At 42.0% G+C, this 502,096-nt stretch overlaps 2 protein-coding genes across 24 annotated transcripts; one reads left to right on the forward strand and one right to left on the reverse strand.

Moving 5' to 3' along the window:
• Positions 1–18,349: 18,349 nt before the first annotated feature.
• Positions 18,350–287,431, forward strand: KIAA1217 (KIAA1217 ortholog). Of its 20 annotated transcripts, XM_061585853.1 has the most exons (21): positions 18,350–18,501; positions 32,703–32,983; positions 141,530–141,610; positions 155,710–155,905; positions 172,599–172,797; positions 176,562–176,649; positions 224,665–225,479; positions 239,112–239,216; positions 240,096–240,145; positions 247,231–247,394; positions 257,433–257,596; positions 266,456–266,586; positions 268,062–268,209; positions 270,452–270,944; positions 274,361–274,541; positions 275,050–275,201; positions 276,112–276,258; positions 278,600–278,719; positions 282,927–284,450; positions 284,948–285,073; positions 285,776–287,431. In XM_061585853.1, the coding sequence occupies exons 1-21, from the start codon at positions 18,432–18,434 to the stop codon at positions 286,292–286,294; spliced, it is 5,754 nt and encodes a 1,917-aa protein (XP_061441837.1). In that variant the 5' UTR covers positions 18,350–18,431; the 3' UTR covers positions 286,295–287,431. The 20 variants fall into 20 exon arrangements, with proteins under 20 accessions (XP_061441837.1, XP_061441838.1, XP_061441840.1 ...); XM_061585854.1 differs by lacking the exon at positions 18,350–18,501 and having other exon boundaries at positions 286,085–287,431; XM_061585856.1 differs by lacking the exon at positions 18,350–18,501 and having other exon boundaries at positions 285,425–285,866.
• An 11,729-nt stretch (positions 287,432–299,160) lies between these two features.
• Positions 299,161–466,132, reverse strand: ARHGAP21 (Rho GTPase activating protein 21). Of its 4 annotated transcripts, none has more exons than XM_061585848.1 (25): positions 465,825–466,132; positions 392,310–392,492; positions 391,100–391,124; positions 364,441–364,533; positions 363,559–363,637; positions 361,883–361,937; positions 352,010–352,039; positions 348,590–350,549; positions 326,685–326,840; positions 326,480–326,579; positions 326,355–326,391; positions 325,511–325,636; positions 324,157–324,441; positions 321,162–321,226; positions 320,928–321,076; positions 315,459–315,598; positions 315,207–315,362; positions 315,043–315,121; positions 310,742–310,815; positions 310,566–310,655; positions 308,828–308,953; positions 308,609–308,650; positions 308,099–308,204; positions 306,233–306,264; positions 299,161–301,791 (listed from the first exon to the last, which is right to left on the reverse strand). In XM_061585848.1, the coding sequence occupies exons 1-25, from the start codon at positions 465,846–465,848 to the stop codon at positions 300,064–300,066; spliced, it is 5,940 nt and encodes a 1,979-aa protein (XP_061441832.1). In that variant the 5' UTR covers positions 465,849–466,132; the 3' UTR covers positions 299,161–300,063. The 4 variants fall into 4 exon arrangements, with proteins under 4 accessions (XP_061441832.1, XP_061441830.1, XP_061441829.1 ...); XM_061585846.1 differs by lacking the exon at positions 465,825–466,132 and adding an exon at positions 465,151–465,803; XM_061585845.1 differs by lacking the exon at positions 465,825–466,132 and adding an exon at positions 405,429–405,701.
• Positions 466,133–502,096: the final 35,964 nt, after the last annotated feature.

Below are 502,096 nucleotides of genomic sequence, written 5' to 3' on the forward strand. Positions count from 1 at the left end.
ATGCATTGTTGTTAGTTATTTCCACTGTGGTCTCCACTAGGCTGCTTCACCCAAGATATTGGGTGGGCTGGGAGGAAGGGGAGGAAATAAATAAATAAATAAATAAATAAATAAATAAAGTTGTATTCAGAGGCCCAGGACTCTTAAAAGGAAGAACATGGACTCAGACAATGCTGATTAGATAACCGGTTTATTTCAAAGACCCTTCCATACTTATAGCTACATGCAGACTGGTGTTCTTCTTTCTGGGATTCCCTTTCCCCCTGTCTGCCTACTTTAAGTCCTGGGATTGTATAGTCTGTGCTGAGGCACAGTAATAGCGGCAGAAAAGGATTCAGTAGGCCCCATTATACGAATCCAAGACTTACAGCTGCATTCTAGAAAGTCTACCATGAAGTGGGAAGAATCTTGGAAGCTCTTTGGCGTAGGCAGCAAAGAAGCTCCTTTCTCTCAGCCCTCCATATTTTGGGTAGCAGGTGAGCCATCAAATTAAACTAAACAGTCTCTGAGAGAGAGTTCCAATGGCACCAAGCCTAAATGTTTATTTAGGGAGTGGGGATGGAACGATCTGTCGATTTTGATTCTTTCCTTCTCTCATTTTTCTAATATTAAATTCAGTTCTCCATATTTCTGCAACAATTTGCGAACTTTTAAAAAAACCTAATGGAAATTCATCAGTATTTTAGTGTGAATATCGCTTAATAAACACATTTTGGAATGCAGTTTTAACTAATGTACACATTTTTGCAAGCCATTTCCCCTAAAATAATGCATTATTGTATGCCAGTTTCACTAATATATTCATGTTTATGCACACTTTCCCCTAACAAAAGCATTTTTGTAAACATTGGTTGGAGAACTGCATTGCAACATTTGGATAAGAGTGAACTTCAAAGCATGGCTGTGTTTCAGTTCTCATATTGTTTCAGAGAGTGTGAATTTGATAGATTCACCTTTAAATGTGAACTGAATCAAATCTCCCCCCACCCATCCCTACTAGGGAATAGGCCCCACTGAACACAGTGGGATTTATTTCTGAGTAGTAAACATGTATAGGACACTTAGGATGCAATCCAACTCACATTTCCACTGGGTGAGGGGGGTTGGATGTGGCAGATCTCCAGTTGAGCTGGCTGCATCCCTGCTCAGCTAGGCTATGCCGCTGTAAGACCCTCAGCCCGGCTCAGCTGACCCAGCTTGGGTCAGCCGGGGCTCATGGTGTAAGTAAAGCTGTCATAAGCCTCAAAAGAAGGGGCATTCTGGGTGTGTTGGGGGCGTATCAGGGGAGGGACTGAGGTGAGGGGACTTAGGCCACATCCCACTCATGTATGGAGTGCTCCTGCGGGTCCCAATTCAAGCAAAAGTTATGCTAGGAAAAACGTTGGTCTAAGAAAATAAATACAATAGAAGTCAGTGGAGAGGGCTTACTCCCCACATGGGATGGGTGAGAATTTCAATACAGTTCGCATTTTAAGCAGAATTGATCAAATTCACAGTTTCTGAATAAGTTTGAGAACCAAAATACAGCCATCCTTAGAAATTCAAATTTATTAGAATTTTGTGATGCAGTTCGCCAACTAAACAATATTTACACAAATGCATATATGAGGGGAATATGTGCATAAAAATTAACATATGAGTGAAAATAACATGCAAAAGTGCATTAGATAACGACAAATGGTTTGCAAAAAATGTGTACCTTTGTTAAAACTGCTTACAAAAATGTGTTTATTAGGACAAATTCACACTAAAATGTTGGAGAATTTTCATGAGGATTTTTTAAAATGCAAATTGCTTCAGAAATGGGGATAACTGACTTGAAGACGAGGTGCACCTGGCGCCAACACTGTTGCTTTTTAAGGCTCCAGGTCAAGACTTTCCTCTTCTCCCAGGCATTTTAGCATGTGTTTTATATTGTTTTAAAATTTTAAATTATGTTTTAAATTGTTTTTAAAAGATGTTTTAAATTGTATTTGTTTTAATGTTTTTAGTTACTGTAAACCGCCCAGAGAGCTTCAGCTATGGGGCAATATATAAGTACAATCAATCAATCAATCAATCAGGTTGGAAAACTGAGAAACTGAGAGAACCAAAATTGACAGATCTTTCCATCCCTACTCCCCACTATGGGTATTTGCAAGAGCAGGCTTTTACTTTCTGGTCCCCGCATGCAGCTCCCAGCTGAGCTGATGTTCAGCCAACCCAGAGGCTCCTGAATCGCAATTGGATATGGTAGAATTGTACACAGGCTTCTCTTGCGGCAGCACTACTTAGCCAGCTTCTTGAGTTGGATTGCTCTCTTAGTTTCAGCAGTGCTATTACCCCTAGGAGCTCCCTAACCACTGTTAAAAGTGAAATTTATTTGATCATTGGTTTGCAATCCTTGTTGCCACTTTTGTTTTTCAAAATAACAACCATTTTAACTGAATGGGCCTATGATGAATGCATTGTACGGCTTAGGTCCAGGCTATTTATCAGACCGTATCTCCCTGTACGAGCCTGCCCGGGCCCTGAGATCCTCAGGAGAGGCCCTTCTCTCAATACCCACATCTTCTCAAGTACGACTAGTGGGGACGCGTGAGAGGGCCTTCTCGGTGGCTGCCCCTAGGCTTTGGAATTCCCTTCCTAGGGAGGTAAGAATGACCCCCTCTTTGCAGTCCTTCCGCCGACAAGCAAAGACCTTCCTATTCCAACAAGCCTTTGGAATTGAAGGCTAAGGACAGGGCGTGAAGGATGCTGCATTGCTAATGTCTATTATATCATTTTTAAACTAGTCTGAACTTTTTTAGCTATATTGTGTATGGTTTTAATATTGGAAATAGTTTAATCTTATTTTAATGTAGACTTTGTATGTTTTTAATTATATGTATTTTTTATCTGGAAGCCGCCATGAGTTCCAGTTTTGGAAAAATGGCGGGGTATAAATAAAGATAATAATAATAATTGTAGGGATGGATAATCCTTTTTTAGTCCAATGGCTCCATTGCCTTGCTGCAACCCTGCCCCCCAGAGGCTGAATGCCAGCAGTGGGTATGGCCAAAAAGTGGGCATAGCCATCTGCACTTGCACACATGGACACCACATGCAGCACATATTGCAGCATACGCACATACTCTTCCCACAAAAGTTTCTCAAGTTTGCAAATCTCCCCCTAGGCCACAAAAATGTTGGTGACCCAGTGCTTCAAAATCTGTAATGGTGTAGGAAAGAATAGCTCCTGAATACAGTTTTGTTGTTGTTGTTATGTGCCTTCAAGTCAATTACAACTTATAGCGACCCTATGAATCAGTGACCTCCAAGAGCATCTGTCATGAGCCACCCTGTTCAGATCTTGTAAGTTCAGGTCTGTGGCTTCCTTTATGGAATCAATCCATCTCTTGTTTGGCCTTCCTGTTTTTCTACTCCTTGCTGTTTTCCCCAGCATTATTGTCTTTTCTAGTGAATCATGTCTTCTCATGAGGTGTCCAAAGTATGATAACCTCAATTTCATCATTTTAGCTTCTAGTGACAGTTCTGGTTAAATTTGTTTTAACACCCAATTATTTGTCTTTTTCACAGTCCATGGTGTGCGCAATGCTCTCCTCCAACACCACATTTCAAATGAGTTGATTTTTCTCTTATCCACTTTTTTCACTGTCCAACTTTCACATCCATACATAGAGATTGGGAATACCATGGTCTGAATGATCCTGCTTTAGTGTTCAGTGATACATCTTTGCATTTGAGGACCTTTTCTAGTTCTCTTATAGCTGCCCTTGATTTTAAAGTGATTTTCCATCCCTATACCTGAGATTTCTTAGCTGATAGTTAAAGCAGTCTGTAAATGCTGGAGGTTTCAGTCTAAGCATCCTCCTCCATATTTGGTTCCCACCTGGGAAGAGCTATTTTATTGGCTTTAACCAGAGCTTGGAAAAGTTACTTTTTTGAACTATAACTCCCATCAGCCCCAGCCAGCATGGCCACTGGATTGGGCTGATGGGAGTTGTAGTTCAAAAAAGTAACTTTTCCAAGCTCTGGCTTTAACTCTCTATTTACTTCAATTGCCAAGAATAAAAGGAAGTGCTGTGCACCAAAGGTCACTCCCCCGCCCCACGCAATGATTAAACTGATGCCTGGCAAAAGCAAAACATAGTTTTGGCCTGTGTAATTGTGAAACATTGTCAGCCCATGTTTGATACTGAATGCAAAGAGAAATCTAGCACAGCAAGGAGATGAATGGAATAGGATAATGTGCTAGTTTGTTTTATGCTTGGAGCTTTCCCCCCCTCAAATGGGGAAGCATTAAAAATAGTAAATTCCCCCCATCCTCATCTGCTGTCTGAAGTGGTACAAACCAGTCTAACTTCTCATTCTGCTGCTGCCTGTGTAGACCAGGCCATTGTCACATCTTGTGGCAATGAGTTCCACAGTCAAACAAGCTATTCTTCTGTGTTATTTAAACTTGCATTGTTATTTCAGCTATTTGGCATACATTAAGGCTGATGTACAATCTAGTTAACTTGACACAGTTTAAAGAAAATTTAAGTTGGTTTGGCATAATTCCAAATGTGTCATCTTAACTACAATGTGAAAAGGGCTTGATTAAGAAGAGTAGTTCTCATAATAACACAGTTTTGTTGCAAACTGCAGGGACTCCATCTGCACTATACATTTAAAGCAGTAATACCACTTTAAACAGCCATGCCTTCCCTCAAAGAATCATGTGAACTGTAGTTGTTAAGGGTGCTGAGAGTTGACAGAAGACCCCTGTTCCCTTCACAGAGCTACAATTTTCAGAGTTCCCTGGGAAGAAGGTCTAACAGTTAAACCACTCTGAGAATTGTAGCTCTGTGAGAGGAATAAGGATTTCCTAATAATTCTCAGCACCCGTAACAAACTACAGTTCCCAGGATTCTTTGGGCAAGCCGTGACTGCTTAAAGTGCTGCAATACTGCTTTAAATGTATAGTGCAGATGGGGCCAGTGTAAATTATGTTATTCTTATATGTACTAATTATGGTTGACTTAATAATGGCACATTTATCAATAGCATGACCAACACAAAGCAACTCTAGTAGTATTTTTCAAAATGCACATAAATTGCAGATAGCCATGCTAGTGGGTTGGGGAAAAAATGGAAAACTGTTAGACCAACCAAACCATCACTGCTTTCCAACATTTTAGTTGGTGCTAATAAAAGTATGATTCCAATGTTACCTGTGTTAACATGGGTGATACTATCGGGTATCAACCACCATTAATCAAAAGTTCCTCGTTCGCTAAATCAGCACAGTTATTTGCTATCCTTACAGTTTGTATAAAAATTTTAGTCCTTCTTGATGATTAATGTTAGTCCTACTTGATGATTAAAGGCAATTTTAAAAACAACAATGAGCAAATGACCTAATTATAGCCACCCTTTTGTTTTTAATGGTAATAGTGACAGATCTGATGACAATAATCCAAAGAATTGCTTTTTGTAGGTCCCAGAAACAAAGTGTTCTGCTCTGGAATCCCAGGTTTATTTCACATTGTGACTGATGATCACCACAATGCTTGTCCACTTGTTTTAAGCTATCAGATGAGAGAATACCAAGATACATCAAAACAGGCTGAGAGTCGGCTGCAAGACCACAATGTCTTTTTTACTTTTATCAGCTGCTATTCCTGATAAAGTGGCACATAGTTTCTGCTTTCTTTTTCTCAAATAATTCAACACAGTTCTTTTGAATGGAACTGAAGGAAGGAAGTAATACTGTATGATGTGTGTGGAAAATTTATTACTCAAAAGTTCAGATTTTATACACTAGGGACATCTTTGTGCTTTGATGTCTAGGGGGGTGGAAAGTTCACATCCATATTTCCCTCTAAACTTTTGGAAAACCAGTGCTGAATTTCAGACATAACTAAGGCTATTTATGATTTTCAATGGAAAAAGTTTGAGAGATATATACTACTCATTGGTGCAATTCAGATATTGCACCAAGCCTTGATTTTGCACAAGCCATAGTTTAGAGCTGCTACTCTGTTTTACTGTTTCAGTGGTGCAGTAGCATCCAGGGGTGGAGCCACTACTTTTACTATGATTTGTCAGTGGAGGCATAATTCCTAACCATTGTTAGCACAAACCATGGTTTGCAAAATCATTGGATACCATGTTTTCTGATTCTGGTTTGGCAGCTGATTGCCATCAAGGAGTTGTCAGTTCAAATATCATACCAATATTCTTATCCAGGGTCATGTCTACATTAAGCTATTATTTTAATTTAAGAAGCAATGCCTGTTAAGGTCATCGTCCAGGGGTTGAATCAAAAAGAGATATTAATTATTAGGAAAGCTCATACCGGAGTCGGCAATCTTTTAGATAAGGGATGGAGAACTTGTGGCCCTCTCTGTTGCAGGTGTGCAACTCCTATAATCGCTGATCATTGGCCATGCTGACTGGGGCTGATGGGAGTTGGAGTCCAGCAACATCTGGAGGGCCACCAGTCCCCCATCCCTGTTAAAAGTTTTACCAGCCCATCCTTAATAAACAGGTGGTGGTAAAATTTCATATTAAAGAAAGCAATAAAAAAGCACATACCATCTTGATTGGGAGTGCTGCAAGGCCCTCTCCCTGCTTTGCTGACCTGTTCTCCAACTGGCCTGTAAGGGTGGGACCTTAACTGATCCCAGCTACAAAAGCTGCTAGTACTTGAAGGTGCCAAAGACCATCTTGACTATGGGGTGTTTAAGGGCTTTTGTTGGGGCCAAAATTTAATTCTAGAGGTCAGTTATTTTTGTTGTTATTGGGATTATGCTTTTGTATGTTATTGTTAGACCTTATGAATGATAAAGGAATTGTTTCATTTTATTGTATATTTCTTAATGAGATGTTTTTGTTAACATATCATTTGACAGTTTAAATGTTTTGTAACTTCATGAATTATGTAACTTTTTTCATCCTGTAAACCGCCTTGAGCACAGACTACTATGGAAAGGTGGCATCCAAATCAACCAGGATGATGATGATAAAACAAATATTATGCCATGCCAATGCCATGTAAGCACTTTGATCTTGGAAATTCCGAATGCACATAACATAAAACCATAAGAAGAGCCCTGCTGGATCATATTCTAGCCCAGCTTCCTGTTTTCCCACAGTGGCCAAGCAGATGCCTATGGGAAGCCCACTAACAGGACTCAAAGAGCAGTAGCCCTCTACAATGGTTGCTCTCCAGCAACTTGTATTCACAGGCCTGCTGCCTCTGACACTGGAGGTAGTATGTAGCCATGATGACTAGTAACTATTGATAGCATGATTTGTCATCAACTTGCCTAATTCCTATTTAAAGTTATGCATGTGGTGTTGGCCATCACCACATCTCGTGGCATCTAATTCCATAGTTCAGCTGTGCACGGTGTGTGAAGAAATAAATTCTTTTGTTGCTGCTGAATTTCCCAACATTCAGCTTCATTGGATGACCCCAGGTTCTAGTACTGTGAGATGGGGAGAAAACCTTCTCTCTATCTACTTTTTCTAGATCATGCATAATTTTTATAAACCTCTGTCATGTCCCCTCTCTTACTAGTCTATTTTCTAAACTAAAAATCCCCGCCTGCAACTCCTGCCGGTGACTTTGTCATATCTAACATGCACACACATAACAGGTTGTATATATGAGACCTTGAAGTCTTGACTGAATGAGCGATGAGTGAGCGATTAAATTAAGCAATCAAATATGACTGTGCAGTCCATGGGATCCATTGTTTTGCTGGCTCAGGGCTGTCATGAGTTCATAGCAGTGGGTGAGGAATGAGAAGCACCCCATCAGCAGACTTCCCTGTGATACCTAGGCATAGTTTTGTTTCACCAAAGCTCTGTGGGTAGCATTCTGTTAGTGGAAATGCAACTACTTCTGATTTGAGATGTCATACTGTGAAAATATTGTCAGGCTTTTGCTAAATGAGGAGCTGGTTTTTTATAGATCTAACATGCACTTGATAAATACAAATCCAGTGGTTAGTCTGTCTCATTTGTCCTGCACAACAGGAGAAAGAGGGGTTTTAAATAGCTCCGAAACAGTGAGTCAAACCTGACTGTGCTTAAAATTATTTATTTCAGAGGTATCCCAAATTATCACATCTAACACATTTCAGTGGCATACTCTTAATTAGAGGCATAGGCATCTCCTGAGCCAGGAATCAAGAGTTTATTTTCCTGTGATGAAGAGTATGCTGTATTTGATACAGATATAAGCAATGCACTTGATAGCAATTTGAAATTCTTCTTCCATTTTTTTCAATATTTCTCCTGTGTTCAGCCTCACCTGATTGTTGATTTGAAGCTTGCTGCTGCTTTTCTTCTCTCTCTCTGTCTTTTTGTATGTGTTTTAAATTAGACCAAATCAGTAAAACATGGGAGCTTCCTCAGCTGGAGCTGATGCCAAATCCTGCTTCAAAATATCTGTTTTGCTGAAGCACCTTACACACTTTTCTGCATGCACAGACTGTGCCCCTGAAATAAACAAAGCTATCCTGGAGCAGCTTCCTCATCTGTGTCATCCTGCCTGATGCTGAGGGGGATTTCATCAGAAATTGGGGCTAGATGTGTAGCCATACCTGTTATATGGGTTCTTAGTTGCCATGCTAGTATGCAAATATCCAGCAGTGGGCTTGACTGGTGGTGTGATGAGTCATTATATGTTTACATGGTAAGGATTTAGGGCTTACTGTGTACTTGCAAAAACAGATATTTGTAAGAAAAAGTATTAATTGGAAGAAAACAGGTACATGGACACAATGCACTTCCTGGAAGAGAGATAATGTAGGGACACTGGAAGTGCCTCCCACACATTATTGTTTTTTAAAATCTAGTACAGCGGTTCCCAAACTTTTCCCCCCATGCATCATTTGAAAATTGCTGAGGGTCTTGAAGGGGACCACTTAATGATTTTTCTCCATGTTGTAGCAATCGTAATTTGCAGTGCTAGATGCTGTATACATTTTAATTGTATTTGTATTGCTTCATTTATTTTTTATATTGCATTTTATTGTATTACCATGTACACTCCATAGAACACAGTAAAATATAAGAAGCAAAAGAAGCAATAAAAATACAATTAAAAATCAGGATGAGCGTTTAATTTGGACATGCCGTGGACCACTTGAATGAAGCTCATGGACCACTGGTGGTCCACGGACCACAGTTTGGGAACCCCTGATCTAGGAAAGAAGTGCTTCTCATTATCTGTTACTCATTATTATATCTCATGTTCTGTTATTTTAATATAATGGGACCAGGACCCACTTTTTCAGTGCCTGCTAGACCTAAAGGTCAGCTCTGTGATTAGTTCCTTTTCACTTACTTTCTCCCTCCCAAAGATTTTTTTAAAAAACAAACACACACAAAATTGTGCTCTCTGCCTCCCATCATCATCATCATCATCATCATCATCATCATCATCATCATCATCATCATCATCATCATCATCATCATCATCATCATCATCATCATCATTATCTTTATTTATACCCCGCCATTTTTCCAAAACTGGAACTCATGGTAGCTTCCAGATAAAAAATACATATAATTAAAAACATACAAAGTCTACATTAAAATAAGAATAAACTATTTCCAATATTAAAACCATACACAATATAGCTAAAAAAGTTCAAACTAGTTTAAAAACGATATAGTAGACATTAGCAATGCAGCACCCTTCACGCCCTATCCTTAGCCTTCAATTCCAAAGGCTTGTTGGAATAGGAAGGTCTTTGCTTGTCGGCGGAAGGACTGCAAAGAGGGGGTCATTCTTACCTCCCTAGGAAGGGAATTCCAAAGCCTAGGGGCAGCCACCGAGAAGGCCCTCTCACGCGTCCCCACTAGTCATACTTGAGAAGATGTGGGTATTGAGAGAAGGGCCTCTCCTGAGGATCTCAGGGCCCGGGCAGGCTCATACAGGGAGATACGGTCTGATAAATAGCCTGGACCTAAGCCGTATAGGGCTTTATAGGTCAACACCAGCACTTTGAATTGTGTCCGGAAACAAACTGGCAACCAGTGGAGCTTTTTTAACAGGGGGGTATTTTGGTCCCTGTAACCAGCCCCAGTTAACATTCTGGCTGCAGCACGTTGTACCAACTGAAGTTTCCGAACAGTCTTCAGAGGCAGCCCCACGTAGAGCGCGTTACAGTAATCTAAATGGGATGTAACTAAGGCATGTGTCACCGTGCCAGATCAGACGGCTCAAGGAACGGGCGCAGTTGGTGCACTAATCTTAATTGTGCAAAAGCACTCCTGACCACTGCAGAAACCTGGGACTCCAAATTTAACGCTGAGTCCAGGAGCACACCCAAACTGCGAACCTGTGTCTTCAGGGGGAGTGTAACCCCATCCAGCACAGGCTGTATCCCTATTCCCTGATTTGCCGTATGACTGACCAGGAGCACCTCTGTCTTGTCTGGATTAAGCTTCAATTTGTTCACCCTCATCCAATCCACCACTGACGCCAGACACTGGTTTAAAACCGAGACAGCTTCCTTGGAATTAGGTGGAAAGGAGACATAGAGTTGGGTGTCATCAGCATACTGATGGCACCGAACCCCAAACCCCCGGACAACCTCTCCCAGCGGTTTCATGTAGATGTTAAATAGCACAGGGGATAAAACTGAGCCCTGAGGGACCCCACAGGTCAATGGCCAAGGGGTCGAACAGGAATCCCCCAGCACCACTTTCTGGGTTCGTCCCTCCAGGAAGGAATGGAGCCACTGCAAAACAGTGCCCCTAAGTCCCATCCCAGCAAGGCGGCCCAGAAGAATACCATGGTCAATGGTATCAAAAGCCGCTGAGAGGTCCAGCAGAACCAACAGGGATACACTCCCCCTGTCCAGTTCTCTGCGTAGGTCGTCCACCAAGGCGACCAAAGCCGTCTCCGTCCCATAACCAGGCCTGAAACCAGATTGAAATGTATCCAGATAATCTGTTTCATCCAAGAATCCCTGGAGCTGGGAAGCCACCACATGCTCATGCAACAAAGGAGGAAGATGCCTCTTGGGAAATAATCTCTGAAAAGCAGATGAGAAGCCAAAGGAGGAGGAGGGTAGAGGGGAAGGGAAGGACAGAGTCATTTTGTATCTCTTATGACTCAGTCAGATGACTCTTGCCTGTATGAAGGAGGATGAGAGAAGTCTGCCTCTCCAACAAAAGAGAGCAAATTATTTTCCTTGAAAGACCACAGCTTTCAGACAATGGAAGTACCACTCAAAAGTGAAAATTGCCAAAAGTACAGGGTGCTGCAGGGCCTGCTTGTCGAGATGCCAGCTTCCCTCTCTCTTGGTCTGGCACTTGCATAGAAAATCAGAAGGGTAGGAAAAGCACTTTCAGAATGCATTGTGTTCGTCCATGCACCATCGCAATAGGACTCCTACTGACTAGACTTCAGAGACAGTACTACTTCATCAGATCCAGGAAAAATGGCATTTTCTTCTTCCGAAGGCCTTTTTTCTTTGCTGCCAAGGCCACTACAATATATTTTGCTGCCTGAGGCAAAGGATGCCCACCCTTACGCTGACTGTACTGGCAATGGGGCAGTGTCCTCTACCACACCTGAGGGCAGGAGGTTGGCTTATGGTAGGGAGACCCTCCTTTCTTGCCCTACTTGCTGCCTTGTCCAATTTACATTTGATTTAGCAGTGTGTGTGCTTTGCCAAAAAATGGCCAAGTCTTGGACTTACTATTTAGAATCCTTTACATGAAGGTAAAAGAAATCAGAGGGCTTCATGGTACTTGAAAAGCTAACATTCATTATGGCATTCATTATGGCACCTTTCGTGAATAACATGTCATGCATCTGATGAAGTGGACTGTAACTGTGACAACGTACACCAGGGGTGGGCATCTGTGGCCCTCCAGATGTTGTTGGACTCCAATTCCCAACAGCCCCAACCATCATGGCCAATGGTCAGGGATAATGGGAGGTGCAATCAAATAACATCTGGACGGCTGTAGGTTCTCCAGTGCTGACATTTGTTGGTTTTTAAGGTACCATAAGAATCTCTGTTTTGCTGCAAAGATGGCTGCCCCTCTGGAAATTAAATGAAGGTGTTATGTAATAAAGCTGACCAGCCCCGTTGTGCTCTTGTACCTTCCCTTTCACATCATAGAGCTCTTCTTCACACAGTGCATACTTTAGCTATAGTAAATGTGCACCTAAAATGTGAAGTATGAATTTGACAAAGGCCATTGTAAGCCATACTGTGGCTTACCAGGAGGACCACACAAATGTGCTGGCTCCTGGATAGGAGCGTAGTTCTTTCAGCTCAGTGTGGCATAGCAGCTAAGCCACAGATTATTGTGTTGTCCAAACCTGGGCTTGTGGCTAAGCTCTCTCCTCCTTACCATGATCTGTAGCCGAGAACAAAATATCCCTGGGTTTTCCCCGGCAGCCAGCACATGTGCACATTCACACTAAGCCATAGTTTGGCTTAGCATTATGTGTAACCATGGCGAAAAACCATGTTGGAGAGCCAGGATTGGTTATAGCACCCTGCTGAGTGTTGGCTTAGTAGCAAACCAACAAAAATGGTTTGCTGCTATGTGATGTGTGCAGTGACTCTCAATCACTTTTTCACCTTTTGGGGAAAAGGCCTATTCCAAAGCTTTGCCATTAGGCAACCCAAGTAAACTACCAGAAATGCCAACACTTGTTGTTGTTACTTTAGTTCATCCTTACCTTTGCTGCTTTGAAAAGGTTCCAGCTGTATTGTATCATTATTCAAGTTGGAAAAGGTTCTGTCCTTGCTCCTGTTACATGCATGTTGTTTCTCTGCTTTTCTAGAGCTGCAGCAGTTTACCCCAACACCCATTTCCACTAATGGTGCTGCTGCAATGCAAAGCCATTGGGCTTTGAATAAGAATTTCCCCTCATGGCCAGGTGTATTCTGAGCAGAGCTTCCTAACCCTGAAATTCTTCCCCTTCCTTGGAATGAAAATTGAGATTATTCGAAGTTTATGTGCCAACGTTGTGCCTGTGTGGTCTGAATTAATCAGCCTAGGTGCTCCAAGCCAGCAGTCGCTGTTAATGTGTATTCAGAAGTTAATTACTTTAACCCCTTACTCTGGAAGAAACTGTGGTTAATTGATGAAATTGGCTTAAACAGTTTTTGTAAACACAGAGCAGCAGCCAATCAGGGGGTAGGGCACTGGCACAAGCAACATAGACTGATGTAAAGGGAGCATTTGATGGTTGCCTAAGGCAACATGCCACCTTCCACAACATCCCAGAAGGGATGTGTGTGCATGCACAAAAAAGTACAGAGTACAAACAGATGAAGAACTCTTAGAAAGAGACGGTCTTTTTTAAAGAAGAGGCTCTGGTGGTGGCTCACAATTGCCCGTTGCTGTCACCTCAGAACAGATGGAAGTCAAAGTCGCTTTTCAACCTGGGAAAGTGGGGCATGGCAGCAGTATATGGTGCCAGAGTTTATTCAGTTAAAGTTTCTCAGCTGCAATCCGCAAGTCAATAATGGCAATATTCCGACTGACTTTAATGATTCCGGATTGCCCCCAACTCTACCCTAGGTTGCAGTCCTATGCACGCTCACTTGGGAGCTGGCGCCGTTGGACAAGTTGGGCAGGGGACTTTAGCTTCTAAGTGGATATGCATAGAATTGCTAGAACTAGTTCTCTGCTAGAACTCATTCTTTCTTCAGCTAATTACCCAGTAAAGCTTGCCAAGGCTGTAGCTATAGTGTATTCATTTAATAATAATAATAATAATAATATTTTATTTATTGGTCGCCTATCTGTCCAGGTTAGTGGACACTCTAGGCGACTTACAATAACAAAAAGCTATACATAATATACATATACAAAAACAAACCACAGACCTAAACAATTTAAAACCAATTTCCAGTTAAAACATCATAAAATTAATCCTCCTTATTCCCACAAAAAAAAAAAGCAGCACACAAAAAACAAACAAAAAACAAACACACACCCAGGCCACCCCAGCCAGCCAGCTTATGTATCCCTCCAAAGAGGGACAGGTGGTAGCAATCAGTCCCAGCTGGCTGGGTACCTGGGGCCTGGTCCTGCAGGATGCAGGTCTGCCAGGCAGAAGTCCCACAGGGAAGGGTGGTGGAGGTGGTGATCCCACAGCAGCAGCAGCAGACTCTCCTTCCCTGGGCGGCGATGTTCTCTTCCTGCAGGCCCTGGGTCTCCCAGGCCACCCCAGCCAGCCGGCTTATGTATCCCTCCAAAGAGGGACAGGTGGTAGCAATCAGTCCCAGCTGGCTGGGTACCTGGGGCCTGGTCCTGCAGGATGCAGGTCTGCCAGGCAGAAGTCCCACAGGGAAGGGTGGTGGAGGTGGTGATCCCACAGCAGCAGCAGCAGACTCTCCTTCCCTGGGCGGCGATGTTCTCTTCCTGCAGGCCCTGGGTCTCCCAGGCCACCCCAGCCAGCCGGCTTATGTATCCCTCCAAAGAGGAACAGGTGGTAGCAATCAGTCCCAGCTGGCTGGGTACCTGGGGCCTGGTCCTGCAGGATGCAGGTCTGCCAGGCAGAAGTCCCACAGGGAAGGGTGGTGGAGGTGGTGATCCCACAGCAGCAGCAGCAGACTCTCCTTCCCTGGGCGGCGATGTTCTCTTCCTGCAGGCCCTGGGTCTCCCAGGCCACCCCAGCCAGCCGGCTTATGTATCCCTCCAAAGAGGGACAGGTGGTAGCAATCAGTCCCAGCTGGCTGGGTACCTGGGGCCTGGTCCTGCAGGATGCAGGTCTGCCAGGCAGAAGTCCCACAGGGAAGGGTGGTGGAGGTGGTGATCCCACAGCAGCAGCAGCAGACTCTCCTTCCCTGGGCGGCGATGTTCTCTTCCTGCAGGCCCTGGGTCTCCCAGGCCACCCCAGCCAGCCGGCTTATGTATCCCTCCAAAGAGGGACAGGTGGTAGCAATCAGTCCCAGCTGGCTGGGTACCTGGGGCCTGGTCCTGCAGGATGCAGGTCTGCCAGGCAGAAGTCCCACAGGGAAGGGTGGTGGAGGTGGTGATCCCACAGCAGCAGCAGCAGACTCTCCTTCCCTGGGCGGCGATGTTCTCTTCCTGCAGGCCCTGGGTCTCCCAGGCCACCCCAGCCAGCCGGCTTATGTATCCCTCCAAAGAGGGACAGGTGGTAGCAATCAGTCCCAGCTGGCTGGGTACCTGGGGCCTGGTCCTGCAGGATGCAGGTCTGCCAGGCAGAAGTCCCACAGGGAAGGGTGGTGGAGGTGGTGATCCCACAGCAGCAGCAGCAGACTCTCCTTCCCTGGGCGGCGCTGTTCTCTTCCTGCAGGCCCTGGGTCTATTTTTGTCTATTTTAGTTTCCAATTCTATCTCAGCCTAGCTAATTTTCTCCTAGCTTATTGCTTGGCATGCTTTAGTGTCTTCTTTTATACATTTTGTACAAAGGCTGCAATTATAAATCTTAATTTAATTCTAGTTAGGATCTGCCAGATGCTTTCCTTCGCACAAGGCTCACACTCCTTAAGAACTCCAGAAACGAGGAGAAGTTTCAAAGGTACTCTTCCTTTCGGCATTGGTTTTGAAGTGGTGGGTGGAAGCCCCTTCAGGTGGTCTCTCTGGGACACAGCTGCAAAAGATGCCTGAGCCCTGTGTTACTTGGCAATGGGCAACCCTTGTTTTCTATGGCCTAACATTCTGGACAGGTCAGAATAATCCATAGACAAATGGATCTTGTCATACGTAATGTATTTGACTTTGAAAATGCACATCATAAAATAGCCTTCCCCAATCCATGCCTTGGACTACTGTTCCCATCACCCCCAGCCAGCACAGCCAGTGGTTAATGCTGCTTGGTTGGGGAAGGCTGTGTTAAAATACAATGAAACCACGGTTCTGAAGAATATTAACGTGCTCAGAAACACATGTTAACATGCTTGGAAATGGTGTTTCAATAAGGGGGAAGCCAACAGCGCTATATAAAATGGTTCTCATTGGCAACAAACAAACCAGTCAACCCAGGACTCTTTCCTGGACAACCTTATAATATGTTTTGCTCAGCAGATGCTGATACATCTTTGAGTAGATTGGTGAAGGGTTTAATCAGCTCAGGTTTTGCCCATTTCTATGACATCTGGGGCAAAATTTCCATTTCACAAATCTACATATTTCATCCAGCAATTTTACATATTCATCTGTACTTTTTTTTCATTAGCCCCTGTTTCTGTATCTTACAGTAGCCTGATCTGATTAGCAGGCAGTTTTAAGTTATCAGTGAGCATGTTCATCAGTAGATTTTCTGTATAGCAAGGTGCCGTTAAATGCACAGGCAGGTTTTTTTTTCTCATGTTCAGGTAGCAAGCAACCCTAGAAGTAAGACTGTTTCCACATAACAAAAAAAACAAGGTTTTTAGCTTAATAAATCATACTTGCCTCATTTGCATCACACGGTAAACCAAACCATGGCTTACTAGGAGCCCCTAAGAGGAGCTCATACCCATTCTGCTCCTCCCTGGTCCTTTTAGCACAGAACAGTGCACTACAACAGCTAATAGTAGGCATAACCATAGGATAAACCTTGGCTACAGATTGTGGCTAAGGAGGAGAGACCTTAATCACAATCCTGGGTTCCAACAACATGCGAAGCTAAGCCTTGGCTTTGCTGCTGTGCCACTCTATGCTAAAAGGACTGACATAGAACAAAGTGAGAGCTGGTCTCTGGGATTCAGAACATTTGTGCAGTCCTAGTAAGACAACATTTGGCTTATAGTGACTTGCATGCTGGTGCACACAGCCTGATCATTCCTGCTTTGTGCTTCTCCTGGCAAGAGAAGATAAATAAACCCAGAAGGGGGTTAGCTTAACAATATTTCCAAATCTGGGGTCATGGGGGTGTTTTGGCCTCTCAAAGCACAATTCCTAGCCAGCCTTAAACCATGGTTTGTTAGTTTATCGGTCATAATTTGTTAGGGTGAAAGAATCCATGTTCCTGAGCTTAGTTCTAATACTAAGCAGACCCCGTCCTGGTTTGTTTGCCTACTTCTGCCAGGGGAAGAGCGAAGCAGGAGGAATTGGGCTGCTGTAGTATGCAGGTACGGCTTATTAAGTCAAGAACCTTGACATACCAAGAGTAAGCCTAAGAGTTAACAGGCTAGACTACAGTTATGTGCTGTATGTGGGGCTGCCTTTGAGGATGGTTCAGAAACACCAACTATTGCACAGTGTGGCCACCTAGCTACTAACCTGGGGCCAGCCAGTTGGAACATATTGCACCAATATTGAACTAGTTACTCTGTTTGCCAGGACGAAGTACTGGTTATGACCCTTAAAGCCATAAACAGTTTGGGACCTGATTACCTTGAGGCGGAGCTGGGGAATCTTTGGTCCTCCAGATGTTCTTGGACTCCACTTCTCATCAGCCCCAGCCAGCACGGCCAATGGATAGGGATGATGGGAGTTGTAGTCCAGCAACATCTGGAGGGCCAAAGGTTCCCCAGCCCTGCCTTAAGGACTGCCTGCAGCCATTTCAATCAGCCCACAGCTTAAGAACTAATTTGGAGACTGTTGAAATGCTCACCTGTAAAACCTTTCAGTCATTATGCGCACAGAGTAGGGCCTTTTCAGTGATGGCCCCTCAGTTATAGAATTCAGTTCCAAGCTCCTTCCTTGACTAACTTTAAATGGGCCTTAAAGGTTCATTTGATCATCATGGCCTTTTGTGGGCTATTCTAGGTTATCTGATACTTTCCTTAGAGCTAGATGGGTTATTTGCTGGTATGCTAGTTTATATGTTCTTGGAACGGGACTGAATACTTTAATTCCTTTTATTGGCTTTACTGTTGGATTTTATGGATTTATACTGGTACATGGTTGTAAACTGCTTTGAGATGCAATTTTGCCTTGGAAAAACAAGCATAGAAGCCAAGCAAACAAGCAAACTAACAAAATGTGGCTCAGAAACCTGAGATACTTATTTGTATTAAGATACTGTTTGGAGAAAGCTTTGACTCACAACCAAGGATTTTGCAAGCTAGAATTCCTGTACTCCTCAGGCTTGTAATCATTATCAGTAATGCTGCTTGGTGGACGAGCAGCTATATATTATCGTACAACGATGGAAAAGAACTAGATTAGAATCTGACTCCCAGGCAAATCCATCACCTGTTGGGGGCCTCGCTGAGAGAGAAAGAGGCTTTGGGGGACTATTTCAGCAACAGCCGCAGAAGCAAACAGCCGCTTTTGAAAGTACTGCCCACTAGTCTGCTGAAAACTTTTTGACTGTTTCATACAGGCTTTCTTTGCCCTCCTGGAATGTAGTTCACTTTTGAAAGGAACTTAGTACTGTCAAGAGGAGGATAGATTTTCTTTTTATGTGGGGGTGGGGGTGGGGCTGGGCTGGGGGGAGAGGCCATTTCTCCTGGAGCTGCATGTTTTTGGCTTTTGAACCGAAAGCTTGTGCAGTTTGAAAGTAGGCAAGGACAATGGAGGAAGCTGAAAGCCAGAAACCTGAGCCGCTCCTGGCTTGTCCAAGAGACAACAGACAGATGAAGGGTGAGTAACAGAATCATGCGTAGATGGAGTTGCATTCAGCACGTCCCTCATTGCTGCTTTTTATATCTCTGTGACAGATTATATGGAGCGGATACTTTATGCTGTGCCTGACTATTTTTGCCTGTTTCTTACATCTGACCTTCTCTTGGGAAAGACGTTTGTGGAAAAAGCAAAGAGCACAAGGGCTGGGGGTTATGATTGTGTGTGGGGTTGGTTTTTTTTGTGCAAGCATTTCGTAAAACCCAAAGCAACCAACGATAAGTGAGGGTGTTATTCCCTATGGGGAAGGGAGGTCATCCTTTTAATATTATGTACTCTTATAATGCGGAAGGCAGGTTCCTCCTCATTTAGTTCAAGTGAGTGATTCAAATTGGAGCTCATGTTTTAAAGCCCAGAAAACGGTTCAGAGTTGGGTTTCTTCCATGAGAAAGTCATGTGCGTGTCTTGGAATGCAGCCAGAAATTACAGACACGGCTTTCATGTCAGGGCAGATTTGGTGTACTGTGCACCGGTTTCACTCTGCTTTATCTAAGATACAGTACAAACTGCTTGATGCTTCATAAGATAAAAAACTGGATTACACAGCAGCACGTGCCTAATCTAAATCTGTTATAGGTGTTTGTAGAATTCATCTAGTGCTACTTTTGGGAACTAGGATTTATAGAACTCCTTTTTAGAATGTGTTAGGATTTATTAATAAAAATTATATTAATGTATTAACAATATATTCCATATATATGTAGAAGGCTCAGATCAATTCCCAGTATATGGGGGGTGTTTCAAAGCTGGGTTGACTTTTTTCTTAGTTTGATTCTTTTTATTTATTTAGGAAAATTTATAAACAGCTTAATAAAAAAACCTCTAAGTCATGTAAATAAAACAATATACAACAATTATCCATAATACACAGGTAAAATCAGCAAATATTAAAAACAAGTATGTGTGGCGAAAATGATGTGTCCTGATAGGCTTGCTGAAATAAAAAAGATGTTTTTTAGGAGGCATCTAAGACAGTATATATTGAGAGTGCCTGCCTGTCGGCCAGAGGAAAGGAGTTCCAAAACCTAAGTGCTGCCACACTGAAAGATCCACTCTGAACAGAAGTAGTGCATGGATGTGGCTTATGGGCAGATGTCCACATGTGCTCCTACTGGTGCCATTCCACAGGTGTGCAACTCTTTGCATACAGTCATTGGTGCATTTGTTAGACGTGGGGTCAGGCAGTAAAGGAAATGTTCGTCACAGTTTTTAACAGTTGTCCTGAAAGGTTGTGCCAAGTCACTGCTGTGAAGGAACATCACGTGAGTAAACAAGGACATAGGAAGCTGCCTCATACTGAGTCAGACCTGTTGGTCCATCTAGCTCAGTATTGTCTACACTGACCAGCAGCGGCATTCCAGGATTCCAGACAGGAGATTTCCAGCCCTACCTGGAGATGCTGGGGATTTAACCTGCAGCCTTCTGCACGCAACGCAGATATTCTGTGACTGAGCTATAGCCCTTCCCTAAAAGCTGCATCGTGTTTCTGGTGCTGCCTCTGCAGGGTCCAGGCTTCCCACCTCAGATGTCCTTGCTAATGCGTGGTGGGGGGTGGGGGTGGCGGCAGCAGTGTTGGGGTTGCTGGGCAGCACAGCACTTGTATTCATGCTGTGCCCCTTCATGAAAGTAGCACATTAAGGAACTGCTTGTTATTATCAGGCATAAGTCCTGATGGCTTGAGGGAGGAAGCAGATGGGAAGCGGATAGTTAATAATGTATATTTATTAAAGTTTTTGTATTCCACTTTCTGTCAAAGGTAACCTCAAAGCAATTTATATATGACAGTCAAACAGTATCGGCACAAATCAGTTAGTACAGCAAATGTGGGCTATGGTCCTTAAGGAGCAGCAAGTCAGAGCAAACTGTAGGACATTGGTTCCCAGACATTTTTCCCCACGGACCACTTAAAAATTGCTGTGGGTCTTTGCGGACCACTTAATGATTTTGCTGCCTGCTGTAGCCATTGTAATGCACTGTGGCAGATGCTGAATGATTTTTAATTGTATTTGTATTGCTTTTATTTCTTCTATTGTATTACAATGTGCATTCCATAGAATTTGTAATACAGTAAAATGCAATATAAGAAATAAAAGAAGCAATAAAATGCAATTAGAATGAATATGAATATTTCATGTGGACATGCCAGAGACCACCTGAGTGAAGCTCCCAGACCACTGGTGGTCTACTGATCACAGTTTGGAAACCCCTGCTGTAGTACACTGGTCTTCTACTAGTGGATCAGGATTCGCTACCGTGTCACAGCCTTATCTAAGGTGAGTCACGACAGCAGTTCTAGCACCATGCAAACCTATGGTTAAAAATTAAGAAACGGGTCCCCAAATCCATACTTGGGTTAAACGCGAGTTCTGGGTTGGAAAAGGTTGAAGACTGCTATAGAAACCATTCCTTTAGTATGGCAACACCTGCACTTTGAAACTCCCTGCCTATTGACAGGCACCATCACTGTACTCTTGTAGACAACTGCTGAAAACATTTTTGTTTAGCAGGTCCATCCAGACTCATGATTTGGTCACATCTGTTCTTAAACTTGATTTAGATATTTTATTGTCTTAAAATATATATATTAATTTTCACTTGTATTTTGTTTTATCACAGAAGAGTTTACCACCCTGGGGTCATTGGGATGAAGGGCAGGAAGCATATACCACAAATACATAAATAAATAAAAGTGGCTCAGAGCAGTGAGCAAGACTAACTCAGGGGTCTTTACAATGTAAGCCACATAGTACTACCTCGCCTCATTCACCATCTCAGGACACCTCTGGATGTGCGAAGCGATATATAAATATCGGTAACACGGGTGTCTGCTTTTATCTATCTTTCAGTTTCTTTGTTTTTAACTTTTTAAAGTTGTTTTTACTGTATCTTGTACATTGCCGTGAGATGAATGTGTGGAAGGCCATCAATAAATAATAATTAATATAATTAACTAACTCACTGCATTAGCTAACCATCTCTGGCCCCTTGGTGTAAAGAGGTTTCCTTGTTGTGGTGGCTGGTGTCCTTGCAGTTCCCTGCTTTGGGCAGAGCTGATGAAGCCTCACCTGGGATCTCTCAGATTGCCAATTCAAGAGGCCCACCGTGGAGGATGAATTGTGCCATTTATATACCTAGCTCTTCTCCCTGCAACTCCAAAAAAAAATCCTATCCCATGTTTTCAGTAGAGTTGTTCGGTCATAAGAACATAAGAGTCTGCTGGATCAGGCCAGTGACCCATCTAGTGCGGTATCCTGTTCACACAGTGGCCAGCCAGATGCTCAAGGGAAGCTTGTAAGCAGGACCTGAGTGTAAGGGCAAACTCCCCTCCTGTGGTTTCCAGCAAATGGTCAGATTATTTTGATTTCTCAAATCAGCGTAACACATTTGATGTGAGTCTATACATCAGTGGTGGGAAATTCCTGGCCCATAGCCCTAATTAGGCCCCATTTGGCCCTCTAAGATATTTCAAGCAAACCACACACACCTGCTGTGCACCTGACATCATATATGCATCAGGTATGGGGTAAGTAAAGGCTAGGCTCCCTGACAAAAGCAGGCCTTTTAGGCACTGTCAATTAGCTGATTGTTAGCACATGCAAAAAGGCACAGCAGTTTGGAAATGCTGCTGAACAGCTGAGTGTCAGTGCTCGCAAAGCCCTGACAATCCCACAGGTTTGCTTTCATTGTGATGCAAGGTGATTGATGTGCCCATCTGTCAAACTGGGCTCATAGCTGGATCCATTTCCCCACCTCTGCCCTATGCAAACTTATGTATAAAACTCAACAGTTTCCAGGACTCAAATCTTAAGAGTATTTAGGCCCACAAGATAAGAAATTCTTGCAATCTCACGGCCCTTCCTAGCTTCAGCTTGCTTGCTGTTTTTACATTTTCTGAGGGAACAACTGTGTTTTTTTTGTGTGTGATCGGCAAAGTTTCCAACTGCTTAAAACAAAATAAAGAGATCACACTATCAGCTTCACAAAGACAGCTTCACAGCTTCTACTTCATTTCCTGGATGGGTAGTAAACAAACATATGCTTAAATCCAAACATTCCTGAGTCTGGGAACGAACTAAACTTGGTGCAGTGGAATGTCAAATGGGCTGTAGCATAATGACAGGCAGCATCTCTAGCCTTGGGAACTATATATGAAATTGTTACTTGAAAGTAAGCATTGATATAACTGCTCATCTGTGGTGAGTAAGAACCAATTCCAGGCAACCAGGCAGGTATATTTTTGTAAACTGGAAGAGAATTTAACCTCTCCTTCTCCCTCCCTGGCCATCAGTATGTCATAAATGATTAATATAAAGGGGGTTCCCACACATCCACATGTTGAAATAATGCATGGGATGGGGGTGTCACAGGCCATGCCCCATACACCTTCCTGCTGACAGGTGAAGGGGATTTGCATGCATGCATTAGGAGCATGCAGAGCCCCTTCATGTGCTGGCTTAACGTGTGGATGGTAGCGCAATAGTGGGTCTGCAGTGTGTGATGTTGGGAATGCAGCTAACCTCCACAGTCCCATGAGCCACTCCTTCACACAGTTTTTCTGTGTGTGTGCGTGGTGGTTGTGGAGGTGGCATCTGAACTACCTGAGTCAAATGCATTGCCAGATGGCTTGTCATTATTATTTTTTGTCTTCTAGTGTGTTTTGTGGTTTTGCAAGGCTACGCTATCAAATATTCAGCTTTTGAGAGGCTTTTGACCATAGCAAAATGTGCAGATATAGGAAATGATGGCGAGTTGCGCTTCTGGTATTTGTACATATCATTAATAGCGATAGGCAAACTTTCCATAGCCGAATTAAAAATTTGCTCAGTATTTGAAAGCTTTGACATTTAGAAAAAGCTTGAACTTTTCCCAAGCCTTTTCTCCTGGCTCATAATGATGGTGCTGTGTCACACCATTTTGAAGTGCCCTGTGGGCACCTAACCTAATACTTGAATGGCTGCACTGTCAGCTACCCAACAGGGATGTAGTTTGGCTGCACATGTCTTACGTTTACCATGTGGCACCAGCTTGAAAATTCAACTTCCAACACTTCCCCTCCCAGCAAACATACCCAGGAACAAGCAAGGTTTTTAGGGAGATAATGACCAAGTTACCAGGTATGTTGTGTGCAAGAAGCAATAAAGAGAATAGATCTAAAATACAGGCAACTTGATCGGGTGGACTGGCTTTATTTTAATGGTATGGTGTCCCACCCAATCCCTGTAAATCACATATGATTTAAACTGACCCCTTGCTGATTTCCCAATCAGCTCCATGACAAATGAGGCCCGTACAAATTGCATTGACAATGCTACGCAAGGCACAATGCTGCTGTGGGTATCCCTTGTGCTGTGCTATATACTGCTATATACTGTACCTTCAGGCAAATTTTAGATGGGTCTAGAAGTGCCAATATAGGAAGAAGGGGGATGTTTATGCAAGCACACCGTAGGTGATTGTTGTTGCTGCTGCTGTCATTATTTAAGTTTATATCCTGTTCTCAAAGGACCCAAAGGTTGAACGATGCAATTTTAGGAAAGGTATAGTATAGGAAAGGTAAAGTTCCTAACTTAATTAAGGATGTGATTCCACTATCTAATTCATTTATTTATAAAGTTCCTATCCTGTTCCTCCTCACAAGTGATCCATGTGCAGTATAATGTATGACATAACAATTAAAACATATCATTGCATCAGTCTGTCATATATCCGCCATTAACATCACTGTGCAGACATCTACACAACAGATTCAGATGGCCTATTCAAAGGTCTGGGGGAAGAGAACTGTCGAGCTGCTGCTAAAAGTTCAAGTTCAAGGCTCTAGTTTTGGTGTTCAAAGGTCTATTCAGTTTGGGACCAGGATACCTAAAAGATTGTCTTACACCTTATATACCTAGTTGATCACTGCGCTCTGCAGGTGAGGGCCTCCTGCAGATACCAACTTATCAGGAGGTCCGTTCCGCACAACATAGGAAGCAGACCTTTAGTGTGGTAGCACTGACACTTTGGAATTCCCTCCCCTTAAATATTAGACAGGGATCCTCTCTGTAATCTTTTTGGTGCCTACTGAAGGTCTTTCTCTTTCAACAAGCCTTTTAAGTAGAGACCTTATCCCAGCCTGCTTCTGTGTTGAAATTGCTTTTTAAGATGCTTTTAAAGCTGTTTTGTTTTAATATGTTTTAAAGATGTTTTATTTTAATGTGTTTTAAATTCTTTTGTTTTTAAGATTTTAGAGTGCTTTTAGTGTTTTTGTTTGCCGCACTGGGCTCTTTCTGGGAGGAACAGCGGGATATAAATTTAATAAATATATAAAGTTGGCACATACCTGCAGACTTTCAGGGTGAAAGGGCATTCTACAACTTGGGTGCCATTGCTGAGAAGTCCCTCTAGCACGATCACGAATCTCCTCACCTCTGCCAGAAGGGCTTTACCAGCCATCATCTTACCCTGAGCAGGGCAATACGGCACTCCTTCAGGTAACCAGGTTCTAAGCTATTCAGGGTTTTATATGTCAAAACTAAAGCTTTGATTTGGGCCTAGTGACAAATAGGCATCTAGCGCAGTGTTACATGGACCTGCACAGACATGCCCATTAATACTGTGGCTGCTGCATTTTGCACCCACGGTAGTCTCCAGACTGTCTTCAAGGGCAGTCCCATAAAGAGCAAATTGTAGTAGTCCAAACAGGAATTTACTAGAGCAGGGATCACCATGGCCAAGCTGGCACACCAGCTGGAGCCGCAAAATGTATTCAACAACAGTGAGGCCACCTGGGCCTCCAGTGACAGTAGAATGAATGAGTACCGCCAAGCTGATCCATCGGGGGAGTCCAAACCTATATAGTACAAGCCACCTTCCTGTCTACTCAATCCAATAACTATTGATCCATAGTGCCTCCATCTCATCAGGATTCAGCTTCAGTTTATTGGCTCTCATCCAACCCATTACTGCAGGGATGGGGAACTGGGTCAGATCCCTGATTCCCCCACACTCTGCAGATCAGCTTTGACAGGTGAACAGGATCATGATGGCATTGTGACGGCGTCATGGTGAACTCAGGGAAGTGACTCCTGTCAAAGTTCAAAGTAGCTATAACTGCTGAACAGCTGCTCAGCAGTTACAGCAACCTCTTCTGAAGATGTGAGTTCAGGGCCAGTCAAGTATTGCCACTTGGACCGCGCACTCAGAAGGGCTTGCTGTTCCTGCTGTGCAACTGATTAGCAGTTACAGGGAGCCCCTGTGGAGTCCGTTTGGAGGAAGTGGTTTGGATTCAAACCGCTTCCTCTAAATGGAGAAAGTGAGCCCCCTAGGCTGCACTAGGGTGCTCCTGATGGGCAACACCTTAGTGCAGCCAATTGCAGCAGCAGGGCTCCCTGTCAGTGCCAATCAGCTGAAGGTCACTGACAGGGAGCTCTGCGTGCAAGTGAACCATTGAGAACTCACTTTAAGTGCCCAATTATTCTTTTGTGGCCCCGTTGGTACCTACTCTGCACCAAATGTCCCATCAGGTGTGGAGCAGACTGGCATGGTTTGTGGAGAACAGCCTCCTGGGCTAAAATGGGACCTATGTCTGTGCTAATTGTTGTAAACTGCCCAGGGAGCTTTGGCTATGGGGCGGTATACAAATGCAATAAATAAATAAATAGGCCTGCGGACCAGAGGCGACCCCCTATTGCTCCAGACACTGATTCAGGACTGGCACAGCTTCATCTGATTCAGTTGAAAAGGAGATTTTTAAGTGGGCAAAGGAAAATCCAAGAGGATATTTCAGAAATATTAGCTGTGTGGAGAAAAGGTCATGGCTGAAGCAGCCTCTGTAGGCTTTGATTAGGTGTTTCCAGTAGTGTAGTGGCAAATTCAGAAGTGCAGGGTCCCTTCACGTTAGTCATAGACTTACTTATGGACTGCCTTCAAGTCAATCCTGACTTATGGCGACCCTGTGAATAGGGTTTTCATGGTAAGCAGAATTCAGAGGTGGTTTTACCATTGCCTTCCTCTGAGGCTGAGAGGTAGTGACTGGCCCAAGGTCACCCAGTAAGCTTCATGGCTGTGTGGGGATTCGAACTCTGGTCTCCCAGGTCGTAGTCCAGCACTCTAACCACTACACCACACTGGCTCTATAGTCATAGACATTCCCCCTTATTTTGTTGCTGGGTGGAGAATGAGATCCTTTTTAATGCTTTCTCCCACAGTAATAGGTATCCCTAGGAGCCAATAAACATAAAAGTGGAGAATGTGAGCTACTGAGAAGCATCTTCTCAATGGCTGACTCACCTCTTTTCACTCTGATTGGCTCCAGTCAGCAAGAAAGAACAAGGATGCATGTTAGAAGACTCTTCTCAGTGGCTAACACACTCTCCTTTCATGCTGATTGTCTCATAGGATGCTGAAGACATTGGGACCCTGCTTGGACCCTGATCCCAAAAATGTAAAGGGCCTAAGACCCCCTGAGACCCTGGACGACTACACCCTTGGGTGTTTCTGAGTAGCTGTGCAGACAAAACAGCAGAAATAGCTGTTAATGTGAACTGTGACGCCCTTCCCTGGCTCTCCCTGTCAGGTTCCTACCTGCGCGTGGCTACTGCCTGTCACTAGGCACCACCAGGGACTCCACCAGTCCGGACCGCACTCTCTTATGGTTTACCTATCTGCTCTAGCACAGATCTCAACAGATCCCCCTGCTAGGCAACCACTAGTCACATCCTAATACTAGTATTCCCAGAGACTCTGAATACTGGTATTGTTATTCTCTTCACCGCTGCCACCTTTTGTTACAGTTTGCCTTCAGCCTTGGTCATTACCTTACCCTCCCTTCTGGTCTGTGAAACCCCAGCCAAGGATCAGGCCTTTGGTAAACCAAATTAAGTATTTATTAAAGATAACAAAGCTAACAAGATTAACAAGATTTCTTCTTAAGGCACATAAGCATATGGTTTTACTCAATACTAATCCGAACTCCACCCCCCTCCTTCTCCACTCTCTCCTGGCAAACCACTCTCTCAAACCCACCAAACAACCCTCTCTTCTCCCCCCAGATTCCACTCTCACTCTTCCTTTTATACGTTCAGCCATTTTAAACACTCAGCCAATCATCTAGCATTCTACTGCCCATTCACTCCCCCTCCTCTTTCACTCCACTTACCATGTATCTTCTAAACAACAACACTTACCATATATACATTAATATAGGAACATCACATGAACATTATGTGAATAGCTGTTAACGTGACACTTTAGATTGGGGTGGGGAACTGGATCCAGCCAGTGGGCCGGATCCTTCCTTCCCCCACCTCATTGTGATGTCCAGTGACCACTTAAAAGGGGCTTACCTCTGGAGTCCTTTCATTACAAACTGCTTGCAAACAGACTTCAAAGCAATGACAGCCATACCTTTACCTGTCTCACACCAGACATCACATATGATATCAGGAGTGGGACAGGTGGGCATAGTTAGGGAAAACTGACTCCTGGGCCCAATTAGGCCAGCAGCCTGGAGGTTGTCAACCCCTGCTTTACTTAATTGGGGGGCCAAGGTAGTGCTCACCAGGAATTTGTAGGCTTTATGTGCCGTTTGCTTTGTGATAATTAAAACGAGAAGAGATAAACTTAACCTAATACTTGTATGGGTGCAGTGTCAGCTGCCCAACAGGCCTTTTGGATTGTAACCTCAACAAATGAAGAGGAAAAAATGCCTGCATTTAGGATGCCCCACGTTAAAGCATCAAACCTAAGCTTTTCTTTGGTGATTTTGATTCATTGTCCAGAGCATGGCTGTCTCTAGGACTGTTGCATCCTGAGATCGTTCTCTAGCTCTCTTATCTTAGTAGTGCTCTGTGGTAGAATCCCCTCGCCTTGAATTTTCAGACAGGATTGTCCTCAAATTATTGAGATTGGATGTTTTTGTAATTATGTTACACATGGAAAATATTTCACTCTCCAACAGCCCTCACCATGTGTGGCAACAGCTATACTCTAAACCCCCTAAGTATATAACAATTTAATATAAAGTACTCAGGAATGTTGACTAGCTTTTAAAGTCTTTAGCAGATTCAAATCTCTCTTCTTCGAGTCTGTTGAAAAAGAAAACACCTAGAGTTGAATTCAGTAGTAGCCTTCCATTCAGGGGAGAGCTTTTGATCTAGTGGATTCCTTTGCTAATAGAAAAGGGAGGGAACCCTCTTTAGCCTCCTCTACCCCTGAAAATCTGCTCCAGAGGGTTAAAGGACCTTCCACAATAGTATGGAAGGTTGGCGGGCGCCTGCAGAGGGAAGGGGGAACTGGCAGCTGAGTTATTTTCATGTATTGATTTCTTTATTACATTTCTAGAGTGTCCACCCTTCCAAAGAGACCCAGCAAAACAATATGATTAAAAATAAAATAACAACATTAAGCACATCTAAAAACATTTAAAACAGTCACATACTCTCACAGCTGTTGCCAGGACCAGTATCTTTCAGGCACCAGATGCCTGGCTGAAAAGGAATGTTTTTAAATTCCTCCTGAATGTTAAGACTGGGAGATTGGCACACTTCACCAGGGAGGGCATTCCACAAATGGTGAACTGCCACCGAGGAGGCCCTGTTAGGGGGTCACTGCCAATTGGGTAGTAGCAGCAGCAACAGGACCTCTCCTGCTAACTGTAGGGCCCAAGATGGTTGATATTGGGGAAGGTGTTCTTTTAGATATCCTTGGCTGAAATAATGTATCAAAACATGTTTTAAAAGTGTGTTTTGAGACAGAATGTTTTAAAATAATATTGAAATAATTTTTTATGCAATCTTTAAAAAATAAATTGGCAGATTAAGGTAAAACCAGACCTACCTGACTTATAGATGAACACATCTGAAAGTGACATAGATCAGGAGTAGACTCACAGAGCAATCCAACCTAGGGGAAGCCGGCAGAAGTGGAGACAGCACAAGGGAAGCCGGCGCAGAGGTCCACTGCATCCAGTTGCTGTTCAGGAGCCTCTGGGTTGGCCAAATGCCAGCTCAGCCGGGAGCTGCATGCAGGGACCAGAAAGTGAAATCCTGCTCTCCCAAATACTCCTACTAGGGAGTAAGCCCTCTCCATTGACTTCTGTGGCATTTTTTCCCTTAGACTACCTTTTTCCTGGCATAACTTTTGCCTGAATTGGGACCTGCAAGAGCGCTCCGAACACGAATTGGATGTGGCCTAAGTCATCTCACCGTGGCCTCTCCCCTGACACGCCCCTGACATTCCCCTGGAACGCCCCTTTTTTGGAACTTACGCCAGCTTCACTTACGTTGGTCTTAGCTGAGCTGGTGGAGCCCTGGCTGAGCCGACCTGACTTAGGTCGGTGTAGCCCAGCTGAGCTGAGACTCAGCTGGCTCAGCTGAAGATCTGCCACATCCAGCTCCCCTCAGCCCAGCAGAAATGCAAGTTGGATTGCACCCTTATTTGTTGATTGATAAAAGCTAGTAGATATCAGTAAGTCTCTCTTTTGAATTTGTCTAAATCTTTTCATGGGTGAGAGAGGGATGAATCTGGGTTCCCTACATGCAGACCCGCTACTCAAGCCATTACTGTCACATTGGCTCTCATGAAGATGGCATTGCACCATCTTCTTTGGGACTTCTTGTCAAGCGAAGAGATATAATAGGGCATCTCTATATTGCATTTATTTGAGGAGCTGGTTTCACCCAGCACACTTACAGGGCCCAGAGCTGCATACCTATCCACACTGGACATACAGCCGATAGGTTTGTCTGGGAGAGTAGCACAGGGTGTGTAATCTGGATAGCAGCCCTCCCACGATCCATGCAGGAGTCTCCTGGGATGTAAACGAGTGCTTTCCCAGTTGAATTCTACACGTGCTCAGCTGTTAGTGTAGGAAACTGCCCTGTAGATGTGACCATTGATGTAAATATTGACTAGAAAAGTCAAGGAGTGTGCTAATTGCCAAATATGGCAAAAGCAAAGAAAAAACATTTCTCAAGGGACATTCTGGCAGTGCTATTAATAAAGTAAGAGTTATTTCAATAACAGTAGGATGTACAGATAGTACATTGAAAACAGTATTGGTGTAGTGGCTAAGTAGAGACTGAGCTATAAGTCTCTTCAAATCTCACCTGTGCCATGAACTCATTAGCCACTCTCTTAAACTCAGCCTCAATTCCTGCATCTGTAATATAGGGCAGGTATGGGAAACCTTTGGCCCTCCAGATGTTGCTGAACTCAAATTCCCATCAGCCCCAGCCAGCATGGCCAGTGGTGTGGGGTGATGGGAGCTGTAGTTCAGCAGCATCTGGAGGGCCAAAGGCTCCCCACACTTGATATAGGGGGCTATAATAATACTTACCTTACAGGGTTGTTGTAAAGATTACAAGGCATATGTGAAGCACCTCGAACATTTGAAACTGCTCTACAAATGCTAAGTATTATTATTATTATTGTATAGCTTTTAAGACGAAGATGGCAGTTTGATGCACAATTAGATTTAACTTGTATCCAGATAAGCATGGATAGAATCAGGTTGCCTGGCTGGCTCCAGTCCTAAGCATACCTGAGAAAATAAGAAGAGCTCTGCTGCATCAGGCCAAAGGTCCACCTAGCGTCCATTCTCATAGTGGCCAACCAGCAGGGTCCAAATCCCTGCTCAGTCATGAAGCTCACTGAGGGATCATTGGCCAGCTGTCTGGGTGACCATTGGCCAGTCACTTTCTCTCAGCCTGATCTACCTCACAGGATTGTTGTGAGGGTGAAACGGGAAGAGGGAGAAGCATGTACATCACCTTCATCTTGCAGGAAGGGTGGGATATTCTTGTGAACCGCCCAGAGAGCTTCGGCTATGGGGCGGTCTATAAGTTTAATGAAATAAATAAATAAATAAATATAAATAAATAGATGCCCAAGGGAAGTCTGCAAACAGCAAGCATTTTCAATGACTTATGCGGCAGTAAATCTTGTTGAAACAAGTGAGACTTATTTCTGGGGATGGGAAGGCCATGGTTAGGATGGTACAGTAAAACTACAGTTGCATGGTCAGCTAAGCTGCTTAAATCTAATAGTTAAACTAGGTTTGGATTGAACATCGAAGCGTCCAGTGCTATGTGTGTTTGTTCCCCTTTGAACTCAGTGGGTTTACTTTTGAGTGAATTTGCAGAAGATCAGACTGTGCAAAGCTGCATATTAATAGTAGGTAAGATTACAAATAGACTTGGAAAACATTTTGAGTGGTTATGTTTCTCATTTTGTTCTTGACTGACCTATTTCCCCCCCTTCCCCCCAAAAAACAGGTATTAGATAACAGACCGTCAACCTGCACTTTTCTTTTGGGTCCTGAGAGGGTTTGTATTATTCAGTTACCTGCAGATAAGTTAGCTCTAAGATCCATGCTATGCCTGTGTTCATGCTACAAAGCTATCCATAATGGGCAGGCCTCAAAGTAGATTTTGAAGTTGTAAAAGTTATCTGACACTCCCCTCCTGTTACCCCCCCCTTAATTGCATAGACATGCTTTTATTTCATTTCTCAAAAGAATGGTTTATTGAAAAAGTGACACTGTATTTTCCAGTCTGCTGTCTCGGAGAAGCATAAAATCCAAGCAAGTTCCATGAAATTTAAAACCAGGGCTATGGTCTGAAAACTTTGAGGGGTGGGGGAGAGAGAGAGAGACAGAGAGCAAAGGAAATAAAAATGCTTTTCTTATTTCACAGAAGTTTCAGAACATGGTAAAAGATTAAGGATTTCAACTTCACTTTGTGAAAACAGTTTTACCAGTCAGGATCACCAAAGGAAGCCTAGTTACAGACCAATTAAAAAGTGCTGGAGCATTCTGATGATTTTTCAAAAAATATGTCTTGTAGGTTTTAAAGCTTAAGGAAGAAAGGGGTCTACCACTCATTTCCCATCCCTGCTTCAGTATAGAGGATTGAGTAGCAAAGGCATGCTTTCCTTTTCGTGCAGCACTGCGTATTGTTTTATATACCTTATACAAACTACCCTTTAAGGGATTATTTTATAGCATACATCTCCCTTCTTTAAATGGAGCAGAATCTCATCCTTCTGTGCTATTTTTAAACATACACACACGCACATACGTGCACGCACACACACTCTGAACAGTACACTTTTTGTTCTTCTGTGGGCATGACTGTTGAGATTCTGTTTTGATAATACCTTGCCTTTTTTTTGATTTGCAGACCAGGGGAGAAGCAATCTGCATGCAGCCTCATTAGACGATGCTGAGAGTCTGTGGCCTAAAGAACTCATTGCTTCTGGACACGGCCAGACTTCTGCAAAGGCAGGCCGCAACATTCCTCGGAGACACACTGTAGGTGGCCCTAGGAGTTCCAAAGAAATCCTGGGAATGCAGGCATCCGATATGGACAAGAAGAGAGAAGCTTTCCTGGAACATCTAAAACAGAAATATCCCCACCACGCCACTGCGATAATGGGCCACCAGGAAAGACTGAGAGATCAGGTATGGAAAACAAAACAAGAGAAATGTTAAATGTGTGGATATTTTTTAAAAAAATCTGTCTAAATTATAACCATGGTTCTGGTGCTAAAATCCATGTGCGTATCTGTTCACACACTGACTTCCCATGCAAGTGGCTTTGCTATTGAATGGGATGTATTCCTTAATTGCTGATGCTGAAGCCAATGGGGAACCCCTATCCTTGCAGGGAGTAAATATGGAGCTTGCGTACGTGTGGGAAACCCCTAAATCAGGCTAATAAAGTACTTGTATTGTTCAGTCTCAGAGCTGAGCTAAATGACCAGCCAAAATCATGTGATGCACTTCTGCTATACTGTACCATTTCAGAGTGTAAGTGGGAGAGAGTATGTTTGCAGGAAGTTTCTGTGTAATGGGGCATGCATGTAGACAGGAAGAAGGATTCTAACCTAGCTTCCTCCCTGACATGATAGTTGTTTCTTTTAATGTTGAGGGTTTTAAATAAATAAGTGAATGAGCACTCAGATATTCAGTCCTATGTCCCCCCTCCCACTACAGTCTAAAATGGTATAGTCCAGTTTGGCCCACAAGGCCATTTTCCATGTCCTCCCACGTCAGTAACCATGGAGGATGATCCTGATAAGGATTTGGCCTGTGCAGCCAAACACGTTCCCCCATTTCTGGTGTACAGTAATACCAGAGCAATCTTCTCTTTCAGATTTGAGAGTTGCTCTGTGAAATCTTTTCTTGGTTTGCTTCAAATGCTGTTTTTGAAGCCTAACAATGGTTTGGTATGATGTTGAAAGATCAGGGCTTCTGATTGTCTAGCAAACCAGAAGCATAACAATGGTTTGAAGTGAATTTCCAGACCATGGAGGTGTGTGAAATTTGAATTGTCAAGCCATAGTTATGGCCATGACTCCACCTCTAGGGGCCACTGTGCCTCAAGGTAGGTGTGATGTGCAGAAAGGTAATTCTAAATCATGAGTAGCCAACATGGTGCCCTCCAGATGATGGACTACAACTCCCATCATCCCTAACCATTTGCCATGCTGGCTGGAGTGTTTGGAGTTGCAGTCTGGAATATCAGAAGGGCATCTCATTGGCTACTCTGGCTCTGCAGCACAGTGCGCATAATGATTTGTAAGCTCAACACCAGGCTTGTGTTCCAAACCATGGTTTGCCGTGAGCTCTAAATCTGAGCCTTTGTCAAACTACCTTGACAGATGTGCTGTAACAGGCTCCGAGATGCGTTTTTGGTTCGACTAAATGCAATTGCTTTTCAGCAGTTTTGTGACAAGGCATGAAAACATAACTTTTTTTTTGTCAGAGCTGAGCCACAGGCAGCTGTTGAGAGAAAATCAGAAGCTAGCAGCTCCAGCTGGGACCTGGAGCTTGGGGCTGGAACTAACGATGGGCTGAATATGTTTTCCAGGGCCATTTATGCTCTGCTAAAATATGTGTGTGTGTGGGGGGGTAGTCAGAGACTTTTTAGAGGGGACAAAATTGAAAAACTTTTGCAGGAGTGTCATTTTAGTCCATAACTTGAGGTAACTATAAGGTAAATGAAGAAAAGAAAAGAACAGAAGACTTACAGCCACTGAAAGCTGCAGCTTGGCTATCGACAGCAGCTTTGCTGTGCTCCCGTAACACCTCAGACCTCAGCCAGGGGCCAAATGTGGCCCTCCATGCATCTCTGCCTGGCCCTCAGAACTCTTCCCAGGTTGCCCCCCTCACTGAGTGTGCTTCTCATCCCAAGTGTATTTGTCTGGCTCAAATGTGTCCCCAGGACTCTAATAAGGCCTCTTGCTTGTCTGGACGGAGGACGGAGAGGGATGTGTGAGTCTGTGTACTAGCCTACTGTACAAAGCTACTGTACTGTACTGTACAAAGGTACAATTTGCATGTGTTGCCCTGCCCACTTTTGCCTCTGGCCCTGATCACCACTGATGTGTGGCCCTCGGCAGGTTGCCCCAAAGGGGATACAGCCCTCAGGCCTAAAAAAAGGTTGCCCAGAATGTCCTGTATGAGTGATGCTACATTGTGATGTAGTATGGTTCCCGAGAGCGAAAAAAAGAAATAAAACCCTGATCCAATCACAGCTATTTGCTATCTCCCCCTCCCCAAGAATGCCATATGACACAATGCTGCACCATGATGTAGTGTATTATTATTGGATTTTTTTTATCCTCCTCTCAGTTGAAAAGGGCTCCTAGAGTTGCTTACAAATATCATGGCGAAGACCGTCCCTGCCTTTAGGCTTACAGCCTAAGAGACATGACACAAAAGGAAAAGGGGATGGGAGGGAGGAGGAAAAAAAGGCTCAGCTGCTAAGTCTTAGTTACAGAGATCTTGTAATGAACAACACGGATGGAAAAAGTTGGGGACGGGCCAAAAGTTGCTGATCTTTCAGCAGAGCTGAGAGGCCCTGCACTCCCATTTTTTCTTCCTCTCTCACTGCCTGAAGGAATGGCTGCTGTAGATGACAGTTGAGGGAGAAGCCTGATAGAGCTGTCTTTCAGCAGAGCTGATGGAGAGGCCCTATATCCCCATCTCTTCCTTTCCACAATGACGTAGCATCTATTACAAGAAGGCTGCCTCGAGTGAAGAAAAGCCTTCAACCTCTCAGCCACCTCATATTAAGGTAGATAAGAAGGACCCCCTCCCCCACAAAGGTCTTAGAATACTCCCCTCAAAGGTCAAATCAATCTTTGGGGGGGGGCATGAAATGCTGAAAAATCTTGGCCCAGTGCTAATCAGAAGTGGACCTAGGAACATAGGAAGCAGCCTTCTACAGAAGTATTGCTCCTGTTACTTCACTGTTGTCTACACTGACTGGCAGCAGGGTTTCAGAGAGGGGGCTCTCTCCCTCCTACCTGGAGGTGCCAGGGATTGAACCTGGGGTCTTTTGCATGCAAAACAAATATTCTTCCACTGAGCTACTGGCCCTTTCCCTAACAGACAAGAAGCGGATAGCCAGAGCCAATTATTGCCTCGGTAAATTCTCAACCTGTCTTTATCGTCTTTATAGCCCTACCTGTCACGCAGAGCCAATGGTCAGCTTGGGTAAGGTGCTCTTGTATCTACCATTGTTGCTTGCCTAGAGAAATGCTCCACCCTGTGGCCTTGGTGACTCAGCGCACAGGGCAGCTGGGCACAGAGCTGTGGGTTCCCCGTTAGAGCCCTGGTGGTTCCCTGTGTTGGGATTGAAATTATGTCTTATAGGTTCCTGTCATGGTAAAAAACAGACATTCATGTCTCCATAACCTCCAGAGTGAGTAGGCTACCGTCATGTACTTTAAATGGCATCAAAATCCCTCGATGATAGTCAGGAAGCATGTTAGCTTATGCCCGGAACATGTTATCTTATGACCTCATGGGGCTTTGTCCTAGGGAACAAACATATCACACTAGTCTTCCTAGATCCATTTTGCTTTGTTGTAGTATTTTGGGGACAATTCACACTTCTTCAGTGACAAGGGCCTAGCAAGGCTTCCACTCATTGCTAGAAGAAAATATTATTTTATTGTTCTCTTTTTTGATTCCTTAACAATCCAGAACCAAAATAGCTTTTAAAGCATATGCATGTAAACACATACATGTGTGCCATTTGATCTTAGACCCTCCAATTAAAATGTTCCATTACAGATTAAAATTGCCCCCCCTATTGATGAACTACAGCTTTATATGACTAGTATACCAATTAAAGCTTTTTATTTGAGCCAGCTTTTGGTGGATGGGCCTAAGAAGCTATAGCCACTGGATTGTGGAAGTGTCAGGTTCATACCCTAATTTAGTACTGAGATCCTTGACTAACCTACATTCTCTCATTACAAATGTTTCAAAATGATTTTAATGACCGAGGGCTACTTCCATTTTCCCTACCCCACCCTTTCAGAAGCATGCAAAGTCAAATGAAACTTCCCTGGTTGACTCTAACAATGGTTAGGAGTGTGGAATGCGTTGCTTGTCAGTGATGCTACTGATGGATAGGAAGTGGAAAAGAAATGATGAAAATAGCCACTATCTAATCAAAGAGCCATTTTCTGTCTAACATGACTTAAATTAAAAGCACTGAAAATGCAAAACCAGATGCACTGTCGCTGGTGAAAATGATCACAAGGAAGAGCTTGTTCTTTTAAAAAAAGTAATATATTTTTGTAGCACTTCTCAGCTAAATATGTATGAAGTGGTTTACACAAGGAAACAAACAAACAAAACCATCCTTTGAAACAAAGCTAAAACTTAAATGGCAGGACAGAAACTACCTATCAGAGGCATATTGAGAAAGAAAAGTTGCCTTCAAGCCATCTAGGGATGGACAAATACATCAATTTCAGTTTCTTGCGGTTTCTCATTTTTTCCAATCTTAAATTCAGTTCTCCACGTTTGTTTGTTATTAAATGTGTATCTTGCCCTTCCTTCTAGAAGGAGCCCAGAACGGCTCATTTCCTCATCAGTTTGCAGATTTTTTTAAAAAAAAGCCCTCATGAAAATTTATCAACATTTTAGTGTGAATTTCATGCACTTTGTTAAAACTCTTATATGCAGTTTTGCCTAATATACACATTTTTGCAAAGCAACTTTCTTTAATGTAATGCATTTTTGTGTGTTATTTTCACTAATATTTGCATTTTTATGCACACGTTTACCCTGATCTGTACGGTTTTGTACGCATTACCTGGCTGGAGAACTGTACTGCAAAATTCGGAGAAGTGCAAATTTTGAAGGACTGCTGCGTTTTGGTTTGCATATAGTTTTGGAAAATGTGGCTTAGGTAAATTCACCCTTAAATGGGAACTGATTTGAATTTCTCCCCCATCCCTAAAGCCAGACCCTACACATGGTGGGGAGCAAAAGCATGCTGCTAGGAACACTCAGCATCCTTGTTCCACCTAAACAAATTGCAGGGTCAGTTTCCAAGCCAAAGTCCAGGAACTGGCCATACAGCCTGGACTTATACACGCTGGGTTTTACTCCATATTTAAATGTTACACCCCTGTGGGAATGTCTAAGGATGCCAGAGCTGGTGCAGATGCACTGGGTGGGGTGGGCAGGTGTGCTTCACTCCCTGCCACACATGTGGTTCGGTATCAGTATTCTTCAACCTTGGGTCCCCAGATGCTGTTGGACTGCAACTCCCATCATCCCCAGCCAGCTTAGCTAATCATCAGGAATGATGGGAGTTGTAGTCCAGCTACATCTGGAGGGCCACAGGTTGAAGAACACTGGTCCAGATCAATGACAGATATAATTGGATCTAGCCCTTAGCCTCCCTCCCAAAGGGATTTTAGAGCTGAGTTCATTTCATTTCACTTTCCTTTAGTTCTTTCGTTCATTTCATTTCACCCCCAACACACTTTGTGCTCTTACGTGTTCTTTTGAATGGCTAAATAGGGCTTCATTGAGCTACGTTCCCCAGGCATAAGTACCCTGATATGGTAAAGTTATATGTATACCCATGTGTTAAGTACTCATGTATGTGTTTTGCTGCAGGAAACTCTGGCACAACACTGGTGTTCATAAGAGGTGGAGCTGTTCTCAGAGCTCTGAGTTCCTGCCAAGTGCTATAAATCCCTAAGTACTACTCCTCCCCTCCCCTTCCCCCTCCAACTTTGACATCTTGAGGTTCTTCCCCAGCTGCTTCATTGATTGTGCTTGTTATCTGTGTAATGAACTATAGTATCTGTATGGGGAATGCAGGGTGGTAGTTACAGATAATGCACAAATTGCTTTTTTAAAAAAAGGCGACGTGAGATTAGACCTTTCCTGAGTCATGTAAATATTTAGTTCCAGTGGTGAAGATACTTGCAAGCCAAGTTTGAACAGACTACTGCAGGGACACCCTATACATTTTGCAATTTGATCTCCCTCTGAAGCCAATAAATTACAGAAGGAATGCAGTAACTGCATTTGCTGTTTGTTTAAAAATGTGTAATGCTTGCTAATTTATTAAGGCTGCAATCCTAAACTTGCTTTTAGGGAGTGAGGCTTGTGCAGGAATAAGCTCCATCTAATTCAGTAGGACTTACTTCTGAGTAGACATGATTGTTATGATTGTGCTGTTAGCCTTACTGAATTTAGTGGAGCTTACTTCTGAGTCAAAGATTCATGTGTCAAAATTGTATCTCCTTTTGTATGTTTTGTTAATAATCAGGTCTAAATTGTGTCTATAATGAGTGCACAAACTTTAAAGCAACCTAATTCCTCAGAGGGTGAGACTATGTTGCTTTTGTCTTGAATCATTTCTCCCCAGGTTCATTATCAAAGCGGAGATGCGTTTAAAGATAGCACACACAAAAAAGTTGTTCATCTTTAAAGTATTTCATGGAAACCTGTCATACAATTAATGAAGTCTGATTCTTCCTCGGTTGTAACAACCTATGACAGACAGTTAATTGGCATTGGGCATCAGTGTGTGTGGTCTGTCTTTCCTCAAAGGTTAAAGTGACCACAGGATTGCAGGAAGGTTGGCTGCCCCATAAGTGTCTCTCTGGGTGGAGGCTGAAAACCAACAGGGCTTAACAAGTGAACTGGCTCCAGGTTTGAGGAAGCCCTGATGGTCGGCCCTGAATGGCTTACAAGGCAGTGATGGTGGTGGTGACTATCAGCAGGCAAAATTTGGTTCAGTTCACATTTGAATGTGAAACTCCATAATTCAGACTTCCTGAAACAAACTGAAACAGTTACCCTTCAAAATTCTAACTTTTCCAAATTTTGCAAAGCAGCTCTCTGACCAAATAATGTGTACGCAAATGTCTTTATTACTATAGGCATTGTATTATAGTACTTTTAGTGCCAGGGGGAAGGAACCTGTGCATGTGGGATTTTCAGCCTCAGGCGCCAACATAGCCTGCCCAACCTTGGCTACTGTGTATCTTGACTTAGGGAACAGGGGACACCATTTGCTTCTCAGGCAGCAAAATGTCTTGGGCTGGCTCTGGTGTTGGGTTTGCTTCTCTCTCCTGCACATACCCCTTCATGATACCACCACCACATACTTTATATGTGAATGAAGGAAACCCATGAGCAGCTGTCCTGTAACACCTAGTTTAGCTCTAAGCCTCAGGCAAAACAGTCCCAGCAGCCAATAAATCTGCTGTGAATTGATAAGCAACTGATCAGACTGAGGAATGGGGGTGGGGGAGCCAATGTGGCATAGTGGTCAGGGTGTTGGACTAGGAAGTGGAAGACCAGGGTTCAAATCCCCATTCAGCTATGAAGCTTATCTTCAGCCAGTCACACTCTCTCAGCCTCTTTTGGAAAGAAGGGCAAAATAAAAATAGATAGATAATCTACTTTGCAGGGTTGCTGTGAGGATAAAATGGGAAGCAGGAGAACCATGTGTTCCACGTTGAGCTCCTTGGAGGAGAGGCGGGATATAAGTGTAACAAACAAACAAACAAACAAACAAACAAAAATGGTCCTAAAAATGTCCAGCCTGTGGACTTGATTTCAGGAACAATACTCCAAATTGTCAGATAATGAAAACTGCTTGTCAAATAATGAAAACTGGAAGAATGTGGGCTTGCAAACAACCAGATCTCTAGTGTATAGCCACAGCTGAACATCAGCTTCACCATAACGTGATGTTTCCAATGACTCATTGGGATGCTTTATCCATCCCATCTTTGTACTTTGCTGCCTTTGTATGGGGTGCCCTCGAGCAGCTCATCTGGGAACCCACCCTTTCTTCTTCTGTTGGAACACAATTAAATCTGTTGTGGTACTTCTGGGAAGTGGCCAGGTAGAAGGACGGAAAGGATCTGCTGATGTTTTTCAACTTATGATTGTTTTGCCTTCTAATGGATTTTGGAGAGGATCCAAAGGAAACATAAGGACAAAAATGACCTTCTCTGTTGGGTCATCAGGCTGCATCAGAAACTATTCCTAAAGATCCTCCATTTTTTGTGAGTCATCAGGTGGAGTAGGTGGACACCCTGCAGAAGTCAGGAAAGCTCCGTGTATCACCGTTTAGATCCCATGAAGCAGAAAAGTGTTTCAAATAGTTATGTTGGTGTCCAGTGGAGAACCTTTATCTCAATATCAACCCCTGGGCACTAATATAATACAAACAATACACACTGGCAGGTGTGGCTCTGATTGCAAAACAATCCTCCGCATGCTAAGGCAGGACTTGTCAGATCTTTCTACAAGGAATAGCAGGAAGACTGTCACAACTCCAGAAGGCATCACTGGACTGGAAGGTGCTGTGTGTCTCCCGCTTCCCTCCCTCTTCTCCTTCCTGCCACCCTGAGAAATGGGAAATGAAACTTTCTGCATGCTTTGATCAGGGAAAGCCCTGAATGATCACGAAAGTGAACCGCAAATGGGATCAGCTGTTTACTGAAAAGAAGGAAGAGAGACATCAAGGACAACGAGTGGGATTCCAGAAGGTCTTGGCTCTTTGGGGGGGGGACAGCTTCTGAGCGCGGTGGCAAGTTCTCTGCACTGCATCAGGTAGGTCCACAGAGGGGTACTGTTCTGTCCCACTGTTGGCTGCCCTTGGAAAGAAATGGCGGTTAGCAAGCAGACAGCACTGAAGGAAAAGCCGACAAGGCAAGGAAGAGCGTCTGCGGTGAAGTTCAAATAATGCTTGCAGTGGAAAGCTGTTAAAAAATAGCTGAATTCCTACCAAATCAAACAGGGGGGAAAGCCTCCAGGAGAAACCAGTTTTACAGGTTGTGCCGCCCAAAGGGGATTATGAGTTCCTCTTAAAAAAAAAAAGAACAATTGCAAAAGGAAACAGTGAACCTGCTGAAGCTGTACTATTGACATTTCATAAAGCCTGACTCTTCACCACAACAGTTTTTGGGGTGCGTGCACCCCTGTAGGTTGTTCCTTTTCACATTGCTAGGCAGGGAAAGACAGAAAACAAAATATTGCTCCACAGTTAGAAAAGATTCATCATATAATCCCTCAGTTAGTTTGCCTTTAAAAGCAAATAAGCATGTATTCTGTTATTTTAATTAACTTCTAGTAGATCAGCAGCATGCCAAGGAGTAGACGGTTAAACATTTACATGAAACAAAACAGTTCAATTGCCTTTTGCGGCCTCAGTCTGACAGGTTAACTCTGCTGTGTAGGCAGGTGGGGTTTAAGTAACTATGGAGATTTATGATGTCATGGTTGGGAAAGCATGTTAAGGCAGCTGATGGTACATGTAGCCGTTCAAATCCCACAGGCTACAAGTGGCTTTTATGCAAATGAGAAAGTTTCACTTGGGGAAGGGAAAAGGGGGTTAAACAAACTGAAGTGGAGGTGCATTGGAGGCGTTTTACCTGCTGGATTGTAAGAGAGTTTGTTATGAACTAAAGATCTGGGTGTCTACGGGAACTGTTCTCGAGCCTTACCTCCGGAACCCTACATTAAGGTAAAGAGAAATTTCCTTTTTCACTTTGCCATGACTGTAATAGGGTTATTTGAAATCTGCTTTGTTGTACTATTTTCTTGAGAGTAGACCTGAATCAACAAACTGGGATTTCTGGGATGGTATACATGCAGTTTTCTCTCTCTCTCCCCCCTCCTCCTTTCCCCTTCCTTCCCCACCCCAGCTCTTGATTTGAATGATCAGCACATTTTGAACAGTATTAAATAAGGAGGAAGTTGTGTGACTCACACTTAATACTAATGCAGTGTTAGAGGAGAACCAGAAATTGAAAATGGATTTGTTCTGTTAGAAGAACCTTTCTTACTAAGAGTTCTGTTTTCATTGTCAGAATTAAACTTAATAGCACAAGCTTGGACCTTTCAAGATGCAAACTGCAGATGACTTTATTATGCTTTATTGTAATGTTATTTTTGTGGAAGGGCAACTTTGCCATGGATGCCACCTTCTTAAAGCAAATTTCAATGTAAGACTGAAAGGTTTTGCAGGGGAAGAAGACAATGAACTCTTTCCCATCAACCAGTAAGCTATGTTTATAGCCAGAAGATTCCCTAATTTTCATTGCTGCAATAAAATGAGCAGACTCTGCCTTGCCATTTGACCATCACGAAGATGATTTAGGTAGCCAAATATGAAGTTTGGGAACTGGTGTCCTGCCAAAGAGTTGTTTGAAGCATGAAAGGTCTCCGATTCAGTTTAAAGACACATGTGAAATGTAAATGCAGGATGGACCCTGAGAGAATGCCTGGAAATTGTTTGAAACACTTGGTTTATTGCCAGCAACAAACACAGAAAATCCTGTAATGTACAAAGAACTCTTCATCACTTGCCATTCCTTTTTAATACAAGCAGAAGTAAATTTAGTGGTGCAGAATACTAACAAAATAATTAGAAAGAAATGAAAAGGTATTTTAAGCTTTTCTTCCTTTTTTTTGGTCTAGTGTATTGCAAATCTATTTTACTTGGCAGTCATGAATAAATTGCTACTATTAGTTATTAATGGGAATTTATAGACTTAATTCCAAGCCTGGTTTTTTGGGGAGGGCTTCTGTTGCTTTATGTGTTTAATATTAAAATGTGTCATATTGAACAATATGTCAGATAAACTAGAGTATTTGCATTAATTATGCTGATTGTGGTTGATGAAGTGGAAGAGTGGAAAGAGGGATATGGAGAAAACAGAGTCAATGTTAATACTGTGTGAATAAATTTGTGGTTGGTAACCATATGTAGGAAAATGGCATTTGAATGCAGCAAGAATATCTTATGTATTCTGAATCAATGCATATTTAACTAGTGAATGCCTATCATAATGGCTGCAGGTAGTGATGGAAAAGCTTATATATATGGGACACGGTGCATTTCTGTGCACAGAGAAATGCGTTGCATGTTCCAGTAGAATGGCTGGAGAAGCAGCCCGGGCCACTCAGTGGTATATTTGTCCCCCAACGAAGGATGTCCCAAGTGCAGTGCTTTACTTTCCCCACCAAAGATCATAGCAATCAGGGTTTACATGGGAGAAATGGCCAGAGCAATTGAAAGTGCCTGATGCCATGGCTCTGTGGAGCGGCGAAGCCACCACTGCATCCACAGCCTGGCTACTCACGGTAGCAGCAACAGTGGAAGGGGGGAAGGCAGATCAGGCCAGCTTCAGGCTGGCACAGTGATTGGACGCAGATCAGGCCCAATTCTAGCCAGCGCAAGCTGTGACAGCAACAGATCCCAGGCAGGCTCAGCCCTGCCCCGTGTTTGGAAAGCCCCATTTCAGGGCCTTCTGACAGGCTCTGCCAGTGGGGATACTGCCCACCCGCACATTTGTTATTTATTTATTTATTGTACTTATATACCGCCCCATAGCCAAAGCTCTCTGGGCAGTTTACAGTAACTAAAAACATTAAAACAAATATACAAATTTAAAAACACATATTTTAAAAACAATTTAAAACACAATTTAAACAATCTAAAAACACATGCTAAAATGCCTGGGAGAAAAGGAAAGTGTTGACCTGGCACCGAAAAGATAACAGAGATGGCGCCAGGCGCACCTCGTTGGCAACAAAATCATTCCATAATTTGGGAGCCACCACTGAGAAGGCCCTCTCCCTTGTTGCCACCCTCCAAGCTTCCCTTGGAGTAGGCACCCGGAGGAGGGCCTTAGATGTTCAGCGTAGTATACGGGTTGGTATCGGGAGAGGTGTTCCATCAGGTATTGTGGTCCCAAGCCATGTAAGGCTTTATAAGTCAAAACCAGCAGACTGGCGGAAAGGGGAAGGTTGCGCTGGCGGAGTAACACGAGCATCTCTTTGTCATCAGCCAGCTGAACCCGGCATAAGTGATTTTTGGATTGCAACCTAAAGCAGGACATTCAGCGGTGCTGCAGAGAATGGAATGTCCAGTATCGGAGGCAGGGCCAGATGTTGCCAGGGCCAGCCCAACATTTTGCTGCTTGAGGCAAAGGACAACATGACATTTCTCTCCCTCTCCCCCCAGTTCCACAAACGGACTGGCCTTGCACTTGAATCTTACCAGAACACTGGCAACAGGATAGCATCCTCCAGTGCACCTGAACACAGCAAGCTAGTTTAGGGGGATGTACAGTAGGCCTGTGGTACACATAGCTCTGATTTCTAACAGATGGAAATGGTCAGGGGGCTCAGGAGGAACAGCTCGGGGGAGGGGGTAGCTGCAACTGCTGCCTCTCAGCACCTGCAACTTGAGGCTATTACCTCACTCTGCCTAATGATAGGGCCGGCTCCCTCAGTAGTTTTGCAGATTGGAGCCCATTTACTTTGCACCATGAAACTCAATGGGATGGGGCTACCAAGAACTGAGTCTCCATTTGTTTTCCTAGCCCTGCTCTACGTTTCATGTCTTGTTCTTGCTGGACTGTCCTAAATATGTGGATCCTAGAAACTGGTTTAAAAAACTCCACTAGAATTAGTTACTAATGCTTGTACTTTACATGGCTTAGAATATTCTTGATTTAGAAAGCATAAATTGATTTATATTGGGATTAGGGATGGGTGGGAAATTTGATATGAGAACCGAAACATAGCCGTCCTTTGAAATCCATACTTTTCCTAATTTTCCTGTACAGTTCTCCTACCAAACTATGTTCATAAAAATGTGTATATTAGGAGGAAATATGGATAGAAATGAATATATTAGTGACGATGACATCCAGAAATGAATATGATGAGAAATTGCTTGCAAAAATATGTAAGTTAGTGAAAACTGCCCAGAAAAATGTGTTTATTAGGAGAAATTCACACTGAAATGTTGAAGAATTTTCATGAGAATTTTAAAAAAAATCACAAATTGCTGCAGAAATGTAAAGAACTGAATTTAAGATTGGGAAAATGAGAAACTGAGAGAACTGAAATGGACAGATCTTTCCATCCCTAATTGGGATTCCCAAAGGCATTTGGTGGACCACTGTGAGAACATGATGCCAGACTAGATCTGGTCTGATCCAGCAGGGCTCTTTTATGTTCTTAAGCCTTGGGACATGTAGTGTCTAGGTGCTAATGTTCATAGGCGCACCTGAAAACTACATTTTCCTGAGTGATTGATGCCTTGTTTGCTGCCATTGCAGTATTCAAGCTGTTAGAAAGGGAACCACAATCCACTCCAAGTGGCCTCCAGGAAGATGTCTCCATCTCTGCCACTGTCAAGTAAGTAGAAAGTAGATGGCCTTACAAAGAGGACAGTCATAGGATATTGGGGGAAAGGATTCAGTCCCTGTTGCTCACCTGATGACATCAGCAAGAGGATGATAGGATCCATATTTCAGAACTGGGCATAGGGGAGGATGGGGGATGAGCTATTTTCTATTTTTAAAAAAACTCAGTTTGCCAAACTCAATTCCAGATGAAGCTGAAGGCAATTCACCCATCACTGCTTTGTTTTTTTCCTTTGTGATACAGTTCAACGTGTTCTTTCTCTTTGTGTAGTTGTTTTGAGCTCTTTGGATTATGTGCAATCAATCCGAAGAGCCTCTGGAGACATATACAGTCGCTTCTATATATCAGCCAGTTTTTCTCTCTCCTGATCGCAGCCCCTTACCCTGCACCAGAGTCTGTTTCCAATGTTCCCGGGAGTTTGCCATGGTGTGGGGGCTGCTTTCCAACGGGAGACGACAGAAGCATATTGTTTCAGAAGAATCTCTTGGCATTCTCTCGTATCTGTGTAGGACTTATCCTGGCCATGCTGCCATCCTTTGCTTTTTAGCTGGCCTGACTGGGCTTTGTTTAGTTGCTCCTCATATCAGCAGCTTCTCCTCTGTATTAGTTTTCTTGCAATGCTCTTTGAGACATGTCCTGGGCTGAAAAACCACGGAGTCACTGCCAAGAGCTTATCTGGGCATGTTTAATATCAAGGAGAAATGGATTCAGGTGTGAAGAAAAGCGCAGAGGAAACTGGATATAGCTATTTTGGTCTGCTTTTGCACTAGCTGGCCAATCTTCAGCAGGCAGGGTGTGTTTTCATTGGGGGGAGCATGATGCCTTAAAAACACCACTGTTATCATGTGGCATCGTCCACCTCATGCCCCACACATTCTAAGCTGTTTCTTGGTCTCGCCAAGTCTAGCACTGACTTCGTTCTCAAGCGGTGGTTTGCCCTCTTCTGCATGATGAGGAACCAGGACTCCTTTTTTGTGTGACTCTTGGTGATCAGTTTGGTGGGACTGTCAAAGCAAAGCTGACACTTGCTGTGGGGCGCTTTCAGAAAGCCATGCTGATGTGATGATCACTCTTATTCATTTTTGTGCTGAAAGCATAAATATATGGAGCCTCTGTTCATCTAGATCAGACTTTCCCAACCTTGGGTCTTCAGATGTTGCTGGACTACAGCTTCCATCTTCCCTAACCATTAGCCATGCTACCTGGGGAAGATGGGAGTTGGAGTCCAAGATATCTGGGGGCTCAAGATTGGAAAAGGCTGCTCTAGATGTTATTGGACTACAACTCCTATAATTCCTGGCCTTCAGTCATGCTGGCTGGGGCTGACAAGAATTGTAGTGCAACAATGTTTGGAGGGCCACAGGTTCCCCAGCCACAGCTTAATGCTATGGCTTTGGGGAAGAGCCATAACTCAATGGTAGAGCACATTTTTTTACATGTAGAAGATCCCAGATTCAATTTATTGAGGCTATGGTTTTGGAGAGAGACCATAGCCCTGTGGTAGAGAACATGCTTCACATGTATAAGGTCCCAAGTTCATTTTTTTAAGGCTGTGATTTGGGGGAGGGGCCATACCTCAGGGGTATGCAGAGCACATGTGTTGCATATAAAAGGCCCCTCCTTCAAGATCTTCCAGAGACCCTGGAGAGCCACTGCCAATACAAGACAAGACAGACTTAGATCATATTCATGCCATACATTTATTCTGCCATTATTCCACTTTAATCAATCATGGCTTCCCCCAAAGAATCCTGGGAAGTGTAATTTGTGAAGGGTTCTGAGAGTGGTTAGGAGACCCCTATTCCCCTCATAGAGGTACAATTCACAGAATTCTCTGGGAAGAGGGGCTAACTGTTAAACCACTCTGGCAGTTGTAACTCTGTGAGGGGAATAGGGGTCTCCTAACAACTCTCAACACCCTTCCCAGGATTCTTTGGGATGACTGTTTAAAATGGAATATTAGTAGAATAAAAGTATGGTGTGAATTTGGCCCAGTAGTCTAACCTGGAATAAAACAGCTTCCTATGTTTTTAGACCACTCAGAGGGTTCCTCAAAGCTTATCAGGGTTTTTCTCAACAAGTTGGTCAGTAATGTGTGCATGAGGTTTTCTGAAGTGAGCTTGCCCACCATAACTACTCCCTTACACGCATGTGCACCACAGGAGCATCTTCTAGGCCTCACTGGTATCCTGTGTGAACTGAGAGTAGAATGAGCCATGGAACCCCTGTGAGGCACATGGCCTCCATGCAGACAAGCTAATCTGGAAAAGGTTTCTTGGGGTGGGGCGAGGGGAGGGTTGGGAAGTTTAAAAAATGCCAAGTTCCAAAATTATCTGGGCGAGGGTAGCAGAAAATGACCTTGGAACATGCCCATCTGAAAAACAGAGATTTAAGCAAACTTTGATCTCAAATACATTGTGGGCAAGCCTGTAATCTTTGTTAATAGGAACCTTTAAAAGGGAGGAGCCCATAAATAAGATTTTGTTTCTTGAAGCATACTGCCCCTCCTAAGTAATCGGTTCTGCACCTGCAAGATACTGTGGCAGCAGAAAGCTCACACACAGCATATTTGTTTATCTGTATTGGTGCAAACAGGATGGGGAATTTCACTAATGGACAATGTCTTTGCTTTGAGCATTATCAATGTAAACAGAGTTGTGTGTAATTGTCAGACCCAAGAGGTCTGAGTATAATGAGTATATTAAGGCTTTTTTTAATTCATGCACCCTTCTGCACAAAAGCAGACTGAGCTGGACACACCCGGTCAGTTAGTTCCATCTCCTTTTAATCCTTGAGGTTTAAACCTCCTTTGCAGAGATCTGTTTAGGAGATCAAAAGTAAATAATGCAGGCAACTCTCCTGCTGAAAGCATGTTCTGTTCCTTTTGTCTTTGGTGAATGCACTTGCTGAAACAGCACAACAGATGGGGAGGGGAGAACCCCCCACCCTGTCATTGCCTGCGAGTGCAGCCGTGTTTTGTAGTGTATATCCTCCCACCTCTTATACTCAGTCTGCACTTCCTCATTAAATTGCACCAATTTAGTAAAATTCATGACTGGGTGTTTTGTTTTGTTTTTGGCATCTTGGTACACCAAGCAAAAAGGGGCTGACTGCTTTGATGTGGTTCTTTTTATTTACACCCCAGGGGAGATGCTATTTACAGTTTGTGTGTGGCCTTTCTTTGGTTCATTCCTCTTCATTCACAATCTAATTTTCCAGTCATTTGTAAAAATAAAACACCCAACACTTTTCAGCCCTGCTTCCTCGTACCTAGGGGATGGAAACCCACCAACACATATCCTGCAGTGCCTATCCTGCACAGGAGCTCAGGTCCCTTGTCTCTCCTCTCTCTCTCTCTCCCCTACATGCATATATTCTCTACATATACACCATACATTGAAAGCACCCCCCAAGAATCCTGGGAACTGTAGTTTGCCCTCACAGAGCTACAATTTCCGGCACCCTCAAACCACAGTTCCCAGGATTCTTGGGGGGTGGTTTCAATGTATAGTGTTTATGTAGCCATACTTTGATGGTGCAACAGCAGACTCAAAGAGCTAAAATTACCTTCCTTTGCACAGATCGTACTCCCTAATATTTGTCCCAGTGCCACACTTTGGGAAACCTCAGATAGAGGCACCATTTCTGTGCAGGAGGCAAGTAGGTTTTGTGGGCAGAAATTTCTGGGTGTGGGTCACAAGATTTAGTAAAGCCTAAAGGCTCACTTCAGGTCATATTAAAAGTTAAATTGTGAAAAAAATATTTATTATGAATATTTCATGTTACTTTTGTATCTGTTAGCTATAGTAATGTTATCAAAGCAAGACATACTCCTGTTTTTGAGGCAATCATTTTGCTTAAGAAGGGGACTGGTACTTGTGGCATCATGCATACCTAGTATACATTTAATTGTTTGTAACACAGACCACTCATCAGGTGTGTTAGTAAGCTGACGTGTGAATAGGTTTCATTAGCCTGAATGCAGTCGCATTTCATGAGCTGGCAAATAAGCTGTTAACTTAGGCTGCGTACACACAACACTTTATTCTAGAATCAATTGAGATTTTTCTACATAGTCCACACACAGTATAGATCTACTGCATATTTTTTGCCCTTGAAAAGAGCTTCTTGAGAAACTGTGATTTTATTCCAAAAATAAAAGCTCATTGCAGATTGATTCTGCATGACCCCACAGTGTGTCCATTTGAAAACAGATATAGGTGGTCCTGGAAATGGGAGAGGGGTGTATCCATACCAGCCCAATAACATTGTGGGTGGGCAGATACCTCGACTGCAATCACCACTTCCTCCTTTATTCTCCTGGGGCATGTGCAGAGAGGAAAAGGCGTGGATAACCTAATCAAAGGAAGAATTTTCAAACACTTATCAAGTAACCACAACCACTCTTGTGGACAACAGGCTGTAGAATCAATCTAGACTGAAAGCAGCATATCGCGCATGAACAATTCTGGATTGGGAAAAACTACATTTATCTGCTACAAATGGGGTAGTGTGTACACAGCCTCAGTTTCCCATTACAACTGAACTGAGAAACTATGTTGAATGCATTCAGAACATTTCATGGTTTAAAGTTAGTTTTACATCATGGCTTGATCTGAAGCCATTGACCATAGTTTCCCAGTTTGGACGAAATGAAATGAACTGGAGATTTCCAGGTTTGTTTGCTCACTTGGGCAAAGGGAAGAGCAAAGTGGCTATGTGTGGTGGAATGAGGCTTGATTGTATTTTGGCTTACTATACGATTGTCAAAACACAGTCAGTGTGTCGAACCAGTGAGTTGGCCAGAAAGATTGTTTTACCCCACCCTTTCTCCAAGGAGATCAGGGTGGCACCTATGGTTCCCCCTTTCAACAACCCTGTGAGGTAGGTCAAGCAGCAAAATAGCAATTGGGCCAAGATCACCCACTGAGCTCTGTGGTTGAGTGGGGATTTTATTTCATGTGGCTCACTCTGTGGGCCCACTCGTCCTCTCCAGATTCCCTTTGGAAATGGCTTCCTTTTCCATATTGGGAGATAAAGAAGATGTGGCTGCCACATGGTGAGTTGAGAGCGAGAAAAGCTTTGCAATGAGCAGGGCCAGCCCTACCATTAGGCAAAGTGAGGTGACCACCTTCTGCCTCAAATGTAGTGGAAGACACTATCACATCTCCACTGTTGGTAAGATTCAGCTGTCAGTCCAGTTGGCTTCTGTGGATGGAACAGGCAGGAGTCACCATCTTTTTTTGTTTGCCTCAAATGTCTTTGATGGGCCCTGGCAAAGATCTGCAGGCTGAGATGGGGAGCCTGGAGGGAGAGAAGCGGAAACAGACATGGACAGAGTGGTGGAATGGGGGGAGGTTCCCTTTGAGAATGATCAGTCCCAATTTGTGTTAATGGAAGTTGGAAAAAATGGGGGAGATCGATTATGGAGGGAGGGGTGAAAGCACAGAAAGTGTGATGCAGGGATGCAGAGAGAAAGAGAAATGGGGTGGCACAGACAGAGAGGGGGAGGTATGCAGTTTGGCAAATTCTGCCTACCACTAGGGATGGGATCCCCCCATCTATTCACTCTGCCCCGTTCACCCCTGGCATCACAGGGAAGGAGGAGGCAGGAGAGAAGGGGCTCTCCCCAGGTGGAAAGATAGAGCAGCTGTTGTGGCGAAAGCCTCCCCAGCAGGGCCAGACCATGGAGGAGGAGGAGGAGGAAGAACAGGAAGAGGAGGTTCCACTCCACAGGGGAAGCGATAGGTTGCAGGCTAGGATGGGCAAATATCCACTTAATTCCAACACCAGCACCCCCGTGGTCAGAATTAAGCGGATTTTTCACCCATCCTAGCTTGTAGCCTGTTGCTTGCCCCATGGTGTGGCACCTCCTCTTCCTGTTCCTCCTGTGTGGTCTGCCCCTGCTCCAGGAGGCTTTTGCTGTGGTAGCAGCTGTATCCTTCCACCCGGGGAGGACCCCTTCCCTCTAGCCTCCTCTTTCTCCGTGATGCCAGGGGTGAGCAGGGCGGATCGGATTGGCGGGGAGTGAATCCCATCCCTGCCTTGGACCCTGGCTCCATCCACTTTGTGTTCTGGCTCTGCCCACTGCTGGCATGTGGGCTTTGTTGGAGCACCCCAGGGGCATGTTATCTTCAACAACAACAACAACAGCAACAAAGATTCCCCGTCTCTGCTCTCCACCATGCTGTCTCAGTTCTTCAGAGGACACAGATATAAAGAGCCCTGGAGCTAGCGTTAGTGCAGTGGTTCCAACCTTTATGAGTACGGGACCCTCTTTATAAGCTGAAATTTTTTTTGTGACCCCCTCCCCCCAGGGAGGCAGGCTGGCTGCCAGGAAGGAAGGGGGAAAGCAGACTTTCTTTGCAGGCTTGCTTCTTTTTGCTTCACAAAAAGCTCTCTCCTCTCATTCTAAGTAAGGGTGCTGCCAGTAGCGGCAGTACAAAGAGACAGGAATCAGTGATAGTAATCCCGCCTTCTTCCTGGTAGCTCCACTCTCAGCCTCCTTTGGCATCCGCCATGTATTTTATAGGCAGATGCCTACCCTTAGTGCGCCTGAAAGACGCTCTGGTGCTTCAGCAAAAGGCCTCCCCTCTCATTTGGAGCAAAGGGGAGGTGTGCAGCACCAGTGGGAAGCATACAGTGTCGAGGGAGTGAAGAATTTTTTTTAAAAAATTAATAAATAATTCATTTCTTTACGGTTCATGGCCCCCTCTGGATTACTTTGCGGCCCCCCTGGGGGTCCCGGCCCCCAGGTTGGGAACCACTGCGTTAGTGTTTCCATTCACAGTTCCGTAGTGATACCATTTATGCTTTGGTCTCTCTGTCCACTTGTTTGCCCCTTCCAAAAGGATGTGCTTAGATATGGCTCTCACTGTCAGATCAGCAACCAGAATGCCCTTCGATCTCACAGCCCTGCGCTAGACCTAGCAACTTGTATGCCTGCATTATATTCTCACAGAGGTTTGCAAACATTATCGTTTGACTAGGTTTATTTTAGAGCAGTGCTATTTTTAGTTGCTGGCTAATGTCATCTACCCATCTGTTGTAATTAGTAATAAATTACTCACAGAAGGAACAAATATTTGACTCTGATTAGAATAAGTTAGAATAAGCATTGCTTTTTTAAAAAAGATTGTATAAATAGCTATGTTAATGTCATTAACTGGCTTATTTAAGTAGGACTGCGTCGGTAATGCAGAAAGAAAGGGAAAGATGTTCCTTAGCTTCAGTGTGCAAAAAACCACTCGTTTCCACATAAAAAAAACCTTAAGCAATAGAGTGGAGTGCAAGTGCAGTTGTTTGATAATTATAACTGTACAGCTTTAAAATACATGTTAGAAACAGCTATGCATATTTGATCAAATGCCCCCCATTACTGCTCTTTTGAAATAATAGTTTTAAATAACACACAGCTATTTAATGTGAATCTGTGTGCTGTATGCTTTTACTGTGCATTTTTTTTCTGAGGGGGTTTGTGTCGCATTAAATATTTTGCAGAAGAGGTTCCCTGGTTTTATTTTTTTTTCAAACATTGGTTGTTCTTTTTAAAAAGGAAAATAAAGAAAAGAAAAAAGCAACAAGTTAACAGCTGTTGATGAGTGATGAGATGCCTGTTTGTTAGGCACAGGAAGCATCTGCAGCCCATTAATATAGAAATGCCTATCAACAAAGCAACATTTAGTGGTCTGACTGTGGTTATTTTATTGGACTTTGAGCTGTGCATGCAATTCACCATTATTGAATGCAAAGCAAAAACCTTTCAGATTCCTTTATTGCAGCCAGTCTGTTCCCTTATGAATAAAGATTGGGCTCATGCTAGGAGGAAGGGTGGGATACAAATTAAATAATAAATAAATAAAAATTAAAAAATTAATAAGATTTATTTACTGCGTCAGTTGTGGGTGGTGGTTTCATGTCACTGGGGCAGTGGAATCCACTCCGGGTTTTAGTCTGAACTTTCAAGGAGCTGTCCTAGGTGTTGAAGCTCCTTGAAAATTCAGACTAAAACCCATAGTGGATTTCACTGTCCCGCTGACATGGAGCCATCAGCCTCCACTGTAATGCTTAATCAACAAAAACAATCTAACATTAAAAATAAGTGGATGTAAAATTTATCAAAATATAAGTAAAGCCAGCAGCTTTAAAATGTATATGCGTAGTAAAATTGCATATTAAAATTGCATGTTAACTTCCATGTCTTGGTAGGCTTGTCTAAACAAAAAAAAAATTGCATACAAATGCAGTGAAGGTGTCTGCCTAATATCTTACTGGGCAGGGAGTTCCAGAGAGCAGGTGCTGCCGCACTGAAGGATCATTTCCTTGCAGATGAGGAATGAACATTATGTGGCTCTTGTACAGATAGGTCTTCTGCTCTTAGGAATCACAGGTCTGAGTGCTGGAGAGGTTTAACCTCTCAATGGGACAAACACCTGGAGAAGAGAGCATCACGTAATCATTGCATTCCGTGGGAATGGAGAGTAAAAATAAATATTTTATTTCTTTTTTAAAAAAAAAAACTGCAAGCTTTGGGGGGTCTATATAAACACAGATGCAATTTTTAATTTTTAATGGCAAATTGAGGAGGAGCACAAAACAACATTTGGGGGTATGTGGATATGACCCACAGCCTTGTTAGCCGCTCCTGGAGCAGGGAATCAATGTTCAACCTGCAGGACGTGTTTGAGCCTTGCATCACCTGACACCGGCCTGCTCCACGAGCTAGAGGGAGCCCCAGCTGACGAAGCGTCAAGGCCCCAGCTGACAAAGCATCAAGGCCCCAGCTGACAAAGCATCAAGGCGAGTTAAGCAGCAGAGCAAAAAGAGGGTAAGTAGCTCCCATTTATTCCATTATTTAATTGAAGTAAAACAGCTCAGAGCAATAAGTAATAAGGGCAGCCCAAGGTCACCCTGAGCTAGGAGCCAAATCCTGAAAGAACCTATATCTTAGGAGACAGATCCTAGGAGAAGGAAGCCCATAGAAAGCTAGTTTTCAACACCACCCTAGCAGGAAAGCTTCAGGGGACACTGTAAACAAGGCTAAATTCCAGTCGGAGAGAAGGGGGAAAAGGAAACTCCACTGACACATACAGGGAGAGAGTCAGCTCAGTCCTTGCTAAAAAGGGCAGCTTCAGCCTTCCTGAAACACAACCACAAGCTCTGTTTCCCTAGGTTAAAGAAAGGTCAGGCTGTTCTAGGTGGGAAAACAACAAACACAAAAGACTTGCCTGGAAGGCACAGCCCCTTGATTAGATTAAAAGCAGCCAAAAGCTTAAACAGCCCCGCCCCTCGCTCAGGAAGGAAGGAAGCCTGAGAGAATACTAAAGAGTTAAGCCCCAGCTGATAGCCATCAGCCTCAAGTAACACATCATTGGCTGGCAGCAGTAGCTGGGAGGAACCAGCCACACATATAAAGTCAGAGCACCCTAGCGAGGGAGCCTGCTCCACGAGCTAGAGGGAGCCCCAGCTGACAAAGCATCAAGGCGAGTTAAACAGCAGAGCGAGTTCGGCAGCAGGGCGAGGAGGCCAGGGCCCCCCACTCTGCCCGTCTGTTCCCTGACCTCAAATAAACCACAGTCTCCAACCCATTGACGTAATAAACCTTAAACAAAACTATGCAGGTAAGAAGCCAGCAGGGGTGTGGGGGCTTTCCAGTGTTTTGCACCGCCTGCAGCATGTACGACTATCTGCCTGTTGGACAGAAGTTGTGGGTATGCTCTTAGTGCAATGAGCTCCTGGCTCTCCGGGAACGACTTCATTTCCTTGAGGCCAAGGTGGTGGACCTGGAAAAGCTGAGAGAGGCAGAGATGTGTGTGGAGGAGGCCTTCAGGGACGTTATAGCTGTGTCCCACTCCAACGGTGATAGCTCTCCTGCTATCATGGAGAACGATGGTCTCGGGGAAGGAGAGCATCCAGCTGAGGAAGAGGGAAATGATCCCTTAGAAGGGACCCATTCCTTGGGGGATGAGCAGCTATCCTCTCGTGCTGAGGATATATCTCCAGGGGGTGGAGGGATCCTTGTAGTGGGTGATTCGATCATTAGGAACATAGACAGTGGGGTGTGTGATGGGCATGTAGACCGCAAGGTGTTTTGCCTGCCTGGTGCGAAGGTTGCGGATATCGCCCATCGTTTAGATAGTTTGGTAGACAGTGCTGGGAAGGAGTCAGTGGTCATGGTGCACGTTGGCACCAACGACATGGGGAAATGCAGCCGTGAGGTCCTGGAAGCAAAATTTAGGTTGCTAGGTAGGATGCTGAAAGCCAGGACCTCCAAGGTGGCTTTCTCTGAAATGCTACCAGTTCCACACGCAGGACCAGCCAGACAGGCCCAGCTTCGCAGTCTCAATGCGTGGATGAGACGATGGTGTCGGGTGGAAGGGTTCGGATTTGTTAGGCACTGGGGAACATTCTGGGACAAGCCGGGCCTGTACAAAAGGGACGGGCTCCACTTGAACCAGAATGGAACCAGACTGCTGGCACTTAAAATTAAAAAGGTAGCAGAGCAGCTTTTAAACTGACTGAGGGGGGAAACCCGACAGGAGCTGAGAAAGGTCCGGTTCGGAATAAACCTCCCCCCTGGGATAAAAACCAAAGAAATGATGAAATTTTAAAAGGGGTAGGCCTAGAAGTAGGCATTGTGAGAGCAGGGGCACAGGATATAAATTCAGAAAAGCAAAATTACCACAGGCCTAACCACAAGTGCCAAAGACACTTGAAGAGAGACACTGCTTACAAGTGCCTGTACGCTAATGCTAGGAGCCTCCGAACCAAGATGGGAGAACTGGAGTGCTTGGTCTTAGAGAAGAGCATTGATATAGTGAGCATAACCGAGACCTGGTGGAATGGAGAAAACCAGTGGGATACGGTTATCCCTGGATATAAACTATATCGGAAGGACAGGGAAGGACGTATTGGTGGCGGAGTCGCTCTATACGTGAAAGAAGGCATTGAATCCAGCAAGCTCGAAACCCCAAAAGAGGCAGACTCCTCCACAGAATCATTGTGGGTGGTGATACCGTGCCCCAGGAGGGACTTAATATTGGGAACGATCTATCGTCCCCCTGATCAGAATGCTCAGGGAGACCTTGAGATGAGATATGAAATTGAGGAAGCATCCAAACTAGGAAATGTGGTAGTAATGGGTGACTTCAACTACCCGGACATAGACTGGCTGCATATGTGTTCCAGTCATGACAAAGAAGCAAAGTTTCTAGATATTCTAAATGACTATTCCCTAGACCAGTTGGTCATGGAACCGACCAGAGGGATGGCAACCCTGGACTTAATCCTCAGTGGGGACCGGGACCTGGTGCGAGATGTAAGTGTTGTTGAACCGATTGGGAGCAGTGACCACAGTGCTATTAAATTAAACATACATGTAACTGGCCAATTGCCAAGAAAATCCAACACGGTCACATTTGACTTCAAAAGAGGAAACTTCACAAAAATGAGGGGATTGGTAAAAAGAAAGCTGAAAAACAAAGTCCAGAGGGTCACATCACCCGAAAATGCTTGGAAGTTGTTTAAAAACACTATATTAGAAGCTCAACTGGAGTGCATACCGCAGATCAGAAAAGGTACCGCCAGGGCCAAGAAGATGCCAGCATGGTTAACGACCAAAGTCAAGGAAGCTCTTAGAGGCAAAAAGTCTTCCTTCAGAAAATGGAAGTCTTGTCCGAATGAAGAAAATAAAAAAGAACACAAACTCTGGCAAAAGAAATGCAAGAAGACAATAAGGGATGCTAAAAAAGAATTTGAGGAGCACATTGCTAAGAACATAAAAACCAACAACAAAAAATTCTATAAATACATTCAAAGCAGGAGACCATCTAGGGAGACAATTGGACCCTTGGATGATAAGGGAGTCAAAGGTGTACTAAAGAACGATAAGGAGATTGCAGAGAAGCTAAATGAATTCTTTGCATCTGTCTTCACAGTGGAAGATATAGGGCAGATCCCTGAACCTGAACTAACATTTGCAGGAAGGGATTCTGAGGAACTGAGACAAATAGTGGTAACGAGAGAGGAAGTTCTAAGCTTAATGGACAATATAAAAACTGACAAATCACCGGGCCCGGATGGCATCCACCCGAGAGTTCTCAAAGAACTCAAAGGTGAAATTGCTGATCTGCTAACTAAAATATGTAACTTGTCCCTTGGGTCCTCCTCCGTGCCTGAGGACTGGAAAGTGGCAAATGTAACGCCAATCTTCAAAAAGGGATCCAGAGGGGATCCCGGAAATTACAGGCCAGTTAGCTTAACTTCTGTCCCTGGAAGACTGGTAGAAAGTATTATTAAAGCTAGATTAACTAAGCACATAGAAGAACAAGCCTTGCTGAAGCAGAGCCAGCATGGCTTCTGCAAGGGAAAGTCCTGTCTCAGTAACCTATTAGAATTCTTTGAGAGTGTCAACAAGCATATAGATAGAGGTGATCCAGTGGACATAGTGTACTTAGACTTTCAAAAAGCGTTTGACAAGGTACCTCACCAAAGACTTCTGAGGAAGCTTAGCAGTCATGGAATAAGAGGAGAGGTCCTCTTGTGGATAAGGAATTGGTTAAGAAGCAGAAAGCAGAGAGTAGGAATAAACGGACAGTTCTCCCAATGGAGGGCTGTAGAAAGTGGAGTCCCTCAAGGATCGGTATTGGGACCTGTACTTTCAACTTGTTCATTAATGACCTAGAATTAGGAGTGAGCAGTGAAGTGGCCAAGTTTGCTGACGACACTAAATTGTTCAGGGTTGTTAAAACAAAAAGGGATTGCGAAGAGCTCCAAAAAGACCTCTCCAAACTGAGTGAATGGGCAGAAAAATGGCAAATGCAATTCAATATAAACAAGTGTAAAATTATGCATATTGGAGCAAAAAATCTGAATTTCACATATACGCTCATGGGGTCTGAACTGGCGGTGACCGACCAGGAGAGAGACCTCGGGGTTGTAGTGGACAGTACGATGAAAATGTCGACCCAGTGTGCGGCAGCTGTGAAAAAGGCAAATTCCATGCTAGCGATAATTAGGAAAGGTATTGAAAATAAAACAGCCGATATCATAATGCCGTTGTATAAATCTATGGTGCGGCCGCATTTGGAATACTGTGTACAGTTCTGGTCGCCTCATCTGAAAAAGGATATTCTAGAGTTGGAAAAGGTTCAGAAGAGGGCAACCAGAATGATCAAGGGGATGGAGCGACTCCCTTACGAGGAAAGGTTGCAGCATTTGGGGCTTTTTAGTTTAGAGAAAAGGCGGGTCAGAGGAGACATGATAGAAGTGTATAAAATTATGCATGGCATTGAGAAAGTGGATAGAGAAAAGTTCTTCTCCCTCTCTCATAATACTAGAACTCGTGGACATTCAAAGAAGCTGAATGTTGGAAGATTCAGGACAGACAAAAGGAAGTACTTCTTTACTCAGCGCATAGTTAAACTATGGAATTTGCTCCCACAAGATGCAGTAATGGCCACCAGCTTGGATGGCTTTAAAAGAAGATTAGACAAATTCATGGAGGATAGGGCTATCAATGGCTACTAGCCATGATGGCTGTGCTGTGCCACCCTAGTCAGAGGCAGCATGCTTCTGAAAACCAGTTGCCGGAAGCCTCAGGAGGGGAGAGTGTTCTTGCACTCGGGTCCTGCTTGCGGGCTTCCCCCAGGCACCTGGTTGGCCACTGTAAGAACAGGATGCTGGACTAGATGGGCCACTGGCCTGATCCAGCAGGCTCTTCTTATGTTCTTATGTTCTTATGTTCTTATTTTGCATTAAGGACCTGGTATATTGCCTAATACTGTATTTGCAGTGGGATCTGTTCACAATCCTGCTGAGCTGTGTAGCACTGTGGGATGCTGCAGCAGTGCCCCCAGTGAAACTATACATACCTGCAGTTGGCCAAGCTATCATGCATCAATCAGTGTGTGTGTGTGAGCCCCAAAAGCCTTTTGGGGAGCAGCTTTGTAGTGCCTTATTCTCAGGCAGAAACCACTGGCAATTGCTTTGTTACGTGCAGCAGTGCTAGCAATGTTGCATGCTACCTGGTGTGCCTGAGGTTATGTATCTAACTATCCATGCTTGAATAGCGAGAAAGGGTTGTGTCAATGCAGTGGTCCTGACATGAATTGCCAAGCTCCACAATATTTTGTCTAGTAGTTAAGGTGAAAGATGCAATCAGATTTAAAAGAAGCTGTAACATTTTTAAGACCATCTTAAAATGAAAGTGGTGGTCACAATGATTTCTTTAGTCTGGCTAGACAGTATAAACCCAGGATTGCCTCTTAGGAGTCTGGTGGATTCCAGAACCTCCCTTGAAAGCGAATTGCTATATCTCATGATTCTGAAGAGGAGGCTGACAGGATCACCAAAATGTGTACATCTGACACAGTAGACTAGTTCATTGTAGCAGATGTCACAATAAATCTGTTAGTATTTATGGTGCCACAATGTGCTTTGTTATTTGTGCTGCAGCTGACTAACAGGGCTATCCCTCTGGGAGGTGTTTGAAAGGCTCAGCTATCAGAAAGTAAATTGATATCATGGGATCTTCATTTTTGCAGATGTTGAGATGGGACTTCGAGGCTAACTTGTTCATGTAAATTTTGCTAACAATGTGCAAATAGAACATGCAAATAAGCTGCTGATCTTTAACTCTTTTTATGATTGTACCATGCTGTACAAATTGCCTGCCTCTGCAGCAGAGCATAAGAGGGAAAGCTCTCATCGAGTTCAGTATAGTAGCAGCCTAATTGTTAAAACCCCTTCGGTAATATTGAACAACAGGGCATTTAGAAAATACCTCATGCGCATTTCCAAGGTACTTTATTGCAATTTGTTCCATATTTTAACCATGGGTGCAACTAGGCATTTTTAGAACCCAGACTTAATGATCTTAGGGGGAGTGGGTGGGGGGAATTTTAGATCACCATTTGTATTACTTCAGTTGTGAAGGACACAACTGACATTTCTCCTACCACCTTTCTGTGTTTTACAACCGCTTCTGCACTCCTGATAGATTAGAGCAAAAAATAAACAGTATGGCAACCCTTATATAGGGGGGAGCAGGAACACTCTGGGCATGTGCAGTTTCACATCTTAAACTCACTAAAATCATAGCATACCATCATGATTACAGGAATAAAATCTGCTCGGCTGCCCTGATGCCAAACAGGTTGACATGGGAATAAGCACAATCGTCTTGTAGAAAAGGGTAACACATTTTTGAAATAAAAATTATAAAATGAACATCTGCGACCATGTAGATGCCATACTGGTCACTCCCTAACTATACAATTTTTTTTTAATGAAAAGAAAGGATGCTGCAAAGACCAGCGTTAGTACTGGTGGGACCCAGCCAGCACAGGTGCTGCTGTGGTGCATGTTTGCCATAGCCACATCAACTGTTTCTGTCTGGGTGGTCATTGGGGAGGGGGTGGACTTCAGTCCAGAAGTTTAGTACAGTATTAGGGGCATTGAGTTACTGTGACAAATGCATTTTCTCTGCTTTGGCATTTTATATGCACACATTTGCCTTTGCTGCTAGTGGTGAGTGAAAAATCTTCCAAAGCTGTTGCTATTATCAATATTTTGAAAGCAGGAGTTCCAGGCTCAAGGACCCCATACTCCTATATAGATCTCCCAAAACTCCGATATTGACCCTGCACTCAGTGTCATTGTGAAATGTTCAGTGAGTGAGCATGATGGACAGGCCTTTTCAGCGGTGGTTGCACTGATATGGAACAAACCTCCAGATGAGTTGTGTGGGGCCTCCTCTCTAAACTCCTTTTGACAAAAATGGAGAACCTGTTTCTTTCAGCAGGCTGTTAATGGCCTGGTTTGCATGCCACTCTAAACCAAACAATGGCTTAATGCAAATGCTAGAGCATATGGGCTCCCAGGGAAGAGATCACTTCTCCCTAGTTGTTTTGCTGTTGCGCTGCACTGAGCTCACCCATAGTTCAACTCAGTGAGTTGTGGGACCCTGGCTGCGTGGTTTAGCTCTCTCCAGACTTACCACAAGTTGTAAACCATGTTGGTTGCAGCTTGTGGTTAGCCTGGAGAGAGCTAAACCACGAGCCTGAGTTTGGATGACATGTTAAGACAAACAATGGCCTAACTCAATGCTGTGCACCAACAAAACAGCTTGGGTGGAAGCAAAGCAGCTGCTGTCTCCTCCCTGGGAGCCCACACATTTGGCTTAGCATGACATGCGAACCAGGCTGATGTTTGATGAATTACATTACTGCCTCAAGTTTGTTTGTTCATTTGGCTGCTTTTATATATTGTATTTGAATTGATTGTTTAAATGTGATTTATTGTTTTCAGTTGGACTTTAGCAATGCAGATTTGCTTATTTCTGTTGTAAGCTGCTCTGAGTTTGACTTCTGGAGATTGGGATAGCACTAATAAATTGCTTCCTTATTCCAGCAAGGGATGGATGGTGACAGAGTTGATCTTTCTTATTTGCATGCTTTAATTTCAGTGAGGATTTTTAAGAAGCTGAGGCTTTTGACTGAGAAGGTGTTTTAATTGAAATAAACATCATTATTGTGCTCCTAGGGGACTGTTCGCAAACTGTTGGCACTGATATAGTCCCACTGAAGTCAATTAAAGAGTTATGAGTTGAAGGGCAGTTACCAGCTTGTTATGTTATCAGCCATTGCTCTGTAATTTTTATTTATTATTATTTATTTAAGCACCTCCTGGAGACAGTACAGCTGATCCCTGCTTTAGGCACTTTTGTGATCTCAGTTGCATGGATAGATTTGTGGGGTAGTTTGTCCTACCTCTGGGTAGAGGATGGAGGATAAATCTATCAATGGCTACTAGCCATAATGGCTATGTACTACCTCCCCTGTTGGAGGTAGTATGCCTCTGAATGCCAGTTGCTGGGAATCACAATTGGGGAGAGTGCCATCATGCTGTGGTCCTGCTTTCAGGCTTCCTGTGGGCATCTGGTTGGTAAACTATACTACTACTGCTACCTGTGAGAAAAAGATGCTGGACTAGATGGGCCTTTGGTTCATACATTTTTATGGAGTAGACAATGAGTACTTCCAAACCATAGGATCACAAAATTGGAAGGAGCCTTGGAGGCCATGTAGACCAACCCCAGACCTGATGCTGGAAATCCAGAACTAGAGCATACCAGTACATGGCTGTTGCCCATTTGACGACTTTATGCACGGTTTGCATGCACGATGTATCTTTGTCATTCAGTATGATAAATTTGCATGCACGGATCTGATCACACTCATTCATATGCATAACATTTGTTGAAGGGCCAGCGATGTTTGTAAATTTTCCTTCCCCCCCCCCCAAGTGAATACATTGCAGATCATGCAAGTCCATGTTGCCAGCTTTACAAGTGAAAATTATCTTTACAAGTGAAAATTTGTACTGTTTCTTTAATCTGCTGAGTGAATATTATATATGGTAGTCCATGGCAGTTGCTCCTGCTCCAAGTTCAGGGTCCCAGGTAGTTGCCTGGGCTACCTCTTGTCCCTAAATCCAGCCCTGGAGACACCCCTCCTGCCAAGGGAGGATCATGTGAAAGGTAGGCTATAAAACAGCAGTTTCGAGTTTTGAAGAAAGAGAGGGGTTGGGAGATGAATTGTCTTAAGGCACTTTAGGAATGAGGGGTACCTCTCTTTAGGAATCTGATGCAAAGGAAGCAGTTCCACTGCCTTGCAGATGTGTCCCTTTCCTGCTACTTACGCTTTACTTGCATATTTGTAAGCAAAGCAATCCTTTAAAAAATGGGTGGAATCCAATTGCTGCTCTTTGCATTGTTGCTACAGCTGACATGTCCACTAACGGAAGAGTTGGGAAGGAAATTTTTTGCCTGTCATCACTGCTCTCTGCTGCCTTATACTGAGTCAGCCAGCACCTCTTCGTGGTTTCCGTACAGGGAGCCTTTCCCAGACCTACCTTGAGATTTAACCTGGAACCTTCTGCATGCAAAGCACATGCTCCACCACTGAGCTGCAGCCCTTTCTCTCATATGAAGAAAACCAAATCCAAGTGGTGCTGTCCTTGGAATTTCTCACTGCTCTGGGAAGCGCACAACAGTTGTAACATCACTATTTGTGCTGAATGTTCATTTCATTGGAGAAGACCTTGAGTAGTGAACTCCACCGTACCCCAGATGTCAACCTTAACAGTTATTTTGATTTCACTCTTATAGTCGGGCTATGGGCCATGTGCTATCAGAAAAGAGAAAGGGGGGGTAGACATTAACATATGCTCCTTAAGGAAGGCCGCCCTATTTGTCCCTATAAGTCAACACAAACCCTTTATTCTTTTCTTCTCAATTTTGAGAGGTGCCCACTTCCACAAGTATGATTTGTTTGTTTGCTTGTTTTGGAAAAGGACTTTTCCTTGTAGATAGAGGCAGTTTGTCTTTAATAGAGTCTAATACCAACACCTGTATTCATTTCATTTCAGCCCCACCCAAAGGTTGCTCTGCAAGCCAAGCCATGAAAAACCGGTATTTTCTATTTGTGAATCATATCTACACCCTAACGTGCAAGAACATTTGCTCACAGCTGTGTCTCAATGTGCACATTCTGTATACATGGTGCAGGGGATATCTTTGGACATCTGTGATGTAGCTTTGAGGTGGTTTCCTCAAAGGTTTGAGAAATTGCGGAAACCAAGACTATGGAATTGGATGTGAGTTGCTCTGCTAGTTCTCTGCCAAAGGGTCCAAGGAGAAAAAGGAGCTTTTCATCTCTTTGCTGTTCCTGTGGTGTGTACCAAATTAACCAGGTACAGCAGAAGTTTTTGTTTCAGATCTGCAGCTTTGTTGTGTAGCTTCCAGATGTCTTATACTGATTACGCAGGAGAAGTTAATTTCTTCAGACATGTGTGACTGGAAATGGGAATGTTGTTATTGTTTGAGATAGCATTTTAGATATCTGGATGTTTTATCAAAGATTTGGCATCTAAAAGAGTACCTAGCCTTGCGTAAGGCAAATGAGACTTATCAGTTAATTCACTCTGTCGACACTGAACATTACCCTCATTAGAAGTGTATTTAATGTACTGTAGATGTTCTGTGAATTGTAATGTTACTGGTAGACTGTAGGCTTCTTTTGAACATGGTGCATTGTGGAATGCGCTGCAAAACTGTAGAGCATGTCCTTTTAAGTTATGGAGATAATTGAGATAGTTTATGCTGTTTCCACTGTGACTGGTTTGACAGTCCTTTGTTGCTCCGCAAGCATGTTTTGCTTTGCTCTGCCCCCCCTTTTTTAAAAAGAGGGTGGACTCAAAAGACCATGGTGAGATGACTTGGTGTGAGTGCAAGCTTTGTCTTCCAACTGGTTTTCAGTGGCACATCTTAGGTATAAAGTATATAAAACAATAAGAAAGAAGAGAATTTGAGCATTGTCAGAGTGCTTTTTCCATCACCAAAGAGTCCACAAATATGGCTAGAGGAACAGTGGCTCAGATAAGATGGATGGTATCCAGCAAAGTACTTTCATTTTAAAATTCAGCAAGTTCAGTCTTGATTCTGCTTAAGCCTGCTACAATGGAGTGGATAGGGTTCCCATAAACAACAGTGAATAATGTATTTAGTTTGTTTACTGGAGCACAAAGATTTACAAGACTCATTTCTTATAATTTTTAAGTTTAATATATGTTTTTAAATTGTATATTGGATGTTATATGTTGTGAACCGCCCAGAGAGCTTCAGCTATGGGGCGGTATAGAAATATAATAAATAAATAAATAAATAAATAAATAAATTTCATGCATTCATTGAGGTGGATTATTATTATGCCTATTGTATAGGTCAATCGTTCCCAGCCTTTATGAGTACGGGATCCCCCGTCCCCCGTAACCTCAATTTTTTTTGTTATCCTCACATATTAATTATTGCTCCTGCTGCTGCTCTGGCCATCATCATGATTTGCACGCAGAGGGAGAAACAGAGGCAGAAGAGAGAGAGAAATCTGCTTGGCAGGAAATAAAAGGCCAATAAATATATAACAAATTTAAATACATGGATCATGCAAGCCTATAGGCAAAATCAAAATCAGAGGAAGCTTGGGTGCCAGAGGTGGGGGCAGGTGAGTGTGAGTGGGCAGAGAGAGAAGAAAGAGAGAAAAGTAATGCAAAGGGAGAGGGCAGGGATAGAGGGAGGAAACGCATGTCAAGTTTGGGGTGAGGAAGAGCTCCAGTGGGTCAAAAGAAGGTAGCAAGTAAGAAGTTCAGTGGAAACGTGAAGAGGAGTGGCCACGTGGGAGGGAGGGCGCTTGGGACATGAGGACAGGGAGGGGGAGGAAGGGAGGGTTGGAGCAGAGTGGGCTGCATGTCCATTCCAGGTGCTTCCTTTCTTGGAGTGACCTGTGGTGGCAGTGAGACCTCAGAACAAACACACACGGTCCCTCTCCTCTCCTTTTCCTCTCTCCCCCCTCCTGTCCCCTTCCACCAAAGGGAGAGCGTCCCAGGGAGGGAGAAGAGGGAAGTACACGGTGAGCGTGAGGCTGGAATCTTCCTCAACTACTGCCTCCTTTCTCTCCCTCCCTTTCTGAGACAAAGGGGTGAGGAGTGACCTCCTTTTCTGTCTCTCACCCTCCCATCACCACCACCTTCCCCTTAGCCTGGTAACGGCCTGTGTGGGACTAAGGAAAATGTGCAGGGAGAGGAGTGTGTGCCATTGCCGCTGCATGCCTCTTTCTGTGTTATTCACATTGCAGGAGTCTGGTGGGTTGTTGGAAGGGGTTGCAAGAAGGCCAAAGAACCCCCCCTCCTCTACACACGCACATGCACACACCTACCTCTCCCACTCAGTCCACGTAGGCCACCACTCTCCTCGTTCTGCTACTGCTGTTGCTGTCACTGGTCCGAGCAGCATGCAAAGGCGGGGCCTACCCTTCCCTATAAGGGGTTAAGGAGCTGGGAGTCCAGGAAGAGCAATTAGCAGCTGGTTTCCTTGGGGGGTGGGGTGAGGAGCCAGGAATGAAAGTCACTTGCACTTACTCAGTTTGTTTCAGCTGTCCTGAAAACGGTTTTTAAAAAAATAATAAATAATTCCTCTCTTGGCTTTTTGTGGCCCCCGCAGGATGCCTTCCCAGTCCCTGTGGGGGTCACGGACCCCAGGTTGGAAACCACTCAGATTCAGTAATACCTCAGTTAATGAAGTACATGCATTCCTGGACGTTACGTCTTTAACAGAAACCTAGGTACCAGAGGTAGGAATGACATGGAAAGAATAGGGATAAGTTCCTACACTACAAAATGACCCCAGGTTGGGAACCACTGGTATAGGTGGTGGCTGGTGGCCTGAATTGTATTGCATCTCAACATGGGGATTACAATCATAGCTGACATTTGTAATAGTTGCTAATACGCCATACTACCCTGAACACGCCGGATCTCATCTGATCTCGGAGTCAGGCCTGGTTAGTACTTGGATGGGAGACCGCCTGGGAATGCCGGATGCCATAGGCTCAGAGGAAGGCAATGGTCAACCACCTCTGAATACCTCTTACCATGAAAACCCTACGAATATATCCAGAAAAGATTCATAGGGTCACCATAAGTCGTAATTGACTGGAAGGCATATAACAACGATACAACAACATGAGTTCTATGAATTCGTTGGCTAACTAATCCAGTCTAGAACAAAATGTATTGCTTCTTTTTCATAGCAGCTCTTTGCACAATATGAAAGCTTTATGTCACCTAGCAGAGGGTAATCTAAATAATTCTGCACGAGCCCTCTTGTGTTCCATTTTAAGACTGAAACATACTTCAGATTTTGAGGCTTTAACGTAATGTCCACATTTTTCTCCCTGCCTCTTTGTTTTGTTTTAACATCCAGCCTGAAGAAGAATTGTGAAACACTCAAAAACTTGCTTATGGCTTTGTGACATTTTTGTTGATCCTAATAAAGGTATTACCCTATTCTGGTAATTTTAGATTCATCCAGTCCAGTAGATTGGCTTTATTGGTAATACGATCTGAATGCTTTAGCCTTGTAGCTAACCACTGAAGATGAAAAGTCTTGAGCTATGCAGAAGAATTACTACTAATGAAGGAAACAAAAGTGGGATTCCTTATATAATTTATTATAATGATAAAAAATTGCAGGGACAGTGCCTCCTTTGAAATCCCTTTTAATTAACATAATGAGGCATGGTCTTTGAAAGGAAAGGGGAATGTCTGCTTTGATTCATGCAAAAGGAAAATGTACTGAAGACATTGGTTACTAGATTCATTAGGTGGCCAAGTTACTTTCCCTGGTTCTCTATAGGTCATAAGAATGTGAATACTTCATAAAAATATGGGTGCTAAGCAAAATGCCATTACATTTTATTTTTTGTATTAGAAGATGCAAGTTTTAGCCTTTGTCATCTTGTGGTTCTTGGGTTTGTCAAAGGTGATGCTACTTACCTGCAGGTAATGCATACCTCTCACCTGCATTGAAGATGATCTTTCTCTTTTAGCGGAAAGCATCAAACTCTGTTCCAATAACAGGAGGATTAAATGCAAACCCCCTTTCCTCCCTTTGCTTCCATCTGCCAGGCTTTCCTATGAACAATAGAAAAGTTTAAAGGATTCCCCCCCACCCCTAGAATATTGCATTTTGTTGTCAGGCAAGAGACGGTTAATGAGTTCTATCTAAGGAGACTTCATCATTGCCACTTTAAAATTCAAATTGTATCTGCCAAACCACAGACCTTCCTCCCTTTCTTTTATCACCCTTAGTGTTTTTTTAAAAATCACATTATGGAGCATGCCATTCCTTTTTTTGCCTTGCAATCTGCCCTACAAATATGTATCAGATCTGCAGCATTTCATATGAAGTTAGTGGGGAGAGGAGGAGAATTTTAAATCTCAAGGCTGTTCATGGTAAATCTTGCACCAGTTAAATTGAGAGATGATAAACAAGGGCATTTTGAACTATTGAGGGTCGCTCTCTCTCTCTCTCTCTCTCTCACACACACACACACACACACACACACACACACGTGTTTTGGGGAGAAGAAGGCAGAGGAAAACATTCTAATTCTGTCTAGGAACTGAGAAGTGACCTTATGCTGGGATGGGCTGTCCTTTCATAATCACTCATCAATTAGGAGCAGTAATAGCAGCAAGAGGAACAATAGCCACCAGACTCACCCTTTCTAAAAACAAATGGGTGTCAGTACAAATTAGATGTGTAATGTGTGTGCATGTGACATTTTTGCATCCTCATTTGATCACTGTCTTGCAACCTAGTTATCTTTTAAACAGAAGTTTAGAAATAATTTTGGCAAAAACAATGGTAAGGTATACTGTTTCTCCATCTCCTGATCTGATCCAAACAAATGGGAAGGAAAGAAGAACTTTTTAAATCGACTAAAGTCTGTTTTTATGATGTTTTAAAGTGTTTTTAGTGCTTTTGTTTGCCGCTCTGGGCTCCTGCTGGAGGAAGGGTGGGATATAAATAAAATAATAAATAAATAAATAAAAATAAAACTAATCACACCTTTGCATTTTGAGAATGGAATAAGAAGCTTCAGGAAGATACCCAGTTAATGAAAATGTTATCCAGATTGGGGGGATGGGGTGGAAACGTATGTTCACGTTTATGCTTGCCCTATCCAATATATTAGTAACTCTACATCAGTCTTCCACAATGTGGTGCCTTCTAGATGTTTTGGACTAATACTCCCATTGGCCTAGCCAGAATGGCCAATGGTCAGGGATGGTGGGAGGTGTAGTCCAAAACATCTGGGGGGCACAGTGTTGTGGAAGGCTACTCTACAGCCTTTATTAGGTTTTATTTAGAGTGGAGTTCATATGTCTTAGTTTTAAACATCAGTAAGAGGATGACCCCATTAGGAAGCAGTTTCATGTTATGTGAGTTAAGAAAGGTGTGAATAGAGCTGCATCATGCTTATGACTGACTGCTCTTCAATCAGTAGGACTGCAATTCATCAAGGTGCGCAAAGGTAATGGGATGGTATCTGAGTTTGCTCCTGGCATGAACTCTGGTTGTAATACTTGTGATTAGAAGAAGCCATGCCGCTCATACTGAGTCATCTGGATCAGTCTGTGTAAGATGCCATGATGATGATGGAATGCTGGGAGAATTTTGAGATTTAAGGAGATAGAGGGTTGGATCCAAAAGTTACTTTCCTCCAAGCCAAAGAGTCTTTCTGTCAGAGGAAGACTCCTTTAGTAGGAAAGGAATCATAAGAACATATGGAGAGCCTTGCTGGATCCTGGATCCTGTTCCCACAGTGGTCAACCAGATGCCTATGGGAAGCCAACAAATAGGATGTGAGCACCACAGAACTCCCAACTTGTGATTTCCAGCAACTGGTATTTAGAGACATATTGCCTCCGACAGTGGAGGTAGAACATAGTCACTGTGGCTGGTAACCATGGATAGCTTTATCCTCCATGAATTTGTCTAATCCTCTTTTAAAGCCATCTAAGTTGGTGGCTTGGATCCAACCCAGGATTTCTACTTCACTGGGATTTTAACTTTGTATAGCATACAGCAACGTTTAAGCATATTTAGTAGACATGTGGAATATTTAGAAAAACAAAATGGGTCAACAGGAATATACATAGGATGACACTCACATAAGCATAAGTTTGTTGCTATGTGCCTTCAAGTCGATTATGACTTATGGCAACCCTGTGAATCAGTGACCTCCAAGAGCATCTGTCATGAACCACGCTGTTCAGCTCTTGTAAGTTCAGGTCTGTGGCTTCCTTTATGGAATCAATCCATCTCTTGTTTGGCCTTCCTCTTTTTCTACTCCCTTCTGTTTTTCCCAGCATAAGATGGGGATGCAAATAAGTATGCTTGCTCGCCAGCTTTGGCTGTTTGTGTAATGGCTATTTGCTACATTTGTTCCCATCAGTTTTCCCTTATAGTGCTGGAAGGAAATATAATGCATTTGAAATGTTATGTTGGTTTTTTTGGTGTGTGTGTGTGTGTCTGAGTCTGTGTTGTTGTTTTTAAAGTAGTCGATCTGGATAGTATCTGCATCTGGAGAAATGTTTATTTCAACTACTATATGAGGTTCCAAAGAGGAAGATGCATGACAGTCTGTTAGCCTGACATTAAACAAACCTATGCTTATGTGCATTTATTGGAATGGAAGTAACATGCTTGGCTTCCTTTATATTTAGTCTGATAAATTATTGTGGCTTTTGTCCCCCATTTCTTTGTATTTGCCTTTAGTTTGTAGTTAAAGCAGAGGTATTTGGTGGGTGAGGTGGAGGTGAAGGAATACATTTTTTAAAAAAATACACAAATATAATAACCAGATAATGCTGTTCTTAAATGCTGGTCATTAGTTTCCTTGATCTGATTAATCTAGCACTAAACCCAAGGATCATTTATTTATGACCTTTATCCACTGAGCTCATTGCAGCATTTTATATTCTCACAATAACCCTGTAAGGTAGGTTGTGTTTTACCATTATCACGTTTAGATTTTAATGTTATTGTATTGGTGTGTCATTTTGTGTTATTTTGTTCATTTTGTACGTTGCCCAGAGTGGCTGGATGGCCAGCCAGATGGGCGACTAAGAAATCCAATAAATTGAATTAAATTAGTTTGAGAGAGAATGATTTGTCCAAGGCTGCCCAGTAAACTTCATGGTTTGAGCAGGCATTTGAAACTGAGAGGGAGGGCCTTTTTAGTGGTGGCACCAGCATTTATAGAAGGACACCCCTATGGAAATCTGTTGGGCCTGTGGTCGGATAGGCACTGAAAACCAACTTACAGTATTTAAATAGGCCTTGCTTTCTTATGATATTTTATTTCACTACTGCTATACTTCATAGTTTTTTCTAATGATAGAATTTTTAAGTTGTGTGTTCATCTGTTTTAAATGTTTAATAGTATATATATATATACTTTATAAATATTATAAGCCAGTTTGGAGATAATATCTTATACAAAAGTGGGATAGAAAATGACGAACTAAGATGAATAAAGCAGATGCTGGTCTCTCGGAATAAGCATCTCTTGAACTGTAGGTTGATTAGTGTATCTTTTCATCCTGCTTGCATTTTTGACACTCTTTTATTTCATGCTGTTAAATAAATGAAGTAAATATTATTAAAAATAACACCATGGAATGCAAAGCCCAGTGTGTTCTGTTTGGTACAGCATTAATTTGATTAAAATAGCCAAAACATTTTCTCCTCACCTCCGTCCTGCTGCTAGGAACACAAGAATGTAAAGAGAGCCTTGGTCCAAAGGCCTATCTAGACAGTGTTCTTACAGTGGCCAGTCAGATACCTACGGGAGTGCAATAGCATTTCCTGTTCATGATCACTAGCAGCTGGTATGCAGAGGCAGTATATACCCACCTTGACTAGCAGCTATGCATGGAAGGATGTGTCAATTTCGATTCTCTCCATTTCTCATTTTTCCAGTCTTGAAGACAGTTCTCTACATTTCTGCAGCGATTTGTGATTTTTTTTAATCAGGATGAACATTCTTCAGCATTTTTATGCAAATTCCTTCTAGCAAACACATTTTTGTATACAATTTTGACTAATGTACATATTTTTGAAAGGAATTTCTCCTAATATAATGCTTTTTGTATATTTTCACTAATATATTTTATTTTTATTTCCTCCTAACGTATGCACTTTTACGAACATTGTTTGGCTGGAGAACTGTGTGGCAAAATTGGAAAAGTATGAATTTTGAAGGGTTCTTCATTTCTCTTATTGTTTCGGAAAGTGTGAATTTCAGCTTTAAATCCAAACTAAATCCCTTTAAATCCCTGCTAGCATCCATTGATTGCTTTATCTTCTATGAATTTGTCTAAGTGGTAGAAGATAATGGTTCATTTCTTCTCTCATTGCACCAAACCTTGTGTTAAATGATGGACACACCAATACAGTCCTTCCTTCAAACGCATCTGTTTTCTGCTTCCCTAGATGATGCTTATGTTGTATATTCTACTTGGTAACTTCTGGACCCAGAAATCCAGTGTCTTTGGGTTGCAGTCTGAATCCTGAGCAGAGACACTTGGTATTATATTTTTACAAAGAGGGATACTAAAATAAAAGGTAGACAAATACATATTTGAAGTAGATGTCTACCCAGATGTCATAAGGTTAAAAGGTAAACAATGAGTGTAAAACTAGGAAAGCTAGTTTTTTAAAATAAACATAAACATAAATTGTAATACTAGGAATATACTAAAAATTATTTCACTACTGAAAATTACAGGTTTCTTCTGCTGAAACTGCCTATCATTTTTGAAGTCTCTGCCCTTAATACATTATTTATTATTTTATCTGAAAATAGCCTGAAATTACAGGTTCAGGTCTTGCAAAGACAGCTTGATAGTACATTGGCCCCCAGATGAGTCTACCCACAGTTTCCAACTTCATGTCGGTGACTTTGCAATTACATTGTGCTCATAATGGCACCCATAGCGCCCAATCTTCCCTTGCAGCTCCCTGTTACAGGTAAGCCATTATCTAACTCGATTGTCCTAGTCAAGCAGGGCTAATTGCCTGGACCATTTGCCTCTCTGCAGCTCTTCGGTCTTTATTACTCTGTGCCCTCCTGCCCTATTCCAGGGATGATTAACCTGGTGTTTAGTTCCCCAAGAACTGCCTTCCTATCTTCATTCAGAACCATTAATCAGTAGCTGATTCTGTCTGCAGCAATTGAATCATGCCCATCAGTTGCTTAATTCACTGAAAATGAGCCAAAATTCCAATGACACAGAGACCAAAGAATTCATTTTACTGTTATGGTCAATAAGAGACGACTCTCTCTCTCTCTCTCTCTCTCTCTCTCTCTCTCTCTCTCTCTCTCTCTCTCTCTCTTCTCTCTCTCTCTCTCTCATATCAGAAACCTATATGGAAGAATCTAAAGTTAGAAGGAAAGGTTACATTAACAATTAAGCCATTTTGTAGAGGGAATGCTTGAAGATAGAAGATGTTTTAGTTTGATGGTCTGCTGATAATAGATACAGGGTTGGGAATGGCTAAAGGAAAGGGATAAGAAATGGCAAGGGTAAGCTGTTCATACAGCCCAAGGATCAGAGCTTGGAAAAGTTACTTTTTTGAACTACAACTCCCATCAGCCCCTGTGCTGGCTAGGGCTGATGGGAGTTGTAGTTCAAAAAAGTAACTTTTCCAAGCTCTGCCAAGGATGAATGACTTAAACCTGTAGTCATGAAAAAGCAGCAAGTAACCAGAAAGATCCAGGTGTAAGCTCGTGCTGTGTTTTCTCTAGCTTATAGAAGAGAATAGGATCTCATTGAAGTGACCCTCATTTTGCAAACAAGAAGTGTGTTTGAAAATTGCACTACTGCCTTTTAAGATCAAGGGGATAGTGACAGTACACACGACTGTATTGGAGAAGTGCACTGTTTATGAGAATCCACTCATCAGTGCAGTGCCAGGCATCGCTAGCCATTGAAGGCAGAGAGCTTTGTCTGTTTCATAGATGCTCTGGCAGTTGCAATTGCTCATTGAGTTGCGGCCAATATGTTTTGGGCTAATGTTGCTACGTTGCTATCCTTTGAATGTGAGCAGGTGTATAGCTATTATTGAAATCAGTGGGATGCAAGGTATGGGTTCTACCACTAAGCTATGGTCACTAGGGATGTTCTAGAATTGCGCCCAACTGGGATTTGCTACCAGATTTACCATTAATTTGCTTATTCACTATAATTGCGGACAGGATTTTTTGTATATTTTGTACATTTTATGTAGTGGCTTTCCATGGCTATTTTTGGGAAAGGATTCTTTTTTAAAAAATCTGTGTCTAAAATATTGATATTAATATTGATATGTTTATCAGTATTTCCTTTAATGTATTGATATTCCTTTGTCAACATTTTCTTTCAAAATATCAACATTTCCTTTTAAAATATCAATATTTTTCTGAGGGTGGGGGAAAATGGATGGTAAAAGCAGTCGCTTGCAGACAAAGAATGAATTTGAATCTATACCAGCCTGTTAAGTCAACAGAATGCGGTTGAATTGGCACCAGCCAACAGATCCTATCCCTAATGGCCACTCTCCCTTTGAAGGCACCATACTTTTTCCCCCTTCTCTGGTTAAACTTTTACTCACTAATGAAGCTGATAATTTGTAATGTTTAGGAAAGCAGAGACCTCTAGCTATACTTCCTCCCTTATATACAATGGTGAGTTCCATGGAGCAAAACTCTGCACTGTATAATAATAATTTATAATCCAATGTAGTACTCTGCACAGTTAATAAAATGTGTTATATCCACACCATGAATGTGTATAATTTAAATTAATACATACATTAGCCTGAATAGTGCGAATCGTTTTTGACTCTTAGGGTGACGTCTTGTGATGTTTACTAGGCAGACTGTATATATGGGGTGGGATTGCCAGTTCCTTCCTCAGCCTTTCTTTATCCCCCAGCATATGCCGGGTACTCATTTTACCGACCACGTATGGATGGAAGGCTGAGTGGACCTCGACTCCTTTTACCGGAGATTCGACTTCCTCCTTCTGTTGGAATCGAACTTCGGCTGTGAGCAGAGCTTCGGCTGCGTTACCGCCGCTTACCACTCTGCGCCACGGAGAGTCTTTTTCAGGCATTATACTTGGGAGTAAAGTAAACATTGGGGGGTGGCAGAGGGGACAAGCATGGTAGCTCTGCCCTCTCCATTACAGTTCCCTTTGCTCTTCCCAAGTTGGAGGGTGAACTTCTGGTTGGGAGTCTTCTGTGTTTCTGGAACCTCCCCTCACGTTTTAGAATCCTGGAAAATCTAGGTTCTGAAATGCATGAGGAGGCTCCACAAGTACAGGAGGCTCTCTACCTGAGATTTTGCTATCTATATTGGAGGGCCATGGGAATGGCGATTGGAGAGGGGAATGTGTGCACTCATCCCCCCCTCCCCTGGGTTTCTTTTATGTATAGGTATCACACCTGAAGAGGGCTCTTATCACCATTTAAAAATATAACTAAAATTATTCCAATGCATAGGGATTTTCATTTTATTTTACCTGCTACGTGTTGCGGTTTTTATTGTGCAAGGAGGAAGAGGAAAGTGATAGCACCCGTCACCCTTGTCTGTCAACCTGTAATATGATTCAAGGTCATGTTAGGCTGGTAGCATGACTGGCAGATTCCTAAACCATTCTGTTTCTGATGACCTGCTGGATAAATTATAATGAGTAAAACAAAAAATAAAGAGTCTTCACAAATCTGATTGTAAATAGAAATAATAAAACATTGCATCATGGCTTGTCTATTTTACAGCAAGAGGGTTGCAACAGTAGTTTGAAAACAAGTTGAACAAGGAAGCAAAATATGGTTTGGGTAACTCAAATGGGAGGGTATATAAAACTTGACATAGGACATAAAATTAAATAGGAGCTGGGAACGGTGCCAGGAAGATCTCAGGTTCCAGTTCCACAAAGCCTTTTGTTACACTTTTCTTTCCTCCGCATGGTTAAATGTCATTTCTCCCTTGCAGCCTTCCCTTCAGGGACTGCTTATGTGTCTGTTTATTAGTAAACAGCTGTTTGCAATAAAAGGCAACCTTTTTATAGTCAGAGTGGTTTCCGTTTGCCTTGATTGGTGCTGATGTGAGTCTAACCGTGCTTCTCTATTTTAACTGGACCCAGAGAAAGATGTGTGAACAAGATATATGAAAACTGTGAATAATTACTTTCCTAAAAACAATGAACATAATTTAATATTCCTACAAATATTTTGCAGGCTGTGATCCTAAATGTACTTTATTAGGAACAGAATTTCATTTAACACTGTGGAAATTACCGTTGAGGAAGGAAAATGCAAAGGATCAGCTGCAGAATGAAAGGCTTTTCATAAATACAGCCCCATGGAGTTTCTTTGCATGAAGCAAAACTCAATTTAGCAGCATGTTTGAGAAGGGGCACATGCTTTGCATGCAGAAGATCCCAGATTCAGTCCTTGACATCTCTTTATAAAACCTGGATGGGAAATTTGTGGTCCTTCAGACTTTGTTAGACTACAACTCCCTTCTTCCTTGACCTTTGCCTGGGCTGGCTGGGTTGATGGGAGTTCAACAATATCTAGAGGGCCACATACCTCCCATCCCTGTGACAAAAGAAGCAGGTTGTCAGGTTGCCAATGGCAGGAAAGACTTCTTCCAGAAACCTGAACAGGTAAGTGCTAGTCAAAGGAGATAAAACTGGACCAGATGTACCATTATTCTGACATTATAAGGCAGCTTCGGATGTCTATATAACCTGTGGTTCCCACCACAAAATGGTAGCTCAAGAAGGCTATTCAGTTTTTTATTGAAAACAATAGATTTAGAGCTGGTGCAAATGGGTCTCTACAAGCTTAGAATGTTTTGGTGGGGCAGTCATTACTTTATGTGTGGCATAGAGAAAGGACATAGGGACATGTTTTTCTCAGAATACTAGAGCCTAGGGGGATCCGGTGAAGATGAATGGTGGGAGATTCAGGACAAATAAAAGAAAACACTTATTCACACAGTGCATAGTTTACATTATGGAATTTGCTATCACAAGATGTGGTGATGACCACCAACTTGGATGGCTGTAAAAGGAGCTTAGACACATGCAAAGCTGGCATGCCAAGAAGAACCTCAATCTGTTGTCTGTGTGCTAGTGATGCATTTGAAAGTAGAATGTAATGCAGAATCTAAGCTACACATATAATCCTCTACATGCATCCTTGCATCCTGGGGCCACACAGTTCACTACAGCAAGTGTCCTTGCTAAGCATCGAAGGCCTTGTTCTCACTGAGATGGGATAGGCTGACCCACTCTGAACTGCAGTTGGGAGCTTTTTCCTGACATGCTCGTGTTCTGCATGTGGGGTTTTTATATTTTTTCTGGAGGACCATTCAGTCCTGAGAGCTTCCACTTGCAGTGTGATGTGGTGAACAGCCAGTATACAGGTTTACCATCTTAGTGAGAACTAGGCCTACATTTCTGTACAGTGCTGCAAAGAAGGAATTGCCACTGTTAAATAAACTCAGGCAGTTGAAGATCTTGATTGAACTGACACATGTCAGTTCCAAATGAATGGTTGCTCAAGGGAATTAGAAGGTTGACCAAGCCCGCTCTCCAGCCTACTCATAGGAGTGCCCAGTTGCATGCCCAGTCCTGGTCCAAGAGACAGTTCCCATGCAAATAGCATGCCTCCCCTGATCCTACTTAAGGGGTCTTTGGGGGGGGTGTCAAATTCTCAAGACAACATGCCTAGCAATGCCTTGTAGAGATCCAGAGACCTGTGTAACCTGTTGTCTGAGCTATGCACTGCCCTTGTGTTAAGTTTCACACTAAAGGTAATGGAGGAAAACACATCAGTGATCCCGAGTCTGATTCCAAGTGGGAGTAGCCAGGACATGGGGGCCTGATTTGGCTCAGGCCTCTAGTATGTGGCATTGTGGGCAATTAAAATAGCAGCCCCCAGACACTACAGCTTGTCTCCGCTGCCAGGTAAGGCTGCCAACTGATGAGGGTACCCACTTGCACTGAAGCTGACCCTGATGCAGGCAGTGGAGACTGGTACATTAGGATGAATGAGATACTGCTCCACCAGCTTTTCTCTGCCCCCAGCTAGCCATTGCCTGCCTGCCTGCCTGCCTATTTACAACCAGGCCAGGGGGTGGAACTTCCTGTCAGCTTTCTTTCCCTTACTATCAGTGTTGCTACTGTAGACCTCAGCCGGGAGGTGAAGGATGGGGGCAAGACTATCATTAGTTGGTTCTGCCAGTCATTGGCTCTGGCTTCACCTACCATGGGCCTCTCTGCCTTCCACCCTACCAGTCTCAATGGGTACCATCCACCACCAGAAGCAGGCATTACAAGACCTGTATGGCTGCTGCTGGAAACCCCCTTTCCCTGTCAACAATTGATCCAAACCATGTCACATGATGTGAGTACATTCCAAGTGTCCTGACTTCCTACTCTGCTTCAGTGCTTGCTTCTTTCATGACTGTCCATGTTTCTTCAGCTCTGCATTTTGGTTAACTACCACAGGGAGAAAGAACGCTATGCAAGACTGCTGATTTCAGCGGCAGCAATGCAAAAATTCAGCAAATATTTATATATGGTAGGGGTGGGAAGCCTGTGGCCCTCCAGATGGTATTGGGCTACAACTCCCCTCATCCTTGACCCACTGTTTGGGGCTGATGGGAGCTGGAGTCCAATAAGATCTGGAAGGCTGCAGGTTCCCCATCCCTGATAGATAGAGTGCTTAATTATTTTTATTTTTATTTCAGAAAGTCACCTTTTCTGAAATTTAGAGTGGGTGGCTTCAGCTGTGGGAATTTGCACCTCTCTACAATTGCAGCTAAATGTTATCTGAAGCAGATTTTGAGCATCCTCATCAGGCAAAACATTTGTATGGATGTGGGGGAAAGAAAAAAGAATGTAGACGAGATAAGCAAACATTTCTTTTATTTATTTATGTAGACCAGTTCTATACCACTTAACTGCAATAGTTTCTAAGTGCTGTACAAGGAATACAGTTCTTAAGGGTGATGCACACATTTCTGTAGTTAGGCTGATACGGATGTTTTACTGCTCTTCTTGCAACCAACCTCTAGAATCGATAATACAGAACCAGAATAAAAGAGATGCAAAGCACAACACAGGCAAATCATGACTCTATGCCCCAAATGATAACGAGTGCAGGTAACACACATTATCAGACAGTGTTATCAGAGCAGAGGCCAAGTCTTTTCCTGCTCATAAGGAGAGTATCTCTCTCAATCTGTGATGTGAGGTAGTTTCTGCTTGCTGCTATGAATAACAGTGGAGGCTTTGATTTCTGCTCAAGGATGTGCTGGACTTACAAATCCGACCAAACAGCAACACAAAGTTAGGAAGCAAAATGGCATAGGGAGAGAGGCTGGTTAAAGTTAACCTCGTCCTTGCCGGCCCTCACTTGCCATTCAGTGATGGCACCTAATGACGGAAGACAGCCTTCACCATTTTCCACTGTTGCAGATTGGCAAACAATTGGGGTGGAGGGAAGATCAGGCTGGCCTGGTCTTCCTCGTGTGTGCAGAACTTCCATGTCCTGCTCACTGAGGGGAGATTGCACAGAAGTGCCTATTAGCACTGCACTGAACACTTTATAAACAATCTAGCAGTGAAACCTCCCTGTAAAGGAGGGATGGGAAGTCCATGGCTCTCCAGATGTTGATGGGACAAGTCCCATCATCCCTGACCATCCCTTACAACGATATCTGGGGGGCTGAAGATTCCCCATCCCTTCTATAAAGTGTGATTAAGTGAAAACCAGTGGCAAATATAACAGCTCATGTAATAATTTTTTTATTTTACAGAAGAAGCCATTGGTCATGGAGAATTCCCATCTTTCCTGACCATTAGCTGAGGCTGATGGGAGTTGTGGTCCAACAACATCTGGAGGCACACTGGCTGGGAAAGGCTGCTCTAAGGGGCTCAGGGCAGCACACATGGTTCTCCCCCCCCCATTTTATCCCCATGCTGGCACTGTGAGATAGGTTAATCAAAGAGATCATGATTGCCCTAAGATCAGGCAGTGAGCTCAGTGGCTGTATGGGGATTTGTACGCTGATCTCCCTGGTCCTTTGCAGATGCTTAGTCTGACCACTATCCCAGCACATGTTCTCCCATTGTTAGATGTGGAAGGAGAAAAATCTTTGTTCTTCATAGTGCACTCACTTATTTTTTCCTTTCTGTGCTCTTGTATTTTCCAAGATCTCAGTCAGTAGATTCAATTAAAGTCCTCCTGGATCTGCCTTCTCTGGATTTAAAATGGGTGTTGTGTCACAAATGCAAACACCTTTGTTGAGTGTAGGTTTTTTTACGATTTATAAAAGCAGGAAAAGCCATTCAAGTAGTCATAATAAAAATACCTTGATGGCAAACAGAAGAGTTAGGGCCACAATCATCACTAATCCTGGACATCACTGGCTTGTTTTTAACGTGATGTGAATCACAAGCTTTCAAATGCAACCCTCTCTTTGACTTATGGCAGCACTTGCAAAATAAACACGATCCCTTTATGGCCACTTCATCTTGATGGCCTGCACTTTATAAACCTTAAGCACTAAGATGCATTGCCTGGTTCTGTACCAAAGGCTTGGAATTATTTACGTACACTACCCCAGTGAGGAATTATCAGTAAGCCTGTATTTTGCTTGCTGGAAGCCACAACATCAAAAGTGTTGGGTTAACTTCTCTTTCATGGCCAAGTTGTATGTTGTGGTTCCACAGCTCAATGGCACATGCTTTGCATCCAAAAGCTCCCAGGTTTAATTCTCATCTCCAAGCAGAGCTAGGAAAGACTTCTGTATGAAACCCTGGAGAGCGCTGCTGCCACTCATACAATATAAGAGGAAGTGCTTCTTTACACAGCACGGACATATGAATGGCACCTCAAAGACTCCTCATTGTCTCAATATTCTTGTGAATATTACTTCCTTTCAGGGAATTATCCATACCATTGAACCCTGTTGCATTTTGTTGGATGTTCCTGTACATCTGAATGCAATCAAAAAGGTTATAAGTCCAATTGTTGTGGTCCAATGATGAAGAATTTTTAATCCTCAAAGGGGTGAACATATGAAAGCTACTAATGAGATCTCATATTTATTGGAGAATTGTTTTGTTGTCCACATGTGCTATACTGCTTATGTTTTTAGCGTTGTACACAGCTGTTTTTATTATTTAATCTTCTACCGTACTGTATTGATTGGACCATTGCAGTATTTGTCAATATTTCGGTGGCCTTATTTTGTTTTGTTTATTCTTTCAATATTATTCTTCATTTGGTTGCTGTGACTCTTTCTCCTTTTTTTATATGCACTGGGAACTCCTCCTCTCTTTTCTGCTGGCTCCATTTACAACAGCTTCCTATTTTCCTTTATCTATCTCATGGGCAGCAGCTTCATCATATGTATGAGTCTGTTGAACAATACCACCGCAACTGTCCAAAGCCACGGGATCACATTGTGTGAAGAAAACCATAGTCCTATTGTCATAGGGTAGCATGTCCTGGAGATTCCCAACACATCTCACAGGAGGTCAGGCAGAGGACAATCTGGTTTCTCTTGTTGAACTAGGCTCTTTGGAGACTGACTTTGCTGGAACAGCATTGAACATCTGCCTAATTGAGTGTAGCCTCTGCAGGGTGTGGATTAGGGATGGAAAGATCTGTCAGTTTCAGTTCTCTCCATTTCTTATTTTTCTAACCCTAAATTTGGTTCTCCACATTTCTGCAGCAATTTGCAATTTTTTTAAAAAAATGAAAATTCTTCAGCATTTTAGTGTGAATTTATCTCAATAAATACATTTTTGTATGCAGTTTTGACTAATGAATTTTTTTTGCAAACAATTGCTCCTAATCCATATTTGTATTTAATTTTCACCAGTATATTCATTTTGTGCACACTTTCCCCTAATATATGCATTTTTGTAAACATTGCTTGGTTGGAAAACTGCATTGCAAAATTTGGGTAAGTGTGAATTTTGAAGGCTGGCTGTGTTTCGGTTCTCATATTGTTTCAGAAAGTGTGGATTTGATAAATTTGGCTTTAAATGCAAACTGAATGGAATTCCCCCCCCATCCCTAGTGGGCATTCAGTCATCCAGGAAACCTAAACATCTGACATAGACTGTTCTGTGGAGTAGTTTTCTATAGGAAGCTGCTCTCCAGAGTATCTTAGAAATTGATATGGACAGTTTTAAGCAGTATTTTTGTACCCCAAGCTGAATTAAACTGTATCTGGTGGTGGTAGAATATCCCAAAAATAAAACCATGTGTGATGTGTCAGAAGGAGGTCACTTATCTGCTTCTCTGACTCACTTTAAAAAGCGCATGGCACATTTTTTTTATCCCAGTGTGTTAAGATTACCTGGGGTAACGAAGAACCCCAGTTGTAAAATCCGGTTTATCCTCTTCAGATGGTTTTTGCAGAAATAATACTGTAAAAGTGTCTGAAAGTTGAGAACATTGTTTATCATAATGCAGATTGCATTTGTTTATTTAGTTATTAACATTTATATCCCACCCTTCCTTCCAGAAGGATGCCCAGAGCAGCTAACAACCTCAACATTCCATAAAATTATGGGCCCCTGCTGGGAGGAAGGGCAGGATATAAATCAAATAATAAATAAATAAATAAAATTAGAAGGACTATGTTCTAGGTCTGCTTCTGAAAAGTGTACCCAAGGTGGATTTCAACCCCATTGTTAATGAAAGGACAAACAAAAGTATTGCAGTTATAGAAAGTGAACAACAGGGATTTTTAACCAAGTCACAGGGAGAAGAGAAATTGTACTCTGTATACAGGTGTTCTGTCTAAGCCCATAGGTCGGTCTCCATTAGCTGCCACTGCCTCTTTTTCCATTTCCACCTCCGCCTCAAAAGGTTGTGGCTGTTTATCTCTGCTCTCATCAGATAGGCCCAACCATACAACTGAGTTTCAGAATTCCCTTGTCACCTCCAGCTCCTCACCACCACTATACTGCAAAGGGAAGGGACTTTTATATAGGAAGCCACACCCCTGCCTCCACTCTCCTCCTCCGCCCTCCTTCTGGTGGGTGTTGGTTGACCTGTGTTAGGTTCCCTTTACAAGGGAACATAGGAGAGGCTGATGCTTGTCTTTCATGTGAGCTTTGGTCAGGAGCCCCTTAGAGTCAGGCAAGGTCTGTTCCCAAGACCTAGTGTGAGGACAGAGCTGAACAGTGCTTGGTTTACACTGATTAGTGTGGGAAGCTGCTTCACATTAGCAGCTTACCAGATGGAAAGTAATGCCATATGGTGCGTTTTAAAGCAGCTTCTGTATAGTAGCCATAAAATGCAGGTCAGTTCCAAGAAAGAAAGTTGCCCGAACTCGAAGAACTCAGACACGGCTGTGTTTTTTTCTTTTATTGAAGTAACAGAAAGTTGCAGTTCAGTGCTCTTCATGAATCTACCTGCGGCTAACTCAGAACTCAGCTTCTCTCTAGGTCTAACTACGCACAACTTCGCTGCAGTAAGACGTTGACTCAGCAAGTACTCCCCCCCTCGGCTTAAGCAGGGCTGGATTAAGTTGAGGAGGGCCCCTAGGCTGATTCTGAGCTGTCTGCTGTCCCGTCCCATCCCATCCCATCCCCCCTGCTTCACCTACCTTTCTGCTTTTTTTGCGGCTACACGCACTGCACACACAGGTTTGCCATCAATCAAGATGGCGGCCGAGGTTTTCCTAAGGAGCTGAAGCCTCTGCCACCATCTTGGTTGATGGCAGCAATGCGCGCATGTAGCACGCATGGTGCCATCAACCAAGATGGCGGCAGAGGCTTCAGCCCCTTAGAGAAACCTTGGCTGCCATCTTGATTGATGGCAAACTGCAAAAAACAGCAGAGAAAAAGGTAAGTGAAGCAGGGGGATGGCGGGTGGTTTGGAAGCTCTTGTCCCGCGATCCGCGGCTCCTGCTTCTGTGGATCACGGGCCCCCAAGTGCTCCAGGCCCCTAGGCTTCAGCCTACTAAGCCTAATGGATAATCCGGCCCTGGGCTTAAGTAAGGCTGGGCAGGCACCCTACTTGCGTGTGCTAACTGTCACTTTTGGGAGCCTGTGCATAGGCAAAGACTCTGCCTCAACTGTGCCTGTTGAATTTCCCACCGCATCACCATCCCGTCTTCCCCCTCAGAGGGAGGAGGGCTGCCTGCAGGCAACGCGGGAGCTGGGAGAGGGGAAGTGTCAGGCTGGGAAACAACAGGCTGGTCAGGTTGACTGTCCACAAGGGAATCCAGAGTTGCTGGGGTTGAGCTGTCAGTCCAGAGCTGGGGTGCCATCTGAGTCCAGCTCCCCGCTTGGCCCCTCACTGGCTCGACCATCCCACTCTAAGTCCTCCTCCTCCTCCGCTTCATTCTCATCGGTCCACCCGCTTCCAGCAGGGCTGACAACAGAAGGTATTTTCATGCATTTGTTTAGTGAACCACAACAAGCACTGGTTTAACTCCAGAAAGCATGTTGCTTTTATTCAGAATGATTAGTTTTATGCCTATGAAGATTTATGCAAATTTGGATTCATGAATTGATTTAATCAACCAAAACTCGTGCAATTAATCATCTAAGATTAATTAGTTTTGCTTGGCTTGTTGCGGCTTGGTTTTGATTTAGCAGTAGCATTTAACTATATTGGATATTTTGTTTACTAGTTGTGCATTGCCTAGAGGCATAGGCATATGGTGACTAATAAATTTAATTAATAATAGGATATAATAGGATTTCCTTTAGTTTGGCAGCAGCTTTAGCCCTGGGAAGCAAATGTGTTCAGGAGTTAAATGAAAAATGGATAGAAGATAGGGTAAGAAGAGTAACAGCTCTTGGGTAATGCTAACTATGTTGTGAATGTCTCAAGGTTCTGGAAGGTGAGAGTGAATGTCAGCAATTGGAGCATTCTGTTTGTGCTGTTTAGGTTTCTTCCTGAACCATCTATGATTCAGCCATTGCAGGTCAATGGGGGTGGATGGGCTGGTCTTGTTTGTTTTATATTGTTGATCCCCTCCAATCCTGCACACGATTGTAGAAGCAGGTTATTAAGGCTTGCCCGGCATTGAAACCTCCACTTCTGAAAGCAAAGGTCTTAGCCTTCTAGTGGGTCTCTCCTTCTGTGCCCTGTGCAAGATTGTGCCTATTCTTCCTTTGAAGTCGTTTCCAGAACTGTGGGGCCATCCTGGAATGCGCCATTCCCAGGAAAGCTGCAAACTCTTCAGTTAAGACTGCATATTGCAGAAGCACAAATAGGAATTATCTGATGAAGAAGGAAAGGTGAGTGGGTGGGAAAGCAATGCCTTCGGTTGGAATAGTGCTCTTGGGTGTATTTGGTCCCATGACACTGAATGTAATTCTTATCTGTCTGCTGTGAGAAACTCCAGTGTGGATTTTTTTTTTTAAATGCTACTTGTATTCCTCCTAATCTGCCTAGGCATTTGTGCCGTACTTATCCTAGATATCAAAGTGCTTGTGGTATGGCTGCAAGTACAGCAAAACAGCCCACCCCTTGCATTTCATATTGCAGAACCAAGAAACAAATGTTTATGTTTTTACTGTATGAAATATGTAATGCTCTCTGCAGGATTAGATGCTGTTTATGAGTTCCCACGGTGGAGATCTTGGCATCTGACCAGAATCATGCTATAAGACAAGTTCTCTCTGCAGCAGGCTTAAAGCCCCTGGTGATGCGTACATCACAAATTTATAGTGACTTACTTCTGCCTACCCCAGGCACAGAATGATTCCATTGACAAAGAGTTTTGTGGCTCCACCCTGGATTACATCTCTGGCTGAAATGGGCCATGAAAGACCATAGAGGCTTCGGTTTATACAACAGAACATTGCCTTTCTCCCCCCCCCCACAAAGCCCCTTGCATCGTCCCCCCAAACCTCTACAGCAGATTTTGAGGGTACACACTGACAGTGCATACCCAGTGAAAAAAGGGACATACTGTATATATTACATTCCTGTTCTCGTACCAAGTTTCACTGTGCAACATAATGTTGAGGGCTCTGCTTGCTATATGCCACATTGGTTTTACTCTGCTATAGCCAATCTGCTACTGCAGTGGTGGTGGTGTCTCTCACCCAAGGACCTAGTTAGGCCCATCAGGCCTATGGATTGGCTTGTGAGGCTATTCGGGGAATATTACTCCCATCTTTCCCACGTCTGGAAATATCTGGCACCAGGGGCAGGAAAGTTTAAGCTGTGGCTTTGTTGTTGTTGTTATGTGCCTTCAAGTCGATTACGACTTGTGGCAACCCTATGAATCAGTGACCTCCAGTAGCATCTGTCATGAACCACCCTGTTCAGATCTTGTAACATGGAATCAATCCATCTCTTGTTCGGTCTTCCTCTTTTTCTACTCCCTTCTGTTTTTCCAAACATTACTGTCTTTTCTAGTGAATCATGTCTTCTCATGACATGTCCAAAGTATGATAACCTCAGTTTCATCATTTTAGCTTCTAGTGAAAGTTCTGTTTTAATTTGTTCTAATACCCAATTATTTGTCTATTTGCAGTCCATGGTATCCGCAAAGCTCTCCTCCAGCACCACATTTCAAATGAGTTGATTTTTCTCCTATCCGCTTTTTTCACTGTCCAACTTTCACATCCATACATAGAGATCAGGAATACCATGGTCTGAATGATCCTGCCTTTAGTGTTCAGTGATACATCTTCGCATTTGAGGACCTTTTCTAGTTCTCTCATAGCTGCTCTCCCCAATCCTAGCCTTTTTTCTGATTTCTTGTTGTCTCCATTTTGGTTAATGACTGTGCCAAGGTATTGATAATCCTTGACAAGTTCAATGTCCTCATTGTCAACTTTAAAGTTACATAAATTTTCTGTTGTTACCCTACAAAGGAATAATTGGGAGCACAGTCTGTACTTCTGATTCTTCTTTGCAGTGGTGGCTTGAGGCATCTGATGTCTTATGGTGTCAGATGATTGACAGGTGGGAGACCCCTAAGTACCAATGTAAGTATGTAATTGCAGAGCATTGTGAAAATGAGATGGAGTTGACTCATGAATAAGCACGTGTGAAATTGACATGAGCTGGAAATAGACTGATCTGTCCACCCCTAGCTAGTATGCTGTCTTTGCCTGCCCTGAAGGATAGGGGTGAGAGGATCTTGCCTTTCGCAGTCAACCGCAGGAAGCTTAACAAGCTTCTGGGAGGCATGTTTGACAGGCCCAGAAGATAATTACATTAGTTCACATTTTACACATTGTCCAAAAAAAGGAAATTAATTTGCATGAAATGTACATATGCTGATTTATATGCACTGAAACAAATGTAGAAATAATAATTACTATAATTTAAATAAATGCATCTCCCCATAGTGCAAAAGACTGGCCAGTGACCTGCGTGCCAGAGCCCAGCCTGCTGTCCAAGTGCTAACTGTTGATGGACAACTTCAAGGCATCTCCTGTGCTCCCTTCTTATGGGTCTTTATATTTTAAACTGGACTTGGACAGCCTTCCAAATAGAGGACACCTTCAAATAGGACTGTCCTGTAACAGGCCTTCAAATAGAGGACACCTGGTAGCCTTATTCATTGGCCAAGTTCACAGTTGTACATTTTAATATATGAAATATTTTGTTTTCCTGATTTACCTACCATTCCGAGTGCGGAGTTTGCCCTTGTTAGTGCGTTCCATGCCTGCCAAAGGTTTAGATCCTACCATCATTGCTCTAATTATAAGAAACTATTACAAACTACTGTGCATACATTTTGAAACATTTTCATTTGCTGAACTTATCTTTCTGAGACTAACGATCAAAATATTATGTTCCTTCACACATCCACTGTGACCAAGGCTTGCATTTAAATTAATTAAAAAGCAATTTGCTAACCTTTTTGGCTGTATATAATGAGACTCATGAGGCTACTTTTGTCATTATCTAGATAATTGATTAATAGGTCACTTTTGAACGGTTGTTTGGTGCTAATGATTGTGTACAATTATTCCATCCTACAATCTACATTTTTCTTACAAATGGGAAATCAAACTGACATTTAAACCCTTGCATTTAAGCTCGGCCGTACCTGTCCATGGGTCACATCCAAACCATGCTCAAAATGATTGTGCAGACTACCATAATTAAACTTCTGTAGGGTAGGGATGAGACACCCAATAAAAAAACAGATAATTGGTCTTCCAGATATTGTTGGTCTCCAACTCCCATTGGTCAACATAGCCAGTGCTAAGGAATTATGGGAGTTGGAGTCCAACATCTGGACTATCCATGAAATATGGTATGATCCTGCTCTGTGCAACCACAGTTCTATAAGAGGCAGAAAATAGAAAGCCTCTCTCCTCTTGCACTCCTCCCTGTCCATCCCTTCATGTGCACAGATACTCACCTAGCTCTTCCCTTAGCCTCTTGCTCATAAATTACTCCTGCCTGCCTAGGACTTTGGTTATTTGCAAGCCAGGGGCCCACAAAGGGAAGGGCAGAAGCCTGGATGGCTTTATGGGATGTGTACGCTGGTCAGAAAGCTGTGAAGCAGGTGTGCCTGTGTTCTTGGTAAGAGCACGCACATCTTGTTAGTTCACACACAAATCATAAGTCGGGACACAAAGACAGATGGCAGACATTCCTATCTCCAACTATTATCCATGTTTGACATTGGGTTTCATAATCCTTTCAAATGCTGACTAAGAGAGAAAAGGATTATTTTATCAAGAGTAGTATTAATTCCTGGAAAAAATGCTGTTGCCTCCTCCCCACCGCCATAAAGGGAGGAATGGGCCTATCACCCATTATGATAACCTTCACAGTGCAAGTGGAAGATGTGTCAACACTAGAGTTACCTTCACCAGTAGTAGTCAGTGCTGACCAAGACGCTTTGCTGTCTGAGGCAAATTCTGCTCCCCCACACCCACCACAAACCAGGCAATTATTTTGGCACCTGAGGCAGAAAATCCTCAAAGCATCTTTCCCTGGCAGTAAAAATACAAATTAAAAAGAAATAACAAACAATTTGGTGCCCTTTCATGACATCTGAATTCCGGTGCCTGAGTTGGCTGCTTCACTCTGACTCCCGTCAAGACCAGGCCTAGCATTAAACAAAAAGCCTTTTGGTCTCTTGCTCATGGTACCCGAAACAGCGGGGAGAACAACAAAAGTTTATGTAGGACAAAGTGATTCAGATGCTGGAATGACACAGGAGTTCTACTGAGCCAAGCCCAGAATCAAACTCAGAAAACTTAGCGTCCCAGAGTCCAAAGTGGATTTGAGACCTCCAGCTCCTGAACTGCTGATCCTGATCACTCAAAAATAAGTGCTCAGAAGAGAAAGCTCTGAATTCTCCTGGCATTCTCTCCACAAACCATCTCTGTATCTCCCAAGCCAACACATACACTTTCCTGCTTCCTTGACCTGCTTCTTAAAAGGAGGAGCAGTGGCTATGGCACCAGCAATGAGGGGCAAAAAGAAATTATGCTGGTTACAGTGGATTCTGGGTAGTTCATTGCCACCTTGGGCTCCTACCAGGAGGAACGGTGGGATATAAATCAAATAATAAATAAATAAAATAAAATTTAAGGCAGGAGTGGTTAACTTTTTTTTTACACAATTCAACCTTAACCAATCCTGGGAAGAGGGGCTGCATCCCACTGGTGAGGGTAGTCACCCCATACACTTGTATGCACAGAGCCCCCCATCTTAGCTGATATGTGCAGGTCAACAAAGATGGAGTTAGCAAAATTGTCAGTTGCATGATGTGAAAGAATCTGGATGGATCTTTGAACATGTCCAAGGAAGCACTTAGAAAGCAATAACAAGTGACTGCCAGAGAAAACTGGCTTGATCAGGTTTGGCTTCATGGCATCTTTCCATTTATTATTTGCCTTTCACCCTTCGGGGAGAAAAATCAGACAAGAGCAAACTTGAAATGTTCTTCTCCCAACAGACAACTCTCACCCAACTTTTCTCTTCCAGCATGTGCATGCCAAACCCATTATTAAAAACCCTATTGATCCCTACCACATGGCAGTGACTCACTTCTATTGGAGACATGTCCATTGTCAGTTCAAGGCTTCTCGACTGCTTATATTAGCCAAAGCACTAACATTCTATTGCTTTGACAGCTTCAGTTTGTGTCCATTAGCTGCCATTACACAGCACTTGGTAGGTTAAGAACACCAAAGCTACACAACAGAACCTCATTTGCATTCCCTGAAATGCATGAATACAGTGTTAATTACTACTGCTGCTGCTGAAACGAAGCTATTCCAATAACACCTGCAAGAACAGAAGTGCGGCCCCATAGGTCACTGTCTCTTGTCTACATTTTTTGATGTCTGAGTGTAAGGATCGCTTCACACGCTTAAATTGTTAGGGCTGCACCCAAGATGTTTCAAGAGCTGAATTGCACTGGCCAGTCAGTGCAAGCCTCTTCTACGATCAAAAGTAGAGATGAGCAATTGCACTGTTGTTTGCCCCCAAAGAGGCCAAGGGTCTTCAAGTGTTCCAACTGAGCACTGAAAAAGGCCTGAGGGTTTAAAAAAAAAATAACACACCTGTAGCATCTGCTATTGCTCCCTGTCCCAAAATATATACTGAAGCAAAGGGGAGGGGGCAGAAGCAGCAGGCACTCCTAGATCTCAGGGGCCCATCATTTTCTCACTGGGAAATGGAACTACAGCTCCCAGAAACCCCGATGGGAGGAAAGTGCTCCTTTGTGGCTGCCTTGTCTTTCCCTACCCAAAAAGACCCAAAAAATCTTCCATTGGGGTAGGGGAAATGGTGGAGAAGGGGGTTCAACCAGAATCAAAGCAGTCACAGCTGAATTCTTGTAGCACTCCTTAATCCTAACCAACATTTTGGAACCCAAGCATGGAACACAGTGCTCAATAATTTCTCGATAAACTGGTTACAGTTAGGGGCACAACACAGGACTCAGCTCATCATTTGTGTCACTCAATAAAGCCATACTCTCTTCTTGTTCTTTGTATGAATTAATGGAAGGTGAGGATCATTGGCTTAAATGGCATAAAGAAAGTGCTCTTTTGAATTGCATTGGGGGTGTATCATAATAAGAGATGGTAAGAATGCAGCCAGCTGTTACGTATACTTCACCCTACGGAAGGATTTTATTGACTTTAAAAAAAAATATTTTTAATATTTTAATTAATATTTAAACATTTTAAGTGCATGTTTGAACGTGGTGTGAACTGGCGAGAAGACTTTGTTGATTCGCTGGTCAACAGATGTTCTAAGCACACAAATAAAAATATAGATGCTTAATATTCAGGTATATTGCAGAGGCTATTAACTGCCTATTTTAAAACCCACATGCTTTTGTGAAATAATTGTTGTTTGTTATTTGAAGTCCCAAACATTAGGGTGTTTCTGGATTCTGAAAATAGCTCCTGTTTTGGCTGTCATTAACAGATTGGATCCGTGGAGAAAACTGTGTCTTTAATGTATATTAAGTGCAGAAGATCAATTATTCTAATCATCATAAATCTTTTAAAAAGAAAACTGTCTCTATAGACCCTTATAAATATTATACAGTTTTGCATGAAAGTGTGTTATTTTATGATGGCACGTAAGCAGAGATCGATACAGAAGCCAAGTAATATGCTACCACTGATTATTTACAAAATGCTTGTAATTTGCAAAGTGTCTTAATCTTTTAATGCACTTAAAACAGGAAATTGAGAAACAGTACAGGTTCACCCAGTCAGCAGTCTCAAACACCCATGAAGAGGGTGGGCTGAAGAGCAACGTGTCTTCTTGACCCTTGCCCTTCTTGGCTTATTAAAGCTTGCCGAGGGGATTTGACCGAGTGGATCCAGGGTGCGGTCAATGCATCATTGTGGGAGGGGGTGGTTCCAGCTGCCTCGAAAGAGGCGGTGATCCGACCACTCCTGAAAAAGTTCACCCTGGACCCATTAGTTTGTGACAACTGCCGACTGGTTTCAAATACCCCGTTTTTAGGGAAGGTAATAGAGAGAGTTGTGGCGCAGCAGTTAACAATTACTCTTGGATGAAACAGACTATCTTGACCCATCCCAGTCTGGGTTCAGGCCTGGTTATGGGACTGAATCGGCCTTGGTCGCCCTGATGGATGACCTTTATCGGGAGAAGGACAGGGAGAGTGCAACCCTGTTATTCATACTTGATCTCTCAGCGGCTTTTGATACCATTGACCATGGTATCCTTCTGGGTTGACTTGGTGAGATGGGTATTGGAGGCACTGTTTTACAGTGGTTCCGATCCTATCTCCAGGGTCGCTCTCAGAGAATAGCATTGGGTGACTGTCTTTTGCCCCCCTGGCAGTTGTGCTGTGGGGTGTCACAGGGTACCATCTTGCCCTCCCCCGTTTAACATCTATATGAAGTCCTTGGGAGCAGTCATCAGGAGATTTGGGGTGAGGTGTCAGCAGTATATTTCTCCGTAACATCTGAATCGGGAAAGGCCGTGCAAGCCCTTGACCGCTGCCTGGACTTGGTGGTGGGCTGGATGAGGACCAATAAACTGAGTCTGAATTCTAGCAAGACGAAGGCACTGTGGGTTGGTGGTTCCTGAGTTCGGATAATTGGTCAGTTGCTTAGTTTGGATGGGGTTGTACTCCCTCTGAAAGAGCATGTCCATAGTCTGGGGGTGCTCCTGAATCCATCTTTGTCACTAGAGGCCCAGGTGACCTCCATGGCTAGGAGTGCCTTTTACGAGCTTCAGCTGGTAAGACAGCTGCAGCCGTTTCTGGACCGAGATAGCCTGACAACTGTTGTCCACGCACTGGTAACCTCCAGGCTGGATTACTGTAAAGCGCTCTATGTGGGGCTGCCCTTAAGGTTGGTCCGGAAGCTGCAGCTGGTGCAAAATGAAGTGGCGAGACTGCTCACTGAGGCAGGGTATTGCCAACATGTCACCCCACTGCTGAAAGAACTGCACTGGCTGCCCATTTGCTACCTGGCCAAGTTCAAGGTTCTAGTTTTGGTGTACAAAGTCCTGTACAGGTTGGGACCAGGATACCTGAAAGACTGTCTTATCCCTTATATACCCAGCTGATCACTGCGCTCTGCAGGTGAGGGCCTCCTGCAGATACCATCTTATCAGGAGGTCCGTTCTGCACAACATAGGAAATGGACCTTTAGTGTAGTGGCACCTTCCCTGTGGAATTCCCTCCTCTGAAATATTAGGCAGGCACCATTTCTGTTATCTTTTCGGCGCCTATTGAAGACTTTCCTCTTTCAACAAGCCTTTTAAGTTGAGACCTATCCCAGTCTGCGTCTCTGTTGGAATTGCTTTTAATATGTTTTTTTAAAAAAATATATATGATTTTTAACCCTTTTAAAAAGATGTTTTTAAAGCTTTTTAAAAACGTTTTTAAAGTTGTTTTGTTTTAATGTATTTTAAGGTCTGTTTTTATGATGTTTTGATGTGTTTTTGGTGCTTTTGTTTTCCACCCTGAGCTCCTGCTGGGAGGAAGGGCGGGATATAAATCAAATAATAAACAAACAAACAAACAAACAAATATAACTCTACAATATGCATGTCACAGTTTACAGGTAAAGGGGGAATCCTAGATGTATTAAAAAGCATGGAAACAAGCAGAACTATTAATTCAGGACAAGCACTAGATTTGCCACAGCCCTTGGGGGCCCACAACAAGGCCACCCTGCCCCAATGCAGTAGGAGCCCCTCCCCTTAACTAGGTGGCATCTGAAGTGTGCAGCACAGTCTGTTTTCTGTTGCTGACATTTTGTGGCCATTGTTGTTGCAGGTACAGCAGTAGCAAAGGCACCAGGACTAGCTAGAAAGCACTGCTGCTTGTGCTTACCATTTTAATTTACCCACAATGCCTCTGGGCCTAGACATAACATCACTCCAGACAAAAGGTAGGTCAAGGCCCAGAAGTGTGAGAATTAAAATAGTGGGTGCCAGCCACTACAACGTGGACTCCAGTGCTGAGGAAAGGAAAGCCAGAAGCTAACTAGAACTTAGAGGAGTGCTGGGCCTGAGTGGCTTTAGCCAGCATTTTGGGTCACCAATGGGCCCTCATAAGGGCTTGGGCCATCGACAACTGCCTAACAGTGCCAACCTCCAATGCTGGAAAATATTGTTTAAGCCGAGTTGCAATTTTAATAAAATTGCCTGCGTGCGAATGTTGCACTGATATAATCTGTCCATCCTTTTTTTCCCTGTACTAGACGGATTACACAAATCATGCTTCTGCATGCACAAATGTATGCATATGCCTAGAATTCACTTCACATTCAAGATCCTACACAGTGTGGGAACATCACTCTCATGGCCCTCCTGGTGCATGCCTAGGGGCTCATACATAATGTGGCCCTGAAACATTCCGAAATGTAGCAGCTGGACTCAGCCAAGGCAGAAAGTTTCACAAATCCCAAAACTTTCCAGAGCAAACACACAAATGCTCCTGCAGTTTTACACAGGATCTACTTTGTACAGTTTGAACAAAGAGATACCTGCAAAGAACTCAGTGGGCACTTGTGGTTTTCAAAGACTATTTGATTGCATGGGAAGCCCAAATTTATTGGCAAGTAATTTAAATTGATCCGCAGGCATCAGTTTTCAGTGACTCAAGGTATTCATGGTAAAAAGACCATTATAGAGGAACAAAGACAAGGGTGGGGGGACCCCTGTTCATTAACATACAAATTTAGAATTGTACTTTGACCATACCAAGGCTTAAGACCAAATGCACTAATAGGCAAAAACCATCTGCGTGGTTTCAGTTCAGTGCTTTGTGTATGTCTTTTTGTTGCTAAGGGAGGGATGGGGAACTTGTGGCCCTCCAGATGTTGGACTACAAGTCTCATTATACCCAGCTTTTGGCTATGTTAGCTGAAGCTGATGGGAGTCCAACAACATTTGGGGAGGGGGCTTCAGATTTCCCATCCCTGTGCTAAAGGTTCTTCCAATGGCTCCACTACAATGTCTCCAGCAACTAGCTATTTTCTCTTCTATGCTCTCTTCCAGCAGAAAGACTTGTGATGGGTATGTGTGTATGGCAGTGTGTATTTCAAATATCAGGTTTCATTGAAGTAATCCAGTGGGATGTCTTGTACTATTAATAGCTGGGAGGAAAGCTTAGCTATAAACAACTTGTCTTTTAAAAAATTAATCCCCTTTGATCATTTGGGAAACATTTTGTTTCAAACACTTATTTGGAAGTCTAACAAAAGCTCTGTTGCTTAAATGTTGCAATTGGCATTCTCATTAAAAATAACATTTTATACAGTAAGATCATCTGGCAGGTATCAAGCCAGATTCCCTTTGTAGCTTTCTTGATGTATCAGGCACCAATGGTGGTTTTGTCTTGATACATTCGGTGGTATTGCTACTTTGCAGCAAAGGTGCCAGGCAAATCCCTTTGGTGATTAGCATGGCATTCAGGAAGAAATGTGTGACACTTATTATGCAAAGAATTCTTATTATCAAAAGAATGTGGCTAAAATTACACACACACACACGTACACACACACACACACACCGGTAATGTTGTTCTGTTCTGTGATGTTATGATTACTAATGAAGCACTTTAACCCACATTTCCCATATTTGAATATTGTACATATTCAGATCCTGCCCTGCCAGATCAGTGTACAATACCTGAGATCATGAGATCAGTCATGCAAAATAGTGCTGGCTGGCTGTCAGCATCAGTATGAGATGCTTTAAGTTGGCTTTTAGTTTTTGCTTTTTAAAAATGTTAAGATTTTGTTTTGTATTTTTGTAATTGTATTGTCCTTTTCTTTCTTGTATTTTGTATTTGTGTGCATTCTTTCTGAGTTGCCTTAGGGGGCTTTTTGGCCAAAAGGCAGCATAGAAATAAACCATAACATAACATATCCATGAGCTGGGAGCCAGAGACTGTGGACAAAGCCTGTAGTCAGGATTGGAGAGTAAGTCAGAATGAAGCAACTCCAGAGGCAGGAGCAAGGAATGAGCCAGAAGTCAGAAAAAGAGAGCAAGCAAAACACATAGGAACACACCAGAGGTCAGAAAACCTTATTGCTCAAGCAAAGTTTCTCAGGGGTGGGGAATCTCAGGCCTGGGAGCCAAATGTGCCCCCCCCAGGCACCCATGTGACTGGCATAGATCTGTACTCCCCTGCTATCTTTCAGAGACATGGCTTTCAGATCCTGTCGGAGTGCTTGCTAGTCTACTGAATTCTCTGAAAGGAAGCTAGCAATCATAACTTTGGGGTAGTCAAAAGGATTTTCCACCCAGCAATCTGCTCATAGGCATCTCTTTGGCAGTTAAATATCCAGAGGAAATATTCCTTGTGACAGGATCTCACTCACAAACCGGCACACTTAACCTCTAGTAAAACTGATGTGCAGGTTTTGTTTTGTAGGCCACTGCCACTCCTCATCGTTTCTGATGCAGAGAAAACTTGAAGCATGACACAGAGTTTATTTTAAATAGAATGGCGTTAAAAGTGCCATTTCAGATTTGCTATTATCCTCTATTGCTTTCCCTCCGGAGTTCAAGCAGGCAGGTAGGCTATTACAGTGAATTTTGCAGATTTCACTTCACAGAATGGATGAATTAATTTTAGGGTGTTATGTGGTTGGATTATTGGCTGTCTGTTATGTAGATGGTGACAGGGCCCTTGGCTGCTGGGGATGATAAAAAAATGAACACAATATTTGTGTTTCTTTATGGATGTTGATGCATTTGGCTTAAATCAATTCTCCGGTTGGCAGTGTAATAAAGTGTGGGAGGCTTTGAGAGTGAATACTCTCATTATGGCAATCTCAGGCTAAACTGTGCTCAAAAGGACTCATTAAAAGGAAAACAAAGAACACCAACTGGCCAATTAAGCAGGGTGTGTATGGGTATGTTACTCTTAGCTCTTTAAACTGACTGTTCAGCAGTCAGGATGGGCTCAGAGCAGCCAAACTTTCATCATTTTAAGATAGAGATATTCTGCAGAAGTAGTACAATTGGTAGATCTAAATATATATTGAGATACAGTAGGGCCCCGCTTTACGGCGATTTGCTTTACGGCGATTCGTTAATACAGCTGTCTCAATTAGATGCAATTAGACTAAAACCCCACTCATACGGCGCTTGTTCAGCTTTTACGGTGGTTTTCGGGCATCGCGCACCATTCTATTCAATGAGTTCCGCTTTAAAGCGGTTTTCACTTTACAGCGGGGTTCCGGAACGTAACCCACCGTATGAGTGGGGCCCTACTGTATGTCACTGAAGGTAACAATAAGCTTAGGGCTCTTCCAGACTGTTGCTGTTTTTGTGCAGGATTCAATCACATACCTGCAAGCTCAGGTTGTGTAATTGAAGGTGATTGGAGCTCTTAAGCAACAAACCCACTCCCCCAAAAGAACAGACTTTTTGCTATAGGGAAAGTAACAGGAAAATGCAATAGAAAGTGTGGGATAACCTCACTAACCTCCCCACAAGCAATGTAGAATGAATGCTCAATAAATACAGAGTTACAATTTCGAGAGTTCCCTGGGAAGAGGGGTTGACTGTTAAACCACTCTGGAAATTGTAGATCTGCAAGAGGAATGGGATCCTCTAACAACTCTGAGCACCCTTAACAAATTACAGTTCCCAGGATTCTTTGGGGGAAACTATGACTGAAGTGGTATCATAGTGCTTTAAATGTAAGGTGCAGAGATACGTCAGCGTCCTATATTCCTCTTGCTAAAGGGGTCACATACAGATTTGGGGCCAATTTCTATTATGATGTTGAGTCTTAAGATTAGAGTTAATTGAGAACAACATGAAACATAGCCTACCTGCCTGCTTGAACTCCGGAGGGAAAGCAATAGAGGATAATAGCAAATCTGAAATGGCACTTTTAACGCCATTCTATTTAAAATGGAAGGAGTTCTCCCCAAAAAGGTATTCTCCTCCGCAAAAAAAATCAGTGGGTTGTATCCATTCAGAGTGAAAATTACTGGACCGAAGTTAGTCACATCTATTAATCTCAGTGGATCTACTCTGAATATGACTAGTGTTAGATACAACCCAGTACCAGTCCAGATCTGTGTGTGCATACTGTACAGCTGCAGTTGCAATGATGAAGCTTTTCTGGCTGTAGACAGATGTGTCTTCCAGCTTTACAGTTTCTTGATGACAGCTGTGCTGAGGTTAATGATTCCTGTGCTGTAGCAAAGTTGTACACTGTCAGAATCCTGTAGACTTGGACAGATCCAAGGATCTCTCACATTGCGTCTTCTCTATCGTAGCACTACAAAAACAACTTCTTTCCTTGGAAGAAAGCTGTTAAAACACTGATATCTTCAAACTCCTGTTTTCAAATCAAATTCACATTGGCCTGTTAGTTTTAGATGGATTCCTAATAAAGCCAGCTGTGCCTGCCTTGAACTCTGTTGACTAGGAGACCCACTTTAATGGCGTCAACTCAAAGAAGAAAAAAGCCAGCAAGGGTACAAAAATGAATTGTGATCAGATCCTGCTCGAATACCCCCAGCTAAAATTTAGACTGTGCCATTATCTCATTTTGACAGATGAGACAGAAACTAAGTGAAATTCCTATCAGCTCCTAATTTTCTTCTAATGTAGTCAGGAGAAGGCCCAATAAATGACATTTTTGGGTATCTCTGTTATAAGAGATACAGTTGTGAACCATTTTGAACCAAAATGGTGCAGTGGATAGAGGTGGAGTCAGATTGGGAAGACCAGAGTTCAAATTTGTGCTCAGCTAGAAAGCTCAGTAGGTCTCAGTCTAACCTACCTTATAGGGTTGTTGTGTAGCTTAATAGGATTACCCCACATATGCTATCTGAATTCTTTGGTTGAAGAACAGGATAGAAGCTATTCTTACAACCTGCTCTATTTGTGCCACCTGCCATTTTCAGTGATATTTATCAATGTTGATCTCTAGCTCTGGGTATGAGGTATTGAGACAGTAATGTGAATGGTAACAGCATGCACACACTTCCGAGTACAGAAAGCCAGTCTGATGTGAATTCTGTCTTCTGTTTGAGAAGAATTTATGGCCCTTGGATGAAAGTCAACATATAGGGCTGGCCCCAGCATTCTGTTGTCTGAGGCAACAGCAAATGGCACCCTCCCCTGCAAGTCAGGTTTTACCACACCTAAGGCTGGCCAAGGCATTATGGCACCCAAGGCAGAAAATGCTGTGAGTGCTTTTCCCTAGAAGTAAAAATACAATAATAAATTTAGTGGGTATCCTTTTGTGACAATTCAAAGCAGTTACCCTCTTCTGCCTAATGGTAGAGTTGGCCCTGGCACTAGTTGTGTCTTAACACTGCAACTTGCCATATGACGAGGGGTTGGGAAACCGGTAGTGAAGGACCAAAGGAATCAATCTGTGTTGGTAACATAGATAGGAAGGAGAGTTGGCCATGTGTGTAACGCAAACCAGGCAGGGACGTGATGGAGTGTGGAAGAGTACATTGTGTGTCTTATCAGTGCGCAATTTTCACATTCTGCTTTCCACCTTCATATTCACCACACTTAGATTCACTTTGCATTTCAACTACTTATTATTAGAGTAGCTATTAAGGCTTCTTCTCAGCTTGGCCTTGCAGAGTAAAACCACGTACTGTGTGGCCTTTTTTATTTTTAGTAACTATCATAGTCAAGTATCCTCTGAATATGTTTACTTTACATGTCTGAAGCCAGAATTTGTCGAGTATGTTAGTCCACAAGCACTGTGTAGTCTAGAAATGGCTAGAACTGTAAATTATTATAAACAGAGTGCCTTGGGAGGCATTTGTATAATACGGCTATTTATGGAGTCTTACCCATTGCAAACTTGGTTCAGTGCCCAGTAATGTATACATAGTCCTTTTATAAAATAGAAAATGCCTGCAGATTCACTGAAAGCCAAACCATATATTCAGTCATTCCCACTGAATGTATGTTTGTTAATTAGAACCTCACCTTATCCAAATAATTCCACCTTGCTTAATCTGCTCTCCATATGTAGCCCTTTCAGCTAAAAACACATTGAGGTTTAATTGAATCAGTGCCATAGAATAAATACATAATGCATGGATCTGTGCAGTTTTGTGTCCTAATGACTTTCAAAAGATTTATTAGCAACTATTACAATCATTTAATGAGGGGAATATTTTAAGTGTCTTCTGGAACACCATTCCTCTCATTTAAAATTTAATATCTTGGTGTTAAATTTTCATTAGGACCTGATGTTTTATAGTTGCCAGGTAACTTGGTTGTATCTGTGTTTGCCTGTGCATGGTGAATGGGTGTGCATGCACCTTCATTCAGTGTTTGTACCTCCTTAAATTGGACATCTGGAACATAGGAAGCAGCTTTTATGCTGAGTCAACTATTGCCCCGGTAGCTCAGCATTTTTAAGCCAGGAATAGGGGCAAAGTCACCCTCCAGATCTTCTTGGACAGCAGCTCACATGATCCCTGATCTTTGGCCATGCTGGCTGGGAGGGTACCAGTTTCTCCATCCCCACTCTAGAAGGACTACCAGTAACTCTCCAAGGCCTTTCCTAGCTCTGCCTGCAGATGCCACAGGTTGAATCTGTGGCCTTCTTCATGTACAACTATGGCTCTGTATCAAAGGCAGTCCAAGAGATACAGCAGTGGTTCCCAACCTTTATGAGTACGGGATCCCCCTCTGTAACTGCAAAAAATTTCATGACCCCCACATGTTAATTGTGGCTCCTCCTCCTGCTGTTGCTCTGGCCATCGCCACAATTTGTATGCAGGGGGAGAAACAGAGGCAGGAGAGAGAGAGAGAGATCTGCTTGGCAGGCAGGAAATAAAAGGCCAATAAATATATAATAAATTTAAATACATGGATGACGCAAGCCTATAGGCAAAATCAAAATCAGGAAGCTTGGGTGCTGGGGGTGGGGGCAGGTGACCTCCTTTCTTGGAGTGACCTGTGGCGGCAGTGAGACCTCAGAACAAGCACACATGGTCCCACTCCACTCCTCTCCTTTTCCTCTCTCCCCCCTCCTGTCCCCTTCCACCAAAGGGAAAGTGTCCCAGGGAGGGAAAAGAGGGAAGATGGTGAGCATGAGGTTGGAAGCTTCCTCAAGCACTGCCTCCCTTCTCAACCTCCCATTCTGAGACAAAGGGGTGAGGAGTGACCTCCCCTTCTTTTCTGTCCCTCACCCCCCATCACCACCACCTTCCCCTTAGCCTGGTAACGGCCTGTGTGGGACTAAGGAAAATGTGCAGGGAGAGGAGTGTGTGCCATTGCCGCTGCATGCCTCTTTCTGTGTTATTCACATTGCAGGAGTCTGGTGGGTTGTTGGAAGGGGTTGCAAGAAGGCCAAAGAACCCCCCTCCTCTACACACGCACATGCACACGCACATGCACACACCTACCTCTCCCACTCAGTCCACGTAGGCCACCACTCTCCTCGTTCTGCTACTGCTGTTGCTGTCACTGGTCCGAGCAGCATGCAAAGGCGGGGCCTACCCTTCCCTATAAGGGGTTAAGGAGCTGGGAGCCCAGGAAGAGCAATTAGCAGCTGGTTTCCTTGGGGGGTGGGGTGAGGAGCCAGGAATGAAAGTCACTTGCACTTACTCAGTTTGTTTCAGCTGTCCTGAAAACGGTTTTTAAAAAAATAATAAATAATTCCTCTCTTGGCTTTTTGTGGCCCCCGCAGGATGCCTTCCCAGTCCCTGTGGGGGTCACGGACCCCAGGTTGGAAACCACTCAGATTCAGTAATACCTCAGTTAATGAAGTACATGCATTCCTGGACGTTACGTCTTTAACAGAAACCTAGGTACCAGAGGTAGGAATGACATGGAAAGAATAGGGATAAGTTCCTACACCACAAAAAAGAAGAGCAGTTCAACATATTTCAGCAAACCTTTTATTCAGAACTAACAGTACACATGTTTGAAATGAAACAAGCAGGTCAGGTAAGCCTTTCATATAGACCACTTGAAGGCTTCTTCCAAAATGTATCCAGGGATGCCTGCCTTGTCTTTTTTTTTTTCTTTTGTCATGTGGCATCTTGCTATAGCATTATAAAGCTTTGAGCACAGTTCTCCTCTCTGTGCACTTGAGCAGGCAGGCAAAGGGCAGCCGCCACCCCTTCCGTGCTTGCTCTCTCTCTCTCCCTCTCTCTCTCTGTCTCTCTCTCCGCCATCCTCCCCTACACTCGAGCAGTTGTGTCTGCAGTAAACAGTGCTTCCAGGGCACCCAAAGAACTGTTTACTATGGTGGTGTCTGTGCCACCTGGCAAGGAGTGCCATTCCAGACTCGTGTGAGAGAGCTTCCTGTAACAGGCACAATCCAGTAGACAAGGAGCCACATTCTGACTATGTCAGAGTGCAAGTCCCCCCATGCCCCACTCACACCAAAAGAGAGACTTTATTAAAAGAAGTGTCTTTCCTGGAGGCTTTGTTAACAGGGGTATTACTGTATACCTTGAATGTCAGCATGAAGCAGTGCCTGCTCTTGGATTCTGGAGACCCTTGGCCAAGGCAGCCTCAGTGGACCCCTCTCACCATTTAATCTGAATATATAAACTGAGAATTCTCTTTCACTGCTTCTGATTTTCTTGTATGCTTCATGTAAGAGTGCAACATTTGGGTGATATTTGACAAATACCACTTTCTGGAACCAGCCCTTGTTAAATTTGTATTTCCACAACATAATGGCTGTGCATTATGATGGCTAAGTGAAACCTCCATCTTCAAGGTAGTTAACTTAGCCTAAAAGATGTAGTTTGTTATTTTTTTTGTCAGCCAAGAACCGTATTGCAAATTTTGGAGAAGTGCAAAATCTGAGAAGTACGTTCTAATCTATACATTAGTCTGGGAGGTGAGGATCTGGTTGGTCACATTGGAATTCATAGGAATCTAATTCCTCAAGCATCCCAAATTGAAACAAGCCAGCTTTATAACATGGTTTATGGAGTTAGCTTGTTTCAACAAACTGTAGTTAAGATTAACCACATCTTAGGTTTGGATGTAACAATAAACTTTAGTTAATAGAAATGGGAAACAAAGGCATCCAGTCTTTTCCTCACAGGTGTGCTGTAGGAGAGAGGAGAGCATGATAGCCTCTGGCTTGATGCGGCTTATTCTCATTGTGCTAAACTATAATTTGACCATGTTTGAACATCATGCTCATAACTACTTCTGCTCTAAAATATATGGTACCACAGCATCTTATTATCTAAGAGCACCTTTGGTACTTACTAAATGTTTTTCCAAGAAAGATAAAGTAACATAAAAGGAAAGTGTAGTAGTTTCCAACCACCAACGTAAGGAATAAGATGAGTTAAAATCTTGGATCTAAAATTCCAGGACAGAAGCAATAAAGTTTTTCTTTGTTGAGGTTTGATGCTTCTTTGTGAGCTCTCGTAGAGAAGAGAACCTCATTTATACATTTTGTAGGCAGTTAATCTTGGTTGTGTCTGATCCCATTCAACATTTTTAAAAGCAAAATTCCAAATGGGTGAGTTATTTATGTGTTTTTACTTACTTCCCATTTTGTCTTTTAACAGATTCCAGATCCAGCCCATATTATAATTGCTTCTGTATTACAGAATAGCACAGTGTAGTATGTTAAATAACCACTTTTTCATGGCTCCCTAACATGGATTTGAGATGGATCCCTGCTTTGCATTGCTAATGTGCTTATGTACTTTTGACCTTACGAAGTGGTTTTCTTAAATGTAGCAAGTACATGACAACACAATTACATCAAGCACACCTAGAAACAAAAGGACAAATAATGGTTTATTGTATTCGAACTCCACTTCTAAGTTCTGATATCCTTATATCATATCAGAGGATACCTGATATCTCCAATAGATACCTAGCTGACTCATGTTTGAAAATGTACAAGAAAGGTGATTCCATAACATCCTGGACAGGTTTTTCCATTGCTCTTATGATGCAGTCCACCCATATACAATATTTTCCTCTCTTTCTGATATTTCAGTCCATTGCTTCTTTTTCCTATTCTTGGTGGAGCAATTTCACACACCCATGCTCATTGCTAAATGACTGCAGCAGCAACCTTGTTTAACTGAAGCAGTTTGGGCCACATCAGCACCTGTCCTGGACGAGAGGCCACTTGACAACCTTACTCCATGTATACCTCTTTAGATGGGGGAAAATCGAGTTCTAAATTCAGACTCTATTTATATGTGCCAGTGAGCATATGGATAGTGACCAAAGAGCCAGAACCACACCAAAAGAAAGTAAATTTAAAATACATTACTGTTGAAAAATTCATTTAATTCAGTGAAAGAATGATACAAAATAAACAGGAACTTATATATAAACAAGATTACATGAATAAATGAAACAATGAGGCTACTATAAGCACTACATAAAATAAATATAAAGATGTTTGCATTCACCTGTTAAGGTATGTAAGAAATCAATTCTCCCTCCAGTCCAACCAACTTAAACAGCAAAAAGAAAGTTTCACTATATTATAAAAGCATTCTAAAACAATATAGGAAAAGTTATTTAAGAGCTGAAAGCAAGAGATAGACTTGTGGCTTTGTGGAATAACGAGTCAAAGATCATATCAGCCAGACTTGCTGTGGTGAGGTTTCCAATGGAAGAACAGAATGAAAAAGGAACACCCTAACAAAACAAAACAAAATCTAGGCTCTATGAGGCCTGTCCTGAAAGGAGAACAAGTTTCCTCTTAGCAAACAGACAAGCTTGTCCCAACAAATGCAAAATGCAAAAATCACAAGACTTACTCTCCAGCTCCCTAAACCACCAAGCCAGCATGCCTTCAGGGAAGGTGCTATTGGGTGGGGGAGGGGGGAAGAAGCATATCTGTGGAGGAACACCAGTGTAAACCAAAAGTTGTAAATAAACATCCAAGCTATGAGCACACTAGTTCCCTACAGCAAAACATGTCCTTTGGCCACACCTGGAGGGGAAACAGGTTGGAGTAGAGATGCACTTACTGTTCTGCCGGTTCCAATGCATCTCCACCTCTCTTTTCTGAAAATGGGGACACATGATGCTAGTCAAACCCTGCCCCTTTTTACTGTAAAACCTGGTGGAAGCAGCTTGAGTGCATTTTTAAAAATTCGCTTCAAAGAGATTTCGCAACTAATCAGCAGATCAACCCATTCCCCCTCCAGGGGTGGCCAATGGAAACACTTTGATCTGGCAACTAGTGTGTTCACAGCCAGAATGTGCCAAGCAGTTGCAAAATCTCTTTGAAGCTGAATTTAAAAAAAAACACTCAAGCTGCTTCCACCAGGTTTTACAATAAAAAGGGGTGGTGCTTGGGTAGTGTTGTGTGACCCCATTTTCAGAAAAGAGGCGAAGAGGCACTGGAACTGGCACAACAGCAAGTGTGTCCCTACCCTCAGAGAGAGAAAAGCCCCCCCCCAACATCCAGTTCTTTGTGCGTTTTCCTAATATAAAGCTCTTCTCATTTCAAAACTCTAGCGACACTCCGATTGCTTCTGTCTGGCAACACCCCTGAATAATTTGACTCCTCATTAAAATGTGTTGTTGTTGTTACAGTAGGGCCCTGCTTTTCGGTAGCCGGCTTTTTGGCATTCTGCTAATACGGCGGCTTTCAACTAGAGTAAGGCTCCACTCATACAGTGCTTGTTCTGCTTTTACGGCGTTTTTCAGGCGTTGGGCACCATTCTATTGAATGAGTTCCACTTTTAGGCGAGTTATGCTTTTAGGCGGGGGTCTGGAACATAACCCGCCATATGAGTGAGGCCCTACTTGTATATGCCTTCAAGTCGATTATGACTTACGGCAACCATATGAATTTTTTTTATACATCCATAGGGTTTTCATGGTAAGAGGTATTTATTACTTTCACCAATATTCTGTGCCTTCATTGTTCCTCTTCTTTTAATTGCAACACTGGATCTTTCAGCTTTGCTTATCAAAACTAAGTCATAAATTCTGCCCAAGCCTGGAAGAAGAACCTTGAAACCACTTGGTTTCTAGCTAAGATTGTACCCTACTTTCTCAAACTTTGCCCAGAACAAAGGGATAAAAGTTGATTAAAATAAAAATAATATTCCATTGTAACAGACAGTGTAAAGGCAAACACCTGATCAATTATCAGACAACTGTGGAAGACAGCATTCACTACAACCTTAGAGTGCCCAGTTCATATCTTATTAACCCCATTTCAGCCTATAGTTTATAACTGGGGTGTATTTCCTTGAACAACTGCTTCCTGGTTTAATCAAACAGAGGCATGGGTAGCTCTTAAACTAGGAACAAGAAACATGTAACATCAAAAAGTACCCCAAATCTAAATGTATCAAAGTAATATGATATTTCATTCCAAATTAAATAAAAAAGGCTTGAATGGGTCACAAAAATAAATTCTCTTTTTTCTTGTTTGTAATTAGAATAGAGAATGACCAGAATTCGCTAATCTAGGGGTCCCTTTAGTGCTACTATCAGATAACTCTCAACCATCCAGACGCCCATATTCAAATGAAGTTACAGGGCCCTCTGCTGTGTTTATCTCAAAATTTGTATTTTGGCGGGCTTCCCATTGGCATCTGGTTGGCCAGTATGAAAACAGGATGCTGGACTAGATGGCCCTTTGGCCTGATTTCTGCAGGGTTCTTCTGAAATTCTGCTGAACTCTGTTCAAAGCTTTGCTCTGCCAACAGCCTTAGCTGAATGGCTATTGCACCCTGGCTCACCTGCCTCCTGGTTGTCACTCCCCCATTCCTGACATAGTTCTGTTTATCATCTTTGTAAATGCCTCCTCTGGATTCTTTGATTAATTTTAATTTACAATATTTATTATCCTGCTTTTTTAAATAAATTGGTCCCCATGGGACCAAACACAGATTTAAAACAGATGCAATAAAACATTAAAAAAGCAATACTAATAATATATAAAGCAAGAAGTACAGTCAAGGCACTCAAATGCTGCTAAATGTGGGTAAACAAAATGCTGTGCACTTCACACCTAAAATATTTTTTATTTTAAATGTGTTTATGCATTTTTGTTAACTGCCCTGGGAGTTCTTTTGAAGGGCAGTATATATTTACCCATAAACAAATAAAAGGTAATGGAGAAGACACCTGGGTTTGGAAGGGAATTTCATTATCTCAGCACCACCATAAACAAGGTTTGGCTTCTGGTGGCCACCCTCCTTGCTTCTGTAGGACCTCAATAGACAACTGTTGGGGAGGTTCATCTATGAACAGAATCAGTGTAATTCTTCAGTTGTGATGTTTGCAGTTGAACCATATCTCAGAATAGTATTTTACTTGTTCTTGATAAAGCTGAACTGTGACAACAAAAACATAAGAAGAGCCTTCTGGATCAGGCCATCTAGTCCACCAGCCTGTTCTTGCAGTGGTCATCCAAATGGCTATGGGAAACCTGCAAGCAGGACCTGAGTACAACAGTCACTAATCAAAAGTAGCTAATTAGGCTAACTCAAAAGCCCTCCAGAAGAGGTTCTCCTTGACCTGGCATATAAAAGTCAGGAAAGTGGGAGGTGAGCTTCCCAAGGGAAAGAATGCCACAGCTTCAGTGCTGCTGCTGCTGCTGCTAAGGCCTTGTCCAACATTGTCACCTAACATGCTTCAGATCAGCCTTTGCCAGCCTAGTGTGCTCCAGATGTTTCGGACTACAACTCACATTAGACCCATCCAGGAGCTAATGGGAATTAGAGTCCAAAACATCTGGAAGGCACCAGGTTGGCAAAGGCTGCTTCAAATGGTGGGGACACACAAAGCAGATCCTCCAAAGATAATCTCAGCATGTGGGTTGATGCATATGGGAGCAGTCTTTGAGGTGTCCTGGTCTCTGTTTGCTTAGAGTGTTACAGGTCAAACGCTGCAATATAAATTGGGCCTCAAAACCAACTAGAAGCCCATGAAGTTCTTGCACAGTTGGCACTATATATGATGCTAAGCAGATTCACTTAGAAGCAAGCAAGTTTATTTGCTCTCAGGTAAATGTGCTGGAGATTATGGCAGCAGAATTTAGTGCAATAGCATTGAACTATAAACTCCTTCTCAATTTAATATGAAAAGTCATAGGGTTTGACACCACCTTAATATATAAATACAAATAATGCTTGCATTTTAATAAGTTCCATTCAGCCTGCACACTGGAACTTTCCCTACCTCAATCAGAGCTTGGAAAAGTTACTTTTTTGAACTACAGCTCCCATCAGCCCAATCCAGTGACCATGCTGGCTGGGGCTGATGGGAGTTGTAGTTCAAAAAAGTAACTTTTCCAAGCTCTGCAGTACCTCTTAATGTCCATCTTGACACCCCAGCTGTACAAGAACACAATGCACAATGAAATGAAAAGGAGTGGGGGAGAGTCACGGAATGCATCCTGAATTTTCCCTTCCCTTTTTCTGAAACTCTCTGTTGACCTGAAATATTATTAGCATCAGTTGAGACTCCAAATATAGGAGATGAATCAGGACATGCTGATGGGGTTGATAACGTGTTCCCAGCTCTCAAACTATTTTAAATTGCCTCTGCACATCCTTGGTTCTTCACCATTTTCAGAGAAAAAAGAATGTGCAGTTGAAGCATATAAATTCACACATAAAGAAGTCTTTTGGCAGTATCAAAGTGTGATGGAACCAATACTTTGCATAGATAGCAATACAGGAAGACTAAATCTGGTCTCCAGTTTTCAAGAAGAAAAAAACAGGCTGCAATTCATAAATCAAATACAAAATAATCATAGATATAGTGTAGCTGCAACTGCTGATTACTTTCTCTACCATTGCTGATATATAATTAAGGATTGAAATGTAACAGCTGGGATTGGTTTTAATCACATTGATCAGAGGCATAAAATTCCACTGACTGTGTTCTTCATTCACTGTTCCTGAAGCAGCCTTCACCATAATAGTGCCCTCCAGATGTTTTAGATTACAGCCCCCATGATTGTGTTCATGGGAGTTCTAGTCAAAAGGCTGCTTTAACTAAACAAGCTGGGATCTTTGGTTTATTTATTTATTTATTAAATTTATAAGAAGACTTTAAAATATATTAAAACAAAAACATCCTTAAAAACATATTAAAACAAAACATCTTTAAAAACATTTTTTAAGAAGCTTTAAAATCATCTTTTTAAAAAAGGTTTAAAAACATCTTAAAAAGCAATTCCAACACAGATGCAGACTGTGTTACAATTTGAACTTGGTTTCCTTCTCTATTTAAACATAATTAGAACTAGCTATAGTTTTTCCAGGTCTGGACATAGTAAGTAATTGTGAAATCATGGTTAGTTGGAAAATTTTGTTTTTGTTTTCAGTCTCCTCAAAGCTGCACTGGAGAGGTAGAGTGGAGGTTCAAAATTAATGCACCATAATTCATGAAAGGAGGGAATCCTACCTTCATTGTTCACTGTTGCCAAACTTCCATTGTCATCTTCTGGGTCAAAAAAGATTTCACAGAAAACTTCTCTGCTTGTACTGTGCATGTTTTAGGCTTATTCTGTGTCATTAATAAAAATATTTTATTTGAAAAGCATTGTAAGATATAAGAAGAGCCATGCTTAGCCAAAGGCCCATCTAGACTACTGTTCTGCCCTTACAGTGGCCAACCAGATGCAAAGCTTGGAAAAGTTACTTTTTTGAACTACAACTCCCATCAGCCCAATGCAGTGGCCATGCTGGCTGGGGCTGATGGGAGTTGTAGTTCAAAAAAAGTAACTTTTCCAAGCTCTGACCAGATGCCTCTAAAAAGCCCACAAAGGGGACCTGAGCACAATTGCACTCTCTCCACTTTACCTCTGACAGTGGAGGTAAAACAAAGCCATCATTTGTCCATTAGGGCAAATAGGGCACTTCCCTACCAAACCTTAACCTGCCTTCAGGCAATTTTCACCTGCCTGCCTTCTTACTTACCAGCCAGTCCAGGGGATGGCATTGCCTGCTATCATCCTCCTCCATAGTCTCATTGTTGCCCTGGTAGAATTCAACAGGGAGGAGGACAAGGAAAACTAGATTGGCTTTGCCTGTGGTTGGCTCTGGCTCCACCTACTGTTGGCCTTGCCTTCTGTCCTACCAGTTCCAGTGGGCATAAGCCACCACTACCATTATGGCTAGTAGCTGTTAATAGCATTATCCTCCATAAGTTTCTCTAAATTTTGTTTGAAGCCATTGTTGTATAAAAATGCTGTTTCAAACTATTCAAGGAGTATTTTTCAGGATGCGCTTGCATTAAAAGCCTTAAGTGTTTAAGTTATATTGTTGCTCTCTTTTCCTTTTTGTATTTTACACATTCTAATGCAGACTACAAGAAATAGTCTGCTAGTTCTTTAGTAAGGAGAGTCCCTGCCTGCCATTGTTCAGGGTGCTGCAGTACTCAATAAACCTGGGAAGCATGAAATTGGTTTCTTGTTGACAGACAATATACTTTAAATGAAGCGGTAGTGTAGATCTGTTGAAATCAGGACTTGTTTTCACAAATCTCCAAGGAACAATTCTAAAAAGGCATTGTGGATGGAATCCGGCAATAAAAGCAAAACATGAGAACGCTGTTTTCCATGGATCTATGGCCAGGTTCCAAAGTGCTTTACATACACGAGGGCTTTTCAACCACCCCTTCCAGCAACAGCTACCATGTCCCCAGAAAGGCTCTCCTTAAGGTTAGGTGCTCTCCGGAATGACATCCGAAAGGGTATCTTGAGAAGGGAGCATTTGGCCACTTCTTTCACATGTATGTGGGTATCTCTGGATTCTGGCCCTTTTGTTATTATTATTGCTATTGCTGTTGTTGCTGCTGCTGCTGACGGAATGGAGGCAGGGGAAAATATGTGATTGTGTCAAGTGAACTTATTGTGGTTTAGTTACAATGGATACTAGAGCAGGGATGGGGAACATTTTTCAGGCTGAGGGCCACATTCCCTTCTGGGCAACCTTCCAAGGTCCACATGCCAGTGGCGGGTTGGGCCAGAGGCAAAAATTTGCCGTCCTGGGCTGCTACTGGGAGGAAAAGCGGGATAGAAATCTAATAAATAAATGAATAAATAATAAAAGTGGGCGGGGCAATGAATGTAAATTTTACCTTTGTACGGTAGGCTAGTTTCTACATGCAGTCACACCCCTCTCTATCCTCAGTCTTAGGCAACTAAGAGGGAGTCGTTCAAAGACACATTGCAGACAGGCCACACCACTTGGGTGCAAAGCAGGACCAGTGAATGGTGTGGCCTGGGGAAGTTCCAAGGGCCTGATGGAGAAGTGTGGAGGGGCCTCATTCATCCCCTGGACCTGAGGTTCTCCACCCGTCACTTGAGGGTGACACAATTTGGCTTCCTGGAAAAGGAGAGTCCTGAAAAGAGACTTAAAGGTGCTTGGTTTTCTTTATATAACTACAACTATACTTTCATCGAGCAATTTAAGCTGCTCTCCTAATCAGACTTAATGTGCAGTCCTAACCTGTGCATCCTTTCTGGCCTCAGAGCAAGGCACAACTCATGTGTACATGAAAAATCTTCACTTCCTGAGGGTTTTTACAGATCAAAGAGTAGAACCGCAATTGCCTGTGACAGAGGGGGATACTTTTGTTATGGGAAGAAAACATGCATATTGCAGGGGTGTGTGTCCAAAAGAAGTACTGCCAGAGGGCCAAGCCAGGCAGGTGTGAATAGGTATAGTATAATACCTGAAGACTGCAACCCTTTGACCCCAAGTGGGACTGATGTGTTTAAAAACATTTCTCCCTGCCTTAGGATCAATGAGGTTCTGCATCACTGCAATCCCTACCCCATTGCTATCCTGTAATGTCTAATTCTCCTGAATCTTTTTTTTAAACCCACTTTTTCTTATCCAGCACTAATGCTTTCATCTCATTTATCATCAGAATCTAAGATCGACAGGGTTGGATCCAGACTACTTTAGTCCCACTGAAATCATTAGGACAATTTACTCATGATGTCTTCTCCAATTGATTTTGGTTGTAATTTATTTCAACTGATTTACAGCTGATTTACAACCCAATCCAATCTGCTCAGTACAATGGAACTTTCTCCCAGGTTACACTGTATGGGATTGCAGCCTTAGTCTCTGGATCCAATCCAACATTATTTCCATTTTGCAAAGATTGAAAGACTTGATCCAGGAGCATATTGTAGCTGTTTTGGTCTTTGAAGCCATGTTTTTTAAGTTCAAATCCTGCTCACCTAGGATGTTTTCAGGTTTGTTTGCTTGTTTGCAATGTTTTAAATATGAGATTACAGCTTTTGTGCTACATCAGAATAATGGCAGAGCGTTCATCTTACTTTTTTATTATTATTTGGCCCTTCGGCAAAATGATACTTTGTGGAGTGCATTTCTATGGTTTTATTTTTGATAAAGCCATAAAGGAATACAAGAAAAGAACATTGTTCAACTTTCAAAAGCTTTTACTCTGGCAGTAGACTTTTCTAGCACTTACAAATGGAAAGGCTTTTTGCTTTTGTTCCAAAGGTATTTGGACTGACACTATTTTAAAAAAAAACGTTTTCTGTGAATAGCATAAAGTGTCTTATGTGCCATGTTTACCAACCAGAAAACAACAAGTTGAAATGATATCAAATGAACCATGTTGGATAATGTTACATGATGTTACTGGATTTTTTGTTTATTTGTTTAGTGGGCAGTTTTGACCTGGAAAGGTAAAGGGACTGGCCTTGTTCTCCTGGTTTGAGCATTTTCCCACTGAAACCCCTCTCTCCCACCACCCAAGAATGGAGTAGTTGCCCTGTTGTCATGATATGACATTTTAATGTTTTAATGTATTTGTATGTTTTTATTCTGTACATCACCCAGAGCAGCTGGACAACCAGCCAGATGGGCGACTAATAAATCTAATAAATAAATAAATAAATAAAAATATGTGTGGTCCTATATGCTGCCCATAAATATAGCAAATGTGGGCTGGGTGGGTGCTGTATTGATAACGTGGGAGAGCAGCATCACTTAAAAATGCCAAAGAGCTTGTAAACATTCTCATTTTGACATAGGGAAGAGGCAGTCAGTGCCTCCATTTGCAGTGTGATGCCTTAATGTTTTCTGTTAATGCTGCATAATTCCCTTTTTATTCCGCTTTCTGTTGTCAATGTTGCCAACCCAAAGGCAAGATATCTTTTTCTCCCCATCCTGCAAAGAATATGGCTGCTTTGAGTAATCTAGCCTTATGGGTTAGTTGCATACACTTGAATATGTGCATTGCATGCACACCCCTATTATTTCAGAGTAGGTGGCAAAATCATTCTAGCCACAGATTGTGCCTCTTCCCTTGACAGCTCCTACTCAGTACAAATGGATCACAAATATCATGTGATGAGACTGTCTCCCTCAGCCTTATGCACACACATGCACACACGGACATAATGCTTTGTAAATTAAGAGCATGCTCTCTCTCTCTCTCTCTCTCTCTCTCTCTCTCTCTCTCTCTCTCTCTCTCTTAAAAGACAAATGTACAAAACTTTGGAGCAGGGACAGGGAACCTTTGACCTTCCAACTGTTGTTGGGCTCCAGTTGCCATCAGCCTTAGCCAGCATGGCCAATGGTAAGAGGTGAGGGGAGTTGTAGTCCAACAGCATCTGGTTTTGGACTTTTAAACAGAAGGGAATGTGGCCCTCAAGTTGAAGAAAAGTTCTCCATCCCTGCCGTTAAGGCAAGTTCTGAGACATAGGCATTCTTCACCTGGAGCTTAGTGGTAGAGCATCTGCCTTGCATGCAGAAGGTCCCAGGTTCAATCCCTAGCATCTCTAGGTAGGGCTGGGAGACACTCCATGCCTGAAACCCTGGAGAGTCACTGCCTGTCGGTGTAGACAATAATGAACTAGATGGACCAATGGTCTTTGTTTAAGGCAGATTCCTGTGTTCCTGTGAGAGTATCCTGCTTGGCTGTGATACAGATACTTCCCCCTAACAGCTACTTATTGGCTAGCCTTTAGTTACTCTTTATTTACTGCTAGCTGCTCTGATAATTGGTTGATGCTTATGGAACTTGGCACCTTGCACACCTCAGCCTATGCTGCTCACTCCAGACCCCATCAGACTGAGAGCCCAATGCCTGTTAGACTTGGACATTCCCATAATTTAGTAGGGTGTCTTACTAGTTATTATTTACATGAGCAACACCAAACACTACGGCTTGAGGTGGAGATTGTCTGTAGCTTTGTCTTTGTAAACATCCCAGCTGCAAAAGATTAATTGCACACCATATATGCATCCCATCATGCCCTACAGATAACTGCCGTAAAGCAGTTATAGTTAATTCTTCATAGCGCAAAACATAGCCATCTTGAATTGGTATAATTAGTTAAAAGCTTTAGAAATTCAGTGTACCTTCGAATTTGTAGGCAAATGTGATCCATCCGTTTTAAGCTTCACTTTATTTATTTATCAGGTATCTCAAAAGGCACAAAGAGAGATGTCACTTTCCTGCATTGCTTTTGTTCTGCTGAACCCTTAACTGGTATGTGCAACTGCAGTCACACATGTGTGTATTTGTGCGTGCGCACACACACACATGATTAAGTAGACTGAATGACTTTGTAATATTAGGGAGCAAACTTTCAAATTAGCAGTCCATGTGAGCTGCTCTTTCAGCAATCTGTGACAATCCATGTTCTTGTGGCACAGAGAAGTCTTCTGGCCCACTTGCAGCTAAAATTTGCTTTGCCTCTTGTTAATCTGAAGGCAGAATTCCTCAGTGATTGGAAAAATAAATTAAAAATAACTTCAGATTCATCTCCAACAATGTGTGGGGAGGGGACAGAGAGAGAGCACCTTCTGAAATCACATGTCATTGTGCCCAGTGGTGGAACTAATACAAATTAAATTTATGTTCCTCAGAAGTGAAATTTTCAGCACTGCTCGTGGCTGAATCAACAGAAACCATTTAATCCAGTCTGGCCCATCCAAATTCAGTTGAATAATCCTAAATCACAAGACACTTAATATGCTTTAAAATAATAAATAATACATTAAATAATAAAATATATTTAATAATCAATATTTATTCTAGCAGGACCTGTCTCAAAATTGGGTCCACATCCTACTAGTCATCCTCACATGCACATACACCCAAAAGCCCCTTGAAATCAAGCCCTGAGACCCCTGTCAGGGAATTATATTTTCCACATTCACATGTCACACTGAGCCAAACCATAGCCTAGCGCTTATGTGCCGCCTGCCAAGGAGGAAATTGCAGCCCCTTTGCTCCTCCCTTTACTCTTTAGGTCAGTGCAATGTGGCAGCAAAGACAACGTGTGGCTTGACGTGTCATCCAAACTTAGGTCTGTGGTTAAGATTGCTGTGCTTCTTAACTATGACCTGTAAACTTTAGGACAGCCTTTCCCAACTAGTGGGCCACCAGATGTTGTTGGACCACAATTCCCATCTTTCCTGATGATTGGCAGTGCTGGCTGAGGCTGATGGGAGTTGTGGTCCAACAACACCTGGTGGCCCACTAGTTGGGAAAGGCTGCTTTAGGACAAGCTTTGGCTACAGATTGTGGTTAAGAAGAGACCTTAACCATGATCTTGGGTTCAGACAACATGCTAAGCCACATCTTTCTTATTTATTTATTTATTTATTTATTTATTTATATCCCACCTTCCCTCAAAGGAGCTCAAGTTGGTGCATATGGTTCTCCTCCCTCTCCATTTTATCCTCACAAAAACCCTGTGAGGTAGGTTAGGCTGAGAGGCTGTGATTGGTCCAAGGTCATGGCGGAGTGGAGACTTGAACCCTGTTCTCCCAGGTCCTAGTCCAGCACTCTGCATCCAGTGCAGATCTAAAATGCCTGGGGACAAGCGAAGCAGGTGCAAGCCCCTCTCTAGAAACCAGTATGTTCACATGATCATGGTAAGATATAGCCTGGTTGTGACTGTATTTGTTTTAATTTTCCTAAGATCCCAGTTCTGGGGAAAAGGCAGGATGTAATGAACAACAACAACAATTATTATTATTAGTAGTAGTAGTAGTAGTAGTCATCTGACTTACTGTGGCATGTGAATCAGGCCACTCAATGCATTATTTATATTTACACCTGAGGAGAGATCTGATGAAGCTTCTGCTCTCTGAAAGAAAGCTTTTTCCTTTTCCTTTTTGGAGTGGGGTGGTGGTGAAAGTGATTGACAGGGAAAGAGAAGGGAGAATGGTAGCACAAATTAAGCAAAGATTAATCAATATAGTGCTGTAGCTCAGTGGTAGAGCACATGCTTTGCATGCAGAAGGTCCCAGGTTCAACCCTTGGCATCTCCAGCGAGGCCTGGGAACGACTCTTGTCTGAAACCCTGGAGAACTGCTGTCATTCAGTATAGACAATACTGAGCTAGAATGGTCTCTGTGTAAAGCATCTTCCTATGTTCCTGTATCAAGTGCCCCAAAACCCTTGAGGTTTTTTGTGTGTGTGTTTGTTTTTGTTTTTAATCACTTAACCAGAACACTTGAAAAGCCCAATTAAATTTCAGGGCAAATTGGCAGGATGTCTTATATCTCTAGATTTCCTGCTTTTCAGAATGCTATGAAAGAGATGTCTCCTGGAGGAGAGTTGCAAAGCTCCAAGGTGGTAACTGACAAAGCCCTGTTTCCATGGAAACCAGTCTGGTCTGTAGTATGTGAGATAGAACTTTAAGGGTTTCAATGGCAGATCTTACCTTATTTTCACGTTTTGTGGGGGGGCGGAGCTTATAATGGAAGAGTGTGCCTTGAGATTTGTTGCTTCAAGACTGTTGGGCTTTCTAAACTCTCAGATTTGCTGATAAGTGCATTGATGGAAGCATTTGTTTACTTATTTATTTAGAACTCTTGCAGTCTGCTCCGTCCTCGCCATCACGAAGGTCCCAGGACAGAGAATCCATACATTTGAAACAAAATAATGCACAGAAAAGAGGATTACACTGACAATATAATTCATCACAATCACAAAACAGTAAAACCATCAAGTAGCAGCCGCCGAAATGTGCACTTAACTTGCTCTTCAGAGAGTGAGCTTTATCCTTCTTTTTCTGGAACCTTAGCTGCAGTTTGCCCCAAGTACTCATATTCTTTCAAACAATACTATTTTGGTTTAGTTCAGATGGGGAACCCTTTTCAGCTCAAGGGCCACATTCTCTTCTAGGAAGCCTTCCGAGGGCCACATGCCAGTGGTGGGTGAGGCCTAGGGCAAAGTAGGCAGGACAGCAAATGCGTATTTTACTTTTGCACAGTGGGCAAGTTTCTACACACACACACAAACCCTTCTCCATCCTCTATCCAGACAAGCGAGAGGCATAGCCAGGCAAAAACACTGGGGGAGTCAAGCAGAGCTAGTGACAGGTGTGAGCTGGGGAGAGTCACAAGAGAGCCAAATAGAGAGGCCTGGAGGGCTGCGTTTAAGTCAGAAGGAAGATGGTCACTTTGCTGCTTCTGCTTCCTTACTCCTTTTCAGCTCCTTGTTTTTAATTTATTTTAGTTTCGATATTTCTTTTTACAAGTTTTACTGATTTTTGTCTGTTTTCTTAAGAACTGCTTTAAGTGTGTTGGCTTTTGTATCCAGTTTTGTGGATTTTAGTTGTGTTTTGTCGATTTTATACACCGCTTAAAAGTTTTGTGGTGATGTGACCTACACATTTTTGAAATAATGTGGGCCCTTAGAGATTGGGCCTTAGAATGGGAGAGTGGCGCTCACATTACATCATCCTAGGAATGGGTGAGAATTACGATTCAGTTCGCATTTCAAGCAGAATTTATCAAATTTGCAATTTCCGAAACAATATGCGAACCGAAACACAGCCATCCTTCGAAATTCGTATTTATTAGAATTTTGGGATGTGGTTCGCCAACTAAGCAACATTTACAAAAATGCATGTATTAGGGCAAAGTGTGCATAAAAATGAAAACGAGTGAAAATAACATGCAAAAAGGCATGAAATGATGAGAAATGGCTTGCAAAAATGTGTACCTTTGTCAAAACTGCCTACAAAAATGTGTTTATTTGGAGAAATTCGCACTAAAATGGTGGAGAATTTTCATGAGGATTTTTTTTAAAAAATAATTGCGGATCACTGTAGAAATGTAGAGAACTGGATTTTAACACGGGAAAAATGAGAAACGGAGAGAACTGAAACTGATATATCTTTCCATTTCCTAGGGTTGCCAGGTCAGAAGCATCCCAAAACCTGAGATTTTAGGGGTGGGCCGAGTCATGTCACGGGGCGGGCCCGAGTGATGTCATTAAGCATGATACATTAAGCATCAATCACAGTTGCTTGGAATTTACAATTAAAAAAATATCTGACTGGAAATTAAGCTAGACATCTTAGCTAAAAGATGGAGCCTGGGTAGGGAACATTTAATCTAGCCTACTTGCTTTCGGCAAGAAGGGTTTAAGTGCCTTCAGGCTAGGCCAGTCACCAGAAAGTCACTGTAGGAAGAAAGGAGCCTAGTGTTGTGGAGATGTTAGATGGGAGCATTCGGGAGTAAAGATGGATGCCCCTGAAGGCTGCAATTCTAAACACATGTACTAAGGGACTAAACCCCCATAGAACTCAACAGGACTTGTGAGTAGATATAGTTTGGATTGTGCTGTTGGTAAAGTGTAACTAGGGATCCTCTGCAAAGACATCCATATCCAAGCAGGGTTGGCAACCCCCTGCCTGGAATGCCCTGCCCTTATCTTTTAATGTGGCTGCTCCAAACTTCTTTACAGATTTGACCCTTCACTTCAGAAAGAGGTCTGAGAAATGAGTAAGAGTAAGAAGATTCTCTACCCTTTCTGTCTGCATAGATGCCCTCATCCTTCCCCTGCGCCCAGCAGAAGCTCTGGGCCAGGCGGGACGCAGTGGCATCTCGTAGAGAACACCCTCCCCTTTCCTGGGGTATATGATTTGTCCTGTCCCAGAGCAGAGTTTGGGGTGGGCACCCCCAGTTACTTAATTTTTATGATTTTATGACATCATTATGTATTTGTGATAATATCAGAAGCCTGATGATTTTGATTGCATAAATGTATTGTTATTCTTGACGGGGAGAGTCCCTCGATCACAGTGATATATCATACAGGGTACCCCAACATGTATTTTGGGGTTCAGAGACATGTTAAGTTTGGTTTGAAGTTGCTGTAGTTGTCAACTCTTCTTTTTTAGTGTTTTGAACTTTCAAGCAAATAAGGAACTGGGAACTAGGAACCAACTTCAGCGTCGTATCAGTTAAACAGATTAAACAGTCTTGAGGGGGCAGCTGACATTTTGGTGTATATCTCGGGAACCAGACCACCTAGAAACTTAATTTTTTTTAAAATTGAAGCTGAGAGCCTGGAGATTAAGGGGTGCTAGCCAGAGAGCTGGAGGGCCCCCCAAAAACTGGAAACTCCAGCCGAAAACCGGAGACCTGATAACTCTACCAGACCTGACCCTGCCATGGATCACAGAGAGGGAGCTCCCAGGAACCCCCCCCCCATACAGACAGTGTGGGCTTCAGTAAGCCTATCCGCATGCCCCACCTGCATCTCCCATCAGTGTGAACTCCCTGCCCCCCTTCTGGCTGCATCTGCCAGTGCTGAATCCTTTTCCCTGCTTCCCTCTGGCTTTCAGTAGCTTCTGCAGCTGCAGTTGTGTGGTTGGGCCCCCTCTTATCTTCCCAAGTTCTAACAGAGACAAGGACATGGATGAGGTGCTTCTGCTCTGATCCAGGCAGGCTCCTGAGTAGAACCAGCCAATAGGTCAAAACCTCCGTGTCCTTGAACCAAAGAAACTGGTATAACTGGATCTTCCATTGTTAATAAACAAAACATGTCCCTTTCTTGCTCAAACAAAGGCCTTCCTTGTTTGCTGTTTGGTTTTCTGCATTTTATATTGAGAGCTTTCATTTTCTTTTCTTTTATTGGTTGGCCAGCTAGATTCACAGGATGACTGCGGTCTCCGTTTGGGGTTTTCTTTTTGAAAAGCAAGTGCTCTGTATGCTCCGCTATGTACACACACAACCTCCCAACAGGGCTGGCCCCAGGCATGCCGGGGCCCTTGGGCACCAGCTTGCCCCGGGCCCCGGCACTCCTCTTCTGTGATTCGCGGCAGGATTGGTACTGCGGATCTCAGGGTGGGAGATCCCAAGCCACCCCCCATTCCCCTGCTGTACTTACCTTTCTCTGTGCTGTTTTTTTGGCGGCACACCTGCACACGCAGGTTTGCCATCAATCAAGATGGCGGCTGAGGTTTCCCTAAGGGGTTGAAGCCTCTGCCGGCATCTTGGTTGATGGCATGCATGTGTGCTACATGCTCGCATTGCTGCCATCAACCAAGATGGCAGCAGAGGCTTCAGCCCCTTAGGGAAACCTCAGCCGCCATCTTCATTGATGGCAAACCTGTGTGCGCAGCTGCAAAAAACAGCAGAGAGAAAGGTAGGTGAAGTGGGGGTATGGTGGGCAGCTCTGAAGCTCCTGCCCTGCTATCTGTGGCAGCAATTGCGAAAGGGGAGTGCAGAGGCCCCCAGGGGCCCTCGGCCAGTGCCCTACCTGGCCACCCTTTAGAACTCGCCCTGCCTCCCAACCATCATGCACAGCCAGGGCTGGCGCCAAAGGGCAGTCAGGCTGGGCCCTGACTGAGGGCCCTTGTGGCCCAGAGGGCTGCAAGGGTCCCTCCTTAAAGTGGGAGGGTGGCACTCCCATTCCATGTTCTGTGGCAGCGTCGGATCCTGCAACCCAACCCTGCCATGGATCGCGGAGAGGGAGCTCCCAGACAGCCCCCAATACAGACAGTGTGGGCTTTTAGTAAGCCCAACCACATGACCCACCTACCTCTCCTGTCAGTGTGAATGCTGTGTGCATACCTGCCATCATCCAAGATGGTTGTAGGAGCTTTTCTAAAGGGCTGATGCTCCTGCCACCATCTTGCTTGATGGCAGGTATGCGCACTACATGCACATGTCATTCACATGACATGAGGTAGGTGGAATGTGCGGGCGGGCTTATTAACCTGGTGCCATGTGTATGGGGGAGGTGTTGGGCTACATCACTGTGAGCCCGGGGCAGGCTGGTGCCAGCTTTGGTTCCTTATCTTTGTTTTCATTTTCCCTTGTAGATAAACTAGAATTTTTTCTGTGGGATACACAAATTTATACCACAGAACAAATTCTGGTTTGTCTGCAAGAGAAAATGAAAACAAAGGAACCAAAGCTGTACATGATGGCTGGGAAGTTGTATGTGTATATAGAGGAGCATGCGGAAATTTGGTTGTGGATTGAGTTCAAGTTCAAGTTTGGTTTCTTTGTGTTTTGGGAATCCTGCTTTAGTCCCAGCTCCATAGTTAGCCGTAAGAAATGAATTTTAAGTGCAACGGACAACAGGCATGCATCCACATTGCTTTTAAAACAGCTGCTGTGTGGGCTCACTGTTCAGAGTCTAGGCACCCTGAGAACTCAGCAAGGGCAGTGGGAGATGGGAGCTTCAAAACTGACATCAAAACTGGATTTTGAAATATGGTGGATATGGCTGTGGGAAGGTCTGAGCAACCATGTCATGAGGAACTCAAGTGAATTCAAAACAACAGGGACTTGTGGCACCTGTAATAGCTTTATTGTTGCGTGAGCTTTCATGGGCTGGAAGCTAGTGCCCTCCAGATGGAGTTCCATCAGTCCCAGACAGCATGTCCATCAAAATTTTGAGGGGCTACAGGTTCTCCATCCCTGTTGTGTGGTTTGGCACAGGAATGGCTGACTTGTGGCCATCCAAATGTTGTTGGACTCCAGTTTTTATTTATTTTTTATTTATTGTACTTTTAGACCGCCCTTTAGCAACAATCCAGCCAGCATGGCCAATGGTCAGGGATGATGGGATTTGGAGTCCAACATTTGGAGAAGGCTAGAGATTCTCCATCTCTTGTCTAGAGCCTGTTTCATCAGACACATGAAGGGTATTCTCAATTAACAGATATCTGCACATACACATGAGTACAGAGCAAAATATATATATAAATGGTAGGACAAAGGTCATGAAATGCAAGAAGTAGAAGTATGTCTGTCATATTTCTACGCTTTTGCTAAATGTATACAAGATAAGAACTGTGTGAGCCGTTCATAATAGCGGCTACTCACTGTGATGATGATTTTTTTTTAGCTATGCTATCCTAATTTAACACTTAAAATGGAAATAGATCCCAGTTGCCTAAACTAAACAGGATGAAATGTGTTAATGAATTCTAGTTCAGCAATGTCACCCGAGAGTCTCCCTTTGAAGTCTTATGTCTGGTGGCTTCTTGAGGATCCTGGGAGATGGAAAAGTGTTCCTCCTGGTTTCTTAATGTTGCTGTTTTTGAGGTCAAATTTGTGTCCATTTGTTTTCTTGTACAGAGACTGACATTTTTGTCCTATGCGTGCAGAAGAAGGGCATTGTTGGCAAGTGATGGCATACATCATGTTGAGGATTAACAGATAAAAATGAGTGTTTTATGGTATGTGTAATGTTAAGATCCTATAGCTGTGTTGACTGAGGGCCAAACTACGTGTGATGCTAAATGCGACACTTTTATTTATTTTATTTTATTTATTATTTGATTTATATCCCGCCCTTCCTCCCAGCAGGAGTCCAGGGCGGCAAACAAAAGCACTAAAAACACATCAAAACATCATAAAAACAGACCTTAAAATACACCAAAACAAAACAACTTTAAAAACATTTTTTTAAAAGCTTTAAAAACATCTTTTAAAAAGGGTTAAAAAACTGTGTGTTTTTTAAAAATATATATTAAAAAGCAATTCCAACACAGACACACACTGGGATAGGTCTCAACTTAAAAGGCTTGTTGAAAGAGGAAAGTCTTCAAAAGGCACCGAAAAGATAGCAGAGATGGCGCCTGCCTAATATTCAAGGGGAGGGAATTCCACAGGGTAGGTGCCGTCACACTAAAGGTCCATTTCCTATATTGTGCAGAATGAACCTCCTGATAAGATGGTATCTGCAGGAGGCCCTCACCTGCAGAGCACAGTGATCGGCTGGGTATATAAGGAGTAAGACGGTCTTTCAGATATCCTAGTCCCAAGCTGTACAGGGCTTTGTACACCAAAACTAGAACCTTGAACTTGGCCCGGTACTTGGACACTTTAGTAGTGGGTCTCTTTTTAAAAAATATAAATAGCTGTTGCAGGAGCTATTGTGTATTATTTTTGTGAGGACATAGGGACATAGGAAACTTCCTTACACCAAGTCAGACCAATGGTCCATCTAGCTCAGTACTATCTACACTGGCTGGCAGCAGCTCTCCAGAGTTCCAGCTAGGAACTCTCTCCCAGGCCTATCTGGAAATGCTGGGGATTGAACCTGGGACCTTCTGCATGCAAGCAGATGCTCTACCAATGAGCTACTACAGTCCTTCTCTAGGACTGTGGAAAGGTCCACCTTGAAGATGTTATCTCTCAGTGGTGGTTTATAGTTTTAAAAGAGAAATGCTATTTGAAGTGATGTGTCGAGTGCCATGTATGGTTTGACCCTAAGTAGACGTGGAGACAGAGTTGGCCTCTGGGTTTGTTGCATGGCCTAATCCCTGGGTTTGTGTCTCCAGTTAGATTGAGTTGCTGTTTTAGATTCGGGGCTTGCTTGTGTCTTACGTGAGGCAAGTCTGCCACCTAAAACCTATGAGAGAGAACTATCAATGCTCTGATAGTTGGGTAGATCATTAATGATACATTCTGAGTGTTTTAAACCATCAGTTATGGGTGGTGTTCTACCAGCCTCTGTTTGGGGCCTGTCTTGGGCTATGTACACACCATACATTTAAAGCACATGACTTCTCCCATAGAATCCAGGGAACTATAATTTATTCCACACAGAGGTACAATTCCCAGCAGCCATAACAAACTACGGTTTCCAGGATTCTTTGGGGGAAGTCATGTATGGTACGTACACAGCCTTGGTATACACCTTCTGGGTACTAGTCTTGTTTTGTCAACCTATTTCTTCACTTCATTGGGTGAGCTCTGTAGTTTTCAGAATGTTGTCAACAGATGTACTGGTCCTCTTTACATGTCATTGCTTTTTGGTCTTCTTTAGGGGATAAAAAAAAGTCTCTGGGTCCTGTTGTGTATTTGCATGTATACATAGAGATAATACTTCATGCATCTGACAAAATGGACATAGCCTATGCAAGATAACACAGTAAATCATATTAGGACCAACCACAATGCCACCAAATAGCAAGCAAGCTTTCAAGTCCTCTGAAATTTCTAATGAACTGCAACTTAAGAAGACGAAAAGTGTCTTGCCGGTGGCTCAGATCAAGGCCCACCCAATCTATATTCTGTCTCCAGTGGTAACCAGACAGCCAACCAGATGGATGCTTCTGGGGAAATACACAAGCAGAGGTGGCCATCTTGTCTTGTTCATCCCTAGTATCTTTGTATTCAGCCAATTTGTGAATAAAAGTGTGGAGGTGCCTTTTAGTAACTGTGGCTAATAATAGCCATTGAGAGCCCTATCTTCCATTAACTTGACTTTAAAATGTGATAAATCACACTCTCCTCATGACACCGCATCCCAGAGAGATCAAAATGCAAAAGATTATGTTGGAACAACATTCAGATTGTTCCAGAATTGCCCAGCCTTGTGATGCTTTGATGGGGAGTCAGTGGAAAGGTATCATTCACTTTTTATTACTGCCAAGAAGGATTAATGGTCATAGACATAGTGTTAATCACCTTATATTTATATAGTGTCAGGCATCCAATGGGAATCCCGAGTCCCTTTACAAACATCATACAGGGCTTGAATCATTATGCCTCTGCTTTACAAACACCACAGGGTTTTTGAAGCTTTACCCTCTAATAATGATTGCTCCCAGGTAGAAGATTCTTAAGCTGCAGCAATTTATTATAAATGGGAAACTCCCCTGTAATAATCCTAGCAAACTTCAGCATTTTGTTCTCTATGACGGACCCTGGGGAGCATTCCAGAGTGCAGATGCTCCAGTTCTGAACTTCAGTGAGTGTTGTTTTAACACAAAGAGAGATTATTTATTGCCTAAGACTACTGTGAAAGAATTTCCCTGAAGGCTAAACCTGGTGCGCTCTCGGAATTTCTCTCTCTCTCTCGAGCTCCTATTTCTAAATAAAATATAGATTACAACTGCTTGAAAGAAACCTGCTTCCTCTGAAAAATAAATAAATGTATCTTAACAGTGCACATACTTTTTCCAGTGACTGAGCCAAGAAAATAAGTCTTGTTCTAATACGGTTCTAGGATGCCATCCTAGATATTGGCCTAATAACTGAAGATGGTTGTCTGGAGGAAGAAGCTGTGCCACATACTGTGGTCTTCCCATTCCCTTTGTGGATGATGTGGCATGTGTAGAGGTGTGCGGAGAGTACTGGGCCATGCCCCCATTGTTCATTGGCCCCCTCTGTGTCTAGGAAGTTTGTGGGTGTGGCTGCCAGCGTAGTCCTTCATTGGTTACTGTTGCTGCTGGGCTCCAAGGATGCTGTGGGCCATTTTTGTACTTCCTGTCTGTGCGTTTTTCCACTCTTCCTTCCTGGACTGAACATGTAGGACAGGTATGGGGAATTTGGCCATTCAGCTATTGCTGAGCTGGAACTCCCAGCATTCCTCGTCATTGGGCTGCTGTTGCTAGGGCTGATGGGAGTTGTAGTTTAGCAACATCTGGAGTCGCAAAGGTTCCCCACACCTGATGTAGGATATGTTGGCTGTTCTACTGGCAGAGTAGTTGCATATCTCCACCCCCAGCGTAAAGAGTATAGCAGGATTGCTGTTCCCTGGATATCCTGGGGAAACTATTTGTCTGGATGAGAGCTGACAACTTCAGTTTCTTTCTTTTGCTTAGGCAACAAGAAACATGCATTCCAGGAAACAAGAGAGGTAAAAGCTCCAAAGTTACACATTTAGTAGCAGCTTCTGTTAAGGTATGGAATTTCCACCCGAGGCAAATGGAACAAACCAAGACAAAAGTTAGGCAGTTCTTGTGAAATATGAAAGGATGACTACAATGCACTTGTGTCGTTAGGCAACAAAAGCTCCTCAGAAGTGTGGGTCAAGAAAGTATGATAGCAGGAATGTATTTCATTCTGTGCCGTGAACCAAAGAGACAATTACTTCTGTTCCATCCCACCATGTTCTCAAGAGCGTTGCTACACCGTCAGCATTTTGCACAATGAATGTGTGTTTGTTTCCCATTATTGCCCCCCCAGTTTGCACATCTTCCCTGAGGCAATGCTCTTGTTGCTCAGATGTCACAAATGTTGAGCACTTGGCATAATATTTGGCACTTGCAAAAATGCGATACATTTTTCAAAGCAGCCACTGTAATCTGTATGATTTTGATCACGGTATCTGGAGAAATGCCTACTCCCATGGGAGCCTGCCTAAGAATTGTGTTATTTGTCAGAGATCTTTCTCTAGGTACCCCTGTCATAAGTACAATTGCCCCTGAAAGACCAGGTCCGCAGCCTGGGAGTCATTCTTGACTCCCAGCTGTCCATGGAGGCTCAGGTCTCGCCTGTGAGCCGGGCGGCGCTGTATCATCTGATATGGAGGCTGCACCCCTACCTTCCCAACCATCTGCTGCCATCTGTGGTACATACATGCCCTGGTCTCCTCTCGCCTAGACTACTGTACTGCACTGTACGTGGGGTTACCCTTGAAAACAGTCCGGAAGCTGCAACTGGTACAGAATGCGGCGGCTTGCCTGATTAATGGCAGCCGCCAGTGAGATCACATCACTCCAGTGCTGAAGGAGTTGCACTGGTTACCGGTTGTTTTCTGGGCCCAATTCAAGGTGTTGGTTCTGACCTTTAAAACCCTATACGGTTTTGGCCCAGTCTATCTGAAGGAGCGCCTCCAACATCATCAGGGATGCCGCTCAGCAAGATCAGCCTCAAAGGGCCTTCTCTCTATCCCACCAGTTAAAACAGCTAGACTGGTGAGAACTAGGGAGAGGGCTTTTTCAATTGTGACCCCCACTTTGTGGAATTCCCTCCCAAATGATCTCCCCCATGCCCCCTCTATGATGAGCTTCTGCCGGGCCTTGAAGACCTGGCTTTTCAGGCAGGCTTTTGGGGTGGGTTAGGTTTTATTATTGTTGTTGAGATTTTTAATGTTTTAATGTATTTGTATGTTTTTATTTTGTATGCCGCCCAGAGTAGCTGGACAGCCAGCCAGATGGGCGAGTAATACATTTAATAAATAAATAAAAATTAGGTCTGTGACCGCTGGGGACAGGGTCTTTTTAATGGTGGTGCCCCAGTTTTGGAACACTCTCTCCTGGGATGCTTGCCTGGCGCCTAGGCTAGTGACTTTCAGGCATGAGACCTTTTTGATTTGCCCAGGCCTCCAACAATTAAAATTGCTGTTTTTAATTGCTGCATTGCTGTTTTCTTGTTTCTATTGTACTGTGAATACTCATTTTATGATTTATACATTAGTTTAATTTATGTAAATCATCTTGATTTTTTTTTTTTAAAGATAGGGTATAAATCATTTAGATAATTCAAGGGATTAATTATCACACACATACCACACACAAACACACATACACAGGTCTCAATTCCCTCTTCCTTGCTGGCAATTCATTTTTTAAAAACCCTGTACTTAAGGGTACAGATACAGAGTGAACGTATCATCTAGCTTGGCCCCAAGGCTGCATTTCTACAGAGGCTTACCTGGGAGTAAACTCCACTGAAAACTATTGCAGATCAGGGATGAGTCATCGGGTGTCGTCCTGTGTCACTGGACTACCATCAGCTCCAGCCAGCATGCCCAATGCTCAGGGATGATAGGAAGTTATAGTCTAGCAGCATCTGGAGGGCCATAACCTCTGTTCTGTTTCCATGAGTGTATCTGGCAAAAACCAGGAGTAAAGGATTTCAGAAATGTGGCCTTTTTAGTTTGAATCTGGGGATTTGTTAACATATTTTCACTCTGAAGGGTAAAGAGAGGGAAAAGAAGTGGGAAAAGAAGTGGGAAAATGGTTTCTCTAAAAGTAATATATTTAAGTGCACGAAGTTGTAAATTCCTTGGTACCCCATATTTAAAGCAAAGCAAATTATTGTCACTTGGCACAGGACCTGGAAGCTTTAGAAGTTGAAAGCCATTTTATATGGTGCAGATTCTTTTAGGTTTTAAAATCCAGACTTGGCTGCTGAACAATTATGCCATCAGCTCCCCAAATCCAAGTCTACTCCTACATCCCAGCTTTCTAAGCCCAGCAGAGCCAGAAGCATGCGTGTATTTTGTCTAAATGAGATGCATGTGAACTGACAGTTCAAGTAAACTAGCTGGGGCTTCATTGAATTAGCATTTTGCTTGTGGTTCTAAACTTTCTTAATTTACACTCCTAACTCTGTGTGTAATAGTGTATATATATATCAAAATACATTTTAGTGGGTGGAACCCAGACTAACAGTGTAATCCTGTACATGTTTATTCAGACAAGAGTTCACCAGGGTTCAATGGAGCTTACTCCCTAGTAAGGGCCATCTACAGTTGCTTTCACAATGCACTTTATCCCATTATTCCAATAGTTTCTTACCTGATAATTTGTGCATTTTATTTGATCATTCACAAGATGTAAAAGCTAATTCTGGAACTCTAGTGGAATATAGTGGAAGTTTAGCACCCATTTCTGTGATAAATGATTCCAGAAATAGTCCGTTTGCAAGCTTGGGAACCCGGAAAATCACGGGAGTTTAGTACTAGCTGCAGCCACTCACATGACAGGCATCCTAGCATGCAATGTGTTCCCACCCTTTAGGTGCATGTCAATTTTTTAAAAAAAAAATTGTACCAGTATTCTGGTGCAGACACAGGTTCCCCCATTTCTGCCTCTGCTTCTGCCTCCTCATGTGGATTAATATATTTTGGACTGTTGTTTTTAAATAGAGCTGAATGAGGTTTAATAAAACTATTTAATTCTTTTTAGAAGCTCAACTGCACTCTGAGGCGGATGAACTACACCCGCAGAAATGGGGAGGGGGAACCAGCACTAACTCACACAGTGAATTATGAAGGAACTACAGTGCGCATGTGAGGGATGACAAGACATTAGCGCAAAATGCCAGTATATCCGCCGAAAAAGCCAAGGTTGCTTAACACAACAGGTACTGCAGTATGAAAGGAATTTCAGAAATCGGGACAGAAGAGCTACTATTTTAATCTGCAAAACTGACGCAATAAGCCCCATGTGTGAAAGCAGCCTCGATGTGCACTTAAATATGTAGCAGGGGGCTACATGTCTTGTTTTTCCTTAACTAATGACTGTGGCAGGAGATCCTGATTCTCACTGTGAAGATAGCACATGAGAAGGCAAGGGTTTGGGTCTTCACTCTCCATTGAGATTGGAATGGGGACTGTCCTCCTCCCCCTTGGGTTTAGGAGCCTAACAAGAGGTGTATTTTCGAAGACTCCTAGCCCCATGACGGGGGGGGAGATCTCCATTCTAATCTCAATGGGGGAGGAAAGAAATTTCCCTTCCTATGTGTTGCCTTCACAGTGAGACTTGGCTGCTATGTGGTTAAATGCACATCTAGTTTGGCCCTAAATATATTTAGACTGTTGCAACCTAAATGAGTTGTACTTGAGTCCTATTGAAATCAATGTGAAATGTTAGTCGTGGCCTAATTTATGTAATGGGGTTTTCTTATGAGCAGTCATGTTAAGGATTGTGATAGATTCAGCCTAATATATTCATGCAGATAGTTACTGATGTTAACTATAGTAATGATAGGACTAACAAATGGTTGTCCCTGTAATAGTGGATGCAACAGAATGGTATCCTGTAAGTGTAACGGGGCATTAAGTGTAAGGGCATTTACACATGTAACACTAAACACGTCTCAGCTTCTTGCAAGCTATTTTTGTGAATGTAGCTAATGTAGGAGAGGCAACAGAAGAGCCATTTTAAAATAAAAATGTGCATTGTACCAATTCAGGGTTTATTTTCAGATTATGTCCCTAGGAAATGCATATGCTGGACTTCCTATTATGCATGAAAACGTGTAAACTAGCCTTATAGTCTCCTAAGTAGGGTGAAAGGAGTGAAAGGTGTGGATATGCAGCTTGCCAGGCTGTGCTCAAGTAGCTCTGAGGCACACAGGAATGTGTTGGAAATAGGGAATGTGGGAGAAATTCAGTTCAGTTCGCATGTAAAGCAGAATTTATTAAATTTGTGCTTTCTGAAACAATGAGAGAACTGAAACAAAACCATCCTTCCAAATTTGCACCTATCCAAATTTTGAGATGCAGTTCTCCAACTAAGAGTATTTACAAAAATGTGTATATTAGGGGAAAGTGTGCTGGAAAATTTATTTATTCATTTATATTTCCATTTATAGACCACTTACTGTCTGAAAGATCTCAGTGGTTTACAATAGAATACACAAGGTACAATAAAAACATATCAAATTAATTTATAAAACAAAATACATGAACAATATCCATATACATAAACACAGTATAAAAGCCAGAACAGGTCACAAGGGACCCAAGTGCAAAAGATTCAAACGCTGGAATTCCTTGCATGGGCCTCAGGAAGAAGGTATTTGCAGCTGATACTCTGAGCTCTGATAAACCAGGCAGCTGATGGGGATTTAGCACCCATTGACTGCGCTAATGTGATCAGGGGTCCAAAACTGTCTACTCCCTGGGCTTCTGTGTTGAGATGTTTCGGTTCCTGCATCCAGGATGTGGTGTACATGGCCACACTCCAGTCGGCCTAATGCACTGCCCTTTCCAGTTGTCTTCTGCACTGACACCGACCAGCCCCCAACCACGGCCTCACTGGTCGACGACTCATCCTGCCCTGCTGCCGCCGCCACTGCCGCCACCCAGGCGCTAGTCCTAGACAAACGGGTCCTGGATGAGATGAAATGGCTGCTGGACCCAGGGACTGCTGCCACCACCACTAATAAACATATCAGGGGAAGTAACATACACAAGTGCATTATATAATGAGAAAATGTAATGTGTACATTAGTCAAAACTGCCTACAAAAATGTGTTTATTTGGAGAAATTCTCACAAAAATGCTAAATAATTTTCATGAGAATTTAAAAAAAATCAGAAATTGCTACAGAAATGTGGAGAACTGAATTTGATATTGGAAAAATGAGAAACAGAGAATCGAAAAGGACAGATCTTTCCATCTCTAGTTGGAAGGCAGACTGGCAAATTATTTGTGCTTATCTTCCAGGTTGATTTTAAGTCTATTGGAAACTGCTGGGGCTCATCCTTGGGAGTTTTTTGGGGGGGGTTGTGTGTGGCTGACCTGTGTGGTGAGCAACTGAACATGTTGCAGCCTTTGCACAGGAAGTCTTTGGGCGTGGCTATAGGCTTTATCCATAACTCTTGATTCCTAGCTCACCACAGACTGCTGCCCACAGACTGCTGCCAGCCTTGACAAACCCATATAAAATGGAAGTATATTTATGGATGACAGGATAAAACACCCTACAGACATAGCACATGTCTCTTCTCTGTCAGAAACGGATGCTGTCATCCAGGGTCTCACAGGGTCTTAGACCCCTTACCTTTTGTGGAGCAGGGTCCCTTTGTCTACATCATTCTATGAGCCAATCAGCATGAAAGGAGAATGTGCTAGCCCTGAGAAGAGCCTTCTAACATGCTTCCTTGTCCTTCCCTGCTGATTGGAGCCAACAGTGTGAAAGGAGGTGAGTCAACCAATGAGAAGATTCTCCTCAGTTGCTTACACTCTCCCCTTTCATGCTGATTGCTTCCTAGGGACGTCTGTTATTGTGGGAGAATGTATTAAGAAGGATCTCATTCCCAGCTCAGCAGCAAAAAAAATGTGCGCCTGTAACTATCATGAAGGAATCCTGCACTTCTGAATTTGCCACCACACTGCTGGTCAGAAACCTGTAGAAATTGCTAAAGCAGAGTGTGAACTGGACTTGGACGGGGGAGATCTGGATTCAGTATACTATGTAGGCTTCTGACTAATCAGGATCTTGTATGATGAAGCTTTTTCTGTAGTAATTTGATTTTTTAAAAAATCATTAATTTCTGAGAGAGAGCTAACCAGGGTATAAGAGCAAATTCCTGTCTGGCTCTTATATAGTTTAGGCAAGTATACACTGGTTATGCTGAACAAAGCCATTTGTTAACTCACGTGTCACTGATGGAACTGATGAGCGGATGACAGGTACTTATTGAAAGAAGTGAGGAATGCCATGAAAGCCTTTTTAATGATAAGGTAGATATATAAACCTTGTCATTTGGATGATTTGGTACAAAATAGCTAGGCTCCCCTACCCCCATGGGCTATATAAGAGGCTTTGCTATGCTATCAAGCTTGCAATGTGCTGTCAACTTTGATTCTAAAATAGTGCCAGAGAAAATACCCACCTGCAAAGGGCTCAAACACATTAACTAGTCTTTTTTTGTATGCATTGTGTTAAGTTAGCATCCTTAACTCCATTTTACAGTCTGAGAATCAGACACCGAGATCATACTTTCCCTAGGAAAAAGGATTGCGATTGGAATGCCGTCATAGAGCATTTTAATACATGAGGCTTAAATTGGCTTTTCCTGAAATCTGTAGCTCTAATGTAAAACTTAGATTGGCAAGAAAGTATGTTTGATTTCTCTTCCATGCGTGATCCTGCGGTAACAAATTTCACATGTAGCACGAATAGCATGAAAGAAACTCAAGGGCACTTTTAGCATCTCATGGAAAAAACCCCAGAAAAAAACTCATGAAAAGCACATTCCGTCACTCCCTAACCCCAAGCCACACTCCATAGCTCCATAGCCCACACTCCCTAAATATCTGATAAGTGTAGTGGTTAGAGTGTTGAACTACAACCTGGGAGACCAGGGTTCGAATCCCCACACAGCCATGAAGCTCACTGGGTGACCATGGGCCAGTCACTGCCTCTCAGCCTCAGAGAAAGGCAACGGTAAACCCCCTCTGAATACCACTTACCATGAAAACCCTATTCATAGGGTCACCATAAGTCGGAATCGGCTTGAAGGCAGTCCATTTCATTTTTTTCATATAGATAGGAACTAGAACTACAGGTAGGCTCTACTCTAGTGGAAAGTTTTAGGCTAGCAATTGGAACTCTCCATTGAAATCCCAGCCCATCTGTGACTTCTCTGCATAGTCCTAGCAGTTTGCTGCCATGTAAGGCTAAGCCTCTGTATATACTGGTTATGCTGAACAAAGCCATTCGTTAACTCGCGTGTCACTGTTGGAACTGCAAAATGTGAAATGGAATAATGATCACACAGCAACTGCTTATACAGTGAACATGTGAAGGATAGAGAAGAGTCTCCGACAGCATGCCCAGAATCATATAGGTGCACAATTTGTACAAATATAGGGACTGTACAGTTCAGTGAACATGCCAAGGTCAGAGGCAGGGCTTAATCCTATCATCCAGCTCTTCCACTACACACCCTGTATGTGTGATTGCTCTGTCAATAGAGCTCATCTCAGTGTCACTTTAGGGATGACGAGGAACTGCAGAGCACATTTCATGTTTGTATGATATAAACAAATAATTTTTTTTATTTGGATGGTTTTTTTTAAATATATACAAGTGTGAATATGATAAACTTGTCTTTGTAAACACATCTATCCTGTAGTTACACTCAAAGAAGTGGAATTAGTTGTGGGTCCTCCCTATTGAATGCACACGTGACAGCAAAAATTGATTTGCCATAGTGCAGTGTGTGAAACAGACCTCATACAGGTGTTTTACAAAAGCGTTCCATGTTAAAAAATGAACCCACGTGTCTGATTTTGAGAGATCAAAAGGCAGATAGATGCTCCTGTTTGGAGACCCATATCTGCACTGAAGCCCTCGAAGGATGGAATTGTACTGACGTGTTTATGGTGGACCCATTATTTTAGATGGTTCATAACACTGCACCCACCAATTTATGCTTCTTGATGGCAGAGGTTTCATGCTGTTCTCAAAGCATCATAGCTACTTCTCATGCAAATCCCACCACATTCCTGGTGGTGCTGGGTGCTGGCACTCTAAACGTGATAATATGAAGCAGCCACCTTGCTGAAGCAAAGCAGGTCCAATTCTGGGCAGTGCTTGTAAGGGAGATGCATACAATAAATTAAGTGGGTACAAGAAACATGCATAGGGAGGAGAGTGATTTTGTGGTCCCTTCCTGGCTGTGCCCTGATCCAAGTGTTTTTTTTTAAACTCCTTAAGAAAGCCTAAGTGTATACACTTGTAGACATATTTGTGACCTCTTCATGGTATTGGGAGCGCCACAGAAATCCCAGAGTATACATCGTCTGATGGCACATGATACAGCAGTGTTGCTGAAGCTAAGCAGGTTTGGGTTTAATCAGTGCCAGGTTGGAAAACTACTACATATGCCAACCTGATTTCCATGATGAAAGAAAGTCAGGATCCAGATGAAATAAACAAATGCATGTAGATTGGTCAGGGGCAGGATGAAGTCTGTTGCCATTATGCTTCTCTACTCATGCACATTTATATCCTCTTTGAACATCAGTAAGGGGGCTATAATGAATGGCCTTTTTCATCACTACAGCTCCCAGGTGGAGTTGAGTGCTGCTAGTCAGATGTATATCTTGGCATTGTGTAACTGTCCTAATAAATGAAGCAGCCCTGAGAAGCTGCACATTAATCCATCCCAGGTTTATGTACTTGGAAAGAAGAAGCTGAGCTTGTGCTAGCTGATAGGTTTGAGCGCCTCTGAAAAATTAAAACTTTGCAGCCCAATTTAGCCTTCTGATCATTATACCTTAGTTCCTGTTATATATACAAGGCTCCTAATACATTAGGACACTGTCACTGATTCCTTATTGTTCCCCTTGATCTTTGTGTATTCTGTGGAAAATGTGGAATATGAGTATACATTGTTCACTACAATGTTAGATACAAAATGAAGTTTTATAGCAAAACTGCCTTGCCTGTCTGGGTCAAATTGGTAAGCAACTATCACCCAGCAGGCTCCATTATCTGAAAACTAGAAATGAGGCTCTAAAACATCGGATAATTTACTATGTTATTGCTCTTTTACCAGGGTTCTCTGAAAGGAGGTTGGAAGTATTACTGTGCTTATAATAGTTTTTAAACTTTATTCAGATACAATCAAGACATTTCAAATTCTTTTTTAAAAAAACTCAGGAATTTTATATTTTAATTTTTAAGTAATTTGAGTTACTTTCTGAAGCATTTTTGTTGCCTTTAATTAGATGTTCTAACTTTGAACTAGGGAAAATATTTTCATTTTCATTTAACTGACAAATGGGAAGGTCACAATAAGGTCTAAGAAGAGGAAAAAACATTAGGAAGATAGGTAGCACTTAGATGTGGATTTTCCTGTTTGAGCTGACATTCCCATTACACTAGAAACTGCAGTTGTGTAGTTTGTAATGTTCCTTACAGAACTGTTGTATCTTTTGATTAAACAGGTCAGTTTAAGTAAAGCTGAGAGGCAAATAATAGAGGCCAATACAAGGGACTACGCTGAATTTTGAAAAGGTCTTGGTTCTTTTCCACTCTGACACCTCATTTTCAATATATTCTCACTACTAAATAGTTTTTTTTAAATGATCTTAAGTTTCTTTACAGCTTATCTCTGTGTGTTTCTTATTTCCAATATGCCATAATCGGCTTATGAGGAATCGCTTTCCAAGCAATGAAATAATTTTCCTAGCAATGTCAGGAAGGAGAAGGACAATGATTTTCAGGAGAGGATCAACAAAAAGTATAGAGGAGGGGGTAGGGAAAGCAAACAGATCTTGTATTTGTGCGACTGTCTCTTCTTAATAATGAAGTGGAAAAGAAACAGAAAATAATGGGCAAATATTCGCAGCTGCAAGAGAAATGTTAAAATGTGTCCTCCAGGCAGCTTGATGGTGGCAAGAAAGGGCCCTTCTGCCTTCCACCATTGCTGTTTTCAACAAACATTTGGGTGTTTTGTAGTTTGACAAGCTAGAACTCAAGCATATGTGTACTTTGAGAGATAACAGAAGCCTGGTTGTGAATAGCTTTTTATTTTTGCAAATATGCAGCCTTAGTAGTATTAATTTAAATGTTTTCAAAGATTTCCTTTCACTTTGTTCTTATTATTGGTGCTCCAGGTCAATGAAGGTTGGCTGTTGTCTCAGTGCTCATTTGCAAATATTCTTCTTCTTTGCTTCTTTCCAGTTGATTGCAACGGCAATGGCTTGCCTCATCTGAGCTTGTTCTTCATCTAGCTTCCAGTCTCTATGATGTGATGAGGTGCACTCCTTTCCTTGGCTGAAATGATTGTGTGTCATTTAATATCCAGCTGCTCTATTCAGCTTTGACCCATTCTGCAAAGAGTCTCTACCCATTACAGCACACTCAGGAAATCTCTCCCAACCCACCGCCACCTACATAGACCAACAAAATACTCATCTGCAGGAAATATGCATTTGATCCAATTTCCTTCCTAAGCCCTTTTAGAGCCTACGTCCTTCCTAGTTAAATACCAGTATCTGCATATTTAGATCCAGCCTTTTTTTTATAAGGTTTCCTTCCAGCTCTTAATTCTTGGATGGCAAGCAACATTATGATTTTCTCTGTAATACATCTGGGAATTAGGTGTTTAATATTATTACTAGGTATGTAAGCTTGCACTGGTTTAATAACTGGATTAGTCAATGAAAGCTTTGTTGCGTGGGTCTGAGTTATACCGGAGGGGCTATTTTGATTCTGATGGGTTACTGAACTTACTGCTATTTTACACTTCAGTATCGCAGAAAGGTGCCTATTTTCAGGTTTATGTAATACGCAGATTTATTTAAATGTAATTTATGGGTTTACTGGGAAATTGGTCAAAAGCAAGATGATTAATCAGGTAAAAATTGGTTAATAGCCTTATGCCATAATCCTAAGGGCTTACTGCCCGGGAGTAAGTTCCACTGAACACAGTGGGATTTTCTTCTGAATAAACATGCATAGGGTTGCTCTGGTAATAATTCAGCATGATATTGAACACTAGACTCCCAGTGCCAGTGCAAGAATGCAAGGGCCTTTTCAGTTGTGGCTTCCTGTCTGTAGAATATACTGTTTTGTTTTTATAGTATTATATTTTTGTTTTTGTTTTTATTGATGGTGTAAGTTGGTTGGAGTCCTTTGGGTACCAAGCAAACAATAAATCTAAATAAGAATATTTAGATTTAAATAATTTTTGTTGTTATGTGCCTTCAAGTCGATTATGACTTATGGCGACCCTATGAATCAGCGACCTCCAAGAGCATCTTTTGTAAGCCACCCTGCTCAGATCTTGTAAGTTCAGGTCTGTGGCTTCCTTTATGGAATCAATCCATCTCTTGTTTGGCCTTTCTCTTTTCCTGCTCCCTGCTGTTTTTCCCAGCATTATTGTCTTTTCTAGAGAATCATGTCTTCTCATGATGTGTCCAAAGTATGATAACCTCAGTTTCATCATTTTAGCTTCAAGTGATAGTTCTGGTTTAATTTGTTCTAACACCCAATTATTTGTCTTTTTCGCAGTCCATGGTATGCGCAAAGCTCTCCTTCAGCACCACATTTCAAATGAGTTGATTTTTCTCTTATCCGCCTTTTTCACTGTCCAACTTTCACATCCATCCATAATAATAATAATAATAAAACCATCACTAAGAAGAGCCCTGCTGGATTGCCCATGTAGTCCAACATCCTGTTCTCACAGTGGGTGGCTAGAGCCTATGAAAAGCCCACAAGCAGGACAGTAGAGCGATAGCACTTTCTTGTTCAGGGCAGCCCTGCCATCAGGCAAAGTGAGATAGCCACCTCAGGGAGCAGGTAATGAAGGGTAGAGTGCACCAGCAAAGTTGTTGGAGGACTGAACTCTGTGTGCCACACAACCTGCCCTGCATGTCTCTCCATTTTATCCTTACAACAACCCTATGAGGGGTAGCAAGCCTCATGGCTGAATGGAGATTTGAATGCTGATCTCCTAGTCCAACACTCTAACCCCTACACCATTCTGGCTCTCAAATAAAATTGCATCAAATTTGCACATGCTAATTTATCTGTCTAGATAAATTTTTTGAAATAATTTCTATAATTTAAATAGAAATACAATACTTCCCACCAACATAAGGAATACTGTGACCAGGTGATCTGTGTACTGCTCAATGTCCTGTCCAGGTACTAGCTGTTGAATGGCAACTGCAATGCTCCTGGTCTCCCTTCATATAGTACTTTATCTTTAAACAGATTTCGGTCAGACAGCCCAGTGAATAGGACTGACCTCTGTAAAGTATGACACCTTGCCAATTTACTCCCTGTGGTGCCCTGACCATGCATTAAAATGTCGACCCAACACATGGTAACAGTGAAATGGACAAATTCCATGTTAGTGATTATTAAGAAATGAATTGAAAGTAAAGCTGCCAAGATCTTAATGCCGTTGTAGAAATCTATGGTGCTACTCCACTTAGCGTACTATGTACAGTTCTGGTCACTGCATCTCGAAAAGGATAGGGTTCAGTAAAGGACAACCAATATTATCATGGGGCTGTAACTATTCCCCTACAAGGAAAGATTTACAACATTTGGGGCTTTTTAGTTTCAAAACAAGGTGGGTTTAGTTTAGTTCTTGCACTAAGAGAGTGTTCTTGCACTCGGGTCCTGCTTGCGGGCTTCCCCCAGGCACCTGGTTGGCCACTGTGAGAACAGGATGCTGGACTAGATGGGCCACTGGCCTGATCCAGCAGGCTCTTCTTATGTTCTTATGTTCTTAGTTTAGTTGTTTAGTTTAGGTTAGCTTAGAAAAAAGGTGATAGAGGTATGCAAAATTATGCATGTATAGAGAAAGTTTTGTTGTTAGGTACGTTCAAGTCGATTACGACTTATGGTGACCCTATGAATCAGCAACCTCCAATAGCATCTTTTGTAAACCACCCTGTTCAGATCTTGTAACTTCAGGTCTGTGGCTTCCTTTATAGAATCAATCCATCTCTTGTTTGGCCTTCCTCTTTTTCTACTCCCTTCTGTTTTTCCCAGTATTATTGTCTTTTCTAGTGAATCATGTCTTCTCATTATGTGTCCAAAGTATGTTAACCTGAGTTTCATCATTTTAGCTTCAACTGATAGTTCTGGTTTGATTTGTTCTTCTAACACCCAATTATTTGTCTTTTTCGCAATCCATGGTATGTGCAAAGCTCTCCTCCAACACCACATTTCAAATGAGTTGATTTTTCTCTTACCTGCTTTTTTCATTGTCCAACTGTACATCCTTACATAGAGATCGGGAATACCATGGTCTGAATGATCCTGACTTTAGTGTTCAGTGATACATCTTTGCATTTAAGAATGTTTTCTAGTTCTCTCATAGCTGCCTTTCCCAGTCCTAGCCGCCTTCTTATTTCTTGACTATTGTCTCCATTTTGGCTAATGACTGTGCCAAGGTATTGATAATCCTTGACAAGTTCAATGTCTTTGTTGTCATCTTTAAAGTTACATAAATCTTCTGTTGTCATTACTTTAGGAAGCTGAAAGTTGAAAGATTCAGATAGACAAAAAAAGTAATTCTTCACCCAGTGCATAGTTAAGCTGTGGAACTATCTACCCATAAGGTATAGCAATGGCCACCAACTTGGATGACTGTAAGAGAGGTTTAAATAAATTCATGAACAAGTACCTATCACTGGCTACAAGCCACCTGGATGGAATTTGATCTAGGTGAGTTGAGGCTTTGTTAGTGGCACTCTTGTTTACTGATAAGGTCCCGTCACCCTGTAGAAGCTGGTGTTTTTTATGTTTCATGTATTGATTTGATTGTTTACATTTTGATAGTTGGTATTCTCATATCGTCTGTCGCACCAGGAAGAGGAAAGAATCTCCTCGTGGCCCTGGTGAGAACTGTGTATGTTGCATAGAACATCATACTTAATGCATAGCTGCTTTTTGCTCTCCTTTGGTAAGTTTTGATTTTTTTGTCATGAGCTTACTGGCTTAAAGAATTGAATTGAAAAGAATTTATGAAAGAAAAGCTGGACGAATCTTTATGGCATGGGACTCACATTCCTGTAGTGAATGGAGGCACTTAAATGGAACTGTTTTGAGGGGCAAGACCCTGGAGAAACTTATTTTGAATGTTAGGGTGTCCCTTGTAATTCCTGTATGTTGTGTGCATATTGTTAGTATGCAAACCTGGTATAATACTCAGATTAATGCTTCATGGACTGCCTTCAGGTGGATTCCGACTTATGGCGACCCTATGAATAGGATTTTCATGCTAGGCAGTATTCAGAGGTGGTTTACGATTGCCTTCCTCTGATGCTGAGAGGCAGTGACTGGCCCAAGGTCACCCAGTGAGCTTCATGGCTGTGTGGGATTCGAACCCTGGTCATTGAACTATTTCTGTATAAGCAGAAGCTGCATTAAAAAAGGTAAAGGTGTCCCTGCACTTATAGTGCAAGTCGTTTCCGACTCTTAGGGTGACGTCTTGCGACGTATACTAGGCAGACCGTATATATGGGGCGGGCTTGCAAGTTCCTTCCCTGGCTTTTCTTTACCCCCCAGGATATGCCGGGTACTCATTTTACCGACCACAGATGGATGGAAGGCTGAGTGGACCTCAACCCCTTTTACCGGAGATTTGACTTCCTCCTTCTGTTGGAATCGAACTCCGGCCGTGAGCAGAGCTTCGGCTGCGTTACCGCTGCTTACCACTCTGTAATACACTTTTTCATTTTTTTTAATGGATTCATTTCTTTCTCTTATTAATTCCTTACTGAATTCCCTCTGCACCTCGCAACTCTTAATGAATGAATAGGGGAGGTGGGGCATGAGGAAGCTGGATAGGGAATAAAATATTCAGAAACTGAGAAGATTGGTACAGAGCTGAAGCAGGAATGTTGGAGAGAAAAGTTGCAGGTTATTCAGAGGTGTGTTGTTCTGGAAGCGCAGGTGTGCAGGCAGCCACAGTTCCAAACTTGTAATGTTCCAATACTGTCTCCTATTTAATTCACCCTTTTCATACACTTTATGTTCTGTTCTGGACTCTTTCTTCCCCAGACCACTGCTGCTTTATTGCTGTATGTTTCCATTTCATGTTTGCATTCCATTTTTTGTTGCTTTTTTGGGGTTTATTTTAGTATTTTTCTCTCTTCTCTGCCCCCCCCCCTCATTTTTCCTCTCTCTTTCTGGTCCACAGGCTTTGCAGTGCATGTTGGTCTCCCTCCATTCAGAACTTGACATTCAAAGGTACTTGATGAAAATTGAATCCTCTCAGAGAGTTAGTACTGTACTTTTCTTTTTTCTGCACTCTGCCTTGGATTGAGCTTTCTGTTTCTGTTTTTCTTTGAACTGTGTGAAGTTTGCATCACAACAAGTGAAATTGTTCCCACTTAAATCTGAACCTGCATGGTTTGTTTTCCTGCCCAAATATGAATTGGGAAGCAAAATGCATGGATACCCTTTTTACGATTAGTTTTGAAGGGCCAAATTTCTGCATCACGAAGTCTCAGAGTATCAAACGTACCATGGAAGGGCCATGGAAACAGATTGGCTTTGACAGCGTTTTGAGAGCCACATCATTTCTTCCAGTAATGTGCTCATGTTGCACCAGGACTAGATTTTTATTTTACTTCCTATTTCAAAAGCAGCAGTTTCAGATGCTGTCTTGTGTCATGTGTATTGACCTTCATTGGTTTGTTACTGTGCAGGAGAGATGCCTAAAGCCCTTGCATTTAGATGGTAACAGCTTTACAGCTACTTTCAAACATAAGTTTCCTCACCCTCAGTCCCTAAAAGGCATTTGTCTATTTTTTCAAAAATTATATAATAGCGCTTTAATAATAATATTAATAATAATAACAACAACAATAGTCCAGTAAGGAATTATAATTTTCCATGGAAAGATCTCAATTTTAACTAGGTATGCTCATTAGCTTTTGAAAAGAAATGTCACAAACACATCCTTCTTATCTGTTGCATTTATTTCAGATGCCCATCGCATAATTGTGTTCAAGAGACAATGGGAGTGTAATCGGCTCCTTCGATCAGAACAAATTGTCTCAAAGGCTTACATAATAATGTCTCTTAGCATTTCTTTTTCTCTTTTTCTTTTTCACTGTGCCTTCAGGAAGCGGTTCAGGATATTTTGTCCTTGAATCAATATTTTATGTTTTATTTTATTTGTATTTCAGCATTACAAACTCATTGGTAGGTTGAATCCTCTTATCCCCAGATGATATGCAGACAATCCTGATAATAAGGACTGTTTCAATGATAATAGGGACCTGGCCTTCAGCTAAAATTGTTGCAAAACTGTAGTACATTCTCTGCAACATCTAAACATAGTTGGGGAGGGGGAAAACAAACAGTATTCCAGACGGACCAGAAAAATGAAAAATGAAAAACGCATCTGTCAAATACAAGGATGTTAGGGCCCTGGAACTCTTGACAGTAATATTGTTTTGTTAAGAGCTATCCTGTGGATGATAAAACTCAGGTTTATGTACCTTTCTAGAACTTGATAGGCAATTGCCCAACATAATGGTTTTGTATCTCAGTAGTTCAGTCTGTAGTGAAGTATTTAGGATTGCGCTTCTGCAGTTATTGAGCTATTCCTCCTCAGAGTGTGCTTCAGGCAAGGTTTGTGCATCTGCTTTTTAGGCTCAGTTTAGATATCAGGGCAAAACCATGGAATGGCCTTAGGAGACATATTGTGGACTCACGTGCCTTCCCCCTGTCCCCCTCCCACATTTCAATTCTCTCCTCAACTGCCTTGTTCTCAATAACCATAATTTGCAGTGACATCTGAATTGGGTATTTTATTCTTTTCACTAACTGTAGTTTGCCTCAGAATCAGAAACCCACTTCAAACTATAGTTTCTTGTTCTGGTTTAAACGCAAACTGTAGTAAGCAATAACCATAGTATGCCCAGTATGGACATTGTGGCAAATTGTGATCACCATGAACAAGGAAGGGAACTGTGCAAACCATGGTTCGCCTTATGAAGACATCACAGTAAACTTGAAAAGGAGGAAGGAATTAGGAGTGGGGATGCACACAAGCCCACACCATGTTCTTGACCGTCAGACACATGGTTTGATTATGACATCACACTAATCACTCTGTGGGTCTAGGGACAAAAATAAACCAGACCCAAATCTGTCAGATTGGTACAAACTGCCTTTTTTTTCTAGCCTCCTCAAAAGAATGAAATTAAAATTTACTAGCAATTGCAAAGGTAACTAGCTTATGAAACATCTGCATAATTAAAAGAGAGAACAGGAACAAGCAACCTGCATATTTCATATTCATTTCTTTACAGTCCTTGGATTGAAGAACATATTTTGGCTGATCATAGCAACAGGAAGCAATGTGGCTCATCAACAGTAGAGGGAGGTAGTCAAGGTCGCTGGCAAATTTTGTAAGTTTTTTTTAAATATAGTTCCTCCCCTAAAAATGCAAACTACATAGTCACTGATCCAACTTAAATACTCAGGTTGCAATCCAATCCATGCTAACTTTAGAATAAACCTCACTGAATATTGTGGGGCTAACTTCATAGGGTCACACTGCAATGGTCTATTAAAACCAGTGGAGCAAGTTAGTCCTGAATAATTTAAGCCCAATAGTTTTCCATGGGATTTTGGCTGCAGACCAAAATTCTGTTAATTCTATCAATGTGGGAATATCCTGGCTAGAGAAATTCACCAACTCTTGAAAATCCAAAAGAAGGAGATGCCTCCTCCACCTGGCATGTCAAAGTTTATTGTTTCTACATCCATAATAAAAACTATGACAAGAGAATTGTGGTAACTATTTGCAGTCAGATCAGATGGTTGCAAGCAGAACAGATTATTAAGCATATGTTAACTGCAAAAATAATTAGGATGCTTTGTACTGCCTGACTTAAATAAGTCTGGGCATATCTACAGCATAGCCTCATTGTTCACCAGTCATTCCCTTTTCCTAGAAAATGTATTTCTTCTGTGAGGACTAGGGGTTTCTGACGGCATTATCAAGAATCGTCAAGAAGCCATGACATTTATCCCAGTTAACCTGGGATAAATTGATCTGCATTTCGGGTGTAGATAGGGCTTGGGTAGAAACATCAATCTGGTCTGCATATTCTGAGCTAGTATCTTCCAGCTTGCGTTACTTTGTTAATTTTGATTTAGGGAACTCCAACATATCCTCCTGGCCCAGGGAAGGTCAATCATAGCTGGTGAGGGGGAGCGATAAACCTCTCTTCCCCATGCATTGGGGTCCCCATCAGAATACATGTGGTTTATCTTTATTTATACGTAAATTTCTATACTGCTAAATAAAAAAAATAAAAAAATCTTCTCAAAGTGGAGTATGTAACAAAATCAACATAACATAATAAAATGAAATTTATTTTAAAATTGAAGGGCCACAGCTCAGTTTGGGAGCAACTGCTTTGCATGCAGAAGGTCCCAGGTTCAATCTATGGCATCTCTAGGTAGTGCTGGGAGAAGAACCTGTCTGAAACCCTGCAAAACTGCTGCCAGTTTGCGTATTGTGAGTTAGGTGGACCTTTCAGTCTGACTGTGGTCCAAAGGTGAAAACATAAAATTAGTTTGGCCCTAAGAAATCAACTGGAAAGTTTGTTAGACCTGTGCAGTTCAATAGCCTTGAAAAATTCTCCTTGCTGGATTTTAGGGTTAAATATCTTAATGAGCTCTCAAACCAAGTACTCAAACCTTAATTGACTTCAGTGGGTGTCTATGGCATGGATACAAAGAGCCGTGTGCAGAGGCTTTCCTGCTGTCAGTCCCTGGACTAATGGGGAAAAAAAAGTTGCCACTGAAGATTAGGAGATTCTCTGGGCATCATTTCATGAGACACAAAAAGTTGCCACCTGAAGGGGAAATTGGCAAGCCCCTGCTTCCCAAAAGACAATTCCTCACCCACTCATATCCATATGTGGGCCTTTTTGGATACTGCCCTATTAACATATAACCTGTTAACTGAGCATCCATCCTGAGTTGCTTGCACGTTTACATGAAGGTTATTCAGGATTCACTCTATGTTGAGCATTTGCACAAGGGTTATATGATTTCCATTGATCATTATCCCACATTTTTAGTGTGTTGCCTTGTCACTTTCCTTGTTGTAAAAAGTCATATATTTTTAAAAATGGATTGCTGTGCGCTGGAGTGCTTTAATCCACTTTAATTGCATAAACCTAGATTGCCAGTATGCGATTGCAATCCTTCTGCAAAATAGTGACAGCCTGGATGAAGTCCAAGGAAGGTGAGACTGATCTGAACAAAGCTGAAGTCAGATCAACAGGTCTCAAAAGGAGGTGGTGGGAGACTAGAAGCCTTAACACTGCAGGTCTTCCACCCTTTGGGAGAATGCCTGTCATTGACATTTAGCAAATCTGAGTGAAAGGACCTGCTGATTTTATACTTGACCAGAATCTGGAACCTCAATGTCTCTTGTTGACAGAGCATTGGGAAGGGAGCTACAATAACCAGAGCAATCCTATGGATGAATACCTATCAAAGACCCTCGTCAACTTGAATGTAATAAGATGGAAAGAAGCAGCTGGGTCTGTATTTCATTCTTTTCTCTGTTTCTTTGAAAATCAATATAATATTTTTTTCTAAAGACGCTGTTGTGGTCTATGGAAAAATTCACAATATTTGGATAATGAATGGTTCAGAAGTGATTTACATCATAGGACCCCATACTGGGGGGTCATGGGGGGCAATGCAGGTGTTTCACATTCTTGAGCAGTGGAGAGATCCAGGGGTAGCCATTGCAAGGTTAGTTTCCTTGTGAAGGGAGAGACCTGGAGATTTCTGCCTTTTTTGTCTTTTTTTTTTTTTTTAATTTGAGCAGGCAGGCACCAAGAGTGATACTGCACTGCAATCCTATGCATGTATACCTTGTTCAGTTCAAGTTTATTAATAGTTCACAGACCTTCAAATTCCTGGGGGGAAAAATGATTTCGTGCAGTGCGGATGTTGGGGGATGGAAGAGAAACACAAAAATACAGGCAAGCCCTTTAACAATACAGTTTTCATTGTTTAAAAGTTTAAACAAGATTAAACCAACCAGTACCCATTTATGGTTATGTAAAGGTTGCTTCAAATTTTAACAGCTTGGAACACTCAGAAGTCACTCAGTCCCACTGCACCCTGGGATGTTTTTTTTTTAAAGAACATAGGCATGGGATTGCAGTCTTGGTCTGGAAGAATCTCCATTTTTCCAGAAGTAGTAAATCTCTCTCTCTCTCTCTCTCTCTCTCTCTCTCTCTCTCTCTCTCTCTCTCTCTCTCTCACTCACTCACTCACTCACTCACACACACACAGACACACACACACCCTGTGCATTTTATTAGCCATCTGCAGATACTCACCATTTTTCTTCCGGTCCTTTTCTAAGCTGAAAAACTCTTTCCCGCAGCTCACCTCATTCTGGTACATAACACACATTCTATTGGCTGTAAGCAGCCAAAGCACCTTCAGCTATATCAAGCAGTACTGAATCTAGAGAGCAGTCATTTTGCACATCCATTTTGTACATCCAGCATGGATGGCTTTATCATAAATTGTATTGCTTTGACATTTAACCAAATGAACAAACTGGAGATAGAAAACTTTGCTGATCTGTGGGGCAGCCGTGTGGGAAAGGGCCATAGCTCAGAGGTAAAACATCTGGCTTGCATGCAAAAAAGGTCCCAGGTTCAGTCCCTGCCATCTTCAGGTAGGACCAGGAGCGAGTCCTGCCTGAAATTCTGGAGAGCCACTAGATGATCCTGAGCTAGATGGACCAGTGGTCTGCCTCAGTGTAAGGCAGCTTGCTATGTAACAGCAGACAGTTTCCTGCTGTGTTTTGCATTCCAGTGCACATTCCCTGTCCCTCCTCTGTGGCGCTCCTTTAGCAGTCATGAGCACAGGTGACTGAATATTTTCTGGGGAGTGATTTCTCCTACTCCCCACTCTAAAACCAATGATCATCTCTTGATAATGAAATAATAATGCACAGGAAAGAAAAATGCAGCAGTACCTCCAGCTGTTGAGTGTTTGGATTTTCTTTTGGCAGATTTGAATCCATTTCTGTTTTCACAGGTGAAAATCCTCAAGATTGGTCTGTAGCGTGTGCTTGTACAGAGAGTGTGTGAGACTATTTTTACACAGAAAGAAGTTAGTCTTGTATATCTGTAGGTCTGACTTTCTCTCTTTCCGAAAGCAGACCTAAGGAAAATATTACAATTATGGCATTATACATTTAAAGCAATATTATACCACTTTAAACAGTCATGGGTTCCCCCAAAGAATCTTGGAAACTGAGGTTAGTCAAGGGTATTAAGAATTATTAGGAGACACCCCTATTTCTCCTCACAGAACTACAATTCCCAGAGTTCCCTGAGAAGAGAGATTGACTGTTAAACCATTCTGGGAATTGTAACTCTGAGGGGAATAGGGGCATCTCCTAACAATTCTCAGGACTGGCTTAAGTTCTACCAGCTGAGCCCTGGCTGAACCAGTATGAGGGCCTTATCCCAGAGTATATCTGGCTCAACTGGGGTGAGGGACATACACCAGCATATTTCCAGATTTATTATTTATTTATTACATTTATATACCGCCCCATAGCTGGAGCTCTCTGGGCGGTTTACAGCAATTAAAAACAAATATGCAAATTTTAAAACACAAAAACAATTTAAAAACACAATTTAAATTTTTTTAAAAACAATTTAAAAACACATGCTAAAATGCCTGGGAGAGGGGGAAAGTCTTGACCTGGCACCGAAAAGATAACAGTGAGTCCTGGCTCAGCTAGGAAAGCCCAAGATCCACTGAATCAAGTTTCTCTCATCATGGAGGATCTTGGGTTTGGATTGCACTGTTAATCATCTTTTCTCCAAGCTAAACATAACCACTTCTGTCTTTCCTCATAGGACTTGGTCTATAGGCTCTCGCCATCTTTCTTGTACTCCTCTGGACATGCTCCAGTTTGTCTGTCCTTCTTCAACTGCAGTGCCCAAAAGTGGACTTACTACTCTAGGTGCAATATGAGCAAAGCAGAACTGAGCAGTACCATTTCTCCTTGTGAACTGGATAATGTTTTTATTAGTGATAAAAAGTATATTTTCACTGTATTTTTTAATACAGCATCCAAAATGCTGTCTGTGTCACCTGAAATAATGTAATATATAATGTAATATAAATGTGCAATACATCAGACAAGAGTTATGAGAGTGACAAAATAGAAGGAAGGGAATAAAAGAAGATGAATGGTCGACATTATTAAAATCATGCCATAATTTATTTAACGTTCTAGAGATGTTGGCTTAAATAACTCATTATATTTTATAAGTAACCTTTTAGTTGCTTATCCTCTCTTTCTAACCTCCTTTTGCAACATTTGCAAAAGAACTCAGTGTAATACTCAGTATTGGGAAATAGGTTTTCCCCCCAATGTATGTTTTTTTTAAAAAAAGATGGATATGGTATTTTAAATATGAACATGCAGTGTCTCCTTCTTTAGAAAAAACGGGTGCAGGGCTGGCAATGGGGGAGAATGAGTTCCCTTTACCCTCTCCTCATTTCTTTAAAAAAAAAAATCCTGAAGGTAATATTTGCTGCAGATGGCAGAGGAGGGGTCTGGAAAACAGCATGAGAGAAAAGGGTTACCCTCCCCCTCCGGTGCCACAGTCCTGATCTGGATTACAGACACCACAGCTGTTTTTTATATAAATTATGCCTGTTGTGGAGAAAGTAGATAGAGCATTTTTTATCCCTCTTTCACAATCCTACATTCTGGGCTCAACCAATAAAGTTACATTACAGGAGATTCAGGATAGACATAAGGAAGGAGCTTGTCATGTACTGCCTAGTTAAGTAAATTCACTATGACAAGAAGCCATGATGGCCGTCAAGTTGGATGGCTTTTAAAGGAGATAAGACAAATTCATGGAGGGTATCAGTGGCTACTAGTCATGATAGCTATATTTCCAGTTCCTGGGGAACTACAGTGGAAGGGGCTCTTGCACTCATGTCCTGCTTGTGCGCTTCCCATAAGTGTCTGGTTGGCCACTGCGCACAGAATGCTGGACCAGACAAGCCTGATCCATCAGGGCACTACTAATGTTCTAAGGAAAGAAATGCAGCCAGTTGTAAGACAAACATGTAATTTGGCCTCAGTTTCCGTGTCTGCAAAGCAGATATAAGTTAATGAATGGAGTCTCTCTAAATTAGCGCATGGTAAGCTGCTTAGCACTTGAATGAGCAATGCTACCCACAGTGGTTTGTTAGCCATTGTGAACCTGACAGGAATCCAGAAGGGAATTTGACACAGACAGTTTTTCTAAAAGAAATACAATGTCAGTGTACCCAATGGATATTAGCAAAATGGCCAGATACCACCTAACATTCAGGTTATTGTAAGAACAGCTAAACTGTGTGTGTGTGTGGGGGGGGGATACTCTGCCAAATAATTCACTTCTATTATCTGTTTTCCTTTTTAAAAAAGAAAACTTCAAATACATATGTGTTTGCCAGAAAATTCTTGATCAATCCTATTCCCCCCATGCATTTCAATTAACAGACAACTGAGACATTAGGCAGAAGACAGACTGCAGAGATTCTCAGCTAGTTTTGTTCTTAGATGTTTCCAAGTTTGTAACAACCCAGGAGATCCATGATCTGGTCTCCTAAGCAGCCGTGGAGGGGAAATCTGATTTTGACCACAGTAGCTGCACTGAGGAATGTGGTTTTTAGTCATTTTCCCGGTGCCATCTTCCTGATCAAAATTGTTTCCTCCTGTGTATTATTAGACCTGCCTGCAGCAGAAAAAAATACAGGTACCCATAACATGTTTATAGAGAAATAGATTTTACAGTGCAATCCTAACCATAACTATTCCACTATTGAATTAAATGGAGCTTATTCATTGTAAATGTGGGTTAGGATTGCAGCCAGAGATACATTTCCCACTACAGGTTTAATCGTAGATTCACTACAGGGCTAACTGTAACATAAGGAGAGAGAGAGATTGGAAAAATGATGCAGGGGAAAAGAGTTAACCCTTATCTTGTTCCCTGACACACCCACCCCACCACCTTATTCACTGAAAATCAGAGCTGCTTCAAAAGTGTAAAAAAAAGGCAAGTTGTGAGATCAGATCACAGATCTCCCATATCACATTGCTGCTAATAGAAATAATACCACCCACAAGCCACATTTCAGATAACTGAATGATTGCCTCCTTAAATTTCTCTTTGTATTTTGGGTCATTCACTTGTCATTTCTTGGTTATTAAGGCAGTACATGCCACCAGCATGGGGTGTTTACAGCCTTGTAGCTTAGCTGCACACGACGTCATAGAGGCACTTCAAAGCATGCCTCCATTCTCTTAAGAAGAAAAATATTCCCTGTAATTCCTGGAGAGGGAGGAAATACTGCTTCATAATCATGTCACTACAGGACACTGGATAATACCTCATATATTAATGCAAACCTTTCGTAAGCGCAAACCTCCTGAGGCTTTGGATTTCTCGTTAGATATTTCAAAGTTCTTATATTTTTTGAGCAACTGGACAAGTTGGAGAGGGAGGGAGGGAGGGAGGGAGAAAGGCTGGCATTCTGCAGCAACCCAATGAAAACCTAATAAAAAGCTAAAGTTGCTCATTCGGCCAAGGTCACAGAGGGAGTATAGCATGATCTGTGCCGGTTTTGCAGCAAGCTCAACTCTTTCCACTAAAAAAATAAAGAAATAATTCCTCCCCCCTGCAAAAAAAAAAAGGCCAGATGTCAGCAATATGGCTCTTTGTATTTGAATCCAGCCTTGAGCTGAACAGCATTTTTCAACCTTCTAAATATAGAACATCAGTATTGTCAGGGTTTTAAATTAAATAAAAAAATGTGATAAAAGCAATGTTTTTGGCAGTGTCCAGGGCTTTTTTTGTGACGGTACTTACTGGTATGAGAGCCAATGTGGTGTAGTGGTTAAGGTGCTGGACTACGACCTGGGAGACCAGGGTTCGAATCCCCACATAGCCATGATGCTCCCTGGGTGACCTTGGGCCAGTCACTGCTTCTCAGCCTCATGAAAACCTTATTCATAGGGTCGCCATAAGTCGGAATCGACTTGAAGGCAGTACACACACACACACACACTTACTGGTACAGAATACTGGCGCCTCTTTTTTGCTGCCCATAGTAGCTATTGTGTGCTGGCACCTAGAGCACTTTTATCAGTACATGAGTACTGGCACCTCATTTTTTACAAAAAAGCACTGGCAATATGCATGAGACTAGGAATTAGAAAGTACGCATTTTGGTGGAAAACCAAGGTAGGTTAGTATGAGAACTGCCTATGTTCCTGCATGGGCAGTTCAGTCCTAAGCCAGAAATAGGGGGATGAAGTCTCCAAGTAAAGCAAGAATCATGTGGTCCGAAGTTCTAAGTGTCTACAGTAGCTTGACTGTGCCAGTTATATCTGCTTAGTGCTGGAGTCCCCAATGTTGGACCTGTGGGCACCAAAATGCCCTCAGACACTCAGCTTGGCATCTTCCATAACCCCTATATTTTATTTTAAATTGACTTTTGGGGGGGTTGGTTGGGAAGGGTTTGCCTTTTGGTGGGGTGTTTCCTGCTTTTTTGTCTCTGTTTTATTCAGTTTGGGGAAATGTCTAGGCGTTTTGCATCTTTGGAAGGGTGTCTGAGAATCACCAATTTTTCTTCTGTGATATGGGTATTTTGTGGTGCCCACAACACTCTCAGATTTCCAAATGTAGCCCCAAAAGTTGGGGATTTCTGAGCCAGTGCTTATACCCACCTGCAGGTCAAATGGTTGGAGGAACCACATAGGCCCAAAACTGATGCATGATAGCTTAGGTGGGCTGGATACAAATAACCAATGCAGATTCAGCCTTGGGGCTGTAGCCCATAATTCTGTAGTTGTTTACAGCTCTAAAAGCTTTTCTCCCACAACTCCTCCCTCTGCCCCCGACCTCCTGTTTACATCAGATTTCTAAGGGAAGCCAGTTTCCCCCCTCTTTATGGTTCAGTCCACATGCAGTTATTCCTCAGGAGCATCTGCATCTGTGGTTATCATGAGGCATGAAAAATTCAAGGGCAACAAATCCTCTTGTCTGGAATTTCACTGTGAGTATAGCCAAGAATAGGCTTTTGAATCTTGCTGTGAACCTCTGTTGAAAACCTTTGCCAAGCCTTAAAATTCCTGCATGATTGCAGAGTTCCTGACAGCTCCCCACATTGCCAAAGCTCCTCCAGACAGCTCTCAACATCCCCCAGCCCAGCACACCTCTACTTTCCTGTCAGTCCTGCATGGAAAATTCTCTTGAAGACTGACAAAAGAGCAGAGATGGATGAACCTGACCATCTACCTTGGATTAATTTGGAAATGAATGGAAATAATAACTCCTCCTCCTTGGTAGATTGTTTCTCCCCAAGCCATTCTGAGGCTGAAAACAAAGTCTCCTCCCAAGCCAGTTTTCTCTGATTCCTAAAATGCCTTCTCCAGAGACCAGTGGAATGGACCTGTGGAAAAGGGACTCCAACTCCCATCAGCCAATGGCCAGAGTTTATTAGAATTGTAGTCACAGGCTCCCCATCCCTGTACTAGTTTGAATGTAATACTAAACCATGGTTTATCACAGGAGTGGCTAACCTGTGGCTCTCCATATGTTGTTGGACTCCAGCTCCCATCTACCTCAGCCAGCGTAGCCAATGGTCAGGGGTGACCAGAGCTGTCATTCTACAACATCTGGAGACCCACAGGCTTCCCAACCCTGCCTTTAAAGTAAGTGGCAGGAGTGGGAGCAGCAGCATGCAGGGAGAGGGAAAGAGGGCTGTCTCTCTATCTCACTCCCCCAAACCTGATGTGCTGATAACAGAGCATGCTGGGTGAGTGGTGGAAAAGACGGACCTGCCCCTTTCCCTCTGACTGCTAAGGGAACGTTTGAGAGGAAGAGAAAATGGGGTTTCAGAGAGTGGAGAATGGTAGAGAGAGAATCTGGGAATTATTCACTACATCAGAGTTTAATCAGAATAATTTGGGGACCTGTAAATTTGTCTCTTGTCTGAGACAGCAGGTAAACAAAACCTAACACGGTTTAGGAAGACCTTTTTTTTTTCCAGAAGAAGAAATTAGTACTGGGCCAAAACTTTTTCCTGTCCTACTTTCATGAATGTATTTGTGGTTTGAAATGGAGAGACATTTGGGAAGAAATCCAATAATATATTTTTTTGGTGGCGGGTGGGTGGGAATAAGAGGCATAGTACTATCATACCAGATTTTAAAAAATGGAGTAACGTAGAATACTCAGAGTGGAAGCTAATGGGAGAGTGGACATTTCCCCCCATTCTTCTGACCTGAGCAACGCCTCTTCACACAACCAGCCCAGTGATACTGAAAACAGACTTAAGGAAACTTGGCGGGAGAAAGCTCTTAATTCATTGCATGTGCATTTTGTTTTGTGCATATCTGCATGCTTGGACACTGTTGCCATTGCAGACAACACTAACAATTGTCAGAACAGCAGGCAATGAAATTGTCATCCATCTAACCCATAGTGTCTTAGCCTCAGGTACTTGTTAGATATGAATGTTGTGCAGTTGGACAAAAAGCAATAAAAATATTATTAATAATAATAATAATAATAAAATTTTATTTCTAGGCCGCCTATCTGGCCGAATTAACGGCCACTCTAGGTGGCATACATAGACTAAAATATAACATAGAGTAAAATATAACATATAATACAAAACAACAATAAGTATACTCAATCCAAACCTACCCCCATCATACAAAAATTTAAACTAAATTAGACAGAGGTCACGAATGCCTGCCTAAAAAACCATGTTTTCAGTTCTCGGCAGAAGCCTGTCAGGGAGGGGGCATGGCGGAGATCATAAGGCAGAGAGTTCCAGAGGGCGGGGGCCACAATTGAAAATGCCCTCTCTCTGGTCCACACCAGCTTAGCTGTTTTGACTGGTGGGACCGAGAGAAGGTCTTGGGAGGCTGATCTCGTTTGGCGGCCTATCTGGTGATGCTGAAGGCGTTCCTTTAGATAAACTGGACCAAAACCGTGTAGGGCTTTAAAGGTTAAAACCAACACCTTGAATTGGGCCCGGTAAACAACTGGTAGCCAGTGCAGATCTTTAAGTACTGGAGTGATATGGTCTCAGCGGCAGCTGTTCTTGATCAGACGTGCCGCCGCATTCTGTACCAGCTGTAATTTCCGGACCGTCTTCAAGGGTAGCCCCACGTAGAGCGCATTACAATAGTCTAAGCGAGAGGAGACCAGGGCATGTACCACCCATGGGAGCAGATGGACAGGGAGGTAGGGTCGCAGCCTTTGTATCAAATGTAATTGATACCAAGTTGCCCGGCTCACCACCACGACCTGAGCCTCCATTGACAGCTGGGAATCAAGAACAACAGCGAGGCTGCGAACCTGGTCCTTCAGGGGCAATCTTACCACATTCAACACAAGGTCAAAACCACCCAACTTCCTCCTATCTCCCACAAGCAGTACCTCGGTCTTGTCGGGGTTCAGCTTCAGCCTGTTTCCTCCCATCCATTCACTTACGGCCTCCAGGCACTTGGAAATGGTAACCACAGCCATCTCTGGTGAGGACTTAAATGAGAGATAGAGCTGAGTGTCATCCGCATATTGGTGGCACTGCAGCCCAGATCTCCTGATGATGCCCCCCAGCGGCTTTATATAGATGTTGAATAGTATGGGAGAGAGGATAGAACCCTGTGGCACACCACAATTGAGAGGCCAAGGGTCTGAAGCCTCATCTCCCAATGCCACCCGCTGGTGCCTATCAGAGAGATAGGAATGGAACCACTGTAAAACAGTGCCTCCTATTCCCATTCCCCTCAGGCGATCCAGGAGGATACTGTGGTCAATGGTATCAAAAGCCACTGAGAGGTCCAGGAGGACGAGGAATGTGTGTTCACCTCTGTCCAACGCCCTCCTCAAATCATCCACCAGAGCGACCAAGGCTGTTTCAGTTCCATGTCCAGTCCTGAAGCCCGACTGGAATGGATCCAGATAATCCGCTTCATCCAAGTGTGTCTGTAACTGAGTAGCCACCACTCGCTCGATCACCTTGCCCAAGAATGGTAAATTGGAAATATATGGAAATAATGGAATATTCTGAGACAATCTTTTGTAAATAGAAGTCACCTTGAGCACACAAGGCTTTATATAATTCTACATTCAGCTGCTCAACTGTTATTTCATCTTCTTGTAAACGAGAGAGAGTGATGAAGAGAGAAATCCCTGCTTTCCTTAAGTAGGGATCTTTAGGTTACAAAAAAGTGTTTGCTCTCTCATAATGATTTATTTATTTTTTGCTTCACAGACAAGGAGCCCGAAGCTATCTCAAAGCCCACAGCCCAGTTTGGGAGATCAGGTCGAATACATAGCAGAAGCATCTGCTGACTCCCTGGAAATCATGTCTGAAGGAGAAACTCCTACTCCTTTCTCAAGAGGAAGCCGTACACGGGCAAGTCTTCCGGTGGTGAGGACAACGAACCAGACAAAAGAAAGATCGCTTGGTAAGATATCACGTACATTCTTCTGCTGATCTAATGGCAGGTTCTATTAAGCTTCACTCCCTCAGAGTGAAAAACATGCCCAAAATACACATGAGACAAGAGAGAAAGCTTCACTTTTCCTTTGTGGGGGAGATACAGTGCCCCACTGTGTATGAAGTCAGGGAGCTGTGGTTTGTTCTAACATATCAAACCTGGTTTGAATTGTAATTTGATATCTTTGTTAAATAACTCTGATTAGAATAAACCACAGTTTCTTGAGTTCGTACATGATGTGGAACTTGTAGCTTGTTCTTAAGTGACAGGGGTAGCTCTCTGTCTCTCCTTCTCGTGAACAGACAAGGAGTGGAGAGGGAAAGTGTGCAAATTCAAGGTTTGTACAGTCTCATGTAAAATAATCTAAGCCAGCCTTCCCTCATCTAGTGCACTCCAGATGTCAACCCCAGCCAGCATGGCCAGTGGTCGAGGAAGATGGGACTTGAAGTCCAACAACATCTGGAGGGCATCACGTAGGCTTCTCCTGGTTTAAATGATAATCTGAACTTGATATTACTGGGGGATCTTGAGACAGGATTTGTTTCTCAGCCTCATATGGGAATAATTATGGTCTGACTTATAGATGAGCGAGTAAAGGTTGCAAAGCAGTGGTGGGCCAGAAATATCTCAGGTTGTGTTCAGCCCACCAAGGCTTTTCCCCTAGAAAAGCTTTTCTACTTTTTCTCGTAGAACTGATGTGTGGATGAGCTGCCACATGGTGGCAGTATGGAGCTGTGCAGGTGGGGGGTAAAAAAACTTGATGTGCCAGATGTCCGCTTCATATCCATCACCAATCTTCTGTTGCCGACTCCTTGCATTGCTACATACAAAATATGGTGTTGCCTTATACGGAGTTGGACCATACCTGGTCCATCTAGCCAGGTATTGTCTGCTCTCACTGATCCTGGCAGCCCAGAATCTGAGGCTGCTTACCCAACCAATCCAAACTATGGAGCTTGAGATCTTAGGGATGAAACTGGAGATCTTCTGCATGCAAAAATATCCCCACCTTTGGCTTATAGACCAAATGGGCCTTTGTACGTTTTGACCTGTTCAAGCCTGTGTGGCTGCAGAATTCTTTTAAGTCCCAGTTCCTCATTATAGCCAGTGGGGAACCAGATCTCAGTTGGAGAGATACCTGGCCATTGCATGTTGATATTTCCATATGGTGCTTCTCATAGTAGCTGTTCTTGACACCAGTTTAATCAGTACCAATAAGCTATACACAGGGATGGATGAATTTGTCAATTTCAGTCTTTCTCAGTTTCTCATTTTGCCAACCTTAGTTCAGTTCACCACATTTTTACATGAGTTTACAATTTTGTTTTTTTTTAAAAGGTCCTCATGAAAATGTATCAGCATTTTAGTGCAGATTTCTCCTGATATACACTTTTGTATGCACTGTATTTGATATACACGTATTTGCAAAGCAATTTCCACTAATATAATATGCATTTTTGTACGTTATTTTCACTAAAATATGCATTTGCCCTAGTATATGCATTTTTGTACACATTACTTGGCTGGAGAACTCTGTTGCAAAATTCAGAGAAGTGTGAATTTTGAAGGATGGCTGTTTTTCGGTTTGCATATTTTGGAAAGTGTGAATTGCATAGATTCGCCTTTCAGTGCAAACCAAATAAAAATTTCTCCCCCATCCCTAGCTGCACAAGTGGGGGGATTTTTCTCAGGAAATGCTGCCATAGGACAGGGAAACTGTTGCTATATAAGGCAATGAACGCAGATTGTTGAGGAAGGCAAAGGGTTATTGTCATAGTGAAGCTTCTCTCCTGCAGGATCCCATCTCCCAGATTGCAGAGCAACAGAAAGCAGAATGATGGGGTCATAAATCACAGGGGTTGTTCATAAACTGAACGTAGTGGTCTATTTAGTCTGTTAACAATCCTGGGCCATTTTTGGCAAGAATGCTTTGATATCTGATACATAATCAGCTTTAAAAAATACAAAGAAGTATAAGCTAAATGCAGTTTTAACTGGCTTCTCCACACCCACACAGACCGAGAATGCTAAAAAGGTGGCCCTCCCACATATATCTGGAGGTGAGAGCTGTTTGTATTAATCTACAGGGACTGTGGCTGACCTCAGTTATTACAGAAGATACATTTTGAGAGTTCTGTACATATAAACACCCCAAAAATCTAGAATGAGAGAACCATTATCATGCTGTCTGTGCAACAAAGAACACAGAATCACTCCAGCTTAATGATCTCCAGGTGTAGGAGCTCGATGTATACATAACCCCCCATACCACCACCCACAAGTGCTACCTCATGCTCCTCAATGGTGGGTTCTGTTCTTTACACAAGATGTCATGTGCATACATTTAAATCAGAGATGGGTGACATGTGGCCCTCCAGATGTTGTTGGACCCCAGCTTCCATCAACAAGAGCCAGCTTAGCTTATGGTGAGCAGTGCTGGGAGTGCAACTATATCTGGAAGGCCACAGGAACTCTGTGGGTATGTGATCCAGCTCAGGTTCATGGTCCACAGCAAATACGAGCAGTTCAAATACAGCCCCAATTGCGCATCAATGTAAACCATGGTTAATGTTCTACTATGAATGCATCTAAGAGGGCTCTTTCATTCTTTTCCGCTTGCGTGTGAAAGAAACAAACCACGAATCCTGGCTTTGCATCAGAACCAGGGATTTTTGTTTGTTTCACTCCCAACAAGCAAGAAGAAACCTTGGCCACAGATCATGGTTTATTGGGAGTGGGGCAAACCACAGTCCCTAGTTCAGATGTAACACAGAGCATTACATGGTTTGTTTCCTCTGGTTTAATTATGCTTTGCCATGAAGTTCAAACTGCATCACTGAATGCTTTGTTGTAGATTCCTAATTCAGTTACTATTGTCCTGATGCGCAACCTATACTCTGGACAAGAGGCTACTGTAAGGACAGAATATGGAGAAACTGATTGGTTCCCCATCGGAAAGGGTGTGAGACAGGGGTGTATTTTATCACCCTGTTTGTTTATATGCAGAACATAATATACGGAAAGCAGGATTGGACCAAGATGAAGGAGGTGTGAAAATTGGAGGGAGAAATATCAATAATTTAAGATATGCAGACGATACCATACTACTAGCAGAAACCAGTAATGATTTGAAACGAATGCTGATGAAAGTTAAAGAGGAAAGCACAAAAGCAGGACTACAGCTGAACGTCAAGAAGACTAAAGTAATGACATGTAACTTTAAAGTTGACAATGAGGACATTGAACTTTCAAGGACTATCAATACCTTGGCACAGTCATTAACCAAAATGGAGACAATAATCAAGAAATTATAAAACAACTGGGGAGGGCATTTATGAGAGAACTAGGAAAGGTCCTCAAATGCAAAGATGTATCACTGAACACTAAAGGCAGGATCATTCAGACCATAGTATTTCCGATCTCTATGTATGGATGTGAAAGTTGGACAGTAAAAAAAGCGGATAAGAGAAAAATCAACTCCTTTGAAATGTGGTGTTGGAGGAGAGCTTTGCGGATACCATGGACCGTGAAAAAGACAAATAATTGGGTCTTAGAACAAATCAAACCAGAACTAACACTAGAAGCTAAATGATGAAACTGAGGTTATCATACTTTGGACACATCATGAGAAGACATGATTCATTAGAAAAGACAATAATGCTTAGAAAAACAGAAGGGAGTAGAAAAAGAGGAAGGCCAAACAAGAGATGGATTGATTCCATAAAGGAAGCCACAGACATGAACTTACAAGATCTGAACAGGGTGGTTTACAACAGATGCTATTGGAGGTCGCTGATTCATAGGAGCGCCATAAGTTGAAATTGACTTGAAGGCACATAACAACAAAACTATAGGCTTTCTTGGATCATATGCTAGTGCCATCCATTAAGTCAGATTTACAGCTGACAAGCCTCCACTTAATGGTGGCTGCTGCTCATTGAGACTGGTAGGATGAAAGGCAGGGTGGCCAACAGTAGGTGGAGCCATAGCCAATGACAGGCAGAGCCAATGCATTCTCGTTTTGTCCCCATCCTCCTTCCTGTTGAGTTCTACAAGGGGAACACTTGAGATTAAGGAGGAGGAAGCTGACAGCCATAACCCCCCCTGTAAGAAGGGAGATGGGGGCACTCGCTGAGGGCTGACTGGGATTGGAGAGGTAGTGCCCCATTCTCCCTAATGGGCCAGCCTCCACTGCCTTCACATTCATTCAGTGGGTTAAGCGAAATCAGGTAGTGCCTCTGGAATGATTGGAGGATGTAGAAATATGAATAAGTTGACTGCAGCAGTGGAAGGGAAGGACACTTCTGAAATCACCTAATACCTTTCTCCTAGCTGCCCATTTTCAGGATTTGAAAGAAATACATTTATGCTGCCAGAAAAAAAAGGAGGAATGTCTATAAAATGTTAAGAAGTTTTTGTGGTTGTTGCCAGTCTCTCTCAATAAGATCACCAGCAATCAAGATTTGCTTTTATTATTCTTGTTGACCAGCCTTTTGAGCATGGTGTCTTCCAGGTGTTTTGGTTAACCACTCCCATCAGCCCTAGCCAGCATGGCCACGGGAATTGTAGTCCAATCCATGCATAGGGTGTCAGATTGGTGAAAGTTGCTCTAGACCAGGGATGTTGTCATGCAGGATCTTGGGGGGTCTTAGATCCTTTACTTTTTGGGGAGCAGGCTCCCTATATCTCCAGCATCCTACAAGCCAATCAGCATGAAAGGAGAGTGTGTTAACCACTGAGAAGAGTCCTCTAACATGCTTCATTGTCCTTTCCTGCAGAGTGGAGCCAATCTGAGTGAAAGGAGGTGAGTCAAACACTAAGAAGACTCTTCTCAGTCACTAACACTCTCCTCTTTCATGCTTGTTAGTTCCTAGGCATTATCAAGGATCTCATTCTCAACCATACAGCAAAAAAAGGGGCAGGGGGCATTGCTGTGATTAACATGAAAGGACCCTGCACTTCTGAATTTCCCATTACACTACTGCGTAAACTCTTTTCTGTTTATATTTTGATGCCTGTACCTGCATTCCCTCCTATAACTCTTTATTAAGGGGCTCTCTGCTCCCTAAATAGACATCCCTCACAGACAAATCAACCGCTATAAGCTCAGATGTTAGGATGGAAAGAGCCCACACCAGGAAGATCTGCTGGTGTTTTTTTTCCCTCCTTGAGACCTGGTCCATATGTGATACATGACCCATGGAGTGGGCTCCCAAAGGAATTTCCAAATCCCACCAACATCTGCTTTCTCGCTTTTAATTGACTTATCTCATAAATCTTGTCCCCCCCCCATGATAACAATAGGCAACTCATACCATAAAGAAAATGTCTCAGCATCTTTGCAAAACCTGGGCAGTGGCAGAGATGAAAAGATTGGGATGTGTAGGAAGGACAGTTAAGATTACTTTGGTATGAATCCCAAGATAAGTTAACTTAAGTTCACGGGAGGAAAGTGATCTTGTCTCCATTCTGTACCTCCACCCTCACCTGCAGCCATGTGCTCCCCCCCCCCCACAAAGCCTTTCCAGAAGATTGGATGTTATGAACAATTGTGTTGTTTTTTTTAAGTGTTTTTAAATTTGTATATTTGTTTTTAATTGTTGTAAACCGCCCAGAGAGCTTCTGCTATGGAGCGGTATACAAATGTAATAAATAATAATAATAATAATGAACAATGTGGGGCATGGGCAGTTGCTGGGGGATGAAGGAGTTGCTCAGGGATGGTGCCAGGCATGACTGGGCCCTTGGGCACCAGCCTGCCCTGGGCCAGCAGCATTGTACAGCCCATCACCCCCTCCCAATACAAGCAGGGCAGAGCTTAAATAGGACTGCTCACCCCACCTACCTGTTGTGCCAGTGCAGACGCTGTGCATGCTGCACACACACACATGCCTGCTGTCAACCAAGATGGCGGCAGGAGTGAAAACCCAAAGGGATGCCCCTGTGGCCATCTTGGGTGATGGCAGGCATGCACACTCAGTGCACGGGGCATGCACACTCACAGGTGTGGTGGGGCAGGCGGTTTTACTGCAGCCTGCACTCCCTGTATGCAGTGTGTGTGTGTGCCTGGGAGCTCCCATTCCATGATCCCACCCTGAGGAGGGGCCCCTGAGGGCTGCAGGGGTCCCCAGTGAGGGGCTAACCTGGCTGCTTGTTGGTGCTGTGCCTGGAGTTGCCCCTAAATGGGGCAACCTCCACCTAATTTGTGGTGCTTCCTCCCTCTCGCAGCATCCTCCACTCCATTTTTCAGGAGTGGCTTTTAAGTCGGGCACAAGTGGGAGGCGACTGATAGGCAACTTTATTTAAGCTGTTACTAAGTCTTTGACTTTATTATTTAAGCTCTTACAAAGTCTTTATTCACAACCCGGTCAAATAAGAAATATCTTTCCTTGGTCAGCAATTAAGGATAGGGGAGAAATTTTATTCAGTTCATATTTAAAGCCAAATTTATTGAAATTTTAAGAACCGAAATACCAAAGCACAGACATCAAAATACCAAAGCAATGCAGTTCCCCAACCAAAGAGTGCTTACAAAAATGTATGTATTAGGGGAAAGTGTTTGCAAAGATGTGTACGTTAGTCAAAACTGCATTCAAACATGTGTGCATTAGAAGAAATGCTCACTAAAATGTGGAACGTTTTCATGAGCTTTTTTTTTTTTTTAAAGTGAATTGCTGCAGAAATAATGGGAACTGAATTTAAGACTGGAAAGATGAAAAACTGAGAGAACGGAAATTAACAGATCCTTCAGTTCCTATCAGCAATGTTGTATCATTTAAACAAGGGTTTTTAGGTGTGTTTGGGGTCTGATTTTTTTTTCTGGAAGGGGGGCATTGCATGACACCTGCTTTTCTGAAGGACAAAATTCACTGTATTACTCTTGCACTAACATCCATGAAGTGTACGTTCTGAAACCACAGATATTTTAAGTAGTGTCATCACACAGGATGTGGACACTAGCATTTCCTTAGATGTAATTTATGGGAGGCAAAGAGAAGAAATTTTCTCCCTCTTCATAATCCTAGAACCTCTGTGATCCAATGAAGCCGAACTGTAGAAGATGAAGGACAGACAAATGGAGGCACTTCATTCACACTGCACATGGTTGAACTGGAATTTGCTAAAACAATATATGATTATGGCCACCAATGCAGACAGCTTGAAAAGGGGATTAGATAAATTCATGGAAGATAAAGCTATGAATGGCTACATGCTGCCTCCAGGATTGAAGTGAATATGCCTCTGACTGTTGATTGCTGGGGACAGCAGAAGACTGCTGTTGTTGTGCTCATGTCCTGCTTATGGCTTCTCATTGGCTTCTGATTGGCCACTGAGGAAACAGGACATTGGACGAAATGGAGAACCTGAGGCCCTCCAGATGTTTTTGGATAATACACTCCCACAGGCCATACAGGCTAGGGCTGATGGGATCTAGAGTCCAGCGACATCTGGAGAGCCAAAGGCTCCTCATCCTTGAGACAGGCCTTTGGTTTGATCCAGTAAGATTCTTCTTAATGTCCTTAACTCTGCTATTTCATTACTCTATATTTTCCTCCTCCTCATGGTTTTCTAATAATGAGCCTGTGACATTACCTGATCCCGCTTTCCCTCCCAGATTGCAGGAGGGACCATATTACTGTAGGACTGAGCGGCAGATATACCCACAAGAGCAAGTATATAAATGCGCCGTTCAAGTTCAGGATTATTTGACCAACTTCCTATTCATGTAGCCCCAAACCTCAGTGATCAATGCTATGGGCAATAGTACTATAGTGCTAGACAACTGAGGTTCAGGGTTTGATGAGTAGAAAGCTACTAATCCAGGCACAGTGTTTGCACTATGGGAGGATTTCCCAATTATTTGTCCTCTCTCCCTCCCAGCCATTCCTCATGGGCCCCCAACTTGTTGCAATCTAACTCCACACTAATAGTTTAAGGCCAATTCTTCCATAACTGATTCCATATGGTCAGTTCTCATACTGCAGTGATGATGTCTGTGCCCAAGAACTACATGGGATAGACAGATGACACAGTTATTTCCCATATCAGCACTGCCAGTCCCTAGGAAGTGGAGATGCTGGTTTAGGAAATTGCCACATGTATCTAGATGTCATCTTTACTGAGACTGGCCCACACAGAGCACCTCCCTTGCTACAGTAGTAATATAAAAATCAGCCCTTAGTAAGAGGGGTGGGGAATCTGTAGCTCTCCAGATATTGCTGAACAGTTTCCATCATCCTTGACCATTGGCCGTGTTGGCTGGGGCTGATGGGGCTTGGGAGTTCAGTAACATCTGGAGGGCCCCAGTTCCCTTTCACTACCATAGTATGCATAATCATGTGCATAGATCTGCATGAATGTAAATGGATTCAGTGTGGCTGGGAAGTCTTTAAGACAGCATATGTGAGGCTCCCCCAGGCCTGCTTCTGTCAGTCCCTTGCCTCCCTCTTGCAGTCCTTTATGTGCCTCATAACAGCTTTGAGCAAAAGCAGAAGATACACCATTCACTCATGTCTGGTGCTACTAACCAATTATTCTGCACCAGTGCAATATCCTGGGTTGACTTGACATGCCAGTGCAGTCCAAGGGGTCACGGTGTACCATGCTGGGGTTACTTTGTGATCTGCTGATGTACCAGATCGTGAGGTCAGAGCCTAATCTGACTTTACTCTAAAAATTCTGGCTTAACTGGGTAGAGCATCCTTTTAATGGAGCAGGATTACACTCAAAGGAACTAGCAAGACATAGCTTCTGTTGAAAATGTCTGAAAGCTCTTTCCTGCATTCTGTAGTTCCATGCATATTAGAAGAAAATTCTTTGTGCAAAGGTTAGGGAGATTGCTATATTTGATTAGTCAGTAGAGACTTCTTATCCTCAATGACAGCTGCTATATTGTGTAAATAGCCAGTTAATGACTGGAGATAAAGAATTCCTTCTCTAGGTATGTCCATTTAGCATTTTGGTTTGATAGAGCACCAGTTAATCACTACACGGAGTGTATACATTTGAACAGTGTCCCCACTTTTCCCAGGTGATACTGTGTCAGAGGTTGTCATTAAGGGAGGAGGGTGCAGAGTGTTAAATACCAGACAGTGATTTATTAGCTACAAATGGGTTCAATGACTGTAGGTTTCACACCATGTCACAGCTACAGACAATATACCACCATAGTCCTAAATTGCCTCGTTAAACATTAATGCTTCTTGAGTGATACATTTTTGCATTATTTCCACCTTCTCGTCAAGCTACAATTGTCAAAGTCAACTTTGGAATGTATTTTCACAGTTCTGAATATGGCAGCCACAGTAATGTGTGGCAGTGGCTGCGAGGAAAACATCCACGTTCTTTCTGTATAAAATGAAAGACTGTTTTTGATTGTGAAACCCTACCCAGCTTGGGGCCCTGGATAGCCAAAAGATCATCAGCTCCAATATGAATCTACTTACTGTATATAATCTGCATTGTAGACTTTGCTCCAGCTGCTGCTGCCTTAAGGGTAGGGGTTGATGGATTTGTCATCTTCAGCTGTCACAGGTTCACATTTTTCCAATCTTAAATTCAGTTCACATTTCTGCAGCCATTTGCAGATTTTTAAAAAAATCCTAATAAAAATTCATCAACATAAATCCTAATAAAAATTCATCAGTTAATTTCTCCTAATAAACACCTTTTTGTATGCAGTATTGCCTAGTGTAAACATTTTTGCAAGCAGTTTTCACCTATTTGCATTTTTATAAACTCTGGTTGGTTGGAGAAGTGCATTGCAAAATTTGGGTGACTGAGAATTTCAAGAGATGTTTTGGTTCTCATATTGTTTTGGAAAGTCCAGATTTATTGATTTATCTTTAAAGGCAAACTGAATCTAATGTCTCCCTCATACCTGCTTCAGAGGTGGAAACTAGAAATAAAGCTTTGGATGGTTGGGGTTGGTTGTTGGGGCTAAATGAAGAACTTTACACTGAATTTCATTTTGTTATCTTCAGTTTAGTTTTATGTTCCATCAAGGTCATTTTGAATTGTATTCCTGTCTTCTGAGGTGTTTGCTATCCCTCCCAGGTTTGTGTCATGCACAAACTTGATAACCTAAGTCATTGATAAAAATGTTAGGGTACCAGACCCAGGTCAGAGTACTGTGGCAACTTACTCAAAATGAAGAGAAACAATTGATGCACACTTTTTTAGAGATGGTTTTCCAACCAGCTGTGAATTCACCTGCTGATATCATCAACCAGACCTCATTTTAACAGTTTGTCAACTAAGGTATCATGGGGAACTTTGTCAAATATTTTGCTATAATCACGTAAATTATGTCCACAGCATTCACACAATCCATTAAGCTGGTAACCTGATTTTTTTTAAAAAAAAAAACCAGATAAAATGTCTGGCAGGATATATTCTAGACAACTTATCACTGGCTTCTATTAATGTTTGCGTTGTTATCAAGATGCTTGCAAACTTGTTCATATGTAATCTGTTCTAATAATTTCCCCAGTGTTGAAGTTGGACTGTCTGGTCTATAGTTTCCTGGATGCACATTTGTCCCCTTTTTGAAGGCTTGGACATTTGCCTGTCTCCAGTCCTGTGGCACCTTACCCATTCTCCAGGATTTCTCAAAGATGATAGACAGAGGTTCTGATCTGAGAGTACATCAGCAAGCAACTCAAGTATCGTTGGTTCAATTTTCCTGAGCCTCTGAAGCTTGAAATCATTTAATGTAGCTAGGTTTTTCCTAACTCCTTATCAGTCTTACACTGCAAGCCTGACCCTCTCACTAGTCATGCTACTTACGTGAGGTTGCACACACACTGAGGCAAAATAGGAGTTGAGCAGTTCTGCCTTCTCTTTGTCACCCATTAACATTTCACGATCCTTACTGAGTGGCTGGCTTACCATTTCCTTCCTCTTGCTTTGAAGATACCTGAAAAAAGCCCCTTTTGTTGCCTTTAGCATTCATCCCGAGTGTTAGCTTTTCTGACACTGTCCCTGCAAATCTTGGTTATTTGTGCCCGTTCTTAGTGACTTGCCCTTCTTTTTATTATTTATTTATATATATTAGATTTCTATCCCTCCCTTCCTCCAAGTAGGAGCCCAGAGCAGCATTTTTAATCTCTTGATTATACAGCTCCTTCTGTTTTAAGCTCATCATTCAGCTTTTTATGCAGAAGTCACACTGGCTTTTTTCTTGGTGAGGGGTGTTTGTCATCTTATTATTTATTTCTTTATTCAGCTTATTTATAATCCTCCCTTCACCCAAAGGTCCTAGGACAGAGATACATAAAAATCAAACAGCCATAAAAACTAAAACAATAGAAAGCAGCACAAATACAAAATTCAAAATCCATGTTAAAAGACAAAACAGCAGCATCAAATACAAACTCTAATGCCTCCTTACACCTCCCCAAAGGCCCCTTCACTTTTATGCAGCTCCCATTCACTTCAATGGGCTTCACCAGGAACAATTTCCAGTGAATTGAATCAGTCTATAAGAAGCTCACCATGTCTGTTCCTCTATTTGTGTCTTTAGTAGCTCTTTCTTTGGAAACTCACACTTCTCTTGGGTTCCTTTCTTCGTCAACGCATCTAGCCATGGAATCCTCTCCTCTCCTACCTAGAATTTCTCTGAGCTTATTAAAATTGCCTTTCCCAAAATCCAAGTTGCATGTTTGATTACATTCTCCTTTAGCTTTCCGTACGATCATGAATTCCAGCATTCCACGGTCACTTTACTCCCATATTCCCACTGCTTTATACTCATTGGCTAACTCTTCTCTGTTGGTTGAAGTCAAGTCAGGGATACCAAGTCCCCTCATTCCTTCCTCCACCTGCTGAAAGGGGAAGTTGTCAGCAAGGCATGTCAGGAATTTATTGAAGATTTCATGCTTTGCGAAGTTTGTCTTCCAGCAAATATCAACGCAGTTAAAAGCTACCCCCCCCCCTTTGCTTCTAATTCTTGTTTGCCAGAAATGTCTATAATTTGTTTTGGAAAAGCATTGTTCACATCGTCTCCTTGGTTTGGTGGTCTGTAGTAGACTGACCAGCATTAGATTTCCCACCCCCTTCCTGGCCTGCATAATTTTTGGCCTAGGATTCCTGCTGAGATTTGTATCCATGCTCTTCTGCAGCTCCCATTCAGTCAGTGGGTCCTCATCGGGAGCAATTTCTAGTAGGTTGAACAAGTCTTTATGAAGCTTTCCATGTCCATTCCTCTATCTCACCCTCATATTTTGCCTTGATTTCTTGATGCATTTAGAAGATACCTGCAAATAGTTGCTGTTCTGGTTAAATACATTAAAACCTGACTGGCAAGATTTCAAGGAAAAAGAAAAAGCAGCCCTGAGCAACCAGCTTCAATTTGAAACAAAAGACTCCCAGGAAACAAAATAGCCCAAAGGTAACCACATTTCCCTTGTTTAGTTTTTCATAAGCCTCATTTTCCTCCTTGCATAGCTGAATAGGATTTTTAAAGGAATACTCCTTATCTTTGCATAAACATTGTGCAGGACAAAAATACCCCCTCTTCAAACTTAATCAGCAAGTATGCTGGTGCCTACTGAATATTTTTTAAAAGGTTCATGCTTCACTGATTGTGCTTATGTCTTTTTCTGGAATGTGTACCCAGGGGAAGTGTGAAATGCACACCGTCCCAAATAAAGCTGTGTAATCACAGATTACTTTAATCTGCTCTTCCTTTGTGTGTAAGCAGATATCTTGAGAATGCACCTGAAAAAAGGCAATAGTCAGAGCCAATAGTTAAGCATAGTTTCTGCAGCACACATACATCACACAAGCCATGTTAATTTCCAAAAACATTATTTGATAGTTTTGCCGCCTTCTATATTTTATAGGCCAGAAGTTCCAGTATAAAAAGTCATGTAAATTCATGCAACTCTTTAATCTCTAATTTGTGATAGATAGTTAAGTCATGCCCCTTTTGGAGTGGTAGTGGAAATCACCATTTTCTAAAAAATTTAAATATAGTAGTATAATAAAAGAACTTGTATTCCATAACATGTGGTCCTAATAAATCCAGTCTTTCCCTTCACCAACCTATCCAACACTTTCTCATAAAACTGTGGCCCCTCTTCAAATGGCTTTTTGCCTTCCCAGGGCCATAACTTATTTATATTTATTTATCATTACATTTATATCCCACCGTTCCTCCAAGGAGCTCAAGGTAGCATACCAACACGGCTCTCCCCCCTCCTGATTTTATCCTCAGAACAACCCTGTGAGGTAGGTTAGGCTGAGAGACACTGACTGGTCCATGGACACCCAGTGAGCTTCATGGCTGAGCAGGGATTTGAACCCTGATCTCCCAGGTCCCAGTCTGGCATTCTAACCACTACAACACAAAGGCTTTCTTCAGGATGTCCAAATGACATTACACATATTTAACTAAATAGGTAAAAGGAGTGGAGTGAAACAGAATGGGCGAAGGGAGAAAACAAGAAGGGGAAGATGTTCTGAGGTTCTCCACTAGCTTCCCCAACACAGGAAGCTGCTTTATACTGAGTCAGACCATTGGTCCATGTAGCTCAGTACTGTTGGCACTGACTAGCAGTAGCTCTCCAGGGTTTTCAGGCAGGAGTCCTTCCTGGTCTTCGCTGGAGATGTGATGGATTGAACCTGAGGCCTTTTGCATGCAAAGCATTGTGCTCTGACACTGGGCTATCACCCTTCCGTTAGCATTTAGGGGTGCTACACCCTCTCACAATCCCCTAAGAGGCTGAGGAGGCCCTGCCAGACATCGTCAAACTGTTCCTGATCCTCTTTTTTCCAGATGGGTCACTTTCTCATTGGCGGCAAGGATCAAGTAGTCACAAGGCCAATGAACTATGCTTGATCCTGTTTGGTACAACTTCCCATGCAGACCAGCTCCATGAGTCTCTGTCCTTCTCCAGGCCAATCCTGACCCTTGATGCTGGTTTGGTACCTTGGGAAAACATTCACAGGGTGCTGAATCTACTGCGCTGGGCTTATGCCACTGCTCAACTGCCCAAACCCCTGTTCCAGCCGCCTCCCTGTCTTCCTGGCAGGTAGAATGCTGCTGCCCTGTGTCCTGGAGCTTCAAGGATGCCTAAGTCTGTACTATAGACATCAGGTGACCTTGAAAAGACATGACCCAGGTCTCCTTGCAGTTGGTACACAGCTAGGAATTCAAAGAGCCCGAGAACTTCGTCCAAACGTTTGTCTTCTAATTCTTTGCACATATATTAGAAAATAAGCTTCATTGCTTATTCATTGCCCGTAGCGGAGCTTGCTCTTGAGTAAACACGCACAGGGTTTAGTTGTTTCACTTTTCTCCTTGTTGTTTTTCCAACATCGGTGCTGCTCACTTTTATAGGCGGCTTACTTAGCTTTAAGCCCAACACTTCATTTCATTATCCAAGCAAGCAACGACTTTGACAAAATCGTACACTTTTTATCCAGAAAAAGAAAAGAAAGGATGCTGTGTCAGCAATTTTGGGTTGGCATTTGTCTGTTTTTTTTTATGCAACAGATATCACTAAAAGATTACATTAAGACAAAAATATTACAGACCACTTTTTTTCTATTTAAGTGTGAAGGGATATGTATAACTAGGTGAGAATATCTAATGGAAAGTAATGCTTAAGGCCCCGGGCTACAAATACCACGAAGATCAGTAAGGTGACCTTAAGACAAGCTCTGAAAGTATGCCTTGCAAAGCTGGAAAAGCTAGTGCTGAGGATGGCGATAATAATCATTACTGTATACCAAGGAATTTATCTTGCTTTACAAGAAGTATTAATTGTTATATAACATCTCTGCTTGTCTCCGATGAATTCATTCCCTGATTAAAGGGCACTGCATTATCTTTGTACATCCACATATTTGTCTGTAGTAGGGATGACACCTTGCTCTGTCTTTGATGCGACTCTTGGAAAGAGTCTGCTTGGTAATGTGTAGCTGAAAAAATGTGATATTATGGTGTTGGCACTTCCCCACCCCAATGGCCTGTTTCAATGGCTTGGAGGGGGTGAAAGGGAATGCTAATGCAGTGATGTCATGTCACATGCAAAAGTACAATTACCAGTTACGGAGGAAATGTAGAGAGGTTATGTGGGTTGTCAGAGGGGTTGTAAGTCCCCATGATTAGATCATAATGGGGAGAAATACAGCTTAGCAGTAGAGTGTATTCTTTGCACTCAGAAGGTCCCAGATTCAATCACTGGCGTCTCCGGGTAGCACTGGGAAAGTCTGCTGCCTCAGACCCTGGAGAGCTTCTATGGATCAGTGTAGGCAGATCTGAGCTTGATGGGCCAATGGTCTGACTCAGTATAAGGCAGCTTCCCATGTACCTATATAGCAGGTGTGGGGATGCTTTTCTGGTGGAGGGCCGCATTCCCTTCTGGGCAACTTTCTGAGGGCCACATGCCAGTGGTGGGTGAGGCCAGATGCAACTGTAGGAGAAGCAATGAATGTCAAATGTTACTGATATACTAGTTTCTACACACACTCACATGCCCCTCTCTATCCTCTATCCAGGCAAGCAAGAGACATTATGAGAATTTAAGGACACATTCTAGCCAGGCAAAAACACTTGGGATATGAAGTAGGGCTGGTGAGGGGCGTAGCCTGGGAAGAGGGGGTGTGGCCTGAAGGAGAGTTCCAAGGGGTAGATAAAGAGACCTGGAGGGGCTAATTCGGCGTGGGCCTGAGGTTCCTCATTCCTGCTATAAAGCTATTAACCTCACTATGACTATTCACTGGAAGTGGACAACTTGTTCACTAAGTAAACAGAAATCTGGGCATCCACTGCAACTGATACTTTTAAAATTAGGCTTGCCGATCTGTCTGTGCAGCCTTGCCCACCTTCTCCAGAGGCAAGATAGTAGGAAGGGACAGTCCAGGGGGTCTGACCCCACCATTAGGCAGAGTGAAGTAGTTGCCTCAGGTAGCAGATGCTGGAGGAGGAGGCAGCGGGCAAAGCCCTGTGGGTCATCCTGGCCTGAACCCTCTAAGAGAGGCTGCTGCCCTCATGAGCCTGCTCTTTTGTTGCTAATTCTCTCTCTTTCTCTCCCCCTTTTTTTTTAAATGAGGAGGGGGACAGTTTCCACCAGAGCCTGTTCTCGGATTACTGTTTTAAAACATATTTAGAATCTGTGTCTCTGGAGCTGAAACTGCCCAGGGCATATGGAAACAAGCATTGCTGAAGAAGAAGCCAAACATCATGCTGGTCACACAGCTTGGGAGGGACCAAATGACAAAAATAAGATATGCTATTGAAGCAGCTAGTTTAAATACCCTGCAATTTTTAAAAATCCTACAGTTTCTTTGCCAGACAGCAAGGTTTGCAGCAAACACTGAGCCTCTGGAGAAAGTATCCTTTCTGTTGCAAAACTGAAAAAGCCCTGACTGAAGAACAGAACAACAAGAAAAATCTTCCTTACAGCATCTGTATGTTTTGGGAGCATTTAATCAATAGCCACAGGAAATTATACTCCTTTTGGAATACTGAATTAGAAAGGTGATATATATATATATATACACACACACATATATATGAGAGAGAGAGAGAAAGAGAGAGAGAGCTTTTTGTGCAGACTTCTTTAACTTGCATCTGACATAGAGCTTGAAACTCCTATTTCATTCATTTTAACCAAGATGTTAATTTGAGTTGTTGTTTCTGTGCTCATAGGTGTTTTATATCTTCAATACGGAGACGAAACTAAACAGCTACGGATGCCCAATGAGATCACAAGCACAGACACTATCCGTGCCCTTTTTGTAAGTGCCTTCCCCCAGCAGCTGACAATGAAAATGCTGGAGTCCCCCAGTGTGGCAATATACATCAAGGATGACAGCAGAAATATCTATTATGAATTATGCGACGTGAGGTAGGTTAAAATATGTGCCTTTGGTTGGGCTTGTTTGTTAAGACCTGTTACAATTCAGCATCAAAGAATAAAGCAAATCAAACCTATTGTGGACTTTACAGTGACAAAGATAAAACAGGCATCCCTTCACACCTCCTCTTCCTCTGCATCTCCATATTATCCAAAACACAATTTTTTACATCTGCTCTGCTACAGAGAAGGGCAATGTGGGGAACAGTTTTAGCATGTTCTCAACAGGGGAGATTAAAACACTGTTGTTTTAAATTAGGGATGGGAAACTTGTGGCCCTCCAGATTTTGCTGGATTCATCCATAATCATTGGTCATGCTGGCAGAGGATGATGGAAATTGTAGTCTAACAGCATCTGGACTGCCCTAGGTCCCTCATCCCTGTTTTAAATGATGTGAAGATGGAGAGAAGTATGAGCTGCCTGCATTTCCTGTTGTGTTTGAATCCGTATTTCGTCCGAAGGAGCTCCTAGTGTCCAAATATGGTAGTGGATTATTATGGATCATTAGTCAATTCAAGATACTGAACATGGTTTGTTATTTGTAAATGATGATGATCATGATGGTAGGGTAAAGCTTACCTGATGGGTGCTTAGCACTATCCTGCTGAAAATGGGGAAGGCAGGTAGCATGGGTTGTTAAAGGTACCACTGATCCGTACAGCTAGAATTGTTTTCTATTTTACAGTTCTCTCTTCTTTTGTCTCCATTTCCAGAGAGTTGCATTAAAATAAAAGTAAAAAGATAAAGTATCTAGATAAAGTAGTAGTTAGTATTAGTATTTCAAAATAGTAGGCAAGATGGTTCAGTGGATAGAGTGTGAGGGTTTGATAACAGAAATTTAGGGTTCAAATCCTGTTCACAGGACAATATTGAGCAAATATTTCAGCTTAATCAACCTTGCATAATTATGAGGATAAACAAGCTAAGAACGGTAAATAATTTTGCATGTGGAGATGCTGCTGCAGCAGTGCTTTTTGGGAGTGATAGCTAAAATGCTGGAGGACAGAGACAAAATTCAAAGTGTTCTTGATAGGCTGGATCATTGGGCTGAAAACAACAATGAAATTTAACAGGGATCAGTGCAAAATTCTACACCTAGGAAAAAGAAACCAAATGCACAGTTATAAGATGGGGGATACTTGGCTCAGCAATACTACATGTGAGAGGGATCTTGGAATTGTTGTTGATCACAAGCTGAATATGAACCAACAGTGCAATGTGGCTGCAAAACAGGCAAATACTATTTTAGGCTGCATTAACAGAAGTATAGTTTACAAATCACATGAAGTACTAGTTCCCCTCTATTTGGCACTGGTTGGGTCTCATGTTGAGTACTCCATTCAGTTCTAGACTCTGCACTTTAAGAAGGATGCAGACAAACTGAAACAGGCTCAGAGGAGGGCAACAAGGATGATCAGGGGACTGGAAACAAAGCCCTATGAGGAACAACTGAAAGAACTGGACATGTTTAGCCTTGAGAAGAGAAGACTGAGGGGAGATATGATAGCACTCTTCAAATACGTGAAAGGTTGTCACACAGAGGAGGGCCGGGATCTCTTCTCGGTTGTCCTAGAATGCAGGATATGAAATTATGGGCTCAAGTTACAGGAAGCCAGATTTTGACCCTCAAAGTGGCAAGCCAGTGAAAAACATGGTAGTGGAAACTGGAATGTTTTTAATAAATGCCTGAGACATTTTGGGTATAAGTCACCCTTAGTCAAGGGCAATCTCTAATAAAAAAGTAGCTATCTTGTCGGTAAAGCCAGATGGATAACTTCTTACACGCAGCTGGCTATAAAGTAAGAAACGGGCAGCTCCCACACAGGTTATTTTTCATTGGAGATTGCCCTTGAAAAAGGGTGACTTGTACCCGAAACATGTCGGGCTTTTATTAAAAACATTCCGGTTTCCACTACTGTCTTTTTCACTGGCTTGCCACTTTGAGGGTCTCCCCCTCTTTTGTCACTGGCATTATCACAGTTACCAGGCAAAGACACTTGAGGAAGGTGCAAACTAGGGATGGTGAGAGATGTGGAATGGGAAGAGGGGTGTGTGCCCATGAAGGGGGTATAGCATGGTGAGAGGCCACAGGGCCAAATAGAGAGGCTTTGAAGACCACATTTGCCCCCCCAGCCTCAGATTCCCCAACCTTGATATAGAACCAAGTGAGTTTCAGATTACAGATGGAGAATCACATTTTTGAAACTCCTCCAGTATGTCTGTGTGTAACCCTGCAAGGAGAAAACTAGATCAGAAAGGAAAGTGGCAGAGTAGAACCTTCCTCTTTGTTGTGCTAGTTTTCTACTTGGAGACATTTTTTTTACACAGGGGTCCATTCAAAAAATGGTACTGCCACCCATAGTCAGTCAGTGGTAGTGACTGGCCACTCTGCCTCCTCATTCTTATTTGCATATATGTAGATCCATCCCTGAAAGGTGTAAAGAGGCAGTGATCCATGGCACTACAGCACAAAATGCTAGTAGTGTTGTGATGGTGGGAACTCTCCTTTGAGACTGAGTTACAGCAAGCTGAGGTTGCCTGTGGGTATGTATTTTCTTGTGGTTTCTCCTGGATGCTAACTCTCATTAATGCTTAATGTTTAAGTAACCCTTTGTTTCCTAACAGCCAGTGCTGATCTGTCTCTTCAGCTCTCTGTTTTTCCTGACAGACTGCTTGAACTAAATAGCAGCAGTGCTGCAAGTTCTAACTAGTTACAGATTCAGAAGCAATTACCAACTGCAGTGCGACTTTAAAAGAAACAAGACCTGTCCAAAAATCCTTCACCATGTGTTCTCTCCCCCCTCCCCTATGATAATCCCAGTGATTAAGATCAGCCCACTAAACTTGTAGCTGCACCTGGAGCAAAGGAATTCAGTTTTATGTGCAAATTCTCAGGAGATCATTGGTGTTAAATGAAAGGCATTGTAGCTTTAAGAGGACATAAGTGTGTTTAGATTGCTGGCTTTGTGGCTGGTTATTGCTGAGGGAGAAAACATAAGGGCTGGTTTCAGGTCTTTAATCCATGAACTATTTGTAAGGTAAGTTTTTAAGCTAACTGGAAAACAACTGATTTTTAAAATTGTTGCATCATTATGTTAGCTTTGTTAACTGTAAACTCATCTTCAAACTTGTTTAGGCTAATTTTAAAATGAAAGCCCCCCCCCCGGTTGCCTGTTTTCTGTTTTAAACCAAAATTGACAGAACTAAAGGTTTTCATTTTAAAATCTTAAAAGGTAACTTGCAGCTGGGTCCCATGTGTCTACGTCTTGCTGAATTCATGGGAAAGACATTATCAAGCATGGGATTAGGGCTATGGAATATTGGATATGTGCTAAGAAACTTTTAAAAAATTCTGCTGCCCTATTTTGATTTATGGTTATCACAAATGGGGGGAAATCTGACTTCTTGTTCGTAAAGAACAACTGAACTCCACTGAAAGTATTATGAATATAAAAGGTATTTGCTTTCCTAAGTTTTTGTTCTGCACCCAGGATCTTTAAATAACCCCCAAACTACTTTAATTTGCATGGGTGTGGATTTCTCCTGAAAGAATTATACCTCCAAAGGAGTAGGTAAGAGGCTGTATTGTCTGTCTTTTGTCTCTGGTCCAGTAGAGAGTCTTTCTTTAGTTGCCTGCTACCATGATGCTATCCAAATGATTAGGGTTAGTAAAACAAATTGGCTAAAGCAAAGTTCTTCCATCCCCTTTCATTGCTGATCCTTATTAGTTACTTTGTTTTGTTTTAAATCCTAGGAACATTCAAGACAGATCTTTCCTTAAAGTTTACAACAAAGACCCTGCACATGCTTTCAATCACATTTCCAGAGCTGTAAATGGAGAGGTAAGGGCAAATGGGTAAAGGTTATTTTTTCTTCTTGTACTCTGTCTTGTTTTGGTTGACAAAAACCTCATAGGTGGGATTGCCAGAAATGTGTCTGTGCCTATCTCTTATCCCTTAATTGTTTTGCAAGAGTTGTTAAATAATGCTTGAAAACCTGCCGCAGTGTTCCCTTTGGAGGGCTACTCTATATTCCTAACGGTTTGGTGGAGACATAATTATGTTGTTTGCTTAACCCTGGCTAGCAAATGGGGAATGGACCAATGTGTAGACCCTCAGCCCCACTCCCTTGGTAGTAATCTGCTATTTGTGCTAACCAAAGTTCTCGCTTAACCCAGGCTCTGAAAACAGTCTGAAAGCAGGGCTGGCTCCAGGTTTTGGGGGCCCTTGGACAGAGGCTATCAGTGGATTCCCTGATTCCTTGTTTTCCTTCACATTCCTCCTTCCTCTTGGCCCCACCCCTTTGAAGTAAAACAAATCTTGACCAATATGGCAACCCACTATTATCAAAGAAAAACAGTACAACATCTTGAACTTTTGAAATGGTTAGTGCCTTTTCTTCGTAACTGAATAGATACACCACTCCCACATATCTAAAATTAATCCTTGAGTCTCTCTGCTATAATCTCATTCTACGCTTCCTTGGTTGGAGATAAAAATGTTACATTTTTGTACAGGCAAAGTATGTAAATATATATATATTTGATACTATGGTGACATCCATTTGCTGGATCAGCTGGTGGAGCTGGGCTGGAGACAACAAAGGGTCCTTCTGAGATCCTGGACCCTCAGCCAGTGCCCTACCTGGCCCACTGCTGAAGCTGGGGCTGTCTGAAAGCATGATTTGGGTTAAGTAGAAACCCTTGTTGTGTTAACTGGTTTACCATCAGTGTCCACAACAGTAGTTATGTGCTTGCCCATGGTGGTGAGGAATCCTACTTTGAAAGGAAGTGGTGAAGATTGGGGGGTGGGTAAGGAACCCACGGCTGTGCCCTCAGCTGCTTCACCACACTAAGGCAGTGCATTTGAATCTTAAGGGACTTTCATTCTGCCTACTACATTATAGATGACTAGGCTGACCCTACTTACTTGAGAGTAAGCCCCCTTGAATTCAGTAGGACATACTTCTGAATAGATGTGTGTAGGATTGCACTGTTGGGCTGTGATCTATTCTGATTGGTTGTATCACACCCTATAATGTTTACATCCTTAATATCACATTGAGACTTCGACATATGTTCAACTTCCTCTCACTGGAATGAAAACCTTGCCATTTTAGACTATGTTACTTGGGGAGTAAGCCTTGTTGAACTCAATGGGATTTACTTCAGAGTAACCATGCACAGGATTTTATTGTAGGTCTGACTCTTGAACTTTCAAATATTGGCATGGATGCATCACAGTCCCAAATCTTTATTGGAGTTTTGTTTATTTTGGCATAATTAGCAGCAACTCTTCATGGACTCCTGTCCCAGGGCAGCTGTAAGATATTAACCCTTGGTTCTGCTAAAGCTGCATGGGAGCCCTGAGCCCCTGGGACCAAATGCGGCCCTGCAGTCTTCTCTATATGGCCCTCGGACATTCCCCAGGCCTCCCCCTCTTCTTAAGCCACACACCTCCTCACGCGCTTGTGCCTGGTTGGAATATGGCCTTGGACTGCTATTGTGCCTCTTGTTTTCCTGGATGGGAGGATGGCAAGGAGTATGAATCGAAGCTTCTGATTTCTGCATTGTTAGGATATAGTCTACAGTGCAAACAGTGCAAAGAGATAAGAAGCTGTGTACACACCATACATTTAAAGCACATTGCTTCCCCCCAAGAAGCCTGGGAACATAAAGATAGCCTGCTGGATCAAGCCAATGGCCCATCTAGCCCAGCATCCTGTTCCCACAGGGGCCAACCAGATGCCTATGGGATGCCCAAACATAGGACCTAAGGGCAAGAGCACTCTCCCCTCCTGCGATTTCAAGCAACAGGTATTCGGAAGCGTACCGCCTCCAACTGTGGAGGCAGAGCATAGCCATCATGGAACTGTATACCCCTTCACAGAGCTACAGTTGCCAGAGGTGTGTACACAACCAGAGTCACATCTGTTGCCTTGCTTATATTTGCCTCTGACTACACTGATGATTACCTCTGGCCCTGGGTGCCACTGGCATGCAGCCCCTGGAAGGTTGCATATTAGGGAATGTGGCCCTCCAGCAGATAACGGTTCCCTATCCCTGTGCCAAAGGGGATCGTTTTTTCTGAAGCCACTTCCCAAGTCATTTGTGGGGTTTCTCATGGACAGCAAAAACTTGCCACCATTAAAAAAACACACAGCCATTTTGCACCAATAGCAATGTATTACTTTTTTAGGAATGCAATGGCTATGGATGTGGCTTTAAATAGATCCCAAACTAAAATTAACTAGCTGCCCCCCATAGACTTTCCTCTGTGCTGGAGAGATTGTAACTAAATGTCTTTTTGTTCAGGTGAAATATTTCTTAAGGAAAATCCCCTTTGATGTATGTTCCTCCTTATCTCTCTGGATAAAATGCATTAACTGTATCAAGTCAAAGCATGCGTTGTCACCAACTAGGCTTCTTGGTTTTTTAGTAGGTTATATAGAACTTTGAAGTGGATGTGAAATGTTGTAAAAAACACCTGAAAAAATATGGACTTATAATCCGTATCCTCCGTGGCGCAGAGTGATAAGCGGTGGTAACGCAGCCGAAGCTCTGCTCACGGCCGGAGTTTGATTCCAACGGAAGGAGGATGTCAAATCTCCGGTAAAAGGGGTCGAAGTCCACTCAGCCTTCCATCCATCCGTGGTCGGTAAAACGAGTACCTGGCACACGCTGGGGGGGTAAAGAAAGGTCAGGGAAGGAACTGGCAAAACTACCCCATATATATGGTCTGCCTAGTAAATGTCGCAAGACGTCACCCTAAGAGTTGGAAATGACTCGCACTACAAGTGCGGGGACACCTTCACCTTTGTAATTGTGCATCTGTTTCAGAGTTTGTTGAGTGCACACGCTTTGCATTTTGAGTCTGAATGCATTAAAGACTTACTGAAGCTCTTAACGTAGCAGGGGCTGGTAATTTCTAAATATATACGCTGGGTAGTGAGGTGTTGCTTTCCGTGAAGCAGTTTCTCTGTACTTCTGCTCAGCTCTCCAATGACTCTGTGGAGGTATGTCACACGGCAGGTGGCATGTGAAATGTGCACCTCTGCCAAGAAAATTCATTTCCTGATCTGCAGCCAGCTCTCTTGGAGCTGTGATGTTACTAGCTTTCACGAGCTAAGCAGAGTTGAAACTTGGGCAGCCATTGGGGAGATGGCTGGACTGTCATTCACGTTCAAGCAACAGTTCTTTCAGGTAAATGTTTCTAAGTACTAGAGGGGCAGGACAGAGGACTCGCAGAAGAAGGCAGAGTTAATTACCTGCCTATATTGCATTTTTAGCTCTTAAAAACCAAATGGGGTGGGGGAGGAGGGGGAGAGGTCTCTGTGAAGTTGCACGGAGAAAACATTAGCTGGATAGTGAAAGGCAAGACGGGTGGGGTTGTCTTTTATTTATTCCCTGTGCCTTGGTTGTACTTATAATGGAACAAGCTGGTGTTCTTACTTCCATATTTAAATATATGCACAAAGCCATACTTCTTTGTAAGGTCCAGCATCTGCTCACAGACAAGGTTCTCTTTCAGTCAACAAAGCCTGAAGGGCTTAACGCTTCTCTTGTTGTAATACGATTACTTTTTTAAAAAATTGCTTAGTTTGACATTCTGCGACAGAAGGACTTGCTGCATTTTTATAGCAATGATGATATGCTGTGGATAAAGTTGAATGTGTTTGTGAGGAACGATGGTTAGGCTTGGACAGTTTGCTCTGTACAGTCTTGTTCCGCTGCTTTATTCCTTTCAAGCTCCAAACCAGTCAGCGGGCTGGTGGTGTAGACTTGTTCCATTGTAACACAATGCAAGGCAAGCATGTTTACTGCCTTCTAGAACACCCGCTTTAATTACTTTTTGACACAAGCACTCCTTGTATAGGGAAGGATTGGCAGCCCCTCCGAGGTGTCAGGTATTGATCGTAGGGGTAAAACCACTTAGAAGCAAGAAATGCCAAGTGTAGGATCTTAAGTCTTTCCATAGAGGTTCCTCCTTTTCATCTTCCCATTTTCCAATTTACTCTTATTTGGAAAAGGCAGCTGGATTTAAGGGCTATCTCTTATATCTCCCCTGTACAGACCCCTGGGCAGTAAGGTCTAAGGAGGCAGTCCTTTTTTGTGGAAAATGTTATTACCCTTGCTATTTAAAAAAAATTAAAATATTCACTCTTTCCACTTTCCTACGGCTTATGTCACTTCTTTCAGGAAGAGTAAAATAACAATAATAATGTGCCATTGTGTGTAAAGTTCAGGTGTCATCTGATACAAAGCCGTGCTGAATTTTTTCATTGGAAATGGGATTGCATCAATTTGCATATGAAAAAACTATTTCCTGCCATGTTTATTACTTGGTTGCCTCACCTTACTGTTTTGCATAGTGTAAATTCTCTGCTTACCCAGTTATCTGCAAAAACAATTAAATCTAGCATTATGTCAAAATCTGATTCTATCACCAGAACTGTAAGATCTGTTTGTGCAGCTGCTGTTTACAGGGAAAAGCCACCGCTGGGTAACTTTTCCTTATTATTTTTTTGTCATGGTTAAACTTCCTTGTGAAGGCTGCCCCCTAGTGACCAGAACTTATGATATTCTAGTACACTAACTTTTGCAGAAAAAAGAGAAAGATTATAATATAAATACACTATAAGAAAATATACTAACATATTTTAAGTAATTCCAATGTTTTAGAAAGCCATCTTTCCAGTAAAGCCATTCCTTAACTATCAGTAATTTTATTTGATAGCTGTTACATATCAGCCCCCTGAATAACCTGTGATAAGCTCAGGTCCTCCTTTCAGACTTCTCATAGACATCTGGTTGGCCACTGTGAGAACAGGATGCTAGACTAGATGGACCATTGGCCTGATCCAGCAGGCTCTTCTTATGTTCTTAAGCTCCTGAGGGATCAGGGTTCCTAGAAGGACCATTTAAAACTTCAGGTTCCACCTCTGAAACCAGGCTGTTTTTGTGGCTGTGGGTAAGTCTCAGTTCTGATAGTAATCTATGAACAGAAATAATAGTGGCCTACCACACTGGGTTGTTATGAGGATAAATACAAATGTATGTTAAAATTTAAAATTAAAATGCTATATAAATAGGGAGGAAATGGTATATTTTCACTAGTCAAAAATAGTTGTGCGAGTGTAGGGTTGCCAGGTCAGAAGCATCCCAAAACCTGAGATGTCACGGGGCGGGCCCTAGTGATGTCACGGGGCGGGCCCTAGTGATGTCACGGGGCGGGCCCTAGTGATGTCACGGGGCGGGCCCTAGTGATGTCACGGGGCGGGCCCTAGTGATGTCACGGGGCGGGCCCTAGTGATGTCACGGGGCGGGCCCTAGTGATGTCACGGGGCGGGCCCTAGTGATGTCACGGGGCGGGCCCTAGTGATGTCACGGGGCGGGCCCTAGTGATGTCACGGGGCGGGCCCTAGTGATGTCACGGGGCGGGCCCTAGTGATGTCATAAAGCATGATACATTAAGTATCAACCACAGTTGCTTGGAGCATACCATTCAAACAAAAAAAAAATGCCTTTCCTGTCCAAAACACCTTCTCTCGACTTCTGTGCAAGAACCCAGTAAATTCTTTGCAAACTTCAAGAGATGGACACCTAGGGATATTGGGAGCAGTGTGTGGAGAGAGAGAGGTTCTCTCAAGGACAGATCTGTCCTGTTTACTTGCCGCCCTGGGCTCCTGCTGGGAGGAAGGGTGGGATATAATAATAATAATAATAATAAAATGAACATTAACACTGGCTCCACCAAATAATATAAATTAATGAATTATTTAAATCACTCATTGCATCTTAGAGGAATACAGGAGCATGAAATATGGTCTATCCAGATAATCAATCTCTTGCACAAATACCTAGAAGTTCAGATTTGATGAAGATCAAAGTACTGCAGGAATTATTTTAGGTAACTGTGATAATCCTTAGGAGAAATAGTTCTTCCACTATACACACCACGTTGTACATTCCCATTACCCTCTACTTAAGCCAATAACATTTTTCTAATCCTGTGATGTTAAAATCTAAAGCTCTCCTATAAAATTTTACATTTTATAAATTATATATTATAGATTAATTACAGAGCTTCTGAAATATATTTTCCTTATGCTGGAAGCACTACTTAGTCTCATTAAAAAAACCCTCCACTTTTTACATTTTCTAGGTTTATTCACTCTCCCACACATGCTTCTTATTTTAAAATGTGTTGTCCTGGAGTGCTCCAAGCACTAGAGGCCTAAACCCAAGTATGGAACACATCTCTTCTAGTCTAGCACCGGAAAGTACACCAGGGCAGTTGTTCCACAGAGCCTACAAACCTATAATAATTATAGATATGCCATGCATTAATTAGTGCATGTTGTGTGCACATCACCAGCGGCATCTTAAGGCAAAAGGAGGGGCCATGTACCTGAGCCTCAGTGTATGAGGTGCAGTCAATGAAGGGGGGGCATAGGGAGCTGCCTGCCGCCAAGTCAAACCATTGGGTACATCTATCTCTGTACTGCCTACACTGACTGGCAGCAGCTCTCCTGTGTTTCAGGCAGGGAGTCTTCCCAAGCTCCACCTGGAGATGAACCTGGGACCTTCTACATGTGAAGCTGGTGCTGTGCCCACTCAGCCACAGTCCTTCCCCAGGGAGTGTGGGGAGTTCCGGAGGGGGGAGAGGATGCCAGGGGTGGCTCAAGGTATGTTTGAGAGAGAAGGAAAACTGGGGGAAGGGGGGCTCTTTTGGCAGGAGCCCAAACTGAAGTCAACCTGCAAGAAGGTGTGGCATGAGGGGGTGCCAACCTGCATTGACCCAAGTGTGCGAGGAGGGTTTGGTTCAGTTTTGTTTTTTGGGACGGTGGGGCGGGAGACTATTAGAGGGTGGTTAATCCAGGCAGCGCCCTATCAGTCCTGGGGCGGGAGCAGCACCAGGGATCAAGGGTGGCTCTCTAGTCCTCATGGAGGATGGTGGGTTAAGAACCTAAGAGCCAACGTGGGCTCATCCAGTCCAGCACATCCTCTTCTCACAGTGGCTGACCAGCTGCGGGGGCCCTGCGCTCCCCTTCCGCAATCCATGACAGGATAGCAGGGCAGAAGCTTCAGAGCCGCCCACCATTCTCCCGCTTCACCTACCTTTCTCTCTGCTGTTTTTTGCAGCGTGCGCAGGTTTGTCATCAGTTAAGATGGCGGCCGAGGTTTCCCTAAGGGGCTGAAGCCTCTGCTGCCATCTTGGTTGATGGCAGCAATATGAGCGTGTAGCACACGTGCATGCCTTCAACCAAGATGGTGGCAGAGGCTTCAGCCCCTTAGGGAAACCTCAGCCACCATCTTGATTGATGGCAAACCTGTGCGTGCTGCAAAAAACAGCAAAGAGAAAGGTAAGTAGAGCAGGGAAATGGTGAGGGGCTTGGGATCTCCTGCCCTGCAGCCAGCCCTGCTGGGTGGCCATGCCACACCACGCTAAAAACTGGAGATCCAGGGACAGGGGGTGTGGTCTGGTCAGAGAGCCAGAAAACACCCCCGAAGCTGGAGACCGGCCGAAAACCAGAGATCTGGTAACTCTATGCGAGTGGTGCTGTAGCATAAATGAATTGGGCTGCAACCTTGATGAGCCCTGAAACTGTCATATGATTGTTAAACAGTGCACCAAATTTAGACTACATCCACGCAATTGCCATATACATTTGGGGGTGTAAATTGGTCCCCTACTAATACTTTTCTCTAGGGATGGAAGCATCTGTCGACTTTCTCATTTTTCCAGTCTTAAATTAAGTTCTTCATATTTCTGCCGCAATTAAAAAAAAATCCTCATGAAAATTCTTCAGCATTTTAGTGCACATTTCTCCTAGTAAACACATTTTGTATGCAGTTTTGACTAAGTTACACATGTATACAAGCAATTCTTGCTTAACACTTTTGTATGTTATTTTTACCAATATATTTATTTTAATGCGCAATAATTCATAATATATATGCATTTTGTAAACATAGCTTGCTTGGATGAGCAGAACTTTATTAAACATGTAGAAAGTATGAGAAAGCCATAACTAAATGAATGATTCTAAGTAGCTCACTAAAGTGCGGCAGACTCTTCATTTTTTTCAATTTGATGCTTCCGATGACAGCTGCATGATTGAATGAAAGCAAGAGAGCAAGAGGCCAGCACCATTGAATTTGGGGGGGAGGGAAATAAAAATAGGCCAAAGCAGGTAATGATGCAGATGTGATTTATTGCTGGGTATTTGGAATAATTTAAATGTAAAAATCCTGTGTGATTTTTAAACAGTAGGATTTATATCACTTTTGTTAATAAGCAAAATTATATATTGCTCTAGTCTTTTTTCTTCGTGTCTAGTTATGTGCCTGGCCCATCTGGAAGCTTCATGGCTAGCTAGAATATGTTAACAATGTAAAGAAAGTGATCCCTTACCTTGTCGTATATTTGCAAAGCGGAATGTCTGGACATCCTACAGGCCCAAATAAAGGGGTGACTAGGTCTTTGCCAATGGCAAAATTCTCTCAACACTTGCAAATAAATAAATAAGAATCTCTCTAACCTCCAAAATATGGGGAGAATGGGATGGTGAAAGGGTTATGCATGAATGCTGTCTTAGTATCAGGGTGCATCCCTGAAAGGATAGGGCAGCACATGGATGCTCTCCCCCTGCTGGCCGGGGCTGAGAGTTGGGGCTGAATTGCAGTTAGGGATGGATCCATTGACTGGGGATGTTTCAAAAGCATTCCGTTGATAGGCTGGTATTGTTTCGAATTCATTTTTTGTCTGCTAGCTGTTGCTTTTATTGATCCATTTTCCCTCACAAAAAAATGGTATTAATATTGACATTTTGCAAGGAAATATCAATAAATGAAAGGAAATAACAATAAAACTATTGTTCTCAATATCAATATTTTAGCGATGGATTTTTTTTAATCCATTTTTGAAAATAGCTGTGGGAAATCACTACATACAAATCTGATCCGCAGCAATAAAGAATAAGTGAATTAATGGAAAATTCAGTACCAAATCCGAATTGGGTGGAATTCTAGCACATCCCTAATTGTAGTTGCTGGCTTCCTGTTTGCACCACCTCAGCCTGGGGCTTAATGGATTGAGGGAGAATTGAGCTGAGAGGATACTCTTCAAGGATCCTTTCAGCAGTAAACAGGACTGCCCTGTCATCCCTGAAATGAGTTGTGAGGGATCAAATCTAAGTGGGCTTTTGGAGGACAGAAGTTCACATCACTCAATCCCATCTTTCCTCATGTATCACCCTTCCCTTCTCACACAAACAAATACAGTGCTCTTCCTTATGATCTGTTTACTGATCATCCATCCTGATTTGCATGCACATAGCTTACACTGAGGTTGGAAGATATTCTGTCTTTACTGAGCATTGATTCTGATTTGTCTGCAAGGTGGTTATGCCACAATGAGCATTCATTCTCCATTTATCCTGATTTGTTTGCTTTTTTATATATCTTTACTTTTGTTGTGACCCCTATTGGGAAGGGAGGCATCGACAAGGGTGACACCGACTTTGAGGACTGGGTCAATGAGCTGCAGGAAGAGACTAGCAGTGAGGAGAGCTCATAGTGTACCCAGACCCCTATTCCTGCCAGTTCAACTCCCCCCGATCCCGCCCCCCCTGCTGGAGTGCAACCTGAACTGTCAGAGACTGCTCCATTAGACACGCCCCCTTTTGCCTGCACCAGAGGCGCTGCCTTGTCAACCTGACGTTCCCCAGCCAAGCGCCCCACAACTTCCCATGCTTGAGCAGACAGATAGCCCCCACCAGTCAGAGGGGGAGGTTGAGATCCAACCCCCATCACCCCACGCACAGAGGCTTCAGAAGCTGGAAGTTCAATGGATGGAGTTGAGGAGGAGCTTTCATTTATGCGCAAAAGCCAATCCTACTTAAGTTGACTCAGGGGAGGGGCTAGTTGCTGAGTCAACATTTGAGAGCTGCGAAGGCATGCTTAGTCAGTGTTAGTTCAGGGCAAAAGTTCTTAGAAAGCATAGAGAGGTTAATGAGCTGCAAAGCTTTTGATGTATCTATAATTTTAATAAAAAGAGAGAAAATCACAGATGCGACTGTGACTTGAGTCTTTCAACTTCAGGCTGGACAACTTCAGCCATTCGTTCTCACACTTTTCAATGCATTTCCCTGACACTTTCCAAACAGCAAAAAGTCTGATTCTTTAAAAAAAGTGGATTGTTGCACTAGGGTGACAGGAGGCTTTAATCCACTTCAGTTGCTTCAACCTAAAGTTCTAGCACACTCCTGAAATCCTCCAGTAAAAAAGAGACAGTCTGGAAGCATCCTTAATAGTTTTTTTTAAAAGAAACCAACCTTTAACCCCAATTTACTTTAGTCTGGCTACAAAAAGCCATCCCATAGAATAGATTCATGAGATAGGTTACTATTCTGTTGGCATTTTTGTTTTAAACTCTTATTTACCCCATGTGAATGAGCCTGGGAATCTGTTTGAATGGATGTATATAAATGCATAAAGTAAACTAAATATTGAGAAGACTTAGAACTAATTCACAAAAAAATGTGGTGGTTGGGTTGCTGTTTCTATGTGCTCGAGTCCCCATGTTGCAGCGGCAACACCTGAAGGTGTTCATCTTCACACATGAGAAGGGGAGTGAGTCCCATCCTTCACTGTACCTGCTGGCCATGCTTTCTGTCAGCTGCACCCTCAGCAAGTGCAGCAAGAGGACTTCCATGTGTCCCGACAGCTCCTCCACTTGGGAGGAGTCAAATTTGCTGATGGCACTCAATTATTCAAGGTGGGGATCATTAGGAAAGGACCTGAAAACAACACTGCTGATTTCATAATACTGTTGTTCAAATCTTGGAACCCTGGACAGTTATGGTCACCTCACCTCACAAAGGATATTGTAGACCTGGAAAAGGTTCAGAAAAGGGCAACCCAAATGATCAAAGGGATGCAGCAGCTCCCCAATGAGGAAAGGTTGCAGCATTGGGGGCTTGTTAGTGTGCAAAAACATGAGCAAGGAAGGATATGCTAGAGGTGTATAAAACTATGCATTGTGTGGAGAAAGGGGAGAAAGACTTCTCTCTCTCTCATCAATTTGAATGGCTTTATAAGAGTGTGGTGTAGTGGTTAAGGTGTTGGACTACGAGCTGGGTGACCGGGGTTCGAATCCCCACACAGCCATGAAGCTCGCTGGGTGACCTTGGGCCAGTCACTGCCTCTCAGCCTCAGAGGAAGGCAATGGTTAACCCCCTCTGAATACAGCTTACCATGAAAACCCTATTCATAGGGTCGCCATAAGTCGGGATCGACTTGAAGGCAGTCCCTTTCCATTTAGACAAATTCATACAGGATAAGATTATAGATCCTCACCACAATGGTTATGCGTTTGTTGGCATACTGTTGGAGGCAGTATGGCCCTGAAGACCAGCTGCTGGAATCGCACATGAAGAGAGTGCTGCTGCACTCGGCTCTTGCTTGCGGCTTTCCCATTGGCATCTGGCTGGCCACTATGAGAACAGGATGTTGGGCTAGGCAGACCTTTGGCCAGATCCAGCAGGACTCTAGTGTTCTTATATTGAATAAATCAAGCCAGGAAAGCGAGATTGAAGAGTGTGGGGGTGGGTGGGGGTTGTTGTTTGAGGGAGGAAAGTGAAGAAACCAGGCAGATGTCCTGGATCAAGGCTGCAGAATGGATTGCAATCCCCCCAAATGGGCGTACTGTGAGGTTAATTGTTTTAGGATTGCGACACTGGAGCCATAACTGGCACAGAGAGCAGATATTTAATATTGTAAAGTCTGGTATGCCTGAGGCTTCTTAGAATGCATTTAAAAGGTCCCATATGGCACTTTGTTGCTCGTGCTACTTGAAATGAAACTCTGCTTACTTCAGGGGAAGACGTGAATGCATGTCTGCTTGATACAGACTGCCCACAGGATAGAAGCCTCATCTTTCCTGCTGCATCACTGCCTGCTGTTTCCCCGTCCTTTGTCGCTGAGAGGTTATGACAACAGGAGCCATATTGTATTTATACACATCACATGTTTCCTTGCAATGGCTCGCAGTATCTGCCAAGCAGAACACATGGAAGAAGCATTTCTCATTAGCTCAGCATTTGTTTTGGTTATACTGATTTCCGGGACAGGAGGGAAAAAATTGCCATCTATGCTTAGATTTAACTTTTGTGCAGCGAAAGCCTCCAAATGGCTGTGAAATCATTTCAACAAGAAGGCTCCTCCTCCTTCTGACCTCTTTAGTTTTTTGGCTAAAGCTTCTCCCAGCAAAACAGAAGCATGTCGGTTCAGTTTTTGGGAGATGTGAAGGGCAGAATTAGTCACAAGTGCTGTCGTGTTGCATTACCTACAAGGCTCTTGCAAGGAAAGGGAGTTTACTGAAGGATGTAAGGTAAGCCTCGACTGTGGAAAGAGCTGCAAAATGCCTGAGGGGCTAAAAAGTTCATAGGTAAAAGGGTATTATAGATTTAAGGCAACAGAGCTGGCATAATATTTGAGGAAGGAAAGCTATAATTTTTTGTGAAGTCTGAGGGGGGCGGGAATGACATGTTCTTACTTGGCCTTTGTCGACTTTCAGAATATATATTCAGTCTCTGCACTCTCCTCTGAACTTGTTCAGATCCAGGTGCCTTCTTGAGTTCTTAGATTTTGTCTCTGATGAGTTGGGTACGGTTCTGTGAAATGAGTTGGACCATAACCCAAAAATGAGTTGGTTGTTAATTTGCTGCTGCTTCTCCAGTCAAGTGGAATCCAGGGCTTAACTGTCGTTAACCTGTTTTAAAACTGAACTGCCATTAAATTTAGAAAGTCTGGATGTTGATGGGATGGGAGAGTCTTTCTTTCACCTCTGATTATAACCCACAGACTCCTCGCTGAAGTTGCTGCATAGCAGATGAAGTCATTTTTTAAATGTGAAAAAAAATGTGGTGGTGGTTGAGGCATGCCCAGGCGAAAACCAGCACTGCAAATATTACCCTGTTAACTTGAAAAATTAAAGGGCCAATCTACATGTTATCCTTCCTGCCTCAAGATCCAGCAGAGTGGGGAGTTCAGCTCCAGAATTTTTTCAAAGTGAATGATAACGAGGCTTTCAGGACAGATTAGCATAGGGGAATGAGGAAAATAATCAATCGGAGGCGGGATACTTCCTCCTTTTTGTTTGATGGGGCTCCTACTTCATGTTAGCAGTTTAAATGGTAACCCTTTCTTTTCAAGGTTGTTTGTGTTTCTAATTAAAAGCTTAAGGCTGCATTTCAGCCAACTGAATATCTTTTGTTAAAAATCCGGCTGACGTTGAAAGTATGATGTCAAAAGTAAGCACCACTGAGTTCAGTGGAGCTTACTCTCCGCAATATATGTATTAAGTTGCAGTCAGCTTGATACTCATAAATGGGGTAGTATTCTAGATCCAGTTCCATAGGGGTTTAGGCCTAGTTTGGGCACAGACACAGCCTTGGTTGCCCTTTATGATTACCTATGTTGGGACAGAGGAAGGCAAAGGATGGCCTTGTTAATTCTCCTTGATCTCTCAGCGGTTTTCGATACCATCAACTATGGTATTCTTCTGGAGTGGCTGTCCAAGTTGGGGGTGGGCGGTAGTGCTTTGCAGAGGTTCCAGTCCTACTTGACTTGCATGGTCATTTTCAGAGGGTAATGCTTAGGAAATGTTGTTTAGCCCAGTGGAATCTTCAGTGTGGAGTTCTGCAGGGTTCAATTTTAAACCCCCCCCCCCGCTGCTTAACATCTACATGAAGCCACTGAGTGGAATCATCCGGCGTTTTGGAGCATGTTCTCAGCAATATGCTGACCCATAGCTGTTTCTCCTTCACATCTGCAGGTGTAGCAGTGGATATGCTAGATTGGTGCCTTGCCTCAGTATTGAGCTGGACTGCATGAAAGCCTGGTGCTATCTTTATCCATCTTTAGGCACCAAGCAAGACCCAGGCTTTTTGCCTTTGATGGCTGGGATCTTGACTATTGACAACCTGCTCCAGTGGGGAGGGTCCTGTATACCAGCCCTTCATTTGTATTGATGGTGTTTATTTTAACTGGTTTTTAATTGACAGAGGTGTTTTTAGGTTTTATTGATTCTGTTTTTAACTGGTTAACGCGCATCACCTTGGTAAGAAAAGTTACCAATAAATATAATTCATTACCATCATCATCATGCACTGCTGTAGGCATAGATTGTTCATCACACAGACCCCACTCCCCTTCTCATTGTGCAATGATGAGCATCCCTATAGCGAATGGAATGTGGAAATGCCGTTTTTGTCTAAAATCTATCTTTTTTCCTTTCCTTTTCCTTTTTTTTTTTTGCAGAGAGGAAGTTGGGGCGATTCCACACACCCCAGCTAAAAAGGCCCCAATTTAGACATATTTTTCCTAAGGTTATAGAATGATGTTGCCATTGCGGTGGTTGCTATTGCATGGTTCATATATTTTATTACACTTTGGCATAATGGAGCCTGAATGGTTTCAATGTGTCCCAGAAAGTCAAAAACAGCAGTTCTGAACCTTCTAGTTAAAGGGGATGGAATATTTCAAGAAAACATCGGATTCTTATCCTACCCAAAACTCCTTCCCCTTTGGCTCCATATTCCATGTTGCTGTTGGTCAAGCAAGCAGTCAGGTGACCTGCTATTTGGGATGTAAGGAGGTACAGTTTTCCATTCCACCCTGTATTTGTTGCATGCAGCACTGTTTCCGTTTCATTGTAGTTTGTCTTCCACCAAAAGCTACATTTTCATTTTGTTGTCCACTGCAATGAAATTACATAACTGATGTAATTAATTGCATCACTTACATTGTCATTATGTTATCCTACCCATTTCATTTCAATACAAAGGAAACACAAGGCATAAGGGAAAACATGTTTATGGACTAAAAGTAACAACAACAGTGAACGCCAGTTACATTCACTGGATTGAATTCTGTTCCGTACATGGGACAAATAAGTGCACACCGGCAATTTCTGTTCCATGGTTCCAATTTTGTTGGAATTCTTCAACATCCCTACCTGTTACGCAACTTCTGTAGCCTTCCTGTTTGCTACTTACTCCTGTCCTGTTGGCCACCAGCATTTCCTTCAACAAAACCCATATCTTTATCTTTCTATATCTTGTCCTCTGCCCAGGGCCTACTGAAGGGGAAGAGATATTGGGGTTAAGGGGTGTATCCAGGCCCACTGCTCACACTGTGACTTGGGCATGATGACTGGGCCATGCAGGTTTCCCACCCTAGCCGTAAAGTGCTCATATGCTGGTGCCCTGAACTATAATCATCCTAAATTCTACTGCAGAAGTAGGAAGCTGTTCTATACCAGGTTATATTAGCCCAGTACTGTGTACTTGGACTGGGAATGGCTATTCAGCCTCAGGCAGAGGTGTTTCCCATTACCTAATACCGGATCCTTAAAAAAAAAGGGGGGGAGGAGAGAACAGCACTAGAGATGCTGGCAGGCCTGGTGCCAATGGGTGGCCAGATCAGGCAGTGGCTGAGGGGCCCTGTGGGGCCCCTCCTTAGGCTTGGAATGTGGAGCTCCTGCTCCATGATCTGTGCCAGTGTAAGGTTGTGGATCATGGAGCAGGAGCTCCCCCCTGCCAGGAAATTCCCCCCATGTAGGCAGTGCAGGTTTAAATAGACCCGCCTGCCTCACCTACCTCCTGCGTTGCTCCATCAGCACATTAGCAATATGATGGTGGGGATGTCTCTAAGGGGTTGATGCCCCTGCCACCATTTTAGGTGATGGCAGGCATGCACGCTAGCACACTGATGCAACAATGTGGAAGGTAGGTGGGGGGCATCAGGGGGGTGTTGGGGAGCATGATGATGTGGCCCCGGGGCAGTCTGGTGCCTAAGGGCCCAGTCATGCCTGGTGCCAGCCCTGGATGCTGGGGATTGAACCTGGGACTTCTGGCATGGAATGCATGTGCTTTGTCCCTGAGCGATGGTCTCCTCAAAGGAATCCACTGATCAAAGGAAGTAGATAAGAGTAATAGTTTGTTCCAGCTTATGTGGGAACACCAGAGTTGGGAAAGGGCTGTAGCTCAGTGATAGAGCATCTGTTTGCATGCGAATGGTCCCAGGTTCAGTCCCTGGCATCTGCAGATAGGTCTGGGACTCTCTGAAATCCTTGAGAGCTGCTGAGTTAGATGGACTAGTGGTCTGACTCAGTATAAGGCAGCTTCCTGTGTTTCAGTAGTCTAGCTCTTCTACAGTATATAAATATCTGTAAATGCTTAAGAGCCCAGTGTCATGGGATTTGCACATATATTTGTATCTGCTTGTGTATGAAGTGTGTGTGTGTGAGAGAGATTATTTTCCTTTAGTGAACTGGAGAGAAAGCATGAGGAAAAGTGGGTATGTAATAATATGAATTCCCCCTGAAGTTCAGTGTTCTTATTTTTAATACAACATCTGCTTACAGGTGTAAGCTTGCATAAATGGCAAAGAATGATGTGTGCATTCTTTTGGATTTCTTTTGTATTTGTTTTATCCTTTCCATCTTCTTATAATAGAAAACATCTTTTTTTTAAAATCAGGTGGTTTGATAATGCCATCTGATACTGAAAAGGTCATGTTTCTCGTTGTTCTTGTTTTAATCATCTGAATCTGTTTTATAGTTTTATTTGGCTTTGGCAGAGGACGAAGGATTGCAAATATGGAAGAACAACAAACCCCAGAGATGCTGAATTAGTATATCAGAGAGCCAGACAGGCCTGAATTTGTTTTGATTTGCAAGATCAGTTACTAATGCAATTTCTTTTTTTTCTAAAAACGAAATTGGAAAACTGATACGCTACTTCTACTGTGCTGAAGAAAAAAGTTGATCTTTTACATAACTGCATATTTTGGAAATTGTTTCTCTGAGGTTTGCAGGTAGTTGTAGCATTTATAAAATACTGGAGTTCAAAACTCATTACAATGAAAATAGCTTATTGGAGGTAAAAGTTACTGAATACCTGAATAGAGTAAATTTGTCTTGACTTGTTTATGAATACAGAGAAATCTTGTAGGCTAATGAGATTGAGTTTATTATTGAAGGTCTTAAGGACTGCAGAACATTCAGCAGAGATGGCTTCCCAGCAAAGTCTTAACCAAATTAATCTTTTAATCTTTTGTAACACTTGCCTTTAACCAAATCCTTACGGATAGAAATATTTGGATTTATAGAAAGATAGCATGGTTATGTTTTCCAAAAGTCACATTAAAGTTTGTAAAAAAGTATTCTTGTACAACCTGCTCAACCCTTTTTACACAACTTGTCAATATTTATTTAACAATATTTGTATGCTGCCCATTATCAGTAGCCTCTGGGCAGCTCACAAAAAACAAAATATTAAAAATGCAATAATAATTATAGATTAAAAACAGTAAAACTTTCCCAGCATGTGAAGGCAGACCTTTTTACCCAGGTTTCGCCTGACCCATAGGGATCCTGTTATGTCTGAATTCTTACTTCTTCCTGTAGTAGCATTTTTATGTTAACTTTGTGCTTATGTTGTTTTTGTATACCTCTTAGGGATTTTTAAAAATATCAATCTGTTTAGAAATGCTTTTTATTAAGTAACCAAAAATTCAGTGTAAAATTTCAGCATAAGACAACAAAGAAAAATATATGGTGTCACTAATGCATAACAGATCTAAAATTCAGTGGGTACAAAAGCAACAGTTTAAAAGACCTGTGAAAATGACAAAAGTCTTTGCCTAGTACCAAAAGACTACAAAGAAGGTCCAAAATGAGCCTCTCTGGGGAGAGCATTCCATAGCGTGTGTGTGTGAGAGAGAGAGAGAGAGAGAGAGGAGAGAGAGAGAGAGAGGAGGCAGAATCGTGCCCCTGCCCCCCATCTCCCATGCGTTCATCCAAAGATGTGAATAAAGCCTATATAGGTAAGTCTATGTATGCTCATGTATGTAAAAGCCTGTGTATTCAAGCTTGACATGCATCATCAGATTCCTTTGCAGAGTTTTAGATTAATGGCTGGATTGTAATCCTGTTTGTTTCCACCCGCCTCCCATGTGTTCATATCGTGGATATGTTACATGAACAGGGTTCTTGCCAAATTGAGATATGAAAATATTTACAGCACTAATGGTCAAATGGCTGAAAAAGTTTGCAGAATGACCTGGCTGGTTTTGTACCATATAGGCATTTGACAGGTATCAGAAGAAGGCCTATTAACAATTGGTCCTAGTAAAACTGGGGGCCGGGAAAGAGACCTTGCATTTAATTACACATTTCTTGTTTGTTTATTTAAGTATTTGTAGCCTGCTTTCCAAGGCAGAAAGCCCTGCTAAGGCTCCTTACATAAAACTATAAAAAATAAATTTTATAAAATACCGTAACTTAAATCAATGGTTAAAAAAATCTTTTTAAAAAATCCATCCAAGCAATCCCTAAAATTAATTAAACCGTAAAGAACACAATTTAAAACCAGCAGAAAAATAACCGTAGTCATCACATAGTCAAAGGCCAGCCCACGTACTTAATGAAAGCATTACAACTTAAAAGCTATTTGAAACAATTGGTTCTTCAAAGCCCTTTTTAAAAGCCAGAACTGATGGAGGCAGCTGTAAATCCCTTGGGATGGAGTTCCACTTTTCAACCCTGAAGAACTGTCCCAGAACAGTTTACAATTACAAATCAAGGAAAAATGAAAGCATGCAAGAAAACTACCAACAGCATAAATAAATATAAAACAATAACACTAAATACAAAATGGTTTTGCTTGGTATGCTTTTGTACTGCTATCTTTATTCTGCTTATGTTTTTGAGATTTTTTTTTGTAAGTCGCTTTGAGTTTCATTTTGGGAAAAAAGCAACAAATAAATAAATAAATAAATAAATAAAATTGGAGCCAAACCTGAGCAAATAAATAGTTATCTGTTGCTGAAAAGTTAACAAATTCATCAATGTGTGAAGCTACCATGGTAGGATATTCCAAAGACAATGTGCCACCACTGAAAAGTCCATAACTTGGATCATTATCTGTGATGTTGCTGATGTCAGGGGGACCTGCAGAAGGGCCTCTGTGGAAGATATCATTGTTGGGTCAGGTTCAAGTGGAAGCAAGCGATTCTTGGAGTTCATTTAGAGAAGGGCCATCACTCAGTGGTAAAGAGCATACTTGACATTCAGAAGGCCCCAAGTTTAGTCCCCAGTATTTCCCGGTAAGGCTGGAATCGACCCCTGTCTGAAACCCTGGAGAGTCATTGCCAATCAGTGTAAACAAAGCTGAGCTGGATGGAGCGCTGGTCTGACTTTGTATATAAGTCAGCTTCCTGGATTCCTTCCTATGGTCCTAATCTGTAAAGGGCTTTAAAGGTCAAAACATGAATTGTGCTCAGAAGCAGATCGAAAGCCAGTACAATTATTTTCAGACTGGCAAGATAAGATGTGTTCTTGTGGTTGTTGCAGAGAAATGGTTTTTAAAAACTGGCAGTTCTAAAAAGTGACATTAATCAGAGTGGAATTGAGCCTGAACATTTGTTAGAACTCTTAATTTTCTTTATTCATAGAAGCACAGGAAGCTACTTTATATTGAGCCAAACCATTGGTCCGTTTAGCTCAGAATTGTCTACTCTGACTGGCAGCAGCTCCCTAGGGTTTCAGGCAGGGAAGTCCTACCTCAATGCCCCAGGGATTGAACCGGAGACCTTTTGCAGGCCAGGCGGATGCTCTGCTGCTAAGCTACAATCTTCCCCTGAATTCAAGATACTCATTTCATGAAGAAGCCGTGGTAGTTAATGTTGTTGTATTGTCTGAGGAATTTTGTGTTGGAAAAGAAGACAAAACGAGGTTGCCCCCTCCCCACTTTTATATTGTTTATTTATTATTTGATTTATATCCCGCCCTTCCTCCCAGCATGAGCCCAGGTATTTTATAAAATGGCATTATTTTCCATTTCTGTTAAACCTTTTGCTGGTGCCATTGGGGATATAAAACAGCTGGGTATAGCATTGGGCTAAAAATAGAGATAATCAATACATTTGCACATGATTTGAATGATTAAAGGAATATTTAACATTAGTTTAAACAAGAACTTTAAAATATTGTGCCTTGTTGGTGTTTTACTACAACATTTATATCCTGTCGTTCCTCCAAGAGCTCAATTCTCCTCCCTCTCCATTTTATCCTCACAACAACCCTGTGAGGTAGGTTAGGCTGAGAGACTGTGACCAGCAAGTCTCATTGCTGAGTGGGGACTTGAACCCTGGTCTCCCAGGTCCTAGTCCAACACTCTGACCACTGCACCACACTGGCTCTCTTTGACACCCCCTTTGAAGCCCCCTGGTGTGTCAAAAATTCAGCCAAGTTATTTACCACTTTTTTTATGCACGGAAGGAGGACATGCAGAGATGGGAGAAACTAAATCTTGATTCTTCGTTTGGGCATATTGCCACCATTAAAACAAATGTATTGCCTAGACTAAACTTTTTATTTCAGGCCGTAACATTATGAGATATAAAACAGAAATAATGTCAAAAGCTTATCAATGGCTTTATCTGACATCTGGCAGTAAACTCTCTCTCTCTCTCTCTCTCTCTCTCTCTCTCTCTCTCTCTCTCTCTCTCTCTCTCTCTCTCTCTCTCTCACACACACACTCACACACACTCACACACACTCACACACACTCTCACACACTCTCACACACTCTCACACACTCTCACACACTCTCACACACTCTCACACACTCTCACACACTCTCACACACTCTCACACACTCTCACACACTCTCACACACTCTCACACACTCTCACACACACTGTCTCACACACTCTCACACACACTGTCTCACACACACTGTCTCACACACACTGTCTCACACACACTGTCTCACACACACTGTCTCACACACACACACACACTGTCTCACACACACACACACACTGTCTCACACACACACACACACTGTCTCACACTGTCACACACACACACTGTCTCACACTGTCACACACACACACTGTCTCACACTGTCACACACACACACTGTCACACACTGTCACACACACACACTGTCACACACTGTCACACACACACACTGTCACACACTGTCACACACACACACTGTCACACACTGTCACACACACACACTGTCACACACTGTCACACACACACACTGTCACACACTGTCACACACACTGTCACACTCTCTCACTCACTCCCTCTTAACGGCCAAAGCAATGATAATATATACACCTATTGGAAAAGGAGTCTGGCTGTTCCATGCATATGTTTATATTCTACTGTGGCACAATTAAGAAAGTAGTAAAGCATCAAAATGGCTGGGGACTATAAAATGCTCCTACTAATAGGACATCCTTAAGGTCTAAAGCAGGTGTGAGGAACTCCAGAAATGGCTGAACTACAGCTCCCATCAGCCACAGCAGACATGGCCTGAGGCTTGTTCATGTCATGGTAAATAATTGAAATTATGGGGTCATAAGATGGGCACTTCAAATTTTGTGTGTGAGTGGGTTATATTTTGGTTGTTTAAGCCATATCCCTGCATAGCTCTGCTCAAGAGAGTAGCAGTTACCCTCCAAGGAAGTTCTGATGCTGACTGTTAACTGTTTGGCTTGAAAGAGAGGTAGTGATAGGGAAATAAATCCTCCAGGGAGAGAAAAAGCAAGTGGCATGAGTGTCATATAAAACCAGTGAGGTATGGGGTTCAGCCATTCTGCCGGCCTAACGTTCCTCACAGGGTTGTTTAGACACTAAATGATGCGGATAACTACGTATGCTGCTCTGAGCTACATGGGAAAATGGCGATTATGAGTGGGTAGATAGTTGTGGCTGTGTGTGGATGTTTCAGATTCTGTGTTAAAATCTATGTGGTCATCATGGAAGAATATTGTACAAGGCAGCTTTGGCAACGTAGCAAGCTGGTTCTCTGTAGGCTTCAGTGATGTGATGAGACAAGGCTTGCCAGACTCTCCCAGGCATCTAAAGACAACTAGCGCTCCACGTAGTTTCCCCCACTGGAAGATTTTCAGTGCAGCAGCCATGCGTAGAACGTGGCCGTGTGCTGTTGCTCTCTGACTAAAAGCAGTTGCACAAGGCAAAGAAATAAAGGGGTGCCTGGGTGCAGTGTAAATTACTAGGTTGCTTCACCTTTGGGGCATTAAAATACTGAAGAATAGCTTTGAAATGCTTGTTCCAATGTGACTAATGGCTTGTAGGCAGAATGGGCTTCCACTATGCAGATGAGATGAATGTGGATATTGGCATTTCATAAATGTAATTACACAACTGTGCCTGTTAAAAAAAAAAAAGAAAATTGGGCTATGCTGTTTTCCTGTATGTGTCTGCATGCTCCTCCAGACAACCCATTTATTGCACATTCATCCTGGTTTGCTTGCCCAAAACTTCTGCAGAGGTTAACCTATGGCAGCATTTGTTCTGATTTGTTTGTGGGAAGATTATACGACAATGAGCATCCATCCTAATTCACTTGTGTGGTGTTTATATGTCTTCCTATTAGAGACGGGTGAGAATTATGATCCAGTTCACATCTGAAGCTGAATTTATCAAATTTGCTCGTTCTGAAACAATAGAAGGACTGAAACACAGCCATCCTTTGACATTTGCATGTATTTGAATTTTGTGATGCAGTTTGCCAACCAATGTTTACAAACATACATATATTAGGGGAAAATGTGCTTAAAATAAATATGTCAGTGAAAATAACAAAAATGCATTATGATGAGAAATGGTTTGCAAAAACGTGTACATTAGTCAAAACTGCCTACAAAAATGTGTTTATTTGGAGAAATTTGCACTAAAATGCTGGAGAATTTTCATGGGGACTTTTCAAAAAATAAATTCACAAATTGCTGTAGAAATGTGGAGAACTGAAGCTCAGATTGGAAAAATGAGAAACGGAGAGAACCAAAACTGACAGATCTTTCCTACTTCTTGTTAACCATTTGTTAATCCTAAACTTTGTAGCGTATTGCCCTGTCACTTTCCTAACCGCAGAAAGTCTGGTTTGCAGGGCTGGTTCTAAAGGGCAGCCAGGTGGGACCGCCATCCCCCCGCTATCCCCTCACTTTACCTACCTTTCCATTGTTTTTTGTGGCGTGCAGATTTGCCATCAATCAAGATGGCGGCCAAGGTTTCCTTAAGGGGCTGAAGCCTCTGCTGCCATCTTGGTTGATGGCACACATGCATGCTACTATGCGCGCATTGCTGCCATCAACCAAGATGGCGGCAGAGGCTTCAGCCCCTCAGGGAAGCCTCAGCCGCCATCTTGATTGATGGCAAACCTGTGTGTGCCACAAAAAACAACGGAAAAGTAGGTGAAGCATGGGGATAGCGGGGGGATGGCAGGTGGCGCAGAAGCTCCTGTGTTGTGGTCTGCGGATGCTTCAGTTCCGCGGGTCACAGAAGAGGAGTGGAGGGGCCCAGGGCAGGCTGGTAACCAAGGGTCCCAGCATGCCTGGGGCGGGCCCAGCTGGTTTGTTTGTTTAAGTGGATTTCTCATGCCAGGGTGACAGAACACTTTAGTCTACTTCAATTGTGCAAACCTTTTTGTGCAAAATTTTCAATTTGTGTTTTAATTGTTCCTGCAATAATATTGAAAATCTGGGGGTGGCCTGTGTGTGTGCGTGTGCAAAAGCCATTCACATTGATGCTCCAATTCAGTCTGGTTGAGCAAGCAAATATTTTGTGTCTTTGTGCTGCCTTCTGAACTATTTTGGAAAACTCAAGGAAAGTTTTATTAACTTCTGTTTATGTTGAACAGACATATGTGGATGTTGTTTTTTACATTCTCCCCCGCTTTCCTCTTCATGTTGTGTTAGCAAGAGGGAAAAACAAACGAAAGCAATCTATGAAAATTAAAAATAGATGCAAAATAGATGCGTGTAAGGGTGGCCCAGCCCTTATGCTTGCTTGGCCAGCCAGGGGTGGAATTATGCATCCTGGCACAAATGAGATAGCTTGCCAGCTTATATTGAATATGGTAGGAAGAAAACAAAAACAGTTACATACCCTTTGATATCAGTTGCTCTCCTCCATGGCTAATTACAATGGTGCGATTTTTAAAAAATGCACGATGGCCTGTAACTCATCTGTGGGTCACTTTTTGTTTTTGTAACGCAGTGTTCCATTTGCTTTCAGTACAGCCAAACCAGAAGGCTGCTGAGGCTCTCTGTACCACAACAAGAAAATCCCTTAGCATGCCAAAGAAGCTGTTTTCACTGAAAGCAAATCTTTTGCAAGTGATAGCAAAATAATGGAAAAATAAAGGCAGGGATGGGGTGCAGGTGGGGAGGATCAGCAACCAGAATGCAAGCTTCTGACACTTCCCAAATTCATAACACAGAAAGTGATTGTGGGAAACAGGGAAAGGGATTTAATGGGATGGAGGCAAAACATGATATATTTATGTCCCAATTCACTGTGTCTGGAAATGAGAGAAGGGAGCAAGAAGCCCTGTGATGGTTTAGCACTGCTATATATGGCACTGTGTCCCAGCCCAAGAGTTCAGGGTTTGTAGTGTGCCGCTTCTGATGTGTAGTTGATGCTTAGACTCTTTGCATAATGCAATACAAGTATGTACAAGAGAACCAGCGAGGTTACAGTCAGGGCTGGAATCATCACCTGGCACCCCCAGAACCCTGCCAAGGCCCACTGCTGTTGGTTGCCCTGGGAGTCATGGTGGATGAAACTATTGATTTTGGTTTCTCTTGGCTTCTAATTTTTCTGATTTTCAGATTTTAAATTCAGTTCTCCACATTTGCATATCTGTTTGCATTTTTTAAAAACAGTTCTCATGAAAATTCAGTAGCACTTGGTGCACATTTCTCCAAATCTGTACATTTTTTGCAAGCAAATTCCACTCAATTTTGTATGTTATTTTCATGAATGTATTCTTTTTTATGCCCTCATTCCTCTGATGTGCACATTTTTGTATGCATTATTTAGTTGGAGAATTGCATTGAAAAATTCAGGAAAGTGTATTGTTTCGTGAAGTGCAAATGAGAGACTTCCGCATGAAAAGGCAAACCGACCCATATTTCTGTAATTTACTGGTTCACCACTCTGAGCAGCACCCATTTAAACTTCCAGCATTTAAATTTCCCACAATGCCCCTGATATAGCATAGTTCTGGGACATTTTGTGAAATCCAATAGGGTAGGAATAGACACAGCTGCTGATTAGAGTGCTGGTGCTGCAGGACACTGACCTTGGAGGGGGTCCAGAGGTCAATTTTGCCAGACCCCCTTCAGACCTGGAGACAGGCCTGGGCAGAGAGAGTGTTGCACTAGGATTGGGGAGACATGGCTCCATTTCCCACTCAGGCCACATTCACACCATACATTTAGTCCATCATTATTCCACTTTAAACTGTCATGACTTTCCCCCAAAGAAGCCTGGGAGCTGTAGTTTGTGAAGAGTGCTGAGAGTTGTTTTGAAGCTCCTATTCTCCTCTCAGAGCTGCAATTGGCAGAGTGGTTCAACTGTCAGTCCCTCTTCCGAGAGAACTCTGGGAATTTTAGCTCTGTGGGGGGGTAATAGGGATCAGCACCCTTCACAAACTATACTTTCCAGGGTTCTTTGGGGGAAGCCATGACTGTTTAAAGTGGAATAATAGAGAAATAAATGCATGGTGTGAATGGGGTCCCAGTCGTGGTTCTGTAAGCCTAACCTATCTCACAAGGTGGTTGTGAGGATGAAATAGGGGTGAGAACCATCTTAGCTGCCTTGAGCTCTTTGGGGGGGAAAAGTGGGGTGTAAATGCTGATATACAAGGCCAGTTTAACAGATTTGTTTATGAGAGGAATGAAAAGATGGACTAAAGGGGAAGCTGGCAGTGGAGAAATTAATTTGAAAGGAAGGATTAAGGCACAAAGAAAAAATATTGGGGGGGAGCAAAGTCTCACTGGAGGACCCTGTGAAACATCAACACACGTCCTGTCAGGAACAGTTTCATTGGAGCAGGAATTAACTGGGAATCCTAATCCCATGTGTAATATGAAGCAAGGGGGTGATTGCGCGTGGGGTCTTTTGTCTTGACCAGGGCAAGTGGCAGAACATCCAGCTCTTGTGGTGGAGAAACTCCAAATTTCCAGGAACTAAGGCACATACTTAAGTACAGCTTTGCCCAAAGGAATCTCAGTATGGTTACTTAACAAATGTGTACAGAGGAGGGAGGAGAAAGTCTTGTTTACAGTTAAATTGTGAACTAATGATCATCATGCACTGATTGATTCAGTATGGGTATAATAGTGCAGTTTGAGAAATGGTTGACTCTCCTCAGAAGGAGATGGCCTGGGCAAATGTACGTTAGGGAGGTACCTCCTTCATGAGTTGAAAGGACTTAGGATGGTGGTGTCATCCCAGAAGGGGTCATCCTCTGGGCATAGAGTGTTCGGAAGATAAAGGCCAATTGAGGAGGATGAGTCATAGCAGCAACCTATAAGATTGAGCTCCTTCTGCGCTCCTGGATAATAAAATTAGTGTTGAAAGGGAGTGTAGATGTCTAGTGCAACTTCCTTCTCAATGCAGGATGCATCTACAGCTTCCTTCCCCAGCCTGGTGCTCTCCAGATGGTTTGGACTCCACCTCCCATCAACCCTGAGTGTTGGCTATCCTAGCTGGGGCTGAGGGGAGTTGGTACAAACATCTGCACAGGAAGTTAGGGAAAGCTGATCTACAGCATCCCTGAGAGGTAACTGCCCAGCCTCTGCTTAAATACCTTCAGCAAAGGAAAGTCCGCTGCCTCCTGAGGCAATGCGTTTCCCTGCAGAACAAGTCTGGTCCATTTTCTGTGTGACAGCCCTTCAGATTTTAGAAGACTGTTACCATGTATCACTTTAAACTTCCCTTAACTAGGCAAAGCATACCCAGCTCTTTTAGTCATTCCTCCTAGGCAGTGGAATCTGCTCCAAGTTTTAGTCTGAACTTTCAAGGGCCTGTCCAAAGTGCTTCAGAAAGTTCGGTCTAAAACCCAGAGTGGATTTCACTGCCCCACTGGCATGGAGTCACCAGCTGCCACTGCTCCTAGACAAGGCTGGCACTAGGCATGACTGGACCCTTGGGCACCAGCCTGCCCCGGGCCCATGGCACCATAGGCCAGCCCCCCAATACAGTCAGTGCAGGCTTCAGTAAGCCCATTCGCATATCACACCTATTTGTCCCATTCCTATGAATGATGTGTGCACTGCACACACATGCCTGCCATCAACCAAGATGATGGTGGGGACATCATTCCCTTAGGGAAGCCCCTGCCACCATCTTGGTTGATGGCAGGCATACAAGAGCAGCACACATGTCATTCACAGTGACTGGAGAGGTAGGTGGGGTATGAATGTGGGCTTACTGAAGCCCACACTGACCTGATGATGGGGAGCCTGGGAGCTCATGATCCACAGCAGCGTTGGGAGCCGACACTACCATGGGTCGTGGAAGAGGACTGTTACTCTCTTACCCTGAGGCGGGGCCCTTTAGGGGCCCTCTGGGATGCAGGGGCCCTCAGCCAGGGCCTGACCTGGCCACCCTCTGGCGCCAGCCCTGCTCCTAGGACTTGGTTTCCAAACCTCTCACCATCCTGGCTGCCCCCCTCTGGACATGTTCCAGTTTGTCAGTGTTCAGAACTGGACATGATGGCAGTTAGAAGATGGCATCCAAGAGGCTTGGGTTAATGTAGATAGGAAGCCACATACTAGCAGTGCATTCCAGCAACATAATAGTGGAATACCCAAACACTGGGTACCATCTGGTAGAGCTAGTTTTGAATATAGTCTAGCCTACAGAATTCAGACTCTTTAAACTCCTTTACTGGCTGCACTGTAGTGTTGATTAAGAAGCCTCTGTTTGCAAATGCAGTATCAAGGTGGCACAACGCCTGAGTTTCACGGAAATTGGAGGGGTGGTGGTGGGGAGAAGCTTGACAGGGCTGGGATCATCGCTGGTAGATGACAGGTTTGCCTGTCATCCTTTTGGCCACCACAAGGCCATCTACTTTGGCTCAGGCTTACATTCCTGATACGTTTTAGTAAGGAGCCACTATGGGATTGCCATTGGCAGGCAGCTGAGCCGGATGGATTTGCCTTGCATAAGATGCTACTTTAGCTATACCAGTGGACTATTACAACTGTGGCAGGATTAGTGGGCTATGAAAGTTCTTACCCATTTACAGATTCTGTTCTTAATCATTGTTGCAGAGACTTACGATTCTCAGAGGTCAGCCACCCACCAGCGTCTTTCTTAGTCTCATTCTGGAATATTACTGGTAGCCCCTGCCTTGAAGGTATTGTTCCCAGGTAGAAAGGAAGGCATGGAAACGTGGACATGGGCTATTTTTAAGGGCGTAAATGTTCTCGGGAGCATGAAATGAACAATGCGTTCCTTCCCGTTTCTGTCTGTTTAAATTAAAGGGATTTTAATAGAACTTTTAGTTACGCTTGATTTTGTTTAATTGCCTTTAATATCTTTTGTGAACCAACTTGTGGGTTTATTAAGCAGAAAGATTAAGTAATATTTTTAATGTTAGTAGAAATTGAATTGCATATTTGTGTGGACCTCAGTAAGGGTGTGATCCTAAATAGCCTTACTAGGGAGCAAGCCCCATTGAACATGGTGGGACTTGCTTCTGAATAGACACTCAGAGGATTGGGCTGTAGGAGCCTGTGCATTAATTCTTACAGCAGGCTGAGATCTGCATCACTGTGGATTCTTCCCACAGTGCTCCTGTAATGCAGAGGTGAGGGTAGCACTTAAGTGGAGCAACATCTGGATTAGGGACACCTGAGGAATTCGCTCTTTAAGAATTCCAGTATGAAATGACCTGATTTGCTCTTACCATACAAAGTAAATGTGTAGATCAGGTGTGGGAAACCTTTGGCCCTCCAGATGTTGCTGAACTACATCAGTCCATCAGTCCCAGCAAGCCTGGCCAATGGAATGATGGGAGCAGTAGTACAGCAACATCTGGAGAACAAAAGGTTCTGTACACTTTACGTAGATCAGAATTTAGACTGCAATCCTAATCCGACTTGCTTAGCAGTAGGAATGGAATGATATGTCAATTTTGGTTCTTTCAGTTTCTTATTTTTCTGATCTGAAATTTGGTTCTCCACATTTCTGCAGCCATAAATACATTTTTGTATGCAGTTTTGACTAATGTACACATTTTTGCAAGTAATTTATCCTAATATTATGCATTTTTGTATGTTATTTTCACCAATATATTCATTTTGTGTAGACCTCCTGTAATATATGCATTTTTGTAAACATTGCTTGCTTGAGAACTGCATCACAATATTTGGATAAGTGTGAATTTTGAAAGATTGCCAGTGTTTCGATTATCATTTTGTTTCTGAAAGTGTGAATTTGATAAATTCAGCTTTAAATGTGAACTGAATCAAATTTCTCCCTCATCTCTACCTAAGAGTAAGCCCTACTGAATTCAATAGGAGTTAATATTTGCACTGTAATTAGTTACCTAGTGGCTTTGACACTTTCTACATGTTCCACCAGAGTTCTTGGCTCAAAGTATAATTTTTTTTTTCAAATATTTACATTTGCATTACATTTATATTTTAAATGTAACTCTTCGTGCAGATTTTTAAAACCATTCTACGCTAATGTGGAAATGAGATGTAAAGGATTTATGATTAAACACATGCGGACAGGACACAGACTGGAAATGGACTGTTTTCTCCAGCTCTAATTGTGATAAGAAGGACCCACATTATCATGCCTCCTCTCCCCGATTGCACATGCGGTTTTGTTATCTTGGAGTGAGAGGGGAAGAGGCCTCAGTGAAGCAAGTCCCTTCCTGCTGTGGGAACATCTAAATTGCCTCTAAGGCATAGAAAGAAGAGCAAACAGTAGGCGCTTCTTGTTCCCCTTGTACACAGACTCACGTAGGCATATCAGCGTCAGAGAGGCTGAATCTAAATACTTCAGAACTGTTGAGGTTTTCCAGTCAATAATCAGAGTGGGATTAGCAGCTGCACATTTACTTAGCCACAAGTGCATGTAGAACATCTGTTTCAACATTTCCAGTAAGGAAAGATTCCTACTGCACCCACATGTGCTACCCAGATGGATTTCTCTACTGCTGTGCTGGGATTCAACATTTGAGAAAGTTATTGTTCTGTCTTTTGTTTCCTTGGAGGGGCATAGTCATTTCCGCTGCATCTCCCCACAGGCACCCCCAGTAGGAATTGTCAAACTTTATTATGTCTTGTTTTCAAGTCATTTGTAAATTTGAACTCCAGTTACAGTTGTTCCTCAAGGAGAAGAGTTCAGATGCCAATTTGCACCCTGTGGGAGGTTGCAAGTGTTGCCTTTTTTGTTTTTTTGTTTTGTTTTTATTATAAAACTAACCATGCAAGATGTTCACTCGCTAACTTCTGTGTTGTTTTTGTGTTTAAAAAACGTTTAGCAAAATTGCATGCTTACATAAACAGCTTTTGAGAGCAACTCAAACCGCTTGCTCCTGTACCTCTGTGGAGCAGCAGAGCTACCACCACATCCACAGCCCAGCAGCAGCAGCAAAAGGTAGGGGAGGGACAGGAAGATTGGCTCCGATTCCCGCACCAGCTTCAATCTGGTGCAGCCATCAGGCCCATATTGGGCTTGATGCCAGGCAGCACCAGCTGTGAGAGCAACTTGGGATCTGCTGGCTCAGCCCTGTCCCACCCTTGCAATGCCCCATTTCATAATAAATAATAATAATAAAATTTTATTTTTAGGCCGCCTATCTGGCCGAATAAATGGCCACTCTAGGCGGCGTGCATAATTAAATTAAAATACAACATATATGAATTTATTTAGCTAGAATTTGACCATAAAAATATTAAGCACACAGTATAGAACAGTCTGTTTTGGCGTGCGTGCGTGCGTGCGTGCGCGCACGTACTTTATATGGCAACATGGTTGCGGGACTGAAGACTAGTGAGCTTGTACTGGATGCAATATTTTGTCAAGGCAAATATACTGATAGGATGCTCCCCTGGGGAGTGCCCCCTGGATAGTAACCAGATTAGGGCAACATATGCTGTGAACACACTAATCGCCAGAGCAAAGCGTTTCAATTAGCCACACCTGGAGGGGGACGAGTTGATCTGCTGGTCAGTTGTGAAATCTCTTTGAAGCTGAATTTTTTAAAAAGCACGCAAACATATCCCACTAGGTTTTACAGTGAAAAGGGGCAGGGTTTGACTAGTGTTGTGTTTCCCTATTTTCAGAAGATAGATGTGGAGATGCACAGAAACTGGCAGAACAGTGAGTGAGTTATCCTGAGAAACAAGGAAGAGGTATCAGTGTGCTTCATTGGGGGCAGAACTTTTTTTTATTGGGGGGAATGGAGTATCCTGGAAAGAAAAGGGGATGGCTGGCTGAAATCCTGACCGGTACATTCCACATTGCTACATTTTGTTGCAGGCTTTACTGAATGGGCAAATACAGAGAAATGGAAGGGAGCAGAATGCAACTTTTGTTATCTGATGACTTATGCTAGGTGCATCTGCTCTGCTTCCATGGTGGCCAGAAGATAGCTGAAGGCTCTTACATGCCTCCCCCTGAGGAATGCCTGGATGATTACAAATCGCCTGCTGGGGTAGTGGATGCTAACTAGGTTAATGGAATATTCTGGAGCTGTTCCATGCAGGTGCTGATATGTGGGAATGCATAAAGGGAATGTATACACAAAGAAGAATCAAAGCTTTGATCAGTCTATTTAAAAATATTCTCATGATCTGAAAGAAGAACCAGCCATCTCTTTCAGGACAGGAAGATTGCTTCTCTTTTAAGGTATAGAGAGAACTGAATACACATTGACTGAACTCTTTAGGGCCTAGTATTTACACACCCAAGAATTGATGATTTGCAGCACAGTTCTATTCAGGCTTACTTGGAATTAAAGTTGCTTGCAGATGACCATTTAGCATATTTGTTGGTGGGGAGATCAGATGGTGTCGACAATTTATTGAGCGTTCATTCGGATTTATTTGTAGGGAGGTTATACAATGTTGCATCAGCGATCGTTATCCCACACTTTCTATCACTTATTGCAATAAGGGCCTGGGGGAGGGAAGCAGGTTTGTCACACAAGAGTGCCAAATCAACTTTAATGGCGCACCCTGAATTTCCTGGTATGTGACTAAATCCCACCCCGAAATACCAACAGTTTGGAAGCGCCCAGACTTTCACTAAGTTCAGTGAGATTTACCATAAAGCAGGCATGCACAGAATTGCAGCCTAGGTGTTTCCGTATTCCTGTCCTTAGAGAACCCCAAACCTTTATTTTTCAGGAACTACACATTTCAGAGTGATTTCGCCCGGCATTCTGCTGTGGCTTTCTTCCATCACTCATTCCCAGGTTGCTACACGTTACAAGAAATATGGGCAGCCCCTTGTGAAGATGTTACAATAAGGGGTTAAGTTGTGCTTCATAGTAAGGGGAAAGAGAACATGACACAGAGCTGCCACTTTATTTTATTTATTTAAGAAATGTATATCCACTTTTCACCATGGCTACCTACACACCATAAATTTGAAGCACATGGCTTTCTGAAAGAATCCTGGGAACTGTAGTTTACCCCTTACAGAGCAACACTTTACAGCACCCTGAAACTACAGTTCCCAGGATTCTTTGGAAGAAGTAATGTTCTTTAAATGTATGGGGTGTACACAGTCCGGATTATCAAAATGGCTTACAGAAAGAAGTAAAACTTATAATAATCAAAACCTAGGTTAAAACATTAAAGAGTAGAACATAGAACACCATTCACGGTAGAAAGGCTTTCTGGAAAAAAGCGATTTTAATCTGGCATCTGAAATTTAGAAGGGGCGGTAATGGCCTGATTTCTAATGGGAAGAAGTTCCATAGAGTTACACTACACTGAACGCATGACTCCTCAGTGACTTAAGTCATGCTTCTGGTCCATGGGAGGCCACTAATAGTGCTCCACCAGGTGATTTCAGTGACTGACTTAGGACATACAGGGCAGGGTATCCTTGGTCTAAGTCAGCCTTTCCCAACCAGTGTGCCTCCAGATGTTGTTGGACCACAACTCCCATCAGCCTCAGCCAGCATTGCCAATGGCTGAGGCTGATGGGAGTTGTGGTCCAACAACATCTGGAGGCACACCGGTTGGGAAAGGCTGGTCTAAGTTGTTCAGGGCTTTGTAAACCAATACAAGGTTTAGTTGACCCAGTAGCAGTGGGAAGCCGCTGCAGATCTTTTCACACCAGTGTCATGTGCTGGTGGTAGCTTTTTCCCATCACCAGTCTAGCTGCCAGGATTCTGCAGTAATTGACGCTTATACACCAGGCCCAAAATCAGTCCCACATAGAATCCTGTGTCTCCTGTAATATGTAGCTTTACCCTGCATTTCCCTATGGAAATATGAGTTCAATCCTGAGAAATAACATACTTGCTGTTGTAAACAGGGTCATTTATCTGGAGACAAATAACAAGGTGACTCAGAATTCATCTCCTGGCTTTCAACTCACAACAGAGTCATGTTGGCCTCTGGGTCATGTAAACAAAGCTGAGATTGAAGTGAGTTTAGGACCTATTATCTTGAAATGTTCTCATGTAAATAAACTCATGCACTCTCTGTACTCCAAAAGACCACACAATCCCTGCTCATGGCTGGTTGGAGCCTTCAGGTTTGTTGCCCGCATTTGCGCACATACATTTTGTACCTCAGCATACTGGCAACATTCTTTGTTCTGGAAGTAGTTTGCAAAGGTGACAGAACGCCTGAGCACTAAAACACAATTTTCTTACCTAAACAATAGAGTAGCATTGTTGTTTATTTAAAAAAATGTGTTTGAATTTGGTGTTATCATTGCTAATACTTTACCTATTAAAACCACAAAATGTTCTAAATTGGCTGGCACCCTTACAGTAAGAAGGGGCCATGCACTTGCTGAACTGTTGTTGTGTAATAGTTACTAGCTTTTGTATCTTTGGACCAGACCAAACATGGTGCAGATGACACGTGATTGGATGTAGGTGCCAATCTTGTTGGAGTAGGGGTGCTGGGGGAAATAGCATTTAACCCTTTCTCCTGTGCTATCCCCCCATCTGAAGTCTCCCCCTTCCTAGTTGTTGTTAGTTCTACAGCAGAAAAAGATGGTGGGGGAGGGAAAGGGTTTAGCATAGCACTGCTGCGCCAATCAAAATTAGGGCCTCCCCCACACGCTGCTTTAAAGTGTGTGTGTACCAATAATGGATCTTCCATGTCGCATGTGGTTTGGCTTCCATGCTAAAAAGAATGTTGTTGCTTCTTGATTCATAAATCATCCTCTCCTCCCCCCATTGGCTCTCATGCTATGTAATACATTTATTCTTCATTTGTTCCTTTGTTTGGACCTGTGGTATTTACATTCTGAAGTAATAGTGTACCAAGTTTACTCCTATTTTTTTTCCCTCCAGAATCCAAATTGCAAGCCCAAGAACTGTAAGCTTTGCAGTACACCTAATAGTTTAGGTGCAGAATTAAAATGCGGTTAGCAGTTTGGTAGTTGCCAAAACCCACTTCTATATGGGCCGATTTCCATAGAGGCAGCATCACGACCCTACAACTGAACCACATGATTTAATATTATCTCATGGGATGCCGTGTCCAGTGCTATGTCCATCCTGGATCCATTATTATAGTATTCCATGAAATAGCCCTGAGCTCCATAGTTTGTTCTTTTAAAATGGGACACTATGTGTGGAGCACAAAATGCTGGCATGAAGGTGGGGAAAAGAGGAACCCAATCCTGCTGGCGTGCTAAGAATTGAAAGAACCATGCCTCCATCTCTTTCTCACATGTGTGTAGTATCTCTGAAACTCCTCAGCCCATGGAAAAGTACGTGGGCTCTTCAAAGCCATTCTCTCAGTGTTTTCAAAAGTCCTTCTTACCCAGACGAGTTTAACTTGACAACAAGGAAAGCCTGCACAATTTCAAAACCTGCTTGTTGTTTAGTGTTACAGCCCGTGCTCCAAAACTGATGCCATGACCTTTCTCTCTCTCTCTGACACACTTCTGTTGCTATAATGCTTTTTTTTGTTGTTGTTGTTGTTGATTACATTTGTATACTGCCCCATAGCCGAAGCTCTCTGGGCGGTTTACAACAATTAAAAACATTAAAAACAAATACACAAATATACAAATTTAAAAACACTTAAAAATAAATAAATTAAAAACACATGCTAAAATGCCTGGGAGAAGCTCTACAATAGGTTGTGGTTAACCAAAGCTCCTGAGACCATGAGCTGCTTAACAACATCGTCAAATGTCTGAGTAATGGAAGATACAGCCTCGATCACTGTCACGTCTCTCTCTCCAGGGCAGCCCCCCATGCTTCTCTTCTGCTAACCCCTCTCCCGAAAAACCTCTCCCTCCTTACAGCCTAGGTTTCTCACAACTTACTTACTATGTTGCTGCGTGGAGTATTATTGTTCAGGGTGCCAGCCAGCCTTCCAAGATGCTCCATTCCACCACTACCCCTGCTTTCCACTTTTTTCCTCAACAGATAGAAGTATTCCTTGGTTACTAAGCTGCTGCAGAAAACCAAACTCCATTCCCTTTTCATGTTTGCTTGGCCACAGGAAGATAGGAAGCTGCCTTATACTGAGTCAGACCATTGGTCCATCTAGATCAATATTGTCTGCACTGACTGGCAGTGGCCCCCTGGGGTGTAAAACGAGGGTTTCTCCCAGCCCTACCTGGAGGTACTAGGGACGGATCCTGAAACCTTCTGCATGCCAAGCAAACACTCAGCTGTTGAGCTAAGACCCTTCTTTTTCTAGTCCTCTTCAAGGACAAGAGGTATACGTGCGACTTTTCTTAATGATCTGCTTGCCTTGGTAATAAGCAGCACGCTCCCTCTTTCATTCTGCAAGGCTTTCTAGTTGCATATAAGAAGAAAACAGTAAGGAAGTGAGTTTGAAGTCTACGATGCCTTTAAGAGTCTCAATGAAGATATTTGCACAGAAGGGAGAATTAAAACAGATGAGCAAATATGAAGTGTTCAAGGCTGAATTCCGTTTATATGGGCTTAACGTTACTTCCTGCCTGGCCTCTTCTTCATAGGGCCTGAGGCCCTTATAGCCATTCAACTTGGTGCTCTTTCTTTCCTCTTTGAATAGGTGTCAAGCTGGAAGGCACAGAGGGAAAAGACCTTATTTCAGTATTAGTGCATTCAAGACTAGTTAATAGGATTTAATTAAATGCAGGATATTGCAGGGCAAGATAGACAGAGCTTGAGGGCTCCTAATAAAGTAATTAAAATGGTGGGTGACGCTTGAGCGGTTTGTATGTATTATCAGAACCATGAGATTGAATTACAGCCAGTGATCAACCCATGCATTATTTATACTGCTGTATCAATATAACTTTAAAAAAGGGGGGGGATTAAAGCAAGTTACATTTAATAAGTGAAAGAAAAACCTTGCTGAGTGCCAAGCTTGAAGCTCTCTCTCTGCATTGGCCTTGATGAACTGCTACTTTGAGTATGCCTCATATCTAGAGTTGTGTGTATACGGCCGCTCAGTAATTCTCTACCTATTTATAAGCAAATAAATTGGGGGAGGATTTCATTGAATTTCTTTAGAGAGAGGAAAAAGTCTTCCAACAGTTTCTTGGGGAGGGTGAGGTGCACCACTTCCTTCTTCTTCAATCTAAATTTATTTTTTTGCTGCAGCAGCTGTGATGGGGCATTCTGTAGGATGTCAAGTGGTGGCCAAGTCTAAGTGTCATTCCAGGGCTTTGCGGGTGGAGAGGAGGAGAATGCTGGCTGCTGCACAAAAAATATTGAAGAATATTTAGAGAAAAATATGCAAAGTGGCCACCTTTTTGTGGGTGGTGGTGGTGGTAAATAAATCTCAAGACGCTTACTCAGATAAATGTTTTCTGAGACCTTTTAGCTCAGTTTTGTTGAGTATTTATTTTTAATGTTTTTAATTGTTGTAAACCGCCCAGAGAGCTTCGGCTATGGGGCAGTATACAAATGCAATAAATAAATAAATAATAAGTTGATTTTTCCTCATGCTGATTGATTGACATGGGTGTCCTTCAAGCTAGAAAGAAGTGCTGGCACCCAAATTGAACAATTACGTTATTAGAATTGAAAACTGCCATTCTTTTAACTCTAAATGTCTTTCCACCACCATCACCCAAACAAAATTTGGCAGTGTTACTGAATTTTGCAATGCTTTAATCAAATCCACTGCATATTCATCCCAAGATTTTACAGATTAATCTGCTGCAGTTATTCTGTGTTCCTACGCAGTACCTGCTATTAGATTTCGATCATTCCAGAGGCAACTGGGTAGACCTTGCTCACATGATCAGTGTGCTGTGGGAAAAGAAGTAGATGAACATTGTTGTTGTTGTTGTTATCATCCATCCTTCATCAGAATATCCCTGGGTGGGTTGCATTGTAATATAAAATATTAAAAACAGTTTAAAACAAATTACAGCCACAACTAGAGAGGATACTAAAATATGTGTCAAAGCCAGGGTGAAGAGGTGCATCTTCAGCAAACTACATAATAAAGGCAGACACTCCTCTGCGGGGAGGAATTCCACAACTTAGGGGCTGCCACAGAGAATGAGATCTGTTTGTATAAGCATTTACTAGGGAAGGTACTTAAATTCAGAACTAGGAGGGAAGGTGGAAACTGAATTCTACCAGTTCAAGATATGGCACACAACTACAAACCAGGCCCAAATTTATAGTTATGCATGAGGAATCCATTATTTCTAGGAAGCCTGGGAAATGGAGTCCCCAGTGTCTTCTGGTTCAATCCATTCAGCTGGGGGGTATTGGGAATTTTGTTTCCCAGGCCTCCTAGTGGCAGTCTTGGGCATGCTGGTAAGAAACTACTGGTTCATTTTCTGTGCTTTAAACATGAGGCCGTGGGCACTAGTGGAAGTCCTTTCCTCCTAGCATCCATACGTCCCCTTGCCAATGTAAGTTTTGGGAAGGAGGGGACCACACAGGGTGTGCTCTCCTTGTCTTGGCATCCTTCCTGAACTTTTTCTGAAAGACCCCTAACTTCTCCAAGAATTTATTTACTTAATTAATTAATTTATTATTTGATTTATATCCCACCCTTCCTCCCAGCAGGAGCCCAGGGCGGCAAACAAAAGCACTAAAAACACTTTAACCATCATAAAAACAGACTTTAAAATACATTAAAACAAAACATCTTTAAAAACATTTTTTTAAAAAACTTTCAAGACTTAAAAAAAGAGTTTTAGGGGCTGCCACAGAATTCTCTGTGAAATCTTAGAAAAATCCAAACAATTATAAGGCAAGCCATGGATACCTCACCCACTCCTAGCATTTATACATGTGGGTCCTGGTTCATGTTTAAGGCTCCCATACATGGTAGTGGAGGAGGGGGCATATGCGTGCATGCCTGAGGCTTACTCTTTCACTCTGTTGCATACCCATCCTGTAGGCCAGAACTGTGAGTGAACTAGCACCCTTTAGAGGTTATTTGATTTGGTAGTTGAGACTCTTGCTGCCCTTCCCATTTTTGCTGCTGAAATCTGTGTATCGATATTCTAAAGCTTGACCTACATATGATCGCATGAAGGGTCTGATCTGATCTGACCTGGTGTGACCCTTTTGCTGTGCTAGGGCACAAGTGCAGTGATAGAGGATAGTGACATCTACGGTCCTGTTGCCATGGAGATAGCAGCATGCACACACACACACACACATGTACACACACTAGCATTTAGGGAATGGGCTGCTGACACTTTAGTCATTCTCCCCCTGGAACATGAGGCAGCTGTTCCTCAGGAGGATGTGATACAAAAACTTTCAGGCAATGTGTATTATATGAAGGTGTTATACAACAGTTGTGCATGATGTGCATTTGAGCATAGATGAGGGAGGAATGGAAGCAACATTGATGTCTCTGCTGCTGAAACTGTGACCGTGGCTCATTCAGTGCAGAATAGTCTACTGCTACCCTGTGGCTTAGGAACGACATAGGAAGCTACCTTACACAGTTTAAACCATTGGTCCACCTAGCTCAGTATTGTCCCCACTGACTGTCAGCAGTGCTCCAGGTTTTCAAAGAGGGGACATTCCTAGCCCTACCTGGAGATGCCAAACATTGAACCTGGGACCTTCTGCATGCAAAGCAGTTGCTCTACCACTGAGCTATTGCCCTTTCCCACCCCCCAGCATGGTCCACTGTCATACACATCAGCCATCGAGTTGATGTTAAGGTGAAGACTGCCTTTACCCAGCACCTAGAAGACAGAGAAAAGCCTTCTAGTTACTCAAACCAATGAGCAAGCTTGATCTATTTGTCTCTATATGGGTTAAACTTGGAGAGTACCACTCTGGTACTCCGGTCTGTTGGTGTAAAGAGACTTCCTTGCTGGGGTTGCAGATCTCTCTGATGTTCCTGCCTTTGGTGAGAGCTAGATGATGGTGCACAGACTGAATCTCCTCTGCAGGTCCCCAGGCCACAGGGTCAAGACCCACAGTGTCCTCAGTGCTCAGAGGGGGGAAAGAAGTGAGATGAATTAGTTCCCAATTAGACCAGACTCAGTTACAGCCATTGAAAAGAAGCGGGTTGGCATCTCATCCCATTCCATCCCACATACTAGTCCTGACATGTTCCCATCCACCCCTTCAGCAACATGGATCTAACCTAGCACAAATACTGGTCCCTAATGAGCTGCAGCTCTTTATTATTATTTACCTTGTCTGAGCCACTTAACTCTGACTCCCATGCAGAGTTCATGCAAAACCATAAAACTGGAATAGTGCCGTCCTGCAACAAAGCTTTGTTGATCTTGGGGAATGTTATTGGATCATCTGATGAAAAACACTGAAGAACAGGATCCCTTGTTGTGACACAGCCATGCCAATGTATGTGTGTGTTTCAGGATGTACATCTCTGTGTGTGCAAACAATGTTGCATGTGTTATTGGTAATAAGCTCATAGAAGAGCCAGGGCCAGTGTTTTCCAACCCTGTTTGAGTTCCAGCTTTGTTGGCATCACTGAAAGGAAGGTATGGTGGTTGCAGATCTTTGACTCAGTCACCTCAGGCTGGAGCTGAAGTGGCAAAAAGTGAGCCATGTTGGCTGGTGGCTCCATATCAGTGGAACAGTGGAATCCCCTCTGGGCTTTAATCCAAACGTTCAAGCATTAGCACCTTGGACAGCTCCTTGAAAGTTTAGACTAAAACCCAGAGCAAATTCCACTGCTCCACTGACATGGAGCCACGAGCCACCACTGAAAGGGATTATGTATGAGCCTGGTGGTGGGGAAATCATTTTGTGTGGCTAAACCATAGTCATCTGGCCAGAAGAATAATGTAGGTTAGGAGCTCATCTAAGATGGTCATAGTGAATACAAGACTTTCCTCTTCTCCCAGGCATTTTAGCATGTGTTTTAATTGGCTTTTAAATATGTGTTTTTAAATTTGTATATTTGTTTTTATGTTTTAATTGTGGTAAACTGCCCAGAGAGCTTCTGCTATGGGGCAGTATACAAATGTAATTTAATAATAATAATAATATAGTGTTTCTGAGAAGTCACAGAAGTCTTAGTGAGTATACATGGGAATGGCTTTTTAAAAAAAATCAAATATGAGAAACGCAAAACTTCAGAAGAAGATGGTACTGACTGGTACAGAGTACTGGCACCTCTTTTTTTTCTGTTCATGGCATTCATATTGTGCTGGCACCCATGGCACTTTTATCAAGATATGAGTGCCAGCACCTAATTTTTTACCACCACCCCAAAAAGCACCGGTTTCATATAGATATGCTCTAAAGTGTACAGATATTTAATCTCATTGAAGAAAAGAACAGGATTAACCCGGGAAATACCCTTGTGCTATAAAAGTTTGTGAACTCTTCCGTCCATCTTATTATCTGACTTGTTTTCATGGTGCATTGTGAACCTCCTTGATATTATTTTAAATTGAAGGCAACAAAACAATGCAACCAAATGCAATACAGATATACAGCCATAGTGTTTAAGAATTGGTAGTAAACTATCAGGGGCCAGGGGGTGCCTGGGCAAATAGGTAGGTCTTCCAGCCCTTCTCTGCTAAGGCCAAACAAGACTCTATAACCTCCCATTTTATAACTGGGCAGATGTTTGTTAACAACCTGTGCAGAATCAAACTGGTATATAATGTGTTACTCCTGCAAACTTGCTTCTTCTTCATGAAAGTGCCAACAATGTTTCGACTTCCAGGAAGGGTGACTTTGCTTGTGCCTGCTTTTGAGACGGGCTCCCGCCTCAGAAGAAGCTTATTCAGATATAAATCAGTCAGAACATTTTTTTTTTTTTTGACTGATGAAATTTCTCCCGGGCAGGGAGAAACATAGAGATCAACCTCAAAAGCCTGTTTTTGTTGGGAGGACTGGATTTCATTAATTTATGAGAAAAGGTCCAGCCAGCAATGCCGGACGGACTTCCGAACAAGCTCTATCTGATTAACGCGACACGTTTATCTTTTCTTCAAAGAGAAAACGGACTAACAGGCAAGCACCCTTCTTTCTATTCTTTTTTTTACTTGGTTTAAATTGTTGCAGCAAAAAGAGATTTGTCAAATGAATCAGCTTTAAAGAACTTCTGGGTGAGCTATAACTCTTCTCTGTTATTCACGAAATTAACAGCTTATCTCTGTTTCTATTGCAAAAAGCTGTCCTGGAAGTGCATTCTAAAGATATAAACAGAAGAGGGATTTCTATTCTGAGGAGAAAAAAATAAAAAATATGAATTTTGGAACATTATACTGTCTGGGACTATTCTCTTTTTGGTCTATTTTATTTTGACGAATCTGCTTCTTCACGACGCCACTAACTGTTTTGATGCTGGGAACTAAATTTGTTTTGTATTCTTGAACATAGAGAGATAAGGCAGGCTGCTCTGTTTATACTGTGATGTCATCAAGCCTGGAATATTAACCCAATTGTTGCTGAAATAAGAAGTGGTTCTTCTTTATTTTTGTTTTGTTTTGTTTTCGTGGTTTTAAAAATGGCAATCAAGAAAGTGGCTGAGAATCTGGAAGTAATTATGTCTCAGAAAATAATGGATGAGATTGAGATAACGAAACAAACCCTGCGACAGGGTAGTAAGGAGCTGAAAATTGAACTGAGCAAAATGACGCAGGAGCTTAAAGAAATAGGGGATCCTGTGAGAGAGGAGAATGAGATCAGAGATGAGAAAAGAAAAAATAAAGGGAAGATACAAGCCCTGGAGATTGGAACAAATGTGGAATTGGAAAAAGATCTGGAGTTTATGGATATTAGAAATAAAATCTACTGTTTGGAATTTAACGTTATCTCTGAAGAAATTAATGAAGATATTAGAGATAAAGTTATCAATGGCTTGGATAATTTTCTGGACTGGAATGACGTGATGGAGCTTGATATAGAGAAAATCTATGGAATTAACTGCAGCCATGTTACAATGGAAAAACTCTCAAGAGATGAGCCAGTGCATTTTGTAAAAAAGAACAGAGATATGTCTTTACAACAATATTTCAGCAACTTATTCAGAATCGATGGCAAGAAAATATTTGGGATAGAGGAAATTCCCATCAGACTCTTATTATATGACTATGGCTATGACAGCAAGATTATTATGGAATACTGATAATGGAAGATTGGACACTGAAATTACTGGACTTAACAGGACTATTGAAGATGGAAGATGGAATTAATATGGATAATGGAATAATGGCTATTGAAATTATTGGACCTAACAGATTTTGATGAGATGGATTAATCGATATGTTTATTTGGACTATGGTTATGACAATAAGATTATTATTATTATTAACGAGATGGATTAATCGACATGTTTATTTGGAGAAAAATTGATAGATATATTTCTTAAAGAATTGAAACCTCTCTTTGACTTTTTGTGGAAAGAATAAAGTAATGTTTATGAGATTTGATGATTAATTAAGATAACTACTGGAGGAAAGTGATCTTATAATATAATTTAAGAGACAGGATTGTTATATATTGTAGACCTGTAACTGATCTGTGACAAATGGGAAGTCAACATTTTATTTCTTTTGTTTAATCATTTTTGTTTTGTTTTGTTTTTTGTCTTTGAATGTTTTATGATTTTGTTTTGTTTGTTTTATGAAAATTTGAATAAAAATTATTGTAAAAAAAAAATGAAAGTGCCAACAATGTTTCAATCCTCTAATAAAGATGTTAGAGTTACTATGCTAATCCCCAGCATCTGGCAATCTGAATATGTAGTGCTTGAAAACAGGTTTCAGTTTTTGCCTGTCAGCAGTTATTTGCCGGAGATAAGCCCGTCTTCCATAGAGCTCCACTCTATTTGGGAGTGTGAGTAGACCTCATCATCTGACATTCAAGGCATTTTGCTCTTGCCTTTATTGGTTTCCATATATAGGAAGAAGGTGACCCAGCTTTTGTTCTAAATAAATGTTTTACGTTTGCGTTTTTAGTGCACTTCCCCTCTAACCCAACTTAATTGCATGTGTAATGTTCTGCAGATAGCAGTGGAATTGATTAATGGTGGCTGCCCAAAGTTCAACTTGGCAAAGCAGTGAAGGTAACTAGTTAATGAATAGACAAGCTCCTAGGTTGCCCAGGTGCAGCTAAAGCCAAAGACAATCTCCCTTTTCATCCCTTTAATGATTGCAAGTGAACCAGCTCTGTGTTTTGTGTGTGTGTGTTTTAAGTTGCTCTGATAAAGAGGCTGTGAGGTTTTTGGTTGACGCTTCCAGCATCTTGTGCTTGTTAAAACATAAGCAGTTTAAGTTCTTGTCTTTATTCTGCAGTTAACTGTAGAGATATTTCTTACTGGGTTTCTCCCACTACCACCACACACTTTTTGTTTTCTTTTATTTCCAAAACAAAGTATTGTGGGAGTTTCTTGTTGCTTCTCTTTGGCAGACTCTATTCTTTTCAACTTGATACCTTCTGCACATTTTATATGTGTGCTTAGTTCACTGGCTGATGTACGCTCTAGTATGTTGCATGGTTTGTGACTGGATGATATGTCAAGGAGGGGGTTGTTTAGTGAGTAATTTCTAGGGGGAGGAGAAACTGAAGATTTGTCATGTGGAAAAGTACTTTAGCCTATTGAAGCAATGTTGTTTAAAGGATCAGGTAGGGCAAGATAGCCCACGCTTTATGAGAGCAGCAAGACTGAAAAGCTTTCTTGAGAACCCTTTTCAAGAAGAAGGATATATATATATATTCTAGATTGAATCTTTCAGACTTGAAAAGGAAAAGAACTGTAACATGTGGGATGCAATCTAACGATCTCATTGCTCCACCAGTAGAGCAGATTAAATTAATGTAAGTGGCTTTTATTGTTTGGAAGGGGAAAACCTTTGGAGTGATGAACATACTGACATTTGGGTTGCAACCTCGCCTCTGTGTGCGTTTCTTTTAATATTGGTTTATCAGCATCTAATAATGAAAAGAGCTAATAAAAGGATTTGAGAAATAACTAAAACTAAGCATGGTTCAAAAGATTTGTGCCTGAGAGAAATATCTGGAGGAGAAAGTTCCTTTTATGTGGAGTTACAGATAATAAAAACAATGTATTGCTCCCTTTTTAGAGCTATTGGAAGGAGAGGGGCTCTTCTGTGGCTAGCAACGTACAGATTATTTGGATTTCAGTATGAAATGAAATTGTTTAAATATAGTGAAAAATTGGGGTGATTTATTTTCCTGGTGGGATATTCTGTACAAAAGGGGTACTCAATTTGTGTTAAGGAATGAATGTAAGAGCAACATCTGATCCAGATATACAGAAGTAAGAGTTGATTAGGGATGCAGGTATACATTGTTTTTAAAAAGCAATGGAATAATAAAATTAAAAGAAGATGCTGTGAACAGTGTGTGTGTGTGTGTGTGTGTGTGTGTGTGTGTGTGTGTGTGTGTGTGTGTGTGTGTGTGTGTAAAGAGAAAGAGAATTCATGTGAGCAGCAGGTATTTTATAGTATAGAAACATACAAGAGCTCAATAGGAAGAGCTCCCCAATGTAATGCAATTTAGTGTTAGACGTGCATAAAACGAGGCACCTTCTGAATGTGGTTGGGATGCAGATTTGCTGGTCATCTGGGTAGCGCCATTTCACACACAAGATGAAAAGCACTTTTTCATAGAAAGTAGTTAGTAACGTGCTTGTACTGCACTATTACATTAGACTGGGAAGCCTGGATTGGCTACAGCTTCATAGCAAGTGCACTGCACATGACAACACCATGCGATAGATCAAGCATGGTGATCTACAGGTGGGATACTTACTGCTGACTACCCAGAAGTCCCTTCCTTGCTAAAATGTTGTCATGTGTGAATCTGGAAGAATTGCTTTTTTTCCCTCCCTGTTGTAGCACAAACAACAAAGAATTCCTACAGGGGAAGAGCTGAAGCTCAATGATTGAGCATCTCCTTTGCATGCAGAAAGTCCCAGGCTCAATCCCTGCCATCTCCAGGCAGGGCTGGGAGAGACCCCTGACTAACACTCTGGAGGGCCACTTCCAGTCAGTGTAGACAATATTGAGCTGGATGGACCAAGGGCCTGACTGAGTTTAAGACATCCTTCTGTAATCTGTGGCACCTTAACATGTTGCTTGTAGCACAAGCTTTCATAGGTTAGAGGCTTCTTCATCAGATGCATGAAGTGACTGGATGGGGGATGATCAACATGATTGAACTTGGGTTCCTATAAGGTTTCTGTCGATGAATGAATTCTCCTACAGCTAGAGGTGGTTGCAAGTGTAGATTTTCCTGGGATGTGCAATGCACACAATCACAGTATGCTCATTCAAGCTCTCTGGGGTCATGGTCAGCTTGTGTGATGCAGCACTTAGAGTGACCAGATTCCGATATCACTCTAAACTATAGTTTAGCGTGGCAAGAATTAACCGCAGTGAGCTTTGGGCTCTCGTGCTGCCCCCTTTTCTGGTGCCACCGCCGTGAGGAAGCTTTTGTTTCTGGTTTAGATCACTTGCTGCAGCTTGTAGTGTCATCTGTGCATGACAAATTGTGGTTACTCTTGACTTGCTCAAGCAAGCCGGAGTTGTTTAAATTATAATTAACATTAATGTTGTCATTAATGTTAGGGTTTGGATGACACAGGAAATGAAATTGGAAGTGAAAGCTTCTGATCTTGCAGCTGGGCCAGAAGGGAAGCACATGAATCCAAGTCTCACTGTGGCTCACTCTCATAAATTATGGTTTTCCATGATGTCCAGACATGGCCAGTGTGTACTTTCAGTCACAAACCTAGGTTTATTTACTTTACATGATGTGTGAAAAGACCCTGAATTGTGGACTTGCACATGTATCTCAGTAGACTGATTGTCTTGCTTTTCTCAACATTTTTTTCAACTCCTGTACCTCCTGCCACACCCTTTTTTTCTACTTGTATTTGAAGTTGCTTGGCTATTTGCCTTCCCTTTCTTCTGGAGCCTAAGGCTACAAACACCCTGTTTGACCTCTGGTCACAAAAAGAGGCCTCTGCAAACTCCAGCTGTGGAGATAGGTGTAATAGGAGCTGTTCTTCTGTATACTCTGGCTTGGGAATTGACAAAACAATGAAAATAAACTGGTAGGTGGGGAAGGGAGAGGATGCAGTCCTCTGTTTTGGTAGTGATGTGAGGATCTTGTGATGGCTACTCAATGGGCAATATCCCCTGTCTGTATTTTAAGTTGTGGTTTTTCCTAGATAAGGTCACCGTCTAACTTGTGGCAGCTCCTCAGGTGCCATAGATTTCATGGGCATTTTATGTAATTGTGCATGAATTGGGGCTAAGATGTTTTGAACCTCATTCCAGTGTTGTGTGCATTAGGGACAGAATGATCTGTCAGTTTCGGTTCTCTCAGTTTCTAATCTTAAATTCAGTTCATTTCTGCAGCAATTTGCAATTTTTTTTTTTAAAAAGGCCTCATGAAAATTCTTCAGCATATTAGTGCAAATTTCTCCTAATATATTTTTGTATGCAGTATTGACTAATGTACACATTTTTGCAAGATATTTATTCTATTATAATGCATTCTTGTATGTTTTTCCTCCAATATATTCATGTTATGCACACTTTCCCCTAATATATGCATTTTGTAAACATTGCTTGGTTGGGGATCTGCATTGCAAAATTTGAATAAGTACAACTTTTGAAGGATGGCTGTGTTTCATTTCTCATATTGTTTCAGAAAGTGTGGATTTGATTAATTCGACTTTAAATGCAAACTGAATTGAATTTCTCCCCCTTTCCAAAAAGCCGTAGGACTGTGAATGCTCTCTTTCCCATCCCCCGCAAAGAAGTGACATTTTATCAATCTGACTTTGATTGTAATTACATGGCTGCAATATCAACTGGTTGGGAAGATTTAATAGGTAAAGCTGCCCTGGCAAGAGTGCAGATCTTCAATGCATGTCTACTTAATTGGCCTGTTCTTGTGAAGTCTTGTTCCAAGTGTGAATTCTTCTATGATGTCATCTGGGATTCACTCTTAGAGTCACAATTTGCTTGCTTCATTTTTCTGCATTTTGAAGGAAAGGCACAAATCTCTCCTTTTTTTCTTTGTGTACATCTTGTCTCTTAAAACTGTAACAGACAGGGCAAAAAAGTTACTCACCTTCTACATTTTTCTTAGTGAATCACAGTAAAATGGCTTTCAATGTGGATATAATTATAAATTACAGTGTAGATATATAAATAATAATCACTCATCTGGGGAAGGGTTTTCAGTACTGTGTGTTACTCTAGCTATGCCTAGAATATTAGGTATAGTATTGGTAATGAAAGTTTGATTTTTAAAATAATAATTCTGTCACTGTGGCTCTGCCTAGGCTAACCCAGAATTGTGCTTCTTACATGGATTTCTTTATGTTATAGATGCAGAGAGAAATCTTCTCCAACACTTCTCGGCCAGGATCTGCTGCACATCCCGCTCATGCGCTTCCAACCTCTCCACCAGTGACGTCAGTGCCTCACTCAATGCCCGCTTCCCCATCCAGGATCCCCTATGGCAATGCCAGGCCACTCAGTGGCCCTGGCAATGCCACAATACCCAGGGACCGGCTTTCAAGCATGCCAGCCTCAAGATCCATCTCACCGAGCCCTAGTGCCATTTTGGAAAGAAGGGACGTGAAGCCCGACGAGGACATGAGTAACAAAACCCTTGCTCTTTTTCGGAATGAGGGGCTGTATGCTGATCCCTACTTGTATCACGAAGGCAGGATGAGCATTGCAGGTTCGCATACAGGACACCCTCTTGATGTACCGGACCACATCATTGCTTATCATCGTAGCACCATGAGGTCTTCAAGCACTTACTGTAATCCTCCTATGCAGCCTGAAATCATGGAGCAATCTCTGTACCGTCAAAAATCAAGGAAATACCATGACAGCCACTTGCCGACTCTGGGTTCCAAAACACCTCCTGCCTCTCCTCACAGAGTAGCTGACATACGAATGATAGACATTCACACCCATCATAACACCCAAGTGTCTCCTCACACTGTTCACCTTGAAAGGTCATCTCCAGTCCGCCAATCCCTTAAGAAAGATCCAGGGACGCCTGTGTTTGTAGAAGCAAAGCCACGAAATGCCATGGGCTTACCCAGCATGGCTGAGGTAGTCCCATCTATCCCTGACAAGAAAACCTTTGGCTATGGAACAACGGTGATACCCAAAGAAAATGAGACCAGGTAAGGCAGAGTAAAATTTTTGCAGATTTTGTCAGGATAAATATATATCATGTAACGGCTGAAGAAGGCATGCCTGGATAGATAAGACAGAGCCCCTGTCATGTCCTTCACCACTCAGGCCTTCTAGTCTTGTCTGGAGGTCTCAGAAACCTAAAAGGGAAATGGAGCCCTTCCCCTGTGGCCCTGTGCCAGTGGTAACTGGTGGGTCCATGTCAGGGGGCAGTGGAATCAGATTGGACAGCTCCTTGGAATTTGCTCCAGATTGGACAGCTCCTTGGAATTTCAGACTAAAACCTGGAGTGGATTCCACTGAAATGGAGCCACCAGCCATCACTGCCCTATTGCTTATTGACAAGCTCTAGGGGTACATTCTGTGGACATGTGTTCTTCACTTCTAGACTTAGCAGAGGTGTCCTGGCTATTTTTCAGATCTATGCATCCTTGATTCTTGTCACCCTTACATGCGGCTACATGATATGGAGGAGAATCACTTATAACCCACCTTCATTGAGTTGGATCCTGAGTTATTCAGAGTAGACACATTGAAATCAATGGGACATAAGTTATTCATGACTAATTGAAGTCCCATCAATTTCATTGGGTTTCCTCTGGGCATGACTTGCCTGGATCCAACCCATTAATTTCTGCAGTAAATAATATGCTGTTGATAGCACACCCGTCTGAAAATGGTAAAAGCAAAAAGAAAGAGAGGTTTTACTTATAGAAGTTTATTAATTAATTAATGGTGTCATCCATGATGTTTATTACTAATGTTTATTCTGATTACTTGGTGAAAATATAATAGTTAGCTGGATTGCTTTTGTGACAGAAAACTAATGGCACAAGAACAAGCAGTGTGTTTCTAGTGTTCATAGAGAGAGCATTTCATTTCTCTACAAATGTGCACTCAAGTGCAATTTTTTATTTTCTTTATGGAGTAAAAGTGGTGTGTCCCCTCCCCCCGCATTCCTCATTAGGCGTTCAGAAATTGAGGGAATTTATCATGGGCTCCCCTATCAGCTATAAAACATGACTTTGCATAAGAATATATAACATTTTGCTTTTGATATATTCATTTGGAATGGATGCTGAAATTAGCAAGTCTTGGTGGTGGTGGGGGAAGAACACTATAATGCTTTTCTTTTTTTGGTAGCCTACATCATTAAACCCAAATATATTTTTGGAAACTGGAAGCACCAGAGGGCTTGTTCATATGTATCTGCATGAGAAGGGGATAACAATCTGAAAATCAAGAAGGCCAAGATTATAAATTATAACCAATTTTTTTTTTACTTGGCTGGGGGAGCACACTGCAAACCATGTGGCCTGGAAGACGCATCCAAGAAAATGGGTTGGTTCAATCATAATCTTTAGGCATAGTTAGCATTTTGAGGAATGAGTTAGCACAAGGCTCAGGCTTGTGTGCTTCCCCCTCCCCTCTCCCCTTCCTTTGCAGGCAAAGTCAAGAAGGTCAAATCACTCCAAAATGCTTGGGAGTGGTTTGAAAATACAATATTAGAAGCTCAACTGGAGTGTATACCGCATTTCAAGAAAGATACCACCAGGGCCAAGAGGATGCCAGTGTGGTTAACGAGCAAAGTCAGAGATGCTATTAGAGGCAAGAAGGCTCCCTTCAAAAAACAGAAGTCTTGTCCAAATGAGGCGAATAAAAAGGAACACAAACTTTGGCCAAAGAAATGCAAGCAGACAATAAGGGACACTAAAAAAAGGATTTGAGGAACGCTAAAAACATAAAGACCACCATCAACATAAATCTTTAAATACATTAAAAGCAGGAAACTAGGTTGGACCCTTGGATGACAACGGAGTCATAGGTGTGCTAAAGCAGGATGAAGAGATCGCAGAGAAACTAAATGAATTCTTTGCATCTATCTTCACAGGGGAGGATATACAGCAGATCCCTGTGCCTGAACTAACTTTTGCAGGAAGGGAGTCTGAGGAACTGAGGCAAACAGTGGTGAAGAGCGGTAAAGTTCTGTGCTTAATAAACAAAACAAAACGGACAAATCAGCAGATCTGATGACATGCACCCGAGAGTTCTCAAAGAATTCAGATGTGAAATTGCTGATCTTCTAACAAAAATATGTAACTTGTCCCTCAGATCCACCTCCAAATCTGAGGACTGGAAAGTGACCAATGTAACATCAGTTTTTAAAAAGGGATCCAGGGGGATCCCAGCAATTACAGGCCAGTTAACTTATTGTCTCATCCAGGAAAACTGGTGGAAAGTATTGTTAAAGATAAAATAATCAAGCATACAGAAGAGCAAGTCTTACTGAAGCAGAACCAGCATGGCTTCTGCAAAGGTGAGTCCTGTCTCACTATCCTGTTCAAATTCTTTGAGAGTGTCAACAACCATATAGATAGATCTGATCTGATAGACATAGTGTACTTGGACTTTCAAAAAACTTTAGACAAGGTGTCTCACCAAAGACTCCTGAGTAAGCTTAGCAGTCATGGAATTAGAGAAGAGGTTCTCTTGGGATCAGGAATTGGTTAAGTAGCAGGAAGTAGAGAGTAGGAATAAACAGACAGTTTTCCCAATGGAGGGCTGTAGAAACATCCTCTCAAGGATCAGTATTGGGACCTGTGCTTTTTAGCCTGTTCATAAACAATCTAGATTTAGGGGTGAGCAGTGAGGTGGCCAAGTTTGCTGATGATAACAAATCTTTCAGGGCTGTTAAAACAAAAACAACCTCTCCAAACTGAGTGAATGGGCAGTAAAATGGCAAATGCAATTCAGTGTAAACTTATGCATATTGGAGCAGAAAAAAATGTTAATTTCACGTGGGGTCTGAATTGGTGGTGACTGACCAGAAAGGAGATCTTGAGGTCATAGCAGATAGCTGGGTGAATATGTGGACCTAGTGTGCAGCAGCTGTAAAAAAAGGCAAATTCCATGCTAGGATTCATTAGGAAATATTGAAAATAAAACTGCTGATACCATAATGCTATTATACAAATCTATGATGGGACCACATTTGGAATACTGTGTACAGTTCTGGTGGCCTCACTTCAAAAAGAATATTGCAGAGTTAGAAAAGGTTCAGAAAATGGCAAACAAAATGATCAGGGGGATGGAGTAACTCCTCTAAAAAGCATTTGGGGCTTCTTAGTTTAGAGAAAAGGCTATTCAGAAGTGACATGATAGAAGTGTATAAAATAATGAATGGCATGGAGAAAGTGCATAAAGAAAAGTTTTTCTCCCTCATGGACATCCTAGAACTCATGGACATCCAGTGAAGCTGAATGTTGAAAGATTCAGGACAGACAAAAGAAAGTACTTCTTCACACAGGGCATAGTTAAACTATGGACTTTTTTATGGTATCTTGTGTATTCTATTGTAAACCGCTTTGGGTTCTTTTAGATAGTAAGCGGTCTATAAAAGGAAACAATAATAATAATATATATATTTGCTCCCGCAAGAGGCAGTGATGGCCACCAACTTGGATGGTTTTAAAAGAGGATTAGACAAATCCGTGGAGGATAAGGCTATCAGTACATATAAGCTGTAGTGGCTATGCTTTTCCTCCATGGTTGGAGGCAGTATGCTTCCAGATTCTAGTTACTGGAAGCTTGAGGAGGGAAGAGTGTTCTTGTGCTCAGGCCCTATCCCATGGGCATTTGGTTAGCCACTGTGAGAAAAAGATGTTGGACTAGATGGGCCACTGGCCTGATCCAGCAAGCTCTTCTTATGTTCTTATGCACAAATAGATTGAAAGCTTCTGTTTTCTCTTTCGAACTAATCACAGTTCCCTATGACATACAAACTTGGACAACTCTGGCTAGCTAAAGAAGAAAGGGATCAGTCTATAGTTTAATGTCCTGGTTTGTAAACTAACCATAGTTAGGACAAACCACAAATTCTCCAGGTTTGGATGTCATTGGGGCTAGTTTGAAAGAGAACGTGGCAGCTTTTGATCTCCACCTAATCCGTGTGAAAGAAGAAGAGAGGGGATGGCTGGGTAATGTCTGAACATTACACCATAATTTAGTGTTAGGTCTGAACTGGGCCATTATGCATTAATGTTTCCCCCTATATTTGTTAAAATTGTATAAAAAGCGTTTAAAGTGCTAGCGATAATAATAATGTTAAAAAGTTAAAATGATAAATTTAAAATGCTAGTCATATTAATAATAATTCACAAGGGTAGCATAGTATTCTGTACCTTTATTATTAATAATAATAATTCACAAGGGAAGAATAGCATTCTGTATGTTTAATACTGAGCAGATTTTGTGATCAGGAAATGGGCATGGTTATGGGGTATCCCAAGGGGTCTTTTGCTCTAGTTCCCAGATCTCCTGCTTACAAGGCTGCTGTGCATGGTGCAAAGTATAGTAGCAGTGAAACCCCAAGGCACCCACTATCTTAATTAGCCCAGAGATCTACATTGCCAAATATACATATAAGTTGAATTTGTGTTATAGATCTATGCTCTGAATCTTTTAAATTATTTTTTTCTATATACAGAGTATCTATAGGTGTCTCCATCACTCTGTGGTATCATAAAATTTGGCAAATCGCATTAATAGAAAAACTGACACAGAAGCTGAAGTGCATGAAAGGTCAAAAATTTAAAAATACGTTCACCACGGAATAGTGGAGTTCTATCACATATACTAATGGAGAAGATAATAAAAATAAGATTCCCAAATCCTTTCAAAATGTATGGATTTCGTAAGTGTGACCAAATAAAAATATTAGGCTACATATTTGTAAGCTCAGGTGCAGAAAACCTGTTCCACATATAAATTACCCCTCTAGTTCTCACTTTATGTACATTCTGCATATTTTGGGTGGTTGTTAACTTTGTTCTTTTTCTTTTTTTATGTGTGCTCTGAATCTTTTTAAGTACCATCCAATGCCAGGAAAATAGTTAATAGCTTATCTGTTTTAGTTTAGCTTGGATTACACTGGCCTGTGATCCCTCCTGCATTTTGTAATGATGCACAGACCAGCATTTCAGTTTGTTTGGGAGTTGATTAAGGAGTTCATGTCTGGTGTGATGTGATCTGTTATTAATTGCTGTGAGGTATGTCATGGAAAGTGATTCATAATATAATTGATTAGTTTAATAAAAATAAATCTATAGAATGTCTATCTAAATAATTTTGTGGTGGGGGAGAAATAATTTGCTGGGCTCACAGAATGTTTCTCCTCTGACTGGCAGCAGCTTTATGGGGTTTCAGGCAGTGGTCTTTCACATCACTTGCTATCTGAGCCTTTTAAACTGGGGATCCCAGGGATTAAATCTGGGATCTTCTGCATGCAATGTTTGAGCTCTACAACAGAGCAGTGGTCACTCCCAGATAAGTATCTGGGGCAGATGGAGAAAAAAGGGAAGCAGTCAGATAGTCTGAGGCACACAGGGAGAGGCTGATGGTTTCCTTCAAGAGCAAGTTGTCTAGACAGGGAGACAGTGGAAGCTGGCCCATTAGGGCGAATGGGGCATTGGCCACCAACCTCAGTCTGCCCTAAGCCAGCCCCGTCTGCTTGCCTTCTTACATACATCCAGTCCAGAGGGTGGCACTGGCTGGCAGCTTCTTCCTCCTTAGTCCCCTTGTAGAACTCAGCAGAGAGGAGGAAGATAGGGGCAAAACCAGCATGAGTTGGCTCTGCCTGTCATTGGCTGTGGGTCCACCTGCTGTGGGCTTCCTTGCCTTGTGCCCTACCAGTTCCAGTGGGCACCAGCCCCCACTGCAGATAAAGTAGCAAACCTGGGAGCTTTGTAGCAGGCAGTTGCATGGGACTGGCTATCTGGTATGACTTGATTCCTGGGGCTTCTGGATTGTGGTGATAGGGGGCAGTCTTGATAAACCTGCAATTCTCACTCTCTGACCAGTAGTCCTGATGGCAGGCAGCAGGGAATCAGTGCCTGATCTGCATTGCTCTCAGTTTGACCATCAGGGTGACTGTTTCTTTCTGTGCCTTGTTGCTAATTCCAGATTTCTTATGAAATGATTAGGAAATTATTGTGCCACTGGTGATTTTATGAAGTAATGGCTTTTGAGCTGTAAACAATTAATGCCTTTAGTCTAGAAACAGTCATGATAAGTATCTCCATTGTACTCGCCACCATCACCAAATGCTTGTCCGGCCCATCCTCATTGCTAACCAGAGCCTATGTGCACAGGTCCCAGAAGTCAAATCTGCTGTTACTGTTTAAGCTGCTGAAGAGCCTTTAAGTAAGCCTCGTAAATGCTCACTTTAGGGCTGCAAGTGATTTATTTTTATGCAGTTGACAATGATAAATAGACCACTTTCGTGATGTTGCTTCTAAATATGAAAACTTGTGGCTCAAATACAATATTGGGTGCATTAGTAAAACTATGCAACCACCTTACTACTTTCTTTTTCCCCTCAAAGAACTTTTTGTGGCTATGAAGCCATTTAAAAAGATTCTTTGGAGAGCAAAAAAAAACCATTTCCACAGATTAGTTTGCTGTCTAACCTCAGAAGCTTTTGCAAAGTTTCCAGAGTCTTAATGTTTATTTCATAACACTGTAAAAGCAATTTGGTTTGCAATGGTTTAAAATAGCAAATGCAAAGTAGTCCCAAGCTGAAATGCTAATTCTAGTTTTCCCGCAGATTATCAATCCCATCAAGGCTAGGAGCTCAATCCAGCAGGCAGATGTGTCAGTGGTCTTCACCGTTTCAACCAACACATGATGGAATCAAGTGGGCAAATACTTCCCCCAGATAGAAATACTCCATATACATACAAAAGGGGCATGTTTGCAAGAAGGTTCAAGGCTACTTCTGTATGTATGTGTGCATGGAATACATTGTGTGTGGGATCACTGCAATATTTAACCCTCTTTCCCCCTCCACCCCGACCTTCCAGTAATCTGAAACAGTATAGAGCAGTAGTCATTATAGAGCAGTGGTCCCCAAACTCTTTCCCCCATGGACTACTCAAAAATTGCTGAGGGTCTTGGTGGACCACTTAATGATTTTTCTGCCTGTTATAGCAATTGTAATGCGATGTACTAGATGCTGGATTTGTATTTTTATTTATTCTTTCATTTCTTATATATTGTATTTTTATTGTACTGCAATTTGAATTCCATAGATTTAAAATTGTAATACAATACAAGAAATACAATAAAATACAATATGTAAGAAATAAAAGAAGCAATTAAAATACAGTTAAAAATCAATATGAATATCTAATGTGATGGATGTGCCATTTCCCATCTTCAACCACAAATCCACAGGCATGATATGGACTATTTGAATGAAGCTCACGAACCACTGGTGGTCCACGGACCACAGTTTGGGAACTCCTGGTATAGATAAACAATAAATATATCTTATGGAGCTGCTTCTTGTCTGTTTCTCTTATAAGAGATTACAGTGGAGTGATTTTTTCTAGAAGACAATAGTTGTTTCAAGTGAAGCTAAGATAATGTCTGAATTCAAGAAATGTGGCTAGCTAAGCTGAACCAAGATCCTGATTTGTGAACTAGCAATAATTAAAACAGGGGTTATATTAGATCTAAATGGAACCCCAGCCAGTGATCTGGCTGCTGCATTTTTGGACCAGTTGAAGTTTCCAAGTCATTTTCAAGGGCAGCCCCATGTAGAGCACATTGCAGTAATCCAAATGTGGATTAAGATGGACCCCTTTTGCAGAGGTGCTCCAGAGAAGACTGCTCCTCCTAGCCCTCAGAGAACTACGCCTCCGTGAGTTTGGACATCATGGGGAACTGTGGTTAGTTCTAAAGAGAAACTGGATTATTCAGTCTCCTGTTTCACAAGTGTGAAGGAATAGAAAAGAGATCATGTGAATCCAAGGTTTAATTACAAGCTGAGCTGAAGTTCAGAGCAGAGTTTGACTCAGCTTGTAATTGTTCCAGCTTTTCTAAATGGAAGAATTCCTTTCTGAACTGCCCTCCCATTTCCAGAAATTCCACCCTCTCTCTAATGCAATCTTCAGTTTGTAAATCGTGGTCCTCTACCCTCACTGCCTCTCTCCACCCCCCACCCCCCGATATAGCTTGAATTTATAATAAATTTTACTATGATAAAATAGTAATAAATAATTGGACCTCTTTCTTAATAACATATATAAGAGGCTGCTAGTCCTCCATACTGCTCACACACTTCCAAGGTACTTCATCTATCTATATGTAATAGGGGTGTATGTAGACATTTTTGTTGTTATGTGCCTTCAAGTCGATTACGACTTACGGCGATCGTATGAATCAGTGACCTCCAGTAGCATCTGTCATGAACCACCCTGTTCAGATCTTGTAAGTTCAGGTCTGTGTCTTCCTTTATGGAATCAATCCATCTCTTGTTTGGCCTTCCTCTTTTTCTACTCCCTTCTGTTTTTTCCAAGCACTATTGTCTTTTCTAGTGAATCATGTCTTCTCAGGATGTGTTCAAAGTATGATAACCTCAGTTTCATAATTTTAGCTTCTACTGATAGTTCTGGTTTATCATAGACAAATGAAATATAGAAACTTAAATTGAAGATTTAATGACTGACATTCTGGTTTACGCCTGCATCAGACATGATGTGGCTCCTCTTCAATGCAAAAGTAAAACAGAAGGAAAGAACACATAAGCAGTGCTCAGATAATTTCAGCATGATAGGCGGAGATCAATTTAGCAACATGTACTAATGTCTTGTTCCGAATGACCCCAGGCTAGTTGTAAGACAGGACGAGGTTTGTTCCATGCCTGAGCCTCAGTGGAACCATAAGAAAGACAGCTGTCAGTGCAAAGGGAAGTTGAAAGGGAGTACTTTGTTATTAGACTCCAGAGGGAGACAGGCTTGTGACCATTGTGCTTCTTTTAGGCACAACAGGCACATTTTCAAAAACAAACAGAGAAGGAAGATGGTCTTGGAACAGAATAACTCTGCCCAGAAAAACTGGAAAGTATCCAAGACTCACCCTGTGTTGCTAAGGGACTACGCTGCTTGATGAGTACGTGCCACACACAGTTGGGAGAAGTAGCTTCCTCAAGGAAGGGCGTGGACTTGTTACTCTGGCTGTTCTCGGCTACCTTTGCCAACTCCAGGCTTTCTGGAAGGCAATCAATTGCACTAAGGGAGTGGCCTTTTGTATTGCTCTTTAAAATGGTTTCTGCTATTTGGCCTGAACAGAAGCAAGGCAAGAAGGTTCATTATTATTTTGTTGTTGTTGTTGGAACAATAACAATAACAACAACAATAATAGTGTTGCTCACTCTTTACCCTGAGGTCCCAGGGTGGGTTACAACAGTTTAAAATACATAATTAAAAACACCTAAAAATAACTTAAAATAACATCATCACAAAATATAGAGTGGTTCCTACTAATATGCATCTCAGGTGACAAAGGCCAGGGTACAGAGGTCTGTCTTCAGCATTCACCAAAAACTGTACAGTGAAGTTGCCAGATGCTCCTCTGTGGGGAGGGAGTTCCACAATTAAGGGGCTACAACAGAAAACGCCTTCTTCTGGGCCACCCCCCCCCAGATTCTGAGGGTGGTGAAACTATTGAAAGGGCCCCTTTGTTGATCTCAGAACCTGAGAGGGTCTATAGGGAAGGAAGCAATCTTTCAGATATTTGGAACCTAGGTCATTTAGGACTTTAAATGCTAACGAGAATACCTTGAATTGGGCCCAGGAACAAACTGGCAAACTATTTTAAAACAGGGGTTATATTAGATCTAAATGGAACCCCAGCCAGTGATCTGGCTGCTGCATTTTTGGACCAGTTGAAGTTTCCAAGTCATTTTCAAGGGCAGCCCCATGTAGAGCACATTGCAGTAATCTAAATGTGGATTAAGATGGACCCCTTTTGCAGAGGTGCTCCAGAGAAGACTGCTCCTCCTAGCCCTCAGAGAATTTTGCTATTCAGCCCTTGCATGCTGACCTCAAAGGGGACTCATTAGGGAGTAGTCATTTTCAGTGATACTCTGCCCCACCCAAAGAGGACATGATCATCAGATTGAATTGGCTGAGACTGCACCAAAAATGACATTTAAATGTTATGCATTTTTGTACAGACTTTGCCCCATAGTAAGCATTTTGTACACATTTTAGACCTGAAATGTTTTGTATGCATTTTTAAACTAAAACTGCATTGCAAAATTCAGAGAAGCGTGCAGTCTGATTGTTAACTGATTTACAAGTCTGTGAATACAAGCCTGTGAATTAGGTCAGCTCCATCCTGATCCAGAAGCAAATAGATGAGTATAGTTCACTTTGTGTTTTAAGCACCTATTGTGGCTACAGCTTGAACAACATATGCCTGCTTCCAAACGTAATTGCTACAGCTGCATAATTTTAAGGCTCGGCTTATAGTATTTTATTTATTTATTTACATATATATATATTAAAATCATCCTTTCTGATGCCTACAGTGCCATTCAGGGCAGCTGAAAACAATTAAAACCAACCATAAAATACAATGAAAACTTTAATAATAAGAAAGATGTAATAAAAACAGTGACAAGTACAGCAGATTAAAACAAAAGCATTAGACAGAAATTTATAGAGACATAGGAAGTTGCCTTATACTGAGTCAGACCATTGGTCTAGATCAGTATTGTCAGCACTGACTGGCAGCAGCTCTCCAGGATTTCAGGCAGGAGTTTCTCCCAGCTCTTCCTGGAAATCCCAGGGATTGGACCTGGGACCTCCTGCATGCAAGGCAGATGCTCTATCACTGAGCTATGGCCCTTATCCATCTAAAAAAGCAAATTGCTGCCTATGTATGGTGCCTAGTATGGTGTTTTATTCTGCAACAATCAAGATTATTGCACAGTAAAAGACTGCATTTTAAACCATTCTAGAGAACTCCAACTGTAAAACAAAAAATACAATATAAGAAATAAAAGAAGCAATAAAATACAGTTAAAAATCATACCGCATCTAGCACAACATGTTACAATTACTGAAACAGGTCCAGAAATAATTAAGTGGTCCACCAAGGTCCTGAGCAATTTTCAAATGGTCAATGGGTAAAAAGGTTTGGGAACCACTGGCATAGAATAAGCACACACTACAAATAAATCCACAATTGTGCCAGTTGTCCCTGTACTTGGAGGGATCACTTTCATCGTAAGATTTGTTCAAAACCATCAGTCAAAAGTGGTTAACGTTAAAGCAAATCTTGATCTGTTTGGTGGCAGAACAGATAAAGTTTGAAGCTCTTCTACACCTAGCATCAATTGAAACAAACTAAAAGAACCGCCAAAGGGGTGAGAGTTCAGAGACTGAATGTGAAAATGGCATAAGAAAAAGTCAGGTGGCAAAGGAGGTGAAGGCAAGATGAAGCTGGGGTCATTCAGGAAATGGTTTCGATGGACAACCTGAAGAAGGAGCATGAATTGGCTGCTATTAAGTTGGAAAGAATGCCAGGCGATGTAAAGGCAGTCTATTGATAGCACAAACTAGCTAACAGCAAACAGAGCTGACCCAGAAGACCTTATAAACATTAGGAGATCACCTGATCTGCTCTGGACTGTTGCTGTTAAGATTGCTTTGCTTGTCTGTTTGTTTAGTGCAGAGGTGGCAAACCTCTGACCTGTGCAGCAGGGCTAGCCCCCAAGCATTTTTGCCTCCCACCCGAGCACCCACCAATTTTTGCCTGCAGCGCAGCAGTGTACAAATTAAATAAAAGTAAAGGTAACCAAACTGTATGAAAACAGCAGAACCAGGCAGTGTTTCAATGGGGAAGGGCTGTAGCACAGTGGTAAGAACATCTGCCTTGCATGCAGAAGGTCTTAGGTTCAATCGCCGGCATCTCCAGTAGTGCTGAGAGAGAGACCCCTGTCTGAATACTGAGCTAGATGGACTAAGGGACTCAGTATAAGGGAGCTTCCTGTGTTCAGGGTATCCAAGGCTGTATCAGGTAGATTTTTACATAGGTCTCTGCGGCCTCTTTCACAATCCCATGTTTGGCAGTCTTTCACTGGAGCTCTTAGAGCGTTTGGAGAACACTGGAAGTGCATTGGAGCAGTTCTTGACCCACCTACGTGCTCTGTTCTGCTCTGGCTTCCTCTGACCTACTGCGACTAAACATATACCTCTGTGGTGCTTTACAAAGAACAGGCTTGGCAGGTCGCTATCCCCAAGTGGCTTAAAATCTAAAAAATAGACCCAAGGAAACAACAGAGGAATGTGTGGGGTGACTGAGGCAGAGGTCAACAGGGAGGGCTTAAGAGGCTTCTTTTCTAGTGTGGCTCGTCTCCTTGCTGTTCCCTTCTTTGACCAGGCTGGATGTGTGCCTGTCATCCCCCCAAGTTCTGGGTTCAAGGGCTGCTGAAAAACTGAATACTGATACTGTGCCAGGGCTAGAGGCATTAAATGCTAGTCCATTAGGGTGAATGGAGTACCCTACTGACCTCAGACTAGGGATGGGGGAGAAATTCAATTCAGTTCACTTTCACTTTTCACAATATGAGAACCAAAACACAGTCACTCTTTGGAATTTGCACTTATCCAAATTTTGTGATGCAGTTCTCCAAACAGTGTTTACAAAAATGCATATATTAGGGGGAAATGTGCATCAAAACTAATGCCTCCGTGAAAATAACAAACAAAAATGCATTATATTAGAAGATGCTGCTTGCAAAAATGTGTGCATTGGGCATACAAAAATGTGTTTATTAGGAGAAATAGGCACTAAGATACTGAAGAATTTCATAAGGATTTTCTTTAAAAACACACACAAATTGCTCCAGAAATGTGGAGAACTGAATTTAAGACTGGAAAAAATTAGACACAAAGAGAACTGAAATTGACAGATCTTTCCACCCCTTCCTCAGTCTGCCCTCAGCCAGTCCCCACCTCCCTGCATTCTTACAACCAGCTTAAAGGGATGGGCTTGGCTGCCACCTGCTCCTCAGTCTCAGTTTGCCCCCATAAAACTCAGCAGGGAGGAGGATGGGGGCAAAGCTTGAATTAGGTGGCTCTACCTAGATGGCCTTTGGCTCCAACTTCTGTTGACCTCCCATCTTCCACTTGTACCACTCTCAATAGGTACCAGCCACCACTGGCTAGAGGATACTGTTGCATAGTGAAAGGATAGGAGTATCAAAAAAGACTTGAGGAAGCCCAAACCAGGAGATGTTACATGGAGTGGAGGCTGAGAGTTACAGGGGCATGTGAGAGGAAGTATAGGCTGGGGGAGAAAAGATGAGGAACTTCTCAAAGTAACTGAAGTTTGCAGTTGGTGGTGGAGAATCGCAGGCAGGCAGTGTAGAAACGTGCAAAGAGTTGTGTGACTGTAACAAAGGAAGAAAGAGATTATGACTTTGCCAGAGAGACACAGCAGGAGGGAGAGAAGACCTGTAAAAAAGAGGCTATGATAGCCTATAGAAGAGATGATCAGAACTCAGTAAGTTGCGTAAAAGGCAGGTAGAGACTATAAAGGGGCAGCTGTGGCTGTTGTAATGTCTATTGGTTTTAGTCATGCAGCACTTTCTTTTTCAAAGGATATAGTGGTTTGGTCTTCTTATCACAAGGTACATGCAAATAAATGCCTGGGAGCACTGAGCAAATTCCATGGTGTCTTTCCAATTTCATGATCCTGGGTCACCTAGAAAAATCAAGTCTTGAAAGTAAATACATTTGGCTTTAACAAACAATTCTCTTGTCTTACAGAGAGAGGATGCAAGCCATGGAGAAACAGATTGCCAGTTTAACTGGTCTTGTTCAGTCTGCGCTTTTAAAAGGGCCAAATACAAGTAATAGCAAAGATGCTTCTAGGTAAAACAAAAGAATTCATTAAATCTGTTTCCCTGTAATTATTTCATTGATCACCGCAGGGGGCAAATATCCCAGGCAGTCTTAGGGCAGAATCTTGCACCCCATGGAGGATGCTACCGGAAATGGTTGCCACTGGCTTCTTTTGAGTCAGACTTTTTGCTCAGAACGGAGTATTGCCAACCAGATATTTTCATTTTTCAGCTTTTTAAAAATGGCTTAAAAATCCAGTTCAGCAAGGAGAAAAATATGCACAATGCATAGAGATTTAGCTACATTATTCTTGGCATTACAATCAATGAAGCAAATAAATGTATATATTTTGTGAAGGAAATCTATCCTTGTTTTATTGATTTATTTATACGTGTCTTTATATACCGCCCGCACACATAAAATATCAAGGCGGTACACAACATAAAATACCACTGGGGGGGGGGAATACAAAATCACAAAAATGACTGGCTCATCAAAATAATAATTTGTAAAAAAATCTGAATAGGCCTATCAGCATTAATAGAAATCTTCAAGAGATGTCTGAGGGTTTAACAGCAAGGATGCCTGTTGAATCTCTGCTGGGAGAGTGTTCCTCAGCATGGACCTGGCAACACTGAATGCCTGGCTTCTAGTTGAAACCAGGTGGGCTTCAGAGACAAGGGGGACAACTAACAGTGCTCCTCTGGATGTTTAAAGCTTTGTATTAAATAACAGATCCTAGACCTTACCAGATTTTAAATTCAAGTGCAGTCTGTATACTAGACGAAATGTTTTAATGTAGCTCGGGTTGTGATTATAAGCAAAATTCTTGATAGTTGATTTATTGACAGTTGGTTTGCTGACAACAATCAGACTTGCATAATTTCCCCCCGTTTTTATTCCATTTAGTGAGAAGATGGTGAAAAATGTATCCAGTAAAAGTAATGCTGAGAAGCCAGGTAAGACCTTTTATGCTATAGCATTAGGAGAAGGTGGTTTAATACAGCTTTCACTTCAAGGGAGGTCAGGCACTTAACAAAAGAGCTAAATGTTCCTTGATTGCTCCAGTCTTTAAGATGTTACAGCCATCAGAGTCTGAACTACAGACAGTGGGACAGCAAGGGCAAGTTTGAATTTGCTAACCAGGAAGACAGTATATTAACCTAGGGTTCTACAGCTAGAAGGTGTTTTCACAGTTTGGATTTGGAGAGAGAAAAGAGAGGAAATATATTTAGCTAGAGTTGACTAAAACTGAAGCATCCTTGGGGTGCTTTGCTTTTTGGAAATTTGAAGCATGATTAGCTGCAGGCTGTTTTTGAGGAGTCTATTTACTTCCAATAGGTTCTGCTTATATTTTTAGCAAATCAAAGACACAGTGACTGTGTTCACATGTGGTGCTAAACCATAGTTTAGAGATGTTGTGCTCCTCCATCCCCTCTCATTCTCCCATAAGGTGGAGGAGTTGGTAAGCTTTTGCTTTGGTTTTTTTTTCTGAATTGCAGTTTATTATGTCATCTGAATCCAACAAACTATGGTTAACATTAACCTTTAGCCTGTTTTAAATTAACTTCAAGCTGTGGTTTTATTGAGTTGCTTCAAACAAACTACAGTTAATATTAACAGCAGTTTGTTGGTTTGGCTGAAATAACAAACTGTGGTTAAGCACAGAGCTTGGAAAAGTTACTTTTTTGAACTACAACTCCCATCAGCCCAACCTAGTGGCCATGCTGGCTGGGGCTGGTGGGAGTTGTAGTTCAAAAATGTAACACTTCCAAGCTCTGGTTAAGCAGAAGCAAAAAAACTGAACTCCTTTTGCCCACATTGGAGGAGGAGAAAGAGTGGAACATATAAGTCCAAGGCTCACCTAGACTTTTTCATGTCATGCTAAACTGTGACTTAACATATGTGAATATGTGAATGCAGCCTCTAAGTCTCCAGTGCTTTCTCACTCAGCACACATCCGCACTATACATTTAAAGTAGTATCATACTAACTTAAACAGTCGTGGCTTTCCCCAAATCATTCTGGGAACTGTAGCTTGATATGGGTGCTGAGAGCTGTTAGGAGACCTCTATTCCTCTCACAAAGGTACAATTCCCAGAGCTTGTTGGGAAGAGGGATTGATTGTTAAACCACTTGGGGAATTATAGTCCTGTGAGGGGAGTAAGAGTCTCCTAACAGCTCTCAGTATCATTAACAATCTACAGTTCCTAGAATTCTTTGGGGGAAGCTGTGACTGTCAAAGTGGTATAATAGTCAAAGTGTTTTAAATTGTTTTAAATTTTTAAATTGTGTTTTCAATGGTTCTTAAAAGATGTGTTTTTAAATTTGTATATTTGTTTTAATGTTTTTAGTTACTGTAAACCACCCAGAGAGCTTCGGCTATGGGGCAATATATAAGTACAATAAATAAATAAATAATAGTGCCTTAAACATAATGTGGGGATGTGGCCTTAATCTCGTCCAAGGAAACTAAACCCTGTCGTAATGCCTTGGACTTCTCTTTACTCATAAGAGTGGGGAGCACTTAAAATATTAGGTTATAATAAACTAAGCCATAGTTTGTTTTAGCTATGGTTTGTTCAACAAACCATGAGTCATCCCACTTATGAGCAAGCAAGCATGGTTTGTTTGTTTTCCAGCTCCTGCCTTGTACCTTTGTAGCTTGATGAGCATCTGGGGTGGCAAAAAAAAATATGGTTAAGCAAAGCTGTTCAGTTTGGGCATAACGCCAAATCATAGTTAAAACAAGCCATGATTTTTAAAGCCCCCCTGCTCCCTGCCAGGGGACCAATCGAGATCATACCATCCACACTGACTATTTAATCTAAAACAAACACACACAAACCCATTCATGCAAATACTCATCTGAGTGAGTTTTATCTCATTTAGTTTAGTCCTTATCAGTAAGTTTGATGAAGAATGCCTTCTAGCTATTTCAAACAAGAAAGAAAAGTTAGCAAAGTGCCTATGGCAGATGGGTGAATCTTGTATAGTATTTGTGTAAAATCAGCCACAAAGGTTCCATGACCAGGAAGATGAATCACTGGAAGATCTGTTAATGAGGTGCTATCTCCCTATTTTGTGCTCCCCTTTTCCTGTTTTTATTCACACAGCTTGGGATGAGGTGCAAATCCACCAGACTAGGTCTTCTGTGTGCTGTTTTGGGGGGATGGATGTGAAAAACCAGTTGGTGCAATCATGCTTTTGAAGGGAAAAAGGAGTAGAATTTGAACATGTATAACAATAAACAGGAAACCTGCAGCCTTCCAGTGCTTCTGTTTCATTGTTTTGTTTTATGGTTAATGGGGCTGCTTTTCCAGGACTGTGCAGAAGGTTAGAATTTCATGAAGTGTTTCAGAAAATACATTGTTTCTTGTTTATAGTGGCCTCTTTTTTTCCTGGAGTGGGGTTCTCTCAAGAAAGGCAGCTGCAGGAGTTTAAAAGTGTGAAGAAGAAGGAGCATGTACTCAGTAGCTCTCGACCTGGGATTGGACTGTGTTTCCTGCAGAAAGCTATTTTTCCCAGCAACCACATGAGCATGGCTTTTATTAATGTTTGAATTTATGATCTCAGTGGATTTCCTTTTTTCTTGCTGTTTATGAAGCATCTGTTGTTGTATATTTATATACTTATATCCATATCTATGTCTGTCTATTTATTATACAGCCACTAGAGAGGCTGTATACTATAGCCAGCACGGATTTTTCACATTCCTCCATGTTAAATTGAAAATACTCCCCATGCCATTCTGTTGCTTTCCATAAGCTCATTTCAAAACAAAATCTTATAAAACGTATAGTCCTGAACTCAGAAATGCTTGCCTCAATAAACCCGTACGTTTTCATGGTGATATACAAAACACTCAGAGAGAATCTAGAGTTCAAAGTGTAAAACAAGAGAGAAAAATCCAGACCGCTGTTGGATTTTTTTCTGTCAGTGGTCTCATAATTTGTTGAAATTAATTAATAATCACACAGTACATGTCATCCTATTACTAACCTTGCCCCATACTCTGAACGTTACCTTCTGCAGTTTAAAAGTTAAAAAAATGCAATTCTGATTTTAATTAAAGAAATTTAACATTTGAGTCTATGATAGCACAGGTATGCTCAGTAAGAACCAGCTGTCAGTGTTCTAAAAGCCAGACTAACAGCTGTTTGGCATGGCTATTCAGGGGGCCACACCCACACCAGACCTTTATTCCACTTTAAACAGTCATGGCTTCCCCCAAAGAATCCTGGGAAGTGTAGTTTGTGAAGGGTGCCAAGAGTTGGTAGAAGACTCCTAGTCCAGTCCTCTTCATGTATAGCTTGGGAGAATTGGTGGGAGGGAATAGGGGGGAGGAGGAGGGGAGGGCAGTTTTGATAATTTGCATGCTTATAAAGTTGACAGTGAGGACATTGAACTTGTCAAGAATTTGACTGACAATGAACATGTCAGACATTAACCAAAATGGAGACAACAGTCGAGAAATCAGAAGAAGGCTAGGACTGGCGAGGGCAGCTATGAGAGAACTAGAAAAGGTCCTCAAATGCAAAGATGTATCGCTGAACACTAAAGTCAGGATTATTCAGACCACGGTATTCCCGATCTCTATGTATGGATGTGAAAGTTGGACAGTGAAAAAAGCGGATAAGAGAAAAATCCACTCATTTGAAATGTGGTGTTGGAGGAGAGCTTTGCGCATACCACGGACTGCAAAAAAGATAAATAATTGGGTGTTAGAACAAATTAAACCAGAACTATCACTAGAAGCTAAAATGATGAAACTGAGGTTATCATACGTTGGACACATAATGAGAAGACATGATTCACTAGAAAAGACAATAATGCAGAAGGGAGTAGAAAAAGAGGAAGGCCAAACAAGAGATGGATTGATTCCATAAAGGAAGCCACAGACCTGAACTTACAAGATCTGAACAGGGTGGCTCATGACAGATGCTATTAGAGGTCACTGATTCATAGGGTCGCCATAAGTTGTAATCGACTTAAAGGCACATAACAACAAATTCAATTCAATGGGATTTACTCCTGCGCAATCATGCTTAGGATAGGTGAAACTGAACTGGGGGAGGGGCAAGGAGGGGGAGGAGTAAGTGGGAGGGAGGGGAGGATATTGGGTAGTTGGGCACTGGGCAGAAAGAAAGCTCCTTTCCTTTCTAAAAGGAAAACATTGTGAACAGTATTATTTTTCCTGGTTGCCCACACCTTGCTATTCTACAGCAGACACACGTAGAGCCGAATCCAAATTTAAACCAAAGCTGTCCCTGGCCACATCTACACCAGATATTTATTCTATTTAAACAGTCATAACTTCCCCCAAAGAATTTTGGGAAAGGTAGTTTGTGAAGGGTGCTGAGAGTTGCTGGGTTTTTTGCCTATTCGTGAATCTGTCTGAATTGGCTTAACTTTGGTTTTATGTGAAAGCATCATGTTCTACAGTGAATGCAGTACTTGCTGTGATGACTATGTACTCAGCCTTGTGCTCGTGCAATATTTTTTCCTGAGCTGCTGTCCCAAAATCCATGCTGCCTGCGGTTAGATGTTTTAGGAAGTAGGCAGAGATGGGTGGGTGTGGCAGACAGCGAAGGAATGTGCATCTGCCATTTTCATTTCTCCCTTGGGAAGATGATGGTGCTTCTTTTTGTACCCTTGAAAAATTAGTCCCAAGTAAATGCCAGCTGGCAACATGTGAATAGTCACAGAGGAACAGACATGGCTGTTTTTCCCTGCCCTCATTTCCCCTTTCTGAATGGGAAACTCCTTCAAAAGTTCGTCAGCTGAGTGACAGGCAGGCAACATGTGGATTTTGTGTGTTGGTATCAAGCCCATCTGTGATCTCATTGATGTTAAAATGTCAAGGCAACTGCAGCTTGAGGCAGTGAAAAAAAATCTGCTTATCACTATTCTGTGCTACGCTTAGGTTTTTTTTTATTGGAGGGCATAGCTAAGCCTCGTGCCTGGATTGCAAAATGGAGGCATGGCTTTAACCAGCCAAGAAAGGAATCTGTTGCAACTGCTTTTAAGGTTATCCCACTGCAACTGCCCACATGCAACACAAAATTCTGGATCACATCTGATGATAATGAATGGGAGGAAACAGGGTTTTAGAGACAGAAAGCTCTTGGTATTAGGTGTGCAACTTTTTGGTTCAGATTACTTAAGACATATTAGCCCTGTCCTCTTGTTCCCCCTTCATGCTTGCAGTGAGAAGGGTGAACATGTCTGTAGGCGCTACTCCCACATTTTTCACCGTAGCCCTAATTAAGATCCCAAATGTACAGTAAAACTGTGGTGAGAGAGAGGCCAGGCTTGTACATAATGTTAAGCCAAATCATGGTTTGGCATGAATGAGCAATCATGTGGGCTCCCAGATAGGAGATTGTGGCCTCTGTTCCAGTGGCGGCTGGTGGCTTCATGTCAGTGGGGCAGTAGAATTCTCTCCGGGTTTTAGTCTGAACTTTCAAGGAGCTCTCTAACTTTGGACAGCTCCTTGGAAGTTCAGACTAAAACCCTGAACAGATTCCACTGCCCCACTGACATGGAGCCACCAGCCGCCACTGCTTTGTTCTTCTCTGGTTGTTTTGCTGCTGCTCTGCACTAAGTTAAGCTGTGGTTTGGCTTGGCATGTCATCCGTACCCAGGTTCGTGGTTTAGCTATGTCCAGCTGTAACCAAGGTTTGTCTTTCAGGTTTACAGCTCCTGGTTTGTCTGGGAGAGCTAAACCATGAGCCTGGTTTCAGATTGCATCTAAGTCAAACCATAGCTCTTCCATTCCTTGAGGTACCCAATTCCTAGGCTTTAAAGGTAAGCATCAGCTTGTTCAGTTGTGCCTAGAAATGGACTAGCAGTCGCTGAAGGTTTTTCAGGACTGCTATAATGCCAGTCCCCTGTGGCTGGCCTCAGTTATCTGTCTATCACTGTATTCTGAACTAAATGAAGCTCCAGAGAAGTCTTCACAGGCAGCCCGCCTGTTACACTTCACACTAATCAAGTCTGGAGGATAAACCATGGCCAGGCTATGACAAAGGGAAAACAAACCGTATCTAAGCATTATGACAGTCCTAGAGCTGAGCAAAAAAGGGGGGATGCTTTCATTTTTGGCAGTGTCAAAAAGTGCTCCCTTCCTTTTGGTAATTTCTTGAGAGTGAGAGCAATATTTCCTGAAGTGCTTTTGTTTGCCCTCCATGAGCATAACATGCAGTCAAATCAGGGACATTACACAGAGTTGCAATGTTGTCTTACTCATAATGTGGTCCCTGATTGGCTGGGATAGCTCATGTGAGTGATTAAAGAAGATTAAGCAGTAATTAGGTGGGGGCAGGGAAATGGAACTGAAAGCAACAACGAATAGCAGAAACCATGCCAGCCATCAGGATAAAAAAAAAGAGTTGAACATTCTCACACACAGAGAAAAGGAGCTGTACAACAATACGTGTGAGGCTAAAGGCATAGCCCTGTAGGCCTTTTCTACTTGTGTCCTCCCTTCGAGGCTGAAATCCCTGAGAGTGCTAGAAAGGAGAAAAGCTGTGTTATGGGGTGACGCAGGAGGTGAGTTAGTTGCCACCTGCAATGTGAAGAATGACACAGTCATTTGAACTGCTGGTTTTTCTGTATGGATTTCTGTCTGCTTGTAGAATATTCAAAACAAGGCTATGATGGATTTATTGGTGAGCTTGTCTGAGTGCTGTGGACTAAACTGATGATCATCAGGTTCCATCAGATATGTGAGCGTAAGGGGGAAAAACAATTTGGTTTAGCAACTCATTTTGAACACGGTAAACTGCAATTATCATGTGTTGATTCCTCTATTTCTGTCATTATTAACACTCTGTTCTTTATCAGCAGATCAGTCAGCTATTGAATTAAAAGGGAGGCAGTCTAGGACACAAGAGAATAATCTGTGATCTTGCTTTTGCACCATCAAGTAAATTAAGTGATCTGTAGGAGCCTTAATGTTTTATGATAGAAACAGGAGAGAGAGAAGGTGGCTGAAGCTTTACTAATCTTAACAAAATCATTTGCTGTTGTTTATTTTCAGGATCTACTCATGTGTCCAGTGGAAAGAACTCATTGCTAGCCTCTGAGGCTGCCACTGCCAGTGTTATGCCGGTTGGTTCCACGACCATGCAAGTCAGCCTCTTTGACATGAAATGCAACGTGTCAGATCTCCGTCACCAGCTACACCAGATGAGGCAGCTACAGGTATTATTACATCTTTTTGCTTGCAGAAGGAGAGGTGCCTATGTTGGTCACCTTTTCACTTTTAAAGCAACAGACAGTCTTGTTGTGGCACTTTAAAGACTAACAGATTTATTGTGGCATAAGACACAATGAAATTTGTTGCGGCACAATAAATTTGCTAGTCTTTAAGGTGTTGCAAGGCTGTTGTTTTTTACTGCAACAAGCTAACATGGATACCCCTCTGGAAGTTGTTTTCCTGATAAGACTGTGCACTTGTTAATATCTTTTACTATACATGTCAACTTAGAAGCTTCAGTTACAGAGCAAAAGGAGGATCAAAATAGCAAAACCCATAGAGTTTAGAGTTTATGTGCCAAAACGGCATTTCTTGTTATGAGTTCAGTTTGATCTTTAAAATATGAAGTGACTGAATGTTGGAAGGGGTGGGGAAGCCTGTGGCCCTCCTGATGTTGTTGAACTACAACTTCCATCATTCCTGACCATTGAGCATGCTGGCTGGGGCTGGTGGGCGATAAAGTCAAGCAACATTCCCCATCCCTGCGGAACATATTAATCCAACCTTTATGGTATACTGTGTCTGTCTGTCTGTCTGTCCCACCCAACTAACATCTGGAGGACAACAGTACAGAGGATTAAAAGAATGATATTAATTTTCTAACAGCATCTAGACAGAGGTCCCTAGGATGTTCAAAAGGAGGACATGAAGGTTTGGGCAAGGGGTAGGGTGTCAACTGTTGTACATGAAGGTTCCACTTAGCTGTCATGGATTATAGCCAATTTATCAGTACTCCATGGATTAATCTAGCCTTTTTGAACAAAATCTGTTAATTTAAATGAAGGAAAATAGAGTGCCTGTGTGCATCTTATTTCTAAGGTAAGACGAATCTCAGTGTTGCACAGATGGAGGAGTGCTTTTTCATATTTCACTGAAGTGCCCCTTCTTTCTCTCCTAGCACCCCTCCTGGCCCCACCATACAATAGTGCTCTGCAGAGGTGGGGGCTACCACCATGCACAGTGCTCATCTGAAGCATAAGTGAACTCCAGGCAGGGGTGGTTACCTTTCACCACAGTGGTGTTAGTAGGGAGATGGAGGCTCCCTATTAAGTTTGGAAGGATGTGCACCCAAAGCGAAAGGGTCGGCCTCCCTGCCATTTCCTCATAGGGAAGCCATCTCTTGTCTAATGGTTATCAGGTTGCTACCACATCATTTTTGTATTATTATTTTTTAAAATGTATGACCTGCTTTTCACCATATAAGTCTCAAAATACACAAGTCATATTTTTTTAAAAAGTGGGTGTGTATGCTGCTGAGTCTGGATAGCTGCTGAGACCATCTGTAGCTGTGTCTTTCATCGGTTTACTGTCAGAATAGCATCCATTATTTGGATTCTGCAGGGCCAAGGATAGATCTGAGGATTTCCAGTATATATTTGATGGGGGCCCCTGTAGGAAGATGCCCATAGACAACAATATAAACACACTCCGCTGTGGGGGCTATCGTTTTTCCCTAGGAAACTGTAGAGGAACTGGCTCCTGTACTACCAGATAAATGGGAAACAGTCCCAATAAACTGCAGATGCATGTCCTGCAAGTCACATGTAGGTAGTTTTCTATTTTCACAGAATCTCCCAGCTAAAACTAAAGAACAACCACTCATGAATCGTGAAACCAGAAAGATCTACAGTGGGAGATGGCTAGTGCCATATGCTGTCTACTGTGATACTTTTTAAATGCTGAGAGAGAAAAAGGGGGGGAATCACTCGATTCCTAGGTTAGGACAGGATAAGCAGTTAGCTCCCTCTTGGTGTTGACCTTTGTATATTACATCAGGGGTAGCCAAGGTGATTGAACTCCCATCAACTTCAGTCAACTTGGCTAAAAGTTCAGGATGATGCGAACTGGTATCTAGCAACATCTGGAGAGCACCATGTTGGCCGTTCCTGTGTTGCATAGTAAGCTATTCTGTTCAGAAAAGCTAATTGTTTCACATGTATGGGTGGTATTCAGTGCTAGTCCTACTCAGAGTAGACCCATTGAAGTTCATAGGCATGCCTAACTTAGATTTATTAATTTCATCAGATCTACCCTGAGTAGGTCTTAGCTGAATACCACCCTTATGTATTTTTGTTTGGATTCCTATTTAAAAATAATGATTTTCCTTGGTCTCTTCTATTTTCCACTCTACTCTGGGCTCCTTTTAATATGGTTTTATTTTTTTCATTATAGCCTCTTAAGGGCACACTTATAAAACTCCTAATTCTTGTTAGTCACCTTCAAGATAGGGCATGATACCATTCAGAAGCAGAGGTAGTTACGGTATGGCTCTTCTCAGGTGTGTTTTTGGGGCTGCTGCTGCCATCATCACTAACCACTGGCCATGTTAGCTGGGGCTCATGGGTGTGTGTACTTCACAATTCCTGGAGGACACCACATTCTTAAATGATACAGAACCATACAAAACTGATCTGAAGACAATATTTTTTCTTCAAACAGCTTAAAAACCACTTTCCCCCCTCCTATCATCCACAGAATTAAGACCATTTATAATAATGGAGATGTAATTTTGTTCTTCTGTAATGCAGAACTTTGGTTCCAGTAAATGCACAGGTATGCAATGAGAGAATGATTCCCTAAGACATGCAGTCTCAGTGACCTAAGCAACAGACAATAACGAAGAAGAATAGTTCATTCTGTTCTCGGGTATAGAGGCAGTAACGGGAGCATGTAAATATTTATGGGAAAGGTCTAAAGATGTTTTAGTGGGTAGTGTGTTTATTACAGTAAAAAGTATTGGTTCTTCTTTGAGTGTTTCCTTCATATCTGGATCTTCAAAAGGTTTCTTTAGTTTAAAAGGTAACAGATTAAATATGATGGAGCAAAAATTAGACAGACCTCCCTGCACTTTTTTTTTAAAACATACTTGTCGCTGACTTGATCAGTGGTATATGGAACGATATCAGAAGTATAATGAAATGGATTATCAATACAATCACTTTGGATTCTTATATAAAAAGCAAAAAGGAGCATGAAAGCCTGCGCCTGGCAACAAAAGCAGAGTAATTAGATAATTCAATCATATGAAAATCCCAGGGTGGAACATCAAATCCTATTTGAGAAGTTACTTTTAGTTTATAAAACCAAGGTTCAGCAACATAGCCATGCCTTTGACTATGCACAGGAGAGAAACTGGAGTGGCCAAGGAAATCCAGTCTCTAGTTGTTCTTGAAATCTGGCACTTTGTGTGGGTGTAAGATACGTAGTTAGGTGCTCCAGCAAGTTTTGACCCAGATTTGAAATCCAGCTCATTGTTTTAAATGGGTGCTAAAAAGTGGGTAGTTGAGTGCCTTGTTGGCACTGAGCGGCTGACTTTGCCAGTTTGGTTTTCAGATTTATAATATCTGAAGCTGCCTTATCCTGAGTTGGACTAGTGGTCTGTCTAAGCCAGTGGTGGCTAGTGCCCGGTGCCCAGTGGGACAGGTATGGTGGAAAGCAGGGAGATGAAGGCAGAGCCAATTAATTGTAGTTTTGTCCCTATTCTCCTCCCTGGTGAGTTCTACAAAGGTAACACTCAGACTAAAGAGGAGGAAGCTGGCAATCAGTCGACAGGTTGTGAGTAAGAAGGCAGGCAGAGGTTTTGTTTGTTTATTTTTTTAAAAAGAATTGATATACCATCCTCTTGCAAAACATAAGGAAGGGTACAGCAACATAAAACCATTTAAAAGCAATACAAAACAGTCATTAAATGACTGGCTGCTCAAAAAAAAAACCTAAACAGCTGCATAGGTTTGGTGGGTGCCCCATTCGCCCACGTGGACCAGTCTTCACTGGTTTAAGCCCCACGTTCTCTACTCTGGCTAGTGATGGCTCTCCAGGGTTGCAGGCAGACGACTTTCCCAGCCCTATTAGATCCTTCTTGGCGAGAATGGCCAAGGATTAAACTGGAGACATTCTGCACCCAAAGCACGTGCACTTGCCACTAAGCTGTGGCTCTCCTCCAAAGCTACAGCTCAAGTTCTGTGAATTGAAAAATCAAATAAAAACAACCACACTGATTTCCACAGAGACCTCTTTCCCCCCCCTCTTTCCCTTCCAAAAAAGCAATAAGCACTTTTTGTGGCTTGTAATGAAAAATGAAAGCAGTCATTGAGGCAGGTGAAGTCCCATGGAAGTCAGACTTGCGCTCTTGATCTTAAAGCTGCTTTGAAGCTCGTTTAGAATGGCGGCAGCAGCAGTGATGCAGGACAGGACAGGTGGCACACAGCACAGCAGTATAAAGCAGCAGCAGCAGCAGGTGCTCTGCTTAGGCGGGAAGACCAGAAAACCCCAAAAGCCTGAATCCTTCCCAGTGAGATCAAGCCAGATTTTAGGATATGCCATTAAAAACAATAAAAGTTGCATGTTTGTAATAAAGCCTGCATTTGAGATATTTTGATTAACATCTCTTTAAATGGGTCACCTGGCTAGGATCTCCAACATGTACACTCACCATAAGAACATAAGAAAAACCCTGCTGGGTCAGGCCAGTGGCCCATCGAGTCCAACTTCCTGTTCTCAAAGTGGCCAACCAGATGCCTATGGGAAACCTGCAAGTGGGACCTGAGTGCAACAGCATCCCTAGTTGTGATTCCCAGCAACTGGTACTCAGAAGCATACAGCCTCCAACTGTTGTGGCTAGTAGCCGTTCATAACCTTGGTGGCAATAAGACATTGACTCAGCAACTAACCTTTCCCCCTCGCCCAGCTTAAGTAGGGCTGGGACCCCCCCCCACTTGTGTGTGCCCTGAGCCGCAGTTGGAGGCGTGTGTGAATGTGCTGACTCCTCCTGAGCAGGGTTTGTTAAATCTCCCACCGCATCTGCCTCCCGGACCTGGGTGAAGGCAAGACTCGGCTTCCATCCCGTTCTCTCCCTCTGCGGGGGGAGAACTGTCCGGCGCAGGCGCAGGGAGAGGCGCCGCATCAGGTGGAGGAGTGGGCACCTGGTCCGGGGGTCTGTCCTGGAGGGTGTCTGGGATGCTGGTGACCCTTCAGCATCCAAAGCAGGGGCTGCTTCTGTTGGGATAGGCAAATGTTGCATGTTCACTTTATGTTTCCCCAAATATCCCATGTACCTGTTTACCATGATGTAACTTCCTAATGGGTGGGGTTAGTTACCTGGCTTCCTCCTCCTTTGTCCTGGAGTTTTTGAATATTCTCCATTACTGATCTTCTACCACTGGGATGAAGCCGCATGGTAGATGCTCTCTGCTGAGAGCATCACTGTAAAAACTAAGATGGACTGAGACTTCTATTTTACTTTTCATCTAAGCTAAAGCCTATGTTTCTGAATGTATGAAAAAGTCGTGAGTAAATGTTCTTGACGGGAATGTCCCAGTCTTCCTTGCCCCCCTCCTGCACGTCGGTCCACTCCCTGCTAGCATGGCTCACAGCACTGGCCCTCAGAAGTCTCCCCAGGTTACATTACTTCCTGGCTCTGCTCCCAGCCTCTTCAAGAGCTTTTGCTTGGCTAGAATGTGTCCTAGAATGCCTCTTGCTTGCTGGATGGAGGTGTGCATGCATATGCATAGAGACCTCTGATTTTCACATGACTGGACTGTAGCCTATCACACCAAGGTAAGGGTCATGTTCGTGGCTCCACCCACGTTTGCCTTTAGCCCCACTCACCATTGGCATGTAGCCCCCACAAGATTGCTCATGAGGGAATGCAACCCTTTGGCTGAAAAGGATCCCCCAAGCCCCATGGGCTTGGCCCAGTTTTGACTTACTAGCCAATCAGGAAAACCGCCAGAGCAGCCATCCACCCTTTAATTTGGCCACGGGGCCAGTCGCATAATCTTTGTGTGTAAAAGCAAGAAGTATGTCCTGCGTGCTAGACAAGTTTTAAATAAAAGGCAGCAGTGGCATTGGTATCATGTAGCGTTTAGTGTGTGTGCTTAAACTTGGGCAACCCACAGGTGAGCACTTAGGACTCCAGAGTTTGAGGCTCAGCCTCAGCACACTATTTCACATGAATGATGTACCTGAGGCTCGGAGGGGGCTGCATGTGGTACTTCAAAGCCACCCTCCAAACCCTTTGCTTGAAAGTGGGTATAGGGACCTTATTTCTCCCTCTCATATACTAGGACCCAAGGTCATCCAATGCCATTGATCGTTAGTACCTTCAGGACAGACAAAAAGAAGCATTTCTTCATGCTCAGGCTAATGGAAGATTTCTGCGAATCAGCAAAAGGGTTCCTTCTGTGGGTCAACATCTTGACTATCAGCCAGCCCTTGAGTCTTATCCGTAGCTCCTCACCCGCCCGCCCCCAAAGAGAATCTGAGCTATGACAGCTGCCAGGGACTAGAAGAGAGAGTCATAAAGGCCTCCACAGATCCTCTAAAGCATTGCACCTTTTTTTATTCAGTTTTAATTGTAAATTCTTTTGTGAGCCAATCCTGGCAGCAAAGGCACGTGCAAGTACAGGAGTGAGTGAATTGGTTATGGAATTTGCTGCAACAGGATGCAGTGATGGCCACTCGTTGAGATGGCTTGAAAAGGGAATTTTGCCAACTGAATGGAGGATGAATCTGTCAAAGGGGATGCTAATCAGAATGGCTAGATGGAACCTCCATGTTCAGATGCATGCTTCTGGTTCTGGGTACCAGTTTCTGGAGAGCAGCAGTGTGGCAGGCTTCTTTTCCTTGTGTTTTGCTTCTGGTTTGGCCCCTGTGGGAATTAGAATGCTGGACTCAATAGCGCAGTGAGGTTATTTTATATCAGAGGTGGAGAACCTCAGGCCCAGGGTCCCTCTATACCTCTCTGGCCCATGGGATTCTCCCCATGACATCCCCTCTTTCCCAGCCACATCATTACTTGCCCTCTTTCATACCCTTCTCGAGTGGTTTTGGCCTGGCACCCTTCAACTCTGATCATTCCTCTTGCTTCCCTGGTTGGAGGATAGACAGCGGTGTGTGTGTGTACAAAGTGATGTACAAAGAGAAAACTTGCATATGTTGCTCCACCCACTTTTGCCTCTGGCCCTGCCCACCACTGGCATGTGGCCCCTGGAAGGTTGCGCAGAAGGGAATGTGGCTCTCCAGCTGAAAAAGACCCCCCCCTCGTTTAGACTCTGGATTTAATGGTCGGGGGGAGCACTTTAGATGGTGATGTACATTCCTTTACTTACTTTTAAGTAGAAACCTGTCTGTGCCTGTTTTAAAATTGTTTTTTAAGATGTTTTGTTTCTGAGATGTTTTAAGATGTTTTTAGTGTTTTGTTCTTGTTTGTTGCCCTGGGCTCCTTCTGGGAGGAAGGACAGGATAGAAATGTCATCCATAATAATAATAATAATAATAATAATAATAATAATAATAATAATAATAATAATAATAATAATAATACTTCAAAATGTAGTTATTATTATTATTATTATCTTTATTTATACCCCGCCATTTTTCCAAAACTAGAACTCATGGCGGCTTCCAGATAAAAAATACAAATAATTAAAAACATACAAAGTCTACATTAAAATAAGATTAAACTATTTCCAATATTAAAACCATACACAATATAGCTAAAAAAGTTCAAACTAGTTTAAAAATGATATAGTAGACATTAGCAATGCAGCACCCTTCACGCCCTATCCTTAGCCTTCAATTCCAAAGGCTTGTTGGAATAGGAAGGTCTTTGCTTGTTGGCGGAAGGACTGCAAAGAGGGGGTCATTCTTATCTCCCTAGGAAGGGAATTCCAAAGCCTAGGGGCAGCCACCGAGAAGGCCCTCTCACGCGTCCCCACTAGTCGTACTTGAGAAGATGTGGGTATTGAGAGAAGGGCCTCTCCTGAGGATCTCAGGGCCCGGGCAGGCTCATACAGGGAGATACGGTCTGATAAATAGCCTGGACCTAAGCCGTATAGGGCTTTATAGGTCAACACCAGCACTTTGAATTGTGTCCGGAAACAGACTGGCAACCAGTGGAGCTTTTTTAACAGGGGGGTAGTACGGTCCCTGTAACCAGCCCCAGTTAACATTCTGGCTGCAGCACGTTGTACTGAAGTTTCCGAACAGTCTTCAGAGGCAGCCCCACGTAGAGCGCGTTACAGTAATCTAAATGGGATGTAACTAAGGCGTGTGTCACCGTGGCCAGATCAGACAGCTCAAGGAACGGGCGCAGTTGGTGCACTAATCTTAATTGTGCAAAAGCACTCCTGACCACAGCAGAAACCTGGGACTCCAAATTTAACGCTGAGTCCAGGAGCACACCCAAACTGCGAACCTGTGTCTTCAGGGGGAGTGTAACCCCATCCAGCACAGGCTGTATCCCTATTCCCTGATTCGCCTTACGACTGACCAGGAGCACCTCTGTCTTGTCTGGATTAAGCTTCAATTTGTTCACCCTCATCCAGTCCACCACTGCCGCCAGACACTGGTTTAAAACCAAGACAGCTTCCTTGGAATTAGATGGAAAGGAGACATAGAGTTGGGTGTCATCAGCATACTGATGGCACCGAACCCCAAACCCCCGGACAACCTCTTCCAGCGGTTTCATGTAGATGTTAAATAGCATAGGGGATAAAACTGAGCCCTGAGGACCCCACAGGTCAATGGCCAAGGGGTCGAACAGGAATCCCCCAGCACCACTTTCTGGGTTCGTTCCTCCAGGAAGGAATGGAGCCACTGCAAAACAGTGCCCCTAAGTCCCATCCCAGCAAGGCGGCCCAGAAGAATACCATGGTCGATGGCATCAAAAGCCGCTGAGAGGTCCAGCAGAACCAACAGGGATACACTCCCCCTCTCCAGTTCTCTGCGTAGGTCGTCCACCAAGGCGACCAAAGCCGTCTCCGTCCCATAACCAGGCCTGAAACCAGATTGAAATGGATCCAGATAATCTGTTTCATCCAAGAATCCCTGGAGCTGGGAGGCCACCACACGCTCTATTACCTTACCCAAAAATGGAATATTGGACACTGGCCGGTAATTATCCATTATGGAGGGGTCCAGGGAGGGCTTTTTTAACAAGGCCTTACAACTGCCTCCTTTAGGCAACCTGGAGCTCTGCCTTGGTGTAAGGAGGCATTAACCACTCCCCTCACCCACTCAGCCAGTCCCTCTCTGGCACTTTTTATAAGCCAGGAAGGGCAAGGGTCTAGCAGACATGTGGTGGCTCTCACCTCTCCAAGGATCTTGTCCACATCCTCGGGCTGTACAAATTGAAAAGAATCCATCATTATTGGACAGACAGGAGCCAAAGTTACTCCTGCATTTGGACCTCTCTCCCCTCCCATACCTGCCCCTGCTCACTCCCCTGGTTATCAGCCTTAAAATCCTACCTCTGATGGCTACATTGGCTGAACCAGGTGGATGTTTGGTTCTCAGAGCTGAGGGAGACAGCATGGCTTGATGCAGCAGCAGTGTGGGTGGCTGGGTGGTTGACTGGGGCATCCTCATTCCATCTTCTCTCTATGGCCTTTCTGGCCAGTCCCAGACTCCACCCTTTGGCCCTGACCAGGGTATTTTAAGCTGAAAGGCGACAGCCTTATTCTAAGGTGCTGTTTTCCAAGTTACGACAGTTACAATTTTAGAAGAAGAATCCATGGAACAGAATGTTCCATTTGTGCCATCTTCTGGAAGAGCAGCTGCTCTGTGTTGCTCAACAGCGAAAAGGCAGCGAAATAATTGCTGATGGCTTGTAGTTGTGCCAGATAATGCTACATTAAAGGGCCCACAAATGCTTCAGCCTTGTGTGAAATGGTGGCCTGCCCCACTGAAGCTGTGATTGTGCTGAAAACATATCAGTGTTCTGCTGGGAGTGAGATGCATGGTCTGTAAGTTGACAATTCATGCTCCCCCCCCCTGCCCTCAGCTTCTCCCACCTTCTTGAAATTACATTCATGTGTAAAGTTGGATGGAGAAGATTTTTTTTTATTTTCTTTTTCTTAAAAAAAGTGCATTCAGCTGCAGGGGTGTTTATCCAAACTGACTTCTGAGCAATATGTTACATTCAGATGCTAGGGCTGTTAGTCAGGCATGGAAAATTGAAGTTGATTTCTTTTGTGTAACAGCTGCAGAACCAGGAGACGCTAAGGGCCATGGTGAGGAAAGCCGAGCTGGAAATGATTGAAAGAGCAAAGAGACTAGAAGATCCTGTGCAACGACAGCGCCACCTGGTGGAGCAAGAAAGGCAGAAATATCTGCACGAAGAGGAAAAAATTGTGAAGAGCTTGTGGTGGGTGTAATCTCCTTGTCTTTTGAACTGGATTTGTTTAGAGATGATGACTTGTGCAGTTTATAAAATATGCTGCAGTGCCATAACTAGCCATTTCTATGCCTGCGGCCGGCAGGCTTTTAATTCTACCTGTTTAAGCCAAAGCTGGATGGCCAAGTGTCAGGGGTGTTGTATTTGCAGGTTCGGCAATGCAGGGTGCATTGGGCAGCTGGAGGAGCTTGATGATCTCCAAGGTCCCTCCCAATTCTTAATTCTATGAAAGGCAAGAATGGCTGTGAAAGTTTAAGTCAGTTGAAATTCAAAATCCTCATTTCTCAGTTTAATGCTCAGAAATTGTTGTCCACAGAGCTAAAACCTCACCACCCTCTGCGGGAGGGTGCTAGTATCCAGGGTCATATGTCTCTGATTTTTTCTTACCCGCCATAGCTATTCAGTGGCTGAAGGTGCATTACAGTGTTATGCTGCAGACACTGGGCCCATGGGAGGCTGTAGTGGTTCGACTCTGCCATGCTTACTGCCCACATTAAGTGTCTGTGCCGTCAGGAAGGTGGCTTTTCATCATATTTCCTGAAAATATATTCAGTTAGTCCATTCTGATGACACATTACATAATTTTATTATTGTTTTAGTAACTGTCAAGTTATTGTATGACGTTTTTATATCTCATTTGCACTCTTGTTCCGAATGCTTCCAGATTAAGAGCTTCTATTGCTCTTTGATAGTTACACTGCTGGCTTTATTAACTTTTCTGCTATTCCATATGTACACAGTCATGTATGCTAGACCTACCTTCTCGATTATGGCCAACTACTTTCAAAGTAGCCACTAGTGATGCCATAAAAACTCACAATTATCTGCTTTGGAATACAAATTTGCTTAGTTTATACTGCTCAGAAGCAAAAGGAATTGAACATTATTTCACTCAAGCTTTTGTAGAACTCAGAAGGCAAAACAAGACCCATAATGTTCATAACATTATCCTGATTAACCATCTCCAGGACTGCCACGTGGAGTGTCACTGATATGAGCCAAAGTCCTTAGATTAGAATTCCCAGTTTTTCCTACACAGGTCTACTGAGAAGTAGGGCCACAGTGTTTGATTGGTTACTCTTCAATGAGGATACAGAGGGGTTTTGTTTAGGCACAGCAGGCCAATACTGCTACTGTTCTGGAAAGCAAGTGGAAGTTACTCTTTTCTGACTTTAGTGTGCTGCTGGTGGAAGAATGGGGCAGCTTCAGTTGTTGGGGGGGCTGCAGGTTTCCCACCTGTTTAATGTTATATCCAAAAAGGCCCATTAGGAAATTTGCTCTCTCTCCCTTCTCCCACCCTGCACAACTCTAGATCTTCCATTTCCCAGACTTTGTAAAAAAAAAAAAAGGATTTGTGTATCTTTCAGAGGCTATATTCTCTCTCTCTCTCCTCTATATGGGTGTGTGCTTATTATTTATTTTATAAATTTTTAAACCACTCCACAGCCTGAAGCCATCAAAGTGATGTACAACAAGATAAAAAATAAGATAAAATACAAAAAGTACAAACTCTAAAAACAATTTAAAAGTTCTACAGATGCACAATTAAAATTTCATGAATGACTGGAACCTCAGGGAAAGCCTTCTTAAATAAGGCAGGTCGATTTTGGCTACACTAAGGGATCAGTCCAAACTAGGGTTGCCAGGTGTCTGGGTTTTGCCTGGAGACTCCAGATTTTTTGGTTGTCTCTGGGTGAATCATCTTAATCTTCAGACTCTCAGCTTTCATTTTTTAAAAAAATTAAGTTTCTAGGTGGTCTGGTTCATGAGATATACACCCAAATGTCACCCCCCCACTTCTATGAAATGATCTCTTAGCTGGCTGCTCTAACCCCGCCCTTTCAGGTTTATAGCCAATATGTGAAGTCAGGGTTGTGATTGACAAGGGATTTCTTTGCCTCTGGGCAGTACCTAGATCCCACTGCAAATGTAGAAACTTTCCCCCCTGTTTATCTGAATATTTCATAAATTGAGTAAGTATATAACTTTCAGCAGTACCAAAAGTACCAAAAGTGAGTTTATAGCAGCCCACAGGGTAAAGAGAAAAGGGTAGAGAACCTTCTTACTCTTACTCATTTCTCAAACCGCTTTCTGAAGTGAAGGGTCAAGTATGTAAAGTTTGGAGCAGCCATGTTAAAAGGTAGGGGCAGGGCATTCCAGGCAGGGTGTTGCCAACCCTGCTTGGATATGGATATCTTTGCAGAGGATCCCTAGTCAAGCTTTACCAATAGCACAAACCAAACCATATATACTCAGAAGTAGGTCCTATTGAGTTCTATTGTGCTTAGTAAGTGTGTTTAGAATTGCAGCCTTCAGAGGCATCCATCTTTGCTCTGGAGGGCTCCCATTTAACATCTGCACAACACTAAGCTCCCTTCTTCCTACAATGGCCTTCTGGTGACTGGCCTGGTCTGCGGGCACTTAAACCTTTCTTGCCAGAAGCAAGTAAGCTAAATTAAATGTCCTCTACCCAGGCTCCATCTTTTAGCTAAGATTTCTATCTTAATTTCCAATCAGAGAAATGTTTTTGTTTGAATTGTATGCTCCAAGCAACTGTGGTTGATCCTTATTGTGCTTAATGACATCACTTGGGCCCACCTCGTGACATCACTTGGGCCCGCCCTGTGACATCACTATGGCCTGCTTCATGACATCACTATGGCATGCTCCATGACATCACTATAACCTGCCCCCGTGACCTCACTAGGCCCTGCCCCTGAAATCTCAGGGTTTGGGATGCTTCTGACCTGGCAACCTTAGTCCAAACCCAAGAATCCACTGGGATGAATGAGATGGGATCTGGCATATATCCAGCTCAGCTGAGGTTATGCCGGTATAAGTCCATCCTGGCTCAGGCAAGGTTGAGCCAAGACTGGCATAAATTCCCCAAAGGGGGTGTTCCAAGGTCATGTCAGGGACAAGGACAGGGAGGGGAGATTTACTCTGGATCTTAACTTCAGTCACGTGATCTGGTTACCCGGCAGAACTTACACTTGGTGTAAGTCAAACTCTGTTTTAAAGGCTTATTTTCCCTCTGCCAGGCCTCAAAGGGGTTTGGATTTGGTATGCTGGCTTCCCATAGTTAGGATTGCTCCCTAAATTTTTAAGAATCAAATATATGTATTTTTAACTCTTTCAGACTGAAGTCTTATGCCCACTTGCTTGGGAGTAAATACCACACATCAACTGTGGGGCAGGATTAATATACATCAGTACTGATATCCTAAGGGGAGGGTCAGGGTTTTTATTTAACTAAATGACACTCAAATATCAAATATTTTCATGCGGGTGAGCTCCTGTACAACAAGCATAGTTCTCAAGCAATATTCTTAGTGGATTTTGGCCACTGTGTGCTTGCTTGCTACATGTGGATGCATGAAGATCATAAGCCTGTATTTTTTACAGCCTTCACTAGGAGATGAATCAGGGGGGTGTAAGGGGTCGAGAGTTGCTTTGTGTGTGGGAAAACCAGGCTCAGAAATACCTACTCATCTCTGAAGTTCAGCCTTGGGCAATCTGCTGCCTCATCACCATTAATGGGAGGCACAATTTAATAACAATTTTTTTTAAAAAAAACCCTAAGTATTCCAAAATATCAAATGTATGTATATATTGTGTGTTTGTATGTTTTTAAAATAAAAATAAATAATATACCAACAAAACTAAACATGTTTGTAAGTTAAGCTCCACTGTCTTCAGTGGGACTAACTTCCTGATTAAATATGCTTTAGACAGTAGCCCAAAACTTTACAACAAGAGGTTTCTTAATATATTGAATTGATTTCCTGCTATTGACTTGGCCAGCAGCTTAAAGTACCCTTCTGCGAAGGTGACAGATACCTTTGCTGATTAGACTGTAATGAAATCAATGTCTTGTCCAGATCATTCTTTCTCCAAATGTACATTTTGTTAGTTACTCATTAGCAAATGAATTGCTTTTATTACTCTCCCTAATTTACAGAATGCTGCATCTGCAGAATGGCTTTTTTATTTTCAAGGCTGCTTTTATTATCGGTCTCTAGCTGACATTTTTAATTGAAATAGTGTCATGAGGCCATTCCCAATCATCTAGGCTTTGAGTTACTGTAAACAGCAATAAAACCTTGCTTACAGGACATCCAGACCTCACTGGGTGTTGACACCTGTCTGTTTTACTACAGAACTGTCCAACCTCTAATTGAGAGAATTGCATTTGTCTAGTTGCATTAGTTTTATTTGCAACGTTCTTTATTTTAGAGCAGAGGTAGTGTAGGATCCTACCACCCTGTTTGCAGGCATGTGATTCTGGATTTCGTAGGAGTCTTACCATTGGAACCAGTTAGCATCAGCTCAGACAAGTTCAAACAATTTTCAAGAGTCATTAAGCTACATCCACAACACACACACACAAAAGATTAAGCAACACGTACAATGGTTTTGGTTCTCATGTATAATGGTTTCTGAGCTTGCAAGCATGGGTAACATCTGATCCAGCAGACTAATCTTATCGGGCGGTGATACCATCTTGTTTCTTCTGTGTGACTGGCAGCTCAAATTGTCGCACACTCCACTGCTTGCAGTTCTGCCCTGCCCTCCAGGATGGGTTCCCAAGACCTGTCAGTGTGTGTGTATGGGTGTGAAAATATTTTACATAGTTCTCAACTCTGTGGTGTTCTAGCCAGTGGAGGCTGGGGCAATGGATTTGCTCTGGGTTTTAGTACAGACTTCCAAGGAACTGTCCAAGGTGCTGAAGTTCAGACTAAAACCCAAGCGGATTCACTGCCCCGCTGATACTGGAGCCATCCGCCTCCATTGGTTCTAGCTCTGCAGCATTTTACTGCCAGAGTATGCAATTATCAAGCATGTTTCTTTTCAAGTGATATCAAGCATTTTTAATTTGTTTTGGGAACCCGGTTCAAGACCAAAGGCCTCCTTGAAACAACTGGTCTGCCAGGTCGTAGTCCAACACCTTAACCACTACCCCACACTGGCTCTCCTCTACTGTAAATAGATCACCAAAATTAAACTGAAATGCATGTATTTAAGCTGATTGAACCCCTTTGACTTCTGATGGGATTAAATCAGTGAAAGCTGCAATGCAAATGCCCATTATTTGAGTGGCAAAGCTGCACTGGAAGCCCACTCGCCGTTTTCTTGGCCAACGTAGCTTTTCTTCTCTCCAAATGACTTTGGAAAGAACCAGTCTTGTGACTTTGAAGCAGAAGCTGGCTGCACATGGTGCTGATTTGCTGGCAGATGTGATGTCATCATCTCCCATCTACAAAGTGGTTTGCAGCTTGATTTCCTTATTTCATTGTAAGGGTATGAAAAATAGATTCACTTCATTAAACATACATGCAGCACTTTAAAACACATTAGAAAAGTGGGGGGGGCAAAATAGGCAACTCCATCAGAGATGGAATTGCTGCTAATTTCATCTGTTGTACATTACAAAGTCTAAGAGGACTGACTTAGCTGCAGAGGAGAATAAATCAGTGGCAGCTGCTGTTTCTGCATACGTTTGCATGCAGTCTAGATTGTTGAGCTGGTTATGAAGTGGGTTGTGTGACTGTATTGCAGACAGGAAACAGCTGCTTCAGCGTTTAGAGAAAGTGGTGGTGTAAAAGTAAGCATGTGTGTATTTGTTTTGTTATGTTTATGTCCCATCTTTCTTCCATCTTGTGGGTCCCAAGAGGTCACCATCCAAGCATCGCACATGCTTAGCTTCACTAAGATGGTGGCTTCTTGTGCCTTCAGACTATTTGGAACCCTCTGAGGCAAAAGGTGGCAGAGAGAAAAAGCTGAAGCAGAAAAGCACAGACAATGTTCCTTTTCCCTTGGATAAACAACTGTTGGGCTTTAATTACACCTGTGTATGTAATATGTCATTCTGTCCTGCAATGCAAGTGTATAAATTGCGCTGCATTTATTTCCCTGGAAGGCTGGCAAGTTCTGCTCACTTACTGCCCCCTAGTGACTGAGACTTCTCAAAAGATCATGTTTCTTTGTTTGAGCTGTTCTTCTCCACATTCTGGTGACCTGGCAGATTGACCCCTAGGTTTCTGAAAATGACAGAAGTTTTTTTAACACACACACACACACACTTTTTTCCATATCAGCTGAGAAAAAGGAAGCAGCAAATCAAACTTTTGAAATGTTCAGATTCTTGCAACTCCCTTGCTGTAAAATTTCATCTATTTTCTTCACTGAATGCTGTTTGGAATTCTGTCGTTTAGAATTCATGCTGGGACAGATATTACATTTCCATTGCTTTTCCCTTGTTTCATTCAGTATCTGAAAGTGGCAACTCTGAGAAGATTGTGGGTTCCCCTTCTCTGTGATTACCAAATATTGCATCTTGCCATTTCTTTAATCACAGAGCCTAGCCACATCAATCGTTTGTTAGTCCCAACTATGAGTAGGTTATTTACAGGGGCTGTCTGTCTGCAGTAATGTCCAGCGTTTTTGGTTGGGTATAAAATTCTCTTACTTTGAGCTTAGATATTTATTTATTTTATTTATTTATTTAAAACATTTCTAACCCGCTTTATCTTTCAAGAAACTCAAAGCGGCGAACAATTTCAATATAAAAACATAAATACAATATACATAATAAACTATAATCACTTACAAAAAATAAATATACTAAAACTACATAATAACATATACATGTTATCATAATCTATTAAAATTAGAACATTACCATTCCTCATTTAAGTTAAACACCATTTCTCCTTAAAATTTTTCCTATTCTTATTCCTATTCCTTATTTAAGTTGAACGCCACCCGGAATAGGAATGTCTTAACCTGGCGACGGAATGCCAAAAGCGAAGAAGTCAATCGCACCTCAACTGGTAATGAGTTCCAAAGTGTAGGGGCAATGACAGAGAACGCTCTATCTTTAGTTCCCGAAAGATGGACTTGTGAAACTGAGGGAATCACAAGAAGGGACTCATCAAATCTCAGGGGGCGGGAGGGTTCATAAAATGACATCCAATCGGACAGATAAACAGGGCCCAAACCTTATAGGGCTTTAAAGGTTAAGACCAGCACCTTGAATTGAGATCGGAAGCTAACTGGCAGCCAGTGGAGCTGTTGTAACAAGGGGGTTGTGTGGGTTCCAGGACCAGCCCCTGTCAGCATTCTCGCTGCTGCACGTTGAACCAATTTAAGCTTCCGAACTGTCTTCAAGGGCAGCCCCACGTAGAGTGCGTTGCAGTAGTCCAACCAGGATGTAACTAAGGCATGTGTGTGAGTATTTGTTTTGTTTGATTTATTTGTAATAAATCCTCCTGCCCAGTTTTATCCTTTTAAAATGTGCTTGCTAATCAATGAATTATTAACCAAAATGTTTCCCTATGTGCAAGTGTTTTGAGTAAATCTGCCACCTTTTGACATATTTTCCTAACTATGCTGCTGTCATTCCTCACTGTAATTCTTTAACTTACATTAAGAGGCATTTACAGCACAATGCTTTGCATGTCTGCTCAGAAGTATATCCCACTGAGCTGAATGGGACTTCCTCCCAGGTAAGTGTGATAACAGCCTTCTCCAATCGGGTGCCCTCCAGATGTTCTTGGTTTCAAACTCCCATCATCCCTGGCCATTGGCCATGCCTGCTGGGGCTCATGGAAGCTGGAGTCCAACAGCATCTGGAGGGCACCAGGTTGGGAAAGGCTGGGGCATAGGATAGCCACCTTAGCCATTTTACTACAATCTCTCTGTTTAATTGTTCTCCATAAATTACATAAATCTACATTTAGCAGGTAACGCTCTGAAAGCCAACAGTCTGCTCTGCCTCCTTCTTTAACCATTTCATGTGGTTTCAGCTGTGGTCTGAGAATAGTTTAAAACACAGTATTTCTGCCTTTACCAACCTATATCTTTCATGATAATATAAAGTTAACATATCGTCACCTATTCACACAACTGGCAAATCTTGAGGCAAATTGTCTCTTGGGCTGCAGTCCTGCTTGGGAGTAAATGTCAGTGAGCATAGTGGGATTTAGTTCTGAGTAAATATGCATGTTTATGAATGCACTAGGATATATTTTTGCCTCTGGGTTGTTTACACTGTCAAAGGTTTACACTGCTGCCCTGGCTCTTGCTTGGAGGAAGGGCGGGATATAAATCAAATAATAAATAAATATATATATAATAAAGGCTTAATCAGCACAAAAGAAATAGATCGAAAGGAAAAGGAACCTGTAGATATTTTGAGGGCTTTTTATTTATTTATTTTTATTATTTGATTTATATCCCACCCTTCCTCCCAGTAGGAGCCCAGGGCGGCAAACAGAAACGCTAAAAACACTTTAAAACATCATAAAAAGACCTTAAAAGACCTTAAAATACATTAAAACAAGACAACATTAAAAACATGTAAAAAAAAGCTTTAAAATGTTTTTTAAAAAGGGTTAAAACATATTAAAAACTATTCTAACACAGACGCAGACTGGGATAGGTATCAATTTAAAAGGCTTGTTGAAAGAGGAAAGTCTTCAAAAGGTGCCGAAAAGATAGCAGAGATGGGTCTGCCTAATATTCAAAGGGAGGGAATTCCACAGGGCTTTTGAATTCTTTGTTTCATTTGGTATATGTTAATAAAGATAATTTAATTATTGTGATTTCAATTTTTTTGAACTTTAGAATAGATTTGCAATTATACATTGACATCATTCCTATGAGCTGCATCGTTAACATTCCCATTCTTATGGTAAGGAGCTTAACTACTGTCTACTACCTGTACAAAAATGTTGAAGGCCTCCCACATGCAGAGAATGGATCCTCTCCATGATTTTGCCTATCTCCAACAGCAATTGAGCTCAACTCCTTTTCTTTCTTTTCCAGTGAGCTGGAAAGTTTTGTTGAAGATCTGAAGAAAGAATCTCTGATAGCTAATAGGATCGTTACACTAAAAGATGTTGAAGATGGGGCCTTTCTTCTTCGGCAAGTAGGCGAGGCTGTCGCCACCCTCAAAGGTGATTTTCTTGTTTGGTTTGGATATCTTGTTTAAAAGGTGGCTCATCTGTGCCTCTTATACCCCAACTTTAGGTAGAGTCACTTGGAAGTAATGTTCATTAATGTCAGTGGGACTTAAACGTGTTTAGAATTGGGCCATTGATTTGAAAATCCTATTTTATTTTTCAAGGAGAAGGACCCTGAAGGGGAGCTGCAGGCCTTTCTGCTGTGAGGTTACAGAATGCACAGCGATTGATGTTAGAGGCGTATAATGTTAAGAAAGAACAAGGGAAAAAAATAAGCTAAACTATGGCTTAGCACAAGAGAGCCAGTGTGGCGTAGTGGTTAGAGTGTTGGACTACAACCTGGGAGACCAGGGTTCAAATCCCCACACAGCCATGAAGCTCACTGGGTGACCTTGGGCCAGTCACTGCCTCTCAGCCTCAGAGGAAGGCAATGGTAAATCCCCTCTGGATACCACTTACCATGAAAACCCTATTCATAGGGTTGCCATAAGTCGGAATCGACTTGCAGTCCATATCCATAATACAAAGCACCAGAAAGGGGTGAGGGTGGTATTTTCATTTAACATGGTAGAATGCGAAAAATCCCTACTGACTATAGTATACAGCCACTCTTGTGGCTGTATAATATATGGCTTAGCACAGGAACGACGAACCTGTGACCCTCCAGATGTTATGGGACTCCCAGCTTCCATGAGCCCCAGTCAGTATGGCCAGTGGCCAGGGTTGACAGAAAGGGGAACCCAACAACAACTCAGGGGTACTCTTAGCCTGTACTAGGAACTGGGTCTTTAATGTTGCAGCTCCAGCTCTCTGGAATCAATTACCAGCTGAAATCAGAGCAGCACCTAGCAGGCGCCTGCTGAAGACAGTTTTGTTTAGGTAGGCTTTCCCTGAGGTGTAATTTTATTTCTGATGGAATGTGGTTGTTTTTATTTATATGAATGATTTTATTATTTGTAGACTTTGCTGAATTGATTTTATTGTTTTTAAAGCTTGGGTTGGTGTGTTCTCTTCTGTTTTTATCTTGTCCACTGTTTCAATAGCTTAATGCTGTGAAGTGGTCTATAAATTTGTGTAAAAAAACAACAGCAACAACAACATCTGGAGGGCCATCGCTGGCTTAGCATTTGTATACAAGCAGCAGAGAGTCTCCTCTTTCAAACTAACTAGAGTTCATTTTTCATGTTCATAAGACTTCAGAGTGATTGCCAGTCTGTTTCTCCTAACTCTGCCCTGGGCTCCTACTGGGAGAAAGGGTGGGATATAAATCTAATAAATAAGTAAATAAATGAATAAACTCACAGGAGAGAATGATATGCATTACACAGTCCTCCCCTCACGCCTAGCCCATTTTTCTTTTGGTGGGGTGTGAATATTAAGCCCCTGTTGGTCTCTGTCTCTCTCTGTCTCTCTGTCTCTCTCTCTCTGTCTGTCTAAACAAAAATGCTTTATGGTTCTGATCTTTGCAGGTGAATTTCCAGCGTTACAGAATAAAATGCGTGCCATTCTCCGTATTGAAGTGGAAGCTGTGAGATTTTTGAAGGAGGAACCTCATAAACTAGACATTCTACTAAAGAGAGTTCGCAGCATGACTGATACCCTCACCACACTCCGGAGGTGATACTTTTGCTTGATTTGTTTCTTGTTTCATTTGCCCTCACACTCCTGATTGGCTATGATCATCCATGTGACCAGTCCAGAAACCTTCCCCTTCGTCTAAATTAGTTTCAGTTGCCCTCAGTGATGTCAGCACGTAGGCAAATCAGATAGGCTATGCAGCATTGCAATGTTATCACACCCACTATGTAAATCCTGATTGGCCAGATCACCCTGTGATGGAGAAAGAAGCACTGCAGGCAAATCCCCACCCAACAATAACAACAAGATGCTGGTACTGGTGTACAAAGCCTTATACAGCTTGGGACCAGAATACCTAAAAGATCATCTCATTCCTTATATACCCAGTCAATCACTGTACTCTGCAGATACTTTCTCATCAGGAGGTCCATTCCATATGATGTAGCAATCGAGCCTTTTGTGTGGCATCTCCTACTCTTTGCAACTCTTTCCCATTAGACAGCTGCCATCTCTATTGTTCTTTTGGCACCTCTTGAAGACCTTTCTTTTTCAACAAACCTTTAAATGGAGATTTTTATCCCAGTCTGCATCTGTATTGGAATTGGAATTGTGTGTGTGTGTGTGTGTGTGTGTGTATGAAGTTGGTTTATATATGTTTTTACTGTTGATGTGTTTTGTTTATTTATTTATTAAATTAATATCTCACCCTTCCTCCCAGAAGGAGCCCAGGGCAGCAAACAAAACACTAAAAACACCCTAAAACATCTTAAAAACAGACTTTAAAATATATTAAAACAAAACATCTTGAAAAACATCTTAAAACAAAACATCTTAAAAAAATCTTTTAAAAAAAAGTTTTTAAAACATCTTAAAAAGGAATTCCAACACAGACGCAGGCTGGGATGTCTCTGCTTAGAAGGCTTGTGAAATCACTTCAAGATGTTTCATAGGAAGTGATTCATGGATGGGAAGGGATGGATGAATGAATAAATGAATACGAAAGAGGGTGGGCGTTTCTCTTATCCTTCTCCCTTTTGTTCCATAGTCCAAACAGTTCAGTTCAGCAGCAAACCTTGCAAGATTCTAAGGCTTCAATCCTAATCCCACTTATCTGGCAATAAGCCCCATTGAATTACTTCTGAGCAGACATGGTCAGATAGCACCATAAGCATGATAGACGGGCCTCATGACAGGTTTCTGCATCAATCGACACTATAGGCCTCTCTGGAATGATGGTCCCATATGAATGCCTTGCTGCTCAATGGCAGAGATGCCATCAGAGGCAAAACTTAGGGGCAGACTTCCAGGGCCCCATTCAGCAGAATGAAAAGGAGGGGCTCTTCATTTGGGGAACAGCTGTAGCTCAGTGGCAGAGCACCTGGTTTGCATGCAGAAGGTCCCAGTTTCAGTCCCCTGCATCTCCAGGTAGGGCTGCAAGAGAATCCTGTCTGAAATCCTGGAGAGCTGCTACCAGTCAGTGTAGACAATACTGAGCTAAATGGACCAATGGTCTGATTCAGTATAAGGCAGCTTCCTACATTCCCAAAATATAGCAGTGTTGCCTTCCCACGTTTTGAATCAAGTGAAGTGAAGCAAAACACGTTACTATCTAAGAAGAAAAGGTCTACTCCCAGTGCCCTTAAGGTCATTTTAGTGTCTGGACTGAATGGTCTAACAGGACCACTGGCCGAATGACCCTGCTGGTTTCACACAGTTGGGAGAAAGACTGTTGTACGCGGCTATATTGCTTGTTGCCATAACACTGTAAAACAGGAGTGGGAAACTGTTTTTTAGCACAAGGTCTGCATTCCCTTCTGGACAACACTCCTATGGTGTGTCAGGCCAGAGGTATAAGCCAGCGGAGTGATGAATGCACATTTTTACAGATTTGATTCTGCACACGCTCACACACCCTCTCTATCCAGAAAAGCAAGATACGTTGTCAAAGTTCAAGGGCACATTGCAGGCAGGCAAAAACATGTGCAAAGCAGGGCCAGTGAGGGATGTGGTCTGTTGAGAGTTCGAGGGGCCAGACAGAGCAGCATGTGGCCCCCAATCCTGAGGTTCCCCATCCCTGTTGTAGAAGCAATGTTAGGGTCCTACTTCATCCACTGCAGCATACAAAGCTTGACACTTGCGGGATGTGAGTATGTGTATGTGTGTGGGGGGGGGAGGCTTGAATGGTTTTCATATAAAAGATCACTAGAGGGAGCCCTTTCTTTACCAGACAAACAAGAGCCTGCTAGCTGTACTTGACAGTGTGGCTGTTTCCCTTTTGCAGGCACGTTACAGAGGGTCTGCTGAAAGGTGCAGATCCTGCACAAGCTGCACAGTACAGTGCCATGGAAAAACCAACAGTGGCAGAAGTTCTGAAAAACCAAGGTGACGTCACCAAGAGCCCCCCTTTTCCACAGCAAAATGTAGCTGAACCCCCAGCAGAGCCATCCGTCAAGTCAGAGGTGATCCCTTTCTCCACCACGAAAGCCCATCATGTGCAAAGCTGTCAGGTGGCCATCCATCAATCTCAGCATTCGACCGCCTTGGTCAGCCCTGTCCCAAATTCTCCTGGGGCAAACAGCCCCACAGCAGGTTCATCTGCATCAAACCAACCGACTCCTGCCATGCCAGAGTCTGCGGCGGCAGTGGGGATAACCACCCAGCAAACGCAGGTGCCTCACTCACCCCAGGTTTCGGTGAATGGCTCCACCATGCAAAGCCTTTTTATGGAAGAACTTCACAACGCCAGTACCAGGAACAGAGCTCTATCAATTGAGGTACGCAGTGTGCATGTGATGGCCAGGAGGGCTTAGGATGCCATTGGCCATCTGAGAATGAGGTTGTAGAACTCTGGACTGTCGCATTTGATGCTGCAGGTCAGTATCGAACTAGACATGACGTTAATTGTGTAAATGCAATTAGCACACTTTTTTTCTCATGCAGATAGCAGCTGCAGGAGAACCTGAGCGGCAGCCCCTTGGGACTGTGTGGCGGGGGAGGGGGGAGAAGCTGAACTTTCTGTCCCTGACACAGTTCTGACAAAAATCACCCCTCCAAAGCTGCTACTTTCATTTCAAGGGAAGCTCCCTGTGACACCAGTGGAGGTTTCCCTTGAAATGCACATAGCAGCTTCAGATGAGACTTTTGTTAGGACCATTGTGCAGAGAGAGAGAGAGAGAGACAGACAGACAGACCTCCTCCCCCCACCCCACAGCACACAGCTGCTATTTACATAACAAAAAGGTGCACATTAATTGCATTCCTGCAGTTATCATCATGACTAGTTTGATCAGAATGTTCATCTACTGAAAGAACTCACCACTATCACACTATTTAGTAAAATTAACCTCTCAGGGCGAAAGGTTGAACACAATCTCCTCCTGCTTTGCATCGGAAAATGTTTTTCTACTACTCACCTGTTGACATTCAGAAGTGATGCAGTCCAGAATTCTACCACCTCATTCTACATATTGTGTAGGAAAGAAGTAGAACTACTTACATCACTGTGCACTGGTGTTTGTGGAAAAAGCCACAGCTGGTTAACTATGTGAAATGGTTAAACACCAAAATCATAACAGTAGCAATAAGAAATAATTTATACAGTTTTGTCGCTGTGTTAAAAGATGTTATATACCTTATGCTAGTAATCCTTGCAATATTGTCAGTGATCATCGATATGGCCATGCTGCAGATGGGAGACTGGGAAATAAGAACATAAGAGCCTGCTGGATCAGGCCAGTGGCCCATCTAGTCCAGCATCCTGTTCTCACAGTGGCCAACCAGGTGCCCGGGGGAAGCCCGCAAGCAGGACCCGAGTCCTAGAACACTCTCCCTCCTGAGGCTTCCGGCAACTGGTTTTCAGAAGCATACTGCCTCTGACTAGGGTGGCAGAGCACAGCCATCATGGCTAGTAGCCATTGATGGCCCTGTCCTCCATGAATTTGTCTAATCTTCTTTTAAAGCCATCCAAGCTGGTGGCCATTACTGCGTCTTGTGGGAGCAAATTCCATAATTAACTATGCGCTGAATAAAGAAGTACTTCCTTTTGTCTGTCCTGAATCTTCCAACTTTCAGCTTCTTTGAATGTCCACGAGTTCTAGTATTATGAGGGAGAAGAACTTTTCTCTATCCACTTTCTCAATGCCATGCATAATTTTATACACTTCTGTCATGTCTCCTCTGACCCGCCTTTTCTCTAAACTAAAAAGCCCCAAATGCTGCAACCTTTCCTCATAAGGGAGTCGCTCCATCACCTTGATCATTCTGGTTGCCCTCTTCTGAACCTTTTCCGCACCATAGATTTATGCGGCCGCACCATAGATTTATACAATGGCATTATGATATCGGCTGTTTTATTTTCAATACCTTTCCTAATTATCCCTAGCATAAAATTTGCCTTTTTCACAGCTGCCACACACTGGGTCGACATTTTCATCGTGCTGTCCACTACAACCCCGAGGTGTGCTTTGCCTAAGGCCACCTAGCCAGTTCAAGGCTGAGTGAGATTTGAGCTGGGCCTTCCTGGCTCACAATTCACAGTCTGCATCATGATGCTGTCTGGGCTTCTCCCAGATGACCTGTTTATTGAGCATTCACTCTGATTTGCTTGCACAAAACTTACGCGGAGGTTAGATGATATCCTGTCATTATTGAGCATTTGTTCTGATTTGTTTGCGGTGAGGTTATATGGTAACAAGCATTCATCCTGAAATTATGTTTAACCAGTAATCATTTGTTCATCCCGCACTGTATTTTGCCATCGCTTTCTAAACCACAGAAAGTCCAATTCTTTTTCTAAAAGTAGGTTTGTTGTGCTAGGATGGCAGAGTGCTTTAATCTACTTTAATTGCACAAACCTAAATGGATGGTATGTGCTTGAATTGCTCCTGCAAAATAGTGAGAGTCTGGTGGTGCCCTCTGATTCCATTCTTATCCCAGGCCTCTGTGGCCTCCTACCCCTAGGTCAGCTCATGTCTACCTAGCTTCACAGCTAACAGAAGATACCTTAAGACAGTTTTTTTGAGACTGGCTTTATAACACAGCACCAAAGTCTCCCCGCAATAATTTGTTTCCTCATGTTTGGGGGAATGGTGTAAAAATCAGTGTTCTGTCTGAACAGTGGTTTTACACAAATGAAGCTTTGTAGCCTTTCCCAACCTTTGGGTCCCCAGATATTGATGGATTACAATTCACAACATTCCTGACCAGCTTAATTTTTTAAAATAAGAAAATGAAAGGTTTCTAGAACTTTGTTACTCTGCATACTCCTTTTACCTTATTCATGACCAGCAAAACCAGAATAAATTATGCAGGCAAGTACTACATTATGCAAGATAATGGAAATTATACACATTTGCTCAATTCACCTAATTTAGGCAGTCAGAATTTAGACGCTGAATGTTTTCTCACAGCGCATAATTAACCTATGGAATTCGCTCCCACAAGAGGCAGCGATGGCCATCAACTTAGATGGCTTTAAAAGAGGTTTAGACAAATTCATGGAGCAAAAGGCTATCAGTGGCTATGAGCCATGATGGCTATGCTCTGCCTTCATAGTCAGAGGCAGTATGCTTCTGAATACCAGTTGCTGGAAACCGCAGGAGGGGAGAGTGCTCTTGAACTCAGGTCCTGCTTACAGGCTTCCCATGGGTATCTGGCTGGCCACTGAATGAACAGGATGCTGGACTAGATGGGCCACTCGCCTGATTCAGCAGGCTCTTCTTATGTTCTTATGTTAGATGGATGCAGTGTTTCAATTTTTTTTTTAGCGTGAGTACACACAGCCTTGCATGTGTTTTTTGTGTGCATACAGTGTGTTTTTTGTGTGTGTTGACAGGGGGGCAGGCTCATTTCAGTGGAGGGAGCCAGCTCATGTGCACACAGGAATATACACATGGAAATGCTTCCTCCATTTCAATAAATGGGGAAACTGTTCTGAGCAGCGGAGCTTCACGTACATGTTGGAGCTCTTGGTCCCTGTGCAATATTTTGTTTTGAAAGCAAGTATCTCATCATGGGCATATGCTAATGGAAAGTTGTGCAAAAGGGTAGACATTTGGCAGAGATGGTTGGCAGAACATGAAGCGTATCTCTGCATATTTGGGTAATGTAAAAATTTATAAATGCCAGTTTTAAATACAGAATCAAGCCAAAGCTGAGTTTAAAATATTACTCTGTGTGTGTGTCTTCTTAGAAAGCAGAGAAGAAATGGGAAGAGAAAAGGCAGAACCTCGATCACTACAATGGAAAGGAATTTGAAAAACTCCTTGAAGAAGCACAAGCAAACATCATGAAATCAATTCCAAACCTTGAGATGCCTCCACAAGCCACAGGCTCGCCTAAAGCTGACACCGCAGAAACAATAGAAGTCTCTGGTAAGGGTTAGTGCAGTACAGTATGATATATTGATGACATTTTGACGTTGGACTCTTTTAATCATATTGTAAACATGAAAGAAAATGTTAAATTCTGAGATCCAAATCTTAGGAAAGGACTTAACTGGTTGGAATGTAAGCCCTACTTACAGCTGAATAAACAAGCCATAACTCAGTAGCAGAGTACCCGCTTTGCATGCAAAAAAAAGTCCCAGCTTCAATTCCTGGAATCTTCAGGTAGGACTGGGAAAGATTCCTTGCCTGAGACTCTGGAGAGCTGCTGCCAGTAAGTGTAGACAATACTGAGCTAGATGGACCAAAAACCAGGTTCCTGTAAGGCAGCTTTAAACATTAAGCATTAAACACACTCTTAATTGAACATTAAGCAGATCCATAACTCTCTCTCCCATTGAATTAAGTGGAACACAAAAGCTGCTCAACTTTGGGGCAGCGGCCCATATTTTAAAAATGACTGCATCTGCAATAGTGTCACATCTTGAATTTTCAGAAGAGACTCCCAACGCAGAGCAGGAGACTGAAAAGCCAGTGAAGTCTCCACCTCCTCCGCCTCCACGTCGCAGCTATCTGATAGGATCTGGAATAAGCACAAGACTGAGTGAAGTCAGTTACGTGACCAGGAAGGACAGCACTATGGTCAAGGTTTGGTGATTGAGGCAATTCGGAAAACCCGTTGGAATTCCCTCCTGATCCATATTAGAAAGGCACCGTCTCTGTTGTCTTTTCAGCACCTGTTGAAGATCTTCCTCTTCCAACAAGCCTTTTAAGTAGAGATCTTTCCCAGTTTGCATCTGTATTGGAATTGGCTTTTTTTTTTTTAAAAAAAGATGCTTTTATTGTTTTATCATTTGGTGTTTGCCACCCTGGGCTCCTTTGGGAGGAAGGGTGGGATGTAAAAGTAATAAATAAATTAGCAAAATTAGATATCCAGAACAGGAAACATTTCTGGGAAGACATATTTCTTATTTTAGTTGCCAACATGAATTACATCTCTGGGGTGGAGGGATGTGGCCCACATAGGTATCTAACGTAAGTCACCCAAGAAATGCATCTCATACAAATCAGCCACTAGGCTTTGTCCAGTCCTGCCTTCATGGGAGTTATCCTCCCTGCATTATTATTTGCAATAATGTAGGTAAAATGCAAATCAGAAACTGCTTTTATTCTATGCATGTTTAAGAAATTAAAAATAATTTGCAAGAACATAACTATTTTGCACAGATGGACAGAATCAATCAGAGAGAACAGTTCCACAGAAACCTTTGAGTGAGTTCTTGCTTGCTTCCTTTAGCCATCTGTCACTTTCACTATCCCTTTCCTCAAAGGAGATACATTAAAATCTTAGTTTCACATATATTTCATGCAGAATGGCATGGGTTTATGCTGCAGTTAGGCTTGCATTTTTTTTTCTGGAGGGTAGGGTGAGGTGGTGCTTTCCTCAAAAACACTAAATAAAATGCAGTAGATCAATAGGGGGAAGCACAGCATTTGTTTGCATATTGCTAAAGGTCGAATTGCCTACATGTTAGTTTGTTATTGTTATACTGTTTAGGAAAGCAATGAAGATGCTGCTCAGGGAACCCAGCCAAAAGCACCGAAAGAAGAGCATGCCTCTCTTCAACCCCTGCTTATGGGCACAGTTCCACCTACAAAGGATGAGGAAGAAGAGGAAGGAGAGAGAATAATGGCAGAATTACAGGTATGAATCTGAGCATGCACAGATGTGTGCCTAGGACAGCATTCAACTTCTGGTCTTTGGACCCAGTGCATGAGTCAAAGGAATATGTCTTGTATCAGTCCCACAGAAATTAATGGGAAGAGCTCTAAAGTGCAACAGGGTTCCTTCAGGAAATGCACATGGTGACTCATGATTGCAACCTATATCTAGATATGGTCACAGATGTCAGTAAGTGGGGTAAGAGTAGAAAGCTTCCTTCTAAACCTTTCTGGTGAACACATGAATTTTATATCCAGGAAAAATTTGTTTCAGGTCAGGAAACACTAGATCTGAATGAGGATTTGAATATTTGTGGCCATAAATATGCCAGAGATTGGGGTTTTGATTCCAATGATTTGAAGATTGGATCCTGTTTTGAGCAAGCAACTCTTCTTCAGGACTTGCACAAGGACTACCAAGTCTGCCTGTTCATTGCAACACAGAAGGTTTTTCACAGCACACACATGTGACCTTGCTCCACTCTGGGGGCAGAATCTTACAATAGTCAGTCACATTCTGTTGCTCTTGATAGAACTCAGTTGTGAGTTGTGACTTACTTTGGCTGGATTGTGTTGTGTACTGTGTGTTCGGTACTCCCTGCACATTAAAGGGCAGCAAGGTGTACTTTTTGGGCACTCTTCCCACTAGAGTCTAGGGAAGACAAAACCATTATATTAAAATAGTACCTCCACTAGTCCTCACCATTGTCAGTGACCTCAGCAAAGCGACCACACAGTTATCAAGCGTCAACAGATCTCACCACCACAGTTATGGCAGCAGGCCTTCCTTGCTCTGGTGAATTAAGGAGGTGATGATGAGGTAATAAAGGCTTTTTATTATTACTGTTTTTATTGTTTGTGTTGATTAGCTGTTACGCAGTGTAGGTGAGTCCTTGTTCAGTTGCCTTACCTATACTAATAAATTGGCACAAGCAAGGATTCCAGGTTTAAAACAAGACTGGGGGAATGAAGGGTGGAGCTTGATCCTATATTTTGATTTCTAACCTTTTTGCAGTCTCTTAATGTCTCAGACTGTTAGCTTGAACTGCAAGGTAGAGAAACAATGATATATTGTTTCTCTATGGACCACTGTTAAGAACATAAGAAGAGCCTGCTGGATCAGGCCAGTGGCCCATCTAGTCCAGCATCCTGTTCTCACAGTGGCCAACAGTTCTCACTGTTGTCCATGCACTGGTAACCTCCAGGCTGGATTACTGTAATGTACTCTATGTGGGGCTGCCCTTGAGGTTGGTCTGGAAGCTGCAGCTGTTGCAATATGCAGTGGCAAGACTGCTCACTGGGGTAGGGTATCGCCAACATGTCACCCTGCTGCTGAAAGTTGCATTGGCTACCTATTAGCTACTGGGCTACGTTCAATGTTCTAGTTTTGGTGTACAAAAGCCCTATACAACTTGGGACCAGGATGCCTGAAAGACTGTCTTATCCCTTATATACCTAGTTGATCACTGCGCTCTGCAGATGAGGGCCTCCTGCAGATACCATCTTATCAGGAGGTCCATTTCGCACAACATAGGAAGCAGACTTTTAGTGAAGTGGCACCTACCCTTTGGAATTCCCTCCCTTTAAATATTAGACAGGCGCCATCTCTGTTAACTTTTTGGCACCTACTGAAGACCTTCCTCTTTCAACAAGTCTTTTAAGTTGAGACCTTATCCTAGTCTGTGTATGTGTTGGAATTGCTTTTTAATATATTCTTAAACCTTTTTTTAAAAATAGATGTTTTCAAACTTTTTTAAAAAAAGATGTTTTTAAAACATTTTTTAAAAAGATGTTTTTAAAGATGTTTTGTTTTACTATATTTTAAAATCTGTTTTTATGACATTTTAAAGTGTTTTTAGTACTTTTGTTTGCTGCCCTGGGCTCCTACTGGGAGGAGGGGCGGGATATAAATCAAATGATAAATAAATATTTACAACATTTATATGCCACCCTGCAATGTAAAGTTCTTTGGGTGACAAAAGCTGTGGAATGACTCTTTAGTTAATGGGTTGTTGTTGTTGTGTTAAAAAACCCAGCCTACATGATCCGAGATATTTAATTTCATCAGGCAGTATCTGTGTTGATAAATTCATATGTATTGTTGTTCTATCTTTTGGGGACTGGACTTCACAGCTGGCTACTAATCAAGCCCAGGCATAACTTGCAGGCCCCTGTTGTTGATAGAGTTCCATTTCAGTTGATCCTGAAGGAGCCCAGAGGAAAAAACAAGGAAGAAAACCCTTGGCTGGAATCGCTCAAGGAAATGATTTGGCTCTTGCTAGGAAAAAGGTCTTCTGATAACATGCCATATTTTAATTCTCTAGGCTTTCCAGAAGTGCTCTTACATGGATGTAAACTCAAACAGCCATGTTGAACAGTCCAGAAATGACACACACACAAAAGATGCAAGGCCTATGGCCTTAATACATCCCAAGGAGAAGAAGGTAACGGTGGCATTTTGAATTCTGCCACATCCTCTTGGCCTCACCTTCTCCCCAGACTAACATGTGTCTTGTGCATTGTTTACTTTCTTTCTGTGTGCCATGTTGGCTGTGTTTTCATGTATCTAGATTTATGGCCCACTTTAGCTCCAAGGTTCTCACGATACTAGCCTTTAGCAAAAGAGAATTAATAAAAGGAGTGTGAACAAGTCTGAGACAACTCAGAGCACAGCTAACAATGATCTCCACTGCCTCTTCTGTACAGTGGGGCACTAATTCTCTTTAAGTGCCTGAAGATGGTGGCCTGAAGCTTATTCATTTTATTTTTATTTTTAGATTTTCTATCCCACCTATTTTTTTGAGGAAACTTGAGGTGGCTAACAAATCAGTAACAGAATGTAAACCAGAGATCAATCCCCAAATTAAACCAACTGTGCAACCAATATTCTTATGTAAAATTGAAGACAACTTTTAACAATTCCAAAACAGCCATCACATAAGCTGCAGCTTCTATTCTTGAAACCAAAGAAAGGGCACCATGTTTAAACAGGGTGATCTGAATTTCTCTAAAATGCAGTTTTAAAAATTATTAATTTCTATTGGTTTCATTGATCAAAACTCCTTTGGATCCAAGAAAGCAAAGCAAAGCAAACCAAACTGAAAGAAAAGGTTTTGCTACAGACCAGTCAGAGGCTGCAATTCTGTGCATACTTACCTAAGAGTAAGTTCTATTGACCACAGGGGGACACCTCCTGACTAAACATACACAGGATTGCACTGAAAGTTTGCTTTATTTTAGAATTTATATCCCGCTTTTCTTGAAAACCAGCAAGTGTACCAGGCCAGTTTCACTATCTAGCAGGTGGAAACTGTAGACATTACATATTTTACATAATGTATACTTTTAAATCTGAGAACAATTTAGGTTTTCTTCTCCCAAGCCCAGAGATTAAAATTATTTTAAGAGGAAGAGTAGCTATAATACATAACAATGATTTCAATGGAGAAAGCAATTGCAAGTTTCAAGATAGCTTTCAACCCAATGGGTCTAAAGCTCCAGGCAAACTGTTATGCAAAACAAATTCATTTCTACCTTTTGCATTCAACATTAAGAGTCTTTTGGGATTATAGTAATACATTCTTAATCATTTTGAAAGCAGACTATATCAGAAGTAGGATCAGGTGGAATTAGAAAGCTACATCAAAAGGAAAATCCAAGTCAGAGTTGGAGGTGACTAGAAATTCATCATCCTTCTGCTCAACCCCCTGCCCCAGATGGCAAGGCCATCCTTTCCCTGAAAGAGAACATAATCTATAGTGTGGAATAGCTCAAACAGGAAGGTGCATAACTGAAGTCAATGCAATAGTGTTCTGAGACTGGCGTATAAAGAAGGTGTTAGGTTTAATATACTTTACTTGGCATACCCAAAGCAGCATTAGATGTTGGCTTCCTGATTGTCTATAACTTAATACAAAAGCTTCCTGATAATCTGGAGCTGGTTAGATAAAACACATAGGAAGCCATCACTCCTATGCCCTCAACAGCATGTAGCACTCTGCCAGCTTCTGGATCCTGGAAGCCAGAAACATTCCACACAAATGTGATGTCCACTTGCATCTTTGCTTTCTTGACTTTGGCTTAGTTTGCATGACACTTTCCCCCCTCTTTTTCTGGGATTCGATCTTAGGAGGGGTATCGTTTCTGTGAAGTGCTAACAAACTACATGTGCATGGCGGTAGCAAGTTTAATCTACTTCTTGTACACTAATAGTTGTCTTCCAGCCCATTGTTCCGTGATCTCTGTGTGTGTTTTAAAATCAAGACATCTGCATTGAAAAACAAGTAGGTCACTTGTACCTGTGACAGCTTTAGTGAGACAGCACAGCAATTCTGATTTTGGAGACTGTCACAGTTGGTACCAATAGACAGGACTGGGTCATCAAGGATCATCATGGTTGGGCATATACCAAGGTCCACACCCCAGCAAAGGGCCCACTGTCAAGAGTCTGATGGATCTGCTGCAGTGAGGAGGTAGACTCACTGATTGGGGTGGGGCTTGGAGACTGTCTTGCCTGAGGATCCACCAAAACCTGGGACCAACACTGCCAATAGACTATGATGATTATTTTGTATGGTTGAATGAGTCTTTAGTTTACTCCCAACAATGTGGTTATGCTTCCCCCCCCCTTGTTGTTCAAGCAAGATAGTTGCTTGAACGTGTTCCTGTTACAACAGACCAAAACTGTAGTCTACATGTGGACCCTGCTGTTTCCAGACTTGCTCTTTTGAGTCTATTATTGCATATCCTTCCTTCTTTTTCAGTAGCAATTACTTAAAACCAGAAATAGTGCACTTCAAAAGCAAAGGCAAAATGGTCTTTCTTCTGGCAGCCAGTTACTTTGATAAAGTTGTATTTGCAAAGCAAGGGTCATAGCTGCAGCAGAATCCTCACGAATACTAAGGAACTTTCACTAGGAAAGGCAATAATGCTGGGAAAAACAGAAGGGAGTAGAAAAAGAGGAAGGCCAAACAAGAGATGGATTGATTCCGTAAAGGAAGCCACAGACCTGAACTTACAAGTTCTGAGCAGAGTGGTTCATGACAGATGCTCTTGGAGGTCACTGATTCATAAGGTCGCCGTAAGTCGTAATCGACTTGAAGGCATTTAACAACAACAACAACAAAGGACCTACTGTAGTAGGAGCTGGATGTGCAAGGAGAAAATGCATTGGGTGGGCTGAGAGGATGTGCATTAGAAGACTTATAGCAGATTGTGCTGCCAAAGCGGGTCGGCTGCAGCAGCAGCCCCACTTAATCCATTGTCAGCAGAAACACTGACAGCACCGTGTGTTGTAACTCACTGCAGGATGAGCTGCTTATTTTCTCTCCCACCATACCCTGCAGTGGGCCTATGCTGACTTGGTGGTGGATCAGGGACAACATTTTGGCCTCTTGCTTTTTTCTGTAGGCAGCTCTTTCTTATAAAATAAGTTAAGGGCTTGACATTGTTCTTAGAAAGTAGTTTGTGTCCCCGTGCAGCATTTCAGAAACAAAGGTTGACACCAGGGGAGACCAAGGGTAAGGCTAGGAGATGCCACCTGAACAACCCTGCTCCCATAGGGGCACCATGTTATTCTTTCTCTAATACCAGATTTGAATGGAGATGGCAATGATGATGATTATTATTTTTCATAATCTGCTTTTGAGAGTCTCTTGGGCTATGAAGAAGAATGTATAAGACAAAGAGAAAGAATTTAAACTCCCAAAGCCATCCAACATAGGCATACCCATATGATTTGGGTAGCACAATCTAATGCAATGGGAAGGGAGGCCCGGGAGCCAAATGGAGCCCTCCAAGCCTCTCTGTCTGACCCTTGCAACTCTCCCCAGGCCATACTCCTCAATAGCCACGGTCCATGCACTCCCCTCATTTTTTGCTCTGTTTTGTCTGGCTGAAATGTATCCTTGAACTGTAATAATGCCTCTTGCTTGCCCAGATGGAGAAATGTACATGTAGAAACCTTTGACTTTTGTGTGGCTGGACTGTAGCCTACTATACAAAGATAAAAGTGACTTCTGTTGCCCTACCCACCACTGGGATGTGGCCCCTGCAAAATTGCCCACAAGGGAACGCTGCCCTCAGGCTGAAAACATGTTCCCCTCCCCTGATTAAAGGCAGGGTTTATACCAGTGGAAGAGGTCTTTCTGAGCTAGTCAGCTTTTGGAGAACTTGCTTATTATATTAGCAGTCACCATGCTAGTCCATATGGTGTAGAGTCATTGTGTCCCATATGATGTGTTTTTGGGCCAAAGTTTAGCAAAACTACCTAAATGAAAAGTTTCTGTTTCATACAAAACAATCGGTGGAAAAAGGGGACCTTATCCAGATCAAGATGAAACAGCTGTTTTACAGAACATAGGTTCTATAGAGGGGTTGCTTAGAGGACCATCTCCATCCAGAAGCCACGTTGCCCATCTACATAGTCTTGAGTGTAATACGCCATTCTACCAGAATTTGGAATTAACCCCTGAAGAGGTGCAGAAATCGGCTGAAGACTGTGGAAAATGGCTCTGCACTGATGTAGCAAGTGGCACGTTCACATTATCTGTGCTTTATCTGATGATGTGCTAATTAATTGGGGGGAAACAGTCCCAGCCTTTGAAAAAGTTATATCTCTCAGTAACTAAGTAATGCAACTCTTCCCCCTAGGTGTGTGGGGAGGCAACAAAAGATAGTGACCATCCCAAGGACAAGACAGAAGGGAAAATGGAAGAGATGGTCCTGGATGCTTCCAGCATCACTGAAAACTCTGCCTTCAGCAAAGATTTGCTTTTGGGGAATATGGAATATGCCCACAAAAATCCTTATAAGCTGTTAGAAAATGAAAGAAAAAGGGGCCCTGAAGAAGCACAAAATCCAGCACTTGAAACTGGAAGACAGAAGTTAAGCAATGCTGTAGTGAGAGAGGCTGGTTATAGTTCACCCCAGAATGAGTCTCTGGAAGGTGCAGGGGCACCTCTTGCCAGACAAACAGACACACACACTCAGGAGATTTCTCTTAACTCTGTACAGGAGCAAGAAATGCCTGCTGGTGCCTATAATCAAGTTATGCGGGGGCATAAGGTATCTAGGAACGTTACCTTAAATAATATCAATGAGGTAGAATTGTCAACTAGCTCTCCAGGTGAAGATAATGCACAATCAGAGAACATTGCTTTCATGATCACCAAAACAGCAGTCCAGTTTCTGTCTAGCGGAGAGGTCCATGATATAGTAAACAGGCAGGGAGAAGATGTGCAGACTGTCAACATTGATTCGAAAAAGGAAATGACATCCCAACAAGGGGTGCTAGAGAATTGCGAAAGTGAAGAGCCAGTTGTCTGCCTGGACAAAAAACCAGTCATCATTATTTTTGATGAACCAATGGATATCCGATCAGCTTATAAAAGACTTTCAACAATATTCGAGGAATGTGATGAAGAGCTGGAAAAAATGATGACGGAAGATAAGATAGAGGAAGAAGAGGAAGAACCTGAGACCCCTGATGCTCATAACACAGATGTTATCCAAGCAAATCATAATAGGAGTCATGGGGCTGATGACACAGCAAATCACACATTCAAGCAGCAGTTTGGACAAGGTTCTCCATCTAATTTGGCAGCTCAAGCCAAACTCCTTGAAGGGCAGGAAATGGACCAGATGGATCTCAGGAAATCTAGTTACATTTATGGACCGCATCCAGAATCAAAGCTGGATGCTCCCGATACAAAAAAAAAATTTAAGTTTAAATTCCCTAAAAAGCAGCTGGCTGCTCTTACTCAGGCAATCCGCACAGGGACTAAAACTGGCAAGAAAACTTTGCAAGTGGTAGTGTACGAAGAGGAAGAGGAAGATGGCACTGTGAAACAGCACAAAGAGGCAAAAAGATTTGAAATCGCTAGCTCTCAGCCTGATGATGCTTCTGGGAAGGACGAGCCAAACTTAACAGTACAGACTTCTAGGACTGAAGAAATTAGAAAGAATACATATAGGACCCTGGACAGTCTGGAGCAGACTATTAAGCAGCTGGAGAGCACCATTAGTGAGATGAGTCCAAAATCTGTTTCTGAAGGCACAGGTGGATTGGAGGGAACTTCTGTCCCGGACTTTTTCTCACCAAAAGAATGCATAGTGCCGGAAGAGATTAAAGCTGATGTTGAATCCCCTTCCTCAATACCGTCAACTTCACGTAAGGTACTTTAGTATGAGAAATTGCAACTCCAGCTGCTTTCTAAAATCTGCAGTAATAATCACCATTAAGCAAGAGGTGTCTTCTGATTGGTTTGCTTCCTTTTGGGTGGCTTGTTTGGTGCATCCATTAGGTGTCTAACAGCTAATAGGTTGTGTGTGGTGTTTTTGTTTTTTTTTTAATCTCCCGCTGATTGGTGATGGGCAATCAAAAGAAGCTTGATCTGTATTCTTCTGTGGGTGCTACTGTAACTGGCTGTTAAATTTAGGTTGATCAGTAGCTGAGCCTTTTACCTCCATTCTTAATTCCTGGAATTAACACCAGCGGTGTGCCTTGTGATATGGATTCCTCTGATGTTTCCTCTGCATGTAGGGATTTTGGCTTCTCACACAAAGCAGCTTTGTCCACCATGCATGATCCTCTGTGTTGCAAATGAACAGATGCTTATTCTACATTTCCCTTGTCTCTCCCTCCTTCCCCTGCGCCCCAACCTTTCTCACAGGGTTCAACCAGCACTTCACAGACAAGCAGAATGCCAATCCCTGCAGCCACAAAAAGTAGACAGCAAGGCAACACGGACAAAACAAGCAAGCCGCACAAGCTACAGGATCAGCGCCAATACAGACAGGTAGTTTTACCCTAAACCAAACCTTGGGATGGACTTAAAAGCAGTTTGTGTGTGTTTGGTAAATGTGTTAGACAAATGACTGACTTGGATGATACCAAATAATGGACTTTGTCTTCCCATTGAAATCTGGAACTGGAAATCCAGGGCTTGGGAGGAGGGCTGAAAAACTTTAATGGTAGCATTGTCTTCACCCCTCCCCATGCTTGTGCATGCCTGCAGTGCAACATCATCTGCTTTTTGAGTTTTGGTCCAGTACTCAGCTGTAAAATGTCTTAAATGTCAGCAATGGGAACAGATACTATTTGAAGCATTTCCGATGAAATGGTTGATAACTAACTCCTTATATAACAGATTGCAACGAGCGCCTATTAACCAGCCATCAAGATGTTTCCATTCTCACCTAACAATCCTGATGCATGGCCAATATGGTGAACAGCCCAGATATTGAGGTGTCCTCCTATCACATCCTCTCTCCTTTCACCTTCTTCCTCACTCTGTGCATTTTCTCTCACATGGCTAAGGGGTGCAGCGAGAGGGAGGGAGGGAGATCTCCCAGGGTCCAGTCCATTGGTGCAAGATTTAGGGCAGGCTTCGGACGATACATTCTTTGTTCTCTGCAAGCCTATTTCCCCCTGCAGTCCCTTTTTGGTTTATCGTATATGCTGACTTAAACTGTCTCCCACCATCTTTATTTATTTACAGGCTAATGGAAGTGCTAAGAGAGCTGGTGGGGACTATAAGGCTACTTCCCCTAACCTGTCTGCTTCAAAAATTCCAGCCTTTTCTTCCACCTCTGGGAAAAGTAGCTCTGTGCCTAGTGGTGATAGCACTAACCTTCTGAGCCCACCTACTAAAGCTTCTGTTCCTTCTTCTAACCCTCTCAGTCCTCCAACAGGTCGCCCTCCTCATTCTGCTTCCTTAATCCCCTCTGTTTCTAATGGCTCCTTAAAGTTCCAGAATCCTCCTCACACAACAGGTAAAGGTCACCATCCTCTTCCATTCTCAATACAGACTCAAAATGGCCGGCCACCCCCTCTTCCTCCATCTCCCTTTTCCTCATCCTCCTTCTCCTCTCCCTCTTCCACCTCTCCCACCTCACTGAATCAAGGTTTGAAGAGCATCCGGTCAATCCACACACCCAGCTTCACCAGCTACAAGTCCCAGAATGGAAGTGTGAACAAACCCACCCCATCTTCCTCCATCACCAAGGAATCGTCTTAAAAGCTGTATATTGGCCTGTCCAAGTGATGCCCAAGTCTTCTCAGTTGTGGTTGACATTGCAACCAATATTCTAGCTGAGCAATGTGTACCAATCTTGCTGTATAATTTCAGGCTTAACTACAAAACCTGTGCTAAATACTGGGCTATTGCAAAGGACAGACAGAAAGTAGTTTTGTATGTATTCATTGCTGTTGAAACACCAGGGTGGGATTTCCCTTCAGCCAGAAACTGTTACAAAAAGTACAACAGGGTGTGAGTGAACTAAAAGTGTGAGTGCACAGAAATGCATCAAGCATGAAAAAATGTATTAAAGTGAGTTATTTTGTATAAAGCTATTTTTAAGTATGAGAATTAAACATTGTGTGATGATGCAAAATTATAAAACTGAAGCTAAAATATTTTTCTTTTATTTTAGTGTTATTCAAATTTGTTACAGATTTCTATTTTTGTCCGGGGGAGGGGGGAGAATCTTCATGGTTACTTTGAATGATCTTTTTTGCCAAAACATTTGATACTATTATAATGTACATTTTGATAGAAGTATGCAAAACACTTCCTCTGCACAAGCGACAGATTTAAGGCAGACACTGATGTGTAGGAAGCAACTTTACCTATTGCACTGCCATTCAGATTATATTTAATAATTTGCAATGCCAAGGAGAAAATTCTTTTTACATTTAGGCATTTGCTGATTTCTTTTAGCTCCCTTCGTTTTCCATTTTATTGAGACCTGGGTAAATCATGTAGTATTGCAATGTGGATTTTTAAAAAGTGTATACTTCTGTACTGTTCTGTATAATGGAAAACCTTTGTACATATTATAATATAAATATATAAATATATATATTAAAAATATAAATACTGTATGTGGCTGGGCACAGACAGAATAGTTTTCAACACCAAAGGTCCATTTTATGCATGGTTCTCAAGTACACTTTGGGAAAAGGTCACTGAGAGATTGATGGGAGTGGGGGGGGGATTGGGTTGGTTTTAAAAAGCAACATGCGTGCAAAGCGAGTGTCGTTTGTAAATATCTTATTTGTACATCTCCATAATATAATATACAGAAGCAAAAACAAACAAAACAAAAAACCTTTGCAAAAATAAAGGGCTGCATGCTTACATTTTGGTGGTTTTATTTTGTTACAAATCAGTGATTTCCTAATTTTCATAATGTTCCATATGCAACAATGCACATGGTTTAGCAGTTGAGCATTAGTCCCATTGGTTTCAGTTGAAGAACTATGCATGTGCTTAAATCTGTCCCACAGAAATAAAGGGCTTATGAACACTTTATGCACAAAAGTGAGCAGCTTCATGCAAGTTTTAACATATGCGGGCTATGCTTTATCAATCCATTGTCAATGCATCCCTGCATGGGGCCCAGCATCTGCCACAATGGTGGCTGCCTCACTTCGCCTAATAGATGTTATGTTTTTAAGTGTATATTTTGCAGCTTCCTAATGTATTTGTATCAAAATCTTTTTGCTCTTCACACATCATGACATTTCCCCTTTATTAAGTTACCATTTACTATGTCATGTGTGGTTTGACCATGACCAGGAATCCCCAGATGGCAGCTGTCACTGAAACAGGGGCCTTCTCTTCCACTGTCTTGCTTTTTGCTTACCCTGTGGCGGCACACTGCTGGCCGAGGAATGGACATAGTAAAAATATAATTTATTAGCAGCCTTTTACCCAGTATTTGTCAGGAATTCTAAGAAACCAAAAACGCAGAGCAGTTTTGAAAGAGTCAGTCCACCATCTTGATTCAAAATGGCATCCAGTTGTACCCAAAGACAGAACACCTACTCCTTGATCTCAGGAACTATCATGCAAAATTTGGTCACAGTATCTTAAGAGATGTCTGAATGTTTAGCAAAGAGACACCCAAAATATATAGTTTATAATTTTACCATCCATTTATTTGTTGCCACAGTAGTATACCATTGGAAGCAAAAAAACCCCACACTCTTAAGAACACATCACAATAATGAAGTTCTTCGTAAGTACCTTAATAAACAATCATGAGGCCAGTTCTGTAATGGCTACTTAGGAGAATGAGCCTATTGATAAATAATTGCAGGCTTTCAAAACTGTGATACACCACACACGCTTAGGCTGCAATCCTATTCACACTGGACATCTGATTGAACTCAGAACTTACTTCTGAGTAGACGTGTTAAAAAGCAATGAGTTTAAGCCCCTGACCCCAATCCAGCTAAACTGTAATTGACTGCAGCAAGGGGGCTTGCTACCATGACTGACTTGCCCCCATTGCTCTTATGGGGTTTGGACTGCCTTCAAGTCGATCCTGACTTATAGCTACCCTATGAATAGGGTTTTTATGGTAAGCGGTATTCAGAGGGGGTTTACCATTGCCTCCCTCTGAGACTAGTCCTCGCCAGCTGGCTGGGGCCTGCTGAGCTTGCCACAGCTGCACAAGCCAGCCCCTTTCTTGTCCGCAACTGCCAGCTGGGGGACAAATGGGCTCCTTGGGACTATGCAGCTTGCCCATGGCTGCACAGGTGTCAGGGCACGTAACCCCTGAGCCACTCACTGTGGGGGTCTGTAGCTGGCCCTTGACACCCAGGAGAGACAAGTGGGGATTTGAACTCAGACTCTGGACTCCCAGCTAGGCTCTCCTTCCCACTGTGCTATACCAGCTGTAATTCAAGCTGCATCAGGTCCTCTTGTGATTAAGAGGTTCCCACATACCAAACACTGTAAGGGTTCATAGCACACAATTTTAAGGAGTGTCATAGTGCATTACTTAAGCATAAAGTTGTAAAGGACAAACTGATGGTCAGGAGGTAAAACAACATAAGAAGAGCTTTGATAGATCAGTGCAAAGGCCTGACTAGTCCAGCATTTTGTTCCCAAAATAGCCAAGCAGACAGCTATGGAGCACCACAAACAGGACAAGTCATCTCCATCTGGTATTCAAAGGCATGCTTACTCTGATACTGGTAGTAGTACATAGTCGTCATGACTGGTAGCCTTACCCTCCATGAATTTGTCTAAACCCCATTTAAAGCTGTCCAGGCTGGTGGCTATCAGAAGCTCTTGTGCTACTGAATTCTTTAATTTGAATATATAAGAAAGTACTTGGTGGACTCCCTAGCACTGGAGGCATTCAACAGGCAGCTGTACAGGCACCCAATTCCTGCACTGAACAGGAGGTTGGATTCAGTGGTCTTATAGACCCCTTCCAATGCTACTATTTTATGATTGTAACCTTCAGCTTTGTTAGATTACTCCAAGTTCTAGCATTTTGAGACTGAGGGGGGGGGGAACCCCTTTCTCTTACAACAAGTTCCATTCTTAAAAAATGAGGTCTTTTGTATAGGGAGAAGGCAAGAAATAAATCATCATGTAATCTCAGTGAAATTTCTTGCATATCAGTTAGCCCAATGCATTGGCCACATTTGACCCTGCATAAAACAATATGCAAACAAAGTAGCCTAGAAAACATAAGTAAGTTTATTGGAAAATAGCTTCTTCGGACTTGGAAGGTTGTTGCTCCTCTTGTGATGTGTGCAAGTGCCTTAATCCTCTGAAGTGATGAGATAGAGCCATCTCCAAGATAAAGCTGCAGGACATGGAAGGTTACTGGGAAAGTGGAAAGGTGAGTGGCATTTGGGGGAGGAGTTTTATGAAACTTCCAACATTACCCATTGTTCATCATTATAGACACCCATCACTCCAGAGTGTTCTTGAAGTTAAATATTTCTATCTTCTGCCTTCAAATGCTTGAGGCCGTTCTTAACATCATTTAGAAAAATCTAAACACACAAAACAAAAATGAAATCTGTTCCTGCCAGCAAAGTGAACCCAAAAATCAAGCACCAGCCTTTTGGCTAAATGGTTTCCTGAACACAAGCATTTTGACCATGTCCTCAAAGCCTAGAGCAGAAATAGTTAATAGGTGCTCTCCAGGTGGTGTTGGACTCCAATTCCCATCAGCCCATGTGGTGTAGCCAAGGGTCAGGGATAATGGAAGTTGTAGTCCAGCAGCAAATGGAGTGCCATAGGCAGATGGTCAAATTACCACAAGGATGTTGTTCCATAGCCCCAGTTGCACAGCAGCAAAGGTTTTGCCCATTGTACATGACAGGCTCCTCGCATCCATCTCTGCTACTTGGAGCAAAGATCTCAACAGGTGTTGGAGAGAGGCAGTCAACAATTAATGCGACAGACACAGCTACCCCTTTGGAAAAGCTGTGATGCTTGTGCTCTAAGTTATTCTTCCTATAGTGATTCTTCCTGAACCAGCCCCATTGTTAGACGCTAGCATTACAAATGGGGCCTTTGCTACAATTTAAAGTCTACCAAACTGGCTCAAGCAAAGACCCAGCAGAAGATACGGATTAAATGTAAAAACAAACAAGAACAAAACAGTATGAGCCAGCATTTTGACACCATGTGAATGCTGCAAAAAATCTCTCCCCCCCCCCAATAAACTACCCATCCTTGTATGACACAGTCCCATCTTTAGACTTCCCACATTGGAGCTCTCCAAGGATACAATCTACTATCAACTGTTCTGCATTTACAGTGGGGGTGGGCAACCATTCCATGGGGGGGGTGAAGCAGTTTGGAGCTACAAACAAGCAGGGGGTGGGTGCAAATTGGGCAGATTAATTCACACACATGGCCTCCCCAACCATTCATTCATAAAGGCAGAGTTTGAGGAGTGATCTGAAATTATTTATTTATAAAATTATGTATATACCAACAGATGATAAAAAATCGGGGCAGTGTACAACACTATGTACACAATAAAACATAAAGCACCATTTAAAATTGTACAAAATAATCATTAAAATGACTGGCCCATCAAGAACACTTTAAACAAACTTTAAACGGCTATAGTGGACTATACTCCTCTGTGAAGAATGGAGATAGTGGGGTTGGAGAAGAGGCCATGGAAGACTTTGTACGTAAGGACCAGGTGCTTGTATTGACTGTGGCAGAAGCCAGGATAGGGATTTAAAAATGGAAATTTTACTCACCGTGAATTTCTATTTGTAGATAGTGCTGGAGGACATTCTTCAGTAGGGATGACTCCTCCTACTGGTCGTGACAGGCAGGGTCTATAAGCTTCTCTGTAGCCTCTCCTGGGGGAGGAGTTGTCCCTCTCTCCAGACCGAACTGACAGAGCCAGGAACACCCCTCCGGCCCCAAATCCACAGCCTCGTGGAAATCCCCAAAGTGGAAGCCTAAACCAGGAGATGGCTGAAGAAAAAATGGTAGACCAGCACAGAACCGATGTGCCGGAAGACAGAGCACACACGAAGGGGGACACACAATACTAAACAACGTGTGCAAATGTAAGGCGCTGGCAGAAGCCCTAACTCCCCCACTCCCCCTCCCGCTCCAGAAGGTTGACGCAGAGGAATGAGAGGTGGGTGGAATGTCCTCCAGCACTATCTACAAATAGAAATTCACGGTAAAATTTCCATTTTTGCTAGATAGTGCTGGAGGACATTCTTCACTAGGGATATGACAGAGCAGTTACAAGGACTCCGGGGTGGGATTCCTCTAGCTATGAGGCAACACCTTCTGGAGCACCTTCCTGCCAAAGGCAGCATCGGCTGAGGAAAATGAGTCCATTTGATAATGTCTGATGAAAGTGTGTGGAGAAGCCCATGTAGCCGCCCTACAGATATCCATTATGGGGAACCCCCCTTTAAACGCTGCTGAAGCCGCCACCCCCCTAATTGAGTGCGCTGTGGTACCCAATGGAGGTTCCTTACCCAGAGTCTGGTATGCATGAGCTATAGCCTCCCTGAGCCAGCGCGAGATAGAGGTGGTTGTCACCTTACACCCCTTTGATTTCCCAGAGAAAGCCACGAAGAGGGCCTCAGACCTCCTGAATTCCAGGGTACGATCCAGGTAGAAACGAAGGGCCCTCCTCACATCTAGAGAGTGCCACCTACGTTCCTGGGAACAGGAAGGAGCAGGGCAGAATGACGGGAGAACCACTTCCTGCGACCTATGAAAAACCGAATTGATTTTAGGCAGGAAAGCTGGGTCTGGTCTGAGGACAACCTTGTCCTGATGGAAAATGCACACTTGAGGGTCCGAAGGTAATGCCCCCAACTCGGAAACTCTGCGTGCCGATGTAATGGAAACCAGGAAAACTGTTTTGAATGATAAGAGGTTCAGGGGGCAGGTAGCCATTGGTTCAAATGGCGGTCCCGTCAACGCCGTCAGCACCCAGGTAAGGTTCCAGTTTGGAAACCTGTGAACCATTGGCGGGGAAACAAGCGTCACCCCTCTTAGAAAACGTTTAAGGAAAGGGTTGGAGGAAAGCGGGGGGCCCCCCAGGCAAAACAAAATGCTACTAAGAGCTGCAGCTTGTCTCTTGAGGGTGGCTGCGCTCAGACCCTTATCAAGACCCGACTGGAGGAACCTAAGGGGACCTCTGACGTCTGGAGACCAAGGGTCCACTGTATTGGCTGAGCACCAGGACAGGAACACCTTCCACGTGGACGAGTAAACCCGGTTCGTGGACTGTCTATGTGAGGCCAGTAGCGTATCTAGCACTTTCCCCTTAAAGCCTTTAGCACTCAACCACAACCGCTCAGTCTCCAAACTGTCAGCCGGAACAACTCTGGACGAGGGTGGCAGATTGGGCCCTGGATCAGAAAATCCGTTCGAGAGGGAACCTGCCAGGGTGTCTCGACTGACATGTTCAGTAGGTCCGGAAACTAGGGGCGTCGAGGCCAATGGGGTGTCACTATAATGATTTCCGCCTTCAGAGTCCGAACCCGCTGGATCGTGCATTGTATCAGCCCGAACGGAGGGAGGACTTTTGGCCATGGTGTGACTAGTGCGTTTGTGCCCTGAGCCTGATGACACGGATTTCTTGTGAAGAACTGGTGTAATTGTGTGTTTGCGGGTGTTGCAAAGAGATCCACTACTGGCTCTCCCCACCTGCGCACCACCTGTTGGAAAACGTCTGGGTTGAGTTGCCATTCTGTCTCTTTGATGGCTGTCCTGCTGAGCCAGTCGGTCACAAAATTGTCGGAGCCCGCCAAGTGTTTGGCCTTCATGGAGGCGAGATGCCCCTCCGCCCATTTGAACAGGCACTCTGCCTCGAGCATCAAGCCCTTTGATCTCGTGCCCCCTTGTCTGTTGACATAAGATTTCGCCAATGAGTTGTCGGTGCGTATGAGGAGATGCTTCCCCTTGATCTCCTGGGCGAAGGCCTGAAGGCCCAGTCTGATGGCCCGCAATTCCAGTATGTTTATATTGAACTGCGCCTCCGTTGCAGACCATGTCCCCTGAACTACCTTGAGGTCCAGGTGAGCCCCCCATCCGTACAGACTCGCATCTCAGGTCATGATTATGCGTGGAGGAACTTCCAGGCTGACTCCATGGGTCAACCTCTGAGGTTCCAGCCACCACCGGAGCTCTGTTCGTACTGCTGTAGGCACTGAGATCGAGCGTCTGTGTCGTAGTACTATTTCTTCCTGGTAGGGCAGAAGCATCTGTTGCAGAGTTCTTGAGTGGAACTGGGCCCACTGAACTAGGTCGTATGCCGACACCAGGGACCCCAGAAGCTGAGCCAGCCTCATCAGGTCCAACGCTGGAACAGAAACCGCTTCCCGAAGCCATAGCTGGAGTTTCAGTGCCCTTTCTTCGGTGAGCCTCATGCGGAAACGTTGCATGTCCAGGATCACCCCCAGGTGTGGAATAGTTAGTGACGGGGTTAGCATGCTCTTTTCCAGGTTCACCATGAAGCCCATCCATTGGAGCCACGATACGGTGAGATGGGTGTCTGTGTGTGACTGGTCCCGGGATGGTGCCCTCACCAGGATGTCGTCCAGATAGGGGTGCAGGCATATCCCCATAGTTCTGAGATGCGCCACCAGAACCACCAGTACCTTGGTAAAGACCCTTGGTGCTAAAGAAAGGCCGAACGGCAAAGCCCTGTACTGGAAGTGTCTGTTGTCGTACGAGAACTGGAGAAAGCGCCTGTGCTGCTTGTGGATTGGAATGTGTAGATACGCCTCTGAGAGGTCCACTGAGGTCAGCCAATCCCCTTTTCTTAGGGATGCTGTTATGGAGCGAAGGGTTTCCATTTTGAAGTGCTTCTTGGCCACCCACCTGTTGATCCATTTGAGATCCAAGATAGCCCTCGTGTTGCCGTTCTTTTTGTCGACCAAGAAAAAAATGGAATATACCCCTGATTTCCTCTCCAAGGGAACTACTGGCTCTATTGCCCTGATGTCCAGCAGGTGTTGAATAGCTTCCAGGTAGCGCAAGTGCTTCTCCGGCCATCGGGACCTCGGAGTGGGGCGAAAACGGTCGTGTGGAATGTGCCGTAACTCTATGGCATATCCCATGGAAACCGTGTCCAGTACCCATTTGTCTGAGGTGATGCCTCTCCAGCGGTGAGCAAACTCTAGAAGCCATGCTCCCACTCCGCGAGAGGCCTCTGGCAGCCGCCAGTCAGGAGGAAGAGCCCTTTGGGGCTCCCCTCTGGTTCCTCCCTGAGGAGAATGGTACGCCTCCAGATTTAGTGGAGGAAGCGTGTCCACCCCCTTTGTCTTGTCTGCCCCAGCGAGGCCTGTTGGATGGCCGAAATCTAAAGGGCTGTTTTGAGGGACGAAAAAACTGGTTCTGTCTGCCCTTCCGTTCCTCTCTTCTGGCCATAGGGAGTTGCAAGGGCCGAGGCGCATGCCATTTTCTTTAACCCGTCCTTTACAAATTTGGGAACATCATCCCGTGCCCCAAACTCTTCAGCCCACATAAAAACCGCTCTGGAGAAAACTGAGGAAGTGGCTGTAGCCCTGAAGCCGACAGCATCTGCCTCAAAACTCCTACGAAGGGCCCCTTCGACTCTCTTGTCGCAATGGTCCTTGGGCCCCCCCTCCCCTTCTGTTGGGATCACCGCCAAGCTAGTAAGAGCAGCAATAGGCGGGTCCACTGTGGGAACACGGAGTCTTGCCATGATCTTGTCGGCAAAAACGTAATGTTTCTTTGCCCACTTGGCAGGTGGCTTTGGCTTGCATGGCGATGACCATTCGGCATCCCACACGTCATCAAAAGCCTGGGGAAAGGAAACTGAAACCTGTTTATTGTCCCTGGAGGGGAAAGCCTTTTTTGCGTCTGCCGAGACTGACTGAGTGGGTTCGTCGTCCCCCCCCTGCCTCTGGCAGTTGCAGTACCCTACGGGCCTTGGAAAGGAGCGGCTGAAAAACCTCTGGGGCGAAGAGTCTGGGTTGTGCCTGGGTGACCTCTATTTCCTCACCTGAAAGTTCCCCCTCTTCCCTGTCCTGCTCTAGAAATTCCTCAGAATCTGATGGAGCGCCCAGTGTAGGAGGGGCCTGCATAGGCGACCGTGCCCGCCGAGCCCGGGCCATAGAGGAAGAAGGACCTACATGAGACTGTGGGTGTGATCGCCTTGCGACCCCCCCAACACGCTGTGACCGGGGGGCTCCTTATCACCCCTTGGTGAATCCTGTGTCGACTCTTCATGTAAAATGCATGGGGGAGGGGGCGATCCCCCCCGCCTCATGGCTTGGTATGAGGGAGAAGAGGACCTGTAATGGTTGTCTCTTAGAGGTGAGCTGCCATGCCCGTCCTCCCTGCTGCACCCTGTGGAGGAGGACAAGCGCCTGCGCTTTCCCCTGTGGGAGCGCTTCCTCGAATGTTTGCGCTTCTTACTTTTACGCGCATGTGAAAGAGAGCCACTGACTTCAGAGGCAATGAGCTCTTTAACCCAGGTCATAAATTTGGGGAATTGAGAGTGGGGGAAAAAAAATATCCATACCTTCATCTAGGAGATTCATACCCCTGCTTTCTACACTCTGGGACGGAGAAAGGACTGATTGTTGTGAGTCCTCTAGGTCCCTTGCCTCTCCCACGAAGCAGGGCTCTTGGCGGGAAGGGGGGAGGCAGCAGGCGAGGCCATAATATGGCGGTGCTGACTCCCTGACGTTGAGGAAATTGCGCGGGAAGTCAGTTTACAGGCAAGCCGCGTAGCGGGCGCCGCTCAACCCCCTGCTGAGGCTTCCTACCTCAACGAGGCGAGCCCTTGGTGAAGGGTAGGAGGGAGGGGGGGGGAGCCAGGAGCCGCGAGCCCGCTGAACGCGAGGGTTGTGGAAACGCGGCTCTGCAGAGCGGGCGAGAAACTCCGGTGCGTGCGGCTGCTTTTGTTGTTATGATGCAGCTAGCCGCGCTCTGCCCGTCTTCGGAGTGAAGGTAGGAGAGGGGGAAGGTCCAGGCAGGATAAATAAAACAAACATAAGGAGAAGATTTGCACAATAAAAGACACTGAGAGAATAGAAACCAAAAACAAAAGAAAGAAGCTCTAGCTAGAGGAGAGATTAAACTCCAGACCTTCACTGACCGCAGGCAGGGCCGGTCTGGAGAGAGGGACGACTCCTCCCCCAGGAGAGGCTACAGAGAAGCTTATAGACCCTGCCTGTCACAACCGGTAGGAGGAGTCATCCCTACTGAAGAATGTCCTCCAGCACTATCTAGCAAATAGGGCTGTCATGTTATCAAAGCTAGAGGGGTGTGAATTACGTTGGTATCAGTGTGCTGGATAAGAAATATAACAGAAGTCCAGAGTGGGAAAAGCTGCAGGAGACAAACCAAGAGATGACAAGGGCTCAAACCAGTTTTTGCCAAAGGAGCAAAGAGAAAGGGCCTTATTTTTGTAATGTTGGAAAGGGAGAAGCAACAGACTTGACAAAGGATTGAATATGGGGAACAAAGTGAGAGAGAAGAATCAAACATACCAAGGCCTTCACATCAGTTCAACAAGATGATGGTTACTTGGATATCTTGAACTTGAGATGATGATGAAGATTCTAAGTATAAATATTAAACAGAAGATGTGGGAACAGATGGAGAGAGAAAGGTCTATGGCAGAGAGGTAGGACTGGGCATCATAAACATGCTGCCTGAGGCAATACAGCAAATGCTGCCCCCTCCACCTGCCCTCAAATCATGGTGTATAGTACCTAAGTATGATCAAGTTATTTTGACAGCTGATGCAAAAACTTTCTGGGAGTAAAAGTATAAGAAGAATAAATTAAATAATTAACAATTTGCTGCCCTTTCATGACATTTGCTACCTCACTTTCCCTAATGTTAGGGCCGGCCCTGGACGTGATAGTGAAAAGCACTGGATTATCAGAAAGAAAATCTGATTATGTGTGTTTGCATATATAAATATAATTACACACACACACACACACACACAAAGAGAGAGAAAAGGAAACCTATCATTTTGTAACAAAATGAATTAAATGAATTAAAACAAGGGCTCATTAACAAAATACTAAGGAGTGTGGCAGACTGCTTTTTTCTATCTGGACTGAATTCAAGAAAGTATATAAATGAAATAAAATAAATAAAATAAAATAAATAAATTCAAGAAAGTCCAGTTTATTCATATACTACTTTTCATTTATAAGTTTATGGATCTTAAAGCGATTCACAATAAACATAAATCCATTAGAATCAATAACATTTAAAACATCCAGATAGTCATACTTTCAACAATAACAGCAGCCAAAACCACAAAAGAACTCCATACAGCCAGCAAACACCAGGATAAATGAAAATGTCTTTAACTGTCTGTGAAAACCCCCATCATTGGTGCTCACCCAATCTCCATAGGAAGCTAAAACCACAAAATGGGAATGAACCATCCTTTGAACCCCAGCCTACTGAACTTCAGTAGGTGACGGTAGTCGGGAGACCCCTACCTTTAGATCGCAGTTGTATGAGCACATACCATGACTACCACAAACAACCCTAATGTGGGTTGATCTGTGGGCTGCGGAAAGTACTTACTCTTTTCCACAAGCGCTACTAGCTTATATAGAAGCAGCCTGACTGAAGAGCCAGGTATAAATCCTCCAAATAAATTCCCCATCTGCTTCACAGTTATTGAATGAAGCAGGCTCATGTTTATGAAAACGGGTACCACAATGTTTGTGATGGATGCTTGAAAAGACAGCCTGATGGAGACAGTGGCATGCAGCAACTGATTCTTATTGCCTCCTCTAAGTTGGGCATTTTTTTTACACCATAGCCATCTCATGGTGAAAACTGCCAGACTGCTTTATTCTGTATTGTGCCACAGTTCTGGGAGCGGGGGGTGGGGGAACACCTTTGCAATGGCTTCCTTCCTATGAATGAGACTGGAATTTCAATGGGATTTTGAATAGTCAGACAGCTGAGGAGTTTGCTTTCATGTCTTACAGTCTCTGTCAATCCCCGATTCCATATTCCAGTTATCTGATTTGTGACTCAAGGGTTTCTGGGATGACTCAAAGGTTGGAGTAATACCTGGGCTCAAAGTCACAGATGGGAACCTACCACGAGAGTCCTAGAGACTACAAGAAACACCACCATATATCTTCCAAACATACTTAGACGTGTGAATCAGTCCTGACTACAGTTACCCTCCAAACACCATGCACATTCTCTGCATTGGCACACCTTATCCAAAATTCCCAAAGTAGCTTGTGGTGGAGCATGAAGGGCTTGTGTTCCCAACAAAACACAGAAGGCCCACTGGACTTGCACAAGCCCTTTGGTCTATCTGAAGGAGCTTTCTGTTCTAGGGCTTCTTCTTTTGCAAGTACAATAGGAGAGTTAAAGTGTGCTACAAAATAATTAATCCATGTTACATAATCTGCCCCATAGCCAAATAAAATAAAATAAGCCATGTTCTAAGTAATTTACCTGATATTAATAGAAGCTTCCTACATCATGGACCTTTTCAGTTGCCACCTCTCACTTCGTCATACTGAGAGTAATCACTGAACTAGAAGATACAAACTTGGCATTTTTCATTCTTCTCCCTTGAATGAAAGTCAGTCCATGCAAAGAACCATCAAAACAATTTTATTTCCAGTGTTTTAGGTGGGTATGCACACAGGCATGATACAGATTTGGATTCATTTAAGTCTTCATGCAGAATTATATTCTCAGTAAAAGAAACCAGTTCCATCCAGGATCCACTATCTACACGCCTATGTTACAACATTTATATCAAATCTGGTATCTGAGGAAAAGATACACATGGAATATATACATTTAAGTTACTTATTTTACAGAAAGATTAAAAATTCAAGTCACATAAAACTCAAAAACTGTATTAAAATTGGAATATAAAACTCAGAAATCCAACTGGAATGCCTAAGGACTGGAAGCTCTGTACCCACCTGTGTTAAAATTTGTAAAGTATCATGAAACATCTTACCAGTAAAATGCATTCATTTTTTGTTTATATTAACATCCTCTAATTTAACAATTATTATGGCACCCTAACAAACCAAATGAACTCTTTTTTTTTGTTTGGATGAGGCACTTGTTAGTGACTAAAGCCAAAATAACATATTATTCTGCATACTAATGCCAATTGTCAATCATAAAAACCATGTACACATTACATAGCATGTTGCATTAGATGCTTTGTTCAGCATATGTATGCAGCAATCAAATATACTTTCAATTAAAATAAATTTATTTATATATACTTATATTTATTTATTTTATATATATATATATATTTAGACTCTACCCTCCCACCCAATATTCTGGCTGTATTTAATGCACCATAAAGACCTTTTCCACAGTGCATACAGATGAAACAAACCTCCTTTGATAGCTGCAAAGTAACACCATACTGGGGCGGGGGGGGATGGACATATACCTAACAATTGGGGAAGTATTAAAACAGAAGCTGCTACTGAATTGTTTTAGTGGACATTTGAATTTATCTCTCCATTTCAAAGATACTGGTAGAATCGAGATCTAACCACTTGGGTCCCAGATAATTTATGAGGATGGGCATCAACTGCTGGGCTAAAGTTGCTTTTGTTCATATTCTGGTAGCTTTCTCCATTAACGTGGTCTAGTGGCTGGAGTGGTCCCAACACCGGTGTTCTAGGAACCACAGTCAAACTACTACTAGAGGAAGAACCACCTTCCTCTGCCCACATTTCTGGAGATGAAGAGAGGTCTATCTTTGATGAATCTGCTACTCTGCCAGTGTTATTCCGCTTGGACTCTCCACTTTCACCTATTTTAAGGTCAGTTGTGCTAGTGCGTAGACGTTCTCGTGCAAGCCAGTCCGAAATGGAGAGGTCCTGTGCTGGGCATTTTGGCTTCAACCGGTTCACGGCTGAAGCATCTTTCTCCCTGTTTGGATTTTTCTCTTGGACTTTCCAAGAATTCAGAACACTTATTTCAGCAAAATCTCTCTGGCCTCCTAACGTGTGCCTTCGCCTGATGTTTTTTCGCTTGGAAGGCTCTGCAGAGTTTGGTTTCTGATTGCCTACTCCAAACATATCATCTGCAGATGACTTGAGCCGCAGTTTTAACCTGTCTGTAATCTTGAGTCTCCATGTAGGCTCCTGTTTTTCTGGCTCACTTTTGGTTGATGCAGCTAAGCTGCTGGTTGACCTTCCTTTCTTCATGATGTCAAACATTTTGGTCACTGCTGGCAACTCCTTCTCACACTTGACATCTCCTGAGCCTTCACTGTCTGTCTTGTGTCTGGCTGATTTTTTCCGGGATAGCGTATCACATTCAATAAGTTTGTGTGAACTAAATAGTCTGCGGTTGTCCACCTTTGGTGTCGAACTTCCCTCTGTACAACTTACTTCACTTTCTTCAGAGTTCCTCCGGCTGCCCTTTGCCATGTCTTGCACCTTCCCCTTGAACAACCTTTCCACAGCAGAACCTGTGGCAAAAACAGGGAAGTCACACTCGCTGTCTGTTTCCACAGGGCGACCTTCACTGATCAGTTCACTTCTCTCATCATCAGCCTCCTCTCCTTTACTCTCCGTCACTGATTGCACCTCAGGGCTTAGCATGGTGGAATCTAAACCAGTTAGGTACATAGTAGATGAAGTCGTGGAGTAATCTGAAGTGATGGAGCTGACATCAGCAGCTAAAAACTCACTACATTTACTTTCAGGGTTGGCAAATTTTTTACAGGAAAATCTCTGCAGAGAAGCCTGTGAAGAAGTGCTAAGCATAGTGCCTGAGTCAGAGACCGTTTCTTCCATTTGAGAAAAGACCTGAAAAGCAGGTGGTTTAGTGCAATCTTTCTGCATACTCAGCCGGAAGCTCAGATTTGGAGATCTCATATATTTTTGATAAGGTGTTGAAGGATCCTCTGAGAGTACGCTCTCTTTCCTTGGCAACATGGTCTCATCCTTGGTTGCTGCAGAAGGTTTAACATTGCTCTCTTTTTCTTTTGGAATCACTGTTACTGGTTTTCTCCCTTCCGTTTCTTTCTCCGGGTCCTCTTTATGTGTGTCATCTTTTGCTGAACCGCCATAAAAGTGCTCCGCTTGCTCCTTCTTGAAAAACACATTATCCAACTCATCTTCGGAGCTGCTGGGCTGCGGCTTCTCTTTTGTTTTTTTCCGCTTACGACTGGCTGCTGCAAAGATGGAGGACTTAAGCAGTTCTCTGCTATACTGATCCTTTCCAGATCCCCAAGAACCCTGTATGAGATGAAGAACAAGTAAAAAATCATCATGATCATCATAATAATCATCAGAGATTAGAAGACAAAAATCATTTTTTTTTCACACAACAGCAGTTTACATTTTAAATGTGTTCTCTAGTGAAGCAATATCGGACTTCTACCCATTAAAGAAAAAAATGGGCAAGGTGCACAGCTTCTCCTACCACCACTGAACTGCTCTGGGCCAGTTGATTTGTTTAATAAACACAATTCCTTAATAAGCACAGATCTGCCAGTTACCTAGTCTGAAATGTCTCCTTGTCTCCTTGTGTCTCTGGAATAAACTACCCAGGGTGAACACGAGGTAGAACGCCAAAAGAAAGGTAGTGTGGATATAAGGGCCTTTCCCTAGCGAGTCCTGCTAGGACCTTAGTTGAGACATTTTTCACCCAAAATGTTGTCAGAATAGAAAAAGTGATCATAAAAATGTATTTTAAAAAATCAGAATATTATGGATGCAATATCAAACAGTGACACTATGTTCTAATTCTAATTCATAATGGCAGTTTCCAAATATTATCATTATTTAATTGATTAATTAATCACCCTATCAAGGCCATATACAAAATATAATAAAAACAGCTAAAGTACAAAAAATGAATATGAATTTAAAAAACGAAAGAAAGTGGACATCCATGGCAGAGACCTTATATTAACTATATTACATATAGTTGTATGAATCCATTAATTCAACACCCATTAATTCCAGTATGATGCTCTGTTTATTGTACTATTCTTCTTGCACTACCACTGCTGTCAGTGGCTTTAGCAATATAATCTATAGTTGGAATATAGACTTTGGATCCTTTTGTGGATTTGACCTTTAGAGGACTACAGCTGCAATCCTAACCCTATTCACCTGGGAGTAAGCTCCACTGAATACAGCTGGACTTACTTCTGAGTAGACATGATTAGGATTCCACTGGAATACAGTAAAATATCAGAAATGGAGTATTTGTTTACTTCCCAGTATTTGCATCCAAGTAACACAGTGTGAATATTTCAGTGGAACTATGAATCGTTTTATAGTTGCAAAAAGACAATACCTCTAGTTAAAAAGAGAGAAAGACCTCAATGGATGACTGAAGAAACTCTTAAAATGGCCAAAGAGAGAAGGAAAGCAAAAGCAAAAGGAGACAGAAACACAGTCAGAACCTTAAATGCAACAATACAGCGACTAGTACATAGGGACAAAGAGAACTATTACAATAGTTACTGTATAGAAATAGAAGAGAACACCAAAAAGGGAAGAACAAGAGCCCTATTCCAAAAGATTAGAGCAGCCTTTCCCACCAGTGTGCCTCCAGATTTTGTTGGACCACAATTCCCATCTTTCCTGACCATTGGCAATGCTGACTGAGGCTGATGGGAGTTGTGGTCCAACAACATCTGGAGGCACACTGGTTGGGAAAGGCTGCATTAGAGAAATGAAAGGAAAATTTAAACCACGAGTAGGGATGTTGAATAATCAACAGGGGAACACACTGACTGACCGAGATGAAATAAAAGGAAGATGGAAGCAATACACTGAAGAACTCTATAAAAGAGATGCCAGGATGACATATTCATTCATGGAAGAACCGTATGATGAAGAACCAGACACTTTAGAATGTGAGGTGAAAGCTGCTCTTAAAATACTTGGAAGAAACAAATCACCAGGAACAGATGGCATACCAACAGAGTTGCTACAAGCTACTGAGACTGAATCTGTCCAAATTCTGACAAACATTTGTCAACAAATATGGAAAACTAAAAAATGCCCCACAGACTGGAAGCGTTCAATACAGGCATACCCCGCTTAACGTCGCTTCACTTAATGTCGTCTTGCTATAACGTACATGCTCCATATGCCTGTATTTCTCCAGAAACACAGCTAGCAAACCACTTACAGGGTTAGGGTTAGGGAGAGGCACGGCAGCACAGCAGCAGAGGCTTTAGCACATGGGAGTGGAAATAGATGCGATCGCGCCACCGCAAATCAGCTGGGAGGCGCGATCGTGATCAGCTGGGAGGCGTGGCAGTGCAGCAGCAGAAGCTTTAGCGCGTGGGGGTGGAAACAGACGCAATCGCGCCACCGCAAATCAGCTGGGAGGTGCGATCGCAATCAGCTGAGAGGTGTGGCAGCGCAGCAGCAGAGGCTTTGAGGCGCCGCATGAAGGAGAGGGAAAAAAAGTTTTAAAAGGTAGTGCTTCACTTTAAGGACATTTTCGGTTTACGTACCCGTTCTGGTCCCATTGAGTACGTTAATTTGAGGTATTACTGTATACATCCCAATTTGAAAGGAAGGGGATCCCATGGAATGCAGTAATTATCGAACTATTGCCTTAATATCCCATGCAAGTAAAGTAATGCTCAAGATTCTACAACAAAGGCTCATACCATATATGGAACGAGAAATGCCAGACGTCCAAGCTGGATTTAGAAAGGGAAGAGGCACCAGAGATCATACTGCAAACATACGTTGGATAATGGAATGGACCAAGGAATTTCAGAAGAAAATCACCCTGTGCTTTATAGATTACAGCAAAGCCTTTGATTGTGTAGATCATGGAAAACTATGGAATGCTTTAAAAGAAATGGGGGTGCCACAGCATCTGATTGTCCTGATGTGCAACCTATACTTTGGACAAGAGGCTACTGTAAGGACAGAATATGGAGAAACCGATTGGTTCCCCGTCGGAAAGGGTGTGAGACGGGTGTATTTTATCACCCTGTTTGTTTATATGCAGAACATAATATACAGAAAGCAGGATTGGACCAAGATGAAGGAGGTGTGAAAATTGGAGGGAGAAATATCAATAATTTAAGATATGCAGATGATACCATACTACTAGTAGAAACCAGTAATGATTTGAAATGAATGCTGATGAAAGTTAAAGAGGAAAGCACAAAAGCAGGACTACAGCTGAATGTCAAAAAGACTAAAATAATGACAACAGAAGATTTATGTAACTTTAAAGTTGACAATGAGGACACTGAACTTGTCAAGGATTATCAATACCTCGACACAGTCATTAACCAAAATGGAGACAATAGTCAAGAAATCAGAAGAAGGCTAGGACTGGGGAGGGCAGCTGTGAGAGAACTAGAAAAGGTCCTCAAATGCAAAGATGTATCACTGAACACTAATTCAGGATCATTCAGACAATGGTATTCCTGATCTCTATGTGTGGATGTGAAAGTTGGACAGTGAAAAACGCAGGTAAGAGAAAAATCCACTCATTTGAAATGTGGTGTTGGAGGAGAGCTTTGCGGATACAATGGACCGCAAAAAAGACAAATAACTGGGTGTTAGAACAAATTAAACCAGAACTATCACTTGAAGCTAAAATGATGAAACTGAGGTTATCATACTTTGGACACATAATGAGAAGACATTATTCACTAGAAAAGACAATAATGTTGGGAAGAACAGAAGGGAGTAGAAAAAGAGGAAGGCCAAACAAGAGATGGATTGATTCCATAAAGGGAGCCAAAGACCTGAACTTACAAGATCTGAACAGGGTGATTCATTACAGATGCTACTGGAGGTCGCTGATTCATAGGGTTGCCATAAGTCGTAATCGAAGGCATATAACAAGAAGAAAACAATCTGCTGCCTATAGCATCAGTGCCAAAATTCACAACGACAAGACTGATCACAATTGCATGCTACCCTTCTTACAATAAGCTGATGTGGAGTGATCACTATTATTCTCATAACCACTCTGTAAGGTAGGTTATTCTGAGAGATACTGGCATAGTTAGGCCATCCAGTAAACTTCATCGGTAAGTGCAGAACTGAATGCAGGTTTATTCCTGTCCACAACAAACAAGTCACCATAGTACACTACCTAGTTATATCGCTAACTATTGAATTCCAGAATTAGTTTTTTCTTAAACCAGTGATGGGGAACCTGTGGCCCTTCCAGGCGTTGCTGGACTACAATTCACATCTTTCCTGGCTGTTGGTCATGTTGCCTGGAGCTGATGGGAGTTGGAGCCCAACAACATCTGGAGGGTCATGGGTTGCCACCTGTGTCTTATACCTGCAATCATATATGTCAATGTTAAAGTGAATGTCACATTTTCTCCCCTGAAAAGTTAGCCACCGTAAATACAGCATATATGAGTTTGGCATCAGTAATACAGAACCCGCACACAAAACTTGCACAAATCCAAATTCCCACAAGCTCCACAGATGCAGGGGCTGCCCCTTTCCCTTTAATGTCAGAGACAGTTATGTGCATGCTATGAGGATCTGTACCAAATGCACACATCAGGGCTTCAACCTTCTAGATAAGATGCTTGGCCATCTTTCAAACGGACTGTATGCAAAATTACAAACTGTAAGTCTAAATAACATCATGCCACATGTATAAATAACCAAAGAGTCAATAAAGATTTACTTAAAAGAAAAAAAATGATTAATGATTTACCTTAGATTTTGCAGAGTCACTAGTAGCTGAATCTGTTGAAAGAGAAAAAAAAATACAACACTTTAGTCAACACTGCACAAAGTTTTATTTTGCTCTAGACAGTGCTGGACATATGAAAGAAGACAAGCACAGCACAAAATGTGAGAGCAAACAGGTAACAAAAAAAATAATCAGAACAAAGTGGATAGTAAGAGCTCACAAAGATGCAAGCTGCACCACAGAAAGCCACCGCCATGAATAGGATGCCGTGAGTTGTAGGCAGAATCAGCTCATATGACAGAAATGGCAAAGGAGCCCTGTTCTTCTAAATAAAACAGAACAGAAATACTAATATTTATTCAATGTTCTAATACACAGCCCTGCAAAACCGCAGCTGAGAGACCTTTTCAGGATTGTACTCTGTACGCTCCTGTAAATGAAATGCACACATTTATTTTAAATTTTTTTAGAGCCTTTGGCTACCTTCTGAAACCATTTTTAAAAGTTCTTTTTGGTAAGTCACATTTGTGTGCTCTCAAACTGTTTTACACTGGGGTTTACATTTGAATGCGCCCCAGCTTCATTTTCAGGTGCTCCTGTGAGCTACACATTTAGGAAATTTTAATTTGTCAACTAGCTAGATTTCCACAGCTATCAGTTTTGTACTCATCTCAAAAAGAAGCGCTATTATGAAATGGAAAAATGGACACCATAATTTTACTGTCTGGCAAAAAAACAACAACGGAGGTTAAACAGCTATAAAGGGGATAAGGAGGGGCTAGCACAGTGACCAAAATATGTTTTACTTTGCCATTCTCCAACTCTCAGGGGGTTCCCCCCACCTCAGAATTAATGAGCTGAGCCCCATGCCATGCCCCTTTTGACACATGGCTAATGACTAGAAAAACTGGTGGACCATACCATGCTATTTCTCCTCAGGGTCTGCTTCAGAAATAACAAGAAACAGCAGAAACACTTTTAAAAAGTAGCATTGATCTGTTCAAATACTCTTTAAAAGAAAAAATTTACAGTACAGATCAATTAATTCTTTGTGCATTTACAAGAAACGGGGGTTTCTGCAGACAAGGCAGCTACAATGTGGGCAACAGTCCTCCTTCTTCCTACAGTTCCAGCTTTCCATCAGTGACATCACAGAGTCCACTAGTGACATCACCGTGTGATAGACTCCTCCCACTTCTCCTGTTTCAACATCAGGATAGAGGGACTGTTTCAATAAAATGCTGAAAAAAGTCTTCTATGAACTAAAACACAAACTAGAAACAAAGGGATAACATTTGTGATAAACAACATGCTTGGTTAGTGAAACAGTATGGTGGTAGTGTGGGCAAACATCACCGAGAGAGCTTACAACAGTAGTACTTAGCAGAAAAATAAGGTGGCAATCATTAAACAGAAGCAACTTGTTTAGTAAAATATATACAACATACCCTATTACAATATACTTGGGGGGGCAATAATGGTTAGTTGTCAGGCAAAGTGAACTTTAAACCATAATTTGCTTTTCAAACATTGAGAATCAGTGCTATCTGAACAGAATGTAGAAGTTAAAACTTTCCACCATACCATCAACCACTTACACACTAGCAGGTATCTTGTTCACCTCATGGTAAGAATTGCATGGATAACCATTGTTAATGACTCAATAGTGAGCATGCTTAAAAATTACAATTTGGTTGCAAGAATGCATCCCAACCTTGATCATGCAACATGCCCAACCACTGTAATCATTTAAACAAGACACAATCATTTAGATTAGGAAGGAAAATCAAGTTATTAGCAAAGAAAAGGAAAGAGAAGAAGATTATAACCAATCATTAGAAGAGAATTTTCTAGCCTACAGACTAACACTGTCCAGGCAAGAGTTACCTGATACGTCTCCAGGAGATACTCCCGTCCTTCCAATGTTGGTGAGTAAATGATCTATGTTTGGCACTGGCTGAGTTTCTACTGTGTTTTCCTCCTGAACTGCTGTCTACAGTTAATAAACAAAGATCTCTTCATCATCTTGTCACAGTTAGAGGCTTCATCATGACTCAACAGTATTTAGAAAACCACAATTATTCACCTGATAATGGATTCCTCAAGAAATCTAGTATTTCCATATAAGATTTGGGGGTGGGAACACCCCAAAAGCAGAGGAAAATGGAGAGAAAAAATACCGTTCTATTGAAGAAATCTTCACAGTAAGTGGCATATTATTTGCTATTTTTGTTATTACATGGAGTAAAGGGGTAGGAAGTTGCTCATGATAAGCAAGTTTAACAGAGCCACATATTAGGTAAATATGTGCTCGTTCTAGCGATATAGAGATAACTTTACTATATGGGTTACATTAAAAGAGGGGTAGAATCCAAATAGTTAAGAATCAATACTTACAAAGAGTTCTTCTGCATCATCTTCTGCGAAAAACCAGTCATGCTACAATTTAAAATAAAAGAAGTGAAAAATCCCACAAAAGTGAAATCATAACAATGTGGACGCCAAATAAAAGGAAAGAAGATCAAAGAAGAAGAATGTGAGTCAAACCCAGTCTAGCTAAAGTGAGCAGGTCTGCCAGCCTAATTTGCCTGGAAAAGCCAAAATGAATTCACTTACTTTTTGTATAAGCGTTTCTACAATTTTGTATTGATCTGGCATATGGGTAACCATGTGTGTCATGTTATCTTCCGATGTTCTCACAAGGGTTGGCCCAAATACTATTGCCAGGTTTCTTGGTTCCATCTGACATGTAAAGAAAAGAAATGTGATTTACTCATTAGCAGAAGGGATGCAGTTCTATATTTATATATAAAAAAGCATAAGCCCTGACATTAGACATATTCACAGATGATAAGGCTATCAGTGGCTCCTAGTCATGGTAATATATTATCTCCAGTATGAGAGATATTATGCCTCTGAATCAGAGCTTGGAAAGGTTACTTTTTTTGAACTACAATTCCCATCAGCCCCAGCCAGCATGGCCACTGGATTGGGCTGATGGGAGTTGTAGTTCAAAAAAGTAACTCTTCCAAGCTCTGCTCTGAATACTAGTTGCTGGGGAACACCAGCATGAGAATGTGATTGCCTTTCCTGCCTGCCAGCTTCTTTTGCTCCATTTAGTCCACTTTTTTCTACTTGTACTGGAGGTTAACTCCTCAGGACCTCAAGGAAAGGTCTGTAAACACCTGCAATTGAATCTGGACCCTTCCTTCTCATTCTAAAGGTACAGAGCTCTGTGTTGCTCCCTAAACAACTTAGATCCCAAATATCTGAAAGACCATCTCTTTCCCGACAGAACCTCTTAGGTATTTAGATCAGCAGAGGGGGTTGGAATCTCAGGGGGGCAGTCTGGGAGAGGGCATTCTCTGTGGCAGCCTCTAAGCCGTGGAACTCCTTCCCCACCGAATTCATTGGGCAACTTCATTGTACAACTTTCAGTGTATGCTGAAGACACACCTCTTTACCCTTGCCTTTGACACCAGAGATGTATATTTTTAGGGCCCGCCCTATTTTCTGTGATGTTGTTTAGGTTGCTTTTGGTGGGATAACAACAACAACAACAACAAGTAGTAGTAGTTCTGAGGCTTCAGCCCAATGCTGTACATATGGCTTTCCTAGACACGTTAGGCAGTTGTTATTCTGCAAACATGCACTCAATAACTGAGCTGCAGTTGCTCCCATTTAAAAGGTACGTTTCTCCTGCAATAGGTTTTACATTTGTAGTCCTCCATTCAGAGTATGGGTTCCCTAGTCACCACACCATGCAGCAGCTTCTCCAACCAGGGGATTTAGGCACTGAAACACCCCTACCCATCTTCTCTGCCAAGTGTCCGTAGCTGCAGCTTAGCTGGAGGGAAAAGTTGTTTCAAAGCCTAGCAAGGTCTTCCTCCCTTAGAGGCTGCAGAGCCAAGTACACCACTAGGGAAAAAATAAAACAAAACTACTCTTGATCAACGCAGCGCTCCCCTGCCCCCATTACCCCTTATCTCAGGCTTAGAATCTCCCTCTTCTGCCCAAACTGCAACTAGAAAGCAACTCATTAAGAGGAAGGGATGGCTACTGTTTTCATAAGCGGCTCATGAGTTTTTTCAAGTCCCTTTTTGCTTCTTCACCTGCTTTTCATAGATATGCTAATTACTGGGTTTCTCTAGCACTCGCAGTGGCACGCCAGCAACAAAACTCACTAGGAGAAGAAAGTGCATGTTAAAATATAGTGAAGGCTCAAACGGTCTGGTCTGAGTTTTATATTGTGAAAACCACAATACAGTGCTATTATTATGGCTCCAAAACCAAACAAAAAAACCTTAACACAACCATCATGAAGATAAGCCCTCTGAACATGCAATTCAGTCACCTTGTTCTTCTCTGAGTTTTCTGCTACAGTTTTCAGGTGTGCAGAAAGAAATTTGAGTGTTTCATAATGGTGCTCAGGTAAATCATGGATCTGAAACACATGATTTTAGTATTAAAATAATCATAAATTATTGCAAATAATTTGCATAAGTGAGTATATAACCAAAATCAGCATACCAGCCTTTTTAGTGTTTTTAGTCGCTCCACAGGATCTTCTTTTCTATTGGCATCTATGAAATCTGCGTATTTGTCTGATAAGAGAGGAAACAGTTATTTTACTGCAAGATGTCATATAAAACATAATAGATTAAAAAAAGGAAAAGAAATACAGTATGGCATAAGCAGAGAAATGGAATGCACATTATAAATTCATTCATCTGCAACAAGCAGATGATTCAGCCTGTGTAAGTCTATGTCTCCTGTCTACTAAAAAATTCTATAGAAACATATTTATCCAGACATATAGGCTACACATTAACTCCATAAGCGGTTCTATGAACATGATATGAATTTCAGTTGTAAAGAAATCTCATTTCCATAAAGCAGTGCTTAACTGAGGCTTAAAATAAACCAATATATATTCTCAACCTCTTTTTAAAAACATTTTTACTTTCAAATATTTTTATTATAACAACTTGAAAAATTACTTAAATACATACTTTACACTTTAAAGCATATTTTAAAACAAGAAAATTACATATAAAGCTATAAAAGGGCAGAGGGGAGATAAGGTAACAGATGAATTCAATGCAAACTTATGGGGACACACATAATAAACCAGCGTTCATAATACAGTAATTATGGAAATTAGTTAAGGCTGCAATCCCAGTGTAAGATAGTGTGGGAAGGGAGAATTGAAGACAGCTGAACCATCTCATCCAAACAGGGCCAGTGCTGGCATGTTCATCGCCCCCCCTGCAAATTATAGATCGGCGCCCTTACCTTTTATCATTTTTTTGGTTCATTTTTCAATTCAAATGTTATAAAAAATGTAACAAGGCAAATAAGGACAACTAAGAAAATCATTACGGAGTAGGAAAATGTTTTGTGTGAATAGTAAAATAAAGTGAAAAGAAAACGACCTTTTTGTATTGCCTTTATTTAGCAAAAAGATAAATTAGAAGTAATCCTTACTGAGGTCAATATCTTACTCCTGTGCCAAGTAACTAACTTTACCGACTGAGCCAATGCATCCTTACTCAGAAGTAAGGCCCACTGAGTTCAATAGAGGTTACTTTCAAATAAAGGAACCACTATAGAGTCATCTAAGAGCCAGTGTGGTGTAGTGGTTAAGGTGTTTGACTGAGACCTGGGAGACCAGGGTTCGAGTCCCCACACAGCCATGAAGCTCACTGGGTGACCTTGGGCCAGTCACTGCCTCTCAGCCTCAGAGGAAGGCAATGGTTAACCCCCTCTGAATACAGCTTACCATGAAAACCCTATTCATAGGGTCACCATAAGTCGGGATCGACTTGAAGGCAGTACATCGTCATCATAGAGTCATGAATCTAAGAAGTGCCTTTGCGGATCAGACCAAAGATCCATACAGTCCAGTCTCACTGCTTCCGACAGTGGTCAGTTGTACGCTTCTGAAAAGCCCACAAGGAGGGCATGAAGGCAATAACCCTCCCCCAGGTTTATCTCCTACCAGATGGTATTCAGAGAAGTATACTGCTCTTGCCTCTGGAGATTCTGGGTTGCAGTCAACTAAGTTCTACTCAGAGTAGACCCACTGAAATGAATGAACCTAAGTTAATCATGATGATTAACTTCAATGAGTCTACTCTAAGTAGGGCAAGTGTTGAATACCACCCTCTATTTATTAACAATTTTATTTACTACATTTGTAATCTTACTTTTCCTCCAATGAGCCCAAGGAACAATGTACGTGATTCTCCCACCAGATTTATCCTCACAATGACCCTGTGAGGTAGGCTGATTTTTGTTGTTTTTATTTGGTTTTAAATTGTATTGCTTGGGAATCCACGACCCCTTCATAGTGAATGGAACAGAAATTCGAGACACGCATTCTACAGGCCGTGACCGGACTTAGGGGTCTGAATTATGGAGCCTAAGATATCTCTTTAAAAGGCTATTTGCTCTTCCCTCCATTCCCTCCCCTTCTCTCTGGTATGTTTTAATGGGGGAGGGCATTTTCCAGGCGTTTAAGATTTGTTTTCTGGGCTTAGGGGCGCCTCTGGCACCCCTCAAGCGTTGTGCCCTCCTGCCATGCTTACCTTGCTTACCATGTTACGCCAGCCCTGCATCCAAAGTCCGGCCAGGCTCTCATCAGCATGGTGGAAGTGTGAGAGGAGGAGCATTTTTGTGTTCCTCTGCCCTTTTCCTTCCTTTGTTTCTTTATTTTTAATTTCCCAATTAGCTACACTATCTCCGGGACCGTCATAGCAGTCCTGGTCAGGGAGCATGTTGGGGAACTCTGAAGAACCCAATGCCTTCCCCTAGTCCATCCCCAGCAGGCCCCCTTTTTGGCCCTACCTATGTTAAGAGCTCCCAAGTCCATAAGGCAAGGGCCATGGAACAGTGTGCAATGACAGGGCAGGGACATCAGACACTGGATCTCCCTCCCCAAGGTCAAACTTCTGTCTCCACCCTCATGGAGAGAGAGCCAATACTTCCTACAGCCCTGGGGCATCCTCCCAGAGACCATAAGATTGCAGGGTAAATTAATATTACAATACTGAGAAAACCCACAAGGTTCAGCAGCTTTATCTTCAAAATTGCTGTTCCAGAATTTGATAAACAAAGACCATTTTAGTCAGTTTTCTTGAACAGCTTCTTGAAAAATAAGTATGATTAACAATGCAGTATTTCATTTGCCTATCTATCATTGCACTTGTATAGATTTCCCTCTTTCTGCTATACAGATTTTTTGCAACATCAAATAAGTTAAACAGCAGTGCTAAATCTACTGCTTATACATTTTTCTTTAAGTAACCTAAAAGAATATTTTTTGGAGCAAGTGGGATATTATACCCTGTCACTCCTTGAACTTTATATGAAACTATTATCCCAACACTTTGTAGATTTGGACAAAACCAGAACAAACATATAAAGTTACCTGAATAAAACTGCATCTTCAACAGTTCCCCATAATGTTAGGATAAAATTTAAATTATCTGACTGTACTGGTAATTCTAAATTGGTAATTCTCTTTCAAATTAAGACAGAATACACTAGGAGGTTTATTCTTAAACAACCAAGTCCAACAGTCTTCAGGGATTTGTTGATTTCAATCCTCCCCATTTCTTTTTGAAAGAAAATATGATCATCTCCCAAATAGAAATCAAAGTATAGATTTTACTTACAAATGTTGTTGATCAAGGTAAGGTGACTAATAACTCAATTTTAGCTTTTACTTGGACATGCATTTACTTCTTCTGGGGTGGTATTCAACTAAATCCTACTCAAGGTAGACCCAATGAAAGTAATGAACCCTACGTAGTCACATCCATTTACTTCAAAGAGTTTACTCTAAGTAGGGCTAGCATTGAATACCACCCTATATATAAATATAAATTGTAACCACCTCCAACATCAACTTTTGCCACCTTTTTAATTGCTTGGCTCTTGCCTTAGACAGAAGCCTGTAACACATAAATTACAGGTGGTGAAGCCTATACAAAAGTGGTAAGACAGCTTCACTAGCTCAGTTTCTGTGTCAGGCTGCTGTCAAAGGTACAGGAGCAGGGCCACCAAAAGGTAAAAACCACAGTAACAACAAGATTTGAACATGTGACTTGTGACCACGAACTAGTGACCCCCCTAAGGACAGACCTGTATAACTTGTGACCCAACAGCTCAAATACAGCTCAACAGCCATGTATGGCAGGCTCACAAGGGCTTACAAAATCTCTTGTTCATCCTGCCTATAAAACCAGGAAGGGGGTGTCAAGCTACAATGACTGGTGGGATGTGCTTGATTTGTGGGGCCACAAGTTGTACAAGCCTGTGCATAGAAAGCTACCTTGTATTAGCTTAGACCATTGGTCCACTTAACTCAGCACTGTCTACTCTGATTGGCAACAGGTCTCCAAGATCTCAGACAGAAAAAGATCTTTCACATCACCAGCTGCCTGATCCTTCTAACCGAAGATGTCAGAATTGAACCAGGGACCTTCTGAGTGCAATGCATGTGCTCCATCACTGTATGATGGGTCCCTCACCGTCTTAAGCTATTTTAGAAATAGGCAAAAGCAGCTTACTTAATTTAAGCAACACTGAAATGAATTGGAACAATGCTTCAGGACTGAATTCGTGCCTTGAGATAAATAGAAAAAGGAAGAAAATAGTTCAGCCAACTAGAATACATATCTTCCATAGTGTAACAAGCAGAAGTCCTCAGAGTTTAGATGCTACTGTGAAATTAACAGAACAGTTATTTGATTTAAACCTTCACAGGCAATTTACAATGCAGTCTTTATTTAAAAACACCTTTTCAGTTTAGGGAAGAAACTCACCATTAGTAAAGAGAGGTTCTGGAAGTTTTCTGAAGAAGGATTTGAGCAAACTACTTATGACATTCAAGTCTCGCCATTTCTAAGAATTGAGAAACAAGAACATTTTTGTTAGCTCATAGCTGATTGCAGATTTTACAGGTAGAAATACATATGGCATCACTCACATCATCTTGAACATTGATGTCGGTCATTCCTTTGTTGAGCTCTTCTTGCATGCTTGAGATAGCAGTGTTATTTCCAGGAACCCTATAAATACCAGTATACTCAAGACCTCTTTCTTCAACAAGTCTGCAGCATATATCAACTATTAGTGGAATATACTGAAAAATCAAAGAGAGAGATTATTATTTTTGCCATATAATGTCTTGTAAACACAAGAAGCAAAATGTAAAAGTAAGATTTTTTTTTACTAATACCTTATTGTTTTGGGCAGGTGGACAGTCATCTAGTCTGACCCCAAAGGTCCCAACAGCAGATGGCTTTTTCTCAAAGGTTTTTCTCATGATATTGGGAATGTTTCGCCATGTACCTTTTGGTGGACTTGTCTCACCTTTTTCTAAATGGGAGAAAAGCAAAACAGAAAACTGAATTATTAAAACCATTCCAAGAACTATTTGAATGTGATTCCAAATTAGCTCTGAAACAAGAATCAACTTTCTTGGTTGAACAACCAGCATACACAGTAAGACCACATACATAGGAAACCTACAGCTCATCATAGACCATCCAGCAACCACCAGAAAGATTCTTAATTATCTGTTACTATTGTCTTATTGTCAACCCATGTCTGGCTTCCAAACAAACTCCCAATCTTTCCAAATTAATAACTAGGAGCAAGCTTCTGACACATCAAGAAATTCATTTGGATACAGTCCTGCCCTACATTAAAAAAAATAATAATTCAGAAACATGACTTCACCAGTTAGATACCTTATGCTGTCAAAGACAATTATTTGGGAAAATCAAGCAACCTTTGTGATCTGAAATGAATTTGTAAAAGAAACACACGACCCTGGACTAAATCAAATTTTGCATGTGTGAGTGAATATTTCTGACCACTTTCTAGAATGGTCTAGTTTTGTTGAATATTAATTCAGTGGCCACTATCCAAAGCTCTATGATGCATGCATAGAATTCCATGCAAGCACAGGCTGCCATATTCACTTAAATGTCTACAAAATATAAGCTGACCAAAATCGCTTTGATCCATGCTGGTTAGACATCAATTTAAAAACTTTATGTGGTGAACTGAGGCAATGTAGAAAATCTTCAATATTAATTAAAGGTAATTGATTTTATTAGTGGAAAATTAATGCAATACCCTCACTGCTGGATCTCACATACACGCTCTGCATTTGAGCATGGACATAGTAAATTTTATGTAAATGAAGAAAGGAAGCAATTAATTTTAAAAATCATTATGGTAGCAAAACATCTTCTAATATCAAGGGCTGCAACAATAGTTAACTGCAAGAAAAACCAAACAAATTTTTTCAACAATGGAATTGTGTTTCTGTTCCCAGTCCCTATCCCAAGGCCGAGCATCCTCAGTCCTTTTCCTGCAACACTGCAAATGTTCCTAATATTTCATGAACCTCAACATTTATACATTACTCTACAGCAAATCCAAAATCCCCAAAGTGATAGAGAAAAATCAAATATAATAGTATTATGTGGCCGGGGGGAGGTGATACACAATAAAGTACATTTTTAAGGAGAAGGTTGAAACTGACAACTCCAAAGAGTTTGTGAAGCTAAAATACAACTGAAGTTAAACATGCATGTTTTTGTGTACTGTGAGCCTGTACTGGTCATGATTCAGTATATCAGGTCTGAAGCTTCCCTTCCAGCACAAGAGGGGCTTTCCCTATTATTGGCTATAGGCAGATAGAGTTCCTTCTGTTGTAAGAGCCCATGAAGGGGAGACCCACTGCCTGCAAGGGGAAGAGGACCATTGCTGCCCAGGGAGGGAGAGCCATCTGCCTGCCTGTGCTGCTGCTGCTGCTGCTGGATAACATCTCTGCTCTCTCCTTCTTGGGCTCCTGCTCTGCACGTGGGCACCTTGCAGGACCAGGCCCCAGGTACTCAGCCAGCTGTGGCTGATACTGTTCCACCTGTCCCTTCTTTGGAGGGGATATATAAGCCGGCTGGCTGAGGGGGCTTGGGAGACCCACTGCCTGCAAGGGGAAGAGGACCATTGCTGCCCAGGGAGGGAGAGCCATCTGCCTGCCTGTGCTGCTGCTGCTGGAAGATTTCATCTACTTATATAGTGCTGGACGATGTTGGTTTAGCGGGTTGAATTGTATGGAGTGATTACACTCAAATGCATGTTGTATGTAAGGTGTAAGTTGTGTATTGTCTGTCTTATGTCGTATGTTATGTGTTGTATCTTTGTTCTAATTACATGTTTGTTGTATGTATGTTGTCGTGGTGTACAAGAAGTGACTGGCAGCCCCCGGGGGGTAAGGGGTGGGTTTTTATGTTTGTTATATTATTTAAGATAGGCCTGTCCAGCAGGCAATTAGGGATAGGGGCATGTGCAAACCAAGGAGGGATGAAACAGAAAAGGAGAGGGGCCAAGCTATACCAAGTTTGGGCGGCAGGTGCCGGATTGATGCTAGGGGCAGACCATGTCAATTTAGAGGAACATGGGATAGATGCATAATACCTATCCCGTGTTCCAGGTCTGCCCAAAACCAGAAGTTAACTGGGGGAAGCAGGATTCCTACCGACCTTCGATTGCTGATGTGTAATGCCAGGTCTGTGACCCAAAAAACATCTGTCATCCATGATATGATACTGGATGAATGCGCAGACCTGGTGTGTATCACGGAGACCTGGCTGGACAAGGCCTCAGCTCCCATCCTTAAGGCCATGTGTCCGCCGGGTTTCTATTATGCACAGCAACCGAGGGTAGGTAAGCGGGGAGGGGGAGTGGCAGTCATCTACCGGGAGTCTTTGATTTTCACCAGGCCTCCGCTCCCAAGGACCAAGGTTGTTGATTGCATGTACTGGAGGTTGGGCCCGAAGGGCAGTTTGGGGATCTTGCTCGTGTACCGCCCGCCCCGCTGCACGGCAGATTCCCTGTCCGAGGTGCTCGAGGTGGTCTCGGATGTATGAGCGTTGACCCCAGAGCTTTTAGTACTGGGGGATTTCAACGTGCATGCTGAGACCACCCTCAGTGGAGCCCCTCGGGATTTCCTGGAAACCATGGCTTCCTGGGAACTGCACCTTAATAATACTGAGCCCACCCATGTAGCCGGTCATGCTCTCGACCTTGTATTTGTCCTGGGAGCGGTAGGAAGTGTTCTGAAGTTGGAGGCTATTTCTTTTACCCCCGTGTCATGGTCAGATCACTATCTGGTGAATTTTGACATCTCGATGCCACACTCCCTCCGCAGGGGTAAAGGACCTATTAGAATGGTCCGCCCTAGGCACCTGATGGATCCAGAGGGATTCCTGACTGCGCTGGGGGAATTGGAACCTGCTGAAGGTCGCCCGGTCGAAACCCTGGTGATGGAGTGGAATGAGGGAATCACCAGGGCATTAGACCGGGTGGCTCCGAAACGTCCTCTCCCCCTGAATAGGACTCAGACGGCTCCGTGGTATACACCCCGGTTGCGTAGTCTGAGGCAGGAGGTGAGACGACTAGAGCGCCGGTGGCGAAAATCCCGTTCTGAAGATGCTCGAACACAGGTTAGAGCAGCAATAGCTGCCTACCATGTGGCAGTGAGGGCAACAAAGAAGGATTTCTTTGCTGCCTCTATTGCATCCGCAGAGTGCTGTCCCAAGAAGCTGTTCCAAGTGGTCCGAAGCCTGGTCGGTCCAGTTGCTCAGGAACCCTTGGAACAGTCAAAGGCTTCCTGTGACAAATTGGCAAAGCACTTTGCTGATAAAGTCGAGCACCTGAAGAACTTGATTCCGTACGCTGTGTATGCAGTGGGGGATCCAGAGTTGACCAATTGCAGTCCGGTTCTGTGGGATCAGTTCCAGCCTCTCCCTTCTGAGGATGTGGACAAGGTGCTTTCAACGGTAAAGCCTACCACCTGTCTGACTGATCCTTGCCCATCATGGTTTCTTATGAAATGTAGGGAGAAATTAGGCGAAGGGATCAGGGCGGTGGTAAATGCATCCTTGAAGGAGGGTGTTTTGCCACCAGCCCTCAAGGAGACAATTATAAAACCTATTTTGAAAAAGGCCTCCTTGGATCCTAAAGTCTTGAACAACTTTTGCCCCGTTTCAAATCTGCCATTTTTGGGGAAGATCATTGAGCGAGTGGTGGCTGGCCAGTTTGCAGCACACTTGGATGAAACGGATTATTTGGATCCATACCAATCGGGTTTCAGGACTGGACATAGTACTGAAACAGCCTTGGTCGCTCTGGTGGATGATATGAGGAGGGCATTAGACGGGGGAGAATCCACCTTTCTTGTCCTCCTGGATCTCTCGGCGGCTTTTGATACCGTCGACCACGGTATCTTGTTGGATCGCCTGGAAGGATTGGAAATAGGAGGCACTGTTTTGCAGTGGTTCCGTTCCTTTCTCTCTGACAGGCATCAACAGGTAGCATTGGGAGATGAGGTTTCAGACCCTTGGCCCCTCACATGCGGAGTGCCACAGGGTTCTATCCTCTTTCCCATGCTATTTAACATCTATGTAAAGCCGCTGGGAGCTATCATCAGGAGTTTTGGGCTGCGATGTCATCAATATGCAGATGACACGCAGCTCTATCTCTCCTTTAAATCTTCACCAGAGATGGCTGTGGAGACCTTGTCCAAGTGCCTGGAATCCGTGAGTGGATGGATGGGAAGGAACAGACTGAAGCTCAATCCTGATAAGACCGAGGTGCTACTTGTGGGTGACAGGGGGAGGTTGGGAGATGTTGACCTACAGTTTAATGGGGTGAGTTTACCCCTGAAAGATCAGGTCCACAGCCTCGGGGTGGTTCTTGATTCCAAGCTGTCCATGGAGGCTCAGATTTCGGCAGTGAGCCGGGCAGCTTGGTACCAACTACATCTCATACGGAGGCTGCAACCCTACCTCCCTATTCACCAGCTCCCACTGGTGGTACATGCCCTGGTCACCTCTCGATTAGACTACTGCAATGCGCTCTACGTGGGGTTACCCTTGAAAACGGTCCGGAAACTACAACTGGTGCAGAATGCGGCGGCTCGGTTGCTTACAAACAGCCGCCGCCGTGATCACATCACGCCAGTATTATTTCACCTACATTGGCTGCCAGTTGTTTTCCGGGCCCAATTCAAGGTGTTGGTATTAACCTTTAAATCCCTATACGGTCTCGGCCCAGTTTATCTGAAGGAGCGCCTCCAGTACCACAAATTAAGCCGCCCAACCAGATCAGCCACACAGGGCCTTCTCTCAGTCCCACCAACGAAAACAGCTAGGTTGGTAGGGACTAGAGAGAGGGCATTTTCAGTGGCGGCCCCCACTCTCTGGAACTCCCTCCCATTCGATCTTCGCCATGCCCCTTCCCTGGATATATTTCGCCAGGCATTAAAAACTTGGCTTTTTGGACAGGCCTTCAGGAATTCCGGGGAGGGCTAACTTTTTTGGGATATTTTATTATCTATTGATCGCCCTAACTGATTTCATGCTGCTGTGATTAATGATCGTACTGATTTTATTGTATTTTATCTGTATTGTATTGTAATTTACTGAATTTTAGTTTGTACGTTGCCTAGAGTGGCTTCGGCCAGATAGGCGACACAAAAATTAAATTTATTATTATTATTATGAAACTCCTACAAGCACCAAATGTTATGACCTATATGTAATTTTCTATGTGTTCTCACCAACTTTCTCTTTAGTGTAAATGTGGAGGAACTGAGACTAGTAATTATATTGATATACATTAACATAGGTACCTTTAGCAAGGAATTTCCTTTCAGATTCTTCCTTGGGAGAATGTGGACTCTGAGTTCTTTGCTCAGTTTTAGTGCCAAGGAACGTCTGCCGTATACTCAGGCTCTGACGAGGTGTTTTAGGGGATGGCTCTGTTTTGCTGCTTGATGCACTGAAAAACAAGACCCTACTGTTCAGAAGCAGAAGACCCATGCATCCAATCAACTGAACTACTAGACTGCATCATGGTCACTTACCTCATCATTGTGCTGTATTCTTTAATCCTCCAGCTAATCAGGTCCCTGCTTGTGACCCCTGTGTTCTGTAAAATGAATTGAGAAGTATTTTGCAAATCCTGCTTTAAATAACTCAGTAAACGAAAGTTTATCTAGTCACATCCAGGGGACAGAAAACTATACGGAAGACAAAAAAGGATAACTACTGAGTTTATGGTTTCAGTGGCTCAGGTATGTGCAGGCTTCATGCACCTGCACGCTTCCCCTTCACACAAGTGAGGAACCTGTTGACCAAAGCTCCCCATTATGTCCAAAGTGTGAAACTATCATTAATGGCCTACAAATAAAGCAGGGTAGACAGCCATGCTTTAAAGCTAGCTTCCGAATTCTGGCTTGTTTGGAAGCCACTGACCATAGTTCCTAACAGTGAACAGCAGCTTCCTAGTTTTGTTTACTCACTTGTGAGAAGGGGGAGCAAAGTGAAGGTGCACAAAGCTTGTGCATATCCTGGCTCAAGATCTGTTCATGCTCATATAGCCCATGTATTTAACATATCAAAAAGTGTGGGGAGGGGGAGGCAGGGCAGAATTCAGTGTATAAGTGATATGCTGTAAAGCTCCATCGTTTTCCGTAGACCTTAAACCAGGGTAGCCAATGTGGTGCCCACCAGATGCTGTAAACTATAACACCTATCAGCCCCAGCCAGCATAGCCACTCATCAGGTATGATGGGAGTTGTAGTCCAAAACATGGAGGGGACTGTGTTGGCCACTGCTGTAGTGGTTATTTTATATACTAAAACACTGAGGACAAAAGTTTGTAAAGAATACACCTTAATTACACTAATCTTGAATTACATTTATCTTTAATTAACTGTATGTGATTAATGGTTCTTAAAAATCACAACCTACTTGTGCACTTATATGCCTGCCAATTTACAATTTACACATGCATTGTAACTGCACTGTGAAAAACTGCAGCACCCTCTTGTCATGTTTTTATGACAAATCCTCTCTGGGAACAATTACAGTATTTCAGGAGACAAAGCCACTCAGAACCTAAATTGATTAAATACTGTGACTAATGCCTGTGTAAAAAGTCTCCAAGTATTCATACTCACATCTGCCCACCACTTTACTCATTTTTCTTAAAGAAGTGTGCTATTCTTAAAACTCTATTCCACATAAAACACATGATCTGCAGATTCAAATACACAGCAGTCTACTTTTAACAGACACTCTTCCTGGTTGATATTAGTGACTGATAATGTCAGAAGTAGCCTCAATATCCTTGAGTTATGAATGCATCACAGTGCGATCCTATACATGTCTACTCAGAAGTAAAGCCCTACTGAATTTAATAGGTATACCCAGGTAAGTGTGCTAAGACTGCTAGTGCGAGAGGAGTTATGTTAAGACTCTGCACGCTTGGTCTCTGTGCATGCAAGGTACAATATTTTTACGACGTTTAAATATTTAAACCTTAATATCAGAAGGCATTTTCATATGTGTGTAAGGCCTGGGTTTCACCCAAAATAGTTTTATGGCATCTTATGTTTTAAAACAATAGGATGCTTTAAATGGAAATTCAGATCATCTATGATATTCACTATTAGAAAGGACATACACTAAAAATACATAGCAAGATCTTAAAGAAAGAAACCTAATGAGTAGTAACTACAAGCTGCAATCCTATACACACTTAACCTTGGAGTAAGTCTCACTGAATAACAATTTCCTTCTCTACTGGCCTGAAAATCTTATTTGTTAAAGAGGTCAAACATAACACTTTATTAGAGCTTAGGAACTCTTCAGCACAACTCTATGCAATTTTACTCAGAAGTAAGTCTCATTGTGTTCAGTAAGGCTTACTCCCTGACAAATATGCAAAGAACTGATGCCTTAAGACATTTATTTTATTCAAATAACTTGTGCAAAATTTTTGTTAATAGTTTAACTTTTTAAAAAATACTGTTGGCTTTCTTTTTTGAAGGATCCCAATTAAGACTCTGATCCTGGCACAGACCTGTAAGTCAGGGATGGAGAACCTGTGGCCCTCCAGATGTTGATGGACTGCATGTGGAAGTTGTGGCCCAACAACATCTTGATGGTGACTGGTCCCCATCCCTAAAAGTAGTCAGACAAGGCCTGTAAATAGCAAACTCCATGCACTCCTTTTTCAGCAAGGCCAGAATATTCTGAGTGCAGCCAGCCCCATTAGAAATGCTACACTGGAAATTAGCTGCAGGAATACAAGAGTTGGGGATCGCCACTTCCTTTGCTGGTACATTTAGAAATTGCTGCACTAATCTTAAATCAGTCACTAAAAACAATAGTATTTTTCTTAGTGTTTATATGGAGTTTTCAGTGTGATAATGCAGAATTATTTAAATAATAGGACTTTCCTCCCTAAGAAATGAAAATAAAATAATAATTGTTAGTCTATCTACTAACTACCAGTAAAACTAGTTTGAGCTACTTTTATTTATTTATTTAAAGCATTGATATACCACTTTTCAGGTGAACCTCATAAAGAGGTTTACATTAGAACATATATAAATACAGAATAAAACCATATAAAAATTTTAAATCAGAAATCAATTAACAAACTATTGTAGAAAGATATCGTCTCAACTGCCTGTATAAGCCTGGTTGCAGAGAAGTTTTCAGCAGGTGTTTAAAAATCAGAACAGAAGGAGTCTGCTGAATGTAGTTGTAACTATCGCCCTGGGCTCCTGCTGGGAGGAAGGGCGGGATATAAATCAAATAATAAATAAATAAACTACGATTCAGCTACATGCAAAGTAATTTAGCTATTGCCCATCACTGAAAGAAAAAGTAAATAAAATTAAGATGAAAAAAATTACTCAAGCTGTCTAACTTTATACCACAGAGTCAACAACCCTTTCTCTCAGTTCAGTGGAATATCACCATGTGAATTTAGACTAGTTGTGTGCATTCAGCGAAGTATACAACACAAAACAGAAGGGAGAAATAAAGATTTAACAAGCACACAACCTCATCATTTAAGTTGCTGTTGTCTTGTATAGCCTTAATCCATGCGAGCATGTCATCTCTGTCTTCAGCCTGAAACAGGTATTCGCAGTCTGACGTGGTGAGCCGAAATACATGTTTTCTTTTTGTATCGCTGTATGAAATGTCTATCAAACAAGCATTGATACTGATGGGCTGCACCTCCTCAGATGACAGAGTTTGTTCTTTTTTATCCTTGTACAAGTACAAGGAGCAATCTTTCAGAACCACATATATCTGCTTCCATGGCCGGATACTCCCACCAACTCTCTGGAAAATATGAACCAGCATTATCATTTATTTAATAAAGTAAAATGGATGTACACGGTGCTTTACTGAGAAACATAAACAAATATGGTTTGAAGAGCTTGCATTCTAAATTCAACAGTAAGAGAGAAAAGAAATGGAATGGAAGAAAGGGAGATGCACCCCCTGTCATTAGTCATTATCTTTCAAAAAACTATTACAACACAAATGAGCCCTGTGTTGTACAGAATATTGTGACATAAGCAAAATTATATAAAAAAATAGACATTTATGCAACTGGACCATTTTCTGAGAGCTTCAGTGACAGGCTGATTCTTAAATATTTCCCTAGGCAAACATGACAATTTATTTGCAGATGTGTGAAAGCGTGCCAAAATATACAAGCAGTATTTTCATTAATATCATGTCTGGACTTTTCATCTCCAGACTTAAACTCTTTTCTGATAATTCACTGCTGCTGGCAGCTTGGAAAATCTGCAGTGTATTCTAACTATGGGGGAGCCAGTGTGGTGTAGTGTTTGAGGTGTTGGACTATGACCTGGGAGACCAGGGTTCGAATCCCCACACAGCCATGAAGCTCACTGGCTGACCTTGGGCCAGTCACTACCTCTCAGCCTCAGAGGAAGGCAATGGTAAACCACCCCTGAATACTGCTTATCATGAAAACCCTGTTCACAGGGTTGCCACAATTTGGAAGCGACTTGAAGGCATTCTATTTCATTTTTCATTCTAACTATGGAGTTATAATATGCAAAAAGATTCCCCTGATTTTATTACTGTTCTCCAAGTTCATTCTACTTGCTAGAGGAGCAGAACATTGCCACAAGCGTATCAAGTATGCATGGTACAGTCATGTCTGGAAATAGGGTCTCAAACACATACTGATAGCTGGGAATGTTTGAAAAGCTGTTAAAAGAAAAACAAACAAGTTTCTAGCCCTGTTAGCTAGGAATAAAAAACCACAAACACGTGGGTTGCTTCTAGCAAAAACATATGGACAAGAAGTAGTAGTTAAATCAGTAACTACACAATTTGCATTTAACTCTTAGCTGTATGTTAGGAAAAACAGTACCTTTCCTTTGTCTATGACTAGCTGTCGAAAATGAAGATATCCTTCCTTGGTGGCATCACCAAAGACCTCTGAAGAAGAAGCTTTTCTGGACCCTGAGTTTTCTGAAGATGTTTGGCTGTCTGGGGCCTAAAGAACACACAGTAATGAATCAACTTTGTAAGCAAAGAAACAAAGTATGGTCAAGCACCTCTCTACTCATTGGAGCGATTCCGCTTCTTTCCCTTTTAGACAGGAAGATGGGATGCACAGAGAAAGCAGGGACAGGTAGCTAACAGCAGCTGCCTGGTACAATCATACAGCAGGTGTGGCTGCTAGTCTCTGCATACCCCCTTTCTGCCTTTTTTTTGAGAGAGACAGAGGGGGACAAAGCACAGTCAGCCACTGGAGAACTCTGCAGTGTCCTCAGCCAATCCTGGCTTGCTTGAGTCATATATACAGGTGGCTGCATTCATGAATCATTGAACCATATATAATCTAGGTATATAGCAAATTTCTTTATAATTTCAAAATATAATTTCAGAAGTTCAAAATCTCAAACGTATTTCTTTGTCTAGTGCAGTATTGTCTGTTGTCTATAGCTCTCCAGGCAGAGAAAGGTGTTTCCTCCTATCAACTGTCACGTGATCCTTTCAACTTGTGATGACAGTGACTAAACCTGGGGCCTTCTGTGTGCAAAGCATGGGCTCTACCTCAAAGATATGGTCCCTGCAATGTATCAGCATCCAAAAATCACCATAAAGCAATTCCATTAATAAACCCTGTATTTTGTTCACCTTGAAGTTTAAGCATGCAAAATATCACTGGGTACATCTGATACAATTTTGTTGAAAAGAGAGTTACTGACCTTAATTCCCTTTAAGCTAGATACATGCTTTATGGACCTGTAGATGGAGAGTAGATGTTACAGTTACATGTTTGAAAACACACTTAGACATAGCATGCACTTAGCCATTGTCATTGAGGACTTACACTTTTCCTTCTCTATAGTCATCCAGTCCTTCATCATAAGATTTGGACCTTTCACTTTTTGCAGGAAACTGACCATCCAGAACACTAGTCCTGATAGATTCTGTGATCAAAACACATTTATAACATTTTTTTAAAAACAACAACAAGAACCACAACTGCGTTTTATCAATGGATGAACTTAAGCAGCCTGGGAATGCAGACTTACCATGGTCATGGGACAGTTGACGTCGAAAACGGACAAGAGAGGTAGGACTAGGAGGAACTGTTGCAATGGTGGGAGCTCCTGAAGCAGATGCTGAAATAACAGCAGAAGCCGGAATGTGGGCGATATCATGGTCAATACTGGGACTAGCTGGTTCATCTGCAAGGCAATATACATCTAATTAATGAACTTTTAAATCTTTCAAATAACTGGCCCAATTATACTGAGTGAACTATTGCTCCAGTAACTCAGCATTTTTAAGCTGGGGATGGGGAAACCAGATAATTAGGTATGGCATACAGCTCCAGTATAATCAAAGATCCCAACACTGCACCTCTGTGGCATGAACACTTTAATACCATTTCAGGACAGAAAAGAGAAAAATGATTAAAATAATTTGCTACACTTCTGAAGGAAAAAATAATTCTTTGCCACCACCCGAAAATATTAAAGGATACATACAATTGAATTCACATTATTATAGGAAAACATAATGATAGGCAAAATCTAAGACTGCTATATTTACAACACAGCTGGAAAAAAATAAATGTCAAACTGAACAAAAATTGTGCAGAGTCAATGCAATTACAGTGCATAGTTTCTTCATGAAATATGTTTTTCACAAGATTGTATCTATATTTAAGTAGAAATAAGCTTGCCTATACAGTCAATCTTTAAAAAACCCCACACAACTCGTCAACTGTCTGGCTGCTTTCATGTAAGTGAAACTCTAATTAAAATAAATTGGAAATAAGCAAACCCAACTACTTCAAAGTTATGTAAAAATAGCCAAACGCACATTATAATTAATCTCCAGGCAAAGAAAGGAAATCTTGTTATTTTCACAGAAAATCTATGCCACTAGCACAAGACACCCAATGATACTGTTACAATAATCAGTTCAAATACACAATGCAAGTTCTAGTACTGTATGTCAAAAGTCGCTATTGCTACATACCAATTATAGCTTCCACAAATTGCTGATATAAGTTATCACAGTCTGTACATATCCAGCACCTCATAGTTTCTAGTCCCACAAGAGTCATCCTACAGCATTCAAGGAAGCCTAAAGATTTTGAGAGTTTCTCATATTTGTAGAAATTGCCAACGTGCAGAACAGACGTGTACTCTAGTAGATAACATGAAACCTGATCAATGAAATGCTAAAAGTAACAGCATAAGGCTTCTAACTACACTTTCGATGTGCAGGACAAAACTGCACAGCAATCCAGAGCATGAGCATGTTGCACTCTAATAATTAATTTGTATTGATTCTAGGTGCTATGCATTTTAATACGTTGTGCTTCTGAAAGGCCCATTGAAATATGCAAGCCTTCACAAACAGAGGTTTATTCTTTTCTTTGAATGAACACATCAGCATGTACTGCATTGTGTTTTCAAAGGGTAATTGATGGCTCTGCTTTAAGGAGGCAGCGCTTGTAGCATCCAAGTTTGGTAATACACGCACACACTTCCTAAAAAAAAAAAATGACAGGAATACTTTCAAGAATAGACAGATTTAGCCAATTCTATGACATGACAATCTGGACTAAAAGCTCATTAGCATACAGCACACACACACTTCACATCTAAATATTTTTCAAATTAATATTCTTACTAATGATTACTAACTAGATACTTTAAAAGCAGCTGAATAATAAGTTTATGTTTATACAATTGTGATTTATTAATGCTGATTTTATTTTCCAATCCTTTTTCAAAGCAGGTCCTGAAAACTAAATATGCCATAGCTTAGACTACAAAACAGATATTTGATATCCCCTAAAACACATTATCCTTGTCAACTGTTCCTTTAAAAAGTTTTTGGGAGTGCTGTATTTCCAGTTATTTTAATGCCCCAGACTCCAACCAGAGTACAAAACCTCTCCTCTCAAAGCCAAGAAATACAGTAGACATTTGGAACAAATCCACTGAGATACTGTAGCCTGTAGGCAAGGGAAACATGATTTCCCAGACTACATGGCATTTATTCTACAAAAAAAAAAAAGAGGCTGTGGATCCCTGAACCATCAGAATTATGTTAGGCTTGAATAAATTTCATACCATTAAAACAGCAAACATTTACATTGAAATACCTTCCCAAACACACATTTCAACTGATTTTTTTAAAATGCTGTTACAAGTCAGACAACTGTATACACACACATCATCTTTTTTTTTTAATAGGAAGGAAAATATTAACAGTGTTCACAGAATCATGCATTTGTACTGTCAGGCAGGACAGCGTATGGTGCAGTCAGCTGATAATAATAATAATAATAATAATAATTTAATTTGTGGGTCGCGTATCTGGCCAATGGCCACTCTGATATGCAGAGTCTTGACCGAAAACACTGCCTATTTGTTCAAGATGTACGGAGCACAACTCCTGCAAAGGACTTCACTGTGGTCAGTCTGTAAGGTGGTGTGAAAGATGGGAAGTCACAATAGCGTGACTGAAATCAGAGTATGGTTAAAAAGATATGAATGTTTCACTGGTAACCTGTGTTACTTTCATGGAATCCTCAAAACCTCCTAATAAGAAAGACTTGCCTATGCATAATCTTCTAATCAAATCACACTAAATTTTGCTTGTTGTAACTTTAAATGGAAATGGAATGCCTTCAAGTCGATTCCGACTTATGGCGACCCTATGAATAGGGTTTTCATGGTAAGTGGTATTCAGAGGTGGTTTACCATTGCCTTCCTCTGAGGCTGAGAGGCAGTGACTGGTCCAAGGTCAGCCAGTGAGCTTCATGGCTGTGTGGGGATTTGAACCTTGGTCTCCCAGGTTGTAGTCCAACACTTTAACCACTACACCACACTGGCTCTCTGTTGTAACTTAATGCAGTACAGTAAAATGTGATGCCAGCATCAGTTTCATTTCAGAACCTGAGTAATAATCCAGTAAGCTATATCATACACAACACAGAAAAAAAAAACATTTCAGACACTCTGCAGGGATGTTGAAACTTCAGTCATACAAGCATCAAACAATCAAACTTTGAGTATGTTGCAAATTGAAGAGTCTCTCATACTACTGTCCTTAGATTCATTTCCACTCATAGCGAAGTCTCAACTCTGCAGTAAGGCAATGGCAAAGTACCAAATGCCAATGTGAACTTCTGCCAGATACGTGTTTTAGAGTTCAACATTATGGCCAGGGGCCAAAGAACTGTGCAACCAGTTCTGAACACCCAAGGGCCTTTGATCTCCTGGTTCATGAATAGCAGCCTTTCATAAGCTATTGACAAACCATTCATGAAACTCTAAGGAGTTTTCAAAGCACTTCGCAATATAGCACAGAATTCTGCTATTCAAATTGGGGGGAGGAGTCAGAATTCCCAAACCCTATGGAGCCTAGACTATATACTTTTGAATATGTACACAGTGTTACAGCTCTTCATTCCTTGTAAGCATCAGTCAGGGGTAGCATGAGAAATGGCCCTAAGACACTTGATTTATTCTGATCTGGAGCTGCATATGCACGTTGATGCAAATAAGAAACTTTAATGAATCCAGGATTTTTCATTCACTTCAAGCCATTGACAGAAGTGGGGTGTGGGAGAGAAAGGGAGCTCCAAGTCCCACATCAGAGCCCCCATGCAAGCAGCACCATCAAGTGAATTAGATCTTTAATTCTCCCACTGTTACTCGGAGGGGCCTCAACCAAGTAACTCCCCCCTTCCTCCTTACTTGAATAGTTTGCACAAACCATATCCCAAATCAGGACACCACTGATTACCATAATGTCCACAAACCAGGAATAAAGGAAGGGAATTGGAGTGTGCAAGGGAAGAAGGGAGAGGAAAAGCATATGAACCCAATGTAATAGCCTAGGAATTATATGGCGTATCAGTTACGGGGCTCATAAGGGCAACAGAATTTAAAAGCTTTCAAAATAAGAAACAGACTGGTATGCGCACAGCTCTGAACCATGTTTCAGTACTATGTGGATGAGGCTCCATAAAGCAGACTAAAGCATTGGACTCATATACTCCCCCTTCTCTTCCTGCACAGTCTTCTGCTCAGGGTTTCAAGTTGGTATTTGTAGCAATTAACCACTACATGTTGTAAACCAGGATTCTTGGTTTGTACATGATGATTTTTTAAAATTGAACTTTGGCAGAAGTGCTCCCCTCAGATGCAAGGGAAGATGGGAGGGGTAGTGCACAGGCCTGATACTTTGTCAGCCTCACAGAGGCTCACCCATGTAGTGCTAAAATATGGTGGTATTATTATAATTTCGCCTTTTACTTAAGTCTCAAGGTGATTTACAAACATACAATTAACACAACTAAAAATAAGTTCAAAAACATCATAAAATGCAACACAAGAGAGAAGCATTTATTTAAGGAAAATAAAAAATCAGCCAGCTAGAAAAGCTTGTTCAAGCAAAAATGACTACAAATAGCAGGCACCTGTTGTAACTAGATGGGGATGCTGTTCCACAAAACAGGCAGCCACATTGAAAGCCCTGATCTAAGCTGCTATGGAGTAGGCATCTGATATTTTAGGGGCTTCAAGGAGAGATTCTCCTACATAATGCAATAACCTACTGGGTATGTAAGGGGTAAGGTGGTCTCAAAAGTAGCCAGGTCCCAAGCTGTATAAGGCCTTATAAATTAGTACAAAAACCTTCAGATGTGTCTCAGTAGCAGATTGGCAGCCACTGTGAATCCTGAAAACAAGGTTTTATATGCTGGCAGTACTTTGCCCCCACAAGCAGCCTAGATGGCAAGTTTTGTACTAGCTGTAGCCTCCAGACCAATCTCATGGGTAGCCCTGCATAGAACACATTACAATAATCCAATCATGAGGTTACCAATGCATGTACAATTGTGGTTTAGTGTTACAAAACAAAGTGGCTGAATTCTCACAGTACTACTGAGAAAAAGACTGGCATCCTACAGCTCATTCAGGAGGAATCCCTCTACTATAGATGAATTAAGAAAGCTGAGTTCAGCAAGAGGAGATATTGTTCACCACATTTTTTTAGCAGGTGCTATTAGAACAAGATCTATAATGGTACCTTGAGTTTTAATCTGATAGAGTTTTTTTTTTAGTTGAGTTTAGTTTACTTGTCCATTTCTCTTACGATGACAGATTTTGGATACATCAATTTTATCAGTCGGTATACATAAATGCTCTAGAAGCTATAATGATGAAACTGAGGTTATCATACTTTGGACACATCATGAGAAGACCTGATTCACTAGAAAAGACAATAATGCTGGGAAAAACAGAAGGGAGTAGAAAAAGAGGAAGGCCAAATAAGAGATGGATTGATTCCATAAAGGAAGCCACAGACCGGAACTTACAAGATCTGAACAGGGTGGTTTGTAACAGATGCTATTGGAGGTTGCTGATTCATAGGGTCGCCATAACTCGTAATCGACTTGAAGGCACATAACAACAACAACAACAACATACATAAATGCTAGAATTTTAGTAAGATAATTTGATTAACCTGTATATCTGCTTTTTATTGCTTTTATATATTCCAACTATAATGGCTTGTGGCTAAAGCAAATAAAGGATTTGTTTAACTCCAGTCAATACATGCTTACTTGGAAGTAATTTCCATTGAGCTCAATGGGAGTGATTCCAAAGTGAGTATGCTTAGAATTGCGGGCTTGTACACATGTGTTGAATTTATTTTTAGAGCCAGTGTAGTGTAGTGAGAGCCAGTGTGGTGTAGTGGTTAAGGTGGTGGACTATGACCTGGGAGACCAGGGTTCAAATCCCCGCACAGCCATGAAGCTCACTGGCTGACCTTGGGCCAGTCACTGCCTCTAAGCCTCAGAGGGAGGCAATGGTAAACCTCCTCTGAATATTGCTTACCATGAAAACCCTATTTGTAGAGTTGCCATAAGTTGGGATCGACTTGAAGGCAGTCCATTTCCATTTTCACACATTTATTAAACATCACAGAATTGTGAATGCAATCCATGGGAATTAGTTTACACTCAAACTAAATTTTAAACATTTATCTGATTATAAAACAAAATATTTTTTTAAAGCTAGGAGCATCATATTGTCTTGAAAATTTATTCTTGTTGAAAATACAAGCTAGAAGCAAAGTCTATAGAAACAGTTGTCATTGATATTAGATATAATTGCTTTAAAATGAGCATGAGCTTTTAGTTGTTTTTTATTTTATTTTTTTATATAGTTTTTATTCAAATTTTTCCAAAAAACAAACTAAACAAAGTAAGAAAAAACATAGCAATACTACAACAAAAAATAAAAATAAAATGGTTGACTTCCGATTTGTCACAGATCAGCTATAAGTATATAATATACATCAAACCTGTCCCTTAATATGTACATACAGAATCCCTTTTCTCCATAAGCTGTCTTAATTAATCATCAAATCCCAGTATCATCATTTTATTTTGATCTTTCGACAAAAAGTCTAAGAGAGGCTTCCAATCCTTAAGGAATGTATCTGTCGATTTTTCTCTAAGTAAACACGTCAATTTATCCATTTCTACTAAGTCCATTAATTTCAGTAGCCATTCTTCCATTGTTGGTATTGATTCCATTTTCCACTTTTGTGCATATAATAATCTTGCTGCCGTAATCATATATAATAATATTCTTCCATATTTCTTTTCTATTTGTTTATCCATAAAACCCAGTAAAAAAAATTCTGGTTTTGACTGAATATTTATCTTTAAAATTTTTTGCATCTTCCTACCTATCTGTGCCCAGAATAATTTCGCCTTTTTACATGACCACCACATATGATAAAAAGATCCTTCTTGTTGTTTACATTTCCAACAAACATTAGAGACATTACTATACATTTTTGACAGCTTTTCTGGAGTCATGTACCAACGGTACATCATTTTATAAAAATTTTCTTTAAGATTATAACATAATGTAAATTTCAAGCCTTTTTTCCACATATTTTCCCATTGATCCATTTGTATGTTATGACCAAAATTTTTTGCCCACTTTACCATGCACTCTTTTACTTGTTCTTCCTCCATATCCATTTTCAATAAAAGTTTATACATTTTTGCAATTATGTTTTCATCATTTGTATACAAACCTATTTCAAAATCAGATTTACTTATTTCAAACCCATACATTTTCTTGTCCATTTTATATCTTTCTAACAATTGTAAATAGGCAAACCAATGAAAACTATATCCTTCCTTTATCAATTGTTCTCTCTCTTTCATTGTGTATTCTCCATGTACATTTTCTAATAGTTCTTGATAAGTTAACCATTTCTCTTTTCCAGACATTTCTCTTCTATAAAACGCTTCTTGACTTGAGACACATAATGGTATTTTCGAATAAAACCTTGGTTTGTATCTATTCCATATTTTCAACAGAGAACGTCTTATAAAATGATTGTTAAAGTCTACGTTTACTTTTACTTTGTCATACCATAGATATCCATGCCATCCCCACTTCAGATTGTGGCCCTCCAAATCCAATAGTCTTTTATTCCTCAATAAGATCCATTCCTTTATCCAGACTAAACAGCAGGCAGCAAAATAAAGTCTCAAATTTGGTAATCCCAGTCCTCCTCTTTCTTTAGCGTCTTGAAGTAATTTAAATTTAACTCTTGGTTTTTTTCCTTGCCATACAAATTTAGAAATATCTTTTTGCCATTGTTTAAAAGGTAAATCAGAGGATATTACAGGTATTGTTTGAAACAAAAACATCATTCTCGGTAATACATTCATTTTTATCACAGATATTCTACCCATTAATGACAGTTGTAGTTTATCCCATCTTAGCAAGTCTTTCTTAATCTCTGTCCATAATTTTTCGTAATTATTATGAAACAGCTTTGAGTTTTTATTTGTCATGATGATGCCTAGATATTTCAACTTTTTTTCTATTGTAAAATCTGTCTTGTCCATTAACTCTTTCTGTTCCCTTAAAGTTAAATTTTTCACCAACATCTTTGTTTTTTGATTGTTGATCTTAAATCCTGCTAACGGTCCAAATTCTTTTAATTTGTCCATCAATATATGAATTCCTTCCAAAGGGTTTTCTAGTACAATTATCAAATCATCAGCAAATGCTCTCAATTTATATTCTTCTTTTTTTATTTTTAATCCCGAAATCCTTTTATCTTGCCTTATATCTCTAAGCAGCACTTCTAAAACCAGAATAAATAAAAGGGGAGATAATGGACATCCCTGTCTTGTACCCTTTTGTATTTCACATGAATCCGTTAAGTCTCCATTAACAATTATCTGGGCCTTCTGTGATGTATAAATCGATCTGATCCATTTTATAAAGTTGTCTCCAAAATCCATTTGCTCCAAAACCTGGAACATAAATTTCCAATTCAAATTATCAAATGCTTTTTCAGCATCTAAAAAAATCAAAGCTGCTTGTTTATCATTTCGTTGTTCTAAATATTCCAACACATTCAAAACATTCCTGACGTTGTCACGTAATTGTCTTTTAGGTAAAAACCCTGATTGATCTTCCTGAATAAATTGTTGCAATATTATTTTCAATCTTTCAGCCAAAATCATTGTAAAAATTTTATAGTCATTATTCAGTAGAGATATTGGCCGATAATTTTTTGTTTTAGTTAAATCTTGGTCCTCTTTAGGTATTAATGTTATATTAGCATTTTTCCAACTATCCGGTATCTTTCCCTCTTGCAAAATAGAATTCATTGTAGACTGTAAGGGTAGCAAGAGTTCTTCCTCCAAACATTTATAATACATTGCAGATAGCCCATCTGGTCCTGGCGCCTTTCCTAATTTAATTTTATTTATAGCTTCAGATATCTCTCTTGACGTAATAGGGCCATTAATAACTTGTCTCTGAAAATCTGTAATTTTCGGCAAATTCTGTTTAGATAAATACTCTTCTATTTTTTCAGATGGAATTTCTTGACACTTATACAATGTTGAGTAATATTGATGAAAAATCTTTTTGATTTTTACATTATCTGTCAGCGTCTCATCTCCTTCTTGTATCTTTAAAATAATATTTTTTTGACGTTCTTTTCTTAATTTATATGCTAACCATTTCCCAGGTTTATTTGCAAATTCAAAAGTCCTTTGTTTAGCAAAATTTAATTTCCTTTCAATTTCTCTAACTGTCAACATTGATACTTGCTTCTGTAACATTTTAATTTGATTTACAATAGAAACTTTAGCTGGATTCTTTTTCAATTCTTCCTCTTTTTGTTTTATTTCTTCCAAAATTAATTGCATTTTCTGTTGTTTCTTTTTTTTTAATTCAGAATTACATTTAATAAAGTATCCCCTCATAAATGCCTTACTAGTATCCCAAACAATATTTTCACTTGTTCCTTTATATAAATTATATTCAAAGAACTCCTTTAATTTCTTCTTACATTCTTGTACTACTTTATCATTCTGTAATAAAGATTCATTTAGTCTCCATCTAAATCCAAGATTTTTTTTTTTTAAAGTTAATATCACAGGATTGTGGTCCGAAAAAGTTTTTGGTAATATATCCATTTTAAAAATATCCTTCGCTAAAATTTTTGACATCCAAATCATATCAATCCTCGAAAATGTTTTATGTCTTTCTGAAAAATAAGTAAATTCCTTTGCATTATCATTTATATATCTCCAGGTATCCACCAATTCTAAATGTTCCATGAGTTCAAAACAAATCTTCGGTAATTTACCTTGTGTCTCTTTGATATTTTTTTCAGAAAGCCTATCAATTTTTGGTGAGATTACCCCATTCCAGTCACCCATGACACACCAATGCTCATATGAAAACTCTGACAATTTTTCCATAAGTCCTGTATAAAACCTTGTTTTATCTTCATTGGGGGCATAAATACCCACTATCAAAATGTTTGTACCTTGTAAAGTAATTTCAACCCCCACAAATCTACCACTATCGTCCAATAATACCAATTTAGGAAGCAATTGTGGGTTAATATAGAGAACAACTCCATTTTTTTTTTTTGGTCCAGCTGAAATAAATTCTTCACCCAAATTTTTACAAATCAAATATTTGGAATCTTTCTTCTGAATATGAGTTTCTTGTAGACAAATTATATCCAATTTTAATTTTTTCAAATAATGAAACACTTTCTTTCTCTTCTGCGCCGTGTTGGCTCCATTTATATTCCAAGTTAGGTATTTGTAATCCATCATTAAGCGTGTATTTTAAAATTTGCCTGATGCTCCTTTTGATCCATCATCTTCCTTCCCCTCTGCATATCCTTGTTGACTTTGTTTCCCAGGAACTATATCCATATCTTTGAGTTTATCTTCTTCCATATCTTTTGAAGCTTTTCTCAAGAAGTCCCTTGCTTTTTGAACAGTATTCAGTCTGTATTTCTGTTGTCTGAATGTAAAAATCACTCCTTCTGGAACGTCCCACCTAAATTGAATTTTGCATTGCTTAAGTTTTTCTGTAAGGAAAGCATATTCTTTTCTCTTACGTAAAAGTCTAATAGGAATTTCCTTCATCACCAGTATTTCCTTACCATCAATTTTAAAGGTATATTTAAAGTGTTGCTGTAAAACCATATCTCTGGTCGTCTTCTTTACGAAATGAACAAGCACATCTCTTGGAATTTTTTTCATTGTTGCATATCTGGAGTTAATTCTATAAGCTTTGTCTATTTCAAATTCCATCCTATCTTCATTCAAGTCCAGAAATTTTACTAAAGCATTAACAATTTTATCTCTAATGTCTTCACCTGTTTCCTCAGGGATTGCACGGAATCTCAAACAATGCTCTTTATTTCTCATTTCAGTCACAGCTAAATAGTCCAAATTTTTTTCTAGTTCCAGATTTAGTATATCTGTTCTATTCTCCAAGGTTTGTACCTTTTCTTTAGTATTTTTTGCATCTTCCTTTATTTGCCCAATTGTCCCTTTAATCTCATCCACTTGTGTTTTAATATAGTCTTTTATATCTGTCAATTCAGTTTTCATTTCCTGTTTCATTTCCTGTTTTATAGCATTAATCCCTTCCATTATTTTTTGAAACATTTCTGGGGGTATATCCTCTTCCTGTGTATCAATAGAACCTCTTCGCCCCTGGGCCTTGGTTGTTTTTTTAGTTGTCATTTTCAAAAAGAGGCCTTTAATTTCTAATATTAATCACTGTTTCAGAACCTAAGGGCAGTCTATTTCTTTTCTTTTTTTCCCTCCACCAAAAAGAAGAGTTAATATTCCAGGCCTATTATTGAAATCCAGCCAGCACAACACAGTCCTTATCTGCTTCCAAGAATGCAAAACAATTCTGGTTGCCAAGACTAAACAATTAGTAGCATATACGAGCAGCGGATTCATCCAACAAGAAATAGTCCAAAGAGAAAAATAGTCCAAAATATAATAATTACCTCTCATCCTTTTTTAAACTTTAAAAGTCCAAATTCAAGCCAGCTTTTTGTCGTAAAAAAAGTATATAAGTTGTTTATATTTTCTTTCTTCCTTAATTATATTTAAAAGAGAAAAAGTATGACTCACCCAGGTTTCTCAATTGCTGATTCATAAACAAATCCCTTTTATTGCAGTAATTTAAGCCGAATGATAAGGTTTAGGCAGAAGTGGGCTCGCTGGTTAAGAACGTTTTTTTTTGAGAGAAGAAAAAACGCTTCGCTTTATTCCAGTTCAGCTTGCGTGGAATTCCTGACTCCGTCTTCAGCCGATCGGCTTGCCTTCTTATCTCAGGAATTTCCTGATCAATTCCAGCCGCCGACAGCTCAACGAAGTCTTGTGGAAGATCTGATCGGTTCTCCTATACCTTGGAGAACATTTAAGCCAGTCCAAGATTCCTCTTGGCTGGCTTTTAACCTGAAAAAAGCTTCCTCTGAGGCAGAGCTCCCTCAGAGACAACCACCAGCCAGCACCACTTCCCGGAATTCATAGGGTCGCCATAACTCGTAATCGACTTGAAGGCACATAACAACAACAACAACAACATACATAAATGCTAGAATTTTAGTAAGATAATTTGATTAACCTGTATATCTGCTTTTTATTGCTTTTATATATTCCAACTATAATGGCTTGTGGCTAAAGCAAATAAAGGATTTGTTTAACTCCAGTCAATACATGCTTACTTGGAAGTAATTTCCATTGAGCTCAATGGGAGTGATTCCAAAGTGAGTATGCTTAGAATTGCGGGCTTGTACACATGTGTTGAATTTATTTTTAGAGCCAGTGTAGTGTAGTGAGAGCCAGTGTGGTGTAGTGGTTAAGGTGGTGGACTATGACCTGGGAGACCAGGGTTCAAATCCCCGCACAGCCATGAAGCTCACTGGCTGACCTTGGGCCAGTCACTGCCTCTAAGCCTCAGAGGGAGGCAATGGTAAACCTCCTCTGAATATTGCTTACCATGAAAACCCTATTTGTAGAGTTGCCATAAGTTGGGATCGACTTGAAGGCAGTCCATTTCCATTTTCACACATTTATTAAACATCACAGAATTGTGAATGCAATCCATGGGAATTAGTTTACACTCAAACTAAATTTTAAACATTTATCTGATTATAAAACAAAATATTTTTTTAAAGCTAGGAGCATCATATTGTCTTGAAAATTTATTCTTGTTGAAAATACAAGCTAGAAGCAAAGTCTATAGAAACAGTTGTCATTGATATTAGATATAATTGCTTTAAAATGAGCATGAGCTTTTAGTTGTTTTTTAAAGCAGCTGGAGAGTCTAAATGTGGTAGCCAAACTAAAATGGATTCAATTACTATTTTCATCATATTAAAAAGGGAGAGAGAAGAACCTTGGGCACAAGCCAATTCCATTAAAAATCAACATTATGGGCATTTGATAGATGACAAGCTGGTTGATGGCCTGTTAAATGAAACGTTATTGCTGCTGACATTTTTGTTATTTTTCTGCTGGATTTGTTTATGGGTTATTGCTTATGGATTATTGGAATGGTTTTATTGAAATGTTTTATTTGTTGTACTTTCTTGCCTTTCAACATTTCCGTAAGTCACTTAGGGTGCCATCCAGCACACCTTTCCCACGGGCTGGGGTGAGTTGGATGCTGCAGATCCCTGGCTGTACTGGGCTCCGCTGGCAGCAGGCCTTCACTGCGGCTGAGCCATGGTGCCCCCAGGAGCCCGCTGGCACCGCTCAGGGTCCACCACGGGTGGCCAGCCCAATGGATGAAGGTCTGCGGGAAGACCTGACAACTGGGCGTTCCGGGGGAGAAACCACGGGGGGGGGGAGATTTACATGAGATCCTCATCGCATTCAGAGTCCTCCCTCAGGTCCTGGTCCCACCACAAACTCCATCAGCCAAAAGGCTGGCACAGTAAAATAATTTTAATTATTTCCTATTATGGCTTATTTTATGCAGAAGCACAGGAAGAAACTGATCACACACCAAAACAAGATGTGCTGATAATCATGGGGGACTGGAATGCAAATGTAGGGAACAGAGAAGAACTAGGAATTGTGGGGAAATGCAGCTTAGGAGAAAGAAATGAAACAGGAGAAAGACTCTTTGAATTCTGTGAAGCCAATAATTTGTTTCTTGCAATCACATTTTTTGAGCAACCGAAAAGACAACTGTACACGTGGACATGGCCAAATGGTCAATATAGGAATCAAATTGATAATATAGTTGGTAGCAGAAGATGGAGAGGTTCCATACTTTCTGCAAAAACAAGACCAGGAGCAGACTGTGGTATAGATCATGAACTGGTAATATCGAAAATCAGAGTAAAGCTAAAGAACAACAAAGCAATTGTAATGCCAAATACCAATCATAATGCCAAATTTAAATAACATCCCAGAAGAATATAAAGATCAAATAAGGAACAGATTTGAGGCTTTAAACTTAGTTGACAGAGAGCCAGAAGAACTATGGAGTGAAGTCAGAGACATTATCAGGGAACAATGCAAAAAAGACAATACCTCTAGTTAAAAAGAAAGACCTCAATGGATGACGGAAGAAACTCTTAAAATGGTTAAAGAGAGAAGAAAAGCAAAAGCAAAAGGAGATAGAAACACGATCAGAACCCTAAATGCAATAATACAGCGACTAGTACATAGGGACAAAGAGAACTATGATTATATAGAAATTATTGTACAGGAATAGAAGAGGACAACAAAAAGGGTAGAACAAGAGCCCTATTCCAAAAGTTTAGAGAAATTAAAGGGAAAAGAGTAGGGATATTGAATAATCAACAGGAGAACGGACTGACTGACCGCGATGAAATAAAAGGAAGATGGAAGCAATACACTGAAGAACTCTATAAAAGAGATGCAAAGATGAGAGATTCATTGACGGAGGAAATGTATGATGAAGAACCAGAAATTTTAGAATGTGAGGTGAAAGATGCTCTTAAAATACTTGGAAGAACCAAACCATCAGGAACAGATGGCATACCAACAGAGTTGCTACAATCTACTGAGACTGAATGTCCAAATTTTGATTTAAAAAATTCAACAAATATAGAAAACTAACAATGGCCCACAGACTGGAAGCGTTCCATATACATCCCAATTCCAAAGAAAGGGGATGCCAGGGAATGCGGTAATTATTGAACTATTGCCTTAATATCCCATTCAAGTAAAGTAATGCTCAAGATTCTACAACAAAGGCTCTTACCATATATGGAACGAGAAATGCCAGACGTCCAAGCTGGATTTAGAAAGGGAAGAGGCACCAGAGATCATATCGCAAACATACGTTGGATAATGGGATGGACCAAGGAATTTCAGAAGGAAATCACCCTTTGTTTTATAGACTACAGCAAAGCCTTTGATTGTGTAGATCATGAAAAACTATGGAATGCTTTAAAAGAAATGGGGGTGCCACAACATCTGATTGTCCTGATGTGCAACCTATACTCTGGACAAGAGGCTACAATAAGGACAGAATATGGAGAAACCAATTGGTTCCCCATCGGAAAGGGTGTGAGACAGAGGTGTATTTTATCACCCTATTTGTTTAATCTATACGCAGAATATATCACATGGAAAGCAGGATTGGACCAAGATGAAGGAGGTGTGAAAATAGGAAGGGAGAAATATCAATAATTTAAGATATGCAGACGATACCATTCTACTAGCAGAAACCAGTAATGATTTGAAATTAATGCTGATGAAAGTTAAAGAGAAAAGCACAAAAGCAGGTCTACAGCTGAACATCAAGAAGACTAAAGTAATGACAACAGAAGATTTATGTAATATTAAAGCTGACAAAGACATTGAACTTGTCAAGGACTATCAATACTTTGGCACAGTTATTAACCAAAATGGAGACAATAGTCAAGAAATCAGAAGAAGGCTAGGACTGGGGAGGGTAGCTATGAGAGAACTAGAAAAGGTCCTCAAATGCAAAGATGTCAGACCTTATCTCAGTCTGCATCTGTGTTGGAATTGACTTTTAATATGTTTTTAAACTTTTTTAAAAACAACGTTTTTACCTTTTTTATGTCTTGAAAGCTTTTAAAAATGTTTTTAAAGATGTTTTGTTTTAATGTATTTTGAAGTCTGTTTTTATGATGTTTTAAAGTGTTTTTAGTGCTTTTGTTTGCCACCCTGGGCTCCTGCTGGGAGGAAGGGCAGTGTATAGATCAAATAATAAATAAATAAATAAATAAACAGCAGAAACTAGTAATGATCTGAAACGAATGCTGATGAAGGTTAAAGAGGAAAGCACAAAAGCAGGCCTACAGCTGAACATCAAGAAGACTAAAGTAATGACAACAGAAGATTTATATAACTTTAAAGTTGATAATGAGGACATTGAACTTGTGAAGGATTATCAATATACCTTGGCGCAGTCATTAACCAAAATGGAGACAATAGTCAAGAAATCAGAAGAAGGCTAGGACTGGGAAGGGCAGCTATGAGCAAACTAAAAAAGATCCTCAAATGCAAAGATGTGTCACTGAACACCAAAGTCTGGATTATTCAGACCATGGTATTCCCGGTCTCTATGTATGGATGTGAAAATTGGACAGTGAAAAAAGTGGATGTGAGAAAAATCAACTCACTTGAAATGTGGTGTTGGAGGAGAATCTTGCAGATACCATGGACCGCGAAAAAGACAAATAATTGGGTGTTAGAACAAACTAAACCAGAACTATCACTAGAAACTTAAATGATGAAACTGAGGTTATCATACTTTGGACACATCATGAGAAGACATGATTCATTAGAAAAGACAATAATGCTGAGAAAAATAGAAGGGAGTAGAAAAAGAGGAAGGCCAAACAAGAGATAGATTGATTCCATAAAGGTAGCCACAGACCTGAACTTACAAGATCTGAACAAGATGGTTCATGACAGATGCTATTGGAGGTCACTGATTCATAAGGTTGCCATAAGTCAAAATTGACTTGAAGGCACATAACAACAATATTATGGCTTATGGGGAATGCTTACTCCCCAGGAGGCTTGTTTGTCAGAGCTGGTGCTTCCCAGGTGGCTCACGCGCATGGGAGAGTCGGTGTTCAGCTAGGCCGGTGACTCCTGAGTGGGAGGAGAATCCTGCAGAGCTTTCTGCAGGCTCCTCATCCGCTGGCTTCCTGGCATTTTGAATGCTCTGCCAGAGACATTTTTGTAGTAAGTGACTAAGGCTGCATATGTATTAAAACAAGTGAGGTCATCTGCCTCACACTAAATTGTGATGATAGCACGTTACCATCATATGCCAAGTAAGGTGCAATGCATGCCTACTGGGGAAATACCTACAGAATGTTCTATGCAGGGAGGCTTGCCTACTACTTTCTTTGTGGTATTTTTGGCACTGGGTGAAGACTTTAAATTTACCTAGGCTTTTAAATGGTCAACTTTCAAATCCATTGATTTATAGATCTGCTGTAAATTTTTACCAATGCTGTCTTAATTGTGGTTACAGATGAATGATCATGGTTCTTCTATGCATTCCATTTTGGCAAGTAATTAATACTCTAATAAAGGAAAGATCATAGCTCAGCGGTAGAGCATCTGCTTTGCATGCAGAAGGTCACAGGTTCACTCCCCAGCATCTCCAGATATGGCTGGGTGAGACCCCTGCCTAAACCAATGGCCAAGGATGATGGGAGTTGTAGTCCAACAACATCAGGGGATCCAAGGCTGAAGAAGAGTAGATAGACAATACTGATCAACTGACTTGGTGTAAGGCAATTTACTATGCTCCTAATACATAAACAGATATACATGAATCTTAAATTTTGGTGTACTTTTTTTTTATTGCATTCAGGGGCAGTGACATTTTGCAGGTCAGCAACCTTCACCCCTGTACTTGTTCTATTAATGTAATTTTATTATTGCTTTTGTGCTCTTCTCCACCACGGTATTTTTTTTGAATGTTGGCGGTATAGAAATTGTGCACATAAATAATAAAGTAATTTTAGACTATAATTCTGATATACGATAAGTTGCTTATGCATTTTCTTGTTACACACAATCTCTCTGCAGTCATCAGATAATATAGGCATCTCTTCTGAAGTCAAAGCTTTCATCCTGTGTAAGCTCACTTCTAAATATGGCTCCTCTATGGAAATGCTACCAGTGATTCCTTTTTTTTCTCTTCTGGGTTCCAGCTTGACTCTAACATAACTGTTAAATCAAATGCCAGAGGTCAAGGCATAACTTCTTCGTGTTACAAAGAAACCATAGATTTACCTACATCACTTTGGAGAGAAAAGGCAAGAACAAAGAAAAGTGAGAAGCAAATTCTCCAAATAACAACAACAAATTGCTCCATAAAGGAGGGTATGAACTGATGACTCCTGGTTAGTGAAAAATCTTTCGCTTTCTGAGGGACAAATACCTTTGAAATAAAGTAATGTTACAAATGCATACAGGGTAAGGGACTATCATCAAGACTGTTTTGAAGTCTCAATGAAAACAATAAACTCATTAACATACATACAGCTTAGGCACTTGAAGTGACTAGTTCAAGGTCTTATTTACAAAATTAGTTAAGTTGCCAGGGATATGGAAACCGATGTCCCATGAAGGAAAGTATAGAATACTTTCAAAATGAAAAGGCACAGAATAGGTATAAATAGTTTCAGTATACATTCAGAGGGGAAGATCTGACCACTGGACTACAACTTGAGACCCATGTTCAAATCCTCACTCAGCCATGAAGCTCACTGGGTGACCTTGAGCCGCTCACTTTCTCTCACCCTGATCTACTACACAGCATTGCTGTGAGGATAAAATGAAGAGGGGGAGAACTATGTACACCACTTTGAGATGCTTGGAGGAAAGGTAGAATATGAATGTAAATAAATATATGATAACATTTCAACTTGAGTAAGGACCAAAAGCTTTGGGTTAGCAGATGTCCCACAGTTTTAAAAAAAGGATGTTTTGTGAATAGAACCTGTCTTTCCACCAGAACAATGTACAGAAGTTAATTCTGTTGTCGCTTTATCACCTGATGCCATCATACTATTGCTTTTTTCTCATATATAGATTTATGTAGATGTAATCAAATAGCTTATCAATTAAAACATGTACAATTAATCAACTAAGTTTTCTTCAATCAGATAGCAATCTCACTTACATACTAAGTGACTGAGATTCAATGAACTATGTCATTCATTCCATGCACTGGAGCCTTTGAGTTTGTCTTTCTTAAACTCCTCTGCCTCCCCGCCCTGCTCCCGCCCCCCAAAAATACCACAAGACAATCCACTATCAAAAGCAGTTTATGACATGAGACCTGCTGTTCAAAGGAAAACTTTCTTTTTTAATCTCATTGGGCATGTACAAGCACTTGGCACACCTAAGCAGCTCCCTGGATCCAAACCAAACTAAATAGATCAGATTAAACCTGAACAGGGTGGTTTATAACAGATGCTATTGGAGGTTGCTGATTCATAGGGTCCCCCCGTAAGTCGTAATCGACTTGAAGGCACATAACAACAAAAAAACCAACACATAAGGAAAACTATTAAATACTTTGATAGTAAAAGAAAAAAGTCATTAAGAACTCCTTGAAATAAAATATGCCACAGCAAGGTCTAAGGGGTTTGGATAGTAGCAGCAACCAGGTCACCAGTGATCAGTGGTTGTGTGCCCTTATTGTCTATTTAAATTCAACACAGATCTAAGATTTTGCAGAAATTAATAATGCTGACACTGAGTGCAGCTGGTGAGGTGGGAAGCATGTAGCAGCTGTGATTGGCCATTTAGCAGTCAAATGCCATCTGCTGCTACCGTGCAATGGCCATTGATAAGGGCATGGCACTTCACTTCCTTCTCCTCATTTGTCGCCCACTGGCAGTTCCTCTTACTATCCTCCACCTCATCAGTTGCTAGTGCTGGGATATGAATACATGTGGCAACTAAAGATGGTGGCAAGAACCAGGAAAGACTTGTAAGATTTTTCCACAAACAATTTTTTAAAATTTATGCTTCCTTACACTTCTGCATATCAACTTATAGTTTCCATTTTTACTTCTCCTATGGTCTTAACCACGGATGGCCAACCCGTCACCCTCTAGATGTTATATGGTTTCCATCATCCCTGGCCATTGGCCATGCTGGCTGGGGCAGATGGAAGTTGGAGTCCAACTGCACCTAGAGGGGTCACAGGTTTGCCACTCCTGATGTAAGCAAATAAATTCAACCTGATCTGAAAACGCCCACTCACATATTCATTTGCAACAAGTAAAAATGACCTCCACATAATGCAAACAGGGAAGTTTTTGGAGTTTGGAAGAGATGGTGGTTCCCCCTACCCCACCCTGCTCATGCCATTAACAAACCACATATAGGTTTGGGCTTAGAAGCAAGCTTCTAAAACATTTTATAGGCTAGCAAGTTTTCTAGGCCTATTCGGAAGATTGCATTATTTCCCTCACTGGTGTTTGCTGGGCATGCATGTGGTGCTGTGACCTGACAATGAAATTTACACATTTTAGACAAAATTATTCCCATGCACTTGAATGGAAGAACAGCATATGACTCAGGGCTGCCAACCAATGAAAGAAATCTTAGTCAATTAATAGTGTGAGATTTAACTCAATTAATTGGTTACACTGAAAACCCATCTATTTTAACAGGCCTTTTGGGCATCGGGGAGGTTAACTGCCTGGTCATCTTTCAGTTTTTATTGTTATTGTTGTTTCTGCTGTGATTTAATCTGCTCCTTCTATCTTTTCATGGGTGTAGTTTTTGGGTTTAATTTATGCTATCGTACCCTGCCCTGATATTGCATTGTGATGGTTATGTTACAAATATTTTATTATTTATTTACATAAATATAGGGTGATAGTCCGGTCATATACAGAATAGATCAACGGACTTAGATGGACATCACTGGATATCACCCAGAATAATGTCCATAAATACATGTGAACAAAAAACATAGTTCTGACGCCATAAGCATACTTGCTTTATTTTAGACAATGCATGTACAGTATATGTCATATAAAGATATTATCTTAGAAGAGGGATTCCCTTCTTTGTGGTGGAGAAGGGGAATGCCTCTGGAGATTGTGATTACCATCTGATGTTTTGCAAACACGTGCATCAAACAGAATAAGAGTGTTTTTTAAAAAAATGCTCCCCAATTAATTAGGGCAAGTTTTTGGTCAATCAAAAGTTTAACCAATTAATCAATTGATGTAACCAATTGATCAATTAAACACTGCAGTCCTAATATAAATTATTCCCATTACTGTCCCTCTTTTAATTTCTCCAACAGCGTCATAACTTAACTGACCTTCACATATATCAACAGCTGCTGTCAGTATCTGTGCGACTATGCTGCAGCACACCTGTGCAGGGAAGATATTCTTAGGAGGCCAGATTATGACTCAAGTTAAAGAATAACTATCACAACTCCAAAAAAAAAAAAAAAAAAAAAAAAGAATCTGAAAGCCCAATTAAGGGTGCTATTGCATGAATGCATGATAAAAAAACTTGCTCAGTGTTAAAAGCATTGCACGTTTCTTCTCTCTCCCAACCTCACTTTCTAATTTATTCAGCATATTTCTATGACCTTCCTTTGCCAGTTCCTCCATGGGGGCCTCTTTTATTACATAACAAGCTCAATCTTCTTTTCCTTGCTTCCTCAGCTGCAAACTGACAAGCACACTACTCCCAGACCACAGATCTTTAAGATCTTCTTGATCCCCATGCTTCTCATACTGCCTGATTTTCCTATGTCTCTTTCTTCTCCTTACAAATTATATTATTATGTTTACTCTAGGACTTTAAAGATGTGTGCACATATACAAATTCAATTCTTTCTGGTTTAAAAAGTTTGGCAAAAGATTGGGAATAACTGTTAAACTAAATAAATAAGAGCCACATATGGCAATATGGATTCATTCAAATTAAGGTAAAACTTGCATTGCAGAATGAGCATTTAAATCATTTGCAGAGAGTTTTTAACAAACATTTTAAAAACAAATGTTACCTTCTTAAAGATTCATCATGCCACCAACAAATGCCTGCTACTATTTCTTTAGAAAAATGCATACCAGATGCAACAGACAGGAAATTAAGCATACTTAAGTTCTGCTAACATCACTGGGACTAAGGCCCCTTCACACACTCATGCAGCTGTGTGGGAGCATCTTCTCCATGATATTTCCACACACAACTGTGATGTGTGCATGAATATCAGAACCACAGGAAAAAGGCTGATGGCACAGGTCTTTCACACCCAACCAGCATACCCCTAAGAGGAGCAGTGCCAATCAGATGGAAAGATATCCCCAGCTATGATACTCACAAATGCAATGCAGCCACACTGGAAAATGTCGGAAGTAACTCCCACATAAATGTCTGAGTGTGAAAAGAGCCTAGACACAGTGGAGCTGAAATATACATTATATTTTCTAGATTATATCTGCAAAAATTATGAAACTCAGAATGAAGCATAATAATTAAAAAGTATAAAATGATAAAACAAAGTGGTACATCCAAACACATAGATGCAGAGAGATGAAAACTGATGGTTTAGCTCACCTATAAATGGAATGGATGCCAAGGAATCACCAGGTGGGCTGGAGCTAGAAGCTTTCCTTTCTTCTATTATTTTTATATGGACTTCTCGACGTGCATCATTGGGCAACCAACAAGTAGTCTCCGAGGCAGGCTCTTGATTGTTTACTGCTAAGATGTAGGATTGATGCCGCAAAGGCTGTGGTGTTTGATGGCCAGAAGGAGACTTTTCCCGCAAGACAACTGCTTCTGTGTTCTCATCTACAACATCGCTTGGCTGAATCTCGGGTTCTTTTATATTTTCTTTTTCAAAATCTTGAACCTTCTGTCTAACAGAGACATCCAAATTAACAGAGGTAGTTAAGTGTTCACTCATCTGTGGGATGAATTTGGCAGAAGCTAAACAGGAAGTAGGGGATAGACTACTCATGCCTATTTCTGGTTTGTGGTCTGGTACACTTTCTGCTTTTATCCTTGATTGTTGATTCAACAAACCACTATGATACACATGATTTAGTTCTTTTTGGTCTTTCGTAGCAACACTATCCAGGCTTTGATTAAGGGGAGGTGATGGTTTTGCTGCATAGGATACAGAAGTCTTTAAAGAGTTGCTTCTTGTGCTTCTAGCAATTGAGTGAGATGATCTTTCCTGAAAAATGCTTGTAGACTTTGAAGTTCCACCAGCAGCTGGCAAATCTCTGGCAGGCTGCAGTATTTTCATATCAGGTGGAACCTTCTGGAACTGAGGGGCTGAGCCTAAGACTCTGCTGCTTATTCGTCTACCATCTGAGCTATAATAAGCCCCTGGAGCCACAGAAAAATTTGAACTTCGAAGAGACAAGTGAAATGTATGCTGCCGGGGTCTCTCATAAATACCTCGCCGATCATCTTGTTCAGTAAATCCAGTCCACTTGTAAGTTTTTCTGTCTCTGTTTGAATCTGCAACAAAATTATCAGTGTGAAAATTTTCCAATGTTTCACCCTGCTTGCCTAAATAGTCCCAGGACCATGTCCTGTGATTCTGGGGGCTGACAGATGGTGAGGTTAGAGCATCCTGCGAGGCACTCCTTGGCCACTCTTTCAATAACATAGGATCTTCAAGTCTTTCCTGGGACACACTCCTTTGCCGTATCTCAACGGACTGTGGGACCCTATCATGGGAGGTGCTTCTGCGTCGTACCTGTGAAACACTGCGATTTGGTACCACTTGATTATAATCTGTTGTGTTCTGAGATGCTGCTCTTAAACTATCTAACCTTTCCTGTATGGTTCTGCAGCCATACATGTGCAAACGTCTGTTATCAATGTATTCTTTGTAGGTTTTGTAGTTTTTCCAGTCTATGTGTTGGTGGGCATTTGGAGAACTGTAGTGATTGGTAGTGACAGAGGGAGAACCTGCACTTTGAGCAGGAGATCTAGTACTTGAGAACCCTTCTGGATGCTCTCCATAGCTTCCAGACTTGTTAGCTATTCCAGTGGGATCTACTGGCCTTGTAAGTGGCGTCTGAGGGAGTACAACAGTAGTAGACATTGAAGAGGATGGTGATGTGGTTCGTGCTTTTGTTTTTATAGTGGTTTGTTCCTTGAGACCGTATCTTACTTCCTCTGTCCGGTGTGACAGACCACTATGATTTGTTCTACAGGATGACAAGTCTAAAGCCTTCTCAGAAGGCACAACAACTGTTCTTATAGATTCATTGTTGCAAACACAGACAGCTGTGTTAGATTTTGCAATATCTGTTGGGGACGGAGGCACTTGTATTTCCATTCTGTAGGCTTTTTCTGGTTGTGCTGATGTCCATGCAGGTCTACTAGCTGGCTGCTTACCCAGTGAAGAATCAGGAGGTGATTTCTCAATAGGCTGTGTCATGACAGAAGCTGGAGATGTTAACCGAGGATAACATATTAGTGGTGGTTCAGGTATGTTGCGGGCATTACCACTGTAGGCTTCGTTGCCTTTCAGGTAGGCATCTTGGGAATATGCCTGTACACAGAGGATTTAAAAAGAAATTCAATTACTAAAAATGTGAATGTGAAACCATCACCATGTTTCAGGGAGATGAATCCAGTAGACAGCTAAATTCCTTGGAAGACAAGGACTTCTTATATGAATTGCTCTTTGCTAAGGATAACTGTTCAATGAACAAGAAGTGTCAAATGCCCTCTATTATTACTCCCTGTGTATAAAAATATAGCATAGAAAGTATACACAAAGCATTAAACATGTTTTATATAAATCAAACAAACATCAAATTCCAGGAGTTGATGCAGGTGATTAAGAGAAGGCAGAGATTTGTGAGCATAAATCAAAAGAGGATTTCTCTTCATACACATCCTCAAACCCAGCTTCCAATATTTTTCCCTTTTGAGCTTTTTGGTGCCGGAAGCTAAGATTCTGCAGCAATCGACAGGTTAAATAAGGAATTCCGTTAGCCTCAGAAAATGTGCAGTTCTTTGCCACATAGGCAAAACATATTGCCTATGTAAATACTATTGCATCCAATACAGATTGCTTTTCTATAAAGCACAGTTGCTATATCTAATGTGAATAGACAGTTGCAATGTCTTTGTTGGCAGCCAACGCCCACCCTCCTTCCAAATAATCTTACATGTTACTTATTCCGTAGATTCCATACTAGTCACAGCAGTGACATTTTTTAACCCAAAACATACCACCAACATACATGCTTGGGCAGCTGTTTATAAGCACATTCTTAGAATGGAATGCAGCCTATCTTGATATGCTTCATAATTTCCACCTTACCTTGCACTTTAAGAATCTGACTCCTAAAGAAAACATTTGCTTTACATTTTGCATGTTTCCCTTGCACCAAGCCATTTTTAAAACCATCGTACAACTAATAACACATTTGCAAGGTTTGTCCAGAACATTACAAACAATATTGTTTTATACTTTGCCATGACCTCCTTTAGTTGCACTATGAAATTAAAAGGGATGACAGCACACAGCTTGCCAATGCAGACTTTTTTTTAAACACAGCTTAGGTGTGGTATCATATTACAGCATTTCCTGTTTAAATCATAACATGCTCCATTCAGACAAATCAACATGCCCTGCCTTAGCATTAGACCAGTTGTAAAAGCCCAAATGCAGCCATAAACATTAGACTGAGAGCAAAGTGCTGAGGATGAGGAGGGCGAGGTGCTGAAAACACGCGGCTGCAATAAATATCACTGTGAGCATTAGTTAAGTGCAAACAAAATATTAAAAAAGCAAACTAGAAAGAGATAAACCAAGTAACTAATAAAACACAGGCACACATGAAAAGGTAACAAGATCAATATTACAACTGAGATTCAGCTAACCAGCAGATCTAGCTTGCTTTCAGCAACTTGCAGGCTTTAACAGTCCAGCTTCTTGCAGATCTACCAAGAAACACATGCCTTACAAAATCAGATAAATGGCTACAGTACATTTCTTACCAGTGCCGTGACATCCTTTGAAAACTGCAGCTGGCAGAAAACAGGAAAACATAGTAAAAGCTGCTTATGGATGTAAAGATAGAATTATGTTGTCATATTGAATCTGGATACACAGCAAGCTAAAAATACATCTACACTGATTTCTCAAGAGAGGTAAAGGACAGTGAAGCATAAACAATAACTTCAGCTTCCTTGTGAGCATGTCTGTCTCGCTTTTACCTGCTTCTTGCATTTATTCCCTAGCCTTCCAGAAAAAGAAAATACAGTTGCTTCAGTGTTGCTTCAGTGCATCTTTTCTGCTGCAAACAGAGCCCTCTGGTTGTGCTACAAGGCGTCTCTTCTACTAGAGCAACATAACGGTCTTTCATCTCCCCTGAGCTGCTACCATCCCTATTTCCAGATGACGAAACAAGGGTTTCATTATGCATTTAAAATCCATGCACCCCTTCCCCACATGCATCTGAACAGAACCACAAGTTGTCAGCTGACTGCAGCTGCTTTCATACTCTACATCTGACATTAGAAGGATGATTTCAGAATAATCTTCAGAGAAAAACAGCCTTCCCATGTGATCAATCTCATTTTGCATATCTTCAGTGTTTCTTCAGTGACAAATCAGGGACAGGCTGTGCTTCAATTGCAGAAAATGGGGATTCTACATCTGTGGACTTTTCAGATTAGGGAAAGCAGACATAAATGCAAGCCATGGTACATTCTAAACAAAAGCAAGCCATGGTACGTATTCACCCATACTCTTGAAATATGCCATTACTGCCTCCCTAGTCCAATTTAGGCATATACACTCAGCCCAAATCTGCAGGTTTGCAAGATACTCCACTTAAAACACAAACGCACACTCTCTGCCTGAAAACATTGTTAAGATCTGGAGATGACTAAATTTATGAATCAGTTATACACAAATGGAAGGGAAAATTCAAAAGTGTATCAGATGTCATAGTTCATGTAGAGGCAATTGATAGTGTACATTTTGATTATTTAGAAAAGTATGTGTGGCCATTTACTACCAATGGAAAAATTGTAAAAAAAGAAGAAATCTTCAATTTACAACTCTAAGTTCAAAATTGTTTGGAAAAAAAACAACTACAGGAATACCATATAGGTTGGACTAATATGCACAGCAGGAATGGGAAACCTGTGGCCCTCCAGATGTTGCTGGACTACAACTCAGGGATGGTGTGAGTTAGTAGTCCAGCAACATCTGGAGAATCACAGGTTCTCATCTCTTGTATACAGGGTAAAGTCTTTCCAGACCAGGGCTGGTACAAGCCATGGCACCTCCTGAGACAGGGAGCTGCCTCCCTTCCTTCCTCGTCCTTACTTTTGAAATGTTTTGCTGCTGGTGTGGTGGCAGCGTCCTCTGCTATCTCACTGTGAGGCAATCTGAGTGAGGTGGCCCAGGAGAGCAATTATGCTGCCACTTCTTTTCCGAGACTTCTGTATAATTTTCAAACAGAATTTCTAGTCACCATGAAAAAGGAGAGGAAGTAGCACAGATAATCTCCCAAGCCACCGCACTCAGAATACCTCGCTAAGGAGCCCTTCATCAAGGTGAGACATGGATGAGGAATGGGTAAGTACTCTGAAGAGCCTCAGAGAAGTCCAGCGGGTGGTGGCAGTTGGGGCAAATGAACAGGGGATGAGGGGGTACAAATTCACCACCTTCACCCCTGAAGCAATTGGCTTAGTAACGGAAGGGCTGCATTTGAGCATTTCCACGCTACATTTATTGTTATTGAATAAGATTACTGCAAACTAAAGGCAGCTGAACTTAGATCCTATAGAAATCAGTTGGACAAATTAATCCATGGCTTTGGTTCCATTAATTTCAATGGGAATTTACAGTGTAACCACAAGTGGGGTGCAAAGTGGCCAATCAGCCACCACTTCCAAAGCCTTGCTAGCTCATGTGGGTCAGGATGAGAGGAGCGGGCTTACCATCTTTTCTCCCACATGGCTCTATGTTCTTTGAAGAAATTCTTTTTTTCCTTTAAAATTAATTATTCTACCTGTCTCTACCCCACTGGTACTGCCTCTCTACTGTAATTGCTGCTTATGGGCTAACCTGTAATTTTTTTACTCCAGAAGTGAAGCACAGAGGAAACACATCACACTAGGAAGTCTATCAGAGAACATGGTTGTTATTGTCATGCCACTGCTAGAGGAGTCCTCATCAGAAGAGGACCTGAAGGTAACCAGACAGAGCATGAGGTGCGGCCAGGTAGCAGCAAGGCTAAACCAGGAATGGCATCCCAGCTGCCGCCATCACTGATAGTGAGCCCAAATTCAGAGGCAGAGGCTGAGTTAGCTCCAAGTCAGAGAAAGTGCTGTTGCATGAAGGTGCACAACCAGGACGAACCCCAGTGTCAGGAGTGCCAGTCTGAAAGCCAAGACCTCTTTGATGACTACCAGCTGTGCCTAGGGTGGGGCTAAGCAGGCTGCTGAAAAAAAGCATTCAAATCCCTTGGGAAAGTTTCTGGAACAGCTTCCATACTCCAACTTCTTATTTATTATTAGAATTTATATCCTGCTTTTCTCAGTGGCTTACAATGATAAAAATGTACAATATACAAAATTTTAAACTCAACTTAAACCTCAAAAATATAAAATTTCAAATGTTTAAAATCTCAAAAATTAAACAAAAAACTTCAAAAAAATAAAAACATCAGAGAAGCATTCATGATGCAAAGGCCTCCCAAAATAAAAATGGTTTCAACTAGTCTTCTTGACCTTCTGTGCTGCCTTGCTGTGAACCTGACTTCCCTATGTGTATGACCTAGGCCTATTACTGGACTTTGCTTCTCTCACTGATGACCCATCCAAAAACACTTATCTATTATTGAATTTATACCCCACCCTTCCTCTTGAAGGAGTCCAGGGGGGCAATATGACCATGGACTGTCATCTGACCTCACTCTCTGGACTATCCTGTAAGTGTACTCCTGGCATCCTTATCCTCTGAAGCAGGACAATTATGTACCTGCAGATCAACCAGCTATATCCTATTTCTGAATCTGCCAAATTATATGTGTTAATATACTACTGGCCTTGTTTATTTATTTTATTTTTATTTTATTTTATTATACTTGTATACCGCCTCATAGCCGAAGCTCTCTGGGTGGTTTACAGTAACTAAAAACATTAAAACAAATACAATTTAAAACAGATCTTATAAAAACAATTTAAAACACAATTAAAAAATTTAAAACAGTATAAAACTAATGCTAAAATGCCTGGGAGAAGAGGAAATATTTTATTTTATATTTTAATTATGCAAAGATATTTCATGATTTAAAGAAAATTGTAAAAATGCAGATGGTCAGAAAATATTATTCAGACAGAACTTATCCTCACAGTCTAGAGAAGGTCAAAAGCTTATACGCAAACACACACGATAATTAACTATCACAACTTTAGCTTCAATTCCTTGAAATTAACATCAACAAATTCTGAGCATGCTTAAGAGAAGAAAACCTGTAGAGGTTCAAGCACAGGGACTGATATAATCTGAGCTATGTTAGCATGTTCCCATAGCAACAAGCTATGGAAATTAGTTTGTAGATAAGATTCAATCAGAACACACACCTAAAGAGGCCCCACCCAAAGGGGGTCTCAAAATAGCTGAAAAGAACTGTCCATTGTCCATTACCAGGCTGCCAGCCTCAAAGCACAGGTAACTGGAAGAATCAGTAAGAAGAGACGTACATGGAATATAAGCCTATCTGGCCTTTCAGTTTGGACAAACTACTTGGAATACTGAGGCCTACTGCTTGTTCTCTGGCTCCTTGCTCTTGGCTTGTGAAATCTGCCAGAAGTGTACTCGCACCATGGCCCTCGGAACTGGTGAATGCTTTCTTGAGGGAAGGAGTAGTTCCTACTGCCTCAAAAAGGGCAGCAGTGAGGCCTTTATTAAGGAATCAGATTTGGACCCAATGGTCCTTTATAACTGTCACACAGTATCAAATGTGTCATTTCTTGAGTATGATGAAATGGATGGTAGTTTATCAGCATTAGAGAGTCCTGAAGGAAATGGATTATTAGTTACAAAAAGTATTTGTATACCACCATCTCGTGAAATATCAAGACGGTGTACAACTATGTATACAAATACAGTAAAATATAACACACCATAAAAACCAATACAAAATAATCATTAACTGGACTGGCTAATCTTAAGAAAAGTTAAGGTGAGTAGGCTTGTCAGTATAAAAAGGTCTTCAATAGATGCCTGAAGGTTAATAGCAAGGGTGCCTGCTGAATCTTTCCTGGAACAGTATTCCATAGTTATGGTATGGAAAGTCTTGATAACCCCGGTGGATGACTTACACCGGGAAATGGATGTGAGACCCTACTGATTCTCCTGGACCTCTCAGAAGCTTACAGTGTCATCTCCCATGGTTTCCTTCTGGGATGTCCTGCCTGACAGAGTCTGGAGGGGCACAGTTTTTGTCCTGGTTCTGGTTCTTTCTGATTGGGCAAACCCAGTTGGTGGTGTTCTGGAACTTCTTTTCCATTGGATGACTTTTGGCTAGTGGCCCAAGGTTCTACTATATCCCCCATTTTAAAACAAACATCTACATGAAACCACTGGGGGGAGTCATCCAGAGGTTTGGGTTACAACAATTTCAATAAATAGACAACTCTACCTCACATTTCCATCTACTAATTTCAAGGACACTGTGGAAATCTTGCACAAGTGTTTGGAGGCAGTTTGATATGAATGAGAATGAACAAACTGAAACTTAATCCAGACAAGATGGGTGAGAAGACTGTTTATTCTGGATGGAGGGATTCAACAGGTTCTGGGTGGGGTTGCACTCCCTCTGAAAGACTAAGTTTGCAGCTTGGGGATCCTCCTGGACTTAATGTTACCTGTGGAAGCATAGGTGGCAGCAAGGACTAGGACTGCCTTTTACCAACTCAGGCTGATTAGACAGCTGTGACCCTCTCTAGATGTGGCAGATTTTGCTACAGTGACTTGGTTACATCCAGACAGACCACTGCAATGCACTCTACATGTGACTGTGTTTGAAAGCAATAAAGAACTTCAGGTGGTGTAGAACAGAGAAGGCTGTAGGGCTGACAAGATTTTAAATGCTCAGACTATGTTACACCAATTCTGTGTCAACTGTACTGGCTACCTATTTACTTCCAAGCAATGCAAAATGGTTAGGATCTTTAAACCCTTTTAACAGTTTGGGGTCAAGTTATTTAAAGGACCATCTATACCCATATGAACCTGCCAGAGTATTAAGATAAACTACAGAGGTTAGGCTGGTATGAGGCATGGGGCCTTATCAGTGGTGGCCTCTCATTGATTGCACTCCCTCTCTTGGGAAGTACAAACAACTCTGTTCTTCATGTCTTTTAGGCATCTTCTACAAAAGTTGTATCAGATTACGTTTAACTGCAGGGACAAACTAGGTTGTTAGGGAACCTATCCCAGACCTATCCCAGTCTGCGTCTGTGTTAAAATTGCTTTTAATATGTTTTTAACCCTTTTTAAAAAAAAGATGTTTTTCAAGCTTTTTTAAAAAATGTTTTTAACATTTTGTTTTAATGTATTTTAAGATCTTTTTATGATGTTTTAAAGTGTTTTTAGCATTTCTGTTTGCCGCCCTGGGCTCCTGCTGGGAGGAAGGGCGAGACATAAATAAAATAATAAACAAATATAATAAAAATAAACCTGTGGTAATGAAATAGAACAAAGTGGAAATATTAGAAATGTTTTTACTGTTGCTGTTTATTATTACTATATTGTTTTTATTTTATTATTATATACAGTTTATACTGATTTTGTCGGATATTGTAGGCCACCATATTCTTTATTGTATGGCAAATAATGCACTTGTGAAATGAAATAAAATAAAATAGCTGTGAATTACCAATCCTACACATTTAATCCCAGAACAACCTATTACCAACCAAAGGTACCATTCTATTCCATAGCAGTTTGCAATATATATTTGAATGAAATAGGAATCTATCATAAATGTTCACCTGCTGATAATCTAGGAAAACCAAAGAACCCTTATTGAAGAAGCAAGCACCTGTTCACTTAATACAGGCTATGGACATAACCATAATGCATCTAGCAAAGGGACAATCTGTTCATTCTGATTCAGATTCTTTAAAGTCAATAAAATGCTGGAGACAGTGACATAGAATAACAGATTTAACAGTTTCCCTTTTCCTCATTTTGCTGCAACAGTGTGTATGTTTGGGCACAAGATATATCACAGGTTTCCTATTGTTTTCAGCTATGACTTTGTCTTGGTAAGACACAGAAAAGCTGAACTGAATCATCATTAACAGTGAAGTAATTTATATTTCTTTTAAAGATTTTAAAAACTCCACAAGGACATCTGTACTACTACATTACTCAGACCAACGCTGTAGCATCTGGAAAATGGCACTTAGAAACATGTTTTCAGTATTACCTTTTAAAACCACAAATGCTAAGATGTGCTTTTAATTTGCTGAAATGAAATCTTAAATAAAAATACCACTTTCAGCAAGATGATACAAAGTTTCTTAGGAAACAAGTCTTCTGCACCAAACCTGAATGGTTTTTAAACTGTCATAATTTTGAATAGTTCAGCTTATGGTTGGAGGGAGAGAATTAGAAAACTCTAATAAATGCACAGGTTTAATCCATGTACACAACTGGTTTGGGATTTACCCATTCGTGAATTTTCAGTTACAAAGAGGCGACTTGGCTCTTGCATGGCTGGTTTATGATGAAATACTGTACTTTCCCCCCAAGCCTTGTGCTGGCAAGCAACTTGGTAAACACTAGGTTGTTCTTTTTATTTCAGTGTAACCACACAGAAGCAGCTTGCCAGGTGGGGTGGAGCTCTTATTCTAGCTTCCCAGCAAGCGAGTAACTGTTGCTTAGTGGGAGGGAGAGGAGCAAGGTTGTGGGGAGACTGTCATAGTGCAAACACCAGCAGAAGCATCAGAATGGCTCCTGCCGGTGCATTTGTACTAGAGATGTAAAATTTCCAGAAATTTTGAAGCCATAGAAAAAACCGTTTTTTTCTTGGAAAAATGGAAAAAATGCAATATTAGCACTTTTTACAGATTGAAAGTCACTTTGTTAACTTCAGGAACATCAAATGTAATTATGCACAAGTTGGTTTGGCATAAAATTATCAAATTTGGTATATTAAAAGTACATTGTATTCAATTATTATGAATTGAATTTACTTCTTTAATTTTTTTTGTTTTTTGGTAACAACTGGATCTACAAGATCTGAACTGTAAGTATCACCTGAACTGTAAGGAACCTCTTTCTTTTTGCCAGTTTATGAGGAACAGGAAAAAAACTATTAAAAAACACACAGAAGAAACCATCAACATTAATAACAAAGAAAATTATTTATGTCTCCACACTAGGCACTTAACACTTCCATGGTATCAAGCAGACATAAAGCATCCATTCCCATAAAAAGAACTGAGAAAGGGGAGGGCAAGATTCAATGAAACATTTTATTCATCATGCTAAAATAAAACATTCCAGAATAATTTTTTTCTTCATTTTTTCAATTTTTTGAGAAAAAACAAAAAAAGTCTTTAAAAAATGGAAAAAAACAATCCCCCCCAAAAGTTTTCCAGTTTTTTTCCGCGCCTTCACATCTCTAGTTGGTACCATGCCAACCTCCCTTCAGGAAACCATCAGTGGCCCACCTGCTGGGAAGGTAGCGTAGTGGCTCCTCCTTGTCTGGTGACCTGTTTGTGGAACCACATTTATTCAAGAAAATGGGGGCCTGCATGCTTCACATCCTTCAGGATCAAACAGTACATACTTTCTTTTCAAAGTATGTTGTATTTATTCCAGTAGGAGCCCAGGGAGGCAAAGTTTTAAACAAGCTTCTTTTCTTTTGGTGCTATACTGCCAATGCCAATAGTGCAATATGCTGCACCTATAGAATAAGCAGGGTACAGTTTTGTTGCAGTGAAGTAGTCATAATCCTGTTCACTGCTTGAAATTCGTTTTTCAAGGAAGAAGTGGATACCACCAACAGAAATCTAAATCAAAACATTTTTAAAACTAAAGTATTAATGAAATAGGAGGGGCATATACTTGAGGGATAAATAAGAACTCCAGTGCTTGAGTGGTACAGTGTAGGAGTGCTTAAACTTAAATAAACTGGGGGAGGGGCAGTCTAGAAGTCACTGAACCCTTTATTATCCTGAATATCTAGTTATACAAAATATGCAAATATACTTCATTGATTCATTAACCAATATAAGCTACAAAATTCCATTTTTCTTGGTACAGATTTCTGGCATATTACTGAATAATTAATCCTTCTATAATTTTGCAGAATATGGCAAATCTCATCATAATGAACTTCTGTCCAAAACTTAATGCGAACAGTATCTCATGAAAATACTGCAATACCTCTACTTCAACTGCAAACTTCAGTTATAAAAGAATTTAAAAGCTTGAAGTCCAATTTCAGATATCAAATCCAGATTATTTTTTACTGCAATTTTAAAACTTGGAACATGGTATTTAGCTGCATCTGGTAATTTCTTTCCTGTGCAGACTAATAAATATTTTTGTACATGTCATTCTTGATCTCTATTTCACTACCATGGCTGAATGCACATTCAACGTTCTCTTAATGGTACTGAATTGATATGATTTAATTTAACATTTTCTGTCAAAGAGTGGACATTTACAGTAGATTGTAGGACACATTTGAGTCTTCTCTCAGAAAAAAAGAAATTTAATAAACTAAATGTAATAATTTTATAAGGACTTAAATCATCCCCTTTATTATGAATAAAATATAGATTCACTTTGGTGTTACTAGTTTAAGTGTAGAAGGGGAAATGCATGTCACCAAATGTGCAAAAGACATGTAACAGGAGCCTCAACTAAATCACATTCACATACTTTTTTGGTAGCATTTAGTGAAGAGGGGATGCTACTGAATAATGGATGCTTTAACAAGCAAAAAGAAGAAAATAGGTGTCAGACATACCCTGAAATGGAAATTTGTATGGTGTGTTATATGGTCAATGTGTTTCAACTCTGAGCTTTCTTCAAGAGCAAGCAACCATTGCACTGCCAATATTAACAACTATAGCAGTTCACTTAACAGCATGTGTTATTTCTAGTAGAAGCCTTATTATATCTGTAAAACTCAGATTTCATTTGATTTATGACATTTGTATACCTCCCAACAAAAAGTCCTCTAGGCACAGGGGCAATCTAAGACATTTTGTTGCCTGCAGTGAACAAAACGCTCCCTCTCCTCCCATTCCATGTATAGAATCTGACTGGACTGGAAGCTTAATCATACATCAACACTAGTTATGGAACAACATTCTACACCATTCTACAGCAGGCTAGATTAAGAGGCATGAGCTTAGTGCCCTGATTAAGAAGTGCAGGGGACTGCTGCTGTTGTCCCTGGCAGGTTCCCCCTGATCAGTTGCCTTACTCGGCCTAACTGTATGGTTGGCCCTATCTAGGCAGTTTACTTGGGCCACGTTCACACCAATCATTTATTCCACTATTATTCCACTTTTAAACAGTCACAGCGTCATCCAAAGAATTCTGGGAAGGGTAGTTTGCTGGAAGTTGTTAGGAGACTCCTATTCTCCTCACAGAGCTACAATTGGCAGAGTGGTTTAATAATCACTCCCTCTACCCAGGGAACTCTGGGAATTGTAGCTCTGTGCGTGGGAGAGGTAGTATTACAATTAGTAGTAGTAGTAGTAGTCGTCATCGTCGTCAACGACAACAATTCTGCCTATTCACAATGCTGGTTAAAGAGCAAAACACCTTTTGGGGGGAGTATTGAACATCTTACTTTAGCTTTCATAATTATAACTTACCAGCTGGAGGATGTCTTCATCTTTTGGCATCACACTAAGTTCCAATATGCTGTCACTGTGAGGAAGGAAGAAGCATATTAGTATATTAATAAGAAAAAAGTATTACCATACTAACCATTTCAGAGGGAATTTAATTGCTGGCTAATGTATAAAGAGTTACATTTATTATCTCAATAGTCATTCCTTTTTGTAACCAAACATTGAATATAATACTTGTTTTTCTTCTTTGCTACTGGTGGATTGTTATTATTCTTCCTTCCAAGCATGACCCATAAATTCAGGCCTATTTCATTTTTTAAAATTTTCAACACAAAGACAGTTTTCTAGGCAGAAAAAGTATATATGTTGTAACTTGCAGTGTGCAGCAAAAGTGTTTTTAGAATCACAAGCACACATATCACACAGCTGTGAACAGAGTCTGTGTCATCCATGTACTGACAGTGGGGAGAAAATATAATTGTGTACTTAACAATATAGACTTTTTTCCTATGTGGAAATAGCAATGGGCTAAAGCAGGGATCAGTAACCTTTGGCCCTTCAGATGCTGGTGTGGCTGCAAGGAGGATATTAGAAACTTTGCTTCTAATTTTGATTAACCACAATTTAGTGTGTCATCTGAATCCAAAATGTGGTTAATGTCAATTAAGGTTTCAGTTGAACAAGTGAGCTTCATAACTCATGGTTTCAAATTGGTACATTTTTGTAAACCATAATTAAAACTAAGTTAGACAAATACAGCCCCTGTGTATGTCACTTATAGATTTTATCAGCATAACTTTCTCAGAAACAAATACAGTGTAAAATCAACTTTCCATTACCACCAAAAAGCAACTATTACAACAATTTTTCCTAAATAAATTTTAAGCATTTTAAGGCTATTTTCAACAGTTCATAGAATAATATCAACAAAAGCCAAATCTTTATGGAAATTGTATAAACTGTTTTCTTAACACAAATTTGGGGGGGAAAATCAAGCATTATCTTCATATAATATGATCACACGAAATGTCACCCAGAGAATTGAAGTGACAGACTGAACATAATATAAGGCCCAGTCCATGAATTCTTAGAGATTGTTATGTAGAGCATTGATCAACCCATATAACCTAATTTCAATTTCACATTTGCTGCTCAAAGCTGGCTCAATGTCAAAAGAAAGCAAAAAAAAACAACAAACCAAAACCCACAACCCTCTATGACACAATCCATAGCAGAGCACAGACCTACATTCTCAATGGGATGTATATAACTGCTGTCCCTCTGCTGATGGAAGGTCTTTGATCCATTGCAGCCTTCGGTCAGCAGAACAAGGATCAAGGTGAACGCCTCCAAGTTGCCCTCCTCCCTGCAGCTCCTGTGCCACTTCCCACACTGTGATGAAGGATCTCCTTACCCAACAAAGATCTGAGAGATACAGGGGGAGGAGAAATCACCAAAGATCACCTCAACCCTGTTCTGTTGGATCTGTCTGGGGCTGGCAGTTGGATGGGTGGCCAGTCTGGCACTAGGGAAAGGGTTCAACTGGATTTCTTTTAATCATCTGACTGTGATTCTATAGCGGCTCATCATATCCAGATCATCATAGTAAAAAAATCTAAATCATAAACTGATCCCCTTTCTCAAAGCAAACTATATGGAATTTAAAACTATACAAATTATATATATATTTACCTTACCTGTTTTGAATTAAAGCAATTACTTGAGAATATGTCTTCCCTATAACACTTTCCCCATTCACTTTTACAATTCTGTCACCTACAGGAAGAAAAACATACACACACAAAGGTAAAATACCCACGTCTTCTTGACTGAAGGCACCCGAGAACCAATTCAAGTATTACTAACGAAAAACAAAGAAAATCTCTCAAAAGTGCAACTTAGAGTCATCACCATGAATGAGATCTACAAGCTTTACAAGAAACTGCATACATGATTCATGAGCCGTACTTCACACATTATAAGAGAAGCATGGAAATGAGAAATTAGAAACAAACACCTTCTCATCTTTTTCTAATAATACATGAACCAGTGACTTTAAAAATTCCCTGGGTTAGATCCAAACTTGCTCTTCCATGAACAGAAGGGCTCATTCCATTCTTGGAAGGGACCAAGATCCAGTGGAGGTTCACACTGGAGGGTAGGGGACAAGGTTATTTGGAGTTTGCCTGCAGCCCCCAGTGCCACCTCCCACTCTCTTATGGAGCTCCTTGGGCCTCTGGAGCAGCTTTAAAGAACAGGAAGGGATCAGCAAAAAACAAAACAACAACAACAACAAAAAAACCCTTCCTCCCACTCCCTTCAACAGTGTGTCGCATGAATGGAGCTCCATCAACAAGTAGTCTGGATCCATCCCATAACATTTTTCTTTTACTGGCAACCATTTTTTTAAAAAAATCAAAGAACTGCAACAAAACTTTTCAGTAACAGTTGGATGGGTTGAAACTCCAGACACATTAACAGCACAAACACATACTCTGGCTGCTTTGTTCCCTGAGAAGTGGGAACACTCATGACATCACACCAGGCCAGCTATAGGTAAGGTATAGGTAAGATTATACCTGTGCATAATCCAGCTTCAAAAGCAGGCCCTCCTTCTTTAACTTGTTTAACAAATATGGTATCCATTGGTTCCAATCTGTTTCGTGGCTTCCCTATGAGAAAATTACACATACATTTTGACAGTCATCACAAAGTCAAAACTTGCCATTTGAAAGATTAATTATACCTAATTCTTTAAATATTAGGATCCAAGTGACTTTAATTCATCTGGAAATCAGAGCATTAGCATTTGCTCTAAAACAAGAGATCATGAAATGTTTTAGAGATATCAAACAACTTTGAATTGTCTCTGTAAAAATGCATTGGTGCAGCTTAGCATAAGAAAAATGTCTTTTAACTTAATTTTTCACAAAAATTTGTATTGTGTGTACTACATTTCATGGCCATTCATATCTTCTCCATTATCAGTGCACAATGGGTTTTTGTGACTATAATTAGCGAAATCATAATTACAAGCATAACTTAAAATAGTCAATATTCCTAAAACTCCCAAAACTTTGTAGACTCTTAAGGGAACAGCAACGGAATCAACAACAAATTACATCATAATGTTTATGTGCAATACTTCCAGCAAAACTAATTTGAAGAGGTTCAAAATCTAGTATTTATATAAATGTAAGAAACAGACTGAAAGATCAGGCCAAAAGCCTACCTCATCCAGCATCCTGTTACCAGAGTAGCCAAACAGATTCCTATGGGAAGCCCACAAGTAGATCCTCAAGGATTTGATCTCAAAAACTGACTTGTTTAACAACACGAGTGTAAGTGTGTACAGGATTGCAGCTTCAGTCAAACTAATCCATTGGGCTGCATTACCCCATACGTGCTGACTACGACGTAATGTCCTTTCTGCATTTGTAACGAGTCATTCCTTTACTGTGGCAGCACCTGTACTTTGGAGCTCCATGACACCTGCTAAAATCTTGTTTGTTTCAGTGGGCCTATCCAGACACATGATATGGTTACATGTGTTATGAAATTTGTTTTAGAAGCTTTATTGCATTTAAAGTTTTTAAATGTTTGAAATGTAATCTTATTTCATTTTTAATTGTATTTTTTATTATTCGGGATAAAGGGTGGGATATAAATTTAATAAATAATAAAAAATTGCTGTTTGTAAACTTTAAATCACACTACATTAAAAAACCCACCTTTTAATGAATCTGAACATAGCACTCCTGATCTTTTATTTTTCAAGAATTTGAAGTCCTTGTGCATTTATAAAATAGTCTACCTCTTTCACTCTGTGATTAAAAGATAAAGGCTGGGATACACATTATGATCTGCTTCATGCAACTGGTGGCTGCAAGCAGGAGTGGGGATGCTCATTACACGATGACCAGAATTAATATGCTATGTGATGCTAAACCATGTGGTGGCAGGGTGGGAAACTCAGTCTGGAGAATTTAATCCCAGTAAATATGATTTAAGAAAATAAGAAGTGTCCTGTTGGATCAGACCATTGATTCCAGCATCCTGCTCCCCACAATAGCCCACCAGATACATCCAGGAAGCCAACAAAGCAGGGCGAAGGCAAAAAGCATCTCCCACTGTTGATCACCAGCAACAGGTATTAGGTGGCAATTTATCTCTGAAACATCATGGCTAGTAGTCATTAACTGAGCTATCCTCATGAATTTGCCTACGCATTTAAAAAGCCACCTAAACTAGTCATCATCCACCATAACAATTTGGTATTATGTGAAGTACTTTCTCTGTCTATCATAAAACTGTCAATCAATTTCACAGTATGACTCCTAGTATTATTAGAGGGCTAAAAAGTGTGTCCACACCATGCACAAGGTGCTGCCCAGCTCTAAGGGCAACTGTGAAGGTAATCTCCAAAGATTAAGTACACAACAGGCAAAGACAAGAGTTTAACAACTGCTTATCAGAAGGAAAAATTTGTGGTGATCAGTATTTTGTTTCTGGATGTTATTTTAGAACACAGGATGTGGACAGCTAGAACAAGTAACAACAATGTATCTAGAGGAATTAACTCATAAATAGGAACTGAAGGTGTTTAAAAATCTGTAATTCATACTTGTTTATTTACAGCTGAGTAAACATGCAGTACCTACAAATGTCGAGAACATGACCTCTTTTCATGAAGAGCCTTGCAATAATGCTCTTGACTATTGAGTCAATAGACTGTACGGGGTTCACATTCTAATTGCTTCAGAAAATCACATTAAACCAAAGCAGAAACTTTCCTCTTTCAAACTTCATCGAAAAATACAAATATCAACTTTCACAATGATCATTTATAAAGCAAACACACAATTCAGGCCCCAACAGAAAATTTTCAAATGTCCTTAGCCAAAGCATATCTATAGTTCTCAGTGGGAGAAAAGAAAATTAAAACTTGCATAAAAGAACTGTGTGTTGGTATTGCCCTGCTCTGCCAGGAAATCTGTTGCACTTCTTAACCCAAGGCTACATACTAGAATGTGGTGTTGACTAGATGAGCAGTGGAGGCATAAAGTGATCCTAGCAATGAGAAAAGAGGGCGGGGGAGGTAGAGATGAACTCTTGCATCTACTTCTTTTTAAAAAGATAAAAGTTTATAATTTGTGAATCTTGGGCCAACAGAAATGCAACTGAGAGAAACTTGAAGTTTTACAATCTGAAGCATTATAGAGATTCAGTGGGATATGAATTCTGTAACAAATTAGCAGTTCACATTTAATCAGCATTTAATCAAAGTGCCCTTGAAATGTTTAACTTTGACGGTAAGCTAAAAGTCAATATGGCAACTTTAGCTGAAACGTAGCACGACGTTGATATTTGTACTATGGTCTAGAAACCGCCCCCAAGTCCAGGTGTGCTTTGTGGTTTAAAAAAAATCAAGCACTGTGTCAAGGAAGCATCCTACATTTTGAATTAATTACAGTAAGTGATTTTGCACATCTTCCTTAAGTAAACTGTACCTAGGAATTCAGTATTTAAGAATTTGGCACTTTTTTGAACTTTTTCTGTGACAATTTGTGCAATACAATGGCAGAGATTGAGATGAGCTCATGAATATGGATTTGGTCATCAGATGTCACTTAAAGGCCACTGGGCTGAAGTCTTCCCCAAAGGAAAGATACATGTAATATTACTAATAGGAAAAAGTCACAGAATATTGCCATTTGCCATCAGAATAAGATATAGTTCATAATCCATGAGAGATTTGAAAGTATCATAGAGGAATATAGAGATAGAAGTTGTGCAAGACAATTGTTCCAGGATTCTCCCAATTGAAAAGAAGTACCATCCCTCTATGGCATGTAGCCAAAATCACTATTGACAATTGTTTAAGTCAGCCTTGTGGTTAAATACCAAAGCAAAATTGCTGGTCCAACCACTTGTATTTTTCATGGAATGACTTTGGCTCCAGATTTGGCAAGCTGTGTATCTGGGAGGTATCACTACATGACACATGGAGAGTGGCTACTTTACTTTATTAGTAGCTATACAGAAGAGTTCAGTTTTCACTGACCAAGGAAATTCAATATATTAATGACAACCTAACTGACAAATAACTTGCCAAGGTTAAAAAGACCTAATATAAGAGGAAAATCAGGCCAAAAAAAGAAATCCGGCTTTTGTTGATGAATGAAAGGATCAGCTGGGGATTTTTCCTCTGAAAAAATATACAAAAGTCCTATTACTAACAAGGAACTCTTCACCAGTACCACCAAGATTAATTACTGCTTTTCTTGATCACTACACAACAGATGAAGGAAGCAGGGCCAGCCCAAGACATTTTGCTCCCTGAAGTAAAGGTCAAGGTGACATCCCCCCTCCCCATACAGAAACTAACTGATCTGACCATTGAATCTTACTTCAATAATAGCAAAGGAATAGTGTCCTCCAATGCACCTGAGGGCAGCAAGGTAGTTACGGGGGTGCAAGACACATATATCTTTGTCTTCTAACAGAAGGGTATGCCCAGGGGACTCAGAAGGAACACCTGAGGAGCTGCCACCACTGTCCCCACCCCCAGCATCTGCCGTGTGAGACACTAGCCAGCACTAAAGGCAAGGCAATTTACAAGGCAATGTAAATGAAAGGTAGCAAATTTGCTCTAATTACTCACTAATGACTGAAAGAGTGAAGGTTCAACAAGAATAACCTTTCTGCCAAATGTTTTATGAAATCGTATCTACCCTACAAAATCTCCTGACTCATACGTATGGATTTCCAGTAACAATCATATCTCATCCAGTCTAGAAAGTCCAGGCAAGTATTTCACAATACTTAAAGACAGTTTAATCATTATTTACAAAGATGGATCGGGGAAGAATACACAAGAGTATCCCTAGTCCAAATCTTTGAGTGACACTGATTTGGTCTTTTATGAAACAGATGTTTTTGGCCAGGGGAGGGGGGAGGAATTATAGCTATGAAGTAATAGGGTGGGGAAAGCATGCCTAAAATGAAAAAAGATTCCAGAGAGATTAGAAAGGTCTCAGTATGAAAGACTTTACTGCAAATGTAGACAGACACTGATGAAATTTCTGAAAGTATGCATTGTGTTATTAGTTTACAATCAATTGTATACCACCCTGGGATCTATTTTGATAAAGAGTGGTCTAAACATTTCACCCCCCTTTTGGATGCACATCTTAACGTGGTGAGGGAGTTTGAGAGTGTTGAAGAAGCTGAGAGCAATGCCATCAGGAGTCTAGACCAAGAGGCTAGACTCCTAGTAGAGGCACCCAAGGCGGAATGGTCAAAGCTGAGACACCAGGCTAAGATGCATCCAAACTCAGAGGAAGGCAATGGTAAACCACCTCTGAATACCTCTTACCATGAAAACCCTCTGAACAGAGTATCCAAAATGCAACACGAGATAGTGGTGGCAGGGCTGTGGAGTCGGTATGCCAGACCTTCGACTCCGACTCCTCTATTTTTCTACTGTCCGACTCCAACTCCTTCATAAATGGCAAATGTATATTAACTAGTAATAACACATTTACTGTAGTAAAATGGTAGCACAAGGCATTTCATCACCACGATGTGAATCCAGAGGTTGGAAAAGTTACTTTTTTGAACTACAACTCCCATGATCCCAATCCCTGGGCTGATGGGAGTTGTAGTTTAAAAAAGTAACTTTTCCAAGCTCTGGATTCACGTGGAGGTGATGAAATGCCTTGTACTACCATTTTACTACAGTAAATTTGTTATTACTAGTTAATATACATTTGCCATTTATGAAGGAGTCAGAGTCGGAGTCGGAATCGGAATATTTCTACCGACTCCAATTCCAACTCCGACTCCACCCAAAATAGCTCCCGACTCCGACTCCACGACTCCGACTCCACAGCCCTGAGTGCTGGAAGATGAGACCCTCAGGTCAGAAGGCATTCACCGAGCTACTGGGGAAGAACAAAGGACAAGTACGAGTAGCGCTGTGACTAATGATGCAACTGGGTCAAAGCCGAAAGGAAGCCCAGAGGCTGATGTGCACAGATGCGAAAGTAGAGTCCGGAGTTGTACAACGCATACAATAGGAACATAGAATGTGAGAAGCATGAACCAGGGAAAGTTAGAAATTGTCAAGCAAGAAATGGAACATATCAACATTACAATAGTTGGCGTGAGTGAATTAAAATGAACGGGAATGGGACATTTTCAATCAGGCAACTACAAAATATTTTATGCAGGAAATGAGAAATCAAGAAGAAACAGGGTTGCTTTAATAGTGAGGTGATGTAGCAAAAACAATTAGGAGCTACAATGCAAGGTCTGAGTGAGTGATATGAATGGGATTAAACGGGAAACCTATTAACATAACCATCATCCAAGTCTACAATCCAACGTCAAACACAGAAGAAGAATTTGAGAGATTTTACACAGAAGTACAGGAGGAAATTGATCACACACCAAAACAAGATATAATGATAATCACGGGGGACTGGAATGCAAAAGTAGGGAACAGAGAAGAACTGGGAACGGTAGGAAAATGAGGCTTAGGAGACAGAAATGAAGCAGGAGACTTATTGAATTCTGTGAAGCCAATAATTTGTTTCTTGCAATCACATTTTTTGAGCAACCGAAAAGACAACTGTACACACGGACATCACCAGACGGTCAATATAGGAATCAAATTGATTATATAACTGGCAACACAACATGGAGAAGTTCCATACTTTCTGCAAAAACAAGACCAGGAGCAGACTGCGGTACAGATCATGAACTGGTTGTATCGAAAAACAGAGTAAAGCTAAAGAACAACAAAGCACTCATAATGCCACAATACAATTTAAATAACATCCCAGAAGAATATAAAGATCAAATAAGGAACAGATTTGAGGCTTTAAACTTAGTTGACAGAGAACCAGAAAAACTATGGAGTGAAGTCAAAGACATTATCAGGGAAGAATGTAAAAAGACAATACCCCTAGTTAAAAAGAGAGAAAGACCTCAATGGATGACTGAAGAAACTCTTAAAATGGTTTAAAGAGAGAAGGAAAGCAAAAGCAAAAGGAGATAGAAACACGGTCAGAACCCTAAATGCAATAATACAGCGACTAGTACATAGGGACAAAGAGAACTATTACAATAGTTATTGTATATTTATTTTATTTTATTTATTTATTTATTTAATTTATATACCGCCCTAAGCCAAAAAGGCTCTCTGGGCGGTGTACATAGAGGATAAACAAGAAAATATATGAATAGAACAAATATAAGAAAATCAAAAAGCAAAACAAACAAAGAACAAAAACCAAACAACATCAGAATATACCAGTAATGAAATACTGTTTTAAAATACACTATAAAACAATTTTTTTAAAATAGAATATTTAAAAATTTTTAAATGCCTGGGAGTATAAAAAGATTTTCACCTGGCGCCGAAAAGATAGCAGCGTCGGCGCCAGGCGTACCTCATCGGGGAGACTATTCCACAATTCGGGGGCCACCACTGAAAAGGCCCTGGATCTAGTCACCGCCCTCCGAGCTTGTCGATGTGATGGCACTCGGAGGAGGGCCTTAGATGTCGAGTGCAGTGTACGGGTAGTTTCATATTGGGAGAGGCGCTCCACCAGGTATTGCGGTCCCATGCCGTGTAGGGCTTTATAGGTCAAAACCAGCACTTTGAATTTAGCCCGGAAACAAATAGGAAGCCAGTGCAGATGGGCCAGAACGGGTGTTATATGAGCGGACCATCTGGTCCGCGTCAATAGTCTGGCCGCTGCATTCTGGACTAACTGTAGTTTCCGAACTATCTTCAAGGGCAGCCCAACGTAGAGCGCATTGCAGTAGTCCAACCTAGAAGTTACCAGAGCGTGAACAACTGAGGCGAGGGCCTCGAGAGACAAGGAAGGATCGAAAAGAACTCCAAGCTACGAACCTGTTCCTTCAAGGGGAGTGTAACCCCATCAAGAACAGGATGAACATCCTCCATCTGGGCAGTGAAGGCACTCACCAGCAGCATCTCGGTCTTGTCTGGATTGAGCTTCAGTTTATTAGCCCCCATCCAGTCCATTATCGCGGTCAGGCAACGGTTTAGTACGTTAACAGCCTCACCTGAAGAGGATGAAAAGGAGAAATAGAGCTGCGTGTCATCAGCATACTGATGACAACGCACCCCAAAACTCCTGATGACCGTACCCAGCGGCTGCATGTAGATGTTGAAAAGCATGGGGGACAGTACCGATCCCTGCGGGACTCCACAACGGAGAGTCCAGGGTGTCAAGCAGTGTTCCCCAAGCACTACCTTCTGGTGACGACCCATCAAGTAGGAGCGGAGCCACTGCCAAGCAGTACCCCCGACTCCCAACTCCGTGAGTCTCCCCAGAAGGATACCATGGTCGATGGTATCAAAAGCAGCTGAGAGATCAAGGAGAATCAACAGAGTCACACTCCCCCTGTCCCTCTCCCGACAGAGGTCATCATACAGGGCGACCAAGGCTGTTTCGGTGCCAAAACCGGGCCTAAAACCGGATTGAAATGGATCAAGATAATCAGTGTCATCCAAGAGCCCCTGGAGCTGGCCGGCAACCACCCATTCCTGGAGCTGGCCGGCAACCACCCATTCCAGGACCTTGCCCAGGAACGGAACATTCGCCACAGGTCTATAGTTGTTCAGGTTATCTGGGTCCAAGGAGGGTTTCTTCAGGAGTGGTCTCACCACCGCCTCTTTTAGGCAGTCAGGGACCACTCCCTCTCTTAAAGAGGCATTTATTACCTCCTTGGCCCAGTCGGCGGTTCCAGACCTGCTAGCTTTCACCAGCCAAGAGGGGCAAGGATCCAGAACAGACGTGGTCGCCCGCACCAGTCCAAGGATCTTGTCAACATCCTCGAGCTGCACCGACTGGAACTCATACAATAAATGGGGACAAGACCATGCTCTGGATGCTTCATTAGGACCAACTGCTATAATATTGGAGTCTAAGTCCCGACGTATAGAAATAGAAGAGGACACCAACAAGGAAAGAACAAGAGCCGTATTCCAAAAGATTAGAGAAATGAAAGGGAAATTTAAACCACGAGTAGGGATGTTGAATAACCAACAGGGGAACACACTGACTGACCAAGATGAAATAAAAGGAAGATGGAAGCAATACACTGAAGAACTCTATAAAAGAGATACAAAGATGAGAGATTCATTCACAGAGGAACCGTATGATGAAGGATCAGAAATTTTAGAATGCGAGGTGAAAGATGCTCTTAAAATACTTGGAAGAAACAAACCATCAGGAACAGATGGCATACCAACAGAGTTGCTACAAGCTACTGAGACTGAATCTGTCCAAATTTTGACAAAAAATTGTCAACAAATATGGAAAACTAACAATGGCCCACAGACTGGAAGCGTTCAATATATATCCCAATTCCAAAGAAAGGGGATGCCAGGGAATGCAGTAATTATCCAACTATTGCCTTAATATACCATGCAAGTAAAGTATTGCTCAAGATTCTACAACAAAGGCTCATACCATATATGGAGCGAGAAATGCCAGACGTCCAAGCTGGATTTAGAAAGGGAAGAGGCACCAGAAATCATATCACAAACATACGTTGGATAATGGAACGGACCAATTTCAGAAGAAAATCACCCTGTGCTTTATAGATTACTACAAAGCCTTTGATTGTGTAGATCATGAAAAACTATGGGATGCTTTAAAAGAAATGGGGTGCCACAGCATCTGATTGTCCTGATGTGCAACCTATATTCTGGACAAGAGGCTACTGTAAGGACAGAATACGGAGAAAGCGATTGGTTCCCAATAGAAAAGGGTGTGAGACAGGGGTGTATTTTATCACCCTATTTGTTTAATCTGTACGCAGACGATACCATACTATTAGTAGAAACCAGTAATGATTTGAAACGAATGCTGGTAAAAGTGAAAGAGGAAAGCACAAAAGCAGGACTACAGCTGAATGTCAAGAAGACTAAAGTAATGACAACAGAAGATTTATGTAACTTTAAAGTTGACAATGAGGACACTGAACTTGTCAAGGATTATCAATACCTCGGCACAGTCATTAACCAAAATGGAGACAATAGTCAAGAAATCAGAAGAAGGCTAGGACTGGGGACAGCAGCTGTGAGAGAACTAGAAAAGGTCCTCAAATGCAAAGATGTATCACTGAACACCAAAGTCAGGATCATTTCAGACCATGGTATTCCCGATCTCTATGTATGGATGTGAAAGCTGGATAGTGAAAAAAGCGGATAAGAGAAAAATCAACTCATTTGAAATGTGGTGTTGGAGTAGAGCTTTGCGCATACCATGGACTGCAAAAAAGACAAACAATTGGGTGTTAGAACAAATTAAACCAGCACTGTCACTAGAAGCTAAAATGATGAAACTGAGGTTATCATACTTTGGACACATCATGAGAAGACGTGATTCATTAGGAAAGACAATAATGCTGGGAAAAACAGAAGGGAGTAGAAAAAGAGGAAGGCCAAACAAGAGATGGATTGATTCCATAAAGGGAGCTAAAGACCTGAACTTACAAGATCTGAACAGGGTGGTTCATGACAGATGCTGTTGGAGGTCACTGATTCACAGGGTCACCATAAGACTTGAAGGCACATAACAACAACAACAAACATTTCACAAATAAATAAATAAATTGTGGAGTGTGATACATAAACAAGTCAAAATGCCTGATATGACATCAGGTTAGAATTGAAGGAACCTGTGCCATTTCCAGACTTTGGGGGCCTTGGGAAACATGCCTTTTTCCTTTACTATTTCCATTGCCATTTGTTGTGGATCTCCCATTCATCGTGTACTTTCTTTGATCTCATACCGATGGCAGGGTTCTATGATTCTGGGGGGAAAAAAACACATAGCCAGGCATACTGATGTTTATGGCACCCCAGCAGCTAGGTCATATTGCGCCACACACTAACCTTGCTGAAAATGCAAAAACATGAAGAGGCCTAAGGTAAGGAGAGTGGAGACTGATGCTCCTTCATCTTGGACTTGTCACTGCTTGCACTCTTGGGAGAGAACAGGCAACAGCAAGGAGGAGATGGGGACCTAGAGGCAGGGCTGTGGAGTCGGTACGCGAGACCTTCAACCCCGACTCAGACTCCTCTGTTTTTCTACTTTCCGACTCCTTCGTAAATGGCAAATGTATATTAACTAGTAATAACAAATTTACTGTAGTAAAATGGTAGTACAAGGCATTTCGTCACCACCACGTTACTTTTTTAAACTACAGCTCCCATCAGCCCCAGGGATTGGGCTCGTGGGAATTGTAGTTTAAAAAAGTAACTTTTCCAAGCTCTGGATTCATGTGGTGATGAAATGCCTTGTGCTACCATTTTACTACAGTAGATTTGTTATTACTAGTTAATATACATTTGCCATTTATGAAGGAGTCGGAATCAGAGTCGGAACATTTCTACCGACTCCGACTCCACCCAAAATTGCTCCCGACTCTGACTCCACAACTCCGACTCCACAGCCCTGCCTAAACGGCTCTGGGGGATCAGCATAAAAACCAACTGAAATATTAAAATTAAAAACAATAAACAATTTCTCCTTACTTTTCAAACTTTATGTTTGAAACACAAGATCATATATCTGTCACTAATTATTTTACTGAATGGACCATTTGTTAACAATGTTCATATAAATAATGGGTGGTCTTATTATTTAAATAAACAAATAATTATGTTATTTGTTACATGGAGTGTTACATGGAGAGCCAGTGTGGCGTAGTGGTTAGTGTGTTGGACTACAACCTGGGAGATCAGGGCAGGAATGAAGCCTATGGAATCACCGGAAATGGAGGTATTTTGCAATATATTACACCAACTAGAGATCAGTAGGTAAACATAAAAGAAGCTTGATTTTATATATATATATATATATAATAAATTTAATTTCTGTGTCGCCTATCTGGCCAATGGCCACTCTAGGCGACGTACAACAGTTAAAACATAATATGATAAAATACAATACAATGATACAATATATATATATATATATATATAAATATATATATATACACACACACACACACACACATATACACAAACAAACAAACAAACTGGACAGTTAATTTTATGGTTAATGTTCAGGGGAATGCAGCAGCTACAGTGTATTCTGTAAAGAAGCAAAAAACTGACTATAGCAGCAGCAAAGATGAGGCTTAGCAGTTCACATGGCATGAGAAGTGTTCACCAATAGAGGAAAAAAAGAGGAAATTAAAATGATGGTAGTTGCTATGGATACCACTACACAAAAATCAGAAGGCAAATGGGAAGGAACAAGAGCATCACAACGATGAACGATAAGTGCCAGAAATGTCTTGCTGCAATTCTCTACAGTTAACATTGTATTGGGCAAAATGAAACTCTTCTACTTAACTTGAAAACTATTAATTTCTTAGGTTGCTAAAATGATGATTAAGCCATAATAGCTCTCAAGTAGTGTACATGTACAATTTAGTTTTTAAGACTACAACAAAAGTATAGTTCAGTTCTTTGTAAATACATGAAATATATCAATTATGAGGATTTGTATAGAACATTATTTTGATGCATTAGTATTAGCCTTCAGTATTATTAAAACTTGTGATCTATTGGATCTTCCTTCTAAAATTAACATGCTTCTTTCATAAAAATGTACTGAGTTTATGATCATTCTTTAATTACATTTCAAATGTAATCTCAAATGTGGGATCCTACTGGAAGGAAGGGCGGGATATAAATCAAATAATAAATAAATACATAAATAATCCAGCTTTGCCTTACTTTTTACATGTTTAGTATATTATTTGAAAAGGTTTTTGTGGCATTGCTGTCACCTTTATTGCAAAGTGTGCAGCTAGCTTATTAAGTTGAGCTATCTTCATTCAATAGGCAAATCATCATCTTTTAGGACACTGAATCAGTCATTTTCTTTTCTTTTTCTGTCTTACAATCCAGGAGCAAGGTTTTATTCAGTTAAAATAATAACAATAATAATAATAATATGATTATTTGCTTTTCCATTGACTCAGTGTGCAATTCTATAGGTATTTATGCCAGGTTGAGGAAGGATATGTCAGATCTTTGGCTGAGCTGCCTGTCCCAGCTCAGCTGGGCTATGCTGGTGTTAACTCCCTCATCCCGGGTCGGCCACAGCTCATCCAGCAAAACCCCACCCCTCCCGGCTCAGCCAAGACATAAATAAATTAAGCTGGCATAAGTCCCCCAAAAGGGAGTTCTGGGGTGTGGTACAGGTGGGGCCAAGGAGAAGGGGAGTTACACTGTTATCCTACAGCCATTCGACTCGGTCATGTGACCTGCAGTCCCTGCATGTTAAACTGGGGAAAGGGTAATCTAAGTACAAACATACAGTAGCTCTGTTTTTTGCAGCTTTTATTTTCTTTCCACTGGGCTCTGCCAGCTGAGCCAGCATTCTCCGCTCCCAAAGTCTCCTGAATGGAGTTAGGATCTGGCGTACTTTAAGCTGGCATAACTTCAGCAGGCATAAGTTATGCCAGTTTCCTCAATGTAAAATTGCTCTGTTAAATGTCATTCAGGGCAAGCACAGCCCTATTATTCCAATCACAGCTTGAATTCAGGACAGCTGCATTTGTACACGATTGCAACAACTAAAATATGAAATAGATCATCAAAGCTTCTAGCTGTGTTTTCTTTCCACATGTGTCCTTCCCACCAGTCATATCAAATTGTTATTATGGACGTTCTGACATATACATACATAAAAATAATAATAATGAAAACCTATTTGTCTTAAGCAGTGATAGTTTCTTTGCAGACAGGCAGGAAATTACATATTAGAACCAATGCTTTCAATATACCAATTCCACACTATTAAATTTCTTTAAATAAAACAACAGCTAAGACTGTGACATCAGGACCATCAGATTAAGTCAGATAACTGATGTTAACTTTAGAGCTTTCAGATCAACATAGCAGTGAAATTATTAAAACAGAGCAATGTTATGTGGACAAAATCAGCTTGCAGACTGACTTGAAATGGTTGCACTGGACCTAAGGATCTTTGAAGATGCCAGCATGGTTAACGAGCAAAGTCAAGGAACCTCTTAGAGGCAAAAAGTCTTCCTTCAGAAAATGGAAGTCTTGTCCGAATGAAGAAAATAAAAAAGAACACAAACTCTGGCAAAAGAAATGCAAGAAGACAATAAGGGATGCTAAAAAAGAATTTGAGGAGCACATTGCTAAGAACATAAAAACCAACAACAAAAAATTATATAAATACATTCAAAGCAGGAGACCATCTAGGGAGGCGATTGGACCCTTGGATGATAAGGGAGGTGTACTAAAGAACGATAAGGAGATTGCAGAGAAGCTAAATGAATTCTTTGCATCTGTCTTCACAGTGGAAGATATAGGGCAGATCCCTGAACCTGAACTAACATTTGCAGGAAGGGATTCTGAGGAACTGAGACAAATAGTGGTAACGAGAGAGGAAGTTCTAGGCTTAATCGACAATATAAAAACTGACAAATCACCAGGTCCGGATGGCATCCACCCGAGAGTTCTCAAAGAACTCAAATGTGAAATTGCTGATCTGCTAACTAAAATATGTAACTTGTCCCTCGGGTCCTCCTCTGTGCCTGAGGACTGGAAAGTGGCAAATGTAACGCCAATATTCAAAAAGGGATCCAGAGCCAATGTGGCTACACAGAAGACTGGTGGAGGAGGTAAAAGTAAAAAAGAGCATGTATAAAGAATGGAAGGAAGGACACATCACCAAGGAAGAGTACCGGCAAGCGGCTCAGGCTTGCAGGAATAGCGTAAGGAAAGCTAAAACCCAGAATGAGCTGAAGCTGGCGAGGGAAGCGAGGAACAACAAAAAGGGGTTTTTCAGATATGTTCGAAGCAAGAGAAAGACCAAGGAAACGGTGGGACTTCTGCTCAATGAGGATGGCAAAATGTTGACAGATAACAAGGAAAAGGCAGAACTGCTCAACGCCTATTTTGCCTCCGTTTTCTCCCAAAAAGGGAACAGTGTGCAACCTTGCATCGGTAGCAATCTCAGGAAGGGGTCGGGATTGCAGTTCGAGATTGATAAGGAGATAGTCAGGAAATACCTAGTTAACCTAAATGAGTTCAAATCTCCAGGGCCTGATGAACTGCATCCCAGAGTATTGAAGGAACTTGCAGATGTACTCTCGGAACCTCTTGCCATCATTTTGAGAAATCCTGGAGAACGGGAGAGGTGCCGGAGGATTGGAGATGGGCAAACGTCATCCCGCTCTTTAAAAAGGGTAAAAAAGAAGATCCGGGGAATCACAGGCCGGTCAGTCTGACTTCAATACCGGGAAAGATATTAGAACGGATAATAAAAGAGTCCATTGGCAACTATCTACATGACAATGCTGTGATTAGTAGGAGCCAGCATGGGTTTGTCAAGAAAAAATCCTGTCAAACTAATCTCATCTCTTTTTTTTATCGGGTCACTAGCCTAGTAGATGGTGGAAATGCTGTAGATGTCATCTATCTAGATTTCAGCAAAGCGTTTGACAAAGTCCCCCACGACCTTTCCATTAGCAAACTTGTCAAATGCGGACTACATGGAAATACTGTCAGGTGGATTATTATTATTATTTATTATTAATTATATTTCTATACCGCCCAATAGCCGAAGCTCTCTGGGCGGTTTACAGCATAAAAACATCCAGTATACAATTAAAAACATATATCAAACACATCGAAACAATATAACAAAATAACTAAACATAGTTAAACACATGGACACGACAGACACAATCCTAAAATGTTAAATATAAAAACATATTAAATCAGTTAAAATATTAAGCTGTTTAAGATGTTAATGTTAAAATTACTAAAATTAAGATTGTGAGTGATAGATGTAGGTGTTAAAAGTAGATATTAAAATGTTAAAATGCCTGGAAGAACAAGAAGGTTTTTACCTGGCACCCAAAGGATAACAATGTTGGTGCCAGGCGTACCTCATCAGGGAGAGAATTCCAAAATTCGGGGGCCACCACAGAGAAAGCCCGTTTCCTTGTTGTCACCTTCCGGGCTTCTCTCTGGGTGGGTCCCCGAAGGAGAGCCTTTGATGTTGAACGTAGTGTACGGGTAGGTTCATATCGGGAGAGGTGCTCCATCAGGTATTGTGGTCCCAAGCCGTGTAAGGCTTTATAAGTCAAAACCAGCACTTTGAATTGAGCCCGGAAGCGTATAGTCAGCCAGTGCAAGCGGGCCAGAATCTGTGTTATATGTTCACATCTCCGAGTTCCTGTTAACAATCGGGCCGCCGCATTTTGCACGAGCTGCAGCTTCCGAACCGTCTTCAAAGGCAGCCCCACGTAGAGAGCATTGCAGTAGTCCAATTTTGAGGTTACCAGCGCATGGACAACTGAAGCAAGGTTTTCCCTGTCCAGATAGGGGCGTAGTTGGGCCACCAACCGAAGTTGATAGAAAGCACTCCGTGCCACCGAGGCAACCTGTGCCTCCAGTGACAGGGATGGTTCTAAAAGAACTCCCAAACTACGAACCTGCTCCTTCAGGGGGAGTGCAACCCCATCCAGGACAGGTTCTCCCATCTGGTCAGGAGAACCACCCACCAACAGCATCTCAGTCTTATCTGGATTGAGCTTCAATTTATTCACTCTCATCCAGTCCATTATCGCAGCCAGGCATCGGTTCAGCACCTTGACAGCCTCACCTGAGAAAGATGAACAGGAGAAGTAGAGCTGCGTGTCATCAGCATACTGGTGGCAATGCACTCCAAAACTCCTGATGACCACACCCAGCGGCTTCATGTAGATGTTAAAAAGCATGGGGGATAATACTCACAACTGGTTGGAAAACCGTACTCAAAGAGTGGTCGTTGGTGGCTCTGCTTCGGACTGGAAGGAGGTTTCGAGTGGAGTGCCACAGGGTTCTGTCCTGGGGCCGATACTCTTCAACATTTTTATCAATGACTTAGATGATGGGGTGGAGGGAAGCCTTATGAAGTTTGCGGATGATACGAAATTGGGAGGGATAGCTAACACAATGGAAGACAGGAATAAAATCCAAAGGGACCTGGATAGACTAGAAAATTGGGCTGAAATTAATAAAATGACATTCAATAAAGACAAATGCAGGATTCTGCATTTAGGCCACAAAAACAAAATGCACGGGTACAGGATGGGAAATACCCGGCTTAGCAGTAGTGCGTGTGAGAAGGACCTTGGAATTGTAGTGGATCGCAAGTTGAACATGACCCAGCAGTGTGATGCTGCGGCAAAAAAGGCAAACGCGGTTTTGGGATGCATAAACAGAGCTATAGTTTCCAGGTCGAGGGAAGTAATAGTCCCACTATATTCTGCATTAGTCAGGCCTCATCTGGAATACTGCGTTCAGTTCTGGGTGCCTCATTTTAAGAAAGATATAGACAAGTTAGAGCGGGTTCAGAAGAGGGCGACAAGGATGATAGCCGGTATGGAGAACAAGTCTTATGAGGAAAGGTTGAAGGAACTTGGCATGTTCAGTCTGGTGAAGAGAAGGCTGAGGGGTGACATGATTGCACTCTTTAAGTACCTGAAGGGCTGTCACATAGAGGAGGGTACAGATTTGTTCTCTGCTGCCCCAGAGGGTAGGACTAGGTCTAATGGTTTTAAGTTGCAGGAGCGTAGATTCAGATTGGACATTAGAAGGAACTTCTTGACAGTAAGGGCAGTTCGGCAATGGAACCGACTGCCTAGGGAGGTGGTGGGATCCCCTTCGCTGGATGTCTTCAAGCAGAGGCTGGACAGCTATCTGCGGGAGATGCTCTAGCTGTGGATTTCCTGCTGTGAGCAGGGGGTTGGACTCGATGGCCTACAAGGCCCCTTCCAACTCTATGATTCTATGAGGGGATCCCGGAAATTACAGGCCAGTTAGCTTAACTTCTGTCTCTGGAAAACTGGTAGAAAGTATTATTAAAGCTAGATTAACTAACCACATAGAAGAACAAGCCTTGCTGAAGCAGAGCCAGCATGGCTTCTGCAAGGGAAAGTCCTGTCTCAGTAACCTACTACAATTCTTTGAGAGTGTCAACAAGCATATAGATAGAGGTGATCCAGTGGACATAGTGTACTTAGACTTTCAAAAAGCGTTTGACAAGGTACCTCACCAAAGACTTCTGAGGAAGCTTAGCAGTCATGGAATAAGAGGAGAGGTCCTCTTGTGGATAAGGAATTGGTTAAGAAGCAGAAAGCAGAGAGTCGGAATAAACTGACAGTTCTCCCAATGGAGGGCTGTAGAAAGTGGAGTCCCTCAAGGATCCGTATTGGGACCTGTACTTTTCAACTTGTTCATTAATGACCTAGAATTAGGAGTGAGCAGTGAAGTGGCCAAGTTTGCTGATGACACTAAATTGTTCAGGGTTGTTAAAACAAAAAGGGATTGCGAAGAGCTCCAAAAAGACCTCTCCAAACTGAGTGAATGGGCAGAAAAATGGCAAATGCAATTCAATATAAAGAAGTGTAAAATTATGCATATTGGAGCAAAAAATCTGAATTTCACATATGTACACTCATGGGGTCTGAACTGGCAGTGACCGACCAGGAGAGAGACCTCGGGGTTGTAGTGGACAGCACGATGAAAATGTCAACCCAGTGTGCGGCAGCTGTGAAAAAGGCAAATTCCATGCTAGCGATAATTAGGAAAGGTATTGAAAATAAAACAGCCGATATCATAATGCCGTTGTATAAATCTATGGTGCGGCCACATTTGGAATACTGTGTACAGTTCTGGTCGCCTCATCTCAAAAAGGATATTCTAGAGTTGGAAAAGGTTCAGAAGAGGGCAACCAGAATGATCAAGGGGATGGAGCGACTCCCTTACGAGGAAAGGTTGCAGCATTTGGGGCTTTTTAGTTTAGAGAAAAGGCGGGTCAGAGGAGACATGATAGAAGTGTATAAAATTATGCATAGCATTGAGAAAGTGGATAGAGAAAAGTTCTTCTCCCTCTCTCATAATACTAGAACTCGTGGACATTCAAAGAAGCTGAATGTTGGAAGATTCAGGACAGACAAAAGGAAGTACTTCTTTACTCAGCGCATAGTTAAATTATCGAATTTGCTCCCACAAGATGCAGTAATGGCCACCAGCTTGGATGGCTTTAAAAGAAGATTAGACAAATTCATGGAGGACAGGGCTATCAATGGCTACTAGCCATGATGGCTGTGCTGTGCCACCCTAGTCAGAGGCAATATGCTTCTGAAAACCAGTTGCCGGAAGCCTCAGGAGGGGAGAGTGTTCTTGCACTCAGGTCCTGCTTGCAGGCTTCCCCCGGGCACCTGGTTGGCCACTGTGAGAACAGGATGCTGGACTAGATGGGCCACTGGCCTGATCCAGCAGGTTCTTCTTATGTTCTTATGTTATGTTTTGTTTGGCATGATGCCCTTTAGCCACAGAGCAACATACGTCAATTTAATATTTTCTTTTCCATATGATTCAGTTAAGGTGGTAGAATTGCTAAACCAGTGTCTGGTATCAATATGGATGAGGACCAATAAAAGTAAAACCAAATACAGATAAGATAAGGTGTGGTTTTAAACTTGTTCATGGATCTGAAGTTAAGGGTGAGCAGTGAGATGGCCAGGTTTCCTGATGACACCAATTACTCACAGTAATAAATACAAAAAAGGGTTACAAAGGGGTTCAAAAGGATCTCTCTAAACTGGGGTGAATGGACAATAAAATGGCAAACGAAGATGGTGGCCACTGTATTCTTCCCCCAGTTCTATTGCTATAGTGCTACCCAGAGCTAAGCCAAGGTCTGGCTTAGCATAACATGTGAACCATACCAATGAATTCCATTATAGGGATAATTAGGAAATAGATTCAAATTAAAATGTCCAATATACACATGCCTTTGTACAAATTTATGAAGCAACCACAATTTGCATACTGTGGACTGTTCTGGTCACTACATCTCAAAAAAAGTATTGTAGAGCTCAAAAAGCAGTAGAAAAGGGAAGCCAAAATGATCAGGGGGCTAGAACAGTTCTTCTATGAAGGAAGGTTAGAATATTTAGGTCTTTTTGTTTAGAAAAAAGGTGAGTGAAGTGTAGAGGGAATGGTAGAGGTTTATAAAAACATAGGAAGCTGCCTTACACTGAGTCAGATCATTGGCCCATCTAGCCCAGTATTTTCAACGCTGACTGGCACAGCTCTCCAAGGTTTCATACAAGGAGTTTCTTCCAGCCCTACCTGGAGATGCCAGAGATTGAACCTGCAGCCTTCTGCAAGCAAAGCATGTGCTACAGAGCTATAGCCCTTCCCTTATAAAAGTATGCATTGTGTGGAGAAAGTAAATAGAACAGTTTTTCTCCCTCTCATAATATATTAGTACTCAGTGTCATCCAATAAAGCTGAAAGGTGGAGGTTTCGAGACAGACAAAAAGGAAGTACTTCCTCATAAAGAGCGGAACTATGGTGTACACTACCACAAGATATGGGATGGTCAGCAACTCAGAGCCAAACCTGACATGACTTGACCATTCAGGTTTTATTAATGCAAATTGCATCAGCTGGGAGGGGAGATGACAGGATCAGAGTAGTCATGGAGAAGAAATGTAACCTTTTCCTCTGCTGCTGTGGTCCTAAGAAAAGTCCCTATTCCAAAACTTGCAGTTGTTTTGCAGGGGAAGCTCCCATTGCCACCAATGAGGGATTTTCCTCCAAAGAAAATATTCAGCTTCAGAAGAGGGATTTTGCTGATGTAATTGCTCAAAAAAACCCTGCATAATTCAAAGATGTATTTAAAATCATATCTAGTTCAGCCCTTAGACAGCTTTAAAAGGCGATTCAAGGAGAATACAAAAATTAACCTGAGGAGTGTGCAGTTAGCCAATTTTTAAGAATATTTTTATATCCCATTCCACTCCCAGTAAAGTCAAGACCTGAATATGAATAATGGTGAAGATTACACATGTAATCTCTGTATTTCCCTAGTACATTACGTAATTATCTGCACCAGAGTGGCTGAATATAATAAAATTACAATTACCTTGTATTTGGCTGACTCTCTATATAACACACACTAATAGTATGTGTGAAAGCATTCTGTAGGACAAACTATACATTACAGTAACCAAGCACTTTAAAAGTGTGTACTGACAACAACCACCTCTCTTTCTTTCACAAAAAGCAGCAGTAGTGGAACCAATCTGAATCCTCTCTGTGGCTTTTTCCCACTGAAAATTAACCCCCAACACTGCTCTTTGACCTCAAAGGTCTATTTGTAACAAACTGCACTTGGGGACAAATGAGAAGGCACATTTTCTGCAGGAAAACTGTGCAGGACTGTGGCTATAATTTTAAGCTTGTGCTTTAAAATGTTTGACTATAGTAGTTTGCCCTTTAGACAAAATAATAACTTGCCAAAATGGAAAGAAGAAAGTATTTACTCAATACTTACTCTATTCAGCTTATTGTCTAGGACAGTTCCCATCAAAATAATGCAAGAGTCAGATATTCTTAAATAAAACATGTTATCAGAAACACTCATTATTATCTATTAAATAGCAGGTTGGATTCAGAGCAAGTTAAGTCACACTTATGTCTCTCTGAAACCAATGTCAGTATGTCATGATTAACTTAAGTCCCATTGATTTTACTGAGAACTAAGCGCAACTAATTTGGTCAGGATCCAACCCATTATAGCTCCAATTGTCAAAAGCACTGCACAGCCTTAACTTTCATTAAAGAAACCCATATTTCATCTTCAATTTGTTTTAAAGAGGCTGCCACTAGATGGCTCCTTTGCATATAAGTTAAGCAATATCATAGCAGCAGTTTCACAGATAAGAAAGTTGTATAATCCTATCCACTATGGCTCATACATTATGCACACTAACTCTATCCCACACCTACAGTGCATGAAAGCCACTGCAGAATAAAAGCAAATTACTTGATACATGTTACTTGCCCTCCTAGCCAAGCTATTAAAGAATGATACACATTGATCAGTAACATTCAGCTAACTACTTCCTTATCACTGTTTATGTAGCTTGAAACAAAGCTGTTTCCACTTTTTAAACTATACCAATATGTTCTTGAGTTGTCCATGTATCTATAAGTGACAAATCAGAAATTGAGAATAATATTTAATTTAATCTAGAAATGAGTGATCTTCACAACTGAATATTGTGTTCTATCTGACTGTATAGATATATTATTATCATTATTTAAAAGGTACTAATATTCAATGAAATGGGTCATGATCCAGAAAGTTATTACTGTTGTCTATGCAAGAGAAACTGTGTGTGGAGGTGGGCCTTTGTCACCTGTTTCTGCTGCAGCAAGTCCCAATGATATAATGACTTGAAACTCTTCAGTTTAGATTATTTGGTACAGGAAGCTACAACAGAAACAGCAAGCAAAGTGCATGGTTGTCTTCTAGGAATGCATACTGCTTCTCTAGATCAAGCCATGGTATAAAAAAAAAAGCTGGATCCAGAATTAGTCATGCTTAGAATAAAACATAGAAACCATGACCAACTTTTATTTCAATGGGTCTACTGTAGGTATGATTAAATCTGGATCCAACCCAACCCAACATAATCAAATAAATACTACTTTCTTTGACCTTCGCTTAACTTCCTAAGTATACAGATCCCAAATCACAAGATTCTTTGACCTATTCAACGTTCGTCCACTTTGCTTCCAGAGTTCATGCTGTCTTTGCAGCTATGCATTAATTTCCACTTTATACTCCTAATTCTCTTGTTCCTTTGTTCAACTTTCCCATTTTAAAGCTAACTCCAACAATGCTTAAATTGTGACTCACCCCCAACATTAATTTCCTCCATTCTTGTCCTGCTGAACACTCCTTAATCCTTTGAGCACACAGGCTTCCTTTGCTTTCACCTGCCATATCTCCCTTATGCTGCTCACAATCTACCAGTATAATACTAGTAGATATAAGTTAAATCTTCCCAACTCACACAAATACATGGACAAAGCTAACGTTTTGCTATTATTTTCTCCAAACTCTTAATATTTGGGGTCTTTGTAGGAGAATGGTATTTCCACCAGGTGATAGGAGCATTCTATGCATATCACAAAGGCTTTTTCCATAGTTCTCTACACCCCAGAGCAGCTTCTATTCTCATCCTTCCCCCCCCCCGCAGTCCTAGCCACTCAATCATCCCTAATGATGTAGCCACAGGTTGTTATTTTGTCGTTCCAAATACAAAACTCCACAACTCATAATGTTTGTAATATGGCTCCATATATTTTTCTCAGCTCAGACTGTAATCCAACCCACAGAACATCTCTCTCTCCCCACCCCTGTAGCCTACTAAAATGCTGCTATACTGCCAGGGAACCTAGGAAAGGTAATTTCCCCTAAGATCCATGCAAAAGACTCAGGCATCCTGGAAGCATAATGGGGCAGACTACAGGGTTACCTGTTCACAGCAGATATGGAGAGATGTTTGGATCCCTTCATGCTCCAAGTAATATCATCAGTATGATAACTGGGCTTGGAATAAACTTACCTATTTTCCCATTTGGGAGAAAATAGTTCAATTTGCAGAAATTTGCCCATCACTTGTTGTAACCTTGATACCTATGTTGCAAAAGCATTGGGGGCTGGTTTCAATCAGCTATGCAATCAGATTTCAGCTAACATGGAACAACTCAATGTGGAGAGACGAGACAGCATTTTGAGAGAAAAAGCACTCCAGGACCCAAAGTGAAGATCCTAGAGAGGGAAGTAAGGAACTGTTCCACGGAGAATGAGCACTACATTTCAAGGTCACGAAAATTACATGCAATGCCCTCTCCAGGAAGGCTTGCCTGGCACCAAATTTGATGTTTTTCCAGTGCCAGGTTTTTATTTGCCCAGGCCTCCCAGAATGTCAAAAGAGGTGTTCGTTAATGGGGGTTTTGTACTGATTCAGCTGTACTACCATAAATTCTGATGATTTAAACACTGAACCGGTTCACAGCTATTGGTAAACCATAGTTGGAAACAGGCTTATGGCTTCCTATGAACAAGCAGCACAGTGATATATGCTGCTCCACTGCACCCACTCCATCCCGCCTGTCTCAAGGAGAAACAAGCCATGAGGCTTGGCTAAAAGCTACATGTGAACCAGCACTCATAGTTTGCATTGTAGTCCATTTAATAAAAAGAACTTTCCACAGTTTACATAAAATAGTATAAAACATTTATATAAAATTATCAAAATATAGCTAAAATCAACATAATTTAACAGCGGGCGGAAAGGTTGTGAGACAGGGGTGTATTTTGTCACCTTATTTGTTTAATCTATATGCAGAACATATCACACAGAAAGCAGGATTGGACCAAGATGAAGGAGGTGTGAAAACTGGAGGGAGAAATAACAATAATTTAAGATATGCGGACGATACCTTACTATTAGCAGAAACCAGTAATGATTTGAAACAAATGCTGATGAGAGTTAAAGAGGAAAGCACAAACGCAGGACTACAACTTTAGAAGACTAAAGTAATGACAACAGAAGATTTATGTAATTATGAACTTGTCAAGGATTATCAATATATTGGCACAGTCATTAACCAAAATGAAGAAAATAGTCAAGAAATTAGAAGGCTAGGACTGGGGAGGGCATCTATGAGAGAACTAGAAAAGGTCCTCAAATGCTAAGATGTATCAGTGAACACCAAAGTCAGGATCATTTCAAACCATAGTATTCCCAAAGTCTATGTATGGATGTGAAAGTTGGACAGTGAAAAAAGCGGGTAAGAGAAAAATCAACTGATTTGAAATGTGGTGCTGGAGGAGAGCTTTGCAGATACAATGGACAGTGGAAAAAAACGAATAATTGGGTATTAGAACAAATTAAAACAGAACTATCATTAGAAGCTAAAATGATGAAACTGAGGTTATCCTACTTTGGACACATAAGGAGAAGACATGATTCACTAGAAAAGACAATAACGCTGGGAAAAACAGAAGAGAGTAGAAAAAGAGAAAGGCCAAACAAGAGATGGATTGATTCTATAAAGAAGCCACAGACGTGAGCTTACAAGATCTGAACAGGGTTACCATAAGTCATAATCGATTTGAAGGCACATAACAAGAAAAAATACATAATAAAATAAGGTATTGGGGCTGGCTTGCCGAAGCAGAAAGGGTTTGTTCTTGGCTTCCTCTTATGGTTTGTTTGAAGAGGAACAAACCACAAGCACCGGTACTCATGTAACTAAACCTCATGGTTTCTTTCTCCTGGATGCAGGCAGGGTGGAGCAGGTGCCACCGAGTAGCGTACACCAGCACTCCACTCATTCACCATAAGCTTATTTCTGGCCATGGTGTACCATTACATGCCAGAAAGGCCAATTTTATTTTATTAGTTATAACTGTACAGTCTTATAAGCTAACTTGGGAGTTTTGAGAGAACAGGCAGCATACAAGAATTGTATATAAATAATAAAATAAATAAGCAAGAGACATCAAAATTCATCAGTTTCAGCTTTCACTATCATATTCTCCCCACTGAAGAATTCTTTGGTCTGCAAGGTTGGCTTGATGAAGTAGTTGTTAAACCCATGACTAAAAGAAATGAGGTAAGAAATGAGGTAACAAGTGAGTTGTGGGAGTTTTTTTACTATTGAAAAATACAGAAATTTAACTGCAACCACCTTACTTCTATTATATCTAAGACAGTATCCTGCTGCCAAATTGGCTCCTGGCAATTTGCTGGTGAATACACTACACTGCAGGCTTTCATGTATTTCCGAATACGCACAGTAAGACCAATGGCTAGGGTGGTTTGTTCATTTTTAGAACTGAGTGAAAGGGGAGACATACATAAAACATTCTGATAGATTAAAGGAGATGAAAGTGGGTGAATTAGGACTTTCCCTAAACATTTTGTGCTCCTATTTGAATATTTTTTTACTTTAGTTCTCATTTCATTCAGTGAAAACCGTAACATTTTTAACTACTTATTTTCTTTTCCTCTCTGCTATGTTTGGCATCAGAAGCCATAACATTAATTCTATTATTCTATGGAAATAGTACAGAACTTGCATGATTACACTCAAGAGATACATTTGGATATGCCATTGAGTATTTTTCCTATCTGTTCTGCAGTGTGGGAGGTTTAATGTATGAAGCCTAGGTATCCTAAAATATTCATAACGCAGGGCCCACCTTCAACAGGGGATCTCTCTCTAAATACCACATCTACTTATTCCCCACCAGCATGGACCTTAGTCACCTAAAATATCAGACGGGGGGGGGGGGATGTCTCGTGCTGTCATGAAGCAGGTTCAGCAGCAGAATCTGTCAGTCTTGACTGTCTTCAAGGTGCCAAGATGAACTGGGCAACTGAACATGAACCTGGGTAGCGCAGTGTAGAAAGGGAACATTTTTTCTCCACTTCCCTGCCCCATTTCAGAGTGTGAGGGCAAGCAGAATGGTTATTCCAAACCCTACTTTCACATACCATTCGAGGACACTTTAAGACATTTGAGGGTCTTCTCTCTTAACGGCTTTAAGAGCCCTGAGAGCTTTTCCTCCAAGCTTAGTAACTTCCCTATAGGACTCTTAAAGCTTCAAAGGGATCACTGCCTTTAAACATTTATAGAATCCTATATTGGAGGGGGGGCTTATGGTCAGAGATGTGTACACTGCAGTGCCTCCTAATCACTCCCTCCAAGTTATCTGTCAAAGAGGAACTCAAGAAGGTCAACCCCAGTTCCCCCCCCCTTCAACTGGCATTTAATTGTTGTCAATATTATATGCCTTTTGAGGAGAATAAGCTTGCTCAATCTTCACTGAATCACACGTGGAAGTTTTCTTTCTTTTTTTATTTAAGTTTAAGGGGGTTGGGTTTGGGGATACTGAATATCTGGGAGCCCCCTCTGTATGTAGAAGCCCATGCTTTGTCTGTGATGCAACTTGCTGCCCTGCTGATAGGTAAAGAACCACTAAGTTCACTATTAGACATAGTTATATTTTACAATATATAATATATATAAAGTTCTGTGTATTTATAGTCTTCTGCCTTTCCATGTAACTAGCTCAATAAAGCACTCTACTAATTTCATAAAAAATACATCACTAAAATACACCAATATTTAAAACACATTTCCTAAAATATTCATAAAACAGACAAAGATTGGCTTCATTGATTAGATTCATGTATCTAAACCAGGGATTATATTTATTTTAGACTATTCAAACAGTACTACATACAAAAATCAATGAGAAAACATACCACTTTTATTTCCATTCTCTTCATCCTGCAAAAGAAAACAGTAAAATCAAAACTTGTATAAAAACAAAAGAATCTCTTCAAAACACTCATAACCAAGCTTTTCAAAACTATTTGCCTTAAAAAGTGTTTTAGAGCTGCTTAAGCAGCAATTAAGGGGCCTGATACGTAGGGACTGCTGGTAATTTCAGTTCTGAAAAATTAGACAAGTCTTCCAAGGGAGTCTCCACAGAATGAATATAAATATATAATAATGAGGCAACTAGCAGACTAGAGTAAGTGACCAAAGAAAGAAAGCTATTCTAAATATAGATTTTTACTGCCTACCTTCATGCTAAAGTTCACTAATTGTAGAAATGTAAGAAGGTACATAGGAAACTGTTTTACATGGAGTCAGAGCCCTGGTCCATTTAGCTTTAAAGACTTTCCCAGCCTTACTTTGAGATGCCAGGAACTGAACCTATGACCTCTGGCATGCGAAGTATGTGTTCTACAGCTATTTAAGGCAGGTGTGGGGAACCTTTGGGCCTCCAGATGTCACTGGACTACAACTCCCATCACTCCTGGTCACTGAATATCTGACAGCCCCCTGTGCATATAGAACAGGGGAGGGTCAAAGGTTCCCTACCCCTGGATCTAAGGCCTTCTCCATTCATATTTTCTACCATCACTATCACTTTAAGTTTCTTTAGTACTTCCAAATGTGCTCTGGACATGAAGTTCCACGTAATGGCTGCTATGTTTCTACATACGAAACTGCTGTCATTTGGGATACCATTTAAAAGAATTTGAACTGTTGTTCAGCTAACAATAAACTACCAAAGTGATTCTGGCTTTGATACTATCAGAGATCTACAGTCTGTAAAATTTAGGCAAAGCATAATAGCATTTGAGCAATCCACATGAACCCAGCGGCAGGGGAACTTAAAATTCTAGATAGCAAAGGAATCCAGCAACCCAATAGGCCTAACCTACACGTTTACCCAGGTGCAACCACCACAACATTAAATGGAACGTAAAGTGAGATTGCAACAACCCCAAAAATGAGAATGAAGCTTTGTGTGAATCCATTGCTAAACTGGAATGGATTGCTACACACGTAGAAGGTCATTACTGTGCAGTACTGGAAAAATATTCTTCACTACTGTTCACATGTATCCCTTTAACCAATGGGTTACTTTCTAAATAATTATTTATTATTCACTTTACTCACCTTAAAAGAAAACTGGACAGCAGACTCTGGGGGGTAAACAATGAAATGTCTTAAGGTGAAGCCAAAGCCATGTGATGTTCTTTGCAAAACTACCGTTTTGGGACCAGGCCAAGAAAACGTTTCTTCATCCTCCGACGGGGATACAATTTCACTTTCTTCTTTTCCATCTTTATTTTTGGACACCTAATAATAAAAAAGAGTTGCCAGTTTAACCTCTGTCTTTAGTTTCATGCTTTTCACCATGTCATTGTAAGCTATTTTATTAGTGTGCACTGATTTGTGCAAAAGAATATTGCAAACCTCACCTCTCTGGCCTAGTTTGCACATCACATTAAACCATAGTTAAAAACAAAGCATGGAACACAAACTCATGATGTGCTGGTACATGCTGCTAAAGAATTCTCTCACTATTCCTTTTCCAGCCCTTCTGGAACCCCCTGGAAAACAAGCCAGAGTCTGGCCTGTCATGACATCTGAATCCGGGGTCATGGTTTGAGCAGCAAGCCAAGAACAAACCTTAGTTACTGCTCGTGGTTTGTTCAGAAAGAAACAAACCACAAACTTGGCTTCAGACAATGTGACAAGGCGAACTCTGGCTTGTTTTCTGGTAGCAGCAGCAGGAACAAAGAAAGAGTGGAGAACTTTTCAGCAGAGTGCACCAGCACATACATGCTTACATTAAACTATAGTTTGTTTTTAACTATGATTTAATATAGCATGTGAATCAGGTCTTTGTGTCTGCTAGCCAATGTTAACATTGTGTTAATTACAGATCAACAGATGATAGAAATGTAGGAACCTCCCTTGTACCAGGTCAGACTATTTGTCCATCTATCCCAATATTGTCTGCTTTGGTGGTTTGCAACCCTTTTTTGGTTAAGGAATCCCTGTAACATGTTGTGATACCCTGAGGTACCCCAACCCCGTGTCTCTATAACATCAGCCTCAAACACATTCACTTTTTGCACATTCAGCACTGAAGGATTATTATTATTATTATTATTATTATTTCAATTTATATACTGCCCTTAGCAGAATAGCTCTCAGGGCAGTGAACGAACAAGATAAAATACAATATATCATAATAAAAATCATAAAAACATATACAAACAAACAACAACAAAAACACTACAAAAACACAATACGACAAAAATTAAAAATACGGATTAAAAGATTAAAATGGTTAAGAAAATTAAAATGCCTGGGAGCATAAAAAGGTCTTTACCTGGCGCCGAAAAGATAAAAGTGTAGGCGCCAGGCGTACCTCTTCGGGGAGGCTGTTCCACAACTCAGGGGCCACCACAGAAAAGGCCCTAGATCTAGTAACCACCCTCCGGGCTTCCCGATGGGTTGGTACCCGGAGGAGGGCCTTAGATTCTGAACGAAGTGAACGGGTAGGTTCGTATCGAGAGAGGCGTTCCACAAGGTATTGAGGTCCCACGCCGTGTAAGGCTTTATAGGTAAGAACCAGCACCTTGAATCTCGCCCGGATGCAAATAGGAAGCCAGTGCAGACGCGCCAAGACAGGTGTTATATGCGAAGACCGACTGGTCCTCGTCAGTAGTCTGGCAGCTGCGTTCTGCACCAGCTGAAGCTTCCGAATTGTCTTCAGGGGCAGCCCTACGTAGAGCGCATTACAGTAATCCAATTTTGAAGTTACCAGAGCATGAACAACGGAGGCGAGGTTGTCCCTGTCCAGATAGGGGCGTAGTTGGGCTACCAGACGAAGATGGTAAAACGCATTCCGTGCCACCGAGGCCACTTGGGCCTCGAGAGACAGGGAAGAGTCGAGAAGAACCCCCAAACTACGTACCTGTTCCTTCAGGGGGAGTGTAACCCCATCCAGAACAGGGTTAACATCCACCATCTGAGCAGGGAAGGCATTCACCAACAATGTCTCGGTCTTGTCTGGATTGAATCTCAGTTTATTAGCTCTCATCCAGTCCATTATCGCGGTCAGGCAACGGTTCAGCTCATCAACAGACTCACCTGAAGAAGATGAAAAGGAGAAATAGAGCTGCGTGTCATCAGCATACTGATGGCAACGCACTCCAAAACTCCTGATGACTGCACCCAGCGGCTGCATGTAGATGTTGAAAAGCATGGGGGACAAAACTGACCCCTGAGGGACTCCGCAATGGAGAGTCCATGGTGTCGAGTGATGTTCCCCAAGCACTACCTTCTGGTGACGATCCGCGAAGTAGGAGCGGAACCACTGCCAAGCAGTGCCCCCGACACCCAACTCCGCGAGTCTCCTCAGAAGGATACCATGGTCGATGGTATCAAACGCCGCTGAGAGATCAAGGAGAATCAACAGAGTCACACTCCCCCTGTCCCTCTCCCGACACAGGTCATCATACAGGGCGACCAAGGCTGTTTCGGTGCCAAAACCGGGCCTGAAACCGGATTGAAACGGATCTAGATAATCGGCTTCATCCAAGAGTGCCTGGAGTTGGCTGGCAACCACCCGCTCCAAAACCTTGCCCAAAAAAGGGACATTCGCCACCGGTCTATAGTTGTTTAAATTATCTGGGTCCAAAGAGGGTTTCTTTAAAAGAGGTCTCACTACTGCCTCCTTGAGGCTACCAGGGACCACTCCCTCCCTCAAGGAGGCATTAACCACCTCCTTGGCCCAACCGGTGGTTCCAGCCCTGCCAGCTTTCACTAGCCAAGATGGGCAAGGATCCAGAACAGACGTGGTCGCCCGAACCATTCCAAGCACCTTGTCCACTTCCTCAAGCTGCACCAACTGAAACTCATCCAATAAAGAAAGACAAGGCCGTGCTCTGGACACTTCAATGGATTCATCTGTCACAACATCAGAGTCAAGGTCCCTGCGGATACATGCAATCTTATCTTGAAAGTGTCCAGCAATTTCATTACAGCGGGTCTCAGATGTTTCCATAGTATTGTGGGGGCCAGAGTGTAAGAGCCCTCGCACGACTTTAAAAAGCTCCGCTGGGCGGCTTAAAGATGATCTAATAGAGGCAGCAAAATAGAGCTTCTTTGCTGTCCTTACCACTTTTGTATACAACTTATTGGTGGCACTTACCAAGGCATGATTATATCCACTGGGAGTTTTCCTCCATCTGCACTCCAGCCTCCTCCTCTCATGTTTCATCGCTCTCAGCTCCGGGGTATACCACGGAGCTGTATGAGCTCTACAGCGAAGGGGACGCGCGGGAGCGATCGTGTCAATAGCCCGGGTCATTTCTGTATTCCACAGTGCGACCAGGGCCTCGACAGGAGCACCAGTCCTATCAGCCGGAAAATCTCCCAGAGCCCTCTGAAAACCTACAGGATCCATCTGGCTCTGGGAGCGGATCAACTTAATAGATCCTCCACCTTTGCAGAGGGAAAGAGCCGCTGTAAGTCTAAATCTCAGCAAGCGGTGATCTGTCCATGACAATGGGGTAGATGAAAAACACCCCACCATCAGATCACCATCTCCATGTCCAGTGGCGAAGATCAAATCGAGAGTATGTCCCGACACATGTGTTGGGCCAGTAGAAAATTGAGACAGCCCCATTGTTGTCATGGAGGCAATGAAGTCCTGAGCTGCGCCAGATAAGACAGCCTCGGCATGGACGTTGAAATCCCCCAGTACCAAAAGTCTAGGGGACCTCAAAAGGACCTCCGAGACTATCTCTGTCAGCTCAGCTAAGGAAGCTGTTGGGCAGCAAGGTGGACGGTACACCAACGGTATTCCTAGTCTGTCTCCCTGGCCCAACACAAGGTGGAGACATTCCAAACCAGTTGCCGTCTGGACAGGGTGCTTGGTGAGAGGAAAAGAACTCCTATAGACCACAGCGACCCCCCCTCCCCGGCCCTCAGATCTACCACAGTGCTGAACCGAATACCCGGGTGGGCAAAGCTGGGAAAGAGCAACTCCTCCCTGATCAGCCACCCAGGTCTCGGTTATACATGCCAGGTCGGCACCCTCCTCCAGAATTAAATCATGGACAAGTGAGGTTTTATTATGTACCGACCTGGCATTCAAAAGCAGCACTTGGAGATCCGAGAGCTGGCTGATAGGACAACCAACAATCCTGTGGATATGAGGAGAACCGGAACAAGGCACAGACACAATTTGTCTGGGACGAGTTCCCCTTACCTGGCCTGTTCTCCTCCTAACGCCATACCTCCCATTACCCGTCACTACGTTAATTGGGGCCCCCGAGAGCCCCCCCACGAAGGATGGAATCTTATCTCCCAGGCACATGTTAAAAATACACAAAACCACACAAACAAGCAAACATACCAATCATTCACCCCACATTAGCCCCCACACACACCCAAACAAAACATTAAAATGAGTTAATCCTCGTCAAGCAGCGATGGCAGTCTCAAGTCCCATCTAAAGGCAAGCCACAGCAAGGACACCAGGACAGCAACACATCCCCAAGCAGCAACAGAAGCGCCACACGCGAGCAAGAAAACGGCGAGGTGGCAAAGATGTACGCCGCAGTGATAGTGTCCTGGGCAACGGCATGGCCCTCAGCGATGATGAAGACGCCCGCAACCAGCGGCGGCGATGGCGGCAACACAGTCCGCAACAGCGAAGTCCACCGGCAGCAACGCGGCACCTCGGCGAAGATGACAACACCCCGCGTGTAAGCGGGCAGGCAGCAGCAATGGGGGCAGCACGGACCACAGCAACGGAGTCTCCAGCAGCGACACGCCCCCCTGCAGCAACGGCAATGCCCGCATGAAAGCGGGCCGGCAGCGACGGCGGCGGTGGCGCAGGCCGCGACGACAGAGTCCCCAACAGCGACACGCCCCCAGCAGCAGCAACAGCGCCCGCCTGCAAGCGGGCGGATGGCGGCAATGGCGGCGCGGGCCGCGGCAACAGAGTCCCCAGTGGCGGTGCGCCTCCCGGCAGCGACAACAACGCCCGCACGCAAGCGGGCCGGCAACGACAGTGATGACGGCACAGCGCCCGGGCGGCAACGCAAACGGGCAGGTGGGCAAGCAACAGAACGACACACACCGCCGGCAGCAGGGCCCAAACGGTCCGCAACAACTCACACACACACACAACAGCGGCGGCAGCACGGCCAGGGCAGCACGAAGGCCGAGACGACGAGCCCAAGCCGCAAAACAAAATGACAGAAGAGGAGACAAGAGGAAACAAACCACAGCGACGACAGCAGCACAGGTATGTGGTAGGTGGTAACTCAGAACTAACCTTTCTAGTTCTAGTTCCAGTTAAAAGCTGTTAAAAAGATGTTAAAAAGACAAACGGCAGGAGCTTCAAACACAAGCTCCTCTGCCTAAGCCGCCATCTTAAAGCAACTAATGTGCCCAGGGCAGTCCAATAGGTCCAGGGCAGTCCAAGTAAGCATGCCAGGGAGTCAGGCAAATCAGTGGGTGACAACTCCTAAAGTAAATGGTCTATATGATGCATTACTCACGGACATTTGCACACATGGGGTGGGATGACTGGCCAACACAAGAGGGGAAAGTGAAGTGCCTGAGGTGGAAGGTTTTAACGTTTCACAGAACCCCCTAGGGAATGAACTTGCCATCTGAATACATTATTTAGATTAAGCAAATGGGCATGTGTCTTACTTTGCATAATTTAAATTCACTGGTCCACTTTGACAGCAGCTCTCAAGGCTCTAAACAGAGTTCTTTCCCATCACTAGCTACCTAGTCCTTCTTTATCTGGATATACCAGGGATTGAACCTAGGACCTTTTGCAAGCAAAGCATGCACATTGTGTTCCACATTTTTAAAAGTTCCAGATTAGAAAAATTAACTGTACTTAAGTATTTTATGCAAAGATACACATTAAAATTCAGTGCAAATTCTTTAACAAAGCTATACTGCCCTAAGATAGATATTCCATTGCTGCCTCTGATTGGAAGAGATTGAAAAGTGTGGTTGTTAAAGTGGTAAACGGCTTAATGAATTGGTTAATGTATCCCTATAACAGTTCTTTCAAACACTAAATCCATGAAAATCAAGATGCTATGCAGGGCACTACTCTAATAGTCAAAGGGACAGCAGACATAAGTTTGAAACATAGAGGCACTGGTCACGTTCACCCCTTATGATAAGCCAGGGTTGCTGGCTTATCATGGGTTAGTGGGAACAAGCAGTGTATTGGTGCATGCTGCCTGGTTGCTTGTTTCCTGACATAAGCACAACAAACATAATTACGCTTGGCTTCCAGTGATGTCCAAACCTGGTATCGTGGTAACAAGCCATGTTTGCTAGCCAGTCTTAAACCATGGCTTGTTGGCTTATGAATTTTAGCTTGTTGGGGAAAAACAAACCATGATTCTGGATTTGAAAGATGCAGGAAGCCAAGCTTCATTATAGCTTCCTAGTTTGTTTCTTCTATTCACTCAAAGGAAAGAGTGCAGTGGTGTGCACCAACATGTTGCTTGTTCCCGATAAGCAAGCAACCCTAGCTTATTATGATGTGCAACTATGGCCACTATCTAGTGAGATTTCAGAAACCAGAGTGACACTAAGCAGTGCAGTTCCATCACAGTCATTTGTAGCAGTCACTTGCCGACACATGCCCGTTTGCTTAATCTAAATAATGTATTCAGATGGCATGTTTTAGCTTGGGAAAACAAGGTTTGCAAAGTACACATATTCTCAGTCATAACATTAAGGACTATGTTGAGATTTGGTTTAATTTATTTTTGAAATACAACAGATTACCTACTACATCTGATGGAAATGAACTATATTGGCACAATCATTAACCAAAATGGAGACAATAGTCAAGAAATCAGAAGAAGGCTAGGACTGGGGAGGGCAGCTGTGAGAGAACTAGAAAAGGTCCTCTAATGCAAAGATGTATCACTGAACACTAAAGTCAGGATCATTCAGACCATGGTATTTCCGATTTCTATGTATGGATGTGAAAGTTGGACAGTGAAAAAAGCTGATAAGAGAAAAATCAACGCATTTGAATGTGATGCTGGAGAAGAGCTTTGCGGATACCATGGACTGCAAAAAAGACAAACAATTGGGTGTTAGAACAAATTAAACCAGAACTGTCACTAGAAGCTAAAATGATGAAACTGAGGTTATCATACTTTGGACACATAGTGAGAAGACATGATTCATTAGAAAATATAATAATGCTTGGAAAAACAGAAGGAAGTAGAAAAAGAGGAAGGCCGAACAAGAGATGGATTGATTCCATAAAGGAAGCCACAGACCTGAACTTACAAGATCTGAACAGGGTGGTTCATGACAGATGCTCTTGGAGGTCACTGATTCATAGGGTCGGCATAAGTCGTAGTTGACTTGGAGGCACATAACAACAACTTTTCATATAAAGATTCTCCATACACTGTTTATACACTACATTTTTCTCATGTACACCTAGAATGTTTTTAGTATACACCTTATGAATATGATGTGTGCGCAAGGGGGAACAGGAACCAACAGCCTGTGTTTGCAAAATGTGTATCCTACTGCCATGTTCTTCAGGGAGGTATAATTGGCTGTGCTTGAGGGCATAATCAATAGCAAACGTGGGACTGCTGTTGTGTAATAGTCACAACTTATTATCTGGATTGAGGCTAAGTCCCATTAAAACTAATGGAACAAGTAACTTAAATACCATAGCTTTATATCAGATGTAAACTGCAATCATATCCACACTTACTGCACTTGAACTTGGTGTACACACGATACAGGACTGCACTGCACTACATTTTAACTTTAGCTAGATTTGGGGTCAAAGCACAAAACAGCCTTTGCTTATTTAGCTGTTACTTAAACCTTGGCTGATACATTATCATCATCATCATCACCACCACCACCACCACCTGCCCTTCAACCAGAGGTCCCAGGGCGGGTTACAACCATTTTGAAATACGTAATTACAACAGTTATAAACAACCTAAACAACATCACAGAAAATACTGAACACCTTGAACTAGGCCCTAGAATTACTCTGCACCTTGGAAAGTGAAGGAATATTCCTTAAACTATAACTGTTGTATTCTGTTGTTAATATTTTGCTCTAGACTCTATGTTGGAGATTCAGACACTGCAAACCTTATTTTATTGCAAACAGTAAAATACTCTTTACACTACTTTTGGAATTTCTTGTTAAGCATTCATATCACCAAATGTATATATATTGCACACAAGACCATTATGTCTCCACACTTTGATTCACATGCAATGCTCTGCAAGCAACTGTCATTTGTAGGGCAGCTGCTCTACCAGATTTTTTATTTTTATTTTTTACCTCATAACCTCTCTCCTTTTTCCTCTCCTGCCAACTCCCTTCCCTTCAGGAATCTGGCAAAAATGCAATGAAAGGCCTATTCACTAAGTGGTTCACAAACAACACATTCTGTCACTGGAAAGGATACAAAAATACAAATATAAAGCAAAAACCTAAATAAGAATACTATTTTACAAATTATTTAAAGCAATAAAACAGAATTAAGGTGGGAAAGTAATTTTGTCTATTCAGCTACTATCAATAGCTTTCATTTGCTATTGAAAGCAGCAGTGAACGAACAGCTTGGAGTTTATTCCTAGAGATTTCTCTCCCCCACCCCTTCAGCACATCAATGCAGCTTCTGGTCAGATTTTTATCATGAATTTCTGTACTTCCTCCCATAAAAAATAAATGAGCATAAGAGCAGATCTACAATATCAGATCATTAATAATAATAACAATAATAATAGGCTGGACATTTTTTGCTTAATTTTCCTCTGGCTGGTTTTTTCCCTCCTGTTGCCGCTTAGGGGGTTGTTTATCGGTTTGGTTTTATTCATGTTATTTTGTTATCATTTTATCTCACATATTGTAAGTTTCCTTGAATGGGCACTTTGCCTAGAAAAGCAGGATATAAAATTTAGTACGAATGAATACAATGTGTGAAGTATGGAGCACGTATTTATGTTGCAATGAATACAGTTGCTGAGAAGCCATTGTGTGGATCTCATTAATCTTGTATGTGCTCTTTGAACTTCATATTGTAACCTTTCTTCTTTTCCTATCCAAAGATTACTGTACAGAAAAAGTGTTGTATCTGAAATGGCCTTCAGATGCTTTATCAGACAGAACTATAGTTTTAGGGATAAAGTGCAAATTGCAAAATCTCACTATAAAATTTAGGGTCCGCCCTCAATATACAAGATATCGAGAGGTCAGAAACTATTTAAATCAGTAAGCAAAAAAGAAACAGCCCTTTAGAATAGAGGTTTCCACGTGGACTACTTTGCTCAAGTGGCATGAATTATCGTATTCACTTCACAATTTACCTGAGACTGAATCTACTGAGAGGAATTGAATGCAAAAATTCTGCCGACTGTGGACCCAATCCAACAACTACTGAAGTCACCTGGAATTTTACCAAATCCAAAGGGGCACTCCCTTAAAATAGCAGACAGATTAGATCTTGAATACAATGAACACTATACAAATACAGTAAAGCTGCAGTTCTCAAGAGTTCATATACCTAAAGCCTCGTTATTCTGAAAACGATCTAACTCTGAGGATACAATGACAAACTATATGCACAGCTCCAAGGGCCACAAGCACATAGGATTCCACATCTGATGATGAGAAGAAGGCCTAGGATCATATATATCACTTTGTACAGGTGCCTATGAGGACTACAGCATTTATATTCCTTACAACTGCGCACCAATTACATTGTCTCATAGAGATCTGTTGAACTAATGCAAACCATACAGAGCAGCAACCTTGTGTTTAAATAATACACAGTACTGAAGTGTAAGGATGGAGAAAGCAAGTCTGAGTACACAACCGAAAAATATTGCTAGTGGAGTGGGAAGAGCAGTGAGATCTGTAGCATCAACATTAAAACATCAAAGGCTGAAAATACTACTCTCCAGAGCCTGCACTAGCTCAATGTAGAACAGGCAGAAATTGGGTAGAAGGCCACTCTTATTTGAACTGTGACCTTTTGGAAGTGGCTATATAGACCTGAAGCTATGAGAATAAGGGGGAGCTACCCCTTTGGGGTTGTGACAAAGGGAAGGCCCGTCCACTTTATTTATAACTCTATGATAGCCACAGTGGGAGAGTGATTGCGTCCTGTGAAGATTCGTGAAGACGTGGTTTTCTTTGGAACCTTTTGTTTATGCTTTGCTATACCAGAAGCTGATGGAGATATAGTGTGACTCTAATGTGTGTTATATAGGTTACTTATTCTGCTCTATGGGAATTGATGAGGCTTTGCAGTACTGAGGGAAACAGGAAATGATGTGGGGGGTCACCATTCAGAGCATTTGGGGGGAGGGAGAAGTGACAGAAGGCAATAAATGAAATGAAGAAGGGCAAGAAGACCAGATATCTGATGGCTGTTCCATCATTCAGTCTTGTGTCCATCCAGGGACCTCAGATTTGCCATACCTCTCCACTGGGTCATCACATCTTGCTTTTTAATGTCAGATCACTAAAGAAGAAATCAACTATTAAACAGAATTTAGATAGCTTAAAAAAAACAACATATCCACATATTTTGTCATCGTGCTTTCTATGGCGTTGGCAAGTGTGGTAAGATCTAGCTGAACTCCTGAGTTTAGGGAATCACCCCCACATTGCAATGCATTTCCAAAGAACTCAGAGCATGTGATGTCACAATGAGTTTCAGAGACACTTAGAACACCTTTACTTCAAAGCACAATGTGGTTGTTAGGATCTGCCATCTCTTCAAGCTCAGGAGGGCAGCATGTTATCCATGTTACACTGCTCTATGGAGGCTCTTCAAAATCCTCAGAAATGCATCAGAACTCTTCCGAACTAGGAGTTAGAAGAGAATAGGATAGAGAAATACCCTTGAATACATCCTCTGATTCTGAGGCATTCCAAATGTCTCAAAAGCTTAACATAAGAGAAAAGCAGCCTAATTTTATAGATTCTTTTTTTAAAGTATTAGACAGATCCAGGGTGTCTCAATGACTATTAGCCATTAAAACTAGATTTTATTAAAACATTTATACTCTTTCTTCCTTTCCAAAGAAAAATCCAAGGTGGCTAACAATGCTTAATAATATAAAACAAACAAAAAACAAACCACAATAAAAACAAATGTAAAAGAATCCATTATCATCTGCAAATCTCATCATCAGACTCCACAATATTCAAAAGTTTTGACTAAGCCACTTCTTAAGTTTCAAAATATAAAAGTGAAGGTTATTCCAAAATAAAGGCTCAACAACTGAGATGGCCCTGTTTCCTATGGCTATTTATTTATTATTTGATTTATATCCCACCCTTCCTCCCAATAGGACCCCAGGGTGGCCCACCAAACCACAGATGGCAGCCCTGCAGTAGAGCTCTTGATGTTGACCAGAGTGTACATAGGAGAAGGTAGCCATTAAAATCATCCTGATCCTGACCTAGACTGTTTTGAGCTTTAACAGTAAGGAGCAGCACCTTGAATTCAGCCAAGAACAAATAGGCAACTGATGAAGATGGAACAAAATTGGACTTGCATGCTCTATCTGGCCCATATTCTGGCACTGACACTTTAGACCAGCTGAAGTTTCCAACCCCTTTTTAAAGGTGGCCTCACATACAGCACATTGCAAGAATTTGGAATGGAAATTAAAGCATTTGTAAGTACGGACATGTTCATCTTTTCTAGGAAAAAAGCAATTGGGCTACCAAACTAGGTTAAAATTAATAGTTAGCTATCGCTACTTACTGGATATGCAGGAGCAGTCCTGGATCACTAAGTACCTCAAGTTGAATGGGGGGAGTGTGTCCATTCAAAACTGGGCTATATACCTAACCCTGGATCAACTGATTCTCCAGCCAAGAGTACTTTTTCCTTAACTGTGTAACTTTCAAGTTGCAACTGTCACACTTACTAGGACTTAAGCCCCACTGAAGATAGAATTACAGTGTCCATTAATGAGCCCTCCATAGTCAGAGGTAGTATCCCATCAAGAACAAATGGGAAGAGACAAGCTACATGCAACAACCATTCTATTATACCCACGTTTGTGAGCGTCAAAGCAGCTCTGGATAACTGCTACTGGAAACAAAAGGCTGGAATAGATGGAACAGAACTTGATCTGAACTAGCAAGGTGATTTTTTATGCCCTTATTTTTAAAACTAGGTTCTGAAAATCTAGACTAAAGTCCAAAATTGAGTTCTTCTCTAAGAGGATATTATGAACAATCTACTGGACAATTCATAAACTGTTACATTCAATAGTGTATTTATATTTTTCATTCAGTATTGTTCCATATCTGGGCAACCATTACATAACTGTTTTGCTATGAAAGATCATTCCTTGCAGGTATTTCAAAAAGGAACCCTGTTCATTTATTAATACTATTTCACATGAAACAAGCTGAAAAGAGTAGTGCTAAATTCCATAAAAACGGGGCTTAGAGCAAAAGTACAGCTAGTTAGCCACAACGAAAGCTTTTCTATGGTTGTGTGTGTGTCTACATGAGTGCAAACACATATTTTATACGTGTCCTTTTAAAACACGAGTGGGCTCCAATTGCCACCTGCATATGTATTTTAAAAAGACAGACATTAAACAAAAATACTTCTCACTTAAATACACTACATCTGAAATTTGTTTCCAGGTATTTTACTTATTTTATTTATTTATTTGTAGTAACACCGTTCAGACAGATGGTTCCAAAGGCAGTTAGATAACACCAGCTATGGAAAAACCTTAAAACAAAAAGAGTAAAATGAGAAGCAGCCTTTTGTTTTCACCAAAACCTATAGATTTATCAACATCCAAGTGCACAGTTCTAGTGTTAAAAGATAAACAATTACACAGATTGAATAACAGATTTTACCTACTTTTTACGTTTGTAAAAGCCTCTGCAGCATGCATTTAATTGACACAAGCTAAAATGGAAGGTACAGGATGCACTCTTTCAGCTTATTAAAAGTTCAACTCCTGATTTTGAAATCTGATGTAAAAATGTGTAGTATTCATTACTTGTGAATTACTTACAAAACTCAGAACTTTAGCTTTGTAAATAGGGAATTCAACTGATTAGCCAGGTTAAAGATCAATTCTGAACTGCTGTTACTCATAGAAGTCCCAAATGGACACTTAAGTTTCTCATGCTGTCTCCAACACAAACATACAACATATAAAAGTTAAACAATTATTCCATACCCATTGCGATTCATCCCACGCTGCCTGAGCTTGAACTGCCATCAGTGACACGGAAGAGACCAGTCTTAATGACAACAGCACTGTCATTTCAAAACCAAACAAACCAAAAACCAGTTCCAGTTTGTTCCCCTGAATAACAGTCAAAAAGGAATCTTCACTCAGTTCTGTGGTCAGAAGAAGATCTGATTCTATATAACATCAGGTTAGTAAAGTGTCTTCACAGCAGTTTATGTGGTCTGTTAACTGTGCAGTCTATCCAAGATCTCTTCCACCAGAACTATTTGGGAAAAGAAAGTAGCCCAGTTCCTACTAACATGGTATAAAATGCAATGGTGGAGGAGGGGCAAGAGGGAGGGAGGGAGGAAGGAAGTGTAAGCATAAGACGACAACTCTGATTTGTACAGACAAGAATGACTCGCTGGGAACAGAGTTCCTGCATGCTCTTGTTTGTGAACTGAACAAAAACTGATAACCATGTCAAAGCGATTCATGAATCAATGTCTCATTTCTGAACGGTGCTTTCCTTTCAGAGTGAAGCTTCATTTGCCTTACACCTGGAAGAAGCAATGTAGTTACACAATAAAACAACTCTGAAAAAACTTAAGATTATTTTATAAAGTATGCCTTATATTTATTAATTTTTAAACCAAAGGAATTATCATGCTAATTTGCATGTTAAACAAACAGGGGTGGAGAACAAGCAACTCATGCTTCTGGTACTAATATCCTCATAAGTAGTTGTTTTCTAATTTGCAGTAACTGGTTTCAGTAAACGGATTTGGTAGGCTCATACTGCTTGGCTGTATATTATGAACTGAATGTGTTTTCTTCTATGGCTCTAATTAAACTACATGCACAGTCAGCATTCAGGGGACCAGGCACCCAAAGCAAAATTACTCTAGATGAAATTCTAGTTGATTGCTGTGAAACTGCTTGAACTCAAAGGTAGCTGCTTTATAGACAAACATACTTTTCTTTATGTTGACCCCCGCTGAAAGTGATAGCCAGTAGATTTAAAACTGACAAAAACTACTTATTTGCACAAATCATTTTCTTAACATATACATCATGCTACCACAAGATGTGATGATAGCCACAGGCTTCTATTTTCATATTTATATCATACCTATCTTCCACCATGAAACCCAAGGTTTATATGTAGTTCCCAGGTAGCAGTTCACATTAAAAACACTGCCCAGCCTGCCTCCAGATCATATCCTGATGGATTGAACCCTCCAGTGGTAAAAAAATGTACTAAATCAATCCAGTTTTAGGGTCAAACATACCCCAAGAAAGTTGTGAAAATAGAACAGCTGGGGAAGTTATTAAGCAAGACACCATTTACAAGTAAAAATTAAAACATTTTGCCTTTGGGAGAACTTTTCTGTTCCAGTAAATCAAAACAGTAGCAAAGGAATCATCAGAGCACAATCTAAAGTATACAAAAGTACCTGAATGATGTGAGGGGTCTAACTGATCCCATAGTTTTTAAATATAAAACATATTAGGTCATTTTAATAATCATGAATTGTAAAATTACATGTAGTAACAAATCTTACAGACCTTTCAATCATAGCACACACTGCTCGAGCAGCCTATGCACTGGCTGCAAATCACTGCATTTCACAACAACATGAGTAAGAGAAAAAAAGTTACATGAAACACTTTTGTTACGATTTTCTGTCATTGTGTTAACCACAGACGTTACAGCTGCCTCTTTTATTGGTATCAGAAGTGGCAGGCCTACCAGTTGTTCAGCTGACATCTCAGACAAGATGGCTATGTTTCTAGACTAGGAGAGGCTGACGTGGTGCCCTCCAAATGTCACCAGCCCCAACCAGCATGACCGTGGCTGATGGGAGTTGTAGTTGGATAACATCTGGAGGGCACCATGTTTGCTGTTGCTGTTCTAGACTCAACCCAGGGTTTGATCAACTCCAGGGGTGGAGAAGTCAGGCCCAGGGACTGAATGTGGCTTGCCAGACCTCTCTCTCTTTGGCCCTCAGGACACTGCTCAGGCTATGCCCCCTCTACTCAGGCCCCTCTTCTTAGCCCCACTCTGTGCTCTCCTCAAATACTTCTGCCTGACTAGAATTCCTTTGTTTAACTGAGATCATGCTTCTTGCATACCTGGATGGAGATACCGGGGGGGGGGGAGTGCAGAAATTCTGACTTTTACATGTCTGGAATGCAATCTACTGCACTATGGTTAAGAGTCCAAGAATCCCTGGAAAATATTTTGTGTGACTTCCTTTAGCCACCAGGATTTGCTGATCATTCTGGCTTTCCAAGTTGTCTACAGAACTATTTACTCTGTGCACTGCACCCCATGTGAAAAACAGTCCCACACAGCTGCAGGGCTCCATCAAGATCTCCAGTGAATTTTATGGGAACTCCATCTGCAGCTCAAGGAAACGATAATGGCTGTAATAAAGTAATCCCAGGTTGGCTGTGAAACCTGGGAACACTGAGTGATCTAACTAAATGCAACGTGATTACATGTCCAAGCTAAGAACAAGAGTAAGAAAAGACACACCCTGGCATTTTGATAACTAAAACTGGGGATCTACACAGACACACACTAGCTGGGAATATACAAGGTTTAAGGAGGAAGTAGAAGAGAATTTTGAATGGAATATGGCAAATTTCCAAGTCTCTCAGGTATTTGCACTTGGCAGGAAGCACCTTGAACTGCAATGGAAAATATGTCAAAGTGTACAGAACTGCTATTCACATCGTTCCCTCGCATTTAAAGAAGCAGGGACTTGAAATCAGCCTAGCTAAGTAAGCTCTGGTGGTCATTTTAGTGACAATTAAACTTCAATATCAAACATTTTGGATTAAAAATGCTTTCCACCTGCTGCAAAAATTAAAGGACACAAGAATACCTATTGAGGCCATCAATAACAGACATTTCTGACTGTTCGTCTTAAAAAGAAGAACAGCAAGAAATGTGCACAACTATTCACATATTACACAAAAGTGCAAGAATTATTGACCATACCTTTAAACATACATTCGTAGCTTTGGAATATTACTTAACATATGAATATATTTCACCAGAGTTAATGAGTTGTGCACACAATCCAGTGGTAGCCATAACAGACATATACTGTCAATAATAATTGCTGAGATCTTAAGAGTACAACCATGGGATACCACTACTCTAAATAAATCCTCTTTTACATGAATGCAGCCAGTATGTTGCATTAGGCATAACAGGTACCTGTATTAACCTCTGAACAATGGGGAATGGCAACACTATGGCATATTCAGTTAAATACCTTCATAAATATAAATTGGTAGACACTGGTAAAAATAATCCTGACACATCCAATGTGGGAAATCCTGTGGGGACACACAAATACCATCAGACATTTGGTTGCATCAGAACACATACACAATCATGCAAACATTATAACAAAGTTATTACCAGTAGTAACCCCTTTCACATGTTGCACACATATCTGCCCAACAACCCATTGTCCACATGAAGGGGCATTGAGGCTGCAGCAGTAGCCCAACTCCCTGACATTCATTAGTTGTGTGTGCACTTCTGAAGGAAAGTCTATGCACGTACTATCAGGGTTCCAGATTACTTAGAAGCCTAGACATGCACAGCTTTGTGCATGTAGGCTTCCCCTCTTCAGATGTCCATGCACAATGCACAGATGTCGGGGACAGGGCTGGGAAACCACACAAAGCTGGGGGCAGGGCCAGTCACACAGCCATGCTCTTCCTGTTATGTTATCCCTTTCACATGAACATCACGAAGCAGGGTAACATCATGAAGGGGTCAGCTAGTATAAGTTCTCTTTTAACAAAGGAGATGATAGTTTCCTGCCCTTCCAGGAAGCTCATTCTGGAAAACGTGAAACAGCAATGTGTCGCTCTTGTCCCACTCCCACTTTTGTGAAAAGAAATTCATATACACAATTTTTCTGCTTCCCCTCTTTGTTTTCCTGTATCCCTCACGGTGAGATCTATATTTTGCATTCTCATTATTGGGAATAATACATCTGCAATACCCAAACCCTAGGGTAAAATTTTAAAATACTAGAAATTGCTGTCTCTTCTTATTCTTATTACATTTATTACCCGCCCTTCACTAGTAGGTCACAGGGCAGGTCACAACAATCAAAAAAAAGTTATTAAAACCAGTTTAAAACAAACAGTAGATACATTCTACACTGCCTTTATATTATACATGAGATGGCAATATATAAATACTTTAAAAAATATATATTAAAAAAATATATAGGGGCACCTCTGTCCCCTAAACATCTTCACAATGGAATCAATTACCTAGAGAGGTAGTGGGCTCTCCGACACTGGAGGCATTCAAGAGGAAGCTGGACAGCCATCTGTCGGGAATGCTTTCATTTGGATTCCTGCATTGAGCAGGGGGTTGACTTGATGGCCTTATAGGCCCCTTCCAACTCTACTATTCTATGATTCACAGAAATAGTATTTATTTCTTCTAGAGTTCTAATTTTGTAAATCAACCCAAAGTATCTGGGGGCTCACTTTTCTGCGGGCAATTCGGTTCAGCTATATGTCACTTTAGCATACAGCCATAAGCCCACCTAACTACCATTCACTCCAGCCTTGAAAGTGCCAAGTTCAGTAGAAGTCCCTCTAGATCTGATCATCAGTCACTTGCTGGCAGACCCTTTAATGTTGTCAAAGGGGGAGTTAGCACATTCAAAGAAAAATCTCTCTTAAGAAATCCCATTTTCCAATACTAGAAAGTGAAATAAAGACCTTTAGGCTGAAGCAATGGAGTACTGTTCCTGTTCACCCTAGACAATCTGTGAAAAACAGGAAGTGCAATTAAAATTAAATCTAATGAGTAAAATACTTACTGACAGAGGAGCTATTAAAATGATCAGCTCTCATTTTGCCCTTTAACAAGGTGCAAGAAGTGTCCCAATTATTCTTTTTGTTATTTGAAGGGTTTCTATGTTTTTATTAGCTCTTATGAATGTCTGCGTTTGGCTTTCACTGTATTGAAGGGTTTTATATGTTATTGATTGTATGTGTTTTTAGATATATCTGTTTAAAAGGAGATCAGCACACTGAATCAGGGCACAAGGCACTCACAATCCACACATTCAGAGGCAACTAACCCATCTGGCATGCAATGTCGAGCGACTATCATCTCAAATGTTGAACCACTGTCTTCTCAAAACAGCTATGAAGCTCTAAAGGTACACAACAAGAAGTGCCTTGGTCAACTGGAGTGAAGTGAGGAACTGATACCCAGAGGAGTCTTTTTTTCAATTTGGCAGCACGTGCCAATGAGGCACAGAACCTCTGCTTCCCTGCTGAGTACTAACATGTTACATTGACAGTCTTCACTGATGATCTAGAACCTAGCCTCCCCTCCACTCATCTAGCCCCATAAGTAAAATAAAAATAAAAAATACAACTATCCTGAAACTATAAAGGTCACAGGTTTACTGCTGATAGATGTTTGTTTTCTTCTGCATCCTACTTTATTCTACTTTTCACATTCATTTCTTTCAAGTTTTCAAAGTCCAAAGTTGGCAGAGTTTGAGCTGCTTCTGACATGATGTTCTGTGTTCACACTTAGATTTTTAAATGACAGCGCTCACGCATGGAAACATCACATAGAGCAGGGGTGGCCAAACTTGCTTGACGTAAGAGCCACATACTATAAACTTCAGATGTTTGAGAGCCACAAGATATGAACAAATATTACACACACGTTTTTATTGTTACATGCACATTTTGTTACAAAAATTTTATATAAATATTAAGAAATATATGTACGTAATAATATTTATTCATGTATGTAGTTTTTAAACTGTTAATTTGTATTAGTTTCAATAATCACAAAGTACACATGTCATATATATACCAAATGTTTTCAAAATCCTGAATGATTATTGTTTTAATTGAGCATATTTAATACGGTAATGAACTACGGAAACATCTAAGAAAAATATGCAAATAAAACGGGTAAAAACAGATATTTTAATGATATTTATTTGTCTTAGTAAATATCTGGTCAAAACATGGAGGAAAATATGTAAACCAATAAAATTAGAGATATTTTAATCAGATACCACCTTACAAAATTATAGTCTTATCATAATATTTTTATGACACAAACAGACATTGCTACAATTATCCAGTGGAATATCAGCATTTGTTAAGGCTCTGTCAAGTGCATTTTTAATGTCAACACCACGAGTTGTTTCTTTTAGTGCCATTAGGTCCAACATCTCTTCTTTCACAGTTACATCAGAGGAAACATAACGAACAAATACCGCCAGTTGTGGGTTGTCTTGTATATCTGTAGATTCGGGAATTCTTTAAATCATTTTGCATATTGCCTGCAACATCAGCAACATCTGGGAGATATGCCTCTCTGTAGTGTGGCGTGAAGCTGGTGTTTGTGCTATTACGTTTTGTGTTATTTGGATCTAACACTGCAACAACTTCAGCTATATTCTTCTTAACAAAGTCGCCTCAGAATATGGGCGTTTAGCACGAGCAATATTCCATGATATAACAAAACTAGCTTCAGTCGTATCGGCTTCCTTACTGAACGTTGTCAACAGTGTCTGCTGGCTATTTAGTGATGATTTTAACACAGTTAACTTGTTTTTCCGTAATTCTGATTTAGGTGGATAATCAGATGAAAAGTTTTTGTGATTTGTTTCATAGTGGCGTTTCAAGTTACTGGCTTTGTAATGACTGAGTGACACATTGCAGATAAGACACAAAGGTTTACCTCCTTTAACGGTGAATGCAAAATCTTCCTCCCACTCTGGGTTAAAATTTCTGTTTTCATCTTCATACTTTCGCTTCTTACAATGTGATGACACCATCCTCCTTCACAAAATTTTCACAGACGCTGCTAAAAAAATTATGTCAAAGAGCCGCACATTATATGTCAAAGAGCTGCATGTGGCTTGCGAGCCGCGGTCTGGCCACCCCTGACATAGAGACTGAAATCTTTCCAAAACAGACTCATCATGAGAGCCTAGATTTGGGTCCTGATCATGGATGGACCTCCAGAAAAGTTATGTGGATATGAATACTCTAACAACACTTCCATGTGGAGGCACTTGAGTGACTTTTCTAAAGCACTGGTGTCCTATGTGAACACCAGCCTTGGCAGTCTGTCTAGATAATCTTAACCTACAGGTACACACTAGAAAAGTAAATAATCATAAACAAAGGTCACAGATTTACGAGTACACATAATTACTTTAACCAGTGTAGTATGCTCACAATGCATGCTTGTGGGCAAACTTAGTGACTATAAGTGTAGCGTGGTGGATAGTACCTGTTACTAGAATGAAGGCCTATGATCTTGACTATGCAATATTGAGTTCATGTTGCAGTGATGACTGTTTAAACAACAAAAACCATTGCACTGGTGTCATAAATTAAATTCCTGGCCCAGCTTATTAAGAGGATAGTGGAAGTATCTAGAAAGTGATCAGCTGGGTGACAGAAGGGATAAGAAGCCAAAGGAGACCTGATCTAGAAAACAAACTTCAGAAAGAAAACTATCTGGAAATTCAGATGGAAAATAATACATAAGCCTCAGTGTTGGAGCAATGTATTGGGAGTAAACACCACAGTGGTGACAAAGAAACAGTGTCCAGTATGTTTGTGGGCCCCAATCCAAAAAGCATTTTTGACCAGAGGCTAGTGTGTTTACATGGTTACCACATTCACAGGGCAAAAAAAATGTAACTAACTTTACAAACTGAGGCGCCACTGTGAATTTCAAAGGCATTTGTAATGAAGAACAGAAGGGGGGAAGTGTCAGAAAATTGCAGAAAAATCTATAGTGACAGGATGAAACTTATATCTTCCTGTTTTAAGTGCAGTGGGAATGCCCTCTCTATCACTTGTATACGCTAATCCACATAATTATGCACATTAAGGACTGGTGCAAAGCCCACTGATAGAAAAAAAAAACAAAGAAAGGGGGGTCAGTTTAATACCTGTCTCATGGAAATCCTAATGAAGATATTGATTGTTAAAAGAAGTTAGTAGCACTTGCCAGAGGAACGGGAGCAATAATTTATTCTACAATATGAGCACTTTTGGCCACATTCCTACCATCCTATTGTTTGTGCTTCTCAGCAATGCAAGACAGTTCAGTTTAGTTTATTGCATGATAGCCAACTGTGCTTCCTGCATATATATCAAAACAAGGAACAAACTAGAAACACTAATTAAAATAATAAAATCAATCAGTTATATAAGCTCCACAAGGTTAATTATTCAATTTAATAGATTAATTAAAATTGCTCTAGGTACAAATATTTCCATCCGGGGGAATAAGAACTTTCCTCCTCTCTAAGGATAGTTTAACATATTTAGCAGCCTGATTAGTCACATAAAAATATTCCCCTTCCAATAAGAAATAAGATTTTAAATGTTTTAATGTAAATGCATTTGGATGTTTTATTTTGTAGGTCGCCCAGAGTGGCTGGATAACCAGCCAGATGGGCGACTAATAAATTCAATAAATAAATAAAATAAATAAATACAATTTTATTTAAAAGCGTATTATCTCTAATATCATCAATATGATATTACTACTCAGGACTTTCTCTCCTTATCAACTAAACAAAAATTACGTGAGGCTGTCTTCCAATACAGTGAATATTTAGATAATTTAACTGTAACTAACTCTAGGGTGGCCCCATGGTATGGGAAGTTTAAGACCGCTCATTACTGCGCTACATATCTTGCACAGCCCCTCCCTATTGGCCTTAGGCACGCAGTTACAGCAATACGTTTCTTCTCTTTGCCTAATGCCGATAGAGAGGAACGGATTGCAGGGATTCAAAAGGATTTGAGAAAATGTGTCTGTGGATCTCAAACGGAGGAAGATCTACCACATATACTGCTCCACTGTCCAATTTATCAGCTTCCCAGAATTAGGCTTCTTAATTTATTATTTATTTATTTATTAAATTTATATACCGCCCGACTAGCAATAGCTCTCTGGGCGGTGAACATAAAACAAGAGGTGCATAGATGATTTTGGGCCGATCCCAGAAGATGACAAAATAATTTTATTAATGTCTGATTTTATTCCGGAGGTAACTCACAAAGTATCTTTGTTTGTGTTGGCAGCTCGGAAACTTCAAGCTAACTTCATCTCTGTACGTCTGAGGAAATAGTTGCTTTGTAAATGAATCTATGCGTTTTTACTGTTTTGGTGTATTTACTCTGTATTTATTTTACTTCTGTGTCGGCCTTTGGCTCTGCATTTTAAATAAACTATTATTAAATATCATCAATAAGAGGGTTAAGATACTGTGTTCTGAAATCTGCACATAATTGACATTCTAAAAGAAAGTTAGCCAAGTCTAACATCCAGCATCTGCTCATCCTGCATTGTCCTTTTTAATGTTCCTACCTCCATCAGCTGCAGAGTATTGAGCCTACATTTAGCTTAAAGCCCCTTAATGCCATAAGGGCAAATAAAGGCCAGATATAGAGGCGGTTTCCCTGGGAGTGCGATAATGTTTTTGTACAGGATATCAGAGCAGCAATTAGACACTAGTGTAGAAGTAGCCTGGAAGCCGACATTGGTTAACAGCCTTGTGACTTCCAAACTAAAGCCCCTTGCAATCAGATAGCCCTATGAGAAGCCCAACTCAGAAGTAGTCTGACCAATTTTAGTAGCCCATGATTCTAATCCCATTTCCTCATATCTGTTAAGACAAGCAGGACTGGCACCAGGCACGCCTGGGCCTTTGGGCACCAGCCTGCCCTGGACCCACGGCGCCATGATCCAACTCACCCATATAGGCAGCACAGGACTAATAAGCCCACCCGTGCATCCCACCTACCTCTCCTGTCCCTGATGTGCACACTGCATGCACATGCCTGCCATTTACCAAGAAGGCAGCGCGGGTGTCAGCCCCTTCGGAAAGCCTCTGCTACCATCTTGGTTGATGGCAGGCATGTGCACACAGCATGCACATCATTCACAGGAATGGGAGAGGTAGGTGGGGCATGAGTGCAGGCTTATTAAAGCCAGAACTGACTGTATAGGGGGAGATACATAGGAGTTCCCTGTCCATGATCTGTGGCAGAGTCAGGAGCAGACGCTGCCATGTATCGTGGAGCTACCCTCCCACCCTAAGGAGAGGACCCTCAGGGGCCCCTCTGGGACACAGGGGCCCTCGGGCATGGCCCAACCTAGCCACCCTCTGGCATCGGCCCTGAAGACAAGGGAGAGGACCTGTTGTATCTTAAGCCAGTAAGACAAACAGATATATTCTCTCTCTCCGTTTTTTTGCAAAAGAAAAAAGAGACTCCCTAAGCTAGCAAACTTGCTGTTAACAGAATGAATCCCACTTAAATCTGTTAGGAGTACATCTGCCCAAGTAGTTTTGGGGCTGCAGCATTAATAGGCCTTATTAAATCACCAACTAATACCAGACTTTATGGAAATATGTAGATATGATCAAACATTTCAGTACGAAAAAAAAACAAAATAAAAATGGAATTATTTATCATGAACAATTCGTAATATTTTGGAAGACAATATATGCAACAATGTTGTAGTGATATTATAGCTAAGTTGTTCTTAAATTGAAAAACCGTAAATAAAAATTAAAAGCAATTTCAGAACATGAAACTTATCTTTATTATTCAATGAATTCGCAAACTGCTGTACATTCTTTATGTTTTGTATTCCCACCTTTGCAAAGTAGGTCCCATTATCCTCATTTTACAGATGAGAACGTGGCTCAGAGAATTGAAGATACCAAAGGTCATCTAGAGAGTTCGCAAATGATCAGGCTTTGAAAGACATCTAAATACTGTCCACGGGGCCACAATGCCTCATCTGCACATGTCACAAGAGTAATCTAGTATCTTAAAAAACTTTAAAATATTTTTAACATATGTATAAATGTGTGTGCATGCGCACATATCCATGTATAAATACAGATATATGTGTGACTGACGGAAAGCAGGAATGGACCAAGATGAAGGAGGTGTGAAAATTATCAATACCTTGGCAGTCATTAACCAAAATGGAGACAATAGTCAAGAAATCAGAAGAAGGCTAGGACAGTGAGAGAATGAGAAAAGGTCCTCAAATGCAAAGATGTATCACTGAACACTAAAGACAGGATCATTCACACCATGGTATTCCCGATCTCTATGTATGGATGTGAAAGTTGAACAGTTAAAAAAGCGGATAAAAGAAAAATCAACTCATTTGAAATGTGGTGTTGGAGGAGAGCTTTGCGGGTACCATGGACTGTGAAAAAGACACATAATTGGGTGTTAGAACAAATTAAACCAGAATTATAATTAGAAGCTAAAATGATGAAAATGAGGTTATCATACTTTGGACACATAATGAGAAGACATGATTCATTAGAAAAGACAATAATGCTGGGTAAAACAGAAGGGAGTAGAAAAAGAGGAAGGCCAAACAAGAAATGAATTGATTCCATAAAGGAGGCCACAGACCTGAACTTACAAGATCTGAAAAGGGTGATTCACGACAGATGCTCTTGGAGGTCGCTGATTCATAGGGTTGCCATAAGTCATAGTTGACTTGAAGGCACATAACAACAATACACATTTATCTCTAGCAGTGTACTTTTACTGTAATTCTCAAGGCCGATTCAGTCCCATAACCAGGCCTGAACCCAAACTGGGATGGGTCAAGATAATCTGTTCCATCCAAGAGGACTTGCAACTGCTGCGCCATAACCCTCTCAATTACCTTCCCTAAAAAGGGGGTATTTGCAACCAGTTGGTAGTTGTCACAGACAAACGGGTCCAGGGTGGGCTTTTTCAGGAGTGGTTGGATCACTGCCTCTTTCAAGGAGGCTGGAACCACTTCCTCCCGCAATGATGCATTGACCACACCCTGGATCCACTCAGTCAAACACCCTCGGCAAGCTTTAATAAGCCAAGAAGGGCAAGGGTAGAGAGGACATGTTGCTGGCCACATCATCACAAGCACTTTGTCCACATCATCAGGCCACATCAACTGATACCATTCCCAAGAAGTTGCAGCAGATATTGCACTGGACACCTCACTTGGGACTACAGTAGATGTGGATGGGGCATCAAGACTGCTACGGAGGTGAGTAACTTTACCCTCAAAGTGCTTTGCAAACAATTCGCAGTGGGCCTCCGAAGGGTCTAAGACTCCATTTCCTGGAGTTGATGTCAACAGACCCCTGACAATATGGAAAAGCTCCACTGGATGGCTACTTGAGGATGTGATGGAGGCAGAGAAGTGGGCCTTCTTCGCTGCCCTCACCACCACACTGTAGGCACAGTTAAGATGTTTTACTCGTGCCCGATCAGCCTCACAGCACATCTTTCGCCACTTGCACTCTAGCCGTTGTCCAGCCTGTTTCACTGCCCTTTGCTCACTGGTGTACCAAGGTGCAAACTGGGCTCCACAATACCAGAGAGGGCGCTCGGGGGCAACCACGCCACGCTGTTCCACAGTGTGACAAGGGCTTCAACAGGGTCACCTGCTCTATCTACTGGAAACTTCCCCAGGGCATTCAGGAATCCTGTGGATTCTGTTAGGCTCCAGGGGCGGACCATCTTAATCTGTCCATCACCCCTGCAGGGAAGGATCGGAGCCATGAGTTTAAACTTCACTAGGAAGTGATCTGACCATGACAATGGGGTGACATCCAGCCCCCCATCCCCAGACCACCCCTTCCTCCATCTGGAGCAAAAATCAAGTCGAGGGTGTGCCCTGCCCTATGTGCTGGGCCACTGACAACTTGAGACAGCCCCATGGTCATCATGGAGGCCATGAAGTCCTGAGCTGGAACACTAGAGGCAGCCTCAGCATGGACACTGAAATCACCCAGCACTATCGTTCTGGGCTCCTCCAACACCACAGCCGAGATGGCCTCCGCCAGCTCAGTCAGAGAAGCTGCTGGGCAGCAGGGTGGATGGTACACCAGTAGCAGCCCTAGTTTACTGTCTCCTTGGCCCAACACCAGGTGCAGGCCCTCACACCCAGCTCCAAGACAGAGTGGTTTCCTGGTGACAAAGATGGAAGTTCTGTAGACCACAGCAACTCCTCCCCCCCCATCCCTGCAGCCTGTGCTGGTGTTGCACCGAGTATCCAGATCGGCAAAGCTGGGTCAGATCAATTCCTCCCAGCTCACCCACCTAGGACTCAGTAATGCACACCAAATCGGCACCTTCATCCACTGACATTAAACTACAACACACATAGGGCAGTGGGCACAGCAGATGAGCAATGAAGAACCCATCCATGAGGGGAGTGACAGCAAGGAACAAGGCGCAGATAGCCTTGCCCTCATCTTCTATGGTAATTCACCACATCCGCATGGCTATATTTCCCTCTACCTGTGATCACTGAAATTGGGGTGGCATCACCCATATTCCTCTGTACTCAGACTCCTCCTAAACACCTAATATGGACCCAACACGAGCCCACCAACAAAACCTGTCAGAGCAATTATTCCAGTAGGACTCTGCGAGAACTGGGAACAGTCATACCATTCAAACTTTTTCACCCAGAGCCCATCTACTTCCCCTTCTGTCTCATACCCAGGGAGGGCCAGCCTTCTGCCAGTTACAGACTCTCACTCTGAAGGCATCTGGAGACTTTCTCCTATCATTCAGTCCATTGCACAGGCTCTCACCCTGTGCAGGAACTACACATGCACCACACGCCCTCCCTACCACCACTCTCCTCTAGATTAGTTTAACACTAAACAAATTAAAAAGAAAAAGAAAAGGTAATAGAAGGGGGGTAGCACCCTCACTCTCGGGACTCCCCAAGGGGCAACCCCCTTTGGTGTCCCCCCCTTCGGTGGCAACCCCGCCCAAGGGCAGCTGGGCTTTTATGCCTCCTGCCCCAGCCAGCAGCTGATGCAAGAGGCTGCAAGATTGACTGCAGCCTCTCTCTGTAACCAGGGTCAGGCAGGGGGTCCCAGTCCTTGCAGCACTTGCCAGGGACTTCAGCTGTCTCAAGGGACAGCAACCCAGATAAATCACAGTCAAGCAAAGTACACATCCTTCCAGTCTGATATTACACTCCAGCGAAAGCCTGTGCAACTAACCAGGTCTTTTAACCAGTGCAAGAAATTTGTAAGGGTTGGCATCAGTTATACATCCGGGGTGTGTGTGCCCAAAACTGGGGTGACACCGCCATCGCTGCCAATCAACCTTGGTGAAAGACAGCATCACCAAGGGAGCCTCCCTGATTTATTTTAATGTGCAAGCTGGTCCATAGGGGAGCAGGTGTTCTCTCAACACTGCTGAACTCCCATACCAACAGCATTGGTGCCACCAGATATGCCTATCTAGATGGATGACTGGGAGTGGCAATGCCTTGGGGGAAGCAAGCAGCAGAGGGTACCCAGGCAGAATAGGCCTCAGCATGTAGGCCTCAGCAGCAACCCAGTGCTAACACCAGGCATTATCCAAAATCAAATAAATATGAACAACTTAGGGACTGTTGAAGGATACTCCTCCCAAAAGGGGGGATTTTTTGAAGATCCAATTTCTGGCTCTCATGGCTTCAAAACAACGTTTCAAAGTGTGAGGAAAGTGCCTACTAAGGCCAAGAAACAAGACAGTACTGGTGTACAGATGTTTTTTTGCTTTCCACGTTCCTAAATCCTATTCTTCTGTCACTATGACTACTACAAAACATACAGGGAACATGAGCCAGATAGTCATTCTTCTACTATAAATGAAACACGGTATATTTTAAATGAAACACTTAAAATCAGAATAATCCATGTGTACAAATTTGCACAATTTATTCAACATACAAAATTTGCATTTCCGTGTCACAAAACCCGAGATCTAGTGGAAGAATGGCAGTGGCCTTGAACAAATATACCCTTGCTGTTTCATTTCTTTCTGAAGATTTAAGAACATCCTAACTCCACACCTCTTGAAGTGTCTTCCTTATTTATTCTCAACTTCTGTTACGCAGGTGATTATTTTCCGTAAGTGACCCAACAGACTCAGAATGACGGAGCCTAAGTTAGGCAAGCTTATTAATTTCAATGGGTCTGCTCTGAGTACAAGTTAGTTGACTATAACCTCTAATTTCAATGGAAATTAACTAACTTAGTCTGGATTCAATGCAATATGTTATTCATTCCAAACAATACTTAATTTCTAAAATGAAGGTTGCTACAGTCAGTTCATTCTTGGATGCTATGTCATTCACCCTGAACCTCCTTATTCATGGAGGTTCTGATGGTAGACAATGACAACTGATCATGAAAACTAAAATGGAACCTCCATGTTCAAAGACAGTATACCTTTGCATAACAGTTGATGCAAGAGAAACAGCAGGGAAGAGCTGTTTCCTTCAATGGCTTGCTTACAGTCTTCTTGGAAGAATATAGCTGGCTACTGTGAGAAACAGGATCCTGGTTCAGAAACAGTTTTGGTTTGATTCAGCCTGGCTCTTCCAATGTCCTTATGATTTACTCTGATCACTTGCCATGGGCAAGCAGGAACAGTTCTTTGTACGAAGAAGCCAAGCTACCGAAGGCCTTACCAGTGAAGCCTGTCAAAGCAGCTTCAGCTGCTGTTCACAGCCTGTAGTTGTGACAACTTGGCTGGGTTCACCTTGAGTGGCTTCACTTTTCCCACCCCCAAACTTCAAGGGAATCTCAATACCAGTGTAAATGATGCTTAAGTCAAGCTGGCCAAGCTGAGGTAACACTAGGAAAAGCAAAAAAGGGAGTCTATTCTATTATTTCTAAAACGCCAGCAAAATAGGTTTGTCAATCTTTTGAGGCCCATGGACACATCTAGAATTTTGTGAGAGTGCCATGGGCACTGCCACTCCGGGTTGCTTCAATCCTTCCTCCCTGGGTCACTCCTCCTCTCAGACAGAATGAAAGCATGCACATACACATACACACAGTGCAGGTCTGTAAGAGCAAAATCCAGTAGAATTAAAATGGATCCTTGAATTTGCATAATTTTACATTGGGTCCCCGAGAAAACACCATAAAATTAGAGCTTACATTGGCAGATTGCACAGTAAGAAAAAAAAAATCACAGATCTGGTGCTTGCCAAGCTGACAAAAACATTGATCCATGGCACAGATCTTCATGGATCATCATTACTTTTTGCACAGCATGACAACAAAACCACCAACAAATCACAGAATACATCTGCAAACGCAGACGTGACATATGATTTCATGGTGGATTTGCAAGTATCCCTTGTAAAAATTATGAAGATCCAAAAGGATCTATGCCTTAGATCTATATTTTTGCACCAGTGTGCTAGATCTATCAGTGAACAGAGAGATGTGATCTGTTATATGATGGTTGTTGGTGTGGGGAGGCTCTGTGAAAAAAAATTCAATGTTTTACTGGATCCAGCTTGTGCACATGCGCCTTCTCTCTGGCATGGAAGATGAGGCTATGAATGGCTACTAATCCTGGTGGCTATGGGCTCCCTCCACTGTCAGAGGAAATATGCTTCTGAATACCAGCTTCTGGAAAACACAGGAGGGGAGACTCCTGTTGCACTCAGGTCCTGCTTGCATATTTTCCACAGGCATCTGGTGGGTCACTGTGAGAAACGATGCTGGACTAGATGGGCCACTGGCCTGGTCCAGCAGGGCTCTTCTTATGTTCTTTCATTATGTTATTATGGCATACCATATTCTATTTCTACTGTCTCTTGCAGCAGCCCACTTTCTCCCCCATCACTCTGTTTTCCTCCTAGATCACTTACTTTCCCCTCCTCCCCTCCCTTCTTCCCTCTCTGTCACTCCAGTTTCTGTTCAGATGCTCAGGTGCCAATCTGAGCCCTGAGAAGCACATACATACTTAACAAGGGGAGGAAAAAGATAGCCACTCTCGCCACCTCATAATGGAAGGAGTAGGGGGCAGGGAGCTCAGAGGTTTTGTCAACACCACAGGAAGCCCTTATGCCTGACACTGCAGCCATGGGGGTTATGTTGGTGACCCAAGATGTGTAAGAACAAGGAAGGAATGGTTATCCTGAAGAATGAGCAAAGGGCAAGGAGGTCCTGGAGAATCCATCCTACCTACCACATTGCTAAACAAATGAATCAGGCTTGGGGTGGGTGAATGGGAGGGAAAGTTTTTGTTTTTAGAAACAAACAGAAAGCAATAAATTCTTCAAGGATTTTTCTTTTGGAATTGGAAAGTAAGCCTTACCTAAAGTTGGCAATACTCGGCTCCCCATCACTCCCCCAACAGCCCACAATCAGTTTCTAGTTAGGATAAAGTAAGCCACACTCCAGTGCACTCTACTGACCTTGCTAGGATCAACTTGAATCCCTTGCCTTCCATCTACTCTCAGACTGCTTGATGTGGGACAATAACTGCAGTTCCCACCCACCTCACACAGGCACACCCACACACACCAACCTGCCGCCAGCACTTAACATTCCCTCCTGCACCACTCTCATGCCACTCAGTCTTCCCATTCCCTTTCTTAGGGTTCCAAGATGCAGAATCACATCCAACCATTTGTCTTTTATTCCAAGGCAGAAGCAAAGTTAACGTTGCCAACACTGGATTTCAGAATTAAAAAACAGGAAAAACTGCTGCCTTTATGAAATCCAAATTGTACTATGCCAGCTATTGCCTCACCTCAGATAAATAAGTTAGTTTATCTTGGCTATGTTAAAAACTAATCTTAACTGAGATGTTTTAAAAAACTTATTACATTTTAAAGATATTTACTTTCCATGCAATATCAAACTCCTGTACCCAAATATTTGTAAGGTTAAAGGTTTTGTCTGTACAATAAATAAAATATAAGAATGTTAATGAATATATGTATATATTACACATATTTTTCCTAAAATATAGCTGTATAACCGCTATAGCTCTATGCACGTGCATGCTTTTAAATCAGTTCCTTCAATATCTCTCGTCATTCTTGAACTGAACTGCCTCTTAACTTTGCTGCACCTTCTACTGCAATCTGTCCTGTTAAGCCTTTATAAAGATAGTTTTCAGTAACCAATTTAACAGCTAAACTAAGATAACTGCTGCAGAAAAGCAATGTTAATACATAGCTGATTATAATTCACTCATTATTATGGTATATTATACAGCATAGGAGAGTGGGGGCAGGGGAAAGGAAAAGGGACAAGGGGCTTAAGTTTGTTCCTTTTGCATAATATTATTTTTTCTTCTTCGTAAGTAGCTAAATATAATGGACAAACCTGACCACTCCAAGCGCAATACAGGTTACATAGCAAACTCCAGTTGTGGTTGATCATGCAGTCTAAAATCCTGAACTGGGCCATGAATGCTATAGCGCAGACTGCATTTCTTCTCTGACTCAGCGTTTGCCTGTGTAGTACTAGATCTGTGAGCTATGCAGTGAAGAGATTCAGGAGAGAGGACCTTTCCCTCCCTCCCCTCCGTCTCTCCCTCCCCCATCTGCCTAGTCAGCAACACAGCTAACTGCGGAGTGCACTTAAAAGATGCAGGTAGGCAGTGCCAAATTATTTATTCATAGAAAACAGAGAGTGGGAAATCCCTGAATATTTTGGGGATCATTTGTTGCAGCAAGACTGAGATCTCCCTGTACTCTTTCCTGCAAATTAAGGAAATTACATCACAACTGAAAGTAATTTTAAGGCTGCATAGGAACAGAGGAAGCTGCCTCACACCAAATCAGACCACTGGTCCATTTAGCTCAGTATTGGCTACACTGACTGGCAGGGGTTCTCTGGGGTTTCAGGCAGGGTTCTCTCCCTACCAGGCAATGCCGGGGATTGAACCTGGGGCTTTCTGCATGCAAAGCAGATGCTGTACCACTGAGATGTGGCCCTTCCCCAATTCTTTGTGCACTTACAAGGGCACAAATCCAATTCAACTCAAGTGAGACCATTCAAAATAAACATGCTTAAGATCAAGCCTACCTTAGTGCAAAGCACCATTTCCGCCATTCGGAAAAAAGCATGATGTACTTGACAGCCTTATTATCTTGTACAACAGCAGTGCCTCCCCCTCTTTCCATGAAGTTTTAAAAACAATTTTAACAAATATGTGGCACAAATCCAAAGCTATGAAAAGAACCAATTAAGACGAGCATTGTTTTATATGTCCTATTTCAGCCTTTTCCAGCCTTTGGGTCCCCAGATGTTGCTGGATTACAGTTCCCATAATTCCTTAGCATTGGCCATGCTAGCTGGGGCTGATGGGCATTATAGTCTAGCAACATCTGGGGACCCAAAGGTTGAGAAAGGCTGTCCTATTTAATTCCTTGACACTTTTGTTAAAGCCATTACAATATCTGAAGGGGCTGAAGAACTCCTAAGAGATATTTTAAAAATAGTTTTTCTTAACCCATGGGCTTGGGGGAGGGGAACAAGTCCCATCTGAAATTTCTGCAAATTAAGACTTGTAGCCATCAAAGTCCTACTCAGAGTAGACCCACTGAAATTAACAAACCTAAGTAAGTTATGGCCATTCATTTCAGTGGGTCTGCTATGAGTAGAACTAGTATTGGACACTGGCTCCCAGTTGTTTTCCGGGCCCAATTCAAGGTGTTGGTATTAACCTTTAAATCCCTATACGGTCTCGGCCCAGTTTATCTGATGGAGCGCCTCAACGCCACCAATTATGCCGCCCCACAAGATCAGCCACACAGGGCCTTCTCTCAGTCCCGCCAACTAAAACAGCTAGGTTGGTGGGGACGAGAGAGAGAGCATTCTCAGTGGCAGCCCCCACTCTCTGGAACTCCCTCCCGTATGATCTTCGGCATGCCCCTTCCTTGAATGTATTCCGCCAGGCCTTGAAGACCTGGCTTTTCAGACAGGCCTTTGGGACTTCCGGGGAGGGTTAATCACTATGATAAATTGCCTAGTACTCTGAACTGTCATTGTTATAGTTTTATAGTTTTATCGTTGTATTGTTTTATTATGATGTATTTTATTGAAACAAAGATGTACATCGCCTAGAGTGGCCATTGGCCAGATAGGCGACACAGAAATTAAATTATTATTATTATTATTATTATAATCCCAAGACTACCCAATGGTAAAATTTAATTATTATGCTTAACTTTCTGACAAATTGGGCTGAGCTTGGCCAACCTAAAAACACATGATCACATTTATTATTACTGGCCACAAAACACAGGTAATTGCCTTTTTCTTTAGGAAAAGGAAATCCATGCTTGCACAGAAACAGAGCACACAAGTAGTTTCATATCAAGGTCACTGTCACACTGGATAAAATAACTGGAAGGGAGGGGGAAGAGAGAGAATGCTCAGAGATGCCTACCAAACTCTTCCTATGTAATTTTCTTCTACAGAAATGCAGAATAAATAGTTGTTAGGCTACTACCTACCAATGAAAAGCAAGGAAAACAGACAAATTTCTCCCAATGCCACTGTACCACTTGTGAAAGTTACAATACTGTGAGCACCAATCTGTGACCAGAAACAAATGCCTTTATGGGCCATTTACACTGCAGCTGTTGTGCAGTAGTGTTCAAAAGAGTATTACATGCAGTTGGACACACCATCACAGCAATTGTGCACATGTGCTCTAAGGCCCATGATGATGACAGTCTGCCTTCAAGTCGATCCTGACTTATGGCAACCCTACGAAGAGGGTTTTCATGGTAAGCGGTATTCAGAGGTGGTTTACCATTGCCTTCCTCTGAGGCTGAGAGGCAGTGACTGGCCCAAGGTCACCCAGTGAACTTCATGTCTGTGTGGGGATTTAAACCCTGGTCTCCCAGGTCATAGTCCACCAACTTACCCACTACACCACACTGGCTGTCTCTAAGGCCCAAACTACACATAAAGCTGCAACACCTGCAATTTCCACTGCCAAAAAGGTCCCACTAAAACAATTAGGAATTTTTTATGCAAATACAAATTTGCAGCCCTCAACCCTAATACACACAGGCTATTTGTCCATAAAACCCTGCACTTAAGGACAAAGCTACACGACTGAAGCCATATGTAATTTGGCCCTAAGCAGCATTATTATTGTACTCCCAACGGTGGATTAATTATTACTTTTTAATAAAAAGCAAAGGAATATGAAGTCAACTGGATTCAAATTTCCACTGAAAAAGCCCTGAAATTCAGCAGATGAGTCGCTCTTTCTCCTCCTAACCAACTTCACAGAGTTGTTGTGGGGAAAAATGGGCAGGGGGATCCAAGGATGCTTCTCCAAGCTTTTTAAAGGAAAGGCTGGATTAAATACAACAAACAAGGTTCCTTCTAAAGGTAGAAAGGAAGATGAACAATCTTATATATGAAAGCACAAGTGTAGGGGGAAAAACAGATAAATTAATATATAACATGAAACAATCACACAGAAGTCAAACTCTAAATTCAGACTTCCAAGCCTGGGGTGGACTTTGCCATTTTTAATGGCCAAAAGTACTCCCACAGTGGGGGAGTACAACAAGGTGCGAGATCCTCACTTCAAATGGTTTCTAAAATGCCACATTCCCACATCAAGAGTGCTACTTCAAGGGAGACAGCTGAATCCTATGCGACAAACTAGTTGCAGCAACAAACCTGGATGTTTATTCTAATTTTGCCACATATTTAAAACTCCAAGGGCACTATAGTGTGAATAAGATGTTGTGTCACTGTACTTCTTGGCACTGGTGTCCTAATCTCACTTGTTGCCAAATCACGTCACCTCCTCCCACCCAAACCTGTCCATACATTTAGGTCATTCTCCAAGTACCTCCACCCTCTGAGATAAAGCAGGTGACAGATTGAGGAAGGGCCCTGGGTAGCACCCTGCCTTTGGAATGCTTTCACTGGGGAGGCTCACCTGGTATCTATTCGTATGTCTTTTCGGTGCTAGATGAAGACCTTTTCATTTTCCTAAGCCTTCTAAACAAGTTGATTCATCTTGTATTTTGCTGCTATGTTTCTTATGGTTTTTACTGTTTTGCTGTTCTTATTGTTTGATACATGTTTGTATTGTTTTCAGCTGTTTTACAAGATTTAAGTAAAACAGTAGTAATATTGGAGTTCTAGTATAAATTTTCAGATCAACAAGCATACATGAGTTCGAGCTCAAATGCTGAAAATTGCTTGAATCTCATCACTCTGCAAAGGAAATTTGGTAAACTAGATGACACAAAAGTTTGTGTTTTGGTCATCATGTTACACCAGTGGTTCTCAACCTTTTTTGCTCCATTCCCCCCTTTCACCATTGTTCAGAATATAATTCCCCCCTTCCCAAGATAGTCTCTCATAGCGTGTTGACGTTTCGCGAGTGACGGTGGTGTTTCTCGTGAGAGAAATTTTTTTTAGTTTATATTATAACAGAATTTCTTGGAGCACTTTCTGGTCTTTAAATAATAATTTAATTTTGCAAATGAAAATAATGCTGCATGTTCAAGAATCGATTTTAATCTGTGACATTCAATAAACTTTATTGAACATCGCAGATTAAATTAAAAACAAACTACAATTTTACAGATTGTACATAATCTACAGGACATCACACTTTGCTGAATAGTGGTCCCAATTCCCCCCCTGGAACCCTAAAATCCCCCCGGGGGGAATTCCCCCCTTGTTGAGAACCCATGTGTTACACTTTCATACCATGAGAAGACTGTGCACTCCCAAATAGGTTTATTACCTTATTCCTGATCCACCACCACCACCACTTAAAACCTAGAAACAGCTAAGATGCTTGGATCTATGCTAAGCAAAGGGCCCACCACTTATTGGTTTTAATCCTTCTGAAAAGATGAGAGCTCTGATTGTGCTAGGTCTTGGACATGGACTTTCTAATCTAGAGAGATGACTGAGACTGACTCGCCTCTGCACTTGTGGCCACTGCCTTTCTGCTAAGTACTTTTGTAATGTTTACTTTGCTAACTACTCCAGGCTCGAACAGAATGCAAATGTTACCACAAGCTATCACTACCAGTTATCTATAGCACAGCCTGCAACACTATCCTCAGTGTAATAGATCAACTCCTTTTAAACTTAAGACCTCTGAACGCTGTAATAAAGTCAAGAATTGCTAAACTAGAAGGGCTTACTGGTTTCATCTGATCTCCACAAGCCCCCCCCCCGAAACACAATACATTGCATAGCAGCAGCTCATCTCTGTAGCTTTCTGTCTGTTTATTTTAACTTAGTTTTCTGTGCTCCAAGTTAATATAAGAACAATACTCTGAAGTAATGTTGAAGATCAATCTGAAAAGCAGCTGTTTTTTAATTCATGCAGATCCTTTTTATTTAAACAGCGTTAAGGAGTTCCAACGCATTTTAAATAGCCCCCCACTGAGCATTACTAATTATTCTTTATAGCACTACTTTACAAACTTTTGCAATGGCTGCAGAAGCAGCAATCTTAACATTGTAATGCAGCCTTTCCTAACCAGTGTGCCTCCAGATGTTGTTGGACCACAATTCCCATCTTTCCTGACCATTGGCAATGCTGGCTGAGGCTGATGGGAGTTGTAGTCCAACAACATCTGGAGGCACACTGGTTGGGAAAGGCTGCTGTAATGGTACACCTATTATAGCACCAAATAGCAGTAGGCACAAATACTGAACCAATAAGTCGTCAGAAGTGCTTGTTCAAAGCCCCAACTAGTCCACTTAACTACTAGACAGACATTATGCGGGCTGCCCAAGCTTCTCTACCAGCCTGCCACATCTTGGCCCTTTTCCTTCAGTTGCCCAAATAGTCTGCTTTAGCTACCATGGCCCATATATTGGCTTGTACGGGTATAGCTAAAATGGTATCCTCTGCACTGCAATAGAAGCCATGTTCCATGCCTTCAGAAGCTATGAACATCCGCTTAACTAACTTTGCTCTGAATGCAGATTATGTTATTCATTATAAAATAAGAGCTAAATTACAGGTAAGTAGTTTAATATGGTGAACATTTAACTGTTGCAGTGTTTACAGTATCTATTCTATCTATATTTCTGATATTCCATTCTGTGATTAACTAAACTGTTTATTTCTGCAAAACTCTGCAGCTTTATTAAATATTTAGAGAATGTATATACCGCCCTTCCAATGCACTTACAGATAATACTTAGCAGGCAAAGGCATGCCAAGTGTCTTACCAGTCACCCACACTTTATCGGTAGAGGCACTGAAAAGGCCCTACCTTTTGTCATCAATTGTGCCTCCACCATAGGTGGGATATAAATAAGGTCCTCCCCTTCTGATCTAAAGAAATGGGCAGAATGGCATGGGAGGAGACAATCCCTCAAGTAAATATCCTGGGCCCAAACCATTTAGAATTTTAAAGGTAATCACCAACACCCTGAATTGTGTCCAGAAGCAAATCAGCAGGTAGTGCAGATATTGCAGGATTGGAGCAAATGGTCTCATGGGTATGCACCCACTAACATCTTTGTTGCTGCATTCTGGAGCAATTGCAGCTTCCAAATTTCTTCAAAGGTAGCCCCATGTAAAATACATTGCAGTAATCCAATTTATTTAGCAGCCAAGATGCCAAACAGGAATCCCCCTTCATCATATTCTGAAAACAACTGCTCAAAGAAGGACCAGAAACACTTCAAACTATTATCTTTAAAAGCCATCCCCACCAGGCAATCCAGATAGATACTAGAGTCAATGGTAATGAATACCATTAATGAATGGTAATGAATACCCCTGAAAGGTCCAGCAAAACCAAGAGGGACATAATTCCCTTGCCTACTTCCCAATGTAGGTCATATGCAAAGGAAACCAAACCAGTTTCAGTCCCAAAACCAGGTCTGAAGCAGGACTGAAATGCATCTAGATCAGTGGTTCCCAACGTTTTTGGTATGGTGGCCCACAAGTCCAAATGTCCTTGGTGTGGTGACCCATTGTTTTATTGTCACATGAATTGTGAACCTTACGTCTTTGGCAGCCATTGGTTTTGTGCATTTTAACTGCAGCTTTGCCTATTTTATAACCATTACTTGAGGCATCCAACCAAAACTTTACTTAACGCCCCTATTAATCTGGATTTTTTTGTTGAAATATTTATAATACTTACAAAGTTATTCACAGTTTTGTTTATGGGAATGTAAGAACACCAACCATCTGATTGCAGGATATTGCTTCATAAGCTATAAAAATTATTCTAAAAACATGCAGTTGCACAAGCAGTGTTAGATATAACAAATGATGAATAATTTAATAGCTTTATTCACAATAAAGTCCATTTTGGCAAGTATCAGAGGGATGGCTGAACTTGCATGTTGCCAACAAGTGGGTCAGTGTTGGGTTTGATGATTGTCAGACATAGTCTCAGGTCATTATTGATTAATAAAAGATATTCTTTCTTATTTCATCTAAGCAAACTTCAAATCACCCTTGATTTAACTGTTAACTATTGAGAGCCACAATGTGCTCTTACAGGAAGTTGTTTTGAGTGACTATTACATTTCGCCTCTTATGGCAAGTACCTTGTGGTGAACTGTTACCAGAACTGCTACCAGCTGCCAGAGAGTGGTTACCAAGTCTTAAAACATAACACTCAAGCCTTTGTGACATCCAGTTACAAGTGTCAACACAACATTACAATATGCAAACAAAACAAAAAATTGTAAGAAATGTTCACTGCACCAGTTATTTAAAAGCAATAATTATTATGGGTTTACTTATAATGCCTATAATCTGCTTGCACAGGCTTCATGACCAACTTGCAGGTCATGGCTCACAGACTGAGAAACACTGGTCTAGATCACCTTTTTTATCCAAGAAACCTTGGAGCTGAACTGTCACTTTGCACTAAGTTGCTCAAAATGGCAAATATGAGAATGGTTGGAAATTCTCCAGCACAGTCAGGTCCAGAGAGGACTTTGTCACCAGTGGTCTTACCTTAGCCATCTTAAGGCTGGATGGAACTACATCATCTTTTAAGGAGACATTCACCTCACCTACTCATCCAAACCTACTCTGGCTGCCTTAATCAATCAAAAAGAGAAGGGACAAAAGAGTACAAGTAGTTGACCTCACACCACTAAGGATGTTCACATCCTCCGGCTATACAAACTGAAACCTGTATTTCACAATTGTACAAGCAAGTGTTAAAGATACATCACTGCTTGAACTTCCAGAGCAGATGCAAGGGACTTTAGATGCAAACTCCAACTGATGCAATAGATATAGAATAGCTCCAATGGATGGGAGAAAAGCATGGTTCCTTTGCCAGTGTTATCGCCACAGTATATGCCATTGGCTCTAGTCAGTGTTTGGTCAGATTTATTGATAAGCACTTATAAAATGAACAACTTTGAACAACTTCTGCCCGGTCTCAAATTTACCATTCTTAGGCAAGGCGATTGAGCGGGTGGTGGCAAAGCAATTGCAAGTGCACTTGGAGGAAGCAGATTATCTAGATTCATCTCAATCGGGCTTCAGGCCTGGACATGGGACTGAAACAGCCTTGGTCGCCTTGGTGGATGATATGAGGAGGGCGTGGGATAGAGGCGAATGCACCTTCCTTGTCCTCCTTGATCTCTCAGCGGCTTTTGATACCATTGACCACGCTATCCTCTTGGACCGCCTGGAGAGGTTAGGCATAGGGGGCACTGTATTGCAGTGGTTCCTCTCCTTCCTCTCTGGTAGGTACCAAAGAGTTGCATTGGAGGAGGAGGTGTCGGATCCTTGGTCTCTCACTTGTGGGGTGCCACAGGGTTCCATCCTCTATCCAATGCTGTTTAACATCTATATAAAGCCGCTGGGGGCAATCATCAGGAGCTTTGGGCTGCGGTGTCATCAGTATGCGGATGACATGCAGCTCTATCTCTCATTTAAATCTTCACCAAGGTTGGCTGTAGAAACCCTGTCCAAGTGCCTGAAGTCGGTGAGTGGCTGGATGGGAAGGAATAAGCTGAAGCTGAATCCTGACAAAACCGAGGTACTGTATGTGGGAGACAAGGGAAGATTAGGGGATATTGACCTGGTGCTCAATGGGGTATGTTTGCCCCTGAAAGACCAGGTCCGCAGCCTGGGGGTCATTCTTGATTCCCAGCTGTCCATGGAGGCTCAGGTTTCGGCTGTGAGCCGGGCGGCGCTGTATCAACTCCATCTGATACGGAGGCTGCGCCCCTACCTTCCCAACCATCTGCTCCCACCAGTAGTGCATGCTCTGGTCACCTCTCGCCTGGACTACTGTAATGCGCTCTACGTGGGGTTACCCTTGAAAACGGTCCGGAAGTTGCAACTGGTACAGAATGCAGCGGCTCGTCTGATTAAAGGCAGCCGCCGGCAGGATCACATCACCCCAGTGCTAAAAGAGTTGCACTGGTTACCGGTTGTTTACCGAGCCCAATTCAAGGTGTTGGTTTTGACCTTTAAATCCCTATACGGTTTCAGGCCAGTCTATCTAAAGGAGCGCCTCCAGCATCGGCAGGGATGCCGCTCAACAAGATCAGCCTCAGAAGACCTTCTCTCAGCTAGACTGGTGAGGACCAGAGGGAGGGCCTTTTCAATAGTGGCCCCCACCCTGTGGAATTCTCTCCCAAATTATGTCCGCCATGCCCCTTCGATGATGAGCTTCCACCGGACTTTAAAGACCTGGTTTTTCAGACAAGCCTTTGGGTTGGGTTAAGTTTTTATTGTTGGGTTTTTATATCTTAATATTGTAATGTTTAATGTATTTTACTTGTACGTCGCCCAGAGTGGCTGGATAACCAGCCAGATGGGCGACTAATAAATATAATATAATAATAATAATAATAATAATTAATAGTTTTAAAATCTTTTAAGTGGTTCATCCCATTTCTTCCTCCACAATAAAACAATATTATCAATCATATGAAAGACAGCAGTTAAAAGTTACAAGGCGGGCTTTGAGATTATACAAACTAAAATGCAGAGGTAAACAAACATCCTGACTTGACACAGAAAAGATTGCAGAGGCACCAGATACACCTCCTTCAGAAAAGCATTCCAAAGTTGAGGTGCCACCATTGAAAAAGCCCTCTCCTTTGTAACAATTCATTGTTGAGGCAATCCACTCTTCTCTCTCACTTTCACTTCCAATTTTGATTAACTACAGTTTAGTGTTACATCTGAATCTAAAGAGTGATTAAATCCATAATTGAAATCCATGGTTTGACATTTGTTTCCAATAGACCATAGTTAAAATTAATCAGAGTTTGTGAGGTTCAGACCACCCAACAAGCTATAATTAATAAAAAAATCAGGAGCAAAAGTTTCTGAATTCCTCAAGGGCATGCCCTTGAGAGGGAAGGTACAATGTGCGAGTACAGAACTCACCCAGGCTCGTTCCTGTCCCAATAAACCATGATTTTGTGATGTCTGAACATGGCCACTAATTTAACAGAAACCCTCCCAAAATGTGAAAGCGGGTAAATAAATCCCTTCTAAATTAACTTATCTAAGTCAATGGTTCACAAATCTTCCAAACTAGCCCTCCTTACCTTCTCCCTTTATACATCATGAGCAACCCATTGCTCCCAACTCCAATACTTTCAAGAAGATAGAGGAAGCTAGTGATTGGCAGAAAACACACGCTCCAAGCTTGAAAAGCACGTAGAATTTCAGTGTCTAATGGTAGTATCAGTCAAAACAGTTCGATACATGTTAGAAATTGCACACACAAAAAGCAGCCACCTCAGTATTGGAGACTACAATGGAAAGAGGTTTGTAACACAGAAAGTGCATTTATCATGTAAAGAAGCAACTAAAGAACCGAACCATATTCAAAAAGTAAATGACAATAACAAGCTTTGTAAATGACTACTTAACAATGGTTTTTATCTCTGCATATTGAATATTCAGTTCTTTTAATAAACGAAATGAGATCTGAAAGCCTTGTGAAACAAGGAGTGTCTATCCCAGTCTAAACTCATTTAAAACCCCAAACAAGCCACTTTGGAGGAAACAATTGCAGAATGCTAGTGTTACAAATGAACAAATAAACGTGGCAATCTGAACATTCACTTTCTGGTGTCATTTTCACTGATGACAGATGCTGGCAACAACACTTCTTCACATTGCCAACTGAGGTAGGATAAGTGAACCATGTTTAGCATAACTTTCACACAAGAGTCTTAGCTTTGACACACACAGGGCCTCAACTATCAGCATCAAGAGGCACTATGAGAGAATGGCCTGCGCAACAGACTGTCTTTCTCTGCTTAAAGCTGACATCATAGGCCAGTTCCAACATAGAAGTTCCCCCAGGGAATGCTTTTAAAATTATTCCTTTATAGAAAAACACAAGCAAAAAAACTGCATACATATTTGAAGGGCATGTGTTTACACAGTGGCAGGCTCACAGAAATCAGTTGCAAGCAATACCTTCATTAGTGCGACTGGTGGGGACACAAGACAGGGCCTTTTCGGTGGCTGCCCCTAGGTTCTGGAACTCCCTAGGGAGGCAAGAATGGCCTCCTCTGTGCAGTCCTTCCACCAACAGCTAAAGACTTTTTTCTTCCGGCAGGCCTTTGGAACTGAAGCTTTAAGGGTAGTGATTGAAGAGGGTGCTATATATTATTATTTTAATTGTATGCCCCTAAATTGGGTTGCAGTATTTTAATTGTATATCTATTTGGTTTTAACATCATAATAGTTTAATCCTGTTTTAATGCTGATTTTATATGTTTATATGTTCTTAATGATGTGTACTTATTTTTATCTGGAAGCTGCCTTGAGTTCCAGTTTGGAAAAAGGGTGGGGTATAAATAATAATAATAATAATAATAATAGTAGTAGTAGTAGTAGTAGTAGCAGCAGCAGCAGCAGCAGCAGCAGCAGCAGCAGCAGCAGCAGCAGCAGTATAGATTTTGAAAGAACATTTTTGAACAGATATCAGAAGGTAACTATAACGCCTTATTGGGGGGGGAACCCACATGGATTTTGCATACTGATTGATGTTTTTCACACATGTTCTTACACAGGGATCATTCTTTGGGAAAAAAATACTCTTGCATAAGCAAAAAGGAGGATTGGCAAGGTTGTATCTGTGTTTTTCTATTTCCACAGCAAAGAAGAAAAACATACCTTCCTGAACTACACAACAATGGGGAGGGGAAATTGGTAAGTACTTGACATTACTGAAAACCAAAGTCTATTTTTGACATTTCTCCAGTGTTGTCCTGGGAAAAGATAGAGACTTGCATTTATTTTTAAAATGTCACATAGTGCCATCAATCCTGGGGTCCTACTGGGAGGAAGGGCAGGATATAAATCTAATTAATAAATAAATAAAATGTGGCAAACATTGCTACAAACTATCAATTCAAAGTTTGCAAAATCTGTAAAAGGAAACTACTCTATGCCACTGGTGCACACAGCTCTCAAAAACAGTAGATTTGAGCTCTCACTACTAATTGTATTTTGCAAGCACACAAGACTCCCAGGAATGCTGGACATCCTCCTTGGGCCATTCTGCCAACAGGGAGAGATCAAAAAGGCACTGCCTTGTTAAAAATGCTCAAGCTGTGTTTTGTATTCCCTATCTGGATTGTTCTGCACTGACGTCTGATAAGCACTTCATGATTTTGATATTTACCTTCTGAACAAAGAGAAACTGGTCTTAAGCATTACTGGCATTTCATTACAAATCATATTTGCTATGGGGAAAGCTTTTTAGTCATTTCCATGTTTACCAAAGAGCCAGTTTCACTTGCATTGGTGGCACTAAGATTACCCTTCCTAACAGAAGTCAGAAAGACATGGCTAATTTTCATTCATTTCAATATCTCTACTCCAAGTAGAACGTACCTGGATACAATCCAATGGTTTTTCCCCAATAACCATATAGACTATAATAATTAAAACATATTGGTTTGTATCTTTAAAAAGCATTTATACAATCCAGCAGTATAATCTAAAACATTTAGACACATAGCTCATTTGCCATGCAGAATTACAACTGCTTAGATCAGCTTTTGCCAACTGTTTTGAAGTACAACTCCCATCAGCTGCAACCAGCTTAGAGACAAGAGGCAGATTTCTGTTTGGGTATGTACACATTCAAGAACATTAATTAAGCAAGATCAGTTACTTGTAGGATGCTACAGTCCTAATCCTGTTCTTATTTATTTGGAAGCAAAGTGGGGCAAGTCTAAGGCTGCAAGCCAATACACATATACCTGGTAGTAAGTCCCATTGAACCCAATGGAACTTACTTCTGAGTAGACATGTATTACATTGCACTGTAAGTACACATGCTCAAGATCAGGCTATAAATGTCCAGATGACTGTCCACAAGCAAGAGCTGAAATTTACTGCACAAATTAGTGTTTCTCAATGATATGGAAAGTAGATACAAATGCTGTTTGGTCAGCAGTCATAAACATACATAATCTGAGAACTAAGCGTATTATAATGCTCAGATACAGGTCTCCATGGATGAACCTGGTGACAGACAAGAGGGGAATATGCTAGACCCTAGTGCCTGTGATTGCTTACTAGTCCCTGGATCAAGTAGACCATGGTTTAGAACAGCCTTTCCCAAGTAGTGGGCCACCAGATGTCATTGGACCACAATTCCCATCTTTCCTGACCATTGGCAATGCTGGCTGAGGCTGATGGGAGTTGTGGTCCAAAAACATCTGGTGGCCCACTAGTTGGCAAAGGCTGGTTTAGAACAAAGTGTGTGACTGGAACATGCCTGAACAATTCTTCAGCTTATATGCTCCCCCCGCCTTCCCTCTCCTGCACAGCCAGGAAGATAACCAGCTGCTTTACTTTCAGTTTTCCTTAAATTCAGTTTGTGGTGGCATCTCTAACCAGCAATCATGGCTTTTCATTAACTCTGGTTAGTTTCAAGACAAATCAGCTTTAAACCATGAATTATGAAGCTGGCTGGCTTAAACTAAGCCTAGTTAGTGTAAACCACAATCCCCGGGTTAGATGCAATGTAGTTCTCCTGACAGGGGACAGTGTGCGAGTGTGATGTATGAATGTGGCCAATCTGATAGATGCTCATGATTCAGTTTCAAGAAATGTTCAGTGTAACAGGTTTCTTTGTATTAAATTCAGATTTCATTTTGGACCACCTTGTTTTTAAAGGAGAGCCAGTGTGGTGTAGTGGTTAGAGTGTTGGACTATGAGCTGGAAGACCAGGGTTCGAATCCCCACACTGCCATGAAGCTTACTGGGTGACCTTGGGCCAGTCACTGCCTCTCAGCCTCAGAGGAAGGCAGTGGTAAACCCCCTCTGAATACCGCTTACCATGAAAACCCTATTCATAGGGTCGCCATAAGTCGGAATCGACTTAAAGGCAGTCCATTTCCATTCTGTTTTTAAAGAGACACTATAAAGAGATTTTGTGAAAATACAATACAATAAAATAATAATAAATAATTAGTTTTTATCCACCCTGGTGGAAGGGTGAACTTGCAATTTTTGCCTTAATGCAACATAAAATGCACACAGTACTCAGGCAACAGCTGATGCCATCAGAGATTAGCATTCATGATGTTGGCATACTGCAGAACTGATTCAATCAGAATCATCATACAGGTAATAGTGAAGCCTCCCGGATCTTATCCACAGGCTATACTTTGCCCATACAATACAAAAAATCCAAAACATCCTCCTTTACACACTTCTCCTCCCATCAGGCTACGTATGGACTGTATTGACAAACTTCTAAAAATATTTTTTTTTATGTGTTGAATCACTGGAGCTGGAGAATGTTAACGCTACTAGCAAATGCAAAACAAAATCAAAGCGGCCTTTAATTAAAACATAATTCTATAACCTGTGAAACAACTTAAAACAAAACTCTATAAGGACAATCTCATGGCCAAATTAACAGTAAAACTTCTATATACAATGATGTAATCGAACAGGTATGTATAAGCATCAATAATATGAAAATATGCAAATTGCATAAGACAGAATCTGAGCCAAACATGCTTTGATTATGTAGCCTTCTTCAGTGGAAGATAAACAGTGAAGGACATCAACTTGAGCATGAGCCAAGAGAAGCAACTTATCTTTATGATGACTGTTTTGAAGAAAAAAATATTTGGGGGTCTGGCTACTGCTTGCATTTAGGAAAACAAATAATCTCTGTACTTTTCAGTTGGTGAAAATATTTATTTTTTTTATTTTGCAGCACATTATAAATTTGACCATGCTCCTGGTCATGCTCATGCTCAAGTTGATATCCTTCAATTTTATCTGCCACTAAAGACGACTACATAGTTAAAACATGTCAGGTTCAGATATTGGTTTAAGACATTTGTTTTATGCAATTTGCATATTTCATTGTATTGATGAATATACACACCTGTCTGATTACACCATTGTACATTGAAACTATCTGGCTACGAGACTGCCGTTATAAAGTTTCATTTTAAGTTGCTTCATATGTTATAGAACTGCATTTTAATTACAGGCCACCTTGCCTCTGTTTTGTAATGGTTGGGGATACACTCTCTTGCTTGTTTGTAAAGCTACTAACAACCCTGTTGAAGAGCAGCCTGTTTTACAAAATGTTCTTTAAAGAGGAGAATATCAGTATCTGCAAATTATTAATTTATACATGCCCTGGCATTAGTGTTTGACAAAGTTTCATCCTCCAAGGAGCTTTAACACAGACAAATGGGATGAAGAATCAAAGTAAAAAAGGTATGAATGTAAGCAAAATGCAGTTATGGATACTTAAAGCTTGGTACAGTTTGGAATGAAGTGAATCTGGAACCTTCACAGTAGAGCTTTTGTCTTTCTCCTGGCCTTTGATACTTTGAGATATATATTTTAAAGACGCACCCTATTCTTCTGATGTAAATTGTTTTGACTGATTTTAATATAGTGTTGTTATATTGTTGTAACCCACCCTGAGATCTTATGGTGAAGGGCAGGTAAGAAAACCTACAGACAGACAGAGGGGATTAACCAGAGGCCATATGGAAGATAAGACTATTAAAGAGGAACTTGAAGGCAGACAAACAATTGATAAATTGTTTATTAATTGCACACTACAAAATGTTCAAAACCCTCTTTCAGCACAAACTCTGTTTCATGTTACTGGGCGATATACTGGACAAGCACTCTGAAAAGTGAATTTCCATAATCAGAATGTTTAGGTGTGAACCAACATGTATTATATTCCTATCCCACTCCTCATATTGAACATAGGTTACCACTAAAACAAAGCAGTTTAATGACTACTAGGATAAAAAATGACATGACTGAATTGGATTCTCTCTCCTAATATTATAAAACTACTTTTTCTGTACAGCTTTGGTACAGTTTCTAGTCCTTACTAAAGCTTGGCATTAAGCAACTAAGCTCCGAAGTAAACATAAGAAACCAGCTCCCTGGTGTGTATATGCACCTAGGGAATGTTAACATACAGTCAGAGCTACAAAAACATGGCAAGAAATCCTGCAGATAATAAGCACTTGGACAGCAGGCGGGTGGGGTGGGGGGACCTAAACAATGAACTGCAGTACACAGTATACAAAGCATGAGAGAGAAAGATCTAAAGTGAACCTGCAGGAGCCTTTTATTGAAAGAGACATCAGGTGACTAGTCCACAAATTGATGGCAATGATGTCAATTAACTACAAAATTGCTTTGCTGCTGTTTGAACAGGAAATCTTCCTCTCTTCTTCTCCCTGCCCTCCCACATTCAAAATGCCCCAAGATCAAAGCTGAGTAGCTTTGTTTCAGAGACCTCTTAAAACTACCTGGACTCCATATGTAAAATGATTCACCTATTCACACCTGTAGAACTTCTGAGGGGGGGCAAAAGCAGAAGCCTAGAAAAACAAAGCACTACAGAAGCTCACAGGTAGGAGGTAACATCTACAAAACCCAGTTACAGAGGTATATGCTTGTTGACACTCTCAAAGAATTGTAGTAGGTTACTGAGACAGGACTTTCCCTTGCAGAAGCCATGCTGGCTCTGCTTCAGCAAGGCTTGTTCTTCTATGTGCTTAGTTAATCTAGCTTTAATAATACTTTCTACCAGTTTTCCAGGGACAGAAGTTAAGCTAACTGGCCTGTAATTTCCGGGATCCCCTCATAGAATCATAGAGTTGGAAGGGGCCTTGTAGGCCATCGAGTCCAACCCCCTGCTCACAGCAGGAAATCCACAGCTAGAGCATCTCCCACAGATAGCTGTCCAGCCTCTGCTTGAAGACATCCAGCGAAGGGGATCCCACCACCTCCCTAGGCAGTCGGTTCCATTGCCGAACTGCCCTTACTGTCAAGAAGTTCCTTCTAATGTCCAATCTGAATCTACGCTCCTGCAACTTAAAACCATTAGACCTAGTCCTACCCTCTGGGGAAGCAGTGAACAAATCTGTACCCTCCTCTATGTGACAGCCCTTCAGGTACTTAAACAGTGCAATCATATCACCCCTCAGCCTTCTCTTCACCAGACTGAACATGCCAAGTTCCTTCAACCTTTCCTCATAAGACTTGTTCTCCATACCGGCTATCATCCTTGTCGCCCTCTTCTGAACCCGCTCTAACTTGTCTATATCTTTCTTAAAATGAGGCGCCCAGAACTGAACGCAGTATTCCAGATGAGGCCTGACTAATGCAGAATATAGTGGGACTATTACTTCCCTCGACCTGGAAACTATAGCTCTGTTTATGCATCCCAAAACCGCGTTTGCCTTTTTTGCCGCAGCATCACACTGCTGGGTCATGTTCAACTTGCGATCCACTACAATTCCAAGGTCCTTCTCACACACACTACTGCTAAGCCGGGTATTTCCCATCCTGTACCCGTGCATTTTGTTTCTGTGGCCTAAATGCAGAATCCTGCATTTGTCTTTATTGAATGTCATTTTATTAATTTCAGCCCAATTTTCTAGTCTATCCAGGTCCCTTTGGATTTTATTCCTGTCTTCCATTGTGTTAGCTATCCCTCCCAATTTCGTATCATCCGCAAACTTCATAAGGCTTCCCTCCACCCCATCATCTAAGTCATTGATAAAAATGTTGAAGAGTATCGGCCCCAGGACAGAACCCTGTGGCACTCCACTCGAAACCTCCTTCCAGTCCGAAGCAGAGCCACCGACGACCACTCTTTGAGTACGGTTTTCCAACCAGTTGTGAGTATTATCCCCCATGCTTTTTAACACCTACATGAAGCCGCTGGGTGTGGTCATCAGGAGTTTTGGAGTGCGTTGCCACCAGTATGCTGATGACACGCAGCTCTACTTCTCCTGTTCATCTTTCTCAGGTGAGGCTGTCAAGGTGCTGAACCGATGCCTGGCTGCGATAATGGACTGGATGAGAGCGAATAAATTGAAGCTCAATCCAGATAAGACTGAGATGCTGTTGGTGGGTGGTTCTCCTGACCAGATGGGAGAACCTGTCCTGGATGGGGTTGCACTCCCCCTGAAGGAGCAGGTTCGTAGTTTGGGAGTTCTTTTAGAACCATCCCTGTCACTGGAGGCACAGGTTGCCTCGGTGGCACGGAGTGCTTTCTATCAACTTCGGTTGGTGGCCCAACTACGCCCCTATCTGGACAGGGAAAACCTTGCTTCAGTTGTCCATGCGCTGGTAACCTCAAAATTGGACTACTGCAATGCTCTCTACGTGGGGCTGCCTTTGAAGACGGTTCGGAAGCTGCAGCTCGTGCAAAATGCGGCGGCCCGATTGTTAACAGGAACTCGGAGATGTGAACATATAACACAGATTCTGGCCCGCTTGCACTGGCTGACTATACGCTTCCGGGCTCAATTCAAAGTGCTGGTTTTGACTTATAAAGCCTTACACGGCTTGGGACCACAATACCTGATGGAGCACCTCTCCCGATATGAACCTACCCGTACACTACGTTCAACATCAAAGGCTCTCCTTCGGGGACCCACCCAGAGAGAAGCCCGGAAGGTGACAACAAGGAAACGGGCTTTCTCTGTGGTGGCCCCCGAATTTTGGAATTCTCTCCCTGATGAGGTACGCCTGGCACCAACATTGTTATCCTTTGGGTGCCAGGTAAAAACCTTCTTGTTCTTCCAGGCATTTTAACATTTTAATATCTACTTTTAACACCTACATCTATCACTCACAATCTTAATTTTAGTAATTTTAACATTAACATCTTAAACAGCTTAATATTTTAACTGATTTAATATGTTTTTATATTTAACATTTTAGGATTGTGTCTGTCGTGTCCATGTGTTTAACTATGTTTAGTTATTTTGTTATATTGTTTCGATGTGTTTGATATATGTTTTTAATTGTATACTGGATGTTTTTATGCTGTAAACCGCCCAGAGAGCTTCGGCTATTGGGCGGTATAGAAATATAATTAATAATAATAATAATAATAATAACTATTTTATTTTATTCAGAGATGACAATTAGAACTGGGTCCATCTATGTTCTATGGCAGGGTTTTCCAAACTGTGATCTGTAAGCTTCATTTAGGTGGTCTGTGACATGTCCTCATTAAATACTCTTATTGATTTTTAATTTTATTTTTATTGCTTCTTTTATTTCTTATATTGTATATTATTGTATTACAATTTGAATTTTATGGAATGCAAATTGTAATACAATAAAAGAAGCAAAAAAAACATACAGCATCTAGCATAGCACATTACAATTGCTACAACAGGTGGCGGTAATGCAGCCAAAGCTCTGCTCACGGCTGGAGTTCAATTCCAACGGAAGGAGGAAGCCGACTCTCCGGTAAAAGAGGTTGAGGTCTACTCAGCGTTCCATCCATCATGGTTGGTTAAAATGAGTACCCGGCGTATGCTGGGGGGTAAAGAAAGGCCGGGGAAGGAACTGGCAATCCCACCCCATATAAACGGTCTGCCTAGAAAACGTTGCAAGACGTCACCCTAAGAGTCGGAAACGACTCGCACTATAAGTGCGAGGACACCTTTACCTTTACCAAGATCAACAGCAATTTTCAAGTGGCCCGTGGGGAGAAATGTCTAGGAACCACTGCTCTATGGTGGTGTTACTCAAAAGCTTCTAACTGTTTCCAAATGCTGACACTCCCTTCAATAATATTTTTTATAAGTAACTTTAACATATCAAGTTAAAACACACTGGGAGGATGAAGGGCGGATAATAAATTCTGATGATGATGATAATTATGATAATATGTCCAAGAGCAGATCTTTGAATCTTGCCCTCCTTACTGCAACCTGAAATACTGTTTTTAAAAAATCTCACACTCCCATATGAGCCTCTGGATTATTTAGGCCTGCTCAAAGGCTCTGCTGAGGATCCCAGACCCATGTGAAGTTAAATTTGCAAGTGTCCCAGCAGGGCCTTTTGTGTCGTGGTCTCACAACTACAGTATTGCACAAGGAGACCTGCCTGAGTATTACTACTATAGTGCCATTTACATGCATGGCACTTTACAGACTACATACCCTGCTGAGAGAAGCTTACAATGATGATCCAACGTAGTGGACAGAACAGAGTAAGGGAAGAGATGAGGAAAAGAATGTGTGTTATACTTCAGTGCTGGTTGTGTCCTAATACAGCCTTATACAACCCAGACCTGCATTCAACATCTGAGGATGTTCTCCATACACCCCCCCCCAAGAGATGTGTAGAGGGTAGCGACACAACAGGTCTTCTCAGTGGTGGCTCCCAGTTTAAGGAATGCTCTCCCCAGGGAGGCATGTCTGGCACTATCACTATTTATTCTTAGGCACCAGGCAAAAACATTCTTATTCATTCTTTAACCACCTGGCTTTCACATCACAGTAAGCCAAACTATGGCTTCCCATGAATGAGAAAGCATAAAGGTGCATGCTCTTGAAATCATGCCTTCTCAACTGCTCCCTTTCTCAAGCCAGTAGAAAACAAACCAGAGGTCTAGTTTAGTGTTATGTATGAACCAGTGCTCATGGTTTCCCACCAAACAAACCACAAGAGGAAATTAAGAACAAAACAAACCACAAGCACTGGTTCACACATATTGCTAAGTCAGTGCTCTAATTTGTTTTGTTCCCCATTTGGGAAAGGAGAAATGGAGCAAGTGTGGTTTTAGCAGCATGCATGCTCACTCATGGCAGTTTGGTTTACCATGAAATATAAACCAGGTCACTATCACTAGTGCTGTCAATTTGACCATACAGACCTCTGTAGCTTTGCAACATCTACAGCAGAGATTGCCATATAGTATGCTCCAAATATTATTAGATTGCAACTACCATCATCCATGATCCACTGGCAATGCTGGGGTGGACTTGGGAGTCCAACATCTTGCTATACCTAATGTACAGGAAATATGTATATCGAACTGCTTGAACAATGGGGCAAATGATGTCCAGACTCTGAATGGGCTTCCTGGTTCCATGAGAGAAAACTTGCACATTACAGTGGTCTAGTAACAGACAAGTCACACCTGGATAAAATCTGGTTTTATAGAATCCTTAGGAAGGTCTGGACTGAGCAACCCCAAAAGTTGTATTTTTGTGTTTAGTAAAGGACCCTTTCATGAATAAGGCTACAATCTTAAACACACCTACCAGGCAGTAAACCCTGGTGGCCTCCAGGGGCCTTACTACTGAGTAAACTGCAAATCTATCCCTATCTAACAAGCAGCAAGAACTGAAAGAGGTGATGTTTACTAAACACTTTTCAACCAACCACTTTTTAAATTCTGTGCAAGTGTGTTTTGTAATGTACATATATTTTTAAACAGACACTGGAATTCAAACCACTAATTATATGTCAGAAGTGAACTTTTCAGATTCTTTACAATCCTTTCTACTGTAATCATCTGCCCAATGTTGTTTCACTTCAAATACAGCTAAATGCACATAATTTAGGTATGTGTTTTCTGACAATTTACTCTAACTCCTAGTAATATAGCATGCATCTTGCAAGCATAGATAAGTCCTTGGCTGTCACTGGAATTTCTTCCTCTGCCCAATAGAAAGGCAGTTTCAAAGTGTATGAAGGGGGAGTTCCCACAACCCAGAATTCTGTCTCATTTTGATCTGTGCCCAAGAACCAAGTTTTAGGAAACTAAAAATGTCTTTTGCAGACTTTTATAATCATGATATTTTGGATTTTAGGTCTCAAATTCCAGCTATTTGGAATGAAAATATCTTATTTCTTGTACAATCGTCAGTGAATTATAGCCAAACTCTCCTCTCCCATATTTTATATACACACGCGCACACACGGGACGGGGGGGGGAGGGGAGATTTGCTGCACTACTGAGAAACTCACAAAATATGTTAAAGTCTGTTTCCCATATACTTTTCCATAATTAGAACCTGTTGTTGCAGCATGTCTGGGATCAGTGACAGTTATTAATCGGGTAAATCTCCTTCAAACTGCAAGCCCCACCTTATAAAACTTTGTAGGGAACAGTCATGTGATTTGTCTATAGATCACAAGTGGCAAGTGAATATATAGAGAACACTGCTTTCACAAGAACAATTATCACATTTGCTCAGTGTACACATAACACTAAACCAAACCATCCACGGCCTAGTGCAAACACACGAGCATGCAGGTACCCTGAGAGATCATAGCCACTCCACTCCCCCCCCAGTCCTGCTGTGCTTTCCAGGGGTAAGCTATAGTTTGGCTTTAGCATATCATCCAAACCCAGGCTCGTGCTTTGTCTTCTCCAGACAAACCAGCTGTAAACCAAGAATAAATCTTGGTTACAGCTTATGGTTTGTCTGCAGCGAAACAAACCACAAGCTTAGGTTCGGATGACATACTAAAGCCAAACCATAGCTTAGCCCTGAATAGTGTAACAGCAGTAGGACCAAAGGAGGGTAGCAGCTATGATCTCCTTTCTAGGAAACCACCTGTTCCACCTAAATCATGGCTTGGCTTAGTGTTGCATGCAAACCAGGTCACCAGCATCTGTACCAGGCTTGTAAATAACCATGCCTAAACTGTAGCAACTTAAAAAAAAAACCTAGCTCCAGCTAACCCAAATCATGCAAATTGGAAAAGAGAAGGTTTTCCTTAAGCTGTTCACATTCCATTTAGTAACATTTCTGGGCTTATTGGCACAGCTGATGTAGGTAAAGGGTTGCATGTTTTATTTAGTACAAGGGAATGGTTTCATTTTAAGAATCTCGCAGCATGTGAACAAACCCAACTTGCATCCAATACATACTACATACACACACTTTATGGCTTTGACCACGTTTTCACCACAGTGATAGTTTTGGTTTAATTTGTTCTAACACCCAATTATTTGTCTTTTTCGCAAGTCCGTGGTATGCGCAAAGCTCTCCTCCAACACCACATTTCAAATGAGTTGATTTTTCTCCTATCCACTTTATTCACTGTCCAACTTTCACATCCATACATAGAGATCGGGAATACCATGGTCTGAATGATCCTGACTTTAGTGTTCAGTGATGCATCTTTGCATTTGAGGATGTTCTGAAATTGTAGAAGGGATGGTGCTGTTACCACCACCACAAAGGAAGTGTCATTAACAAAAGCAAATGAAGATCTGAGAACTGAGGAAGGAGCCACATTGTACTTATTGTGAGAACACAGTCTAATTTAACATTTCTATTAAGAAAATTGAGTTTTTGAATGAAGCACCACAAAGGAAGTGGAGGTAAATAAGAGAAGCAAGACATTATCAAATTGGCTTACCTTGAAGAGTCAACATTTCATTGTAATACAATATTCAATACTTATCGACCTTTCGCTCATCCTTTGCCTATCCCTCAGGTAAAGATACAAGGCAAAGAATGCCAAACCTTTAAATGTTAACTGCTAATCATTGCTTTTTACCAAAATAATGTAAGCAATAGCAAGGTAGCCGAACTATTATACTTTTCATGAGGATAATGGTTTTAGACTGTTAATAAGTGGTACACAATACAACAAAACAATCCCCCCAATTTATTTCCACAATTTGCCAACAGTGTATTTAGTAATAGGTTATACACATTTTGGAAAATTAGCAGGTTAGTTTAAGGCAGATGGATTTTACAGTATTTGCTTACAGTATTGGACAAAAGATAACAGGTTAATTTTGCAGAACAGCACTTAAGCCAGGAGTGCCCAGAAGGTAGGCTGGAATCTACAGGTAGATCTCTGGGTGAATTATAGTAGATCAGCAAGTGTTTGACTCACAATTGTTTAACAAACTTAAAACGACTTTTCTCCCCACCAAAATAAAGCCGCTGAAAAAAAAAATAAGCAAGAGTGGACTGTTAAAGGATTGCAAGCTCAGTTCTGGTACTGAAAATGAAGGCCGAGGCTCAGAATATACTCAGAGGTATCCTGTTCTTTAATTTTAACTTTGCCCTTTTCCACCTGGCTCTTTTTGGTAGGTTCAACCCAACAACCTCTGCAGCATGGAATGTCTTTCATTAGCTTTGCCTGTTGTGCCAATTGCAGCCTCTCCTGGACCGAGACAGCCTCACTGTTGTTATCCATGCACTGATAACATCTCACCTGGATTATTGCAATGTGTTGAACATATATCTGCTTCTGAAAATAGTTTAGAAGCTTCCATGCAAATGCAGTGTCCAATGTCCAGAGTTTTGACTGTCACTGCTCCTATGGATCACTTCTCAGCAGAAATTCACTGGATGTCTCTTTACTTCTGGGCCCAATTCAAAGTGCTTTTGCTCACATCAAAGGCCTAAATGGTTTGGAACCCAAGAAACACCATCTTCCATAGCAACCTGGCTGCACATTAGTCAGTCAATAGTTTCAGCTATAGTTTTATATAGTTTTCTGCACCTTTCTACCTGAACAGGAGAATTCCATGTAGCTTAGAATACTTGCATTTAAAGACACAATATTTTAAGGAGGTCAAAGTAAACAGTTTTAACTTTCATCTTTACTAACAGATAAAGGGACACAAAACATAGGGTATGCATATACTTTCACTGGAATTACTATTTCAGGAGCTCCTACCACCACACTTTGCTTTTTTAATTTCTATGTTTTTGAAGCAGCAAAGTAGGATGCTGCATTCATCCTACTGTGCTGGATTACTGCGAAGGTATCCATTGTGAAGTAAAATGGAAATACAGAACTGCATACAGTAGCTGTGCACAAACATTAATCAAAAATCTAGAGACTACCATCAGTGGCATTTATCTGCCAACATGCAGCTTCAAAGTCCAACCTTTTGATATACAAATGCAGCTCCCACACAAGGACTCTGCTCTTTCAGTGGCCTTCAGACACTGTACTGCATCCAGACTAAATTAAGTTACATTGAAATCAGTGGGACTTCACATAATGATGTATATCTTTTCACATTCATTTCAATGGGGACCCAAGGGCAGCTAACATAGGCTGGAACCAGCCCACTACTTATGCTTAGCAGGATTTATTTAAAACTCAAAGTGTAGCCCAGTGTTTGCAACCTATGAATCAATTTGTTGTTGCTCTCATTTGTCCTCACCTGAAGCTGTCGTTCATTTAAATCATGCATTCTGATTGCAAAAAAAACCATGTTTAAAGCATGCCCTCTGGTCCAAAAGGGTTGGCAACCCCTGATCTGTCCATTCAAGTCAAAAAGGCACCTTGTGAATGTCTGTAGTTCAGCTATTAGCCTCCAACAAGGAACAGGGCCCCAAAATTAATGGAACACCCTAGGGCAGCCTTTCCCAACGGGTGTGCTTTCAGATGATGTTGGACCACAATTCCCATCTTTCCTGACCATTGGCAATGCTGGCTGAGGCTGATGGGAGTTGTGGTCCAATAACATCTGGAGGCATACTGGTTGGGAAAGGCTGCCCTAGGGTAATTTGAACAGTTTCCTCTCTATACAGAAAAGTAAACACTCTGTTATTTCAATTGGCTTCCAGAAATTAACCACTGCTTACTACCCAGTTTTGGTTGCTGCCATTTTCAGTTTATTACATTTTTTATGTTTTTAATTGTTCTGGTAATTGTTATAAGCCACTGTGGAAAGTGGGTGCTGTATAGAAATATTGTAAATAAAATACAGTACAATGCTTATCATATTTAGCCAAGTTGTTGGACAAAACACTTTACTGTAGATATAGTTTTATCTAAATATTAGCTTGTCCACACTGCAAAGTTAATGCAAAAGTGTATTCTTGAACACTACACACATTTTTAAAAAATGTTTAATTTAATGTAAAATTAAATGTATGTATGGAGAGAAAGACGGACAAGCAAAATGTAAAAAGCACAAGATTACAGCAGCAATAAATGCAACAGCTATCTGCATGCCAATGTACCCAAGAAAAGATCAACTACAGGAGGTCTGGAACCAGGTCAAGAATTCTGATTAACTCTCTGCTGTTGGCAAAGAAGTAAGTACTATAGCTGTCATGGATCATCAGCTGGGAATGGTGAATGTCACTAGCATATGAAACATTTTTGTACTGATTTCTCCCACACATGGGAAGTTATTAACTCCCAGAATACAGAGCCATTCCAAATTTTCTGGAACATATGTGATGGAGTCCCCCATAACAGTTCTCTCTACAGAATGAAGTGAGGAGGGCTGCACGTTTGAAGGCTACCACATTATGAAATATTTTGCATACAGAAGTTATGCTAGCACCTGAGGAAATCTAGCTTAGTCTTTCCCCCTGGTATAGTAGCTTTCCGCATGCTCGGGACATTAAAACCCAGTCTCATATCCTCCTTTCTGTCTTACAGGACTATTCCACATGCCTTTTGCAGCAATTTAATTGGCTCAAAGATAAACAATGGTGTAACACAGTAGCTGAAAAGACTAAGCTACAAATTAAGAAGTCCCCAGTTTGGAGCTCCCCTTTGTCATGAAGTCACTAGATAGCCTTAGACAAGCCACCTCTCAGCCTCAACTCCCAATCCACAATATAGGAATAATGCTCTACTTTACAGCTTTTATTAGTAGTCGCTTTTTCCAGAAGGTAAACGCAAAGCAACTTACAAAAACATTAAAAACAAGTGTAAAAACAACTTAAAATGCTCTCCAACAATATGTATAAACAAGAAAATCCAACTCAACCCCACTCCACTAAAAGAAAATTCAAAAATTAAGGTCCAAAGGCATGAGTGAATAAAAATGTTTTTGTCTGGTGCCTAAAAACAGATAGTGATGGCTCCAGGCATACCACCCTGGGAAGAGCATCCCAGGCTATGGGCTGAAGGCACATAAGGCTAGCTCCCTGCTAAAGCTAAGCAGGGTCGTCTGGTCAGTGCCTGGATGGGAGACTACCTGGGAACCATATGAAAGCCACCTTGGGTTTCTATCATGAAAAGAAAGGCAGTGTATAAATGTAATAAATAAATAATAAGAGCATTTCACAAACAGAGCCACAACTGAGAAGGCTCATTTTATGTCACCACACCCTCCGCACCTCCCTTAGAGGGGATGCATGGAGAAGAGCCTCAGATGGCAAATGCTGATCCAGGCTGGTTCATGTGGGGAGAAGAGGTCCTTGAGGTATGAAGGGTCCTGAGCTACATAAAGCTTTATAGATTAAAGTCAGCACTTTGAATCAGGCCCGGAAACTTATTGAGAGCCAAGGCAGTCATGCCAGGATTGGTGATATGTGTTCAGACCATCTTGCCCTGGTATGCAATCTGGCTGCTGAATTCTGCATCAACTGCAGTTTTATGAACCATCTTCAAAGGCAGCCCCATGTATAACAAATGGAAGTAATCTAACCTAGCGGTTATAAGAGCATAGACAACAGAAATTAGCCTAACTCTGTCCAAATAGGGGCGTGGCTTGGCCACTAGCTGAAGCTTATGGAAGGTACTTCATGCCACCAAGGTTACCTGAGCCTCAAGTGACAATAGTGGATCCACAAATAAGACTTAAGTATGACATGGTTTCAACAGTCTAAAATGCTATATAAATCCTACATTATCGTTATTAGAAAAAAGTCACACAGACACCACAATGTTTGCAATATTTTCTTTGCATTATATACTAAAATGCTTTATGTTTATTTGTACCCTGCCTGTCCAACATTCATAGCCATAGACAATTTAACCCAAAATCACACATGGTAATCAAGATACAGCACACACAAGGCCTCGGTACCCACAGTTCTGTAGGAAGTAGTAGATTTACACCCTAATCAGAAAGCCACAACATCACACATCATTAAGGTCATTCCACATCCCTGGAGCAATTACAATAAAGGCCCAGCTCCATGTGATGGTCTCACTTCATATGATGTTGACACATGAAGCAGGGTCCATCCTACAGAAAGACACAACAGCTAAGTTTATATGGGGTATGTGGATCCCAGGCTATAAAGGGCTTTAAGAATCAGTACTTTGGGCCTGGAAGCTAACTGGTGCAGCTGCCACAAAACTGAATGAACTTGTTTCTGCCTTCCAACATTTACGAGGCAGACAAGAAGTGACATTCTATCGTAAGTGAAGCCACCACGTAAAAAGGGCAGTACCACATAAAGTACAGCATCAGTCTATCTTCAATGTTGCAAACACACAAGTAAAAATGGAAAGGAGTAAACTGAGTTGGATCTAGACTTAAGGTTAGAAAAGATCCATTGAAGTCAATGGGACTTAAGATATAGTAGTCATGACTGACTTAAGTGCAATCTACTTCATGGGTCTATGCTATGCATATCTAAGGGCTGTATCCAGCTAAATCATTGTGCGTGTGGAATCACTTCCATGAGCATAATAGAAATTCTACTCCCATTCCTCCCCTGCAAACTGACCCCACATCTGCTCCAAAGGGTTGGGGAAAAGCCCAGAGCACATTTGGGGGGGAACACAGGGAAGTTCTGTTATGCTCATTAAGTCATTTCGCGCACACAATGACTTAGCTGGATACAACCCAAGATCTAGATCCAGCCCACTGTACCAAGTGAAGTTTCATTCCTAACACCTGTCTATTTAGGCACTTAGCAAAGAGCTACGGTCTTTGCACATTATACTATTAAAATAGGCAAAGAGCCCCACCAGGCTCCTAACCTGATCCTAAAAAGGGACTATATCCTCTATTGCAGAAGGTGATGCCATATCCAGAGTGCTGAGATTACCTGTCATGCCCAGGCTCTTGTTTCAGCCTGTTTAATTTCAGCCAGTCAACCACAGCCTCTAGACACTGGTTTAGAACAGAAACAGCGTTCCTCAGTTCACTTTGTTAACAAAATACAGATTTGGGAGTCATTAGTTTATTGACAACACCCAGCTACAAAGCCAGAAGCTTCAGACTAATGTTGAATAGCACTGGAGATAAAAACCAATCCTCAATTGATGTTGCTGTTGTGATTTGTTGGTTGTATATTGTTTTATTGTATTTGAACTGCTGTACGTCACCCAGAGTGTCCGTTGACTCGGACAGATGGGCGACTAACAAATAAAATTTTATTATTATTTATTTATTATTATTATATTGTGGAATACCACATCAATCCTCAATGGCACAAACCGTCCATCAGTGAAATACAGCTATTGGAATACATGCCGACAGAGACAAGCAAGAGCCAGACCCAACAATTGTTCTAAATGTTCAAGATGGGTTGAACAAATTTGCATGGCTCACTGTATTGAAAGCCACTGAGAAAGGCAAAGTATCAGGATGGAAAAATTCCCTCCACCAGCTCCCAGATGTAGATCTATCAGGGCCTGACTGAAATGGGTTGTGGAAAAGCATGTTACCCAGATGTGCCTGCAGTTGCTCTGCCACCATGTGTTAAACTACCTTCTCTAAAAGAATAGAAGATTAAAAAACAGCACTAAAGGTGGCTAAATCATCTATGTCTAAAGGTGATTTCATGATCATGTGAGTGCATCACTGCTTCCTTTTAACGCAAGAGGAAGGAGAATGTATTACTTCAACCAGCAGGCCAACATCCCCAAAAATCAGGCTCCAGGAGAGCTTGCTATACTCAAGTTACATATTATGGAAAAAATAGTTATACTGTACTACCAAATTGTGTTTTAATGTCAAAATGTGCAGACTTGTATTACCTAACAACCCTTTAACCAAACACTGCAAAAACTATCGAGAAGTAACCTCCACTCAAGGACTCCTCTAGATTGGAAGTACAACCTAAACGAGGGCACCATGCCATTCTCTTTTGTATCAACCACAATTTCATAAGGTCTTGTTATTAAAAACATGTCCTCCCAAAATAAGTTAGCACTTACTAAGGCTGCATTCCTATATACATTTACTTGGAATAAGTCCCACTGGACTCAGTGGGACTTACTTCTGAGTAAACATGCACAGCCTTTGGCTGCAAGCTTTAATTTGCCAAGATCTGCTTAAAACTTGCAATCCAGAAATATAATCAGCTCCACAGGGGCACATCACTCTTTCAGCAAATCCAAGTGAGGAATGTACAATGCAAAGCTAGTTTAGAAGTAGAGCCAGGACTCTTATTTGATTTTTGGAAGACTAAAACTATTTGAGTTGTTACACAATTCCTCCCTTTTAAACTAGTAGTGAAATTCCACAGTATTGTTTTAACTACGAATGGAAGTATTAGTAGATTTAGGTTCTAGATACATCTTTTCAGTGCTAACAAGGATTTTCTACAGCATGCTTTCCATAATCAATACAGAATGTACAGCCCATATTGTAAATCCTGCTTTATGTAAAATTTAGACAAATCTAATAGGTCATTTCAAGATTCACCCATCCATCACCAACCTATACTTAGAACTGCCCCCCCAGAGTAGCATCCCATTTACTATTAAAAGCAACAGTAGTTGGACAAATTGAATAAGGAAATTAAAAGCAAGTCTACCATATTTAAGGTTGTAAACTTGTGACAGTTAGCAACATTCAAATACTGTATAATACTAATTGTCAAAAGTGGTCTCCTCATTGGATTTACATCTAGTACAAAAATTTTTAAAGCACTATTTTGTAACAAACTCTTATCTAGCCACCCTCTCCCCTCCAGCAACAGATTAGACTCCCTATATTATCCATTAACATATTCATTGGATGTATTAAAAAGTCTCATTAACTACTCTGATTGCATGGTGACCACAGGATGAAAACGACTATATATTTGCAACCGACAGTCTGGAATATATATGCTACCAACATATATTGGACACAGAATTCCAAGAAAATTCTGCCTGAGTGGAAGATGCAAAAAGGGGGGCAGATAGGAAGTTGCTTTCTGTGCAGCAGGGATCAAAAACTGATTTGGAACTGAATGTCTTTAGCATGGAGCAAAGAATGACTATGATAATAGTATGGATCCCACACACAATTGAAGAGAATGGAGTGTGTGAGTCCACCAGTGCCTGCAGCTCCAAGCATAGGGCACACAGTTACTCTGCAAATTCCCTCCACAGATCACTTGTGCAAGATGAGCATTTTAAGATATGGCTGTTCATGGGGTATGTCTGTGCAAGACTTCCGATAATGTCTAGCTTGAAAAATATTATATTCTGTTCTGAACTGCATCTTTGTTGGGCTTTAAAACTGCATGTGGGGAGAGCAGGGAAACAAACAAGATAGACAACAGTGGAAAATGGCACATCTTTTTCATAAAACCTTTCAACATCCCCCCTTTGTATTTTATTGGGTAGGAAGTTATTTAACAAACAGGATTAGATCTATAATTAGGCCCATTTTGAACAAATGTACATAAAACTAACCATCTTATATTTTAGAATATACTAATGAGTTCCTATGCAAGATCCTCTGTGGCGCAGAGTGGTAAGCGGTGGTAATGCAGCCAAAGCTCTGCTCACGGCCGGAGTTCGATTCCAAAGGAAGGAGGAAGTCGAATCTCCGGTAAAAGGGGTCGAGGTCCACTCAGCCTTCCATCCATCCGTGGTTGGTAAAATGAGTACCCGGGCCTGTGCTGGGGGGTAAAGAAAGGCTGGGGAAGGAACTAGCAATCCCACCCCATATATATGGTCTGCCTAGTAAACATCGCAAGACGTCACCCTAAGAGTCGGAAACTACTCACACTATAAGTGTGGGGACACCTTTACCTTTTAATGAGTTCCTAGACCTGCAATCCAACTTAAGGAATGAAAGTTTACATCTTGACAAAAAATTCAAGATGTGGAAAGTCCACATCTTGCTTATTCGGGTGTACTATATTTAATCTCCTGGTGCAGATACAGTTGAGTCATCCCATTACTCTTTATGTTAAAGGTGAAAGGGCCTATTCACAGCTTGATATGGTATGGGTGTGGTCCTGATAATCTCTGGGTATTCCAACTGTAACAATAGCTCGAGTCAAGATCATCAGTCATCCATGAAAATATGTAAGAGAATCTCTTTAGTAGATTATAACAGAGAATTATATGCAGATAAACATTTCTGTAGGACTTAGGAGATGGTTATATCCCTGTAGTGTGGGCCAGAGATATAGTAGATTTTTGTTGGATGTGCAAAATTGCTAGCAATCTTGAAGGTAGGTGAAGGTTACTGTCCAATGTAGAAGGCAAAGATACAATAATTTTATTTTATATTGCTCTTTTTTCATTTAATCTAAAACGGCCTGCAGTTTTAATCAGTTTTAAGAATTTTCCAGTGTCAAGTGCAACATTTAACAGATATTTTTTAAAAAGACAACCACCATTCTTTTCTCAGTCTATGAAGGAGAGGGATAACTTCCCTCATACCAGAAGTTGCATGTAGTAAGCACAAAGCAACATTTAACAGCCAAAAAACCACAACCAAGTATTAAAATGTCTCATATCAGTCACTGAAATATACTAACACCACTGCTGCTTTACAGCTCAACCAGCAACTCAGATTATGCTTAGGATTTCATCCTGTTGAGTTCCATTGACTTCAATGGGGTTAAATCAGCTCAAAAGAAAATATTATGACAAATTTGATTGCTTGATATAGAATCTATTTCAGAGGTATTTGATCAGCATTCTTAGCAAGTCAGCCCTTTAATGACATTATTGATTGAAAGGTGTCAATTTTGTATATTCTAAGAAAGGGATGTGGTCCTCCAGGTGCTGCTGGACTACAGTTCCCATCATCCTTGACCACGGGCCTTGGTAGCTGGAGCTCATGGGGGTTGGAGTCCAAGAACATCTGAGGGCCCCAGGTTCTCTATCTCCGTGATATGCACAGAATAAATCTTTTAGATATGCATTTGCTCTCCTCTTTCTAGAATATATCATCCCTAACAATTTAGGCAAATGTCCAACTAACTCAACTCTTGATAGCAGCTAAATGCAGAACATCACCATGAAAAGGATAAATATAGAAAATATCACCAACTTTGGAGAAGAGGATGAATAAGTATGGCATACAAAGCTTATGAATAACCCAAACTGTATACAAAAACCTTTGGGAGGGTAATTCTAGTTGAGCAATTCTATCAATTTATCCAGTTTTTGAATTGGAAAAGATGAGTTAAATGGAAAAATGTTCAAAATTGCAGTTTAAAACTTGGTTTATATCGATGTATTTTATTTACCCTTGTTTTTTATTAGAAAGGTCAATTTATACTTGCATTGTTCCATGCTTCTCTTTGTAAGCAAATTTATAAAAAAAGGAAACTAATGAGGTGGCAATTGTCACATTTTGATGAACGCATGGAATGCTAACAGTGCTTAAAAATCATGAGCTTTTGCCAATCACCATTTAATTTCCATAGTTACTACATAGAGATATGCAAATATATACACATAGAAACTTGTTAACATTACCACAACACTTAGATGCAAATTAAGATTATAACTGGCAACATGGATTCTTCTTTCTCAAAGGAAATCCTTACCAGTGTCCAAAATAGACATTAAGGGTCTCCCATGCAGCAGGCTGACCTGAAGTGACATAGCAATTCCATTTACTAGATTAGTGTCCAGTCTGAGGGGAGCCAACAAGAATACTGATGAGAGTTAAATGCATAGAAAGCTCAGCGATCCTTCCCCCATTGCCAAGGTGCTGCTTCAGTTTCCCTTAAGTGTCGTAAAGCCCTTTCCAGCAAGCTGCCTTATTCTGATACTCATTGTCACAGCCCTTGAACACAACTGTCTACATAAACAGCTCACATCCACAGAAAACAATTCTATGTAATATAAGTTAATATAAATTGTAGATATTATGTTTGTATTCTATTGAAAAGATTATGTTGATAGGATGATCTGATCAGGCATTCCCAAACTGTAGTCTGCAGACCACCAGTGGTCCACAAACTTCATTCATATGGTTTATGGTGCGTTTGTGAGGAACATGGCTGTGAAAGGCAGCCACAGGACATTAACTATTCATATTGATTTTTAATTGTATTTTTATTCTTTTTTATTTCTTACATTGCATTTTATTATTTACTATTATATTTTACAATGCATTTCATTGAATTCAAGTTGTAATATAATATCACAATAAAATACAACAGAAAATGCACAGAGGTTTTTTTTTACAACCAAGTGGTATATAAATTTGGTTAAATAAAAATAAAAGAAGCAATAAAAATAATTAAAAATCATACAGCATTTAGCACAGCACATTTTAATTGCTACCACAGGCCGAAAAATAATGAAGTGGTCCACCCCTCAGCCATTTTCAAGGGGTCAGTGGGGGGAGGGAATTGGAAACCACTGATCTAGATAGAAGTTGTATATTACTGAACATGTACAAAGTACATAGTCTAATTTTGCAGCTAGGAAAATGAGTCAAGAGGTAGCCATTCATCCCAGCACTGGGCCTTTTTGAACATTAACGCTCAACAAAGGTGTATCATTACATGCCCAAGCCTTGAGCTTTCATGCTCCTATCACCCCTTCCCCTCTCCTCTTCTGGAGTGGTCTCAAAGAGTCTGGAAAGTTTTTCTTCTCCTTTTCAACTAACTAGAGTTCGTCATATCTGAACTCAGGGAAACTGATTAGTTTAGAAGTGGATGCTTCTAATCTGCTCCTTGTTGGTTGCAGCAGAGGTAGAATGGAGAAGACGAAGCACATGAGCCTAATAAGACTTGTGATCTAGCACTGTTGTCCAAACTGAGCCACAATGTATGAAATGCAATTGAACTGAATTCCAAGTTACAGACAAACAATATATCATTACAAATGATCGTATACAGGAGAAACTAATTATCAACACATACAGGAAGTTTCAGACAATAACTGGAAACTTCTGTTGTTGAGTTCCAACCCACGTTTATCCCATTTTTCATACAACACACTATTGCATTTACCCAGGCAGGTAAACAGAAAACAAAACTTGACTATCATAGCTTTTAGTATAGAGAGTGCTTTCAAACAAGCCGCTAACTCTACATTAAATTATGGAACCCTACATGCATTAACTTGTGAATATATCCCACTGAACTTCATGGGAGTTGCTTCAAAGTGAACACTGCTGCAAAAAAACCGTTTGCAAGTCCCTAGTTCAGGACATTCATTTAACAGCTAATAAAATGCATTCTTGAAGTCAAAATAACTTGTGGTTTTTATTACATGAAGAGTTAGCAATACTACAAGAGTGTGCATGTGAATCAACCTTTGTAAAAACATTATATGCTAGAGCAGAAGATCCAACAGCAATTCCCAAGGAAGTCCTTGCCAAAAAATATTGGCAGTAATATAACTAATCAATTCTATGAGCCAAGGTAAAAATGTATGGCTAGAATTTTATCTCAACTGTATTGTTGCTTTCCAAGGAGAAATAGACTGACTCCCAGTGGCATTTGGGATAGGATAAGATAGAAAACCAAGACCAATCAGGTCTGCATGAATAGTACGTAAGCAGAAATAATGAGTGCTGAAGTTAGTACAGGAATAGTTTCAGTACTAATTAGCCGTCCTGTAATTAAGATTTTAATGCAAATGCCTCTTGAGTTTGGATGAGTCACAGCTCCCATTTTTAAAGACGATTCACATCCCATGCCATCACATCACCAGCAATAATGCCATGAAACTGAGTTCGAAGCCAAGTATAGCACATGCATTACAATAGTTGGCCATGCAGTCAAAAGGATATGGATAATTATATTCATAAATGAAACTCCATCTGTTGCTCCATAGTGCATTAAGGGATTACCACACTGTGAATGGAATTGTGTTATGTAATTGAGGGCAAAAAAGGGCCTTATGTAGGATCATTCCAAAGTTATTCTGGGTTGTTCTTATATTTGATTGATACATATACTAGTACTAATGTTCCGTAAGTAATGCGAGGATATCCCAGAATTCTCCTCAGCTCTCCAGAGAAAGTACTCTTACCACAGGAGACAAACACACTGCTACAGGATTCGTAGGTTCTATTTTGTGAATGTTTGCCACAAATAAGTAGTTCAGCAGGAAAGGTGAACACCAAGAGAATGAGCTGGTCTGCCCGACACACTAAGGAAAACCCTGGTTTAGCAAAACCGCAAGGATGTGCAGGTGCTCAGAGGAGCTGACAGCTGCTTTGCTCTTTCCTACTGGTGCAATGTGAAGCTAAGTTCTTGGCTAAAGCTCATGATTTGTGAGGAGAGAGCTTAACCATGAGTCCGCAGCATAGACGATATGCTAAGGCAACCTTGGCTTGGTGCAACGTGGCAGCAAAAACGAACAGGGATGAGCAGAGGACCTGCAAGTTCCTCTTATGAGTCATGCAGTCTTGGTAAGCTAAAGTTTGGCTTAGCATGTTGCACGAACCAGGCCAATATATTTGTAGTTCCACTTTAGGTCTCTCAGGGCTTGTGCCATTATTTCCCCCAGAAATAGATCAAAAGAGGTTTCAAGTGATGTCAGACTTAGTTACTTTCCCCTTCTTCCTTCACTATGTGATGAAATAAGAGGGATCCCACATTTCAAGCCACCACAGAAAATTCCCCATTTGGTCATTTGGTTTGTCCTGCACAGAGTGGAACAGGGAACAGCGCATATGAGCTGGAGAGCACACACTATCATATCTGCCTTCTGCCCCATGTTTTCATATTCAACAAGAAACACTAAGATGTAATAGCAGCATACTATAATACTCGCCAAATACTGGCCCAGTACAGACATCAAGCTACCTAACCACCAAAGCACAGAGCACGTCCTTGGGTTCACAGGTTCCCCTCTAAGGCATCTTCCCACATATCTTCTTTTATTATCATTACCTATTGCTAACATTATGTGTGATATTCAGTGCAATTCTTACTCAGAGCAGACCCATTGAAGTTAACAGACCTGACTAACTTAGATTCATTAATTTTAATAGGTCTACTCTGCGTAGGACTTAGCTGAATACAATCCATGATGACTGAACCAATATAGTCAACCTCTACAGTAAGCATGTGCACACTAAGAGTAGAAACACACTCACTGTTCTCCTAGTTCCACTGCTTCTCTACCGCTCTCTTCTAAAAATGGGGGCACACAACACTAGCCAAATCCCACCCCTTTTTACCGGTGGGAGCAGCTTGAGTGTGTGTTTTTTAAATTCAGCTTCAACGAGATTTTGCAACTGATTGGCAGATCAACTCATTTCCCCCTCCAGGTGATTTGATTTGATTTGGTGACTAGTGTGTTCACAGCCAAAATTGCTTTAAAAGTTGAGTCCAGTTTTGTCTCTGCAATCTGAAGTGAATCTGCCTCCGAGTGTCTTAGGATCTTAGTGAATCTGCATACACACCAGTGGGTTGAATAGGTGGTTATGCTTTACCCCAATGCACATTCCTTACCGATTGCTGCCCTGCCATTAGTGTCATCATCAGTTAAATCGGAAGCTTCACTTCCCATCATCAATTTGTTTTGCATGTGCATGCAGTCATTTCTTACCAATCTGCACACCCCTTTTAAAAAAGAAATTCATTCGGGGGGGGGTTCAGCTTCTGAGATAAGCTACTGTGATAAGCAAGCAACATGTGGATCCTTAGCCACTATGATATTGCTGGGTGTTTCTCTCCCTACCATCCATTTTTTTGTTTAGCATTACTTTGTGTTGAGTGCACATTTTGTAAACCGGAAGCAGCACTTTACTTGTCATCATCCTTTGTGCATGTGTGCAGGTATTATTTACCTGCATGCACACCTTGTTATATCAAGCATTCACACAGATAGGTTTTTTAAACGCCCAAACCATATATTGGATAGCATTGAAAATGTACCCTTCCAAGTTTCTAGAAACAGTTTTTCATTAACATTAAGGAATACAAGCCCCTCCTGGCAACTATAAACTTGATCATATGTCTTGGTGGATAGCAACAGGTTGCATTCATTGACAAGCAAACCAACCAATAAAAACACAGCTATGTCTTGTACCAGCCCTCCATTGCTAATGGAAACCGTGAACCAATCAATCCCTGGCCTGTACATGGACATGCCAATTTTTTAAAAAAGGGGGGGCATGCGCACGGGTAAACTAATACATTCAATCAGATGCAAAGCATCATGGCTGGGGAATTGGAACTTCCAGGGATAGAACATATGAGAAAAAACACATCAGAAAACTATGGAGAAATACCAGAAAAGGGATAGTGGCTAGTACATTTTAAGGCAGAAAAAAGAAGTACTGAGAAAGTCACTGCCTCTCAGTCTCATGAAAACCCTATTCATAGGGTCGCCATAAGTCGGAATCGACTTGAAGACAGTTCATTTACATTTAGCAGAGCTAAGCAAGGAGCATATTTATTTATTTTTGTAGCAAAACAGAGTACAACCAGTAAATCACTGCTAACATGCTGTCAAAAGTGTTAATACTTGACAAAGTACAGTATTACGCAATACACTTGGAGGGGAGGGAAAATCTCACGAACACCCAAGGCATCAGCAATGGAGAAAATGTGGCCCCTTGCTCCATCCTTTTGAGGAGGAAGGTGGAGAGGGTATCAAGATTAGAGCTAATAGAAAATGAAAAGAAACTGTTAGGGGACCAGAAATAAAATGAAGGGGATACACAGATAGAAGCTATGCGCAGGTCAGAAGCTACAATAGATTCCGCCCAACTGCTGATGTCAGAACACTGTGCACTGCCCACAGCAAAGAGTTTTCACTGGACACACCATTGTCTTGGAACAGGTGGATTGAGCAAACAGTTTTGACATTGTTGTGAAACAGTTCAAGAAAATACACATCCAATACCACAAATCGCAGATTGCGGAGTAAAAATGGATGGAACTGACTAATGTTGTATGCACCCATTTTCAAAATACAGAGCTGAAGACACACAGGAAACATTTTAAACGCAAGTGTCTCTACCCTAAGAGATGGAACAAGAATTAGAAGCTAGTTTCAAACTAACAGTAATAAGGACATAATGCTTAACCATATTTATCAACAATCAGCAAAGGGAGGAGGAGGGAGTGTGAAAGCTCAAGAGGGAAGGGAAGGAGTGTGCAAGCCTATGGTACTTGGCCACCAGGCAGCATGACACCCATTCCGCATCAAGAATTTAACTTAAATCATACAGCAGAAACCATACGGCAGAAACAATCATGAAGGTGCCAGACACACCTCTGTAGAAAGGGAATTCCACAACCTCAGAGCCATTACAGAAAATGTCAAGCCACCGCCCCTCAAATCTCTGAGGGCGATGGAACTACAAAGAGGGTCTGTAGGGAAATACCATCACTACAACTCAGAGAACAGAGGTTCACTGATCCAAACTGTGTTCAAAAAACGGTGTTGTCATTTATGCCATAACTATCAACTCAAAATTAATAATTCAAACACCATGTAACCCCCCCCCCAAAATGGTCCATGCATCTGTTTAGTTACTGCACAAGCCAACTACACACCATTCCTGACATTCTCCAGTTGAACCTTCCCCACAAAAAAAAGAGATTCCAGTTTTAAATCCAGGCACAGCTAAAGAAAGCTGCATTAAACGGGTAACTGATATGCCCCCTATGTCCTCATAAGTCCATCTTGCTATAGCTCACTTTGAAGAGCCGCACTAAATGGCAGGCTACACTACAAGGGTACAAGACTTGGGTATAAAGATGTATCGCTCTATTGGTGCCAGGAAAGGAGGCACACAGAACAGGAATTTTTTTTTGTTAATAAAATACTATCTTTCAGGATATAAAAAATCTGCCAATCACGGTGGAAATACAGCCATATTGCTCTACCAGGAACCTAAGGAGTCTCTGTGAATTGGAATTCTTGTATAATCTCACAAACAGGATTTAGTTCAATGAAAAGGTATCATCTTACCTATTTTGTATACCTCAACTGCAAGGGATTCATTATGGTTTACCATGCTAATGATAGGTAGATTATATGAACAGTCTCACAACCTGGGTTCCCACATCTTCCACACAGTGCAGGAACTACTGAGAAGTTAATTCTCAATCTTAGCTGTTTCTCTTCATTCACTTCTCTGCTTTAATGTTTTCAAACACAGAAGTGCATGCAGGGGCAGAATCCATCCTTTACAGTTATTTACCAATATCTTTGAAAAAAGCACTTGGAATATGCCAGAAACATAATGTATTACAATTCTCCACCAAGGTTTTCTATTCAGAAATGTTAGAAGGTATTCTTAACAGAGGATTGATCTTACAATACCATGATACCACGTGGCACTGTTGTATCAAAATACCAGGGTAATCCAAGGGCAGAACAGTAGATTAAAGGCTGCCCTCTTAAATAAACACTGTTTTTTAAAAATGTCAAATCTCATTTCTCAGAAAAAGAGAGATATTAACAATAACTCAGCTACAGTCCACCTGTATATTAAGCAAGGGTGTTTATAGCATAAAAAAATGACACAGAGGACACTTCCGTGTCACAGGGCTTACATGCAGAGGGGATAAAACTTTTGCATACCATATGCTCCATATAAACACAGACACAACACGATACTCCAGCATGCCTCAGAAACCCTCATAAAAAAATCGAATAAGAGGAATCACCTTTGATGTGACAAAAACATACAGCACTGGCAAAGATTTAATGTTATTAGGACTATTAATATGGAGCCTTGGATGAAGGGTTGAAACAGGGGCCTTTCTAAGGACAAGCTATTAGTCTGAACATGCAGTGCCACCATAAGGCATTAAAAATACACAACTTTTCCAAATTAAGGAGACAGATAGGAACTTCCCAGCAACTACTCTGGAGCAGGGAGGGCAGAAGAGAGAGAAGGTATATATAAAAGCCCAACAGCTCTGAAGCCTGGAGACTGCAGGAGCTGGCCTGTACAAGTGAAATGTGTACACACACACCAGAGGGAGGGGAAATAGAACAGTGTCATTCAGGGTCTTAAAAACACACACAGAGAGAGGGGAAGCCTGCACCGCCCTCTCTCTCCCCTATCAGATCAATGGGACAAAGGGAGGGGGGGAAAGAAGAGAAGAAAGGAAGAGGTTGAGGGCTGTTCTTTCTAAAGGGATTTTCAAAAGGCAGGAAAGATCTCTAGCAGTTGGTTTTTCCTCTCTGTATAAAAACGACTATATTTCAGCGTGGTGGTGTGGTGAGGGAGGCACTCTCATTGTGGTATCCCCAAAAGTAGTCAGTGAGGAGGGAGTGTAGTGAGAGGAGAAAGAAAAGAGGGTTTCTTTTTCTTTACAACTATGCCTAGGTGGGGAACGATGAAGGAGCGGGAACAAATCCCACCCTAAATATGGGGGGGGGGGAAGCAGCTACAAACTTTATTTTTCCCGCCCCCTTTGCTTGTCTTCTCCCCCCATTCCTACATTCCCTCTTTCAAAAACCGTCGGCCGCCAACTTAAAGCAAAGGTTCCAGCGTCCAACTCCCGGCAACTCTGGGACGGACGGGCAGGAAGGGAAGAGGGAGGCAGGCAACAGGGATGGGGCGGCCATTAAAGCCGTTCCAATGCAAGCTATTCCCCACGCACGGCAGCAGCAACCGCCCTTGGCTGGCCGCTTCCCCCATAAACACAGAAGCACTGCTCGACCCTCTCCTCACTCGCTCACCCACCATCCACCCACTACTGCTCGGGCTGGACTGAGGACCCGCCCTGCTCCGCTTTGCTTTGGCTTCTTCTTTTCCCCCTACCTGGCTGCAGCTCCTGGTGACTTCGGGCGGCCGGGTGTCTCCATCTCCCCCCGGTGGCCCCGCTGCCCAACGTGTCGCCATTATTTCATTTCCCAATTACAAAGGAGGCACAAATCCGCTGGAGTCCACATTAGGGGGACGCACCAAAAAAAATTCTTTTTAAAAAGTGTATGGGAAGAAGAAAAAAGCAGTTTTCCACACGCACCCCAAAACACAAAAGCCTCTCCGTTTAAGAGAAGCATATATATATATCTATATCTATATAGATATATCTATCCGCCTCTCGGGGACAAGGGGAAAAAAGAAGACAACTGTGTACACAAATCCTAGCCAAGCCCCGTCTCCACAATGGGGACTTGGGAAGGAAGGAATGAAGGAAGGGAGAGACAGGGGATTCCTCCCACTTCTCAAGAAGCTGCCAGTTGTGGTGGGGGGAGAGAAAGAAGATCCCGCCCGACTTTTTCAGCTGAACTCTGAAGAGTCCTCCTTCATCGCCCCGGCGAGGAGAAAAAGAGAATGTGTCAGCGGCCCGGGTAAAAACCGCCGCGCCTCCTTCTACCGCCGCCACCCGTCCCTTGTTAGGCTAATTGCACAGGCTCGTCATCTTCCTCTTCCTCCTATCCAAAGCCCTAGCTACACACAGGGAGGAGAGGGCGGAGAAGGAAAGCGCTTACCACCACCTCCTCCTCTGTATGCATGTACACAGGAAAAGTGAAGAGGAATGGGGGGGAGAGAAAGTTAGCCGGGGAGATGGGGCGAGAGATCCCTGTCTCCTCTCCACAGCCGAGGTTTTCCTTTCAGCCACCGGAAGAAAACAGGATCCAGCCCATGTTGTCAAGGGAAACGGACGATCTCTTCTAGACAGCCTCAGGAATTCCAAAACTTTTGTGCCCGATCCTACTATGCATATGACACGGAAGACTGCGTTCATACGTTTCGCAGGCTTTTGAGTCTGTCGAGCCAAGCCAGCAACCTGAAGAGCGAAGAAGGAAAGCCCGAGGAGTTCAATAAGGCGTTTGGGTTTCCCCCAGGCAAAAACATTCACAGGATCGAGGTACAAAAAATAAGAAAGACGGCCTTTCTTTCCGTCAAGCTACTCTCCCTTCTTAGGCTTGCTTCGCACATACCGCGTGTTTTACTTTTTTTTAAAAAAAATGTGCTTTTGATTGCTTTCTGGCGGAGGGCGTGCCTGGCGACAAGCACTGGCTGCAGTATGGGGGAACGATTTACTTTGAATGTAGACATCCTAAGGAAATTATATTTTAGAATAAACTCTCGCGGTCCCGAACCAGCTTGGCTCGGTTTTCCAAACGGAAGTAAACCGCACGCTTCAGGAGGTCGTCCACGCACCACTACAATTGTCTAAAAAGCTTGCTCTTGTCGTTCTGAGACGAGCGGACATCTGTGGCGGCTAGCAAATTGGGTAATTTTTTTAAAGTGAGGAAAAAATGAAATCCTCCAATGCACCTTTTTTAACGACTCCATTACATGGTACCCCTGCCTCAGGCAATCGCAGTGGTGCCAGCTGCACCCATGTCTGGCTGCCAGCTGGGCACAGTGTTCCCTAGATGCTGGGGGGGGGGGTGAGTAGAGAAAAGAGAATATTGCAACTGGGGGGGGTTCTATCTGCTCCAAGCACAATGGCCGATTTCCTCAAAACGCTTGCCCTCCTGAGACTTGAGGGGAGGGGAAGGTTTAATAAAAAAAAAAAAGCGCGCACACACCCTTCCATTGTTTTTTGCACATCACAGGCCAGGCACTGCTTATGCAAACTGCCCCGAATTAAAGTAGCCAACAGGACTGCACCCGAGTCTGACCAGCCACCATAACACAGCGGAGGAACAGCGAAGTTCCTCTTAGCTCCCCTGTCCTGAACAGTTCCCGCGTCTCCGCGCTAGGAAAATATCAGGGATGGTCTACTGGGACAGGATTCCCGCCCAAAGTCCCTGCAGGCCAACGGCTAGCAGAAAACATTTACGCAGACTCGCCTCCCAGTTCCCTTCTCCCCATCATTCCGAACCAGAAAAACAGTATTAACACTCCGGTATTAACACACTCTTAAATGGATTTTTGCTCTGGATTAACTATTCCAGAGTATATGTACACACCAGCTTCAAATGAACAAAGCCTTGCTGCGCTTTAATATATCCTGGGGGCGGATGTGTCTTAAGAGGGCAGGCCTCCCGAAGGCTTGTTTAAAAGAACCTTGAGGGAGAGTGGAAAAGGCCCATCAAGAGTTAGCACCTGGAGGGCACAATGAGCAGACACACAGGTCACCTGGCCACAGTCTGCCTCACTGTGGGGATATATATATCTATTTTAATAATAGTAATTATTTTTATATTTGCATATACATACATGTATATGCACATATATAGGTCATCTTCTTATGGCAGCACGTCTTACAATTGCCAAGCACTGGAAAGACCTAAAGGGGGCTTCAATAAAATATTGGTCACAGAAAGTATGGCATATAGCGCTCATGGAAAAATTAACATTTAAACTCAGAATAGCAAGGGGACAGTTGAAGAAAGAAACCTTTGTGGACTCTTGGTACCCTTTCATAATGTAAGCAAGCCAAACAACACACGGATGGACTCCACCAATAGAATATGTGGCCAGTTGGAATGCCTGAACCATAAAATACTTTAATTTAGATAAGGTTTCATATACCTATTTATTTTCTAGTTTTGTTAACATTAAATATTATAATAAAGTACTTAAGTGCATAAAAATACACCATTGCCCGTAGAGGGATATAGTTTAGGAGAATATAGTAAATATTAGTTTAGTAAGTTCAATTTTTTATGTGTAGATTGTATTTTGATTATTGATGTTGTGTTAAAGATTTGTAATATTCTAAAATTAAATTCACTAATATTTATTTTATTTATTTATTTTATTTAATTTATATACCGCCCTAAGCCCGGAGGCTCTCTGGGCAGTGTACAAAAAGATAAAAACCAGCACAATATATAAATACAATAAATACAATAAATCAAGAAACAAAACAAACAAACAAAAGAACCAAACAACGTCCAAAATACAAAAATGCTGTTAAAATACACTTTAAAATGCCTGGGAGTATAAAAAGGTTTTCACCTGGCGCTGAAAAGATAGTAGCGTCGGCGCCAGGCGCACCTCATCAGAAAGACTGTTCCACAGTTCGGGGGCCACCACTGAAAAGGCCCTAGCTCTAGTCACCACCCTCCGAGCTTCTCGATGGGATGGTACTCGGAGGAGGGCCTTAGATGTTGAGCACAGTGTACGGGTAGGTTCATATTGGGAGAGGCGCTCCACCAGGTATTGCGGTCCCATGCCGTGTAGGGCTTTATAGGTCAAAACCAGCACTTTGAATCTAGCCCGGAAACAAATAGGAAGCCAGTGCAGACGGGCCAGAACAGGTGTTATATGAGCGGACCTTCTGGTCCGCGTCAACAATCTGGCCGCTGCATTCTGGACTAGCTGTAGTTTCCGAACAGTCTTCAAGGGCAGCCCAACGTAGAGCGCGTTGCAGTAGTCCAATCTAGAAGTTACCAGAGCATGAACAACTGAGGCGAGGTCGTCACTGTCCAGATAGGGACATAGCTGGGCTACCAATCGAAGATGGTAAAAAGCATTCCGTGCCACCTGGGCCTCAAGAGACAAGGAAGGATCGAAAAGAACTCCCAAGCTACGAACCTGTTCCTTCAAGGGGAGTGTAACCCCATCAAGAACAGGATGAACATCCACCATCTGAGCAGAGAAGGCACTCACCAACAGCGTCTCGGTCTTGTCTGGATTGAGCTTCAGTCTGTTAGCTCCCATCCAGTCCATTATCGCAGCCAGGCAACGGTTTAGCACGTTAACAGCCTCACCTGAAGAGGATGAAAAGGAGAAATAGAGCTGCGTGTCATCAGCATACTGATGACAACGCACCCCAAAACTCCTGATGACCGCACCCAGCGGCTTCATGTAGATGTTAAAAAGCATGGGGGACAGTACCGATCCCTGCGGGACTCCACAATGGAGAGTCCAGGGTATCAAGCAATGTTCCCCAAGCACTACCTTCTGGTGACGACCCACCAAGTAGGAGCGGAGCCACTGCCAGGCAGTACCCCCAACTCCGTGAGTCTTCCCAGAAGGATACCATGGTCGATGGTATCAAAAGCAGCTGAGAGATCAAGGAGAATCAACAGAGTCACACTCCCCCTGTCCCTCTCCCGACAGAGGTCATCGTACAGGGCGACCAAGGCTGTTTCGGTGCCAAAACCGGGCCTAAAACCGGATTGAAATGGATCAAGATAATCAGTGTCATCCAAGAGCCCCTGGAGCTGGCCGGCAACCACCCGTTCCAGTACCTTGCCCAAGAACGGAGCATTCGCCACAGGTCTATAGTTGTTCAGGTTATCTGGGTCCAAGGAGGGTTTCTTCAGGAGCGGTCTCACTACCGCCTCTTTTAGGCAGTCAGGGACCACTCCCTCTCTCAAAGAGGTGTTTATTATCTCCTTGGCCAAGCCGGCGGTTCCGGTCCTGCCAGCTTTCACCAGCCAAGAGGGGCAAGGGTCCAGAACAGATGTGGTCGCCCGCACCAGTCCAAGGATCTTGTCAACATCCTCAAGCTGTACAGACTGAAACTCATCCAATAAATAAGGACAAGACCGTGTTCTGGATGCTTCATTAGATCTCACTGCCATAACATTGAAGTCTAAGTCCCGGCGAATGCATGCGATCTTATCCTGGAAGTGCCTCGCGAACTCATCACAGCGGGCTACAGATGAATCCATAATATCCCGAGGGCCAGAATGTAAAAGCCCTCGTACAATTTTAAAGAGCTCCGCCGGGCGGGAGAGAGATGCCTTAATTGTGGCAGCAAAATATCTCTTTTTTGCTGCCCTCACCGCTACTATATACCGCTTAGAAGAGGCACTTACCAAAGCATAATTGCAAAAATAATAGGCAAAAAACCTTGCGGTTTAAGAATGTACCTATAGCTAACAGATATTTCTGTTCAATCTTTTAAAAGCAGGGAAATTGGGCAGTTAAAGTACCAGGGGAGCAGGAAACCCGACCTTCTCTCTGAGATATTGTACTGCCCTACAAATCTGTCAAAATGCAGACACAATTTGGGTTGGTGTTTCACAGTCCAATCTACTTCCTGTGTAGCTTGGAAGAATTTGGTAACTTAAAAATCAACCAGGCATTTTTTAAAACTTTTAAATTGCAGAAGATGAAGATCAGCGTATGGGGCAAGGTCAGTAATAGGATTACAGGTACTCTGTGAACATGGTTGATTTTTAATTTCAACAAATTATGAGAACTCTGACAGAAAAAAGTCCAAAAGGGGTCTGTTTTTTCTCTCTCTTTTTACACTTTGAACTCTCGATTCCCTCCAACTGCAATGAAAATTTAGAGGGTTGTTAAGCAAGCGTTTCTGAATTCAGAACTGTAAGTTTTGTAAGGTTTTGTTTTGAAATGAGCTTATGGGAAGCATCAGAATGGCATGGGTATTTTCAATTTAACATTGCGGAATGCGAAAAATCCATGCTGACTATAGTATATAGCCACTCTCGTGGTTCGTGGCTGTATAATAAAAAGCAACCTCCTGTTGAAATGTCAGGCTATCCCTTGCATTTCATTGCTGTTTAACCCTATCTTTTACTTTTTCTTTTCCTCTAGACTCAGAGTTGTGAACCTGTGGCCACTCAGATATTATTGGACTACAACTTCCATCAGCATGACGATTGGTCAAGAATGAATGGAGCTGAAGTACAGCAACATCTTGAGAACCACGGGTTCTCCACCCTTAGTCTGTGCCACAGGTGGGGGACCTTTTTGGCCCAGTGGACCAGATCTTTATCTCCCCCCACCCCATAGGCCAACTTTGACAGGCAGGCAGGACTACCTGTCAATCATAATGATGTCAGGTGATTGACAGGTGGGTGGTTCAGCTCACCTGTTGAAATTGGCCTACAAGGTTGGGAGGAGATAGTGACAAAGCAGAAGGAATACAGTCCTGCTTTCTGCAGGGTTGAGTGTGCCAACAACTTCCCCATGGGGAACTAGCTGGGGCACCTGAACCAAGCAGGATTGAATTCCCTACCCATCAGCTGCTACACAGCTTGCTTTCCAGCTTCAGGATCCAGTCACATCTCTACCTGCCCTCATATATGATGGTTTGCAGAAAACAGTCTTGCAGGCCAAATGCAGGCCAAAGGTTCTCCACCCCAGCTCCATGTCCATGAACTTCATGGTTACGACAAAGAGGACTAGTCCACAAAAGCTTACACCAGAATACAAGATTTGTCATGGGTCTTTCCACAACAGAGTAAGTTTCACATTTATGTACATGCAGCAGGGGAAGGCACCTAGTCTCAATGTTCCAAACAGCATAGAATATTTCCAGTGTGAACTGATTCTCAGTGATAATTGAAAAGGAAAACACAAAACAGAACAAAAACTGCTTTGAAGGATTATGCCCCCTCCATAACAAGTTAGCTACTGGTTTCCAATCAATTACTGATGGTAATCAGCAATAAATGTGCATATACATCATACCCTTAAAGCACCCCCACAAAGAATCCTGGGAACTGTCATTTACACCTTGAGTTACAGTTCCCAGCATCCTTAACAAACTACAGTTCCCAGGATTCTTGGGGAGGGTGAACTTTCAGTGTGATTTAAATGTATAGTGTATATGCATTAATGCACTGGACAGAGTGGGTGGTAATCAGTGTGAAGGACTATAGCATAGGGTGCCATCTAGATTTTTTTCCAGGAAGTTGCAGACATTCTTCAGGTAAACAGCATTATCTTGAAGTAACTATTCTCTCCCCCACACCCAAAGTTAACAATTGGGGCCATTTGCTAAAGTAAAACATACCTTTCTACTTTTCACATTTGCAAGGAAGTAAAAGTCAGTCTTCAGCCTACCAAGCAGATACTATATGAAAGAGGATACGGTCTTCATTTCTTCCTTTTTTGTTTATCAGGGCATTTCACTGTAGAAAATAAGCCAACCAGAAGATTTGTGCCTGAGACATCTGAAAAACAAGAGCAGTTTTCATCCCCACTCAGTCAAATAGTCCTATCTAGCATCCTAACTAGCATTGTAAAAACATAAAATGTTTCCCTTATATGGCCGGGAGTCTCAATTCCAATTTATAACGTGGGAGGGACCTAAGATGTTGGGTGCTTCCAATTGACCTGATTATTGAGCATTCATGCAGATTCATTTGCAGAGAGGTTAGAGGGTATTGCATCAAAGCAAGTGTTATTCTGCACTTTCCAATACATCTCCCCATCACTTTCCTTATTGCAAAAAGTTCAGTCTGGGGGAAGAGAGCTGGTTTCACAAGAGTTCCAAATGAATTTTAATTCCGCAACCTGAATGCGCTGGCATATGTTTGAATCCCACTCAAACATTACAACTGTCTTGGAAGCGCACTTTGTCCTCCTGCATATGTCCATCTTTCCTTTTCCAAGGTGATCAGATGTGAAAGGAAATCAAGCACAGGAGAAAGCATTTTGGCAAGCACAACTTGGCATTCAACAGTCTGAAAAGTTTCTACACAAGAATCAGATCTGGCACCAGGTTTGAGGTGGTCCTATCTGGAGAGGCACCTGCTCCATCAGTGGGCCCTTGCAACAGCACTTGGCAATGGAGTTTAGTTGCTGTTTTTACTTCCTGCTATGTCCCAGAGCAACACTTCCCCAGAACCATTGTGGGAAACTGATATAGCAGCTAGAACCAGCATTCCTCAGGGCAGCAGATTAGAAAACCAAACAATGGCCCACAGACCGGAAGCATTCAATATACATCCCAATTCCAAAGAAAGGAGATCATCCCAGGGAATGCAGTAATTATCGAACTATTGCCTTAATATCCCATGCAAGTAAAGTAATGCTCAAGATTCTACCACAAACACTGTTACCATATATGGAGCAAGAAATGCCAGACGTCCAAGCTGGATTCAGAAAGGGAAGAGGTACCAGCGATCATATCACAAACATACATTGGATAATGGAACAGACCAAGGCAGAAGGAAATCACCCTGTGCTTTATAGATTACAGCAAAGTATTTTATTGTGTATATCATGAAAAACTATGGAATGCTTTAAAAGAAATGGGGGTGCCACAGCATCTGATTGTCCTGATGCGCAACCTATATTCTGGACAAGAGTCCACTGTAAGGACAGAATATGGAGAAACCGATTGGTTCCCCATCAGAAAGGGTGTGAGACAGGGATGTATTTTATCACCCTACTTGTTTAATCTATATGCTGAACATATCATACGGAAAGAGGGATTGGACCAAGATGAAGGAGGTATGAAAATTGAAGGGAGAAATATCAATAATTTAAGATATGCAGACAATACCATACTGTTAGCAGAAGCCAGTAATGATATGAAATGAACGCTGATGAAAGTTAAAGAGGAAAGCCAAAAGCAGGACTACAACTGAACTTCAAGAAGTCTAAAGTAATGTCAACAGAAGATTTATGTAACTTTAAAGTTGACAATGAGGACATGGAACTTGTCAAGGATTATCAATACCTTGGCACAGTCATTAACCAAAATGGAGACGTCAAGAAATCAGAAGAAGGCTAGGACTGGCGAGGGCAGCTATGAGAGAACTAGAAAAGGTCCTCAAATGCAAAGATGTATCACTGAACACCAAAGTCAGGATCATTCAGACCATGGTATTCCCGATCTCTATGTATGGATGTGAAAGTTGGACAGTGAAAAAAGCGGATAAGAGAAAAATCAACTCATTTGAAATGTGTGTTGGAGGAGAGCTTTGCGGATACCATGGACTGCGAAAAAAAACAAATAATTGGGTGTTAGAACAAATTAAACCAGAACTGTCACCTGAAGCTAAAATGATGAAACTGAGTTTATCATACTTCAGACACATAATGAGAAGACATGATTCACTAGAAAAGACAATAATGCTGGGAAAAACAGAAGGGAGTAGAAAAAGAGGAAGGCCAAACGAGATGGATTGATTCCATAAAGGAAGCCACAGACCTCAACTTAAAAGATCTGAACAGGGTGGTTCACAACAGATGCTATTGGAGGTTGCTGATTCATAGGGTCGCCATAAGTCATAATCAACTTGAAGGCACATAACAACAACAAAAAGAGGCTGAGCACAAGTGTTAGCAGGGGTTCCTGCCAAGATACTGGGTGCTGGCACCAGTCTTGACAAGAATTAAAGGTGAAACAACTCCTTGCACTTGGTCACTTACTTTCCATTTTTCTTCTCACAAAACTTTTAAAAAGTGGTACTCGCCTTAGGTTGGGGCATGACTGATTTGTGGGTTGCAATCCACTAGCTGAAAACCAATACTATTAACCTGTATTACATTTATGTATAGAGGCTCTTGACTCGCATACATATATTCACACATCTAGAAATACTGCCTTGTCAACCTCCTTGTTTCCGATTTTAAAGTTTTCATGGGAATGTTGACAAATATCCTGTTTTATCATCCTGCTTTGAGAAACCAAAGTTATTAACTTCAGCAAATTTCAAACACACCATATTTTCTTCCCATACAATATCTATCTAAAAATCACATTAAGAAGAAAATCTATTCTACTGAAAATGAACCTGTTACTAACTCTCTTTTCTGCCATCCCACATATTTATAACTTTTTTTCAGAACACCTGAACCTGGTTCCTATGAAAACATATACTAATCGAACTGCACTACTACTGATTGTCCTTTCAAAGTAAATAGGAAACCTCTAGCATAAGCAATTTATTATGCCCAATTTACATTTCTACCCGAGCTATGCCTTTAACAGTTGCAGGACATGCAGACATTCAACTGGGGAAACTTTTCCCCACTGCATGGCACACCTGGAGTTCTGATTGCCACAGTAGGTGAGGAGGAAGTTGCACAAAAGAACAGGGGAAGGATCAGGTAGGAGAAGTTGGATGGAGCAAACCTGTAGGTTCCAATCTGGCCATCTAACCTGCTCTCACCTACTGATCATGTTTAAATTGTTAATAGCAAGGCCCTTACTCTTTGAACCTTTGCTCTTCTTCTAGTGGGCCATCATAAGGTATGTAAAACAGGGGTGGGGAACCTGTTTTCCAGATACTGTTGGACTCCAGCCAGAGATCAGGGTTGATGGGAATTGTAGCTCAACAACATCAGGGGGATGACAAGTTCCATACCCCTGATGTAGAATTTGCAGGTTGTGAGTGAGGAAGCAGCAAAATGGATTTGGCATGTCTGAGTGACTCATCTGTCTGTTGAAGAAATGCTTTCATGGAGGCCAAGCTGTGTGGATTAGTGTATTTAATGAACAGAAATGGGCCTTCATGTTCAGCTCTCCATACTTGCACCAGCATTGTTTGGCTATGCAGATTGCAGTGTACAAAGATAAAATGTGTTTTTTTAACTGGCATAGATTAAAGCACCAGGCATAATGTGTGGTATTCATAAAAGGAATATATTAATGATTAATTATCCCTCTGCACCAGTTCTGTGTCAATATGCGACAGGCTTTGAATTAAAAAGCTACAAGCTGCGCACCAGAAGGTGCAGTCAGCAATCAAATGAATCTCTCAAATGAAACTTGTGAACTAAAGGCAAGTTAACAAAATGTTTTCAGCACAACTGCCTACCTACTAAAACAAGGCACATTCAGATGTTTTCAGCATTGATGAATTATTGACACATGATAGTGCTCAGCATTCTCAACGGCGGATTAAGGCTACAATTTTAAACCTCATTAGGTGTAATTCACACTGAACAGCAGGATTTAGAGATCCTGGGCTCCTCCTGGGAGAAAGGGCGGGATATAAATCTAATAAATAAACAAACATAAATTTATATAGTGCTAGGGCTGCTATTATGACCCGACATCAATCGGGGTGCAACCCAGTAATGTGTCCCAGCCCACCAGCTGAAAACTAATGTCTTAACAGTCTTTCCCAACCTTTGGGTCCCCAGATGTTTCTGGACTACAATTCCTACAATTCCTGACCATTGGCCATGCTGGCTAGAACTGATGGGATTTGTAGTCCAACAACAGATGGGGACCTACATGTTGGGAAAGGCTATCTTAGAGCAAGGGTAGGAAACCTCAGCTCCATGCCTTGGGACTCTTCCCAGGCCACACCCTCTCTTCCTAGCCTTGCTCTGCTCTCTCTCTCTAAGTTCTTTTGCCTCACAGGAATGTGTTCTTGACCTGCCACAATGCCATTTGCTTGCCTGGATGGAAGATGGAGAGATGCATATGTGTGTAGTGAAAGAAGTCTCTTTCTTCTTCATGGCTGAAATGCAGCCTGTTCTGCAAGGGTGTCACATCTGTTGCTAGCAGCCCTAGCACGGTATAAACTTATTTTTTTAAAAAGTGGATCACACTTTTGCCTCTAGTCTTGCCCACTTTTGCGTCTTGACGCAACCATCAGAAGGTGGCCCACAAGACATTCTCCTTTCCCCCTGCACAATACAGGTTGCCGGCCTCCAAGAGGTCTTCTGCATCAGTTGTGCAGAGGGAAGGAAGCATTCCACCTTGTGGTTTTTCCCATTACAGGGTTGCAAGAACACCTGCACTTGGTTGACTTTCTCTTCTCCTAAAGATACAGGATCAGTCTCAGGCCCTGAGCCTGGCAACCCTAACCTCTACCTTGAACACCTCTGCATTCCTGTTTTGTTTGCTAGCATAAAGTTAACTTCATATTGCACTCTGCCATCTGCAGGACCAGAAGGGATTAATTCTGATTTCCTTTGATATTTTTTGGCAATCATCACTTCCTTTCTGGAGTGGCATCATAAACATTTAGGACAGAAGTTTAGATGAATAATTAACAAATAAACAAACAGTAGTGTTAGCCATCGTTTGTGATCCTTTTTCATTCAACGTGGCAGTTTTCTTGGTGAATCTTTATTTATATATTTAGCTGCTTTTTAAAACAAGTGGAGGACAGAGGGAGAACCTAAGAGGAAATACAAAAAGTTTGCCAATGCATAATGACAGATGTTTATACCAAGCCACATTGATTTTGGGTGGTATGTCCCTGCCAATTCGTCAAAGGCAGAATATAAAAGTCTAAATAAATAAAAAGTAACATAAGTATTATTATCTAGAAAAGCTACAAAAGAAGTAAGTACAAGAAAAACAAGCTTTTTGCAATTGGAACACTTTAAAAACATCATGCAGCCAAATCTTAGACTACTTAAATTAAGCCAATAAGAGTGCAATCCTATACATGGAAGCCCCACTGAGTTCAACAGTAAATGCTCCCATGTAAGTAAGCAAAGGATTGCATGTTAAGTGAATTTTAACTACGCTACCTCACTGTCATTGCTTGTTTAGTTTTGCTGACCCTTGGCCTTTTTCAGCCACAATCTCCAGCCCTCAAAGCTTTTCTACCCCTACCCACCACCTGTCTTCGCTCTCTACCCAGACTGCTCTGTGGAGGTTTTTTCATCAGCCCCTGCTTCTTGTAGGCCTCTTGTTTTCTTAGTTCCGTGTTTCCTTCAGCCATCTTTACCTGCCTACCTTGGGCCTTTCTCTGTTCAACTCCTAGCAGCCAGCTGCTCTGGCTCTTTCCCTTACCCTATCATACCCTATCATAATGATGGCACAAAACTTCACTACATAGCTCAGTGGGAGAGCAACTGCTTTGTATACAGAAGGCCCCACGTTCAGGCCCCAGCATCTCCAGACAGTCTGAAACCATGGGGAGCTGCTGCCAGTCAGTGCAGACAATACTGAGCTAGATGAATCCAATGATCCAGCTTATATAAGCGGCTTTCTATCTTCCTATCTTTTGTCCTATCCCTAGGCTCTCAGCAAAGATTTTCTCAACCTCCTTTTGCTCTTAGGTCCCTCATCCTTCAGGTGTCTGCCCTATTAGAAAAACAACAAGAGGGGAGACATCAGAGGTGCACTGGAAATATTTTATTGAGCCCAAGTCATTGAAGGGGTTGGATATGGTTAGCCTCAAGAAGAGATGATTAAGGGGTGACAAGCTAGCTATCATAAAATATTTGAAGGGCTGCCATCCATATAGATAATAATTACAATATCTTCAGTATATCGCCTAATACAAGGTGTCTCTAGGCGACTTACATATGGTAAACTATCAGCTTAATAATAAAACACGCACACACATATATATGCGAACAATTGATATATATAGTGGAGGCTGATCCATCAGGGCTAACAGTGCACTGCCCCACCAAACTCATTCTGCCCTCTACCAGCCCCCCCCCAACCTCACTTCTTACTTACAACCAGTCCACGGCCCCTGCCTGTCAAATTCTTCTAATTATTTCTTGCATTTGGAACAGACAATACACTGAAAATCAATATAAGTGCATCAGGAGCATTCAGATATGCTCATCTGACAGCTGCTTCCGATATACTATATATCACAATAAGACAATTTAGCATTATGATTAATGATGTTGCGTTGACAATCAATGCTCTTGTTTTCTGAAGCATCAGAGGCCTATTTGTTCATGCACCCTTGATAGCTGTAAGTAAGGCTTCTCCTTTCTCTGGCCTCCCCTGCAGTCACCATTCAACTGGTTGCAATTTAAGCCAACTGATGTCTAGGAACGGACTTGTTCAGATTTTGTCTTAAACAGATTCATTTTGTGTATGTCAGGGATGGGAGTCTTTCCCCACTCTGGGGCTGCCCTCCCTCAAGAGTAATCTGTCACGGGCCACATGGCGACAGTGAGTAGGGCTGGAACAGGTGGTAGATGGGGCCAGAGCCACACCACGCTCTTTTTGTCTTTTTTATCACACACATAACCGTCCAACTATCCACACATATACACAAACATGCATCCTGTGTTTCTCACAACCTAACAGCCACCTCCCTCCATTCACATGTGCACAAGCATGCATTCACCCTGCACTCTTTCTGACACACACATATAAGCCCCCCCTTCTTATTCTTTCTTATTACATTTATATCCCACCTTTCCTTCCTCCAAGGAGGTCAAGATGGTGTACAAACATGGTTCTCTCTCTCCTGATGTTATCCTCACAACAACCCTGAGGTAGGTTAGGCTAAGGGACAGTGACTGGCCAAGGTCACCCAGTGAGCTTCAAGGCCAAGTGGGGATTTGAACTGTGGTCTCCCAGGTCCCAGTCTGACACTCTAACCTCTACACCATATTGGGTCCCCACCCCCCACCCCTTCTGCACCAGCATAACTCAAGGGCAGGAATGTACATCATGTCCATAAGCAGCTGCCATAGGAAATTAGCTCCATTTCTAGTTGTGAGACTAGCTATGTGAGACTTAAGTAATTCCAAATAACATTTTGTTGCAGGTCCTACTTGTAGAACGCCTACATTCAGGCCAAAGTGTAGTCTTCTGGAGGGAGGGACTTAGTCCTCTTACTTTTTTGGGAGCCAGCCAGGTCCCAGCAGGATCCCTATGTCTCCGGCATCCTATGTGCCAATCAGCATGAAAAGGGAGTATGTCTGCCATTGAGAAGAGTTCCAATGGGTGTCAATTCCAAGTAGGGTTGCCAGGTCAGAAGCATCCCAAACCCTGAGATTCTGGGGGCAGGCCTGAGTGATATCATGGGGGGTCCAAGTGATATCACAGGGTGGGTTCAAGTGACATCATGGGGCAGGTACAAGTGATGTCTTTAAGCATGATACATTAAGTATCAACCACAGGTGCTTGGCACATACAATTCATACAAAAACATTTATCTGATTGGAAATTAAGATAGAAATCTTAGCTGAAAGATGGAGCCTGGGTAGGGAACAGTGAATCTAGCCAATTCTCTTCTGGCAAAAAGGGTTCAAGTGCCACCAGGCCAGGCCAAGCCAGTCACCAGAAGGCCATTGTAGGAAGAAAGGAGCCTTGTGTTGTGGAGATGTTAGATGGGAGCACTCAGGAATAAAGATGGATGCCCCCGAAGAGCTGCAATTCTAAACACACTAAGGAACTAAGCCCCATACAACTCAATAGGACTTACTTCGCAGTAGATATGGTTTGGATTGTGTTGTTGGTAAAGTTTGACTAGGGATCCTCTGCAAAGATATCCATATCCAAGTAGGGTTGGGAATGCCCTGCCCCTACCTTTTAACATCCAGATTTCTTTACAGATTTTACCCTTCACTTCAGAAAGAGGTCTGAGTAATAAGTAAGAAGATTCTCTATCCTTTTCTGTCTTGCCTGTGAGCTGCTATAAACTCACTTTATCAGCCAACCCAGTTCAAGTGAATATAATTGACAGAAAGCACACTTGATTTGGTCTACCTTCATAGGCGGCAGCTTGGGAACAACAATTGCAGCCACACTGCCCGGTATGAGAATTCTCTTTGACCACTATTGGACAAGAAACAAACAACAAGGTGCATCATCAGTGGGTTTAAGAAGGTTGAGCGGAGCACATGGAACCACTGTTGTTGCTTCGATGGATGAAAGAGGAGTGAGGATAAAGGTAAATGAAATGCAAACAAAAAGAACAAAAGACAGTGATGATTTCTTAAATGCAATACCATACCAACCACAACAAAATTCCTATGAGTAAGGCAGAAACCTATGCATCTCACAACTAGTCAAGATTCCTAACCAAAAAACAAAAATATGAAAAAATATTTGTATAAGCATGACTATTAAATATATTTATTATTTACACAACCTGTAAAGATATTTATAGTGTAATCCTATATTTATTCATTCAGAAGCAAGTCCCAATGTATTCAGTGGGGCTTACTCAAATGGACAGAACTGCAACCTCAAGTGATAAGCAACTTCATTCACGCAACCCAAAATTCAGAATCATGCCACTTTAAGCTGCTTTGCAATTGTTTATACTTGTTTTTATGGTTATTGGATTTTAAAGGGACTTATTTCTTATTGTGAGCTGCCTTGGTTTCCAGACTTCAGCCCTACCTCACAGGGTTGTTGGAGAGATTTCCATACTCACACTGGATATGTAAAAATGCGTACATCCCATATAATGGTTTATTGTCAAAACCAGTTGAACATTGCAGAACAATAAAAATAAAATCAGTATTAGTTTCCTACATAATAAACATAGGGATACCTAAGTAAGCCCTGCCTAATTGCTTTAAAAATAGGATTGGAGGGGGAAAGATATACCACACAAACACAATTCTTTTCTATGTTCACTCAAAAGTCCCATCAATTTACAGCACAATCCTAATCATGTCTGCTCAAAAGGAAGTCCTATTGAATTCAATGCTGTTTACTCTGGGTATGTTTACTCTGGAAAAGCAAGTACTGGATTAAAGCTTCAATTTGGGAAGTTTGCAAAACACTGCCCTCTTCAAAATTTAAACCTGTCTGACTCCTACACGCAAGAGAGAAAAAGACTGAAAGCTTACATGATCTGTGAGATGTTCAGGAAAGCAGGAAAAAGCATGCTTTCTGTGCCTTGGGCCAGTCACTGCCTCTCAGCCTCAGAGGGAGGCAATGGTAAACCCCATCTGAATACCACTTACAGTAGGGCCCCGCTCATACAGCGGGTTACGTTCCGGACCCCCGCTGTAAAGCGAAAACCACTGTAAAGCAGATCCCATTGACTTAAATTGATCAAAATGGTGCCCGGCAGCAAAAAAACTGCCGTAAAAGCGGAACAAGCACTGTAAAACGGGGCCTTTCTACAATTCACAACCGCTGTATTAGCGGAACGCTGTAAAGTGAAGCGCTGTAAAGCGGGGCCCTACTGTACCATGAAAATGCTGTTCGTACAGTCGCCATAAGTTGGAATCGACTCGAAGGTAGACAATTCAATTTCACTCTACATTTTGGCTCTATAATTACTTGTCAATCACAACCCTGATTTCTTATTGGCTAAAAACCTGAAAGGGCAGGGATTAGAGCAGAATTTAGAGCAACTAAGAAGTTGTGGGGGGGTGGTTGATGTTTTGGTGTATATCTCTGGAACCAGGCCACCTAGAAACCTTTTTTTTTTTAAATGAAAGCTGAAAGTCCGGAGATTAAGGTGAGTCACCTGGAGACCCGGAGGGGACCCCCAAAAACCAGAGGCTCCAGCTGAAAAATGGAGGTCGTAACTCTAATTCCAAGCAAACCTTTATTAGTTCCTACTTCAAAAAGCCAAGACAAGTTGTAGAGAGTGAGAATTCTGTAACTGCAGAATAAGAGACTGAATTCTGATGACAGAATCCCATCGACATCATCAAGCAGTTCAGTAGCAGCAGGTGATAAACATGTAGACACGCAATATCTCTGACGGTAAAAAGTCAAATAGAGACAGTGATGGAGAAGCAGAAAGCAGTATTCAAACCTGGCCAGATTATTCTGCAGTTTTAGCTGGTTGTATTATCTTAGAAGGGGGCATGAATGTGACAATCAGGAAGGGACCCTGAACTTCTCAATTAGCCACTGCACTACTGTCTACATTTCACCATCATGAAGCTAGAGTAGCAGTCTGGATTGCAATTTTGATTGCTGCCAGTATATTTTTCCCCCTTCTGCTGTCTCCCCATCAGCTGTGATGGGAGAGACAGATCTTCACCCCAATGGTAGGAAGAGGGCCTCCTTTCCCCAGTGCGATTCAACCTATACTTTTGTGCATAGCTGCCTCCAGGCAAGCGAAATGTTAAGGAAAATGGAGAGCCAGGCTGGGCTCACGGGAGGTGATCAGTCCTCCTTAGTGCCTCCCCATTTCCTCTTATTCACCTTGCCCCACTGCCCATTATCCAGGATGATGTCAGGATGATGCACCCAGTTCTTCCCACTAACTTCATCCTGTTTCTGGGTCATATTGAACTGAGGCCATGGACAGTGATGCTTTTCAGTAGACAATCAAGTTTATAACAGGAGTCACCATATTAATTATCATAGGATTCTATGCCTGTGTAACACCATCAGATGCAGGAGGTTTGGAAAGGCAAATTGGGGATTAGCAAGATGGCGAATCAAATTATCTTTCCATCCCTGCTGAAGCATCAAATGCACAGTCCTGTGGCAGGAGGTGAGACATCTTCTGTATTGGCCAAATAGTCCATATTCCAGAAAGCCAAAGGGCCCCTAACCTCATATCTGCCAAAGTCTACAACTGCCTACACTTATCTTACTACAGCCGCTTGTTTCCAATGACAATGCCTTGTAATTATGTTTTGTGAACATAAGACCACACTGCAGCACTGGATATTGACATTTAGGGTATAATTAAGCCTTATACTGGGCATTTGCATTTAATAGGAAAGAACACACTACTAATGTACCTTCTCTACCCCACAGCCCAACTCAATGGCCAGGGCTGGTGTCAGGTCTAGGCCTCATTGGGCACTTGCCCAGGCTTACACTCCAACAGGGGCCCCAATGCCAACCCCTGGAGCTCCTCCTTCTTGCTGTCAGTCTAGACTGCTTGTTCATTCTAGACACAGGAGCAGTGATGAACGCAGGGAGAGAGTAGTTTCCTCCCCTTCCCTTGCCCTCTGGGTGGCTGTGAGGATTGCGCCCAAAGAGAGGACAAATGAATGGGCTGAGGACAAATGAAGGTGTTGGATCCACTCAGAGAGGGGGCTAACCAAGGGCATTTTGCCCAAGTACCCCACATAACAGAGCTGGTGCTGTCAATGATGCATTTTACCTAACTTCTATCATCACAGGGCTCTGTGTTTCTTCTTAAAGTGTCATAAGGGCAGTCCCACATTAAAATCATAATATGTGCCACTTCATTTTGTCTTTTTTAAGGTGCTTTTTGTTCAGAAAAAAAGGTGAGTAAGGAGGGGACAGGATAGAGGTGCATAAATTATGCATGGTTTGGAAAAGTGGACAGAGAAAAGTTTTCTCCCTATCTCATAATGCTTGAAGCCCAGGTCATTAAATCAGGTGGAATGATGAAAGATTCAGGACAGACAAAAGAACGTATTTCCTCACACAGCGCATTGTTAAGCTAGCCACCAACTTGGATGGCTTTTCAAGGGGTTTAGACAAATTCATGGAGGATAAGGTTACTAGTCATGATGGCTGTGTACTACCTCCAGTATCGGAGGCAACATGCCTCTGCAGTGGTGGCTGGTCCATTGGGGCTGGTGGAGCACTGCCCCATTGACCTCAGTCTGCCCTCACCTGCCAGCCTTTTACTTACAACCAGTCCAGGAGGTGGCCCTGGCTGTCACCTTCCTCCTCAGTCAGGGTTGCTCTTGTAGAACTCAACTGGGATGGGGAGGGCGGGGACAAAACTAGAATGAGTTGGCTCTGTCTGTTATTGGCTCTGGCTCCACTTGCTGTTTGGTTTCCCTGCCTTCTGCCCCACCAGCCCCATTGGGCACCAGCCACCACTGTGTCTCTGAATACCCGTCTCTGGGAACAAGAGCAGGAGAGTGCTTATAGGCTTCCCATAGCTGCCAGAGAGAAAAGGCCAGGAGAACTGAGTGGAGCATGGAGGTACATCCCAAGAGGTGATAAGGTACATACCAGAGGAGAAGCTCTGGCTTCAGCTGTGTGAGTTTCGCCTCCACTGGCTCACGGATGAGGAGCTGATCCCAAGTGAGCTGGTCCTTCCCATGAGTAAGTCTGGGATGCTAGAAGGCTTCTGGGAGTGTTTCCTGCAGCCTGGTGGGTTGCTGGAAGAAGCAGGTATTCAAAACTTTCAGCCCCGGGTTATCTGTTGTAGTTCAACTACGTATTCTTTTTTGGCTTTGCCATTACTACATGAAGTATCATCTAGCGTACGGAATTGTTGAGTCAAGATATTATCAGGTGATAATACTGGAGACGGTTGAAGTAGTCCCTCCAATGGAAATACCAAGCAGCCTGGTGGTTCAAGAACTTGGAAAACTACTGGCACCTGTTTTGCTTCAGAATATACCTAGTTTAACAATAAAAGTAAAACAATAAAACAGTAGGCATCTGGGTTAGCCACTGTGAAAACAGAATACTGGCCTGGGTAAGCCTTAGTCTGATCCAGCAAGGCTCTTCTGAAGTTCTTACATCTACATGTGTTCTAAAGCATATTCTGAAAAGCCGACAAATACTAGCTCATGCCTCTGTCTATGCATGCTTCATATTCCTACTCAGTTTCACTTTGATTTACAGTGGCAAGAAGTGCTTTGATACGTCCCCCTTGCTTTATATTGAGATACGGGGTTGATTTATACATTGTAAAAATTTATGTATGGTATTTGTATACCACCCTTCATAGATAGTATCTATCCCAGAGTAGGGATTACACATGCAGGTATATTGTTCAGTGTCTCATTACTTCATGACATAATCATCAGGCTTGGCTCACAAATGCATATTCACACTTTATTTCTTCTTGACTGATTATTCTACACTTGATGGTTTGTAATTGAATGTGTGAGCCAATGTCCTTGAAAAGCACTTTCTGAGGTGTTATGAAAGTTGATTATTCAGTACTCAGTTCACTTTGCAGGCACACACACACACATACATATCAGTTGATTACTTCCAGAGCCATGTTACTGAACAATCCTATGACTGGGAATATGCAGACACAAAGCTCTGCCTCCATTCTGCCAGCAATAGCTCTGCAGCACCATGCACCAAACCATCTCCAGTTCAGAAGGGAGGGGGGAACACACGTTGGAGTCAATGAGAGGGAAATTGCTTAGGCCAGGTCCTTAGCATGTTCATGGAACATCACAGCATAATAAGCAGCCTTATTTCAAGTCAGATCTATCCCACTTAGCTCTGTGAAGGGAAAACCACAGTTTGAGTTGGTTTTGCTGCAAATTCAGCTTTGAACCATGAAGTGATAACAGTAATCAAGTAATGAAGATTCTTGTGGTAACTTAAAAGCAAACAAAATTATTATGGCACAAGCTTTTTCATGGGTTTCCATGGCAGCATATGCAGTAACAAATATCTTCATCTTTAAGGTGGCATAAAACTGTTTCTTGTTTTCATTTGAGTACAGTGTACTTGATGGCACAAAGCTAAATACAGGTGGGCCCTGCTTATATGGCAGGTTCCGTTCCGGACTGCTGCCATAAAGCGGAAATCGCCGTAAAGCGGAACCCATTGAGAATAATGGGCGCGTTGCGTGAAAATGCCGCAAAAGCACAAAACTGGCTTTAAAGTGGGGAACTGAAAGCTGCCGCATTAGCGGAATGCCGGAAAGCGAAGCGCCAGTAAGCGGGGCCCTACTGTAGATGAAAACAGCTATCAGTGGTGTTTGCTCTGTGTTGGACCATTTTTACATATAAAAGTCACCACTTGATAACACATAGCAGGGGTGGGGAACCTTTGGCCCTTCAGATGTTGCTGAACTACAACTACCATCAGCCCTAGGAAGCATGGCCCATACCTGCATTATAATGTGATTGTGAACTAATAAATATATATCCGTGCCTGGACCATAGATGGAGATTGATAAGGGTTTTCGTTTAATCAGCTGAGAAACACATAAAACTTACTTCAGAGCCAAAATGACACATTTTCCAGACACCTCTGCTGCGGAGCAACATGGAATGTTTCTAAAAATGCTTCAGCAGTGTCACTTGGAAACAGGTTGCAGTGGGAAACATTTGCTGTCCCAGCCAGCTCCATGCATTTAAGTAGATTACTGATGAGACACAGCTGTAGGGTGGAGGCCTTTTTAGATGCTCCAGATTTGATTGCCAAATATAATGAAAGAAGGATGACTTCCAGCTGATTGTTGATTTTAATGTGACAGAGGTTTTGCAATGTGAATATTTCAGAGGCCTTAAAATTGGACTGGACTGTGGAAGCATCAAAAAGAGAACAGAGGCAATTAGGAACAAACAACATGAGGCAAAAAGCCCAGAAGGATAACAAAAATCCTGACATGAAGATGAATGGCATGGGAAATGGACACAGGAGTAGGAGAAGAGGGAGGAGGCAGGGAGAGGAATAGTTGGTATATTTAAATCCAGTTTGTAAAAAGTCAGTAGCTAAACGCAGATTTTGATCAGGCAGGTTTTGCTTTGTTTTATGCTTTAAAAAAAGTCAGGTCCTCTATGAATCACAAATGACTAACATAATTGTGTATAAATGCATGCATTTGTATATACATGTAAGGCTAGTTTAAATAAAGCAGGAGTGGGGAAACTGTGGCCTCCCAGATGTTGTTGGACTCAAGCCCCCATAAGCCCCAGCCAACGTGGACCAATAGTTAGGAATGAGGGGAGTTGGACTCTTAACAACTTCTGGAGGATACCCTCTAAAATTACCTAACTGCACCACTGTGGGTCTGAGCCTCCATTTTAATTTCTCACAATGCCCCAAAGTGACACTGCATCAGGAGCATTCTGGGAAATTTAAATGGTGACTCGGACCCATTCGCATGGTCCTGATCACATTGCATTGCAGACACTGGGCCGCATGCTACTACCACCAATTAAGCCTTCTAGGGCCCACCAGCACAGAAGGGGGGGCACCACCCTCAGTCTTGGAGCTGACCCTCAGCTATTCCATCTTCCACACAGAATAACTTTTATATTACATGTGGAATAAATGTCAGGGCAGTGGGACCATAGGTTTGGACTGTGAGTTGTCTTTCCATGAAAAGTGTGCTCAAGGTACCATACGATGAATAAAAGAAAAACATAGTAAGTAAGCAAACTTAGAAAAATGCTATCATTTAACACATCTTAAAGTTATGACAAATTTGAACTATACATTAGAAACCTCTTAAAATTGGTGAGTTTTCACTTGATGCCCAAATTCCAAAAGACTTGTGACTTGGCAGGAGTGTTTCTTCAGATTTAGAGCTATCATGGCTTGTTGCCTTAATGCCTTCTCTGTTGCTGTTTTTAGGAAAATTCTTCTAAACTGTATGAACTCTAAACTGGAGGAGAATCAAAATTCTGTGCCCAGGTAATCCAAACAAGGAAAGCAAGATTCTGTATTACGTTATGTGAATGAAGCAAATTTGCATTATTCCTCTCATTTTCTGTGATCTATTCTGCAATTCTTTAATTAAACCCACACTTTTATTATATTGTAAATCATTTTGAGATGCCTCATGGCAAGCAATTAATTAATTAATAGTTATAATTATTTTTATTATTTCTGAATCATTTATTTTGATTCCACTAGTTGTGGGGGGGATGGAGCTATACACTGCATTTAAGCTCCGCTCCTTGACCCTAAGAAATATGTCCTGAATTATTTGTGGCTTCTAAGATTTCAATAACTGTTTACCCACACATTTCCCCAGCTTATCTTCTCAGCCCTAGCAACTAGAAACTTGCTATTTTCAAAAGGAAAGTTGAGATGCTTAGGAAACTGAATTTTGTGGCCACTGCCACGTTGAATCCAATGCAACACTCTTACAAAAGGAACTATCCACCCTTCCTTGGTACAGCAGTCTCTTGCACTTTTCTTCAGGAAACAATCACAACCTATATAAATTACCCACTCTTCTAACCTTATATTTTCAGATCTGTAATAACAAATTTATTATTATTATTATTATTATTATTATTATTATTTATATTGAATTTCTATCCCACCCTTCCTCCCAAAGGAGTCCAGGGCAACAAACAACAAAAGCAATAGTAAACTAGTAGTAAAAGCAATACAGTTGAAAATAAAATAAACATTTAAAAACAATTAAGAATATGTAAAATATCCTGGGCAAGGTCCTAGAAAGAGTGGTTGCAGCCCAGCTCCAGGTGCTCTTGGATGAGACCGATTATCTGGATCCATTTCAATCAGGTTTCAGGCCCGGTTTTGGCATGGAGACGGCCTTGGTCGCCCTGTATGATGACCTTTGTCGGGAGAAAGACAGAGGGAGTGTAACTCTGTTGATTCTCCTTGACCTCTCAGCGGCTTTTGATACCATCGACCATGGTATTCTTCTGGGGAGGCTTGCGGATTTGGGAGTTGGAGGTACTGCTTGGCAGTGGTTCTGCTCCTATCTGGCGGGTTGTCTCCAGAAGGTAGTGCTTGGGGAGCATTACTCGACACCCTGGGCTCTCCAATATGGAGTTCCGCAGGGGTCAGTTCTGTCCCCCATGGTCTTTAACATCTATATGAAGCCACTGGGTGCTGTCATCAGGAGTTTTGGAGTGCGTTCTCATCAGTATGCTGATGACACGCAGCTCTACTTCTCCTTTTCATCTTCGTCAGGTGAGGCTATCAATGTGCTAAACCGATGCTTGGCTGCGATAATGGACTGGATGAGAGCAAATAAATTGAAGCTCAATCCAGACAAGACTGAGATGCTGTTAGTAGGTGGCTCTCCTGACCAGATGGTGGATGTTCAACCTGTCCTGGATGGGGTTGCACTCCCCCTGAAGCAGCAGGTTCATAGCTTGGGAGTTCTTTTAGACCCATCCCTGTCACTTGAGGCTCAGGTAGCCTCGGTGGCACGGAGTGCTTTTTACCAACTTAGGCTGGTGGCCCAGCTACGCCCCTATCTGGACAGGGAAAACCTTGCTTCAGTGGTTCATGCTGTGGTAACCTCTAGATTAGATTACTGCAATGCACTCTACGTGGGGCTGCCCTTGAAGACGGTTCAGAAACTACAACTCGTGCAAAATGCGGCGGCCAGACTGTTAACTGGGACCAAGCGGTCCGAACATATAACACCAATTCTGGCCCGCTTGCACTGGTTGCCTATATGTTTCCGGGCTCGATTCAAGGTGCTGGTTTTAACCTATAAAGCCTTACACGGCACGGGTCCGCAATACCTGATGGAACGCCTCTCCCGATATAAACCTACCTGTACACTGCGCTCAACATCGAAGGCCCTCCTCCGGGTGCCTACTCAGAGAGAAGCCCGGAAGGTGACAACAAGAAGGAGGGCCTTCTCAGTGGTGGCCCCCGAATTATGGAATACTCTTCCTGATGAGGTATGCCTGGCGCCAACATTACTATCTTTTCGGCGCCAGGTAAAAACCTTTCTCTTCTCCCAGGCATTTTAGTATTTCAGTATTTTAATATTTTAGTAGTATTTAATTTTAACAGGTATTCCAGTATGTGTATAAATATAAATATGTTTTAAATTGTTGGATGTGTGGTTTTTAATTTTATATTAGAGTTTTATTTGTTGTGCACCGCCCAGAGAGCTTCGGCTATGGGCGGTATATAAATTTAATTAATAAATTAATAAATAATAAATAATAAATAAATAAAACAAGAAGAGCAGATCTGCTGAACAATTCAAAACACCTTTTTTGCTTTAGGATGTCTTCTTTGATAGTGTCTCAAGTACTTTCTCCCTTTAGAAAAAAACTTTTTTTGGCTAGGAAGGCAACATTCAGTCACGAGTGCCAAGACGGTAAAGCAATACCATACAAACAACAGCAGGCAGTCGCTAATTGCGGAAGAAAATAGGCAAAACATAAAGGGCCACTATTCATTTTCATTCCTTCTCTTTTTCCACAATCTGATCCTGGCTTAGTAAACATGACTCTGAGCACCTGGCTTAGTGGGTAGATAACAGCTTCCCTTTACACACATTCAATTCAAACTGAAAAATACACACTCCCAACAACTCAGGAATGGAATGTAAGCTCAAAAATGAGATGTACGAATCAGCACACGTATTAACACACATATGAACAAGTTGCCATTTCGTCTGTAATGCCAACCCAGTTTGCCCAAACTGTGGTTTATAAACCAGCTATAGTCCATAGTTTCAGATTCTGGTTTGGCAGAAACCAAACCATAGTTTATCAGTCTGGACATCACAATAAACTGTGGTTGGGCTCTGCTGATTATGATTAGGCGGCATTATGACTGAACTGACCCTATCTCAGAGGCAGCAAATGGTACACAATATTGTACTGTGTAGCAGAAACTTTATACTGAGGCCAATGCAAACATGCTTATTCATCACTTGATGACTCTGCTTATTGCTTATGCTTATTCATCACTTGATGACAGTATATGACAGCATATACTGATGACCTGTATGTGTGAATGAGTGTGAAGGGCTGCTGGGGTCAATGCTGCTCCAAGCCCTGTTGTCACTGAACTTACCAGTTATATATATATTTTATTTTCATTCATATATTCAGTTCTATCCACATTTTCTCCTAATCTCTGCATTTTTGCAAACATTGGTTGGCGAACTGCATCGCAAAATTTGAATAAGTGCAAATTTCAAACGATGTCTGTGTTTCAGTTTTCATATTGTTTTGGAAGTGTGAATTGATAGATTTGCATTGAAATGAGAACTGAAAAAAAAATCTCCCCCATCCATAATACACAAACACAGAGAGAGAGAGTGGGGAACCTGTGGCCCTCCAGACACTGTTGGACTCCAGCTCTTATCAGCCCCAGCCAGAATGGCCAATGGTGAGGGATGATGGGAGCTATAGTCCAACGACATCTGGTGGGCCATACATTCCCCATCCCTGATCTACATACACACTCATGCAATCGTAATACAGTTAAAACAGATATATGCAGAAATAGAAACTATTCACAATTTTGAAAAAAAACATGCGTATTTGCTGCACACACATAGACACACACAGACACCATATTAAATCAGTAGCTGCATTATGTCAAATTTCAATCTGCCTCCAAAGCCTTAAAGAGCCATGTTTTTGCTGCCCACCAACAAGTGACCAGAGATTGTGCCAGCTGGACTTCTCTCAGAATGGCATTGCATTTGTTTATTTTATTTATTTATTTTATATCCCGCCCTTCCTCCCAATAGGAGCCCAGGGCAGCAAACAAAAGCATTAAAAACACTTTAAAACATCAAAGAAACAGACTTTAAAATATATTAAAACAAAAATCCTTAAAAACATATTATTAAAACAAAACATCTTTAAGAACATTTTTTTTTAAACTTTAAAAACATATTTTTTTAAAAAAAGCTTTAAAACATACAGTATTAAGAAGCAATTCCAACATAGACGTAGACTGGGATAAAGTCTCTACTTAAAAGGCTTGTTGAAAGAGGTAGGTGCCAAAAATATAACAGAGATGGCCACTGTCTAATATTTAAGTGGAGGGAATTCCAAAGGGTAAGTATCACTACACTAAAGGTCCATTTCCTATGTTGTGCAGAACGGACCTCCTGATAAGATGGTATCTGCAGGAGGGGCTCCCCTGCAGAGCACGGTGATCCGCTGGATATATAAGGGATAAGACGGTCTTTCAGGTATCCTAGTCCCAAGCTGTATAGGGTTTTATGCGCCCAAACTAGAACCTTGAACTTAGCCAGTAGCTAACAGGTAGCCAGTGCAATTCTTTCAGCAGTGAGGTGACATGTTGGGGATACCCTGCCCCAGTGAGCAATCTTGCCACCACATTTTGCACCAGCTGCAGCTTCTAGACCAACCTCAAGGGCAGCCCCACATTGATTTAAAATTTAAAATATTTCTATGCCACATTTCTTTTTGAAAAATCTCAAGACAGTTCCCAATAAAATTCATTAAAAAGTACAATAAAAACAATAATAAACAGGGCTGGATTGCAAAGCCGGAGCAATACAACGAGCTGATATGAATGATCAGCAAAAGGCCAAGAGAACAAATGGTTTTTTTCAGCCAGCATTAGAAACCAAGTACAGGAGGCATGTCTTATTTCAGAGGAGATACTTTTCCACAGGCTGGGCACCATCACAGGAAAGGCGCCATTCTAGGAGGTGCCGTGATCGAAAAGCCTCTGTCTTACTTTGTCATCTGCCTCACCTTGACGGCAAAAGATCATGGATCAGGGACCTTAACAAGTGTGTCTTTAACAAGAAGGGAGGTTGAGCCATAGCTGGTGGCAAGTGAATCTTGAGGCTGGTGATACTAAGGAGAAAAGTATATGTGACAGAAGCGGACGTGCCTTTGAGGAAGGGAGACCTGCCCTGGTCATGTACGATTTAAAGCACAAAAAGAACACTCATGCTATGGGATGGTTAGGGCTGATCAAAACATTTTGCTGTCTGAAGAGTTGACACCACACCCCTTTCCTCCTATAGAAGGTGACTAGAGTGGCAGATGAATCTTACTTCAGTACTAACAAACAGCCGGGGATGGATGTGGCCTTGCTGTCCCGTCCCCCCCAGCATTTGCCACCTAAGGCAGTCACATCATTCTGCCTAATGGCAGGGCCGGCCCTGGGATGGTGAACCTTACCCTACTGCTACCCTCTCTACTACATTCCATCTGTAATATGTCACTCAAGGTAATCGTCCTCTAGACAGACCCCAACATGATAGTAATGATAAGAATTCAACATTGTCTTCAGGTATTATGGGCTGGAGCCGGGCCCAGCGCCAGCTCCAGGTTGGGCTCAGTTTGAGGTCCACTGTGGCTAAATCTATAGGCTGGGTCTGGGAGGGTAGAACTCCTTCTCTGCAATCTGCACCAGTGTTGGGTTGTGGGATGTGATTTACAGCTTGGGGTAAGGGGTGATGCCCCTGCCACCACCTTGGATGATGGCAGGTGTGTACATGCAGTGTGCTAGCATGCTGGTGTGGTGATACAGGAGGCAGGACAATCGGGCCTATTTAAGCTTGTACCAGGTGCATGGGGAGAGAGGGTTGGGGGCATCACCAGCTTGTGCCAAGGGCCCCCTGAAGTTTGGTGCCCAAGGTTCCACTCATGCCTGGTGCAAGCCCTGGCTGGAGCTAAGTCACCACCTTTTAACTTGGTCTTGTAGTTACTTTCATTTTCCTATGTCGTCGTGTGTTAGCCTGTTGATCAATAAACACCATCTTGTTCTGGGCCTACAAAAGTAGTAGCCCTGCCTTATATTAAATAAGAATGTAAAAGATTCCAAAGGTGAGCTTAAGTGGAAGAAAAACATCGGGGTTGGGATAGGGGTGGAGGAAGAATGCACAGAGGTGTTTTACAAGTGAATGAGGCCCAGGCACAATTAAAGCCTGGGCCTGCAATCATACAAGTTGTTGTTGGGCCCTAAAATGACATTTTTGCTCACGGCCGTTCCCTTTCCTGCTTCAACTGTCCACTATGCAATGAACATTCCAGAAGCTTTTTACCATAGAGCAGCAGCTTCGTTAAAATCCTAGACTGGCTAGTTTCATTCTTCTCAATGCTGTGTAGCCACATCCTCTTTAATATGTAACACAAGCATTCACTATAGTGTGGCTGCCTCATAGCTGTCCAAGACCGACCGAAAGGAATGCTTTCCTATTTATTTATTTAAATTGCAGTTTGAGGGGTGAATGTGAAGGGTGTCTGGGGGAAGGTTCATCTCCTTCCGCTTCCAATTCCAGGCACATGTGCCGTGCTCCACAGCACGCTTTGAAAACATGTGACCATCAACTGATTCCTTGAGCAGGTTTGGGTTATTTCCGCAGAGGCTGCTATCAATCAGTGCGAAGCAGCAGCAGTGTTTTTTTCCAGAATACACAACACTAGAGCTTGATCAGCAAGCATCGTATTAGCATTTCAGTTGTCTCTGGAGGGCTGGGCCCTTCACAGATGCGGATTTGGCAACTGGTTCTGAGCTGGCCCCTGAATAAGGCATATTATTTCATTTTAGAATAAAAGATATTGTGATTGAAAGGAGCTTTTACATCATCTTACAGTCACCTCCCTGTTTCCCCTTTCCCCACCTCCCCAGGTCCTATCACTTCCAGACTGCCCCCCACTCTTTATTCTCCAGTGCTTTGTGTCTTCCAGTTGAAAGGACTCAAGCTACGGATTCCCCCCCCCCCCATTTCCCTTGGGAAATTAGTTCACAGTCTAGTAGTCCTTACTGACAGGAATTTTCTTTGCAGGTATTTGGCCTCCCAACACATTTTTCCTTTGTTCATATTCATCTCATTATTTCTGTTGAATCCTCTTGGTACTGTATTCTGAACAGTTCCTGTCTCTCTTCTTTATAGCTCCATTTGCTGCTTCTTAATAAAACCTGCTTGCTTTGGGTGTTTATTTATCATTTATACTTTATGTGAAGGAGTGACATGAGGACAGATCGAAGATAGCTGGATCCTTTGTTTGGATAAATTTCCTAGTCTGAGCCGCTGATGGGAAGGGGCATCTTAGCATTGCTCAGTCATTAAGCCAAGCTTTCGCTTATATGGTCAAATGCCACCTCCAGTTTAATTATAGAGGATATCTGGACAGCTGCCCCACTATTTTAGCCCCCCGCCTCTGCTTCTTCCCGACCCCCCCCATTAAGGTTTCTTTTTTGTTGTTGTTTCCTATGACTGTCACTCAGTTGAAGAAATCTTTCACAGGAGTTTTAATCAACTAAATTTGTATAAAGGGTAAATATCAGTATCAGAAGAAAAGATGCCATGGAGCCTTGCCAGGTTTCACATGTGTTTGACCCTGCCAACATGAAGTGGTGGCTTGCACATGTGAACTTGAACATGGCAAAATGCTAACATCTGAAACAGGGCTTTTATATTCTTTCAGGCACAACCTTTCTTAACAGAGGCAGTATGGCGGTCATCATCTGGAGAGTGACCAGAGGAGCACATGCAAATATGAGCTAGCTTTCACAGGTCATGGTTGATACCGGGCCTGGCAACCTTCTTCTGTATCTTTAAAAGTTGTGCAGTGGGAAGGGAGCATTCCACCTTGTGGTTTTTCCCATTACAGGGTTGCAAGAACACCTGCACTTGGCTGACTTTCTCTTCTCCTGAAGATACAGGATCAGTCTCAGGCCATGAACCTGGCAACCCTATTGGGAAGGGATAGTACTGGCATAGACTGAAGTGTGTGAGCGCACAGGGGTAGGGATAGGAAAGAAGGCTCAGCCAGGGATTGAGAAAACAGGAGATTTCTCCCGCCTGCCATCCCCGTCACTGTGCCACTATGTATCATGTACATAAGCCTCTATAAATTGCCCCCAGATGCCTTCATAATCCGACAGCCAATCTCTGGATTTAAGGACTTATCCTTTCACTGTTGTCTAACTCTTTCATTTTCTTCTAACCATTCATCCACATTTGGTTTACACATGGTTTCCCATCTAGATAGAAGCAATATCCCATCACCTCCCAGCTTGCCCATTGCACCATTTTCATGTGAAAATCACTCATATAATATAAAAAAGGAGAGGAATGCAAATATGACTTTAAAAACCAAGAGCATATTTACTGATACACACATAGACACACACACCTGCCAACCTTAACGTTCCCTATCTACCACATTTCTTCAATGACGATTAGAGCAGGGATGGGGAAATTGTGGCCAATGGTCATGGATAATGGGAGTTGGAGACCAGCAATATCTGGAGGTTCATGGGTTGTCCTTCCTTGGATTAGAGCTTTATTAGAGTACTGTTAGGTAGTAGGTTCTGGGCAGCCATGGCTTAGATTATTTTTTTTCTCCCTCCTGAACTGAGGAAGAATGGCATCCCAGCCCAGGCTGTATATTGGGCCAGGTGGACTATCAGCCTTTTGCAAGCGCATGGGGTTTTCCAATCCAGTCTAGCATGCTGCAGTTATAAATAGTTTCTTTCTACCTGCAGAACCTGGGGGGAAATTGTTTATGTGGTCGTGCCTTGCAAAGTGGGGTCTAGTTGTTTTAAGACCCAAGAGTGTCTGTGTTTTTCCAAAGTTGATTATAGAGTCATCTCCTTATTGGGAACCTGAGATACAGAATGGTATAGAGCTTCCCAGGAGCTGTCTATTCAGAGTTCACTGCAGGAGGTGTGAAATCCCAGAGACTCCAGGTAGTGCTTCTGAGCTACATCAGAATGTAGGGCTGGGGTTGCCAACCTTTTTGAACTAGTGGGCACATTTTGATTTTTGAGAAAGTGCTGTGAGTGCCAGTCACAAAATGGCTGCCATGGGGGGGGCATGGCATAACACAAAATTAGAGTACATTCTTGCTGCTTTTCTCCCTGTCCACTCCCCTCCAGATAAACTCATGTTTACCATGGGAAATCAGCTGTGTCCTGCTGTCCTGATTGTGGAGACACAGCTGTTGAAAGCACAAGCATTCTGTTTTCCCATTGCCAATCCTAAACCAACGCTTAGGCTGCTATCTGGTACAAGCCCCATTAAATATATAGAGACTTAGTTCTGAGTAGACATATATACCATTGTACTGTAAGTTGACTATACAGTGAATTCTTAATGAGTTAGTGGCTTTAGGTCCTGCACAGCTGGAGGAATGTCTAAACATCTTTGCAAAGCTTTCATATTTTGCATTTAATATTTGGGGAGGGGATTCTTTAATGTCCCCACACACTTATTTGCAGAAAATAACGTCTAGTACCTGAACTTAGACAAACCCTCCACAGGAAAGATGCATCCTGATTACTAGGGGAAAAAAAAGGGTAAACAATGGGGATTCTAAGGACTACTAGAAAATAGGACAGAAGCAGGAAAAAGACACTAATGGGAAGGGGAAAACAGAAGCTCTTTAGGATCTCAAGGATTCCTATTGCCTTGTGTCCAAACTCACTCATCAATTACAACTCTGACCTTACTCACTAGCTAAAAACACTGACAAATGGGAGCAACCAGGCAGGCTCATTCCACAGAAATTGCTTGGAAGAGTACCTCTACAGTTTGCTTCATAACTTTCTTTCTAGGAGGCCTAGAGACTTACTTTTATTAACAGAAATGAAACCATAGTCTGAAGCTTCTGCCGGGTGGTACCAATGCAATTAAGGCCTTTGTTGGCAACCCTGGATGTAGGGGTTTGTAACAGGTTGTGACTATAGCAATCCCATACATGTTACTCAGAAGTAACTTCATTGGGTTTAATGGGACTTACTCTCCAGTAAATGTGTTGGATTGCAGCCTTAGTGTATTATGTTTTCTATATTGTGCTTGTTCTTGGATATTGTTGGAAGATGAAAGATGGCATATAAGTATTTGAAATAAACAAACACAGAGATATTGTTGTTTAGCCTTTTGTCCGTGCTTGAAGAGAGAAGTTAATTCAGCTGCCTCCACCCTCTTGCCTACCAATACGGCATGTCTGTATCTCATTGGCTACCACATCCTCTGGTAACAGCTTGCAAAGTTTAGAAAAAGTGCCTTAGAGATGGCACTTGGCAAGCATCTTAGAGTGGCTCATTTTCCAGGACAGCATTAGTTTGCCCATTATGGTCATTGTCACAAAAAACAAGTTGCTCCAGAAAACCCAACGAACACTGTTTTGGAGACACATTTGCCATCGCTATCTGGGCTGGGTTTTTTTGTGATATATTGACATATGTTCCTGTGGCTTTAAATTGGTCAACAAAGAAACAAAACCCTTGCAACAATGATCCTGGTGTTGAAAGTGTTTCTATGATCATGTCAGTCTAGACAAAATGGCTTTCTCTAGGTAAACCTTCTCAAGACCATTCTGAAGGGCATGCACTGGGGAGGGATATATAGGAAGCTGCCTTATTCTGAGTCAGACCATTGGTCCAACTAGCTCAGTATTGTCTGCTCTGCACTGACTAGCAGCAGCTCTCTAGGGTTTCAGGCAGGGGACATTCCCAGCCCTGCCTGGAGATCCCAAGGATTGAACCCAGGACCTTCTGCATGTAAAGAAGATGCTCTACTTCTACCTCTGAGCTACAGTTACAAGGCAGCATATTCTGGTCACACTTTGTCCTAGCTTTCCATCCTTAAAACTCACTGCCAGAAAGAGTGACTTCACCTTGTCAGAAGGCAAGCTTGGACAGCTGCCATGTGAGCTTGGGCAATGCCAGAGAGTGAGGTCACGGAGCATTTCTACATCTCTCTGGAGTGAGACAGCTTGGGCTACTTTGTGGTAGTGCCATGATGCACCTAGACTTCCTTATTTGTTTGTGTCCAGGAAACATGTTCTTACTTTTGACTCCATTTACATAAATAGGAGAAAACGCCCATCAATTTGAGGCTTTGGTTCATGCCCTTTTTGGAAGTGGAGCCAGGTGTCTGCTATATTTGGACTGGGCTAGCACTTTGTGCCTGGATGTCCCAAGTAGACTCTGTTTAGGATGAGCAGCCACTCCCTCTCATGACAGGAACACACTGGACTGCTGGATTATGAAATGCTTCAGCAACACACACACCCTCTGTGTTTGTGTGCATGCACGCGCATGATGCTGGTTGCAGGGCTCATCTGTGTGTCAAATAGCCAGAGAATCCTTTCCAGAAAAAAGCTCTATTTCACAGCAGATCTGTTGTCTCAGCTTTGGGAACAAAACATTTGGGCATGCTGGTGGGTACAGGGAGTTCTTTGCAGTGTGTTCGGCAAGCCGGCAAGCCTCCCCACTCTGATCAAGCTGGAAACAAACCAGAAGCTTCTTTTTGAAAATAATGACAATTAAATTTCCATCCACTTTCTCTTCTTTCAATCCATTAGTAGGTAAGAGAGCAGATAACTGCTTCATTCTAATGTCAGAGAAAATAACATGTAAGGGGCTGGAACAGACCAACCATGACCTCCACCCTGCCACAGTTTAGCCCAACCACCACCACTGCCATTACAAAGAAGTGTCATTTGCACATCAAACCCCAAGGTCTCCCTCCCCTAGATCACTTTCCTCCTCCTAAATAATTGCCCTCTTTTATCCTCACAACAACTCTGGATTAGACTGATAGATATTCACTGACCCAATGTCGCTGAGGTTGCTTCACCACTAGAGCCCTTTAGGGAATGTAAGAACATATACACTGCTGAATCAGACCAAAGGCCTATCCAACTTCCCATTCCCAGTGTCTAACCCAGAGCTTGGAAAAGTTATTTTTTTGAACTACAACTCCCATCAGCCCAATCAAGTGGCCATGCTGGCTGGGGCTGATGGGAGTTGTAGTTTTAAAAAGTAACTTTCCAAGCTCTGGTCCAACCAGATGCCTATGTGAAACCCACAATGGGACATGGTTGCAAGAGCATTCTACCACTCATGATCCCCCACAACTGGCATTCAGAAGCACAGTATACAGCCATCATGACTAGTAGACATTGATAGCCTTATCCTCCACGAATTTGCCTGCTCCTCATAGATATCAGCTACACCTCGTAGCTGTTGAGGCATTGCTTTTTTGCAATGGGTAGGAAGCAGTAGCTCAATATAATGCTATATTATCCAGCAGTGCCTTTACTCCTTGCCAACATCCTTCTATAGTGTTTACTTAGAAAAAAGTCCATTCAACAAAGGTCACTTCCCATGTTCATTAAAATCTCCTGCCATTTTTTTGTTTCTTGTTGACCAAGGCAGTGTAATGACTGATGAATAATCTGCTCTTAAACAGCTTCTGTAAATGTCTACTCAGAATTATAGCCCATTGAGTTCAATGGGGCTTATAGCACAGGTAAGTGTGCATAGAATTGCAGCCTTATTTTCACATATTGTTTGAGGGTTTATATTTACTTAGTCCTCTAATTATTTTTTCCTTTTTACATAATGGGATAGCTTTATTTCTCAATGTAAAAATGAAAAGGAGAGGGAGAAACAATGAGAATAAAACTGTAATTAAAGCCCTCACCTTGCAGGAAAAGAAAATGGCAGCAAGGGCTAATCATGAGAAGCTATTCAGGAAGAACACAATAGGTTAACCTCTTGCCACAGTCAAAAGGAAACAAAAGGGCAGCACCTGCAAGGAGGAAACTTTTAATCAAAGGCACAGACAGGAGCCCAGAAAAGCTGTGATACTGCTCTGTGTGTCCCCCTGGACATGCTGGCACTTGAAATATTTTAATGGCCACAAATCAAACACTGGAATGCAGTGATTTGTCCATGACATCATCCAGATTCTCTGTAAAAAGTGTACTCTGATGTAATACAAATAATAATCGTAATATTTTTGAAAAAACATTTTCTACATGATGCTGATGGAAATAAAGCTCACTTACATTAAATGCTTGATTTGGCTCAATTTATATTTCTTCCATACAAATATTACTACTACTAATAGTTACTGCTATTAATGTTGTTGTCGTCAATGATAATGATGATAAAAATTGCATGTTTCTGGTTGTATGCTCAAAAACAAACAAACAAAACACAAGTTCCCCAGAGTATCTTGTAGTGGAATCATCGTAATAGTGGCCTGAATTCCAAGTTTGCCTTGTGAGATCTTCTTTACAAATGCCATATGTGCTCTTCTGCTCCATTTTTCACACATTGGGAACTGCTACAGGAGCATTTGTGTGTGGGCTGTTTTCAAGACCAACATTGCCATTACTTTCCTTCAGTTGCGAACACCCCCACACCAGGATGCAAGAACTGAGGAGGAGAAGGAAGCGGGGGAGAAACAACAATAATGTAGGCAAAGGGAACTGCTTACATTTGCCAATTTTCCCATTCATGTTCTTTCTTCTGCAGTGTATCTGCCATTATGGAGTTCCCTACTATTTTTTTAAAGCCATGGTAGACCCTCAAAACAAGGTTCCTGAGCACCATGAGTTACTGTTCCTGGCTGAGATAGGACTGCAAGCAAAATATCTGTGTGGTGTAGGAGTAGAAAGTTACACTGGAGTAGTGAGTTTGTGCCAATATAATGATAACAGTGGCACTGACAGCAGGCTGTGCTGGCAAAACTATGTTAACAGGGGGAAATGGGCAGCATTGATGGCATGGAAGGCCAGGAGCAGAGTTTAATTGTGTTTGCATACTGCATGTGTTGGCATAATACATGTATGTGTCATGTGTGTTGGCTTAGTGCATCTGTCAGCATTGTGGGTGATCATGAGTCATCACTGTGTGCGTATTTATGCATTCTTGTTGTGCCTATGTGTTCACATTGTGCCAGTTGTGTGTGGCATATGTGTTGACATTCATTTATTCTTTTTATAGACCACCCTTCATCCCATAGGATTCCATCATGTGCATGACTTGATGCTGCCCAAAGAATGTATGCATGGTCCTCATACTGATGATGACTATCGCTACATTAGTAATATATGGAAGACATCAATGTCTTTTGTGGGCCCTTTTAAATGAAGAGGCTTCTTTCACAGAAGGTGGAGCAAGCTACATGCAAGCTCAGCCTGAGGATGATTGGTGCTGAAGCAACATTCTAGCACAGCCTTTCTTATCCTTTGGGTCCCCAGATGTTGCTGGACTACAGTTCCCATCAGCTCCAGCCTGCATGGCTAATGGTAAGGAATGATGGGAATTGTAGTCCAGCAACATCCAGGGACCCAAAGGTTGGGAAAGGCTGTTCTA

Source organism: Rhineura floridana, chromosome 10, assembly GCF_030035675.1.
Source record: "Rhineura floridana isolate rRhiFlo1 chromosome 10, rRhiFlo1.hap2, whole genome shotgun sequence".
In the NCBI taxonomy this organism is placed as follows: domain Eukaryota; kingdom Metazoa; phylum Chordata; class Lepidosauria; order Squamata; family Rhineuridae; genus Rhineura; species Rhineura floridana.

Bases quoted from the DNA above. Each gene is read 5' to 3' on its own strand.
- KIAA1217 (XM_061585853.1), top strand. From the start codon at position 18,432: ATGGAGGAAGCTGAAAGCCAGAAACCTGAGCCGCTCCTGGCTTGTCCA. The intron at 176,650-224,664 runs GTAAGGGCAAAT...TTTATGTTATAG, and splicing joins CCAGAGCTGTAAATGGAGAG to ATGCAGAGAGAAATCTTCTC. The intron at 247,395-257,432 runs GTATTATTACAT...TTTGTGTAACAG, and splicing joins ACCAGATGAGGCAGCTACAG to CTGCAGAACCAGGAGACGCT.
- ARHGAP21 (XM_061585845.1), bottom strand. From the start codon at position 405,515: ATGACAGTGCTGTTGTCATTAAGACTGGTCTCTTCCGTGTCACTGATG. The intron at 361,938-363,558 runs GTAAGGTAAATA...CCTTCCTCACAG, and splicing joins ATTGCTTTAATTCAAAACAG to TGACAGCATATTGGAACTTA. The intron at 308,954-310,565 runs GTGACTGAATTG...TTTACATGTCAG, and splicing joins AAAACTCAGAGAAGAACAAG to ATGGAACCAAGAAACCTGGC.